At 41.3% G+C, this 576,716-nt stretch overlaps 8 protein-coding genes across 43 annotated transcripts in view; 4 read left to right on the forward strand and 4 right to left on the reverse strand.

Annotated features, from left to right (window-relative positions):
• Window positions 1-416: 416 nt before the first annotated feature.
• On the reverse strand, window positions 417-43,543 carry rheb (Ras homolog, mTORC1 binding). The gene is made up of 8 exons (XM_035414006.1): window positions 43,262-43,543; window positions 33,415-33,486; window positions 14,999-15,066; window positions 14,518-14,600; window positions 6,851-6,907; window positions 6,713-6,760; window positions 4,408-4,489; window positions 417-1,019 (listed from the first exon to the last, which is right to left on the reverse strand). Exons 1-8 carry the CDS (start codon window positions 43,311-43,313, stop codon window positions 927-929), a joined length of 555 nt encoding a protein of 184 aa, XP_035269897.1. The 5' UTR covers window positions 43,314-43,543; the 3' UTR covers window positions 417-926.
• Window positions 43,544-54,182: 10,639 nt separating this feature from the next.
• Window positions 54,183-260,660, reverse strand: ptprma (protein tyrosine phosphatase receptor type Ma). 16 transcript variants are annotated; one of them, XM_035415345.1, is made up of 35 exons: window positions 260,367-260,660; window positions 218,410-218,532; window positions 193,401-193,675; window positions 186,340-186,418; window positions 182,641-182,756; window positions 181,394-181,568; window positions 173,877-174,170; window positions 147,129-147,437; window positions 145,974-146,083; window positions 142,195-142,396; window positions 141,818-141,920; window positions 126,671-126,944; window positions 123,261-123,297; window positions 120,975-121,049; window positions 115,936-116,071; window positions 114,132-114,161; window positions 96,614-96,765; window positions 94,291-94,365; window positions 93,358-93,384; window positions 91,830-91,841; window positions 90,711-90,904; window positions 82,527-82,614; window positions 80,944-81,020; window positions 76,265-76,301; window positions 72,582-72,679; window positions 69,139-69,255; window positions 67,751-67,905; window positions 67,345-67,480; window positions 62,942-63,091; window positions 62,235-62,408; window positions 60,434-60,565; window positions 59,118-59,243; window positions 58,372-58,535; window positions 56,591-56,726; window positions 54,183-55,967 (listed from the first exon to the last, which is right to left on the reverse strand). In XM_035415345.1, exons 1-35 carry the CDS (start codon window positions 260,437-260,439, stop codon window positions 55,914-55,916), a joined length of 4,515 nt encoding a protein of 1,504 aa, XP_035271236.1. In that variant the 5' UTR covers window positions 260,440-260,660; the 3' UTR covers window positions 54,183-55,913. The 16 variants fall into 16 exon arrangements, with proteins under 16 accessions (XP_035271236.1, XP_035271235.1, XP_035271242.1 ...); XM_035415344.1 differs by having other exon boundaries at window positions 56,591-56,735; XM_035415351.1 differs by lacking the exon at window positions 120,975-121,049 and having other exon boundaries at window positions 56,591-56,735.
• Window positions 260,661-277,250: 16,590 nt separating this feature from the next.
• On the reverse strand, window positions 277,251-281,420 carry LOC118225047 (leucine-rich repeat-containing protein 30-like). The gene has a single exon (XM_035413054.1). It carries the CDS (start codon window positions 281,270-281,272, stop codon window positions 280,394-280,396), a length of 879 nt encoding a protein of 292 aa, XP_035268945.1. The 5' UTR covers window positions 281,273-281,420; the 3' UTR covers window positions 277,251-280,393.
• A 12,350-nt stretch (window positions 281,421-293,770) lies between these two features.
• Window positions 293,771-347,987, forward strand: lama1 (laminin, alpha 1). The gene is made up of 63 exons (XM_035415417.1): window positions 293,771-294,047; window positions 302,018-302,188; window positions 302,764-302,876; window positions 311,582-311,824; window positions 312,590-312,769; window positions 313,859-313,948; window positions 314,981-315,098; window positions 315,963-316,141; window positions 316,498-316,603; window positions 317,183-317,340; window positions 318,011-318,151; window positions 318,457-318,624; window positions 319,384-319,485; window positions 319,959-320,173; window positions 320,443-320,554; window positions 320,932-321,042; window positions 321,807-321,934; window positions 322,304-322,390; window positions 322,903-323,114; window positions 324,407-324,513; window positions 325,208-325,388; window positions 325,709-325,845; window positions 326,194-326,421; window positions 327,110-327,253; window positions 328,132-328,311; window positions 329,361-329,546; window positions 329,872-329,999; window positions 330,133-330,253; window positions 330,440-330,577; window positions 330,718-330,839; window positions 331,397-331,483; window positions 331,827-332,020; window positions 332,484-332,626; window positions 333,105-333,203; window positions 333,355-333,466; window positions 333,744-333,900; window positions 334,409-334,619; window positions 334,722-334,838; window positions 335,137-335,300; window positions 335,677-335,815; window positions 336,234-336,336; window positions 336,721-336,837; window positions 336,946-337,128; window positions 337,549-337,703; window positions 338,281-338,424; window positions 339,199-339,332; window positions 339,640-339,787; window positions 339,875-339,999; window positions 340,224-340,374; window positions 340,651-340,795; window positions 341,526-341,667; window positions 342,022-342,136; window positions 342,483-342,650; window positions 342,778-342,929; window positions 343,285-343,470; window positions 343,690-343,879; window positions 344,289-344,395; window positions 344,796-344,985; window positions 345,130-345,288; window positions 345,405-345,558; window positions 345,935-346,068; window positions 346,930-347,152; window positions 347,611-347,987. Exons 1-63 carry the CDS (start codon window positions 293,987-293,989, stop codon window positions 347,769-347,771), a joined length of 9,276 nt encoding a protein of 3,091 aa, XP_035271308.1. The 5' UTR covers window positions 293,771-293,986; the 3' UTR covers window positions 347,772-347,987.
• A 602-nt stretch (window positions 347,988-348,589) lies between these two features.
• On the reverse strand, window positions 348,590-377,766 carry arhgap28 (Rho GTPase activating protein 28). Of its 4 annotated transcripts, none has more exons than XM_035415418.1 (15): window positions 377,489-377,766; window positions 361,426-361,619; window positions 360,978-361,192; window positions 358,318-358,402; window positions 357,882-358,018; window positions 357,336-357,501; window positions 357,142-357,233; window positions 355,746-355,823; window positions 354,018-354,177; window positions 352,994-353,076; window positions 352,453-352,650; window positions 351,961-352,098; window positions 350,857-350,984; window positions 350,647-350,708; window positions 348,590-350,471 (listed from the first exon to the last, which is right to left on the reverse strand). In XM_035415418.1, the coding sequence occupies exons 1-15, from the start codon at window positions 377,611-377,613 to the stop codon at window positions 350,380-350,382; spliced, it is 1,953 nt and encodes a 650-aa protein (XP_035271309.1). In that variant the 5' UTR covers window positions 377,614-377,766; the 3' UTR covers window positions 348,590-350,379. The 4 variants fall into 4 exon arrangements, with proteins under 4 accessions (XP_035271309.1, XP_035271310.1, XP_035271312.1 ...); XM_035415419.1 differs by lacking the exon at window positions 377,489-377,766 and adding an exon at window positions 372,446-372,569; XM_035415421.1 differs by lacking the exon at window positions 377,489-377,766 and adding an exon at window positions 366,744-366,872.
• A 19,220-nt stretch (window positions 377,767-396,986) lies between these two features.
• On the forward strand, window positions 396,987-484,185 carry LOC118225570 (lethal(3)malignant brain tumor-like protein 4). Of its 3 annotated transcripts, none has more exons than XM_035414124.1 (20): window positions 396,987-397,104; window positions 411,258-411,353; window positions 411,897-412,006; window positions 412,098-412,152; window positions 413,423-413,508; window positions 414,384-414,488; window positions 415,382-415,517; window positions 416,174-416,265; window positions 416,659-416,810; window positions 423,035-423,111; window positions 428,178-428,263; window positions 428,620-428,730; window positions 432,708-432,822; window positions 436,141-436,243; window positions 448,371-448,544; window positions 449,752-449,919; window positions 454,718-454,791; window positions 474,095-474,267; window positions 481,991-482,053; window positions 482,634-484,185. In XM_035414124.1, the coding sequence occupies exons 3-20, from the start codon at window positions 411,932-411,934 to the stop codon at window positions 482,787-482,789; spliced, it is 2,001 nt and encodes a 666-aa protein (XP_035270015.1). In that variant the 5' UTR covers window positions 396,987-397,104; window positions 411,258-411,353; window positions 411,897-411,931; the 3' UTR covers window positions 482,790-484,185. The 3 variants fall into 3 exon arrangements, with proteins under 3 accessions (XP_035270015.1, XP_035270013.1, XP_035270016.1); XM_035414122.1 differs by having other exon boundaries at window positions 411,912-412,006; XM_035414125.1 differs by lacking the exon at window positions 411,258-411,353 and having other exon boundaries at window positions 397,010-397,104; window positions 411,912-412,006.
• Window positions 484,186-484,346: 161 nt separating this feature from the next.
• On the forward strand, window positions 484,347-502,709 carry tmem200ca (transmembrane protein 200C, genome duplicate a). Of its 6 annotated transcripts, none has more exons than XM_035414128.1 (3): window positions 486,328-487,332; window positions 487,749-488,237; window positions 498,461-502,709. In XM_035414128.1, the coding sequence occupies exon 3, from the start codon at window positions 498,494-498,496 to the stop codon at window positions 500,126-500,128; it is 1,635 nt and encodes a 544-aa protein (XP_035270019.1). In that variant the 5' UTR covers window positions 486,328-487,332; window positions 487,749-488,237; window positions 498,461-498,493; the 3' UTR covers window positions 500,129-502,709. The 6 variants fall into 6 exon arrangements, with proteins under 6 accessions (XP_035270022.1, XP_035270019.1, XP_035270020.1 ...); XM_035414129.1 differs by having other exon boundaries at window positions 486,328-487,043; XM_035414131.1 differs by lacking the exons at window positions 486,328-487,332; window positions 487,749-488,237 and adding an exon at window positions 484,347-485,260.
• A 45,451-nt stretch (window positions 502,710-548,160) lies between these two features.
• Window positions 548,161-576,716, forward strand: part of epb41l3a (erythrocyte membrane protein band 4.1-like 3a) — a 58,464-nt gene continuing 29,908 nt past the window's right edge. For 8 of the 11 annotated variants that reach the window (XR_004764927.1, XM_035415023.1, XM_035415026.1 and 5 more), the window contains exons 1-14: window positions 548,161-548,315; window positions 557,982-558,167; window positions 559,167-559,352; window positions 564,623-564,727; window positions 564,811-564,853; window positions 566,359-566,434; window positions 566,805-567,023; window positions 568,381-568,468; window positions 569,675-569,719; window positions 570,871-571,023; window positions 573,284-573,381; window positions 573,848-574,023; window positions 575,051-575,134; window positions 576,136-576,323. Coding sequence is in view for 10 of the 11 variants with exons in the window: in XM_035415023.1 (XP_035270914.1) it covers window positions 557,991-558,167; window positions 559,167-559,352; window positions 564,623-564,727; window positions 564,811-564,853; window positions 566,359-566,434; window positions 566,805-567,023; window positions 568,381-568,468; window positions 569,675-569,719; window positions 570,871-571,023; window positions 573,284-573,381; window positions 573,848-574,023; window positions 575,051-575,134; window positions 576,136-576,323 (1,638 nt within the window). In the remaining variant the exon portion in view is untranslated. The remainder of the gene's footprint in view (window positions 548,316-557,981; window positions 558,168-559,166; window positions 559,353-564,622; window positions 564,728-564,810; window positions 564,854-566,358; window positions 566,435-566,804; window positions 567,024-568,380; window positions 568,469-569,674; window positions 569,720-570,870; window positions 571,024-573,283; window positions 573,382-573,847; window positions 574,024-575,050; window positions 575,135-576,135; window positions 576,324-576,716) is intronic. The other 3 variants (XM_035415025.1, XM_035415024.1, XM_035415027.1) reach the window with 3 other exon arrangements.

Genomic DNA, 576,716 nt, shown 5'->3' on the forward strand with positions numbered 1-576,716 from the left:
ACTCAGCGACAGTTTTTCAGCTGGCCAGCTTTTCAGTTGACCAGCTCCTCCACTTTTCAGCTTTTTTTTTGCTCTCACTTTGTGTTCACAAACAAAAGTAACTCTCCAACTCAAACACACTCTCACCCTCTCTGCATGTGTCATCCCCGTACCATAGAGAAGAGCATACTTTCAAGCACCTGGACTGACTAGTTATCACAACCCAGGTGTGTGCACTCTCTACACTGGCAAGCATGGCTGAGGCCATACTATATGACTTCAATTTCTGTTGATGAACTTGGGTTAGTCTTTGGTAAAAGTAAAAAAATATGTAAGAAAAAATCTACAACCCTGTAGCCACACTCTATTCAAAGTCTTTATATTAAAAATAATAAATGTGAGATTTTCACAAGAAAAATGAGACACAACCATAGCTATTGACTTAAATAATAGTGAAACTTTGCCGCTTTAATGATTACAATCAAAAATGATTTCAACAACATTCACTACACAAAAAAAAGAATGTTGGCAACTTTATAATTATAATTATGGCCATATTCTTTAAGAAATACAATATACAAATCGAAAATGAGAGGGGGAAGTATAGAAAAGAAAAATAAAAGCTTAAAATGAGAGGAAACGTAAAGTTCTATCTTTTATCTTTCACGTCAGGGGCTGGTTTAAGCAAGGTGTGGTGGGACAGCGAGTGGAAGCAGGTCCATCCAGAGCTGAGGGAAGCCTATTCGTCCATCTGTAAATATCTCCGTCCTACTTAAAAAGAAAAAAAAGAAAAAAGAAAATGCCAAGTATATCTGGAGGAAAACAGGCAGTTAAGCCTCTTCAAGTAGAGGGATATCCCAGTGTCCAGTGCTGTGATCAGTTGGAGGAAGGGAAGGAAGGGGTAGAAAGGGGGGGGGGGGGGTTGGAATTGGGGGTGGAGGGGCTGTCTACATCAGGGAGCAGGACGTCCTCCCCTGCGGAGCGCCCCCATCAATCTTCTCCGCCTCCAGGATTATCCTCTTGAACACCTCCACCGCGGTCTGAAACAGCACAGGAAAGCTCAGAGTCAAGCTGGTCTGACACAGCACAGTACAGCACCATACAGACAGAGCACAATCAACACAGTACAGTCACCGCAGCCCGAGACAGCACAGCTACCCAGCTCCCAGACAGATATTTCAGTCTTAAATCAACTCCTATAAAGTTCACTAGAACTCTCTTGGAATCTGCAGGAGCTACATTAACACTCAACACGTTATTTGCATGTTGGCTTTTGTACCATGCCATCTATTGCACCTTTAACCGACATGAATGTGCTTCTGGTTGTCAGACAACCGTTTATGTATCTAATGAGCAACATCATGTTTCTGTAAACCTCAGCAGGGAGCCGGGTATCAGCTATTCAGTTCCAAAGCAGAAAGTCTTCCAATGACACTCAAAAGAGCACAAATCTACAGTTCCATCTCCTAAACACGTAACTCGCATTCAACAGTGAATTATGTGTCATCATCTGCAACATCCTTCGGAGGTGTCGCATTCCTAATTTCCCGCTCTCATCTTTTCAGTGCACTTCCTAATAAAAGATATGGGCTGTGTTCCAAACTGTATGCTGTGTTCTATCTAGAGCAGTGCGATTTGGTCTATTATGCTCTAGATAGAACACAAGTTCACAGTTCGGAGCACAGCCACAGTCTCCGTGTAGTTGAAGAGGATTTTCTCTACAGTGAAAGAGTGCTAGCACACAACAGCGGGACAAAACATTGTGCTGCACTGCAAGTGCGTATATCAACGTCACCCAGGGTGGCTGGCAGAAGAACACAACCAGCTGTGGTCTGGGAGATTTTCTACTCGCACAGCAGACTTAGAACCCACTGTACTATATCATATTATAATGAACTGAATTCTGGCTTCTTGATGCACTGAGAAATCGCTCAGCTGAAAGGACAGCCTAGTGTTAAACACATAAATCAATTATTTATCATAAATGCATATGATATACTTGATATATTATTCAGCAAAAAGGTAGGTTGTTAGCCCCATGATCATGGCAAATCGGGAACTGTACAGTAACATACCACAGAAGCAAAATTATCGAGATAATCATAGCTCACTTATAATTACTGACTTTTCTTTCGAACTTTATTACAGTTTGATAATCACAGGAATGCATGAAAAAGCAACTGATTTAATTGAGTTTCTGTGAAATGGGGGTAAAATGAGAAATTAAAATACAGGTTTGCATGAGCAATAAATTGATCCCCATCTTGGTAGGCCCACAAGGAAGATCGTGCTTCAAAAACAAAAGCACAAACATAAAGGAAACACTTTTTCAGGAAAAGAAATTCAAATGAGAGGAAAGCTGTGGTCTACACAGTCATCAAAAAGCAGGGATACCAGCACTAGTGCTAGTGTTATCAATTTACTAATGTAAAGTTCATTTAGAGTATAAAAAAATATTACGTTCAAGAAATGTTGACAGGGAAATTATACAGTGACTGATGGCCGGTGACTAGCCAATCAAAGCTCATTAAACCCGAATGGCCACAATTACCTTAAACAAACAAGGTGTTCAAACGCATCCATCTAAGGTCGTTCTTTGCCGGAGGACACCAGCAATAGGCCGAGTACTATGCAGCAGGTAATTTCAGATTAATCACGCCATCATTCAATGTGTTGTGCTGCCTCCAAGATTAGTGTAACGCAGTACTTCAGATCAGCGCACTGACACATCCCTCCCCAGCTGACTGAATCATTTTAGTGATCAATCTGTATAGCTCCTTCCACAGAAACCTCATTCTTTTTAAAGACTCTGTACTTTACTGCATACCACTTTGTTCCTTGTGTGATTCTCGCTTTGCGGAAGCAAAGAATACAGTGCATCCGAAGGACAAAGCTCTCAGGTGTGTGAATTCTCTTTGTTGCTTCATTACATTAAAGCGGAAGGCTGTTCCGCGACCTTCAGTCACCGGTTATTCTCCAGCTGCTGGCAGGAGTCCGGCGTGTCCTCAAATAACCCAGGGTGCTTCTTTCTCTTCAATGGGCAAGAAGCCAGCCACTCCATCAAGCAAGTCTACCCACTATGCTAACAGAAACGAGAACCTTGTATATAATAAATGCTGCAGGTATTACCCATCAAAACAGTGCGCTTATTGTACTGTATAACCTTGAGCACTCTTTATTGTCCACTGGTCTCAGTGCTTGAATATGACACATAAAACTCTCTGGTTTAGGACAAACATAAACTGTAGATGTTGAAATTTGCACAGAAAAGCCTTTTTTCATACCTCTAAGCAACAATTTGTTCTTGGTTCCTCCCATTAAGAGGACAAGCCCAATCTGCTTCAGTGACGGGCAAAGTGGAATTGCGCCTTGAAAAAATGATCCCTCTGGGACGCAATTACAGCTCACACTTCCCTTTTTAACTGGTGGGGGGTTGTGGGTTCCGGGTGTTTCCGAAGTCCCTCCCCAAGGTATTTAACGGCAATGAAGTAATGGCCACTTATGGAAACACTTGTGGAAAAGGCTGCACGTCCATCCACATTCTTAAAAACTATTAACCTTTTCCGGAGGCATCTTTGACGTTTCAAGCCTTTCGAAAATGAAAGGAAAGAAATGTCTGCATTAACTGAAGCGGGGGATGGGGTGCGGGGGGGAGGGGGGGGGTGGTTTTGAAAGCTTCACTAGCCTGTGGAGTCCCTGGTGGACCCGGAGCTCAGCTTTCAAGCCTCGAGGCTGACTGATAGGTTTAACTGGTAAGCTAACCCGCTGAAAATGTAATGCCTCTCTGCAGCCAGGGTCTTCTCTCTGAGGATCTAAAGGCTCTAAACAGGCAGGCACACGGATGCCACCGTGTCAGACCAAGCCTGCGTGACCGGGCTCTCCGCGTGACTCCCTCAAGGTGAACACCGCAAGAATGCTAATGTCAGGGCTGCGGATGTAAACTTGCTGCCCGGAGGAATAAGAGGTGAAGGACGAATGCATAAAGAGCACATTGGCCACGCGCGAAATCTAAAGCCGCCCACGTCTATTTCAGGACAAGAAGAGGAAAGCCGTTGGGAATGATAAATACCGTGGGCTCTCGGCTTTTTCTTTTTTCTTCCCCGCTGCAGTGTAAGGGGCAATTCAGGTCCATGCCCGCACTCATTATGAAGGCAAAATGATGGGTTATTAGAGGAACAATCAAATGGATTATGAGAAAAACACACGAGCCTAGCAAAGTGGCACCATTCAGTGAGACGCGAGCAAATGGAGGCTCGCAGAGCGGGGCGGAATCGTTAAAGGAGGTCAGTAAAGAGACAAGGCGGAGGTTTACAAGCGTGCATTACGAGGTCTCAAACCCGGCGTGAGGAAAGGGAGGAGAAATGAGGCGGGAAACGAAGGAGAGACGTGGAGAGGACAGGTCCCGGCGGGGTCTTAGCGAGCCATTACCTGGTTCTCTTTAGCGGAGGACTCCATAAACGCTGCATTCCAGGAATCTGCCAAGGCCTTCCCCTCTTCACAACTGATTACCCTACAAAACACATCACAGAGAAACCTACTGTGTTAATGCCATACCTATTAAAACAGTTCAGCCCTTGCTCTGTCACTGCTCAATTGGCACCCTTTGCTTTCTTCACATTCATACCAGAAACATTTTTGTGTGTGACACACATAAATGGGTCAGCTGCAGGAAATATGAAAATATTGTTATCCAGGTGAACATTCCACAGCCAGTCACATTGCATTTAACTGACATGTCAGGTCAATTGTTTTTATTGGTATTGTTATATGTCAAAAACTCTCTGATTGGGTGAGGGGGGTCTACTACACAGAGACTGCAATTGCTTTCTGATGACTCGGAGAAATCTCGGATGTCGAAACGTCAGTCAACCTGTTCTATTAAAGGTGCTTTGATTTCTGAGCACTGAGTGCTTCAGCTCTCCTTATTTTGGGTTAGTCCCTGTGAAGTTTCCAGGATAATGATTTTTCTTTCCTGCAATTAACCCGGTTGGAGCTCATGAAACACGCTTGGCATAATTAAACTGCACTGCACCGTTATAGTACCCTAATGCTGGCTTCACTAGTAAAATATCTGAGTGTAAAATACACTGCTCACAAAAGAGTGTGTGCAACACTGGACAACAGCAACTCATTCTGATAAAAAAACTGACCAACAAAGAAAAAGATGAGAGCCTAAATGCTCTTCTCCATAGATGCATGGATGCCAAGTCCTCACAAAATGACTTAACCAGTAGAAATGAGGAATAATGTTCTGGAGTAGTTGTCGCAAGAGTAATGTAACACAAGGACAGCAAAGTGTTAACTGCACTTCTGAAAGGCCAGTGCAAATGGACAGCTAAAACACACTGCACTGAAACTGCTGACTGCAGCAGCATCCGATAGGCCATCCCGCACTGAATTACTGCTGTACAAAAATCAATACAATGTAAGGGCAGAGCCTCAGGCTTCTGGGCATACCTGCGCATACCTGTCCCTCCATAAATGGAGATACTTTTTTCCCTGACATAATGCCAATGGGTTTCTTATAAGGAACTTGTGTTGAGAAACAATGGTGGAACTCTTACTTGTGAAAATCAATACCACACTAAACTAGATGAAAATTTAATGTGACAATGTAAAGTTATGTAACCATTTATGAGATAGGTAACAACATTAATGTAACTGCTGAGAAACAAAGTACTGTGTTCAGACAAATTTATCATGAATATGGATGACTGCATCTGAAATAATAATAATAATAATAATAATAACACAACAGTCTGCATTTCTGCTACGAGAGCTGTAGAGGGGACAATGGAACATATCTTGGCGTCTGTGTGGATCTGTGAGTGACGTCACTTCCTGCCATGCATGAGAATAAGCTTCCTGTTGTAAGACGTTAATGCCCTATTTCCTGCTTCGGGCCCGATGGAACGGCGAGAGGGTGCTCGCTGACCCATTTCTGTGACGCATTGCAACCAGTTTCCGATTCAAACCAGGCCTCTGGGAGCTGCTGAATATTCAGCGTCAGACCTACGGATCCTGCACCACGCAGCCGTTCCGCAGAGCATTAGTCAGAATACACTAAGTACAGGAGCTGGAGGCTCGTTCCCCAGCGTACAGAAGCCTGAAATACAGCAAGAGCCTGGAAACTAAGGGCATGCTGCAGTCCAGAGCCATTAGCATATGAATGACTACAGCATGGAGCCTGTGAAATAGATCTAGCCAAAATCCAAAGGCTTCAGGCCCACACATACAGTAGACCCAACATTTTAACTGGTGCCCACTAAAAAGAGATTAGATGTGTGGGAAGCTGCAGGTATTTAATTAATTACATGCATATAGGGTAGCAACCAAGGGATCAAAATGGTGGTGAAGGTAGGAATATTATAGATACTCCATGAAATAGGCAAAATTATTTAAAAATGGTATTTTATTCAACACCAATCTTAAAAGAACTCCATTCACCACTACAAACACAAACCTGCACATCATTACCACCCAGTAAAGAAAGTGGCTCTACTGTCGTGGAGACCTGCCATCTCAAACCCATCTCAGCATTTTAATCTCCCACAAACGCTCAGCCCTCCAATTGGCTCATTCAGCCGCTCATCAAAACCACGCTCCACGTTCTGGGGGTTGGTTTCGAAAAGCGCACGCTCTGTCAGGCGTCCCCCGAGCGTACCGCAGCACCGTCAGACGGGCTAGCGCATTTCCGTCCCCGGCCGCTACGTTTCCGGACGACGCGACGTACCGTTCCATGTGTAGGTCTTTCTTGTTTCCGACCAACATAATGGGCACTCTGTGGAAGGAGAAAAAAAATACAGCCAATCACTTTGCGAGCAGATGGTGCGAATCTAAATCCAGTTTAAGAAATGGGGGAAATACTTACTGAACTTTTCCCACCATATCCAACAATTTTTCATGGATAACTTTTACTACTTCAAAACTGTAAAACAAGGATACAAAACAAGGGATTGTTAATGATTCAGAATACTAAAACACTTTCTCTGTCACTGATGAATACATGAGCCATGAATACATATAGCTACTTGAGGATGTATGTGTCCTGAGGTTAAAAAATTCAAACTACAGTTGTAAAAAACTAAAAAAAAATTACAAATCAGTTATGGCTTCAGTCAGAATATGGTTGCTTGCACATCACTAGTTTTCCCACATGATCCCAGAATGCATTTTGCAGCACCACTTACACACACATACTGGATGAAAAATGTAGAAACTAACCTTTAATCTGATGTCAATGCAAACAGTTGTATCGGCTCACCTAACATTTACATTTACACAAATCTTTATGTTCAAACGGTTCCTTTGTGAAAATGGAACCAATTTAACATTTAAATAGATTCATTTGGCAGCTGTTCTTTTCAAGAACTACTTGTACTTTTATACTAGTCATTACATAAAACAATCCTGCAATAACCACTGATACACACAAGTGCGCAGTGAAGAGGATGAATTAAAGCAGCCAAAGGTGAAAGCGCTATAACAGCAAACACAAAGTACACTGCTAATTAGAACTGGCTGAAGTTCAATCAACTGCAGTTAATGAGAAGAGGGAGGGGAGCCTGGGTTCAGGAAGCCAATACTGGTCTGCAGTGTACTATGGGAACTATAAACCTAGACAGCTAATGTTTCTGCCCAAGCTAAGACACTAGTCTAAGCCCTTGGCCTGGACTTTAGATAGGCGTATCCACATCCTCCTCTTACAGATGTGGGAGGGATGCTGCGGTACCACTCTCTCAGGCACAGCACTTTACAGACTCTGCATGAAGCTGCCTTTGAATGAACTAGTGGTTTGGAAAATTAGCAATCAATAGCTAGCTACCAGCACTAGTTGGCCATTCTACAGTCATGCTCAGTGCCAGTAAACATGGTTACAAGCTCACATTTTGCAATCAGCCAATCTATCGCAGGACACACATACACACACCATCTCAGAGTGAAAACGAGAGGAAATTCACAGACAGGAGGAGAACATGCAAACTCCATTTTCGATGGATTCGAACCCATGACCTTCTTGATATGAGGCGACGGTGCTACCCACTGCACCACCATGCCACTATTCCTAATTGCATACACGTAGAAAACAGTCCCATGGAATGATCAGTCTTGCATAATAAATGCATCACTACACAATTCACAACAGAGGGGTGGCCTTACTAGGTCCTAGTTGGGAAATTAAATCCATCCAGTATTCAAACTCTTATGAAACACCAGACTGTACACAGTAGCACTCCTTGAGTGTGAACCAGCAGGTTAAACAAATTTCCTGGGTCATTTAATCGAATGGTCCGACTGCAGAAACGTCCTTTTGTGAACTGAATGAGTTCTCGTTGTGGAAAGTAGAGCGCGCACAAAGAGTTCCCCCCACTCGCCGGCAGACTCCCGCCCACCTGACGAGAAGCACAGCTTAACAATGCCGCAGGACCGCACCTGACGGATAAAAGGGGGTCAGCGTCCCACATTGCGGAGTGAAAAACACGCGGCGTCCACATGAATACGAACACTTTGATCAGAGCAATGCGAAAGGGCAACACTGTCTGAAAGCAGAGAGGCTTCATCGGGGAAGCTAACATACCCGCGCAACCTCCTCAGTGTCAGAGACACAACTCAACGCGCTGCGGCTTAACCAAAAGTAACACCCGCAGGATGAGTCACATCAGTCACTGCATCACATTAAACAAACGAGTACCAATGGAGGTGAACATATTTAAATTAAACAACAGATTGAAATAAACCACCCATGGACGTACATCTAACTGCAATAAACACTGCAAGGATGTAGCATACAAAATGAAAATAAAGCCCTACAAATATCAACGAGACGTGTAACATTCACTGTTACCACTAAATTGGGTGGATTGCTCCAGTACGCTGAAATATTCCAGTAAAATATGCTAAATATATGCAAAGCACTTTGCTCAAGGGTAAAATATCATCGGATCATTGGGGTATTATCGTGTTAAAGCATACCAATATCCAGTTAATTAGACTAAATTACATCAAAAGAAAAATCTCCTCCATTCCCACCCCTTAATCTTTTTAGGCATAAATTCTGTCCTATGGGAAACTATGTTTATGGGCGATGATCCTTTGTAATGTTTATACAGGAGTTAGAGGAGTAGTTAATGAATGTTTAAATTTACTGTAATGTGTTTCACTTGGACAAGGCAGATAATGGCCTTACTTAAAAACAAAACGTGATAATCTTGTCACAACACGTAGAAATACTGATATTAATTTTGGCATTTGAGAAATTTATGATTTCCAACACAAATCGGCAATGCCCTTGATGTGTGCCTGTGTTAATTCCCTGGAAATAAGATTTGAAAATGAGATCTTTGGGCATAAAATAACAAATGACTACTTAAAATCACTAATTCCACTTAAATAATAATAAAAAATAAAAAAAACAGTTAAGTGCTTAAGATACTTCCACACACAACTGTGATCACCATAAACATAACTGAACACACACCCTCATCCAGGGTTACTTATAATAAATAAGCTATCAAAAAAACTTAAGAAAATATCACAAAAATACTACAAAGTATCCATTACCATAATGCTGTTAATGAAAATACACCACATGGCCAAAAGTATGTGGAAACCTGACATTCAACATCTCATCCAAAATTACGGGCATTAATATGGAGTTGGTCCACCCTTTGCTGCTAAAACAACCTCCACTCTTCTGGGAAGGCTTTATACTAGATGCACTGCTGTATAGATTTGCTTCCATTCAGCCAGAAAAGCATTAGTGATGTCGGGCACTGCCTGGGTGATCAGGCCTGGCTCACTACTGGCTTTCCAATTGATCCCAAAGGTGTTGGATGGGGTGGAGATCAGGGCTCTGTACAGGCCACCGTTCTCGACAAAACCATTTCTATATGAACCTAGCTGTGTGCTCGGGGACACTGTCATGCAGAGACAGAAAGAAAAAAACTGTTAGGAGAGTACAGAATCGTCTAAATTTGACTTTTATAGCCAAAATCTAAACAGTCCCTGACAGCTGCAAGCTTTGACATCATTTTCTAAATGTGGACATGAATATTGTAAGTGCAAATCAGTGTAAATCCATGGGCTGATACAATTATGCCATAAAAATGTGTAATTTTAGAGTTATTAAATGGGAAATGAGAGAGATGGCCAATTAGGAGGAGCTGGAGCAGAATCTGTGTGATATTGCACAGTCCAGTACCTTAGTAAACGGACTCATGGAAAGTGGGTGCAGAATTGGTCTATCAATATAGCAGTGGTAACCAAACCTGTTCCTGGAAATCTACTATCCAGTAGGTTTTCACTCCAACCCTGACAAAGCACACCTCCTTCAATAGCTAAAGATCAGCACTGAGCTGTTAATTAGCAGAGTCAGACATGCCAAATTAGGGTTGAAATGAGAACCAACAGAATGGGATGGGAACAGGGTTGTTTACCACTGCACTATGTTGTAGAATTGGCAGGTGTTCTCCTGCAGTGAGCAGGTCTGTACTATGGACAGCTCTCAGTATAGCAATGTCTCTCAGCATGTCCTGCTCAGGGAGGTCCCTACTGTGGGCGGTCAGTCTCTCCTCACCATACTGTTCATGCCTCATACCCCACTTTTAACCAGCCCTAGTCCTGGCTCCATGCTCTCAAACTGCCTTCATGTCCTGTTTCAGACTGCAGAAAACTGCTGTTCAGAAAGTTCTGGAAAAGTTATGGATCTGTAAGCAAAGTACCAGCAGCAATGTGTTACCACGAGATATACTATAATAAACTTGTGTCTGGCACAAATCACACTTTAGGCAAGGCAGTATTTTCTAACAGCAGTAAGCATAAATTACATGAAACATCTTTGCTGACACTGACTACGTGTAACCACATTAATAAGGCTTCACGATGAAGAAAAAAGTAGTTTTCAGTTCTAATACTGCACAGACATGGATTCAAGGGCCCTGTTGTTTGGATACCGAAAAATGATACCTTCTTAAATATTGCAAATACCCTCCTTTCAACCCTACCCAAATATTTATGCCCTTCAAAGATGTTAACAGTGACAGTGACACTTGCATGATTGCATCTTTTCCTAATTCTAACTCTACCAGTGATTGCATAGCATATGAAATGCACTTTTATAAGAGGTTTTGGCTAAAAGTACCTGCCAAATTACTAAATTGTAAATTTTAACATTCATTACTGAAAGATAGTTTTCCTGCTGGTGAACTTAACCTGTATTGGTAGAAAATGATTATTACACAAGATGACCTTGTTGCAAAAACAGACAGAACCTCATACAGTATTGCTGTTCAACATACAACGAGCTGCCTAACAGAATCTCCTCACTCTGATACAATTATATTTGTGTTCACTTGACTAGCTGGAAACATTGCCCTACAAGGGCAATGGAGTGTGCATGTAGAGTTATCGGAGATATGGGAGGGAAAGTACAATGACGTTTAAAGGCTTGCTTGTTAAGCTATAGCATCCACTTAAGATTCCAAGAGAACACTGAAACGATACAGAGAGAATTAAGATGCAATGGGCCGTAATACTTCTGTCCTATCTATTAAGTGCTGCTAGTAAACCCAATGTCTTGACATTACATCATCTTTCTATGCAATGAATTGGAAATACAGTGTGTGGCTAATTGAATGAAAATAATGAACTTCAAAAGATATACTGGATGCTTTATGTACCTATGGTCTTGAAGCATAAACATTTAGCCTATCTGATCACAGAATGATCTTTATTTGAATAATTGTGACATTCCTATTAGCTAGCTAGCTTATGTAGATACAATACGTTCCATACAGTTCTGTGGCTATAATACGGTACCACAGCTGGGTTTTGCCAATGTTTCTGTGCAGACATCATGCAGAACTGTCAAATCAAGCTCATGCATGAAGCTCAAAGAAAAACTAGGGCTGCTGGGCGGCTCATCCTATTAAGAAACTGCTTCCATGCGTGGATGGGTCTCATGATCTGCTATAAAATCTGGAGCGTGCCAGTGGCGACTGTGGCCAGTAGCCCGAAAGGGGCCGTCGAGAGAAGAGAAGCAGCAGCTTGCATTGCATGTTTCTGAGGAGTACATGTACTCGACTGCTCTCCCTGAATTGAACTGACACATGAGTGTGCAGCCCAAACACGCACCTGTGGAGAAAATGTGTGCCAATTTCTTTTTCTAAAGCAAAAAAAAAATGCCTTAGAAATCTCTGACACAGTCAGTGGGACACAGGGAACCAATTATTTGTAAAATCCGTAAAAAAATTTGTTTTTGTTTACATTAAAAAACTTTTTTAAATCCTGCTTTTTTGAGAGGACAAAACAAGACAATACTCAAAGGATTCCAAAAATAAACAGTTTAAATATAGAAATATAAAATCTTACAGCTATGCAGGTAAATCTAAATTAGCCAATTCAGTTGTTTACTGCCCTCTTGTACAACTGTCTAGGGAGACCTAAGCTTATGACTGGCCGCTAGAATTGATGCTTACAGCTATATTTTTACATTTTGCTTAGCTCCTTTTTTGGTAAGTAAGCTTGCCTGGCTTGTAAGTTGAGTCAGCGTGCTGCCTCCTTAGCCAGATACGGAATAATATTATGCAGAAATATTGATTCAAGACCATTTTGAATTGACAGAAAATCTGATAATGGTATCAGGGAGGTTTCCTCCCATGAAATGTTAATACAGCTCCATCTCTAGTGGATTGTCCCAGTCTCAAGGAGGACATCAGGTTCCACGTGTCCTGTCCAGGCCACTGCAGGCGTGACCTGAGGTGACTGTGAGACCAAAGTCCTTCCAAACTCTCTGAAATGTGACTGTGAGACCAAGGTCCTTCCAAGCTGTCTGAAGTGTGACTGTGGGACCAAAGTCCTTCCAAGCTGTCTGAAATGTGACTGTATGACTAAGCTCCTTCAAAACTGTCTGAAATGTAGCTGCGAGGCTGAGGTCCTTCAAAGGGGTCACACACACACAAACACACATACACATGCACACACACACGCGCGCGCACACACACACACACACATGCGCGCGCACACACACACACACACACGCGCACACACACAGATTTCATATTGTCTCCAGCTGATAATGGGCATGGCCCAGATGCACAGCATGTTCCATCACCAACAGAACGGCAATTTGAAGCAACAGCTGCAACATATGGCCATTATCTGCGTTTTTCCATTTACAGCAGATTTATAATGAAAGAAATGGTTCTGACGGCTAGAGGTCAGGCCACCTAGATAACTTGTTTCTTTACAGTACTTCTGCATTTCATTACAAAATTAAATGAGTAGATGCCTCATCACACTAATACCATTCAGAGAAAAACTGACATATTAAGCTAAACCAAGTTCAGCAGAAAGACACAACTATATGCTTTTCATAATAAATTGTGCACCCAAGTGTAAGGAGTAGGCTTAAATATTTCTCAGTCCTGTTTCTCAGCATACATTCTTCCAACTGTGGCCTCATTTGGAATAACAGGTATCAATTAAACCTGCAACCATATGACTAAAGGATTATTAACTCGATTGATAATGATTCCATCTATTTAAAACCTGCTCCTTAAAAAGTTAATAAAGATATCTTCAGACATATCTAGCATATACCCTCTATACTAATGCTTGTGTCAGCCCCTCCCCCATCACCACATACTTGGAATACTTTGATGATACAGCCTTTCTCGCACCCCAACATGACAATACCTCTATTATGGCTTGCCAGCACACCATATCCTATTTTTCATAACGGTACACAAACAATTACTTACTGCTGAATGTAAAAAAAAACTAAAGAACTACTCATTGGTACTCTATTGGTACTGCAGCTGCATAGCCCATAACCGCACATCCATAAACAGTGAGACAGTGCAACGCAGTCAGACTGAGTTGATGATATGAACTGAATAATAGATCAGTCTGGACTGGGAGCGTGTGTTGATTGGCACCATGTGGGTGGTTGATGAAAATTCAGAAGTGGATTAGTCATGGTTGACAGCACATCATGCCCAAGACTGTTGACTACAGACAGGAAGTTATTTAGGAAAATATGCGAATTCATTAAGTATGTTGCAAAATATAGTGGCCAATTTGTAATATCTGACACTTGGCATCTCTGGTCCAGGTGAGTCCCAATGATCGGGACACTGCAATTCAGTCTAAAAAGAATACCCTTAAAACTAAGAATATTCAGACAAGCATTAGAACCATAAACAAAATTTAAGTATTGGTCATTGCTTTTTGTTAAAGTTTCATAAATACTCCAAGTGAAATGGAAAAAATACTTGGATTGCGATTTGTTTATAGACGGTTTAACCTGAAACCTCACGTAAGGGCATTACATTGCCCTAAACAAATATCTAAAGGATGGCACAAGCATTTCAAATACACTGAGTCTTAACATCCATAAAAGAACAGCCGTTAATTTTCTCCTACTAGAGCAATTCAGTATTAGTGACACACTGAATACAAGACAATTCATACAGTGATAATAATTCATTCTTACTTCACCACGCTATTAAATTCCATGTACAAATGTTAACTGCCCACCTTTTGTTTGACGTGACTGAATACACCAGAATGTAGCCGTTGATGTCTATGGAGTATGTCTGGGGGAAAATTGAGTATTCGTCCTGGAAAAAAGAATGAGAGCAGGTCTTTAAAGGGATCAAACACAAATATGCTCTGACTGAACGGGAATGACTAGCAGTGAGGGGGAGCAGTGCAGTGTAATGGGTAAGGAGCTGGGCTTGCAACCTAAAGGTCATAAATTCGATTCCCGGCTTGGACATTGCCGTTGTACCCCTAAGCAATGTACTTAACCTGCATTGCTTCAAGTATATATATCCAGCTGTATAAATGGATGCAATGTAAATGCTATGTATAAAAAAACAGAGCATGTCTGTCAGGAAAAGTCATATGGGATAAAAAAAGGCAATGCAATATCGTGTAGGATACACAATATCAATTATGACACAACAGAATGATGTTGTAATAGGAGGAAATACTACTTAATTCAATGACAACTTACCTGCCCTGCTGTGTCTACTAACTGCAGATGGTACTCCTGTCCATTTACTGTGATCATTTTTGTAAATGCTGTGAAGGAGAGCAAAGAGAGTGAGGAACCAGCCAAAATAAATCTGCATCCCAGACACAACAATGTCCACTTAAGCTGTCAACATTCCAAACCATCCCCACATACAGTCCTACTTCCCTTACTGGGAAATGAAACAATCTGTAGCAGTCCGTCCACTGGAGAGACGGATTGGCCCCGGCTGCGCCGGCTGGTGGAGAGAGCACACGCACCTGGGCTGCGTTAGCTAATCAGCTCAGGTGCTTAAAGGTGTTCTGCTCTCCACAGTTTGGGGCAAAGGCCGGGCGCTAACACTGAGAGCGCAGTTATGATTTTCATTTGCTTTTTATTTTGAGCACGAAAGACCGAGAAAGAAATCCTCAGCTGGGATGCTGGAGGAGCTGGACTTGGCCGGGAAGGCGGGTCAGCTACAGAGCAGGCGAACTGAAATGTTGCTGCTCTGTTTACTTTCTTGGTCTTTCTTGGTCTGTGCTCAAAATAAAACGAAACGAAAATCATAACTGCGCTCTCGGTGTTAGCGTCCAGCCTCTGCCCCAAACTGTGGAGAGCAGCACAGCTTTAAGCACCTGGGCTGATTTGCTAACGCAGCCCAGGTGCGTGTGCTCTCTCCTCCCGCCGGCGCAGCCGATACCAATCTGCCTCTCCGGCGGACGGATTGCTGCACAATCATTACTGCTAGTAATTTGGTTTGAACCATAATGCAACCCATATTTCTTTCTTTTACATCATACATTCAAACTCAGGATCAGGCAAGGATTCCTTCAGCTACTGGTCTCAATTCTTCTAAATTCTACAGGCAACCTACACAGAATATAAATTAAGTGACGCAGGCCAGTTGGCAAAATAAATGACTCAATAAGAGCCACCCATGAATCATTATTCCAAAAAGCTCTCCGAGGGCAAACAACATCTTTCAAAGCAAACAAGTAAAAAAGCATTTACAAGTAAAATAAGAGCAGAAAGCTTTTGGCTTTAAATCAGATCAATCAAAAGTTTAATTAAATCAATTTGGAATATCTTGATTCTTATAGATAGGGAGATTTGCAAGAAAAAAAACAGAAATGAATAGATACTCTTTCACAATGCGCCATGAGAGCCCATTTCGTTTTTTTTTTTTTGGAAACTATGTTCCACAAAATCAGAACCCTGTCTTCATGAGATTGTCATTTGTCAGAAGCAGCACCTGTCCACTGGTTTATTAGCAAAGCACATCCCCGAAGTTATTCCACGTCAGAGTGAGAAGTTACGTAGGCTCATATTATGGGCTTGACCAGTGAGGCTGGTAATACAATACCCCAGGTATCCTAACTTGGGAGAGATGCAGGTCTCGGCATCTGTCATAAATCAATAACCCTGCAGTTATCCACAGAAAATGATTTCAATAAAACAGTTTGCGTTTGTATTTTTGCAGTTCCTCCATTTTTACCGCTGGCTGCCAACAGAAGGATACGAGCTTTCTAAATAGCTAGTAGTCTGGAACCAGACCATGGAATGGTAGGCCTATAAGAACAGTTCTTTGAAGCAGATGCATGACTTCAACATAACAAGTGCACTGGGTAAACGGTACATTGTCAATATAACCCAAAACAAATACTGAATCCGCCGTTGTAATTCAGTCTCCTAACAACAGAGCAATGCACTTTCGCACTTAAAATAATAATGAATTTACCCGAGCACTTTCTCCACATTATTCCGGCAGCTTAAACAACCTGGCACATCACAGTGGGAGAGGAGCTCTCAGAAGCTAAAGAATGATGCGTCACTCCATTGCTCATACCGTGGCACAAGAAATACAGTTGGAGCCGACGAGGCCACGCTTTAAGGAGACCGACAGCTGAAAGCACAGACAACTGGGACCATGGCAGATGAATGGCAAAGAAATGTTTTGCGAATTCCAACAAAAAAGATGAATTAAAATAGAGGCTGCTGGCTGAATGGTTGATTTTAAAAAGAGGAGAGGAATAACAAGTTCATCGCTTTTGATGTAATTTCAAGTTTTTAAGATATTCATTTCATAAATAAATTATTGTAAATAAATTCTGCAGATGAATGCAGCTCTGGGCAGTATAGATTCTGAGCACCAAAAAGCAAAACAGAGAATCACTGCACAATGAATGAATCACTTCTTTATTAGTGACGATCTACAGTATGAAAATCAAGGATTTGGTCTGTATGAATGAATGACTACCCAACTTGGAAGGGTAAAAACTGGGATCTATCAAGTGCCCCTGTATGCCGGTTTGCTGCAATACCTGGAATAATAGCCTATCTGTGATATTTTACACATCGCTGTGTTCTTCATAATTAAGCCATGCTTTAGTGAAGTATGATGCACATCTAACCACAATAACCAGCGCTGCAAGTATAATATTTACTCTTATGGAGAGGAACTGTGGTGAAACCATACCTGTACAAAAGTCCATGAATATGAAATCAATTTTTCTACCCACAGGCTAACTTGGAGCAGGAAATTACGGGCGCATAGGCTAGTTACATCTAATATCTGCTGAAGCTTGCAGCATTAGATAATGAGAGAGGAAAAATGCCCGCAGTTATCCATAGGCATATTCTACTATGCTTACGTTTGGGTCAAACAAAAGGCACACAGGAGTACTCAGTCCATATACTCTAAGCAGCAGGGCAGCATAATGGTTGAGGACCTAGGCTTGCAACTCAAAGGTTGTGGGATTGATTCCTGGCTGAGAAGCTGCCATTATACCCTTGAGCAAGGTATGCAACCTGAACCGCTTCAGTACATATCCAGGTACATTACATATAATAGGCCTTTTGCGCTTTGTGAAGATGAACGACACAATTTTCATGAATCCAAATTGGTACGCCATATTACAGGTGCACCGATCATTAATTTTTATGGCCAATTCCGGTTGCCGATTTTTTAAAGTCAAATCAGCCGATTCTATTCTGTTAAGCAATTTTTTTAAAACATTTTTTTTATTTTTAAAGCAACAGATAACAAATCTTTATTTGCTGTATAGGTTACCAATGCATTCAGATACTTTAATTATTATTATTAGAATTATTATTAACAGCATTATTGCTGTATTGTTGTTGTGGCCACACAGCGAAAGAGTTCTGATTCAATATGGCTAAATCTTCTCAACTGCCTCCAGAAAAGTGCATTTTGATGGCTTCACACCATGATCTTATTCACCTGATGGCTGACTATATTTATTTGAACCAGAGTACACAGACAAAGAGCAAAATTAAATTTGTGTGAGCACAGAATAGTTTACCTTACAGTCAATTCAGCAAGTTCAGATGGAATTATTTTGAATTTAGACAAAAATTTCAACATTCACATTCATTTTCACTTCCCAATAACAGGTTTAGATAAACTGGATTTGCATGAAGATTCATAGAACCTGTAGCATATCTTGGTATTGCCCATACATGCTGTGGTGAAGCTACTGGCATAGAGAAAAAACATGTCTAACAAGCCAGAACTTGACAATGAAACAGTTCGTATCATATCATGAAATAGTATTAGAACCGATAAAACTGATAAATATTTGACAAAAATAAGACCCAGGTTGAAAAAACAGACCTTTAATGTCTGCTTCACACACTAAACTTTGTATTGTTCCCAGACGGCTGACATTTTGGGAAAGATAGCTGCAGCAGCATTCCAATGCAGCTTGGCTTACACTGGCCTACTTTTTTTTTGGTCCATGCCGCATATGTTATGTTATGTTACCATATCATATCTGGATTTTGTCCCACAATATCAGCACAGAAAGCTGTCTGAAATCTTAATTTCAGAGTGTTCTATGCAGTGGCCTTACATCTATGTCAGCATTTCTAATTCATTCATTACAACACCTGGGAAATTCCATTCACATTTTGAGACATAAAACGTAAATTGAGACACGAGAAAATTACCACACGTCTAGGAAGTTAATTTGGTGTATAGCGTTTGAGGCAATAACAGTTGACTATTTTCATTTACTTTGTACTTGACTAATTTGAACATATATTGCTCTTGTTCTTTTTTTCCAATTTGGAAGGCACGATCATGATGGCAGGCCTGTTGCATCACTGTGTCATCATCAGTTCATTTTGGAGGGAACAGCAGTGCGTGAAGTCTTCTACCACTGCCTAATCCTCTGCAGCTGCTGTGTTAGAATGTCGGTACAGACGAGGCGGCTGACTGACTGGGGGAGTAAGTGCTCCTCAGTAAGGTACCGATGTTCCACTGCTCTGGACAATGATGATTTCAACTATGCGTGGGAATCTGTGGGATGTGCCTCTGGGGTGCGGATGCACACACAAATACTTTACAAGCAGGGATCTCAAACTCAAATCCAGGAGGGCCACAGCGTCTTCTGGTTTTGTGGTGTATTCCTGTGCTTAGGGCACTAATTGGATAAAATTATGCCCATAATAATTTAAATCATTGATTGGCTACAGAGTCTCTAGGGCTTGTTTCCAAGGCCTAAATGATCTGCCGATTGAAAGGAAATCACAAAAACCGGCAGACTGTGGCCCTCCAGGACTGGAGTTTGAGTCCCCAGCCTTACAGTGTTCATTTGTACAACACATACAGGTCCACAGTAGCATTTGACAAAAACTAGCTTTTCAAATGACTGACTACCTCAGCAGTAGGTTTAGAGGTATTCCTACAGTTCACTGGATCCGGTATACCAGCTGATCGTGTGAGCGCTGATCACATGAGCACTGACAGTCTAAAAAAACATTTTGTAAAAGTATTGGAAAAGTGGAAGAGTTTGGGAAGAGGCATCCTAAAGGATAAGGGTTCATGGAAAATCAGAAGCCCTGTTTGTCTCCAGCTCCCATTAGATTAATTGGACACAGAGGATTTGCAAGGTTCAGAAGGTGTCTCATTAACTTCTCCTTTGGCCAGCTGGGCTGATAGGAAGTTCAGGCGGTGCTTAAAACTGATTTTAATTAAGTTTCTGCACGATTGGCTTCGCAAGAACAACTGCCACAGCCAAGAAACCGACAGCAACATAAAAAAACAAAAAGAAACAGGACAGTTCATAAGGAACTACACTTCCTAATAGTTTCATTTGAAAAAGAATTAGAGAAATGGTGTATTCAACATCTACAAAGAGTTCATGGATCATGTGACCTGCTTTGCTTGGCCCACATGAGCAAGGCTGCTCATTGCATGGGATCACTTTTTGCATGGCCTTAATGCAGCATATGATAATTTGCTACTGAAAGATCATTAGTCATCCTCAATGGTCCACTGTACAGTCGACCGCTTATACAGGCCTAGACGCATTCATTTTTATGAGCTGCATTCATCTACTTCTTCTCTCAACTGCTTATTCCTGGTCAGGGTCATGGGGGGCTGGAGCCTATCCCAGCATGTAGTGGGCTGGAGGCAGGAATACACCCTGGACAGCTCACCAGTCCATCACAGGGCCCACACACCATTCACTCACACATTCATACCTATGGCCAATTTAGAGTCTCCAATTGGCCTACCGCATATCTTTGGACTGGGTGAAAGATGGAGCACCTGGCGAAAACCTCTACCTCCTAGCTGTGAGGCAACAGTGCTATTCACTGCACCACTGTGCTGCATCCGGCTTCTCAAATATAATTCATAAATATAATCCAAGAGCTGCCATTTTTTCTAGTCTAGTATATGTTTTTCTTAATCAATCATTGGCATTTGCATCATTGCTAACACCTTCACAAGTGTTTGAGCTGTGATATTCACCTTCATTGGCTACTTGCAATGTATGACTGTCTGCTCACCAAATGCATAGATAAAATGGCATTATTATAAAACACTGCAGTCTGGACCTATAATGAGTCCTGCATTAGTGTTAAAATTCTCATGTACAACAGAGAAATACACAAGCATATCACAATATAATAAAGAATTGCACAAAATTTGATAGGCATACTTTAGTATAAATAAATCATCCCTTCTTTGGAAAGAGCTCTTTTCAGTTGCCAATTATATAATTTAACAACAAACTACATTTCACAAAGTATAACTAATTTAGAGTTCTGCCACCTCACAAGTCTCACAAGTTTCAATGCGCAGCCCAATCTGAGAAAATGTCACCTCAGGTAACCTTGTAGCTAAGCATTCAGTGATGCATCTTGTTATTTTTTTTCTTCTTTTTAACAGTGTAGGAGCAGACACTGTTTAATTAATGAACCAACAACCGTTCTGGCAACCGCTAAGTGGCTGTATGAATAGGCTTGTGTCCATTTTCAGAGAGCTGTGAAGGACGTGGAGAGGGGGAGGGAAGCTTCCTCAGCAGTGTCGACTACGGTTAGCAACGCTGCCGTTTCAGTGTACTCCAGCGAGATGCAATGCTATTTATAGCCAGAAGAGACTGCGTGGTGCTGCGGAGGACAGGAAACAATGGAGGCTTCGATGTACTTGAATATTTTTTATTTCTTTATTTAACCAGGGCGGTCACATAGGTATTGACGTCTCTTTTGCAGGTGAGCCCTGGAGCTCAATTGGAGGAAATATGAGTGCCCACACAAGCACGGAGAGAACATGCAAACTCCACACAGGGAGGATCCAGCCGGCTGGACCGGAACCGGGAACCTATTTCTTGCAAGGCAACAGAGCTAATCACCACACTACCATGCTACCCACCCCAGTCAGAGACATAGGGCAAAACCCTTATAATTACCAAAATCAACTGCTTGGAGCATCATTAAGAAGAAAAAGCTCAGTTATCGTAAAGGGCCTGGAACTGTGTTCGGTGTTCAGGGCGTGCCCTCTCTAAACCCCCCCCCCACCCCACCCCCACCCCCGTGTCCTGTTCTCACATTACAACCTCACTGCTGTTTAATGCTCAAGTGCTGATATTGTTTTCAACTGTGTAATGCACACTCAAACTGAAATTTACGACAATGTCTAGAAATGTTTTTAGCTGTTAAACTCAAGAAAATGCACACACATGCACCATGACCTTAGTATCCGCAGTCGATCAGCCATATGCAGGTTCAATATTTTCTAAATGGAGTTTTCTTAATGAAGTAAATACCAATTTGCTTAACTTACATCTAATGCTGGCTTTTTTATACTAATTACAATATTTAATTCAAGTAAAAATGAAGAAACAAAAAACAAAAGAGAAGAATTCATGTAATTTCTCTCACCATTTCTCTTGATGAGGTTAATGGTTGTGGGGATCTCTGCTTCACACAGCATCAAAGAAGCATGGCTATGCTAATCATATCACAAACTCTTAGAGGCTTGTCTATAAGTGTGGCCAGTTTTATTAATTTCCGTTTCGCCAAGTATTGCTGAGGTGTTTCATTTTAATGTAGTAATGGATGTGGGTAGCATGATTTCCACATTTAAGCTTTGCACAACCGGCCTTTGACTGTGTAGTAATAATAAATGATTGCTGTTCAATTTAACCTGGTGAAGTTAATCTTGGGATTAATATGGAAATGTAAACTAATGGTAAATGAGAAAAGGACAATATGTTTAAGCATTGTCTTTGAAGCTAATTCTTTCCAGTGTGTCTAGATCACCCCATTTGGTGGGTAATTACTGTTGCCCATTCACTGAAAATTCCATTCTTAATGGGCGGAATTCCTCCCTGGAGCACATTTAACAGAAAGAGCAATCCAAAATGTTCAATTAAAAACCCACAGTTGAACTTTTCAATTCCTGGTTAAGATAGCTTCATTTTCAAAGTCTGGAATTTACATTTTCCAGATAATGGCAGAGGTTCGATGGTCACAGCTGGCTTTGTCACATGATAGCAACACATTGCCTGGAAATGAGGATATCACTCCATGGACTTAACAATCAGGCACTCATTTCCACACAACATCATGACCTATGTCAAAGCAGGAGCCGGTCATTTCTATCAAGTGGGTGGGTTATTAAATAACCAAGCTGTGCATCTTCAAACAATATTCCCACTCTCACTGGAAAGAGCATTATAGGATGGGAACTTGAATCATTTCATAATGCGTAGTATGGCTTGACACATCTTGGAAAAACTTTATCAAAAAAAGTTACCGTTTCAGACCTTGGGAAAGCCAGTTTCTGCCATAAATCAACATACAGCACTACCTGGGCATGTATTTCATTCCCTGTGGGGTAAGGGTATTTATATGACTGCTGTTATTTCTTCTTGGTCCTTGTACTTGTTTCTTAAGGAGGAATAGGAATATGAGAGGAGTCTCTTACAAAGGCTGATTTATTAGTCTTTCTCTGCAGGTTATTGGTAATCGGTAATTAGTACAGTGAGTCCCATGATGTTTGGGACAAAGACATGTTGGCCTCTGTACTCTGAAATTTTAGACATAGCCTCTCCATTTCATGGCACCATAACCTTTGGGACAAATGGCTGCACAGGAATTTCTGATAAGGTGTGTTCAATTGCTTCCTTAGTGCAGGTATCAGACAGCTTTCAGTAGGCTATCTAGTCTTGATTCTAGGCTATTGATTGCCTTTGGAGTCTGTTATTGGTGTTCATCAACATGAGGACCGAGAAATAGGGGGAAAAACAATCAGAGACATAGGCCAATATTTACCACAATATTTACCAAAATCAGCTTGGAGCATCATTAAAAAGAAAGATCTCAGTAATTGTAAAGGGCCTGGTAGGCCAAGGAAGCCCTCTCTGCAGAGTACAGAGCCAAAAGAAAAAAAATAAGTTTCTGTATCAAACATTATGGAGCTCACTGTACCTTTCATTTAGACTACATTACACTTTCAGTTAACATTCTTCATTTCAGATACTCTTTTAATTAGGAAGCCTACAAACAATTATCTTGGATAATAAGAAATGATTTAGTTCATTCTTGATTTTGGTGTACAAATAATCAATGATGTACAAATAATCAATAGTAAAAGGAGCAGCTGGATTTCAAATTTGACTACAGATAAAACAGTGATTCCAGTAATTCAGTCATATGAGTCCCTCACAGGTTACTGTAGATTGCCAATAATGCTTGACAGAAACCCAGGATAGACAATAACATCCACAACTGCCCTCATTTTGGTTACTATGACAGCATATATTCACTGTAGTGTTCATATTAACATTTGCCTCTCAGTCAGTATTCATTTTCTAAACAACAAAAGAACAGAATAGTTTCACACTTTGACTTGCAGTCAGATTTCCATTGAAGACTGCTCCATTTGAGAATGAAATCACATAAATGACTCCTTTTGTGGGTACTCAATCTGAAGCCTCTTAAGAAGCCATTGTAAAAACAGATTTGATTTAGGCTACTGTTCACTTGCTAGGCAGCTGTCCTTGCCCATAGCTCAGATTTAGCTACACATTAGGTGTATCCAGAGCCAGCTGCATTGGTACATTGATATTTAAGTGGTTACAGCTAGCACCTTGCTCAGAGACAGTGGCCTGCCTGAGATTCCTTGAGAGGAAAAACCAGCCATTTTGAGTAATACTGTGATTCTGAAATCACTGTGCCACACAGCCAGAAGCTATTTGCAAAACCTTTCCTGTAAAATTTCAACACGCAGAGGGGGCAAATTTGATCTGTTGTGTATGTATTTATTACATGTCACTGATATTTTGAAAAACCATTCATGTACTGCATTTTAAATGCATTTGGAGGAGATGCAAATCGACTGCAAGCTCCTAGCAACACGACATCAATCCTTTTTAATGACGAGGCACTTCCTGAGGCGAGACTTAATGTCACAAAAGTCACAAAGCGGCTGCTCTTTTTCCAGCGCATTTACACAGCGTATTAAATCAAACGTTAGGCACAATAAGCTTCGCAGCTTAACCTGGCTTAAAACCCCCAGCCAAAGCCAGCCAAAGCTGAAAGCGCCAAGGAAAAACTCCCAAGGTAGGCAAAAAGGAAGAATCCTCTGGAGGAACCAGCTCCTGGGTGAGCCCATCCTCCTCTGGCCAATCCAAGTGTGGGCTCTGGGTGATCAATATGGTCAGTAGAAGCATTTCTCTAAACAGTCCAGACCAGTGCGAGACCAGCATGTGTGTGCAGGGAGCTGTAAAGGGTGCTGGATATGGTAGACCTGGGGTGGAAAGGAGGGGTTCGGTGGGGGTTTCTAACTGAATTTTCCCAAGATGTCACATGGATGAAAGTGCTGCTCTACTCTTCCACAAAGACATCCGAAGGGATTTGAGATGTATCTTTGAACGCTGTGTAAGTTTTTACTAAAGCAACCTGTGCTCTTACAGTAGCGTAACTAATTGTGTAAATGAGAGTTGTTGAAGGACCCCAGATGATGAAGTTATCATCCAGAAAATTATTCAGTTTTAGACACACATGGACAGCTGTGTGATGGCATGTCCCTTTTCATCAGCCCTAAGTCTGAAAAGACTACCTTCTGTGCGACATACAGTACTATACAGCTCCTCACAAGCAATATTGCTCACAAGCAAACCTGTACCTACTAAAGGTAGCTAGCTCCTACACTCACCTATTATCTTAGTTTGAAAAATTATTCCTGATAATTGCCGTTTTCTAACTATTAGAAAACACCAGAGAAATGACCAACCTCAAAAATTTTAAATTAATTTCTGTGGAAATTTGTATTAAAAAATAAACTGAAAATGGCATCTGGCTCCACAACTGGTTTACCTTAGATGGCACAGGCATTAAGAATAAACATTTCTCTGAAGTCTTGTTGCAGTGGCTGGGCTGAAAACAGAATGGTGACAGGAAACCTACGGTTCAACATATCATTTCACGGCTCCTGGGCCCCTGTCAGGCCCACCACCAGCCAGAACATCAATAACCTGCCGCAGAGCTACTGAACTGGCTGACTGCTGAATCTTTGGGTGGTTCATACCACTGTGATATTGGTTTCCTACTCCGAAGCCAACGTGTTTGACTGCTCTTTACGGTGAGATAAAGTCGTGCTTGCTGTTAAGCATCCACCTGACCTGGCTGAAAGAAAGAAAAAGGCGTAAGTAACACCGCCTTAAACGTGTTATCCAATGATAAGGCTAAACTACAACAGAGCGGCCTGCATCGCATCCCTGGAGAGTTCAATCAAGGGCACTGCGAGAACGGGCATTTTGTATTGCCTTTCCTAGTGTTTATTTTTGCTCTCACCCACCAGAACTGCTGACTGCCGCAGCACTCCTGTTTCAGGATACTTTTTCACCCAACGCTACAGAAAAGATGCTCGTTGTGACAGGCCAACCGCCTCCGTTCTGAAGGTGTCGGAGGCTCCTCCCAGACACAGCCAAGGTCGCGGGAGGGTCAGGGTCTCTCCCGCCGCTAATGCAGTACAGCGCTCTGCCGCGAACAAAGACGGGGGGCGAATACTTCCGAGAGACACCTGGCTGAATTCCTACACATCTCCAGGAGCTGGGTTTCCCTGCCAACGGAGTCGTGCAGCCAGCACAGCACAGCGAGTGGATCGCAGTAGAGCAGTCACGACTCACTTTGAGGCACACACACACACACACACACACACACACACACACATACACACACCACACACATGCACGCACGCACACACATTACATGTACAAGCACACACTGATACACACACACGAACACACACACACAGGGGCATGTGCACACACACGCATGCATGCACACAGGCATGTGCATGCACACACACACACAGACACACGCGCACAGACACATGCACACACATACACATGCAAACCACGCCTTACCCCAGTCAGATACGATCATCACACACAGCATGTTCAGCTCCTTCATTTCCTCTATCTCCAATTATTCTGTGCGTCAGTGTTTTCCCTGAACTAAGGAACCTTCTCTAAGCGCTGAAGCTTCTGTAGTCCAGAGGGTATCTGATCGATACAGACAAACATAAAATATGTAGCTAATGTAAAGCTCTTGGAACTTTAAAGTAATCTGAATAGCTCTTACAAACACTGCCATAATGTATTCAGCTTCAAAGTCTGCCTTTCATCTGATTTCAGAAGCCTTTAATAGGGCAATATTAATAGCCTGGCTGGTTACACACATTCATCTTGAGCGATCACCCACTGCTAGGGGTTAATTTATTATTTTTTTAAGCAATGATTTCTCCAGACATTCCTCTCCTCAAATGCTGTCAGTTGATCCTTTTTTTTGTTTTGTTACAATACTGATGCTCACAGTTTCTGTGTAATATACTGTAGGTCATTTGGTGCATTACAGTACAGTTTACAGTTAATTGTAAACATCCGTAAATAATAATTAACAGTTAATTGTAAACATCTGTAAATAATAATTAATATTTAATAGCCTCTGTATTATGTATATGTAAATAATGAGGTCTGTTTGTACGACTTCATGCACTTCATGTCTGTCTATATTTTACATTAATATTTTATTTCTTCTGTGTAAACAAACAGCCAACAGTCCATAATAATTGTGGGGTGTAGGCCCAGGAGCTCCCTCTCTAGGCAGCGCAGTAGAAAGTGTACAGATGCAGCAAGAGGAATGGAAGGCATATATACCCCGTCCCCATTGATGCCTACACCCCCCTTTTTGAGCATATCTGGACTACATTAACCACAAGCATGCTTCCTGTGTGGGAGCTGGGAGGAGCCCCAGTGTTTTGCTTTGTGATTGGCTGAGTGATACACTGAAACAATGGCTTTGTGCTAATTTGTGAATGAGGAAATTATATTTGAATCTGTCATGAAGGGCTTTCTGTTGCTGCACAGCATTAAGTTGTAAAGCCTGATTGGTGAAATGTATGGCCAGTTTAACATGACTGAATACAGGTGCAGTCATTACATGAAGGCATACGTTACAAGTGATACGTTACATGTGTCGTTTAAATTGCAGCCTCATGTCACACAAAATGAATGGTGTTTTCTCACCTGCCATTTAAAAGTAACTCAGCCCTTAATGCATCAGCTGAAGACCATTAAAAACATTTTCTTCAGTTTTTTCATTGAATTTCTAAAGGCATTCACCCACCTTGGATCATTCCAGGATAAAACTGATTCAGGGACATGCTTTTCCCATCTCAGTTATTGGGCTCGTCTACTAAAATGTAGCCCTTTCCAAGTCGCTTGTGGTGGATTTCCTAACCAGCCTTATCCTTCCTGGTGGCAGCCTGACTCCAGGCAGTGCCTGGATGGCAGGGCACAACTCCAGCTTCCCACTGCCTGACCTGACCATGCTGAAAGAGATATTCACTGACTGAATTTCAGATCCTTCTGGCTTGTGCTGTTCTATAACATCATTGGAATTTGTTTTGTATGCTGCTTGCTGTTCATTATTGAGCCTTTGCTTTACTACCATTACCTGACTGAGGTACCATAAAAGACAGGCGTATTTCAATATGCTTATTTTTCTGAACTCAAGTTTAGCTCTGCACACAGACAGAGGCCATTCTGCTAACTGTGTTAAATGTGCTAATTTCATAATATTACAGTTCACCATAATTTAGGTTTACCAGAGCAAACGTCTGAGTACTTACGTATGCAGTTAAGCTATTTGTTTATTAGCCATTTTAATGCCTCATTTATCCACTTAATCTGGTCAAGAATTAGAATTGAAAGGAAGCCGAACATGTCACAGAGACAGTTAATCTGAAAAGACGCCAGTGAAATCGAAATTTTGTTTGAGCACTTCGGTACCATATCTGAAACTGCTGAAGCTGCTACATTTTCTTGCGAGGAGTTTGGTCCAGAGAAATGCTGCGTTTGATCTTAACATGCTGACATTTGTCATTGGAGACTTTTTCACTACGTGGAGAGATTTTTCTAAACTGCCTTTACTAATGTTTCCCCATATAAATCATATCCTGCCAAGCTCCACTGATATCCCTTTCAGTCCACTCAAAAAAGATGAAAGAGCTTTTCATTGGCACAGATGCCACCTACGTATAAAGTTTTCAGGGCTTTGTGAAGCCATATTCTTTGTGAGAAAAATCAAGCAAAATAAAATTGTGTATCCCATGGTATTAAGCCTAAATATCTGGTTGCGCATCTCCATTTCTCAAATTTAAATGGCAATATGAAATCTTGACATAAACCGTGGTTTAGAATTGTTTTGGATGGCCATATATTCTATCTTGACCACCATTTTCTGCTCTTGCCCTTTAGGACGAGTAGGAGGGGAACGCTGGCATGCGTTAGCCCCGAGGTATGGGACGTTCCCCCGGCGACAGCAGGCCTTTGTTCGGCTGCCAGCGCTGCCAGTGCGCAGTGCCCGGTCTGCGCCGCCGCCCCGCGCTGCCCCGCGTGGGCCGGACGTGACGGCGCCCCGAGCGGCCGCGTTCCTCCCCGCCGTGCGAGGAATGCTCCCGCCCGAACCCGACCGCGCCTCTCTCTCTCTCCGGAGCGCCCTCGTTCGGCCAGCGGCTCCTCCGCACATTCCTGAGGGTCCCCGCGTCGGCTCGCCCGGCACCACGGGAATCCGAACAAGGCCGCTGAGTCCAACTGACTTCGTTTACTTCTCTCCGCCAGGCCGAGGCCCACGGCGTTCTTCAGCGCTCCCTCGACGAGCGGTTTCATCACATCAAATCTACGCCCCGCTGAGAACAATTTTCAGTGGTGCCAGACTAAACCGGTTTCGGCGGCAAATGATACAACTACCCTCAATTCCAATCTGTAGCGCTGTATGAATGTATAAAATGCTGAGTAACTTCCAAATCTGTGAACCGCACCCACGGGAACTCAGATGACCTTAGTTATAAATGCATACAATATAGATCGGTTCATATCATTGTTATTTATGCTGTTTATGGGTCATATGTTGATGAATCCTGCTTAATCTTACAAGCATGTGATGTTGACAAGGTTGGAAAGTAACATATGCGAATGTCTCCATATCGCAATGTTTAAATCGGTGTGTAACTGAAGTGTGACTTGCAAAAAAACCAATAGCTTCGGTGTGAAAATAGCTCTAAAAGGAAGAATATTTTGTTTGAAACGAGTAGAACTGTGTCAGGTTCTACTATCAACAGCACTGGAAGAGTTTCGATTTAATGACCCCCTGCAATTGCATTTTCTTGCATTTAGATTACTGTAAGTCAACAGACAAGATTCAAATTATAAAGAGGGAAATAGCAAAAGTTACTATGCGAAAAGGAAGTCATTTGTAAACATGAGAGCTGGAGGTTTGCGACAGCGTGGCAATACTCTGTGCATGTATTAACATAAAGTTTGCTTTTTACTGGCAGCCCAATATACGACTGCACCACAGATTGGATCAAATGTAAACTCCAGGCTACGCAAGACACGGGGTCTCTAAATGACCAGTACCAAATCCTCTCGCTGTGGACGATTTTGAGTATAAAAACCACTGCCTTCAGTGTAAAAACTTAACTTCTCAACTGAATAAAATGTATATCCCAGTATTTGTCTTCTTTGTTTTGTAAGTATAATATACTAACAATAAAAAAATCATGATTTTGATTCTATAAAGATTCTAAAAAGGTCTATAAAGGAGTAATAAACACAAAATCACGTTTCCTAAAGCTCTAAAGCCGAGTATCCTGCATCCTCCATTTGATAAATCACATAAGTCCTATAGTTAAAAAACTCAAATCTAATTAAGCAGTAACACCGCAATGTGGGCAAAAAAGAGCGATGCACCACCACCTAAGCTGGGTTTCTCCTGGACCCCAGCCCTCATCCAGGACATATAGAAGTAGGTGAAAACCTGCTTCTACATACTGTAAGCAAGTCAAAGCCCCATCTCCGTCCCTCTTCTTGATTGATAGGTAAGTATTATTCACAGTGATCTAATATGACTGCTCAAATTAGCTCGCTCATTTCAAACTGCCTGTGGTTGAGTTGTGCAGCCTGGACAGTGATTTTTTTCTCTTTAGATCAGCTAGAAATCCTTTTAAGTCTTTTCCTCTAGTTCCATTTTCTCTATTGTTCTTCAGTTTTATATTTGGTATTTTAGTAGTTCATTATTAGCCAGCTAGTAGTAGTAATATTTTATCATTCATTTGTTGTTAAGCAGTCTAATTTTTATAATTGCAGAAAAAGCTTTTCCAATTGCAACGCTAGTCGTTTCTAATTTTAGTGTTTTTACAATTTTGTATTTTTTTCAATTGCAGTAAGTAGACTAAGACTAGCTGTTTTATAATTTGAGCTGAGATAACTAGTATGGGTTTCACCGTGGCTATCAGAGCACCACCAAGGTACTCACAAAATGACATTGTTAAGATTGCTTCTGCAACTGTACGATTATGGTCAGCTAGCTAATGTTAGTCAAGTTTAATGGATCGTAACGTAGTTGAGGTGGTTCCTTAGGAGAATAAATGAGATGTCAGGCAATGATACCTCAGGCCATTGAGTTGGAGCACTGTTATCTTATTAGAGTTTATTTTGCCAAAATACCTTTGCTGGCCATGAGGAAACAATGATCCAATATAATTTTCTGACTATGATAAAATAGCAATCATAGCTAGCTTGAGCTACGACGGGTCCCTATTTAGAACAGTAACAGACGTGGGATTGTTTTCCCCCTCGCCTGGAACTACTGCTCCTCAACCAAATATATCCCCCCCTCCCCCCTGTGCTCTCACACTTGACCCCAATTCACATATTTTAATATTGTGAAGTGGGCGGAGACAGGCGAAAAGCTGGTGTTGCTGGACACTTTAAGAAATGGTGGTCTGTCCTATAGAGGAATGCAAGAGAAGAAAACCCATGGAGAAGATAAAACACCCCTAGATGAGGTCAGGGTGTTTCATCGATGAAAGAGAGAATAGTCAACACTACTAGGGAGATATTAGGCTAGTTCAATGGTTTCCTTTAGTGTTTTATCTGTTTCCTTTTGCGGTTCTTTTTCCTAATTACTGAGTCCAATTTAATTAAGTGAGTTGTTTTTTTTTTTTCGCCTCAAATAAAAAATCCCATTCACACTATGTCCCACTGTGAAAAATGTATGCGCTTATGAAACCATGAGAAGGTTATGAATTGCTTTGTTGACTTCACAATTATAAAAGGTACTTCTAATGAACAATGCAGCCGATGCTGTGAATGTAAGCATGTTTTAATGACTTTGGCTTGTTTGCACCTTCTTCATATGAGCCAAGAAATGCCAACATTACGGAGCAAACATCTGTAATTATTTTAGCTTCAGCACTAGCTGCCCCGCTGTTCTCAAAGCACCAAACACCAAATGTCACGCAGTGCGAGTTCCCACAAAAAATGTGTGCTCTAATGGATAATTTCTTAGGTCATTTGTCCGTCCTACTTTTAAAACTTTTTCTGTATTGCATTTTTCTCATCAGTATTGTTGCCGAGAAGCAAATTAAACACACATAAACTAAGCGTGCTCATTAAATTCCACACAAGATACATAATATGGATGCCAGCACGGCTTTCCTTTTTGTTAACATAAATATCTTATTTTAATGGTTTTTCAATACAAACCAAAGGATTTCCTTGATTGTACCAGAGAATATACTGTAAGTTATTTATATGTGCATAACACATCATACAACAAACAGTACAGAGTTGTGACTGAGCTGCAATTTGGCGAGTCCGCCTCCCAGGCCATTATCCAATTACGTGCATTTAATAACATGGAAACAGAGCGGAGGAACTGGGGCTTCGCGAGTCTCTCTTTGTTCTTCGCCTCAGGCCAAAATAAGCCATTTACGGGAAAATAACGGTTCCCCATGGCGAGGGTTTTACTTTCCCTACCTACAGCTCTCATTCAGAAAACTGAAACCGGCGAGCAACTGTAGTACTACTGTAGAGTAGGACTTACTTACTTACCCCCTAACTGTCAGTAGGCTCAGACAGCGACTTCACAAAGCAAACGAGGCGCACGCAGGCAACAGAAAAAGAAAAAACTCCAGGTAAGGCCGCCCATCCCAAACGGCACACATTAGTGCTATCGGCACTCTCACCCGGCACAATGACCGTCCCCGCAAAACCGAGAAACACACCGGCCTCGCCTCAGGCTGTCCTCACTGACGTTTGGCCTTCGCAGTCAGTCCTCCCTCATAGCTTCACTGGTACCTCTGAGGTAATAGTACAACTTCAACCAAAGTTTTTCAACAAAAATGAAACATTTCTCTCTACTAAAATGAAAACCTCCTGAAAGAAGCTGCCCTTACAGCTTTAAGCAAATCTGCAGGAAGCCCCATTATCTGACATTTTGAGCCTATGAGTTACCTAGCGCCCCAAGCACAAGCCTGCAGACTGCAGGAGAAAATGCAGGCACACACGTCTTCCGAAATAAAATGATAAAATAATGAAAATGGGACTTATGCAGTATCGATTCAGAATCTACTGCAATGTAAAGCAAGGAAGGCCATTTAGACACCACAAGTCTTGCATCAAGTGTCTGTGATGCAATTTCAGCAGAGAACAAAACAGCAATTGATTTTGAGTGATACTATGAATAACATCCATACATACATCCATAAGAATTTCAACCATTTTTTTTGGGAGGGGGGGGTAATTTGCACTTACTGTTTTCTATGGTTGGATCATATGAGTCGACAAACTGGCCTTCCACAAACTGTATTGTTAAGGAGGACTTTCCTGCAAAAGAGGGAAACATGGACACACACATTAGTGGGTTGGCAGTTGTGGGTTGTCGAGAACATCATTGCCAACTGATTCAGCTATTCAGGCATTAAACAATTAGCCCACGCCCCAGAGGACCTTCAAACATGTCTGTTGGAAAGAACAATGGTGCAACAGGACAAACACCCATTGGTGTTTCAACTGAGACCTTTTCTCCTGAGGCTCCTTCTGCCCTTTAAGTCCTTCATAGGAGTTCTATCCTTCCGCTCCCTGAAGGGACATTTTTTTTTTTTTTAAATGTTCACAGAGATCCAAGATAAAGGCCACCTCTTACACAACATTACAGCAAACGAAAAGGCCACTTCCACTACATTACGGCAAACTACACGACGTACTCTAAACCTAAAGCATAGGAACTAGATTATGAATAGATGGGCCTTTAAATATGTTGCTATATTTCTTCTCCTGGCTTCAAAACCTGAATCATGAAGAAACTGGTATCTCAAAACAGAATCATACTTGAATCATGGCTAATACACGAATAACCTAGCATGCACATACAATATTCACACAACATGCAATTAGTAGTAAACATTCCAACAAACTGACAACAGAAGCTAATGACTTAGCCATCAGAGCTAATCAGGGCCTTTAATGCATTGCTTAAAATAATTGTTAGCCTTGGCAAGAAGATCCTTACTAATGTTCTAAGACAGATATCCCTCCCTCAGTTCATTAGCTTATTTGCGTTCCCCAAGACAGCTGTTCATAATGAAAGTATAAACTGGTAAATCTCCAAAAATAAATAATCCAGTTTTTAATTAAATCAGATCCCCGGCTAAATCCCCTTTAAGTACAGGGAAAAACATTCCAGTCAGTCCGACGATTAGGAATTCTAGCATACTTCAGTATGACACATCTTTCCACTGGCCATAAGAATACAGCCATCATCAGAGGAACTGCAGCAATTTACAAATCCAAAGCATTTAGTGGGCCTAGTTTGTAGGTGATCTTAATCTGGGATGACAGGGACTTGAATCTTTGAGTAGCATTTTCTCCACTTATCAGTATACTCCACTGTTTTGTAGGCGTAGATTAAATAAAATGCATTGACATATACATTTGTTGCTTCGACCAGATTTTGAAGGGACTGCTTGAACACACAAAATGCTATGCAAATAATTCAAACTTTAGTCACCATGCCTAAATAAGCATGCCTCTCAAAGACAGAATAGTTTACATTCATAAATCAAAAAGGAAATCGAAATCAGAATGAAAAACAGAACTGTTCATGAAAGCATTTGGACAGCTGGAGAAGCAACAGATTTCCCAAGGCTCACATTGAATGTACTGTACATAGGCTACTCAAAACAGGAAAAGGCAGAAAATGAGGTTCCACAGTGAAATCATCAAAATTCAGCAGCTAACAACTAGACTATTTCAAGCATTTCATATTAAAGACCACTGTATTCTGCAGTTATGAGGAACTGGCAGTAAACTAGCTTTGGTTTTGAGCTCAGATTTGCTGTCCACCCTGTGCGGCCCTGCACTCTGTTGCTATAACAACCAGGCCCCTGCACTGGCATCGAGTGTTTGTCAATGTGAACCCATTTTCTCCCAAGCGAAAGCCCAGAGGATAGACAGGAGACACTGTATTTTACAAACAGTGTTCTTTAATAAACTGCAGAATGTTTAAAAAAACATAAAGTGCCCTGCAGCAATGATATAGCCTAACTAAAATCAATACACTTACTGAAACAGCAGAGCGGTAACTGTTAGTTATATGATCCCTTATCTATGAACAAAAAATATTACATAACACACCATAATGGTGCAGGATTAAATTCATGATAAACGTGGGAAACGACCTACTGATTAATATCCGAATAGCGACACGTCACAAAGAAGCAGGAATATACTGTAAGTATAGTATGAATATTATATAGTCAAACCAATATTCATACTGGTTTTGCAAACCGTCTACAACTTTATGTGGATGCTCTTGACATTGTGACACTGATAAAAATAGGCTATATATTACAAATCCACTTCAATTAACATGCATGAGGGCTGACAGGCTGATGCGTTTCAGTTTATAGCTCATAATTAAAAAAATTACGAAAGCAGAAAAAAGTTCTGAAAATAAACCGCACTTTTTATCTTTCCCCACCGCAGACGAACTAACCCACTTCGTATTAGGTCATAAATCTTGTCATGTAAAAACCCATCCTTCAGCCCCACACTGAGCTGACAGGATATGAATCTCTATGTGGTGATAAGCAGAGTCATAAAACTCACACGAGGCAGCTCCACTGTGAACCAACAGGAAGATGCACTCAGGCACTGCCACCAGCAACATAGCTTCACCAATACAGACGTAACAAACACAAATAAGATGGTTTAAATAAAACATCCATTATAGCAAACAACAGAACATGAGAACTCCTAGTAGGGAAGAATCATCCCTTGGAAAATGGAACAAACCATTGAACTTCCACAACAAGTTTTTTCAACTAGTATTGGAGGTACACACTGCCACTAGGGAATGTTGTGTCAAATTTTCCTCTGCTCTAATCAAATTTGTATTCTCAAATAAACCAATGACTATGAGCCAAAATTCACCATATCTGCATTTATGCTTTTTTAACTGACACGTAACTATATTACAGCAATGCCATACAATCAGTCAAATGCCCCTATGTCAAGTAACACATAGATATTGGGTCACAGTAAGTTTTTGACAAATTTAATGACTTGCAAGGTCAATATTTTGCTACATACCCCTTACATCTGATGACTGCATCGAGCCTGCTACTCATGAACATCACTAGGTTCATGATGTGATCCTTTCAGATACAGCCATACAGGCCCAAGCCATCACACTGCTTCCACCATGCTTACCAGATGAAGTACTATGCCCAGGGTCTACAGCAGTCCCTCTCTTTCTCTGCACTTTAACCTTTATATCACTTTGGTAAAGGGTTATCTCAGTCTCATCTGTTCATAAGATTTATTTCTAAAACTCATCAAGAACATCTTTTTTTTTTTTTTTTTTTTGATAATTCCAATCTCACCTTCCTGTTCTTGGTGTTGATGAGAGGTTTACATCTGGAAGGTTATCCTCTGTGATTTGCCTTTCTTAGACTTCTGTGCACAGTGTCCAGCAATATCGTCACCCCCAATGTATGGAGATGATTAGCAGTCACTAAAAATGACCTTTTTTTCTGTCATCTCTGATGTCTTCCATGGATGGCCTGAATGCTGGTTATTTCAAAGTCCACCAGTAGGCTAATTAGTATGTTCTTTAGGACATTCCATACTGTTGACTTGGAATACACAAACATTCTGCAATACCTTTAATTGATTTTTTCCTTTCCTTTCATCCGCAGAAGAGCTTTTTTAGTTGTCATACTCAGTTCTCTGGCCCTCATCTTGTCTTGTTTCTTTTAGCCTATAGCTACATATGACTCTACAAACACTTCCAAAGGATACATCCCATGCCCTGACACTCACAGCTTTCCATTCACAAATAATTACAGTAATATTGTAAACCTGTGAAATTTTAAACAGCTGTCCCAATACTTATGCGGACATGGAATGACACTATTGTAATATAGTTCAATGCCGATTTAAGAAATACATGAAATAAATGCAAATCGTGAATTTTGCCTCACAGTCATTGTTTGATTTGAGAATACAAATTATATTTGTACAGGATTTTACAAGTCATAACATTGCAATTCCCATAGAAAACTCCAGGTTCATGAAGGAATTTAAATTAATCTACAATAACTCTTCATATCTTTGGCATATAGCTTGAACTCAATTGATATGGCAAATAGCTACACAATCTGTTTAGATATTCAGACCGAGTGCAAATTTTGGTCCTGCAGAAGACGCCAAGCAGTAGACTGTGCTCAGTGCCTCTCATTAACCAATCTTTATTTACCCTGTGGTCTGAAAGCACAGAGGACATCTTACAATCCAGCGCCCATAATGTTTATTTCATCTTGTTATAGGCTACTTAAAATAGATAATGCAAAAGGAACATTTAAAGTTATGAACGCTTGCTATATTTAAAACAACAAAATCAAGCATGCTTGACATAGCATTGTAGATTATCAAAGTAATGAATAAAGCAGCCCTAATACAATTATGACAAGAGATGGCAACAGACTAAAATAGATTTAAAGCTATTCTATGAACTCAGCCAACATGAAAGTATTCTGTTAAATGGGAATCAGCAGGGGCTCCATGTAGAAGGAGACAATGGCAGGTCAGAGAAGCGTCTGACTAAACATCTTTTTTTTCACTTTACAATTGTCCAAGGGAGTGAAAAGCCAAGATGTAAAGAATTCAAAACATGCAGACTAGCCAAATATTTATGTAATCTTTTACATGACATTGATCTACTGCCAATGGACTACAGCATGTGACCTGCTCTGAATGATTTAATTCATTAAACTCATCTCTGGACAGCAGATGCAACAGGTGAAGTGAGAGGTATTCAAGTCAAACTTCTAATCAGTTGCTTGTGCAAAAGCGATGACTAAAGTGGAAACTACTGACTGAGCCTAATAGAGATATGTAAAAGGCACAATACCTTACAAAAGACCTGATGTGTGCGGAATTAATTAGCATACCATTGGTATAACAAGACAGAATTTTGCAGTCATCATAAATATTGCATCAGGGGGCATATTTAACTCTGCAGGAATGTGAATTTAAGTTAAGCAATGCACTTGCACTTAGAATCACTGGTTTGTAATGATTCGGAATAATAAAAGGTCTAACATTGATAGCTGTTCATGTTTCTCAAAGCTAGTGCAAGCATCACTCTCTGCTTCTAAACTTTGGCTGTTTCCAGTCTCAGGGAATTGTGTCATTGGAAAATGTATGTAATGGCAAAGTTTCAGAGAGAAAGCCGGGGAATACAACAGAATCACACGCGATCTGGCGGAAAATACCTGACGTTGCTAAGGTGATAAACCGCAAACACCTTCAGTGTGTAAACCCCGGGTCTGACGCACGCTGTGGAGAGCAATTCCGCCTGGCGGAATCAAAAGGCTCTCTACGGTCAGCGAGCAAAGCTACAGGATTCCTCTTACCTTATGAGGGGAAAAGCCACAGAGCTCTCTGCGACAGACAGGAAATGCATGCCGACCACGGATGCGCTTTGCTGTCCGAAAGGCGGACGAGGATAACACCCTGCGCTAAAACGCTTCCTGCACCCGCCGGCAAGGTGACAGCAATGGAGCGGGTTCAGTAATATTTGGCTCAGCTTCAGCCAAATATTAGCTAAATCCCACGTGGCCATCTTATCGTAGGAAAAACTGTCAGTGACATGTAGGCGGTGTTGCTGAAGTAGACGAGAGGCGTTAACAAATGGAAAGCATTAGCAACCTCACGCGAGTGCACTATACAATCTTACAGCAGTGCACCTTCACACTGGATTTATAACGATTCAAATCGCAGAAAGACACTTTTTCCAGTGTGCGGCTTGAGATTGATCAAACGGCAGCAAAATTGTAGGACAATTTGGATGGTCTATTTTATGGTTGCTTTTCAAAAATGTGCACGACTAAGGACATGGTTTGTTATCAAGCAAATTTTGAAAACCTGGATAAGCCACAATCCTATTAGCAATGCATTAAAATGCTGTTTTTCCATTGACTGCATCTCCCATCCTTTTTCACAGGCTGTTGGCCAAATTACATTTCTTTTTGAGTGATCCCTGCTGAGATTACATTTCTTATTTCTGAATGGGAAGTGCTTTGTCTTTTATGCCGATTCACAATGAATTAATTCAGCAATTCTGTTTCTTTTCTCACTGAGCCTATCATCATTGAGGCAGCGGACCATACAGGCTAAGCGCAATCGCCCCAGTGACATTGCCTTGAGCGATCCCGAACATCGCACCACAGCGTCTCACAACCGCACCCGTCCATCTATGAGCCTAATGTGAATCTGCAGAAGGGCAGAAGCAGAGAGAGGGGACAATGCGAAACGCAGGCCGGCATTAATTTGGAGATTATCCCCGTAATTCAATTTTCAGCTTTTGCAGGTTTTTAGCTAAGAGGACCAGGCCCGCCTCCAGGAGGCTGGCTGTGCCAATTGCTTCAGTTCTGTCACAGTTCTGAGCTGACTGCTGTGATTCGCTGAAAAGGGGGGGGGGGGGGGTCTAGCTTCTGTCAACAGCTAGGGGCCATTTATTCCCCCTGAAGCTGTGATATTCCCCACATTATGAGAGAGTAACCGGCGCTACTTGAGTTTTAACACCTCTTGAGGCAGATTTGGAGGTACTATCATAACCACAGAATGATCTAACGTAACTATTCTCACATAATTAAAAAGTGCTCTCACAATAAATACATTTTTGCTAACAATCGGAGAACATATTTAGTGAAACAGTCTCATGATAAAGTGTGTCAAGATAAAGCTGTTTTTTCCATAATACTACTTTCAGAAAATAAAATAGCCTACATGAATACATCGTCTGATGTGTTGTAACAATGTGGCCAATGTAACCTTTCCCCTATTTGATAAATAGGCTACTGTTCAGGATTAGACATTTCGGAAATAACTTGTATCTTTTGTCTTATTACATTAATTTGTAAGGGTGCCTCGACATTTGATCTTACACTCAGCCTCCCCATCTTTCAGATGCTGAGAGAACCTCCACAGGCTTATGAATCAAAATCCCTCATTGACACACCATTACATTTAATCATCTTTCAGAATCCTCTTTTTACATATGGACTAGACCGTCAAAAATTAGGCTACTTCAAGGTAACCTCATTCCAGATTATGCTTCATTGTGGCGTATTTTAGATGGCAGTAAATTCTTTCCTAGTAGCTATAAACTTCATCTGAGAGGGAGAATGATGTGTCCACATGGAGTGTTCCCAAAATATACTCACAGATGCGGGAGTGAAACTATCCAGGGACCCACAAACAGAACATACACTTGGAAATGTATGGCGCTCAAACGCTGCACAGAAAGCACACCATTTTAATGAGCACAATTATGTTTCCCCAGAGAATATTTTAACATTTAAAGTAACAGGATTAAATACAAAAGGAAAGCTTATTAACACTGCAATGTCCTTCTGCTCTCCATGACCCTTGACAATCAGACTCTCCTGCCATTCACACGGATCACGTCACACCGTCTGGATATCAAATTGTATCTGCTACAAAGCCAGGGAAGTACACAATGAGCGTGTGGCAACAGCTACCGAGTTCAAATGTGCCCGACTCCAAATCACCTGGGGCTGCAGCTAGGCTAATTCACGCATGACACAATGAGCCGTTAATCCCTCCTCTGTCACAATTCACAGCAGCTTCCACACACATCTCACTTACTGTCATCTCTGCCTGTCCAGTTGCGCACACACACACACACACACACACACAAAAGTAAGACCAATAATAAAAACCTGGCTCATCTGCTTTCAGTTATACTGAGGAAACAATGCAAGGGAGAATCACGCATCAATAAGCTACAGGCTTCAGGTGAGGTCATCTCTTCCTGTAAATAAGTGTTCTAGGAAATTAATGTGGTAACACATTTAAACTGCATATGCCACTAAATGTAATGTAATAATAAGGTATATTAATGAAGAGGCAGACAGCAAACAACAAACAGCTGTGAGCACTTTCCCCCAGTAATGGATGTGGTACCAGAGGCATATTAATTTTACTGGTTAAGCATACACAACATAAAATACTAAACCACAATGAACTGTGCTCTTAACTTCAACAAATTGTTAAACACAAAGCCTTGTCTAAGAACGCAAAAATGGATAAGTTCCTAAAAATATGCAGCTGCACACGAGCACAGACCGAGCGCAGAACTATGTTTCAGTGTGGCTATAATGACATCATTTCATTCGAAACTTGAGAGAAGGTTTGGAGTTTTTTTTTAGGTTCTGGTATGTAGGTGGTCTAGGATCTTTCAACGTCATTGTAATGAACGGTGATATCGGAATCAAACTAAATCGACCTGGAGAGAATCATTTCATTTCTAAAAGCTTTACATGTCATTTGGAGTTGAATAAAAATAAAAGTATATTGTTCTTACCAGGGGTAATTGCACATTATTTTGGACTTGATGCTCCTCGGAGCATTACCTTATGGTTTCATATTACATGGAATGTTTCCCATTTTCCTTCGACTTGCCACTACAGATATGACTTCCATTGAAAAATCAAACCTAGTTAGAAAAAGTAACATAACTTTCAAACCAAATCTAAACTGTGTTGTTTCTGTGCAGACCGACAGAAAACTATGCAAAAATTAAACAAGGCTATGTCTGAATAATCAGTCCCATCCCAGTAATTAAACTCTATCCTAATGCATTTATAAACCGAGTGCATCAGTACGTTACCCCAAAGTGAATACAAGAAAAAGAGAGTAGGAGAGTAGGCGGCTGTGTTTGAACGACAATCAATGAAACTTCTGGCAACTGTAACTTACCAGTCCTTTGGTGTTTGCAATATTCAGTGCTGTGCTTGAGTTCTGTAGTCTGCTATGTTAATCGATTGGGCTAATTTAAATACCATAAAAATGTAAATTAAATGCAAAATGAAGTCGAAAACTAACATTTTCTTGCGCGACATACTCGCATGGATGACAGCATCCCAATGCATGTTTTACGGTAGACTAGCCACATCGTGCGAACGTTAGCTATATACATGTATGTATGATACATGCATCTGGAAGCATGCAAACCAACAGTGACACTGCACCCAGCTCCGGTGGTGACACACCTGCTGTACGAGCCATACGGAAAATAGGCATATTTGGTAACTAGTCTATAAGCTAGGTAACCCAAAATGAAAATTTGCTAAAAGCAAGCAGGCAATGCCACAAATGTGGACAAGCATTAAGCAACACAGAAGGCAGGCATCGTTTCAGTTTTTAATAGAGGACGTCAGTCCAAAACCAGTCCAGTACAGCTAGGAAAAAAGTTTAAATGCAATATAGACTACACAGTTTACGGATGATGCATTCGCTGAGGTTAGCAGTTTGTAATGTTTTATCTCCTCAAACGTATCTAGCATTACCTAATTTAACCTAACTTGCTCGCTCACATTAATGGCTTGGATATGTTCTGAATCGTACTAGGTAAGTTCCCAAATAACGCACTGGCGTTAGCTTCCTAACACTGTAGCTAGTGATGTGCCATCCTACAACAGTGCAGCTAGCGCTGGCTACCCACTATCTAGCTAATTACACAGCTAGCTACATGCGCGTGATATTCCCTCAGCTACAGCTCACGAATTTGCTTAGCAAACGTTAAGTACTGCTTATTTGTAATGTATGTATAGTTGCTCCTATACACTGCATAGCCACAACGATCGCGGCCGCAGGATGAGATTTGTAACACACTGAGAATGATCAAGTACTTGGGTAGCTAGCGTTAGCGAGGCAGCTTCGCTACAACTGACAGCTCGCTTGACAGCTAGCGTTAGCTAGTTATCCCCAACATTTTTTTAAAGTCACAAGAGTAACATTTCGCAAGCTATCTAGCAAACTAATATCTAATATAACTTAAAGGTTATTTTTTTTACCAGAGACTGTAGAGCTAATCTATCCGGGGTCTACCTTAACGTTACCTAACACTCACCGATGGATAGATACACGATTCCCTAGTGAAATATTAAATATAAGCTACGAGCTACTATTAGCATTGATTAAAGACTAGCTAGCTAGCAAGCTATGCTTTTCACCCAACAATCCAGTGCAGGTGAAATTGTTGCAACTAGCTAGTTAGCTTGCTACTTACCCACGGATCTGTATCCCAGGACGGCGATCTTACGGGATTTCGGCTGCGGCATCTTTTTTCTACCAACAACACGACATCAATATCAACATGCAGAGGCCTGCGGGGTGCACTGAGCCAACCTAAATTTAACAGAAATTTACGATTTGTGTTATGAAATATTTTAAAGAAACTAATAAAGTATTTTACGATTGAACCTGTTATCTGTTAATTTCTCAAAAAAGAACTCGAGCATCAGTAACCTCTGCGTCACTCCCACGGCAATCCTGTTTTAATTATTCATGAGAATTGTCTGTTGGTTGGCTGTATTAATGACAAAGGCGGGGATTTGCCCCCCCCCCCCGTATGTTGCTATTGGATCACCAGTGGTTATTCTTTTCACTGATGTGAACGGCATTGGTTGGTGGGTACTGTAATGTCTACGGCTGTATGTGTGGCGTGGGTGGTTACAAGGGTTGCCATTCAGACGTCAGGAGGTCTTTGACAGACGTTTAAAGGGTTGCCTGAAAAGGAGGTTTTTAATTTAAAGTCTTCTGAAGAGTGTTTCTGATATGTTGGACAAGTGGTTGCAGATTTTTCTTCATTATTCTGTGAATTCCTATGTCATAAACTGTAGAGGTCTTCCTTGGCGATTATTGCGATTATTGAGCTCACCGGTGCTCTATTTTTTCTTAATAATGTTCCAAACAGTTGATTTTGGTAAGCCTATGGTTTGCATTATGTCTCTGACTTAGCACAACTCTGGTTCTCATGTTAACAAACGGCAAGAACAGACTCCAAAGGCAACAAAAAGCCTAGAATAAAGACTAGATACAGAAAGCTCTCTTACACCTACACTAAGGAAGCCTGCCTAATCAGAAGCACATGTGAAGCTGTTTGTCCCAAATATTATGGTACCCTAATATATACATATATATATATATATTTATATATATATATATATATATATATAGATTTTTTTTTTTTTGGGGGGGGGGGCAATGTTTAAGAAATGCTGTATTTTTGACATGGTTAAACCAAAGTGTATGAAAAATAAAAGCTGAGAGTCTGCACTTTAACCATGTGTGAATTGTTTGATTACAAATCTAAAATTGCGGAGGAGTACAGAGCTAAATTAAGAAAAAAAAATTACTCTCACTCTGCACATATATATATAGTTTCTAGAGAAGCACAGCTTCAGTTTGTTTTCATGTGCAGCCAGTGATGTGTAGCCAGGACTCTATTTGACTGGTCTGGAATTTCAAACCTAACAATCTATTGATCCATCAGTATACATTGTATTCAGAACATGGCCACATCTCTTTTAGGTTTTCATGCCAACTTCCGGCCTTAATTATTTAATTAGCCCTACAATTTATGCCATCTGACATTTAGCTGCTGTACATTTCTTGATAAGTGTATGAATTACAGCCAAAGACTGTTCTTCTGACCCAATACAAAACATTTTATAATATAATCTATGAGTGAACCAGTCTTGGTGCATAAGGCCAACAAGACGGAGTGTAGCACAGTGGGTAAGGAACTGGGCTTGTAACCGAAAGGTCGCAGGTTCGATTCCCGGGTAAGGACACTGCCGTTGTACCCTTGAGCAAGGTACTTAACCTACATTGCTTCAGTATATATCCAGCTGTATAAATGGATACAATGTAAAACGTTGTGTAAGTCGCTCTGGATAAGAGCGTCTGCTAAATGCCTGTAATGTAATGTAACTCTGTCAGCCAGGGAAATTGGTGGAAATAAAACCCTGCATACACACCCGCCCTCCAGGACCGGAATCGCCCACCATTGCTTTAGAAAATATTCACCCACATGAACCTTTTCACATTTAGTTCTGTGACACATTATATTTTTTTAATACACTGAAGTACACTCCTTCTTCACCAACACAATAAATTCAACACATGTGTTGACAATATGTTTTAGTCAATAACATTTAAAAAAGGAAAGCTACATTTTTACTTTCAAAAGGCATTCACTGACAGTCAAAAATGTATACAGAAGCTGAAATAATTTGTAAAATCCCCAGGCAGGGAACTATCTCTTTTAGATCCCAAAGTCAATAAGATAACTGAGGAGAAGAGCGATGTAAGTGATGTGACATTTGGTGAGTGGAATGAAATGTGTCTATTTGAGTTCCAGGCTATAGCAAAGTAGCTTTTCTATAAAGCTGATGGGTGTTTTTGACCTTACCAGAGGCAGTCAGACTGGTGAGTGAAAGGTGGATTAGATTGGAAAGATAATGATTGTAGGTATGTGGTTCTACAGTCAGAATGAGTGCAGTGCAGAGATGAACAAAAATGAAAAGAAAATATTTGATTGGACAGTAAGTGGCTGCCAGAGACAGAAGGCCAATTAGGGTTGATGCAGACTGTTTGACAGAACAAGGTAGACCATGATGAAGATGGATGGGTTACATAAGGGGTGTTCTTCGGTTATAGTTTCTAATTTCAATCGCGGACGTGGAGGCTTTCACATTTCATCTCATGAGTCACCTCAAACATGCTATTTTTATTTCCCCTTGTGGTGAAACTGAAAATTACACTTATACACCAGAAATCTTTTATGTGTTTATTTCAATGTTTTATTTTCCTGTCCACAAGGGTAGGTTATTCTGGGACATCTATACAAGGAAGATGTTTCTTTCCTGTTCTTCCAGTCTTCAGCTAGTGGAAAATAATATCTAATAGTGCTGCTATTTAACATTGGTTTATTTATCAGGTCCATTTTGTATAATTTCTGGAGCCCAGTAGTACTGTATATCTGTAGATAGTTGTCAGTTTGTTTCAAACCTGTCCTCTCAGCCTTTATCTCTTAAAGAACCATTGCATCAAAGCTGTTCGGCCCCCTTGTGGAGCAAGCTAGAATTACTCTGGACCTAAGTGAATTTCATTTTCCCTGGATTATGAATATAAGAGCAAGCAAGCTGGTACCATGCCTACTGGAGATTTCTTTTGTTCCCCTTGAGTAGACTCACAGTTGTTTCAGGCAGGATTTATGGCCCAGTGGTGACTTCCTTACAAAGGAAAAACGATTCATTCTTCATGGGGATTCATCACATATAGTTGGATATGGTAGCGGTTGTCATCTCCATAACAACAGCTACTGTTTTCTACATTCCTCTCCTTTGTCTTTTTCAAAACAGATAATGCTAACTGATGGGAATATGCCATTTAATAGTCATTTGTGAATTCATGTAAACATAGAAACATGGAACATTAATTATTTAAATGAATAAAAACATGTTTATCAATAGGGAAATGTTGCTAGCATGCAGTTGTTAAAACAAGTATGAGTGAATTAATGGTAGAACAGAATTTCCAATAATACCAAAATATTTAACATAGATGAGTGGTAAGTAGGGCTGTACTGGTATAGTATGCTTTCTTACCATCATAATGAACACAACCGCCTTGTAATCCAAGTGTAAAACTTTATAAAGCCTTCAGATTAATTTGTTTTTGGTATATAGCAGGGATCTCAAATTCCAATCCTGGAGGTTCTCGGTCTATTGCTAGTTTTTGGTGCCGAATTTAAGCACTTTAGTCAATGATTAACCAAAGAATACATACACCTTAGCTGCTGCTGAAAAGAAAAAAACTGCTGCCACAAAAACCTGCATGCAAACACTGCGATCCTTCAGTACTGGGGTTTAAATCTCTGTTAGTTTAGTTAACCAGATACCTGAATATAGTACCATCTCACCATAAATGTTGTTTTTTATGGAGTTGGAACTGTGGTACCAACATGTGTAGTCTGGCACAACATCGCCATCTGCAGTTCAAGACATGTGATGACCGGCCCGCTGTAGACTACACAGTCGCAACTGGAAAGGAATTCTGCATTTTCTGGGGGGAAAAGTGGCTGTATTTAATCCACTGATGCATTTTATCTACTTGGATTTATGATAATTTGGTTTGACTAGCTATAAAGGTAAGATGACAATATCAAAAAACACAGGGCCAGGTTACATAAACAGATGCAGTAAAACATGGATAGCTTTGCTTTGGAACAGTTATTATAGTTTAGTTGAAACCTGGCATCATTCACTATGTCTACATATTAAAATATCAATAATCTGGAATGCAGTAAGATTTTTATTTCCAAATCTTTAGAGTACATACTTAAGTGAGTAATGCATGTTTTTTTTTTACGCTGAAAACCTGGCTGCTCACTTGCACAAAGAGTAAGCTAATATTACCCTTACTATCTTCTGTGAATTTACAAACAGAGTGTCTGTTTGTAGTTTTCGAAGTGTCTGCTCGTAAGACAAAGGTTCATCATAACACACAAGGTTTTTTTTTGCCCTTTCTTCTCATCCATTAGACTCACCTGTCACTCTGCAGTTTTTTATTGTGGAGCTCTCCTGCCATTTTTACTCCAAACATTTCCAATTTTATGGCCCCACTACAAAGGCAGTTCCATAAGTCACAAAAGTGGTATGATGCTACAATTAGGAACATGTCTGCCTATTGGGACTATCAAACCTCTCCTTGTAGCGACAGTTGCACCTGTAACACAAACTATTTTAATGAAAATTGACCAAATAATCTCGTTCAAACACGCAATATCTGTATTAACTGTCAGTCTCCTTTTGCCAGAGATGGACACATACCTGCACTCAGTCACCGTCACAGATTTTCCAGGGCAATGAACCCGCTAAAGCAAAGAGTCCTTAGTACAGTGATGCTTCCCGTGAGTACCAGTGCAGGCTGTGACTACTGAAATCACCATTTGTCCAATGAGATGTGTTTCAATTGTTTTCAATACTGGGAAACGAATGTACTCAAATCCCACGAGGGAAATGCTGTACAGTTGTGTCTGCCAGTAATTATATACTGCAACCCACACAAAGGTCCAGTGCATTTATGGGAGCACCCTATTCCATATTGGGACAACTTCAACATTAAAAATGGCAGGCAGTGTAAATAATTACATTTAATCAATCAGTTAGATATTATACAATTAATAACAGATATCAAAGGATTGGTAATGTAGTGAGAACTGAAATTCATGCTGAATCTTAGGAAACATAAAGAATGTGTTAAGGGAATTGTCATAAAATCAAGGTGCACTTTGTCCTAAAGTGGTCTTCAGAAATGAATGCAGTTTCTTTGTACACTATTTTTTTAAACAAATATCTGTGTGTATAGTCAGTCGGGTAAAATTTCCTTTTTATATAGTATTGGCAGTACGATCCAAGAGTTATCTGCACTCTCCTGCACAAAGTCACATCACAATAGAACCACCTTTATCTGTACGGTCCATTATCTTCAGGTTTTTATAGGCTAAGTGCAGCACTCTTTTCTTTTATAAATACCTGAGGTAAAATAGTTGTTTATAAGATATGATCAGTGTCATTTTCTATTCAGTCTTGAGTCAGACATTTCAGCTGAATCATTTTGACATGAAGGAGGAATGAACACACTTTTGGTTCTATTGAACTGAGCTGACCTGTACCAATCAAGTTCACCTTCACTAGATACTTCACATCCACTGGCAGAATTACTGCCGTGCAGTATATTATTATGAGTTATTAAACCTTGTCTGTGGGCCACTAACTCTGTCCCTTTGAAATAAGAACAGGTGCTTTACACCCCCATTAGTATCACCAGCTTTCGCTCTTTGCTCTTGATTTTTAAATGGGAAGAAATAACTTTTTCTCAGAAATTGTGATAACTTAATAAAGAATGATTTCACACAGACAGACTTGTGGGATTTAAAAGCCAGAGCCAGCTGGCATTGCAGAGTTTTTTTTAACGTTTTTCCTAAAATTGTTAATATAAACACACAGGTCAACTTGTAATAACAAGATGTTTCCTTATTGATAACTCTATTTCATGAAACCAGCTGGCTTCTACCCCCTACCCCTACAAATGGCATTGTTGGCATTGGTTTATATTTTGGACATGCTGCTCAATGGGTTTTGCTTCTTTGGCCTACATCACAGATTACATCACTTTGGCTAGGGTTTTCCAAAGAAGGGTGGCAACCCTGCAGCCCCAACATCCTTGCAAATTATATGTAGGATTCTCTCACACATACATTGTGCATTTATTATTTATTTTTAGACAAGTAGCTAGTAGGAAATGACCTCTTTTATTTAGGACACAGAACAAGATTTTGATAAGTGATACTATTATTTTTTTTTCCCCAGAACTTAAGTCTATGTTGCTCATGATGTGGAGACCCTATATTCCGGTACCTGTGGCCTTTAGGTTACAAGATCAGTTCCTTACCCTTTATACTACATTATACAAACCAATATAGTGTATGCTTATTTTAAATGCTTGTGAGGTGGCAACAGCAGTTACATTTATACAGATGAGGACATCATGTTTTTTTCGTCAACGAGCAAACAATTCCCACTGAAAATTGACTTACAAAATCATACTAACTTTTCAAGAGCAGATGACTGCTTAAATGATGTATGGTTTGATTTATTGTAAATAAAAATAATGCCATATATCTGAAACTACCTCTGGAACAAATAATATATGTGGCCATATGAAGATGGCCATTTCAAACGTTGTAACAAGGTTCAGTTGTTCCTCTCTCCACAAACCACACAGTTCTATGGTTCAGACGCACACAGACTTTACTGTGCGTTCAATAAAGATACAAACAAACAAACAATCAAACAAACAACACACAATAGGAGAACGGAACACGATATATAGTTCCCGCTTGCGTCTCATTCCATCCAGCCCCATGTCTTGCTGCCAACTGAAGCAGATAGAGTTAGCGATCACGAACATTGTAAACAGCTGTGATTACCTGCCAGCTAGACCACTCCATCTCCACCTGCAGGTGGCGGCCTGACCACACCACCCCTCTACAATTGTGCATTGCCTTTATCATTTCTGCAGCTCTCTCTCGTAAATTATACACTACATTTTTAGATTTTATAATATACAGTGCAGTCAATTTTAGAAATAGCTGAAAATAAATGTACCTGCATGTACCTGACATTTTATTAGGAATAGAGGAGACAAAATTACACAAACTGCCCTTGAAAAGGAAATATATTTCCTTTTTCTTTCAAACCATGATGAATTTAAAATAACGTGGAAAAATTGGTCTTGCAATGTTGTGGATATGGCTATTCTTTAAATAAAAAAAAAAAATAAAAAAAAACCTTTATTGTATACATTTGTTTCTATGTTTACTTTCTGTACGCTTTACAAAAGCATTGTGTCTGTGTGCCATGTCCAGGAAAAACATAGGACCTGTCCTACAAATACTATGTTGTGCTATACTGAAAAAAATGCTACTATAAATAAGTGGCACAGTAGTGTTCCTCTTGTACTACTTCACCCCAAACATTTAATTAATGGCAACAATTTAGGCAGAGCTTAATGGATTGAATTAGCATCTATAGTATCGTAGTCATAGAAACCTTTATAGAGCACACAAATCTTAACCCTGCTCATTCTATTGTGTTCAGAATAGAGTTGAAAGCCCACTTGAATATTTTATTGCAGTGCCTCAAGCATGACACTAATGTTCATAATTATAAATCATATATATATATATATATATATCATCACTATACAAATTATGTACAAAGATACAAACCATTTTTATATACAGTTAAATGCAAAAGGACTGGGCCAGTGGCACAATTTTGGTTTTATACTCCAAAACATTGGATTTGGAAATACAACAATAAATATGAGGTTAAAGCGCAGACTGTCAACATTAATTTGAGGGCATTTACATCCATATTTGGGGATCTGTATAGGAATTACAGCCTTTTTTTATACATAGTCCCCCCATTTTAGGGGAGTGAAATTGCACAAATGAACATAAACTGAAATAGTCATATTTAGTACTTGGTGGCAAATGATTTGCATTTGATGACTACCTGAAGTCTACAACCCGTAGACATCACCAGACACAGGGTATGCCAGGCCTGAACTGCAGCAATCCTCTGTTCCTAATTGTTTCTGGGGTGTTATGCCTTCAGTCTGGTCTTCGCCTAGTGAAACATGTTCAGTTGGATTCAGGATGGGTGATTGTTTTGGGCAGTCAAGAAAACCCCTTTGGTTGCTTTAGAATTACATTTGGGGTCATTGTCCTGCTGCAAGGCGAAATGCCATCCAAAGAGATTTGAGCCATTTGCTTGAACTTGAGCAGGTGAGACGTTTCTGTACTGTTCAAAATTCATCCTGCTGCTGCCAACAGCAGCCACAGCATCAATTAAGTCAAGTAAGCCATACATGCTCATGCTATGCTCAACACTACCTCCACCAAGTTTCAGATAGGGGTCGGGGTGTGCTTTGGATCATGAGCAGTTCCTTTCTTTCTCCACACTTTCCTCTTTCCATCAGTTCACTATAGGTTAATACATCTCATTATTTTTATTTAAATTTACCTTTTTAGCAAACTCTAACCTGAACATTCTGTTGTTGAAGCTTACAAGTGGTTTACATCTTGTGGTGAACCCTCTGAGGTTATGCTGGTGTAGTCTTTATGGCAGTCTTTGACACATCTATGCCTACATCCTGGAGAGTGTTCTTGATTTGTTCAACAGTTGAAAATATGTTTTTCTCCACAATTGAAAATATTCTTCGGTCATCCACTACAGAGGTCTACCAAGGTTGCTATTGCTAAGCTCGCCAGTGCATTCTTGCTTCCTAACAATGCATCAGACAGTGTATTATGGCACACCCAATGTTTTGGCAATGAAGGCAATGGCATTTTGCAATGTATGCAATAAAGGTTTTTTAAAGAATAGTCTCTGAAGAATTTATTCAGATTTTTGAGCCACACAATGGCCTGCTTTACTTGTATTGACATCTCCTTGGTCCTCATGTTCAAAGACAATGGCAACACATGCAAATTCCACATCTTGACCTTTCGTAGCTTTCTTGAGCATGAACTATGATGTAAAGACACACGATTGGCCAAGAAACAGCCAAGCAGCTCATTGTTCAATTACTTTTCCTTAAAATGGGGAGATTATGTAAAAAAGGCAGTAATTCCTACACAGATCACCTGATATGGATGTAAACACCCTCGAAATTAAGTTGGTGATCAGCATTTTAACCTTATATTCATTATTTTATCATCAAGTACAATGTACTGGAGTACAGAGCCAAAACAATAAAAATTGTGTCACCGCCCCAATACTTTTGCATTTAACTACACACTGCATGTAATTTACATGCTGCCTTTAAAAAAAGGAAATATTTCCTGAAATAAAATGAAAATGGCATAACTGTAATGCATGCCATTTTCATAACGCATGCAATTCTGTTATCACTTTTCGTCGCTGTACAGCATAATGGGAACATAATAAGGACCATTGAAAGAGGGATACTGCATTTGGAAATTACATTTACAGGATTTGTAGCACCCTAGGCCCTGGTGAGCATCATGTTCATGCCCTATAATCCACCAAGAAGTGCATCAATTTTATCATTTCAGCATTTCAGAAAAAAATGGCAAGTGTAATGGGGTAATTTCATTCCGATACCCCTGCAAGAGAGAATGACGAGTTCCAGTCTTGTTGGACACGAATTCTTTATTGGTAATGCTGACAGTATAGAAGAGGGAGGGGAAAAAAACAGTCATAGTAAACAGCACAGACTTTGGATTTAGTGAGGTCCCTCTGAACAGCCGAGGTGACTAAATCTTATCTGGACCAATATCTATAAAGTATTTCAGAGGTGGTGTACTGATCACATTCCCCCTGTCCATATGCTAACCTTATTCATTATGAGCGAATCCTAGATCAGCACTTCTCTGAGACTCTTTTAAGAATAGCAGACCTAGTGTCTTTATTCACATTAGGGGAAGAGGCGTTGGACTGCCTTTACCTGTCCGTTATGCGGCAGTGAATTGTAGCAGTTCAACAGCACCTAGATTGTGGGCCAAATGGCTGCCCGCCCAGCAGTTTGGGGCCTCAAAGACTGACACCTCTGATCTTACCAACTGCTTTCAGCAGATTCCAGGGTGACAAATTGTCACACCTTTCTGGGTGCTGGCCCAGAGTACAGAAAACCCTCGCAACTACAACAGCTGCTGGAGCATAACTACATAAAATCAATTTAGTTCTTGTACCTAAGCCAATAATTTCAGAAAATGTAATTATAAAACGTTCTGTAACGTTTTCAGGTATTATGGTGAAAGTTAGATCAGCACACACAAGCATTAGCACAGTAACTTCTTTTCCACCTTAGGTCTGTGGGAGGCATGACATGGGAACAACTTGACGTAGGCAAGCTTTTTAGTCAAAGATTCATACAGAGTGATGATGCAGGATGAACTGTGATCCTCCTTCCTTAAATTGATAAAACGGCACCAAAGTTTCATTAAACCTTTCAAAGTGGTTCTTACTCATAGCGTTCTTGGTTTTGTCATATCTGGCAATGGAGACCATATCCCACGAGGAACTGAAATAGATTCAAAGCAAAAGAACTTTCTGACAATACATGTAATTAAAGACTGTGGGCTATTGCCTTTTTTGCCTCTGCTTTTAGAGATAAAACATCTTTTTTGTACCTTTGTGGCATGCAAAGAACCACACAGAGCCAAACATAAAAAGCTTTGAGCAAAGGTAGTCAGACACCTAGGTACCTACTGAAGTATAGAGATGAAAATAGTGTGTTTTGACATAATTTCTCACACAACTTAGTTGAAAAGTGGTTCTTTGGAAATTAAAATCAATTTTCAGTCATTTTAGTCTATGTACCGTTTCAGCTCTCTTCAACCACAGAACTGTCACAGGAAAACCGAAGAAGAAAAAAAAATCTTCACAAACCAATACCATTATCAAATGACTGAAAATGCACAGTAACTAAAACTTAATTGAGAAATAATTATATGAAGCACCCCTCCTTTATGAATGTTTTATTTGTAAGTGTTCCTATTTTCTGTTTCTTTGCTCAGAAATACAGAATAGAAAATCCAAACTTTTTTTTTCTTTTTTCTATCTTCTGAAATTTCAAGTTCCCAGTGGAACTGGAACTGGTCCATAGGAGAAACAACCTCTGCTAATTTGGGAAGGTTCACACAAGCATACGGATCCTCTGAAGCACAGGCAGGTCCCTTCTTTTCACTTTGCAATAGAAGTTACCGCACTGGAGGACTGCAGCATTGAGCGAATAATGTGGTGAACATTCAGCAGAGTGAAACCCTCCTTTGCTGAATGATGCTTGTATGGTGATGCCCTATGGGAATCATCATCAGAGTCAACACTGTCACAGTCAGAATCTAACCAAACCATGGAGTGCATTAGTGCATTAAGAATAAGTGCCAGATACATGGCCTCCTTACAGCAGATTTTGGATTGCGTCATAATTTCACCAATGCTTTGCAATTCCAGTCTGTTCAAAATAGTGCACAATCAATAAAACATGCTGTACAGCCATCCAGGTACATCTTTAAATTATAGCTTGTGTATTTTTAGAATAGAAAGCTGGGAAGATAAATGTGAAAATACAGAAATATTTAAATATTAGACGACCTAACTCCAGACTACCCCTCATTTTGATATTTTGGAGCTTTTAAGCTCTTGGACGTTGTTTAAGACGTAATTAATAATTAAGGGCTTAGTTGTGTTTATGATGCAATGTTCACTTGTGCAAAACTGACCTTAGTGAACTGAAGTGCGTAGGACTCAAGAGTAAACATTTAGATTAATAACATATCCTGATTGAATGACGTGAAAGAATGTTAGAAGAAATATAATGAATTTAAAAAATGGATAAGAAATACAATATAAGCAGTAATGGCAGATATATGTATGTATTTGCAAACTGAAGTTGTTTTTTTTACATACAACATAAACAAAAGGCTAACAGTATTATCTGAACAACATTATAGTCTGAGAAGAGAGAAAATAATAAATCAAAAAAACATGATTGTCACTCAATGTGCTTCACAAAAACTTACTCCGAATGAATAAATAATCTGCAGAACTTCAAATATTTACAATATAAACAAATGAAGAGAAAATAAGCTTTGGATCTTCTGATCGGACGTGACATAAGCTCGCATGTGAATTGTGCCAACGTTTTCCTCCTTCAACATGATACTTGTAGCAAAATACAGCAACGACAAAGTAACACTTAGAATTTCATTTCTCAATGTCGGTTTGTTTACTTCAGCTATACACACACTGGGCTCTGCGTCAACAAATGTGATTTTTTGGAGAGAAAAAAAACAAAGAATAAAAAAAAATTAAACTTAAAAACATTGCAACGTTACGCTATATCGCATTCCCCACAAAAACGGAAATGACACTTATCATCCAACGAGGATAAAGGCAATAACCAAAGGTCACAGGCAAGAGGAGAGGTCAAAACTAAAAGATCTGGACCAAATGAACTGTTAGTACATCACTGTGCTCCTGCTCGCTAAGATGGCAGGGGTTCTCATGAGAGGCTAATACAGTGACACGTGTCCGACCATTTCTTGCTGCGCATACATAGCGAGGGAACGGGGGCGTGTGGGGAGCGGGGGGGAGGGGCAGACCACCACAGACAGGTCAGATGAGCAGTGCAAACATCTGGTCCTACCAGCCTTTGTCCTTCATTAATTGTGTAAAAACACTAGTCTGAGCAGCACGCCTCAGGTTTCCAGCTAACATTTAAACATTGTCCAGGTAGGCGGGGCCAGGGCAAGGGGGGGAGGTGGAGCTTGTGGCAAGTTACCCAGAATTCAAGTATTCCAGTGCGACTTCATAGCAGAACTTGTACTGATCCTGAAAAGATAAAAGTAAATAGAGTTTAAGGTTGCCAAGGCCACGGTTTCCACAGCAAGCAAGAGCTGAAAAATTGTTTGTCCTCCCATTCCTAAAATTTGCTTCAGTTTTGCTGATCGCTTTTCACTAGCTGAGTGTTTACATGCTTTATTTGCGCTGCTTTGGTATCTAAAGGAAAACACTTATGAAGACTTCACAGACTACCTGTTGCCATAGCATAAACCTGGGTTAACTTGGCTACATTTTAGATGTTAGATTGTTGAGTTGAAGACAGATGCTACTAGGACTACACTGCAGAAAATGAACCACATTACAGGTTATGGTTGTGTTTTGTAGATTCTAATGTTTTTAGATTTATTTATTTATTTTTTTATATATTTTTTTCAGGTTTATTAGACAGGAGAGTGCAGAGAGACAGGAAGAACCAGGAGGAGAGAGAGGGAGAGACACGCGACAAAGGTCGGCGGTCGGACCCGAATCGCCGGCATCGTGGCTCGCAATGAGCATGTGGAAGGCGCCCCACGGGCCACGCCACTGGAGGCCCCCCATGTTTTTAGATTTGAATGCATATACAGAAATGCAGTTAGCTAGGAAGGGCTAAGCTGTCAGCTGTAATAACCTACCAGTAGGTCCACCATGTTAGGCTTGTTGTTCCTCAGTGTCTTCACAGCGTGGAACACGTCCACCGAGCGCTGGTGGCGGAGCATCTCGCAGACGATGCTGATCGCGCAGAACGTCCCACTGCGGCCTCCGCCGTTCCTGTCCGACCAGAGAACGAGAGGAAATGCAAAAGGAGATATTTTAGCAGGCCAAAAAACCTAACATCACTCCTGGATAAAGGCTCTGGTCAGGGCCCAAGCGGCTAAAGGTGTAGAAACAAGGCAGCCTGTTCAGAGCTTAATTATTTAATAATATTAATTTACTGGTGACTTCCTATACATGCTACGAGCAATTTCTGTACTTTCCAAGCAAGGGAGAAAACTAGGAACAGTACTTCCTCTTTTAATAGTACTTCCATTTTCCTTTAAATAACAGAACCTCAAGAGGATATAGCCATATAAAGTCCAATACATAATTTCAATAATCTGACTATTATACAAAACTTTTAGCCAATCAGTTACAATAGATAAAAAAGAACAGGTATAAATTTAAGAGCAAATTATCATGGTGGGATCTCTCCTAATTTAGTAATGAATTAGTGAGGTCAGAATGGTCCAAATGATGAACTGATACAAGAAGAGTTGTGTCGATATTCCCCTTTGTTCCACCGCCGTGTAAAAGGGAAATTACATTTTGTGTTTTTAAAAACCTGACCTGTAGATGGCGCTGCTCCACCTCTTATTTCATCTGACAAAAAAACACATTAGACGAGCATTCGAACGGAACAAAGCAGCGCACTTCCACTAATAAATTAAGCATTGAATGGGAGTGTTTTAAAACCGGGGTAATTAGCAGGTATAGTGCAAGCAAAATGTTTCGGTGAGGTGCTCTAATGTTGCGACCGCGATTAATGCGAAGTGTCACTTCAGATACAGAGTTCTGTTGACAGCACCTCCGATTCCGGGGGGGTTGAGCGGAGGGAATGGCTTTCACCTCTTCAGCTTCTCCCTCCTCGTGCGCTTCCTCTGTTAACATCACTGGCCCTTAAAACATTATCGCCGCTTGTTTTGTGCGCTGTATCCTGGAATTACGCAAGGATGCTGTAAGTCATCTGGCCTGACATTTCAGAAAATCTACTTTGTGGCCAGTGTGCGATAAACACGGTGATTTCAGGCCTGGGGGTTTCCTTGAGTGCCTTTCTGACAATTCTCCAGTTTTGTGTGGGCCGAGTAAACGGTCACAGCGAGTCCTGCTGGGTAGTAACAAGAGTCACATGCTCCTGGCATTTCCCTTTGTCTGTGGCTCCCCCCGAGACGGGCCGCTCTCGCGCGCGTTTAACCGCGTTTGCCTAGCGAGCCGGAGAGCGTCGACGGCTACTTCTTCCCCCCCCCCCCCCCCCCTCCCTGTCCTCCCTTCCCGGGACGTCCCCCTTTCTTCCCACCGCCCCGCTCTGGGCCTCAGGAAACCCGGCAGCCCCTGCCGCCAAATTAGGGAGCGTCCAAGTTCACAAACCAGATTGAGCGTCGCGCTGCAGTCTGCAGTCTCTGCTCCGGTGACGCGCAGCTGGTTCCCAGCCATGCTGGCTCGCCGCTGATATTGTTAAAGAAAGCTGGACTCCTTCCCTACATTTGTTCCATGGGCCAGAGAACGGAGCTCTGCACAAGATTTCTTTTATATTCACAGATGATCTTGACTAAAAAAAAATAAGCCGCGGATTGGTTCACATAGACCATGTGACGTATCTATAGGAGGGAAGAAGAGTGGGTTAGGCACAGGGTTGGAGGTGTGAAGGCGGGGCTCTTACAGGCAGTGCACCACGGTGCGGCCTTCCCCGCCGTCGTACTCCTCCTGCCACTTCTCCACCTGCCGGATGAGCTTGAGGAAGGAACGCTTGGACACGGGCGTGTCCCGGTACATGGGCCAGCCCAGGAACTGGAACTGCTGCACCATGCGGTACCCATCCTGCGGCTGGAGGGAGGGATGGAGACAGAGGGAGAGAGAGAGAGCCAGAGAGAGAGAGACATAAGCTCACTGAACACATACAAGCCCTTCATCAACTGCTTCAGCAATCAACTGATGAACACCAGGATTTAGTTAACATTTGTCCTTGAATCAGAAACGGAAGCTTTTTAGTGATTTATGAACTGGCTAAACTGTGGGGAAAAAAGAAGTTAATTCTCACATTTAGCTGTGAGCCAATGTTAAGGACAAATGCTAAATGAACCAAACGAACAGTAAATGGCCACAGGACAATGTGCAAAGGCGCAGAGTCCAGAGTTGATTAAGCACACCAGAAAATCGCAAGCTCTGGACTTCAGCTCCCACTGCACGCGCTCAGTGAGACGGTTTGTGATACCCTGCCTTTTCAAATGTAAAGGCTTCATTTGGATGATGCAATTGGTTTTCTGACAGTGGAGGGGGCCTAAAGTAGATTGGCAGGTGGGGAAAAAAAAACACGCAGGGAAAAAGAATCGGTTAAAAACGGTTGGGGCAGAAGCTCAAAGCCTGTCCCGTCTTTTCACCACAGAGGAAGCCGGTCGGTCGTCTTACCCGCGCTGCGTTGTAAATGCGGAATATTCTGCTGATGATGTCCTCCTCCAGGTCAGCTGACACAAACTCCACTTGGATTGGCCCATGCCTGTGGACTCCGTTTTCGGGCCAGTACTGAGGACACAGCTGTCAAGACGGGAACGACGCAAAAGAAACGTGAGGAGGATGCTTATTCGGTTTAATGAACTTTCATTCTCTTTGATATCGCGCAGAAAGTCCACGAGGACTTGGAAACATGCTTTTAAACGCTGTTTTTTTTTAAAAAACACATCAATCACTGGTCTCTTTGTTCTGGGAAGTTATGTCCCCACTCTGAATCCCTATTTTCGCTCTGTGTATCTGTATGTATTTCTACAGTGAAACATTGTGTTGCCTCGTGCTCAGGGATGCATGATCAAAAGGTGCTGGGAAGAAGGCTGGGTTTTTTGGCCCAGCGTGTCTTATTGATGGTGTACTTTTCGAGTGTCTCTTCACTGTAATACGTGCTCTGGGGAGCTCTCCTTTATGTTCAGTAAGAGGCAGAAAATCTCACAGCCTCGTCGTTAACTCCTTCTCATAAAAGAGATTACTGAATTTACATGCAGGCGCGCACAGACACACACAGACACGCACACACACATGCAGACACGCACACACACGCACACGCAGACACGCACACAGACACGAACACGCATGCAGACATGCACACAGACACACACATTCAGAAGCACACAGACACACACACACACGCACGCACGCACTCACGCACGCAGACACGGGCACGCACACAGCCTCACATGCACATGCATGCACAGACACACAGACATACACAGAAAGACAACACACACACACACACAGGCAGACAGACAGACAGACAGACACATTCACACATTCACACACACACAGACACATGCACAGACACACACACTCACGCAGGCACACACACACAAAAGCATGAGTTAAACTATACCATATAAGGAACATAAAAAATAAAAAAGGCCATAGCTTCGTTCTAGACCGTATAAATCCTGACGAGTTCAACAGCTGCTAAACTGACACCGGTGCTGAGCCTACTGCGGGCTACACCTGGTCTCCAGGCTACAGGCCGGGTATGAAATTAAAGGCCGATCACCCAGGGGGTTACACTGAGGAGAAAAGCTGTTTCATGCTACGCTTTGATCCCTGGGTGTTTTGACAGGGCCCCGGGCCTCTGTATTCAGCCCTGATTTCATACGCCGCCCTACTGATGGCTAACACATGTCCTGTCCTTTCCACGATACTGTTTCCCGCAAAACGTACTTTAACACGGGAACGTGTTCCGTTCGTTTCGTGCCTACCTGGGCCGGGTCCACATCGTTCAGCATCACTATCGAAGTGCAGTGGTAGTCCAGCACCAACCTCCAGAAATCTTTGACCGTGTTCGGCAAGGGATGCTGGGTAACGATGAAAGCAGATGGCTGCTTGTAGCTCTGTGAGAGAGGACAAAGAAAATGTCAGCATTTTGTGTTGGCCATCAGAGGCTGCTTGAGTGACTGATGGACAAGTTCATTTTAAGAAGACTATTTATTCTACGTCATTGCATTACTATTATACAGATCAACATCTTCTCCCACAAAATCATTTGGATTTTATTATGGAAAAGCTACTAAGTTTCATTTATACCATTATGTACATATTTCTCCAATTACTTATGCAAAATTTGCCACATTGTTCCATTCTTGAAAGCACATTTACAAACACGTCACTTTTTAACAAATATTTCCACGACAATAGGATTGATCATAATCATCTGTATGGTAACCGCAGATAAATTGTTGAAAAGGAGACATGGAAACCAATAAATATTTACTTGGCGAACCCCCCCCCCCCAGTTTTGGTTAAGCCCAGTTTTAAATTACTCGTAAAGTACTCGGGAATGATTATATAAATGGATATGTAATTTATAACCCAACATGTAACCGCATGGTGAATAAGGAATGCTGACGCGGGGAATCGGATCTCTCTCCTCGCTGGTATTAAGACGTCACGCTGCAGACCGGTGATAAACCGCCAGCCTCTGTCTACACCTCGCTCACTGTGGAAAATCTGCTTTCCTCATAGATATTCTTCAAATTCGGTCTTAAAAAAACTGAGACCATTGTATATCTTTATGTATGTACTACAGGATACTCACTATTATATCCTGTGAGAGCAGAAACGCTGACTCGGTACTTTTTACAATCACAGATTAACGTCATGACTAAAAGCCTGTTTCAGGAGATGCTACAGCTAAGGCCACAAGTATTTCCTGACTTAACCTATAGTTCTTTCCACGAACGGCGGTCAATACAGGACTTTCTGTAGCTGCTTGTTAAGCAATCAACACATCGTGGTACTTCAATCGTTTCAATCAATCGACTTCCTCAAGGGTGTCTGTCTTATCAGGAAAAGGGCCTGTATCATGGGCTTAGGCCTTTGTTCTAGCCCAGCGCCAAGACACCCGATACAGCTAATGCACTAATCATGGTCTTAAATCGAGACCTTGATTAGTCAAATTAGGCGTTTTAGTGCTGAGCTCGAACCAACACCTGCATCCCTTTTCAGACTAAACTGGACACCCCTGGTTTAGAAACTTGCACCCTTGCGCCACCAAGCTCTTCAATTTGCCCTTAATTGTATGATCGGTTGCATTACATTGGCTGCTTACTACTGATTGCTGCAATTAGACCGCTCATAGTGCCTTGAGGATGAGAGCTGGAAAACAGATTAAACGTTTCCCAGCTCACGTTTGGGGAAATGCTCGCGGCCCTAGTTACCGCAGCTAACCGTTAGCGGAACTGCTTGTTGCGGAACACGGCCTATAGAGGAAGCGGACGACCCGCTGCTCCACTGTCCATCCTGCCAAAGTCTACAGGGGAGAAATTTTCGCTTCACTTGGAAGACTCACTAAATATCTGTGTCAAACCCTAAAGAGTTCTCTCTGGGACTCACTGCTCACGGCCAACAATAGAATGGCTACATATTTAATGTCATGTGTCAGGATCATTAGGGAAGAGCAAATATTTTGGTGGCACATGAAGCTTGCGTGCACCCAATGGTTCGGACAGGCGTTTTCCGGTGGGGCTTGGCGCGTGCGTGACATGGGGCGGGGCCACGTACGTCCATGAGCGCGGCGTTGATGTAGTTGCTGCTCTCGCCGTCGATGGTGATGAGGAAGGGCAGGCAGCGGTCGGGGGGGAGCACGTCCATGCAGCGGTTCTTCTCGTGGTTTCTGGGAAGAAGGGCGATGCTGCAGTCCTCCACCCGTAGCGTGGGGGTCACCATGTTCAACGTCTGGAGGGGCGGGGCCAGATGGACACAAGCTGAAATGCTATCCCTTGAAAGGCCCACTTTCTTTAATGACACTTTATACAGGAATGTGTATCCAAAAAATTTGATAACACGCAACCGCATTCAAAATATTATTAAATTATAATTACTAAAAGACCAAAAATCGAATGAAACATTAAGTCATTTGGAGACTATTTTGCTTGCGTAATTACCATAGTATTGGTATGTGACCTCAGCACTGTGGCAATTTAATTCAGAGGTCAATTTCAAGTGAACATCCAGACTGAGTGTTCACACCATGTCAGACCTCCAGCTCTTCAGAAATGATTTACTTTACCTCGATTTTTTTTTTGTTTACAAATTTGAAAATGGTAAGCGCATATCTTTATCTTATGGTTTAAAGAACACTTATTGTGTGAGAAAAGCGATGGCACAGTCTTCAAAATCAGTCTCAGGCGCAGGAAGGCGGGAAAAGATTTCTGCGGAGCTGTGCTGAGAAAAGGGCCCGCATGTCAGAGAGACCCTGAGGACTGTACCCTGAACTCCTCTTTGATCTGGCTGGAGTTGGTCTGGGGGTCCAGGCGGTTCATGTCGTAGTAGACGGAGCGTAGCTGGGAGGCAGGGATGGTGGTGTCCCCGCACAGGCATGCCTCCAGGATAGCGTCGTGAATGAAGACGTACTGCTCCTGGGGAAAGACAAGAGTCACATTGAGACGTCCATCAAAAATTGAAAACCTTCTGGCCTTCGGGGGATGGCCGTCTGGTGAAGTGTAAACCTGTCAAGGGGTTTCATTTTTCACACATCCAGCTAATCCACCGCCATTGTGTTAATTAACCAATCAAATCTGGCTGGAATTAGGGGGCTTTATTGTTTAATTAAAGTAGCCCTGTTTTTCAAATGTTAGGACTCAAAGGCCATCATGATTTGTGCATAATAAAAATACATAATGCTTTAATGGTCCACAGTGTGGCTGAGCAAAGTGTCAATAATCTTAAGGAAGTCAACACTTTCTCAGAGGTTCGTTTTCAGATATAAAGAAGTATACCTAAACAGTGTAATGTTAACTTAAAATGCCCTATTACAAATGCTTTAAATGTCAATCTTCAGGGAAAACACAAAGAATTTCTCAGAAAGCACTTCTAAAGTTCTCTTTAAAAAACAATTTCTTAGTGTTACTTTTATACCTTAATTTTCCTATGTCTACATCAGTGGTAAAATGGCAGTTGCATCTCCTCATTGTGACAGTGGACTGAAATGCACAGCGAAGCACGGTGACTTCTGCTCTCGCAGTATTAGACATCTTCTCAAGGAGAGAGGGGAAATATTGCTTGATGTAAATCATTTATGAAGTGACATTTTGAAAAGCTCTTCCCTTGTCACTTTCGAAAAATTCTTTGACGTAGAGGTCAGCGGTTTTCGGGTTGGGCTACTGTGACGTCACCAAAGAGATCGCTGTTGTCCTTGAGTGACGCAGTAGGTGAAATATATTTGCTGGCCATACGGCACAGTCACCATAAGCTAAATTATGACAACATGCCCACAACTTGTTTATTCAGCGAACAAATTAAGAGTGTCAACTCTAAGAGTGCTGTTAATGCTCTAGCAGGGTTCGGTCTTAATGCTCTAGTTGAAATTTACACAGAGAAACAAGTGGGGTTCTGTAAAGCAAACAGCCCAAGAAAGCAAATGGCTGCAGCTGCAAGGAAAAAGACAGACAAAAGGTCACTAAGCTCAAAGTTATTCAGAATAACAATTTATGCATGCCATTCAAATCCCAAACCAGTCAAACCCTCCCTTTAGCTTTTACCCTTTAGCTGAAGTGATGGTTGCATTTTTAATGAAAGTACTGTCCATTCATTCCTTAGTTGCTAAAATTGCTATTCACAAGTCGTTCATTTTGAGACAGCATCATGATTTTGCTCAGACAGAAAACTGAGGATGTTTATTTAAATGCTTATGACAAACAATCACAAAGATTTAACCTTGTGTACTTCAAATCAGCACACATCTTCAAGGAAAACATTAGTAATTGTTACAATTTGACATTATAATTTTCTTTTCCCCCTGATAACACTTTTCCTTCCTTAGTCTGAAACTGTCATATGCATTTTGTGTATTTATATTCTCCTCAGTTAGATGATTACATGGAAGTAACTACTCAATATTTTCTAAATGAAATAGAGGTAATCAAAAAATGAGTTAAAAAGCAGTTGAGCGTTCCAACAGAAGAGGTTTGGGAGTTTAGTCAGCCATTTTCTGCTATGGTTTGGAAGCACTCATACACTTGCAAATCAAGGTCAATGTCACTAGAATGACCACTGCCATCCAATGATAGAGTATCTTTCCTGCAGAGAGAAGGGTCTTTAAAGATTACAATGCCCTCATCCACAGAGCACTAGTAGTCGCCCAGTGGTTTGAGAAGCATGACAATGGCATTATCACCATGGCATTATTTTCTCAGCCAATAGATATGAACTCAAATTAGGATTTGTAATATTTGGAATCAAGCCCGAGACAGCATTGTCCATTTTCATAAGCTAAGCATGAGTTGAATGACTCCCACATCGCAGCAGTGTTATATTCCAGTAAAATTTCACATGTTGGTAGTGTCTGTGCCACAATGCACACAGGTCACACTAGCTACACACTGTGGCCTAAAAGCTTATTAACGGACTGCACATAGTGATTTCAGTGTTTTGTTTGCTACCTGTATATTCGCAATAAAATATATTTATATCCCAACTCTGTTGTTTTCTTTCCATAATTTAGCACTTATTTACACACCCACATGCATACAAACACTTATACATGCGCTCATACTTTGGCATTTTATCACCAGAAAAAAACTTCCAAGGAACTTCTGTCTCTCTTGCTCTCTCTCTCTCTATGTAAAATTACACTAATTATGATTCTGTCTTGTTTTGATGAGCTGGACTAATCTCCTATTTATGTGATTATATAATTGTTATTTTTTTATTTTTTTATTTTAGATTCCCTTGCCCTCTTTCCTCATCCAGAAGAATGTCATTGATTATGATTAGGATCATAATCACAGTGCCAGCGCATTGAGCCGACATCCTCATGTCAAAGTAATACATAGGCTAATTGTAATGTCATGGATAGATTCTAATGTGCAATTATTTCATTCTGTTCGCAATTTCCATAATTAGCCAAATCATTTCAAACATATATACGATTTTCACACGGAAACGACGGCATCCTTGTCATATTGAATTAGAAACTAATGAAAATGCATGCATTTTGCGCAAGGAAGATTAATTCCGTGATTTACTTATAATTAAGGTGTTGAATGTGCAGACATTTCTCAGGCTAATATTAATACTGACGGCATTACTTGTGGTCACCTTTCTCTGATTGCTATGATAATATTCAGAATATTTCTGCTGCTGTTGAGTGAAGGAATGCAGAGCTTCAGCAGTGTGGTAGCATAGCTACATTTGACTCATGAAATTTGAAAATTTTTTCCTCAGGTAAGATAGTAAAGCTCGGCACAAGTTTACTTAGATACTTACACATACATACTCACTATACACATACTTTCAATTTTGAAAACACATAATCAATAATCAATAATTTTCATTTACTTAAGATTTGTTTGTATTTTCATGTTGATTTCACATGCCTCACAAGTGTACCACACAAATTGCCATAAAATATTTTGAGTCTGAATGCACAAGGCTAGGATTTCTAGTTTTACAACACTGTTTAAATGACGTGATGGAAGGAATCCACTGAGTAGACGAAAAGACTGTTAACATACACTTAAGGAACATTTTACAAAGGAGTAACTACAGGTATATGGCTTCAGCTGACAGTCGCTGTAAATAATACCTCAATTTCTGTTGTTTTTATGTTTGTTTTTTAATTATTTAACTGTACAATACAATTGGAAAAGTGGATCAAGTAGTGATTCAGATAATTATGAAAATAATCTTGGTTATGTCAGTGATTCTTACTCATGTTTTGTATTTTACAATGTCTATACACACCATTTCATTGAATGGAACCTGTACCCAAAAATACTGTATAAGCTTTAAGATATTTTTAAATCATATTTACCATGTACATTTGTTTCATTCCATATTTATTTACACATTTTTTCAATGTCAAATTCAAAAACATAATCAAAAACCAGACAGCCAGCAGAGCAACCTTTTTCCTTCATATTTCTGGCACAATGCCAGTCTGCAGGAATGATCTTTTGTTTGGGAATTAAATGTTGACAACCCTATGCACTGGATTAAATTATGTACTTTTGGCAATATTTAAATGGAAAACATTTATCAAAGATTTCAAAATATCCCCCAGTGACAAATGGGGGGAATAGGTCTAACTGCAATTATTTTTTGCCCTTTTCAGTTATGAATTTAAGCAGTTTTTAAAAGGTTTTCCTTTTCAATTTTTTTTCTTACACAGTGTGTTTTTAATCATGCTGGACACCGTTTGGTGAAAGTACTTTGAAAGTGGCATACAGTCATAACTTAATGTAAGGTAAAGGACAAAGTGCTACAGTGGCTACTGAATGTCACCCTTTACATGTAACAGTAATCCATCCTTGAAGGTGACCTGTATTGGATGATTGGGGGGGGGGGGGGGGGGGGGCGTATGTTGTCCATGGGAGTGAAACCTAATTCACACCATTCAGCACCATTTGTGGTTTACAGGCCATCTCACACAACCCAAGACATGGCAAGCCATCTTGTACAAAACGGCTTAAATGGGTGCACTTAATATATCAAAACTTTGTTGTCTTAAAAATGGAAAATAAATAAATAAATCTAATGGCAGCTGAAACACAACTCTGTAGTTCAACTAGCAGAATTGTTACATTATTTGTCTTGTAGAAACACCCCGTAGATTGTATTACTTCTCCTGAGGAGATATGGTACAATGTTGTGCACATTTGTGGACCGTTACCTCTGTCTGAACCATGTTGACTCTTCTGGAGCGCAGCTCGCGCACGCAGTTGTAGATGTCCACCACGCCCTCTCGCTCCGCCATGTCCAGCATGATGTCAATCACAATGAAGCAGCCGGTGCGGCCTGCCCCGGCACTGAGGGGGTGCACAAAAAACTTACTCAGAGCTGGTTCTGCGTAGCCACCATCCCACAGCTTGTTCTCAACAAAAGCTTTATTTTTCCATATGCAGCTACTGAGATCTATTGACTGAAATGCCAGCAAACATGAAAGCCGAAGCTAGCTTCCTTGCCATCAAAGAGCCTAGTGTTGTTTGATATCAGGCGCATCAAGTTCATCCACGCCGCCGACTTCCAAGACCGTCGGGGGCAGGTGCAGCAGCGGCGGCGGCGGCTTTGGAACCCACCTGCAGTGGACCACCATGGGCCCCGCGTTGGCGGGGGTCTTGGACTTCACCCTCCTGACGAAGCCCAGCAGCCCCGTGGCGTGGTAGGGCACCCCGTGGTCAGGCCAGCCCGTGAAATGGAACTGCCGGATCTCCCGGATCTCGTGTGCGCCTCGCTGCGGAAAACGGGCGAAAGAAGAACAAGCGAATTGGACAGAGAATGGGCTTGAACCTCCCACCCGCTGCTAAGCCCAGACAGTAAAACCTGCCGCTGATAAGCCCACTTCACTTGGTTAAGGGGAGGCATCTGCTACGAACTCCTGACCTCACCCTCTTCAGCGCGGAGCTTGCATTTTGCGGTCAAAGTTTTGATTTAACCCGCCACTTGGCACGGGGAGACTGATGACAAAGCGCCTCTCCAGAGGGAGAGAGAAAGAGGAAAAACAGCTGGAGGACAGCAGAGCTGTGATTCACTCTCACTCCCCGCCACAGTCTTCCACAGTTCAGCGTAATGCAGTCTGCCATGCCGACACCCATCTGAGAGACTTGATTACTAGCACCCAAGGGGGTCTGGAAACATTGGCAGCTTAGGGGATAGGAGAAGTGGAAAGCAAAAGCTCAGACATACAAGCTCGCTTTTCTCATGGTAGTAGATGTGTTATCTGATTGCTGTCCTCATTAACTACACTTTCAGAAAGGTGTGCAGATTTGAAAGAAGCCGGGACAGGCATGACATGGCATCTGTCCTAAAGCAAGAACCCTTGCAATCCATGCTTTTACAGCAGGTAGCTATTTTTCATGTCATTTTAAATATCGCCTCAATTTTAACAGCTGGCTACAGAGAGGACCCTACGTCTAGTAGACACATGGGATTATACAGATTCAAATGTATAATGTGCAAATTAAAACACGTGCAAATGAAATGGTTTCAGTTCTGCACTTTAAATCACCACATAGAACGTAACATAAAGGCCTAGATCCAATCTACATGCGGTGCTCTTTTTCCCAGTATCAGTAACAAAATGATTAGCAATACCTTTTTTTGAATGGCATGGATTTTATGTCTGTTACTGTTCGTACAAACAACTGCTTAAGAGATGTGAGTAAAAATGCTGTCGGTGCTATTCATGGCACCGGTCAGTGTTCATCGAGCCGAAGCCTGTGATGCAGCAGGTAAGAGGGGCTGACCTTTCCGCGGCTGTGCTCCCAGAGGAGGTGGGACAGACACGGGACTACTGTCAAGCCCAGTCAAGGACCTCCCTCTTGCAAGGACTCAAAACAAGGGGCTAAGTGGCTCATTTTTTTTTCGCGGTTTCCTCCACTTAGCCCCAAGGAAGGCGGGGAAACGGAATGAAAGGCTTTCGGCACGGGGGGGGGGGGCAGTTTGCCGGGGGTGCTCGACGCCTCACCTTTTCCACGGCGAAGGTCCTGATGACGTACTCGGACAGCAGCTGGGTCTCAATGAGCGTCACCTTCATGTCCCTGTAGATCTCGGTGTCATCAGGCCAGTACTTGCAGCATTTCACCTGAGGTTGAAAGGGATCAGGATGTGAGGGAATTACAGGGGCTTTCTACTGGCGATGGCTGTTCGAATCGGGAACACCGCCAGGACCCAGGTAAACGATACAGCTGCTAGAAACACTTCATTTATCTGTAAATTCATTTATTTCTTCATTGCATGAAAAAAATAAAAAATTTCAAACAAATTATGATAAATAAAAAAAATCTAATCTGCACCAACTTTATGTAACAAGTAACTGACATCTTCAGAGTGACCCAGATAGCACGCAACCTCTGCCGTAAAATTCATTCTAATTACCCCCACTGGCTCGTATCTAATTAAGGGGGTGTGCCTCTTGAGATGGGAGAACACATCCACGATCCAGACATATAAATGCATATTTACCTTCAGCAAATTTGCATTTCCCCAATGGCAAAAACTATGCGATTTTCACACGGAGCACAAGGCACTGTCCTTTTTTAAATCATAACTTGTTTATTTCTGATTTTCTGCAAGCTGTACATGTGTGGCGGGAGACGGATTGCAGGAGAGCTTCCTCTAACCAGGGCCGCTCGATCAGCTCCTACTTTCTCTGCACTCCATGTTTTATTACTTTTTCATCGCTCGTCTTCCTCGTCTGCACCCTCATTGTTACTTTTGTGTTACTGTGATTAGGGCACTTCTAATTGTTGATATAATTGCGTTTTAATGGCTTTGTACATTTCTCATTTGCATCCCCTCCTAAGTCATACTGTCATTGATGGAAGCAATTACAGTGCTTTTAAAGATAGCGGAGAAAGCAAAGCCGCTAATGGCAGACCCGGCGACATCAATCATTAATAGAGTAGATGAACAGTGCAATAAGACGGCAGGATTCATTTTTCACTCTTGTACAAGATTAACCAATTACTCAAGAAACTGTTTTTTTTTTTTTTCCAAGAAGACAATATGGCAAATTACACCAGAACATCAGTGCACACGAATACGTCTCTATAACCAAAATTATTGATTATGTGAAGAACGTACATTTTCCTGACTTTTGTGCATATTGCAAAGGTTTGCTAGAGTTAAGTATTTCACTTCACTTTCTGCTTTGATCAAATCCAGAACTGACACCCAGAATAACATTTTACATTCAATCATAGGGATAAATTAAGTACATACTTTTCATTCCGTACATAAATGTGACATTGGAATGAAAATCCCATGAAAAAACCTAGCCTGAACTATGTTTATGGATGGCAAAGAGTACGAGGACTGCATAACCATTAGCAGCATCTAGACATCCACTGCACCCACCAGTCACAAACCAACAACTCTTCTCATTCGATTTGGTCTCTCTTTAAAAATATCCCTCAGAAGCATCATGAATATTTTCACAAGTTGAAATAAGATTCTTTTGATATTGGTTCCCACTCCATTTCAAGAAATAACTGTAAATAGATTTCTCCTTTAATGATGCTGGGGTAATTCTCACATTAATGCTTTTTCATTCTCACATTAATAACTTGTAAATGATTCCGTATCCATCCAATTCCATCTCCAGGACAACTCTTTTCTTCTTGTCTGATGGAAAGATGAGGGCTCAAAAATCCCATTAGAGCTAAAACGAGCTTTCCTAAGGCCCGTCTGTTTTCCAGCCACTGACGCAACATCACCGCAGCTAATTTCTGGCTTCCATTTAGGCTCAATTTTTATATATGTATCAGTTTTTCCATGTGTGTTTTGTGTGTGTGTGTGTGTGTGCACGTGCACATGCGCGCGTGTGTGTGTACCACTAAGCCAGACTAATCATTTTTGTCCAAATGGGCATATTAAAATGCCCCCAGAATACTTTCTGTGGCCTTGGATAAAAGGATTTTTTTTACTCAGAGGAATACTCAAAAATATATAGGACAGAACAGTAAAGTCTAAGGGCCTCAAAAAAAAAAATTAAATAAAAAAAAATACAGCAGAATTCTTTTTGTGACACTAATTAGTGGTGGAATTCGATTTTAACGTTCCAGTGACATTAGAAAATATATCCCATAAGAAAAGACCACAACCTCAGGTCTCACCTTTACATTTTTTATGCCTAATCCCAGATGAGGATCATCCACACCTTTTCACCAGAGTGGAATGAACCAGAGTACATTACATAGTTTCATTTCTCTCAAATGTGATGCATCCTGGTACTGTACGAATCTATACAATAATATTCACGAATTAGGGCTCAGACACAGTATCACTCTTGGTAAATTATGGCTACATTCTGATGCTAGTCAAAGAGAAACTGACATCTATAATGACAGAAGAACCAGAGTTTATGGAATTAGTCTGTATAATTAGCACAGCCAAAGATTTCCCAGAGTTCACTGCTGCAAAGGCTGAGCAGATGGGCAATTTTACTGCAGTAATACAGGAGTCAACTGACAACTCCTCTGTAGTTAACACAGAAGAGTTGACAGACTGCATAACAAAGATCATGCGATACACCTTTGGCAGACTTTTGTGCTGTTTTTTTTGTGAATGGATGCAGGGGAGTGGGGGTGGTGTTGGCAGGGGATGAGGTAAAACCAGGAGGGGAAAGTTAAATACTCTGAACGACTGAGCTGAGCCACGTATTAAATAACAGCGTCCCCACTGCCTTGCTCTGCTGCCTTCTAAGTGGAGAACAGACCGGCATGGCAGGTTAATCTCACATTGTTTCCCCTTTCAGACATCCTACATCAAGGTTGAGCAATTTCATCTTACCAGGGCAATCGTCTATCGATTTGAATACCACTACTTAATTGTCTCATTTGGATTAGGGGTAAGATCGCCTGCTTTTCAATGTCTTAATCAACTGCTAATTGGAAGCGATATCTCTAACCAGCAGGAATTACACCTTCAAGGACGGCCATTGTCTATACTTGTTTTACTCCAGGGTTTGGGCCCTGGAGGGTTTCCAGTCCAGCCAGGTTGTCCATCTCAATGTTCATCAACAGTGGTCTGGACTAAAGACTGGGAAGGGATTCAATTTAGCCAATACTTAAGAGGGGTGAAGCGGCTGGGAACACGGACTGGTAGGAAACCTACATACACTACACTGCCAAAAGTATGTGGACACCTGACATCCAACATCTCATCCAAAATTATGGGCATCAACATGGAGTTGGTCCACTAATCCGCAAACTGTTGGGGAAACACAGAATCGTCTAGAATGTGATTGAGTGCTGTAACATTAAGATTTGCCTTCACTGGAACTAAGGGACCTAACCCAAATCATAATAAACAGCCCCAGATCAAGGAGTGTCCAGATACACTATATGACCAAAAGTATTTCACCTCCGGGACCATATTGAGGAAACCCATTCACCACAAGACACCTACCCTTCCCACTTCCACCAGGTTGGTCACCATGAGGATGGTGGCTGTGTTCTCCTGCCACACCATCCTCCAGAAATCATAGACAGTTTCTTGCATTGGACCTGCAGTCAAAAACAGCGGACAGAGAGAGAGGGTCACAGCCTAAATCTACAGTAACAGACAATCTATGAGGCAGCTTCCAAGTTCTAAGGCACCCATATCAGCCAAAAACCACTACAAATAACTGCATTCATAATAAAAGATTAAACATGTAAAGGCTGACTATTCATCTTTATCATGAAATTCTGTTATTATTACTGGTTATGGACTTCTGTGCGTATTACACATAAACCATTGACAGCTATCAGTCCGCTAGAGTATAAACTAAACTGGTCAGAACATCCCACATTTGGGGAGGGAAACGACTGGTCTATGAAATGGCTAACATTGAGCCATTGGGTAGAAAAGATAACTGCTCTGTTTTAAAAACAATGAAACTAATTTTGTCCCTTTGTAGAAGTTATGTTATGTTGAGCCATTCAGCTAGCCAACTGACCAGACAGTATGATCAGCTAGCTAGCTAGCTGTATAGTCCAGGCAGTTGGCCTGGTCAGTGATGCCATTAAAAAATGAACTTACTTTATTCTGCTTTAAAGCCTATTAGCAGCATAATCAGGCATCGGAAACGAACCTATATCACACTGCAGTTTGTCATGCCAAGAACAGGTTTATTTCTTAAACAGATGCTGAGTCTTATAGACTCAAATCTGTAACAGAGACACAGAATCTTTGCAGTTTATTGTTGACTCAGCAATGACTTAAATTAATCAGATTCAACAATTGCATATTTTTGAGAACTAAGAGGATAAGCTAGTAGACTAGCAAGCTGTACATACATTTTCATTTAACTGTAGATTTTAATAAACCCCACATTTAAGACCTCAGCAAGCAGTAACAGCGCATGGTTATGCACTGAACCGCCAACATCCCATTATTTCAAATTAGTATTGTTTTTAATCAACAAAGAAATTCAAAAATGACTTTTGACAAGCTAATTAGTGTATGCAAATCATAGTGCATCCTTGAGAGCTGATGTGCATTACCTAGAGCCATAGAAAGTAGCAGCCAGAAAAGGCTTACATATTCATGCTCACACAAACCTCCCCCATTACCGAGCACTTGTGTGCGGAAAACTTGCTACCCTCCCGAAATGACATTGCTTTGCACGTTGGCTCCTTGTGCAAGCAAGCAATTTTCTCATTATTGCACTCAGCCTCCTTGTGGTATGCACAGTGGTCCATCAGGAATGGAGACTTAGGAACATGTACGCAGAAACAAAATCCCTCTTAAACCTGTGCTCTTCAAAACTGCAGTTTTATGTCTCCCTCAAGACCCGATAGCCACGTGCTATTTTTTTTTTTGAGCCGACGCCTACCAAAATGGTTCCCGTATTCGAGCCCATATCTGTTGAGGGGAGTTTTCTGAGCACTGTGCAGCAGACTGTAATGGCAGACAGAATTAATCGCTGTCACAGATGGATGATGGGAAGACGGCACCATCGTCCGAGTGTTGCACGGGCTGTCTCTTCAGAGGGACCCGTGAAGCTTGCGTGTAAATGCGCACAGAGGTCACAAGCGGCTAAATCTCTGGTCCCTGGAGTCGCTGCTGTTAAAAACAATGGTAAAAAGGGACGCTTCCAGTGGAAGGCTTTGATTTGAGGAAGTGGTGCGCTGCATAAGGTCTGTAGTCATACAACTGTAAAGGTTTACTGATCAGCGGAGTCGGAGCCTTCCAATTAGTGTGTTCGCAGGGCCGTGGTGAGCGTGTGCACGAGGGAGAGAGAGAGAGAGAGAGAGCAGGAAGGCCTGTCAGCTGACTGCAGTGTCACAGAGGCTGCTGTGGCATGCCTGAGTCAGCTGTCACTGCCAAAGGAATACGCCAGCGCTTGCACATTTTTCGAGAAAAAAGGCGCTTTTCTTCTCCGCAGAGTGGAATGCGACAGCTGTAGATCGTTAGAGGACGCGTCTCGCAGTAAACTTCAGGGCGTGCGCTTCCTCCCCCCCCCCGCATGAATATTTCATGGTTTTTTTGGATGTTGCCGTGATTATGCGGGGCCGTCGCGGTTTGGAACGCGCGCTCACCTCGAGACTGCTCGGCGGGGCGGTGTTAACATCCGCCGATACCAGACCGAACATCCTGAGAAGCGTTCGCTCCCGCGGTCGTGAAATGCGCACTGCGCCTCAGCTTTTTTTTTACCACTGTTCTTCGCTTTAAGTTTACCCTTTGAGGAGCGGTTTGGCAATTATGCGACGCCGTAACGACAACAAAGCGGTTAGAGACCCGCGGCGGGAAGATGACCTCGGTCTGCCGCGCGGTAACAGTGTGGGAGTATAAAGGCGACGGCTGTTCAGCGCGCCCTGCCAATGCATGCGGTGGGAAACTCTGAAATGAAAGGGAGATTATGAGGCGACTGTCTTCAGTGGTCCTGTACACACCATTGCTCTCAACAAAAGCTAAACTGTGCCTGTACAGCAGACAAAAGTCTCTGCCTACCTTCCTTTCTATGGGGGGCAATGACAAATAATAGAGCGTATCAAGTCATCGCAAAACAAAAGCCTCACCTTGGGGTAAAATCTGTTTATTGTGTGTGAGTGCGCTTCGCTGCATTCACAGGATCCCCATGCAGACCTGCTAACCCGTACGACACACTGACAGATGTCCAATACGCCTGCAGCACATCTCCCTTTGATCTGCAAAATCTCACTTGTTAATGTTTTTTTATTCCCCTATTGACAAAGATCTCTTTCAAAGTTGCTGTGTAATTGCAAAAAAGAGATACTCCCCCTCTGCCAGCTTGATTAAATCGCGCAACCAGGAGTTGGGTTGGGTTGGGTTGGGGTGGGTTGGGTTGGGGGGGGACTGGAGGAGGATGACCTTGACTGTTCACTCCTGGCCATCACTCAAAGGTCATACGTCTACATCATGACAGCCAAGACCACGTCACAACAAGGTCTCCTCTGATTGGGTGAGGGAACAGAGTGGAGCCAAGTGGCCCCCAGTTACCGTCTCTCTCCAGCCCTTAAGTGCTACCGTGCAGGGGAGGTGTTGGGGGCCGGGGGGGGGGGGGGGGGGGGCGGAGGTGCCGTTAAACGCGGGCTGGCACCGGGGAACGCAGGCAACGCTCCAATAAACAGGTAATTATGCAACTCCCATCTCTGCTAAACCAGATTGCGAGTCTATTACGAACTGATTACATTTGCCTCTTTCTCAGCGCTGCCCAATTGCTTTCGCGCGCGGCGTCCGGATGAGCGGAAGTGGGCCTCGAAGAATTTCATAACAATTAACTATCAATCAGACTTAACCTCTGGGGCTTCCAAAAGTGCTTGTCGCACTCGCATCTGTCGGCCAGATTAGCAGAGTAACAAAACGCGCCCATACGTACTGGCAAATCCATTTATTTATCACCCCCTCCCCCTCCCCCCCTCTCCGCCGCAGATGATTAATTGTTCTAACATGCCACTTTAGCACAAGGCGGCTTGGAAGGTGGGGGGGATGGGGAGTGCTGTGAGCTGCAACAGCTCCCCTGAACCTCTCACGATGGGCCTGACAACTGTCATAACACAGCAGCTGAAGATCTCGCCTCCATTATGCAAACAATAACAGATCCAGTCGGAGCAAAATAAAAATGAACTTGTCTCTTTTCTTACCTTGCGTTGCAATGTAATGATTTGGCCGATGGTAACCCTGAAAACCAAAGACAGACAGAAACGTGTTACAATTGCGTAGCTACTATGGGTCGTCTGAATGGGCACAATACACTTCTTTTGAACAGTCGCGCCAATACTGAAGAAAAAGAACAAAGACCGCGCAGAAGAGATCTGCATTCAGGAGTTTTGAGAATATGACCTTGACTCACACCTAAAGCATATGCAGTGATCTAAAGACACCTCTTGTTGAAGCTGGTACTGTATCCTAAAAGCTAATCAACAATATCAACCATTAACCCTCCTTTTGCAATCTCTCATGTTGTAATGCTGCCAACACCTTTGCAGATTTCCCTCTATGAATGTCATACATGAGAGCTTGAAACAAAATATGCGAAGGAATGATACAATTAACCGTGGACTAGGTTATTAATACAACGAAACGGGGGAGGAAACACGCTCTCGACTGTGGTGTGTAATTCCTCCAATGCATTTCGAGGCACTTATCATGGCAATAGGCTCCATCTCTCAGGGATTATACTGATCCCTTCAAATTTTATTTGTCAAGCGTCGTGTATCCTGGCAAGATACGTGCAAAGAAGCTAAACATTAAGAATTAACTGCTATTCCCTCCTGCGCATCGACTCAATTGTTTTCCTTGTCTCGCCCCTGTCTCTTATCTTGACCATATTTAATTTAACTCGACCGTAATTAATGTTTCCAAACTAAATAAAAGGACGGGCGCAAAGGAAACTTCCTCTCCTCTGATCCTCGGGGTTCTTTCAGCTATTGAATTACATTTCATTTTTAATGGCTTCTTTATCAGCCTCTGCCACATAGAGACTTGTTTATTCTTTCATATGATTGTGCCATTCCACAGAGTGAATACTGATGCATCTAAATAACTACAGTTCAGCAGCGAATAGGACCACGACCGCAGCTATTTTTGTCTCTTTCATGTACGTATTTGTCTGTATTTAACAGTAAAAGCTAGAATTACCCCTTGAAATGTACATTTTAAATTCAAATGATTGTGTCCTCACTACCCACCTGTGAAAGCACAGTAGAACATTTAAATCACAATAAATGGATTGTTCACTTTTTAGAGTTTAAGTATATATTTTTTTTCATTGGCCCATGCATTTTTTGTGTGCAATGAAGGATATTTTAGATATTTACAGAGAATGTGGCCTACCTACTAGTTTACAATGGCTGGTATAGGGACATTTGCAAGTTTTTGGTTTAAAGCGAAAACATTTTTTTTTTAAAATAACTGCAAAGCAGCTTCAACAGCACCATATGTTTCCAGAGGCTGTACACATTCATTTTTAGTCATAATTATAACCATAAATATTCCTTTTATATACATTGTGCTGGTACTTCCTTCCTAGAGCAGTGTGGTCACAGGCTGCATGCGTCACAGGAAGCAGTTCCAACCAAAAATAAGATTAAACGTAATTTTTAGAAATTAGGTCAGGTTATATGCATACATACAACCTCTGAAGGCATAACATTGCTGCACAAGGTGCTGTGGAGTGCATTTTCTCTTTCTTTAAACCACAAACCGGCAAACGCCAGCATACGAGCTATTGTAAATCTGGTAGGCCTACAGAAACCTAAATACTTAAATACTGAAAATACCACTCATTTCATGTCTAGGCCAATGCAAAATGCACATTAGAACTGAAATAATATCAAAGAACTAACATACTGGGGGCCCCCCAGGGGGGGGGCGTGACGGCGGAACATAACCAAAGAGAAGCCACCCCCCACAAAAAATAATGAAGTTTTAATTTGCAAGAATGGCTTCACTGGACATATTTAGATCTGTAATCATCTTGGCAATTTCAAATGCAGGGAAAGTGTATGGCTCTGCAGGTTTCCCCTCTAACAAGCACATTCTTTTATTCTTGAGATCATTAAACCCAAATACCATGCAAGGGACTTTATACCGAACATAAAGATTAGCTGACTGAGTCTGGGTTTTAGGTAACTGACTTTTGCCCTTTGGATTCCTTTGATGGAGCCATCCAACAGAAATTCATAGCTTTCAAAATTCTTGCCTTAGAAGGGTCAAACTTGTTGCCAATTGAGATGGAGTGCTAAAAAGTGTTCAGCTTGTTCTTTATTCTCCAGCTCCCCAATTCAGCTCCTCAACTGAAGCCCTACACGGCAAAACAATCTTTCTTTTAAGTTTATTCGTTTTTATACGCAGTCACAATTATCTCCTATTCTCTCGTATAATGCTTTAACTGCTCTTTGAAAGAAAACACCTTCAAGAAAAAGGCATATGAAATTTGGCTAAAGAGATATTAAAAGCAATAAAAAAATTGTATTGTTCCAATCTTCAAAAAAAGAAGAAGAAAAAACCGGAATCGGCCAGTTGTGGTTCCAGTAAAGGACATCCAATCGATCATTTAGGATCTTGACGAGGCCTATGCCCTTATCCAGCATGTATTTTACTGGACCGATTCAGCCAAAGAAATTTCCTCAAGGGTGAAACTGCAGAGTCCCGTCTGACATTTAATCCACAGCAAACCCTTAAACCCCAGTGTCCCATCCACTGCTCTACACCACGACAACAAGCCTCCATGTAGGTTAGAAATGGCCCAAAATATTGAGCAAAATGTCTGTGGAGTAAGAGGGGGCAGTTCCATAGCCGTGGTGATCTCCACGGCCCTCAGATATTTGCTGAAGGGGATACTGCTACTGTGTAGGATTCTCGCCCTGTGCCCTCCTTTCTTTATGAACTCTTTCCTAAATTACAAAAGGGAGCAGATCAGTTATGCAGAGTCATGCGGTTGCCTTCATTATCATGTCCTGGCGGTTGCTGAATGTTGTGACCACCTGGATTGCCGTAATTAGCTTTGCGTCGTTCACTTCTTGTGGAGGAGCTAACCTCAGCATGTTCGCACACGCACGCACGCACGCACACACACACACACACACGCACGCACACACACAGCGGAAGTAAATGAGCACACGGCAGTCAATGTGTAGGCTTTATCATTGTAAACAGGAACATCATGAGGAGGTAAGTGATGTTTCTTTTTTCCCCGACGGCAAACTGTCATAAATCAGTTTGCCTTGCTTCTTACGCTATGTAAATTGTAGAAACAAAGCAGGCAGTGGAGATTAGACCATTTTGAGTCAGAGTACACTTTAGTATGCATATATTCCTGTTTAATAACAAGGTCTTTCCAACGTAAAGCACTCTGCTCATAATGTGCCATACACTAAAAGGTGGGTGTGTAAATAATTAAAGGCCCTTTCATTTGTTAGAAGGTGTTCCACCTGCATTATGAATTTACACATCCCTTTGAAGACTACTGTAAGGCCCGCTAATGACAAGCGATAGCAAATCAAAGAGTTAGTTCTGGGCCCGTAAATATGCGCGGGGCTGTTGGTGAGCGCGGGCTCCACGCCAGGCAGCTGACAGGAGTTGAAAATAACATTTACTCAGTCAACAGCGACGGAGGGAGGGCAAACAGCGGGCCCGCTCCTCTCGGTCAGACCGCGCGCGGCTCGGCGGGGCCCCCAGGGAGCCCAGGCTGCGCGGGTGAGGGCCCCGACCCCCCCCACCCCTCCCCCCCGAGACGCGTGACTCCTGCTTCCGGCGCGTGAGGATAGCGCCGATGTTGCCACACGACGTAGCGCCGATGGCTGCTTAGAGGCGGCCTAATTACGTCTTAGCGAGTGTTTTCACACTGCTGTCTGCTGTCTATCCCACATCTGACCCCCCGCCCTCCAGAGTGCCTTCCACTACCTCAAGCTTCCTCTCTCCTTCCTTCTCTGTCCTCCGTCATCCTCTCTTCAGACCTCCCACCACGTACTTCTCCCTCCACATCCCACCCACTTTTTATCCCATCCACCCATTTTCCATCTTCACTCCCCTTACACAATACCTCATTACTGCTGTCAAGTCTTAGGCCGGTAAACCAAAAAAACGTTTGCATTTCAGACAGACAGACAGATCTCATGTTTCCCTTGATCATTTTTTTATGCCTAAAAAAAAAAAACCCTCGACTTTACCTGAGGGAACGAACAGACTAGATGTACCAACACCCTCTGTGCCATTACAAAATGCATGATCGTCCACCTCTTTCATCTTACAATGCTGCTGTGGAACAAGGAAAAAAAGAAAACTGGCTATACAGTCATGACCTCTCAAAACCCGAAAGTTCTCACCCAACAGAAACGCCCCGAGCAAACTGAGGACCGCTAACTACGCCTGGCGATAAGGAGGACTGTCTGCCAGCTGCAACCGGCGGACGGCAAACACATCGCCCTTTCACATCGTAGCACGAGTGCGACGGTAAAAGGACGTGACTGATGAACTCTGCGGGCAGCTCCGAGCGGCATGCAGACGGCGCTCTGTTTACCGAGAGGCTGTTTGCTTTCGTTTACGAGTCCGTGCCCAAGACCGAGCGGGTCTGTTTACGTCTGGGCGGGAGAATCAAAGTCGGATCTGCTGACACGCTGTCTGGATCGATGGCGTTTTTTCTTTTTTTTTCTTTTTGAGCGGGAGGAAGAGGAGACAGAGAGAGAGAGAGAGAGAGAGAGAGAGAGAGAGGGAGGCCGCGTGCGCCCGAGCCCCTGTCGCGGGTTCCTTCGGCTAGCTCGAGCGCTCGCGTGCTAGCGGTGACCTTTATGTCTCGGTTCTGGCTGGTGTTTGTACTTACATCAACGTAATTTGCATTAATGTAATCCGAGCTCTGTTCCCCCTCCAGGGCCTGGAGCCTGACACGGGAATGATCGTCTGGAAAAACGAGGGATAAAAAAAACAAGTGCAGAATTAATAATATTAATGAGGGGAAGCCACAGGTAGCCTGGTGTCACAGCACACCTACCGGCTACAGACTACTCCTGTAGTCTAGACTGCCAACTTCCGGACTGGGGAGTGCCAGGGAAGACCAGTTATCCTTCAGATACAACAAACCAGCCTTTGAACTGATGAAAGGCATTGTAAATTAACACTAATGATGGGGTATTCCACCAATATGTTCGGATCTACACTGCAGTTGGGTTTGAGGGTCAGGGTGCATGGTTTCGGGATTCAGGACTTCAAATAACTCCACTTCCAGAACATTCCAGGCTGAAATCGACAAAAGCACTGGGAAGCAGTTTTAAACTGCAGAGCATACTAAAATCTTATGCTACAATACATCTCAAATTGCATAACAGTGTCACTATTGTTTTTGTTACAATGGTCCTCTGGTGGTTGCAAACCCTATTTCTAAGTGATAAAGCTTGCTATTTAATTAATAAAACTATTGCACTCAAGGTGGCATGCATTAGAGAAAAGGTAATGACAGTGAAGATAATGTCACAATGTCAAGTCAACCCATGAACCATTATGTAACACAGCATGTAAGTATTGAACACCCAGGTTCCCTTGTAAAAGAAGCAACAGGAGACCTGGTTTGGCAGAAACTGAAGCCCCTATTTCCGGTTTACTACTTCTTTCCTATGACTCAGCGTGAATGATTTATATAACGTAATTATTATGGCGAGGTCTCAGTTCAGCCCCTATGGCAATAAACACTCTCATGCCTGGTCCTTAGCAGCTCCTTAGCCAGCACATTGGATGCTGGCCTGTGATTGGCCTAGTTTATTGCTGTGTGTTTTAAGCCACACGGTGCAAATATCAGGGCTATGTTATGACCTTCCTGGGACGTGTGCCTCTGCAACTGTGTCTGTGTGTGTGTTTGTGTGTGTATGTGTGTGTGTGTGTCTGTGTGTGTGTCTGTGTGTGTGTGTCTGTCAGAGAGAGAGATGGAGAAGTGCAAATTGGTGCTTATGAACCCCAGGGCCTCATCTCATGTCATAGAGAACATTTTCATCATCACCAAGGAAATCACAATAACACCATGCAGTGTATATCAACATGCACACATCTATGCCATTTTGAGTACAGATCACAGCCATAGGCCTAATTTTACAAATATCAACTAATTACACATTTTGCAATTGTAAAAGCAATGTTCGTGACACACACCCATGGGGAAACTTATATAAAGTAGTTCAGAATAGACATCCAGAGCAAGGTTCAAACACAAATACTGAATTGTGAATTACAGCGCTTACAGCTGTGTTTGAGCTCTGAGCGGGGTTATACAATGGCACTGCACACAGGGCCGCACTGTCTCTGCAACTTAGATTAGGTAACACAAGAGTTACAAAAGTTACAGAATGCAGCGACAGTCAAAAAAGTTCACCGCAGAGGACAGGGCTCATTTTTACAAGAGATTAAACTCATACGTACATGCAATGATATTCCCGTATCGGTTCTTCATTCTGTTTTCGTCCTTCTTGGCGGAGTCCCAAGGCGCAGACTGTCCTTCGAAAAAACTCTGAAATGGGGGAGAGAGAAAGAGAGACAGAGAGAGAGACGCAATGAAGCAGGGTGTCGCAATGTCAGCTCCGCAAATAAAAACCGAGTCGAGGAACAGAATCCCCCTTTTCGGTTCACTCAAAAAAGGGAGACATAATAAAACAATATATCCACATCATTACTGGACATCAAACGGCGTGGGAGCCGATCCCTCGGAGCGATGTCAAACAGGGAGCCCATTAGGACGGCGACGGCTCGGTCGAACGCCCCCCCCCGAGCGCCGCAGCGGCACAAAGTGCGCTGCCTGCTTCGTTTGAAGGAAAATAAAATCAAGCCAGTGGCAGATCAAACCCACGCCGCTCCTGCTTACGCTCATGAAATATTAATCGCGTGCGCTCGAGTTCACCGTCCTGATCTCGCGCGGAGCACAATTAGGACTAATTATGAAAATAAACCTCAACTGGCGCGCCGCTGCCGTTCGCGGGGGCGGCGGTTCGCTAGCAGGCTGGTGTGTACGCGCAGGGCTAGCGCTCCATGCCGGCTGCCAAGTTCCTCCTTTTAAAAGAGGCGCTAAAAGTATAAATAGACGGTACTGATTAATTATTATCCGGAGCAGGCCACGTTCTGCCGCTACCGCGCAAGAGTTCAAGAACCGCTACGAAAATTGATATGATTAGCCATGATTGCATGCTACCGTCTCTCTTCAGTCCGGGAAGCCATTCTTCCCCTTTCGCTGAATGAAACACTGCGACGTGGAATTAATCTGGAGCACAAAACAGCCTTGATTAATCTCCACGCAGCTAATGCCGTCCCGTTTTGGCTTCACACTGGCGCATCTCAAACACCGACAATGGCGAGTCCCTGGAGACAGTGGGGCCAGCCGCTCGGATAAACAGTCCTGACATTCATTTGAACAAGGAAAGCCAACTTTTCTCAAATTCTGGATAAAAGACAACTGAGGCTTTACAGAGACGTGCCGTCTCCAGGGACGGTGACTGGAACGAAGGCCTTTGGGAGTGCGCGCGGGGGCATTTAACTTAATGAGGAATTGGGAAACCTTTTCCGGGAGACATGTGAGGCTCGGGGGTGAGGGAGGCAGGTGGCTTTAATATGCAAACTGAACACCCTTTGAGCTACCGAGCAATGATATAAACGCACATCGCAGCAGGATTAAAAAGATGCACCTTATCACATGACCTTTTAACCGTCGGTGCTGGTGCTCGTGAACACGTGGTGGCTGGGGCCTTGTAAACCGTCACTACAAGGGACGCTTTGAAGGGCAGACACATTTTAATGTAGATTGCTTTTCCTTCGAACATGTCAGAACTGTCTGTGAGAGGCGTTCAACACCATTTAATAATTATTGGCGATGTCGGATTCATCTTTTTTTTTTTTATACACGGTTTTGAGTTTCAAAGCAGACTTGGTTTGCTATTCATCACTGACTAATGTCTTTCAAGGCGCTGCTCCCTTCATGTATTCCAAGTGACACTGAGCTGACAAACTCAGGAAAGAGTAAATTCCATAGAGAGCCTTTCATATGCTTGAAACTTTTATGTAAGCTAATGAGATGCACAGACCAATAAACAGCCACCAGGGGTTAGAATAATGAGGCAATATTCAAAAGGTCTTAGGAAAGCTTTATAGCTGGCTAGCTGGGTGTGTTATGCAAGAGAATTTCAGATTCAAGCAATGTTTTATACTGTGCACATTTTCAGCTAAAAGAAAAAGAAATAAATAAATGTACAAATTTTGTTTGGAAAGCTCAGATATTCCATGAAAAGATTTTTCCTATTATTTGTATGGAGTTAAATATATTTATATGGCTGAGCCTCAATGTTCCATATTAACGTCAGGCAAAAGGGTAAAAAATGCTGGATAATCAAATTCATAGTTCATTGAAAAGGGCATTAAACATGCCCTACATAGAATAAATATAATGCTGCAAAAGTGACATCAGTATGCAAAGAACAAGGGTGGAGGGAGGGGTAATACCACAGCAAACACAGCACTCTAATTTGTAACTGATCTTAGTGAAGTTGCACCACAGAAATAAGCATTCTGTCAAACTTCTGAAGAGCCAGACACATTAAAACTTACAAGATAAAAAAACTCAAGAATGCATATTGGGGCTACAGTTGTCAGATCTTGGACGGAAGGAAAAGTGTAATCTCTGCAGATGCCAAGCAATCTGGTGTTTCTGGTGTCTTTAGAAACTTGAACATGTTTCAGTAACTACAGTGTATAATTTAAGACTGATACAATAGTATGACCTTATATAAATCCTGAACAGTTGTGTGGACCATGAGTTCAATTGTTATATAGGGAATACCTTTTTATAACAACAGCATATTCAAACAATTTCAACTGATAGGCTGTAAAATATTACAGCATTTGAACTATTTTGAGCAAAAAGAAACTAATGGTAACATTAGAGGATATAGAGGAATACAGCTAAAATTATGCTATACATCTGTCACATGATTTGCGTGCTCTGTGGCTTTTTCTAATAAAACCATTCAGTGTTACTGCTTTTTGATTAATATAGCCAAATACTGGTACTAGTTGACACCTTGTTGTTAGATGTAATCCTACAAGTCATGGCCAGAATACCCATGATGCACAGCTGCTGTGGAACCGTGATTACTGAGCTGATGCCACACAGGATTCTAATGGGCAGGAATTATAACCCTCAGCCAGCAACACAAATGATGCAACCAGGCCTGACTGACAGACATTGAACAATCAGCTGTGGCTCCTCAGGTCCGTGGCTTCTCCAAGGCAACATTCTCACGTTTCATTTTATAAAATATCTTTTTCCCTCTCGTCTGCCGCAATAAACAAAAGAGGTCTCCAATGCAAAACAAATCGGAACGTTGTGGACTCCAAAGATCGAAAAAAAACTCTAAGCAGCTCCTGATGAGGGTATAACATTCTGCGTTTGCTCAGGTGCGAGGCAAACCCCTTTGATTACACACCCTTGCGATTTATTCTCAGTGCTGTCAATCACAACAAATCAGCCTTTGAAAATACAGCACACAACTGCTCCCACTGCTCAGTGTGGAAAACACTTCATACATATAGCTGCAAGCAGCAATTTAGGGGACCAAGCACTCAGTCAAAAATACATATGCAAATGAAAAAACATACATATGCATATTCCTAATGAGGTGCTTAGTCAGCCTAGCAAATATGAAAATGTCTATAAAAAAACTAATTTTAGCGAATTCCCTTTTTAGAAATGTGTTGAGCTCCATAGCGCCAATGTGTGGTTTAATCAGGCCAATTCTTAAGAGTTGGTCTCAGGACAAAGTTGTCAATGCACACACAAAGTTTCATCACTTTTTAAAAAAAATGTCTCTCCCACATACAAATTTATTGGCTTACTGCATGCAAGTTGTACTGCTATATCTCAACAGCACATTCAAAGTGATTCAATACATTCGAGAGCCTGGAGTAAGCAAAATAAGGGTCATTCCAGCACTCACAACTCAAATCTTTATGCATCAATGTATTGACTGACTTTCACAAGATTTAAAATTTCATTAGCTGCTTATGTTCAGATTGACCTAGTCTGGAGTTCTCAAACATTGTTTTTTATACATTAGACATCAACATTAGACATCCCTACATTAGCAGTACCAGGTGTGGTGAGAAGGACTGCAAATACTGTAGGCATCAACGGTTTCGTTCCCATTCGATCTGAGCAAGCACGTGCCCCCTCAGATTTCTGGCCTCTCTCAGATATAAATTAGCATTAAAAATTAATTTGTAATATTTATTCGTATATAATTTTTGATTATACAAGGCAAAAGTATGTCTGAATATGGCCGAGAACATATATGGAATTGAGTTGCAGAATACAGTACAAATGCACATACTCTTCTAATGTCTTCGCTAATTAATGTGAACTAAATGTTTCCACTGTTGTCATGACAGAGTTACATCACCACCATTTAGCATAATATGTTGTTGAGACATTCAGTGCTTTAGTCTGTGTGTTATTACTGCTGGAAGTGTAGTACTGTCACTTTTTGCAATAAAATATGGACAAAAAACATGACTGAAGAAAAACTTATTTGTATTGAGGACACAAACCATCCACATTTGGTTTGTCTGAGTTGAGTGCTTGCTAAACAAGACCAGGTCAAAACCTAGTATATGGCTGGACCTAACACACTTCATCCGGCCGACCAATGGTGTAACTTCATAACTCGGCCGACCAATGGTGTAACTTCATCACTCAGTCACTTAGTCACAGACATTCGCGTTTGTAGGGCTGGCTCCACTGTTGCGGTCCAATCAAAAAGTTCTGGGTACACTACACCTCTGATAGGCTCACGTTGTACAAGTACATGAGAAACGCTGAACTGATTTCTGTTCATTCATTTAACACATGCATTCATATAGGCCTACAAAGTAACATTCAGTTGAAATTCCTGGAATAAATACACTAAATGAAAAATAATCAATATCTAAACAATATTAGCAATACATTCTGCATGAAAATATTAATCGCTTTCTTAGCAACTCGGGAGAAATTCTTGAGAATTACACTGAATTACACATTTTAATGCTCTTTTTGCACTCTTTTTTGTAGTACATTTGTAAGAAAACACAACACTACAAAGGATGTATGATAACTACAAGACTTTGAAAGCAGCAGAAATTCATTACTCGGTATCTAAACACATATGTTGCAAACGGTGCAGCAACACTCTTGGGCCTAAAGGTTTTAGCCATTATTTTTCACAAGTTGACATCAATATGCAGAAGCTTAAATGCACAAGGAAAAAAGATCTAGTCTAATCCCTTTACTGAAATAATGATCTGCTGATACTCAGAGCGACTCTTCCATAACTTAATTATGGGCTTTCAAAAGCAGATCAATTAATGTGAATGCTTCTTTATCAGATCTCTAAATCATAATAGGAAAAGGAATGAACTAACAACACAAAATAAACAAGAGCCACCATCTAGCACTCAACTGCCTGTAAAAAAATAAAATAAAACAAACAGAAAATCAAAGAGAAAATCGACTGAAATATGGAGCACTGAAACACCCTGCACCTCCCACCTTTGTCGGTGCAATGGTGATCTGACTCAGATCAGGTCAGAGCTACCACTATTACCCAGCAGAATTAGACAACACAAAATAACCAGGAAAATATATTCCTCCTTCCCCCAGCCCCTCAATCTGGAAATGTCAATTCTGCTTCTCAAACCCCCATTGTACAGGCCAAACACATACAAATGTGCAACCTATAGGGTACAAGATCAAATTATTTTGTTTTTTTTTAAAGCCTGTTTTACAAGAGAATCTTTAAAATATGGTAAGCAGAAATCAATCTTAAAAACAGAGTAGGCTTAAATGAATCGGGTAATTCTGTTCCTAGTGGGCTGGTGAGTGTGCGGGTTTCGTTTCCACAAATTAATTTGGCTCAATTAGCTAATTACCTGCATGCGCCAATGGTGGTTCACTTGTGGATTAGGTCGCAGTAAACAGTTCATGTAGGGACACAAGAACGGTCTTCAGCTGTCATTCATGAGCAGTGCTTTCCAGACCAAAACACAGAAGTAAGACGCTGGAAACACTGATGATTCTGATGTCAGCTCATGTAAATAATTAAATAATTAAGAGCAGAAAGTGTCAGAACGGGCTTAAAATACAGAAAGAGCAACAACCCTTCTTTCCCACCCTTCGCTTTAAATTTCTATCTAGTAGCAGCTGTAAAAAAAATACCATCAAATAAGTTTCCCTGAGCCAAGTTTACCTCGTTTAAAAAGAAGTCGACTGCCCAAGGTATCATGGTCTAGTTCATTAACATGAACTCATGTCACCTTATGCTTAATAAGCGTTTAGGCGATGAGCTTTTTCTTGTTGGAGTGAACGTCATCTTCATCCTTCCCCAGGGAAACAGCAGGGAGCCCATACATGGTTCTGGGTGCTCAGTCTAGCAGTTCTCCACCTCTATTTAATGGTAATCCTATTGTGTGCTTCACCTCAAATAACTTGAATGGTTTTTCTTTTGTCAAAGTATCTAATCTTATATCATCAATACAAACAACAAATTCAGGAAAATGACACTGAAATCGGTTACATTTGCTTCACAGCTGTCATTTGTTTTACAGCCCTTGAAAGATGACCAGAAATATGGCACATATATTTTATAATAAAGCTTTCACGACAAGCACTGCTCAATCATCTTAGTCAGGACAATAGTTTATAGAAGTTGCTGAGTGACAGTTGGACCAATGGCCAATCAGCCTGCTGCCAGCGACAGGACTGGACTCCCCGGGTAAAAGGGGCCACCATGCTTTGGGTCATGTGACCTGATTTCTCTTCCGGGTTCGAGTTGCAAAAAGCAGCAGCAAATCAAACACAAATTCCATGTTCACAGGTTGTGAGGATAGAGCAAATGTACAACTATCAGTTGTGCTCATAATGCTTCACTTCAACCTGGAAGCATCACTTCTACAGAAAGACAAACAAAGGACTATGTTGTGTCAGTAGTTCCTATTTTATGACTGCATTTCTAACATTGTACAGTTAAACCAAAGGTGTCTGCTTACCTCGTTTATCTTTTCCATAGTTAATGTACAGAAATAGAAGAAGCATGGATCGGAGAGAGATAAGTGCATAGTTTAGTAGGGCGCCTGACATCTGCTTTTGTCAGGTTTAAAGGTCATTGACCTGAGACAGGGTAGCAAGACAGCAATGGGACACACAAATAAATACACGCAGGCAGACATACACACATACATGCGCGCGCACGCACACACAAACACGCAGACAGACAGACAGACAGACCACCACTCGTGCACGCACGCACGCACACAAATGTGCACACGCGGACGCGCAGCTGACTTCGTATAAGCATTCCATTTACATTCTACTTTACAGGTTTTATAAACAGAGGGAAGAGAGTAAGAGAAGCACTTTGAAAGGGTGCATCAATTATTCTGCGCGCTGTATTTTTAACTGCCGATATTATTGCAATGCAGCTGCGCGAGCCCTAAAAATCTTTATCCATAATGAATTACGCCCTCAGGGCAGCCCTAAACCGCAGGCCCAGGCCTGTCTGAATGGGGAATTCTGGGAAGCTACATTATTTATTTAATTTCTCCATCTTTCAATGGAGTATAAAATTGCTGGGCTGGGCTGGGCTGGGCTGGGGCTGGGGCTGGGTGGGGGGGTTTGTGGGGTGGGGGGTGAGGGGGAGTGGGAAGTGGTAGGGCGGGTGAGCTTTATCACAGGTGAATGTCTCCTATACAGACACTTTCAAAAGGGAAGTTCTTTTCCAGGCACTGAGTTCACAAGATAAGTGAAGACAGCGGTCTGGAACCGACTGCCAACAAGGCTGGTAGGATATGGACCGGAGAGTCATTTGCTTATTGAGAAGGAACCTCTGTTCATATCCATTCACGCGGGACGTGGTGAAACCCCGCATTGTTTCACCCTAGGCGGCCGAACAGGGCGTCAGATTAATCTAGTTTGCGCCAAGCTGATTTGGACGCAGAGTAAAAGATATGTATGAATTACCACAGAATACTGCCACAGTGTACTGTCACAGCATTCCTCAATGTGTGTCAAGGGATTTTCAGCCTGAGAGCTAATTTTCACACCAGGCCAGTTCATGATTGTTAAGTGGCTAACATAAACACATGGTAACCATGCTAAGGGTCATTAAACTGAGCGCTGTGGCGTGGCGTGACGCACACTTAAAACCACGGGAGCACGAACACGAAGAACGCGGAACCCAGGCACGACACACAGTACAGTACATATGAGAACACACGGCAGGGTGCAACTGTGCGGTAGAACTGCATGTCATAGAGAACCACTGACAACTCAGCGACGGTCAAATACCATAGAAGAAGAAACAAATAAATGAACGGAATGTGTGAAACAAAATAAATGAGCGAAAGAAAAAAAACGAAGAGGGGAAAAAAATTTCAAGTGCTTCGGGGGGGACGGGGCTTGGAAAAAGTGACCTAACCGTTTATTAATATATATATATATATATATATATATATATATTTTTTTTTTTTGCTCCGTGCCCAAGAGTGGTTAAAGAAGAGGAGGTGAGGGCTGCAGGGGCGGCCGCTCCTCACCTCGTACTCCTCCTTGAAGCCGTATCCCTCGGCGCACTTCATCTGGGTGATGTGCTGGAGCAGGTCGGCCACGCGGATGGCGGGGTGCAGCTGCCCCGTCTGGTACGGCACGTCCACCGCCTCCCTCTTCTTGTAGGAGTGGGTGTGCGACTGCACCAGGCTGCTGGTGTCGCTGGTCATGGTGTGGTTCTCGTCTGCGATAACAGAAAGAGCAGGGCACACGGCGGTCAAGGCCCAACCAGCTCCCGAAGCGCGGTCCTGTAAAGGTTAGTGCAGAGCCAACGGTAACGGACAATGGCTTTTAATTAATGGATGGGCACGGCACAACACAATCGATCCACCAGACGGTAAAACAAAGTGAAAGGACATTTAATACTGTAGTAATAAGTACCCTCATTACTACATGTCACTTAACTTAATCAGACTGAACAAGCACTATGTACGAGTACGCACATAGGTGTTTTTACACACAGATGGAAAAAGGTAGACAAACAGATACAGTTCAATGGCAAAAGCGATCAAAACAGAATAACGGTGACATTATGCAGGAAAAAAACATGTACACTGTGAGACTGATGGAGGGGGAATTCAAGTTACACTCATAGCCTTTAAAAAAAGTTTTCTTTTTGATATGCTACCCAGAGGTTACTTACACAATAACTAGATGAATTCTTTCTGAACTGAATTAATTCTCATGACTGAGTTCTGAGTGAAAACCATCTTTCATGACAATGGCAAAATGGAGGTTGCACAAATGCTGTAAAGGCCACAGATGACAAAACGGCGCACAGTGAATGGCGGGTGGACTGGGGTTAGCTACAATGGCAATGTCTGAGGAGACAACCTCGGAACGTAGCGAAGGCTAAAAACAACCAAAAAAAACAAAAACAAAATTGGGGAAGATGCGAACAAGGTTACGAACACGCATGAGGTAATGCTCCGATGGGTCACTCGACTTGCCATGCTAGCTAATGGCTTCACGGTGGACACAGGGGGGGGGCGTGGAATGCTATATGTCAACTGCCATGCAAGTCAAGACACATCAGAAGCAGCCCAAATGGCAACCTTCTGCACGAAGCACACAATCTCCTCCCCCAACAGGGCACATTGGGAACTTACCATTAATGGGCACTTTTTAAGAAGATACATAACAGGTTAATATGAAGAAAAAGGAGGAGAGAAAGGAAACAGGGTATAAGCAACAATATAGCATGAGCACCTGTACAGTTTTCTATATGAATTATTCTAGGCAAGATCTCCTGCCTTCTGGGCACGTATTTACAATCTAGTCAGTCAAAGCATGTCGAGCAGACTGCCTGTTCTGGGAGGATTCACTTGGGGTATTTTTAGTTGCTGAAATAACCTTCGGCTCGGCTATTAGCACTGCATTACTGACAATTTTTTAAAGTACAATTTCCAGGTCAAAAAAAAATATTGCCATTACCATACTTTTCCAAAGTTTGTCATTCGCAATGTCTGACATTTACAAATCTTAAGAGGTAAGAGACAAATGAATGCTGATTCACAACAAAATCTAACTGCTGCTGATGTAAAACTAACTTAAAAACTTAATACTGCAAAGAACTTTATCCATAGCGTTTAAAAGGGTTGGGTACCTATCTTCAGTGGCCTTGGAGGCTTTGTCTAGACTCAGCACTGCGAACTTCACACACTTAGCATAACTGCTTCAATAGCATAGCACACTGCCCACCCTACTGCAGTAATGTGTACGTTACGGGATGGTAGCCATACGTAATTGAATGAAAATAGCCTTACATTTACCATTAGTTTATCAATGTATTCTCGTAATCAAGGTTCTATTTTTGTGGTAAAACACTACCTACCGCATTGTGTTGTCATAAAAAAAGGAAGTGATGAATATATGAAAAAAATAGACTGGTAAAAAATAATTTCCCTATAAAAAAATACTCCAAAGAACAAAAACAAAATGCTACTAGTAGTCAGCCAAAGGCAAAATGCAGTGTCATGAAGAATAATAAAAAGGATTGAAGAATGAGACGAATTCGGCCAAACCGAATGTTTGACCCTAACACAAATCCCTCTCTTTCACAGGGGGTGTGCCCGAGTGTGAAGGTGTGGTCTTCCTCCGTCGTTTAGATTCGCCTTTTTTGTTTTTGTAATTTTTTTTTGGGGGGGGGGGGGTGGGGCGGGGGGGGGGGGGGGGGGGGGGGGTAAATGGTCCACACGGACGTTAGCGGGTCGTAAGCGATGGCGATGGGCAAGCTGCTGCACCACTCTGTCACTCCCCCTCATCCAGTCCACGTCGTCTGTCCATGCATATGAGAGGTCATAGACATACGTGACATCACACGCACGACACGGAATGTGGATGGGATGGAGTGAAGCCAGCCTCAGCTCAGTTAAATAAGGCCCTGGTCTCACAGAGAACTAAAGCAGGCAGGTATGGAAGTGAAGAAGCCATCCTCAGTAACAGAATCAACAAAAAGGAACAATAAACCAAAAAAACAAAACAAAAAAAAAACCCAGGAACTACCCACCCATCCTGCTCCCCCATCTCGTTATTCTGACTAATAAACACTGAGTGTAAACACATTTTTTACTACGGATACCCAGTATCTATCTCACATTTCATTTAGCAGAAGTGAAAAGAAGAATGATTTCTCACCTAAGATAGCAGTTGGCACAAATGGATCTGCACACACCCCAAAACCAGTGCAGGGTTGGAAGTTTTCAAAGAAAAAGAACATGGTAGTAAGAAAGGATCATAGCAAAGCAGCGGTTACAGTTAGTTATTAGGGCTAAGTCCCGTTATCAGCCACACAGGAAACATGAAGGCCAGCCTGGAGGAATCCCACACTCAACGCGTTTCTATCAATTAGACAGAACACGTTTGGACCACATTGCATGTGTGAAATACACTGGCACTTGTATTCAAAAATTCTAATAGACATTAGCTTACATTTAGTGAGCATCTTTCCAACATTAATTGACAGAAATTTGAGTGTTACTCTGCCCCCCCCCCAACACAAATGCATTTTTCCCACTGATTTTGATAATTTGCTGAACGATTCAAAATGCGTATTGCAAAGAAAACTGAATCTTGTTTTTAAATATGAGTCGAAGTTGAAAATGAATGTAGATTGAATCCAGGCTGCTGTGTTGTGTAGCTCATGCAGTATGATTAGTGATCACAATATACGGCAGGGTTCTCCCCATATAGGCAGATTAATTAAGCCCAAGACAAAGCTATAACACACAGCTGCAGATTCCGTAAACAACATCACATTCTCATTGTGTAACGTACAGTTTGCGACGCTCACATATTCCCACATACCGTCATGCACCAAGCCTGGGATTAACTCAAAATTTGGACCAGCTGGCTCATAAAACATCAAAAACTTCAATAACGACGACAGTGAGTGGAGTGCCTTGACCAGGCAGACAGTGTTTAGTTTGAACTCAACAACAAAGATGCCAGTAGTGCGCTGGCAAACAGAGCAGGTCAAAGTTTTGATCTCTTCAATCCCAGGAAACAAGCAAGTAGAAAGTACCTCCTAATTGCCCAGAGAAATAGGACGGTAAGAGCTGAGGTCATTACCTGGGTAGTAGGAGTTGGGGACGGATGTGCTGAGCGTGTTAGTCTTCATGGTGAAAGACGACGGCGAGGACACAGCTTTCAGTGGAAACAAAGAAAGCACTGATCAGTACAGATGCAAGTGGGGGAGAGGGAGATTTTTTTCCTCCATCGGCTGCAGAGTGACCTTTGTTTCACAAGAGGATTTTGCGTTTCTTTTCAAGTCCGACATAATGACAGGCGCACAGACTCGCTCTGTATCCCGCACACGCTGAACTCTGGAACAGGAGACTCTTTGGTAAAGCCCTTATCATCCTAAAATAAGTCCAATGGAATACGTAAGACAAAAGAAAAAGTAGAATGAAATACATGTTTCCGTGTATTTCATTCAAATGTTTCCATGGCAACGGAAAAGATAATGCGAATATCCGTCCCTCTGCCTGAATACGTCTCAAATGAAACACTTCATGATTCTGATTAAATTATGTACTCGAAATTTTGTTGTGGGTTAGTACAAAAGCATGATGTGTAACAGTTCTGGAGGTTAAAAGTTCCTGTGTTTATGCAGCACGCAAATTTAAAATCGGTGCCCATGGCACTCAACACTAAACATATTGCTTCGGGTATTGACCCTGTTGATCTGCGGTCCTGTTTGGACCTGTTTTGGTGGGGGACTGTTTTGTGCCTCAAACTATGACAGCTCTGACCTCAAAAGTCATCAAAACGTACGTATGATAACCACATGCTGAAAATATCGAAAATATAAATCACACTAAACTACGAGACCAGACCGACTATTTCATTACACCTAACTTTTAATAAAATTTTTAACCTGCCAGCAACATACTGGAATAACAGCATTATCAGATGCCAATAGGAATACTTTAATCAATCCTAATATGCACTTCAGTATTTTGTTAGTAAGTTGGGATGGCACATAAAAATCAAAACAGACCGTTTTTTAATAGAGTTTGGATTCAAGTCTTGGCATCAACCATGTATAAAAATGATTTGAAATAGCATGCAGTTTGTACATACTGCAATGATTATACTGCATAACAGCACACCATCAATCAAGGAAACAAAAGGCGACTCACAGACTGTCTCTTGAATTCATACGGTAAGGCCTGTGTTGTTTTCAGGGCCTGTCTGTTAGAAGCCAGGATGTCTGGCTGTTGGTTCAAAAATCTGTCTGACAGGCAGCAGCACAAGGTCACACGTGAAACGGTCTGTCATAAACAGCCGTTCTCCTGTTCACCGAAGAGCATGTTTACTTATTTATTCTGTTCCAAGCCACTTTCGCTCATATCAACTCTTTCAGCCATAAACAGCACATCTCCTGCAATATTAAAAACGGGAGGATTATCAAGGAAAATCGGGCCTTTCCACACCAATTCTCGTTCTTCGACAAACGTACCGTTGCGAGGAAGAAAAACCGAGCATTTCAACTTTTGCTTTTAACCGAACGTGTGCGTCTCCTCCCGCGAAAGTTTTAGCTCCAGCCCTGTTAAATGGGACGGGAATGAAGATAAATATTCAATACGGCTGCGTTCGCTCATGATGTGCTAATGTTCTCAGTGCGGCCTTTTTTTTTTTTTTTGCTGAGTCGTAAGTCCGCGGGGCCTCTCGATTGAAGCTGAGGGAGGCAGATGGCGGAGCCGCTCAGGCCGTGCTGACCGAGCACGCTGACCGAGACGTAGCGGTAATCACTTCTCCAGGCGGATTAATGGGCCTGTCCCAGACCTGTTCGGCTGTCCCGAGAGCAAAGGGGGGGGGGGGGGTAATCTCAACCCACCAAAACAATAAAAAAAAGAAAGACTAGCTGGAAGGCTGACCAACGGGAAAGGAGAAACAGAGCCCAGAAAACAGTGACCGCATTAGACGGACGCCAACCTGCAGGCTTGAGGCCGTTTGGATGATGAGGGCGCGCTAAGCCCCGATCAGTCAAGCCGAAAAGCATTCGACTGACACGACTGCCGTAAGCGCGAAGCGCGAAGAACGGGGAGATAAAAATGATTTTATGTTAACGCAAACCCAATGACTAATTCCTCACAATCGGAAAGAAAAGTGCGCACTTAAATGAGCAGGAAGTCAAAACATCAACGTGTCGCAGTCTCCGTAAATGAAATGTGTATCTCCTTAAATTTCCCATAACGGTGCGCTCCTTTGTAAAGAACTGACATACGGCGCTAACAAAGACAGATGTTTTACTGGGTAGCAATCACTCAGACACGCATTACGCAGTTTGCAAGGGAACCCAGACTGGAGAAAATAAGCGCTCCTGGTTCCGCGGACTCCGCTGTTCCGCCGCGCGGCTGTGTGCTCCCGCCTCCCCTCAGACACTTACTTCTGCCGTTGAGGTTGTGCGTGTCCATGAATGAGATGGCCTCGTCACAGTTGGTCCCCTGCTCGGTGTAACTCTTGTCCATGGAGTTCACCATCACCGTCATCTCCTGCCGAGTGCTGCTCAGGGTCTCCTTGCGCTTCTTCGCCAGTTTCCTTCGTTCACCACAAAAACAAAACGAGAAGCCATTACTGGCTGAACGGATACTTTTCCCATTACCAAACAAAGTAAGGATTTTTGAACAATGAACAGCACTATTTTTAAAGTTCTAAACAGTCTTTATCTTGTAAGAGTTCCTTCTGGTTCCCCTTACAAAAAAGCTAACATGATCTCTGCTGGGTGAGGATGAGTGACAGAAATTCACAGTCATGGAGGGAAAAGCAAAATAGGGCTGCAATCAAATATGCTTCCTGATTTACAGTATACAGTGTACACTCAATCAGCTGTACACACATACACACACACACACACACACACACAAGTTTACAGTGTGTCTGCACTCAGGATGTCCTCGTCTACTGCAGAGATGTCTACTGGCATCAGCAGAGCCACCCCTCCCACTAGGCCAATCAGGCAATGCACCTAGGGCCCCACTTTCTCACCCTTTGAGAGTGGATGACATTGTCCTTTGACATCGGTTTCCAAGTAGAAGGATCAGATGATGCCAATGTTTTGGTGGGACCCCCAAATAATTTTTCTTGCCTTGGGCCCCCTAAAGTCTAGGGACGGCTCTGTGCAATGGCACACTGGGCACGTGGTGGCACACGTGGCAGCGGACGCGCTCCCCCTGCTGGGGGACGGAGGAAAGCGCCACGACCATCGAGAGGCAAGGACGGTCCCGAACGTCTGAGCCAGCATTAGCGCCCCGGCTAATGCGCTCCCTGGAGACCGGGGTCCGGGGGGGAGTGGGGGGAAGGTGGGGGTGGAGCGGCCGACTTCGCGCGCTTCCGGAAAAAGCACGGATACGCTGATGAAGGCTAAAAATGATAAAGGGGTGAAATAACAAAGTCCCCGGGAAGATTTCCTTGCCCGCAGCGACGCGGCGTCGCGGAGCGCCCTGAGAGTTGCCTGGCTGCGCCCCGCGCGCGGCGTTCAAAGACGCCGCCGGTCGTCCCGTTCCCCCGGCTGCCGCCGCGCCACGCCACGGCGCTAATTAAAGGTGTCGGGGAGGGAGCCCGCTGTGCGTGGGGACGCGCTGCCGCGGAATGCTAATGCGAGGCGAGCTTCATCCCAGCCCGCTGCGGGATGTTCGGCACAAACGCGCGTTACGCCATTAAGACTAGCGGGAAGGAAATGGAAGTGGTCGGAAAGACTCCTTTTGTGAGAAATTAAAATGCAGATGGCTAACTATACAGCGCGCTCCTTCGAAATAGGTCTGCGGGTTCTGGAGCGAGAAGGAAAAACTTGCCTGGCCTTTGTTACCAACAAAATGTTAAAGTTCTTTACAAACTTTTCAAACGGTTCATACTTTTCACTTCAAAATATTATTCAAATGTGAATACACTGTACTCTGCTACTTTGATAATTGCTAACATCAATTAGGATACGTTTCAAAGGGGCTAGTGGTGAAAGAGCATGGAGTTCGCAGGTGTGCAGAATGGCCTGGAGGAGTGTCATGGCCGTGGCTCTGTACCAGCCCAGTATTTTTGGCCTGTGTGAGCGGCGTTTCTTTGTGCCCGGTGGAGCGTGCGGGTATCGCCGTTGCCAGGGAGCTGATGGATGGGAGCCGTGCATGTGCCACGGTCCCCCGGCCCCCGCGGCCTAAACCAGACCTCTGCCAGGCCTCGCGCGGGTGGCCCTGCCGCTGCGCACGACCGGCGTGAGCCACCGCCGGCCCCCGACCCGCCGGCGCCAAGCCAAGCCAAGCGGGGCGTTCCTTAAAGCGGCCAGGCTGCGGAACATAATGCTTCACCTTAGCAGGCATGTGAAAATAAAAGCCATCTGAAATTCCGTCCAGCAGGTACGCGTTTCTGAGAGTCTGTTTTCCGAGCGTCCCCGGCCCGCTTTTCGCCAAACAGAAACGCATCAGCAAGTCCTGATGACATCTGACGGCCTCCCCGCGTCCCCTCGGGTCGCGGGGAGCGGGAGGAGGCGGCCGTCGCTAATGTAGCGGCTCCCCGGCTCCCGCTGCGGTCAAATTCCCAGTAGCGCAAAGTGGCCTGAAACGGAGGAGCGGAGCCTCGCCCCGCCGGCTCACGGCCTGAGCGTTAAACATAAATAAATTAGCCGTCTCTCCTCTCCGGTCGTCGCTTCAGCCGCCGAAGGTCAAAGTGAATCCAAACGGAAAGAGGAGGGCTCTTCCCCACCTGAGATGCTATCTGAACGCGCTGCGCAGGCCGTTCTGTAGACCAGCGTGTAGGCCTCGTGCAGAACTGAATGTACTGGGGACGTCTTGATGAAAAGTGCTCCCTCGCTGAGAGAACAATTTTTTTTTTCCGTAGGGGGGGAAAAGGGGCCTTTTAAAAAGCCCTGTACTATTTCCGACACAAAAATCACTCGGACGTAGCGCAGTGCCCCTCTCGGTGAATCAGACATCGCCGCGTTAGGTGGCTTTTCGGGGAACACGGAGTTCAATAGCCTTCTAGCTATCATCCCAGTCTCACTCTCTGTGCCACACGGACGCAGCGTTAGAAAAATGGCTCCAGATCATTTTTTTCCCCTGCTCGCGTCCATTCCGTCATTCGAGTCCGCCTGGCTTCGCAGGTGGCTTAATGAAAGCCTGCTTCTGCAAGAGCCAGAGGAAACCGCCGCTCTCCGCAGGAGAAGACAGACGGGGCTTCTGTCATCACGGCTTTGAACTCAATACCTCCACTGCACGGAACTGACTTTACAATCACCTCTGCTGAGAGAGTGTCGACAGCGGGGTAAATGGCCTCAGTAAGACTCTGAAAACCCGACACTCTACTTTAAGGAAAGGAACCTTGCCGTAAAATTTATATTTTCAATTTGCCAGATGAGGCAGTTATACAATTTTAGGATTTTATTAATATGAAATATTCTTCCTGCGATATCAGCTCTTATATATGCATGGTTATTGTGTTTTAGGCTGAGTATTATGGTCATACTAACATGTGTTCCCAAGACGGTTCATTTTCAGTGAGGCAAGGATGATTTATTTTTAAAATTAAGCCTACAAAGAAATCCAATAATATTAAATTTAATGCAAAATAGCCCAGGCTGTTTCCCTATGCAGATTGGGTTGCGAGCACAAATCATGCATGCATTGGTGTCTTATACAAGCAGTATTTCAAGTGACTGCAAACTCATATTTGCAATTAATAGAATCTGATTAACTACAAGGGCTTTCCAAGGTAATAAAACATCAAAGAGGAAATACCCGGCCTTAAATGCAAAAGCCTAATCTAGACATGGCATTTGCAAATACCGGCTTAAATTTATAGCCGCTTGTCATCATCTGAATCTGTATTTGTTTCCATTCGGATCTAAGCTTCAGTTTGAGATTTGTCACAGAATCGTTCTCCATTTACACTGAAAAACAAATTAAAGTGTCGGCTAAAGCCTTTTTAAAATTACAGCGGGCGGCACAATCACAAGCACAGAACCTCTCTTACCGAGTTCAGCTCATTTAAAAGTATTAACACACAGGGCACTTCTGAGAAGTTGAAGACACCTCCAAACCACAAACTACAGCTCATCAACACTTAAGATTCAGCAGCTATGAGTAAAGCATAAAAAACAACAGAAAGAGACTGAAAGGGTGGGGGGGAGGGGGGGGGGGGGCAGAGTCTATACAGACTCGTGTCGCAGAAAAATGAAAACCCTCCGCTTACGCGCCGAATATCGTCCGTATCATTGTGGATGTTTCTTTTAATCTTGCAACGCGGAATGTAATTTTCGCCAGGCAGATAGCAGCTTGAGCACATATCCACCTCTAACTGGTGCGCTGGCGGCCTGAGGGAGACAGCGGAGGGAATAATTGCGTCTCTCTCCGTCTTCACAATGGAGAGCGGCGCTACTCCGCCGAAGCGGAGTGTGACCCCGGAATGCATCTGAATACGCTTTGTGCTAATGGACAGCTATAAGCTAATGAAGCTCTCCTGCCGCCGTCTTTCCCCGATCAATCTTGTTTATTCAATTTCGCAGCGCTCCTGTTCCATATGGCGCTGGGCCCCCGCTGCTTTCAAACAGTCATTTGCACTGAAGACCCAACAGGAAGCTAATAGTTTAACTGTTAGTCCAATTTGCTTGACAAAAGTGACATTTAATGCGCACCGTCATATCGCGTGTAATCTGCAATTTGCCAGGAGAAGACGAAAGCGCGCTCGTTTCCGCGTCTCCCGTCTTGCGGCGCGAGGGAAGACGAAGGCGGCTGCGAGGATGATTGAGGACTCTGTTCTGAGCTGTAATCGGGGATCGCCAAGGTGTTCCGCAGCTGCAATTTGCTGTTTTTCGCTGGGTCCCTCTCTTTCCCCCCGGCGTTTTATTCCTCAGGTTTTTAATGCCAGCAGCTAATCTGGGATGTCAAGTTAATGATCTGGAAAACACCAATCCAGTTATTTATGTTCGTGAGACTGCGGCACGCAGCGGGACGGGGCTGCTGGCTTTCCTGGTGCTACATTAAAGATTAACTAGCATGCCACCCGCGTCCCGGTGCGCGGGAGGGAGAGCCGGGATGGAGGAACGGGCACGTCCAAGTGGTGGCAGGAAGCCCACCCTGAACTGGGTGAGGGGGGGGGGGGGGGTAATGCTACCAGCCTGTGAGTACATCAGGCATGGAACAATGATCCAACATCAGTGAATCCGAGACTGGGCCAGCACCTGTACGTTCTGGGTACACAGCATTTTGTTAATTAGACTGTAGTGGCAAAGGGGCCAGATGAAGATGAACGTGATGCAGGTCTACCTGCTAAATGAGAGTGTTGTTTGTAAAGGGAAATAAAATGAGGTTTTTACAGACCCAAAAAAATTAACCATTGCTAGTAAATTTTTTTAAACATTTAAAAAAATTAAATGAAATAAATAGAAATAAAAAAAGAGAACAAGGAATGAAAGACACTCAGGGAGCCCGTTTTGTTTCCTGTGCACTTCTAGGCTTCTAAAGGCTTCCTGTGCTTCGAGGGCAAAGCAAACTGCCACCAAAACGAAAACATAAACCTGTATGCAGACAATACCTTCAGTCCTCGAAAAGCTCATGCCAGAACCCAAGGTTTCCTTTCAAAAGCAGCTCATACTCACACACATACTCCACATTGTGTTAGAATGCTAAAAGCACACACAAACAAGAGATTCAACAGGATTCGTAGTTAATGTACCTTCAGCTACCACATTGTAGACTGAACAGAATTGTTCTGTACAAATACTTCTGCCATCCTCATCTAATTAAAGAATTTTGCTTGTAGCTCACAATGCTTGTAATATTAGATTAATATATATCAGACCTGAGTCAAAAAATAATTTCAAATATTTCATCGCCATTCAAATACATTTATTTCCATTATTTATGTGGAAATGCATTCAAATTATTTTTTTAAATTCGGTTTATTTGTAAATGATTTACGGCAGATTTTCATTTATTTCAACCCATTCAAATGAGAAATATTTTAAGAAAGATATCTGAAATATTGAATTATGTTCAGGTAATTTTAAACTACTTCCAGGAATTTAAACCATTCTTGTCCAAAAGATATAAGAAAACACCAAATTTCATTAAAATGTTATTTCAGATATTTTTATCCCCAACCTTGGGCAGGGAGATTGGGACTGGTATTCGGAAAAGGTTTAAGTATCAATGTATGCGTGTCTGATTACAGAGATGAAGCATTACCTATGATAATATTGCATTCAAACTATGTGTATATGTATATATATATATATATATATATAGGATTGAAGAGCTTATCTCAGGAGAAAACATTTATTTTTCAAAAGCACTTCCATTTTCAAAGCCTAGTGCAAAGCTTGGGGCTTGGCATCCAGGTAGAGTTCCTGTCTCTTTCATTTGTCAGCCATTGTACTTTGGCCACCTTGTCAATGTTTGCAGCATCCACCTGGGAGCAGGGCCGATTGAAACCCATCCCCAAACCGCTGCAAGGATTTGACAAAGCACAACCAGCCTATTTCCTTGCAAATGCCAGGAGTCAATCCGTCTTTAGGGTGTGACGAGGGATCGAGCGCAAGGAAAATGGAAAAGTAGATGTGAAAGTGTTCTTCTGAGCCTCCCAATCAAAATGTGCCGTTGAGGATGGGAGGCGAGCCATGACTGTCTGAGTGATCGATGTGCCGCTGAATGCAAGGGGAGAGCATGGGTGCACGAGGGAAGCGGCCATCTTGTTTAAGAGGTTAATGCGGACATATAGGACTAAAATCACAAGGAGAGAAAATAAAGAGGGCTATAGGCATAACAATAACCTACAGAATACCACTGCACAGCCTTCCCCCTTCGTTCACTATACAAAAAAGCAACAAAATTCTGAATTATAAAAGAAAATGTTGCGTTAACAAGTTGTAATTCTGAAATGGCAAATTGTTTTACATTGAAATTAACTTTTGAAAGCTTCTCATGCATCGAGAGCTTTAAAACTTCCACTGTAATTACCATTAAACAGAGCCACTAGGCATGTACTCATGATATCCTGCTCCCCGCTCATCTTCTTCCTAAAGGCAGCACTAATCAGATCACTGTTGACTGTCAAACAAATTCAAGCTACGGCATAAAAACAAGCCCGTTTTACGCGTCGTTGCAGCAGCGTGTTTGTTTGCGGGTGGAAATGCTGCTCAACGCACCGCGAAGCTCAGCGCCACGGAATGAGTTAACGCCAGGGACGAGCACGACGAGTGACCAGGCCGAGGGGCGGGGGGGCTTTGCGACGGGGCTTTCTTCGTTACGGGCGTGCCCGATACTGGAAGCTGCATCCGCGTGAGTCAGGCGTGCCGGGCATCTGAAGGAGGCCAAATGACGTGCGCTCCCCTTGTGTGCTTTTTCAGGCGGGGCGAGTGCCTCCTTCCTCCAGACGTCCGGCTGCGGGCGGTCATACGGCAGACGGCCGGGTCAGCGCGGCCAACCTTTCGTTCAACTCGTCACGTGTCCTCGCTTACGCAGTGCCAGCGTTTCCACCGGAAATTACTCGTGTTTTTAACGGATGCGTCCATGTTCTTTTTCAAGATTTATTTCCATGAGGCATCGCAACAGCCAAACAGAGTTTGCATTTTAGAAGAATAACCTTTAGAATAATAGCAAATGCTCATGGGATTCTGGCCTCAGACTCACGGTCAAATTATAAGCACATAACTTGGATGCAGGTCCTAAATTCAGAAATGTGGCTTTTTAAAATAATTTTTTCCTGTCCCCCTTCTTGCATGAAATGCAAATGAAAGCAATTTGTGTACAGCTTAAACTACCCAAGAGCTCGATCCTATCCCGTGCCTTCACCTACAGACTGGAATGTATATCCATCGTACATGCACACCTATTTTGGTTAAGAACAGCTGTTTGGGGGAAAAAAACTGAGTTTAACCTGACCCAGGAGAATGAAGTCAGCTTGAAAAGTTCTCTATGGAAGGGTCTCTCTCTCACTCTCTCTCTTTCTCCCTCCCTCTCTCCCTCCCTGCAAAAGCGCATAAATAAGAGCTGGAGCCTGGTGTCATGCTACTGGAAGCCATGATGGCACAAACCTCCGGAGAGAGAGACAGGCTTATGTACCCTCCAGCCAGGCACTCTGTCCAGACTGCCACCGCATAAACCCATTTTATCTATCATTTATAGATATAAATCTTGATGTTTTGCAGGAGATCTGACACAAAATGGAGGCCAGGGCTGGTCTGGACACTTTGCAAGCCTGAGATTAGGGGGAAGCATTTCCATTTTTAAAAGCTGGGGGAAAAAGCATGCAGTGTTTGACCTTTGAGGATGATGGCTACACAGGGTAGTTATTCAGGCTTAATGCATTAAAAGTGCCGTTTTGTGACAAATGAGAAAAAACAGGCCAGGTTTACTTCTTTATCGGTCCTAAAGCTTTTTGCCATGCATCGCAAGAACCAGAATCTGGGTCAAAAACCTGGAATAAAATATTTTTGGTTGAATAACAGTTCATGCGTTTTAAATAAGCAGTTACCCCAATAAGTCTTGTTCCACTGCCAACATGCATCTAGTAATTGTTTTAAATGCATCTTGTCTTAGCACCACTGAATAATTTCAGTTATTACATTCCACTGTCCTGTCATATGTACTGTATACAATAATACATCACATAATACGGTTCTCTAATATTAATCCAGGGAAAGCACATTGTAATGGATGATGGAGCCAAATAACCTTTTGCTGTGTGCATAAATTTTGAATATAGCATTTTGCATACGACTGAGTGCATTAGAACGACTGCTGTAAATCGGCCTGGAAAAGGATCGACTGCAAATAAAAATAATACATGAAGAACGGAAGAGCTTTTATAAATATCTGCAATTCAGAAAGAATCAATTCAACTCAATGTTGTAATCTCTCGACATTCATTAAAATGGGAGTTGAAAATTATGTATTCATAAAAAACCCTTGACAGCACTCAGCCAGGTGAGGTCAACATCTGCACTTGGATCAGCTTACTATTAGCAGCAATGTGAGTGGACCTTTGACAGGAGGAGGGGGGCCACATTTGGACTTTTTCCAAAATGAACAGATCAGACCCTCAGCCCAGTTCGTGTTTTGACTGCAACGGGCACTGGTCGAACTCACATACCCTCCACATTCTAATGGACCTACCAGACTTTCATTCAAATTTATTAATTCACGTCTGTGCATTCGGCCAGGGAGCCTTCCAGCCCTGTCAGACATAACCCTGTGTTCTTTTTAATGATGCCCAGTACCAGCTTATAGTTCCTACCACATCAATGAAACTTTGGCTCCAACTTTCACCAAGGACCACTGTCCTTACCACTGTTGCCCTTGCCTTGCTATTGTGGCCTGGCCCAGAATGTCTATTAAGAGCATTGAGACAGTGCTCCTTTGCGAAATTGTTATGCAAACAGAATTTAATTCAGCAGAAAATTATTATTTACACATTACAAAACACATTCTATTATTTAAGATTGTACTTGGAAAGGGAAGTGAATCACTACACTGAGAGCAACTGTTCCTTTAAAAAGCATATGAAAAGCGTTCTAATGGGCTGATGGTCTGTCACATCTTTACACCACCTAAACCTTTTTTCAGAAGTGTTATCAGCTTGCTTGAGAATTTTTTACTCCTGTTTCATCAATGTATTCCCCAATTTGGATTACACAGTTGAAAACAATCAGCATTCTAATTATATAAAAAACACTATAATAGCTATGAAAAACCCTGTAATAATGCGAGAACCCTGAAATGATATGCAGGTGATTGTCCTTTATTGTGCATTTATAAAAAGTGCACACAATCAAAGAAACTTGTGCAGACACACATGCACATACATAACAATCTAGCCACTGGCAGAGTAATTAAGTCCATTATATAAGTGCACCATGTAGGGGTCTGCTCAGTGCATTCATAAATGGTTATAATTAAGCAAACAGATCTGCTTCAAATGAACTGTGCTGGTTAGGGACTGTTTACACCCAAGGGCAGCATTATACAGTGTACGCTCTTTGTCTCCCAAATCGAGAAAGCCAGTAGGTTTATTCTTAACCATGAATGCTAATTCCAGCTAGCAAATCAAACCAGCACAGTAGAGAGGATCCAAAAAGACCCCTCTCAACCATGGCTTCAAAACAGGCTGGGTACACTGTACTGCTCTATCTGTAAATGCAACATATTGTCTATAAATATTTCATTTTGCTTATAAAACATCTATAATCACCCATACGCTCACCAAAAAGCATCTCAGAATCCATGCATATCAAATGACATGAGTGAAAACAAAGCATGTTTAGTGGACTTAATCAATTTTCTCAAAACCCTGCCAGTACCCTGTCAGTCAAGCCCAATGTAGCTGATGGTATCACATATGGAACATCCAGTGATATGGGTCTAGACTTTAAGTTAGTCCTCCAAGGAGCAATGACCCTCGCTTTTCCATGTCAGATGGAGTCCACATCATCATCTCTCTCCAGCTAAAAATGTGAACTAAACTCTTTCATCATAGCCTGCTGAGGCAGTCAGGAAAAGCCATCACCGAGGCTTTAGGAAGATTTTCAGCATGGCACTTCACACTGACAAAGGCCTTCTTTTTGCTGGAGGTGCAAAAAAACTTCCCCCGCGGTTTCGCCGAATCTCCACGAAAATCAAATGATCTCGTCTATATACAGTGCAGCATGATCCTGCACCTTTGCATAATTAAGAGTCTGAAGAAACCGTTGCCTATACTTAAGGCTGCGATTTTCTCATGGAGGTCACAGACTGTGAAACGAAGAGTTGCCAGCGAAATCGCAAAAATTCAGACTACCACACAAAGAAAGGAGGAGGAGGAGAAAACAGATGATGCTCATTTCAATTTGACTGTACTGACAAGAAAATACATGAAAATGGGTTTGCGTCATTTAGTGAGAGGGACCGCTGTGAAAACAGCCTTGCGCGCGACTGCTGAGACGGTGAGATTTTTTTTTGTGTCTTTCTTTTTTGTTTTGAATCCACCATACGGACAAGCCAAAGCTTCCATTTGCCTGAGCAATGCAGAGGGAAAGCCCAGGGGGAGCAGAGCAGCAAACACTCCTCCTGGAGACTGAAGTTCTCTGCATACACAGGGAATTGAAAGCAAATGTGATGAATTTCGGTTCAGTCCCACGTTCAACGTTCCTAAAAAGTACAATTGAAAAGCAAGTCGGAAACAAACACCACGAGAGTGCTTCGCATAAGAATAAGGCGAAAGAAACCGAATCAAATAAGGCGAGAAATCAAAACTGAAAAAAGTGACTCTCTTACGGCAAAGACCAAAAAACATGGGCGCATTGCAAAAAAAAAAAAAAAAAAAAAAAAAAAAAAAAAAAAAAAAAAAACACCAGAGGGTTTATGCACTGAAAATGTCAGACAACCGTGTACCGAAAAACTATCAGGAGAGATCCCTTAAAAACATCGGTGTTATTCTTCAGATCAACGTTGAAAAAACACAGTCCTTGGATTGGTGTCTAAAGCAATCCCATGAATGAAATAAAGTGCCCTGACATCACGGCATTTGGTTGAATCTGACAAGTCCTTTCCTGACTTTAATAGCTCCGAGATGTTTACCTCTCAGTCTGACAGCAAAGTGTAGACTCGAAGAGTGCTTCTCTCTGCTTACAAAGATGCCTTTACAGATGACAGATGTTCAGTCAAATATAACCATTGCTCTTGGATTGAAGCAATCAGCTCGCTGAAGGCAGATTGATTATTTTGTGAAAAAACTGAAACACCAAAACACAAAAAATAGAGTACTCTGCTTCATGTTTGAGGGAAACTGTGATACTACTGCAGCAGGTTGTAAGCTAGCCCAACTCCCCAGCCAATGCTAAATGTTAGGTACTGAAGCTCAATAGTTAATCATTTTAAATATTTCTGTACTGATGAAACATTGTTTTCCAATTAGTTGTTGAATACCACAAAAGAATCAATATTACTGTAAGAGTTAAAAAAATCAATTCAAACTCATTTTCCCCCCCACAAGACACCTTTGGTCCATAACAGTAATGAGTCGGTGTAGAATAATTAATGTGTAAATAAAGTGACAGGTCAATGCCGTGTGTGATCTTTGATATTCTATTACAGTAAGGACTAGGTATTACCACCTCCCCATACTTAATGTACTACAAAATGTGGTGCATATTCAATTTCTCCAGGAAAGGCGAGCAAGTGAATGGCTCGTAATTGGTTTGGCTGAGGTTTAACCCTAAAAGCAGTATTCATACACCGGGTGCAGAAGAGGAAATGGAAATCTATCCCGAACAGGCAAACAGACCGCTGTGGCTGACTTGCTAAAGCGCCCATAACGCAGAAAGCAGCAGAGAGTGGTCAGGTTGAAATCGATGCGAAAGCGTATTAAAGTAATCGATGCACCCCAAAACCGGTCAATTTCATCGGGCGGCTTTTGGAATTCCGCGTCCCGTCAACCTGCTCAAATTGAAATCGCTCATTACCGTAATTTAGCAGCTCGGAATGAGCCAGCGGCAGATGCAAAAAGCGCGAAAAAGAGAAGTGCTAATTACACACATGACATTTAAACTGAAGGGTGTTTAGCGCGGGCGATGCGTCCTTTAATCCCAGTAAACGGGAGCTCTCTGTGACCCTTGTTTTCAACAGCCAGGCGCCCCTGACCCGGCCCGGCGGTGCGCGGCTTTCATTAGTCCGAGGTGATCCATGCAAAAGGAAGCCCGAACAAACGCTCCCTGACCCCCTGCTCTGCAGCGAGCCATGTTCAGGGTCAGCTGCTGAAGTGGACGCTAGCTGCGGTAGCGCATGCCTTCCTGCATCTGGGCAACTGGGGGCTACTCTGAGGAATTACACGTTTAGAGCGACTGATTCAGTGATGCAGTTGAATGTTTTCTGCTTCTTTTGTGCACTAGTGGAACTATGGCCATGTTGCACTGGCTGACATTTTCTGCCACGCTAAGGATACAATATTCCCAATTAAAATAACATTAGCAAAAGATATCCGCAGAGTTGTTAAGTGTTATTGGACCGTTCTGAAATATGGTTATGAGATATTTCTACACAGCAGGCCCACAGTTCACACAACACTGTAATTACATGCTCTGAGGCTCTTTCATCGAAGAAATATCAAACCATGTGCTGTTTAGGTACTGCAACACTAAAGCACAAGAGTCACCACATTTCCGCGCTGTACTTACTAAAGGAACTAAGCGGACTTATCAACTGCTTCCATTAAAGTGCAATGCGGCCAGTGTTTATGAAACTTAAAATGGAAAATAAGCTGACTGCTCAACTTTGGATGAGGCCAAAGAAGGTGCAGCACCGTAGGTCTAAATGGCTCCAAAATGAAATTCTGTACTACGTCCAAATCGGTACATCACCTAGCCTCAGCACTGCACTTGTTAGTGTGTGAAGATGTTATCACCCTTTTTCAACATTAGCGCAGGTGAGAGCTAGTGCAAACAATCAAAATGTCGAAAATGCTTCCAATCTTAAATTCTGCGAGTATTACATATGCGCGGCTCTTTGATAAATGCCAGTGCCAACTAAGAGGACATCATTTATTTAGAGACGGTAAAGAGACGTGCGTACTTTACACCTGTGCTTTGCCGTGAGCTCTGCGCGCGTTCATTCATAATCAGTTAAGATGGCCCCACCACACTTCATGAATTCCATGTCCTCTGGCAGGCGGCACGCGCTGCTAACTGCAGTAAATTCTCTTGATCTTCCTTCCACAGCTGCCGCAGCCACCCTTAATTAGACTGCCTCCTAATTACAGTGCGATACTTAGCAAAGCAGGCAAAATGAAATATTGTGGAAAAATATGGTCACGCTTCGCTCAGCTGCTTGGGAATCTGGTGCTCCACCACCCCGCCTGCTTTTGCACCAGCGGTCATTATCCTGTAAACAGAGCCGCGGAGAAGGCGATTTCCCTGACAACGACCTGCCACGCTAGCGAAAGGCGACTGCGCGTCTCCCCCCTACACCAACACTCTACTAAGCCGAGCGAAATTGTCTTTTCCTCTTGCTTCCTCCTCCTCCTCCTCCTCTTCTTCAAAATGCAGAGCTTGTCAGTGAGACAAATGCACGTCCCTTGTTGCAATTAATTTGATTCTTGTTCTGCATGAGCCTTGCTTGTAGGATTTAATTAAGGCCTTCACGCACTCGGCACACTCTGTTAAAAGCCCAGAGTTAAATGGGCCTGTCTTTTTTTCCCCCCTGGAAGCGCTGGAAAATGATGAAGTTTATGACTTGTGTTGGAGAGGAGAGGCTCAGAAACAGGCTTCAGCGAAGGCTTCGGACCGCGCCCATCTCTCATCGAGGCAGTTACTCCTCTCTTGTTTTATCGAGATGTTTTATGTTCCCTTTTACAGGTCCACCTAAAGCCGCATGTGAAATTGATGAGGAGCTCAGACAGCATCACCGGTTTCCAGTTGGCAGGGAAGGGTGGTGTACCAGATCTCAACAGAGTGGGGGAAATCTTATCTTTCAGCCATACATTTCGGTTCATCAGCTTTTTTGTTATTGAAGTGCTATTGTTGACTGAGACGGTCTCAACATATTTTGTACATTGGGCTATGAGGACCAGACGATTACGGTGCGATAATATCTTTAAAAACCATTATGAAAGTACACAAAGGTACAACCTTTCACAAATACTATAAAACACCACACCTCTCACAAATTGGTTCAAAACAGTAGGTTAGTATGTCTTCATGCTAGTACAAATAGGCCTGGTTACAGGTGACCTAATGACCAGCTAAGAAACCTGGTATGATCTGGTCTGTCATTCCAAAAATATCCGAAACAATCTTCCTAAACTTTACAGAATCTTTGTTAGCCATCAGAAAACAGAATTGTACTCCTGAGCCAATCAGAGAGAAGAACAGGGACCACTTGTGCTTCCAAGTTACGAAAACACCATGACAGAAAAGGGATAGTCGAAATTTTCTGCATTCACTATTCAGACAAAACTGTTGAACTTTTCAATAATAATAATAATAATAATAATAATAATAATAATAATAATAATAATAATAAATCCTTCAAAGCAATGGCAAATTTACAGGGCTCATTTACATATACTCAAGCGGATGCATGCCTACAATAACCTTTTAAGATGTATAGCTCAATGAATCTATATTCTTGCAGGAATAGAAACGTAAGGTGACATCCAGGATGAAATCCCCATTCAAATTAAATTCACGGAGTGCTCTAGTGTTTGCATAACACGACTGAAGTGTGATACGTTTTTCAAACAACGTGAAGGTGAATACGAAGGAAGATAAAGTGTCTGAGGTCCATAATGCTGCCAGTGTCTTGCCTCTGTAGGCTTACAGGGGAGTTATAAAACAGCATATCAGCCTTGCAAGTCCCGACGGTCTTGAAAACAAGTTGAACAGTCCTCAAGAATTGCCAACGCAGACATCAGGTATTGTTGGGTTGGTGTGTGAAGGCCTTTACTGCTTGGAAAATTCAGTTCGCTGTCTTTAATTGCATGAGACAGAGGCTCTCCTCCCTCCAGAGCACCCCTCCCCCCACACCTACACTCCACTTTTCTCACCGTCTCCGGCTAGATCAAAGATGCACATTCAATATGTCATTAAACCACTCACCACACAAGTAACAGCTCAATTTGCGAGAGCGCGAATGAAGTTAAGCATGAACTCGAGGAGCATCGGCCTTTGAGAGTCAAGCTGCGTAATCTTGGGCAATTTACCACATTACTTCTTAAATGATGATCCTCGGTGTGTCTGAATGCTCAGCACTGGTGCCCTTGACAAAGTTTAGGGGACAACCCAGCAGGAGAGGAAGTGTACAGAGGCATCAAATGATTTTTTGCAAAAATGCTAACACAAGCATTCATTACAAAACTCTGTCCCCAAAATTGGGAACATCTAATATCATTGTGATGTCAAAGAAAGACTATCCTTCTACCCATTGACAGTTCAAAATAACGTCTGTCTGTCTGTCTGTCTGCCTGTCAGTCAGTCAGTCAGACTGTCAGTCACCGACTGACTGCTGCCCCAGAAACAAACAGGAGCTGAAGATGGCTGCAGTACAGGCCTGGCAGAGCATCACAGCTAAAGTTACCCAGTGTCTGGTGATTGGGTCACAGACTTCAGCCAGTCATCGAATTCAAAGGGTTTGCAACCAAGAACTAAATAAGACAACTTTATTTCAGAGTATGTTAACTTGTCCAATTACTTTTGCTCCCCTAAAAATGGGGGGACTATGTGTAAAAAGGGCTATAATCCCTACATATCTTACCCAATATGGTTGTAAAGACACTCAAATTAAAGCTGACAGTCTGCACTTCAACATAAAATGCATTGTTTTATTTCAAATAAATTTCGAACTCAGAGAACAGAGACAAAACAAAAATTGTGTCACTGTCCCAATACTATTGCATTTAACTGTACATATATTTATAAACACACACACACACACACAAGGCGTGCGCACACGCACACACACACACACACACACATAGACAATGCTTGGTCCACATACGTTTTACTTATATCTTGCAATGTCTCATCGCCTCTGTACTGTATATATCATGGTTTCCCCTTTCCTACAGGAGACTTTAAAAACACAACCAGCTTTAAGGAACATTCTCTATGTTACCCATGAAAACTATGAAATATAATGTAAACAGAATGTATAAACATGTATAGAAAATTCACACACAGGCCCATTTGCTTTAAAGAATTGCAGCCTGGTAGCATGGTTAGATCATATTACCATTTCACCAAAGTGACAATTGAACACATATTAAAGTACAAATACCTAAATTACAGTTGCAGCACATTCACTCATGGCTTTTTTCTACCTTGTTGTTTTTTTTCCCCCATTCCTGCTACTGTACATTCCACAACTAAAATATACAGCAATACTGAAGCAAATGGAGGCAGTGATAAATAAACAAAATCAACAAGATAAAGCTCTTCTCTCTTTTAGTGCAACACATACAGAGGAATATAATATCATATCCCGGTTTAAGACAGAGCTGTCTGTTCCGCTTTAGAGAGTCTGATAACAGGCTTCTCTTAGCGGTCTCGTATGGCATATAGATGGGGATTCACATGCTGTTGACGTGACCATGCAAAAAATAGCTAGTCTAAAAAAAACTGAAAGAAAAGTGGAAAAACATGAGGCCTTAGAGGTGAACACACACCGCTACACACGAGAACAAGGACAAAGCAATGGAAAAGGGCGTGGTTGGATGGAATTAAGGGGTAGCAAAGGAGTAGGAATTATATATATTCTCTCTCATGCCAGCACTGTTTGATACTCTAGAATGGTTGAGGAAGGGGTTAACTATATTTCTATTCCCACCGATCATCGATGTCACAAATGTGCAGATTTTCTATTGCTCTTAAAAATTAAGCAAGTAGAAAAAGTTGACATTTATTTTTCTAATGTCTACATACTTAAAAAGACGGGGACAGGGTTATCCATTTAGCTCAATATTAGTTCACAATTAAAGTTCCTTTAAAACCAAAGCAAGATCGTTTTTATAAAACAAATAACATTATTGTATTTTATGCTACAGATACAGTAAAGCAGTGGAGGTAAACATTTTTTTTCAGACTTCCAAAGATTGTATCCCTCATGGATTTTCTTTACTTAGAAAACATAATACAGTTTTAATATGTTACTTTGGAGTCAAAATGGTTATGTAATTCAAAAGTACTGAAAAATTAAATTGAATATTCTTTAAAGCATGCAGGTACATTGCTTCCTCGTGATGTCACACAGAAACACTAGGATGCTGGTCTGATGCTTGCAGAAATTAAAAGTCAAGGAACCCATTTTATTGGAACTTTGTTGGCTGGTACCTGTCTCCGACTAGCACCTCTAAACAGAATTTCTAGCTCAGGTTGAAAAGGGAAGAAGTCACTGGTTTCATGCATGAAAAGGCGTGGCAGGAAGCATGGCACTAACGTTCACAAAGTGGTTACTTACAGGTAGTAAGTGTAGGAGTGATAGGTTCTTCTGCCAAGTGGGGTGGTGGTAGGATTTAAGCAGTGGTAGGGGGAAAATGGGATGAAAGGAAAGAAAAGTAAAATATTAATGTTTGAAAATATAAATGAACAAAAAACCAGATATGGTGGCATAAGTGAAGGTTACTTGTGATCGTGAGGGCAAGGTGATTGCTGGGAGTATGTCATGCGTGGGGGCCACAAAGTCTACACATTCAACTATTGGGAGGTGTTACACTGCGAGCAAGGTCTGCAGGCTAGATTTGTGTTGCAAGAAAGAATTGTGGGTAAAGTGTCACAGCAAAGGTCAGGATCAGTTCAGACAAACGGGGCGTCACATTGGATATATAAAGAACAGGAGAGAAAAGGCTATGCAGCAGTGTTAGAAAGCGTTGATTAGAGGAAACACAGAGAAAGGGGTTCTTGGTGAACACATTAACATAATTTACTCTTGATAAAGACTTATTTCAATTCATTAAAATATATTATTAAAATGACTTCAACAGACATATACAGGGCCTTACTATAATCCTGCCTTGACACACTGATGTCTAGCAAATTCTACAGAAAGAAAAGACAATTTCACTGCAGAATTTAAGCCAGACATTTAAATTCCTCACCACGGTTCCATTCCTAAATCAATTAATATAAATTAAACCAAATATATAAAATATCCTCATTCAGATCTTTTCATTGGACCTAGATGTGGTTAAAGTCATTTGGCATAATGAACTAATCTTGAGCACACGCTGTAATTACAATGGGTTTAACACGAGGAAATCAAAACACCAATGAGGTACACCCATTGGAATTTGTCTGATGGAAGATTTTCTTCAACAGAATATTAATTCGGTAGAAAGAAATAAAAATGTTTAGTTTAAAACCAGCCTTGGCTCTTATTCTCTCATTATGCATCGCATTGTTTTTTAAAAAAAATTTTTTTACAGAACATAACATCGTACATCAAAGTCATCTACAGCGAACTTCGAGAAGACTGTGCGTTACTGCAGGTTTCCCTGTGTACAAACGAAGTTTGATATTTGCACAGTATTGTTTCCTGAGGCGGGTGTTTGGAATACAGAGGTTTTTCTCTGGCATGGGACTAAAGCTAATGTAAACTTGCCTGCAGCTACACGCCCAAGGCTTCTCTTTGAAAAAAAAAATGCGCTTTCATCAATTTTTCCTTCTTATCTCCCCCCTTTTTCATAGCATAAGCCTCAGACATATTTTCCTATCCCTGTTCGCAGGTCATTAAAACACTGGCGTTTGTTTGAGCCTGGCATAGAGTGGAATTAATATTTAATCACGCACTGTAGAATATATATGCTATAAACAGTTTAATGGAGCTTATCAATGTAATCAAATCAATTATTTAATGCTCAATTGGCAAAGCACCAGTTTCAAGGTGAAAAGAAAATCATTGTCGATTAACTGGATCTCTCATTCCTATAATTATGCACACTCCCCAAACTCAGAAAATGTGTTTTGTGATGGGTCATTTAAACAACAAATGGCAGTTCCAAATCATTTCAGTACTTCTGTTAATATATGTTCAGTTAACAAAATGGTATTGTCACATTTAACCATAAAGACAATAGAAAGGCTAGACTAAGCAGACACATGACAACAAAGCATTACCGCACATATGACTTTAGGCCATTTCATAATCCAATAACATTAATTCCATAACCAACTGAATTGGACTTTACCCGGATGTACACGGACCCCACTATGCATTCTGGGATATAATCACTGTGCTAAAACGATCCTGTTCGGAAGTTTCTTACCTTTTCTTCATGACCAGCACCACGCCGAGGAAGATGATGACGAAGAGCAGGATGCCGGCGATGACTCCTGCGATCTTCACCGTGTGGTCGGTCTGTTTCTCCGGTTCCACGGCGTCGGGCTTCCGCGTGGCGGCCCCTACGGTGAAGAGCAGGTCGGACAAAAGCCGTCAAGCAACATTATTTTAGAACGCCGCACCATTACGGCTTTTGCATACAAAAACATTGATGGAACAGAGGTGGGGAGAGGTGGGCAACGAGGGCGTCATCTGTTCTTGGTTTTCAAACCAACTTTCGGCTTTAATAAGCCCTAGAATTGGCATCATCTGACATTCTAGCTACATTTCTTGATAATCACATGAACGACAAAAGACTTTTCCTGTGATCCTATGAAACGTTTTACTATGACCTAAACTAAGAGTGAACCAGTGTTGGTGTTTGCAGCCAATTAGCTGATTTAATTGGTGAAAATCTGTGTCATTAGCTGCATTTGCTAAAGAGGACTAAGTACTTGCACGTGTGTAGATAACTGATTCTGACATTGTAAAGGTAATGGCAAGAGGTATACAGCAGGAATGTAAATTTATATACGCCTGTCATATAAGGAAATAAGCTTGGTTCTTCTTACCCATGTCATTGGGTGTGACATGGGTAACAGAATTTCCACATCCACTGACTCTAAGCAAGTTAGAAGTTTTCTAGCTGTAGATGGAGCCACTGAATGCTGAATTTATTTACACATGAACTATAACTGGTAACATCCACATCAGGATATGCAAAGAGAAGAAAATCTGCAGCAGCATCTCCAAAAATTCAAATGTCTTGTGATACTCTGTCCAAGACCACTCTTGCGCACAGCAGGCTCTGTATCACCCAGGGCACTGTGTGTGTGTGTGTACTGGCCTGGAGGCAGACACACTCCCCCACCCCACCACACACACATGCCACACTTAACAGGGTGTTAAACAGGAAGGAAAAGGAAACCCTCCCACAGCCTGGTAAACTGGACAAGGCAAGCACAAGTTATCCTTGTTGAAGGAGGTGCACATTCAAAATGTCTTCTCCCCTCTCCCCCCTCCCCCCCCCCAAGCCATTTTATAAAACAAAAGCTGCCTTTCCCTCACTCCGCTGAGGAAGCTGCCGGGTGGCACTCTCTTCCTCCTTTGTGTTCGGGCGACACTCCGAGGTCCAAGTCACACAATGAACGTCCTTCTTAGCCCTTCTCCTGTTGTGACCTTTTAAAGCAATTAATTCTCCTTTTTTTTTCTTTTTTCCTACCCCATAAATGAAGCAGTCATTTCTCCTCTAAAGAGCTTCTGCACCTGAGCAGGGGAGATAAACTTGTTTGCTATGAATTTCAACGGCAATTGTTTTTCACGAGCACAATAAGTACTTCTTCTTGCCTTTGGATATTCAAATCTGGGTCACCGATGGTGAGCTAAAGCATGCGGGGGGGAACTCCTTTTCTCCAATTTATTCACAAAGTAGGCAGTGACGGGTGATCACACCAGGGGCACACACATTTAATATCTGTTCAAATGAGATAACCAACACCTAGCAGCGACCAGTGTTTTAGCCGAGCCGGGCTTCCCTCCTTGAAGAGAAGTTCGCTCGGGCTGTTTACTGTATAATGTGATGGAATGTCAACCCGCCGCCCAATGAAATATCCATTTCCTTGCGCTAAATGAGTTTGGGATGAAAAATAGTCAGGACACACTGTTCAATTCACCCGACCGAATCTATTCCTCCTGCCACCGCCACTTTTTCAATCACGCCGTGACAACATCCATCACGCCGGGTGCTCCACTATCGTTTACCGCCGTGACGGATGGAGTCGGGAGCCGGTCTCATTTCGGAAATTTGTATTTCACTCCTGGTGACATGCATAAGTGCGGGGCGCGAGGCGGCGCAGGGCCCCGCTGATGGGAAACCCATTCGGCCTCACGTGCCGGAGGCCCAAGCGCCCGGCATCCTGAAGCTACGGCTGAAAACACCGAGCCGGGGAACAGTGCAGCGGTGCAGCCGTGCTACCGGGAAGCTACCGCCTCATTTCCTGTTGTGACTGAAGAGGGGTACTGAAAAAGCGAAGGAAGGCTGGGGTTGGGCCGGAGCTGTTTGCGTGGAGAACGGGCGCTGAGAGAATCCGTGCAGGGTGAGCGCACGTAATGAGAGAGGAATGCACTCCAGACACCAGCAATTTCAAGAGACAATGACGCGCGTTGACGTGTGGCACAAACTCGAAAAGCCGTTTGTTCCTAGCCTTTTTTTATTTCACCTGAAAAAGGTGGAATTTTTCCATTACAGTTTTGGGGAGCCATTTTCCTACACTTGGCTGCTCTTCTCCTGTCTTACAGAAGGCAGTAAACCACTGCTGAATAATTTGTGATACACAGAAAAGCCTGGGAAACTTTTTCCACTTTATTCACAAGATGCATCCCCTTTCGGGGGAAAAAAAGATACTGTTTCCTAGCCGGTATGGCTATGAAACAGCCGGGCTCGAGGTGTTAGGTGGTCTCTATGGCAGCGTGTTGAAGAGCTGCTCCACTGGGCAGTCAACGCCGTGGCAGATGCTGCGCTGGCAGAGAGGCCCGCCCACCCCTGGGCTCATTCACATTTCCATGGCAAAACTGCCTCAAGGTAAAAAAAAGATGCTGTTAAAGAAACACTGAAACTTAATCTGTGACAAGGGCCTCTGCCAGCTCCTGGACCCAATACAAGGACATTATCCCCAAAACCCACAGCCGTCTCTTTTACAAGCCGTTTGAAAACAGTTGCACAAAGCAGCAGAACAGTGCACTAGAAACCTAATTTCATACTTTCTAAATGCTGCGTGCATGTCCCTCAGCTCAAAAAGGTTTCCTGTTTTTCCAAAGAAACAAACATCTGCACTTGCGCATGTGCAACCCCTTAAGGGCCTTTCATTCACCCTCAGTTATTTTCTCTTATTTGCACGTTCTAAGTACACTAGTCTAATAATAAATAACAATCCAGCTACAACACACTTGCTTACTTCTGAAACCTAAAAGACTCTCAGTTCCAGTCCAAAAATATATTTAAAATCTTAACATAACAATCGTTTAAGAGACCAAACCTGGGCCTTAAAAATACTAGCTAATATATTAATTGCATTGAAATATCATATTTTTTGGCTTCAGGAATAAAACCATCTTGCACTACTGGGTAAATTGCAAGTACATTTTCATAGCCTTTCATGGATGGTGTAAGAATTCAATAGAGAGGGGGGAAAAAATGGACAAACAGGAATAACCTGCCCTGAACCCTTGTGATGTTTTCTGAATTCACAACACAAAGAGAATTCTCTGAAACATATGATATGATGCACCTAATATTGCCTCTCTCGGTGCACCATTATAGATGGCATTGCCAAAAGTAAAATGACAAATATATCACATAAAGCCAAAAAACAGGCGATAAATCACACTTGACAAAACAGGTCATTAACTGCTTTCAGTTGGGGTTGCGGGAGCTCTGAACTTCTCTCCCGACTTTCTGCTGAGCCCCAGCTACATTGAGATGAATTAAGCCATCTTTGCGAATCCCCAACAAACACGAAAAGAAGAATTCAGAACAGGATATTGAAGGGAGTAGACCGTTCACAGAGATCGGTTCTGATTTTACTGCTTATCTCTTCTGAATGCAACAGAAAATAGAGCAGCACTTTTGCAACCGCTGGCATAAAAGCCATTTCACTTGGAGGATACAACCTTTAAGGCCTCACCAACATACGTTAGGGCTCAAGACTAAAGCGTACCTGTTTTCCCAGGACAACAAAAACACTGCATGTGCTTCACATTCCAAATCAGTGAAGGGTTAAGCCAAACTGTTTAAACTCTTAAATTCTTTGGTTGCTGTTTCTAGTCAAGTGATGGTTTATACAGTAAACTGAAGAGATTTACAACAACAAAATGTAGGACAAAATTATTTAGCAAAGCGATGTTGCCACACCCTGAGAATGTGAGTTGTCGGTCAGAAATGTACTGCGCGAGTCATGAGGTTTGTCTGGCGTATTCAATCTACACTCATTTTATTACAATACCACTGTAAAAAAGAGAACAAACGTATCCACTGAGAAGTAGCTCACTACTCACACTCCTTGTCAGTCAGTACGGTAAATAGGCTGGAGTAAAGGTGCCTTGTTTTTAAAATATTGTAAAACAATATTCTCCCCATCTGACCATTGTTCATTTCCTATTTTCTTCCAGGTATTTCAATTTCTGCTTTTGTATAACTGAAGTCTCTACACTATATTTCTTTGGTACAGTATTTTAAAGCATAAAACTTTGTACGACACAGTGACTGAACGTCAAAAACAATTAGGCCTCTTGCACAAGTAGCGAAGTCTTCCCCTCTTCTTTGGCGAGAGGTATTGTATGGTAAATATGTAAATGTAATTTTCTGACAGCCCGTTGAGCACGCTGGCTTTGTCATGCATGCCTAAGTGTTATGGTTTTCTGTTTCATGCTGTTTTGGAAGTATATATTGATTTTCCACTTCATGCAAGAAGCCGTATATCAGCTCAGAATAGAAATCCAGGGGTTTGTGATTTTATCAACCGCGCTATTGAGTATACCAAATCCCATCTAACACCACTGACAATTGCACATGAACTGACCTTAATATTTTATAAATACAAACTAGACTGCATTATTGAAATAGTGAAATCAAAGCCTCGCAACATCCATTTTGCTCGCAGTGAAAAGCAAGCTCTATTTCATTAGATGGACAAGACTAAAGGTCACACTCTGAAAAGCAAATGGGAACAAGCAGTAGGATAAACAAGCTCAGACACACTGTCTCTGAGAGCACACTGCACCTGGACACTTGAACAGACACAGTCACACGCACAGACGCACAAACACGCAGATAATATACGGCAGGCACACAGACGCACAGACACGGAGACACACAGACACAGGCACACACTCTTAAAAGACAGCCAGACAGACGTGATAAAAGTGACAGGCACACAGACCCACGGTGTAGGAGGAGAAGGGTGCCGGGGAGCAGCGTGAATGTCTGACCTGTTAGTTGGTTGTCGCCAGCCGCCGGGGCGATGCGAATGTAGGGTGTTGTGAGCTGAGTCACGATTATGGCGGCTAAGGCAAAGGAAGAGTTCCAGGCCAGCATGCAAAAGGAGAGAGAAAGCCGGACTGAAGCTGGAGACTCGGCACAGGAGAACATCTTAGTGCAGTGCAACAAAGGTGGAAGGAAAGAAACCTGGCCTATAGGTAAGTGTGCGGTTTAATAGCAAAGCCCCAGTGCACGAGTTTTCAGGTCGCAGTAACTGGGCCGTCACCAGGAAGCTGTGCACATAAGACAGGGATGTTTGCGTGCGAAAAGTAACAGCCTAATTCTGCTAGCAACAGAACCTAGTCTAATCTGACACTTGGTAAACAATTCAACAGATGCTTCATCTGAACAGTCATATGCTGCCTGTCTAATTTCAAAAAATAACAAGAAACCAAAACCAATGTAAAAAAAAAAAAAAAAAAAAAAAAAATTAAACTTCTACAGTGGTGAAAACTGTAATGAGGAAAGTTTCGCATTAGCCATGAAAAGCGGAGACGAAAAAACAAAAAAAAGCTTTGGAATAAAACATCTCTCATTTGCATAGAACAGCCTGGGCACCATTAGGAAGATGGCATGTACTACGGAAAATAGATTATCTACCATCTGTGCTAAATTAAATTCAACACAGCGACTGCGTGCTATCTGAGAGGAGCACCGCTGGGGTGCGGAGAGCCTGCCCTTTGTGAGACTCCGCGGGTGGCACACCGTCCCGCGGTGGGTCTCAAATGGCCCCGTCCCGCAATGAGCTAACTGTCCCACAGTGGGTGTGAGCTGACCCTGGTGTGACTATGCCCACAGTGAGTGGCAGCTCTAATCTACCCTTACGTAATGATAAAACAAAGACGCGATGGATATTAGCGTTAAATGCAAGACTTGCAAGTGTGTGTCACTGCAGGGCTTCTAGGCAATGGCAGATACACATGGTGCATTGACTATCATCTATGCAGTCAGTGACATACTTAGATTTTTACTTCTACAAATAAAAAATACCCAATTCATGGAAAGATTACGTCATTACGCAAGTTGGATTTGATTTACACCCAAAACTTCTACACTTTGTTTCCTACATTTTATCCTTTTATTTTTATTCTAACAAAATATTTATTTTAATTCTCCTGAAATGTATTATTATTATAAAATTTAAAAATAAAAACCCCATAACATAGGAAAAGTCTAAATATTCAATGATGAAGGCTGTCCTTGGAAGCAGTTTGATTTAATGTGAAAAGGGGACCGCTATTCAGGGTTTCTAAGAATATGCTAACAGTACAGTTCCACCTAACAGCCCACCTTTTTACTGATGAGCTTTTTGAATCGGTTTCAAAATAATTAAATTGGTTATTCCAAATCACAACTGAAAACAACTCAATAACAGGTTCATTGGAAGCTAGGACATCTGTTAATTGAGCTCTTGCTTCATAGCTCAAAATAGGTTTGAAAGCAAGCGTGCTGACCTGACTGCAAGTGCTTTAAACCTTCAACGAAATACTTTTTCATGCGTTTCATTTTCAAATGCCTTTATAATAAACACTGATACTGCTTCAATTATATCTAAACATTAAATGGAAACAGTATACGCACTATTCTTCAGAGAATAACCTTAAGCGACTGTAAGGTCGCCAAGGAAATGTTATTAATTCACACAAAAAAGATGAACACAGCCACAAACGTAGGGTTTGTGCAACCGTTTCAAAATCATTTTTGAAATCAATGGGAGGGGTCAGCGTAACGGTTATTGCTAGCGTATTATTCATCAGCGAGTCTGACTGAGTTGTTTGTGTTTATTTTTTCTAAATGGGACATGACTAACAGATATTGAATCAGCAAGGAAGAGAGTCAAGGACAAAGTGTCCATCCAAGACGGCTTAAAAAAAAAAATTGATTTCTTTCCTCCGATGTTTCCCAGGCTAGGAGTCACAGGGTTAGCAAATGAAATAAATAAGATTTCAATGCTACTTTCATGACTTCTGAAAGAGTCACATTAAAAATGCACCAAATGTACCAACACAAATGCACCAAAATCAAACAGAACATAGATTAAGGAAAACGGAGAAAAGGAAAGAAACAAATATAAATGAAATATAAATATAAATGAAGAGATATTAGTGTATTTTAAAAGCATGTAGCTATATAGATGTTAAGAATAGGTAACATATAAAAAGATGCATGTTTAACATTCTTTCAAAACCTATCCTTGGTGGCATGTGGGCCTTCATATTTCTTTTGAAGAGTCCTACCTTTGGTGGCCACTCGAACGCAATCAATTTTGGTCTCCTGCATTAAAAAAGAGAAAGAAGAAAAGAGAGAGGAGAGACAAAAAGAAGAAGCACGTCATTGATTGGCTGTGGGAAATGGCAACATGTTTCAGGGCTGTGTGATGGAGTCATGGGTGTCTGGTAACTGCTGTCTCTCAGTTAAAAACGCTTTCCTCTCCCAATCTGTTCAACTCGCCGACCGTAAAATGTAATAGACTTGGCGCCGGGGAAAGTCTGCTTGGATCAACGGATTCGCTGGCATTTACCTGCCAGCTGACAGAAGGGCGTCTCAAATATTGTGTGTGGCCTCTCACTGAATGAAAACTGGACGACCTTGAACCACACGCCTACCCCCCCTCCCCCCCCCCCCCCCCCTCCCCCTCAACTACCACATCCAGAACGGTGATGGCTGTAAACGGCGTGTTGGGCGTTATAAACCCGGGACAGCGCGTTTGGGCCTGGCACAGGCGACACGCGCCGAAATCCGGGGCTGTGATAGTTTCTGGCGCGCACGCGGCTCGGCTTGTCAGAGGCAGCCGTCGCGGGAAGGGGACGGGGCCAAGGGGGCCCCCGCGACCCGGCCGCAGAGGAAACGAGGAAACAATTCGCGGAAGCTCCGAGCGAAACGAGACCTGCCCGGTCCCATCGGACGGCCTCCGTATAGCGTCGTCCCGCCGCTCTCTCTCACAAAAAAACACAACAAAACAACTCTCCGTCTGGAGAATTGCAGCAGGCAACAAAAAAAAAAAAAAAAGGGGGGAACAAACAATAGTTTACTAAAAAAAAAAATTAAGATTCAGCAGACCCCAAGTAACTTGGAGCTTAGTCTAATTCCCAGCAGCTTTAATACAGTAAAATGCACTTGTGTGTGGTGCATTATTTAAATGATGACAAATTGGAATACGGAACTGCTAAATTATTCAAGTTAAAATACAGCAATGTGGTTCAGGTAAAGTAAGAGCAACTCTTCATTTACGAATGGAAATGAAACACTGAGCAAATTTATTTTGCTCCAAAGTATAAATAAAATTAATACATATTTAGTGTTTACTGCTTCTAGAACCAAACACTTTTTAGGTCAATTTTACAAAAACTGAATGGAAACTCCTCACTCTAACTCTAAAGTAATTATCCTAATTTGTGAAACTGAGTGTAAATTATTATGGAAATAAATATACCACCATTGTATTCCTACAGTAAGAACGAAACATACTAAAAACTTGATTATGGGTAAACTGCATGGAATTGCCTCCTACAGAACTACTGACACTACTGAGTATCAGACCAATTAAAAGCCTTTCACCATGGAAACATGCTATATGAGTGCCTTTTGTGAAAAACAACAAAGCAAAGAGCATCAGGTAGATTGATGGAGTTACTGAAGGGGGGATTAAGGTTTGCATTACATGCTGATATTGTGTGAGGAACTGGAATTTGGAATTTCTAAAGGAAAAATGTGCAAGGGTATGTTTAAGGTATGATAAGGTAAAACTATATAAATTATATAACAAATGACTAAAGCCAAGTTTTACGTACTAAGGTATTTTTAGTTTTGTCGAACATGTCTTTTCACTAAAAGGACCCCATAATGTACAGTACTTTAAGTAATTTTGGATGATTACTTTTAATCTAAAAACATGGTTGTCAGGAAGAAAATCCTTGCCTGAACTTTGGACGTAATTTTCTCAAAAGTGGAATTGCATGCCTTCTATCAAAGTAGCATAGCTGTTTGAAAAATAGCCTGATTCCAAGAAATAACCCCCTTTAAAAACCAGAATTCTGTACCTTCTTATTACACATAATTTCAAAATTTTTATCGTGTGCCTTTTCACTTTTCTCACACTGAAACCCACGTGTATGCATGTGCACCTACGCGCATACACACACAATGTTGGATCTCTATAATATACAAGCCATACTGAATCGCAATACTTCATTTATAAAACTACCCATTATTGTTAATTGGTTCGTAAAACCTCGCTCGTGTCATGTGATCCCCTGAGGGTTTCTGAAACCCTTGTCCCAGAACATTGAGTTGTTTTGCTTATCGAGCCACTGGCATTTCTTCCAGTGGCCCCAGCTCTTAACAGTGCGGAGGGCTGTTGTTGTTTTGAGCCTCCTTCTCCACGCTGCCAGGCTGAGCTGAAAGTATGTTCGACTGGGGCCGATCGGCCTCCTTCTGAAAGGTCGGCGGATTGGCCGGCGAGGCGTTGGGGGAGAAGCCGGCGGCCCGGCGGCCGGGCCTCGGCTCTCCGGCCCCCACAGCGCCCTATTAGAGCCGGAGTCGGGCCTGCGGAACGGCCGCTGGCCTGAGACGGCCTCCGTTAGGGAGCGTCCGTCCCCCGCGCCGCCAGAGGAGCGGTCACGCGGGGCGTAATTCCAGCCCCGGCGCTTCGGGACGCGCTCCCGCTCCCTCAGGCCGGAGCACGCAATTAGCTGCGCTGAATAATCTAATTGTTTGAACTGCACTTTGGAAAATAAAGGATGTGCTTTTCATTAAGGCCAATTTGCATATTAAAGAGGCGATTACTGATATTTTTAATTTCCATTAAATCGGACTCATAATAGTGCGTTCGAAAAAGGGCGCCTGGTATCTGGGGAAGGAAACCTAAATCTCATGCATGTTTGAAGCTGGACCTGCAATGGCAAATCATAGCAAATTACCTGTGTGCGGTGTCAGGACATTGCATTCCATACAGGAGGCTTTGTTTCTCAGAATATAGCCCGGAGTTAGGTCTGCAGTTTTTTTTTAGGACTTGATTGACAGAAACAACATATCGGTTTTTTCCTATAAACACACCTACTCCCATTCTCACAAGAAGACCAATGATTAAACTACGTCAGGGTCACAGACAGCTTTTCTACCATCTCCTGCCAGCATAAAGGGTCTTTCATTTCCGTCTTTCCAATACTCAGTGTAGCATGCAGTGGGTTCAGGCTAACCAATCTCAAAATAGTCATCTCTCAAGAATCAAAACATGGGAACAATGGGAACTAGAGCTGTCAGCCAGCCACCCAGCCTAACTACTGCCACAACTGATCATAAGAACCCCGACGATTACGACCGGTGTAACAGTGCGGTCTCCTTTGAGTGGCTTAAAACTAGTGTTGCCTGGAGAAAAGACTCTTTAAACAAATAGTCACTCTCCTTCAGGGAACATTCAAACCAGTGGATCATTTTAAAGAGGGAAAAACGGAATGAAAGACCTTGAGACTAAACGACTTTAAATATGTGGCTCACTCAGTGTTTTAAGGCAGAAAAATAATGGGAGCAATTGCTGGATATTTAAGCTCTGAATTTGCTATTCCTGTTGAAATGAGAGAAATTTATATGCAGCTGCCACACTGTGAAAATCAGCGGTGATTTAGGAGGCGGGCTTGTGTTCACCCACCCCATTGGCCGTGCTGACTGCCTGGTAGTAGACGCTGTAGCTCTTGTGGGGCAGGAGCGGGGCGTTCCAGTAGCCGTTGTAGGTCTTGTTGTCGCCGATGCTGAAGGCCTGGGGGCCCTGTATCCCGGACGCAGGGAACTCCGCCGTGAAGTAGTACTGGGAGTTGAGCAGGGTGGCGTTCTGGAAGTGGATGGGCACGGGGTAGCAGCGCAGGATCTCCGCGGCCCTCCTGGCCCGACGGGGGCGCTCTTCCTCCACCACCACCTGGTACACGCTGCAGAGGGGCAGAGTGCAAGAGCTTAGTTCAAACTGTGACGCATGCAAGTCACTGCCTCCGCTATCAAAATGCCCGATTTTCATGTTCGATTCTTGACATCAGTACTGTGACAAACAAACACACGTATTCACACACACACGCACGCACGCAACCATACACATACACACACACACAATGTGCATGCGTGCATACAAATTCACTTCTTGTAGAACCAGTTGCTAGGAGTATGGTTCCTGAGGAAATGGTTGAAACAAGACTAAATGACGATGACTTCAGGCGTCATTCAAATAAAATCAACGTGTGAGTGGAAATTTGTGAAATTTTTCTTGAATATTTGAATATAGCATATTAATCACCATGCTGGCGTGTTCCTCTCTGACCCAAATCTCCACTCAGCTGCCATTCAGCATGAACTATGTAGGTCATATGCAGCACGTCTGTCAAACGTGACTTAAACGGAAAATACTTCATAAGTTTATTATAACTGCTCAGTTTATTTAATTTCAATTTACTTTCAAGTATTATATAACTGCTTTGTTTTATAATGGCATTATCATAACAACATTGTTTTTTCTTATCTGTACCAACTAATAACTGCATTGCTAAGAAAAAAAAAAGATCAGAAATAAAAGTGAGCCTAGAATATCGGGAAGGCAGTGCATCTACGAGCTACGATAAGCACTGTGAGCGGACTGTGCATACGAGCGCGCTGATACGCTAACACGCCGCGCGCAAATGAGTATTTTTCCAACCTGTAAGCAAAAAGGGCAGAGCGCACGCCCAAGCCAATTTGCACCCGAGTAAAAAAGGCGGCGATTCGGCGACATGGTTTTATATTGGCCAAGGGTCTCCGGCAGCACGAGCCCAGACCGGTTTAATTAACTCGGTAAAGCCCGCAGCCTGAGCCCCAGTTCGGCTCAAAGAAAAGAGGCCGCCGTCTAATTTATTGTGAGATAGCAGGAGAGCAATATCCCATCTATGTGGGATTTAAATGGCACGAAATAAAGGCTTTCTTATGAAATTCCAGGCTTCCCTTCTCGCCCATTTCAGGATATTACAACACTGAACCCTGACACCCCGAAGATGTATGTTTGTATGAATGTGACCAAAATAATGATGGCAAAAACCTGGTCTGTAGACGTTTCAAATCAAATTTAATATTCTTTTCGGGGAGGAAAAAAAAAGGTCAGCCGTGACCACCTCGTTGAAAAATTAGCCTCAAAAAATCCTTGTAACTGGGAACTTCATAAAACAGGTGAAAATATTTGTATGTGTGGTGGATAAACCTAGCTGTAGTCCAAGAGCTCGTTCTATCCGATGCAATAGAGCGAATATGTGCTAGAGGAAAGAAGGGGGGGAAACAGCACTGTGGTGAAACTGAGTGAAGCAGAACAGAGCTCTGTGCTAACGATTGTAAAATAAGATTCCTTTTTTGCCCTCTGAGCAGCACTAGACAAATTAGCTTTGCTAGTACCCAGACCTCGACTCTATTTGCTGTTTAAAAATTTAAACACCTAAAGGTCAAATAGCTAGTTTCATTTCCCCCCTTTATCAAAGTCCTATTGTTAAAAATTAAAAAAGAAGAAAAAAAAGAGGGTGGCGGTTTAAAAAAAAAAAAAAAGAAAAAAAAAAAAAGCTGTGTGAAGCTGCATCGACTCTCCCGGTAGCTTAGTTTAACCAAATCACACAAGTTATGGAGCAATGCTGCAGAGGGCTGCAATGAGGGGTATAAAGTTGAAATTTAGCGATGGTATTTCACTGCAGAGGACTCGTTGGCACGGCTCTCCCCCGAGGAGCCGCTTGCAACAAAATCCACAGTTCGCCTTGATCAAAGCACTCTCATTATTCTAATTTACATGAAGAGGAAGGACGGGGTCTTTAAATGAAATCATTGCTATTGCAATATGTTCTCCATTTATTCATGTCAGATAAAAAGAAAACTCCATATAAAAAAAAATTATAAAAAAAAACATTACCTCCCAAAACAAGATCTGGATGATTTGTTTGAAGAGCAAATTGGGAGAGGACAAGAGTGGTCTTGGGCAAGTATTTAAAAATGAACACCTATCAGAGGCTTTCAACCAGCAGATCAAGAACAGACGCTAATGCTGAAATTCATGGTGCAAACGAATCCTGGAGACCAGACTATGAAAATCAACATGCAAGGGAAAAGCTGCTTACCTTAATATTATTTCAATGCCATCCCTATTTAAAGTGCATAATTGCATAATTGCAGTATTAGTTTCACATTATTCAATCAAGATTTCATGTTCAAATGTGGATGGACTCATTGCATTTTAATAGGATCTACCCGCATTACAAAAATTGAATTTGCTATGCAGTATTTCAACTGGATCAACCATTCACTGCATGATATAATTAAAGAACCATCCTATATTATGTTTAAAAGCTATAACCTTGTTATATGTATACAATAAAAAAAATCTTTTCATCCTTTTATATGTGATGAAACTCTATAGCACTGTGTATCTTGATAGCCGTCAACTTTTTCATCTATAAACAATGTTGATGAAACATAAAATACTTTTCAATACCCATATGGGAATTTCCCCCCCAAAACATGCCTACATGTCATGTGTGAAATCAGAAAATATCAATCCTAATGTGCTTCTGTAGGATTGATATTAACATGCTAACAAATAATCTTAAATGGCAAATTATTCCATTCAACCAAAGCTGCAATACATTTTGAGCGCAAGTATCTGCAACAACATAATGTACAGGCCATTTTCATGAAGGTAACTCAATCAAAACCAAAATTCAGCTGAAAGGGAAGTCATTTAAAGCTATAACTGATTAGACAAATGTTGACTAGGATTAACCTCACTTTAGGACACAAACATTTGTAATATCACTGCAAATGATATTACAAATGACAGAATTTCTAAAAGTAGTACTACAGTCGAGCTTATACTGCTAATGGTGCACTACTATTAACAGTGACTTTGCAAGCTGTTCACCAAATCACCATCTTCACGCTCCCGTAGCTCCCACCAAAAGCCCTAGCGAAAAAACTTTTGTCTATAACATTGACCATTTTAAATCCAAGAGTAGGATACCATGAAAAACCAGGCCGCGAGAAATATTGAATGCGTATTAATTCAATTTTCCTCGTTTCCCGTCCTTCGGCGATTAGATCTGTCATAAACTGCTTTCGAATACTGGGCAGGTTCCATGAATGCATTCTGTGTTCTCTCAGCCGTAACTCATTACGGGGAACTTCCTCGGCATCAATAAGTCCCTCTTGCCCTTTCGCGTGTGGCTCAATACCACGCCGCGCTGCTATTTAGTGATAAAAATCTGATGTAATAAAATATTAATTACAGCTGAGAGGCTGGTGAGAAATACGAAGTTAATTACCGTCCCAAAACTGAGAACAAAGGGCATGATGGGAACTGAGCCGGTGCGAGAGGGCTCTGCGCCTATGAGTGGAGGGATCGGCCAGAACATTTACGCCAGATTTAGAGCCCGCTTAAAGGCCAACCATAACTTAAAGGGGCTGTCGGGGGTGAATTACGCCTCATATATTCCAGGTGACAAGTGTTCAACTGTGCAGGACAACTTCACTCTTACATCCCATGTCTTCCTCTTTAATGAACGTGATGATGAGGGTCCATGCAATAAATAAATAAATAATGCTTTACGCCGGTCTGTAAACATAAATGATGGGTTCTCCCCAAGTAGGAATCACATATACATTGGAAATATTGATTCGATTAGAGAATCCACACTATACACACTGGTAAAAGAAATAATTGCGCAAAAAAAAAAAAAAAAAAAAATCCAATTTCAGGTTCACAATTATTTCAATTACGGCAAATGCCTGACCACAAAAAGTTTAGCTTTAACTAATGGTGGACTAAATAATAGTTTGAAAAAGGCCTTTCAGCAGAATTGCATTTTATTCAATAAATAAAACAAAAAAAAAATCCAAGTAGCTGCTTTCTGGCCAGCTGCAGTTCTGAAGATACAGGTTTAAGAAACATTTAATTAAATAAATCGCTCTCTGCGATACCCTCAGGATGTTGGTAAATGTCCTGAGGAATGGTAGAAAATAAGCATGCAGTCCACAACCTGGGCCTGCAATAAATTTATATTTGTTTATTTATTTTTGTGTAATTATGGAAAATCATACAACATTTTTTTTTTAGTTATTAATTCGATGTCCACGCTATCTCAGCGCATACTCAGCCAGAGATTTTCAAAAAGATTGACTATAATATCGATTCATTTTTTTTAATGACGTGAATTATGTGAATATGATTGCTTATTTTTTCCTTCAGGCAAGAAAGCAAGCGCCGCCGGCAAAGGAGCTCCCCAGCTGTCATGGTGAGGGCTCTGAATAGATTTAGCCCAGCCTCACTCCTCTCCACTCTCTGCCCCGGAACATCAGGGAAAAAAATCATCTGTAACTAGCTTGGGTTTGGATTTTTCCATCTCGCGCGGTGTTGTTCTTCTCTTTCTCGTTTAATTACGGGTTACGGTTCGATTTGGGAACTTCACTCTTGTAATTCCAACTCAGTTGTCATGTGACAGCTAATAAAATACATCAGTGGGCTCAGTCGGAGATCCACGGGTTTCTGGTTTTCATTCAGCAGACATATAATTGGAGCGACGTACATCATTTCCTTCTGGCACCTATTTTATGACATCTGTTGTAAGATTACTAAGACAGCTACTGTCGAGAGTGACCCTGATAACTTGGCATCAGTAGTGGCTGGTGCCTAAACCTTTACATATCAATGCAAGAGGGTATACTACACGCAAAAACATAAACATACAATACGTGTGTGGGTGTGTGTGTGTGTGTGTGAGTGATGGCGGGACACTGGTAGGGTTGTGCAGAGACGTCATTATCTGTATCTGTTCAACCAACAAAATTATCTGTCTGTGTATATGTATTCGGATAGAAGACCGGAAGTGGGCGTGGTATATTCCGGAAGTCATGTTAAATCGGGCAAATGTTGTATTTTCTAACCTAATATTCATTGGCAATGCAACTGTTGTGCCTTCAAAGCATCAAATTGATTTAATATTGGCATATAATTAATTATGAAATACATTTATATATAGCTTTCATCTCTCTCTCCCTCTTTTTATTTTTATTTTTAACTAAACTTTAACTAAACTAAACTAAGTTTTATGAACTGTCTGAACCCCCCGCCCCCCCCCCCCCCCCCCACCCCCCTTTAACTGGGGGACATTGACTGAAAAAAATCTTTTATAAATCCAAAGATTCCGTTTTGCATTGTAAATAGAAACTATTTACACTGAAGATATATAGAAAAATATCCTTCAGTTGAAGGGAATAATCTTAAATTCCACTGCGTACGCGTTTCTTGATGTGTTAACGTTACTGCAGTGTGCTAGGGAAACATGAATTACTACTTTACAACAGTAATTACATAACAGTAATACATGAACCTTTTTGCCTGTTTTATTTTATTTTTTCCCCCCTACTGAACTAAGTTTTGATAGACTGCAAACCATGTGATGTCCTCATATTTTCCCTTGGTGGCAACTGTTACCATGAAAATCTGGACTGGATTTTGTGTTTATTTGATAGCCAAGACCTATGGCTGATACATACAGCATGTTACATTAAGGTGACCAGATTTCTGAAATGAAAAGCGGGGACATTTCCAGTTCGGCAGTCAATATAGCATTAAAATATCCAATGTTCTATGTTTCTATGAAATAAAAAGGAGGACAATTCCGGTTTCATGTATTTTGACCATGGAACTGCTGTACTGTAATAAACTATGGTCTTGAAAACACGTTTGTGGTGATGGTGTGGATTCAGTTGACACTTGCTAGCTTCTGGCTGAGTTTTCCACAGCAGTTTTCTCTAAAACTAGCATGAGCAAGTAGTTAGAAGAAGAAGAACAGAGTGATACGAAGCTGCTATTGCGAACCCTCTGTTGGCCAAAACAAACACAACGCGATTGAGACGTCAACCGGCAGGCTCTGCTGCCCGGTCTTTCTTGCCACGTAAAATATTATTTCACTTTGTGGTCTGTTTTTAACGCACAGTTAAAAACGTGGACATTTCCGGGGACAGCTCCAGCTGGGGACAGGCCACCAAAAACGGGGGCTGTCCCCGGAAAATGGGGCCGTCTGGTCACTCTATGTTACATCTTAAACAGATGAATATTGACTGGAATACAACGTAAAACGTCAGTTTTTTTCAACATTTCGACTGGGGTTTTTTTAAATGGAGGAAATTAACACATACAGCTAAAAAGTAGAGGTTCCAAGCTTCATTTTGATGTAGGTTGTGGGGGTTTGAAAGAAATCCAGCTGCCACACCAGACTTTTGTCTTGCTAGCTCCCACACCTGACGCCTCTGCCTCCGCCTCCTCGATGCGAGAGTTTCCCTGAATGATAGCCGGGAACGGTCAGCTCTCAGGCCGCTGCCTGCTATACGGTGACTCGGTGGGGGTGACTACAGAATATAAGATCACTTTTCAATAATGTGTAGTAAATAAAACGACTAGTTAGTGAAATCATAGTCCTATGTTGCAAACAGAATGGCCATTTTTATCTTGTGGCCATCATCCACAATGATATGAATCGATTTGAAGAAACATAATGGCTGACGCGCAGAACTATTAAATATTTTGCAGCGCAGTGGCTCAAAGTTTGTTGGTGTGTGTGGGTGAGTTAGTGATACCAAAAATGACTCTATAGGCCTATGGTTACTTTTATATTTATTGATTTTTATAGATTTAATCAGCTGAAAGTAAAATATTCTTCTGTGGGAGTTTGGGCATATTATTTTACTGTTGTCAAGCAAAACTCTGGTTGGTAGTTCTATTCGGACCATCGTTATGCAAAAACTCTGGTTGGTAGTTCTATTTGCACCGTTCTATAAACAAAAACTTCTGGTCGTTAATTTGATGAAAACAATGATTCTATCAAGAAAAAATAGTTCCTTAATACCATACAATTAGTTTATACCATGTATACCATACATTTTTGTCATTACATTATTTAATAAAACTTCATGAAACCATAAGTCAATCAAATTAATCTCCCTAGCACTGTCTTGCTTTTTAAATGGTGTGGTCGCGCTGTGTAGACATAACGTCTTTCTAAGACCCTCTGAAACGGGTTTTGAATGCCAGCTAGCTTTATGATAGGTTTTCCGTCACTTGTCACCTAGCCAATGTTAAAATTCTTGGTTTTAGGTCAGAATGGTCTCACGGCATGCTTGTCTCGGCTAGCTAGCTAGCTAACTATTGAACTGTATTCAGAACAGCGGTTACTATAAACGCAATCATTCACAAACATACGGATGAAAATGCGTCCTGTAGCCGAGTTAAATGCGGAACGCCTATTCTACTGTCCACATAAGGGCCGATTCTGATTTGTGGGATGGTTGGCAACCGTAAATAAAGTTAGCAACAGTAACTATAAATGTGATTCAACGTTGCCATCAATTGTGAAATTGGACATTGACAAGGGGAGGGGATGTAACAACAATTCAAAAGCAAAAGAATAATGTTGCTGTTTAAACTGCTTTAGAATGCTGGATTTTGTAACGCACTGAACTGTTAAAAGGCCAAGGTTTCCGTTTACTGAGAAATAACTTGTTGCGAGGTAAAATAAAATAAAATAAAAAAAATATGTTAAAAAAAACCTGGACTGGAAGAAAAAAAACTGGACTGGATGAAAAAAAAACCTGGACTGGAAGAAAAAAAACTGGACTGGATGAAAAAAAACCTGGACTGGATGGAAAAAAATACGGAGCCCCCTATGGGTCATGGTGGGGATTTTTTTTTTTGAGCTACTTTTGCGTTCCCTCGCAACATTTGACATTCACGAAAGTTACACGCAGGCTACCTTTCCGTGCAACTCTGGTAATTCATCTTGCCATGGCTTTATGATTGGTTCGCCGTCACGAGGCAGCTGCTATGTGCCGGAGTTCCAGATACTCTCTCTCTCTCTGCCCGTGTAACGTTAGATAGAGGCTATGAGAACTCGACATGGAGCTGACTTTTTTCCCTGAATCCAAATAAAAGAGAACAAAAAAAATTCTTTATACTAAGATGTGTCAAAACCTCAAAAAACATACAGTAAATATATCCAGAGGATGTGTGAATTTGCTTCAGGAAACCCCCAGTCAAAATGCATGTTCCTGGCTGTCACTAACAAACCCTTGAAGCATTTTCTCTTTTGGTCTCTCTCACTTCATTGTCCTTAAACATGTTCAGGAATAACGTTAAGTATATTCATCACGGTTTCATTAACATACATTAGAAAGAAAGTTACTAACTTATGGTTAATGCATACCATCACCTGTAATTTCACTGTTGTTGTTATTACATGGATTTTTGTTCTTTTGCATAATCCTTCTAACCTTTTCATCCTGATGTTTACAGTCTTTTGAGCTGCTTACATCTTGTCACTTCATGCTGGGCTCACAATGCAAATCGCAAAGTGGTTTGACAGACCTGAGCACTGATGGGCTTAATTTAGACGGCTTGCTTTTTTTCCAACAAGAAAATAAACAGCTTTTTCCCCCAAACAGGTAGCTACGCAAAGCTTCAGTGCAACTTTCAACACTCAAATAGATATCTCCCCCTCCATATCACATTTCCCCCCCCAAAGGAGACACCCTTTCCCAGTTTAAACTAGATAAGCTTTCATGTCGATCGTCTCCCACTTGAATAATTAATCAACATGATCCATTTTCTTGTCAAATATATTCCAACCGTTGTTGACACTCACTCAAGTTTAAATTTTGCATGAGCTATCAGGTACTGATTTTTTCGCAACTTAGGAAGTCAACTTTGTCTACTTTATTTAGGAAATGGACTGATTGAATTGTTAAACTCTGAAGTGGTCCGAGCTGGTTTCAAAGATGGGCAAGTAACGTAGTGCCCAGTCGGTAACGTACTCAAACGTGACGGTGCATTCACAGAAAAGGCACTCCTTCCACACTTAACGGATTCCCTGAAACATTATGTATCTACTGGGAACTGTGTTTTCCAGTATGGAGGCTACTGTGAATGGGCACAATAATCGCAAAACACCCCTGTGCATTTTTATCTGTCATTACTGCGAGAACCTGTCTTTTTTTTTGTATTCTGATAAGACTATGACTTTCTATCCACGGAAATCAATGAGAGTTCTTAAAGAGTAAATTGGCGACATTAACTGCCTGCTATGTTTCTGCCGAGGGAAATAAGTTTTACAGGAATTCAAATGAGGCTGATGAATTCTCTTATCGGATAATTGGCTGACGGTGTTCCTATAGGACCTGGCTGACCCCCGGGTGGTGGGGTGGCGGGGCTGGGCTCTACAGTGAAACGTCTCGCGCATGACAGGAATACATCAGATCCCTTCCGCAGGGCGCTGAACCCTGCAGTGCCTCCCCTCTGCCTGAACGCGCAGGCGTTCAGCCCTTACTTTCCCGCACTTAATTCTGATTGGTCCACGACCGCAAGAACATTCCGCAAAAAAAATAATAATTAATTACAAAAACGCCTATGTACATGAATAAAAATGGGTGGAATTAATATGAAACCTTTTTTTGTGTCATCTAAAAATTATTCTTTTTTTTTTAAACATAATGGAGGGCACCACACTGAATCCGTTGTTTTAAATTCAAGGTGGAACTGAGCCATTTAAAAGAAGTGCAAACTTTGAAGAGATAAAAAAAAAAATCAGATAAGCTATTAAAAAGGGGGCAGCAGTAAGGGCCAACAAGCCCAACCCGTGTTCCTGTAGAATTCCTGCAACCTGAGCTGACACCAATTAGGCCTCCGCATGCAGAGCTGCCAGATAGATTTCAGAGGGGGGGGCGGGGGGGTGGGGGGAGGAGGAGGAGGGTCACGTGACACCAACCAATTACTGAGGTTTGACTTGGCATTGACTGAATTGTGACCTGAAACCCAGATTTATTTTTCATGCTCTCTGATAGGAGGAGGAGGAGGAGGAGGGGGGGGGGGGGGGAGGGGGAGACATGCACCTCCCCCGTCGTGGGCAGATGAGGAGGCCGTGAGAGGGGCATTTAAATCTCGTTTGTCTGTCTTTTAATGCTAATCGCTTCACCCCGGGGGCGTCAGCGCTATCAATCGACGGGACTGGGCGGTCCGGTTCCCCGGGGAACGCCGCGGTGGCCCGGTATCTGCCTGATTTAGTGCGGCTGTAAAGGCCCACGCCTCCTGACCCGCCGTCTCCGCACAGCTGCTCCCTGCTCCCGTTCGGCCCTTATTTATTCCGCCCTCCATAAAACAAACCTGGAGTACACAAATGAAAAGGAATGGAAGAGATTAAATTGTCAGCTGAATCTTAAAAATGTGCTGAGATCGTGGGAAGGCTTCTGGGCTGAAAGTGATCTAAACTGGAGGAGGGTGTGGACGCGAGGGGGAAAGGGAGGCGCTCGTCAGGTGGGGCGTAATATTTCCTAATAAGCGTGACATTGCAAAAAAAATTGCAATCCTGTATACGGCACAGCACTAACACTTATTTGGCATTTCTGCATTCCGTCGGGAGTGCGATGCCATTGGTGGTGACTGGTGGAGGGTGGGTGACTGAGGCTTAAGGTGCCCTTTTGGACTTAAGGTTATTTTTTTGTTTTTATTTTCCACCACACGCAGGTGAAACGTCCAGGAACCAGGACCAAGGACATCTTTGGAATCAGAATTCTCTGAAGCCTCCCATCACTCATTTAGCTTAACAAGGATGATACCCCTTTGAGCACAGTCAACCTGAAACGGGACGGCCCTTCGAGTGGTCACGAGGAGTCTGCTGGAAAACTTTAGGTCGAGATTTCTCTCTGTTTCAGTGTCGGAAAGACATACGGCGATAAGCTTTCCCTCCGCTTCAAAACGAATTCATTACCGGTTGCTGGAGTGTATACAGCAGCCACTGGGATTGGGACGGTATGGAGTCAAGCCAACAGGGACGGTCAGAGATTGAAGCTGTGGCCCAACGACCCGTTATTACATCCCCGTCTCTCTGCAGCTCCCGGCACTGCCGCCTGTAAGACGCCCGGGGTGTGAAGGGGTGCTTTTCTATATATGTCACCGAAAAACACCCTCAAACCCATACTGTTCTCCTCCTAGCAAGGTTATTCTTCACAGATCTACAAATCCAAGATCGCGCCACTCCGGAGAATAAAACAGAACGATCTCAAAGAGATGATCTTTGCCAGAACTGTAAAGGAGCACTCTTTTTCTTATTCTACCCCCCTCCACCCCAACCACCCACCCACCCACCAACCCCTCCATCTCCCCAACCACCCACTCCCCCATCCCCAAATAGATCTGTTGCTGGGAGTGGGCGATAACTCAGGGATAAAAAAAAAGTGCTTTGTTAATGGCTAGGATGATACTGGGGAGAGCTCCCCAAATCAGCTTTCTCCACAGATCTGTGTAAAAGCTCCTCTTGGCACAAGGTGCAGAAAGGGGGGGGGGGGGGGTGGTTCTGGCCATGATGGCGGATCCTTTCAAACAGTGGCGTAATGCAACGTGACTGACAGACGGATCACTAATCCCTTTAAAGGAACAGCATCCCCCCCGGTCAAAGTCATTGTCAAAAAAAAGCTAAGTTGTACTGCCAGGTTAGCCGTCAAATTATATTCTTCATTATGCAACATCTCTGAGTGATACAAATACATAAAGACAGTCACATTCACATTCAAAGCGGTGCAAATATAGCATTCGTTTTAAATTAAGGCGAAATATTTTTTTTTTGAATCCCTACACATTCTAATTTTAGAAAAAAAAAGTGCCTTTTCTCATGCTGATCCAATCTTTATGATGGTACTATTGTTCATTGTATCACAGCAAAACATCTGTTATTTCAAACTCAAATATCTGGAGCCACATTTCCCCGCAAATCCGATCAGTGTAGAACACGTGCGTTATTTCATTATGTCAAGCTTCATGCTACCGTAGCCAGGTTCTGCGGCACTCCAAATGTGGCGTGCATTTTGTTTAGCCGTTAAATACCAAGCAAGCAGCACACAAGGGCATTTCTGTCCCAATAAACAGCAGCAATATCAATTGAAATGGTACAAAGTACCATGCAATGGGAGTTAAACAGCCATAAAAGAATCAATATCATCTCAAATCGAGGCAGAAATTGACACGCGCAAAATATACTGCGGAAGCTGTTAAGCCCCTTTACCGCCATGTCCTAGTTTGCCGCTTACCTACAAACCCAGCGTGCGGTTAGTGGAGACAAGTCACCCCCCTCCATCAGAATTCATACATGCAGAAGCAGATTCTCAACCTTTTTGGTAATAAGGACGCCTTTGCCGCATTTCTTAACTGTCAGGCTGTCATACGTCGCTCGGGGGAAAGAAGCACACGTTCAAAAGCTCAGAATTTCATCTGAATTCTCTTCAAATTTATCCTTTTTTACAGTGTTTTCACTTTCTCTCTCTCACTGTCTTTGTAAGTGTGCCATCTCTACCCCATTTAACACTGAGAGGTAGATTTTTTTGCCATTTTGTGCCATTTTAGTCTGATAGATAAAAATCCAATATTCATACTGTATGTGTCCCGCTTCTAAGCATTCTTATGAACTTTTTTTTTTAACAAAAAAAGTTGAAACTGTATTTTTAACTTCCTTGAGCTGATAGTGTCAGTAACTTTTCATCAAACAAGAGTGCAACAAATGTAGTCTAAATGTGGCACTACATCACTTAAGACCAAAATAATCTTGGAAGACACACATTAATGTACAAATATGAAGCTTATTTAAAAAAAAAAAAAAAAAACTTTAAAAAAAAAAAGAAACTTGATGTTTGGGTCCTTTTCCACAAAATGGCTGACTACATTAAAGGCTACATGATGATCCTACTGTGCCTAGAACCACACAGGACATTTTAGTTCATTATGCCCAACACCACTGAAAAGACCAACCGAAACATACCTCTCATGTTCTGAGACAGAACACCATGACATCATTGTTATTCCAATAGATACTGCACTAATAGTTTAATTTGCTGGTTCTGTTGAAAAATATTTTCTTGTGAAATGTAATACGATTACACAGTTCTTATATAAATAGTGTGAAGTGCCAGAGCTAATATCTTAAAAGCCAAATCATCCCCCCCTTTAATCTGCAACAGAGAGTGTCTCCAAACAACATACAGAAAAATACCCTTACATGCCAATTAATGACGGCTCTCATTAATGCCAGGGTGTTAATTGTGATTAAGACCACAATCACCCTGCTGAAAGCCTGACAGCATGCATCAACATCGTTGAATTGTACCTGCACCATATTAAAGTAGATCTGACAGTTTCAAACAAAGCAATCAACCCCACAGCATCACCTGAAAACACGTTTCGGCACATCAGATGTGTCACAAATGACTGAAAGCGTTCTGGACATTCGACGCCTTGCGAATTTCACGGCCTCTTACGCTTCCTGCTCGGGGGCAGAACGGGACAAAGGACAGGAAGAGGACAATCCCTTGTTGTTATATTTTGGTAATTATGCAAAGCGGAGCCGAGCCTCGATGCTCGTCTTTTGTCATCCCGTTATGCCTTTCATTAAGAGAGGGCCAGATAAGAGCGGACTCCATGAATGCCATTAAATTCTTCATGACAAATCAAAAGCGCAAAAGCATGCACTGGTTTATTCCTTTAAATACGGACGGGGAACTATTTTTCTTTCCCTTGGCTAAACCGAGCTCCTGTCGCTGGGGGGTGGGGTAAGAGAAGGGAAACCTAACACACAGACCGGGCAGGTGCGGGCACAGCCAACGTTTATCAGCGCCACTCAAAATAAATATTTAGTTTTTTCCCCACTTCTGGCCATCGGACTGTTTATCCGTCTCTTTCTGTGGGGCTGGTGCGGCTGCCTGCAGCATGCACGGCTCGTCTGGAGAGGCTGGGCCGCCACTGAATCATTAATACCGTTAATCACTTATTTCTGTTCGCCGGCTCCTGCGAGCGCACGGGGCTCTATGAATGATTAAAAAAGCGGTGGGCTTGCGATCACTTAACTGTCACTTTAATGCAGTGGGGGGCGGGGGGGTACTGCTCGGAGCCCGGGGAACGCTGGGACCTCCGACGGCGCGCCAATAATAAGGTAACGGCCCCGTTACGGTGTCTCCCGCCCATGTTTTATGCATTCAGCACAGACCCGAAAAGACAGCCGTCACTTACCGGCGACAAATAAAACATGCACAATTTAAACAGTTTTTGAGAACATTTCTCAGGAACGGTAAATCAATAATTAATAAAACTGCTTTGGAGGTGGGGGCTGCCAGTACAGCGACCATTTGGAATAAGCTTGATTCGAAATCAATTAATCCTCCGCCCAATAAAGCCCTTTATACTTATACTCAAAGCCCTGTATTTTTTAATTTGCAGCGGAGGTGTGGTATGTTTCCACGAGTGACCGTGTGACCTTCAAACACCCGTTCGCGCGGCAGAGATTTTGTTAAATGTCGAGAATGCCATGCGGTACGGCCACTACTGCTCATGGCGAGTGCCCTGAAATGGGATAGGACGAGACCCCGTTTCGAGCTCCGGCTTTGTTCTCGCCTTCAAAGGCCAAGTCCCTCTCTGCTCGGTTCAAATGAGCAAACAACAAACTGGAGGAAAGTGGCAGAAAACAAACAATGGATCAAAACGTTCACGATTCTCAACTGCTATCCAAAGCAATTAGAATTAATGGAGGCGGTGCTTCAGATGTGGCTGCCATTGGTGTCCAGATAAGACGGCAGTGCGTGCGTGCGTGCGTGTGCATGCATGCATGCGTGTGTGTGTGTGTGTGTGTGTGTGTTTGTGTGTGTGAGTGTGAGTGGTGTGTGATGTGTGTGTGCGCGCACAAGGGCAGCGGGGGGACAGAGTGTTGTCAGCTGTGAAATCCCCTACCTGACAGGTGCCCCTCGGCTCTGCGCTGGCTTGAGGAGGACTGTCACCGTGCTGTCTGTCTGATTCAGGGGGGTCTCCTGATCATAGCCGGGCATGTGGGGGGCTGCGAAGGGAAGCGGAGCAAGTGATTCTCCACACCCGCCTGCTTTATATGGCAAGGGCCCGCCCCACAGTCCATGACTCTCAGATACTCACAGCACAAAATCAAAACAAGGTATCAAGCAAACAACCTTAAATACAATCGAGCTTGTGCTGCACACAGCACACTGTAATTCCACACACAGTACATTAAACACCTAAATGTAAAATAAATCTACATGTGCGCAGTGTGCGTCAAACACTAGTAAAGTTAGTGGTTCTCGCCATGTTGTCCTCACCGGAGATCTTGGTGGTGAACTGGGTGATGACCGGAGGCCCGTAGCCTTTGACGGTGCTGGCCCTGATGGTGAAGGAGTACGTGCTGCCGGGGTAAAGGCCCACGAACGTGTGCGAGGTCTCGTTGCTGTGCTTGAAAACTTTCCCGCTTTGGTTGGAGAGGTTGAAAACTGGGTCGAAAGAGCTGACTGCCTTGTAGGAGATCTGCCGGGCAAAGACACTCGATTAACTGCATGAACTAACCGATGAGTAATTTTGCAACCTGAGGCAGTAGAGAAAAAAAAATCAGTACAAAAAGGCCAACAGAATAGTTGAGCTCCAACTACAAGAAAGGCATAAAGATTTTCTCAGTTATGCGTGAAAGCTAGCTTGCCAGAAATGGTGGCCCCCAAACAGTCTGGGCTCTGAGCCAATCAGATCAGAGCAGAAAAGACTGCAGGTGAGCTTCTTTTAATACCACAGAGAGACTAGCAGAGCTGCCATTGTTAAGAGTGAGCTCTTTTTGTTGTTTCATTTGATTCTTTTCCCACTTCACTTCAACGCAAGATTGGAGGCAGGGAATTCTGAAAAGGAAAAGCACTGAAGCGGCAATGTGTTTTCTCCTCCTTAATATAACTTTATCAGCCTTCTAGAAAGCTTAATTTGAATAAATCATTCTGCTCATAATGGAAAGCCTCCTTTATTATTCCATTCTGATTCCAATTAAAAAATACAAAGGGAGTTTGAGTGTGACACAATTTGTGTCTATCAGGTGTAAAATGCTCACGGCCTTCTTCATTAGTCTTCATCTGAGCAATGCATCCTGAAATTTCAAAATACAAAATCATAACATTTCTAGAGTGGGCTAGAAGTAAATGGAGTCTGCAGTACTTGGTACATTTGGTCATGTTTTCATCATTACCAAGACATGGAGCACAAAGGTTCTGGCTGACAATAGACCTTCCTCTACACCATTTAATCTACTGCAAATATGACTGAAAGGAAAAGGATGCTGTCCATAACACACTTCAGCACCAAAATACGGACACTTTATTGGAAAACATTCATTCCTTATAATGGAAAGTAAACAACATAGATATATGTCTGTGTATTATATATAGCATTGCTAGAACTGAGAAGACCTCATACAATTAAATATAGCACTGGGAAGTTCACATATGCAATTGTAAAGCACCACACGTTTGGTAACAAAAGTGAATGGCACACAAAAACTGCGCAGACAGTCTGAAATCAGAGAAATTCTAATGAATATATTCAAACTCAAGACGTTTCAGAAGGGGATGGTGCTTCAAAGAATAAAGCATGTTTCAGAATAGCATTAATATGTTAAAAACTAATGGTGAGAATAAATCTTTAATGGTCTAATGAGGCAGAAAACCTTTGATTCGTCCATTCTTTAAAAGACAGCTTATCACACTTCCGGAACAAAGTTAAAAGGGACACGATGACAGAATGTAATTTTATAATGTGACTGTGTGACAGCTTAATTGGCGAATTTTTATAAATTAGGTTCTGGTACAATGATTCTTTTGACTGTGTGAAGTTCTGACATTGTATTGTGGGGAGTTCTGAAATGTACGTCAAATAGAAATCAAATGCTCCAACAGACAGAGACGCTTGATTTTCAATGCAAAACGTTGAGATTAGAAGTCAAGGATCTGGCTGAAATACTTTAGCTAATCAGTTTATTGTAGTGACACCATTAAGGAAGTCTTCTAAATGTGAATGTGGAAATATTTTTATCAGATATAAGAAGAAAAAAGATGAAATGGACTGAAACATTGTTTTCGAAAGCAAATAAAGAAATAAATGAGCATGGTCAGAGGAAAAGGAACAGCTGAAACCAGTTTTTTTTTATATCGGAGTCTGCCACAGCTTTAAGCATTTTTCTTTCACACTGGTGATTCCTGAAACTACTGTGGGTCTGCAGAGTACTCATCTGATTGTATTTTACCACAATACGATTAGAAACCAGTGGATACATTTACATAGAAAATCTTTCAGAAGACTCATTAAATGTCATTGGAGAAACCAACTCGGTCAGATTAAGTTCATTTTCGAGAGATGCCATGTCACCACGATCCTCTAGAATTAATGAAAGTTGCCATTCAGACTTTTTATGATGGTATTTACATGCATCAGCAGGACTGTGAATCTGCATGGTCAAATCAGGAGAAAATATATATTTTTCATTATTTCATGCAGACTGAAAGTATTTGCTAACTCAGACACAATTGAAGTACAGATGCCTGGGGTCCTGCTGAAACTGAAAAATGCACATCCGTTAGACTCATCACAGCTGTGTTATGAATGTAATTAGACTGCCAAAACAACAGCTTTCTAAAAACTCTTAGCTGTTTACATTGTGTGTCTTACAATCGGGATCACTATCAACATCAAGCAAGCACACTGCATTCAAGTTTTTATCTGGCATGGAACCTTCTGGAATGTTTCACCTCACAGTGTTTTACCGAGGATGAACATGCACTAAACAGAAAGTACATTCCGTGAGGAAGTCAAAGAAAGAATGGGTGGATGTTGATTACAGAGAAACTGAAAGAAGTTGACTAAGGAACGTGCTAGAAAGAGTATGCGTGCTAGACTGAGATTAATCCAGGGATGGTTCTTGTTCCATCATAAAATACACTGCATGAGCGACATGACACTGCAAGGAGAGTGATGGTCTTGTGACAAGCAGGCAGCTCCTGACTACCCAGCTCAACCTAAACTGCTTCCAGCTCTGTTAACAAACTTGTCAGTTCATCTGTCAAACAACATGCGATTAATTGTACACAAGTACGTACCGCTGTTTTTGTTTCGAGCCGCTAAGCAGGCCCTGGGAGGTACGTTTCTACTTTGTTTATCCGTAGAATGTAAGACTCAATTCTGATTAACGCGCACCTATTTGCAGCAGTGAAAACCAAATCAAATCTAATGCATTTCATAATAAAGAGGTTGCAGAGGTGTAACGGCATGCAGTGGCTGGCAAAATATTGGGCACCCCAGGTCAAACCGCGTGTTTTGTGAAAAGAAGTGAAAACAAGATATATTTCTGCAATTTGTAATGCTCAGTTACTATTTATTTGCCGAATTTAACAAGAAAAAAAATAAAACAGGAAGTGCTTTAATATGCAAAAAACTTCAGGTGCCAAAAGTTTTGCACATCACTGTACATGCTACATGGGTTAATTCCTGACTGGGCTGATATAAAGTAATGCACGGTTGATTTCGTAATAGGGTGAAGCACATTTTCCAGGCATGCCTTCGGCATACTCGTACCCTTGGAAAGCAAGGTCGACATCAATCGTTACCTTAATGGTCCTGAGTGATCACCTTCATCGCACGTTAAGGCCATGTACTGTATTTCCTGCATAGAGGGGGTTGTTCCTCAAGATGACATCCACAGAGCTCAAGTAATTTCCCATTGGTTTGAGGAACATGTCACCCAGTCACCAACATGCTATGGCCTTCTCAGTCGCCCAATCGAGCATTTATGGGATATTATGGAATGACACCTGAGACAGATCTTTCCAATTCCATCAACTAAGCAGGAGGCGATTGACTTTCTTGCGGGAAAGTGTTACTGTATATTCTTCACACAGAATTCCAGACTCTAGCCACACATGACGGCCCAGCACCAAAACAAGTGACCTTACTTAGGTGATGCCATTTTGTGTTCACAAACTGTGTCTTACTACCTATTAAAGACAAGCCCACTGGTATTGACCGGAATGTTTGCCCCTGGAAACGAAGTTACGGTGTGTTACCAACCGTGACTTACCTCATACAACGTGATTATGCCGTAGGTCTGTGCTGGTTCCCGCCACTTGAGGGCGATCTTTTCTTCGTAGGTGCTTCCCTGAATGGATTCCAGAGGCACCGCCCCTGGCACTAATGGAATTTAAAAAAAACAAATGTCAGGCAACACCTCCTGTTGTTGCAGCTACAGAGGAAGTGATTAACATGACTTCCTGGAAGCTGAAAAAAATATAGTTATACACAAAGACAGCCGACTTTTGAATCATAACAAAGGCATACCAGATAGTAAGGCAAATGCACTCATTTTTAACAAAACAGCAGCCATTGTGAATAAAAAAAAAAAAACTGAATTAACTAATTCATCTAATGTGGGTTTATTTTATTCTGTGATAAAAGCAGATTCTTGGGCAGGCTGGTCAAAGACTTTTTACTGATGCAGCATCAAAGGATTCCTTTCTTCTCTTCTCTCGCTGTCAAAATACACACTCATTCTCACTTGTGTAGAACTTTCAACATTTCCAGTAAGTTTTGTCAACACTGCCAGCTTTTCAGTTACTTTTACAGCTCAGTGATAGTCAATTAATATGTGACACTGTTTGCCTCCATTTTTTAGCTCTTTTTAAAGAGGAAACGAACATCAGTGCCAAGGACATATCTGCTTTCAAGCACTGACTGAGAAAAAGGAAAATTATAAATCCTGCATCATTGCCCGTTCTCCTTCTTTATTTGGAAAAAGAATATTCAAGCTACAACTTTCTGTGAGAAATCCATCCAGACATTTTGCAATGATTAGTTAGCAGAAGCAGGATCAAATTTAGACAACAATCCACAGTACCACTTAACATTAACAATGCCAAACATTAGCATTATGTTTAAATACAGGCCTACTTTTTCAAGAGAGACAGCAAAACGCATGCATATGATAGCACACAATATATGAAGGCAAACCTAGTCTAGTCTTGCATTATCTTAAGTCCTCTTCAGTGACAGTTCAATGAGAACTGAGGTACCCAATCTTGCTCAACTTAAAAATTTCCCCATTAATCATTGTAATGTTACTCCAGACTAGTACCAGAAATGCGCGTGTGAGGTCAAGAGCAATGACTTCATCGGAGTCAGCGGGTCTATCCGGGCATTCTGGTCAAGGATGAAGAAGGCGCGCTCTGTGAACACCCACCGTCCTCGTCGGTCAGCACGTCCAGCTCCTGGCTCTCCTTGACGCCCTCGGGGTTGCGGAGGACGAGCTTGACGCTGACGTTGGTGTAAGGCGACAGGCTGCGGATGGTGTGCTGGGGGGCGGCGCTCAGGGTGTCGTAGGACAGCTCCTCGCGGGTCTCCTCCTTGGAGCCGGCCCGGTAGCGGTACTGGACCGTCAGGTTGTAGCTGTGGCATCGGGTCACGTTGTAGCCGAAGGGCTCCCAGTGGACCGTGATCTGCTTGGACTGGATGTCCACCACCTCCAGCTTCCTGGGCCCGTGCATGGGGTCTGAAAGAGGAGACATGACCATTAATCCCAAAAGGCATGGAGAACATTATTCTACATTACCACATATACATACATTCCTTTTTGTACGTCGCTTTGGATAAAAGCGTCTGCCAAATAAATGTAATGTAATGTAATGTAATGTAATGTACATGAAGAGCCTACATACCATGCAGATCTACGTGCATGGCCACTTTTTCAAAAGGTATTCTGACCAGGACATGTTTCTGCCCCCTTTTTGTTCAAGAGTAAAATGCTTGTGTCTAGTTAGTGTCAATGGGTATTTTCCCATTGAAGAGAGAGCATTACCCATGAGGCACAAGTGCCGTTAATGTTCAAAACAAATATAATAGCAATGCTGTATCAGGATACACAGTGTAGACATGGCAGTTTTCAACTGCAAACATTTTCCATTTATTTTCTTCAGAACTATCAGGTTCTCCCATTTTCATTCAGTAATTCAATTTTATTTTCCATACTCCACTTCATTGTACTTCAATTTATTCATGTTTTCCACATTCCGCTTAGCAGAACGACAGTGCTTCCGACCTCTGCCCCCTCCCACTGTTGGAGCATGGCTCCATGTTCTCTCCCACCACTCTCCCACAAACTCCTGCCATGGCCCTGCGCACACATCATCAATCTCAGCGTCTCGCAGGCTCTGCTGGACCTGGTGCTGATCCAGGAGGGCCCGGGCCGACCGGACTATCGCCCCAGGCATCCCCTCCCCGTCACGGCTTAACTCTCGTGTCAACGCCCCCTGTGGGGGGTGGGGCAGCCAGAACGCACGGTAATGGGATCGATTTCCATCCCGGGTTCAATTTTTCCACTCCCGGCAGCCGTGCCGTCTCTCTCACAAACCATTCGCCAGACCCTAGGAGACACCGACAGGCAATCTGGCACCCCCAGCGAATCCGGTTAGCATTCTAACGGAGACGCGCCGTGTTCTTCCCCGTTTTGTTTTACAAGCTCCGCTCAACAGAGATCACAGAACAAGCGAAACCCTGTTGAGGAACAAACGGTCCCAAAATATCTGTGTTTTGTCTGAAACCGTTTAGACGCGTAACCCGCGATGAAGTTGTCGCCAACGTTTAGCGACGTGGAAACGAAAACAGTTCATATGACCGTTTCCCTTACCCACTGTCAGCACAAAGAGAAACCCTCACGTCATCTTTGTATCAAAGAGAATGTTCACGTACATGCCCCAACTGATCCTCAACTGGATTCCTGCAATGATACCATATCTCTGACGTGTGAGTACCCACCGTATTCTGGCCATGTTTTCCTAGACCCATTCACAACTGCCTATCTGTTGCTATCTTTATTTACATTCACGACATGAGGAACAGCAGATTAAAACAAGGTGACGGCATGTTTTTGGTCAGATATGAGTTGAAATACAACTCTGGGGATAGTACTGGAATGAAATCAGGCTCTGGAAAGTCTCAGAAAATGCATAAATAGTTGGCATTGTTCACAAAAAATTATGACCATCCATATATCAGGAATCTCTTCTGAAGTTTGAGCTCAGATCTTTCTTCAAAAAGATTGAATTGTTGACGGTCCATGAAATTGTACAGCAAATAAAAAATAAAATAAAATAACTGAATTCAAATAAAATATCTATATGCATATTATCATGGTTTTTACAATTATGTTTTAAACCTAATCCTGGACTGGCCTTTAGATCACACAGGGATCTACACTGCAATCAAACGCCATGAAATGTCTGTTTTAAAAACACAGAAGTCAATCTTGTATAAATGTGCACATATGAAAGCTCAGTTCCTCTGCACTTAATTGCTGTTAGCAAGACAATAGAAACATTCTCCCCTGCATTACACAAGACAAAAATTACAAATCCCAAACAGCTGTGATGCTGACCAAATGGCCTTTTGCAATATCTGACGCTTCATGGGAAATAACCTCCAAACTCAAAAACTTGCTTAATTCACAGGGGTGGGAAAAACGTGTAGAAAAATCATAGAAAATCTTGAGTCAAATCTTGTTTAGTCAAATCGATATGAGTAATATCATACAAAGCCCAGGAAATAAGATCTATGTTCAGCTAAGCCAGGCAAAAAAGGTGTGTAAGGTACTGTAACCCTAATCAGTTCTTAAACAACGATCAAGAATGTTTCAAGAATATTGCATGATAAAAACATCAACATTTTTTAAATGTATAACTTCATGTTTATTGAAAAGAGTGATGAACTCAGCAAAATAATGCTTTTTAAAGGTGGTATCATTTCAAAATAACATTGTATCATCAGGTGCGCCTTTTTAATAATTACACTGTATAGAGGGGTGTTTTGATTGCACAGGAACAGACAATGGTACTACACATCCTTCAACCATTAAAAAAAATTTGGGCAGACAATCTCTCTATATGATGTCACTTCAGACCCAGTTTCTTTTGGTGATGTAGCGCCACACGGAACATTAGAGCGCCTCGGCGTGTGAAAAGCAGACCAAAGCACGCCGTCAGGTCGCCGTCGCCTCCGCCACAGCGCCGAAATCTTCTGCAACGGTGGAAACATTCGCCCAACAGGTGCGCGCCGCGAAAGCGCGAACAATGGCCTCCTTCTGTTCCCGTCCCCTTTGAAGCGCTTCCAGAGAACCCTGTGAAATCAGTCGGCGCTGGCGGGGCCGAGAGCCGCGGGTGGTGGGGAGGGCGGTGCCACGCCCCGGCGCTCCCTGGCCTCCGCGCTGTGATGTCGCGGCGCGGAGATCTCCCCGGCAGCGCCGCCGCTTATCCCCGCCCCCCTTTCCCCCCGCGGCTGTCCGCGCGAAGCCGGCCCGAGGCTGACCGGCAAAAGTCGTTGTACCCCTTTTGTGGACCCCCCCCCCCCTCGCTCCGCCCCGGTCTCACAGCATGAAAGCTGGCCTGGAGCAGGCCCGATGACAGCATGTGGGGCTTTGAAAAGCAACGTGACAAAGAGAGTCTTTTTTTTTTTTTTTCACGGTAAAAACTCTTAATCCTTCTTAATTTTCAGCGCCGCCCTCTCTACTCGTTCCCTGGAAGCCGGGGCGTGTGCAGGTGTGCCTGTCAGCGGGACGCACCAGAAGTAAGAGCGCCTGCACCGCTAGGCTCCAGAACTGAACACTTCGGTGTGCTTCCGATGCAGGGTAAGCACCGTTAATGCAGTATGCACTGTTCCTTCGTCCAACAGGCAAATGTATCAGTGCAGCTTGGTCTCTGAGCTGCTTGTCCAACTCCATGAGGCTGTACAGTGAGATTTCAATAAATGCTGGAGGAGGTATCTATCACCTACCCATAACCTTTAAGTTTAGTCAGAACTGTGTGCTTTGTAGTGGCTCAGAAAATGCCTTTTATGAGTGTGGGCAGATGAAACTTAGATATAGAAATATAGATACAGGCAGCTAAAACCTGAATATAGACACGTATATACAGTATCTATAAATATTTATGGGCCAGTACTGGCATTAAACCACAAAAATACTGGTGAAATAAAGCTTATATCCTTTGACTTCTGCTATGCCAGTTTTTTCTTTACCAGACAATATCCTTCAATAAGACAACACTGAAAACATTCTTCATAGAGGCCTAAAGTAGTTCTCTTTTTAAAAGTCCCCTCATGATGTTCCTTTCAAGCTACAGATCGCTCAAGTAATATGATTAAACTCATAGGAATGCATGATAAATGGAGATCAAAACATGCGGGGATGAATCACACTCGGAGATAACAGCCTCTTCTCTCGTTCCCAGGTGCCTGAGAAATATCGTCGCTGAATAGATGACTGAACACAGCAGCTCGGAAAACAAGTGCGGTAACTGTGAGAAAAATGAATAAATAAAATAAAATAAAATCTCAGACTTGAGGAATCAAAAGGTAACGCGGGCGTTTGATCTCGGGGCTTTAATAAAGATGATTAAAAAGGTGCGAAGGCCCGGAGGACGCCGCGCGAGCCGTCTGCAGATTAAACGGCCGCACGGTGTTTGTGTTTGGAAGGGGGAGCGGTGCTGGGGAGGGGGAAGCGAGGCTCTTTTGTGCGGGCGGGGACACCCCACCCTCCTTCCCGCTCTCCGCGCACGACTACGACGACGCTAGCCGAGACCGTGGCGACGCTCGCGGCATTGCGCAGTCTAAACTTTGACGTCAAAAAAAAAAAAGGTGTTATTTAAGCGAACTCTTCGACGAGTGTAATCGGGTACGTAAATATCACGTAGCGTATGTCATCGGCGCTCTTTTTAACGCAACAGAAGGCTGCAGCCGGCGTCTGGCTTCTCCTGTGCCAGAAATACACGTGCTGCCGTAACCTTGGACATGAGGTCAAAAACTACAGTCTATTCCACAGGAGAGCGCGAGTAATTACAGCGTGAGCGTTACTCAAAAGGACAGGAAAAACCCACAGTCCTCAGCACAAACTGCCATAAATCACACACCCCAGATGCCTGCAACTTCATTAGTTCCTCACCAAACAACTGCAAATACGGCCATATATATATTTATTTCCCAATGAAAGGCAATTTGTTTTCCCCCCCCACCTTCAGAAATTACCAAAGCTTTGAGGGACGGGAAAACAATTATTTACTGCGTCCTTTAGATTGACCTTTGACCTTCCCCCCAGCCGAGGAGGCGAGCGAGCGCAGCTGAACTCCATTAAATATTGAGAGTGACAATAATTGGCTGTATTTCAGAACTAAGATCAATGTCTAAATCAAACCAATGACTCATTTGGATGCTATGCGCAAGGAACTCCTGATGGCCTTTTGCACACGATAGAATATAAGCTTTAGGACAATGCAATGAGAGGGTATCTGAATGAAACATAAAGTGGTTTAACTTTCAGCTAATTTCCTTTCAATAACTTGTCAGTACCAGCTTGAAATATAAAAATGCCCTGCTTTTCTGCTGAAACTCGATTGCATTAAAATAATTTGCTGATCACTTCAATAAAAGGTTGCTTAATCATTCTGTTAGTTGACTAGCTTATTGGGACTAGTAGTGTCACCTTGAATAAATGGAGTCAACATTATTCAAACAGTGCAAATTAACCTGCTTTTCACCAGCTACCCCCACCACCCCCTCCAACCCCCCCCCCCCCCCCCCTACAATGATAGTATTGCAGTTAAGCATTTTTTGCACATAATACTGAAAAAGATACTCATTACACTGCCTAGTAATTAATTTTATTCTACAGCAGTTATCTAACCGTGTATTTTTTAACTACATAATTACCAGCTAAAAACGTGTTCCAAACGATGAGCTTACCATTAATCACGCAACTTGCTGACAGCCAGCCCAGTAAAGATGAAATATTACGGCCCGAGCCCCGGACCGAGGGCGGAGTGTTACTGTGGGAATAAGCCGCGCGGCTGGATGTGTTCCAGGGCGGTCTGAGCGGGACGGAAAACACGCGCTCCGGTGTCAGCGGCAGTAAAGTCAGCCGCCCCGCCGTTTACGATCCGTCCCCGGCGATACCATCTCACCTCGAAAGCGCCGCGCATGCCCCCCTCAGGAGCAATTCGCCCTTCAGACTTCGCAAGGCCGGCGATACCGCTGTCCAGATTGATACCTGGGCTTCATTTCAACGCATCGATTTTTCCACCTTTCTCCTCTCGCGGTAATTCATGGGAAGCCTGCTAACAATCTATTGATCAGCCTCGCCTAAAAAAAAAAAAAAAAAAAAAAGAAACTACCGGACAAATCACTGTTGATTGACGCAGATAATCCATCGCTGGAAAAACAAAATGGATGTCCCCCACCTCTGATAGGAGGACGAGGCGCTGATAAACCGCACCAATATTAAGTGCCAGTTCAGAGCTGGTCTATAAACAAATAGCCAAGGCCAAACTGCAAAGGCAGAGATAAGGAAGAACACTCCCGTCTAGGGGGATGGGGAGGGGATGGTGACAATGTTGAAATAAATAACATGTACACTGGCAGTACCCCGCCATTGAACATACAGTAACTCTATTTTTTTAATCAGAACTTCCAGATTCAAAAGGGTTCACTGCAGAATTTTCAAAAAAATTCGAAGGGAAATGATGTCCTGTAAATCGGCTTGATGCACACAGATGAAATGGTTCAACTCTGAGGTAAATTGTAAAACACATACACACACACGCATACAGACACACACACGCATGCACACACGCACACAGTGCAGTCCAGAAGTATTTGTACAGCGACACATTTTTTGTTGTTCTGTACTCCAACATATTAAACTTGAAATGAAACAATGAATATGAGGTTGAAGTGCAGACTGTCAGCTCTAACTGGCAAGAATCTACATCCATATCAGATAAACCATGTAGGAATTGCAGCCCTTTTTTATACATTTTGGGGGACCAAAAGTAATTTGCCAAATCCTCATACTGTCTGAAGTTATTGTACACACAGAAAAATTGTAACTGGATGGAAAAAAAATCTTATACTCAAAACCTAATATTCACTGTATTTCAAATCCAATGTGCTGGAGTACAGTGCCAAAACGACGTATATAACAGCTGTAACCTTCACAAGACAAACGTCTCTTCTACAGAAGCTTTTCACACAAACCAGCAAAAGAAATGGTTTGGGGGGGGGGGGGGGGGGGCACTCCCTCTGTCAAGCATCATCTCCATTTACCTCCCCCTCTCTCAATAGTGCCATCCAGACAAAAAAATATGTTTAAAACCCTCTATTTGTGGAACTATCTTTTGGCCGCACTCAGTAAACAACGGTTACACTAAAAGCAGGCGGAATTGCAGGGGTGGCCAAGCACAGAAATCAAATTAGACCCACCGGTCCTGAAGTGACATGTGCACTACGGTTGGAATTTACACCAGCCGGGCGAAAACGCACCGGGAGAGTCGCATTTCTGGAGCGCTTGGGGGGGAAAGGCGAATTTCTGGAACGTTTGGGGGGAAAGGCGTATTTCTGGAGCGTTTGGGGGGGAAAGGCGAATTTCTGGAGCGTTTTGGGGGAAAGGCGCATTTCTGGAGCGTTTGGGGGAGAAAGGCGCATTTCTGGAGCGTTTGGGGGGGAAAGGCGCATTTCTGCAGCGTTTGGGGGAGAAAGGCGCATTTCTGGAGCGTTTGGGGGAGAAAGGCGCATTTCTGGAGCGTTTGGAGGAGAAAGGCGCATTTCTGCAGCGTTTGGGGGAGAAAGGCGCATTTCTGCAGCGTTTGGGGGAGAAAGGCGCATTTCTGGAGCGTCTGGGGGGGAAAGGCGCATTTCTGGAGCGTCTGGGGGGGAAAGGCGTATTTCTGGAGCGTTTGGGGGGAAAAAGGTGCATTTCTGGAGCGTTTGGGGGGGAAAGGCACATTTCTGGAGCGTTTGGGGGGGAAATGTGCATTTCTGGAGCGTTTGGGGGGGAAAGGCGAATTTCTGGAGCGTTTGGGGGGAAAGGCGCATTTCTGGAGCGTTTGGGGGGGAAAGGCGCATTTCTGGAGCGTTTGGGGGGGAAAGGCGTATTTCTGGAGCGTTTGGGGGGAAAGGCGCATTTCTGGAGCGTTTGGGGGAGAAAGGCGCATTTCTGGAGCGTTTGGGGGAGAAAGGCGAATTTCTGGAGCGTTTGGGGGGGAAAGGCGAATTTCTGGAGCGTTTGGGGGGAAAGGTGCATTTCTGCAGCGTTTGGGGGAGAAAGGCGCATTTCTGGAGCGTCTGGGGGGGAAAGGCGAATTTCTGGAGCGTTTGGGGGGAAAGGCGTATTTCTGGAGCGTTTGGGGGGGAAAGGCGTATTTCTGGAGCGTTTGGGGGGAAAGGTGCATTTCTGCAGCGTTTGGGGGGGAAAGGCGAATTTCTGGAGCGTTTGGGGGGGAAAGGCGTATTTCTGGAGCGTTTGGGGGAGAAAGGTGCATTTCTGGAGCATTTGGGGGAGAAAGGCGAATTTCTGGAGCGTTTGGGGGAGAAAGGCGAATTTCTGGAGCGTTTGGGGGGAAAGGCGCATTTCTGGAGCGTTTGGGGGAGAAAGGCGCATTTCTGGAGCGTTTGGGGGGGAAAGGCGCATTTCTGGAGCGTTTGGAGGAGAAAGGCGCATTTCTGCAGCGTTTGGGGGAGAAAGGCGCATTTCTGCAGCGTTTGGGGGAGAAAGGCGCATTTCTGCAGCGTTTGGGGGAGAAAGGCGCATTTCTGCAGCGTTTGGGGGAGAAAGGCGCATTTCTGCAGCGTTTGGGGGAGAAAGGCGTATTTCTGGAGCGTTTGGGGGGAAAAAGGTGCATTTCTGGAGCGTTTGGGGGGGAAAGGCACATTTCTGGAGCGTTTGGGGGGGAAATGTGCATTTCTGGAGCGTTTGGGGGGGGAAAGGCGCATTTCTGGAGCGTTTTGGGGGAAAGGCGCATTTCTGGAGCGTCTGGGGGGGAAAGGCGCATTTCTGGAGCGTCTGGGGGGAAAGGCGCATTTCTGGAGCGTTTGGGGGGAAAGGCGCATTTCTGGAGCGTCTGGGGGGGAAAGGCGCATTTCTGGAGCGTTTGGGGGGAAAGGCGCATTTCTGGAGCGTCTGGGGGGGAAAGGCGTATTTCTGGAGCGTTTGGGGGGAAAGGCGCATTTCTGGAGCGTCTGGGGGGGAAAGGCGCATTTCTGGAGCGTTTGGGGGGAAAGGCGCATTTCTGGAGCGTCTGGGGGGGAAAGGCTCGCTCTAATCAGCGGTGGGCGTCCGGGGCGCCTCGAGTGTCGGGCCCTGGCGCGATGCAGGAGGGCAAATGACTTCATACGGCTGGATCGTAACGCCGCCCTCTTAGGGAAAATTAAAGTGCTCACAGGCTGTCGGGAGACCGGGACCGTTCCAGTTTTACGCCGGCGACCGGCAGTATATCAGCGGGCATCGCGGGAGAATGGAATTATAATGAGGTCGTAGATTTATGCGAGGAGCGTGGCCTGTCATCATCTGTTTAAGATATGTGAATGAGAGCTGAATGCTAATACTGGGGCAAAACGGGTTAGCCGATGATGGCACGTCATGTGAGACATGCTATAACTGTAGAATTCGAGTACAGGAAATGTGGCACTTCAACTTCTGAAAGGTTATGGACGGTGCATCACTGGAGAGGGATTAAGGGTGTGATTGTGAGCGGGTGTGATTGTGAGCGTGTGTGTGTGCGTGTGTGCGGCACGGGGCTGTTCTGTTGTGTATTTGTGCATGCATATACATACATGCATCTGCACTGTGAGTGTGACTGGGCGTGTGCATGTTTGGGGTTGGGGGGGGGGGGGGGGGGGGGGGGGGGGGGGGGGGGGGGGGGGGGGGGGGGGGGGGGGGGGGGGGGGGGGGGGGGGGGCAGGGGGGTGCTAGTGCTCTCGAACAATCCAATCACAATTTCTCCGAGTAGCAACCTCTTTCGATTCTCACGCCCCTCGTGGAAATTGAGGGTCAGGGGTCAAGGTTGAAGTTGACAAAAAGAAAAATGAATTTCATTCCCCATTAAGCTTCAGTTAAGGGCTTTTGCATTGAGCAGCCGATACCCGCAATAAATCCTGGAGCAGAGTGAGGAGAAACCTGCCATTTAAATTTCTCGCACATCTAAATGGGAAGGTGGACACACTGGGTGACATTGAATGGTTTTTTTAAGCTATTACTCAAGGCTCAAGAGATGGGTCATTAATGTCGCACATATTGTAAGATTGCATTCTCCGCACACAACCGGGCTGGTAAAAGCTCAATAAAGAAGCGCATCATAATGGCGGGGAAATGGGCTTTCTTCACGCTGACCTCCGAAGAAAGGCTCTGGCGATGAGCGGGCATGTCGCGTGTCATTTCGCTTTTCACGTCAGAGACCGGTTAGGCCGTTTGTTTGCCTACCGCCTTTGTGCCGGCTTCCGCCTAGCGGGATAACACATCGCGCGAATGATGATGCTTCTTAAAAGGGGGGGGGGAGGCGACAAATTCTCAAGCATGGAGGCGACAAATTCTCAAGCATGAATTTTTAAAGATCTCAGGAGAGGCAGTGGGGACCAGACAATGTGACGAGGGCCTCCGAGACATGTTCTTTGAAATATGAGCAATAAGCTGAAAGGAATAAGCAAGAAATGGGTATGGTAATGAGGGAGCCAGATCAGCAGGTAGGAGTGTTCCCCTTTGTGTGGGGAAATTAGAGTCTGAGTTTCACTCTAGCTCGAGAGCTCAGGTAGGTAACATGCTAACGGGAACAAAATTGGTATTCTTGGCAGAAGCTGAATTATCACCTTCTTCCACTCCTGCCAATGTAATTAAATAATTTTAATTTGACATTTAGATAGAACTATTAACTGGTTTTTTATCATTATTGCTTGACATTTAAATAATGTTTCTCAATTATTGGGACATTATTGCCTTCTGTTAATTCTAATGGGTAGCACATCTAACCTTTATCGTACAATTAGACAACAGAATTACCCAAAATGCACACCGTCGCAGGAAACTTGAATAATGAGTGTTTTAGCCATTGTGGCTTTCAACAACTGATGTAGATACATGCAGGGAAAAAAAAGAGCACATCCATGACCTTGCTCCTTCTACCGGAGATGGGTCTCTCGCTGCTGTCCTTTAGGAGCGGTGTTTCCTCAGCTGGAAAGAAAAAGCACTTATCCCAGAGGAGGGAGGGGGGGGCATCCACAGTCTCTCTAGTCACTGCCCTTTCCCAGGTGAGCAATAGTTGGGCTCCCAAGATGGAGAGATCAGGGCCTCACAATGAGACTTCACTTGATGACCAGGACTGAAGATGGGAGCTACGTGGCATAATGCTAAAAGCCACATCGCAAAAGGGCATGGGCACCAGAATCATTTGGGGCCAAACATAGAGGAAGAATGTTTTTTTTAAACATACTGTAATGTTATATCAAGATATAATAAAATACACTGGATATATGTCAAGGGGCTGTTTCAATGGAGAGTTCATCTTTGCTTCTCCAATAGTCCAGAAAACCACCTCTCCTACATGACTGTAAAGTAATGCAATCCCATTGGTCGGGCTGACCAGGTCAGCAAGCCAACTGACCGGATTCTCTACTTGGGTAGCCAGCTAGATAAATATACTATTGAGTTAGCTCAACAGGCTTATTTAAGTTAAGCAAGTTGGAATTTTGATGGTGGTCTCAAGAAACGCCAAATTTATTTTCCGGAAGGAAACCGCTTATATCTTCATGCAATTCCTTAATTTCACGGTTTGCAATTACGTCAGCTCAACAATTTCCTTCAGCGCTACACAAGACTTTCCGGCATTAAAAACAGAAAAATAAATGGGTGTCAAAGACGGAGGGGCCTTTGGTCCCCTAGGGCCACTATAGCGCCGGTATGTTCTCGCAGTAGAGGTGTACACCTAAGCCCTTTTCGGATGGCAGCACATTCAAAAACAAGTCGGTTTCCGGTTTCCGGGGGTAGATCACACGGGCGGCTGTTACCATGGCCACCGGCGCCGATCTCCGCAAACAAGATATCAGCAACAATGAAAGCTGTGTTCCAGTGGAGGGTGTTTTTCATGTTCGCGCCGGAGCCCGGGCAGCCGGCCTGATCTCCCCGTCACTCATCTCTATTACGGCACCATTCACCGGGCTTCTGACACAGCTGAGCAGCGGCAGCGGATCGCAGAGCGTCGGCATATTCATTTATTGTTTTTGAAACCGCAGAAAGGATTTCTGCAATATCAACATAGCCATCTGGGTAATGACAGGGCTTTCATCCTTATCAAAGCCTTTTCATATCTGACGGAAGCAGCCAATAATGATAGCTTTTGACAACCGACAATCAAAACTCAATTACTCTCCCAGAGTGCTCTCCTGTACAATGGGTCCTCCAGCAAAGACGCTTCCCCATCCCCCCCCCCTCAATCCTGGTGCGCAGCAACCCCTCCAAATGTGGGTGAAAAACATTGCCTCAGCTGGGGAAATGCACTACCCCCTTCATTTGCAACTCAGTTCATCCTTTCAACACACCAGAGGGGGGGATCAGGGTCAATTGCCTTCCCTCAAAATTATCTCTACACCCTCAGTTAAGTTCTAGGGGACGTCAGTGAGGCCGCTCAACCCTTGCTGTTAATTCTACTTCTACACCTGCAGCACTTAAAGCTTCAATGCGGTTGGATATGGAGGTGTCATCGTCCGTTTGGGCATACTGGCATACATCTTCTACAGCCTGAGTGTACACGCCAAAAATTTGCAATTACATGATGGAAATGAAATAAATGGTTGGAGCTATGGGTATCGGTAAACCTCCGCATTTTGAGGTAACTGAACAGTTAATAATTTTAAATTGGCAGCGTGTCCAATAAGGCAACACAGTAGAGAGCTTGGTAGAATTTTTGCGCACTAAAACATAAATTCACAACGTTATTTTTGAAATTCGACTGAAAGGATAAAGCATTGTGGAGCCTGTTGATGGGATAAATTAGTTACATTATCCACCCATGTGAATTGTAATGCCTTGCTGAAATATAACACAATTTACCATAAAAACTCTCCATTCTATCAAAGGCATCTTTACCTTCATCCTAAAGTTAAGCAAAATACATTCGTTGAATTATCATCAGAATTTGCCAGTTTGTCAGTAGGAGTATTCAACAGCAATTTCACAATGCATATTTGCCAGCAATACTTTTAGTCAGTTTCCACCTGATATGACAGGGTGCTTTAATACCTCCAACTGGACATATACAAATGCTTGCTTTTTCAGTGATTTTCATGTCTCAGATAAATCTGTGCCATGCAATGCTCATTCTGCTGCATTAGAAATTTAGGTACTGTATTGCAGGTACACTATATGACCAAAAGTATATGGACACCCCTTCGTCCCTGCAGCAATGCTCCCTGCAGCAATGCTCCAACAACTAGTATAAAGCCTTCTCAGAAGAGCGGAGGTTGTTAGCACCAGAGGGTGGACCAACTCCATATTAACAGCCATAATTTTGGATGAGATGTTGGATGTTAGGTGTCTACACACTTTTGGTCATGTAATGTATCTGCAACAGATGCTGAAAATTTCACACTCCGATCATTAGAATGCTTGAGCAAACAGAATTAGAGTTAATGGACATTAACACGTAGCACAACAACCTGAAAGAAAAACACAGCTTCTTGTATAATGTGCAATCATTAATCAAAAAGCACAAACCAGTTATTGTCAATTTTGCTACCAAACAAATATCAATAAAGGACAACTCCTTAACTGAAAATGACAGCTGCAAACTAGAAGACAAACTGTTTTGCTCCTTCTCTTCACTTAATTTATTGTACCTAAACTATCTAGGCTTACACATTTCAATGAACGTCAGGGACTGGGCTGTGTAACCATTCACCAGTGCCTGCTGTAAAGGCTACCTCAAACTTATAAATATGGCTGAAAAAACATCATTTCAGGACTTTATTCCAATTCAAATGCTTTATTGGCATGACTTATTTCAAAAAAATATTTCCAAAGTGTAGTAATAACAATAATCATAGTAATACAGAAAATGGCAACAATAAAACAGCAAGTGATTTTTTTTTTCAACCACATGATAGCTGCAAGGCCTTGCTTGGGGGTCTTATCAGCACCCAATAGACACCAGCAATGTTTTTTGTTTTGTTGCCATTCCACATGTCCTCCAATGTTTGTTTCCTACCAAAAGACCCACACACTATCTCATACACATCACAAAAACGTGTAGCTGTGAATAATCTCTTCAGCGACCAAAGGATCTCATTGCATTCTTTTGTATGGCGGAAATGCTTTAACTGATCTGATAACATCTCACAAGAAAAAACCGAGACCAAAATAAGTGCAAAAAAGAAAAAGAAAACTAAAACAAAACCGCAGCTGCAAAACAGCCTGGGAAACATCACAGAATACTTTCACCCAAGCTTATCTGAAAAATTGCTTAATTTCTGTCTGTGAAACACAGGCCTGCCTATGTCTTCTGTCAGTGTCACATAGAAAGGAGTCTCTGGACGGTTTCGCACTGATGATCTCAAAACGCTTACACTGTCACATACAGAGCGAGTAAGGGACACAGGAAAAAAAATCGATCAAATGAAGACGCACACAGATTCCGAAAATAAAATTTCCTGGGAGAAAATGGACAACAAAGCTTAGCTAGCTCGCTTACACCAAGATTCAGAGCAGCTGCCCTGGAACACCTTGGGAAAAATCAAATCCCGCATCAATGTGCAGAGAGCTTGAGAGCGCACCCGTAACATTGCGTGTTTTTGGAGGACCAGGGAGGGTAAACATCACCACCCGATTCGGCAGGCTGACGCACATTCTCCACGCCAATTACCCGCCATCTTACCGCAGCTGCCGCCTGGGGCAGTGCGCCGTATGTGGTACTGTACGGTAGGGGAGAGGCTCAGGAGAAGCCTAATGGCCTACTTCAAGGATAAAAGGCAGGTCTATTTTATTTACTGGGTTCCTGGTGTATGATGAATTATAGAAATCCATTAAAATATGTACGTACTAACAGCTGAAATGGAAGATTGATTTTTATTCCATGTTTGCTCCGTCTTGCATTCTCCCAGTTGGAATGCTGAAAAACGCAGTAAACATTTCCAGCACGGAGCCACTGGGTGCATCCCTTCAAAAAGCCAAACATGGTTTAGTTCACTTGCGTCTAAAGTCCCTTTGCCGTGTGTCTGACTCACATCATGGAACTTGATAACGGAAATGAAATGGTATTAAAATGGAGGCTTAATTTCGGTTTCTTGCCATACAGAAACTGGAAAGAGAGCAAGACGAATTACGACACTTCAAATTTCAACACCCATTAAAATAACAGGCAATTAGTAAAGACTTATTTATGCGTAAGAAAAACACATGCTCAAATCTTCACCATTTCCCCGTTGCATTGTGAAAGCACGGAACCTGTCTGTGTAGCACTTCCTCTTTTTAATTTATGATGGCTACCTGATAAAAGGCTCATATCTCTTCTTAAGACAGCTGCAATAGCAAATTTTCAGTTTGGCCTGGGGCAAAGAGGTCCGAGTGTGCAGCAGATTGAAGATTGGAGCCAGACTAATGCAGCCAGGCCTCCTTGGATCATAGACTATTGACTTGAACACCGGAGCCCACTCCATGCCTGCAACCATGGTTGCCATTGAGAAAACAGTATCATCATTAATCAAGATACTGATAGCCTGCGTCTGAGTGAAATGTCTTCCAGAGATCACATATGAAGATATTAACTTATTTTGAGGGAGGGTTGGAGGAGAAAAGATAATGTCTGCCTCATTGTAAGAAAGGAAATCGCATGCAGCAGCACATATGCGTTGAAATTTGTGTTGCTGATGCATTTGACTGTACAGCACCCAAGGGAATGCATAGGCTATAGAAATGGATCCTTCATATTTTTTGTGCAACGGCGACTTCTATTCGCACCCATCTCGGTTGTTCAGTGAAGATAAATAATGACATAGCATTCCACCAGAAAGTTGAGAAGATGAGTTTGTCAGCTTTCATTTACCTTGCAGTAACGGCTATTGTAGAACATATATAGAAGACTGAGGGACGAAGAGATATTAGAAAAAAAGAACAGGAAATTGCATTGCTTTTTCAATAGGCCAATGAGATTAAACAGGAAAAATTACCATAGAAATGATGTTTCAAGCTGAAAACTGAAGCCCCTTCAAAACTCAAATGCCGATTGTGCACCATGTTAGAAAATATGCTGTGAATAGAACAATAAGATCAGTTTCTTTTTTTTGTTCCATTAATGAAATGAAATGCACAGCTAAAGAAACTCATTTGAAAGCCTTCATCCAATTGGAGTGGAGACACCATTTTCATTTCTGCTTAGTTATTAGTGTCTGGCATAGATAGGCTCGTCAGGGAGCAACGATCGTCACGCAGATATGGCCATAAGATCTAAAAAGAGAGGCAAATGCACCCATTCAGAGCTAGCAAATGAAGGTCACAATCAGACAGCACATACCAGACATTAGAGTCTGTTGCTTAGGTGAATCAGAATGACTGATGAATAACAAATAAAGAAGAAATTCAATGTAAAACAGAAGGAATTACAAGCAAAACAACAGATACTTTCTCAAGTTTCTCAAACAGCTTTTTTTCTAGTACACCAAATGGCAGCTGCGTAAAGCAACAGCGATAGTCACATCGACTAATCAGTTAATAGGAGGACGGAAAGAAACATCAGTTTCTGGCTCAATGAAATGTGTATGTCGGGGATGACAAAAGCATATTTCTCAGAATTGGAGTGGCAATTTGGGTTTTAAGACTTCTACTTTTATTACGTTTTTCTTTCCCGTATTCCATTAGCTGATCCACTCTTGGATAGTTGTAATGGATGGGAACACACCATTGTATTAAAACAAATAGCAGCTGTAGTCATTTAAGAAACAGGGAACGGGACCTGTAAGCCCAAATATTTTCAATTGTGGCAAATATTTTCTTTTTGAAAAAATGAAAGGAAAAAAACCTTTGGTATAGAAGGACTACAGTTGACAATCGAGAAATGAAATAACCTGTGATAACGATTATCTGTGCAAATAGGTTTTCAACTCGGAAAGTGAATTATTCACTGGAGTTCCTTTTTAAACGTGTATTAGAATGCCAAGTCAAATACCCATTCATAACATGTATGCTTCAATTTCAAAACCATTCCAAATCTAACCTTAGCTGGCTACTCTTACAAAGGTGGGCATTCATGCTCAGCTGTGTCATTCCGAGCATGACGCTGCTGGTGCTTTTCCTCATTTGTCTGTAACAAACTGCTCTAAATGGAGTTAGACACAAAGAAAAGAAAAATAACACCTGTCAAAAGGTGGAAGTTTAAATCACACAAGCCTTCAGACAACTAGAAAAAGTTACAAGAAACTGCATGTTCCAAGCCAAAATCAGCAAGAGTATGATGCCCTATGGATACCTTTCCTAAAAGAGAGTAAAGGTTAAGGGTCATGATTAGATAAGCTTTGGGTCACAGGTGTTATTCTGTTATTCCAAAATAAATTTCCTAATTATTGATGCACTGAGTTCAATTTTATGTAAAAGAATCAAAAATTTCATGACTGCAGTTAACTTAACCATTAGCCAAATAGCAGCTTGTTTTCTCCACATAAATCCATTTACTAGTTTGCCTCTAGTTATATTTACAAACAAATAAGTTGTAAATGAATGCAGTGCTCTGGAATTGCTGTATGCTGCCAGTAAAATTAACAAGGGCTTAAGTTGGCAATGAGCAGGGAAGTTAATAGCACAAGGTGGGGGGTGCAACTTAGCTGTTGGTGCGCAACTTAAGAAAATACAACTTTATTTAATCTCCCATGCATTATACAGTAGCTACACACTTAGCAATACAAAGCCTTTGAAAATGAGGGTGATCAGTACTACAAAACAATTCTTAACTCTGAAAATGATGTCAGAATACACCAATTTTTCCTAGTTTTGCCATTTTTTATATGGAAAAAAGGCACACACATTTTTTTTCCAATGCTAGCTGTTTGCAGGTCATAATCCTCCCTTGTACTGTAACTTCACTGGTGGTGTAATGAGGACAGTATACATTTGAACTAGTCGGAGAGCTGGTGGATGGCAGACAGTGAGAACTATCTGGAGTCAGAAATACAATAGTTTCCTATGGGAGGACGTTTGTATATGAAGAATTGCTGGTGGTTGACACGGGTGGAGGTATAATGGGGGGTGGTAAAATAAATAATCACATCACAAGTCTACAGACTGCCTTAAGCAAAAATCAAATTATGACACCAATCTAAGCTTAGGCTTATTTTATCTAAAAAACGTAGCATTCTAGCTCATTCTACAAATGAAAATAAAGTCTGCTGCCTATGGCCACAGGAACACCAGGTGCTCTTTTTTCTCCTCTGAAATAACAGCCCGGAATCACTGGACACCAGAGAATGCAATCTATACATCTTCCCCAATGAAGACAGCCACTTCCAGCAGGCCAAACCAATAGCCCAGTCACCAGTGTAATCTCTGCCAACACACATGGGTATTAAATGAAATGGAGAGAGAAAGAAAGGAGGTTTTTTTTGTAGGAGTGGGGGGGGGGGGGGGGGGGTCCGTGTGCAGAAAACAGCAATTTTTCATTTGTCTAGCAATGTGCTATCTGTCAGTAGAGGCCTGTTCCCCCAGGCGCTGACTGGGGGTCAGACCAGTCGGTATGGGCGGGCCTAAGGGGGCCAGCCCCGCCCACTCAGAATGCTGTGCACCCCCACAGAAATATATCTGATCATGTTCATATAAAGCCACAATACCCACACCTGGTCTGCAATCTGTTGTTGAGCGATGGCCGCTTCACTGCTGGATTAATAAAATATGGGACTATCAAGTATATACAAATGACTTCATTTGTGCCCGCTCCCATGACAGTTCATGAATCCCCGCCACCCACCCACAAGACTGAGGCCGAGCGCCTGGACTGCTAGGGGTCAGTGTGCCGCGGGAGCGATGTGGTGCGCTCAGTCGTGTAGGAATCTGTCTCCATTCACCGTGCTCCGACGGGTCCAGCGGCAGCTGTTCCAGCGAAACAGAAGGAACATGAATTTTGCGAGACGAGACAATCTGTTTTGGCTCAGTGGGGGGGTGATCAAAACGACCTTTCAAACGCGCGAAACCTCGCCGAACTTGTGAAAATGAAACGTGACGGACAGTGACAGGCGACTGCGGTCTCTCCGTCTACACCCCCAGCCCACCCCCCCCCCCCCCCCCCCCACCGTTCAGCGTCGACACTTGACTAACGGAGCATATGAACGAGGCTGTGTAATTGACAAATTTCGTCGGCTGTGGAGCGGAGTGCTCCCTTGACGCCTCGACGGGTCTGACGGGTCTGTTCTCGCAGCTCTTTTTCCCCCCTCCTCCCTGAAGCTGAGAGGGCCGTGACAGGACGGACCCGGCTGGCCCTCGGCTCCGGTGGCGCGGCTCCCGGCGCTCTTGTAACGACCTTCCCCCCGGACGCCCGCGTGTCCCAGGACTCGTCGCCGCGCGGGACGCGCGTTTTAATATTTACAGCCAGGTTCTCCTGAAACGCGCTCGCGTTCTCCTTTTGCTCCAATTTACGGCACTCGGGCTGGAAGCACTTACAGCGTGTCAGAGATACACGCGGGCCCCGCGCCCAGACAGTGCAATTGCTGATAAGAGCATGTGAATTGTGGCTCAGCTAAAAGATGGGAGGAGAAGATACGGTACCCTCTTTCAGTGTTTTCCTACTTTTATCATTTCTCTTCCGTAAAGAAAGATGTCATTTCGAAGGTGACTTTCAAGATTGTTTTTTTTCTTTTTCTTTCAGCCTCCCGGTCTAGCCTGTAGAAGACTTAGCGTTTCATTTCCAGTGGGATCAACGTATTTAATTTGCCTGCTGGGAAGACTGCAGCACGGAGGCGGCGAGTGACGTGCCCGGGGCTGCCAAGTGAGATACGCTATGCGGCCAAAAGTATGTGGGCACCTGCCATCCAACATCCCATCCAAAATTATGGGTATTAATATGGAGCTGGTCTGCCCTTTGCTGCTATAACAACCTCCACTCTTCTGGGAAGTCTTTATAGTAGATGTTGGAGCATTGCAGCAGGGATTTGCTTCAGCCAGAAGAGCATTAGTGAGGTTGGGCACTGATTGGGCGATTAGGCCTGGCTCACAGTTGGCTTTCCAATTGATCCCAAAGGTGTTGGATGGGGTTGAGGTCAGGGCTCGGTGCAGACCAGTCAAGTTGTTCTACACCGTTCTCAACAAAACCATTTCTGTATGGACCTTGCTGCGTGCCCGGGGGCATTGTCATGCTAAAACAGGAAAGGGCCTTCCCCAAACTGTTGAGGAAGCACAGAATCGTTTAGCATTCAGATATCACTGAAACTAAGGGGTCTAGCCCAAACCATGGCCCCAGACCAAGGGGTGTCCTGATACTTTTGGTCATATAGTGTACTTGCACGGCAAGAATTCAAACATAGGAGGTCCTGGCCTTCAAATCTCTTCCTGCAGTAAGCAGAGGCCTCAGCCTTTACGCTGCATCCAGGGCTATTGTTAGGAGGTCCCAATTCAAAAGCATATGAATGCTGATTGAAGTATAAACAGACCTTAAGAAACGATAAAGGAAACCGGTGTCTGGTGTCGCTGGTGTCTGCTGTCGCGGCTAAGGAAGAGCAACGTTTAACAATTACTCTAGTGGGGCGGACCCTTAGTTTTTGCTAGTCCTTGCTTTAATAAGTCTTAATAGAGCGAGTGAGGAATAACAAAGCAAAATGGAGGCTGTAGAATCGAGTTCACGAACTGCATGTCTAGGGAAGACCAGAAAAAAAGAAAGGGGGGAGAAAGAAGGACAAGAAAGAGGGAAGCGGTTTCAGGAGAATAGAGCGTGAAAATCAGATGTGTAAAGAGGATATGAGCAGAGCAGGAGATAAAGAATGCATAGCCAGAAATGAGCAGAATGGACATCAAATTGCTGAAATGTAAGAAAAGGGGCAGCAGAGTGAAGAGAAACATCTAAGTACATCGGCAAGGAAACGGGGGAAAAACCCAAGAGAATGGGGAAAGCGCCTTTTAAAGCGCAAGCTTTCGTTAGAAATGCAAGTGAAAATGCGCTTCCCTGTTTATCTTGTTTTCTGTCATTGCAAATTCAGATGACACCGAAACATGTGACGTGCGTACGTCTGAAAGACAGAGGAAATGTGTGTGAATAACACAGCAGTCAGTAAACTGTGCCATTTCCCCCAGGGCCTGGAACTGCTATGCCAAGACAAATGGGAAAAGGTCCCAGAATTCTTTTCATTTCTGTACTGTGCTCACATACCCACACTCGGTGAGTAAAATAGCTTTGAGTCCCTGAAGCATAATTAGATTACAGTGGGGAAAGGCATCCAAATTTATCATTACAAGTACAAATACTTGTTAGGCATCATAATTTGTACTGTACCTCCAAAACGGATCTAGATTTGTAAAAAATCTTTACAATTCCAAAATGTCAGCACAGGTATGGTCCCTTTGATGCCTTAGGAACAAAAACAACCCCAAGGACATTAACATAACCTTGAATTTAGTTTCCCAAATGTTTGTTTAAAAAAAAAAAAAAAAAAAAAAAGACAAAAGAACAAGTGTGAGTATTCGGCAACGTGGCTTTTATCCGTGTTTGAAAATGCTCTGGTGGAATACCAATCGGACAGGTCCGACGAGGTAAGCATAGCGAGAAAACTTTTGATCAGACTCCGCGATGCAATTCCCAGATAGCACTACTGGGTGTGCAGGCTAAACAAAACACATGCTGATAAATGAAGAATCCGCTCTGTGCAACAGCTAAACGGACCGTAAACTGTACATGTTTGTGCTCTCGGTTACCTCCCACCGCACACCCAGCCTAGTATAAGGGAGTGAAAATAATGGCAGGCTACCATTCAATGCAACTCAATGGCGAGGCTGTTTAACGAAGGTAGAGAGAGCCTGGAGGGGCCAGGCTGCATTACGCAGCTACAGCTTAAATTCAAAGGAAATAGAACAGTACCAGCGACCGAGGGAGAGTGGCCTCAAATGCCTGGAGGATGCCCTGTATGTTCCAACCCCAAACCGCTATGATCTCTTCACTTTAATGTGTTAAAGAGGGGATGTCAGTATATGGCAGGCCAAACAAGCGCACGCCAGCACAGTCGCAAGTCTGCGGGGAGCGAAAGACGAAAATTCAAGTGAACAAGGATTTGTTTAATTGTCAACACCCCGTATGTGCTTTTATCACTTTTTCGATACGCATTGGTAAAAGCAAGCAGTTTACCTCTTTTCATGCATTCAGCTAAGAAGGAGTAGATAGATCTCCCAGGAATTTAATTGAGCTTCCAGGAAGAAATACAGTAAATGTACGTACTATGGAAAAAAGTGCAATTATATTCTCTGACGTCATATAGTCAAGAAAAAAAAACAACAACCAGATATCAAAGCTCGCTTCAATTTATGCATATTAGCCATATCAGACATCCCTACTAGAAAAGTAAACAAAAAGGGTTTTCTCATCAAATAGAACAGTAACAAAACACTGAGTCATGAGTGCTGAGACATTATAGTGACAGAAGTCATGCATTGAATACACTGTAGTACATGGTATTGGCTAATATTGACAGCTAAACAAGTCCTCGTATAACAGCATAGCTATAAATCGACACATTCATAAACTTGCTACAGACGTATAGTAACTGTCGAGACAATACACGACCACATATTTTTGTAAATTAGCTATCCCACTAGCAAATAAAAAGCAAAGCTTAAGCAACCTTCTTTAAACCTGGATACTGTTTATTTCATCAAGTCCATCTCAAAATTACTTCAGTTCTTGACTATCTGCTGGCACCTGCTACACTTCACTTTTCACAGTGTTCGTGCTGTTTGTAACATTGTGACAAATAGCAATCATTTGTTACGTTGCCTTGGCCACAGACTTTTTATTCTGGGTTATTTGTAGCTTTGAATTACTTGTGGCAAACAAACCCCGTAGTGATGAAAAGAACAGGGTCTGGAAATTTTGGAATAAAGCCCCAAACCCACATTAAACTGATGCAAATCATTCTGGTTTATGTGTACCAGGAGAAGTAATGGATTCCTTTTGTAATGCAATGTTTTTTCCTACTTCTATATGTCACCAGGGAACAGTTTCAAGACTGCCTTGTACAGTCTTTAGGAATTCAGCGGTCTGGTCAAGGAGCAAAAGTGATTAACAACAAGCACAAAAAGCAAGCACACACAGGAACATGCACACAAACACACACACACACACTAATGCACACACACATACACTCACACACACACCCTGGTGCTCTTTCAAACTGTTCTCACCACTGACCTTGGAAAACACACAATAAGCCATTCACTTTCGAATCAAATAATGGATTAAACAGATTTTTAAAAAGAAACATTCAAGACAATCTTCCCCTGCATGGTACAGAATTCCACTTCATATTTACTTCAGTTTCCCCAAAGAAACACAAAAGCATCGGAAACGTTTCTAATTCAACACGGGGGTGAAATGGTAGGCTTTTATCGACTTTGCCAGTGTCGCCTGCACGGGTCATGTGATACCACCGCATGTGATCATTAGTGACAGAGAGTTCTAATTTAGTGGGGTGTACACAAAGGCTGTTGGTTCATAACGGAAAGCATTGATGGCATTAAATGTGAAAGTAACTAAAACGGTTTCCCTCCTCTCTTGACAAGGCCCTGATGGATCTGGTTGGGCACAACCTTAGTTGACAGGGTGCATCAGTGGCAGACAGCAACACAAAGGGGGAGACCTTGGGCAGGGGAGGAAAAATTTGCCCGTTAGATTGATCTGTAGATATGAAATCAAGAGACAATAAACAAGAGAGATCCACTGTTCTGGAAGAACTCTTATCAGTCAGTGGGTCTATTGAGTTCTTCCGATTTGGCATTTTTTGCTTTTTGTAGTGAGGTTGGTGGTTAGTCTCGGAACCAACACCGACTGTGCCCCCCCCGGCCCCGAAGTCCCCACATCACCCCCGCCCCCGATCCCCCCCCCCCCCCCCCGCCACCACCACCATTTGGCTGAGCGCAGACTCTCGGATGATGGGAAATTACTCCCGTGGAACAACGGTGCCCTTGGGGTGTCTGAGATGGTGGCAGAGATCCCTCCGAGATTAAACCATTAGTTTTTTCCACATTAAAGTCGACCGCAGGTGTGAACACTAACCAGTGTTAGCACAGCAGCCCAAATAATGGTGTTTGCTAATTTGTGCGCTTTGTCCAAACTACAGTGAACATTATGTCAAATATAAATCTCCGGATAAGCTAAAAACAGTGGTTCATTAAGCAGCCGGATCTGGCCAGGTCCAAGCTAGACAGGAGCTAACATCACGAACAGATCGTATCTTGGCTAGGACTTTACATTAGAAAAGCCTATATTTGAGCCCATTTCCGCCTGTGCTCAACAATGCCTCTGCTTAGTCAAAAGTGAATGTAGCACAAGGCCTGAAAGGCCTCAAGTCAAGTGCACACTTCAATAATATGTCTTTAGACAGGCAAAGGGTTTATCAGGAGCCCATGTGATTCGAAATACAGCCTGTGCCGTGTGATGAAAGATGGTGTATTTTCAATAAAACTACATTATTGCCGGGTCTCTTTGTGGTTAAATATAGCAGAGCTCTAGAGCTAGAATCTGGAATCTGAACAAATCAGAAAATGAAGATTTGTTACCAGGGAACCGCAGTCACATGTCCATCATCTCACAGAACAGCAGACAACCAACAAACATCTATTCACCTGAAGGAACAGAGAGCACTCTCATAATTACATATAGGCACTTCATTATAAATATTATGTTGTATGGGGGAGGGTGTAATTATAGCTATTGCAATACCTGCAATTAACATTTTCAGATAAGTGTCTCTGTGAAAACTGTTCTTTGAATTCACTGTATTCATTGACTGCTATCCGATAAATTGACTGCTCTTAAAACTCCTGGAGCACTTTCCTTGTTACAATGGGCGAAGAGCTTCTGCTGGCTTTGAAGATACTCCACACACATGCAGTTTGGAGGCAGCATATTTGACATACAGAGCAGTCAAAAAGGGCAGCAGGGGCCGAGGGGTGGAGCAGCAGGTATGTGCGCTGGTATGTTTGCTATCCGAGCGCTCCAAGTTAAAAGCCCGCACTGGGCTCTGAACTCTGCGGTCCCATTTGCCGGGGAGTTAAGGCCTTGACACGCAATCTTGGGCACCAGCACATTTCACCTGCTGCCAGACCCGTTCCCTCGCGTCCAAGTTCACTCCCTAGCAAATGGACTGCAGCATCCTCTATGTAATTTCCTACAATTCTAATGGTTGCCAGCCATATAAAGAAACATACACAAATGTTCTATATGAATACTTGGCAGAATGGTAGCTATCTAAGCAGAAAATAAAATGGGATTTGAGGGAGAGCTACAGCCCTTGGTTTATTGGTTGCGGGGTATCATGTGACACATTAATAGCTGGATAGACAGAGGAGATGCTGACGGACTAATGGCAAAGCAATTAGCTAGTGCTGGAGGAGAGCATGGCTATCCTCTGCGGTGCGGGTCGGGACTAATAACAACAGTCATTTAAAAGCAGAGTCATTGCACCTGTTTAATTACTGTGATAATTGTATGCAGTTTGTTTGTAGCCCAGGGGTCTGGCGGCTTCACTGCGATTCTAACAACACTAATGGTCCTCCGTGCCATTAGGAAGATGCATTCTCACCCCAGGTGGACACGTCCACTACCTCATAAGTCAGATGAAGCTCCCGTTTCGAGTACTGATGGAATTTGAGGTAAACAACATGAAACGTTAATGAATTTGCATAATGAGCACACCAGTATACAACTACCTAACAAGCGTCCTTACAGCTGTTAAAGGGGCTCAGGTTGCACCCACATTAAAAAAACCAAGAAAAATATTCACCCGTATGCCTTAGCATGGTTATTTTATAATATATTCAAGGTAAAAAATAAAACAAATCCTGCATAGTATGCCTTTAATGAGATAATAGTAATAATGACATATAGCCAATAAAAGTTATTGGCTTTATGTCATAGAAGTTGTGCAGAGCCAAAGGCAAGTAAAAAGGTTTAGTTTAAAGGAACTTCTATCCTTTCTACCGTTAAGACAGAGCCACCGCTCCTCAATTACAATGGTGATCTATTGCACTGTACAGTTAGAGCCTCGGCTGATCAATTACAGAAGAGCAGGGGGGTTGGCTCACCCGAGGACACCAAGCTGAGTGCTGAAAACAAGATCAAGAGCGCCTCTCCGAATGCGCCGCCGCGCGAGGCGGCCCCATCAATCTCCCGAGCGGCGTGTCAGGAGCCTTCCGCGCGCACGGAAGGGAGCCTTCTCCGAGGCTAAACGGGTAACGACATCAATCAACATCAACGCTACCGCCCCCCTCCCCACCCTACCCTACCCTACCCAGCATCCTCCCTCCCTCCCTCACCACCCTCCGGCACTGACAAACCGGGGAAACCTTCACCGGCGGGTCAGCGGACGGTGCTCGTCGTGGCCGAAGAGCCGGGATGTCCGTCCGCGGTTTCTGCGGGCGGGGTTTCTCCCACGATCGATCTGCGTAACCCGCCGGCCTGCGGGTTCCGTCTTCCACGACCACCGCTGAGGACGGGCGTGAAACCCAGGGGGCCAGGCGCTACCCGGGTGTGAGTTACCGTTGTTCGCGATTCACTCGCTACGCCTCGTTACTCATCATTCTGTGCGTGGACCAAAACCGTATAATGGAGCAGATGTGGGTGGGATGAAACTGGAAACCTTTAAGCAGCCCTTTGAAGAGTAGGTTTTTTGGAATGTCTACAACATTGCCTTCAATTAGCAGTAGTGATTGTGGCATCCATATTTGAATGTTCAATAAAGAACATTCCAATTGCATATTGGAGATCTTACACCATAAAGGGTTAATTCAATCTGTTATAACAAGGGATTTAGCTGCACTCCAATTACCCCTCAGAAAAAAAAAATGAGCTGACTCTCTAAATCGGTCTGGGATGCCAGGTTGCTTGTCCTCATGCTCCCTGGCAAGCTGTTCGTGAATACTGGAAAAAAGGGGGGGGGGGGGGCAGCATGTACTCACCAGCACACTTGGTCTTTGCCAGGAGGGGGGGTCCGGGAGCGCCCGTGCCCCCGTCCAGGGGCCTGGTGAGGAGGACGCTGATCTCGTACTCTGTGTCGGGGTCAAGGTGGCCGATCTTGTGGGTGGTCTTGTCCACGGGCTGGTTGTCTATGAGGCTCCCGGACAGGGTGCGGTACTCCACCTGCCTCTCGATGATGGGGCCGTCCCCGTTGATGGAGTTTGCGTTGAGTTGGATCCACAAGTAGGTGGCTCCCACCGCTGTGAGCTGCGGGGGTGCGATGGGGACTGGGGGCCCTGAAAAGACACCCAAAATGAATACTCTTTTCCTCCCTGTACATTTACATGTGTTATTTGTTTTAAAAATGTTACCTTCTTAAAAACGACTGGCTTGGGTCTTATTTATGTTGTGGGAGCGTTTGTGTGTGCGCACGTGTATCCATAGTGCGAATTCAAAATCCTAGTGCTGACAGACAAAAGCGGCTAAACCCAGGCAGGACATTGATTTTCCCTGTGGACACCGTACCTACTAAACTGTGAGGTAATTAACAAAATAACAGTTTTTATCTTTTAGTTGAAGGTACCCTTCTAAATAAATCTCTGTTCTATTAGCACTTCTGTTAGCACCGGCTCGCACAACGAAATGCAGTAAGGCTTGAAGCGTGCTCAATGAAATTCCCACAGTAGGAATCCCACTGCCTTTATCTGATTGTATTGAAGGACTAATCCTAAGTTTGCACATCAGGAATAAGCTTCATACAACTACGGGCCCTGGTCTGAGGCGTATGCTGATGTTACTGGGGAGAACTTGGAGGTAACAAGTTAAACCAATTAATTTTTCTGGCCCACTCCGAGTTGAAATTGCCTTGAATGCATTACTCTTCACCCCTACGGTCTTGCTCCATTTCTCCTGTGACCCATTTACAGAATCCTGTTACACTGAGCTCTTTGTCTGAGAACAAAAATGTGTGATTAAAACCCATTAGAGCACATACAAACCTATTCAAAAGTAAAATTGGGGGGGGGGGCACTCAATCTATTATGTAAAAATAATCAAGATATTTTTTTGTTATGTAATTTGATCATTCCCTCTTCTGTTTGTGATACCTAAGCACATACTAACTTACACTAGGAATCTAATTATAATCTAATTGCACTAATTACAACCCATTTGAGCTATTCTTTGCAAATGACTCCCATTGTTCAGGATGCTGTAGCAAAAAATGATTGAATGATTGATCAATTACATTTTCAGTTTGTGAATCTTTTTTGTCTTTTCTAAATATCTGGATGGCACTCTCAGGCATATAATAATTTTGCTCCATGTAATCGTCTGATCTCACCACGTGGACCCTTTGCCTTCTCTTCACCAAACTCATCGACAAAGTCATTAGTTGGTAAAAGCAGGGCAAAAAAATGAAACGGTCCTTAACATTGACCAGACACAAGAAAAACAAAATGAAAGCACACAACGACTACGGAGGTGATAGTGTAGTGTTTAAGGAGCAAGGTTTACAAGAGATTGAACCCATAACAGGAGATCCTATATAGGCCTACACAAGCTGTATAAAACAACCAAAATGTAAGGACAAGCATTTGAAAACAAAGCAAATCTTTAACAAAAATGATGTCCGTATCAGTGTAGGAGTTTAATTTGTATTTAATACATTTTGGGGAGTCGTTTACCGGTTCATTTATTCCTGATTGAAGTCCAAAATTAAGAACAAAATTATCTTTTGGTCCGATAAACATCATATAGATCACAATCTTGATGCTACTGAAAAAACAAAAGAGAACCTGCAGCAAAACCTGAAAAGGATGGTAGGCAATATCTCCAGACCCCATGAATCATGCAGGTATCATTAATACGTTTGTAATTAGCAACCGATTGAAACCAGTCCTTTGACATCTTATTCACATAATAGCACAAGGCAGGTTAGAACTGAGGTGGAATGGATGCAAGTCTTGTACTCGCAGGCAGCCTTGGAAAGACAGGAGTGCATGGTGTTATAATACAAGATATCGATTTGGACTACAAACTGCTCCGATTTACCAATGCAGTTACAGGATACAGCGGACCTATACGAGTCTATTGTCACAATAATGGGTGAGCGGTGTGAACATCATTCACTGTGATGGATTGATGTGCAACGGAGTGACATTTCGGTCATGGGGGTTACAGATGTAAATGTAGGTCTGTAAAGTTTTGTCAGAGGAGAACGAGACAAATGTTTCCATTTATGCCAACTGTCATGGCTGCTGCTCTCCTGGGGAGAAAGACAAACTCTTTCCTTCAGTGTGTTTTCGGACCCATCAAATCCGTGGCATGGCAGCATATTCTCACATTATTTTATGTACCGGCGACCGTAAGAAGAGCAAACCCGTCCAAATATTGTGAGAATGAACGTTGTGGCGTTTCCTTCAACACCGAGTGACATGCAATTGTTTGACTGCGGTTGCTTGCCCAGGGATATTGACAACATTCGTAATAACCTGAACTGTGCGGGTTACACCCTCAAGTGCATAGCCCGACGTCTCCCTGTCACGTTTAAGGAGGAGCGAACCCTGTACAGAATACTAAACATATTTAGCCACACGCTGGGATGACACTAGGACAGCGCATTTCAATCTGAAATGGACTGTATTGTCCCTGAGGATATTTCGAAAGAATGCCCACCTAATGAGTTCATATGGGTTCAATTGCTATTTTTAAGGAATTCAGTCTATCCGTTTTGTCTTTTGAAAAGGGCACCTATTAATTCTATTTGCCTTTGAGCAACAGAACTGTATATTATGACAATGTTCAGTAATGTATATTTGGCACAGAAGTTGCTCCTAGCCTATCACAATTGATCAACAATACGTCGCTAATTTCATGCCGTTTGCAGCGTCAAGTTTTGACATTACTGAACATAACATTTAAATTACCTCTCTTTGTCACTCAGGATGATATACAAAAATTCCAAGTGACACTGGATAAGAAATATTCAAATAACACTATAGCATGAGACGATAAGTAAAAAATGCACCTTTGTTGACAAAAAAACGAAAACCACTAACATTAGCGTCAATTAATAAAAACAATGCAAAATGACATCAACAGACTTGATGTAAAATGTGAAATGTTTGGAATGTATTGCACAACAAATTCCTAAATCTGTACAATGCATCATAAAGATATGACAAAGCATCCAATCAGAAAGGATAGAGGTGAAGCTTGGCCCACCATATCAGTATCTTTCATTCAAAAATTAGCATGCACCTGACAGTGCAGAGTTTGCACGGCGGGTGCATGCATGATTGAATAACATTCTAACCAGGAAAAATATGGAGATCAGGCAGCTAAACATGAACACACGTCCAACCATGTCTGTGTTCCGAAGAAGGAAGAAAAGTAATACATAGACAAGACAGGTAGCTTTGATCGTGGTATAGTCATCGAGTGGTGCCGTTATTCCATTTCAATTGACATAAAATGTGTGCGTGGTGCAGAATCGACATGACCTGAATGTTAAAATAGGCTAAGGACATTATAGTGGACATTATAGTTAGTAGTAATATTACATTTTTTCAATACTAATATATTAACAATATCAAATGCCCTTCTGCCATTTTGATGATCCTCCAAATTTAAATAAAACAACATTTAAGTTGCTTTAGTGGCTTATTTATCTCTATGAAATAATCTCTGCATAGAGCAATTTATTCATTTTTAAGTCTGCAGCTTAAACATGGATAAATATCATACAAAGAGAGTTCCAGTATTGGTAATATTCTCTCTGTATTCTCACAGGAATGTGCCTACAAATTGTACTAGTCCTACATTTTTATACACCGTGTAAGAATAACAAGAGTTACAAAATGGTTTGAAGAAATTATGATGACTGAAAAAATCTGTGTATAAAGGTCAGTCAGTAAATATGTATAAGAACATTCCACTGAAAAGAAAACCAAAAGAGTTTTTGTTGACTAAAACTACTTTTCATTGACTAAACATAGTTTCTGTCGACTAAAACTAACAATATTCAACTGACTAAAATGTGCCTCAAACTAAAATACTATTTAGTCAGAAGACTGGCTAAACCTAAATCAAAATGTTGTACAAATTAACACTGCATTATTGTGAACCATGTACTGAACTGGTCTGTGCATTGAAACTGGTTTAATTTCTGCAATATGTTCATACCTGGAAGGGGAGATCTAGTACTATTAGCATCACAGAAAATGTCAAGACAGACATTTACAAATATACTGGCTAGCATTATGACAAGGACATACAGTTCTGGGAACCAGGTTTTGCAGCCAGTATTTTGGTTAAAAGTGTTTCCACAGCTGCTACAGGATACCGCTACAAGATAATTAGCCATGGAAAAATCTGTGATTAATTAAATCAAGAGAGAAATCATAATGTGTTTGGAGCAATCCAACAAAATCCAGTTAACCCAATGCTTATGCTATAAAATAGCATATTGTGTTAGAAAATTCTGACAATGGAAAAATACACATATTAAGCTTTCCTTAAACAAATTATTACAGAATATACTGACCCAATGCACACTATTCACAGATCATATGTTGTTTAACATAAACAGAGGGTTATGGCATGGCAATATCAATTCAGAACAGAAGACCTGGGCAGTTAAATGCTCATGCTTAATACCCAAAAACAATGCATTGAACTTTTTCTTTCCCTTCCTTGATGGATTGGGAATATTTTAAATAACTGATTTAAAATACAATTTTGTCATTTTAGTTATTCAATGAGAAGATAACATTTTCCTGAAAATACCATTTTGTCATTGCTTTATTGTTATTGAATTACAGCAGACAGCTTTAACCTTTTGTATTATTTTGTTTCAAAGGGCATTGTTGATTCAGCATTTCATTTCTTTTAAATAACAATAATTAAACTGACAAAAATCATCAATTCACTTATTCTTTTACTAGTAAACAATGTTTTATTGGCACATTAATTGTGAGTACTTCGAAAATAAATAGAGAATGTAGACCAATGTCACAAGCCACAAGCATCATTCCGCAATTGTCGTTGTTAATTCATAAAAATTGTAAAAGCTATAATTTCTTAACGGTTATGTGACTGCACGCACCTGTGACTAACGGTGTGGTAGAACAGAATGTCCGTGTGCACGACCGTCCGGCTTTTACTGCGGTCAAGGGCAGCCAAGAGGTCAGAGCGCTGGGCCAATGATAGCTCAGAGTGGCATTTGCAGCAAGGGTGTGTGCCAGAGCGAGGTTATGGCTCAGCTGTTGCCGCGGTACTGACCCACCAAGCAGCCGGACGGCAAAGTTCGCACAGCTGACCCCCCCCCCCCCCCCCCCCCCACCCCAGGGCTGCTACAGCACCTGCCGGCCACACCCACCGGCAGCCAAACCTGGGAAGCGTCCAGGATATATTTAGCGCAGCTGTTAACATACAGTCTTGGCCCTGCGACCAGTGGGCCCCCAAACGCACGCAAGTTTTCCCCCACGTGCCGCTCCTCTCCCTGTAGTCACGCTGGGCTGCGAATTGATCTATTCCGTATTTAAGAGCGGGGACGAGACGCGCCTTTGATTCTTTCATCACATTTTCTCATTAGCGCTGACGAGGCCAGGGCGACGGTACTCCCCAGGAGTTCGGAGCGGCTTCAGGTGACTGAGCGGCACGGGGAGGGACAGGGGAGTAATGACTTGGAGTAATTATCATTTGAAAGAGCTGCTGGTCTTCGGGAGAGCGCGGGAGCCTGTGATGTGGAAGTTTGTTTGCGCTCTGGAGGATTCCGCGCGTTCGGGAGGCTGCGTTTGAAATGCACTGCAAACGCAAACACCAAACGCGACGCTCTAATGAAGATCCTAGTTAATCAAGCGTTTTTGCAGGCTTCAGATACATTTTCAGGAGAGGTCGCACATGTTAATGGGGGAGCTTCTTTGGGAGACAAAAATCAAACCGTGCTGTTTGGCTGGGGCTGATGACAGTATAGTTTTGAAAACAATATGATGCAGGCTTTGATAGGCCTTTAAAATGTATATGTAAAGCGTCATAATATGGAGTTATAACAAATTTGCAATACGCTCCACATTGTGTTAATCCCACTGCTGTTTCCTGATAGCTCTCTGTAGGACTAAACGGACCCTCAGGTACTTAACCAAAGAGAGCACCCTGTTTGAATGATTTATAAAGGACGCGCTTTCTCCGAAGCGGGGAGGTGACCCTTGTTAACCTGCAGGTTTGCTCCTGGAGGCGGGAGCCGTCCTCTGCGGATCGCCGTACCCGGAACACCTAGCACCGCAGACACGGTTCGCGGCTAACAATAGCGGCTCCGCAAAACGACAGAAATCTGCGATTAGTTTTTGTGCGTGCGCGCGGACAGCCACGAAAAAACAAGAGGCATAATCTTTTATTTAATTTAAAAGAAGAAAAGAAAAAAAAAAGCCGGCCTGAATTAACCAGGAAAGGGGAATTAGCGCACCGCTCAAATACAGTCCAATTACCACTTTTCAAAACATAGCGCTCTCTTAAGGGCATTTAAGTTATGATGCATAATCAGGGAGGAGGGAGGGATGCTCAGCCCCTTCGCGCCTTTCCAGTTCCACAGGAAGATTTGATATGACGGACGTGAAGGCGGCGGATAAAACTCATTTCCATTGACAGGCCTGATGTATCTGAGGGCCGCACACGGGGAGCACTGGGGGGGAGGGGTGGGGGGGTGTTAGGCAGAAGACGTTAATGCCTGCTGGGGGGACAGGCACCAGGCTTTGGCCACAGTGATTGACAGCCCTCTATCTGTCCAGCCAGGATTAAGCCCATCAATCATACAAAGCCTTGAGACAAAAAAAAAAAGGCATACAGCAAATGCAGCTCAGAGCTCAGTGGGAAATAGGAATAAGGCACTGTAAAATGCATCCACTGAGTGTGTGTGTGTGTGTGTGTGTGTGTGTGTGTGTGTGTGTGTGCATAGGCGTGGCCGTATGCGTGTCATACAAATACCATCAATTTACATACAATGATAAAGGGACCCAGTTGAGATACTGACCAGATTTTTAACCCACTGGCTAATGGCAAAATGAAAACAGAGAAAGGGTCCAGGGAAAGAATGGTGCACAATCCAAATTAGCATTGGATTGTAGTTATTCATGTAGCCCAGTGGTAACCAACTCTGCTCCTGGAGATCTACTATCCAGAAGGTTTTCATTTCAACCCTAATTTGGCACAAGTGATTTTACTAATTAGCAGCTCAGCAAGACCATAGCTGTTGAGTGAGGCGTGCATTGTTAGGGTTGGAAGGAAAACCAACAGGATTGTAGATCTCCAGGAACAGGGTTGGTTAACACTGATCTAGCCCATTCGAGGTTCAGCAATGACATCACAGACCCAAAGCCATGATGTCACGTCAGTGTGCTTCCCTCTGGCAGGACCTTCCTTCATAAGAACATAAGTCACAGGCTTGCTGTAAATAGGTGGCATGGAATGGATCCACTACTTCTGAGTGAAATGGCTAATGTTTAATCGGAGCTCTACTTACGTTTGACCGTCAGGTCGGCGTAATTCGACACCCCGATTCCTTTGTCTGAGTGGACAATGCAGCGGTAGCGCCCCGAGTCTCGGTGGGTGGCATTGTCCACATCAAAGGTGGCGACAAAACGCCTCGTGTTCACGGGTTTGGTCGTCTTCATGGGGGCTTCCCGGCCGCCAATGCCCTGTTCAGCAATAGCGGAAATGTGTTTAGTGGACAACTGCCAAAAAAAAAATCTTCACGACCTCCTCACAGGTCAGAGTTTCAGAGCATTGTTTATCATTTTAAGAAGCAACACACTGCCTGGAGCGTCCTCATTTGATGGAAACCCACTGATACAAACAGACAAGTCATAATATTGACACTGTGGAATTTGAAGAAACAGATAATAAAAAATACAGTACACCCTCAAACCAGACCTTCTTGTGTTCATTTAAATATGAGGAGAGAAAAAATACATACAGTATTCATGATTCTTTGTCTTTGTCTGTTTATCCTGCCTGAGTATGCTACACATTTCCTCTCCTCATCAGTTTATAACGAGGAGCAACAGTTCCTGTCCGTAGGTAAGAGCTGTTTTCTCATCTCCTGGTGGGTAGGCGGACACGCACACAGGCGCGAAAAACACACTCCAGATTCACCACAGCTGTCATGCTACGCAGCAGGCAGATGGGGAACATTTGTTCATTAGAAATATTTCTTCATTACAGTCATCTGGGGACTTCACTTACCGTTTGTGTTTTATCTTGGAGGCTAATGAGAACTTGTTCGTTAAAATGAAAAACTCCCTCGCCAAACAACCTTTTCTGAAAGTGCGTTTCTGCCGATCGTGATCCCTGCAGCTTGTAGAGACGCTGATGCTCACCAGTCATACCGCACTTTGCCCTTCGAGTACGTTGTGGCTTCAAACTACTGTCACCAGTTCATTCATTAAAACAACTCTTTGTAAGGTTAACTGGTTGTGATGGCACACTATCGACACTAGGTTAAAAGTTCAGGTAAACATGAGGAATTAAATCACAGCAGACAGGCGGAGAAGGCAGGCATACAGCTGTAGGGCCAGCAGACAGTCCTTACACCAAAAACACAGATGATGTCATCTGCGTGTATGGCATTTAAGCCTGCGTCATCCAATGGCTAGGTGTGAAGTCTCCCTAGCCCCAACATACAGGTGACTCCAAAATTTTCTGCAATTGCCGTAGACTGCAATACTCCCACATGGAATAAAATGAGTAACATTTACAGACGGAATTTACCTGTAACCAGAGGTTGTAGTTATTCTGGGGTCGGCCGTTGACAGTGCATTGGAAGGTAGCAGTTTGTCTGGAATTGACTTCCACGTCCTTAATATGCAGAAAATGTGGGGTACTCACTGCAAAATGGATGAAAAATAAGCATTTATTGTAGAAACACTCAACACTGGCTGATACCAAGGAGCAGATATTATACCCACCAGGCATTTAGCATACCTGCAAAACCATTGTCTTGTGCATTATAACACTAGAGCAATGGGAGCACCGCACAATACATTAAATGTGTAAAAAAAAAAAAAGTTAGCCTGGATTTTTGAGAAATGCCTAAAGCTTTTTATCAAGTCTGCCTAAAGCCATTTATCAAATCATGGGAGACAATATTGCATGCACATTTTAACATGTGGGGCAAGCACGTGTTAATGTAGAAAAACTGCATTCATAGTGACTTGCATCTTCTAATTCTGCAAATACCCCAAGTATTTTAATGTGACACACATTTTGGATTAACTTTATATTCAACATTTTGGCTGGGGATGGGGGGTGGGGGGTGGTCGAAAACAAAAATCCCACCACTTTGCTTTCTTTGTAAATTATAGCCATATCCCCTACATGTGAAGACTAGGAATTTTGCAGGACAGATACTCTCACTGGCCCGCTAAATGTCACCCCATCATCTGTGCCATATATGCCTTCTCCCAAATGGCAGCGAAACCAGCATGATGACAGGGTTCTCAAATTCCCCTCATTCCACTTCCCATGTCGTGCTACAAACAGCAGTTTGCTCTTAGTTACCTCCCCCATTCCTGCATCCCCATCCTAGTGCGACACCATGTTGAACACTCCCCTCTCACTCACTGACAATTCCACTGGGAGAAAAACATAAATGAGGGAAGGTATTTGATGCTATCTGTCAGTCGGCGTTTTGTTTGGTTCATTTATCTGAATCGTTCTGCCTATAACAAAATTGTCATTTATTCGACACTTCTGGCTTGTGAGACTTCGGTATGGCATCACAGACTTGAGTGCTACCAATCATCTTTCAATCCCACAGATCAAATCAAATTTATTTCCCTGCATCAGAGAACCCCTGCTTGATCTCTGGAGCTACAAAAGGCAGATGAACAGATTCAATCTTAAAATGGATCCTCGAACTCCCCCCGCCCAATAGGAGTCTCCAGGCTATGTTTTCAATTAGGAAATTACACTGAGGGCTGAGAAGGCAACAGAGCTACTAGACCTTGTGAAATAAATTTTTTAACTGGGATGTACAACCTGACAACCTCACGCTAAAGTTCAATGTCAATAAAGTCTCAGCTGTACAGTACAGCCAGACATTGAACAAAGTTATGCAATTCAGTTATGCGATTCGTTCAAATAAATCCACAATAATTAGGCTCCTGAAAGTGCCTAAATGGTTACAGTAAAATTAACACAGTTCTGCATATCTGCACAGTTATTCACAATCAGCACCTCACCCAACAACAAAGAATTATGCGAACATAATGAATCTAGGTCAATCCACATTTATAATAGAAGGTGGGATCACCCGTGCAGGATGAAAGTCCATGCTAATCAAATTATGGAAAGTAGTTTCTAATTAGTTTCCACATCTCTTGCAAAAGCAGGCCAGCGTGACCTTGATCGTAACACCAAAAATAAATTCTGAGCTACAGTCAGGAGGAAATTCAACAAATAGCAAAACATATTCCGGATGATTCTTCTTCAGAATCATGCACCCCCGGTAAAAATTCTGTTTTATGACTGCGACGGTTCAAGGCTCTCTCAGTGTCAGTTGAAGCAATACTCTCACTTCCAAAATACCTTTTAGGAGACAAAGCTGTGAAATACATTCCTTTCAGCATTTTCATCTCAAGAAAATATGGTGAGTGCATGTTCAACACGTTGAATTCAATAGTATCGCATTTTGTCTAAAGATCTGAAACCATTTAGAGGAGAAAATGTAATAACAGAGGCAATCGGGAAAGGGTTCAGATACTTTGTCATGATACTCCACACACTTACCATACAGTTAATACACAATACGCCTATTACTGTGCCAATAGTTACTATATAACTATTGAGTAGCTCCCAGTAACATAGCACTTACAACACTTCATGCAATTACACAAGGCAAACTACCAGCAGTTGTCAACCCTGGCCCTGGAAAGCCACATGGTATGCCGCTGTGTTTGGTAACTTAGCACTTATTTAATCAATTTAAACAGTCAATTACACTGTTAACTCACCTCACCTGGATTCGTAGGTCTAAATTTGTTGCCAATTTTGAAGTAAAAAAAGAAAAATCAGGCTCTCTAGGACCAGGGTTAACCACCCCTAAATTATACTACATCACTGCTATGTAAACACTATGGAGGTATACATGTAATTTCACTCAGTGATGAGGACTTTTCATCCATTAAGTACTATACGAAATATGATGGCATAGTTACATAAAACAAACATAGTCCATACTGGGGCACTGTTAGGTAAAGTAGAACCAAAAACAATTGTTGATGACCACAAAACCACTGAACTTTCCCTGTGGGGGAGAGGACATGAATCCTACAGAAAAAAGTGCAGAGATGATTTAGGCTGGGGCGGGGCTTCGGCTGGGTATAAACCCGTCGACGATAAAGTAAGTTAGTCTCCTTGTGAATGTGGAAGGGTAGAGGCATCAGTCATCCTCCAACACTCTACATCTCAAAGTACAGTCTGTCTCCTGTCCAAATTAAATGTTTGAAATAAATGAAGCACGGAGCTTGGCAGAGCAAGACTTCGGACTGTGAAAGAGAGAGAGGGACTCCAGTTTGGGAGCACTTTGGCAACCTAATCCTTATTCACTGGTGGAAGGAAGGCAAAGTGGTTCTCTTACAGTTAACCAAGGCTCTAAATCTGATGGACACCTTGAAGTTAAACTCTACGCCAAGTCAACGTCATGTGACTCATTGCATGCAGCTGCGCATGTGTGACAGATGCAAAAATGAAACCAGAAAAAGAAGACCTGTGGCACACTGGTATCACTTGGGTGTATTACCACACAGATCTAGAGTATATACCAGTATTACCACACTGATCCAGAGCCTTTTACCATAGCATTGTTTGCTGATAAAAATTGCTTTATTGTAATTCATTAAAACAAATTGCATCTCAGGTACATTTCAGTTAACAGCGCCTAAAAATGTTGAAACCCATAGTAAGACATTTTTTTCCTCTAAAGAGCCGGAAACACAACTACATGTAAGTTTCGTACACAAAAATAAAACCCTCACCACCACAGATGTGCAAATGCCCCGAATTCACTGTTGAGAGAGGCTTAGTGTCTGAACACTTCAATATGCAGGTCTGTTTATTCTGTTGAGGAACATTTGCATTGCTCAGCATTGTTTGCTCACACAGAGCTAAGACAGACTTTTTTTAGGCTCTTATATGAATATGGTGGATTAAGGACCAAAGAACATTCAGTCCTGACTTTCAGAAAAGCAGATTTGACCTGGACGCTTTATGCAATTGTGCTGCGAAGAGACTTTATGTCCTCTGCAGCACTGTAGCAATAAATACCCAGCAGCGGAGCACTGTGTCCTGTGGCAAGTCTGCCCTGTGGCAGATATACACAATGCTATTATGAGGTGTCAGGAAAAGGGCAGGGAGGCCTTTGACACAGTGGCTCGTGACACACTTTTACGCGGGCGCAGACGGACTTACTGCACTGATGACCCTGGAGGAGCACGTCCTTGATGGCCAGGAGTCCGCGCTGTCCTGAGGTCACCACTTCAAACACGATCTGGGGGGGGGGGGGGGGGGGGGGTAGGGGCAGAAAAGAAGAAAGACTGATGAGAATGGGGAGCGCAGAAGGGAAGTTTGTGACGACGGCAAGAAATAAGCGAGGGCTTAAACAATGCCATCTGTACCGACGCATTTCCTGTATCAAAGAAAGGCACAAGGGTCACAGTTCCTTTCAACATCCTACACAAGGCAGGGGGGAATTCTGTCTCCAAGATAGGCACACTAAAGAAAAAGGCTGTTTGAGGTAAAGGGGTGCAGAACCCAGGTTCAACTGTAGCTTGATCACACCTCAAGTACTTTAGGTGGGCCCTGGTACATGTTGCTAGTGGGATTCATAATTGTTTTTCTGGTTTTGTTTTTCACAACAGTACTGGAAAGTGATCATTCAGATGTCAAATTAAATTGAAAGTTTGTGGCTGCTGTTAGCTTTCATGTCCAGCTTCTCTAGCTACACTATTTATCTATAAACTCTGAACCTAACCTATTAAATCAAAGCAAGTGGTGCTTTGTGAACATTACAAATCTTAAACCTTGCAAAACATACAAAATTTGAAAGGGAGGGTAACACTACTGCAAAAAATTCCCAAGGAAAAACATCTCAATTGGATTTAAATTTAATTTAAGAAATGAAGTTAGCTTTAAAATTCCCATTTATTTAGAGACACAACACAGACAGACCTTGAACAAAAGTACCTTGTTCAGAACTAAACATTGTTCTTTTCATGGTACAGCCTGTCCTGTTTTGTGGAAATTAACTCCCAACAGCTGAAGGAGAGGAGGACGACGTCTTTCCATTACGGAGTGTTTCTGTCGCTCGCTTAAAATGACGCACCTGTTCAAATACAAGGGATTCGCTCCTCGTTTCCCCAGACAGATTGGGGAGAATCAGTTCTCACACTCTGACCTCCCAGTGCTCTGGAGGAAAATAACAGTCAGGTCCCTTATCTGACAGGAAATAGCTGGTTAAAAGGCTGGGGAGCTCCTTTCCTCCCCAGACAGATTTCGGTGGCCTGGCACAATGAGCTGAGCTCCGCAGCAGGCAGGCAGGAAATGGATCGGCGGCCTCTGCCTGCCTCCTGCGATACTCCCTTCCTGTGCAGGACGACCTCACTCAAGGAGCGAACAGGAAGTAAGGACATTGAGCCCAGCACACCTAGGTCGTGAGTCAGAGTCAGTGAGGGAAAAAAAAAAAAAAAAAAAAAATCAGAAGGTCGAACCAAAAACACATTTTATGAAGACTCTGCAGTGTAGATAATGGGGATGATAATAGCCTGGTAGAGTCTTATCGGGTACTGTGGTGTACCCTTTTTTTAGAAGCACTGCAGGCTCCAATGTAGCCGATTTTAAATGATTTCAGTCCTCCTAATGAGTAAGTTCTGGGAGCGGACTGATATAAAGAGGAAAAAATGCCAGCGGCCATAAACAGGTGCGGTGCTCAGATTTGGCCGATTCCACTGAGTCTCACAACACACTTTGTGAGCGTCATTTCCTGAACACGTGCATCTGCTGCGCAGTTCCAGCGTTCAGTGATGAAAGCAACAGCCAAGTTCGGGGTTTCCTGCAAGGCTAACTCATCCTTGGCCTGCTACGAATCCCAAAGCTAAACTGCATCTGTTTCCTGGGAAGGCCTGGACACACCACTCCCTCTAAACCTCGCAAAAAGAGCAGCGCAATTAGAGTCATTAGAGTGAGATAACGCTGTCATCAGAGCCAACTGCAATGCCTTTATTAGGCTGTTCAAATTAGTTTAGAGTTTTTTTTCCTCTTTTGAAAAATGAACGCATGTGCCCTCGGTGGTAATTACAGCGTTATGAAAGCCCCTTTCACCGGAAATGAGAAGCAATCCGTGCACTTTGACATGTCACAACGTGTGTGAGGGGGCTTTAGTCTGGTCTGTTAGTCTACCCAACCCCACCACCCCAACCCCCATAACTCAACTCTCACCACTGCAACATAAGTGTCATAACATAACATAACATAATAATTATTTTAAAAGGAAAGCATTTTCCCTTATACTATGTATGCTAGGTACATCAATTTCACATTAAAAATTCAGTACATACAGTACCTTCATTTCACTTAATTGTCTGAACCAAGTCAGGCTCAACTGAAAAACTGTTATACCATATCATGGACAAAAACACTCCAAAAATACTTCAAATTATGCTCCCCTTCAGAACGTCACTAATTTAACACATGTTATTATTGGCCATCAGTAATATAAATAAACATATGACTCCACTAAGAACCTAGGAATACCAAAAGCAGAAGCTTTTCTATTGTTGAAACTAGTAGCCAGACCGAACAAAGGGAGGAACATTTCACAGTTCGATTTACAATATATTCATTTGCATACTCATGCACTGCTGAACAGAAATTAAAGTGGACATCTCCACGCTCACTTCCTTTAAAACCTAGTGATTCACTTGCAAGTGTCACCTCATTTAGAAAGTGCACTTTCCACAACTGCCAGCAATTATTTTTGCCAGTGATTCTAATTGTGATGCTATACATCGCAACAGTTCAGAGATGAACAATGAGATTCATCTGACAGCGTTCGCAGGGCACATTCAAATTGCACCACATGATCAATTAAAAGTTTTTGGAGGTGACCCAATAACAATGTAATTAGAACTGCTGATTTCAGATCCAATGAGAGAGAAGAAAAAGGCTACCCTGTAATTACAAAATAAAAGAAAGTAATCTCTGAGTACCAGGTGGTTTCATTTTGACAAACACTTAGGATACCGTGCAATTAAGGATACCTATAATTAGTTCTACATTGCTGATTAGATATAGTTTTGAAGATTGCAATATCTATTGTTAATCGGAGAGAGTATTAAAAAGTCACAACTGCTGTCTTTGCAAATTATGTGCGGTGGTGCTATGCGGATGGAGCGATCACAGGAAATGGATGCTCCTTCTGTGTGGCTTTTGTAACAACAGATGGTGGTTATTTCTCCAAACACCTTGAGATATATTCATCATTTTCAGCTGCCATCAGAGAGCCCTGCGCTTGTGAGGAGCATGTCTAACTAGTGCAACTCCGAATAGTCCAAGAGGCCTGCTGACAAGAGGCAATTAAAGCAGCTCCCGCTGTAATCTAAAGACTGCGAAGAACACGCACCCCTTATGTTCCTCACACCAAACTTGCTGAACACTGAGCAGTCAAGTAGGGTTGCCAGATGCAAGGTGTTGGACCGGAATATATCTTATTTTCAAATGATTTGCACAAGGCCCGGTGCACAAGGTGTGGTCTCTACCAGACAATATAAATGGCCAGTCTGAATAACTGATTGAAATTTAGCCATTAGGTTGTAATGAAACTAGTCGCTACTTAATGAATTTCCTCTGTCTCCACTGTTACACCCAACCCCCCTCCCCCGCCTGGCCAGGTCCGCGATCAGTTCTGACAGCACGGATACTGTCTAGTTTTGACAAGTTCTAAATCTGGCAACCCTATGGTCAAGTTAGACTGCATGTCCCCCTGTCCTCCTTCATATGCAGTACATGACTTCCACAATACATGCTGTCAAACCAGCTCTTCTCCCGGGGTGACAACTGTGATAATCGCACGGTGGTATGTGTCATCACTACCAGGACAAGACACATTGTCGCTCAGATTTTTTTATTTTCTCGAAAATTTGATCAAAACCGCACCGCTTCCCAACTAAGCCTACAATTTCTCGCTAGGTTGTTCGGCCCTTTGAGCAGAGTGCACAGTTTTTCTGATTAATTGTCACAATTGGTCATATTTTTTCCCATACATGATGCTTTAGCACACTTAAAACAATTTGCTTTGTAAGTCGCTTGGTACAAATGTGTCTGTGTAATGAATGCAAGGTAATGCCACCATCAGTTTCACCACCTCAGGCTCCATGACTATCCAAACCAATTGAATATGTTTTGAAAGAGACCAAAAAAAATGTAAAAGGCTAAAAAAATATAACGTACAGTGTACAGTCACTTGATCCAGTCATATAATAGGATGGATTACTGGTAAAGAAATCAAGCAAGCCTTGAGACAAAATTGAAAGCACAAACTCAGAACACACTTTATCCTATTTAGCAAATTTAGCTCCTGAAATTCAAGTGCGCGGAACTACGTGTCAGGAGCTTATGAACCTTGACAATTGCTTTTGCAAGCACCCAAGAGCTGCAATTTCAGGTCAGGTCCTTTTCAGCAGAATCATTTTCAGTGTCAGATTTGATGAGCTCAGATGTCACAGTACAAACGACTGATTTTGTCCTTTAACTAGGACATTCATTCAGGCAAAGTAATTCATTCAGCTTGTAATCGTAGCTAATGTCGATTTGCCTACAATGTTTTTCTTTTATGAATATCACCAGTATGCATTAACAATTATTTGTATTGTTATGATGACTATGATGAACGATTCTGAAGATTTAATTCTATTAAGATCATTCATTATGAAATTGCCTTACAGGTGACCAAATAATACTACTAATAATACTACTATTATTATTATTAGTATTATTATTATGCTATTGTTGTAGTAGTAAAATTGATTTAAAAAATAATATTAATAGAAATAAAAATCATGGTAGTTATGCTTTCCATAAAGAACAAGTGTAGCTCAAAAACAAAGGCAACCATAGTCACCCTCAATCACAAGGGCTTGAACAGCAGGACGTGCTCTTTATAAAAATAGAATAAAAAAATAAAATGTTCTGTTCATTCAAAACATGCCATACATTCAAAGCACAATGCATTCACAAACCCACAGTCATTTAGATAAAATAGCAGGTTAAAATTAGCAGTACTTTTCGGCACTAAACTTCAGCAGAGTGGTGCCCAGCTGCAAAGTCACCAATTTACTGTTCCCGTAATTACCTTATGTTCCATGCAGCCTCAGTCTCTGACCCTTTTTGTGTTTATTAGACAGATGGATGAGAGCTCTTTGGGAGAAAGGCAAGTTGTGCATAGGCATCCTGTTGCTCTGCAGCAGGTAACACAGCACTGACTCTTTCTTAGCCATTGTTACATCAGACTCCACTCACTCTCACGCAGAGAGTCATGATAAAATTATTTGCTGGTTTGGAGGGGGACATTATTACTTCAAGTTAAATGTGACTTTCAGCATCTATCAACAAGCCTGAACAAAGTTATGTCAAAGACCCCTTTCTGAACTGCCTGGTTACACAGTTTTGTGTGAATGAGTATTTAGAATAGATGTTACCAAGCAACAACTGTGCTGTGTTAAGTGGGTATTTTCAATTTTTTTTTTTGACATTTTTGTACAGTAAAAATCTGTCCCCTTCCTAATTTCTTATATTATTGAATATATGCCTGAATGACACTGACTGGTTTCAGATCTTTAGACAAAATGTAATTTTAGACAATGGGAACATGAGTAAACACACACATTTTTATATTTTTTAAAAATGCATTATTTAATTTAAAAAGTATCAAACACCTTATAACACCACGTGAAAAAAGAATTGCCCTTTTAAACTTAACTGGTTGGACCACATTTAGCAGCAACAACTGCAGCCAAATTCTTCATATAATTTGATATCAGTGTTTCTCATCGCTGTGGAGGAATTTTAGCCCACTCTTCATTGAGTAACCATTTAATTCAGACAAATTGGTAAATTTTCCAACATAAACTGTTTTTTTTTCAAGTACTGCCACAGCATCTCTATTGGGTTCAAGTCAGGACTTTGACTCGGCCACTCCAAAACATTAATTTTGTTTCTCTTCTGCCATTCAGACTCAGACTTGCTTTAGTGTTTGGGTTCAGCTCACCCATAGACAGATGACTGGACATTTTCCTTAAGAAAATGGTTCCTGACTTCATGGTTCCTTCAATAATGACAAGTCGTCCAGGTTCCAAGGCAGCAGAGCATCCCCACACTATCTGAATACCACCACCATGTTTCACTGTTGTTTTGATGTTCTTACTGTGAAATACCGCAGTTGTTTTATGTCAGACATAATGGGACCTGTATAGTCCAAAAAGTTCCACTACATCTGTAGCTCAGGGATCATCCAGGCGCTTTTTTGTGAGTCAATCATTGATGTTTCTCTTGTTTGGCAGTGGTTACCCCCTTGCTGCTATTCCGTGAATCAATTTTGTTTTCTTTTTTTATTGAGGAGTCATGACTATGAGCTGAGTCTAGAAAGGCCTGCAATACTTTGGATGTTCATCTGGGATCTTTTGTGACTTCCTGAATGAGTTTTTGCTGCACCCTTGGAGATATTTTGGCAGGCTGGCTCCTGGGAAGATTCCCCACTGTACAAAGTGTTCTTCATTTGGAGATAATGGCTCTCACTGCGGTTCAGTGGAGTTCCAGAGCCTTGTATGGCTTGTATTCTAGACTCATATATTTCAACTTACATGCTGAAGTGTGCTTGTTGAAACTTTGTGGTGACTACTTCACTGTGATGGTAAGGCTCAATATGAGCAAGGTTCAGATTCAACAGGGATGGCTGCAATCAAGCCTGGTTGTGTTCAATCAGCTGAATCTAATTATCAATTACATTTGGTTGATTGGTTGACCTAGTAACTAAGGAGCAATTACTTTTTTCACATGGGTGATATGGGTGTTTGATAACTTTTTTTCATTAAATAAATGATATAACAGTTTAAAAGTGTGTTTTGCATTTACTCCTTTTCCCTTTGTCTAATATTTAATTTTGTCTAAATATCTGAAACCATTCAGAGTGACACATATGCAATAAGAAAAAATCAGACTTTTTCATGGCACTGTAAGAGAAATTCAGAGCTGTTAGTATGCATTTTATATTGAGCTGAAGACCAACATTAGGTTGCGTTGTAAGAAAGATAATCATAAATTTTACATATGAAGTTTATTGTTCAGCTCTAATGGTGTGACACTAGGTAATTTGATCAGGTATGTTTGAAATTCATGAGCAGTTTTCATAGGCTCCACTAGCTAATATATCTAGCCTTGCATCTGTTCATGCAAAGTGTAGCCGATGTGGATGATCTTACCTGGTAGAAATTTGGCCAGAAGGTGCTGATGGCGAGCTCCACCTGGCCCCAGGATGGAGAAGTGTGGCCGGAGATATTCCAAACTGGAATTCCCAGGGGGCTGTGGTTCTCTTTCACGTAGACGTTCAGCTGTCCAGGGCTGGACCCTTCCGGGCCCGCCACAAAGTACTGGAACACAACGCAGTGGGTGTCGTTCTCCTTCAGCTGGGGCATAAGCAACTGGGCCTTCTGCCCGGCAAACCTGCCGGACGTGTTCACCATCATGAAGGCCGAACCTGTGGAAAGAGAGCCAGCGCTCAATACCTCCTTATCTGTACTTCTTCATATAAGCTAGAAGGGAAGAAATTTGAAAGGTTTCCCACCTTGTGATTTCTTTTTGCTCACATTATGTTACATGTATAAGGCTATATGCAGGGCTTCTAAAGACCTTCATAAAGCAAACATGACACCACCATGAGCATTTCATTATACCGCAACTTTACAGAGCAGTTATAAGTCAATTAGTCTCAGAGCCAAATCACATTGCGAGTACACAGTGAGTAGCCACAGTGATACACACAAAGATGTGGGAGCTTACAAATTTGCGATTAATATGAAATACTGGATATGTCCCAAAAAAGAGGACAGATTTATAGTTCTGAACTGCACAGCATTCACACTGAGCTTGCAGTGGCAAGGTGAAAGCCAGGTATGCTTTATGGCTATAAGCCATAACCATGTTTTTTCACAGTAGACTTTGATAAGATTACCAGACACAGTAGTTCTGAAATGGATAGCTGGAAACATGATGCATTCCTTATACTTTAAAACAAATGGAAGAGTGAAGCCCACTCTTGTTGGTCACGTGAGAATAATTGGTTAAGGGAGTTTGAGTTTTAAAGCTCATGGGAGTTAAATGGGTGCTTCTTCACACAATGCACAGAGTGCACTTCAGCTGCTTGGTTAATGTGGCATGTGGGACCACAGGCATAATACCTGAGGTCTGGTGCAGGATCCCCATCTCAAGAACATCAATGAATAACCATATCATAATATTTAAATGACCTCAATCGTCCAGGAAACCCAGCTATTGACTTTGGGTCTCACTGTTGACACAATTCTGCAAGATGCATTCGATTTAGTTGATTTAAGCGTGGTGGCCTCACTGTTCCTTTGCACAGTGCAGCCGTTAACATGTGAATGTGCTTGTTTTACTATGCAAATACTCACATACAGGGACACAGCAGATCTGGCAGAAATTGACTTATTCGACTTATGTGAAATCAGTTGCAATTGTAGAATTGAGCAGTAAAAACCAACAGCAGAATCAACCATAATGTTCCCTTGCAATGTCACTCACTGTTATAATTGCCTCCACATTACAGCTGATAGTAAAGCTCTGCCCAATTTTGTCTCTATCCAAAACAGAAAGACAAAAATTGCATGCAACACCTTCCATGAATGTTTAAACAAAAGGGTTGGGAGCACACACAGGTGGATAACTTGGGAATAAATATTAAATCAGGACTCACTCCAGAGCTTTATCACTATGGAAGAAGTCAAAATCCGGACGGCATGATTATCATGTTTAATAGTTCAAGACCAAGGTCTAAGAAACTAAACATTCAAACAGTTTCAACACTATTGCACGTCACATTAATTCACAATCACGACGCACACAAAAAAAGACAAAAAGGAAAAATTTGATCAAACGACAATCAAAGGACTGATTAGTCATTTGTTCTTTAAATCCCCAGTCTATTGATTCCCATCACATAATGAGACAGGGACATCTGGTCAAATGAAACTTTCATCTCAGGACAACGCTTTTCAAACTGTAGTTGCCACAGGCACCATCGGGATTCAACACCAGACCACTGGGCCCATCGCCACATTGAAACCCAGCGGCAGTCACCACAACAACGATTCAGTTGACAATTTTTGTCGTCTTCAAATCGCAAAGGTTCACGAATTAGCACAGATGATGGAGGAAAGAGGGATGATATTAGTCTTTCGAGCAGCAGAGAGGCAGCTGTGCTGACGGGAAAGATGGGAATACTGGAGCCCCCCCTGGAGCACGGGCACGCAGCCGCGCGCATCCTTCATGAAATGCCTCCCATTTGACACATCAGTAACAGCGGGGAAAACCTGCCCCTCCTGGGGGAGAGCCGTGTGATTCCTTCCGATTCCATCACCCTATGCTCACGGATAACGAGCCGGAGATCAGTCGCGCACGCAGAATTAAATGAGAACCAAACCCGCTGGCGTTGGGGGGGGAGGGGGGCGCAGTGGCAGGGTGCGACGACGGGGGAGACGTGAGTTCGGTCAATGCCGTCCCCGCTGACGTCCGTAGTGGGCTAGCGAGCTCGCCCCCTCTCCCCCCTCCCCCCGCCCACCGCTCAGTCTAAGGCTTCAACCCTGAAATCTCTTTTTGAGCCAGGTGCTCGAGCTGCCTCTCATCGACCCATGTAATAAGTGCACTTGTTAGAGTGCACACGTGTTATGACATGCCTCAAAAACCTGGACAGCAAGCATGGAGGTCACAGAAAACCACATCCTGCTGACCCTGAAATGCTAAATTAACGTGATTGTGTTTGGTCTCCAGGTCCTCGGTATCCATCATTAAATCCCAGACAAGCTGCACCATGGCAACTTCAAGAGCGGCTCAAGGCTTTGCTTGCGCATGAGAAACCTCTCAATATATTCATATTTTAGTTTTAAAAAAGGGGTTCAGTAGAGAAGGCAGGAACTGTAAAATGTCTACATGGTGAGATTTTATTTTTTCTTGTTTAAATGAGGCTAAATCGCTATCGTGTTAGTGCTAAGTTAGTGCTAACAAAATAATCTTTCATGTTCTCATTCATAAAAATGATAAAAGGGTTGTTCTTGTGACAAATTTATGATGATCTATACACCAGGTATATTTATCAGATCAATTCGGTGCTTGAAATGAACTTAACATAATTTGCAAAAATGGTTTGGAATGAAAAATTTAACCGGGTACTTCATAAGGTGAAATCCCAAGCTGTTACCTTCTGGCCCACTATGACTTTGTGCAATGACTCATGCAACCCTGGGAAAACTGAGAGGAGACCTGTACATGCAGGACCCCCAAAGGGACACAGAACAGTAAAGTCTGGTGCTTATTTCCCACGGTTCACATGAGCTGCCAGCTTAGGTTCTGAACTGCAGTCAGGATGACTGACAGTCAGGATCTGAGGCAGGCGCTAAAAAGCCCATCGTGTGGTGAGCTGCTCGATCTAATCTCGAATCATTGATCCCAACAAATACACAGCAGTGAGTGTCCTCTACGACAATAACGATTGCTAAATATGGTAAACACAGTTACCGTACAACCAGGGTTTCCACACATATTGGTTTCCACACATCGCCTGTAGTTGCTGCAAATGTAACTGCCAGAGAAATAAGCCCCAAGAGGCGGTTTTACATCATCACCAAGCACCCAGCTGCAATATGAATAAAACAAGGGGTACCCCTTGAGTGACATGTACAGTCTTGCGCAATGCAGCCTTCCTAATCTAGATTAAATTGCAGAACGTTGTGCAAAATTCCACTTTACTCAATTTCCAAGGGAACTTCACTGTTAATCTACTTCAGCCTGCAGCAAGGTGCAGTAATTTGATCATTCATAATAATAATGATATTGTTTAAGGACTTCAGGCAACATGGACAGTCTCTAGGATTGTTTTTTTAAGGAATGATTAAGCTATGGTGAAACACACTGGCTTGCTTTTGAATGCCCTCAGTCTATGCTTTACATCTGATTACCGTCCTGAGCTCCCATCCACTTTTTTAATTGACTCCCACAGTACCGAAGTGTGGTTATAATGTTTTATTGGCCCTACGGTTTACGTGCATTGATACTTGCTTGCAGATTGTGGATAGGACACTTCCTGAAATGAACAGACTGCTTCTGTGGAGTTACTCAAGGCACAGGAGTGACACTGAGCCAATAGGAAAAAGGCTAATGTGAGTACCCAAAATAATCTGCTAGGGAATTGTTCGCAAGTAATGCTGGGAAATTTGCAAGTTGTGTGAAACTTAATGAAAAATAATTATCTTTGGATGAAAGAAACAGCTAAACAAGACCACTGCTGATTAACACAGAATCTTTTAATAAAGGGAAGTGCACATTCCCTGATGGCACCCACATTCTCTTGTGCCAAAAAAATGTTGAATAGAAGTCTGGTTTTTTCCCTTTTGAAAATAAATGTATAGTAGTGGAGTCACAGAAATCTAAGCAACAAGAAAAAGCTAAACTTGTCTTAACTGCTATCATAACAATAAAGCATAAGGCAGATTGAAAGCTCAGCATTACTGGGATTCAAAAGTTCTCCAGAGCGTATCAAGCATGCTCTATTCCCAATGAAAGTGAACTCCGTAGTTATTACTGTATTTTCATTTTTTTTTATTTTTTACATTGACTTCACTTACACAAAGCTTTTATTAATGTGAATCAATAGAATCCCAAAGCCCAAATCCTGTCCTGATTATATTCTTTACCTAGATTAACTGAAATCAGCCAATTTGTGGTACAATGTAGCAACTAGGGCAGGCTACTTTGGCACCAACACCTTTTGGGGCGCTGTAGTGTAGGCTACTTCTAGTATACAAATAAAACAAAATCATGTTTCATTTTCTGAGCTGCCATATTAAAGGTGCAGCATGTAAGTTTGGCAAAACAAGCAAGAGAGAGCTACATTTTGGCACAGTCAGAGAAATCAGATTTTTTTCTTTGAACTTTTAATTTATTGATATCTGTCAGGATGTGAAGGAAATTTAACAAAATAAGAACAAAAGTGTTCTAAATCAAACTTACATATCGCACCTTTAACATTGTAAATAATGAAAATCTGCACAAAAAACCAGTATACTTTTGTTTTAGTTGTTCAAGTTATGCAAGGTCATGAAATGGCACTTCACCCATGGCCAGAAAAGCTTACCTCTGATTGTGGAAAGGCCTTGTCAGTATTTGCAAGATTTATTAAAAACACATGACATGGATTCAATACACTATTGCATCCTAATTTGTGTCCATGTACAGTATATACACATACAAATGATTTATGGGTGAAGGAGAAGTAAGCATCCCCGGACAAACCCAGAAGTAAGCATCCCTGGAGTCCCGTATTAAAAGAAAAGACAAGCAAATATACATTTTCATCTTGTCACATGTATCAGACACCATATTACAAATAAATATATTTATATTATTTGTCAGATAAAATGGTTGATTGATCTATACCTGATCTTTTTAAAATAGGATATAGAGGTGTTGAAGAAACTCATTCAAAAGAACCAAACAAAATTCCTACAGGATACATCTGGTTCCATAAGCTCGAAATATACAGATTTCCACACAGCACAACATAAAAAACTAAAATGTGAGAAAGTGTTCGCAAACAATCCACTCCTTCCTTGTTGCTGTAAGACACAGCAACAGGGTAAATGGTGAATGTGCTGTCCATAATCTCTGCGATGCACATGAGAAACATTAGCGCCAGACACGTGGAGAATGCAAAAAAGGTTTGGCTTTCTAAAAAGGCAATTAAGCCTGCATCCACAATAATGGAGTTGGCATCTAAAGCACATTACACACCTGGCATGTGCCAATTTTGCACCTCATTATACTAACAAAATCATTTTTTCCCCCCTTTTTCCCACTCCTGAAATAAAGGAAGCAATCTGTTGGTGATTTGTCAGCTACAACTACCCCCGTCACCGGACCTTCAATACATCAGCACTTGATGACAATGCTAATAAACAAAAAGCTTCACCCTTGGTGATTAATACATAGAACAAGAACATATCTTCACTGCCACCTGCTTACCTAGGTTTTATTCTTTGGCTGACACTGTCATGCTGATGTTTTTTCTTTTTAATAGTTACCATAATAAACACCAAAACCCATGGAATGTAATGGGTCTGTAGAGGCTCATCTAGGCTTTGCTACAAGAAGTGATAGTAATGGAGAGCAACTGTCGGGGTTTCTTTGTGCGTATGCTTAGGGTATACTAGCAGCAATAAAAAAAATTCACGCCTGAGCTCTTACGTGCGATTTGTCACAATGACCTCGGTCTGTATTGCTGCATTACGTAGCGCAGTGCATCAATACCCCCTTATCCCCTGTCCCAAGTTTTCTGACAGGAGCAATCATTATTTTGCTCCAGCATATCAACAGTCTTCAAGTAGAAGCATTTGTCAAAAGTTAGTTATAAAAACGGCTACTTAATACCATTAACTTCTATTTAAGAGTTTTTGATTCACATTTTTTGAAAACAGCCACTTCGAAAACCTAACTCCATGACTTTTAATTGACTACTTGTATAGTTACAGGAAAAACACATTTATGCAAAGGTCCAAAAAGCTATTTGTTACAATTATTTTGGATTGAAACGGTTTAAAGGACTGCTTCAGAAGAAAAACTGAAATTCAGATAATCTGGTTAAATGGTACACGAATCCACTTCCTGAAGGGCTGCGTTCCTATGGGAACCTGGGAAATTAGTTTAGACCTGGAATAACAGGTGATTTAAGCTCTCATCCAAAAAGGACTTCAAGCAATTAAAAGATGGAATAAAACTGAAATATCACATCCCTCAAGGACTGAAATTACCCATCCTTGATTTGGCTGATAATGACAATTTAATGCAGCTAGTTGAACGCCATTAGGTTTTCACTGTTAGTCAGTTGCCAACTTGCCTGGCATATCAACTCCTTTTCCTGAAGCAGGTTTACAAGGTTTGCCACCGCGAGCACCCATAACAATCCTAACATATAAATACTGAGCCACCTGGCCCGTGTCCATAAACAGAAGAAAAAATCACCAGGAATCAAACAATAATAATTTGGCACCTCCACCACTGGTTTCTTCATCCATCCAATAACATTCTCACTGACTGTCAGTTATCCTCCTTCAGTCTTGCATAATGTGACCACAGAGTGCACCTCTGCTAGTGCAATTACTGGACTATTTTAAACGCAAATTATAATGGGGATCGTTTTATTTGTTAAAAAATCGCTCGGCATGTAGCGTTCAGGACCAATTAAGACAAGAAAGCTTTAAAAGCAACTAAAGGAGTGCTTGTACATTTCCATAACAGGCATTGCTCGACAATCACATAAATGGCTCTGAAAAATGTGTATTATTCCGAATACAAAAATAGCGAATCACGAAGGCCGTTTCCAGGCCGTCGTGAAAAGATTTAAGTGCCACTTCCAAGGTCTATGTGGCCTTTCCCCTCAACAATGCAGCCCAAAAAACAGATGAAGAGATAGATGCGGACAGAAGATGATAAACAACACGACTAAAGACCAGAAGAAAACCAGAACATACTGTATGTTCTCTGATGTTTTCCAGCAAAGAACCCTGAACAGTCACAATTAAAATACTTTAAAGGGTCTTTCAACTTTTTCCCTGATTGGAAGAGATTAACCGAACAGCAAAGAGTAACACGATACATTTGTATGCACATTAGGTTGCAGAAAATACAAATGCTTAAAAAGGAAAAAAGCTACGCAAATACGCATTTTGAAAGGCCGTGTCAAAGAGCGGTGAGCCAGCTTCATCAAACTGCATTCCCCTGTGTGCTCTCACCTTTCAGAAACAGACATCGGAAATGATCGGGTATCTGGCTAAATGGGTTAGGAGCATGTTAAGAGTTGTAAAGATAAAGATGAGAGGGACAAGGATGATATCATCAGCAGCATTCTGTGCAATTGTCTTGTTGGTTTTATTCCAGCAGACTTGTTATATCGCAAAAACACCTCCACACGAGACGGTGAGAGAGGTAATGAGATTTTTCTACTCGGGAGAAGACATCAGCTTTCACTTAGTGAATGGATCAATGCTTCACCAGGAGGGCAGAGGATTAGGAGAACCTGTATTTTAATCGTTATCATTTTCCAGTGAGGCTGTTAGTGCCCCACCTACATCATAAAAGAGAGACCAAGGTATATTTTAATTAAGCTGTGATCCTCTTAACAGAGGGAAATGTGTGAGAGCAGACAGCTCTATCCGAATGGGTGTTCCTCAAAGTGCTGGAGTTTCAGGGGTGGAATGAGGGACCTTTTGAATCGACCCCGCCCCCTGGATCAATCCCCTAGGTTTGCAAGAGGGCTTCCACCGTGACACCGATGAAACTCACCCCCTCAGACACACCAGAGATCAGGGATCAGGTTCCCTTTGGGAACAGCGCCGGCTTTATGAAAAGTTCTGACCCCGACTCCAAGCTGGTTTGTCTTGTCGAGCATGTAGAAAGCTCAAAGTTGCAGAAGGCCCACCCTCATCATATTTTCATTTGCATGGCCGTCACACTTTTCCAGAGTGTTGCACACAACTACACATTTTACAGTGAGGGTCCAATCGATCTGCAGGATATTTACTGTGGTGATTAAAGTGAAGCGTCTTTACTTAAAAGTCATTACAGCAGTCTTACTCCACAGCTCGAACCTTAAATTTCCCGGGTGCAGTTTCTTAGGCACTGCTCTCATCTTGATGAAGCACATGCAGAATGTCAGGAGCATGCTCCTCGTAAAATCGGCTAGCCAGGGAGTATTATCTTTAAAAATCTATAAAAAAAAAAAAGCTGTTGGTCTAAATCAGTTACGTGAGCAGCAGGAATTACAAAGGACTTGGCATCGTGACCCGTCACACACATATCTTCATAGCCCTTTGTTTCTCAACATGACGGCAAGATTGCCGTATTTGCGCAGGTATAGACTGGAAGGAGCTCTCCTTTCATTAACACCATTTTTGGACTTTTCATGATATGGGCGACATATCGTAGCGGAATCCAAGCACTCGCGTAACTGGGCCATCTCGTCAACCCTTATTGATTAACCTTCACATGCAAAGTACTTCACAAATTGAAGATGGCTTATTGGAAATGGGATATATGTAAGACCCAATAATGAATCACAGCCATGCACTGGGAGAGATGAGGGAGATGTTTGTCTAGGTGTAGGGCTGATAATTGAGTTTACACTCCTCATTTCAATACAAACCCCTCTGCAAATACAGGGAGAAGTTTACACATTCCACAATACCGAGCGTGCTGGTACGGGTACGGAACGGACACCGAGGACAAAACTCCATGACCTCTGTGACCTTTAGAAAATCGTACGATCTGCTGCAAAATCTGCCGTGAGCTGTTAACAAAAGTAAGAATTGCCCTGTTTTTAAGTTATTTCAATGGGAGAAAGGATCAAAACACAAAATATGATGCTCTTTCTTTATACCGGTATTATACATTTTAACATAGGTATCTGCTGATCACAAAAGAAAGGTGCAAATTCAATACAATTGGATAATTTTATTTGAAGAATATTGATCAAAGACTGCTTAATTGATATTCTCTTTCAATTGATCTTTGATTTTTTTCTTTCAAAGCAGTCCTAATCAGCTGTCAACATTTTTGAAAAATGGGGCGATAAGGTTCTACCCCTCAACACCAAAATGAACAATATACACACTAGAGGTCTTCATATCTTACCCCAAGCCATATGGGGCCCGTAGATATGCTGTGATATTGTATCAGGCTATGTTTAGCTCTATGATTGCAGGTCAGATTGGGTACTGGTCTGCTGCCAACCCATGTTTACATATATTAGCGTAGCAACAATGGCACAAAGCTTCCAGTTTTTCTATCATACCATTATAGACAGCACAGGAGCATCAAACTTAGAAGTGTTCTTTAACAGAAGGAGAAACAGCACTAAAGTTAGCGGTCTAGTCTGTTCTGATCATTAGGAACAATATAATATAAACAATTCCTCCATTTTACAAGCATGTTTCACACAAATACTGCTGCTTCAAGAGGTTAATGCAAAAAAACACACTAAGGTCACATTTAACAGAAGGAGAAACGTGTTTTATAAAAGTATGAAAGCTCAATAATAGCAGGTTTTGCTAATTGTGCATAACAGTACACTATAAAAAACAGAAGCTTTGCTTTTGCACCATCGCATGCATCTCCACTAGCTGCTTTCCTGTGGGAAATTATTTACTGTTGTGCTGTATGATGTTGGCTTGTTATATCAGTGATCAGGCTCTATTGGCTTTTGGCTTCAAATGTGGCCAGAGCTAATCGGGCTAGTTTGGGTTGGGCCATAAAGACGTTGGGCATTGGCGGGCTTGGTCCTTATTTCTAGTCCGATACAAACCTATAATACATACTGAACCTGAATTTACATAACTGAACTTGATGGCATTGACAGCACTCAGAACCATTCTCCAAGATGATGTGAAAAGCTCAGCCAATGAAAGTTTAGCTAGCACAGTGGGTGGTGCCAGTTTGAATTAAAGCAAAGAAATTGGAAGATTTAAAGCAGTTGATTGGCATGAGGCCTTCACCAGCAGGGGGCTGCCACCCTAAGCAGGCACCAACCATGCTAACTGTTCAAAGATTCCATCGGGATACCATTTACAGTCATAGCTTATTACGAATCCGGTAGTCACCTCCCTGAAATCTCTCATGCCAAACAGCATGACTCTACAAACCCATTTCCTTCCGAAGTATGTCAACAATACAATTGCACAGAAGTAGCACTGGTGACAGTGGTCATCATTTCATATGCTACTAGTTTAAAAACACGGCAGATTACCTTGCCCAAATCACACAGCTGAAGTTTACAACTCATGATAATAAAGCACAGACTTAGGTCCAGAGTCCCGAGCTATTACCCTGCCACCCCAATTCTATGCATACAATAGCAGCACTTCCCGTGAAGGCCGCCTTTAAAAATAAGTTTGGATTGACGGAAGGAAGCGAGATGCAGGCCAGCGCATTGACTGTATGTGCAGCAGGGCCGTCGTATTGTTTCAAACGCTTCCTGCAAGTGCCCATGTAAAGCACAGGAACCAATTTCAGAGAACAACAAAAAGCACAAGACATTTCTCATTGCTAAGGATTTTCCGAGTACCACATCGAAGTGAACTGTCGTGTTCTGATTGTCTGGCTCTATTGTGCAATTTTACTGTAGCACATCAATACATGAACCAAATCCAATGTATGGTATTCCTTATAGAAGGCGTGGCTACTAGTATATTCTGGACTCGGTCATATAGACCAACTAAAACTGTTTAGATTGGGAATTTTTTTCCCGACCCCAACTGTTCTGTACACATATGGATTTTATGAGATAAAACTGCATCTGAATCTCTGACATTACAAAGATTGTGTCATTTATAGCACACACACATACACTACACACTGTGTATATATACTATACACAATCCTGCTGCAAGTACAGAGGCTTTTATTTTATCAGCAGGGTCCAACTCCTAAGGGGTCATACAACTAAATCCACTTTAGACAAAATGTTTCACCATCGATATAGATTTAACATTGAAGCTGCACAAAAATTATAATTTTCTTCAAATGTCATTCAAAATGTAACTTAATTACACACACGCACATTGTATGAACTGTATTACAATAAAATATTAAAGAAAAACCTTTTAGTTCTGTTGGTTCTAGACATAGAAATTATCTATATTAAAAACAAATTTTATCAGTGAAGTGACACTAATAGATTGTGGTTTAATTTCTCGAAGTAACATTGCTAAGGTTGTTACTGAGCTTAACACAAACCGAATTACGTCCGTAAACATAAAACCTTTACATTTACTTTAAATCAGTCTTCATAATTGGATAATAAAACAGTCTTGCCACTTGCCACAGAATTTATTTAATGCCAAGTAATTCAGCCATAGACTTTTAAACATGCTTAAATGAGACATGCCTTATTTATACCATTTAAACATGTCTGCATTAAAACAAATTCAGCTCATATATCTAATGTCACATTAAAAAGAAAAAAAAACAGCTCTCCCATTTTCATAAAGTAAAAACTAATTTGGTTCAGAGGGACATGCACCAATGTCTCAGGCTAATGAAAACCCATAGGTCTGAGACATTTAAGAATTTTAAGTTGAACGAGGGCCTCGGTGCTGGATGTAATTTGCAGTAATGACAACGCCGCTCATTATTTCGACCCGGTTTGGGTCCTGAACTTTGAAATCATTACCACGGTGGAAATCAGCGAAAAAGAGCTGCTCTTTAAACCCGAACCCTTAACTTCGTTCTGTGGCAGATACTCAGTCTCAACTGCTCATAAAATTCAGAGGTCACCAAGAGAAAAGTGAGGGGCTACAGCTCTAAAATGTCAATGAAGATGGACATCTACTAATCAGTGCCACCAGAGAATCCAAAAAAAAAATTCAGGCTGAGGACCACTTTGTTAATATGAAGAGCTTTGGATTAAGATCAGATTCCTGGACTCTGGAACTTAGAAAAATACCCAGGTTTTAATATGGGGGGGAAAAACAACATTGTTCTGCTTTCTGAAGAGGTTGCTGCCCTGAGATTAGCATGCTTATCCATTTCCATTCCACCTTTCTACTTAACTGCTTGGCTTGCAGTTTCAACAGTCAAATTCACTCATAGGCATAACAGATTCAGTGATAGCTTGCAAGGCTACTACATTTGATAACATACGTATCATAATATTTCACTGAGTAATGTACATAGGATGATTCAAATATGACTGTTGCTCACCTGATTCAATGCAACTGGAAAACTGGAAACTTCAATGTGCTCACTGACAAAGTGTTTCATAGCATCAACAGTTGCACTGTATAACTATACCATGGGTACAACTGTCCAACTGGCAAAATGTTGGCCAACAAACCATTGAATGTTTATAGAAATGGCACAGCAGAACAACATTTCTTGGAATATATGCACCATTATTATTGAATGTCTTGGCAAGAAACAAGATATTTTACATGTGCAATGATAAAATTATATTAAATACAAAAAAATGCTATAACCTTCACACTGGAGAAAATGGAGATAAGTAGCCCTCTGTCATTACATTACATTATAGGCATGACACACTCTGTCAGAATGTGCAACATTAGTTTGTACTCTACCCCATGTAGAAATGAAAGGTTCCTTCAAAGTAACATGGAAATTGGAAAAATGTATAACAAAATGGACAATATTATTTAGTCTATATTTTTGACAGCGTGTTCACCTTGCATGTAAACAATAAGTGGCAGGTGTCGCACTACCAGCGGCTGTCTATCACCACATGATCTAGACACTTCATTCCCTTCAAGTTCAGCTGAGGAGTTCCTGTCATGAATGAAATTGTCAAGCGAGGGAAGGCTCAGTGATGGATCCTTCAGTTCAACAATTCAGGGACAAAGTTTTCCGTTTAACATACAGCCGATCCACCATCGTGGTTACATATCAAACTGTGGCCTATTGCCAATTACCTTTCCCATCTTCTTCGGTATTACAATATGTTGACAGCGGCAGCCGTACCCCAGCTTCTGCTTAGAGGAAATTGGCCAGTGAAAGGGGGGGGGGGGTCTTTTGCTATGACAAAGCTTCTATATGAGCATGGTATGACACCATATCCTCAGGGTACAATATCGTCCAGTCAGACCTCTCTCACGGTTATATCTTCCTCCTTTCAGCCTCGCAGTTAGGTGCACTGCAGGGGGCCAGGGGCCTGGGCAGGAACAAAACCTCACGTTTCTTTGTCTAAAGCTCTCTGCGACGACAGTCCATCAATAATTTCATTGCAGTAGCGTAGCGTTATACGTGACATGCTGTTACAAATCAGGAATGTTTTCTAGCCTCTGAAAAACATTGAAAATGGTTGGCAAATGATTTTGAAATGCTCCAGTACAATGTTTTTTTTTTTTTTTCCATATCACCTCTGGTACCTTTTCTCTCAAGCTCATCTCTACAGGCTGTACAATATACAGTATATATATTTTTTTATCAATAGCCATACAATTACATTTATTCTCAATCCCATAAAAGTGTTACTTCCTCACCTTACGGCTTCCCAGTCTAACGAAAGGCCTAACCATATAAGAGCCGGTTTGACATTGTCAAATACCATTAGCTTTTTTCACCTTCAGCTAGTTTTCCCCCTCATGGAAATCTCATCTTTTGGTGATTCGATTTAAATTTTGAAATTCGATTTCTGACGTCCTTCGGCAAGGCTGCCATCTCGTCTCCTCTCTTCTCCTCTTGCAGGCTAAGTGGATCACTCCTGGGTTGTTGGCCTCGTTCTCTCAGCTGCCCAATCGTAGACCGTTTCCCTCTTTTGAATCGGCCCCTGAATCCAGGTGTTCGTTCAGGGGAGAGGAAAGAGCCGACAAACGAGAGCAGTTCTTCGTCAGTTGGATATTCTTTGATTTGTCATCGCGATAACGAGACATTTCCCAGAAGCAATGTGTCCCTCGAGTTGACGGTTGTGCGTTGGGGGGGGGGGGGTGTTTTGCCCTCGGTTTTGCAGAGAAGCTAGCTTTCAACTTCCTGTCTTCCATCTGTCATTGTCCTCTTAAGTGCTAAACAGATGAAATAATCGGTGATAATTGCATCGTTGAATCCCAGCTCGGCCTACGATGCCAATAGGCAGGCTGAACCCAAACGAGCCGCCTCGTTAAAAAGCGCCAATGAACGACTCTCTTGGTAAGGTGCACTTACTACCATTAAAAATAACCCCACAAAGATATCTCGACTGCTCGCAAATAATTGTCTTCGGTTTTTCCATTTCCATCAGCAGGGTACATGAAAGCTAAAACTGAGGAAAATGGGACAGAAAAGCTGATGTTTGGGTTCTCTTGCTTGCTCTGTGAAGACAATTATGAGGAGAACTCTTCGTTATGTTTGTTTTCCTGGAAACAGACCATCAGAATTTAAGCAAAGGGCCTTCCATTCCACAGCCAGAGATATTTGATGAACGAGCTGGCAAGCTCACAAACAGACACAGACACACAAACACAGACCACAAAATTCAATCCACAAAGTGGACGTACAACATCTACAGCTCCTACACGCACAAAAAAAATTAAAATGACCCAGTATCTGAACCAGCACTGGGCACGGTGTTTCAGGTCCAAGTTTAGTGAATTTAGCAAAAAACATTTAACCTCAGGCACAGGCTCTGGTTCCACTCTGTAAAGCACAGTCCTGCTGACTCGCGCATACGGGACACTCAGATTTATGGAACGTGACCCCGCGACAAATCATGTCCAAAGGAGAAGCTGAATTTGCAGGACCGCGCACCGCTGCCTTGTTAACTGCCTCGCTCCTTTACCCAAGTCATGGGCAATCCAATTTTACAGCCCGAATCTCGAGCAGAAATACCCATTAAAACATAATGCAGCGGGAAAATGAAGCGCTCGCCGTTATCTTGTTTGCCGGCTTGAAGATAGAGGAAATAACCCATTCAGCTGGAGCATAAATTGATATTTTAATTAATATAGTACAAGACCGGCGAGTAGCACCTCGGCCGAAGAGTTTCATTCCTCCCCGTCTAGTGCACTATTTTAGGCAATAATTCTGAGAGAAAAAGCCAGCCAGCGAGTGAAATTGAACAGCCGACTGCTGGCAAGCCCCATTTACTCACCAGAGGGGAATCAACCGGATGCATGCACTGGAAAATCCGACAAATTTAAAAGTGCTCACAGGCCCCACCCCAGCCCACCCCACCCCAAAGGACAGAGGAAGCAGGGAGGAAAAAAAGTTGTTCAAGGTTTTTGCTGTATTAGTTCTTCTTTCTTTTCTCATACTGCAAGAAATGTATTAACCAGTATCAAGACAGAAAAAAAACTTCTGAATTTACCGTGAAGAGAGATGGGGAGAGACACATACATAAATGCAAAAAATGAAATTATAAACTCTAATCCGCGCTCTTCCTAATCAACGGTTTGAGCTGGCCTTGGTCTGGCACATTTCCTTGCTCTTTTTTTTCCCCAGTCTACTTTTCAGCCTTACATTTCGCAGTTGAGTTTGGTGTGAAGAGACGTGGAGAGGAAACCCCCATTTCTAGTTTCGGGATAAGTGCAGACGAGACCCCCGCCCGACACTGTGTGAGAAAGTTAGCTGAGAACTCCGAGGGGCCGCCGCCGTGTCCGCCCCAAACCTTCTGCAAAGTGGAAACATCTGGAGGGGGAGACGGGAGGGTGTGAGCGCTGAGGCCCTTCGGCTGGCTTCTCCCCGCGTCTACGGCCTGGATCCTGGGAGTGCGTTCAAAAGCCGTGCCGAACCGACGCTGCCGGGGAAGTCTCTGGGCCGGCTCGTCTTTCAGCCAGCGCGGCTTCTCGTTTCCAGACCCCCCTCCGTAACGGTGATGCTGCGTTCCGTTTCCTCTGGCTTGACGGCTGTGCGTCTGGCCGACTACTCGAAATGTTTCTTTTCATGTTCGCTCTGGCGCTGAGCACGGCCCTGTCCGTGCGAACGGCAAAAGCAATCCCCGCGAATGCGCGCAAACGCGTGTGTGTATGTACACACACACACACACACACACACACACACACACACACGCTTTAGCAATTACAAGTAACTATCTGCCAGCAACCTCTGCAGTGCTTGGGAGTATGTAAAGTCCAGCTGAAAAATGCGAACAGGTTGGTCAGTATGCGAATACACGCCTCTGGTTTCGTACCCCCACACCCCCCCAGTCATACTGTATCCACCCCCAATCCCCCACTCCCCCACCCCCCAATGCTCTCGGAGGCGCAGTTCACCCCAAGGCCCCGATCAAATCAAAACTTTGACCCACTCTGCTGATCTGAAATTACAAGCCCAGCGCTCACAGCGAAATCAAAAGCACAAAGCCTCCATCATCAGCAGGTTTGTGTGCTTTATTACTGGGCGGAAGGGGAGGGAGGCCACAGACCTGGGGGACCCACCAGGGAGACAAACCTACAACATGACGGGTGGGCACAAAAAAAAAAAAACCCCTCTGAAAAGATTTGGCAGAAATGGATGCGTCAGTTGGAAAATTTGGGGGGGGGGGGGTGGGCGGGACACACACCATAATGAACACGTATTTGACAGACACAAAGAAACCTGTGATGAGTGTGACGAATGACGCCAGACAGGGAAGAAGTCCCAGCAGGGCTTCCATTGCATTATCTGTGTTTGTTTGTGTGGAATTAGTGGGATGGATTTTAATTACTGCAGCATATGCGCTGATAGGTGGTTTTGTAATCAAAGCCGGTCCCGGTGCTAGCAGCGTGAATTAATTGCCCCCTCCCCCGCCAACACTCCCAACGGACAGTCGGTTTGAAAGGGCTGTCGTGAAAACTGTGCTCACACTGGTATGTTGACGTTGATATAATTCTTTTAGCCTGTAAAATTAAATCTGAGCGTAAAAGCCTCCAGAAAATCGGCTCTTCCTGCTGTGGACGCATTTCACTTGCTGAGTGTTACCTCTAGAAAGTCAGGCAACTCCCATGTTTTTTTTGGCCCACTGCATATCAACAGGTGAACAGGAACTTCTTCCAGTATGCCCTTATGTACCAAACTGAGAACAAAAAAGTTTTAATCGCATCCCATCTTCCAATAGCCTTCCAGCTGAGAAGCCTCTGAACAGCCTAGACTGCATGCTTATGCGCAAGGCTCAAGGGGCTATGCTATGGGTCAACCTGGTCCTGGTTAAGCCACTTCAAAAATCTGTACATTGGATCGGACTGTGTCAAACATACGAATGAGGAGAAGGACATCTGGCTGCCTTGGGGGTCGAGGTCTTGAGGTCCCTGGCCATAGCGAAAGGCGATGCTCAGCGAATTAAGCCAGGCTCAGAGCCGGTTACGCGATGGGTGAACCCGCTGGCTGTGACGCTGCGAGGGCCAGCTTTGGCTCCAGCTGCGTAATTAAGGCACTGGGGTGTGTGTCCGTGCATCCAGTGTGGCAAAATGGCCCCAAATGAGCCAAGCATGCAATCAGACCAGGGCAGAGGGATAAACAAGGGTGTTCTGTTCTCCAACGTAGCAATTAAGCCAGGAGCTTCAGGAAAAACATTCATGAACGGCGAACGTGAACGCTTTGCTTTGGGTTCCCTCGTTTCCATGCTTCCTAGGGCACTTTGCGCTGTTTGAGCAGTCTACTTTTTTGCTAGGCCTTTCTCTTTTCTACTGGGCCAATGGACTGGAGCAAACATGTGCATCTATTGTGAGGGGGGATTGATCAGAAAAGGCCCCCGATGGCCACCAGCACAGTGAGACAGATGGCTCAGGGCAGGCTAAAACAATGGACCTATCTGAAAGCCATCAAACGCTTCCCTGAATATCGCTGCAATCCCCGCGAGTTAAGACCAGGATTTCTGAGATGCCCCATGCCCCCCCCCCCCCCCCCCCCCAACCCTCAATTTATGATTAATGAGACAGACGGAGAGCTGATATGTATTATCAAAGACTACCGGTTCCTGCATTTTACATGGATAATAAGATCATTTTGATTCAGGCAGTTATCCATAGGGAAAGTCTGACCATTTGGAGACGATAAAAGAGAGAGTAATGGGGGGGAAAAATCCTTGTCTGTGGGCACCAGCCAAGCTGTATACAGAGCTTCATTTATACCAGGGGAAGCTCCATCCTCCTCTTTGTGAAATGAGCTTGTCCGATAAAAAGGTGCTGAACAAAAAGTCTGAACAGGAAAACCCACGCGAGAGGCTCTGGATTAGTTTGTCAACGGCAATAAGCTACGGTATGCGTATGCGGACGATTTTTTTTAAAAAGCCTTTCAGAATGCAGGGCACACTCCCCGCCCTGACCTGCTGTAATGTAATAAAGTCATTTTTATTCACAAGCGAGTCCCAATTACTCCGCGCATCCCCGCGCGGGTATCATGTCACCCCTCCCTGGGGGCCCCTCTAACCGGTCCTCTCCCTTTTCTCCCGCTGCTGCTCGTAATGTGCGTTGAAACGTTGCCAGGGGTTATGATACCGGTTTGACAAACGTTGTTCTTGCAATTAGCTGTCGGCTGCGGCGCGTACGAGAAAACAAAGCCAACGGGGTACCAATCCTGCAAGGCTGGTAGCAGTGAATAAAATACAAGGAGGGGGAGGGGTGGGGGGTGGGTACAAAGAGTCCGACAATATTCCGACACTCCTGACATGTCTCCAAACAGAAGTTGGTCCTTTTATTTATATGACAATTTCTTTAGTTTAAAACAAAGGAAAGATTACCCCCTTGGGTGCTGTACAGGTGGGTTCCTCCCATATGTGCAGCCCATGAAGATTCCTCCTGAAAGGACCCCTGAGTATTGATTGCAGGATACTTAAACTCATATCCAGTCACTCCAGTCAAGGGAAGCACCCTCCTCATGTGTCAGGGGCTTCATTGTAAAGAGTTCATCTTCATTTGTCAAAGTCCTCAAAGTCTTTCTTTTTGTGGTTCTTTAAGATACCGGACAACAATAGCAATCACTGAACTTGGGAGGAAAAACAGCATGAAACAGAACAAAATAAAGATGAATACGGTCAATGACAAAATGAAACTGAACAAAACACTAGTCTTGATTTAAATGCATATAGTCCTGGACTCAAAACAGGGACAAAAATACAACAGAAGGTACAAAATTGAAAGTCAGAAGAAGAAAAATGGCCTTTTCTCATAATGTTTGATACCAATCTTGCGATCTTGGAGTTTCTCCATATATAATGGGTGTCTCAGAACTTTGTCTCACATGCAATAGAATCATTTTATTCAGAAAAGAATAATGATGCTCTTGAGATCAAAAATGACTTCAACCAAATAACAGTCAGGTGGGCAGAGAATGTGACTTCCTATTCGACGCCATTGCGTTTACTTTAGCCTGATGCAAGCAAAAGGTCACTCAGGCTTTGAAATAACTTTGAGTGTGTCAAAGAGGTGGCCCAGAGACACAGACCCCATGCACAGCTGATGCTCTGAAACTTTGATTTTATTTATCTGGGAGCAGCTGTGTTTGCCCCGGTAACATGGTATATTTGAAATATTAATACGCCCAGGATCCCATTGAGTGGTCGTACTCTGATTGCGCTCAAATATTAGTCATCCTTGTCTCCTTGCCCGAGACCATAATGATGTCTCACTGGCATCTTTTACTGTCTGACTGAACTAAGTGACATTTATGAACTGAGCAAATTGCTCAGATTCATAGCATTAAAGTTTTCCAGCTGCCATAAAACCAATTTATTTTTTAAGTGTGACAGATATGCACTATTCCCAACAGGCTTATGAAATAATTTCGACTAAATCACCTGTTACTGCAGAGTTGGCACATTTGAATAATGACTACCTTCTCAGGTACCTTATGTTAAGGGTACTGACTGCCAATATGCTCATTTCTTATTTGAATATTTAAAATGAAGTCAAATACTCCATTTTTTTCTTAAATAGTGCAGAAAACAAGATCAATCCCAATTGTAACCTAGTGCAGAAACGTTTTCATTAACTGAACTCAGATAACCCAAAAAAAGGAAAAATACACTGCGAGGTTCCTTTTCATTCAGCATTAGCAAAAAACTAAACAATGGAGCTACTGTACACCATTAAGACTGGTACTTGCATTACGATAAACATTACTTTAACACAACCATAAGCATACACATAAACAAACGTAATTATATAAAATGCTGAGAAAGAGCGGTAAATATTCTTTGACCAGACCGTCTTTTCCACATTAATTTGTGGTGCATGTTTATTGACACACCGCCCACAGTAGTGCCAGTAATACCCTGTCAAAGCTTTGGCTGTTGTCTGCAAAAAAAAAAAAGAGAGCTGTTCTTTTCTCCGTCTCAAAAAGAGGTATTAAAGGCAGATTATTGTTTTTCATGGGCTTAGTGAGAGAAACATGCTCCCTCACAATTAGATTGGAAGTGCTGGAATTGGGACTTACCGGGCGAACGTGCTGACATTGGAGCTGCCAGCCAATCACAGCAGAGAGGCCTTTCCAACATAATCTTTTCCACTGTAATAAGCAGCTCTGACAACCGATCTGTTCGGCTAAATCAATATCGACTGCACTACACGTAGAGCCCATTTTATTTTAATAAAAGGAGGACTTCTTAAATCATTCGGCTGCAGCCGGTTTGAGAGGAATCTTAGCCATTTGCTAAGGTATGTGAGACAAGCTAATTGTATTAGCTGCATTATTACATTTGGAGCTCACAATGTCTTCGTGAAATTGTTTAGATCAAAAAAAGCAGCATTCAGAGTTTAAATCGGTGAGTTTAAAAATGAAAAGCAGAGAACTACATGACAACCCAGTTCTATGATGGGAAAAATTGTTATCCAAATTATGCAACAAAATGTGATGCATTTTTTGGTTTGCACAGGCTCAAGTCTGCCCCTATCTGCACACCGGAGAAAATTATGAGAAAAGAAACGGGTCAAAAACTAACAGCCATGACGTGATATTATTGCCATGAAAATGGAGGGAAGTTCTCGTGCACAAGATGCAGCGTGGTCTTGAGGAGATAGCGTGGTCAGCTGTTAGGCAGTGCAAGGCATTTTGATTAGGCCTATGGTTTCTGCATGATTCTGAGACGACGCGTTCCTCAAACGTTGCAGAGAGGATTATTTCATTAGAATTAAACGAACGTGAGCCCATCTGATTTCCATGAGAGAGAAAAAATGCGCACAGAAGGCATTCTAATTGCATTACTCCTGGTGTTTTCCAAACAGACCACTTTGGGAAAATTTTTTACCAGTTTTGGCCGATGGATCACACCGAAACCCTCCTCTCTTCTCACTAATAATCACATTGAAAACTCTTTTTCCTGTAAATGATACTTGTCAGCTTAATGTGGGAAAGGGGGTTATTAAGGAGATGAGAGCAACCGTGAGGTGCCCATTTTGCCTTCTTTCTGTCAGCACCACTCCCCGCGTCTTCCATGGGCATGAATTCATACCTCAACACCTATACTTATTTGCCACAGAAAGCTGTTGCTTGTGATTATGAAGTTATTTGATTATGACTGAATTGGTTATCTACCCCTTGGGATTTATGTTGGTAACTTGCTTTGACTGTGCTACTGCGTACTGAGAGAGGCTGTTTCCATCTCCCTATAAAAACACAGAAGACAATGGCCTAGCCAACTTTTATTTATTTTTATTGCTACTCAATCCTAGCGGGCAGATAAACTGCTTGTTTAATCGAAGATTAACTGCATGCAAGAACGAGGTAATGCTTTTAAAATCAAGTTGTCTAGCCAGGGACTATAAAGTGTTCACAACTTACTTATCTGATCCCATTGGTGACTTGATATTACAGCCTTAGTAAGTACAGCAAACAGTCAACTTTATCCCTTTATCTGGAGTAAACAAAGTGTTTGGATTTATTTCAGTTCTCATGTTATTGAAAATCAAAATAGTACCCGCCACAATTAAGATACCAGTTACAAAATATACAGCCTTGAAAATAATGGTGGCAAAAAAACCTGGTTAAAGCAAGAAAATGTAAACATTTAAAATGTATTGCTTGTGCATTCAGCCTTTACTTGATAACTGTGGTGGATTCTCATCCCTTTGAGAATAGCCCTCAGAGAGGTTTCTCCTATAGAAGAGATCTATATGCAATGAAAAGCAATGAAAAGTGCTGTGGAATGAGACTGGAGCCTGCAGTGACAGCAAAAAGGCTAGCACTCCCTTTTAATCACAACACACGCATCATAGCCAGTGCCCAGCTTCCATTGGGGAATATGGGCCGTGGCACTACAGGAAACTGATTCTCTGACAGGGTGATATGTGGTCCATGTACTCCAAAGGCTGCTTGTGATCAGGAAGCCAACGCTCCATTCTAGTTTCTTATAGTTTCCATCATCAAAAGTCCAATAATAAGACCATTAAAAACAGAAAATAAGCTAAAGCAAGGATTCTGCTAACATATTAGAATATATTCTGCAGATATATTAGACACATTTGAATATTTGCATGAAGATTATGAGGTGTGAGGTTAAGAGGTAAAGAAGCATTAGCAGAAAATTTTCCTTGTTCAGACTCATAATGTTGATGCAAATGGGACAACGGTCAAACAACATAAAACAAGCTTGACTATGACTAGCAGGTGAACGAATTAATGCCAAGTATTAAATGAAGATGAACACAACCTCAAATTACATGACTCTCGGTCACAAAAACACAAGCTTTCAGACTAAATGACAAGAAATAACATTTCCAAATGACAGTTCTATTGCTCATAAAAGACATATTGACGTTTTGGAGTGTTGTTATTCTTAAAAGGAATCACATTACAAAAACGTGTGGGGAAACATTGTGATATAACGGTCAGGGAACTGTGCTCGTAATTCCAAGGCTATGGTTTTGATTCCCAGTAGGGGCACTGCAGTTGTACCACTGAGCAAGGCATTTATCCAAGTTAGCTAAATGCCGTCATTTAATGTAATGTCTCAATTTTGACAAGCTTTCAGTCCAAGGCATACCTGCAGTATGAGTTTCAATCCGGAGGATTTGTGGTCAGTAAAAATAGACAAAATGGCCAAAAGAGTAATTGCCGCAAATTGAGTCAATCAGGACAGGAAGGAACTCAGCTCCCCACCCATTGGGACACTCATGGGAGAAACAAGCATTACTTTCAAATCCAACAGTCGCTCTTTACATAAACACATTCATGCGCAGGAATGAATCAAACTGCCTGAGCGTGCAGGCCAAAGCCTTCTGTCGAGCTGCACTTCAACCTTATGTGGTCTCCTGCTGTACCCACATAAATCAATTCCAAACACTTCTCTTTGCCACACTGTCATAATTTGTCTGATATGTTATTAACAATAGCTGTTACACGTTGAAATCCTCTTCCATCAGTCCAAACCTTTCAGTGCTGTTGACCCCAGAGTGGCAATATCGCTTAATTTAAAATGGGAAGCCATCAACGGTACGTCCAAGCAAATACAGTACATGCTGGAAAGCTTGCTCAGAATAGATTGGCTGTTTTAAATTGGATTTCAATACTCTTGTAATGGAGAATTCATTAATTAAAGATGACTGTGGATTATTTCGCAATACATGTCATTCACTGTACTCGTTTGGCACTGAGAATTTGAAATACATTGCATTAAATTGCAATGCGTTTTAAACACTGCATTGGCGTAGTTAACTAAAGCAGTGAATTAACTTTTGTTCAATCATTGGCTAAACCAATATAAAAGTGCACTTTAAAACACATTACATCCTATTACAGCATTAATATAAATGTGGGCAAAACATGGCAACAAGCAACACCAACAATGTAAAAGGATATTTAGTGCTCTTGAAACCAAATTACTAATTTTCTTGCTGACTGGGCTATCTAGCTAGTGGGCTAGCACAACGAGAACAAGTTTCCCAAAAAGGGATAAAATGAACAGTTAGAAGATTTTAATGTTGTGTTTTCTTCCACAGGTATACAATATTCATTCCGTTCCATAACTGAAATCTATTCAACAAATCTGTTTTAGAAGGTTATTTTCAACTCAAGACATTATCCTTCCAAGCTACTGACAAGCTCTGGAAAAAGTGTTGATTGCGGTGTCCTTGTAGATGAACGCAAACTTTATTTTCGGATTTGAAATGCTTCCTGCCCCCAGTAATCTAAATGTCAGCCATTTCTTGGATCAGCAATTTTCCTCTTGAAATATGGGTGGTTCTACCCAGTTGAGGGTGTACTTCAAATATTGAAGAGCTAGAAGCCTTCAAGAGGAGACTAAAACTATAAAAAAGAAAAACCTGTGTACTAAACACGGGGACACTCTTTGATGCTCCTTAACCCATGTCCTTTCCTACCATTCCCTTAAAAGTGTACCTGCCATTCCCCACAGAAAGTAAGACCACTAGCACTGAGGAAGAGAATGTGACAGGCCCAGTGACTATCACTATCATGGCTACATTTCAGAGCTGTATTTAGCAAATACTAGACCATTAATTGAGGACCAATGAATTAAACGGATTGCTAACAAAAGGGAATCAATGCCATGAGTTTACACTGACAGAGGGTTCCAGAATGCGGAGCAGTACACAATGTACACAACCCGCCGCTTTGGGGTGGCTCAAGCGGTCTGCATTCCAGCAGAAATTCCTCCTGGAGTTGCGTTCAATCAGAATGTAGACAAGAGTATAAGGCACAGTGTACAGCACGTGATTGGTCCATCCATCAATAGGCAAGGAGGGGAGAGCGAGGTGATTGGGTGCGGGGGGGGGGGGGGGGATCATGACAAACCTGTTGGCATCCAAGGATCCGAGGGCGGTCTCTCTTTGGTGTTGACTTGCTCCCATTCTAGGTCGTCGTCTTTGCCTTGCCGGTACCCGCACGTCATGTATGACTTCTCAAAGTTGCAGTCACCTGTGAGGAGAGACAAGAAAAGCTGAAGTGCTTGCTATGCGCTCATTATTCAGACACACAGAGTTGGCACACAGACAGCGCACTGAAACTACATTCACGTGAGAATGTGGAGGCTCCAGCACTTACGCAGTTCTCCCAAGTGAGATGTACAAGTGATGCAGACAAAGCAAAGGATTACCATAATAGACTGCGCACCGCATTTATCAGTACCTACGGAGGTACGATCATCCGGCATCACCACTGCCAGTACGAACAGGCTAAATTCCATCATCATAAAGCATTACATTTCGCCGTCGACCATAAATTAGATTCCCTCACAACAAGCTGTTGAGCTAATGTTTTCCCTCACAGTTTAGTGCACACTCACGGCTATCTTTCTTCAGGCCTTTAGTCTGCCAGCGACAGCGTGTGGGTAAGAGGCAAAGCTGCCATTAAAACAGCACTGCTCTTTCAGAAACTAAACAAGAACCTAATCAGATCACAAGTTGGGCCAATCTGCCAATAAGAAACAACAAATCTGGTATCTTTTAACACTTCCCACAGACATCTGCAGTTCAAAATGAGCGCATCTGTGCTTTCTTTGTAATTTCTTATTAAAGATTTTATAGAATTTTGGAATTTTATTCTAGAGACTGTTTTCTTAAATTTAAACGAGTAAGTATTCAAATGCAGTAGAGCAGACGGATCTCTCTTCAGCCTGCAAACAACTCAAGGTCACTTCAGCTGTAAGACAAAAACACCGACTTCAGCACTGAAAAGTTAAATCCATAATGAGGAACTGAAAAGTGTGTTAGAGTAAAGGTGAATGTCGCCACATACCTAGCCAATTAGTAATTTCACAAGCCACTTAATTTAAAATGTGGTGGGTATCTGGAACATTTCTTTGAAAAACGGTGGAAAACAACAAAGAAGGCTTGCTCCTACTTTGAGCACTTTGAGAGATGCTGCCTCTTTTTAGTCAGTACCATCAAACTTAACCACGCTCACACAAAAAAGCATCTCTCAGATACAGGATATTATGTTTTAATGGTTCGGGGGTTGTTAGACCCAACAGCGCATATTTATTCATTTTCTCCCGCCATTCTGACAAATGAACCCACCTGTTCAGGATGAGCTCAAAGCACAGAATTATGTGCAGGAGCAACCGTATCTGGCAGAAGGACAAACAGATTTACAACGCAAATGCAGTTTGTGTTGGTAGCTCATCCTGAGGGGTAGGGCAGCACGCCAAAATACCGCCATTAGGTGTGTGCATTAGCAAGTTGCTATATTCTCTTCTCCACCCACCCCCTCTTAAAAAAAGATATTTACAGACACCGTGCCTAAGATTATATGTAATGACAGCAAAATACATGTAACTTTAGCAGTTATATTAGCACAAAGGAAAAAAAATGTCTGACACAACCTACAAGCATTTAGGGACACTGCCATGTAAAAGGGCCTGAAATGTATGTTCATTTTGACAGCGGTGGGGTGCCATTGCCATACTTGAGTACTTCAAGGCTCAACACCATGTCCAACCGTTTCAGAAACTGTCAATCTGAGCTCCTGGCATATAGATGAGACTAATTAATATGCATTAGCTTTGATATTTCCATAACTGGGATAAAATCTTTAGAAATCACCTTCAGCCCTGGCACAATTTTACTTAGCAAAAAGCGCTGCACGGCTATATGGCTCATAAGTGACAGGCATCCCTCATAGCCAGGTGGTAAGCACAATGAAGGAAATTTGATTGCACACCAAACAAACCAGGAAATGAGTGACAGCATGAGCTCCTGGGCAATTCACTCTTTTCACTTGGGCTGAAATGCTCTCAGCTATGACCTGTCAAAATGAACAAGCCCTGAACAGCAGACATGTTCCGCTGCCCAACAGGATCGGTTGTACCACCTGACAGGTAAATGCATATGCACTTAATGCTCCAATCAGTACATGTTCTCGGACAGGAACACGTTTTTTGTAACTGCGAACAGAAACTTAGTTTGCGTTGGAAGTGCTTACTTTAAGAAGCTCAAGTAGCAAAAGCTTTTTTTTTTTTTTTTTTTCAAACACCAAGCGTTCTGCATTTTTTTTGCTCTGGAATACGCATTTTAATTAAGATGAGACCGATTACTCGATTATTCAAATATGTGACAATTAACTTAATTCACTCAGATTAAATGTGTGCTAATTAACCAATAAAATACAATGTATTCTTCCTCATTACTATTCATGAAGGAGAGCTTAAGAACCCTGAAAAAGATAGCAGATAATTCATCAGCACAATTAATTTTTTAATCCTGGGAGAACAAATGAATGGAAAACTGCAAGGTTTCATTCTTTATACAGAACTGGAGCTTGCGAGGGATGGAAAATACCATTGGATTATTTGAATATTCCCTCTTAAAGGCTATGGACAATTAAAATATCAAATTGTTAAAAAATTGAAATCATCATTTTAAACAGATCTCTCTTTTTTCCCCCACATACCAAGACAAAGGGTGTGTGTCCACAAAATATTAAAATGAGAAAGGTGAACTGAACAGCACTTGAACAACTGACAATTCCATCTTCACTTTCGGGAAGGTAAACAATGTAACCATGAAATTTTGTGAAATGTCACTCAGTCCCTTGCGATTCATTTAGCAGCAAGGGATAGCTGAGGCTAAATTAGCCTTACACTGTATGTGTCATAACAGCCATATGAACCTGTTGAGTTTGATGCAATCAGAAAGGCTACCCTGTGACCCTGTACTCAACGCCATTGTCGTGAATCATCGTGAAACTACAGGGTACAGGTGCTTCAAATGATCACGCTGTAATAGTACTTCTTGGTGTCCCGCATTGCAATGCTCCATAGATGAGCACTCATTTTAACCTTTGACCCTGATCTCTGCCCCACCCATCCACCCACGCACACATGCACGCATGCATGCACACACACAGACACACTTTCTGTGACCTTTTCTCAAACCATCATTCAGGGCTGTGTGTATATTTCAAGAAGCCAGGTGAGTGACTATTACTTCATTTTAATTTTGCGCCATGGATTTTTACACCGCTTCTTTTCGTGTCGAGCACCAACTGCCGATTCATTTTCAAAAGGTCTCGGTAATGCAAACTTGCCCGAGGTAAGCTTTAAAAATGAGAGAAAGTGCCACTTAGTACCACGTGGTTCAGATGGGCGTCCTGCGGTCATGCGGTCATTTCCCTTTCTTCGGCGGCTCCTGCTCACCGCCCTCCCACCTCGCGCTGCCCGCCCGGCCCCGGCAAACAAGAGAAAGTGGCTTTTAGTACCGTTTGATATTCAAATCGATGGCAACTGGAAGGAGAGTGCCTCTCGGAGTTGCCGAGCGGGGAGAGAGACTGGCTGGCACAGCAGTGATATCTCTTTTATTCATTAGGAGGAGGCTTGCAGCTCTCATCGTGCGCTGATAAAATCGATTTGCTCTAACCCGCGTGTTGCCATTAAACCCGCGCTAAAAGCAACGGCAAAGATGCGAGGGGACTGGCTAACGGGGAGCTGCTAACAGCGCACGTGTAAAATAAAGACGCGTTCAACCCCAAAAATCGCCGTTCTCCGACATCAACTGGACACGCTTCTTTCTGCCTGATTGTAATAATTTCCACAGAATTTGAAACCACTGCATGTTTCATAAAGAACCAGACCCTGTCAGACGATCTGTGGAACTATCCAGAAATAAGCAGTCATTGCCCACCGTTACTGAGGACAAGATTACCGTATTGCATGATTACGATTCAACAAGAGGAAAGTAAACGCAGATTCAGTTTTTTTTATTCAACGCTTGAGGGGATTTTATGGTTTATATGAGCCAGCTGATAAAAAGAAGTAAGAAGGCCCCAAATATAAAATGGCCTCTTAATGTGGGATCGGAGGGAACTACCCTGAACATATCCCAGGAAGGACATCTGGAGATGTAATATATTTTTAGAATTTTGCTTAGCAATGTCAATGGTTTTTTTTTTTTTTTTAATATTTTATTGACTGAGGAATCTAAATCCTAAAGGAGGACTGGTCCTGCTCAAATGGACTCAAATATGAGATGTTTTCATTACCTTGTGTGCACTGTTTGAGGGAGGAATTCTGTCTTTCTTGAATGCTGAGCCAACCTGAGACTAATTGCAGAGAACAGGGCATTTTTTCAGATGTTTGACTAAGACTAGGCCTTGCTTGTAGATATTTTGTTGAGTTTGGCATTTGTTTTGACAGGGTGCCACGCCGGTGGAGTCTGGAGAAACCTCAAATCTCATAGTGGAGGAAATATTCCTCAGCTAGAATTGCTGACAAAAGTCATATTTTAATAGCAGTAATGTGACATGAAATGTAAGTCCTGGAAATTAAACATACTCTAGAGACTCGTAACTTTCAGCACCTCAATTATCAATTCATATTTAATTGAACAGTTTAATAGGAAGTTATAAATCTGATCTGGCTATCCAGAGATATCCAGACGCAACTTCCTACTGATCCACCACAAGACAATGTTACAACGCATGCAGGCTTAACATGGATTTTCAGTACCCGTGCCAGACGTACACTGCGTCTAAACAGTACGGACAGCTGGCTCAATTGATGCCTACACGAAAGAACGAGAAGCGCTTTTTGCAGACATTTCGGTTTACTTGGAAGGGCTTGAGCGTGTCACTCTGGGACCTCGTCTCCCTCTGGCTCCCCAATCGATATGTGCCTTCCTGTCATCTTTCCTCTTTCAGGAGAAACAAACAAGGCAACGGCAAAGCTGGTACAAGATTTATGTTGTAAATATTTCAGCCGATTCCTACGTGGAAGCGCACAATGGTCTTTATACTCTGACACGCTGTGCATTTTTAAAAATCTATCCGTCTTTTTACAGCAATGAGCCACAGGCCTGGATCGATATCCCGCCCCCTGAAGTCAGACCCAATTTCTCCTAAAGATTTTTAAGTCAGACATTACTGCACCTGCTACAAGAGTAAACTATCAAAAGCCATTGTGCATTTTCTTTTTTTTTTCTTTTTTTGCACTAGTGTAAACTAGGTGACTCTAATGTCCAGTGCTCAGAACATTACTCTCTGTCCCCTGAACTAAAATATCACCCATACTGAAATAAAAATCATTTATTTGTATTTATTTTTAGGAGAAAATATGATTACATTTATTTTTTTTATTTAGTTGAGAGAAACAATATAAAACAGAATTTTCTAAACCAGAAAATGCACTGGGAATAATGCACTGCAAAATTAGCACCAGGTATTCCTTTAACATGATTTCCAGAAGCCAAATTTCCTAGGTGGCTCTTGTTACAAGTTTACCAATACTGCCTAAAACATCAGCCGCTGCCGATCTAGACAGATAAATTAAATCAGTGACAAGAGTCTGACAGGCTTGACCAACAGGATCTATTCCAACTAAAGTAGTCCTTCCACCTGTGTAGTGCTTTTGAGCAGCTGAAGAGCACAGCCACAGTATTTGGATCCAGTGAAGGCACTGGACGGGATTTATATCCTCAGAAGTAACTAAGAAACACGATTAGAGCCTCCAAACACTGCGGTACCACTTTAGCTAATCACATTCACCACAGCTCTGTTTGTACTGATTTTTCCATTTACAGCGGCAAGTAAGCTACCTATCTTAAGTAACATTGTAATCACACTAAGTGAGCATTCGTGTACAATCACAGGCTCCATAAAACCTTGTTTCGGAAACAAAAAAATATTCTTGTACCAATTACCCTGAAGCTACAGAATGCGGTCTTCTGTCCTCAAAGCGATGAGAATTCTCATCACCAGACCAAACCATGACTGTGCACCTCTTCTTTCTCATGTGGGTGTTCCGTTATGATCACACGACATAACGGAAGCCATTTCTCTCATTTCTCTTACATTCTATATGCATCTGAAACACTACTGGGTACTGCAACATTGAATTAAAAAGACCTTATAAATAAAGCTATATGTGGTCACCAAATGTAAAATGGCGGTCTGGACAATTTTGGTAATATGAATACATCAGTACATATTGTACCATGAGTACACGTGACGTTTTTGGTCTTGTATGCAAAGTAAACAACTGGATCCACTAGAAAAGTGTGATGTCATGTCACAACCCCGCTTCAAATTCAGAACTTAATACAGCAAATGTTATACGATCAGAACCCACACAATGACATTTTTGGAATATCCCCAATATTCATTATTTATGGACAATTTCCTCCTGCCCGTAAGAGCAATGACAGGGATTTCTGCCTGCAGACAGTTGAGCAGAAAGCGTGCAGTCATGGGACCTCCTCTTATCCCCTCCCATTCAGCAATTACCAGCCTTCTAACACCCTCAGCCTTCGCAGGCTTTGGGAACCAGCAGCGTGCTTTCATTCAGCTCAATGGGCCTCGATGGCAGCGCTAGTTTTAATGAACATCTTGTCTTCTCCAGTCCCCGAAGACAGAAACAACAAAGCAATCTCAGGTAATTTAAAACCGATGTCTGCTATCTTCCCTCCAACGCTGCGTGCCTGAGCTTCAAAACCCTGCCGCTAAACCCGTTTGGGACCGATGGGCCATTTCAGCCGAGCCTTATTTCCCTTAGTTATCAGCCTCCGCTGCCTGGGCCCGATTCGGGCACGTCCGATTCCTACGCGCACCGTCTGTTTAGTGGCTTTGAACTTTAAGAAAGGATTTAAAGCAGTCATTCCCAATATCATTACCGATCAAAGAGTACTAACCCCCCACCACCACCTCCACCACCTTCCTTCACACCCCCTGCCCCACCCCCACACAACCACTCCCCCACCCCCTTCCCACTGCACACACCCCCTTCACAGTGCAGCTCCCTCCTCACTCGGAATTCGTTCTTTACCATGCTCAGGAAAATGATGGATGTGCGCATGCTGTTTGGAGCCTGGACCAATATGCTATTGCCATATTACCCCTGAATATTGTGGAATAAGCCTGAGAAATATGGCCTTACGTGTCAATGGCTGGAAGCAGCGCTCCATGAATTGATGTGCAATCGCGCGTGATTAGTAATCATTAAATAACTAATTGACATGATTCAGGCGCTGCGGTGGGAAGCTCGCTAATGACCGTTCAACAGGTGGCTTCACGGGGCGGCCGTATCGACATTTTGCCGCAGGAGGACTGAATCAGGGGCTGGAAAACAGAGCCCTGGATCATTACAGCCGTTTAACAATGCTGACGTGGCCCTCGGCCGAAGCAAACCGTGCTAATGTGCAGGTCTGTTTTTGTGATCGAAGCGAAGTAAAAAATATTCAACCTACTTTCTCCTCCTCGTTCGTTTGTGGGAAACGTGAACGTTAACCATGCTGAATGTTAAGCATGCTGAACGTTAAGCATGCTGCACGCACCCTGAATGTGGACGTGACACATCTTCTAACGTGACTTTCCGTATGGTACAAATTTTGCACGAAACCTAGTTAACTGGTTATTATGAGTATGCTGAACATTGCAAGCATATGTTGTCATATTGGCTGACTGGAGTCATGTGATTGGAGACACTGAGTCACTGAATAACAGGCGGTTAACATTAATATTCCAATCACAGTGCCCACTGCTTCCACACTTGGGATTCTTGAGGTAATAAAAAATAAAAAATAAAACATTTTGGTCACCTGCAAACATGCTTTAATCTGCTGTGGCCTTGCCATGAGTAAACTTCCATTTCATTCTGGGCCCAGATATACCCCAAGGGTAAGGATTAGCCTAAGTTTATCCCAAATTTATTAGAGAGGACAGAATCCCCAGAAGGCTCAAAAGACAAAACACAACCTAAACTTTATATTTTTAATGACCAATACCGTATAAGCAGAAAAACATGCAATTTCCCCAATATAACCCAGATGTATTCCATATGTTTATCTCTCAAGGGATCAATAATAGAAAAAGTGTGATACAATTTCTTAAATAAGGATTTCAGTTCAAAAAGGTCAATGTGCTGCTTCATCCGACTGTTGGCTTAGCTCTTACGAGACCTCTCTTATGAGAGAAACTAACATAATAAATGAGGAAAAATTTGCTGCAGACATCTTTTAAGGACTGTTCTGTAGAACAATGACAGACACACTCTACATATAGACATATAGCTATGTTATTCAGAAAAATTAAGAGAGTGATCTATAAAATTAAAGCGTTTATTGACAATATACCATTTCTCACTGCAGGAGAGGATTTTAAGAATTTTGAAGATACGGCTTTCTTTTAGTAGGCCGCAGATGAAGTCTAAAGTGCTTTATGCTGCCCACATAGCCCAGCTATGCGCACTATTTTTACAATGCGCTTTAGGGAGGAGAATTTCAAATCAATAAAAGACCTGTGTTTCGCACTCCTTCTGGAAGTCCTGGAATGAGAAACCCATCTGAATATCTACAAAGCAAATTTCTGCAAACCACTGAAGAGCGGCGGCAGTGTAGCATAGCGGGTAAACTGGCACCGGATAAACTGGTCCCGTAACCTAAAGGTCGCAGGTTCGATTCCTGGGTAGGACCCTGCCGTTGTACCCTTGAGCAAGGTACTTAACCTGCATTGCTTCAGTATGCTGTATATCCAACTGTATAAATGGTTGCTATGTCAAAAGTTGTGTAAGTCGATCTGCTAAATGCCTGCAATGTAATGCAAGAATAACTCAAATCATCAGAACATTAACAGGATTGTTCAGCTATTCACGAGTCCATAATTTTCTATCAACACAGGTAAAATCCACAAGGTATTATGATGAGAAGAGTCTTCATAGGACCATTGACCCGGAGACCAGACGTAATTAATCATATTACACTCATATTGAGTCTCGTGTCCTCAAGAGAAGATTGTAATCACCTCATGAACTAGACAAGCACTCGCTCAATAGCACCCTATCATTACCCCCCCCCCCCCTTTCGACTAGACGCGCTTCGTCTGCTGATCGGGAACTCTGCAGGAGAACATCGACACGTGACATGGAAAGGGGGGGGGGGTGCGAAAATCACGTAAGAGAACAAGGTGTGGAAGATGGCAGTGGTTATACATAGCGTGAGGTAGTTGTGAAGTAAGAGAGATGAGAGCTCAAAGGCAATCCCTGCTGCATCAATCACTCGCCCCAACAGGCTGCTGTCGCAGCTGGGAGAGGTACTGCAGCCCTTGTGCTGCAGTGCCAGAGCCCTGTGGCTAGGCTACAGCATAAAGTAACAGCACCTGATATAGACAACTTTGCATCAATGTACTATGGACTTTTCCATTTGAAGGACTTGGAAACCCAGCAGGACTGTGGATATGGCCTCGTCTATGACGGTAACATTGCTACTGTAATCCTTAAAACCTGAATTGCCTTTTCTCACCTTCTCTGCTGCTTCAACTGAAAACTGCTGCGCTAGGACAAAAGCCTGCCTCATAATGAGTTAAGACCATGCTATTGTTTCAGCGCCCTCTGATTAGTGATCAGTGTCCTCAGATCAAAGGGATGCACTTAACGCTAAGCTGAAATCATTAGCAGGGTTTTAGAGAACTACCACGCCTTGAAACCCCAGGCATCGGGGCTAGAGAGGGAAATAACAGCCATTTCAGTGGTTTGGTGGGATTAGACAGCTGATCCGCATGTGGGATGGGGGTACCACCCACCCCGTGACTTCCCAGTCATTTGGGCCCACAGGCCCATCAATCCAGAGCCAAGAGCCAGGCAGAATCGCTGCCCTTAGCAACACCACAAGTCACAACAGTATAAGCAGAGCCAGACTCCGTCAGGCATATCTCCAACGCTGCAGCTCCCTCCTCCTCGCACGTAACGGAGGAAGAGAAGAAAGGATCGGCTCTGGCTGACAGAGAGAGACCACGGCGTTCGTGAACCTTGTCCCCGTCTGCTCGCCGGCCTTTCCCTGAATTAAAATGGCAAACGATACGAACGCACGCACGCGCTAGTCAGGCTAGCGCGACGGCATTTGCAAAGCGCTTCGGAGGAAGGTGTTGAGTAGGACGTAATGCACTCCTGAACGCAGTTAGAGAGACGCGAGGGCTGGCGGTCCGTCTTCCTCCGTTCGGCGTGTTAAATGATGATAGATGAGCGCCGGGCAACTCCGGGATCCGCCGCGGCGTTCCCCCGATCGCTTTCGCAGGACTCGTAAAGCACTTCCAGTCAATAATTATGCTAAATCCGTCTCCATTTTTACAGCCTGACACCGCACAATTAAGATGAATCTGGAGCCTCGCGAGCCGCAGCAGTTCCGCCTGGAGCGCGGCGCGAGGGATCTGCGACGGCGACGGTCGGACGCGCGTCTTGACAGGCGCGGTTTAAGCGCAGACGGTACGTGGGGACGGCGGGCGCTGACGGTTCGATGCGAAGGGAAAGTAAGAGAGTGCTGACGCACACGTTAGCAGTACAGGTGCCAAGCAGCGCCAGCATAACAGTTCCTATGCGGCTACGATGGGTTCCCTGTCACGGGTCCTTCGTTTTCGCGTTTCAGTTTTCGCATTTGGCGCGCTGCTTCGCAACCCCTACCCCCAAACCGGTTGAGGTTAGGCACTCACAGTGACCTGCGTGACCCCGAAGAAACGAGCATGCTTGACAGAAATAAGGGAGGTTACCCAAGCCCTCGTCTCCTGTTTAAACAGCCTATTACACATTAGCAGACCTCAGTGCGGTTATGCAGAAAGGGAGGGCGGGGGGGGGGCGGCTGCATGTGCCCGAACATTTACAGCCTGTTGAGGTTTCCAGAGAAACAGAAAACATGTAGCCCACTCAACTTCACACCAGCTGACAAACTCCTAAATGCGCGCGCCGGTCTGTGTTTTTTACGGCACGGCGGAACGCTGGTTCCACCACGGCCGCTACACGCGCTGGATTCCGTGCGAGGGGGAGGACGGCACAAACCTGTTTTGACGGTGGTAGTTATGTCAAAAAATGACAGCTGAGAGGCAGCCTGGAAAGCTATACATCCGTTTCAGAAAAAGGAGAAGAATAACCCTCGCTGGAGTCGACGCCCACTTAACAACTAGGGAGCTCGTGACTGTTTTTAGGGAGTCTTGTCAGCGGCTACAGCTGCGAATGCTTTCGAGAGTGCGACATTTGAGAGGGAAAATCTCTCTCCCTCTGCCGCTCGCCCGCTTACGGTTCGCGCTAGGCCCGCTTGGACCGGGCCTAGCGCCGAACCCGCGCGGAACTCCACGAGGATTGGAGATTAATAGATATTCCAGAGGCCTAGCTCGCACATCCTAGGTAAGGCTTGATAGACAGTTTTATGCTCCACTTCTCGCAGACACAATTAAATAAAAAGAGGGAAAGAGAGGTGGGGGGGTTGGGGGGGGGGGAAGCAGAATTCTACCAAAACCACAAAAGTATGAAGTGCAAGAATACCCTGCATCTGAATGGCTGCTCTGCTCAGTCAATGAATCTCCAGAGAAGAATTAAATTATTAGAGAAAATGAACAATAAATCTTGGCCCTCTCAATGGTTCATCTTCCCCGGACATCTTTTCCCATCAGAGGTCTAATAAAATGACTTCTTTTTCCCCATTACTCCCTTAAAAAAGGAGGCGCATGTAACAGTTGAATGACCTTTTTTAAAGAGAAAAGCTCTGCAGGGCAGGAGAGCAATGCACTAAACTTTAGACCTCTCGCTCAGAAGCCCTTTACTTCAACTTGCACACAGTGCTCAAAGACATTCGGCAGATAATTTACTGTTGCCATCATCAATAAAACCGCACAATGGAATTCTGAAGTAGCCATTAACATCTCTCACATACTCGGAAGGGGAAAAAACAGATCTAATACAAGAAAGGCTTTTTCATTCTTACGATAAAATGCAGACCTTAAACACTGAAGAGGATGAACAAGTCACGGAAGGAATCTAAATGACATTCAGAGACTCTTCTTCCACATTGGAGACAAAACTGAGGATTCCCAGTAATGTGTACAGCTTTAATATTTACCTAATTACCATACTTCTTTTCTTAAAAAAAGACATTTGTGGTTCCCATGGGCTGGTCTGGCTCCAGTCACTCTTTTAAAGAAGGAAACTTCAAACACGGGAGTCGGTCTGACAGCCAGATGTCAACTCTGTTCTTGCCAAGGTGTCAGGCCTCTTCAGATTAGGTCATACAAAAGGTACATCCAGGCCAAAAACACAGCATATCAGGAAACATGGTTAAGAGCATACGTAAATTAAGATATATAAACAGGTAACAATTAATCAATCAATCCTTATGATGTCATTTGTCAAGGGAAATTTCACATATGGACAGCAAAATATATATTTTTAATCCCACCATTAACATCATCACAAGAAATCCATAATATCAGCACAGTCCATAAATCTATTCTTCAGTGTTGAATTTGGTAGATGGTTCAATAATGCACAATATGAATACACAATGCTCTGTTAATTCAATTACTCAAAATCAAAAGCAGGCGAACTTCTAAATCTCCCCTCACAATAAAACTGCCACATTTTGCTTAAAAGAAAGTGTAGAAGCAAATCCTCTCTAGCCCGCTAGAATCCAACCCTTGGGATACATTAATTAATGAGGACATCTTCCTTTTTGAATCTCCTCTTGTCACTTTGTTTTATTTTCACTTAATTTTCTCAGGAAGCATGCAAACTGTGTCACTGGGCTGAAAATGAAAGTTGGCATCAGGAGGTGGCCACCTCCTTTTAATATATATTTTTAGACCCTTTTTATAAGCACATACTAACAAGATTCTCAACATTGGAATCCGCACCATTCAAAACGTTAATCTAGCTTTCCTGACAATAATAAAGCATCTTCTCGCACCAAAACCTCGATCACTCAAAACAGAATTCAGAGAGCCGTGTGTGCACGCGTTCACAGAAACTAAAGAAAGAAAACTTTCCAGTGTCTCTGCCCCCCCCCACCCTCCCTCGCAAATTACAAGCTGGGCTGTTTACCGACGTATGTGTGCTTGGACTCAAAGTTTTCAAATGAAAAACAAGAGTGGCTGTGACCTCCCTATTCAAACACAACAATGGGCTGGCAGCACACCGCACGCGGTACCGCTCCAGATGCAGCCTGCCGCACCCCGGAGGTCCGGCGGCCCTTCATTGTTCTGCGCGGCCGACGGGCGCATCACCACGTACCGCCAACGCGCCCCGTTTCCTCTGCCCCCCCCCCCCTTCCCCTCCGCTCCGACGGAGAAGAACATGATGGATGTTTATTTTTGTCCAAATTGATTCGCTACAAGGCGGCAGCTCAATATCGGGAGGCTTGAAAGATGATTTATTCCTGGCCCGTTTCCATTCGATTAGCCGCGGGCAGTTGGGCCGCCGGGACGCGCCACTACCAATGAAAGGAGGGATTTCTGTGTGATGATGGGGGACGGGGGATGGCACTTCCCTGACCCCACTCCGTCTCCGAAATAAACAGCCGGCTCCTGACCGCGGGGAGGCCGGCCCTCCCGCGCTCAGACCCGTACCGCGGCCAGCGAGGTGCCGGATTGTGCCGAACCGCAGAACACGGCCGGGCTGAGGCGCTTTCGTTTCTGCCGAAGCTCTCCAGTCTCGCCGATTTTAGAGTCACGATCCCGAGAAAAAGACTACGTTAATCCGCCGAACGCGTTTGATCTTTTCAGTGCCACATTAAATTCACACATTAAGATCCAGAGCACAGTCATTTTGGGGCAAATCATGAAATCTGTAAGGCTCGCTGTCGATGGCTGACTCAAAGTGGAAAAACCCCTCATTATGAAAATGCAATAAATCCTTGGAAATCCAAACGCTAGTTAACCTGTTCAGCATATTTTCCCACCTTGTGTCAAGTCATGCTATCAAAATGCTTGCTCACAAAGAACTCTCCTCACAACATTTACACTCTTATTACAGTGCTATATTATATTGCAGTGACTATTAAAAATTGCTGGAGGCAAAAAGAATAATAAATGTATTATTATTATTATTATTATTATTATTATTATTATTAATAATAATAATAATAATAATAATAATAAACCCATTGAAGAGTAGGCATTTTGGAATGTTTTTTTTGTTTAAAATTATAAGTGCAGCATTCTAGAACATTGCTTTCAATTACCAGTACCAATTTTTACCTCAGCATTATGACATTCTACTCATATTTGTGATCTTACATCTTAAAGGGTTAATAGTGGTCGTGTGTTGTGAAGGCAGGATGAGTTAGAGGACCCAAACTGCCCCATATGGTGGGGCTGCAGCGAAGCCCTGTGAGTTGCTTGGTAAGATGCGGCTGTGGATATTTAATCCCTCAGGTTCTCTCACAACGCGTTACGTGGCCTTCCCCCCTCCCTCACCCCCGACCCCCCCCCCCCCCCCACGCTTTACATGCACTGGCCTTTGTTCCACAGCTGACCCACATAAGCCCACCGCCAAAATCTCAGGCAGGAACTCAAGCTGGCTTTAACGCCCCGCGTCTTCAGGGGGGTCACCCCAAGGAGTCTTAAACGGTCCTGACGACCTCAGCAGATGCCGAGGTTTCTCGGAACAAGACAATGGGAGCGGTCGACGGCGGTCGAGCTTAACGGGGGCTGGCCTGGCTCAGGCTCCGCGCTTCAGTTTCAGTAGCGCCGCTCCCCGGACGGCTTTGCAGATCTGCAGGTTATCGCCCGGCTGCAGAACTATTCATGAGTGCTATTAGAGGTCAAACTAATGCCCTGACCCCAGCTCAGACCTTCTTACTGAGAAGCAGGTCGTTTATGAGCGGGGGCTGACTGGCTGTCCACTAAAATGACTCACTTAAATTTTAAAAACACTAAAACTGCGAGGTTTTTGTAAATAGCAGCTGTACCTTTGCTTATATATTGGGTGACTTATGCTTTTGAATACATGTATAGTAACACCAAACACTGTATCAGTGCTTTAAGAGCAGTGTTTGCAAATAAAAGTAAATATCAGGTAATGTTGGTCTACATTATTGCTTTTAGTAAGTGCGGTTCTGGTGACACATAACAATTAATACTATGCTGGCTCTTTCATTCGGAGACAAAACAAACTGCAACATAAAGGAGCCCAATGCAGATTTAAGACATACTGGGCCATATTAAGCCTTGTCCTAGACTAAATTTGGGTTTGAATGGGCATTCAATCCCAATTTAGCTAGGCACCAAGCTTAATCTTTGTCTGTGAAACCAGCCCATAGTCTATTATAGTACTTAATCCAAACTCTCACCATATGTAGAAATTTTTTTTTCCATTCCTACAGGATACGACTCAATTCCAATGTTAAGGTGAAATAATGTCAATGTCTAAGAAAAGCAATGCTTACTTATGTGATTTACTACAATTCAAGGAAAAACACCAAAGCATTTGAGAGCGGCCCCTCAAAAAAGTCTGTCTATTTAAAAGCAATGGCAACAGTGTCCAGAAACGTAGCAGTGTGAGCTCTTGCGAGATACACAGACTCGCACTCCTCTTCAAAGTGACAGCACTCATCGCGCCCGTGCGACTCGTTTGCATATCGCCACGCATGCGGTTCTGTCGCCACGCGACGCCCCGGGACGCTGCGCGCGCAGAAAGAGGGCGGACTTCCTGTCCCTGAGAGCGCCAGCGCCTCGTCGCTCTCGCGGCGCATTCGGAAAGCGGCGCGCGGGACCCGCGCGCTTGCCATCATCGCAAACCCGCGCGCTTGCCATCATCGCAGACCCGCGCGGAACCTCAGAAACGGGCTCGGAGTCTTCGTTCGGAGGCGATAAGCGCTTTCGTGTCTGCAGATGTGACTCCGCGTAATCCCTCGCACGCCGAGCCGGCGCGCCGCGGGAAAGGAGAGCCGGGGTCGCTGCGGCTCCGCGTATCCTGTGATATCAAAAAAGCATTCCCCGTTTCAGTTCTCGCGCGGCCACATATTTTTGTGACAGGGTCGACACTCAAGCGCCGAGTTCAGACGTAATCCAGACACAATATGCCATGTATACCGCACGCCTCATTTACATTCCATTCCAACCCCAACATGGCAGCTCAAACACAACTTCAAAACAAAGAGCGCTTTTTTTTTTTCCCCGAGAATACATTATTTTGAATTATTAATGGCAATTACAGTACGATAGCTCTCGACCCATTTTCCCTGCACACAACCGTTCTGACAGACCCCGTTCTTTTATTAAATTGCTACGTGTAGCTGTCTGTTCCGTGTTCTTCATTTCTACAGATTTCTTCTCATTCCTTTCTTTTTTTTTTACTCAATCATAGTAAAATCCCGAAGTAACATCTTGCCTACTGGTCCTAGGGATTATGCATAAGGATTTATGAAGTAAAGCAGCTTTCGGTAAAATATACTTGCCGTTTCAGAGCTGTCTTGTAAATTGTCAAATTTATCAAGTTTAATGTCACTCAAACATCCTGACAACTAGACATCCTGTTTATTTTACAAAAAAAAAAAAAAAAAAAAAAAAAACTGATCTGGCAGGGTGGGGCATTGTGAGGAAATGACACCGGCACTTCTTCAGGATGACTGCGATTCGGGGGTAATCCTTTTTAGGCAAACCTTCTCAGGATCGCATACTGTATATTGTACACAAATTGGTTTAATATGCTCAGTGGCGTTTTCATCGTACAATAATAAACAGATTAGACCTTACTGGTCCATTAGTGCGACCAAAAGGGATTACTGTACGAGCGCTCGCTGAAGATTATTTTCAATATTAATTGTATTCCTCCGGTGACATATTGCTCGACTTGTTATATCGGTCAATTATAGACAGAGCCGCGCGCAGATATCGTAGGGCCGGCGGACGAGTGCTCGGTGAGTAGCTGGCGAATTTCCTCGTTTAACAGACCAGCGCAGGTCAGAGAGACGGTCAGGGTCGCGGATCGCGTTACGGAGGGGGCGTTGAGGTCAGCGCTCGTTAACGGCCCGTTCCGCGGTGATATCCCCTCTGTGCCAATCGAGCGCGCCCTGCGCACACAGTGCGCTCGTAATTACACAACAACGCTGAGCACGTGATACGCAATCCTTCGGAATGGTATCGAAATTTCTAAACGAAATGTCTGCTCCTCTATTTCGCGTGAATTGCATTTCGTCGGTGACTGAGGTAAAGTTTAATGTCCTTTTACGCGACTGACATTTGAACCACAAGGAAACGCGTGGGGCGCTCAGGAGCGACTGCTAAATCCCAGGACACTCATTTGAGAAGCCACCGGGAATTCTGCAAGGAGCCTCATTAATGTTCCAGTAGAGCGTGGATCTTTAGAGCAGATCAGACGAATTGCTCATAGACTAGGTTTTTGGATCCAACTGGGGCCATACTGAAAATGGGCACTTCAATTTTGATTAAAGTGCATTCAATGGGCTCCTAACTAATTGCGTGATTTCCCATCCTCTGTGATTCGATTTGGAGCTTTGCAACTGACATGGCTTTAATTATTTACTTGAAGGCAGTCAATCAGTCCGCCGTGGAATAACAACCTGATGTTGTATTGACAACGGGGCTAATGTTTTCCGCTGTTTTTAGAGGCGATGCGTACTGTGACCGTTGCCGTGGGGACCTTTTAACGTCTGCCATGTTTATCTGTGCGCAGTGCTTCCCCTTTAGGTTCCGTTGTCTCCATAGCCCCCCACACCCTGTAATTCCCTAACCATTACATGCAATAGCAAGTGGCCATGCACCAGAGGACCACCAGGGTTCCCCGCACTTCGTAAGATCCCACTTGCTTTTAGGATCACAGCGAGACACCCCCACCTCTCCACACATCCCCAAACACGCACACACACACACACACACACACACTCTACCCTTATGGCCATAAAATTCTTCAGCTGTCCTGCATTCCTCACTGCGGTGCGGTTCCCCTCCCCCCTCTTCAAACGCTCAATTTGGCACATAAATTCTCAGGCCCAGCCATGACAAGGAGCCCCACTGACCGTGTCACTGCAGGGAGGACTGCGGACGTGTGCTGTGGGAAACCATCCCTCCATCCAGATCAGGGCTATTAGCCCTCCCCCCCCTTCCTAACCCTCCCCAGACTCACATTTCCTTCACTGACAAAGATAAACAATCTAACCTGTTTGCTTAAGGCCGTGGTGTCAGATGAGCCTCTTTAGAGGAGCAGACTTTACTCTGTTTCGGCCCCACCGATTCCCTGCGGACCCGACTGGTTTGATTCTTGACCCACAGACGCAAAGCATTCCTGAGCCCCCATGAAGACTGGTTGTCATTATCCCATGTACGTTATTTGTTCAATTAATTAATAATGAGATGGAATCAAATTGGGCAAATGGTGCAGCCGATAGAGGACTGAGCACATCGTCGCTTGTTTTTTGGAACTGTCTATGGCTGGGGCGGCCGACCCTGGTCCTGGGCCACTGTAGGGTCTGCTGGTTTTTGTTTGCACCTTCAGTACAACGACCACTTGGACGAAAGAGTCTGAGGAGAGTTAACAGAGCAGTCGACTGCTTTCTTTGATCAATGAAGTGCAAAAAGCGAGCAGACCCCGCAGGTCTCCAGGACCAGGGTAGGCCACTCCTGGTGTACGGTTTAGCCGGTGTTCTGGCTATCCTCTGAGCAACCGGAAATCGAGGCACCAACAGGACTGCCCCGAAACCCAACTGAAAAAACAAGATGGATATCTGAGCTGACTTGATAAGACAGGGAAGGAAGTCGCCCATTACGGCGATGGGAGGATGAATAAAAGGAGCAAATAACAGAATAAGAGAATGGAATAGAAAATGCAAAGCAGACCGAGGATATTCTGGATCTTGTGCAGAAGCCAAGAGCTCTCAGAATGTCAACGGATGAAAAGACCCTTTGTTGAATTCCTCTTGGTTTTCCATTCATGGGAGATGCACAAATGCTGTACATGGCATTTTCACTAGAAGAAATCTAAAGATGAGATCTAATAAAAAGCTGAACAAAATAGGCAAACAATGGCAACTGTCTTGTGAATCTTCTGTGAGCCTTCGATACATCTGTCGTTGCTGCATGGCAGAGCAATGCAGCGGCATGTTGTTGCCGAATCAAAAGCAATTTATTTTCACTTTTTGACTGGATTGTGCAGGACCTGCTCATTTGCATCCATTTCTTCACTTCTATATTTTAAAAAAAATCACTGTGACTTAACTGTTTGCTATTGACAAATGCGACCCTTAGCGCCCCTGGGAAGAGGGCCCGCTTCCTCCCAGACACAGCTGGTCGGATGCTGATAAAGAGTTTGCAGAAAATTCAGAAGCGCTACAAAATCCCACCCAGCCCTCGCCAGTCCTCCCGAAAATTTCATCCCGAACCCCACAGCCCCCCGTGTGTCCGTCTGAGTGCAATTAGCAAACTCGCTCCCTCGGATTTCGCGGACAGCTGTATCTCGGTTTCGCAGCTCCGAATACACCAAGGAATCCGTCCAGCAAAAAAAAAAAAAAAACAAACAAATAAATCTGGCAACCCGAGAGCCAAGATGGCCGCCGGGGTTCTCCTCTAATGGTCGAACGCCCAGGTGCTTCCCTGTTACACATGACGCCGTTTCCTTGAGCTGCGATCCCAGACCACGGTGGCCTGGAGGTCTGGTGGCCATGAGGTCATTTCTGGTCATTATTCCTGAGGGGTACGTGGGGAGGAAACCCCCCCCCTCTCCATCCCTATCCCTGCTCCGCTCCCTGCATCCTGCTGATATCGGACATGAGTGACTGGAAATCAGCAGAGGAAAGGGAAGAACCTGGTGCAGCAGGCAGAAAATACCTCTCCTGACAACAGGAGTTTAGACCGTTCAACCAAGCAAGGGATGGACAAAAATCTATCGAATACAGAAAACCTATTCAGGCTGAGGTTACGTGCTAACAGCCGCTGTCTATAAGAAACATGCTTTTCTGAACAAAGAAATCTAGATCATATAAACAGACAGCAAGACACAGCAGAACAAAGCATAGGTCTATAAGGAGTTAAGGGGGTTATTTTAATAATAGGTGAAGATGAAAATAAAAGAATCCTTTAGAAAAGCATCCCGCAAGATATCAGAAAGGGAAATGAATTTGCAGTCGTTTTAAGAGTCAATCTGGCCCTGGCAGAAATCACTGAATCAGGATTAAACTTCCCCTAAATCCAGATCATCTTTGAGTTAAAACATAATTTTGAGTGAAGATTTGGGCTTTCCTTTGACCATCTGTGGTACCAGCCCATGTGAAGCAGTGGAGATCAGACCCTAAAAGCCATTTATTTACAACTCCAATAAATCCCGGCATTTACTTTAATCCTCATTACAGTTTTTACAAGACAATCCTCCAATCACAGTTCCTTTCTGCAGGAAACAAATAGGAGCCTACAGTCCCTACAGAATCTAGGCTCTCCATCACCCACACACACACACAGACACACAGAGACAGAGAGAGAGAGACACACACACACACACACACATACACACACACAGACACACACACAAACACAGAGGCATTAACCACCGTCCCAGCATGCCAGCCTAGCTTGTAAACACAGGCGCAAATATTTTTCCACACAGTCTGTTGATGATCTGCATACGCCACTAAATCATATGCAGTGCAAAGATGAGCATTAGCTTAGCATTCATTATTTCAAAAAGCTTTTCAATGACCTTTTGAGCCCGCTCAATTACCGCTGCCGTTGTATTCAAATCCGCAAGAAGAAAAAAAAAAGATTATAATTCCATTACTTCGGGCGGACTGAGCGATATAATGAAGGCTTCCTCTAATTAATCGCCTGCACGTACCGGTGATTCAAGAGTGTCAACTCTGACAGCTGATTGACGGTGACACTACAGTAGCATGTGACATGTGCGCCCGGAATGGGGCCCTGTGGGACTGCTCCGCGGATCCTCGTAATGGCAGCAGATGTAATGGATTCGAACTGACAGCAACCGGGGGGACGGGAGCGATGTACCGTCACATGCTTTTACAGTCACTTCCGCGCCAGACAACCGCGAGCCTTCCCTGCGGATTCGCCGGGCGTTTAACCGGCGCTCCGGCGAAGGCTTTCGCTAGCAGCGGGGCGGCAGCGGAGGAAGAGACGCAGACGAAAAAAGAGGGGGAAGAAGAAGAAGGAAAAAAAAAAAAAACTCTCACACACACACACACACACACACACAGTATCAAATTAACACACCACGAGACGGCGGCTTCCCGACTGGCCTTGAGCTGCGATCTACGGGGACCATCTCTGTTCGCCCACTATTTACAACTCCTTCCCTGTGAAAGGTCTGATTGACAGTGCGGCAGCCTCTATGTGCGGCGCCTGCCGCAGCAGTCTCCCTCTGGAGGCGCGTTCAGAGCGCGGGCAGTCCGTATCTCAGGCCTCATTTCTGGGCCCAATAAGATGTCAGGCCCAGTACAAGTGTGGATCTACAGAAGATGGCTAACAACTCTGCAAGGCTCTGTACAAGAGTGTGGATCTACATGAAATGGCTAACAACTCTGCCAGGCTCTGTGTGTACAAGAGTGTGGATCTACATGAAATGGCTAACAACTCTGCCAGGCTCTGTGTGTACAAGAGTGTGGATCTACAGGAAATCGTTAAATGGCAACTTGCTGCCATTTTATTGCATCATGTTTCCGCAGTCAAAAATCAACCGGAGAAGCTGTGGGCGAGCGAGAGTCATCTAAATCTATTTTATGCCCCGTTTTTTTTATAGCCGTCTGTGAAAAGAACTTGCAGCGCCCTGCCCACATGCCATGTCTCATTTTAACAAGACGCCCCAGATGGGCACCCCTGTTGCCACGCGCGGCGGAGACAGCCGTGCGCATGCTCATGTTCCAAAGCCATGTGAACGTGAACTGTGAAACCCCGCCCCTTCCCTGAGCTCCACCCTCCCCTCGCACTGACGCTCTTTGCCTCGATTTCTATAAATGGGAAAGAAATCTTCCGTGATCAACAGGCTTGTGTGTTCCACAACTCAGGTTTACCGGTTCACCAGAGCAGTTCCGCACCTGCGTCTCCTAGGAAAGTCTCCGCGAGCATTATGGCGGTGGCCGTTATGTCCACCAACCTGGTCGCTCCAGGGACGTTCCAACCCGCCTGCTTGGATCTCTCAAACGGGACAACCAACCGAGCAGAGGAGAAGCGGAGGCAGGAAAGAGAGACATTTTCAGGGCCGTTATTCCTGTGGGCATCAAAGCGCTCATCGCTGCTCGTCGAGAACTTTTCGCCCATAAAGTCTCCTTCACATCATATACATGCAAATGATCTTACAGCTTTGCTTCCACTGAAAAAAAAAAAAAAAAAAAACATAAAACGGTCTCAGATATTCCTAGAGAACACATCAATGAATCCTTAAATCCAATCGAGTGAAGACATGACGCAGTCTCCATAGTTATATTCCCTCTTACCCACCCACCCTTCCCTGCCTCTCCAGCTCTCTGATCAATCTTCTTTCAAGGGCACGAGATGCAGAAAGTTCACTTTGTTGATTCTTTCTTCAGTAAGAGTGGGGGGGGGGGGTGGTCGGGGCGGGAACGCGATCACCATAAATAAACACTAATTGGTAGCTAATTTTCTTAGTTCTTGCCTGGCTGATTTATTGCCTTCGGGCCAGTATGAATAATTTATACTAGTGGCGTGTAGCTCCGTGTGCAAAGCTATGAGGCGCTGCGTTCATTATGCTATCATGCCGAGTAATTTCTGGGCACATGGCTGGTATGAGAATAATATGCAAATAGTGTAGCCCCCCCCCCCCCCCACACATATCCTCATTCTTCAGGCATAAGTTTGGCAGGCTGTATCCTGCTGGAGCTGCCAGGGACCGGGGCGGGGGTTGGTGGGGGGGGGGGTGATGGTCACATGACAGCCTCACTGTTAACAGCCTCACTCTGAGGGACAGAGAGGAGAGGGGAGGCTTTCTCTGAAGGCCGGCTGACATTTCGCTGATACTTGTGCGGGGGAGATTAAAGAGCGGGGAGGGCTGCTCGCCGGCTGCTCGGCGGGCCGGCGTTAGACCCGCCGCTCCCTCCGCGGGTCCCCGCGTGGGCCGGCTGCCGCAGAAAACCCCCGGCTGGCCACCAGCAGATAAGCCGGACGGACACCGGCCCGCCATTCAAATAACAAACGATGGTTTATTCATTCGCATTCGCTCGCTTCTCATATTGGGATGCAGTGCAATGCCGCCACAGTAATAAAAAGATTAATATTACAAATCCCACTAATGTCTTATGTGAGGAGTCAGCGTATTCACGTGGTTCAGCCCCTGTGTCTGAAGTCAAATATTTGACAAGGAACTGCTTTTACTGCATACAGCAGTTCTTGTTCTTTTCAGATAAAAGTTCACCAACCAGAAGCAAACCCTATTATTTGTCTGCATAACATTTTTTAGGCAAAGCAGATGACTGTGAACTCCCTGCTGGGAAACTGAACAAGCCTTCTCAGCACATCCAAGCAGAAGTTGTCTACAAAAAAGAGAAGAACTTTGCTTGTTTGTTATGTTTCAGGTTCGCAGAGGACAAAATACTGATAGCAAAAATAAAAGTCGTGACCTTGATGGCGTGATTTTACGGTGCCACGTTCGGACATGCGTTCAGCGGCGACTGGAACACACAGAGACGTGCGTAGTCAAACCCTGCCGTGCCTGTGTTTATAAAAAATTCAGCATACCGAGTTCGCAAAACAGAAGTTAAGACTTGACGGTTAATATTTCATTGCATTTTGATTCTTGTTCCCATGCTTATGCATGTCAAGTCTTTTCATTCTCCGCTTGTTGGATCGGGAAATGCCGTTTTGGTGGCTCGGGGGTGTGCGGTGAGGTGCAGTTTGGGGGGGGGGTATTACCATGCGGGAGCGTAGGCCTGGCCTGACCCCCCCCCCGCCACCACGTCCTGTCAGCGGGCTCCGGCCTGTCATCGGCGAGGGCAAGCGCGCGGGGAAAGTGACGCGGCGGCCAGGAGGCGGGGAGATAGAAATGTCAGGGGCGCGTGGAGGCTGGTAAATGGCAGCGCGAGGCGGGCGGAGGCATCTGCCTGCCCGTGTGCTCCGTGTCTCCCCCGATCTGTCACCACGCCGGGGAAACGGCACTTCTGCAGGGACTGCAGAGTCCTCAGGCACCGGCATGCATCACACGCACACACGCGCACGGGCACACACACACACACACACACACATCACACGCACACACACGCATGGGCACACACACACACACACATCACACGCACACACACGCATCACACACACACACGCATCTCACACACATATGCTCGCACACACACACACACCTCACACACACACACACACTCGCACACGCAGACCCACACACACACACACAGAAACGCAGACACACACACACACACACACACACACAGAGACACACACGCGCACACACAAGCAGACATGAGCAGACACACACACACACAAACATAGACACACACACACAGACATAGACACACAGTCACACACACACACACACACAGACACACACGAGCAGACACACAGACACACACACACACACGGACACACACACAGGCACGCAGACACACACAGCCCCGGGGCCATGGCATGCCTATCCGAGGCCTGTCAGCTCGTGAGCTGTGCCACAGTTACTGCTGGGGTCAGAACACCAGTAGAGAAGAGGCCCTCAGCCAAACATGAGATGTCAGAAATGACAGCCCATGTAAGATGTGCATTCCCCTCAGTTTACAGGCTCTGGCTATCCACCCTGCCTGCATCACGGATCTTGGACACCTATCCATATTAATACCTATGAGAAATTCCCATAGCTGAAAAGAGGTTGTGTATATCAATCCTTTTAACAGCCTATAAAAGTCAGGTGTGCTTCTAAAAAAAGGGTGCTTTTTAAAGACTAATGCTGTGCATTCCCAAAAATTTGATATCCAAATATTCCATGACGGCCATTATTGAATATTCAAACCAACATTTTTCCGCTCCACACACAGGAGTTCCTTCTGTGTAATTGACGACTTGGTACAATGCAATCTGAATTAACTTGTGCTTTCAAGCTGGAAACTTTACAGTATCAAGCGATCATTGATTATTTTATCTAGGCCGACCTTAAACATCGAGGGCACATGAGTAAATAATAAAACGTCAATACTGTTTGAAATAATTGATTCGTTCTCTCTCTTTTTTAATATTTAAATAATCAGACGTTTTCCCATCCCTAACAAATGGGTGGTCATAATCCAGAGCGAGAGCGCTTTAAGACTTAAGACTTATGAGGCTGGAACTGTTGTTCTCATTATTCTGGGTGCAAAACTGCCAAAAATGAAGAGCATTAAGTCGCCACTCTCGGTGGCATTAGATACTCCCCCCCCCATTGGCTCCAGCTTTGTCCTCACTGTGCAGAAAGTAACAATTACAGGCTGATTCACATGAGTACACTGCGTGGTGGTAATTTGGGGCTCTTAAGGAAATTCTGGTTTGGAAAAAAAAAAAAAACATTCTTTTTACAAAATTTTGGATAGTTTATTTTTAATTTAACACTTCCTTAAAATGCATTTATTTTCTAATACACATAACTAAGGTTAAGGAAGATGAGGTACCTTGTGTGCTTGAGAGAGAAAATATAGCCGCAAGCAGCAATTAATGGGGTCCAGTCTTTTGTGCTTAAATGCAACATATCACTGCGTAACCCATTGTGTTGATGTTGGATATCAACCCTGGACACCCCTTTGGCCTGAAAACGTTCTTTGAACTTCTGTTGCATTATGCATGTGTTTGCTCAGACACACCAAGCAACACTATCATAACAGTGTTTTGAAAAAATTGCTGGAAAATTATTGAAATTATTAAAATTAAATGAACTTGCGAACTGTACCAAAATTATCAGAGAACAGCAAAGTCCCAGAAGCAAATAATCAACAAAGGCATAATGTTTCTGTACAAGCTTCTGGGTCATGAGTTACATGAAGTGTGTTTTCTTGCTTTAAGACAAGCACAGTATTATCAGCCACTGCAAACCTGAAAGGGCATCCAAAACTTCTTTAAATATCCAAAATACCCATCATCGCCAACAAAAACTAGGCCCCAAATCAATGATACGGTGTGACACCAAAAACTTCAACATACACGCATAGATTTAAAGCATGCAATTAATAGCAGAGGCACATTTGTATATAAAAAAGCCCCAAACATTTAGCATTACTTCTCATGTTTAAAAAATGCCTCTTCTTTGTTTTTTGCATTGTTCTCAAGCAAGGTTTTGGCACGGCAAGCCCATCTTGAAATGTACACAGACCGCTCCGATACCAGGGATGGGCTTGGGACAACGTGCCTGCTGACCTCAAACTGAGACCTGCGGTGGAAGTGGGACAGCCGTCTTTACCAATCATCTTCTGCCCAGGGGGCTCAGATTAAGATATATCATAAATTGCAAAGAATCAAGGTAGAATTAGATTGTAATGTCAGCTCTTCCCGTAAGAGGATCAGCCTGTGCGGGCCGCCATTGTGGCAGCTCAGTCGCATGTGTCTTAGAGGAGATAAGAGGTGAGCGCTCGCGAGGAGTCTGCGGTTAGTCTTAATCTCCAAATGAGGTGGGGGGGGGGGACCCTTTAAGAATATTTATGATAAACTTAAATCTTGCCTGGCTTCTTAGACTGATTAGACCAGAATTTCTGAAATTGCTTTCCGTGATACTCTTATAATGCTCAAGCAACCGGACTGAATCTTAAGGCCCTAATCCTGACCTGCTTTGTGCGAGTCTTATTCCATATCCAGAGGATGAAGAATTGCTCCTCATGAATAGCAAAACACAATTATTAAAAGGAAGCATTTTCATCCACCAACTGTCCCTTGATGTACCCACCCCACAATCCCCTTGTGAACCCTACAGTTGTAGAACTTACATTCTCAGGGTGACGATTTCGAATGCTTCAATCATAGAGGGAGAAAAAGGCATTTTTACGATTGCGTTCAGGTAATCTAGCCTTTTTCTGGACTGGTGTTCTGCAAGCATCAGCTAAGAGTTTTTTTATTTAATAAAAGTGCTGCCATTAATTCTGGCTCACAGAGGAAAGCCTGGCTGGCTTTCTGTTACATAGCTTTATTATACAGGTTCGCAGGAATCCCTAGTGGGGGAGGGGAGTCGGGAGGAGGGGGGGGGGGGGGGGGTGAAACGTCTGATTTCCAGCCTTTCCTTACCACAAAAATCTCAGCGGAGGCGACTACTAGTGCTACAGGCTCTGACCGGGAGACTAAACGCTCCCTGAAACCTACAGCTGACTTGAACACCGGAGAGGGCCGATCGATAGAGAAATAAATGAACTGCTATAATTGACTTCATTGCCTTCATTCATTATTAAAGCCCATTGACAAGATAAACCAAATTAGTGGGGTCAGCTTAAATAACTTAAAGCCCTGGTACAGCTTCTGTGGCAAATCTTAATGTAGTCGTTTACAGCAGCCCGGGAGTTTGCACACAATATGATCATTTTCTAATAGCTGGTCTTTATTTGCAAGTTTTCCATAGTTATTTTTCCCCATGCACACTTTGCCAGTCAAACTAACTTATCTTTCAAGCATGTTCGGTTGAATAATCCATTCTGGAACTCTTTAGAAGTATTCTCTGGCAAGTCTTAATCAAAACAAAATAAGATTCAGTGAAACTCGGTTGTCATCTTTTAGTGCTTCAGTATATAGTCACTAAATCTACCAGCGTTGGCCCAGTTTTTTTCCCAAGGTTACTTTCCTACACTCCATGGAAATAAGGTCATGTAGCACAAAATTTACAGAGCATCATAAAGCAAACTGTTGAACATTTCAGATGTAAGCCTAATAGAGGGTGTGAGCGCTATGAGAGTGCGGTGATTCACACAAGAATGTTTGGAAGGGGGGAGGGGCTGGGGGAGGTCAGCCATCGAGACCTTCTGTCTCAAAGTTTGGCTCAGTGAACCCTCTGTGCAATTCAGTATAAAAGGACACAGAAACCCGAAAAAGTTAATAAATAAAGCTATGGAATACTACTTTGCTATATTTGGCATTTTTCCCCCAACTTTGAGCACCACTGACTGACACCAAGTGAACTGGAGGAAATGGCAAAGGGTGTACCAAATGTATACTGTGCCCACACCGGGTTACGCTGTGGCATGCTGGAACTGCGAACAGCCTTAGAACAATCCAGAAAAAACTGTACCAGTTTTTTTTCCCCTTCTCATTTTCTTGTGTCCTATTGTGTTTATGCGAGATCATGGGCATGACATGATCTCTGCGGCTTCTTGTCAGCCATGTTGTTTCTCTTGGATGGGCTCCTAGGCGGCATTACAGCCTGGGGGGGGGAAGAGTGATCTCACCGGCCGAGCGGGAAAAACGGCACGCCGCGGTTTCATCGCCACTTCCCGCGCATTCGGAAAATGTGATGGAAGGAGAGATGGCACATCCAACGCGACGCAACCCCACTGCCCGAGGACTCGTCGAGCAGACGTGCGGTGCTCGTCAGAAACCGCCCGTGCCTTAAAACCGGCTATGTATACCGTTCGCGGATTTCAATGCGACTTGACTGGATTTGGCACTCTCTGCTGTGTCTGACTATGCTTCTACAGTGCTACAAAATGGATTTTAAAGCTTTGCTAGAAGTATTCGGAGGGTGTGTGGGTGTTGGGGGCTGGTGTGGGGTGGGAGGTGGGGGTCTTGTGGCCACGGGGCCCCTGACCCTCCGAAATTTGCACCAAGTGCTAAAAACAGCACGCTGTGGAAGGCCCGTGCAATCGCCCTGACCTACCCCACCCCCCTTCCCCACCACCTCTCCGCCTCCCCCGACTTCACCTCCGCCTCCACCTCCACCCCAACCCCCCTGCCCTGCACTGCGCTGCCCCCCCCCCCCCTCCCCCCACCGCAAAAGGTCAGGGCTGACACCTCCGCTTCCCTGACGGAGACACAAAAGAGCCCGGCCCCGGATCGCCCCTTTGTCGGGAGGAGCGATATTCCCCGCGCTCGGCGGCGAGAAGGTCAGCGCTAGCCTCCAGCAGGTGAGCGGCAGCCGCGGAACGCTTCTGCCTGTTCAGATGCATTCTTAAAGGTCTCATCCCTGATGGATGAATTGAGAATCCGCTTCGTATCATTGGGTATGCCGCAAACAATGTCACACAGCCGCGGTCCCTGTGTGACCACCTTGGGCCTAGAAGGCTATAGGAGGAGGATGGGGGGGGGGGGGGGGGGGTATTCAAAGAAAAGGTCTAAATCTTCTTTCCTCCAAAAAAAAAAAACAAAAAAAAAAACAAACCCAATTGCTGGAAGGTTAAAAATATCTAAAGACTGCACAGAAGCGCAGAGTCTGAGGCTATAAGCCTAAAAGAGGCAAAAAAAGGCCTGTGTTGAGAGATAAAGTTATTTATTCCTCTGTTTGTGAGTTCAGTCGGAGAACGCAAGCCACAGGAGGAAAAAAGAAAGAAAAAAAAACGTCTTCATGAGATTAGCGGTCCCCAATGGATCACTTATTTCCTGTGTCAGATTGCAAATACGCATGCACCTTAACAGGTCTTCATGAGAAAGAACATTTCATTGTTCCTGACAACGCATTGTGATTTTAAAACTTCCCGAGCTTCTTTATACAGATAGAGAAATCGTTTTAAAATTGAAACGGATTTAAACTGAACTTGCAGAGGGAAATATACATGTACTGTAACACCCCCTGATGGCTATCAAACCAATCAGATTTACATGATTACAAAGGACACAGATAAATAACTGTGCTACCATAAATGAGAAAAATATAACTAAATGTGAAAACCGCTGACAGACAAGCAACAATGAAACCACGTTTCCACACAGAAAGCATAAAAAACCAAATTACTTTGAGTTAATAGTGTCAGAACTGTCCATATATAGAGGCACAGACTTAATAAAAGAATAATGGCCTATAACGGAAAGTGAACTTGACAGAAAGTTCCTTTCCCTGTGGCAAAACAGAGGGAGTAAAAGGAGGGCTGTCACTGTCAAGAACCAGGCTTAGCATGCCTCCCCTTGCAATTTAAATGCCAGACGAGACTGCAGGGTTGGAGACTTGGATTTGGTTCGCGATTTGGCTAAGGAGGTGCAGCTCCAGCAAAGGCTGGCACCGCCGTGCTGATCTCGACAAACGACCAGGACCGAGTAACGCGCTCCGGCAAGGGCGCGTGGAGTCGTCGTCTCCTGCCACTCCGGTGACAGCCCCTCTCAGATCCGACGCCGCCGCGTCGGCAATTAGCGCCTGGCACAGTTTCATTAAGGCGTCAGCTTTCCGTCCTCTCAGCCTCCGGCAGACCCGCAGATAACAGGCCATCGAGCTGGGGGTCTGTCCGTCGAATGGCACGGAGCGAGGTTTCGCGCTCCAGCACGGGATCTCCTCGTGAGAGGAGACGGCTCAAGATGCATCGGCACAGAGCAATGAGATGTTCCGTCTGGTCTGTTATTTCAAATAAGACAATTCATATCCATCCCAGTCAAGACTTCTAGAAAACATGGTCCCCATACCTTAAAGAGGGTTTACCATTGAAATAAAACGGAGAATTACTTGGTTGCAATGGGCAGCGAGATATTGGGTCGAATGTATTGTGCTGTTCTCCACTTAGTCTCACCTTTTACACGCACAAATTTTGGCTTTGACCATGTTAACATTTTCTTAACATTCAATGCTCAGCCTCCAACTGGAATGAGCAAGTTCTAATGCTATTCAGAATATCAATTGTCAAAAAAAAACGAAAGACTTCAAGCCCTTCTCTGGGCTAACCCTCAACAAGAGCCTAAGGATCTCACCCCAAGCCTGAAATTGGTACAAAAATCCGAAACGCAGGGGAACGGCATGTTTTGGGTCTTATGATAGTCAGGTGAAAGAGAAACCAGGAGTCTGCAGCCTTTCACTACCACACAGGAGCTTAAGAATAGGATTTGGATCAGGCATAAAGAAAAAAAAAAAAAGTGTTTTGATTCTTCTTCGCCTTGCTGAAGCGAGAAGAAAGGATTAGGCAGGAAACCGCATTTGGCCCCTAAATCCAAGCAACACAGAGGGTCCCTTCCCGAGTCCACCAGTACCTACTCTTTACCCTCTGATAAGAGTTTAAGAGTGGCACCTTACAGGGAAAAGTATCACCTCGGACCTCACCTGGGTGCAACAGCAAGGGGATGGGGGAGTCCACGTACGAGGTGCCAAACATTTCCAAGAGGGTTCTGTTGTGGTTGTTGGGAGGAAGATGTGCTGTGCTGAAAACCGGTGAGACGGGTGAAGGATGGGCAATTCGAGGGGGGGGGGGGCACCCTTAAATATTTGTCATGTCCCCGCATCCAAGCCTTCGGCAGCTCCTGAATAATTTATTCGCCGGTGCGCGCTCGGCTCCCCGAGCCCCGATGGGGAGTGCGATCATGACTTCTACTGTTTGATGTTGCTTCTCCTCCAGTGAATAAAGAGGCTATAAAGCAGCCCGTGGCCTGAGTCTGCTGTCGCAGTCCTATTAGCCGTAAAGACCTCCCTATTCAGCCCTGCTAAGTAAATCCTCCAAAGAGCCCAGGGACTGTTCATGCTTGAAAGCAACTGTTAAGAATTTGACAACAACCAAACTGTTCCAATTTAATCCATCTCCCTAGGTGAGAAGAATTATAGGTAAACATATGCCTTCATTATTTGCTTTGCTGCATCTCAATACTCCAGACCAACACAATATTGCCAGCCAAGGATTACAGGCAATCACCTCTGGATTTCTCAGCACTTGCTCTGCAGAATGGAGAAAGGAAAAAAGAAAAAAAAAAAAACTTAGAATGACTGCTGTTCTGGTTAACAGGGTGGGAACTATAAATTCTCCATTTGCCAATGTTTGAAATTGTTCTAAGTCAACCTTTGAAATTAGATGAGCAGGAGGTTTGCATGAAAAGCTCTTTTCTTGGCCATGGATACAGGACCTGGGGGGTGGGGGCGCGAGCAACGAAGTAGAATGAGAAAAGATAATGACCCCTGTTTTATGCGCTTTGCGCCGAGTTGATGAAATGCGCCGACCCCCGGAGTGGAGAGATAATTACCCCGAGCCGGGTGCCTTAATGGGGGACCGCGCGCTGACTGCTGGGGTGTCTCGCCGCTCCGCTAAAGATCGCCGATGCAGGCAGCCGCGCGGGCCGCCCCGTACCGGGTCTCCCGAGAGACGGTCGGCGGTGTCGCCGCGCGGCCAGGCTCCTCCGCAGGCGGACGGGTCGGAGGGCGGGCCTCCCGAGCTCGGTCGCGGGGGATTGGCTGTGGAGCAGGGGGCGGCCCAGGGAATGGACAAGGTCAGTAATGACAGGCGGCATTCTTTTAGGCGGAGGGCTCGGGGGTTCCTCCTGGGTCTGTCCCTGTTAGTGCAACGCCAGTGGCCAACCCCGGGGCAGCGACACTCCAACAGGCGGCGTGCCTGCCTCTGAAAGCAGGTCCTAAAGCACGCTAGTACTGCAAGAGGCAAGACCGAAAACACCTGCCGTTCCCAACCTCACTACGAGCAGCAGTCGCTTCATATTTACATATTTATATGTTACAATACATGACAAAATCCAACCTTCTGCCTTTACTGGGAATAAAACCTAAACATTAAGCATATTTTAATAAATACACAGGGCACAAGTTGGTTAAAAATAACATTTGGTGAAGACAAAATTTTTTTTTTAAATCAGCACAGACTCTAGATGCACCATACAGTATATTTTGTACAAATCTAAAGTGAAAGGGATATGGCCAATTAAAGTTAGACTGGATTTGACGTTTTTCATCTTCTTGGGGTTATTTCATGGTTGTGACACTCAGCACAGAGATATAGAGTTGGCGGCTGCTCTGGTTTTTTTATAATGGCGGCAGCGGTCTTCAGTTGGAGAAATCTGCTGAACGGGGGGAAACGATGCTCCCTCAGCTTGGATGAGCCTGCCATCAATTCGCACATTTCGGGCAATGAAAACCCAGCGCCGCGGAGGAGCCGGGGAGCGTGGGACGCCCACAGCTCTGAGCGCACCTCCGTCCGTGGGCTGTAAGCGCTGTGTGCTACCGACGAGCGCTGCCTGTTCCTCGACTCTTTCCCAGAACGGGATAGAAATTCGGGCTCCGGCAGAAGAACTGGCACGGTCATAAAAATCAATGACCGTTAGGAACTTGGACGGCAGCCCTGGCCTGCTGCTCGTGTGGCGGCTGAGAGGCTTTTCCACTCTGTGAGGCTGCTCAGCCATTGTGGAGACAGTGTGTGTACACAAGCCAGGCCAGTGCTCTCCACTAGAAGTAAACGCTCAACTGATACTCACATTAGGCCGTGTTTAATTGGACCCATTTCATGCATGTTAAATTGGCCTAAAACCTGTGTACTGATGACCATTCGAGAAACTAAAAAAAAAAAAAAAAAGAGAGAACTATTATGGGTAGCCTACTAATAATGCCATAAATTCCTGGAATATTACTCTCTGGAAAACGCTGTCCTTTGTGACGCATGTCACAAACTGCAGTCATGTAAGCTTCAATGGTATGCCAAAAATACCTGACAAATATAAGAAGTTCTCAGGGAATGGTAAGCCCCAGTTTTTGGTCATCGTTTAACAACTCATTTGTCCTTAAAAGGCCCAACTGCTCTAACTTCAAGCATACTTTTAACCTCGCTTAACATTGCGCAACCCACAGGAGACTTTTCGGACGTTTCTCGCAACCTCCCCCAATGCTTTCCCATGCAAACGGTGCAGCGGACATACAGCACACCATCAATCAGCAGCTGATGAAAGATGGAGGGCAAAGAAATTTCAGCCTCAGGGTCCTCCATAAATACAACTACAGAAAGAAAGGCCAGGATGGAGACAATGACCCAAATAAAGCCAAGTACAAACACACCCGTTCAAACTCTCACACACACGCATGAACGCGCACGCACGCACGCCTAGGCTAGACCAGTCATCTCATCTGAGGTAAGACTGGAGTTTGCAGTACAAGCGGACTTCTTTTTTTGTTTCAGATTCATTTAAACCAGGGAAGCAGTCCTTAGAATGTCTCAGACTGAGTTAAGAGCTGGGAATGTTTTGATCATTGCAAGACATGAATTCTGGCATAAACAGTCTTTTTTGAAGAAAAGGACAGACTTTTGTTTAAGAGGCTACATCAGAAAATATAAACACCAATTTACAAAGTTCAATTTTAACAGCTTTAAAAAATATTTTTTCTGCAATAAAAATACTAAATAATGGAAGCAATGGCTATAATTTCTTCCTTATTTTCTTCCCTCAGAGTTACCAACAGCATTCTCAAATCGAGAGACTAATAACTTGGGCGCCCTGTAAATCCTTTAACATGTGGCCACGTCTGATTACATGGCATACCCTTAGCTTCAAAGCTGTATCATTTTTCCTGGGGTTATTGTTTTGCGTTTGTCTCGTCTTAATACGGGCTTAGAATGCAAGTGTCCTGACTGCTACGCAGCTGCAGGATTAGGCCCAAGCCCCTTACGTGCTACTAAGACAACATTATTTAATACTGAGGGCTGATGACCCCCTTATCTGCTAATCCCTTTAAGATTGTACTTGCGCATTCAGCACCTCTTACCTCACAACGGTGAGCCTGAGGTTCCACCCACCACCTCTACCCGCTACACCAGTACCTGATTTAAAGGTGCCTACGGTTTCTACCGACTCAGCCGTTATCTGAAGAAACGCCTAGCCTGTCATTAAGACAGGATTAAATGCATCATGAACAGCGGTGCGCCTTTCTGCTGTTGGCGGTAGTATTTTCATTGTTCTGGGAAGGTCATTATTCTCCGTTCAAAGACCTTTTCGTGCGGCCTCAGCCCGCGCTGAAAAATTATTTGTGGGAGGGGAGAGCACGTTCAATGAGAGTAGCAGCGCTGGCAGAGCGGAGAGAGCGGAGTCATTGATTTAAATGCGCTACAGGCCCTTGCTAAACTCCCCGTCTCTGATGAACACGGTCCAAGCCACAGCGTGCGTGACAAAGAGGTTATTCAAACTACCGCGGCGCTGCCAAAACGAAGACATAAAGTTACTTCTATTGAAACAACATCCAGCCAAAAAAAAAAAAAAGAACAGTCCTCGCACCGAGTCAGCAGAGCACACACAAGCTCTTTTGCGTTTCCCCACACTGTTCCTATTAGCGAGAGAAGGGGCCCAGGAGAGCTGACAGTTTCAATGTGGCCACCCACCGATGTGACAATTAATACCGTTAAATCTTCCCTCCCCAGTAAGTCACACCCTCCCGTGGGCTAACGGGCCTGTTCAAAGTGCATAAGCCTCAAAACGCCACACACAGCCAAAAAAAACCTGCTGTTGGTTAGCGGTTGCATGATTTATCCAGGCAAAGAAATTTGAAATGCACTACCAGGAAGCTAGGATGCAGATGCATATCAGCAAAGGGAACCGAAAAAAACTAGCTTACTGCTAGAGAACTACACCTAAATGAATGCTGGCCAATATTTAGCGCAACTGAGCGTTTACTCGGAAAATAACATCCAGGAAGGGACCTTTTGTTCAAATCAGTTAAAGGAAGCACTTTCAATCAACAGACCAATTGTACACTTGATGGCTGTAATCGGCGGCCATGTGCATTTTACCCAGATGTTGTTTTGGTGACATGGAAGGGAGCAGGGAAAGGGTGAAGTCGCTGAGGACAGGCGACGGTCGACCAAGCGAGTCGAAGGTTTCAATAGGAACAATGAGCTGCTGAATCAATCACTCAGCGCTGCTCACTCTGCCTTCCACACGCATCTCACAAATCAACGCCCTCGAATAAAACGACTAATAAAGATTGATTCAAAAACACTCCTTCCGCCTTGCTACTCGATATCAATGGCGAGAGTAAAATAAGCGTGGTGAATAATTAGAAAATCATAAAAAACAAATTGGCACTCCGCGTGGCTTTCGTTCTGGATAAATATTTATGCCCTCTCCATTTAGTGCAGACATAAATAAATCATGGCGATTAATGTTAGGTATCAATGCTCAACAACTATAAAAATGTAACCCCCCTCCTCCCCTCCTGAAAAAAAGCATTACTCCTTGGGTTTTGCTGCTCACATGGGACTCACAGCAGCCATCTGACTATGCTGATATGAGCACTAAATCAGCAGGGCTGGGAAATTTAATTCTTTAAAATGAATCGGTACACTCAAGTCAGTACATCAAAATGAATCGAACTTTCAAGTTTGAGTCGTCTGAGTTACTTTCTCAGACTTCACTGTTAAAAAACAAACAACAAAAAAAAAACACAATCGCATTGTGCGTGGCTCAAGCTCGACTCACTGACTTGCTGCTCGTACCAGGACGTTGGTCCCCGAGACAATGAAACAAACTTGAAAGGCTATCGGCGGTGAGGAGGTCCCGGCTCTGCGGAGATGCAACACCTGTGCAACTGTGCCATCGGAACATGCTCTCTCGAAAGCATGAGGACAAATTATTTCAGGAAATGCATCACCGCATAAAAAGTTAGCCAGCTGGTCTTGTGGAATGCCAATTTCCAATAAATTACTTGGTATGTAAATATATAGGCTATGTAGCCAACATTTGTAAGCATAACCCAATAAAGTCCCAGAGGGGTTTCGCATTTTTATTTTATTTTCCTATTTATACATTTAATTATTCTTTTTTTTATTTGTATTATTGTTTTTCTTGACTGATTTCTCATTAGTTGATCTTGCCAAGGGCTATCTTTATTATATTTTCAACTCTGATTCGATCTATATTTTATATTCATATATTTCTATTCCGCTTGACTTGTTGTTGTTGACAAGACTTTTGCAGTGAAAGTCCTACATCATTTAATTGTCTAATATCAATTGCAAATAAATCTAATTTAATTGCTATAATCTTCTTTGTATTATATAATTAAGGACAAGGCTTTTTCTAAGGAGAATCAAAATAATTGCCTGCTAGACTGCCTCCATTGGGTTTTGTAGAGAAATGGGCCACATGCTAATCTATGTTTTACCAAATGATGGGAACATACCCTCATAGCACTGTTTAAAAAGTTATCATCAACGTTTTCATTAACGGCACTGTAAACATCCCTGTGGCATTATTTTTCAAAAACCTAAACACTTCTTTGGCGGAACATAGTGAAAGGTCTTGTCATTATGTTGATATGAGTGTAGAGTATAGGGGGGATGTGAACTAGTCAGGGCAGCATGTGGACCTATAGGTACAACGAGGGGGAGGGGGGTTCAGCTCATTTGAAGTACCGAATCAGTTCAGCAGTCCAAATTTTGTTTCAGTATGTAAAATTTACGGTTCGGCTTGTACAGAGTTGAAAAACAAATTGTTCAAAAAGATTCACTCGTACAATTTGGAACAACACTATAAATCAAACTATAAATAAAGCCTTTGATGTTTTCTTCGCAGCGAGAGGGCACACTGAAGAGAGACAGGCCTATGTCCTGCATGTGTGTGTGCGCGAGGGCGAAGGGATCATTTTTAATCATGAGGTCATAATGCACTTTTTACTTTTACTTTGCCGGCAAGGCAAACAAATATCTCTACCTGCAATCAAGGCAATCAGATAAGAGAAAGCCAGCACAAATGAGCCAAAGAGGCCCTTGTGCATTAATGACCAAATCGGGGAGTGCTAATGCCCCAGTTTGTATAGATACGTTCTGACAGTAATGGAGAGATTGCCCGGTGGCGATACGTACGGAGGAGGGCAAGCAGAGCATCTCCACCTGCCTTCGGATCTCCTGCCAAGAACAGGGCACCAGGAGAACTAAATAAAGCCACTGGAAGTTTCCTTCGGTTGGTGATGCAGGGAACGCTCATTTCCATGCTACAGGCCTCACTTTCCTTGCTCGCTCGGAATCAGAGCCATAATGGAGGGCTCCCGTTCTGCAGTACATGAATATCTAATAAGTTTTATGTTTTTTCCCTTCTTAAAACTGTGATGAGATCACGCTGGAAATTACTGGACCATGGCTACCACTTGCTCTTCATTAGACATCCTCATGCCAGGATGGGTGATTCATTAGTGTTTTTACTCCTCCCTCCTCACTTGAGAGAGAGCCTTGTTTAATTAGAGCGGCGCTGTTTACTCAGCATCTTTTACGGAGTCACATCTAATGGCTAATTATGATCCAACTGCAATTACCAGACAGCTTCAGATCAGTCATGCTCAAAATTAACAGTTGAGCTATTATATTCCTTCGGTTGTTTACATAAAACATATTAGCCAATCCTGCAAATCAACAAAAATGGCTGCTCTGCAGGGGCTGCAAGGGATGCTGGGAGATGCAGACAGTCGGATGCCATGACAGCGACGTGAAAGTTCACAGGACTCTGCCGAAGAAACAAACTCCATGACGCTAACAGGACTTATGCACCAGATCGTCAGTAAAGTTTGCCAACATGCTGACTTTGGACCAAGTATCCTGGAATCCACCCCAACTTATCCCAGTACCCACACACAAAATGTCCTTTCCAATAGGAAATGACAAAGACACAGTACACTTGGCAGGAAAGAGTCGGGTGGGAGACAAATCCATTTTTCAATTTCATGGAGCATACTTGTTTCAGCCCAACTGAACACATGACAGCAGCATGAAGGCAAGATAATAAATCTGTAGGTCCATCTATTAAAGCACATTTAAGATAACGAAAAAACAAAACAATCTCATACCAGAAATTAGAAAACAAAATCATTCTGGACACCTTCTGACATCTTGCTTTTATTTTCAGTCATACCAGTTTCCTTTTGTTGATCCACCACTCACCCCAACCCTTATAATGGAGAGCCATTTCATTTCATTCTCCAAAGATTGAACCCAATGAAGATTTTACCCTTCAAACCATTCTGTGTGGGAACCAGTATTAGGAGTCTGTCATGAAGCATTCAGTCCTTTGCGTTGAAGAGAAAAACATTTCAAAAGTTGTCAGATCTCATATAAATGACTGTTTCATTTATTTTTTCTTTTTTTTTAAATCAATGTACTAAGCACTGGACATCTTGAAGCACACCAACAACAAACAATATATTGTAGCATTACTCTACCAAAACCAAAAGAACAATTCATAACATCAACAAAAAATATTACCGTCTGTACTACCCCCTCTGCTTTCTCGGTCAAGATACCAACATCTCCACAAGGCCAATTTTGCTGAAATCGAATATAATGATAGGCCCAAGTTAGTAGGCCATGGAGGTTGCACCAAAGCCACCTGTTAGATTTCACTTCTCTTCAAAAACTGGGTCAAACTGGCGGTGTTCCACCGAGATACTCAAGTTCAACCCAAATCTGACAGCTGCCTTGAGCCTTCTCAAGCTCCCCTCCTGCATACCTGTATACTATCGACCATCCACGGGGATGAGCTAAAAAGATCCACAGGAGTCAGTACCAAAGATACATATTTATAAACACTGCGGGGTAATTGGTAGGCTTGCTACATTTATCGATGGCTTGAGCGTTGTTGGGAATTAAAAAGCACCAGTCTTTAATAAATCTTTCTTAAACTGGCTGCCAGCATTAAAAATACACTAACAGGCAGTGCTGACAAGCAGCTGAGATCTGGAGGAACTGTTCACCATTTGAAGAAAAACAATGAACTGCAGCCTCTGCTTAATTATTCCAAGTAATTATTTTTTAATTAAATTAAAAGGCACACAAATTGCATTTATTATTAAAATTCCAGTTCAAACACTTTCATACTGATTGGCAAGCAAACAACTCGACTGTGTACATTCCATGTACAATGAGTATTCGTTCACAAATATATGATTGCGATGTCCAATATCAGACGTGACCAAAAAACTTATCTGCAACAAATCCCCAACCTTTTATCATGTAAATTCTGTTGTATACAAGCATGAGCGTACGATGCTGCCACCATCAGGCCTGAACATAACAGACTGCAAAGCGGGGATAGGTCAAAGCTGTGTAACTAAAAGCTAGGAGACTGATAAAACATATCTGTCAAATATGTCGCTCGTGTTTTCCCGTCGAAAATGTTCAGTTTCCATGAGTTTTTTAAACGGACAAAACTTAAAGGTTTGGACTTTTGTGCAAAATATTGAAATAATATGCAAGCGCGTTAAGAAAGATCGGCCTGCATCTGTGTATGAGGGTGGCACAAAAACGGAGTATGTAGTGACTAATGTGGTTTAAACGCAGGAAGAGTCGAGTAAACTGCGCTTTACAAATAACTTTTCCTGAAGTAATGAGAAATGTCATGTTTATACCGTCACCTTTTACAATACAGCATCCTATTATAGAATTCCTGTAACTAGATCGCTTTCGATGTACACATTCGCCACAGGCAGAACATTTATTTTTCGTGCGATTATTGATTTACATACTGATATTGATTCACTATACATAAGCAATCCATTGTCCAAACAAAAGCGGCCCCTTTTAAGCCGCCTATGGAATTACACAGTTTAAATCACCTCAGGCGAGTGTAAACGGCTTTGTCACAGCAATCGCATGTGTCTCACTGAGGTGCCTCTAATGCTAACGAGGAAACACCTGTATTGTCCTCAGCGCAATACAATCGACACACAGCTCTGCTGGTGGAGAAGTCAATGATGCTGTCAATGCGAATTTGCTTCAATATCATATACAGCCATGAACAATTAGCATATAAAACATAATATACATATTGTTATTATATAAATGCGTTATATCCAACATAAACGGAAGTCACACTTTAAGAGAAGGTTATAAAGACTTGTTTCATTAAATTGATATAAAGTGAAAAGATAAAGTGTGTGATGTAAACTTGAAAAGTAGTAGTAGCCTACATTCTGTTCGCGTTAGATTTATCTCAAAATTGTACTTGCATGTTCAATCAGAGCACAACATGGCAAACAAATCAAACATGTTGTCCGGCAAATTATACTCAAGGATAAAATTACATTCATTCTAACAGACGACGTGCTAAAAATGAAAACTACTTAAGTCATTAGGGTACACAATTATATGTATTTCTGCATGCGTTATCCAAATGCATCCTCTAAAAAAATATGGTACACTATAAAGTTAGAGATCATAAGATATTTTAATTGCTTATTGCTTCCCAGTTTTCAGAGCCAAACCCAACCATTAAAACATTTCCCTAAAAACTACTTGCTGAAAAGATTACCATAAAACTTTAGCTCGTGAAGTGTCAATGCTCGTTCAATGTCAGAATCTAAGTTCATTGAAACATGACTCTATTAGAAATAAACCAGCACTCAACTTCGGCACGTTGCCAGGATGATGTCGAGCACTTGAATATGAAACATTACATTTCGTTACATTTTTCAAAAGAACGCATTGCGTTGGAAAAGTAAACCGAAACACATCTGAATTTCTTTTTCTTTTTTTAGACGAACGGGTATAAATAGACCCGAATTCCATTTAAAGTAACAACGGCTCTGTTTGATGAGATTACGCCCCGGCGTAATTCGGCTGGACATTTCAAACAAATCGTGACAACTTTTACGCAAAACTAGTGTTGATAATCATTGGAATGTAGAAGTAAACAGATTCGATACGTGTTCCGTTTCTTAACGTACATATACAGTTTAAGAACTGACCAGAAGTTCTACCGACTTCATGAAATGAGTGGAAAACGGGGCGTAGTATAGGAAGCGCTACAAACGTTTCCCTTCTAAAACTACAAAAAGGGAAAATAGGTTCAATTGTGGTGGCTATTCATGGACATGAAGGGGATAGTACTGGAATCTTACAATTATATACTCAACGTTGAAAACCACGATGTAGCAAACCCTATAGCCAACTAGACTGTTGCATTTGTTAAAGTGGACTCCGCTGGGCTGAGCAAATTAAAAAGTTAAAATTTCGCTGGGCTTGCGCACGTACCCAGAGAGCAACACTTTCACAATACCAATCCATTTCAAGGAATGCCACAGAGTTGATCAAACAATGAAAAGTTGACTTGCTGGCTACATCATAAGAAAGGCAGTACGCAGACAAACTTGATCGAGCGCGTAAGAAAAACCTTCAACCCACAAATACGCAACGTGTCGACATACAATCCCTTAAATAGGAACCCAGAACGTGAATTAGTTCCATTGTAAACCATTTTTATCATGTATTAAGCATTTGGGGGGGAAATCTTACCTTTAAATACTTGTCCTCTAACTGAGACCAACAAACTGACCGCAGCAAAGAAACAAGTTATAACTCTATCCATTGCGCGTGTTGCGAACGTTACCCCCTGCTCCAGGGATCAGACGGACAGAATTCTTCCTTTGTAACAACTGCAAATATTCCTATTTTTACAGATAAGTACCAGATACTTGAAACGTTTTCTCACTGTCTTCCCTACTTAGTTGTGTATCTTTCTAGCGGTTCCACTCCCGTACTGCCTAACAGACTGCCAGCCAGGAGGGGCGTGACGTCACTAAGTATGTAGAGAGCCTGTGTTCTCCAGCAGAGGGGGTATTATGCGCTGCGTGTCGGCATTTAGAGTCGGGGCGAGTTCACAACTGACTTAATGCCCCCTCCTCTTTGTGCTTTGTCTGGATTGTATTTAATTATTATTAATCATGTCATTTTCTTATAGTTTGGCAATTTGAGGACGGGGAATAAGTGGGCTTTTTATTTTACTTTTAAACGAGACGATAATGAAAAAACTCTGCGTTTTATATATTCTGTTCCAAATGAGAGTGAATTTAACCGGACTTTTTTTAATGTCGATGAGAAACAGCTATACGAAGCTTTAAGTAAGGTCAGTACCCGTGATCAGACCTCATGTTTACGCAACTCTGGATCGACCAACATTTGGGATGTCGCAGATTCAAGAGGACGTGGGGATAACGCAAATACTGATTACCTAGTAAGCAATTCGTTTATAAAGTTCTAAAAATTTCATCCCTGTTGACATTCCTTCTGTTTTACAATACGTGTTATTTCACTAACTCCGAAATAAACGCGAAAAGCTTTTGCTGAACGCGGTGAGCGCAGAGCCATATCTAATCATTGTATGCCATATCGTCCATATAGGGAACTGTTATAGCCGTAGTTGAGTGTAGCCGAAGCAGGTGTTAAAAGGTTATGTGAAATACTGATTAGCTACCGCAGTCACGTGTAATAAAATGAAACCACACGACTGAAGTGACGGGTAATGTGATGAGCTTTCGTCGTGAAAACGACACAGAAATTTACAATGTACAGTTGTTTTTTCTCCTTTGGGAATCCGCCGTTTACACGCGGCGGTGACAGATCGTACGCTATGTAAATTATGCCACACGTTCCTGCGGTAGCCTACACGACAGGATTGCAAGTCAGGTCTCAGTGCCTGTGAAAACTGGTCAAAGCTGAAAGCAATTTACTTGTTTTAGGTCCTCAAGCGCCATATAATGAGGGTTTTGTCCCACCTTCCCAGGTGCTCTTAATTTATTAAATTAATAGCCTAATTTCATTTAAGAGCTGTCGTGGGCTTTCAAATAACGCTGACTGAAAAAATGGTTTCGATCCGAAATTATTTTTCTATTTGAGAATGTATTCAGTGTTTTGTGGTTTACAGCATTTCCAAAATAGATATGGTACTGGTGTGACGCCAGTCTGTCGAACCCCTGTAAAATTGTTCCTGATTTTATCCTTACACATAGCCTACTGGAGACGTATTTTGTAGATTGGTCTCCACTTACCAGAAGTAATATAGCATTGGTCCTGCTCTTGCCGCCGATGCAGCCCTTCTCGTTGTAATTAAAACGTATGCTAATATTACATTTTAATGTAATGACAGAATTATAACTGGCAATGCACATTAAAAAAATGTTTAGTTATTTAATAAGTTTACTTCAAGAACAAATATCAGATCTACTTAATAGATATCCACGAGGAAGCATTTTGCAGAACAGGGTAGTGTTTTCTACACACTAGGGCCGTGTCCAAAATGGCTTATTTGCCTACTATTGAGTATACAAGTTGTATTATTTGCTTTGGTTCCTGTATAATACTGACTAGGGGCTTTCCCTACAAGCCAAGACTTCCAGTTTGAATGTGACTCCATTGCATCAGTCAAGCAGATGGAGTACATTTTTAATACTATCGTGGTTGATTATACACCTGACAATTTCACCAATGCATTGATGTATGTATTGACCATTGTAACACATCTACACATACAAGTTGAACTGATTGCATTTAGTATAATCGCTGCATGAGTTCAAAATTGCTTGCATATCTGGGGTTTAAGCTCATGGGCATTTGGGGTCATTGCTATTATGCTTTGAATTAATGCAATTGTGAGTAGGTTGAGTGTAGGGTGATGTCTTTTCCTGAACATGTGACTTGCAAAGTATTTAGTATTTCAGTCCTTGTCCTCATGGTGTCACTGTAGGCGTGCTATTAACAGTAATCAGTGGTAAACCATCAATGGAACGCGACCAATTCTGCAATTAAGAACCATTTTAAGAGATTTTTAGTGCAGAGGTGCTGGGCCATGTCTGAATCAGCACGCTTGCCTACTATTGAGTTTACAGGTTATATACAACTTGTATACTCACTAGGAGGCGAGTGGGCTGATTCAGATTTGGTCCTGGTCTCTGAACCAAGGGTTCTTGTTTGAAAGGGGATGAAGATGTTTGTTTTGGCACAGCATTTAAACAGTTGATTCAACTGATCAAGATATTAAATGACAACCATGATTCGTTCATTGCTTGAGTCAGGTGTCACAGTGCTTGAAGCAGAGGTCACAGTGCTAGGCTAGAAAGCCTGCACCCACATCAGCCCATTTCAGATATGATTGGACATGCCTCTGGTAACTGAATAATTGATTGCCATGATTAGGCTGATTAAATGTGTATATTCCTTAACAAGTGCCCTCAGTAGGTCCTATATTGACCCCTTTGTGTTGGAGGATAGAAAAGCAGGTTTTTTAAAAAAAAAAGGAAAAACACATGGCCATGCCCATGAGAAATGTACAGTACATCTTATAGTTTTGTTTACTCTTCAGTCTTCTATTACCGTTGGTCTGTGACTATATGATGCAGTGCACACGTCATTGCCAACAGAGGATCTCCTAAACATGATTTTGTTCATAATTTTTACGAGAAAAAAATTAAACATTTTGCAGTAAGAAAATAAGCAACTAATAGCAACTAATACGTTTTATCTTGTTATACCTTGAAATGAAAAGCATAGTCAATAAATGACATGTATGTTTCTCACACTTTACTCTGATTCGGGTGTGGTTATGTATCGTGTGCTTTAGAAAACCATGTATTCAATACGTAGTGGCTGTTACGGATACACACTAAGGGTGGTGTCACAAGTGATTTCATTTGAGTTAGTTGTCCAAGATTGCCATAGCACTCATAAACAAGTGGGTTGTACTAACTTAGATGTCTTTACCTATTTTATATAGATGAATGTCTATAGCTTTACCAATTATATATAGAATGTCATTCTATATGGAAATAAAGATGTAAATTGTGAACGATGTAAAAATAAAAAATAAAAAAACACCCTTGTACAAGCAGCTGACAGAGGTATTTATGTCTCAAATTATTTTCTCTAAAAAAACATTTGCACAATATTTGCAGCACCATAGTGGTTATGGTAGTTTAAGGCTTGCGACTGTGGTTTTTCTGGGGGACTTATTGCATATCACAATTGCCAAAAACCAAATGTTAATACATTTTTAGATCTATAATAGGAAACCCTTAAAGATCAGAGGGTCAAGTTATAAGTATAGGACATCAACCATCCGAGGGTACCACTGTGGTTTTGAGAATATAAACATGGCATGTTAGTAATTGGACAAGCGGCCGTCTATAAAGATCTTGAATGCTTGGTAGGACTGTAAGTGTTTTGATGTAGAAAATGAACATCTAGTTCCTTCATACTTTCTGCAATGACTATTACACTGTTTCTATGTAAAGCCTTTAAAGATTGTATATAAAGACCAAGAGAAGTAGCTTTTAATGTGAAGTCAGCACATGTATTACTCTTCAATCTCATCTGACCAGTTTTGAATAGTATGAAATATTATGCTTTCATATGATTCGGTATTATGGTTTTTAATTAGAAAACCTTTGTTAAAATAGAAAAATTTAGATAATATAGGTCCTCAAGTTATTCGGCTCTTACCACACAAATCATATCTTTCCTCAATCTGTTCTGTAGTCTAATTTGTCTATCCTTTTGATTAATAACCTTTATTATATTCTCATTGAAAAGGGAATTGTACTGGAATAAAGTGCCTGAGAAGTTACAGAGCTTCTACTTCTGTTCTGTTAAAAATATTTGAATGACTTACACTATTAAACTAAAAATAAAAGAAATCTTTGAACCATGGGAATTGTTATGATCATTGTCTTCCAGTGAAATACACTCAATGTGGACTGGAATGCCACAATGTTAAGGAAATTAGAAAAATATCATCTGTCTCAGGGTGTCTATAAACCACAGTATTATTGCTGCTAAATCAATAACATAAAGAAAATGAAACTGGAATTCAAATTAAAAAACAATGAAACTATTCAGTATTAGAACGTGATATATAGGATGTGCATGGAATTTGCATATTAAGGTTTCTGATTACAGGATTTTGTTGTATTAGCATATTACCCTCTAAAGATTGCAGATTGCTATTTTGGAAGAAAAAAAGATTGGACTATCTCATCAAGTGGATCCAATCAAAATCTTACCATTTTTTCATAAACTTGTATTACCATAGGAAATTTAAGTTTGATGAAAAATGGTTGTAATCTTATCCCTGAATAATTATTAAGGAGCCTGGTGAAAATCATGGACATGGCACAGAATAAAAACCTCTACAGATCTACAGGAAACTCTGACATCCTCTAGTAACAGTTATAATTTACTTAAATAACATACTTACCTTAACATATTACTTGTGAAGTATTTCTGCATCGTGAAACAACTGCCATATAAATATAGTTATTATCATATTAATTTAGAAACCCTGGCCGGGTGAGACACACTCTGCCTCTGATTGGACGAGACCAGTTGTGTCCCATCACTACAACTTGAAGTCGCGATTGGCTGATGGCATAGCTAAGAACAAGGGTCCAGCATGCCCCATTGTTTAAAAAAAAATACATATACCCATCTGATGACATAAAAAATGCACACGCACTTCCTGAAAGTTCTCTGCGGACCTGTTTTAATGTTGTCATATTTCAGATTAATTGAGGATTTGTTCAGTCTATCTTTTTATCAGGGCAGTCTCATATGTGGATTCACTTCTGCAATTCTGTAGTTACCTTTTCAGGCTCAATATTCTAACACAATATTTACTCTGTTGAACAAACTACCGCTTCCACAGGAAAGAGGAAGTGAGTGGAAGGAAAATATGTGACCAGTGATGTTAAAGCCCTGGGATATGTACATCCTGTCTGTCAATAATGTGCGCACCCATTTTAGTAGTGCACCAGATGTTTGTGTGGGCACGAGAGAGATAGAAAGGCTTTTGAGTCTTTGTTAATAATTGAATTTGGGTTTTTTTTGTCTCTCTCTGTCAGATTTACTTCCCAGTTTGTGGTCGATTGCTGCTTAAGGCTTTGCAGAGGGTAAATGGGTGCCTAAGCATGTCTATTTACATTGGATGAATAAACTGAGAAAGCAGTTTTGCTCCCACTTCTGTCTCAGTCTGTTTGGTTTTGTTCTTCCCCCTTTATCCCAGGGAAGGACAGGTTGATCCTGTGTGCCTGGGTATGTCTTGTGTATAGTCATTCATCTTCAACAACCAATTTATTTAGCACCAGTAGTTTGGTGTATATATCTGATCTTTCTTTTTTTGAGATTTTAAGTAACCTGCTCACAAAGAAATGCAGTTTGGAAGCATTGGAAATCAGTAAAGCCAACTTTTCCATTCAAAACTGCATTGTACTGTATGAAACATTTAAAAAAATCGTAAAGATATATCGTCCAACAACACTCTGTTACTGGACTATAAACTGGCCCTAATGCTGAATATTCTCATCATTAACTCAGTGAAAATCTATCCAGAGTGTTCCCCAATGCTTATAAAACCTCTCCTGTCAGCTGGGTATATGATGTCTTTTTTACAGTTAAAATTAATATAATATTATACATCATGATATTAATATCAATAATGAACACTATTCATCACTATGCATCACAATTAAGTAACATACTGAATTTTTTTGACGTGTGTATTCTGGCGATTTAGACTTATGGCACTTCTTAATTTACTCCAATATAACTGATTATGACATGCAATCCTCGTACATATATACATGATAGTAACACATGGCCTACATATATTACCCCATCAGAGTGACTTCTGGAGTCTGTGGGTTATTTCCATTCTTTGTATTCTTAGGTATTTTTCATGACTGACTGTGATACACTTGAATGCCCTCGACTGCATAAGCACTACATCACCTCACAACTCATGTGGGTGCGTGGACACAGGTGCGGTCATTTAGTAACTTGCTGAATGTCAAGTATGGGGAAGATCCAAGTGGGTGAAATGCAGAAAGGAACCCATAATGCATTGTGGTTATTGAAAAAAAAGCCTGTGTAAATGGACATTCAAATTTGTGGTTTTGTCAGAGAATCACAGAAGAAACTACAGTTTGTTTCCTTATGTTGGTAGTTCCAGCAAAGTCCTTACCATTATTTTATTCTTTTTTCCCTTTATTTTCATTTATGTCAATCAAATTAATTTCCACAGTTTGTACTTGACCTGTGCTGTCCACACTGTTAAACATGCAAAATAATTCTTTGGTACTTTTCATTAATCTTTAATCATCACTTAACACAAAAACAAATGTTCAACCTTCGAAAGATCCACTGCGAGTTAAATAAGTATTTATTTCTATACATGTTGTTTGATGGGCACATTACTACTGGTGTAAATTCAGGTATGCACAAAAACATGTCCTTGTCACACAGGCATGTCACATGCCTGCTCTTGCTCTTGATTTATTTAATTTAATTTTTTGACATGCTGCCTATTTTTGTGTCCTTGTGATGTTTTTCTATGAATGAATTCCCTCACTGAAACACATTTTCATCGATTATGCTTGATCAACCCACCTCAGCCCCGGTCACAATTCATTGACCCTCCCCTGCACCAATCACACCTCATTGAGCCAATGCTGCACCAGTCAAACTTTATTGAACCCACATCCTGCTCCAGTTCCATCCCATATCGATCCCAGAAGTTTGATGAACTTTTTTTTCACTAAACTCAAGTATGTAGAGTGTTTGCACTGAGAGTGAAGGTGATACTGGTATTCTTAGTCCACTCATTCCCTCTGAGTTCCCTGCACTGCTTTGGGTAATCGTGGGACACCCTATAGGGCATGCAAGGATCATGAGGTGGGGCTCACTTCACACAAAGGTCCTGCACCTGAAAGGGTTAGGGATCAGGAACACCCCCCCCCCCCCCCCCCCCCCAGGCAATTCAGAGAGGGCACCACCTAACGCGCATGCCTGCAGGCACTGGGTTAAATACCACATGCCCCTCCTGAAAAGAGGGGAAAAAAAACACGAGAAGAGAGAGAAACCTCCATTGGTGTAATCAAAACCAGCAGCCTGCAGCTGTGCTGCAGTAATGCTAACTACCATTCCCGCATTCCTGCTCGTGACCCTTAAATATTCAGTTGCAATTTAAGAAGGGATGGTGGTGTGCCCTAAAGTAGATTTAGTCATGTGAGCGGTTATTTTTTCCACGTTCTGCTGTAGGGCAAGTGCCTGAGCCGAAGGTATGGGGGGATGGGGGCGGGGGGTCAGGGTCAGGGGACAGGGGTCACTGTGTTAGAATGGCAGTGGCCGTGAGCAGCGGGCAGGGATCGCGGTCACCCGCCTCTGTTCCGCTCCATTGTGCAGCGCAGCTGGGCAGAGGGCCACGCAGACTGACCTTTGACCTTTCTCCAAGGGACCGGAGAAATGGGCGTAAGCGCCTGTGGCCGAGCTCAAGTGGATAATTCATCGACTCTTGATCCCGTCCCAATAGGTCTCGCTACCCGCAAGAGGAGGTAGGTCTTCTTGTGTTCGTGAGGTCAGTTCTGAGCCTGCAGTAGTCGAGTACCTCAAACTCTTTAATTAAGACTTGAGGGATTTTTTTGAAATGGGTCCGTGGTGAAGGAGGCAGTTTCTTATATAGCTTATTTACTGCCTCTGTACAGTTTGGTGGCTGTTGAGTTCTTGTGTCAAGCCTCCGAAGATTTCCCCAAAACATGTGGTTTTAATTAAGGCAAGGACTTCGCTGAATCAATATGGTTTTTTGTTTTTCTTTCATACATAACTAGTCCTACTCGAGCCATTATTTGTATACCTGTAGAAGCTCACCACATCTTCTGGATCTTTCCTTTGCACCAAGGACACAACCACCCCAGTGCAGAAAAACAAAAAATCCTTGAGCATACAATATTTACTTTTACTTTGGTTTTAAGAGCTGAAGATTTTTTTTTACCATGATATCCTCTTGAGGAAACAGGTTTGCAAACTAATATAAAGTTTTTCTGATAGACAATTGCATAAAGTAGAAATAGTGGTTGGCTACGCGTTCCTTGCTTTGATATTGCTCTTACCCAAAACGCAGTCTTTCGATGCAAACCACGTTTCCCTGTTTAAATATGCAAGACTCGGCCTTGGTTCGGATTTTGTATTCCCGTCAGCAGCTTGGGCTGGACTTCTTCTCCCCGTGGTTCCTGAACATAAAAGGCATGTGTAAACAGATGGCCCACGAGGGGGAAGGTACGGTGGTGATTGTTGTTTCCATACACAGGTGTTGAGATTCTCTGAGAGACGAGAGCGAGTCGCCTTTTTTTTCCCGGATACCATGCGACCCTTTCAGAAAAGTGTCGTGTTTCAGCTCTCACACCTGCATTTATTATTGCTTTCGGTGTCGCTAATGTACAAAGAGGGGGAACCGGTCACCGTAATTATTTCCCATCTCAGCCTAATTCGAGACAGATAAAAATCTGCATGCTTTCACAAACGCCTCATTTTTGTCTCAGATCAAAGTAAAGGGAACTGCGGATGCTGCGATAAAGTCATCCAAACGTATCGCCTGGCTTGCAAAACAGTATATGTACAAAACACATTCCGTGACCCGAACAAATGTACATTGGACTTTAGCTTCATTGACCCATAAATAAAAACATTCATAACTGTCACACAAAATAAATGACTTGTGAAAATGTACCGTGTTTCTACCATTCACAGTTAAACAAGTGAATGGTGAGAGTAAACCTATCACCCTGTGGTTTTCCTGCTGTGTTGCTCGGGGACTAAAATGCTGGGAAGCACACCTCAGCACTGTTGGTTTTTTTATATTGTGTAGACTGTTCCCTTTTTTATTGGTGTCACTCTCAACACCCTTGAGTGGCTTTTCTTGCCAGAGAAGAAAAAGAAATGCGATTAGCAGAACCTCCGTCTCGCAGAGCGAAAATGAGCTTGCACGTGCTTCCTCGCCGTCGTTTTGGGTGTCAGCCTTCTGACATTTCCCAATATAATTGCATAATCCAGACCTGAGGAACGCCAGCTCCCCGTGGTGATGGAAGAGGAAAGGATATAATCCTCTGGATGCGACAGGGGGACTGAATTCAGTACCCCGCGAGCAACAGCAGCATCATCGTCAGCCTTGCTTTTAACGGAAATGCTGTTTGGGAAGATCATTTGCACATTGCTCTCCCAGGTGCCTTCAGCTCCATTTAGGTCTGCCAACAACCCTTTTAAACCAGCAGTCGCTTCATAAATGTTAACTGATGTTCAGTCTCGCTCAATCACAACGCTTGACTGTCTCTCCGGCTTTTGCAATAAGGCAGAGCTCATACTTTAAGAACATAAGAATATTTCATGATAAGAATAGGCAAATAAGGCCACATACTGCAGACTGTATAGAGGGCATTTAGCATTATGTCAGGTTTGGTCTTTGAGGGCTCCCAGAAACTTCTCTGCCGTGTTTTGGTAAGAGGTTGCACATTTTAACTCACTTTGTGGATAACATGCTTCCTAATGTCTATTATATACCTTCATCTTATTTCCACATATACTCTTTTGTTCTGGTGACAGAATCCAACTTGAAATAATTTTTTATTGATCCCTTTCAGAAATGTGAAAACACCAATCATGTCCCCCGAGTGTACTTTTTCTATGACTACACAGATTAAAGGCTGGATTCAATCAATATTTGTCATGAACTTTCACTCACACTTGAATGCAGCTGTTCATAGTCTTTTCTCCAAATGCAGGTTTGCAAGTTCAGCTGTATTCATGAAAGGGCTTTTTTTTTCTTTTTTCTTTTTTTTTGAAAAATAACAGTTTTATTTATTTAACAGAGAAATTAAGGATCAAATGTTGATTGATTCCAGGCCTGAGTGTCTCTGCATAAGTTTGAAACTAGGAACCAGAATTCATTCCAGTAACTCAGTTCAGGTTTAAATTTGATCAATTAAATTTATTGAGCAAAACATTTCTCTAAATTCCCTTTCAATTCACTTAATCTCAATTTGCCAATGCAAATCAATTCAGCAAACTCAATTCAAATTCAGTATTCCTCTCACACTAATTCCTTAAATTCTCTCCTTAATAAATTCCCACTCAAATCCAATTAACATCACTTGTATCAATTTCATCTTCATTCAGTTGATTCAGATGGCTGAATGAATACATACAACAGTATATGTGGTATGAGTTTCATTAAACAACTGCCAATACCTACTATATTCACTTTCCTTTTCTTTGCTGAGCATAGAAAGGACATCACCATTTACAAAGTTAGAAGGTTTATGGGTGTTGTGTGGAATCAATGTATACATTCAGATAAAGTACCCAGACATCAATGATTATTATTAAGATATAGGCTTTTAAAAAAAATGTGTACACAGGTTTTGGCTGTGGTTTTTACGAACAGGCAATTGCTGTCATTCTTGCAAAGAGCGGGTTCCAAACAGCAGCAATCACCCCTACAGATCCTGTTTTTGTCTCTGGTGTTTGTACCTCAGGAAGACACAGCTAGCTCCCATTAGTTTTTAGTTCCTAAATAGAAGAAAGGGAAAAACAGAAAAGGTCATGTTCCAGTAGCAGTCTGAGAGTCACCAGGGGAAGTATGTATTGTTCCTCGAAATGACTGTGGTGTTGCATGGATTGTACTCATTTCCTGGGGAGGCATTAAAATGCTACCCACACAGAACAAGTCACATTTAAAATGTCGACATGTGTAGGACAAATATTTCTGTGCAAGTGGTAACAGTGATGGAATGGTAGGCTCATTTGCGAGCTCTCTAACAGGTCTTGGTTAGAATAGCTTATTCTCCTGAAATATCAGCTGAGTTTTCCTGGAATAATTGCGCTGTGCACTATCACTACTATTTCACCTACACGAGAAGCATACAGTCATGAAACAACCTATTCTTTTCAAGCAATAAAGGACAGCTGCTTCTGAACACAGTACCACATCAGAAGCAAAATCAATTCTGGTTTTGTGGAGAGAGATATCATGCAGACAGAGTATAATGACTGTGTCATGAGGGACAGTCAGGCAATAAACAAAACAACCAGCAATCCTTTCATGGATATGTGGCTGCAAAATCTGATCACTTTCTTTGGAAGTTATAACAACATTTTTAGGAGGTTTGCAAGGTGCTGTACACTGCAACTATAATGCAGTGTAAATTGAACTTAGCAGAAGAAATAAGGCCTACATGGAGGCTGGGATGAAGTACCAAAATTTCAGAACTTTCAAATCATGTGAACCTGCTCTACATACCATATACAAACATATGTGTGTTTGTGTGGATCTACATACATTCTGTTAACTGTGCATTCAGTCTTGCCATACGTAATAGTGAAACCTCTTTTTCCTTGGCTCATGATAATCACACACGTCAGTTCTAGTGAAATGAGCAAGTGTCAGCGTGACAGTTCAGAGCAGTTCATATATATATAGGTACCTAGCTACTTTCAACACCTTTAATGAATGGCTCTGATGTATCCACTATTTAATTAGATCAGGTAGGTTTTTAGTGAATATTCTAGACTTTTAATCTACACAGTAAAAGTCTACACGTGTTAGTATCTGCAAGCTCACAGGATGATCTGGTTGTGTGCCATAGAATCAGGTATTCTTCTCGCTTTCAATAAAAAATAAATAATCCAAGCCACGAATAAAGGCTATGATTCTGGAATTTGTCTGTTGTGCTTCTTCATTTGCTGTCATTACAGAGGTACATTTTGTCTTCTATTTTTAGTATTAGAAAGGTATTATTTCAGTGATAACAGCAAATGCAAAAAAAGGCTCAGATTCACAGAAATGATTTTACATCGAAAGGATAGTAGTACAAATCCCACCGACAGTATTTCTCTGAACCACACGAATAATGCCTTTAATCAATATCTGTACCCCACAGAACCACAAAAGTCGATCATAAATGAGAAGCCACACACAAAAAAACATCCAGGGAAATTACATATTATGAGTGTATATATAAATGTGTCCCCTACATGAAAATGCCTGACTTTACAGAGAGTAGACTGGGACTTGTTTCTGCCAAAACACCGGGAATGCTCCAGCAGTGTACTGTGAGAAGTGGAATTGCCTACCATTAAGAACCTGCTCCAGAGCTGGTTTGCCAGAGGACACAGTAATTTTGTCTTTTTTCACCATAGTGATTTATGGTTTCTTCAGCACACTCAAAATGAGCATCCCTGCCACTAGGGGGCAAACTGCCTGCAGGTGCAATTTATGAACATGTGACAAAGTGTGGCTCAGTATCAAGAAACACTATGATGGTTGGCGGACTGAGGGAGGGGAGTTGAATCAGATACTCTAGAAAAGATGGTTTTCAGTTCAATATTTTTATTCACATCCACACATTGAAAAACTCAAAAAATGAAAATATTGTGTTCTGGTCTCAACTGTATACATCCACTAAGTGAAATAATTTCAGATGTATACTGTCTGGAGTAATCAAAAAATAGGTGTATGGGATATGGAATTAAATAGTATATGAAGCCACATGGAAACTGACACTATTATACAGTAGTGTACTACTATACAGTAATAAGTGTGTGAATTTAATGGTATTACATTATTACATCATATTTATTATATAGTTCCTCTAAGAATTCTTATATTTAATTAGCAATGAATGGCTTTGTCCTTGGTTGAGATTGTCCAAGGTTTGGTATGACTGGCTAAATGTTGCATAATGCACCTTGCTGAAAATCTGAAAAAAGAAAACTGAAAATCTTTTCCATATGGGTATTATGTATGGATATTATATAATGGTACAACCATGCTGTCAAGTTACTTGAGTGTGCTGTGAACATCATTTAAAAATAAATTGTTTTATCATTTATCAATACACAGGATGGTATGATAAATACTGAATTATTATATTAATATGATTCTTTTTTCAATAAATGCATCAACTACATATTAGAAAATTTGACTACTTCAAAAAGTTTAAAAAAATCACAATTACTTAAATGCCTTGTCTTAGAGCAGCTACATAGTTGGGTAGCACTGAGATAAATATTTCCTGCAAACCTTACTGTCCTACCATTTGTAAAACTTGCTACCTCCAGCGGTCTAGACAAACAGAGGGGAGACCATCAAGTGATACATTAAATTAGCTATTGTTACTTTCTGCTACATGCCGCTAGACCAGGGGTGTCAAACTGAATCCCAAGGGGTCCACAGTGTCTGCAGGTTTTTGTGGTTTCCTTCCAATCAGCTTCCGATTAAGGCCTTCAGAACAAGGTGTGTGACTTAAATATTACAATTGTGCCAAGAACACCCCAAGAACTAGCATCATTGAAGATGTCCCACAGATCTATTACTTTAATAATGTTCTCTACATAGCCTGGACTACAGTCTGATCACACAGTTATTTCCAGATTATGAATAATTGTTTCACCCTCCACCACCTCCCCACTTTGAAGGTCAAATGTATTATGATTTATTATTCAAATGTGTAATTATTAAAAATGTATATATGATGATTACCCCCACTGCTCTTATATTTCTAATATAAAGCCATCACTGATCTAATTAAAAATGCTCAGCAGATGATAACAATGATGTCAACATTGATTGCTCCTTTCACAAATACAAGGACAAGGCTCAACATTATGATCAATAGCCTTTCCCATATGGACTGCACCGTACAGAAGAGACAGGGAAAGATTTTGCAGTGTCAACAATCTAAGGATTAGTCCAAGGGCTAACTGCTAAATGACCTTCCCGTTAACTCATGACTCCAGTTAATAGCAGAGTCATATCTATTGAGTTGGTACATCCCCTATGGTCATATTCAGGGTTTGAATTACACTCTTACTTTTGAGCGGCACTGTGAGATGGGTGGGGGGTATTTGTGATTACGGAACGGAGAGGCTAATGTTTCTCTTGGGGTAGCTAAGCTCCACCTGGTGTCCCCATAATTTCAACCCTGGTCGTATTAAAAATTTTCGAATGACACCATTTTACATAATTTATTCATATTTCTGAATAAACCATTTATTGGCTACAATATCATTTTTACATTTGCACTTTCACACATTTGCAGGTGCACACAAAATTAGGTAATAATTCCAACAGCTATATCTTGATATTGACCGCGGTAGTGCTAAAAATATATATAAAACATTATTATTAAAATTATGGGTCAATTAGGTGAAACACAGTGGTCAACAACAGTAATACTAAGAACTAGCAGGAAAAGCCTCACGGCTAACCCTTACTGTAATTACTTACCTGCAACATAGACCAATGAAACAAATGACAGAGAACATGTCAGAAAATACCCCTCCTCAGATTCAGTGCTCTAATTGAAGACTATAAAGGTTGATTAGAAACACTCCAGGTCAAGCAAGGCGTCACCTTCAGGCCTGTCCTAGTTACCCTTGACACCAAGAGGCAATCATTTTCTTTTCAAATGAGTGACTGCTCGGCGGCCGGCTCTGTGGAAAGCCCTGAGGCAGCGGAGAGAGACGTGGAGGAGGGCACCACAGTGCTAACCGGTCTCCTCCAACAAGGGCCTGCAGAGTGGAGGTGAGCAAGATAAAGCAGTTTAATCAGTATCTGGGGAATGAGAGAGCCAGAGAGCAGGCCAGGGGCCTCTCTCTCTCCCTTTCTCTCTCTCTCTCTCTCCTGCTCTACCCCTCCCTCCCTCTCTCCCTCCCTCCCTCCCTCCACGCTGAGAGATAAATGTTCCTCCTGGAAACAATATCAGGAACTTGCCGGGGATTCAGGGTCATGTGCGCAGGGGCGGTGGACAGCACAACAGCGCGGCGATGAGAACTTAAGCGCCCGCCGATCGCCGGGGCCAGATGAATTGGCCGCTTAACCTTGCACACGGTCTGTAGATAAGAGAAGGACACAATGCGCTTCTTCATCATGCTCCGGGAGATGGAGGATGTGGAGGCAGGACAGAGGGAGGTTGCCCAGCATGTGAATTTTTCCATTCCTGCCGCGCTTGTCCGCCCACTGTTCCGAAATAAACTTTTCTTGCGAGAATATTGTCCAACGGGCGAGTCTACTCGCAGCATCCAATCAGCGCGTCTGTAGGTTCTCTCGGAAGTGGGTTGCGATTGCGGTTTGGGGATTTATCATGGGTGACTGCTTTTTGCACATTTACCTGCTTTGCTTCTGTGAAAAAGTACAGTTGCCCAGTTTTTAATGGGGCTCAAAATCTAGTTAACATTATTCAAATCTGGCCCAATAAACAGAATAAAAAAAGCACCAGAAAAAATTCTGCCTGACCAGACTATGAGCCACACAAAACACACACACACATACACATACCCAGACAGATGCATATATCCAGTGCAAAGACATGACCAGTGTTGATCGCTACTGGGAGTGCTGGGAGTTTAATATCTGTTGTATAACAGTGATTTGAGGTCACAGCAGTTCTGCCAGGCAATTTGCTATCATGAACTACATTGCACACTCCTGTTGGTTCTGTCTGTTTATTTAATCAATTGCCAAATACCTCAGCTATTTTGACTGAAATATCTTTGGCAATGAGGTAATTGAGGGTTTGGATTTAACTACAGAGGACATTTTGGCTCTTGGTGGACCAGCCCTGGTTTATGATCCAATAGGAACGAAGAACTGTATCTCAGGCAAGAAATTATTTTCAATGCTGCCGTGTGACTTTCTGTTAAAATAGCTCATCGTCTGCAATGGTTTATTTAAAGCCAATGCTTTCAGAATATTAAAATAACTGCAAGCTGTTTGCTTACATTTACAAGAAACATTCCCTCCTGCACGAAATTAACAACTGCCTTAAATTGGCCAGTAGATGTCAATGTTATGCCTCAAAGGAAAACCCCACATACCCTCCCTCACTCCCACAAATTTCATCCTTCATTTAATCCCAAGAGTATGACTCTATAGTACCCTGAAGCATTAGATTAAATGATCATGAAAAGGAAAGTTACCTCAATTAAGACCAGACTCTTGAACATTTGTACAATATCTGTGTATGAAATATATACACTTAACAAAAGATATACAAACATTCCTTGAAAATATACACTATATAAAATATATACAATATGCATACAGACCAACATTGCTCTTTTTGGGTTTGGAATACTGGCACAGTGGGTGCAAGTCACCTACTGTGCAAGTCTAACTTTGGATATAAAATGCTATTGTTCAACATGGGGATTGCTCATTTGGACAGAAGTTCACATTTAGCCTCTGTACACAGGCGGGAACAACTAAGGCAGCTTCTCAATTACAGAAATGGCTTAAGAAAAGGCATCTCTTTACAAATCACCAAAAGGTCGCTGTTTAATTCTTTTGGTACATGCCATTCACGATAGAACAGACCGGAAGTAAATGAAGACGGTCTCCCCTAAATCGAATGTTAATGAACGTCAATGATGGTTTTTTCAAGAGCCAACCCAGGCGTGCAGCTAGAACATACTACATACTTCAGCCTGCTCTATATGTGCAGAGACCAAACTGAAATTCCTGAATTTACCTTAAACCTCTTGCATTTCTCCATTTAACCAATAAGAGCTTTATTCCATTTCTTGGGTCATTTTAGACTCCATATGAGCTTGTTTATTTGCAAGATTAATTTATGCAAATAACATCAAAATGAAAGAAAATGACAGCTTCTATAAGAGTATTACATTACATATTATTACAGAGCAGCTTTTTCAGTAAATGCCGTGCATAACCATATTAACACGTCACTGTTTTTACAGTACAATCATTAAAACAGTTGCTTAAGTATTAGTTCTCTGATTCAGATGATAACAAGCAGCATAACCACATAAAATTCCTGTTTACCATCTCTAATAAACCCATGTCACCAATTCTCTTTCCTTAAGATATAAATGTCACAAATATACAATATGCTATCTAATATATGTGAGATATGGTCATTTTGTTTCTCTGTTTCTATCGGAAATGCAATTTGATTCAACCACTGCATCCTTCCTGGTACATCAGCCAAGTGTGGAAAAACACTCATTATTGTTGACATATTTGTCTACAAGACTATTTCCCTCGGTAAAGCAATACAAGCAGAAGGTGTTAGAGCCTGGTGCGTTTGTGATAAATCTTAAGTGGTATATTTCTTAAATTAAAAGAAATATTTAACCACAAAAAAATAAAAATTCTACAAATACAATATCAAAATTGCTACATTAGACATTTTTGTTGTAGCTAGCTTTCTTACAGTTGTCCATATGTCTGTGTGTCTGCTGTGTGCACTGAGTTTCACATTTTTGAAAGTAGTGTTGTATTTAATGGAATAAAATCGTTTATGTCCTGTTGAACTGGATACCATGCATAGTTTTTTTTTTTTTTTGTATGAGTAGCAATAATGCTGTGAAGAATGCACACGTGCCCTCATCAGACACTGATTCCCACAGACTGAGTACCGGGCACACTCGCTGAGTGGACAATTTGCATGACTAATGGGATTTGGCATTCATTGTACGACGTATAACCACCACGAGGAAAAAACTATGTGCTCTCAAAGAGGAAAAAACATACACAAATCAAAGTGTAGCATGCGGCTGTCGAAAAGTCAAAGGGCATCCAAAGTGCATGGGACAGAGAGCCAATACACCACAACATTATTTTATGACACTTTTACCTCCACTGACCACCTTTGAGATTTGTAGTACTGCACATATACTTTCATTTTTGTGATTAGTGCCATATTATTTGACGTATAAGGATGTCTTCACATGATGAAAACCCATGTGTGCAAATACATAAGGCTGGCTCTGGCCATAAAATTAGATTGTCTATCAGGAGCTGGAAAACTCTAAATTAATATTTTTGACTAGTTTTAGAGCTGTTCTCTAATAGCTCATAGTTATTGCATAAAATTGAAAAATAATAAATGATAAGAGTATTCACAGTAAGAACAGAAAATGATTATGAATCCTAAAAAGGTTTTTGCATTGCACTTGCAAATAATCACCAGTAGTATATTTTACTTCTTTGTGGAAAACAGAAAAAGCGTAATTAACTCTGAATAGCATTTAATCAGAATAGTTCCGCAGTTCATAAATCATTTAAGAGAATGTAATCATCCCGCAAAAGTGCTAACAAAAGATTCTCTTTTTCTATTAAATTTTGATTATCAACTGCAAGATTTGAGAAGAACTATGCACAACCATATTTTTGCATACTGTAACATGTATCAATATACATTTAAGCAAATGCAGACATCTTCCAAGATAACTGGAACAAAACACACATTTATATGCAAACACAATATTCATTTGGGACCAAAATCAGATTATTGATCAACCAAGCACAAGGGTCAGGGTTTTATAATCAGGGTAATTGATTAAGAGATAAATTATGTCACGGTGCACATGAGCCATGGATCAATAGAAAAGTGCTCACCAGATCATTTTATCATCATCATGGTTTATATTCACATCTGTTTCTCTGCATCGATCTGTACAGCACAAACAACATTATTCTTTATGATCTGATAAGAAAAGTCAATTTAAACAATGAACAAGGTTTACTTCTTTGACCCGGGAGGCAACAGAATGATTTCTGCATGCCTCTCCAGTCCAGGGATAGCTTGTATGCTGACTGGTGCCAGCCGGAATAAAGCCAATGGATACAAATGCATTTGGAATAGCAAACAGGTTATTTTTAAAAAAGGTTCTTTGTTCAATACTTCAATACATTTGCCAGACAAACCTAATGCCGACATGTCACAAATACAAAAAAAGTAAATCCGCTAGGAAAGATTAAGACGAGCTCCATTGATTAAAACTTCATGTTGCAGGAAAATGTGCAGAATCAGTCTGTCCGTTTCTGAGCAATGTTCAGTCGCAACTCTTGAATGAAGCAGTAGGTGACTACAACACTGAACTGTTTGCTGACGTGATGGAGTGGAACATTTAATCAAAGTTTATGGCACCCCTTGAGTTGGATTTAATGTCCCCCCATAGTTTCCATTAGTCCGCTCAGACTTGATCCTTGCTATGCAGCCTGAGACCCAGGGGAGGGGAAGGTGGGGGAAGGAGGTGGGAGGGGGTTGCTGTAATTGAACTTGTTCTTCCCCCGGAGTCTCTCTGCCGCAGGGGGGAAGCAAGGTCAACCGAACTGAGTCAGCAGAGTGCAAAGTAGAGGCATGTGCTTCACAAAAAAAGTGGAGAAATTCCATGCTTGTTCAGGGTGAGGAAATGACTAGTCTCTCGCTTGAGTTCACAGGTGGCCCTGGGAACGCACTTCTTCGGAAGAAATCCTGATACCAGCTCCTCATTGTTTCTGTCTAATGATAATGTTTTATCAGAATTTCTTTTCTACTCAAGGTTTAATTTCCTCTCTAATTTATGTTTCTTCACACAAAATCCTTCAGACTCCAGAGCAGCATGAAGTTGCTTTGCAAAATAAGACCAATCTTCATTACTGTACCCACATTATTTAATCAAGAATATTGTCAGGGACGATCAGTTGTGATATTAAAATCCACAGTTTCAGCAACCTTAAGGCTGTCTTGGCATTTCCATGAAACTATAAATGAATGGCTTTAACGCAAGGTTATCCAGTCCTTTACGTTTAGATCAAGGAAAAAAGTCACACAACGCTTACTCATGAAATATGAATGAGTGCCTTCTGCCGGAAGACCCAATAACATAGTGCCGTGATTTAAGTCACATAACAGTGATTGAGTTGCTCCCACATTTCAATCTCACGCTGACTTCAGGTAGCTGTAGAGGGCACTGAGTCCTCCCTCCAACACCTCTTTAATGGGCTTCAGCAGTGGGTTGTGCATGATGTGCAGGCCCTTATCCAGCGGGTGGCAGGCCAGCTTCTCCAGCTTCCTCAGCAGGTACATTTCCACAGGAACGTTCTGGATGTCGTTGAAGTCCACATTGAGCAGCTCCAGAGAGGTGAGGAAGCAAAGGGTCTTGGGCAAGGAGTGAATGCAGTTGCCCTCAACGATGAGGATTTTCAGGTTGACCAGAGCCTGGATCTGGTCGGCGATGTTCTCCAGTCGGTTGCACGCCAGGTGCAGGAAGACCAAGCTCTTCATGCCGTAGACGCAGGCGGGGATGTGGGAGAGGCGGTTGTGGCTGAGGTTGAGCTTCTTGAGGCTGCTCATGCCCACGAGGCTGCTGGGGAGGCCCACGATTTGGTTGTTGGCCAGGCTGAGCACCTCCAGCTTGGTGCAATCGCTCAGCTCCTCGGGCACCTCGCTCAGCCGGTTGCGGTAGGCGAAGAGCACCCGCAGCCTCTTCAGCTGGCCGATCTCGGGGGGCAGGCTGGTCAGCTGGTTCCCCCACAGGTTGAGCACCACCAGATTCTGCAGGGCGCCCACAGCGGGAGACAGCGCGAGCAGGCAGTTGAGGGACAGGTTGAGCTTCTCCAACTCCGTAAGCTCCCAAAGCTCCTCAGGGGCCTCGGTCAGGCCACGCATGGCCAAGCTCAGAGTGCTGTACCCAAAGCGGGTGGTGGCTTGCTTGCGGATCCTCTCCGCCGAAGACAGGCTCTCCTCCTGCCCTGCATTCTTCCTGACTTGTTTCTTCAGCTCCTCGGTGGCAAAGTCCTTTGATTGCTTGCCTCCCATTCCTTCAGAATGCTCGTGCTATTGTCTCCTTGGCTAAAATGTCAGAGCGCATTCTGTAAAAGCACTGCCCCTGTCGAGGGGGGTTATGAGGAGATGACAGCCAAGCAGCTTTCAGCAAAGTTGATCTGTTGCCCTGGGAAGCCTCAGAGAACATTCTCCGCTCCTTGTGGTTTCTCCCCGGCAGACGTCTGCTGGAAATCTGCCTGGAAACACTGCCTGAGTGGAGCGGAAAAGAGCAAGTGTCATCCAGCGAAAGCTTTGCTGTGGTCCGCTGACAGGAGTGTGCAAGAAAAAAGCCCGTGGCGTGCTGCCCAACTTGCAGTCACATACCGAGTTTCAGTCCCACCAGCTGCCACTGTCACTTCAGTATTTCCTCTCGGTGATAACTAACCTTGATTGTGTTAAGGGCACCAGGATACCATTTTTGTCAAAGTCATTTAATGTCCCAGCATGGCGATTACACACCCTTGACCACAAGCCATGTCATCCATTATTAGGTCAGTACCACATAAATCAGCTCTTTGGTTCAAGACAGCAAGTAACGACATGGCCGTCCTGAGCCTGTGTAGCTTTCAAAATGAACCATCTTGCCTTTCAGAATGGAGCTAAACAAGAACAGGAAAAGGAGCTGAATATGTACTGCTTTACTGAGTAATAAGTGTAACAATACAATCTGGGTTGTATATATAGTATGCAGACATAACTAATATTAATGAATCCTTACAATGCAAGTTACAATGAAATACAATTATTATTTATTCATAACAGTATACATGCTTAAATATGGCAAGAAATGTGTGGATTAAGAAAAAACATTAAAAAGAAAGTTATTCAATGCTTGATTGTTGGCAGAAGATACATGTCAACAAAAACAGGCCATCAAAAAACTGAACATCACATTCAACACAGTTTATCACAGTGATTACAGTCATGCAGAGATAGGAAATGTCGCTGTTCCTTAGAAAAGTGGTTCAATTGTTTTCTTGTGTGTTCATAGTGTGCAGTGGCATATGTTGTAAATTAAGCAATATCTTGACAATGCAAAAGCTGAATAGATATAAATTTACTGTCTATGTTAAATAATTTCAATAGTGGTATTTAAGTCGGATGTAATCTTCAGTGGCCATATTTTTCACATCATAGCCGAGAATCAAGATAATTAAGAAAGATAGGTTAGTTAAATTTAACAGTACAGCTAAAGGTTAGTTTTTCTTTCCCTCATCAATCAATTTTTGCACACATTATCATCGATGCTGGTATAGGATTGCCCTTTCACAGCAATGCAAATTAAATGACCAATCTTATGTAACACAGCCATAACGCAGCCATTTGTAAGTTGTGTGTAAGCTGATGTGTTTGTTAACATTAACCACCAAGTGAAGACTGACAGGGGATACACCGCCAGCCTTCTGAGTATTTGTAACTGATCGGTCCTATGTTTATTCAGGCACGAGGCTAATTTGGTTTGTGTCATAGCCCCGGAGGGTGCGTGCACAATTGTACGTGCTTACACAAGGAAGCACACTTCTGTTTGTGAGAGCAAGGGAGGATTCCAGCTAAAGTAAATAGCACATAAATAGATCTTGCATAAGTCCTGAGATGAGCTGTTCTCCCATTTAAGATGCTTTAAGTATATTAAACTATATTAAGTCATGATATCATTGTTGGCAGGGTACAGGTGGCTATATCAAGGATTGAAATATTTAGCTTCTGTTCATAGGAGGGGCTTACAATTTGCTAGGCTCTGTATGTGTTCACTACATGTTTCTGTTTGGCTGCTCACCAGTTTCTTGAGAACCTTTTCTGTAGTTTACATGTGGAATGAGACATTGTCCATTCTGATAGCAATCAATAACTACCGTTGTATGAAGGAATGGTGACCTAAAGGGAACTGAAATGCCTGTCACTGTTATGAAGTAATGGACAATACTTCTTAACAATAAATGGACAATATGGACAATAAATGATGAATAAATTAGTGATATTTATTGATATTGGATTAATCAGGTGAAACCCAATGATTGAACAAAGCAAAGTAAGTCCATTAGTATAGAGGGGAATCAACTAAATATAAATTCATTTTAACCCAAATGATTTTAATAACATATTTATATTAATGGTTAAAAATAGTATTAGTTATTAAAAATATATATTTAATGCCTAATACAGTTAGGTCTTTTCCCCTCATTAGATGGGGGGGACATATAAAAAAAGAAAAAATATAGAAAAAAATATTTCAAAATTTTCTGTCCCTTTGCCTGTTGACTTACTCTGTCCTATAATATGTGCACAGGGAATTTCAATCTAATTTCTCACGTATTTGTCCATATTGCCTTTGCACTATCAGTCCAATTCTGAAGAGACCCTGGGTCCGCTCCTCTTTGAAGAATGGGGGAATAGTTTAAAACAGGAAGATGATCTTGCCAGGTATTCAGTGTGACAGAGGAACAAAGAACCATTTGGCATTTGGAATTGCCTTATAAAATATACAAATTGCTTTTGGATTTGGATTCGCAGATCTTTGGAATCACAAGGTGCACTTTGTTACTTCAGTGTTGCATATTTCAACACATTGCCTTTCCCTTTTTTTTTTGCTATAATGGGTATGGATCTTTACGTGGTGTGTTATTTAGAATACCTCCTGTGACCCATTTGAAATATGATGCAATTGTGATACCATTTTGCTGTCTCTTCAGATAATGCACATTCTTGAATGGTACCTGTAATTCTGAAGTGGGCTTCATACTCGTTATGTGGTGTGTAAAAACTGAGCCCTTTTCAGACATTAGCGAAATACATTTAAACACTTGAACAGGGTGCTTAACCAGAATTGCTTTGGTTAAAAACCTGCTACATGAAAATGGAGGTATTCTAAAATAAAGCCATGTAAGCCACTCCGAATGAGGGCATCGACAAAGTAAGTTTTTAATGTAATGTAATAGCACGAGCTTGCATGTTTGACCTGTGAAGTTGACCGGGCCATTTAACCTTACAACCACCCATCTCCAAAACAATTAAGGAAAAATAATCGAAGAATGAAATACAATTATATATATATATATATATATATATATATATATATATATATATATATGTGTGATGTAGTATAAATCTGGAAGTTAACTTGGGGACCCAGAAACTCTGGGCTGTGCTGCTCCTAAAGGCACAAAATAATCTGCCTTGTTTGAGCACAGAGCCATTTGTGCTTAAAGACAGATGTGTCCAGGCCAGCACAAGGAACTTTAACATAGACCAGGGTCAGAAGGTTTATTTTCAGCAAGTTGTCCAGGCCAGGATTCAATCAACATTTGTCCTTAAAATTGATTTACAAATAAATCCAGCGTTCATTTTTGCCCTCACAACCACAGTTTGGTGGGGTTAGCAATTACCAAGAATAACTTGCCTGTGTGAAGAAAAAGGACAGTTCTAGTTATTTTAAAGTCAACGATAGATGCTGAATCTTGGTGTCGGTCCTGGAAGAAGACTGCTTTGTGTGCTTTCTTTGCCTTCTTCGTGAGAAATAAAATAAAGTGTCTGAATGTGCCGCATTGTTTTTATTGTCGTGGTTTTGAGGAAAGGTTTCTTTTAAACATGGTCTTTTCCCCAGCTGTGAATGGCAATGGCAACTGGTAGAAGTCTACAGGTAGGCTCCAGCGTCAGTGTCACTCACATGGTGGGGGAGGAAGGTGGGTGATGCCTTATCTGAGAGCCCCTTGGGCCATAATGGAGCATGGCACCCGTGATAAGCAGAAGAAGTGCTTCTCAATCGCTGCTATCCCAGGGAAAACGGGGAGGATTACCCCAGGCCCCGGGGGTGCCGGGGTCCACGCTGGTTCACACGGGGCCCTCGGGGAAGGATTTCAGCAAAGCGCCGCCTACTTCCCCGTCTACTCTCAGGTGGGAAGACAGAAATAAACAGTCATCAAACGTGAAGATATGTCTTTCAAAAGCCTTATTTGCGCATCGTGTTTGTTTGTCAGCTTTATACCTGCGACGCATCGGGCTACCCGCCGACTACTGGCGGCTAATCAGAGACCGCTCCACGTGGTTATCTGCTGAAAGAGATAAAGGGAGCCGGAGAGTCGTGGATTATGCGGTACCAGCTAGTTATTTATTGTTCAAGAGTTATAAATGCAAAATTTTCACGCCACCAGTCTATTCCCATTTGCATTTCCGCCACGCTGGGCTGGCGGAAGTTTTCCTTGGTGTCTGTGCGTTTGTTAGGATTTGAAAATTGGTCACACTCTCGCATGCGGCTTGAACGTGGGCCAACAATCAGCTCCACTTTTAACCCACGGGCATGCCTTCTAGTGAAACAAAGGCTGTCTGAGCAATAAAAATGAGCTCACGAAGGCAGATGCTGATTCACAAACAGAATAGAAAACTGGGTAACAAACCGAAATTTCAAAGTTTTGAAAGTAAAAATTTGAAAGTAAAAATAAATAAAATGGATGACAATGGAATGTTGCTGTCTGATTACATTGGTTATAATTCCATCAAAGACTCATTCAAAGAGACAATGACATTAATGCTTAATAAGATTTACGTCTTGATAGTTTCGCTTTTGCTTATAACTTACTGAAAAAATGCAAGTAAGTTTGTTTCAGCTGTAAATAATGAATACTCGGAGGATACCTGCTTGTTCCTCGTTTGTGTGTTCAGTTATGTAAATTGTTGCCCACTACATATCTATAGATATTAGCAGATGATCTGTTGTCATTAACTCAATTTATCTACACTCCCTTTGGAAAGTATAAAAAGTTTTTTTTCTCATAAACAGCACGCTTGTCATATTTCTAAATAGGTACAATCGAAATACATTATGCGCCTTTTTATCCAACCAAGGGAATTTTATGAAATGCAGCGTCTTCCTACTTAGCGAAAACAAGTGGGAAATGGAATATGCCGTTAAAAGCACTAAATCGCTAAATGAGATGTTGAATAAAATAGAACAACTTGATAAATGGATATAAAGATATCACGATCCAACCTATTACACTAGGTAAAGATGCCATTTGTAATATTTTGAAGAATGTGAAGGGAGCGAGCATTGCTATGGCATATGGCTATTGCCGTTACAAAGTGGTCAAATCTGGTTCAGGCTGCTGAAACAGCGTTCGAGAATAAAAACCAATTGTGTTTCTGACAACAGCAGCGTCTGTGATGAAGCACCTCCGAGGAGCCTAACTAGTTCCCACCTGCGGGAGACATAAACTTTAGATGTGCATGTAGCTAGGCGCCGAACAACAGCAGTAGCGAGCAAATAGCCTACCACTATAGGTATCAGTGAGCTTGTTTATTTATTTGCGTACCTCTGAGAGCGAACAGCCGCTGTCATTCAATGAGGTAGGCTACTGTCCAATATATGATGTGACTGGGATTATGGCCTTGTTAATTTGCTTGGGAAGGTCTTTGTTTTCCTGGCTCCTGGGCATCTTTTATCACGTTGCCATGGGTTTTCATGAGTCATCTTTGATAGAGGACCAGCTGGAAGATTTACCCGGTTGCCCCATCACCCAGGATCGGCACAGAGAATGGCGTAATTCACTGAGAGCGGAGCGCGGGCGGAGAATGCTGTGAACGCCAGGCATCGCAGTAAACAAGCTCCCAGCTGCATGTCAGACACATTGTACAAATGCACTTTCGGTTTTAACCACCCCCCAATCATTTCCCATCCGAAGCAAAATAACCAAATGGAGTAAAACCTCACAGAAATAAAGACGTGCCAATTAATAATGCAAGCTCTTTTGAAGTCGTTTCTGCTGTTCAGCCTGAAATTTCCCCGTGAAGACAGCATTGTTCATCCTCTCCCTATCCTCTGTTATGAAAGATGTTCAACATGCCGTAGAATATTGAAAAGCTAGTGACAATGCAAGAGGATGCAAGATGTGAAAGGGAGGAGAACACTGTGGATATGCCATTGCTGGCTAATCCGAGAGAAGTAGGCAGCCATACTCCACCCAGGGACACAGGCCAACAGAGCCAATGAAAGACTTCACTGATTGGGTAGCAGGTGTCTTTTTGTTTGTTCCCTTTGGCTAATTTGTCATGTGAGTTCCGTTAGCCAGCGGTGTTCATGGGAAGCACATCATTAAGGATCAGTGTAGATAGAACAGAGACTTGGATGGACTAATAACACTTCAGAGGTCACATCGAATTTTGAAAACAGAGAGGCACCAAGGTACCCACATTCATATGATTGCAGTGATGAGCATGTAAATGTAGTTTTTTGTATTCCTCACAACGTCACAACAAAATGACCCACAGTTGTCACCCTTTAAGTTTTTCTAAGCTCAGTAAATTCTTTTTCATTAAGAAAAGCACAGGGGCAACTAAAATCATTGTTATGAAACAGTATATGCTGATTATCTCTTTTCCCTGCAACAGTTGAAGCTTATGTATATTTTGCTATGATAGACAAAAGAACCCCACTAGATGGCGCAGCACACACACATACAATACATAGCAGAACAGTAGATTATTATTTTGAAGTCTGGGAATGCTAAGAAAGTCTTTCTGCTAGTTCCTTCCTTTGCAGACCACACAAGTGTCTTCTCTGTTTAAAACTTCAGAACAAGCCTTGAATATAATATTATATATATGGAAACCAAGCAGAATGTCTCCTATTTTGTCCCTTGAATGCCTCCTTAAGAATGCGAGGGCTATTAGAGTGGTCACAGGACTGTTGTGCCATTTCTCTCCTTCTCAGTTACTAATCTCCTGTTAAGCACTGACAGCAGCCTTTCCGAGTATCGACATGCAGGGAACTGTGCCTGGTGACGGATTAATTTTCCCGATGGATACCATACCAGAGGCTGCAGATAAATATATCTGATGGTAGAATGCAGTGCTATTTTCGGACGCAGATATGAATGTGCCACAGTGTTTATATGATTAAGTTATAAACAGGTCCGTACCTGATTGAATTCAGTCATTTACTCGTGCTGTTGATATTTTCATGTTTCATTTTTTAATTTACACATTTTTTTGTGATCAAATTTCTTTTTTTAAATAAGACAAATACATCACATATATAATGATATACTTTTTTCTCATTTCCCTCCAGCCACCCTCTCACACAGTGGCAGTGCCCTCCATCCTGCCACTAGATCTTCTGTCACCATAAGTCCTAATATTGGTAGCCTAATTATAATGCAAAATATCTGATGCAATGTATGATTCTAGAAAAAAAATACACCCATGTTAAAACTGAATGACTTACAGCCTCAATCAATGATACAGCTGGCACAACTATAACAGTTTTATTGGTAAAAATAAATAAGGTACTAAAATGATCTGACAGCTAGATCTTACTGCAAACAAGATTTTACTGTTACAGTTGGGATTCAGTGCCTATATATCACCACCAGAGGGCAGATAACTGAAATGTGCACCTTCTATCCCAATTCTCTTGTGAAAACAGTGGCTCACCACCGACTCCACCGGACAGAACACAAAAGGCAACAACCTCCTCTTCCTTCTTTCAAATTGTCCACTTTTGTTTGAAAATTGCAGTCATATTCCATGAAAGTCAGCCCAGCACATGTAATTCAATATTATTTTCTTTCATGGCCTGCACCATGACAATTGCTTGCTTATTGATTTCATTGCAAGTTAACAACATATTTCCCTGTCAAAAAATTAAATAGATAAAATAAAAAAATACACAAGTAGTCATTAAATACACGGACAGTAGATTGTGACCAATTATTTGTAGCAAGGATAATTTACTTCGATGTTTTTGAAGACTTACATGGGAAATATGTTAACAATACATCTCTCAAAATAAAATGGATTCCATTGCAGACAAAATGAAAGGTGCACACTAAGAAAAGCATTAGTCTGAAGGATACACAGTCCTGGCTGTGAGTTTAGTGAGGCACTGCTTCAATAAAGGAACAGAAGACGAGATTATTAAATGCAGAGCTTTCCACAAGCCTTGGTAGACAGGGGCAACATTGTTCAATTGCAATATAGCCCTTCATAAACATAAACATGCTCTACAGGTGTTCACCCTGGTTTCAGTCCATGCTGGTAGTTCCCTCTATATTTCAAGACTAACATTTTGTTACCTACAGAAATATCGAGCTGAGCCAGAGTATAAAACTGTCCTACATTAGACTGATTCAATTTACTGAGATTGCTACAGTGACTACAATGTTAAGTGACTATGTTAAGCCAACAGTGTGGCACCAGGTTTCGGCACTAATTGCAGATATGGGACTTACTTAGCCTCCCAAATATTAACCATAACCATTAGACTAACAATAGAAAATTGATTCTGGACCTGCAACTAGGGGCAAAAATTAAAAACCCACATCAGTGCTGTGAACTAAGCTCAAACAGACCATGGTTCTAACCCACAAAGCTTTAGTAAAAGCAGTCAAGTAAAAAAGTAGAAGGCTTTTTTCAAAATGTTTTCATTTACTATTATGTAAGTACATTTTCAAAAAAGGATTCCGCATATACATATAACATATTAAAAAATATTTAAAAGTACAAATCCCTGAAATACTATTGGTGGTTTTTACTTTGTGCCTGTGATGTTAGGCCATCACTTGGGGTCCAGTACAGCTAGTACACACTGTGGCATAGCATCTACCAGCATCTGGAACTCTGCAGGGGAGGAAAATGATGGCAGTCTTCCACGAAAAAGTCAATCTGCTCTTGCTTAGTTGATGACAGTAGAAAGCTGGAGCTGTCTCGGTCTTTGTTACAGAATATCCCATAAATTCTCTATTCAGTTGTGGTCTGGTCTGGTCTGGTGACTGAGAAGGCCATGGCATACAGATAATGTCAGTACATTCTTTTCAGTCCACTGGGGGAGACTCATGCTCTATTGAGCGGGGCATTGTCTTCGTGAAAAGCCAACCTCTCTGCAGGAGAGAAATTCTTTAACGTGGGGTAAAGACGTTTAATTTGTACTCTTAAGTAATGACTGATATTGACCTTATGTCTTAAGGATATGGGTGAACCCAGTAAAATGTGTTCCATTGCAGGACTACCAGAAACTTTCACTGTTGGAATAATTTTTCCCCTTTTCGCCCACCAGTACAAACAAATGTATGCATTTCAGCATGTGTAAATTGTTGACTTTTATAATGAAGTAATGTAATAACTGGTATGTAATAAAAACATACCAGTGATGATTACATCTTTATGACAGGGAAGACCAGCCAATCTTATTATACAGGACACAGTAATGGGTTCTGTAGCTGTACAAATCTGAGGGCAGTGTGATAGACAGCATCTAATGGCATAAGGGTAGCAGTTGCATGTCTATGCAATATGTCACCATAGTCTAAAAGTGATAAAAATGGTGCTTTGATGTGGTTTCTTTCTGCATGACATGGGGAAGCAAGTTTTGTGTCTATAAGGGTAGCTAAGCCTTAATCGCAACTTAATTGTTAAATTATCAATATGAATTTTGAAAGTGAGTTTGCCATCTTTTGAAATGCCATGGTAGCTCCAGTGAGGGCCCTGTCAATGAGCATACCAGTTAATGAGCAGATATAGAGGTTATTTGCCCTAGCTCTAGAAAGCAGCATATACTTTGTTTTTTCTGAGTTCATGACAAGTTGAAGCATACTAAGTTGTTTTTGTAAACAGACAGCAGACTGTATAGAGTCAGATTGATGGTACAAAGCAGTATTGCCATTATACAGATGATAATTACAGGTGTTCAGGAATGCAACAATGTTGTTGATATAGATAGTGGACAAAACTGGTCCCAGGACTTAACCTTGGGGAACACCTTTGGTAATATATGAAAGTTGAAGGGTCTCACATACCTTTACACACTGATACCTATCAGAGAGGTAATTTTGAAACCACAGACCCCAAGATCCAAAACATTACTGGATAACCTGTGTAACAGTAGTGGAAGATCGACTGTGTCATAGGCCTTTGTATAAATTGAGTACAGCACAGTGATTTATACTTTCAGGAGCCGACACAGAGCCATTTAAAACCAGAGAGGCTGCAGGGATTGTGCTGTGCCTCACCCTAAACCCAGTCTGAAAGGGATTTAGCATAGAAGAGGAAGACAAAAACTTTCTGAGTTGGTCATTTATCAATGACTCCAATACCTTCACTAGGCAAGACAACTTAGATATGGGCCTATAATGATTTAAGTCCTTTTTGTCCCTTCCTTTGTGCAATGGAAGCACATGGGCTGTCTTCCACACTTTAGGGATAATGCCTATTGAGATTAAAAATGGCCATAACGTAGCCAGATATCAACATGGCTGAGACTTTAAAGAAATAAGGATCTAATTGTTTTTGCCAACTGATTTCTAGTTTCTATGGAGTCACCAACATTCGCACAAGTCTTTTCAAATAACTAACCAGATGCAGCAAAAGGAGGATTAAAAGCAATACATATATCAATTTGGTCAGAACTTAAGTGAGAAGTCTGATCAGCTACCTATTTTAGACAGCATCTTTTACAGTGTGTGGCTGACTTGTCAGTCTGATAGCACTACGAGGCACTTTACAATGATGTCATTGTTTTGTTCATGTTTTCATTTTTTCTTTTTGTCTGGGCTCACCATAGACTTTCACTGCCTCACAATATTTTGTCCAATTTATAAACTGTCTGTTCCCACTGATTAGTTTGTCAATCTAATCTAATATTTATAAAATGTTTACTGATTATTTGGTTGCTTTTATTTTAATTGTGTCTGTTGTTTCACAAGTCTCCCACAAACAGACGAATTATGATGTTTATATGGGTTTTTAAGGGTGTATAACAGTGCAGTATTTTTTGACTCTAAGCAGCACAAACAGAAACTGTTCGATGGCCTTCATTGCACTGCCATTGAAGAATGTTTGATGGTGGCCAAACAGCACATATATACAGACTAAACATCCTCTTCAAAAGTACAACATACTAAGCATCTGCTTCCCCTGACTTGGAGCAGTACCCTTTTGAATGCATTTCCAAGAGGTCAGGCATTTTGCTATTTCAAATGCAGAATCCCATAATGAATGCATTGGTTTGGTTTCTACATTTCTTTCCTTTCCCTTTATATGTATCCCTAGTGGCCCACAGCCTTATATCTCGTCCTGTAAAACTGCACAGAACTCAGCAGGAATTTATGATTTACAGATATATATTGCACCTACCCTGAAAAACCTCACAGGACCCACAAAATATGTGATTATACAGCAAATAGCATACAGACATCCAAGGCCTGGATTCAATATTTGTGTTGTGTCCCGACAGATAAAAACCAGTGTCCCTGCTGGAAATTTACTTGTTCTATCATTTAATCAATTGCCATTTATGTATTCTTTATTTAATATATTTGAAATACAGATTTTAGCCATACTTTCAAATACTGTAAAAATGGATTTACAGAGCCTTCAGCTGCAAGTCCAGACGACGAGGCTGACAGAAGCTGTCTTTCACAATAGATTTTGCTTACCAGTGTGAGGTCATAGAACTATTAGCCAGAATCAATTGCCAGGAATGTATGCACAAACTGAGGAAGCCCCAGTATTTTTTCAACTGTCATTTTGAAACAGGAACATCAGCCTTCATCTCATCAAGACAGCTTGGCAGGATGTCTGGTTGCTTGCTGAATTGATAAACTGCCGTACCTAGAGTCAGCCACAGGTGTTTTCTTTTTTTTTTTTTGCTAATGTACCTTTGGTAGTACTATGTGCTGCTCACATACTAGTTGGTGAATTTCCCAGTATTTTAAAACAAGGTTGTTTTTGGATCCCTTTTTGAGAACTCCTTTAAGAGACAACTGGAATTTTACGTAATAACGACTATTCCTATGTTCATGTTGTTTATTTTTTTAACTGTTTAACCAGGAAGTCTCACTGATAATATAAAAACAAATGTGTGGCATACGATGCAGCACATTCAACTATGGTTCCATGGAACTGTAAATGCATGATGCAAATACAGTTAGAGAGATAACTTTCCACTGTGACTCTGGGTTGCATTCCCAAACTAAACAGGAACTCCCAAAACCGAGGAACTTGCCCATATTTGGATATGAATGTTTATCCCCCTACTTTATCTATGTTATAAAATAGAGCAGACCTATTCTTAAATATTCTGTTATTTGTATTATTAGTTTGCTTCATATTATTATATTATCAGCTGGCCTGTTTAGGCATAGTTGATCATTTCAACGATAACGAAAGGCGGCAAATAAATACAATCAATTTTATCGTTTGTGACTTAAGTATATTCTGTGAAAGACATGAATATCGCCCAAGGCACGAAAAATTATTTGACAGCATCCACGTTTGTCCACGTATACTATGCTGGCCTATACTTTTCAAACAGTGTAGAAGCTTACAGAGTTCGTTTTTAATTGTAAGATGTAAAAGGACATCAATAAAGAAGTTTGAGTACAAAACCTGCATCTCCGTAAATTAGTTAGGACGATTCTATTTTATCTGCCATTTGCTCTCACACCCCTACTCTCCTGGGCAATGGTGCATTCCAGAGTGCCTGCGACTTTGTAGCGGGATGGAATGAAAAGTTGAGACAAAAGTTGGTGCCGGATGAGAGGGTGCAGAAGGAGAGTGCAGAGGGGGACCCTACCGTGTGTTAACTGAGGAGAAGACACAGAAACCCGAATGGAAAGAAATTAGAAGGCTACCAGGATCAATCAAAACGTGGGAAAACACCACCGTAATATTTATCCAGAGACGTAATTGATAAACACAGATCCACGTGCTGGAAGTGAAATGAAGGGCTATATTGTAATAGTGCTTCTCTGTGCATCATCTGTGGAGTGCCAGCAAAGAGGTGAGCTGGAAATAATGCCTTTCCTATTGACTCTGCATTTTCTTTGAATGATCTTTGAACACGAGGTCCAGAAACAGCGGAAACATATTTTTGATAAATACTTGTGGAGATGACAAAAATGAACTTATACCTTTTAATATTTCCCTCCTGAAATGTGGTTACACATGTAAATAAAGTTTCCTTGTCATTATATAAAAACTTGGGGGCTTATGCGTGGTTGCATTACCATCCTATTAAAACTTAACTAAAAAATGGGCAATATAAAATTAACAGTTGCCTACTTTTAATCCTAACATTTGCTTTTGAGTAATATATTACGTTTCTTGGCCTTTATTTTTGTTGTAGTTTATCTGAAATACGAACTATAACTACTACACATGTTGTCTATGTGTGCAGTTTGTTATCGTGTTGCACTTTTGTTCAAAGCAGTGTAAGCTTCTTATTAACATGCGGATGAAGTAACAAACCCTTCTACTTCAAATAGCCAACAGCTTGCAGTCGGTTTACTTGCCAACGCAATGACCATTGCGAAGTGTTCAAGAGAGGCTCTCACAAAATGAAAGAAATTCCAGGCCTTTATAATACAAATGAATGGTAATGCCAGACGTGACTTTATGCTTTGTTACGTGACTCACCATAGAGTATACTCTCTGTACTCCTCCACGATGTGGCATTTTACAAAATAACACCTATTTACAATACGTAATGATATTATAGACTGTTATAATTAATTTTATTATTTGAATTATTTAATATTTTGTAATATACATGCAATACATATACACATAGATCGCATGCACTTTTCCACGTAATTTAGCTGTAGCATTTATGATTCATGCTTTGAAATATAAATATATTGCACCATTTAGTACAGTTAGTCAGTAATCTCAATTGGCCACTGTACGTACCTGTGTGCTGGATGTATAAGTAACTTGCATGTCCTTGCACATGATTACGTTTTGCCTGATTATAATAGGTCATGAGACTTGTCTTAATCCCAAATATATAAATGCAGCATAATGTTCTGGTGACAAAGACTCAGTCTAGAATTAAGCATTGTGTAGGAGCATCTGTGAATGGAGGAAACAGGCTTGAGTTTGTAGTACTCGGCCTAATTTATTTAGCACTTTAGTCAGAATCACGGGAGAGGTGATGGTCCTTAGCACCATTTGCTCTGACTTGAAAGACCATGTGAATTCCGATCAAAGTAAAACAATCGAAAGTGATGCCAACAAGAGTACAACAAAAGTCAGGGTGATTCCAAATGGAGTCCACATAACACAACCATACTAATGAGATTTTTCACCAGTGATTGGGATTGTAATTTACAATCCCCTGGTTAATTTGACCCCCCAGTGAGATTAACAGGTGGCAACAAACAGTCCATCATGGCAGTCTTCTGTGAGAATGCATGATTTTCACCTCTTTTCCTGCATACCAGCTATTATCACTGATCAGTGAGACCTGCTGGCTGCTGTTAAGGCTTTTGAAGTTAACAAGTATTATACACATGCTTTCATCTATAATTTACAAGACTAATTCTAAAAAATCCTCTCCATATCACTTTGTATGGAGTCAGATGCATTTTCAATTGATTATTCATTAAATATATGGCTCTTATCATCATAGAATTATCACTTGTGTCACGTTCATACTATTTAATTAGAAAAGTTTTGTTTACTTTCAAGTATGTTTGACTGCACAGACAGTCAGAGAGTGTCTCCCTCTTTTGTTGGATAAGGTTTGGTATCTTTGGATCATCGGTTTGTTGCCCAGCAGTGGACAGATGTGGAAATGATATTCAACTACTGGCCTTTTCCTTTTGGGATAGTCTCTAGGTCCTTTGTGACACTGAATAGGATATGTTGTGGAAAATTAATAAATATGAGGAAGATGATGAAAATATCATGGAAACTGTGTAATGCTGTGTCAGTTGAACATTTTGTGCCTTATTTTTTAGTACGTTCTTCAGTGTTATGTTTTTTAGATTATTCCTCAACATTTACATTCACCCTCATTTTAGTGACCTTATGAGGGTGTGAAAGGAAGAAGTTGTTGGAGTGAACATATGCAAAGAAGCACATCCTATATTTGTATGGATTTTTTAAACTAAAAATATTTTACCAACATAGATTGGTACTTTGACCATTTGTGTAATTTTATTTTGCTAAGAACTGAGGTCATAATGATCTTTATTTCACTTGAATTGAAACACATTGCACATTTGTGTTTTCACCTGATCTTGGTCATTTAATTTAAGGAATCATTGTGCTTTTTAACATTTACGCTTAATTTCAGCAGCCGAGGAATACGTAATGTTTTTTTCTTTCATGCCATACCCGATTATGTTTTTTGAAAGAAATCCTTGATTCCATCATGGTCAGTGGTCTCAAATGTCTTTCACAACAGCACATGCAACATGCAACTTTCTCCTTGCTTTGGAGCTGTCTGGCCTTGCTTAATTTGTGTCACAGCACATGCAGTAATTTCTACTAGGGTTGGACATACCTTTTAGGCAGAAATCTGTTCAGTTACAGTACTCATAGACCAAATCACTGACATGCCCAAAAAGTAGCTTCGGGTGTGTGATTCTAGTTTAAACACACAAGAAACTTAGCCTTGCAAGCCCTGCAATGATTTAAAATGATTAAGTTTGCAGTACAAAAGCAAAGACAGAGAACATACAGAGTGAGAAATTGTAGATCATTTTCTTTGCCATATAATAATCAGGTATGACAGCTATAGTATTTTCTTTTGAAACACATTTTTTGTGTGAAAGTTCAAAGTATATATGCTTTGAAGAGATCATCTCATGCAAATCTCATCTTATCTGATATCACCCATGTTGAAAGCTTTTTACCATATTGATTGTGTTACTGTAGACAGCCCTTCTCTGTTAACATTTGCATGTGATAGAAAGCAAACCATTCAACAATGGCCTAACAAAGTAGCAATATAAACACAATAAGATTTTTTCAAACATGTTTTTGTTCTATCAATGTACTGACATACATTCTCTGCTTCTTGTGATTCCTTACACTTTTCCCTACTTACTGAGTTAACTTATTCTGTTATTTATTTGTCTTAATTTTGGAGTTTAGTTGTGCTCTTTGACCCTACTCACACTATACCCCAACCCTCACTTCCACTCAACAGTGTCTTCCCAGCTGTGTTGACAATGGAGAGGATTAGCTCTGTGTGAAGGTGCATGTTGCCTCTAGGCAACAAGAGTTATTTATTAGTGCAGGAAGGGATGCTGGAGGTCTGGAATGGCAAAGCATGAACTTGCACCACTAATTTTCCTAATGGGCCGCTTTACAGCACGGAATCACTGTTTCACTGCAGGGTTAATCATTTGAAGGGTGTAGGCTATTTAAATGTGTTATTTGTGAATTTGTTGATGTATGAAAAGAAGCACGCATCTTACTTTAGCGATGAACTACCAAATGTTATCAAGTAGCAGAATGAGATTGACATTGCATATGGTCTTTTGTAGACCCAGTCACCCCTCTGAAGTGTTTTTCTCGTCTCACTGTCACAAGAGAAATGTTCATTTGTTTTGTGAGTATATTTTATATTTATGTCCTTGTGTAGTTTACCCATTTACTAGTCTTTCTTCTTTCTTCCCACAGTGTAGTTTTCTAAAGAAATGGGGGTGGGATTTATTGCAGAGTTTGAGGGTGGGGGAGTTTTTTGTGTGGGCGGGGGATGGTCAGATGGTCAATTGATGGGATTTTTTTTGGTTTGTGCTTCATTGTGCATAAAAATGACATAAGACTTTCTCACACAAAAGGACCATTAGCCTGTTCATTGAAAAGCTCTGTAGCTAAGTATCTTGTAATTTTGTAGATAACCTTGTATTTATCATTTTTTTTAAATGTATAACTCATTGGAGATTAATTTTAAGGTGTCTGCAAAAAGTGCATTTGTATCTGAGAGTGAACTCTTGGGAAATTGTATACGTGGATATGACAAATACACTAAGTCAACTGCCTTTACAGAGCTAATTAATACTGTACATTTTTGTTAATATCAATCATTTTACATTCAAACATTACATTACATTTGCTTTTCATGGGTTTTGTAGAACTGATAACTTTTCATGTAAATTGGTAGAGTGTGTAGAAATATACTTGACTTGTAATGTCAACCATAGCATTGGAAATGTATTTCTAAAACAAAAAGAGCTTTCTGTTTGAACCATCTTATGTTTTAGGGGACCAAAGAGAAGTTAGTAATTGAGTGACCGTCTGTCATCTAAAGGGCTTCCAGTTTCATTGATCCCTGCGTAGCACGGCTGACCTAGTCTGCCCTAATAGTGGCATCTTTTTTCTCAAACGTGAAGCTCACAGTTCTTCACCGCTAACACAGATGGTTTCAATGATTGAACTGTTGAAAGGTTTCTTTGTGTTTGTTGGCCACCGCATTCCAAAGATAACCGAGGCTGAGCAGAATCTGCTGGAGTAATCCAGGAGCATTCTGATGAGTTAACCTTTGGGAACTGATTTGGTTCAGATAAGTCAATCATGGGGGATCACTGTCCAAACATTGTGCTGCATTGAAAGCCTACCTCGTTGGTCAGTGGAAAAGTTGACCTCTGACCACTATTGAACCATAGAAAGATGAAGAAAGCAGAAAGAATGTACATCAATCAGCTTGTCATCCTACTCTCACCTTTAATCATGATTAAAATCCCTTCATTACTTAAACATATTTCATTAATCCCCCTGAGCAAAGTATATTTAAGTGCACCATCGTAATAGAAACATGGAAACATAGTTTACATGTGGAACCCTGAGATGGCACAAATTGTCTGTAATTGTCTTGCATTCACTAGTTTATAATTTTTTTATTAATTAACTTATTTTCTTTATTAATTTATTCAATATATATAATTTTTGTTAACATGATCCTGTGTGCAGTGACACCATGAACAGTGTTCGGGTTCTCTTAATTATTTGAAACTGAGGTATGGAAATCAGGTGACAGAGAAAAACAAATTTTGTTGCTCTGATAAAACTTGTGTGGGCATGGCTGTGGGGGAGAACAGTAACACTTATCTCTTGTGAGCCTGCAGGGTTTCATTTAATCAAGCTGGTGTGTTCTGAATAACCGCTTGATTATAACTCCAGTTACTCTTCTTTTTCATTCAGATTTGTCTGGTTCTATAACAAGGAACCGCCCAGAGCTTTGGTCTGCAGGTTCTCATTCATTTGGTCCACAGGTTCTCATTCATTTGGTCCACAGGTTCTCATTCATTTGGCCCTTAGGTTCTCATGCAGTCATTGATGGGACGGCAGTGCAATAAAGTCCCAAGCGGTATTTGTCTGAATGTGTGAAAAGCAGGTGCTTGGCAGCCTTTACCTACATGATCACCAGGTCACCTGGAACAACACACAAATGAGGGGGATGAGTGCAGGACTTTACTGAAAGGAGCAGCTGTGCTCCTCCTGTTAGGCACAGTGCACGTCTGTCTCTTCAGCGTGATTTACGGTTCATCCCTGTCACCCAGACACCCAGAGTTCATCGGCACTAACTCTCAGACACTGTTGTGTGTTGGAAGACAGTGGAGACTTTGAGATAGTATATTCAGTTACTTATGCCATTTATTTATTTGGATTTTTGGTGGTGTCACAAGAGTAGCAATCACTTTTAAACATAAGTGATGGCGTAGTTGAAATGCGGCTTCTTCTGTCGTGTTGGTTTGGGCTCTTAACTAGTGCACATGAGGGTGAGGCCAGGGCCCATTCAAGTGAACTGTAGTTAAAGTGCAGGAGATGTGACTTTTCAGCAGCAGGTTGAGATATATGTGTTAATTACATATGAAAGTATGTTAACATACTGAAACTTATGGCTCATTTAACATATTTCATTCGCAAGGTTTGCAGTTCAGTCAAAGGACCTCTTTCTCCAGCAAAGTATTCTTTGTGTATGAAGTTTCCTTTAAAATTCGGAATACCGGGTACTATGCCTGACTGACCTATTCCTTAGGACAGATAGTTGGGGAAGTTGAATAAAAAAGTACCATATCCTGAATGACGAGTGGCAGACGTTTGAATATAAAAATATGAAATTGTTAATGTCTGTATATTAAAAAAAAGAAAACATCTGGATATATCCTATAATTCAGTACTTTATAACACATTTATCAGGATGACTGAAATCTGGTCGTTGTTCCTGTATGGTTTTTAAATGAATTATTTTAATGTTTTTGTATTTTTCACTATTTTTAGTGGTCTAGTCTGATTCAGACTTTAATCTTTTGCATGAAGAAACAATAGCCTTTCGTGATTGTCTGTTTTTTACTGAAACTATTCCCATTGAGAAATAGTGAATGTTGAGTGGGTAGTGGTCAATGGCCCTTTTTATCAGACATGCAATGGCTAGACACAGAGATGCCTTTTAACCACACAATCAGAACAATTACTTTTTATCTGTCTTATTTCTTATCTACAGCGCTTTTAACATTTAAATGGCTGAATAATGCTTTTGAGGGCATTTTAGTTCAGCTGGAATTTGTATTGAACAAAGTGTCTCTCCAAGAACACTTGTGAGTCATTGTTGAATTGATACACTAGTTGTGGATGTCTTCTTGTAATGAGAGGAAAACTTTCTTGGTATTGAGTGGATAGAATAGTTCTGCAGGTTGTATTTTGCGCCATGCGAATTTGGTAGTTTTAGCCTTTCATAGACATGGACTGGTCAGATTGTAGTGTTTAGTTGTAGAACACCCTTTGTGCCCTTTTTATTGTTCTTCTAGAGTGCTGAGGTGTAGCTGGTGAAAGACAAAGACCTAGGGGGTTATCACCAGCCTCTAAGGGAGACCAGATGAATAGAGTTCACCCGCCATCAATTGTCCGAGACATCATTTTACCCATCAGTGGTCCATGTAAACATGTGGGAGGATTATGTGTGTGTGTTAGAGGGATGGGGGGCTGTTCTTCAAAGACATGCCCTGCAGAGCTACCATTTTGGCAAAGTGGCAAATTGAAAAGCTTTGGACGTGTGCTGATGGGCCTTCCCTCAGGGAGGTCTCTCATCTGAGGCAGGGTGTGAGAGGGTGGGGGGGCTTTCACCACTTTGGGGGTGGGGGTGGGAGGGCGCCCCTGAATATTTGAGCTTTGCAGCTTTTTTTACACCTCATTCTTCAATGGTCAATGGCCTCTTGTTTCTGCTGGTTTTCAAAATAAGAAAAATAATTTTGAAGAAACTGAAAAGTATAGAAATGACATAAAATACATTTGATAATTTAAATCTCCATCTCATAATCCTGTTTTTACACCTATAACTCCAATATTTCTTTTGAAAAGACATGAGGCCAATCTGGGAACATGCCTGATTTCTGGAACAGTAATTACTGTGTTTCACATAGCAGTGGTCTGTGGTGACCTGCACACCACCAGAACAATTACAGTGTTCCCACACAGAGAGCCCTACTCTATTCCCTTTAGAGGTTTCATCAAACAAGATGATTCACTTGACATTCCAGCATATTGTATCAAGTCTAGACAAACTGGAACGTGGCCCCAAAACCCAGTAGAAGCACATATGAGTTTGATTTTAAAAGCTCAAGGCAATCTTCAAAAACATTGGGTATGCTTTTGAAGTAGCCATCCTTTATCTTCATATTAACTGAATATGTTGAAAGTCTAAATAGTGAACTCTATCTGATCTATGTAATAATGAACTCTATGTCTGCCGGCTTATTGGACACCCTAAGCCAGGGTGATACATGCTGACCTTGCACTTTAAACATGTACCTGTTCTTAGATCTCATTCCTTTTCTCACTGAAACAAAAATCAACAGCTATGTTGATTCTTTTAAAGCTGCTTTGATTCTCTTCTGCGCTTCTTTTAAAGTACCCATGCTCATACTCCAGATTAAGTGCAGAAGGTATCTTTCCTTCTCTTACTGCCATGGCTTACTGATATGTCTCTCCCTGCCGCCTCCCCCCCCCACATTTATCCAGGCCTCTTCCCTGCCATCCTCAACTTGGCCAGCAATGCTGAGATCTCCACCAACGCTACCTGCGGTGAACCTGAGCCTGAGATGTACTGTAAGCTGGTGGAGCACGTGCCACGACACCGGATCCGGAACCCGCAGTGCCGGACCTGTGACAGCCAAAGTGCCAATCTAAAAGGTGTGGATTCTGAACTTCGGCATTGCGGTTTCTAATGGCCTTGTTCCATATTCAGGCTTAAACTGAATGTGTTTCATTAACTGTAAAAATATGCATTCATGGTATTTGGATAATTATGCCAAAACCTTCCACTTTTTTGTTGCAAATTTTAAAATAGTAATGTGGATTGAATTAAATGATGGATGTTAAATGATGTATTGAAACATAGACGCTGCAAGGAAGAACCCATCCCATACAAAAAAAAATCATTTGACATACATTTTATTTGGCCCTTATGTTTATATTTGAAATACTATTTAGAAATATTTTTGATTAAGTGCATTGTACATATATTTCACATGCATTGGAAAAACATGTCTGAATATATGAAAACAACCAATTTTTACATATTTTCACATGCATTAGAAACGCATCATAAAATCTATGTGAAATGATTTTTTTTCTGTATGGGTTCATTACGTTTCTGAGATATTGGATAGACAAGATAACCTTAAGGTGTTGTAATTTCCTGCAAATACAGCAAGACTTATTATGCATGCAATAAAGAGCTGATTTGTGCTTTTTTGGCATCATAGAACGACACCCCATCACCAATGCAATCGACGGAACCAACCAATGGTGGCAGAGCCCCAGCATCAAGAATGGTCGTCAGTTCCACTGGGTGACCATCACTCTGGACTTACGACAGGTAGGACTGACACCTCTGCACTATCACGGTACTGCTTTTCTGCACCTGGCGGAACAAGTCTACATCCTATTTTTTACAAGTGTAGTAATGATACTCGCAAAAGTCTGTTCTATACAATTAGCTTTTTCTTTTTTTTTCCAAGCCTACACTTTCCCTTTGTTCTGATTGGCTGTCATCTTTGAGCCCCCAGGGCTTAACTGGAAATAAGACTTTCAGACAGGAAGTCACACTACCCTTTCCTGCTCTAAATCTTCGGCTCATCAGCTGTTTGATACCTGCAGCTATAAACCTGCACTGCTGGCACGTGTTGTAACACACCTGCCTATAAAACCTCACAGATTTATGCCCTGCTTTAAAGGATTTACTATGCTCTGATTGGCCACAAGATGCCAGAGTGATTGCTCCACTCATGCAAGACTGACTTGTTACAATAAATCCCTGCTTACAAATTTCTCAAGGCTAACTGATTCCAGGAGCAGGGGATAATGTTTCATTGTATGAAACACGAAGCACACAAAGGTAATTTTTCAAGCATGTCTAACACTTATATTACAGATTTAATATAATTGGCAACTGATATAAAACATTATATTAATTCCCAGATGTTCACATTTCACACTTTAGCTAATTTTCCTTCAATTTGCTTCATTACCTCATTTTGTATGTCAACTATTTTCTGAAGCATAAATTATAAAATGGGATTTTAAGTGAAACTACTTATCTATTGTGAAGACCTTGGTGAATTTGTTTAGCCTGAAGGTTTTCTGAAGTTCTCTGTTGTTTCCAGGCCATGAAGTCTAAGCAGTGTCGTTTTAGTCATGCTTCCTTTGTGTACAGGCGGAGACAGTGGAATTATTTTCATTGCTATTTTTCACTTGTATCTCATGTGATATAGTGGCCACAGCTAAAAATGTTTGCCATACCTCTAAAAACAATGCTCTGCTTGCATGTACAAGTCACACAGATAACATGGTATGGTGGCCATATTGCAAATACCAAATATGTGTTCTTCTGGTTTGCTCTGGCCTACTCTTTATTTTGCATTTCCGTATAATAGTTTTCCGTATGAGAGTTTGTACTGGAGGTCCATCCAAGGGCCATCGCTCAAATTGTGTTCCTTAAAGGAGTTTAGCGTTCCTGTGAGGCGATGTGCTGTGAGACCCCAGAGCCACCGAACGGCCTAATCTGGCCGATGCGGAATACGAGACATTCCTGCTCTGATGGAGGAAGATCTGGGTGGTAGTGGTTTGCCTGAATGCTCCAGACAGCCTAATACCCTCTAATTACTTTACTGATTTGAAGTGAAATGATTCCGTCTGTTAAACAAACTTTGAAAATCAAACAGCGACCTGTTTGCCTGTAATGGGATGTGCGTTCCTTTAGGTTAATTCACTAAAGCACCTGGCCGTATGAAGAGCATTTGATGATTGCCATGTTGCGTGGCATATGCCTATATACCATTGTATTCCCATGAGGTTTGGTGTTTTGCTTGGAATAATGGAGTAGGCAGATTGCTTTAGTTATTCAAGGCATTAATTATATCCTGGTGTTAAAAATCCACAGCATCAAAATAGCATCAGAATATTATGCGAGAAATCGGTCCAATTTTATTTTTACAGAAACCCCAACTTTTAATCTACTTGAAAAACTACTGTTTAAAATTAGTTTTTTGTTTTTTTAAAACAAAGGAGAGATGACAGTATATCTCTTCCACTTCATTCAGACACAGGGAAAGGGTTACAGATAGAGATTGCATCACAGTGCAGAAAGAGCCATGGTGGAGAATCAGACCCTTAGGCTGGGGGGAAGGGGCGGTTGGGGGGCAGGAGGAGGATTTGTATGTGGGTTGTGGAACAGTCACCCTACAGACTCCACCACATGGTAAAATTAAAAGAAACCGAAAGGATGCTTTTTAAAGAAAAAAGGGATTAATTTGATTCTCTGTTTCTGATCCTCAAGGTGCCAGTGTTTGCTTTTGGTTGCATCCTGTATCAGATGCTAGCTAAGCTCATTTAGAGAAAGCACTTTCTCAGTAGGACAGAAAGCCCTCTGCAGTGGCACGTCCTTACTAAGCCGCACGGTCAATGAGCTGGACTGATGTGAGCTAGACCTGCTGGGGCCTGAGTGGCAGGAAACAGTCGCCAAATTGTTTTTTTGGGTCACCGTGGTGATTAGCCACCATTTTATCCTGGGGGCCAATTTGAAAGGATAAGCAAAAGAATCTGACCCCCGTGGCTGTAGGTTGAGCATGCAAATTTCCGAATGCACAAAAAAGTGCTTTCTTGAGTTCAAAGAAGGGTAGATTGAACAACCCACAGTGTGGACACCTCTTCGTGAAAGTTATTTGGATTTAAACAAGCCATTAAGTTGCCTTTGGTGCACAGTGGAACCTTCCTTTGTGAGTGGCTGCAGGTTTGCTGTTGGGAGGAGAAAAGATAACAAGCCTCGGGCAGCAGGGGATTCAGCCAGTGGGAACGAAGCAGTGCTGAGACACTGGGATTACCAGCTCCTAAAAGTAACAAAAACCCAATTCTGTTCTCTCCGTCACTGCTCCGGTTACAGAGACAGGAGCTCAGTCTCTCCCATGTAGCCAGTTGAAAACAAAACTCAGGAACACAGAATTGGAACAACATAGGGTTTGACAAAAGGTGACAAGATGACTTGTGATGACCCAGGTGCCCATCACAAGTAAGAGACCTTAGGGATGTCTGAGCCATTTTGAGGTCATCTGTTTTCACATCCATATCACATAAAGGATTCAATCATTTGTATTCCGTCAAACTCAAATGAGTGTAGCATTTGCCATCTGAACATAGACCATAGTGGTGAAAGTCATAAGTAGGCCTGAGCACATTAAAGGGGTTGATTTATAAAAAGGATTCTTATGCTTTATTTCTTTATTCATAATATGGATTAACAAAGTGAACTTGTGATGGAGTTTGTTAGTAGAATGAGGGGGCATAAATGGAAATTAGCAAAAGTAATTTTTTTTGCAAAGTAGTCACTGTGTGCAATAACTTGCCAGATTGTGTAGTAGAGGTAGAAACTGTGGGTTTTCAAGACCAGGCTTGGTACGGTGCTAGATACTGTCTAGTTTGTAGATGAACTGAGCACTAGGTACACTTTAATTGTAGGAAAATGGCGAGCATGTAGGGCTGAATGGCCTGTTCTTGCCATTATGTTATGTTGTGTTATGTTATTTGGCATAAGGCTTGCTTCCTGGGGAATGATAAGAATCTCCTTTGTTTGGTTAGGTTTGGGGTAGTGTGTGTGGACCTTGAGGTCTCGGAAGTAGATTTATTTTTCGGCCGCAATTTAGTCATAATAATAATTAGTTTGCTACAAGTTTGATACAGTTGGCATGGGGTGTATGTGCTGAAATTGTACAGCTTAACCATGCAGGCTCCTGACGTGTGTCAGATGCTTACCCATCTTGTAAGCACATACAATCAGTGATTTAGTAGCTGTTTTACTAGAATCATGTGCGATGTCAAGTTCCACATACTTTCAGGGAAGGGCAATAAGCAAAAAATGATAAATGATTTGATAATGCTACTACAGAGGTGAAAGGTACAATACATGCACAGTGTTACATATAAGAAGTGACATGTGGTAAAATGGTGATATTGTTGCATTATTCTGATAAAAATTTACGTTTATTCAAAAATTGTAGGTAGATACAGAGGAAAATCGATGCCCACTCCACAACAACTCAGAGGTACACACAACACATATACATTCATGTTCAAAATAAAGAAACTGAGAACCAGATTCATTTAATGGGACCTCTGAGCAGACATGCCTTTCATTGGGAACATAAACCAGGAACACAGCCGACATAATTTCACCCTGTTGTGGAAACTCTAAAATTGCAATCTTGTGAGTTGTGGGCCATGTAGTGTATCAGATCCTCACAAGACAGATAATGGATTCTGCCATCGCCTACAGAGCTAGTTATCTCTCATTGCAGAAATTCTTTTGTAGCAATTGGGTAGTGCATCAAGCTTCTTGAGGGGACCTTCTTGTCTCACTGCCAACAGCCAATAAAAATGGTCATTCTGTGATTTAAGTAACAGCTGTTTCATGTTTCTTGTCCAAGCAGAACATGAGAAGGTCGGTTTGAGATTCATTACTACTCATACATTCATGCTCGTTTTCTAAATCGTAGTGCGACAGGTACAAGTTCATAATGACTTGTCTCCCAGGCTCTAGAACAGGGGCGTCAAACTAAATTCCTGGGGAAACAATATGTTTCTATCCTGGGAAGGGATGGAGTAACATGCGACAACACAGCTGGTCAGTGAGGTGTTTGGACAGGAGTATCTTTGTTTATCCTGAGCATGTCGTATTTGATCTGCCTGGGGGGTGGACAGGATGGGTCCTCAGGAATGGCTCTGGGATTTTGGCCAGCCAGTGATAATTGGATAAATAGTTTGGCCTGGAGGGAAGGATTGGCACCAATTTCCCTGTCAGCCTACCTTTTCCTGGCACATAGGTTTGAGCTCCTACCCCTCCATATCTCTCTTTCCCTTGGGGACTAAAATCAACACAGAGCACAGCAGTGTTCAGCTATACTGATTTCACAGTATTGACCTTTTTGTTTGTATTAGTACATGATGTAACTTCTCTCACACCTTTATTCAAGCTTACAGATTTAAAAGTAACACCACATGCCATGTGTTTTACATGCCACAACAGTCTGAAGGTTTGCTTTGATAAAATGCTGATTTGATGTGCTAGGCATCCATTTTGTTGGGCTGTCCAACATAGATTATACAGCCATAATGAAGATAGAGGCAACTGTTTAAAATGTATTTGTGGTTGGATTACGCTGTATGTTCAGTTACATGTTATGCATGATAAACTGCCATTTACATGCATAGATTTCCAAAAAATATGAATTGCCAATTTGCAACAGTGCGATTTGAGGACAATTGGAATTATTAGTGGCAGATTACAATTGCAAAGGAATTGTATACATTTCCCTAGGGTCAGGGAGCTTTGCACACACGGGTGCAGAGTGTTCTTCAGTCATCCCAAGACCCTAGCAGTGCTTTAATAACAAATATGACTTCCAGTCTCTGATTAGAAATGCAAAGTATCTGACATAGGAAAACATGCAGCTGTCTGATTGATTGCACTGTCCAAACATACCAAGAGAGGAGACGCACCTGCAGCTGTTGGTATGAGCAAGAGAAAAACGGGTGAACCATCTTCACATGGTCCTCACGAGTACACTGCGTTCCTCCTGATATCATCAGAAGATACTTGAGCTCCCTGCATTCTGAGCCCACAGAGGAGTCCCTTTATGGAGTGTTACTGTACAGCGCAGGTCTAATGACATGGTCTCCAGATCCCTGCTCATCTTATTTAGCTTGGATGCTGTCCCACAAGCCCAGGTGTACAGGCCTTGGGAAGATGTAGCAGATGTTGACTGAATGTGGGAACAAGGCAGGTCTCTGTGCGTTTCTCTGGGGTGTCGTTGGGCAGCGGTGATCTCCCAGCGCCCCGAACGTGAGATGCATCATGAAGCTTGTAGGATGGATTCCTCTTTGGCATAAAGCTTTGCAGTTGTGTTTATAGTATTATCTCCTTTAACACCACATACCGCATATTTCTGGAGTTGATGCTCATTTGTCCTTTCTTGATGTAGTTAATCGGTGTTCTTCACCCGAAAATGGCTGGTTATTACATGATGCGTGGTTCAGATTTCACTTAGGAAGCCAGTTTGCTGGCTCATCATGGTGTGGTATATTTTCAAGAGAGCTCAGCAACAAAGGCCAATGTGCCTTTTAGGGTTTTCAAGAGAACAGTAATTAATCAGAGAGCGAAGTTATTTGAGATGTATCACCATGGCCACAATCATGTATGTCCCTAGAATTCAAATGGAATGGATTACTGTTCTGTCTTCGATAACCACTCACAATAAAATTTTATTTATGAATTATTTTGATTAATTAACAAATATTTTGGTGGATGTTCATACATAATCAATGTTTCTTTATGAAATTTGTTTTTATTTTCAAATGAAAACTTACTAGAGACTGATTTATAATGAACATGTCACAGTTTTTTTTTTAAAGTACTTTTATTCAGTGATGTAGATACAGCATTTTAAGACATGGAACTGGACACTGATCCCACACTATAAGTGTAGCGAGGATATCATCGCCATTAGTGACTATTCATGAATTACTGCTGACTACTTGTGGCTAACACTGTGTGTAATCTCATTTCAACATTGAGATGCATTGTAACTTAAAAGTGATGGATGAATGATGCTTTGTTCTGCTCTGTATCTCAGTTCATGGAAGTTCAGAAACTTCAGGGAACAGGAAATCAACAGGAAGTAAAACAGCAAATCCTTTGAAATACTTAGAGCTTTTAGCAGATTGTACTTTTTTGCATTTTTAACTGTCTTTGGTGTGCCGTTCTGTGCATGGAATTTATACATTATTTGGTGAAAGATCTTGAAAATGTTTTCATGAACCGAACTATAGATTTGTACTCATGTTGTATATGAAGGGTTTGTTCGACATTTCATACCTATGTGACATGACATGTCACTGTAACCAATATTCAGTGTGTTTAGATGCTTCACATGTTATCCCATTCTGAGAGTCATGAGAGTCAATTTAATATGGTGTTCTTAATGCCATTTTTAGTAAAATGACAGATAGTTTCTCATTTTAATTTATTACTCTCCACAGATTATATTGTCAATGTCTTTATCCACTTGTATTTCATGGTAGCTTTATAACATGTAATTATATTGATATATCAAAAGTTAACACATAAGTCAGAAGATAATCTTTGGAAATGTAAATGAAACATCACCCTATAATCACAGATAGTTCGTCTTTGATTTCTGTTTCTGTTTGTGCCTTCACATGTCTTGGATAGAGAAATCAAGAATGTAAATGGAATTTACTCCACCTTCAGATGAAGTGTAAGGATAAGTGTATATTAAGGGGTACCATCAAATAATGTTTATTAGATTAAAGAGAAGCGAGAGATAAATTGCTCCTAACTTGATCAAAGCTTTGTTTTTGTTAGTGGCGGAATCAGAGGGCCAATGTTAATTCAAAGTTGAGGAAAGTCCCATGTGTATTTAATATTTTTCCTTCGGTTGCTAAGAAACACATAAACATAAGATTGTATTTAAAAGTATCAAAGAAGAGGGCTGTACACAAGAAAGAAATGCAGACTGCAATTAAAATTCGACATACGCAATCTGTTTTTTTCAGATTGCACTCCCACTTGTTAGCCATTAACATGTTCCATTTGCACATTCTTGCGGTCAGTAAGGCCAGATGACATCAAATGTAAATGCCATAAAATGCATGTCCACAAAATGAATCTTGAGAATGCTCTCTCAGAATTTGGTACACAGTTGCTTATTCGTTTGATTGGCATGCATTGGAGCAGGTTGGAGACCAGTAGAGGAATGGCAGATGTCTTTTGGTGGCTCTGTTCAAGGTTGGGGATACCCGATGAATGAGGGTTTTGTTTGGAATGCTTGTTAAAACAGGATTTGAGAGTAGCTGACTCAGCAGCCCAGCCCAGTGACTGGCTGGTGAGGGGTAAATAAACACCATGTAGTCCCCAGTGACCCACAGCCACCCCCAGTCTGCTGTGTAATGGACAGAGAAGCAGCTCATCGGGCTGGTAAACTGAGAGTGAATATAATGGCTGCCCATTAGCCAGATTTGGCTGACTGCTAGATGGGAAGAGGATGTGTTGTTATTTTCACTGCCAGAAACATGCATGTGATTCTCTTCCTCTTTAACTCCAAAATACAGCCGGATTTGTGTTTCTAGATTGTATTTAAATACTGTTAGCAAGCTAACGGTATTTAACCTACTGTTAGTACATCCAATTCAGTGACTGTTCACGTGGGCAATATATGTTGTGCAGTACATAAATAGCACAATCTTCTGGAGAAAATAAAGCAACCAGTCAATAGCTGTATGAGTCACTGGTGCATGAATGAGTGGATCTCTGTTGGAGGTATTTCTACTGTTGGCACTGGAACCAGGCAGAACCATTCTAAGTTTGGCTGGAATGGCAAAAGCACTTCTGTCACCACGTGAGCAAGTAGAGAGTTTAAGCACTGGTATTAGCAGCCAGGCTTGCGGCTGTCTATAGTCCTCCCTTTGTCAACCTATCTACATCTATATTAAGTAATGAAATTTCTACCAAACAATCATTTTACAATTCTATGACCTATCGGTACATGTTCTTTGTGGATAATTTCAGCCCAGATCAATAACAATCATTTAATGAAAGATTACCTAAGAGGGAGCTCTTGTACAATAGCAGTTATCTAATTTTCAGCTTTATGTAGATATAGATTGTTTACCATTTGTTCCGTTAGTGCATTTGCATGATTTGGAGGACATTTTTTGGGCTATCGAACAGTAGTTTCGTACTGGCTTAAGACAGAGTAATGGAAAACTACATTGGTAGCCAGCTGGCTAGCGAATACAAACAGGCTGTATTGGTAGGAAAAAAATGGGATTTTGAGCAAGCTGCTGTTAATTACAGCAAAACGCGACAACCCTGTTCAACAGTGATGTGTGAGTACCTTGTGTGAACAGTGAGGATTGGCTGGCTGTGGCGATCAGCGGGGGCAGCATTGTTGTATTTCTAGCTGAGTTCCTGGTGGGACGAGAGCGTTAGCTGCAATAAGTTGTTGTGTTCAGGTTTTCCAGGTGGCCTACTTCATCATCAAGGCGGCCAACTCGCCTCGGCCCGGAAACTGGATCCTGGAACGTTCTCTGGACGGGGTAGAGTACCAGCCCTGGCAATACTATGCCATCAGCGACACAGAGTGCTTGTCCCGCTACAACATCACACCTCGTCTGGGACCCCCCACCTACAAGAGAGACGACGAGGTCATCTGCACCTCCTATTATTCACGCCTTGTCCCTCTGGAGCATGGAGAGGTATGGAATATCCATTTAGATTTACCATACAGAAGAAATACAAGTACAGTATATTCCTATAGTTTAGAGGGATTGCCAATAGGCAGTTGTGATGTCATATTGTTTCTCTGAAAAATCTATTTCGCTATGGACAGACAGTGGTGCTACAAGCAGTAATCGCTCTCCTTTAAATCATTAAAACCATTAAAACCACCTATTTGCATGAGTGACGTAAGCATATATAGCTCTGGTAGGCTTGGTTTATTGAAGACAGTTAATCGTTCATTAATACTCTGGTATTTGTGTAAGGTCATCATTTTCCATTGGATATAAACCCACCTCTTTACAATTAGGGGGGAGGCAATGACCATAAACTTGTGAATGAAAAGCCCTCAGAGCCTCATAGAATAGAGTTTGCTCTCGATGCCCACAAGGCATGCCCTGGCACCCGCTCAGGGCAGGAGTGGTTGGCGCGACCCGTGGACAATGGGTAGCGTATTCAGAGCCCTCCGAATGCCAGCACATAGAGGCATTGACTTCCTTGGAGAGGGAGCAGAATAATGAGATTCTGCGGTTTTAAAAGTAGCCATTCCTTCCACTTAAAAAACTCCCCAGGGTGTGGGCTGGAAAAAAAGAGCCTTTCTGTGGGCTGCAGAAAAGAGTCTATGGGAACTTTTAGCTTTAAAAAAAAGTATTTGTATTAAAATAAAAGTATTAAAATTGTAATTATGTAAATCTCAGATTAGAAGATTGTTGAAAACTGATCTCTGGTTTCCATCTTCATAGATCCACACCTCCCTAATCAACGGTAGGCCGAGCGCAGACGACCTGACCCCTGAGCTGCTGGAGTTCACCTCCGCCCGCTACATTCGTCTGCGCCTGCAGAGGATCCGCACGCTCAACGCCGACCTCATGACCCTCAGCTACCGCGACCCGAAGGAGGTGGACCCCATCGTCACGCGTCGGGTATGTGGCAAAGACAGTAGTCCGTAAACATATGCTGGTCCTTCCTGGGACGAAAAGCAAGAGTTATTTGTGCACCATGTTCAATAATAATGGTAGCCTTGGTTCTGTATTCAGTCAAGTGCATTTAAAGGTAAAGATGTCTTATTCAATATAAAAAGCCAAGATGACATCATCGTTTTGAGAGAATCCAGCAGAAAGGGTTTTTCAGAATAGAAACATTCCTTGGTTGGTTCTTGTTTTTTTGAGTGATGAATGCATCGTGAAGGGGTGCATTTTAGAAGCTCAGCTGCAAACCCCACAATGGTGAATTGTCTAAAACAGAAGGCTGTGGGATTATGTGGGAATTAGCACAGACTAGTTGCACTGTCAGCTACCCTGTGTGTCACTGCACTCTGTGTGTCACCCAGACTGCCACAAGAATTCAGGTTTCTTTAAAACTATCCCATGTCCCTGGAGCCCTTTATTCCTTCAATGTGCTTTATAAGACCTTAGGAATAACCTCTGCAAAACATTTTATATCGATGCATACTCTAAATCATATGCATACTGTAAATACTAGGTAATCTTTGGGAATTGATATAGGTGCAGATTTTGAGTTCATAAAACACTTTCAAATCAGGACCTGGGTGTAGGTAGCGATGGTAATATTTCAGAAGCGCCACTTTAAATGTTGACTTCAATTTAAAAACAAGTTTCAACTGAAAACACTGTGGATGTTTAAAGGACCCCGGCTCCGCCTATACATCATACTGCTGCTAATGACTGACCCCCGAGTCAGAACATACTTTCCCTCCCGCATAATTCATCACATCGGTAGCACTTTACAGCAAGCGCAGTCACCGTTACACACGTTGACGCCCATCAGGAGTTATTGCTTTGATGTCTGAACTGAAGGATTGGATATTCAGGACAAAATCAATCCTGGGCAAAGTGTTTTTTCTGAAGCCCGGCGCGCTCAAATTTTAATGCATGGCAGTGATTTGCCATTAGAGGGTCAGCGCGAGTCGGTCTCGGAATGTAAATCAGGTTTTTTGAAAGGAAAGTATTGTGGCGGTGTGTGTTACATCGTGTTGTTTTGTTGCCCTGCAGTACTACTACTCCATCAAGGACATCTCGGTGGGTGGCATGTGCATCTGTTACGGCCACGCTCAGAGCTGCCCCTGGGACCCCGTCACCAAGGTACCGTAAATCTCCCCAGAAAAGCCCTCTCGCCGTAGGAAGCCAGTCCCCGTCCTAAAAAGGACAGGTCCCCGCGGGCTTAATGCTATGATGTATTCAGCCCCGTCTGTGACTTTGGATCAGGAATGGGTTACTTCCTTTCCCAATGATCACCTCACCAACAAAAATGATTAATTTGGACATTTAAAGAGAACCAAAACACAACCGTCTACTTTAGGCCACAGTAAATGCTCTATACTCTTTGTATAGAAATTGACAACTGTCTTTGTGAACTGGGGAACTCCTTAATTTGTTTGTTAATTTCTTATTTTCAATCAGGTTTTGAATAGGTTGAATAGTTCAATTTTCTTTGAAGTCACTGTCTTAATTTATGTAATTTTACATTTGAAAGTAATGTGGTAATGATTATCTTTAACAGACTTTTCACTACAGGGAGCTGTCAAGTTTTAACACAGAAATCATATGTGACAAATAGAATATAGATAATGTTTTAAATTACTTTTCTTAAAATCCAGAGAAACCATTTGGTCTGACTTTCCGAACCTCCTCGTTGATGAAATTGCTGTGATTGGCTTTTACCCCCAACCCCCCGCCTCCCCGCCTGTTTGCCCCGTATTAATGAGAGAGACACATTAACAAGAGGATGAATGAAAAAAAGCCCAGTTGTAATCCCAAGTGCTGTCAGACTGGCACTTTCATCCCTAGCACAGACCTGCGACACGCTAGCAAGACATCACACAACAGTGTTATTCACACCTTGTGTGGATTCACCGACTTAACATGTGCTGTCTGTGTGTTTAGACTACGAGTGCTAAAAGTGAGAGCCTGGCATTTGTAACTGTGTGTGTGTGTGTGTGTGTGTGTGTGTGTGTGTGTTTAGGCCTGCTCCACCATGCTGATCGGTTAAGGGTCTGTGAATAGTTCGCTGAGACACTGTTGGGTAGCTGACAGTATGATGAGCATGCAGTGAGGGGAGACATTTCTGCGTCGTTCCTAACAAAACGTCCACTGTTCCCCCTTTTGTCCATTTAGAAGCTCCAGTGTGTGTGCGAGCACAATACGTGTGGGGAAAGCTGTAATGAGTGTTGCCCCGGATACCATCAGCAACCGTGGCAACCTGGAACGCTGTCTGAAGGCAACACTTGCGAGAGTAAGCTGGAGTCATGACAGCTTGAACTTTTTCAAGAAATGTTTTACAGAATTCTGTAGTACGTTACAAAGCTGTTTTAGCTTTTTGATAAACAGGCAAATGAATGGCCATGGTATTTTTCTTTACATTTACTTTAGAAATGGGTGAAATTACCCTGTGAGACCCAGAGGAAAAATTGTTTAAGTATTTACATTTTTTGACATAATACTGGAAGTGTCCTGGATGATAAAAAACATGTTGCAGTGGAAATATTTTCAAAAATATAATTATATATTTTTAGAATGTCTCTTGTAGTGTAGGTTTTAGTACAGTAGAATTTATGGTTCTTGAGATTAAGACCAGACTCATGTCCTCCACTGGGGACAAAAATGCGGGGCTTGAGGATGATATATTGGACACTGCAGTTAGCACAGATGACAAACTTTTTGTTGTGGACTCACATTTGAAAAGATCCACCCGGAAAAAAACGTGAAAGCCCTTTTCAGTGTCAGATTTCAAATTGTGTTTCATGGCTGGTCCAAGTTTTTATCAATTGAAATTAATCTTAAGGCATTTATCCCTTATTAAGGCTGGACCATGTAATTTACTGGGATTTTGATTTCATGCCTGAAGAAGTTTGAAATATGGAGATTTGATTCACATTTGTGTGCTCAACTAGAATTCAATGCTTTAGTAAATTCATGACTCGGTTGCATTGAGTGCACAGACATATTTCTATCCCCTCCTTCTCTTGTGTATTTTTAGTGTTTCATCTTGCACCCACTTTAATAGGAGAACTGTTTTTTTGTGTGTGTTTTCTGTGTTTTGCTTTTGCTTTAAATCTACTGATGCTCCTTATCATAAATGGTACTTCCTCTCGTTCAGAATGTAACTGCCACAACAAAGCAGAAGACTGCTACTACAACCAGACGGTGGCTGACAGCAAGATGAGCATGAACACGCTCGGGCAGTTTGTAGGCGGGGGCGTTTGTCTGAACTGCTCTCAAAACACCGGCGGGGTGAACTGCGAGACCTGCGCTGACAGCTTCTACCGGCCTCACAAGGTAGCCGCCCGTCTCCCGCCACCCGATACCCACCTCTTCCCGTCTGTTCGGCAGGGGCTCTTTACTTGCCCCTGGTGTCTGCTTTGTCAGGCACCAATTGTGTAAATCCCCATTGTTTTGGGAGTGGCAATTAAAGGCACAAATGGGTGTTTGCCCCAAAAGAACAGCCCCTGCACATCTTTTGTAGGGCCGGTTTGCCGCGAAACAAAGCAGGGAGACTTCTGAGGGCCTTTAAGATTTGCACGGCCCCTGCTGTGAAGACTCCCATTGTACCCGAACTTTAACGATGTCACTGTTTGTATCTGTTTGTGGAATGTGGAGGATAACTTGTCCCGTTCTCTCTTCCCGGAATGGAGATGTCCCCATACGATGAGTTCCCGTGTGTCGAATGCTTGTGCGATCCCAACGGGTCTCTGACTCCCAACTGCATCAAGGACGATAACCACGCCAATCCCGAGAAAGGTCACTGCTCTCCTCTATCTCTGTTTTTTATATCAAAAGTACAGTGTTAGCATGTGTACAGGTGTGCTGGCAGAGTATTCCTGTATCTTGTAATTTTCTGATTTATTTTGACAGAAATTATGTACTACCTCTTTTTACAAAAATGAAATTCAAAACCAAATCATCACCATGACCTTGAAAAGGTGTTGTCTCAGTATGTTAGTGTATTTTCTTGAATTTTTTTTTTGCCTAAGTTGCAAACTGACCCTCTAATTGTCAGGTTAATTAAAAATGAATGGGCAGTAGATAGCTTGAAATAAATTTAAGTTGTAAGTTGATATTGCAATGCAAATAATTTCTGGTACTGTTGCTGATACTGAATGCATACCATAATAGCCCCATACAATGCTGTCTGAAGCTATTCACGGATTTACCTTTACAATCACTTTTAAGTGTTTTTAATCCATAGATAAAGCAAACTACCTGTAGGGGACGGTGGTAATGCCTGACTCCTGTATGCGTGTGGCTATGTAAAGTAGACTGGTGCTATGCTGAGCTGCATGCGCTGACATGCTGGGTGCTGTGGGTCGTGTGCTGCAGGTTTGCTCGCTGGCCAGTGTCCGTGTAAGGAGGGCTTCGCGGGCGAGCGCTGCGACCGCTGCGCCTTTGGCTACAGGGACTTCCCCTTGTGCACGCGCTGCAACTGCAGCCTGGACGGCAGCGTCAACGTGGACCCGTGCGCCGCCTGCGTGTGCAAGGTAACAGAGCACTGTCCCGCTGCAGCCCGCTCCTGCGGGGCGGGGTTCTATCCCATTCAGCAAAAAGCCAGAATATAAACGTCTAGAGGGGTGTGGATCTAGTATGATGACGATTTGACATAAACAGGCTGGGTGATCCCCAATATGGCTCAGGTTTTACCCGGATGTAGCCTGGGTAGTCGGTTAGAAAACTTTCACTTTTCAACCCAATGTAGCCGGGTTTTCACCGGAACGCCTATAGGGCCTTTCACCACCACCGACTTTTCACCAACAAAATGTTCACTGGGATATGAGGAGAGATTGCAAAGCGCTAGAGGTTTTGGTCAGGTTTTGTAGGAATTCACCATTTCACTGTTTAATATTTGGGAAAAGGGTGGCAATTATGGGATAATATTTGATAGAGTATTTAGAATTTCTGTGGTTTGTGTTGACCGCATTTCCAGTGGTTAGGGAGTAATTTTGACTGTGGGAGGGTGTCCCGTGGGGAAATTTGTAATTGGCCGTCGGCTGACCCTGGGGGGGGGGCAGTATTCCCAGAATTGTCACGCGGTAGGTTTCAAGTGCTCAGCTGCAGTTTGCTTCTGGGTCAAGTTAAATTTCACAATCCCTCTGACATGGCAGATTTTAAGCAGGAAACGTTCAAGTCTTGCTCTCTTTGTGCCTTTTTCAGGAGAATGTCATGGGAGGGGACTGCGACCTCTGCAAACAGGGGTTTTACAACCTGCAGGGGAGCAACCCAGAGGGATGCACTGAGTGCTTCTGTTTCGGGGTGTCTGATGTCTGCGAGAGCACTCTGTGGTCCACCGTTCAGGTAAGAATGCTCAGTGTGAACCATGCAATTATGGCACCCTCCCTGTTTTTCAATGGGCGTCAGTCATGGCTTACAGAAATGACAGTAGTCAGTGCTAATGTATGCATTTAAGTAATTATATTAGGCTTCTACATTGTTTTTGTCTGACAGTTTTCTTCAGTCTATTACAACAATTCAGAGCATGAACTTGACTGAGATACACTCAAGAGAACCTCCAAGTCATATCCCTGTGGCTTCACTTGTTAGCAAGTATGTTGTGTGGCAGGACTGTTGTGTAAATGGCGTGTGGTTTCCCTGGGCTGCAGGTGGTCGCCACGGATGGCTGGCTGCTTCCCGCACCTCAGACTGACTCCATTTACTCTCCTCCCGTAATCGACGAGGACAACCACATCACCCTCGTCAACGTCACAGGAAGCAGAACCTCCCACTTCCTGTCCTCCTGGGCTGCTCCTGAGCGCTTTTTGGGGAATAAGGTGTGCATATCAGCGTTCTGTCTTTCTAGAATCTCTGGACAAAAATAGCACAGCACTGACACAGCAGAACTGTATTACATTGGTGTCTGTGGCCTCGTTGGATACAATGGAAGCAGATTGTAATGCAAAGGGTTGCTGCTACTGGCCAATGGCCATTCTCAAAGTCCTATTATCCCCCACAGACAGGCAGGGAATTGTAGTGTCTTACTGAGCTGTTAGATTGGATAATGAACTGTGCACATTTGCAGCGGTGAAATTGATTCGAACAGGCTTGTAGGAGCCCGGAAATAGGCTCTTTTCTCCCCGAGGGACCTTCTCTCTTTCTCCTAACCTTTCAATTGAAATTCCTCTTTTTTATTTTCCTTTTTCCTCCAAGTTAATGGATCATGGCCTGTAATTACACTCAAACAGGGCCGGGCAAATTATAAACCCAGAAATAATTAGGTTACATTCTCTATAACTATGTCTAATACGTGTACACATTAGTCCCTTGGGTGATTAAATTAATTCGAAATCGTAATTATCCGTGACATTTACATCGCATTTTGAGGGCGAGAGCAAAAGAGTCAGCAGTAACCTTCCAGGAAATTCTCTTTACTGGAGCAATGGTCTCACTTTCAGTATTTGAAGGTGTTAGTAAATGTAATGGACAGCGAAGAGTCCCATGACACCCATTGAGAAATTGGATGTTTGGGCTCGGGAAATGATCCTTGCGAGTGATAACGCGCGGCGTCTTCTCGTTTGTCTTCACGTGCGCAGCTGGCATCGTACGGAGGCTTTCTGAGCTACGCCGTGTCGTACGACATTTCTGTGGAGAACGTAGACAAGTCTCTGCCCTCTCGCTTTGATGTCATTATTGAGGTAAGTCGTTCGTGGCTCCAGGCCCTATGCGTTTAATCATAGCACTGATAAACCATGAAAGGCTTAGACCGATATATTCCTGTCATTGATAATAAAAAAAGAAAAATGACCACTTTTTATCAATTTGCTGAATGGATTTCCTTACATGTACTGTACCTTTCAAACCATGGTCATCAGATCTTCCCCTGCTTAAGTAGAATTTTTATGAATATTCATAGATTCAGACACGTCAGAAGAGGCTTAATTAGTGTGTATTGAGCCTCGGGCACATTTTAAACTATCATCTATGTGTCTCTTTTTATCAAAATATGAAAATGGAGTGAATGCAAATGAAATGTAGGCCCACTGATGCTACTATGAGCCTTGTGCAGTTCCCTGAGACGACGTTAGCTAGATTCCCTGATTTAACTCAGCCCTTGATTTGGACGTTTGTAAATGACTGTTTCTGACGGCTGACTCGATGGCGCCCCCAGGGGAACGGGAGGGCCCTTCGGCAGGTAGCCCCTCAGCTGCTCCTGCTGACTCCCCTTAAAGAGCAGCGCGTTGCCGTGGAGCTGGTGCCGCGGAACTTTGTGGACCTCCGCACGGGCCGAGAGGTGGACCGGGACGAGCTGATGACCATTCTCGCCAATGTGGGCAGGCTTCTGGTCCGAGCGCACTTCAACACCAGCTCTGAGGGCCCTCTGAGGTGAGGAAGTGGTTCGCGCATTTATCTCATTTCATGACCAGCGTCTGCATCTTCCCTGTAATTTCCATGTTGGGTCACGTGCTTCATGATGTCATAGTCCCAATACTTCTATTTGTCAAGACATTGTAAACATTAACTTTAAGATAAATTTGTTTAATTCTCCATTGGTTGGAAGAAATCCAACATTGTACGTCTTGCTCCATTTTGTTTTGGTGGGGTTTATAATGCAAAGTTTCTTTTATTTCTCCTCTTCGCTCATATTTCCCCAGGCTTAAAATTGTTTCTTTGGACATGGCAGACCCCAACGCCGCCACCCCCAAACATGCCCTAGGTGTCGAGCAATGCGAATGCCCCTGGGGCTATTCTGGGACGTCCTGTGAGGTTAGTTTTGGCCATTCTCTGCTATGATTGGCCATTATTGGTCATTGTTTAATGGAGGTAGTTAAACAATGCACAATTATCTCAGAATCAACTAAAACATATCGTCTGTAAAGTTTTAGTTTTCTAATGCTGGTTGTGTGGTTCAGTACTTAGGGAACTGGACTGGTAAATTGAAGGTTATACGTTAAAACCCTTTATGGTGCATTACTGTTGTACCCTCGAGCATGCTATTAGCTAAATTAGCTTCGGCAAATATCCAGCTGTGTACAGTCGAATTGCATAAAACACGTCGGCTGTTGAAGTTGCCTTACGTAAAGGCCTTTGTTTCACAAATAGCAAATGATATGCATCCGGCTAATGACTCTTTCCATCTTCAGGATTGTGTCTCCGGATTTTATCGTGTTGGCGGGATTCTGTTCGGCGGGAATTGTCTCCAGTGTGAATGCAATGACCACGCCTCCGAGTGCGACGCCAACGGAGTCTGTCGGGTCAGTTTGTGCTTCGTCTGGGCCTTTATATGCGCCGTTTAACTAAACATGATACAGCGCTCAGAACGAAACCTCGCCTGATTTCACTTGCAGCTGGGTCAAATAAGGAAGCAGCCCCCCAACTGTTTATCTTACTTGACCAATTTTGTGTTTAGTCTTTTGAACCTGTTTAAATTTTGCTCAAGGGGAGGCCAACGGCAGACCCGAAGGGCACTTCCTGGATGGAATTGTGTTGATTCCAAACACACCGCCTATCATTCTGTTCAAACCGACTTCCTGCTGCATGCTTTATTTACTAATAATGTGACAAAGGAACCTTGACTAATGTGATGGTCTGTGCTGAGCGATAAACACTGTGAGCTCTATGTGTCCATGTTTGGTGACTTAATTTCAATCCACGCTCACGGCTACCCCGACAAATGGTGTAATACATTATCAGTCTGTTCCAGGAACCAAAAAGTTCCAACTTTTAGCATGCTGTACTGAATGCAGACATTCCATTAAATTGTACTTTAGTATTACTGTTAACCCTTACAATTTTCACTTTTCTCAAATATTCATACAGAAATCCCTACTAGGTGCAGGGTATTCCTTAGCTATAAGAGATAGACATATTTTCCTTTACTTCTTATTTGTATCTTCAGGATATGTACATGAATGTCTCCAGTTTGTCTTTCCAAGTTGCCATGGTGTGTGTGCTGTAAGGCCAAAACATGCCCGGTGTGAGGTTCTTATCCAGTACTCCTGTGGTAAATCTTCGGCAGGACTGTACGCACAACACCACCGGGGCTCACTGTGACCAATGTCTGCCTGGTTTCTATGGAGACCCAACGGAGGGCACGCCAGAGGACTGCCAGAGATGTGCCTGCCCACTGACTGTGGAGTCTAACAAGTGAGTCTCACAGCCAAGTATGAGGCCACTCTCTCCTTACTGTCTGCATTCTGTTAGAATCAAAATCCAGTAGCAACAGTGGCTAGGCTAACAATTTCTTGTTCAGTAAGAAGCGGTTAGCCTCTCTACTGTTTCTTCCAAAAGTTGTCGAATATCAGTGGCAACTTTTTGGACAACGGCTGGCACATTATGTGGGAACTTTTATGAGTTGCGAATAAGCAAAAGAACGAATGTAAAGTAAAGCTACAGCATGTGAGGATTATGGCTTTGATTGATGAAGGAATTATTGTTGTCCATAACTGGAGAAAATAAAGCAGTCGTGATGGATTATATGCGCCTCCGTGTTTATGATGCTCGCTGTGCCTTCAGTTTCAGTCCCACCTGCCATCTGAACGGCCCAGGAGAAGTGATATGCGACCAGTGCCAGCGAGGATACACAGGCGCCTGGTGTGACAGGTGATCAAACCGTCACAGAAGAACCAGACAGCAATACTAATGCGCGCCCGCACACACACACACACACACACACTCAAACACACACACACTCACACACACACACCAGTGGAACAATGCATTAAAAGCAGAAGGAAGAAAGCCTTGACTTACAGAGAGAAAATGCTAAGCTCAGCAACCTGCTGCTTGACAGGGTTCTACAATAGGTGTAACCGGATCTGTGCTCATGGAGCTCTGCTGGGTAATAACAGTGCAGTACTTCCCCGGGGGTGCAAGCAGTGATTCAGTCTGCGGGGGTGACACAGAGAGACTGAGACTAAACTAATATGCATGCGCAGAGATCTCCAGCCAGAATATGTATTCTTCCTGGTGCCAAACAGTAACTCAACTTGTAAATTGGTTATTTTCTAGGTCAGAAAGGATTGTACAGGATTTTCTCGGCACCCATGAGCCGTTGTCTTGATCTCTTTCCGAGGTGTGAAATTGAACCTCTCTTTGCCTTAATTGTTGTGAAGGTGTGCTAATGGGTATTACGGAGACCCCACGGTGGCCGGTCAGGGCTGCGCTCTGTGCGAGTGCAGTGGCAACGTGGACCCACTGCAGCCAGGCCACTGCGACCCGCGGACTGGGGAGTGCCTGATGTGCACCGGGCACACGGCCGGCCGCCACTGCCAGAGGTGCCAGGACGGGTACTTCGGCGACGCCGTCGTCGCCAAGGACTGCCAGGGTGAGAGCGGACGACGAACCTCCGAGTCGCTGCCCGCGTTTCGGGCCATAGGGGCTCTCCGCCTAAACGCCCGCGTGTTCGGTCCACCACCCCGCTTACCAGATACTTCACATACCTTCAGGATTAGCTCAGGCTGATTAGCTCAACCCCGCAGCTGATGAATGGGGCTGGCGCATTGGCGAGGGGGCCAGATTAAATCTCAACTTTGACCCGCGGTCCCCTTACCACAGGCCACGGAGCTTGTGCAAATAAGGGCTTCGGGTTTGGGTCGGGCTGCCATAACAAGCAAATGTGTGCTTGCTGACTTCACTTTCTCACAGGTCAGAGATATGATTTAATCCTTGCCCCGATACGAGGAGAATGGGTATTAACTCAGAGGGAAGCTAATGCACCCTTTCCCCAGTCCCGTGACCCTCGATAATCCCTCTTACCCTCAAGTGTTAATTTGCCTCAGACTCTGCATTCCTGTTCGTTTTTCGTGACCCCCCCCCCCCTTCCAAAGGGACCCACAATGAGAGGGCTTACCCGCCTGTGAATGGCGTACCCGAACATCAGCGAGCAGGAATGTGCGCGCTATCTCGAGCGGCGATGAAGCTCGCCAGCAGCGCGGAGGACGGCTTTATCAGCCACTGACCCGGGCAGACATGCAAATGAGAGGAGCTATCGCCCGCCACGGCCCGCGTTCGGTGCGCGGAACAGTCAAAGCTGGTTCATCTCCAGGAAACGCAACTTTAAAATCAGCTCTTTGTATTAAAGGGATTGTGGTGACATCTAGTGGAAGCAATAAAATAAGCCCACAGTTTCTGGTTTAGTTTCTTGGCCAATTAATTGCGCTACACTGTTTGGAAAGCTGAATGAAAATCATGAAAGGTTTTGATGGATTGGATAATAACACGCTGAATTATGAAGCAAGCTATAGTAAGCAGAGTGTTGAATTTTTTTTATTCTCATGAGCACGTTGTGGCTAAGAAGAACATTATCAATCATCCTTTGAAAGAATTGCTGTTGGAGACTGACCAATGATAGTTATTTTTAATGTAAAAATTCCAAAATTGGTATTTATTATCTTTAAAAAAAACACACCCACTGAAAAGTTGCAAAGCCAACCATGGATGCTCAACCTACTGAATCTTTTTCTGTGTTAGTTTTTTGTCCATTGAGATGTCTGTTTCAGTGCCTTAATTTTCCTGACTTATATTCAGTTCCTGAATCACCAGATGTACCTGAGGGTCTGCTTGCTTTCCAAGTGCATAATAAAAATGCATCTGTGTGTATTTTCTGTCTGTCTGTAGCTTGCGGTTGCCATGGGAACGGTTCCTACTCCACAATCTGTAACGTGACAACAGGGCATTGTGAATGCAAACCCAATGTTGTGGGAGAAAAATGCGACCAGTGCCAGGTACGTCATGCTCGCGCGTTTGGGCCAATGGACTCTAGCTGTTAGGGACCGGAGGCAAAGATTTTCATAATTCATGACCCGCGTGGGGGAAATGAACTATACAGGAGAAGAGTCAGGAGGTGTGGCTGTAGAGAGGTGGGGAAAGGGAGCGCGGGGGAGAAAATGTTCACGAGGCCCAAGTCCAGATGTTCTGACATGGTCGTCGTAGTGACCGGTGGGATGGTCCGTCGACTTGTTGCTTGAGTATTTCGGCCCCTAATGCGCGTTTGGTATTTTAATTTGGTTGTAATGAAATGATTGCGTGTGTGGCTCAGCTGCACCACAATGATTCGCAATCTGTTTTTGCTGCTTTTCCCTGGCATCCCTGCCGCAGACAGAGTGTGTTATTTCTCTCTAAATGACTAGAATCAGGGCCTTAATTTGGACCAACTGTGTTGGCCCGTCGGCTTCCAAGTGCAGTAATGTCTCTTGGGTGTTGGAAAAACTGTGGCTCCTCTGGTACAATAGACATTAGTGTACTTTCAGTAAAGTTATAACAATCAATAACTTGTTCACGTGCTTAGGCTAATTGCCATTTGTTTCAGTTCACAATAAATTAAAACTGCCAAAATGTTTTGTTACTCGTGTGTGTTAAGACAGCTTACAGAAGGTCACCAGTGATGACTGAGTTTTTTGGCGGCTCTGTGTTCTTCAGGCGGGGTACCACGGCCTGCTCACTGGGACAGGGTGCGTGGCCTGCAACTGCAGCCAGGCGGGGTCCCTGTCGGCGGAGTGCGACGAGGAGGGACGGTGTGGCTGCGTGCCGGGGGTGATCGGGGACAAGTGCGACCGCTGCCAGCACGGCTACTACGACTTCCAGGACAACGGCTGCACGGGTGAGACGCGGCTCCCGCACCCAGCCTGTCTGAGGCTCAGTTTATGACAGCCCCTGCTGTGACATTGGGCACTGGTCATGTGACTAGTCATGTGGGGTCGCGAGTTGGCCCTGAAACCAACAAACGGCACAGTGCTGTCACGGACTCAGCATGAACGATCGGCACCACATGGCGGCTGTGTAGCGTGGTGTGGAAAACAATATGAGCCACTTTGGAACGGTGTCATAAACCGAGCAGTTCCCATGGTTGCGGTGGCCACAGCGCCTCATGTGAAGCCTGTAATGGTCTGTAGCTCACGGCTCTTCACCTGTCTTCACCAGCGTGCGACTGCGCCCACACCCACGACAACTGCGACTCGGAGACGGGCGAGTGCATCTGCCCCCCTCACACCAGGGGGCAGAAGTGTGAGCTCTGCGAGGAGGACCACTGGGGACACGACACAGTTACGGGGTGCAAGGTAACCTGGGCTGTACCCTGTGCCAACACCACCATACAGCAACTATGCACACCTGAAAGAAGGAAGATATCTACATATGTAGTTCAATATAAGCTACAATCTATGACTATATATGTTCATAGTGAATACACATCATCTATATTAAATATTTCTATCATTTATCCATTCATTAAATATGTAGCAGTAATTCATAGATATGGATGGTAAGGTGGTCTGTTTTATGTAATTATGTATGTCATACATCGAATCAGAATTTCAGCACAGAATTCCTTTAACAACATATGTGCTACATCCTGTTTGTGCTACGTGGGCCACCGTCTTTCTGACTGCACCCGGTGTCTGTTCCAGCCCTGTGACTGCAGCACGGCCGGCTCCTCCCTCACCCGGTGTGACCTCCTCAGCGGCCAGTGCCAGTGCAACCCCGAGTTCACCGGCCGGAAGTGCGACAGCTGTGCCATGGGCTACAGGGCCTTCCCAGAATGCACTTCCTGCAACTGCAACGTCAACGGCACGCGGGAGGAGTTCTGCGATGAGAAGCTGGGAGTGTGCGGCTGTGAGGACAACTGCGTTTGCAAGGTAACGCCTCTGTCAGTGGTGTTACTATCGCTGGTGTTACTGATGCTGGTGTTAAAACTTTCTAATATAACTGGGCTGGGAAGGTCCTACTGAGCTATGTGCGTATGTTGAGATTTCTTCTAAACTTTTAATGACTTCATTTCAATAATTAAAAACTATAAGAACAGATGAATATACGAATGTTGGACCATATTCTGCTCCCTATCAAGGTCCATTTAAGCAGTTACATTTAAACATGATACATTTAAACATTTTCTTTATTATATTGTACTATATTATATTATTTTTCTTAATTCGAAAACACAGCTACAGAATGCATTTTTGCCGTGTACTAAAGAAAGATTTTGTTTCTGTGTGTTTATGAAATGTAATTTGCATAAATGTGTTTTCCCATTAAATGTGTGGGTCCAATGAAACCGAGGGATTTGCTTGGAAAGAAAGTGCTGCTACACGCAGCCCTTGGAAAATGACCAGGATGGAAAAATTATGCACCTCCATTAGCATTGCCGGGGTGATCTGAGTTTGTGCCAGTGGGTTGTGGTCATGTAATTGCGATTGCTTGTAGTCATGATTACTATGTCATTCGCCCCTGACAGTGTTATACTGTTTGGCTGTTGTCGCGGAATCGTTTGGCAGCTGCAGCGCAATGGCTTTTTTGATGACCATATTACGGCTGTCTGGTTGTCAGGACAACGTGGGTGGACCTGGCTGTGACGAGTGCAAGAGGGGGACTTTCGGCCTGGCGTCTCACAACCCGGCGGGGTGCAGCCCCTGCTTCTGTTTTGGGGTGTCCACGGACTGCGAGGAGCTGGGGGGCCTGGTCAGAGCTGAAGTGAGTAGATCAAAGGAGGGGACCAACAGAACGTGGGTAGTGCTCATAAAACATAGTCAAAGGGAGCTTTCACATTTCATCATTTAAACAATGGATGCAAAGGAGCTCATTTACCAGCATGCAATGCATTTATTAAAGGGAACCTCAACAGAAAAAACCATTAACACAAAAGCAAGATAATGGTACGTTAAGAATATGTCTAATTTGGTCCGCATTTCAAAATTGCTTAATTTTTAGTTGATTGCATTTAAGAACCATGTGGCCCTTACAAGCACAGTGGAGCAATGTATTGTATACAATGTATTGTATGCATTATACCTGATTATATCTGTTGCAAACCAAACAAAGTGCTGAGACAGATTTCTCTGGCAAAGCAGTAGAATGCCTCTGTCTGATGGGGTTAGGGCATATTAATGCAGAGCAATAATCAGCTGGTAATCTGTCTTTCTAGGTGGAAGAGCACAGTTCAGCATGTTTTTGGAAGTTATGAGGAAGTATTGTCTGTTAATAGCGCTTAGTTCGATTGAGTGGAAGAAGATGACTCATGGGACTGTTAAAGAGCATGGCTCTACCTAATGGCCACTTCGAGAGTTATAGCAGAGGGCATTATGGGAAGGAAGTAAGCTGAGCGAGGCTATATTTGTATCTGTAAATAGCGTGCTCTTTTAAAAATCGCCTGATGGGCTTGCTGATTGATCATCTTCATTAGTTGATTAGAGTGGTCTGTGGTTTAAAATGAGAACAGTGGTACAATTTGCATAAAAGCTGCAATTGAATAAAATTTCCCTGCTCCGCACTTTGCGAGCACTCTGGGAAAATGTCTGTCATGAAGGTTTGTGGTCAGGTGTCATGCCTGTGTGTGGGCCCCTTGCTCTCAGATCACGGTGGGTGAGGATCTGGAGCCCTTGCGGGTGGTCAGCCAAAGCAACCTGACGGGCACGCTGGACGGGGTCTTCCTGCACGACTCGGACGTGCTGCTGGACGCCAGCCTGGTGCTGAGCTCCTCGCTGGCCGGACCCTACTACTGGAGGCTGCCTGCCAAGTTCCAGGGCAACAAGGTAACACCGCCTCACCTACGCTCGCTGCGGGAGGGAGCGGGGAGAGGCAGCACACAGATCACTGATGAACTCTGATAAAGCTAGGCCCTTTCTATCTGTTCACCTGTTCAACTTTAAATTAACTCTTTAAAGTGATTCCTTTTTCCCTAATTGTTCTTTAAAAACATTCAAACATGCAGCATTTTCATCTTTGAGAAGCAGATTACTTGATCTGCACCTTGTCTAATTTGAACAAGACCTTAAATTGTTTGGCTCAAGGGGTCTCGTTGGGAACCACAGATAGAATTGCCAGAACTGCTAAATTATATTACTTTTTCCTCACCCAATAATGCATTATTAGAGGCTACAGTAAATGCATTAATGCTTTTTCAACTTCGTTGTACAATTATCTATTCAAAAACCATACACTGTTCACCTCTAAATCATATGAAAATACCTAAAAAACAATCCAGTTTTGCCATGTGAATGAATTTGCTTCAGCATCCATCTACTCTGTGAAGGTAATAATGGCATTTTGAAATACTTCAGCGCAAATGAAGAAAAGCCATTTCTGAGAGCAGTGCTGTATTGCCTAATGGCATGTTTCGACTGAGACTGGATTGTATTAGTATTCTGTTCCCATTGGCATGGCAGACGCGGCCGAATTAAAAATGCAATGGCTCAATCTCGGGTCGGCTGCCAGCCGTCCATTTATCGTTCGCGAGACAGACGTGCGGGATTGATCCCTGCCGTCTGCAATCATGCCAGAGTGCCGCGGCGGTGTGCTGCTTCCTCGTGCAGTCCCACCCCCCTGCAGCGCTCGCCGTCTGTGAGCGTCCTGGATCTCTGTGATCAGCGGCGGCCTGAGCCGCGTATCACCTTCCTTTGAGTGCGCCGGAACACGACCGCCGTGTGAGGGATGTTGTGTGCGGAGATCTTGGCAGAATTTGCCCAGGCGTATGGCTTGTGGCAGTTTGATTTATGTCTTCAGTCGGTATGGCAGTGGGGAAATGTGCATCTGTGCTGCCAAGTGGTAGACTTGTTGGGCGTTTTTGTGTTTGTTTGGACAGCTGCTGTCGTACGGGGGGAGGCTCAGGTACGCCGTTGCCTTCTTCGCCCTGGACGGTTCCGGCCTGGTCAATTTCGAGCCGCAGGTGCTCATCCGAGGGGGTCACCTGAGAAAGCTGGTGATCTACCTGGACATGCCTACCCCGGAAAATGGGGTGAAGACCACCCAGGAGGTCCCACTGATTGAGGTGAGGGTCTAGTGCTGTGGAGATGAATTCTCCTTCAGCCTAACTTCATTAACATCAACATCAGGGTTGGTTTCAAACTAGAGTTAAAGTTTAAATAAATTAATCAAGATGCCTAGCAAATGTGGAAGTGCGTTGTAGAAGTATGAGGACTGATTTCATTTGAATGGAATGGATCCAGTCTCTCACTTTCTCCCGCCACTTGAAATAAATTCAAAAGATTGCATCCAGCGAGAGTAGAGCAATCTCGCTGTGACTGTGGATTGCTCCTCGAATGATGTTCTGCCTGGCGCTCATTCGAAGCCATTCGTCTCGACTGTTCCGACAGCACAAGTGGAAGTATTTCAATTCGGTGTCGGACCAAGCCGTCAGTCACTCGGATTTCATGTCCGTCCTGAGCAGCGTCGAGTACGTGATCGTCAAGGCCTCGTACGGCAGCGGCATGCAGCAGAGCCGGTGAGCGCTCTTCCTGGCGTCCCTCTCCCCGTTTTATTTGGCGTGCTACTTCCCTGGTAATTGCTACTCGGGGCAAGGTGGCGCAAGTGTACTGTGAGTTATGGGCTGACTGGCGGGTGGGGGTCTGCCGCAGGATCTCCAACGTCTCCCTGGACACGGCGGTGGAGGCGGAGGAGGGGCCGGCGGGGGCGGAGCAGGCCCGCTTCGTGGAGATTTGCGAGTGCCCCTCGGGATACGCGGGCTTGTCCTGCCAGGTGAGTGCGACAGAACCACAGAAACACAAAGCACAGCACAAGGAAAATGCAAGCGGGTTACTGTTTCAGAAGAGCTCTGGGAATGGCAATTAGTCCGGTCTCTCTGCTCTGCTCTTTACACTCTAGTGGCACTTGCCTGTATCCCTTTCTCATGTGCCTTTTGTCACTCCCCTTGTGGTTTTCTAGGAGTGTGCCCCTGGTTATCACAGAAAGCCATTGTCTGAGCTGAATCCCAGAGGTCCACGCCCCCTGATCCAGCCCTGTGTGCCCTGCCAATGCAACAACCACAGCCTGGCCTGCGACCTGGACACTGGAAAATGCCAGGTACTCATCTGTGCACCAACCTCAACCTCAGCTATTTGTCCGCACATAAACCTGACCCTCATGTGCACACACCTTTCTCAATGGCACGCCTGTTATGTCTGTGTTCAGCTCTTCATTTTTAACCCTTTTTCTTCTACAAGGGCTGTCAACACAACACAGTGGGGGATCACTGCAACCTGTGTGCCCCGGGGTATTATGGGAAGGTGGAGGGGTCTATCAGTGACTGCTCCCTCTGCGCCTGTCCTCATGGCAACAAAAAGAGGTACCCGTCCTTGTCTCACTGTGTTTTTGTGCTTGTGCTCGTTAGCATTTTGGCTCTGTGTATGCAGCAGGTCTCCAGCAGAGGGCAGTGCAGTGCAGGGGATCAAAGTCCTTGTTGGGAAAGTCAACAGGCAAGATGTTTGTACTGTAAACATCAATATGGTACTACACCATTTTATTTACATTGGAAATGAGTGCTCTGTCCTAGATTACAGTAGATTCACAGAAGAGGGTGCTAGTGGCTGTGAACAACATTGTCTGCTAATCCATGGCATTTGTTTACATTGCTTAATCATGCTGGCCTGTGTTTTCTTGTCTGTGCCTGAACACTAAGTAAGCAAGCACAACAGTGCAACAGTCCAAAATAAACACATACCAATTCTGATGGACTGGTAATTCCTCATGTGTGACTCAGCTAATTTTGGCAACAGGCACATACTGGTGTTTGGCATTCATTCTGAGTAAAGAAACCATTTCTGATTATTTCCTTTTAAAACGTATTTGAGCATGAAGTACTGAGGATGTTTACTGACTGAGTTTTCCCCTGTTTTGCCACAGCTTCAGTCCCTCTTGTGTACTGGACGGCCAAGATGACTACCGCTGCGATGCCTGCCAGCCTGGCTATGAGGGACAGCATTGTGAGAGGTAGGAGCTTCAGGCACAGCGTCACATGACAGGAAGTATACACGGCTTTGTGTAGCTCCCCCAAACACTGCACGAATCATGAAAGAGATCCTATCATCGATGTCTCCCTGCACTACTTAACCCTGGACCTTTAGATTGGATGAAACTCAATCATATGTCACTTCAAAGCCAGGGAAAATTCAGAAAAACTATTTGATCCAGTGACAAATTGACCAGCTCAGATGGATTGCAAACCGGAGTCTATTTCGGGATCTGTGACTAGTAATTATTTCGCACGCAGAAAGTGAGTGAAAGTTTGCAGTGTATTAGATGTTGACCGCCATCCCCCTCTGTGCGTACGCAGGTGCTCGGTGGGTTACTATGGAAACCCGATGGAGCCTGACGGCCAGTGCCAGCCGTGTCGGTGCAGCTCCGCCGGGTCCCTTCACCCCCGCTGCGACACCCTGACGGGGCAGTGCCAGTGCAAGGCGGGCGTGCGGGGGCACCTGTGTGAGGAGTGTGAGGAAAGGCACGTCCTGTCGGGAGACCAGTGCATCTGTGAGTACCCAACGACTACCAGTTTAGCCATTATTCTCCACACGTGCTTGTGTCCAAATGAGACAGCCAATCACAAAGAAGCCCATTTCAGTGATGTCATAATGTCTGCAATGGTCCTGTTTGCTACAGTGTTTTTCAGATAAAATAACTGAGTTTGTCCCTCTACTTGTTCTAATAAATCGCATTTGGACTCTTCAGCCTGACCAGAGCTCCATTTTTGAATTTGTTCATTTTTTTTAAATGGTCTGGCAATTGGTAAATGTATAGTAAATCAGGCCACTTTTTAGTTGATACATATGTTATTATCATATTGCTTGTTCTTTTAGATTAGAAAATGAATTGTCCATAGCAAACTGGGGCTTTCCAGTTTTTTGTTGTTTTGTAATTTCATTCCTTTGCAGATAGTCTGATTAAGGTCACATCTTGATATATTGTAACTAAAAAGCTATATGCTTCTTCATAGCCTGCAATGATGAGTGCACAGGGGTGCTGTTGGACAGCCTGGATGATTTGGAGAAGTCTGCCAACTCCTTCAACTTCACAGGGGTCATCCTAGCCCCATACAGTCTGCTGGTGTCCCTGGAGAATACCACCCAGGAGGTCAAGGTAAACAAGTCTTCATGCTTGCTGCACCATTTCTTTTGCATAGCAAGTGACAACCTCCTATCCTATTCTAAAATTTACGATTTACACTGATGGGTGTTTTATGGAAGAAATTGAAGGAAAGTGCCTTTCTTAATGTTCATTCCTGGATTAAAATTCACAGTTGGTTACTCCAGAATCGTGCCCCACAGGCTGTCCTGGAAAGTGCAGCTCATTCCTCCGAACCACAATTTTATTTTACATCGATCATCTGTCAGCCTGTGTCCTCTTGGTGGCCAAGGTTGAAACTGCAATTGCCTGAATTATTCAGGGTGTCAGAGAGATTGCATTTTAAAAGGCGCTCCTGCAATTGGCTGTGTGAGAGTGTCAGATTCGTCCCGGTGATTGCAGGGTACCTGCGGCGTCGTGCGCCTTTTTTCTTTGCCCTGCGTGAGAGAATATTGCCTGAATTCATCAGTCGCCGGCCGTTCCCCCCTCTCAGGCATTGCTGTCCCCGGAGATGAGCCCAAGCTATTTGCTGAGCAGAGCAGAGGAGCAGCTGGAAAATGTTTCCAAAGACATCGATCGCCTGCAACAAAAGGTACTGACAAACGGCAGCTTATCACCTTGATATTTAAGCCGTTCTTTTCACCCTCACGTAAGGTAATCCTCAATCTTGCCACCCTTGTCCGTGAAACGTTTGAGGCCTGTGTAACAGAGGGGCTATTTTCTGTCTTCTTCTTTCTTATCAGACGACCCAAATGCATGCAGATGCTGAAGATTTGTCCCAGTCATCCGAGCGGAGGCTAACACAGGGAGAAAAGCTACTGCAACTCATCGCCAAGGTCCAGGCAGCCACACATGGTACAGCACGTGATGCCACGTGATGGACATAGCTAAGATCGGTCATATGAATGTGCTATTACCACACTTGTTCTGTTTGCTGACAGTTACCCTTATGAGGAAGCATCAATCTATTTTGCATTCCTTCCAAAAAATTTCTACGGCCAAACAAATTCCTTTGTCGATCAGTGTAATGCCAGCATTTCCAGAAAGGATATATGACAGGAATGTTTATGCAAGGTGGAAGTTCATTCTGTTCCAAAGACACTCAAAATAAATGCCTCCGTGTTTGTGTTAGCCCTGGAGGAGGCCTCCAGAAGCCTGAATGACACCCTGGGAGACGAACTGGACGAGAACAACGGCACCCAGCTGGCAGAGCAGGTGCTGGACACGCTGGAGACCATGCGGGGCATGGAGCTCTCCTACTGGAACGCCACCGCCTCTGACGAGCTCAGGTCAGTCGAGGCCCAGAGGCCCCTGGGTGACATGAAACGGACGGTCACGTGAAACAGCACGTAACCCAGTTATCTCCAGTATGCAAACCATCTCTGAAGATAATCTTCTTAGTATGCATGACATCTCAGGTATCAGCTTGACTCATCTTGCTTAAGGTTGAGTTAGGACACGTTATTTATTTTTGTGTAATTTATTATAGTTAATTACCTTCTTTCTAATAAATATTAAGGCTCCCTTATCCAGGAGAAACACACTTGTTGTACATAATTAGTTTGTACAAGAGGGGTATTTGCCCAAGGTGTTTGAGGTATTTAATAATGGGTCATTTCCGCAACAATTTGAGGGAATAAGCAGTGGTTACCCTCAGGAATGGTTAGACGGTGGCCTCAAAAGACCTGAAGTGCTCCAGAGGTTGTGTCTGGCATGAGACTCAAACCCACAGGAACTCTCTCCTTAATGGCCACACACTCACTGCTCTCTGAAATGTGTCCCTGGGCCTTTGCACAGTGCTGCATTAGCCATCCTCCAGCAGGTCCTGAAGGACTTCCACGAGCCCCAGCAGCCTGCCAGAGATCTGGCCCAGACCATCGGCACCGTGCTCTCTGAGCGGTCCCTCCAGCTGCAGGATGCCCAGGCCCTTCTGACCACCGCCAGCGCCAACAACAACCGTACGGCACAGCTGCTGCAGACCGCCTCCGGCAACCTCAACCACTTCCATGTAAGCGTCCAACCCCCCTCTGTCTGTACGGTCACTCTTATTTGCCGCTTGCGGTCACCTGATCCATCCGAACTTTGCTGATTCTGTTGCTCTGGCCTGTAGGACCTAAGAGGGAATGTGAGCCAGCTGAGCCAGGAGGCCACAGCTGATCTGGATGAAGCTCAGGACGCCCTGGCCGATGCTGTCAACATGGTGGAGGATTTGGTTAACGTCACTTCCGTAAGTCAAATCAAGTCAAATAGCCTGTAGAAAAATTCTTATAATTATCATGTTCAAACAGTATAAATATGAGCATGTTTACTTTGATAGTCACATACATGCATTTGTTACAAAACTAAAATGTGAGCTGGCAGCCAAACATTCCAAAGCATACATGGAATCCAGAATTAGTCAGATAACCACATCTGCCCTGCGATGGAAAGCTCTAGAATCACAGTGTGGATGTTAAGGGGGTTTTCCGGAGCGTGACTTCTGTGACACCCCACCCACCCCTGCCCCCCCACCCTCGCCCATGCAGCAGCTGGAGGATGCGCGGGACGAGCTGGAGCTGTGGAACCCGGCTCTGAGGAAGCAGGTGGACACACTGGTGATGCAGATGAAGATGAAGGACGTCCTGGAGCTTGTGTACAGTGCCGAGGACCACGCGGAGGAGCTGAGCGCCGAGGCCCGCTCCCTGCAGAGGTACCGCGCCTCCCACTGCCTCCCACTGCCTCCCGCTCCCCATCTGGACTCCTGCATTAATCTCCATATGGAGCCCACATTCTGGAGCCCGCATTCTTCACTTTAAGATCTGCTTACTTAATATTGATGATATTCTAAAAAACTCGCTTTTGCCTCCTTTTTGCCTGCCTATTTTTTTGTCTTCCCTGTTTTTTTTTTTTTTGCATTTTCTTCTCATGACAAATACCCATCTGTGTTTAATATTTCATGAACGAGCTTATGTAGTAAGATTAATTTGTAGCTGTTTATTTGAACTGTGGGTGTCTTTCCTTTGTGGTTAATGTAGAAATGTTCCGCGTGCGGTTAAAGCAGATGGGTTGGTGTTCTCCCCCTGCAGCTCTCTCTCCGACGTGCGGAACGTCTCTGTGAACGCCACCAGCGCCGTGCAGGCCAACTCCAACATCAGGTCCGACGTCCAGGAGGCGGAGAGCAGGGCTCAGGACGCCAACGCCACGGCCGCAGCTGCCTTCAACCTGGTGAGCCAGCACTTAGCATAGAGCTCTTGCCACTGTTGTGGAGCACGCCCACACTAATGCTGAAAATGTGTGGTTTTTTAAGTTACACTTTATATTTATGTGTAAACTGAAGTGTGTAACTGTTAGATAAACCTCCGGTATTCATTACAAAACTTAGGTAAGGTAAGGGTAGAATTTGGGTTGAGGTTTGTGTAATATATATGTCTACATTTAATAAAACATTGTGCAAAATGACATAAAATTGCATTCATTGTTAATAGCATTTATCCAAACAGTATTTATATTTAATAGAAATATCAGATAAGACACACATACATGTAATGGCTGACAGCCTTCAGTTTTGTGTGTGCTGTGCATTGAGGTCGAGCGTTTGTTTGTGGAGATGTAGTGGTGTGTGACGTCTCTCGCGTCTCCGTAGACGATGCTGTCAGATGGTTCTGTGAGCGACCTGGGTATTCGGGTTCTGCGGCGAAGCACGGAAATCCTGGAGGAGAGTGTGGCGCTGAACAACGAAACTGTTGGTGAGTAACACACATACACACACACATGCACACACATGCAGAACGTCACTATATAACGCTACACCAGGAAAACATCAGCAAGGACATTGCCTCGTTTCCTGTCCTACCTTTACAACCATAAATAGCAGAGCTGTCTAAGCCCTGTTCTTTGAGATCTACCATTCTGTAGGTTTTCATTTCAACCCTAATTTTTCACACCTGATCCTACTAATTAGCAGCTGAACAAGATCTCTAGCTTCTGAATGAGGTGTGCTTTGTTTGGGTAGGAGTGAAAACCTACAGGACAGTAGATCTCCAGGAACAGGGTTAGGCAGCCATGATGTACAGTATATCATTGCACTTCTGTGAGTCTGGGTGAGATGCTGAAGACTTCCCTCTGTGCAGGCCTTATGGCGAACATGAGTGCGGTAAAAGAGCGGCTGAACTCCACCAGAGAGAACGTCTCCAACATCAGCAGGCGCTTTGCTGAGACCTCGGCCATCCTCTGGAGCATGCCAAACGGTGAGCGCCACCCCTGGTTCGCCTGACCCCCCACAGCCCTTCCCCCTCTCCTCAGAGCGCAATGTTCAAGCGTCTGTCGCCGGCCTCTAAACTGTCTGTCACCTTCAGGCACCGGAGAGAAGGTTCTGGAGGCTAAGGAGCAGACGGCCGCGGTCAACGCCTCCCTCCTGTCAGCCCTGCAGCGACTGGAGGACATCAACCAGAGGCTGGAGGAGTCGTCTTTAGCCATGGACCGGGCGAACGCCAGTGTGAGGAATGCCAACGAGCTGGTCAACTCCTCAGAGGAGACGGGTAAGGAACCCCAACCTTGCTGTCTGGTTGGAGTGAGCAGGTTCCTGCATGCCACAGAGCAACACCGTTGTACACTGAGCACCTGTCACTGCTCTTTAACATCCCCAGATTATTCTGACTTCTGATTATTCATATTATTTGTTAATGAATGAAAATGGCTCATTTGCTTTGCTTTGCTGCTAACTGCATTATTACTTGAGGAAACAATGTTTTACGGTTTGTCTTAGTCTGTTAGCACTTTGATTTCCTGCCTTTTAAACAGTGCAGTGGCCCTTGTGCACTGTCTGCTAGATAAATTAAGTAATAACAGCAGTGCCAGGCATCCGGTGATTCCTCTGTGGCCCATTTAGTGGGGCTGCAGCTGAGTAAACCTGCGCGTTCCCTGCGTTTTTTTCTCACGCCGCGCGTCTCTCGTCCCAGCGAGCGCCGCCGAGTCGAAGCTGCGGGAGGCGGAGACGCGAGCCGAGCGCCTGTTTGACCGCCTCAAGCCCCTGAAGACCCTGGGGGAGCACCTGAGCAGGAACCTGTCCGAGATCAAGGAGCTGATCAACCAGGCCCGCAAGCAGGCCGCCTCGGTCAGCACCCTCCGTCTCCTGTCCTCCTCCTAACCTGCATATTAGACTGTGTGAAATATGGCATTTATTCCCATACATAGACACATGCTTATGAACATGATTTTCCTGTTTTCTCTGCTTTTAATTACCATGGGCACTGGACACAGATGTGTCATTCCTCTAGTTTGTGAAATCTTTCTAAGGGAAGCTTACGGGAGCCAAGTGTTACAATAGAAGGATGAAAAACTCAATTCAGTGTGACATTTTTTCAAACAGAATTTTAGCCCAATAAAATGTGGGGGGGGTTTTTTGGAATAGAAGTATGACCTTTTCCCATGATTCTGCAAGAAGTTGTTTTACTTGCTAACAGAATCTTGATGTCCCCCGTATGAGATGCTGTTTTTCATTAGCGCCGTGACGACCTCTGCATTCGGGGCAGAATTTCTCATTAGTGTCAAACATTTTAAATGGGGAAAAGGATCTTCAGGAATTTAAACTCATTTCTGACAGAGATACAAGGGAACTGCCAATCTGTCTAATATGTCCTTGTTCTGTGTGACTGCCATTAATTGTCAGGCCTCTGTCCTCTTGCTCATAGATTAAAGTGGCGGTGTCAGCGGAGGGAGACTGTGTAAGAGTCTACCGGCCCGAGGTGACCTCCAGTAACTACAACACCCTGACACTGACAGTAAAGACCAGCGAGCCAGACAACCTCCTGTTCTATATGGGCAGCAGCTCCAGTGTAAGTCAGGGATCTTGGGAAGTCAACACTTGTGTGGATTGTAACACTGGTATCAAAACTGATTGTAGGTCTCAGTACTGTTTTGGAATGATGATCAATACTGATGGATGGTGACTGTGTCAACACTAGTGTGGAGAGGCTGTGTCAACACTAGAGTGGAGTGATGGTCATTACTGTTGTGAAATGACTGTACCAAACCCTGGAGTGGTGTTGAATTTGAAATTTTGGGTTTAGAGCAACTGTTTTTAGGTTGTGTGCTCAGTATTTTTATGAAGTGTGAATGGATTGATTTGGTCTTAATCATATGAATTCTCTTGGGAGGTGCTCCTCTTTTTTATTCAGTGGTCCAATACAAAACGTAGTGATAGGAACTGAATCGGGCTTTAAACCCCATGCTTTCTCATTTGGAAAAGATGGAAACACAACCACAAGTCAGCGACAGTAAATCAATGCATCATGTTACAGCCTATGGCTAAATAAAAGCAAAAAATTCTGATGGAAAAGTCTATCCAATATACCCTTCTTAGTGAAATAAAAAATGTATTGAAGATAAATGGGTTTCATTAGTGGCAAAAAGGCCAAAAATATAATGCCATTCATTGCTTGTTCTTGCCCTTGAAATTCTTTACGGAAGGTAGCCAGCTTCATAATTTAGTTTACTTGCTACGAATGGTTTATTGATGTCAAACATAATGCACGTGCCAGAATTAAGTGTCAGTGTACGGTGATGGTCGGTGAATTGGTGGTTTTTGTAAAATTTGGGGGTCATTACAGGTGGACTTCATGGCACTGGAGATGCGTCGTGGGAAGGTGGCATTCCTGTGGGACGCGGGCTCTGGGCACGCTAAGCTGGAGTACCCCGATATCCAGATCGACAACAACAAGTGGCATCGTATTCATGCCACCAGGTCAGCATTGCTCTTCTCCTCATCCATTATGAGTTATTACGTATTGTATTGTACGCTATCAGATTAGTCTGTGACCTCATATCCACTTTCATTCAAATGAAATCATAACAAGCAATCAGTATGTACTGCACACACAGTCTCAACATCCACACATTCTTTCCGTCCATTACGTCTTGTGAATTGTTACAGAATACTTACTTTTGAGATCATAGCACCATAATTGAGTGTGCTACTGTCCTACTCTATATATGGCTAATGTGCGATGTGCCATGTTTATATGGTCCTGACTGTGCTTTCTGCATCACAGGTTTGGAAAGCAAGGCTCTCTGACAGTGCAGGAGCTGAAGTCAGATGAGAACCCAGTGGTGAAGACCACATCGCCTGGATCTGCCACAGTGCTGGACGTGAGCAAGTCCACGCTGGTCTTCGTGGGGGGCCTGGGCGGCCAGATAAAGGTAGGCTGTCAGGCGTTTAGGTGTTCACCAAGGGCCAGTTCTAATGCCATGTGAATTTCCTCACCCTTGTTTTGTGTTATTTGGCAGAAATCTGCAGCCGTGAAGATGACGCAGTTCAAGGGCTGCATGGGGGAGGCTTCGCTCAATGGAAAGGACATCGGCCTGTGGAACTACATAGAGAGAGAGGGGAAATGTGGAGGCTGTTTCATGAGGTACATATGCAGAAAATAAAATCTATACCATCTTTTGGGTGAGATGTTAAACCAAGGTCCTGACTCACTGTGGTCCATAAGATCACAAGACATTCTGCGCAAGGAGTAGGGGGTTCTCTGATCACAGTGCTAAATTCCCAACAAGGCACCACTAGCTGTTATTTTCTAGCATTGCTGCACTGGCTTGAGTTTAATGGACTCTTTCTCTGTGTGTGATGTGGCAGTCCACAGGCAGAGGAAACCGCTTTCCACTTTGACGGGAGCGGATACTCTGTGGTTGAGAAACCCCTCCGCTCCACGGCCACCCACATCGTCATGCTGTTCAAGACCTTCTCACCCAATGGCCTACTGCTGTACCTGGCCTCCAATGGCACGGTATGTATTACCTGGACATATTGCCTGCTAAACTGTGCTTCAGTGTATTGACTAGTACTTGTAATTAATCTTTATAGGGTGTGCTTTAAGGAGTCATGTTTTTCATCTTAGGATTTTCCCCCACAGTAATATGTATGTTTTTACCTCTTGTTCAGCTCACTGGGGACAGTATCTGAGTGTTCTTTGTCAGTCCTGTGTATAATTTTGTTAGTTCCATTACTGCTCCACCTTATCAGGCCTTCCATCACAGTATTGAATGCACGCTGTTTTTCACAGAGAGACTTCTTGTCCATTGAACTGGTGGAAGGGAAAGTGCGGCTCACCTTCGAACTGGGATCAGGACCGCTCACGCTCACCACTACAAAAGCCTACAACACAGGCAACTGGTATAAAATTGCTCTGCAGAGGAACAAGCGCAAAGGTTGGTCACACAGTACAAGATGTGTATTTTTCATACTCATAATTTTAAATGTCTTTCATATGACTGCCTCCTTTAAATGGGAAGATTAATTTTATTTGCGTGAAAGTCAGATTTTCCAGGTGGTTTTGTAATCTAGGTTTTTACACTCACGTGATTTCACCATATTGAACTCCCCAGACATGTAAATGAGGGCCCTTATTGAGGTCTGTATAACACAATAGCTGGTGTATGACAGAGTAGACGGTGTCATGGCTAGCTATTGACATGTAGAAGGGAGGAACATGTAAAGAAACATAAATTCAAGGAGATGAAGGCTAAATATTTTCAGGCATATAGGCAGCAATTGAATCCACATGACATGGCTCTGTGGTGTAATTTATAGAAATTGCATCCCTGGCCTCTTCTGGAGATATAGAATCTGAACAGACTGTTAATACCAGTCCACCAGTTTCAGGGCTGATAAAAACAGCCTCGCTCCTAATTAAAGTGGGCTTTTAATTTTTTAATAGGCCTGTAATGGAATGGCAGTAAACCAAGTGTATTAGCCCCAAAGTTGTACATTTTATTGAGAGCAACCGTTGAAGGCCATATTTGATTTATGCTGTCTGATAATTCCAGTGTACGTGAACAGACGGGTTCTGTGGAGTAGTTCTCAGAGAGCAGAGAGCTAGATGTGTGCTCTGTGGACCATGGCTCTTGCATAATGGAGTCTCTCTTCTTCTTCCTTCAGGTTACTTGTCAGTGATGGCCGCCTATGCCCCGTCAGAGAGAGAGACTGTGGAGGGCGAATCTCCTGGAGCAGCCTCTGACCTAAACCGCTCCGACCGAGACCCCATTTACATCGGCGGGCTTCCCAGCTCTAGACCAATCAGGTAAGAGCAGTTCTAGCAGGGGATGTAATAAGGACCTGTCCAGACCTTTCGCCAATACTAACTGTCATGGCTGTCAGCTGTTCAATTTTCCTAGTTTGAATACAAAAATTTTTTCTTCATATAAATTTCACTGGAATATCAGAAATTCTTACACAGTGCCACAGTGGTACAAATAGCCTTGCCCAGGGAAAACACCAAGAGCAATCAGATAAAAGAATCCTCAGAGGGAAACTCATTGTCCTCTAAAAGCAGATATTATATTTTGACACAGTGGAGATCAGTATAAAAGGACATTACCTCTAGAGGTCTAAACATTATATGAACTTGTTATACAAAACCCTCTTGTCTTTATAGGAGGCAGGTTGTTGCACGTTCCTATGTTGGCTGCATTAAAAACATGGAGATTGCTCGCACAAACTTTGACCTGCTGAGAGATGCATATGGGGTCAGAAAAGGCTGCGTTCTACAGGTGAGAGCACTTCCTGCATTATCAAAACAATTTCTTCATCAACACTTCAAAGTGTAACATACTAATACCCTCTAAGACTATTTACTTTCTTGGGTTTTCTTTTATTTAGCATTCTTTATCTGAGAATTGTCTGAAGCAATGAATTACTCTGGCAATTTAGTAATAACAGGATGCAGACATAATATTGACCGTAAACATTTTTTGAAATATCGCTAAATATAATAAATAGCACATTTCCCATTAGCTGTTTGGATTCAACTTTTTATAGTGTGTTTTTTCTATAGATATGGCTGAGTTTGATTGAGCATGGCACATTAGTTAAGCTGCTAACCCGTGTGTACTGTAGCCAATCCGCAGTGTGACGATCTTGAACGAGGGCTTCCTGGAGCTGCCTCCCATGACACTGGGCCCCCAGAGTGAGCTCATGGCCACCTTCTCCACCCGCAACGACACGGGCATCATCCTGGCCGGCTTCAACAAGGCGGGAGGCCGCAAACGGAGGCAGACGCGACAGGTATTCTCAGGCCCACTGCTAGGCCCACAGGCTCCATTATGGGTGTTTGTGTGTTTGAGACCTTACTTGTGTGTCTGTGTGTATTATAAATGCAGAGCTTACTGAATTATCTGTGTTTGTCTCTTAGCCCTTCCTAGCAGTCATGCTGGTGCACGGTCAGTTGGAGGTGCATCTGAATGTAGCAGAGGGTGGGAGCGTTCACAAGGTCGTGGTCAGATCTGATGCTGGTGCATTCAATGATGGAAAGGACCACTCAGTCATCCTCCAGAGGAACAAGAGGTTTGTGAAACAGAGAGGGTGGGTTTGGGACAGATAGAAGTGACTGCTGTCCTGATTGTACTGGGGAGCTCATTCCCCTCACCAGTTAGTTAACAACAACCAAATTAGTTAACAGAAAGTAAATTTATTTCTAATTTTTAATTCATTTCTAATACATGGGTATGAACTAAACAATGATGTTTGTTTTAAAAAATATTACTTATATTTTTATATTACAGCTTAGAATGGAAATTTTAATGTTTACTACCATTTGCACATTAATAAATTAAAGTTTTTTGTGCATGTATAACATTTACCTTTGATCATTTCATTGATGTCCCTCATGTTAAGAGCATTGTGTGTGTGTGTGGTGCAGAACAGTGACTGTGCTGGTGGATGAAGGACATCAGGGCACAGTGAAGCTTGGCACAGCCTCTGAGAAGATCTCCCTGATCCTGTCAAGACTTTACATGGGAGGGGTCCCACCCGGAGAGGGCACCGATCTGCTGAAGACCACCGTCTCGTTCTATGGCTGCATCAAGGACATAGCCGTCAACACAGAGTGAGTCACACTCACACTACATTTGGATTTATTATGGTTGATTTGCTTCTTTTCTGGGCCCTGTATTAGCATCCTTCCTTTTTACTGTTTCTTCTTGATTTGAAACAAAAGCAAAGCCATTTTGTTTTTGGTTGTGGGATATTGGGTCTACACCTGCATTGGGATAGTTGCACGGTTGTTATGGTATCCTGATTTTGATCCACATCATTTTCTCTCCAGGCTGCTGGACTTGTCCAGTGCTCTGCGGTACCAGAACGTGGACATGGACAGCTGTCTGTTGGAGGAGAGGCCCAAGCGCGTGGTTCTGCCAGATGATGGTGACTTGGAATCCGAGCCCACCCCTAATCCTGTCCAGCCACCCGCGGTGGCTCCAACGGAGCAAAGCACCCTCCCTCTGGTACCTGCCACAGTAAGGACCCTTTCACCTCCACCACCCCCACCTTTTAGGCCCTAAAACAGAACTGACCAACAATGAGAAGACCTTCCTGTAGCTCACCACAACCATCCCATTAAATAACAGTTATTAGAATGAATCTTTCATGTATAGATTGAAGCAGCCTAATCATACCAGTCAAATTTTTTTTGTCTGTTTTTCTTGGTTACCACGAATGACCACTTTTTAGAGACCCTGTTGTGCACCTTTGTCTCTTGACCTCCAGTTAATGAATGGCTGTTTTTCTGGAAAATAAATCCATCATAAAAACAGATACTTTAGTAATGTGAACTGCGTTTTGATTCAGGCCATGTAATTGATGTTAGATTGACAATGAGAACATGATTAAAAGAGTAAAAACTGACTCTGTCCCCCCCCAATACAGTGTGGAGCGGCAGACCAGACAGGGACTATCCCAGAGGCCCACCAGTTTGGCCTCTCCAGGCACAGTCACATGATTCTTAACTTTGGTCACCAAACAGTCAGGAAGAGGTGAGACCTGTCTGCTTGGTCAACAGCCAAGTGTATGGAGGAATGTTCCTCCTCTTGTTTACTCACTGTATTTACTCAGTGCAAGCCCTCATACACTTTTGTACAGTGGTTCCCAACCCTGTTCCTGGAGATCTACTGTCCTGTAGGTTTTCACGCTTAACATCCCTAACAAAGCACACCTCATTCAACAGCGAGAGATCTCACTGAGCTGCTAATTAGTAGAATCAGGTCTGCCAAATTAGGGTGGAAATGAAAACCTGCAGGACAGTAGATCACAAGGAACACGGTTGGGAGCCAGTGGTTCAGTATTTGATCTTTTGCTAGTGCTCTGTTCTTTGTTGTGTTTGAATAGAAAAAATAGTGGCTAATATGAAAGTAACCTGCCTTCTGCTGCCGCCAGCTTCTCCATCCAGCTCTCAGTGCGTACCTTCGCACCCAGCGGCCTGCTCTTCTACATGGCCAACCCCAACCAGGTGGACTACGCCACTGTGCAGCTGCTGGGCGGCCGCGTCTTCTTCACCTGCGACCTGGGCAAGAGCTCCGCCACCGCCACGCTCCCCGACCCCATCAACGATGGCCAATGGCACACGGTGAGGCTTCTGCCCTAATCGTCTGCCGATTGGATGCTTGTATTTATACTCCTTGCGTTCAGCAATGCATCCGTCGTCAGCTGCAGTTCAGTGTTATCACCCTGTGGTCCGTTTCCTAACGCCTGCCCTCCCTCTTGGCTGCAGGTTAAGGCGGACTTTGGGAAGAAGAGCGTGATGGTTAGCGTGGACGGCCAGGCGTCTGCCCCAGCGCAGGCGAAGGGAAAGGCCAGCACGTTGGACGTGGAGGGAAAACTCTACCTGGGCGGTCTGCCCCAGGATTACATGGCCAAAAATATAGGAAACGTAAGAACAATTCACGCTTGCTCCTACAATGCTTTTTAATAGGAGGAAACATGAAGTGTAGTTTCATGTTTGGGAGACATCGTTAACGTCCTGATCAATGCTTTCTCCTGACGTAGGTGACGCACAGCCTGGCTGGCTGCGTGAGAAACGTGGTGCTGAACAAAGCGTCGCTGGACACACAGCGCCCTGCGTCGTCCCACGCCACCTCGCTCTGCTTTACCGAGGCCCAGGACGGCACCTTCTTCAACGGGACAGGATACGCAGCGTTCGGTTAGCACCTCACACGCGACACATCCACATCTGAATATCCTACGTAGTGTGGGATAACGATCAAAAAATAGTTCACATATTTTTTAATGGCTGTCATAAAAATACACAGTGTGCGGTTAACTTGGTGGGGCACTTCTGAGCACTCCCTTCTGAATTGCGCCAGAACTGTAGATAGTAGTGAGAAATGCTCCACCAAGTTGGCTGTGGACCATGCATTTTTCATGAGTAGTGGTTGAATGTATTGTGAGTGTGTGCGTGCGTGCGTGTGTGTGCGTATTCTCACAGGAATGCAGTACAGGGTACAGAAATGCAGTAATGAGTACAGGAAGCTCACAGGTCACATGTGAAATCATGCTGTTGTCTTTTCCCTCCCCAGTGAAAGAGGGGTACAAAGTTGGCTCGGACGTGGCAGTGGGCCTGGAGTTCCGCACCACAGAGCAGAGCGGGGTTCTGCTCGGGGTCAGCAGTGCCAAGGTTGACGCCATTGGGCTAGAGTTGGTCAACGGACAGGTCAGCACCAGGGTCAACACTGCCCTCACGTAGACATTTGTGCAAGAGCAGGGTAGTGAATTTTAACCAAAAAATTATAACAAACATAAGATAGACAGAAACAAAAAATCTTTCACTGTGCTTTTGATAGTGTGGTTTAACAGAAAACATGAATTGTGAAGCAGCATCTATATTAAGTCAGATTAAGTTCTCATTATATGCGAAAAGATAAGAGGAAAGATAAATGAAGCGCGAACATTATCATGTTGATATAACGTTCACATGGCAGCACCGGAGGTATGCTGAATCACATCAAAGATAATTACCCGCAAGAAACCAGAAACTATTTCAATGAAGCTTGCTCTGCACAGACAGATTCCTCATGCTACCAAATATCATATAATTTTATGAAGCAGCTCATGTTGCTGACTAGGGTTAACAAACACATTTTCATTGTTGTCCTGAAAATGTAAATATTACAATAAAAACACAGTTTTAATTTATTTAAATATGGAAAAAAATATTGTTTATTTTTTATTTGATATAGAAAAGTTAGCCGTCTGTAGCCCACTTTAGAATTGATTATACATTTGCTTTGTTGCACTGTTATGCTGGGACAGCCTGTCCCTTGCAAAACCCATATCTTACATAAATCATATTACAGCAAATAAAAATACATTTTCACTCCTATTAATTTTAACTCAGCCTGTTGTGAAGTGTTTGTAAGTTCCTCGAATCAAAATCCGATTTATTTTTTACACTTTGGTGAGAATGAGGTTCATAATATGAGCTAATGAAAGCAATTGAACTGAGTGATGGAGGTCGAAACATTGCCAGAATGCCTGTGTAGTGAGTGAATGTACCCGTGCCCTGAACACGCAGGTCGTCTTCCACGTGAACAACGGGGCCGGGCGGATCTCCGCCACCTACACGCCCAGGGGGGCGGTGCCGCTGTGCGACGGCCGCTGGCACAGTCTTCTGGCCAACAAGAACAAGTACGGACTGAGCCTGACGGTGGACGGGGCCATGGTGCACACGGACAACCCGCACTCCCAGTCCACCTCCGCCGACACCAACGACCCCGTCTACGTGGGAGGCTACCCCGGTGCGCCCCTCCTCCGCTCCTCACATTCCCCATCAGCCCCCTTACGCAGCCGTGATAATCAAGCAGCTCAGTTTTTGATGCTATTCAGGTTTATCGCTAGGAGGTCCGCTTTGTCATGCATGCACGTACACCCAGTAAATACACAGCCCTGCGATAGCCTCAATTTACCTTTCCTTCAGAAGTATTTAAATACAGTTGAAATATGACTGCCATGGCTGGCAGGTGTTGGTAGAATAATAAATGATCTGTCTTAACTGTCATGATTAGTTTCTTTTTGTTGCTCGTTGGACGAGTTATCGCTCCTTCACAAGATATGTTGACCTTTTGCTTCCTTCCGCCGCTTACTTGTGACAAAACATTGACAGACGAAAATCCCTGAACCAGTCCTCATCCTCCTTGTGTAACAGAGGTTTGTTTTAAGTGATCGGTGCCAACCTTCTCCCCTCTCTATTGGACAGGCGACGTGAAACAGAACTGCCTGACGACCGACGCGCCGTTCCGAGGATGCATGCGTAAATTCCGTCTCATCAAGGGTCACCAGGCCGAGGCCCACGACTTCAGCTCGGCTTTCCTCCTCCAAGGAGTCTTCCCTCATTCCTGCCCAGGGAGGACACTCTAACACTGCCCAGGAGCTCCCTAGCCTTTCCCTTTGTAATCTTTGTAAAGAAATGACTTTTTAAGAAAAGCAAGTATTTTTTAATTTGTACTTTTTTTATGACTCTGATGAATGTTAATTTGTATGCATTTCGAAACTCATGCCTTGGTTGATAGAATTCATTTTATGCATTCATGTGGAATGTCCTAGAATATTTGTTAATAAAATGCAATTAAATTATGTGGGAATTTTTTTTGCATTTCCATCATGGTAAATATACAAAAAAGCTTCACAAATATATTTAATTTGAATACATTTGAAAATTGAAACAGCCCCATCTAAACACAGAGCAACTCAGGACATGTTTTGGATTCAAACCCAATTTTTCTCTGGCTTTTTAGCTTTGCATATTCAGATTTAGTACCTCAGGATATTTTGCTGTTGTCATCACAAGAAGCATTGGCCAGAGGGAGATACGGAAGTTTGGAAAGTGCGATCTCTGAAATGTGGTTAAACCAGTCCTCAGGGATAGGTGCCAAGTCTTTCTGTGGCTCTGCAACATGACAATGCAATCTGGCCATGAACAAGAAGGAACCAGACTTCAATGAGGGAAATTCAGTTTCTTCACAAAAACAGCTACACTCCACATCGTTAGTCAACAGCGAAAGCGTGTCTGATTCACAGGGTCTTCCCTTCAGGAATTTGCTAGTGCATATCAAATTTTGGTGAACATTGTTGGTAAACATAATAGCCATAATCAAATGAAGAACAGTACAGCAGTAACTAGTGTTTTTATAACTTAAGTGGAAAGAACACTTGGACAAATCAGCAACTTGCCAGACCAGCTTTCTCAGTTACTCTTTATTACAGGGGGCCAATACAAGTATATACTTTGCTTACTTCCTGTGCCCTCTGTGTCCTTTTACTTCCTTCTCAAATATCATCATTTGTACCAGGAGTGTTTGATATGTAGAAGGTAGTGATTAAAGTGACTGATTACCATAAGGTACATAAAGGAACTGAGAAGTGTTTTATGAACTGCTCATTAAAGGCAGCACTGCCTCTCCGGGAGAGAGTCAAGCTCTTAAAGGAAACAAACAAACAAACACAAAACCAACATTTTCTTGTTCAGGTTCTGGATGGTATATTTGGTTTTTATGGTATCAAAGGATAGGTAGTGTAACAGCAAAGCGTTCACCATGCCAAAAGAAATGACATAATGGCTGCAACAACTAATATAAAATAACAAAGTTTTAAAGTGTAAGACAAGCATACAGCAGTGTAGTAAACATGGAGAAAATATACACAGCATGACCTACAACATGGACGCCTTTTTGTTGGAAAGCTTTTGAGGAAGGAACAGTAAATTTCCTGAGCCATGTAGTCAGCAACTTGTTCTGTTAATTTAACTAGAGGCAGAGTGCGCATACCATAGATAAGCATGCGCCAACACGGAGGCTGTTGCACGCCGATTCGACGAGCCTCTCAAATATCGCAAGTTCAAACACTGTTAACGCTGTGATCGAGCACAACCTTTCCACTCAAGGCTGCTTCCAGCAACATAGCCGACAGCTGAGATACACTTCCACTTCAGGTTACGAATACTCAGCTTATTTGGTGTCATTCTTAACACATTGTAAATGGTTATTGGGTACCAAACCGCCACAATATGGGACCCTCACTCCCACTGTGGCAGCTGTGAAAATCTTACGTGTCCCTTACGCAAATTCTGTCAACCGGACTGGACAAAGGTCTGTATCCCGGTACTTTGAGGTTTACGGCTGGGTGTCTCAACATCTTCACACCCGACCCATTTCAGCATGCAGGCCTTAGATCAGCTATAGAGGAGCGCAATACAGTGTGGGCAAAGAGAAATCTCCAGAGTATTCCTCTCAGGATTGTGATGATACTACAGTACCGCCATCTCTGCCAGTGATATCAAGGACACAAGCAGACACGTTCCACGCTGAATGCAGCATAAGGGGGTCACTTTGGTAACAGTCAAACTGGCTTTACGATGAAGCATGTTTATAATACAGCAATGGACAGACACAGGCATTTATAAAGCATATAATCATACAAAAGCTAGGATAAATTATATGTAGGTATAAATATTACTAAATATGTACAGATTTTTACACTTTGGTTGCACCTTGAGTGGTAGAAGCTAGGCAGAATAACTTTTTGAAGGTGAACCCAGTTTGAGTGATGGCTGCCATTGGCAGAGAATTGCTTTCGCAGTCCTTGGCATTAACCAGTCTTGATGGTGGGTACTGTATTCAGCTGGCCCCAAACATGAACAATTTCTCAGTTTGAAGTCCATTATGAAAATACTTCCTTTTTAAAGGAAACTCCCATAGCCTCCCTCTGTTTGTACTTCAGTTTCTCCACAGAGCAGGATTATAAAATAATGCATTCCAACTCGGCAGTAAGTTCATTCTTCTTCACAAAGCAGCATCAAACTTGTTCGCTGATTTTGCACAAAAAGGTAATGGCCTCTAAATCCTCACATTTGATCCTCCTGGATTCAGCATGCACATTTCAGAGATGACCAGCAGGGGGCAACAGCTGGCAGTGTAAGTTTTGTTGATGTTTATTACACGGTCAGTGTTTTTTCCTCTCCCAGTGTGCACTAGGTTATTCTTGGTTTGACGATCCATTCACAGGTGGGATTCAGACGGTATAATTCTAAAAGATATGTCTCGGGATCCAAGCAGCGCTCACCTATAATATAAATAACATTCAGTCATTAACAAAGTGAAAAAAACAAGGGACAGTTACATACGAGGAAAAATATGTTTTACAAGCAGTAAAGGTAGCAGGGCTTTTACGGTTTAGCTTAATTCTGAAATTTACGTGAATGACAAATACATTTTGTCAGGATGGGTTTATTGCATACCTATGTTTCCTCCAACCTCAAACATATATGGCCGCTGTCTTCTGCTGGAACTGCGAGAACTTCTGTAAAATTAAATAAATAAAAGATTCCGTCTTCAGTATTCAGTGATGTTTTCTCTCTCTCTCATACTCTCACACACACACACATGCACACACACCCCACAGGACGTATTACCAGAACAAGTATCAGACATTAATGACTAAAACCCACCTCCTATCACAGTCGAAGTGAGCCATGACATGCTTGGCTTTCGTCTCACTCTCCAGCTGGATCGCCATGGAGACTTTTGCATGCAGGGGTGCATGGACTCGAATGACCCCATCACGAAGGTCAGAGACCTGTGGAGACAAGTCAAGAACCTGTCTCAGCTTCTGGTATGCAGTCCACGGTTTTCTCATGGATGGATGCCAGAGAAAATGAATTGTGTTATTTTCTATCTGATCTCCACATTTACTACCAGCAATTAAGCCTCAACAGGTATCTGCTATATTCTCAGTGTGACATTGAATTTATTACCTTTTTAATCACCACACTAATTAGGTTACAAATTGAAAGCAATCCCAATGATGTCTGATTAGTCAGAAACGATATTGCTTTTTGCCCATAAAATCAAAACAATGTTTATTTAATAGTGAAAGTAAGGGTGAACAAAATGATGAATTAAAATTAAGACCTACAGAAAATCAATTAGTCTAAGCATTGTAGAAAAATGTAAGCAATTGAGGATTGAATTCATTACATTTTACCTCCGTTATCATTTATTCATATCAAGACCAAGGATTGCTGGCAGCAGAAATTAGACAGCCTTTAATAATGGCGGCATTAACAGCTTTCCCTGTGTTTCTTGAGTATACACAAAAACTGTGAAACACACTGTCAAAGATTTGCATGTGCTCAACATAATGTTTAACTGGGTCATCCAAGAATTATGTCAGATTTAATTTTCTCCCCTAGGAAGCATTTGGGAGGCAGCCTAATTGATTTTGTAAAACAGTAGTTCAGAATCCAACCGTCCTAGTTTATATATATATATGTGTTTCAAAAATGTTTACAATAGGTTTACAAAGAGGCTTTGAAAAAAATCGCTAAAACACTCCACAGGAGACCGAAATAAGGATCTAGTCCACAAAAACATTCTTAAAATCAATAACCAAATAGCAAAATAGTGGCATTATAATCTATTCAGACTTGAAATGAAGTTTTACGCAATGATGAAATGCAATACAGTCCTCAACATTTAAATATCCAGCTGTTTAAAGGGTGGAATAGGTTATTGGTTTTATGTAGGAGTGCAATGGATGGTGGATTATGTACCTCACTTTTCTCCGCTTTGTCACGCTCGGTGTTCCACCTCCGCAGCAGTTTTCTCTTGGTCTTCTCAGAGGTGGGGGTCTTCTTGCTCGTGGATGCCTCGTTCATCTTCCTCACATTGGAGATCAGAAAGCAGGGGACCTGAGGGGGGGGGGATGTCATTCTGATGTCATTTCCTGTTGTTTTGGTCATTTCCTGTTCTTCTCATTTTAAACCTGAATTAATACATCACTACATTTAGTGCTAAATTAAGAGTCTGAGCATGAAAAAAATCAATTTAACTTGGTGTGAAAGCACGGTAGCATGTGCTGAATGGAAGGATAGCTTATTAAGACGATTACGACAAACTCAGGCTCAAGCTTCTGTGGGCTAATTGGATGCATTTGACACTTTCACTGGGAGAGAAGGTGGACAAGGTTTAAGATTGGCCCTGTTCTGAGGGGGGAGGGGGTTGATGAGATAGAGGCAATGGCAGGACCCCCTTGGGGGGCTCACCGTCCACAGCAGGTCCTGTTGGGTGATGAGGAGGCGAACCAGGTGGGCTGTGCCCGCGGCCCCCTCCATGTCCTCCAGCTTGGCACTCTTGCCACGGGAGATGAAGAGGTTCGGCGCCACGATCATGGAGACGTTCGACAGGCTCATGCGGTTCTTCTCTTCGTTGGCCACCACCTTCCTGAGGAACTCCAGCAGAGCCTGAGAACCATGGAGGAGATCAGCCTTTCCACACCCACAAATCAGGGTTATTCTGGGTTTATATTAAGGTGTGGAATAATTGGGAGAAGTGTGCTTGACAGACCCATTTGTCCCTGTTTCCTTTACACAACAATGCTCATGCTGTAACAACGCGACATGTCACACAAACATGAGGTCTAACCACCTTAAGACTGGAAAAGAAATGTCTGCCAACAGCGCCCGCCTTGGAAGACACTCTTTCATAGAATATAGAGGAGCACCAGAGGATTTGCCTTCTGCAATGGCACCCTTTAGTGCTCAAATCGCGCCGGGGGTGCGTGCTACGCGTTTCTGTGAATCTCACCTTCAGGGTGTCCCTGTTGGGCTCCGGTAGCAGCATGATGAGCAGGTGCAGGGCCTGGATCTGATGTCTGGACGTGAAGATATCTGAATACCACGGACACACAAGGAGAGGCAATCAATACCAGGGCTGCCACCACTCCATGCACCTTCAAGAGCTCAGCGGGTCTTACATTATGTGAGATATAGACAAGGCCTCCAAAAGAGAAAACATATAGCTTTGTCTAGATTCAGCCCGCACGAATTGCATAACCATAAAGTACAAGGATTTCTTTGTGCAGTATAAAGTACAGTAACTGTCCAGTGAAAAAAAACAATCTTTATGTGCACCACGAGATGGCAGCATTGCTCAGCATTGCTTGTGTAAAATTGGCATGGTTCTAAATATTGTTTTGTGCAATATGCTTTTTCAGTTTGAACTAGATGTGATCATTTACAGTAGGAGCACACACAGGTTTATGAAACATGAGTGCTAAAAATGTAAATGAAAAGCTAGTGTCAATTGCAGAGACAACCGTTTGCCTAATAAAGGAAAATGTATTATTGGGAGAAAAATTTAAATATTATTTATTAATTACATTTATGTGAGAAAGATTTGTTTTTACCTACTAGTGCAGCGTAGCAGAATATTTTTAGTAATGTGGGTGACTTGAAGAAATTAAAATAAAAGCATTTTTATAGAATGTGGGCTGATGAATCAATGTCTGTGTGTCAGTGCATAAAAATAGGGGGAGCAAGTGCAGAGATTCAGCTGGAGTGTGTGTGTGCAGGTGTGCGTGGGTGTGGTATGCGCGTGGGTGTGCATGGGTGTGGTATGTGTGTGTGTGTGTGTTTGCGTGTGCGTGTGTGTGTGTGTGTGGGTGTGGTATGTGTGTGCGTGTGTGCGTGTGTGTGTGCGTGGGTGTGGTACGTGTGTGTGTGTGCGTGTGGTGTGAATGTGCATACGCGTGCGTAGGCTGAACAGGAAGCGTCAGCTCTATATTTGGAGCAGCGAGGGGTGAACAGTGGAGGTTTGGCGGCATGCTCACTCTGCACAGCAGTGAAGGCCGGGAGGTGCTGCTGGGTCAGCAGGGGGCAGGGCAGCTCTCGGATGAACATCTTGAGCAGGCCGGCCGCGTCGTTGTGTCGGACCTGCTCCCAGTCAAACCGCCGCTCGTAGAATCTGGAGTCCAGCTCCTGCCGGAGGTGCTGCCACCGGATGAACAAACCAGAGGTGAAAATCTAAGCTTCCTCAAACTGCTCGGTTTATTCACTGCTAAAAGATTAAGGAATTATTGCCATTCAGACACATTGCATGCTATACTGTGCCCCAGGCTAACCATTTCTATGTATCTACCCCATTCACCTGCACTCACAGTGATCCCATTACTGACTAAAGCTTACTACACAATCACACCCTGAGGTGTGAGGCCACTGCTTGATCTGCGACGGCTTGAAACAAATCAAGTTGGGATAAATTTGGCTCCTGGCTATCTGATCCTAAAGTGTAGACCAGGGCTGTGTTTCTGGAGATCTAGCATACTGTAGGTTTCCACTCCAACCCTAACAAAGCACATCTTATCCAACAGTTAGATATCTCATTGATCTGCTAATTAGTAGTCGGATGTTTGAAATTAGGGTTGAAATGAAAACCTACAGGACAGCAGATCTCCAGGAACAGTGTTACTCAGCCCTGAACCTGATGGCCAGAGCTGCCAAGACAACCAGGCCAATTGAGGCCCCTTCTACGCAGCAGGAACGCTTCACGTTCAGGGTTGTTTTACATGAGGGAGGCCTTGAAGGCCCATAGAATTATCATGTTCATCGGAGACTCAGACTCAACACTGCTCCACTCACAGAACGTTAATATGAACAACTGCAGACAGGGGAACTAAGCAGAATGCAACTGGTATGTAGAACGAGTAGGAGTGATGAGAGATGATATTGGAGGCACCATTTGCTGATTGCTGGATACTAAAGGAAAGACACAAAGCCAACATGCTTGCACATGTGCAAAGGCAACACTGTATTCTCTGCAGTATGTGATGAACCCCTGAAACCACTGCAGGATACAGCAGCATTATTAGAAACAAAATGGATGATTACAGCTTCTGCTCTAATTGACAGGCAAAGTTTGGACTTACTGTTTGCCAGCGTTACTCTGGCAGGATGAAAGGATAGGACCGCTAAAGATTTTATAAAGTAAAACAGTTTTAGTGGTATAGGGCTCTGCATGGCACTAAAATTAAGGTATGGTAGTGGAAGTGAAAATTGTACTTCTGGGACTGACATACATTTAGAAATCATTAGAATGTTTTAGAATGAACAGATTATTTTTTAAACATGAATGTGCATACAGGTTTTATAAGGAGGTCCTGGGACTATGGACTCTTAAAACAACATGTACGTATGTCCACTCCCTGCTTCCCAGTCCGTATTAAATCTGAACACTAAAATGGCAATTTCTTTGGAATTGACCATAACAGGTGGAAAACTGGCAAATCATGGTGTTGTACCAGCAACCAGCAGTGATGAACTCAACATGGCAAAAACTTGTTTTTTAGTCATATATTTAGATTTAAAATCTTATTTCTATTACTTATTTGCAAAAAAAGGGGGAGGGGGCAAAAAGATTGGCAACAAGATTAGACAGTTTTACTCATTTCAATTTTAAGTCTCAGTACAAGACTAAAACCCATGTTAAGCCAGACGTTTTTTTTTAGCGAAATGCCAGTGTGCCCCAGGCGAGTTTGGTGAGGTGGGGGAGGCGTTCTCACCTTGACCCTTGCGGCTGAGCCGGGCACTCTCAGAATGCCCTCTGCTTGCAGTCCCGTCTGCTCCAATTTAGACAACAGCTGCAAATGAGAAACACACGCAGTGAGTACAGGCGTGTTCCAATCACGTGTCAGAAATGCTGTATTTTAGTCCTATTTTAAAATGTCTAAAACATTTCTAATAAATGTATTCCCTGGAATGTTATAAAACTTTGTAAGTGTGTGCTGACGAGAAGTTTCTGTAGACATTTTTAAAACCTGATTTAATCTCACTCTGGGGATATTAGACAGCAGCTGTTTACATCTGAAAGAACTGCATAAGCCAGAGGACATAATTATTTGTTGTAGTTAGAATGAAATCTGAAATACTTTTGATGAAATACAAAATGGCATGCCTTTGCAAAACATGTCAACTGTGTACACATTCCAGTCTGTCAAGCCCCATAGGAGTGTAAACTAAATTTGCAAAGCAACAGCAGTGCATTTTAAAAAGGATCTCATAGCTTAACATAACTGGAGAGACAGAATCTCTTTTTCTGTTTCCATTAAACGCTAGTCAGCTTGCAGTAAATCACAATTACTTAATTAAAGACAGTTGTTAAATCCCTGTTTGGACACAAATTTGAATGTGCAATAACAGCTCTTCTCAGACATCGACACCTTTTCCTCAGTGGAGTCATAACATATGGAATCTTGGCAATGCCAAGGTTACAGCCAGTTCCATCGAGAACAGCTTCTTTATCTTATCTCCTAGACCCAGGGTTGGGTGTCAATATGCAGCATATATAGCATTCTTTTCATAGGCTTTTTCTCAACACCATATATAGCTCTGGACACCCCAGGGTCGACAACGCCATGAGGAAGTCTTCAAAGTGATGATCTCTTTGGACCCTGTGGAATGTCTTGCTGATACCATAGAGTCTATCCACTGCCCACAGAGGGTCTGAGTGCACTGATACGGACCGCAGCGCCCGGGAGCCCAAAATCCTCCCCTCCAGCAACATCACTGCTGAGCAGATTTTGGTGCTACTCCCACACGCACAAACAGCTAAAGCGGAGAAGAGGCCCAAAATAGCATTGAGGTGTGACCCGAGGGCCCATCTGAGAGATGGTAATGCAGGGTATGGTAAATGGTAAATGGACTGCATTTATATAGCGCTTTTGTGTTTAGCTAACCAAGCTGCACACACCATAGCAAAAACGGAAAAGGCAGTATCTGGGGTTTACATCTTACCAGAACCATTTAACTTTGACACTAGTCTGTCACACAATAAGAAAGAAAACAAAATAATAACACAATCTTTAAAGGAGTTCAGCAAATACAACTGAAAAGAGTTAAAATACAGTAACAGACAACATAGATGAGCACATTCTGTAGGCACAAGTCCTGTAAGTTTACCTTTTTGAAGACGACAGGGACTTTGCACCCGGGATATATCTTCCGGTCGTTTTCCAGTAGTGTAGTGAGGGGAACTCCGAAGACGCCGGTATCTGTAGAGACAGGGCTGGACTGAGTGGAGTGTAAGCAGCCAACGTTGAGGAAGTCGAGTTCAAGAGCCGGAGCACCCCAGCTCGACAAAGCGGACGACCCACCTCGGCCCTTGTTGCGTGTCGACCGGTTCCGTTTCAGCTCAATCCCCAGGGAGTCGTAAAACGTGCTGAGCTCGATAAGAGAGAAGTACGCGATCTTCTTCATGTCTTCTGATGACAGGTCTCGCACTCTTGTCAGTCCCAGTCTTGGCTGTGGGGGCTGAAATGTCTTCAAAACAGGAAAGAAACAGACTTTGGTATCATAGCAGCATATAAAATAACCTTCATTATTTCCACTTGGCATGGCACAATGCAATAATGACGTATCAAAGAAGGAATGACTCAGAAATGAAACTAAAGCATGGGGGCTACAGGACAATAGCATCACAGTTGTTGTATTCATATTAAACAACTGAAGTATTCATTCAAGATTTTGCTGTATACAAAAAAAGGAGTGCATCTAAAAGAGATCAGTATTACAGTACCTATTTTTAGCGTTAGGCCTAGGCAGGTGCCAAAATATGGACCTACAGCATTAAAATCAGCCATGGCAGCTCTTCTTACTGTCAGGTGGTGCATGATGGGAAGGAAGTGTGGGAGTTAACTCACTGTCAGGTCATCTCTCCTGATCCTGTGGCAGTCGTGGCAGTCTCTGCTTTTCCTGTGGCAGGTGACTCCCTCTGAGTAGGGCACCTCAAATGGCAGCGTTTCCCGTAATGGGCCGCAGTCAGGTTTTCGGCAATCTCCTGCAGCACAGGCTTGACATCAGGAACACGTGGAACCGTACAGGGAGGATCGCCAACACACTCACCCTCAGCAATACACCAAGTCAAATCAACCCACAAATTTGGGGAAGGGGCTTAATGAGCACACATCATTCTGTAGATATAGGCATTACAGTAACAGATGGTAAATTCAATTTTTTTTTAGTACAGTAAAGACACGTACCATCGCAATCAAATGTTCAAGGAAATTTGCTTTTCTGTTAGCTCAAATGCCCTACTGTGTTGTTCCCTCTCAAGCAAACGGGTACAGAGATATGTACCTTCCACTGGCTTCCAGAGGGGCAGCTTAGGACGGATGTGAGCATTCGGGGAGATGGGGACGACCTGTTCCTGAGAAAAACCGGGCTGCAATGGGAGAAAACATGATGGATTAATATCTGCTGAAGTCAAATTCCAAATTTAAGACAGGACAAGCACTTTTACTGTAATTAATAAGGGGTGATAGGCATTTTTATTACACTGTGATCATGTCACATTTTAACGAGTAAGTCTTAAACATTGCAATATGTGAAGTGCTTTTTTATTATTTAAGGTCATGGTTTGTAGCACGCTTTTGCACTATGCAATGTATGTCAGTACCGATGTTGCCCTCCATTAAACATGAGGTCAGTCTTTCACAGTAAGCGAGTGTGATGTAAAAGATCGATGAAGAAGTAACTGTCATGCATGCAGAAACCTTAGATAGGATACCAGTCATTTGGCTGTATATCAGTTGTGTATACAGAAAAATATATTATTTGAATATCAGCTTTACAAAATGAACTTCAGCCTGCTGCATACACACTACTATAAATTAAACAGACACTAGAGTATTAGCCCCAACATCTCCCAACATGCCAACAATATCACCAGACATAGACTTTCACTTTTCCCTTGTATGATACCATTCACATTGTACCAGTGTGAAAATTTCTGTATATACATCTTTCGTTTACATCTTTAATTTAGTTAGTTATTGTGTTCAAAGAATCTCTACCAATTATCCTGACAAAATACAGAATGTAAAATTCTATTTTCATTCTGTGGCTTTCATTTTAATTGAATTTGCCTTTTGTTTTACAGTGACAAGCTGTAATATTGAATGTGACTGAAGATACTTCATGTCCACCACTAGCTTGCTTGCCAAGCACTCTCCTCGATTGCCCTGCCACTAATGCTACTGCCCACATGTACAAGTGTGGAGATGTTGAAGTCCTCTTTATGTCAGAGAGATCAACTGTCAGCCCTGCTGAAGATGACTCACCACGCGGTCAGCACACTGACTCACCACCAGGGAAGAAGTTTTAACCACATTGACAGTCAACTACAGCGCAAATTCAACCCTTATGTGGTAGCCCCTGCATTTTCCAAGATTTCACAGCATAACAACAGCAAGAAATGGCCAAACATTGACATTCCAGCCATTGGAAGTGCACTTTCCTAATTCATGAAGTTCCTCTCACTTAGAAGTAGACAAAAAAATGACTACCTTTGCATTAACTGAACCAAACTACCTCTCAGTTCCCCTCAATAAAATTATTCCTTTAGATCTGCACAACAGTATGTAAATGCCTTTGTGAACTATGGTACCAGGAACTTCCTAGTTTCCTCTCTTGAACATGTTAAGCTAAACCAGCCAGCCACCTATTCAAATGGGGGAGGGAGGAGGGCGGGCAGCTGGTGCAACAGCTGAGCATGTTCCAGGCAAGAGATACAGGTCATAAAATTTGTCCAGTTTTAGGAACTGCTGGCTATCCATGCTTACCACAAAATCATGACAATGCAAGGGAAAGGCACAACTCGGGCACTTCCAGAATATTCCCTGCCCCTCTGTGAAACATGAGTGCAGAATGCACCAGTTTTATTTTGCTTCATTCAAGGACCGAGGTTAAATGAGGCTGAAGTGAAAAAGGAGAACTCCCACCTCGGCGTTACGGAAAATGAAGCCAGATAGATGGGAAATCTCTACCGCTACGTTCAATCGGGCTTATGACTTAGCTTCTTTTAGCTCTGAGTCAATAACAGAGACATGCTGATAACTTCCAAAGATTACTGGTGCACATGGAGCTCAAATACACACCAGCCAATCTCGGCACAACTCGGAACACAGTTTGAGGCTTAGGGGCATAAATCCTGGTTTCTGGAGGAACACAGTGCATAAACAAGTCTACCAGGAACACACTGCCATTCCTGTTCTGGGACAATAGGACATTCAAGACTACTGGCACGCATGCCCAATATTGTGAACATTTGATACACAACATAAAGAAACAATAGGTTAGTTATAAGATATCCTGTTACATTTAAAGTCCTGAAATACTTCCACTGCATTATAACAGGTGAAAGCTGAACAGCAACAAAAAAACAACAATCAATCTATGCACAACTGGACAGTGACAAGATAATACGTAAGATGTTTAGCATAAACTGTGCTAAAGATTCACACAGGAACTACTGGCCGAAGCAATGTTTTATCTACTATAGCATACTGACTGGTAATTTACATGGCATATCAATGTTCAGTTTGATGTTCACTATTTTTCTCCATCATTTTAGTATTAAACTGGGTTGTTTTTTTTTTTAAAAACTTCGAGATTTGAGTTGTGTTTGTATGAGGGAACAGTGATTTATTATTCGGTTAAGTTATTTGTTTCACTGGCTATGTACAGCCTTCTCTAATGACCAGAACTAGGAGAAACATGCTGATTGAAAACAAAGTAATAAAAACATTATAAAGATTCTACATCGAATTATAAATAGTCTGGTTATTACATAAAAAATGAATCATTTAAAAGTTATATATTTAGTAGGTTTCACAACAGCTCATTTTTTAACAGCTTCATCATCACAAAAAAACACCAGTGGTCAAATTGAAAAGGACGTGAAATCCCACGCTATCTGGCAGTGTCTGGCCCAGAGCAATGCTGGGGTCCTCACTCACATCGGGGGTGGAGAAGACGTCGCGGACGTGTCTGATTGGCTGCTTGTTCCTCTTGCGCAGGGTCTGGGTGTAGTTGTCCAGGCGCTTCCTGACCAGAGCCCCCTGCTTCCGCGTGAGGGTTGAGAGGAGGGCCTCGGCGGGGCCGTCCCCGGGCCCCCCGGACATAAGGGTGGAGAGTCCCGCCTCCTGAAGCCACGCCTCCTCAAGCTCCGCCTCTGAAAGGAACCCATGGGAGCCCCACCATTCCATGAAGAGATTCACCTCTGCCAAGCTTATGACGTCGGAAAGATAACAGCATAGCTTCCCCCAACTTTGACTACAAAAATAACCAAGATGGCCACCAGAGGCATGTCTTAAATTGTACCATGAATGCCACATTAAAGCTCTGCCCATTAAAAGACTCTCCCCTGCTGGATTCGTTGTAGGAGGGCAGCGGGTCGCTACATACCGTCGCTGCTGCTCCTCTCCAGCGGCTCCTCCAGCACGCCGTGTCCATCCTCTTCAATGCTCTTCATCTCACTCCAGTAGTCTTCCATGGAGCTGCGGTCCAAGGACTTGTGAGCCTCCCACGAGCAGTCCGCCGGGGGCGGGCATGGCGCCTCTGGAGAGGACATCCTCTTTGACCCCTGGTAACGCACTTTCCTGAGGACGACAGCACCGCAGATTTGACTGCACAAACTCCTAACTGCCACAGAACCGTTAAAGTGATTAACAGGCAGTTTTCTTTCTTTCAAACCACACAGTCTATGTGAATGTGCAGATGTAAACTCTGCAATGGTGCGAGTGCTGAGCACGAATATGTTTCTACATTCATATAAACCACATGATTTAATAGAAGCATTTAATAGAGCACCATTTCCCAATTTCAACAATACATTTTACGTCCAATGGGACATCACTATTCATGTTAAATGCTTCATTGCTCAGATACAACTTTAAAACTGTCTGACCCATTTATACATAATGATAAACAATTCAGATTATGTCTTTCTTTTTTTGAAACTGCTGAGTGTAAATCAATTCACCATAAACAAATTCATTACAGCCACACATGTAAATATATGCAGGTATGCATACACATTCTTCTGTGGATGGGATAAATTTGCTCTTTCTGCAACCTTCCATTAGCAATTAGCCTAAATCCCGAAATTCAGCATAGGCTGGACGGCTGGTGTCTACACTTTCCTTTGAAGCTTGGAAGTGTGGTGCAGACTTAGATTTCAAATGGCACTGAAGCGCATACCTTCATAGCTAGCTAAATATATACTGCATTTTTCTTTTTCCGTCTCACAGAACGCAGTACATTCTCCTACACTTCTATAAATGGATAACCAAGCAGTGGGCAGCATCAAGGAAATGCTGCAGAATTATTCAATATTCTTGCAAGCAGGTTGCTAGTCCCTAAAGAATCTCATGACAAGGTATGCAATCCAACACCTACTTAAAGTGTCACATATAAATCTGTGAGACAATAACATTGGAACTAGTATGTGAACCTAATGAACCTGCAACTCTCAATGAAACACTGCACTGCAAAAACCAAAAAAATAAGACAATGTATTTTAGTCCTAAATTTAGACTTAGTGGCATTTCTATTCATTTTTTTTGTTACAAAATAAGACTAAAGATTGCCAATGAGGGGAGACATGTTTTATGTGACAAGCAAAAAGTAACTTAAAACAAAGTAATATTTTCTACTTAAAATAGATGAAGTCTTGTTACAAGAGTAGAACACTTACAGTAAGACACATTTTGGCAGAGTAGTAGCACCGCAAGTCAGTATCACCAAAGCTAAACAAGTACATACTTCCTCTGTGCATTTCTTACTTCCTTAATTCATTTTTTATGCAATTACAATGGGCCAGTTATTACTACAGCCAACCTTTTTTTACAGCCCCACACTAACAAAAACCAACAGACCATAAAACCAACAAAATGACATATTACATCTGACTAGTACAAGATTGAGGAAGGACGGACGCACGCATGCACACACACTCACATGCATATACAGTACACACATACTCACACGCAAACACCACACACACACACACCTCCTACCCATCTACCACCCACCCCCCTTACAGACACACACACACGCACATCCACATACGCAGTAGTCCACCTGGCGACATAAACAACAGTCTTGTCGGCGATTACACTCCCAGTCCATCTGGCACCCACACCCCAGATCTCAGTGGCTTGTCTGTCTTTCTTTTAATCCTATAATAACAGGGAGCACCCGTTACATCACCAGGCCTTTCATTTTCCTGATCCACTCCGAAAGACACAGGTTGCTGATTTACGGCTGGTTCGAGAGAAACAGCAACCCGTGTCTTTCAGAGTGGAGAAAGGGGCCGTGATCCCTGACACTCTGCTGAGGCAATTTGGTAGCCTGTTCCATTTAAGCAGAATTTAGGACCTGTGGTCAGTAGGCCTGAATGGTTTGAAAGGCCTCCAGTTAAACAGAAATGAGGTTAATGCTCCCTTTAAGCCCTTATCTTACTCCAGCCAGCCGGAGAGATGGCAGTTTTAGGAGGTGAATGAGGATGAGTGAATCAGGCTTGCGAGACATTTTCTGGTGTTTACGCTGCACAGAAACGCCCTACAGCTTGCATTCACTCTCACAAAAACTTTCAGTCTACTGCATTTGAGTTTCTTTCAGCGAACCAGGACAGTAGACACACAATCAGAATGAACACTTCATAGTGTGTGAGCTTCATATAAATGTTCTGCGGTTATTCATTCATTCACAAAAATATTTTTTTTTTCTCCCTCACGGTTTCTGAGACAGGACAGTATACGATCAGAATGAAGTTAGGCTAGGGCTGGGTGATATACTGCAGCAATAATCAACAAATGTAAAAACGAACATTGCCACCATGTAGTGTATTGCCTCTCTTTTAGTCTTTTTTATATAATTGTACCAGATGTGGTGAAAAAACATCTAAACTGAAGAGGCCCCATGATAAAACACGAAAGAGAGAAAGGCAATACACCACATGGTGGTGATCATTGTTATTGCATTTGATAAGTATCACTGCGGTATATTGCCCAGCCCTAACTTAGGCAATTGTTAACTTTCCATCAAGGCAAAGTATGGACAGAAATCCTGAGTGTCCAGTTAAATGGCAGTAGGCCCTCTTATCGGCTCCCACATCACTGTCAGACAGCAGGAGCGCACACCATTTGGAGACATTATTGAATAAAGACGAGCACGGTGGGAGTCCGGATGGAGTGCTAAGGGCGGAATGGACCCACAATCCCCTGGGAGACTGCCCGCTTCCTCCTGCAATCGATGGGGGTGTCAGCTGAGCTTCGACGCATTAACACAAATAGCGCAGATCGCATGACGGGAAATCTTTGCATTGGTCATAAGGCATGTTTAGGACCAGGGTTTGAACATTGCATTTGACAAACTGCAGCAGTTAAATAACTCACTCGAACGGTACCGATTCCTTAAGATATTACTTTATGATACCAGAAGGAAACCTTCATGTGTCAGTTCCACTAGACCTTCTCATTACAGCTCTTACCCTCAAACAACGGGGTAGTATCTTGACGTGGCTGCAGAAATATGCAGCGTTGCTGCAAAGCAGGTTTGTTTGTTATCACACATAAATCAATGAGGGACGTGAAACTAATCAGACACTCTACTATTATGGTCCATTTGCCACATTCTAGCTCAGGTTGTGACAACAAACAGCAGGTAGAGTGAAGCAGACCATGTGTACTCATTGAGTTGCACATTGTTTAGTTCAGTGAAATTCATATTTGATCAACGCAGTATAGTTTGTACTTTGAACATTATCTCATTGTGACTAATGCAACAAATATGACTGGCGTGCAGATAATCCACGAAGCAGCCAACAATAATGGAAGCATTTACCACACCTTCAGAGTTTGAAAGAAGCTGTCCTGTGTACATTAGAGTCTCACTCACCTCTGTGCCTTAGTTCTTTTACGTCATCGTGTGAGCTGCATTCTCACTTTTAAGAACCACTTGTTTTTAGCAAGCCTTATCAGCACAGGCCAGCCTACGGTTCCAGATATGACCGCCCTTCATCATGAGATCACAGAGTGTCAAATTCTGTCACACACTTGTGTACCCACACCCACACACTCAAATACTTGTACAACAGCACCCAGCCACCTGTTCTCTTATCTTGCATCATCCACAACAGGACGGGACTTGTAAAAAACCACTACATACTCAATGACAAAACATAATTAGGCCCGATTCTTTTTATAGTCTATCCCTGACAAACTGTTAATGAATGGCAAATAAAGGTCACCCGCATCAGCCAATAAAACTAATCTACACTTTGTTTCACAGGAGAGATAAAAAGCCGATAACACAAATGAAGTAGAGAAATCAGGCTGTGAGCATACGGAGAGTGCAAGTGAGACTTCACCCCACTGAACCCTGCGCTATGCATGACATCCTCAGCATGTTTGCACAATAAGAGCACATTACTGGTTCACCGGATACATCCCGCAAGAATGTTTCCATGACCGAAGGATGCAAACTGAGGCCCGTGCAGGCGCTGAAGTGAATTTTGACAAATGTTATCTCCCTCAAATCTGCGGTTTACATTAAACTGCCTTACATTAAGCAGCTCGGAAAATTATCTAATTCACATTCGGGTCTGAACCATGCAATGTGAATGCCACCTGGCCGGTGGCATCGCATTCTGAGGTTTCAAATACTTGCGTGAACCTTCTGCGGTTGGGAGCGACCATGCGCGCATTTTGCAGCACGTTATTCTTTAACGTCCTTGATGGGACAGGAAACGACCTGCACCACCAAATGCTCTGCGGTTTATAACCGAAAGATTAAGTGCAATCAAGAGAGACGCTGAGTCTGGATCAACACGGCGGCAGGGAGGTGGCGCAGGAGGAAGACGTGCAATCTAAGAATTCAAAGGTGAAAAATCTGGTTGGCTCAGTGGAGGTATGCATAACACAGACTTATTGCATTTTGAGTCATCTCAAAAGCAGGCAAAAGAGAAAGTGCTCGTAAAGTGTACGTGAAGCTACAGTGATGTGCAGTTTGATATTAGAGGTGTTTTAGACATGGATGACCACGCCAGAGTGCTATGCACGCTCGCACACTAGTTTCCTGTGAGTCAGTAGCAGTGTCACAAATGACTGAATTAAGACAGAGCAATTCTCACTGTCCTGGGGGTACAAGTAGTAAACACAGAGGGAAATAAAGTGCAACAGCCTTCCCTGAGAGAAGAGGCTCGACTGATGTTTATACCCAGGCTATTCGACGGCATTTAAAGTGGCCCACTTAGTTTCTCAATATACATTTAAACAAGTGCAGGATAATGCAGCCAAGTACCCTTTTTATTCTGATGTTTTATTTTAAATTAAACAAGCAAGGAAATGGTATCCATAGTTAGAGTACGAAGTTAAAATCAACGTAAGTAAGTCTTTAAACAATTTGCTCATTTTAGACAAGCCTACACTAAACTAAATTCCCAAATTTACAATATCCACCAGTACCTTCACAGTGAAACAAGCAAAAAGGTTTAATAAATAGTAATCTTGCCTGTAAAAAACACCCTCACAAACTATACCTGACAAACTAAAAGGTTCTGGTATTTGCCATGTTTCCAATAGACCACACCTCTAAACCCAGTCATAAAATCATTCATTCTCAGTGCACATTAGCAACATAATTTCTGAAGTTCACTCAAGAGGCAAACAATATCAAAGCTATGGAAAACAATCAGTCAGTGGAAAGAGATAAGACTTTACCTTTTCAATCTCTCATCCAGCAGGACAAATAAGAATTTACGAGACTACGCAGACAGAAAGCCAGCCAGGTTTCCTTCAGCATGAACTAAGTTGTTAGAGTATGACGAGAAAGGAGACAAAGAGGGAGAAAGTAACAGTGGTATCTCAGGATTTCCTCCGGTGAAGCCAGGATCTCACTGGAACAAGCTCATCTCTCCTCCCACATACCTCCATCTGAGCCCACACAAGGCACGGGTCTCCAGTGTCCAGCTCTCTTCCCTCCCTCATCCTTTGCACCCCTCCCTTTCTTTTTCTCTTTCCTTCCCCCTTTCAACATATTTCCCTGCCTTTCCCCATCCCATTGTCACTGAATGGTTTTTTTCAAGCACAAATTGAAAAAAGAGACCCTCTTAAAAGCTTATCTAAACCTCGTAGGTTTCTGGCACTGTTACTAAATGGGTCTATCAGAGGAAAATGTACACAAAATTACTGGAAAAATCAATAAGGTTGGGATTGCCATTATAACCATTTATTTGGCAGATACCTCTTTACAAATGGAAGCTGCAGAAGACAGAAATTGCACAGAATATAAAATACATAAATACACATTACCACCAAACATGAGCAAGGACATCAGATTATGAACATTGCTAGCACTATTTCAATGTCATGGTGTGTGCCTTATAATTGTCAACACCTCAATGTAGAGCCAATGTTTACCTCCATTAAACAAATCTGAATTTGAAGACAGAAAGTACAGCAAGTAGACTATGTGCAACCACAAGTGAAGTTTGATTTCAGCCCACCAGTGTTCTTGCAGATTCTTGCACACAGACAAGAGCATGCAAAATAATACTGAAAAACCATCTGGACCAGCCATTCTTACATGTTACACATACAGGTTCTTTTTTGTCAAATCTGCAAACCTATCAGGTCATTGAAAGAACAAAAAAAGCATGTGTACCAACTTTTCAACTCACCAGATAGAAACAATCAAATGCTTTTATACGATTTGGGGGAGAGCCAGTCAAAGGGCTTATTGCTAAATTCAATGCATGACCCCCCCAAGGCAGTATGAAGGTCAGTGAAGAATAAGACTCAAGTGGAAACATGTGGCACTGGGAAGGATTCCCAAAAAGCCCCTGAATGGGGTGAGATCTGAACCCCAAGGCCTGAATCGAGGGACCCCCAAACATGGCCTAATTTTTGAAAGAATGTAAATACCAGAATTATGGTGCGATATCGATATTGCAAGAAAAGTAGCTCAATGCAACTGATTAAATGGCTGTCTCTCCATAAAGCAATTAAAAATTAATGAAATGAAATGCACACAATTACCAGTCTCAATCATGGATGAAAAATACCCGAACAAGTATTAAATTTAAAAACATCTTGAGACTGTCTGCTACATCAGACAGTGACCACGAACAATTACGATTATTGAATAACTGAACAAAAGCATTATCAACAAAGGGCAAAATGCCATGGATTCATTTCTGGTCCTGTTAAAGATCAAATCTAACATTTTCAAGATACAAATATATTACGTTATATGAAGAAGTACATATTTTATCATTGCTTAATAAATATTTTGGCAATCTGTCAAGCAGGATTTAGGTTGACCATCTGAGTCAATACATTACTCTAGACTGCATTTTAAAACTTCGAGAAATTATCCTTCCATCTGAAGGAAATTAGTGATGCTATATACCACACCAATGCTGTATGTTCTTCAATGTCAAAAGTATCTGCAATTATCCATATTGTACATTAGACCTCCAAATCATGTCATGGAGAAATTACCAACAGAGCCAATATTAACAAGACTACAAATCCCAGAGGAGATGACTCAGACCATGCACCTGCCCTTAGCATATGTTCATCCACTTGCTATTGAAGGAGCCCCACAGCCCTTCCCATGTGCCCAGAATCCAGCAACTGGCTGGCTCTATATTTAGTCTGCAGTCATCTCCAACTATCCATAAATCTGTGTTAGGGCCCTGAAGGATGACAACTACTAGAAGCCTTTTCACCATAGTGCCTTCTCTTTCTTAAAATCCTTTAAAGGAGAGCAGCGTGATAACTGATAAGTAGCTTGTCTGCAGTACGTAGACAATCTACAGGGTATCCCAAAAAACAGATCAATACCACAAACCAAAGTATGGCCGGAAATCTGTCTATGGATTGAGCTTGTACAGTATGGCAAAAGAGCATAGTGCACAGAGTAAAGTGGTGGACTCCACCCAAGGAAAGCAGAGAGGTTTTGATGGATTTTTTAGCAAAAAGGTCAGCTCACCTCACCTCAGTTCCCTCAAAGAATTAGGCAATACTTTTAACCTTCAATTTAGTCTTGACTTTTGACTTCATCTTTTACCATTTGCTGTAAAATGTCAGCAATCAGGCCATATATCTTAACACTGAATCTAGACTTGCTTAGTCAAATTTCCTTTGTATTCCTTGCTTATCAGCCTGGGTTTGTAAACGTCTTTTCTGCAAGACGCACAGTATAATTTAACTGTCTGCATAGCTTTTAAATGGGTGGGTAACGGTATAATGTAGTCCAATAGCGGCTTCCTCGCAACAAGGAACACAAGAGAGACGCTGAACATGACACGGCTGAATGCATTTAATTAATTTCATCAATTCTTATTTTATATAGGCTATAGTTATTCTAAAATCCAGTCAATAAATGCAATTCAAGTCCCATGTCATGGTATTCATGTTATGGTATGAAAAGAACACTCTAAAGTGATGTCATAAAAGAGGAATCTGCACAGGTTCCAGCTGGATGGTTGAACAGAACACCCCGAAAAACAGGAATCTTAAATCATCTTTGGCACATTGCCAAAATTATACACTATAACTTAAGTAAAATTTATTTTCCTCTCTATTGGGTATGCATGTCCAAAAAATGGTGCTCTTATTTTGAGTGCATAGCATACAAGTCTTCCAAAATATGCCAAGCACTTTTGGATTCATGGTTAAACTTGAAATGTTATACCCACAGATGAAATACAGAGAGAAGCACCAGGTCCTCTTACCACAAGTGGCCTACAATAAGCAGAAGATGATAAACCAAAATACCATTCCACTCAAGTCTCACTCCTTTCATAGTGCATGTACTTACAACGCGATATCTATTATTTAGTGATCAGGCTGAGAGGGAAAATTGTGGTTGTTCTCATATAAATCACCTAACTTATGTAATATCATCTCATTAAGTTGTTATTGTAAGACACTGCGAGCAATTTTATTTGGCTGACATGCAAATTCAGAAGTAAAACAGAGTTCCTTCTATGTACCGAAATGCTCCGCTGTTCATTTGGCAGAATGAATCCAATTCAATACAAATACCCATTTTAGCCAAGCCAAGGGTTTTCACACACTGGTGAGCCAGATTTCCACACTTCAATCAAATCACAATTCATGAAACAAGCACAACAATGTGTACAATAAACATTCAGGGAATAAAATTAAATTACATTCCTCCCTAAAGTGGAGGTTTTGAGACCCTGAAGCCATTGCTGTGATAAAGAACTAAATTACATTTTCTGACATTATACAATGGCCATATGGGTGAGAAGAAAACTCAACAGAATCCTTTTAACTCATGACTGGACCTGCAACACTTCATTAAACATTCGGTTCACAGTCCAGTAGGTTGTGGTGACTACAGTATAATGTTAGGACAGTTTCAAACACAAATTTTATAAACTTGCGCACAGATCAAGGGGGGTTAGTGAAATAGTAGTCATCCAACCAAGAACTGTGAGCATGATTAAGACCTTCTATCACACATACCATGAAACAGGTACAATGTAAAAGTAAAATTTGTTTAAGCAATAAAGAAGTCAATGAATGGTCAACAGTGCAGTTAGACATGGATGCTCCATGTTTCCATAGATTCCACAAACCATTACTGCATCAGTTCTTTACAAAAGTGTCTTATGTTTGAATTTAATAGTACTGAAACTGTGGCTCAATTACCTAAGTGTCTTAAAATGAAAGACATGTTTAAAAAACTGAATGCCAGATGGAAGTAGCTTTCTGTTTACCCTAATGGATTTGAATAATGAATAAGAGCTAAGCACACAGTTCTGCAGGTATCCGTCAGGACATGATTTACTTTAGCTTTTACACAGGCAATTCCCTTGAAAACATACCTCGAACATTCACAAACACTGATCATTGTTTATCAAATACATCAGACAGCATGAGCCTCACAAAGAACTCTTTCATAGTGCTATAAATGCAGAGGAAAACATGTTCACACGAACATTCCTCCCTATTTGAAAAGGTCATGTTTTTCCACAGTTGACATGATTTTGTGATCAGAGTGAGAAGCTGATTACACGCAAAACAGCATAGAAATCGATAAGAACATCAAATGAGGCTTCAGCTTGTCTATTTTCTTTTCTTTCTTTTTTATCTACACCATTTAGCTTCCACAACTAACCAATGGTGACATCAGAATTAACAAGCTGATTTGGGAAAGGCTAATGCCATGCGTCTGTACCAAAAGAGAAGCATCGAAGATAACCAAGCACAGGTTACATTCATTCCAAACCACTTGCAGAGAAATGCACTCTCAGCCCATTGCCTTCTATTGTCAATTCAATTGTGAAAATTTCCCATTCAAATGCCTGATTTTCTCCACTGCCCTCTTCTGCCAGGCTATGCAAAGCAGCCAGAGAGGCAGGCTCACTGAACCGAAACCAGGGTGAAACTACAATCGTGCAGGCCTATTCCATGCTTGAGGTCCTTCGTAGGAAAAACATTCCACTTCACAGTATGAAATGCATATGAACAAGCTATGCAACCTTCCCCATGTTACAATCACTCTTAAAGACGTAGTACAGCCTACAGTAGCCTTTCAGGTGATGTGAGCTCAGAAATAGGCTAGATGTTAAACATGAAGATGTTAATGTAGGCTAATGCCTGAATCCCACCTGATTTGACGAAAGACGGAGCAAAACATAATCATCATTATTCGGTATATGATTTTTAAAATTATTTTGCTTAATTTGTTTGCTTATTTTATTACAGTTCATTACACTTTTTAAAGAAATTTAAAGACACAGCACTCTGGTGGTCAAAATAAAAGTAAGCTGCTGTCATGTCCAGTAATTTATTAAACAAAATTATGCATACTAGACCATTTAATCGTATTCAAGGTTATACAAGAGTGCTTTATCATTCATTCCATCACAATAAGATAAATCAACATCATGAAAAGAACTAGCCTACTTCAAATGTTAACCTTTGTAAAACAAATATCAGCCAGTCTCCTGTTAACATTCAAGCTTCCCTGTAACTCAAACTCCTTTAATGCTTTCACTTTTACACTGCATATGTAAAAACACATAAGCAAGTCTTCCTTTTCTCAAAATACATGTCTTTTCATTTTTTGTTTTAATTTTAACTACATACTAAAGTTTAATATATACAAACCAAAATACACACAAAATATAAAACTTTTCTGTTTAACAACAAGAAACATGGAAAGTCAAAAGCATTTTCCTTTCATCAAATGCTTGTCCTTTTTTAAGCAAAGATATGTGTGCTGTGTATTTTTAAAGTACTACTGGCACATGAAAGGAACACCAATTTTGCGAACACACATATCATTTGCGAAAACATGTCATCAACTGCGTTCCTGCTTTCAGATTCTACCTTAGTCAGTGTAATACACAGGTATAAGAGACAAGTGGGATTTTTTTTACCTGTGCATGCTTGCTGCCCTTCAGTCCTGGTAAGACTCCTCAAAAAGTGAGAGAAATATATGCGGTTTGGGCGAGAAGCGTAAAGCGATACACTTAGCCCGACCATACCCTCTCCTATCCTGTTGACAGTGAGCCGGAATCTCGACAAGCAGCATTTCCAAAAGTCATACCAGGAAGTTCTTTTCCCCATTCTTTTAGTAATGAAGTCATAGTTCTATTTTTAGCTCTGCCACTCAACTCCACAATTTGTCAAACATTTTCTAAAGTTAATCATTCCCCTAATTTTTTCACAGGCTCGGTTCCAGATTTACTGATCTAATCTTAAAACCACACACTGGGGAGGGGGTCATAAATCAGCCATTCCTCAGTTTTAATTAATGTGTTTTTGCGTGTCTTCACAACTCTGTGTGTATCTGAACCTCTTGCCAAAAAGAGAATCTGCTCTCATTGTTGGCTTTAAAATCAACATAATGTGTACCTTACAAAAGGGATTACCCATACATTGAGACTGACCTCAGATATGTAAGGATTATACTGTACTATATTGTCCTCTTCATAACGTGGAATAGAACTGGAATGTTATGCAATGCACTGCAAACTTTGGACTGAAATGTGCTACAATTGTCTAATACTGCACTGAGCTCAGTCAGTGTGCATACTGCCCTTTCATAAATATAATTTGAATGGTAAAAAGGAGCTATGCAGTGTCTGCAGTAGTGTGGACTACTGAAACTCCCTGTTGGCTGGGCTTGGCCCACTTCTCATCGTGTGCTACCAGACTACCTCAACACATTTAGAGCACAGCTGCCCACTGGCCTTCACCCTCACAAAGTGTGCCCATGCCTCCCCTCTCCCTTTCTCAGACTCCTGGTGCTCTTGTAATTCAGTCTATAAAAACTGTCAGCAAAGTTTATAAAAACAAGCAGCACAAGAGCTCGAGATGCACAAACTTATGATCAAATCATAAGTGCCATAAGTGAATTTCTAATGGGCAGACGTTTGGACCGTGGAAACCGTAGCCAGTTTTAAATCTAAACTTAAAACTCATCCTTTAAAATCTCTCTTTTATTAAGCTTTAGCCAGATGTATTTTTCTAAATTACTTATTTTAAACCACAATAAATTGTTTTTTCTTTTACTATATTCATATGCACACATGGGTATTTCTCTACCTGTGTGTACATATCAATCTGTTAAGCACTTTGTGCAATGACTTGACTTGACTTCTGTCTGCCTGCCTGTACATAAACAAGTTTATCAGGAGATTTTGGAGCAAATCTATAGGTATGATATTGATAAGAGAGTTATTGTAATTATTACTACATGAGTTTTTTTGCAATCCATGATTCAAGCTGCTGTTATAAAAGGGAACTACACCCTAAAATGTGCCAAACACAAATATGCCAATCATTATTCATTCATGTCCATCACATGCCCTGGCAACATTCCGCTGAAGTGACACATTTTGCATCACCAGGAGAGCCACACCCACTCTCAATGCAGTAATGATGCATAGTTAAGTCAAAGGAGTGTACTTCAGATACAGGATATGACAGGCAAGATATGTAGACAACCATAACTCCAAATATTATCATTTGTTATCATATATTATAACTTTCCATTATAGGAGGAATAAATAAAAATGCAATTAAATCCTGAAGTTCTCATTTAAACGCTACGTTGCTTAGGCAACTTTCATTGGAATGGAAGGAGTTATCAAAATCTACACCAGGTTTTTGGAAGAATTCAGGAGATCAGTGCTTTTTCTATCTCTGAGAAAATGGGCAATCGTGAATCATTCCATGATAGCATGGTTCATCTGTTACATGCTGTGAGCACTGAGCCTGGCTAACCAAAAACAAAGGTACTGTTTATGTGAGGAAGTTGAAACAGGATGCAATTGTGTCCCTTATCACTCTATGCTGTACAATACCTGTGGCAGAAGATCGCTACGCACCACCTTTGTTGCGCACAACTTGGCAACAGATGAATTTAAAAATTGTGGCTGAAAGCGTGTTTACACACCAGTCTGTATGTGTACTCATTAAAAATAATGAAATCAAAACTGGACATAGCAGGGTGACAAAATTTCACCAACAAGCTCTTTATATCAAAAGATGTAGATAAAAACAATCATTTACATGCAAATACTCTGCTGGCACAGGAGATGGCAGAGATAGAGCTAAAGAAAAAAATGATCAACTTTCACGCATTAAAACTGGAGTATATCCACAGTTCTGGGACATGCTTTTGTATAGAACAAAGCTCAGCTGAAGGGCCCTTTGAAAGTAATTCAGCCAGTGACCCTAATGCATCAGCCCACGTGCCATCATGCCATTCCAGCCATTTCAGTGCCTGTGACATTTTACAGTAGTACTGTTTCAGTGCTCATTACATTTTACAGTAGTACTGTTTCAGTGCTCATTACATTTTACAGTAGTACTGTTTCAGTGCTCATTACATTTCACAGTAGTGCTGTTTCAGTGTCTAGAGGAAAAAATAACTAACTTTCAACTAATTGGGAGATGTTAGAGCAAAGAAATAATGCTATAAAACCAAGACTCATAATGGTAGGGCATACCAATAAGTCACCTTTTGGGGGGGGGGGTCTGCTGGAGCACTCATTCACTCATGCCACATACCTAAGGGCAATATTTCCACTTTATTTAACCTGACCTGCAAGTCTTAGGACTGTGGGAGGAAACCGGAGTACCGGGACGACCATGCAAACTTCAGGGATTCGAACCAAGGACCTTCTTGCTGGTCAGCAGTGTTACCCACTGCACCACCTTGCCGCACTTGTAAAAAGCCATGAAGATACTATGCAAGGCTAGTAATTTGTCTTCCAATGGCACCAAGCAGCTGAGGGCAAGTAAACATTAATTTAACTAATATGCTGCTATGAGCATGCTTTTGTAGATTGATTTAAAAAAAAACTCATGCAGAACGGCTGCAATTGTACTGAAATGTGCTTCAGTCCTTATATGCTTCGTTAAATCAAGCACATTCCTGCAATTATCAGTAAAATAGCTTACTGATGTAATCCCTGATGCAAATGTTTGTGCAAACAACTGCATCCTGAGCCAACTGTAATTGAGGAATTACGTGTAGTGTTTGTAGGAAATATGAAGAACAGCACTAGGACTCGCCCGTATGAATCGCATTGCCTCTGACAAAAAGAGAACAAGCTAATAGGAGGGGCAAAAGTGTAGTGTGCCCTGTGTTTTTTTAACCTTGATGGTATAGTCAAAACTTCCAGACCACATATTATCAGTGTGGATGGCCATTTTTAACCATGAAGGTCATTTATTGATTTGAATTGTATTGTATGTTAGTTGTTGTTTTTTTTAAATCACCCATTCTACGCAAGAAAGCATAAGCTCCACATCACATAAAGGTTTCAGCAAAATAACAGCTGTATGTGACCTATCACCAGTCCCATATACTATATAATCCTGACAAGCTAAACATGTCTCTCTGTCTCTGTTGCAATGTAAATATTTAAAGATTTGATGGCTAGTTCTTCGCTAATTTCTCAAGAACCTCACAAGAAGCTATTCACAACATTAAATTTCTGGGTACATTCACAAACCCTTGGTTTTGGACCATGGTACAGCTCACTGTAGTTTTTTTTTCTTTTACTGTGTTTTTTGTCTAATTTTAATATTAGCCAGGCGACTAAAGCCACTATAAGTGAAATGTAAGTCTGTGACCATGCTTTTGTTGCATGATGAGATTAACACAACAGCAAGTACCTCTCATTCTATTTAAATTAATGTTGCTTCATGTTTAAAAGCCTTAGTACAAAAAAAAAAAAAAACACAGAAAGGCTAGCAAGCCTTGTTAGCCAAGTTCAGCCAGCCTTTAGTCAGTATTGTCCCATCCGTTGAAAAATAGGTATGAAAGTGGGGTGAAATTTTCTTTGAAGAGAATAGCATAAAACCAAATAATTACTTTAAAAGTAAATCCACATCTCAAGACCGGTACCTCTTTTGCATTATATATGCTTAATTCCATAGTAAGTTTGCATCATAGGCCTTGGATTTGTGGCTCAATGACTTTCTGATACTGGGGTCCTTATTGTATTGCACACAGTCTAAGCTTTGTTGGACAAAATAGCTGTATCGACTTCTGAAGTCTTGCCATCATGACATGACATTGGACTGGGAAAGTTTTGAACCCTGCATATACATTTATCAGTTTCTAAACTAAAGTTTTCAACAGCTAAAATCTACTATAGACAATGAAAAGGCTATCCTTGATATTGTATGAATATAGTCAAATCAGATGTTTTAGAAACCGAAAATGTTTTTGCAAACATGTGACTACACAGGTTTATCACCAATTGGAAATCATTTTGTGAATATCACACACATTCTGGACTGTAGGCCAGACAACCAGCTATAGTGTGCTCCTTTACAACCTGTGGCATTCTGGTAGAGAAGCCTTGGAGACTGATGAGTGTGTGCAAGGTAAAAATTAAAAACAGACTAGACAGAGATTTATCTGTCTCAGCTGCTTCAAACGAACGCACACCGACAGGCCCGACATCCTGTTTAGGTAAACGGCAAAGCTGCTGTGGAAGAATTATCCACCCGTCATTAAAAAGTAATCACTATACTTACACAAATGGCATGAAAATTGGTAGTTTTTGCAAACATAACCAGTCTTTACTACAGAGGAATATTTGAATAAGACGGATTGCCAACATAAATAATTCAATTACTAGTAGTCCAGTTAGTTACCATTAACTAGAATATACTTGCTTTACAATGTATTAATCCAAATCCAGATTTAACTGCAGATATTTAATTGCAGTACACATCTGAATCTAAGTGGTGTTATAGTTTGTTCAAGCCTCGTCATGAAAACTACCGGAAAATATGAATGGTTTTGCATTTGGTATAGGTAAAGGGTGAATTTAATTTTCATGACAAAACATCGTATATTAATTACACAAGCGTGGTAAATGTTTGCAAACATCTGCTCTTCACACTTTTGTCTTTTGAGCTACATGGCTGAAAGCGTTTGGCGTCTCACTTACCTATTTAAAGTAGAGTGTACGGGAAAGAGAGGTTGTGCAAAACCGTCCTCCACCAACTGTATCCTTGGCGGAGAATACGAATGATAAGCTGTCAATATAACGCTGCCGGAATCTTTCATTTCCATTATTAAAACTCAAAGCGTCTGCACCGAAGTAGTAATAAAAGCACGCATTCACTTCACCCCTGTACACAAGGGTCTCATTCCTAAGAGTAAATAAATAACGCGAAGCACCGGCCCTTTCGCATCGGGTCCGACGTGTAACACGACACCACACTGACGAGCAACTATGCCTACCAGCCTATCAGGATTCCTCATTATTTGCATAAAGTTCGCACCTCTTCTTACCGACAACAAAATGCGGCGTTATAATAATAGAACTTAGTGAGCCTTTAACTGGAAAAAATGAAACTTCCTTATATACTGTAATAGGAAATCTCACGAAACTTTAATACATTAGCTTTCGTTTAATCACAACCCTGTATCCTCACCGATGATGACTTCGACTGGTCATTAGTTAGTTCTGCTAATTCCTTCAAATTTAACATACTTTTTCTGATAAAACTTTAATATTTGGCATGCAGTGAAAGGTCACTGAATACCGATTTTGCAACTCCAAAGGTGAATCCAAATGTTCTTGACATTGCAATTGTTCTCAGGGATGTTTCTAGGAAAGAAGCCCAGTTAGCAGATATAAATATGATTATTTTTATTTTAATATTGAATTATTTATGTGTAGATTATCATACAATTGTATTAATCGCTGTTATTCATGGTATTAAGCCACATTTAGTCAATACGCATTTTGATAAATATAGCTAAATGTTCAATAAAACCGTTACCAACTGGAAGTTTAATCAGACATATTTTTAAGCCCTATATGCTGGTAAACATTTAAATTAAATTGCCTGTTATAATAGGTAATCACATAAATTATTAAGGAATATAAACCATATGGAGATACTCTGCAATGCTGTTATATTTCACATTGGAAATGGAAATTAATTAGAAGATATTATCAGTGGTTCTAAAAGTAGTAAAGTGATTTCTCTGGAAAGGAAAGAATGTATTTCTCATGCCTTATTCACCCAGGATGATAGTCTTTTTTATCCAAAGGATGGAGCAACCATCTTAGATAGCAAAGGCCACACAATTCTAGAAACTACCCCTGTTTGACTAACTTCTGGAAATACTGTGGTGTTCTCATTAGGGAATTGGGCATATAACCTGGAGACTGCTGAGAGGTACAAATTCTGACAGGCACAATAAATATCCAGGAGTATAACTGAAGTTAAAATGCTGGTTTAGTACTGTAAATCATCCAGATTAGGGTGTTGCTGAACAGGATACTATGACATGAACTGGGTAAAGAGAATGTATCTCTACTGGCTTTGACCTACATAGATATGTATTCATCACAACACACAAGGGAACTCAATGCGAAGTATCACAGCTCAGATGAGCAAGGTCTGCACGTTTCCCAACTCACTCACACATTTACAACCATCGTCATCCAAGGGTGTGTCTTAAACTTGCTGCATAGCTCTAGATGATCTCAGAACTGCGATGTTGTCAGGGTTGTAGCCTACTGCCTCTAAAATCAGTTCAGTCTCTAGTGGAACCAAAGCATTGTGATAAAACATTTCAACTCAGTAAACATTTGCATTGTTGGAATATTTTCATACAGTGGTGTTTTGTACACAAGGAGAGAATAGCATAGCAGCTATTTCAAGCTTTGCGCACAATAGCGTCTGGTGACCCTGGACATTCTTGCTGTCCCCAATGGCCATTTTCAGGCTGCCATGTAGACTGCACACTTTTCATTTTCAAAGAGAAGTGGATTTACCTCTACACAGAATCCCCAACTGTGGGGGATCCCGGACCAAAAACACAGAGGTTCTCAGAGTTATAGAGAGCACCACCAGTCTTCAGATATGACATACTGGTAGGTGTAACAAACCTATGAAAAGCATCAACTACGACTCCACTCGAGACCCTAGTCCATCTCAAGGATTTTTGTGGATAAACATGGACATAAATATGCCAAGATCTGCTTAAATGTATCCATATTTGCAGTCCTTTGTACCACATGGCCAAAAGATGTACTGTAATATATAAAACAATAATTTATGAAGATATGCATGATATCCAATACATTTCTACTCATGGTGTACCTGGAAAACATGTGGATTCAACCTGCGTCATCAAATGTGTATTTATAGGTCTGACTTCATGCACTGTCTGCCTTTTTTTCTTTTTCTGTACTTAGTGTGTCATATTTTAGAATATTTTTCTTTTTATTAGATAAAATAATGTCAGGTTTTAACTTTTTTTCAGCACAACAAGAGTTGAAAGAATGGCTCTTTATATTTCTAAGGCATTTTATCATTGTCCCTCATGTAACAAGAGAGGCCTTCATTAGGAGCTATTGAATACCAGGTGCCACATGGAATATAAAATACATTTTCACTGCTCTAGATGCTATCTTACTTTTCTTGGTAATGCTACTTGTTCATATCTCAAGGTTCCCAGAGTTTGCTTACTCTGTAGCTTATATTACAGTGGGCTCAAAGGGTTCGAATAAACATATTCATTGAGGCCCTGAAATTATGGCAAAACCATTGTGCTATAACCCTCTCGTACTGTACGTGTGTGGCGGTGGCGGCTGCAGCAGAACAAGCTGCTGACTGTGTAAGGCTAAGTGGATGAGGCCTGTAAGAATACAGGGCAGGGAGGGTCGCTGTTTACAACAGACCTGCCTTTGTCTGTTTTTCAAAAGCAGCTCCTTCAGCTTCCTGAAACACCATGATCATGACACTTGCTAGGACTCAAATGAAGAAGAGTAAAATGCTAAACGGTGTGCTTAGTAAATCTTAACTAAGGTAGATCTCACATTAATGATCCCATTAGGAAATGTATTCAAGTATATGACGTGCATTCAACTTTTGAGCTAAGCTAAAAAGACATGAAACCCCACATCACAGCAGTACAGCATTAATGGATTTTCCGATATTTTATTTTTAATCTGCCCCCAATCAGTTCTATACCTTTAATGATGCTGTAGACAAGACTGAAGTCTGCTTTGTTGTTCCTGTGTCAGCAATGATGTCACTGGTAGAAAGCTACAGTGTGTTGTGGGAGCTGCTACACTTTTGTGCTATTGTCCATCATATGGAAGCCAGATAACATGCTTCATCTTCAAAAATGTCAAAGCATATGCTTGTTTAAGAGGGAAACATTGCTCCTCTGAAACCAAGGAGGTTGCTATCTAGAGATTTATGTGTGGCCATCAGTGTAAGAAAAGAAGAAAACTTTAATTTTACCATTATCTAGTTTCACCACCAAATACTTAAAAGACTGTTTAAGGTTTCTTTTTAAGCAAATATTTCTGAACAAAGTAACATTATATGTAACGATTTAACTTCCTTGTTTAGAATCCAAAGTGAACCGAAAAAAATCCTTTTCACATATACAGAAGTAAAGGTAACTATGCCGCATAGAGCTTGTATTTCCCATTACATATGTATTAACTTCACCTTCTGATCATAATGGGAAGGGCCTGCTGCTTGGTTTTCATGTAGTTCTTATCCCCAGCAATTTGTTTTTCATCCACATTGTCACCTCCGGTTTTCTGAGGGATAAATTTACACAAACAGTATATATGAAGAATATGCATATAGAATATAGTGAATGCTGAACTTATGTTTCTAATTTTGCTTTCATTTTTTATCTGTTCTGTATGCATTCCTAATTCAGTCATTTTATGATCCCTGTTTATGTTTCTGCCTGAATTACTGTTTCACCATTTGCTTTAATATATCATATTACCTGATTGTCTTTGCAATGATATCAATTATATATAACTTGCCTTATCAAGCTTTTTCTCCATTTGATTCTGACACATGCTCTGACTGAGATTATTACATTATCATGGCTGAAATACAAAATAAATTGGGTTGATTTATCACTTTCCGTGTCAAATGTACCTGTCACAAGATTGGAGCCTCAGAGACAGAGTAGATATAACTACTAATTAAAAGATTTTCACAGATTTTCCTTTACAAGTGGATCTGAAGGTAATTCAATTAGGTACTAAATTGTCGCAGCTATCACAGATTCAGATTTCTTCCTACTTAAGGGCTAGCACCCTTTAGAGTGAAAGGAGAAACTCCCCTCAACCCCCAGCAATGTGCAGCACCCACTTTAGTGATACACAGCTGCCATTTTGTGCTCACATCTTTTTAGATTCAGCCATTGTGCAGGAGCAGGGTATATGGTGGTATGGTCGCTGATGGGTATCTGTTCAACCTCCCTAGTTCATTCAACACATTCAATCTGCATTAACACTGCCATTACCCTGCTACTCTTCCACATATACCATATACTGGACCACTTATGTTGAATGAGGAATCTGTGCTCCATCAACATTTTGCTGGTAAAATTGCAAAGTAATGCATTGATTTCATTACATAAATCAAAACAGATAAATGTGTAATTACATGATGGGGTTGGTTTAAGTTGGTGAGCAAGTTTAGCATGGCCTCTTTTTCAGAACTCCAGGCTAACATACCATATGAATAATTATATTACTATGTGCTTCTAGATTATATACAAGGTACATTGCAACTGCATTAGTCATAGGTGTAATAAATTCACATTGAGCACACAAAGCTACTGCATTGTATGTTCAGTGTTATTTCTCTCTTAGTAAAGTTTCAGCATAGCAGGAAATTCCTTAATCATATTTTGGTGACGACTTAACAAAAAAAATGTAACATTTTTATGGACAGCAGACAAATTTAAAATGTGGTCAGTGGTAAAAAGTTGGATTATATTTTTGAGTAGATCAATAAACTTTTGGCAGCAGTTGATGCTGTCCAAAATTGTCCGAAGAAAATGTCATACATTTTGGAAACCACACATGGGGTAAAGGCCAAAAGAATGCTTTATCAGGCTACATAATTATTTAGAAGAGGATGCACAATGCCACAATGCCACAAAAGAATAAATATGTAAAGAACAAATCACCTTCTGGGGTACGTGGGTTCGCCTCAAAGAACAAATGGTCTTTTCTTTGAAGTTTTGACTAAAATAAATCCATCTAGTATTGGCATCAAAACATTCACTTTATGGGAGCTAACCTGCTCTGCACCTGTTCTGAAACTGTTTCAATGTGCAAATACTTGCAGAAAAAAGATAGAAAACCTTATAGCCAGTAAGTAAGTTTTTCTTTAAATGTTTAAAAATGACCATGCCAATCGTTCAGTGGTGATTGTTTTCATCTGGTGCATTTATACCACACTCTTTATCAATATGCATTTTGTTTCATAAAAACTGTGATCACAATGAAAGGCCATATGAATGAGTTGCTTTACGTATGAACGGTTTTAGATGCATTGGACACCATCAGGGAAAGAAAGGCACCAAAATCTGCAAACAACATTTCCTGGCATTTGTTTTTTCAACTTCTACAGTATTGACTTCTTCAGATACAAAGTGTTCGTTTTTGACTTTCTACAGTGTTGGGTTTACAATTACATTGTGAGTACCATCAGCCTTGATTATCAATGAGAAACTTTTTCTCTTGCCATGACCTATTTTAAAATGGAGGAATATAATGGTAGGCCTCAGAGGTCTCCACTGCATTGAACAGCTCTTATCTCTGTACGATGTCTCTCTATTTGGTTCCTGAACTGTGTAACTAAGGTGAAAGATATCTACTTGAAGTTGAAAGCACAGGATGTTTGATCTTCCTGAAACCCTTCAAAGAGACATCCGACCCTTACTTCTTAAAACATGGCTGCATAGGAAACTAAGAAGATGAAATTGAAATATGCTCCATTTTTATTCCAAGGGTTTGCAACCTTTCATCTACCATCATTTTCTGTCATCCATATGTTCTCTGCAAACTGTTTGTATCAATGGGTGCAGAGTGTGTGTGGTTTAACTTGTGTGATATCTTAACAGATTTGATTGATTATACAAGTCTGAGTATACTGATTAGTGTTTTAATTAAATTCTATGATACTGAATTCATAACTATTTAGCATGTTATTTTTCAGGTGAAATACACATATTCATCAAACATCAAAATTACCTATCCGATAAGCTTGGCAGCAGAAATGGCATCACATTGTCAAGCACCACATCCACAAATTAACACAGACAGCTTTTCCTGCTGCATTATAGCTGAACAATGATAACTCCAACTTGAATTTTCTGCCTGTTTGCATTGTTCACTGTCTCATCAAATTTTTGTCTGCTTACTAAAGAGGCAGAAATACGCAAAACATGTTCTAAACACAAGCCTTGCAACTGAATGCCATATTATAGTATTTCAGAACTGCCTAAATTTCAGAAGGTTTTGTCAGCATAATAAATTAACATGAAGCTACCAAACAATTCCTGGCCAAGTCAAATACAAATACAAATAACAGATCTTCATTATAAGAAATTTATACAGTATGTGATACAATCTCTTTGCACATTTGTGTCATTATTTTAAATCTTAATACAGCTTTTCTGTAAAAGTCTTGCTGTGTAATTTCGGTTCTTTCCTACAAATGGCCTTGTATCAAAAGGGGACCAGTAATTAAATAATGGATCTTCGTTCATCATCTATGTTTATCCATGTCTCCATATTTCAAGGGATGTGGTAGTTCCACTGAAATAAATATGGGTGTGATGATGTCTGAGAGCATGTAAATAATAATTTGTATTTCCCGTAAGCTGGAGGTATCCTGTTTCAGCCTTGCCTGCCCTCTGCATAATTGTCAATATCCCAGTCTTAACCACAAAGTACAGTGCTAAAATGGAAAAGTGCCTTAAAATGTCTGAAATATTTCCTGAACCATAATAACCCTTCACATTACAATAGCATAGTACTATAAACACTTTATGACTTGTTTGATAGACAGGGCTACTCAATACTTGCATGCAAGCCTTATTTCCAGAAGTCATCTTCTAAAAATGAGAAAATTATATATTTACATTGCAAGCGATGAACGATTTAGTGTGGAAAAAAGCAGGCCACTATGAATGGCCGAATGGGGATGTATCATGGTTACCAAGTTCAGGTCATCATTTCTAATGGAGGGATTATATATTGATTCTATCATTTAATGCAGGACTTTGGTGGATTCATGTCAAGCAGTCATTACACACAAAGGATATGCAACAAAGTGTGAAACATGACTACTCCCTTAAAACATGTCCCAGACATTATGGTGCCCTGAAATGCTATGTATAATAATTCTGTAATATACACTGTATGTATGTATGTATGTATATATATATATATATATATATATACCTTATACTGTATATACTGTATATTACTGTATATACTTTTCTCCAACCATTGTGTGAGGTATAGGCTAATAGGCAATACACTTTTTCTCTATTTAATCATCAGTTTAACTAATAGGAAAATTATCCAGAGTCCTCTTATGCCAGGCATGTGTATTAAATGTGCGGAGCAAGAGCTATCTTTGTTTGATATCACTCAGTTCATTTACATTTTTACGTATATAAATGTATTCAATATTTAGGTGATCTCGTTGGTGTCCCATGCAAGTCGTTCTGCCAGTGCCTGTTTTTCTTTGATGAGACAGTGACAGTTGTGGAAGTGGGACAGCAGCTGATAGTTCTGAAGTGGGGGGGGGGGGGGGCACAGGCAGTCAGACACTCCCCAGTGTGACTCTCCTGCTCCCTGCCAAGCTTAAAAACCTCAGGAGCCTCACCCCTCATTCCAGCAGCACACGCTTTGAAATAATACCTCCTGTCAGTCGTTGCTATTTTTAGTGTTTACACACAGTCTCACAATGTCAGGCCTCTCCTTATGGTCAACTTAAAGTACAGTAGTCATGATTGTTTAACAAGGGCAGGAAATTTTGTTTCATGTCAGCAGATAAACAGCAGATCATCAATTACAGCTGCAAACAAATATTCATGTTGCTCCTGATATAAATATAGGGCATACCATCTCACAGTGTTGAAGATGACACGCAAATATAGAAGAGATAAACATGCTGTCTTCAAAAAACAAAGCTTTATGCTGCTTTCCCCCTGAATGTTGGTCATTAAGTTTATTTAGCTGATGTAGTCTGAGACTGCATATCACCTAACCTGCCTATCACCCAACCTTGATAGTTAATTGTGTGGAGATTTCTGTGCGCTCACTCTCTCTGTCAAGCTTCACTCCAACAATGAAAAAGGTTCAAATATCACAGCTTTTAAGTATCTCCAACAATTACATATTTAACCCATTTTTTTTTCAGGGTCAATGCAATTACTTCTTTTAGAAAGAGCTGATTCAACAGAAATTGTTTTTTGTGATGTTCCCAGGGTGTATATGCACAAGAGCAGTTTTTCTCTGTAAAGTTAGAGAGGGTCAGATGTTTTGTTTATGTCCCCCTCTTTCATTTCTCCATGAAACTTCCACCTTGTCTTCTGCTGAGGGGATGTGAAACCTGTACAGCCATCCTCCAGCCTCTGTTTCAACTGTCATTTTCACCTGTTGATATGAATCATCAGACTTGAGCCCTGACCTCAAAACTGAAAAGCACCTTGAATTGATAACCCTGGCCCCGCATGCCACCTACAGAGCGCCAGGATCCAGTTTCACAAAGATGGAGATAAACAACCCATTCAGGCTCCCCACCGATGAGAAGATGAGGCAAGAAACAGAGATGGCTTGTGAAGGACAGAGCCACACAATATCCCGGTCTGTGTGGCTGTGTCATAGATTCTATTAGATTTTAAATACAGGAAGAGAAAATATATGTGAGTCAAATCTCTGAATACACAATAAAGCTCATTCATCCATCTATTGTCTATACTCGCTTATCCTGAGAAGGGTTGCAGGGGGAGCCTATCCCAGCGTGCATTGGGCAAGAGGCAGGAATACGCCCTGGACAGGCCGACAATCTATTGCAGGGCACGCACACCATTCACTCACACATATGGGCAATTTAGTGTCTCCAATTAGCCTACCGACATGCCTTTGGACTGTGCGAGGAAACCGGAGTACCCAGAGGAAACCGACGTGGACACAGGGAGAATGGGCAAACTCCACACAGAAAGGCCCTAAGCCGAGATTCGAACCCACAACCTTCTTGCTGTGAGGCGACAGTGCTACCTATTGCATCACCATGCCTCTGAAAGCTCATTCATTCATTCATTAATTCATTCAAAAAAAAAAAAGAAACCACACACCCACAGACCATCAGATGCACAGGTGGGGTTTTTTTTTCCCTTAGATGCACAAATTTACACAAAAGCACACTTAAGAGTATACATTTATACTTTATGGGAAAAAAGACAGTCTATTCAAAAATGAAACTCCGTTTAAATAAATACTTTAACTGGGTTATATTTTTCATCTGTACATTATTTTGAGGCATTACAATTGTGATATGCATTTAAAACGCACAGCGCTAAATCGCATAGATGTTTGAAGCTGATGTGAGGCAATTTGTTCTGGAAAAGGCAGAAAACTCGAATAATTCATGTGATGGAACCCAAGTGCAAGATATCGATCCTCGGTGTGGCAAATGATCCGTGACTCTGCTGACTGCCAAAGCTTGGTCATGGTACTCCATCTTCCCTTTCCTTCTCTGTATAACCTTTTCATCTGAACTTTCATGTTTTTATTAAGAATAAACTCTTCAGTGAAGATGGTTATCATTTTTGTAAATTGGTCAGAATTTATCACTGTCATAAATATTGTTCATTTCCAAATGGGACACTTAGAGACGAAGGGGAGGGGGGCATCAGAATCAGTGTTTAAGGGTCAGAGTTTATAGAGCAAATTTTCTTATACATCTGACTACTAAGAAGGCATGTAGTTATTTTTTTATTTGGCATCTCCAGTCTTTCTCAAATTTGGAAGATTGTCCAAGTTTTTATCCAGCCAGCACTGATAGCGAACCTCAAAAGCATCCTACATTAAAATCCTCATTGTGCCAACATCTGCAGTCCACATATTAACCTGATGGCTATAAACAACTAAAATTTCAGAAGCAACCTGGGACGACAGAAGGAAAAAGAAAGCATTTTATTCCATGCAGAGTAAGAATACAGAACAGGTAAAAGAGTGCACATTTCATACGTCCATCGTATGCATTGCCGCAGCAGATCTTTCAGTGTCAAAACATTCTCTTGCAGCCAAATGCAGTAACTGGAGGTTTCATGCAGGTGATTTAGGCTGCAGGGCCTAGAGACAGCTTCATGAATCAGTATCGACAATACAAGCACAGCTGCCAATTTGTAAACAGTCTGGTAGTTTGTTACATGACCTACTGCCCAGTGTTCCCTGGAATTAAATATTGAAGATGAGGAGACAGAGAAGGCGAAGGAGGAGAAGGAGAAAGAGAAGGATTTCTGGGCATAGTTCAGACTGGTGCCAAAATACTATGAAATCAATTCATAATGAAGAACATTATGGACATAATGCAGATGTTGGCACTCATACAAGAAATCTACATCAACTGATTTATCTTTTTGTTTAACAATGTTTATATGTGAAGTTTATTTTACTTTAAATGGTGGAAATGGTAGCGATTATTATAGGTTATGAGCTAAGGACCACACCATCAACTGAATGCAAACCAGGATGTTCATTGAAAAAGTGTTTGCAGTTGAAAGCTAAGCTATAAATTGTAGACAGACAATGTAAATGTATGGACAACAAGTCTGCAGTGTGGAGAAGACTTTAGCACTGAACCCTGAGAGAGAGAGAGAGAGAGAGAGAGAAGAGTGGGGTTCATAAAATGAGAATGAAAGAGAATGTGTAGGTATTGCTGTGTTCATTCAGTCTTACATAAGACTATTTGCATTTTTAATATTTGTTTATTTGTTAATTGCCAGGGGCAAAATATTCACGAAAATGTGCTCAAAGGGTATATCACTCTGCAGATATCTGCTGTGATATAGCAGCTTTTTACCAAGTACTTTGAATAGACATGTTAATGGAAATGTTTTGGTCTATGTGTGACTTTGTTTCAGTGATGAAACATGTTTTAAAATATAAGATGAACTGTCTACATGTTACTTTGATTTGGGCGCAAAGTATTCTGAAAAAGAAATATCAATTTCGGTCCTTTCCCTGTCAATTCTATGTGCCATAAGTGACGGTTATCGTTCTAACGATAGCCCCAATAGTGAGCTGGAAGTTTGTAGACAATGTCCCTGGAGCTTTCATAATGTGCAAATCACCAGCACTGGGTAGAGTATGGGATCAGAGACACTTAGCCATTCGTCTTTACTGCATAGAACATCAGCATGGAGGTCACACGACCCTTTCAAAGCCACAAATGAAGTGATTTACTCCCTTGTCTCAGCATTAACAGACCACTTATGGCCATTACAAAGTCTCTGCTCTGTTGATGAGTCTTGATTCAAGACAAAATGCTCAGTCAGCCCTGCCTAATACATTGCAGTACTTAGTTGAGTCGGAAACGTACCAGCAAGTTTGATCAAAACAAATGAATAAATCAGATGAGTGGAAACATAGTGACTTGGCAGCACTAAAACAGTTTGTTGCTTTTATTTCACTGTGAGGTTATTGACCTTAATAGAAGAGGATGACATGTGGTCATACCACATGATTTTTTCCTGTAAGGTATTCCAGAGAAATTTACGTAGCTTTCTCTGCCAAACAGAATCATAGTTGCTTCTGGGCTTCAAGCTATTACTCCTATTTGCACTTTAACTTATAATGCATCATTTACCTTTAGGAGATATTGTGACGCATTTAAGGTAGTGTATGTAGCTTTTTTGCATGTCATCCATTTATACAGCTATCTGCTGAAACATACTTTCTCAGCAGTGCTCTTCTTAGGACCTTAATCTATACTTTTCTATGTTTATTGTTGTATGTAGACAAGTCATGGAAAATATGATATTCACTATAGAACAACAAATGTGAATTTAGCCATTTGGAAAAGTTATTTTGTATGATGTCCATGTGTGCTGGGAAGTGTGTTATTTAATTTTTTTGGTAGGGCATACAGTACATTCTAGCACAAAACGTTGAGTCTTCTTGAAATCAGGAAAGGTGTAACTTCTCACTGCTGCCCATCAGAGGTGAAGTCTCCCGAGATGGATGTCTGTTCGCCCTGGAAAAGATGGAAGGTTTCGGCATTCAGGGTCACAATCCTGAATGCAGAACACAAAAGAAGAATGCAGGAAAGGCATCACTCAGCCTTTGCCAGGAGGATAAATCGCTCAAATCAATTTCCTTTTCCTTTTGTTGGGCAGGAGCTTTGAAGGGCTCTGCATGCTGCTTTACTGACGTCACAACCATTCAGTCTCTCCCACAGGACATGTTCCTTTGATGAAAATGTCACAAAAATGGACATTTGCAGATGCCATCAAGTCTATTTTTGAAACACTGACTGGGGTGAATGAAGGGTATTGTTATATTACAAACAAACAGAACAGACATTGGTCAATTTGTTCCACATTCGTTGGTAGTTAAAAATAAACGCAATAGCAATAATAATGGGGTTGTTTCAAGGCTTTTTTTGAAGGCTCATATTACATAAATCAATTTTATCTGCTTCACTAAGTAGCTCTAAAAGACAACACACAACAGCCCCATTGACTTCACAACAAGACAAAGGAAAGATTGCCAAACTGAATCGTGTAATATGTGTGCTAAAGTGTGAAAATGTTACTATGTAACGTCAATGCAACATTGGAGCAGCAGTGTCACCTGGCTGCTAGCCAGTCTGCTATCGCCATGTCATGAGGACATGCTGGGTTGCCTTGGCAGAGCAACTGCTAGTGTGTTTACAGGTGCTATGGTGATCTAATGTGTGGGTACAGGTCTGTGTGCACAGATGAGTCATTCATAGCAGGAATCCATGCTGCCCACAGGGCCCAGTCAGAGGACGTAATGCGGCCAGTATAAGATTGGGCAAAGACTTTAACAATCTCTTTGACTGGCAAGACCTATCATGCTTAGGATCTATTTAATTGTGCTAATAGTAATTAACCTTCTTTTGGGATGTACTTTTTTAAAATATATTTTTGACCATCTGCAGATTGCACGCAACAAATGGAAGAATGGAAAAACATGAACAGCAAAAAGGGAACGAGTAAACAAAGGAAAAGAAAATCATATTATTATTATTATTATTATTATTATTATTATTATTATTATAGGGTTTCAGCACCCATGGTGTTTGATCCTGTAATAAAATAATGATAATAATAGTGAAAATAACAATAGGAAACAATAGGACTCTCGCACCAAAACCTGTGGAGGCCCTAAAAACTAGTTCTGTTTCAGAGCCAGTCCCCTTGTTATTACTGCCATCTACTGGCATTTTGCCCAGGAAAATGAAGAAACAATTAACCATTTCTCTTTGATCAATAATTACATGCATGCTGCCTTGTAGTGAATCAGTCAAAGCAGAATTCTCTCTTTCCTGTACTTAAACCTAAAATGACTTTATATTTAAATGTGAATGTGTGTTCTTTGAACATGTAAAATTGTAAATTTATTTTGGCTGCTCTGATTAATGTGCTTTGTCAAATACAGTAACCAACCAGTGATCCTATAGGTAGCCAAAGCCCATTTGTCGATCAGAGCACATCTGGATATGGGATTGATTTATCATAAAATATAATGGAGTCATGTACTAGTATAAAATCAATTCTGCAAGTTCTTTGTCGCACCTAGTCCTGACATCAGCACTAGAGCACCACCTATTGGTTAAATGGGCTTAACACGTTACTAGATGAGACTGGGAGCCTTGGGTGGGCCGAAGATTGAGGGTGGGGGTGAGTCATTCTGCCCTGTTTTTCTGCCCAGATTCGTGCTGTGTGTAAATTAAATCCAAAAATCTCTTGGCTCTCATTGTTCATCTATGTCAAATCCCCTTGGCAGGAAACTGCATCCATGCCAAGGTTTGCCAGCCTACATGTTCATTGTTGTTTCTGCTACCTATTTGCTAACAAATTTATAAATAAATCCCCAGGCGACAAACAGCACAACTGATTTCTGACAGAGCTAAATAAATAATGGCCACACACTGAGATCCTATAATTGAAATATTTTTTTTTTAAATGGCTGAATCTACTGTAAACATATAACACATGTCAGATGCAAATGGAAGGAAAGCCTGTAGGTATGGGTCTTCAGGTTTACAAAGAATTTGTTTTGATACTGGTATCACAAATATTCAAATAAATTTGAAATATATGGGAAAATGTTTAGTTTAGCTGAATAATAAAGAATAATGATAAAATTATAATTGTAATACAATTCTAGGTTCTAATTTCTAAATTCTATTTGATATCCAGGGGGAAATGAGTTTAGCTGAAATACAAAGAACACCTGATGGCGCTACTGGGGGTGAGCATGAAGCCATAGCACTCTGTGTGACATGCAGGTAGATCTGCATAGACCCGAAGTGGAAGAAAAGAACGCTGAACTTCCAACGTTACTACTCGCTCTAGTCTGAGAAGCTTGAAATCTCCCGGACAGACCAAAGGCACTCGAGTTCTCCTGAGGAAAGGGAGCAGTCAGAGGAGGAAATGTCACAGGCACTGACAGAAAAATTCAGATTTGTATCAGTAAAAAAAAAAAAGGTGGCTCAGCGGTTTCTCCTAGCCCAGAGGCACTCTCTGAAAAATGTGTGAGTGATTTCTTCCATTGCGTCACACTTGCTGCATGCATAACCAGGCTAAAAAATGTAGACCTCAATTGTGAATATAAAAAGTAAAAAAAAAAAGATCCACAAGTGTGAATATAAGTATGGTCAACAAAGTTAATGGCTAGTGTAAAAAATTTGCTTTCACTGTATCTGACTAAAGAGGACCTTCATTCTTATGAGAAAAATCACAAGAGAAAACATTTAGGGAGTGGTATGCATTTATTAACAAGCTTTGTACTGATCACGTTTGGCCCTCGGTACATCAAATTATTCACCTGAAATATAACCAGTGCATACTAATGATGTGTGCCGGGAAAACCAACATGCACCTTAAGCTTCCTCTTCCTCTAAGTGTATGTTAAAGTTGCGTTAAAATTTAGGGCTCAAAACATGGGGGATATATATTTAAGTTACTGCACTGAAAGTGGAACCTGCCTCAATCAGGGGGAAGCAATACAGTCTCAAAGATGGGCAAGAGCTTCAATATGCCAATATTCACTGGAGGACTTGATGCTGAGGCATGCAGTTTGGACATACATGGCATACTTTAATTTGATATGGCATTCAGGGAAGCTGATGTGTCAGATGACGAGTCTCCATTACTCTATGAAAGGCTGAGGTTCCATCAAAAGTGAAGGAGACAGCCATTGTCGATTTAAGAGCCTGATAAATAAATTACTTTCTTCGGAAAAAAAAGTAAATGCAAATCCACCATAAATCATGTAATCATGCAGAAGTCAGTAACAACTTGGCAAAAAATAATCATTGCATAACTATCTTCAATACAAAACAATTAGGTGGATCTAATGTTTGAATGTTTACTGCATAAACAGATATTTTTTCATAAGTACAGTTTCTTGTTTTTACCTGGTATTGATTCGTATTGACATTTAATGTAAAAAAAACCAGGCCCATTAGTCTAACAGAATTTGACTTTTCTGCAAACGCTTCATAGTCTACGAATGAATATCAAAATGCATCCATTCTCCATTCAATGATCAGTGACCTCAAACAATGGACAGGTCTGCATACAGAAAGGCCCAATATCAATGTTCACTTCTATGTTGCCAAGGGACATGAAGTTATACATTCACTACTGAGGTAAACATGTCCTATTTATTTTATTGTGTAAACAAAAAAGATTGCATGTACTTTACATAATTAGGATGTGATTTCCCTTGCAAAATAAATGTGAATTTGTCTTTTTACATGTGAAAATCACAATTTCACATGTGAATTTAAATATTCAAATGTGAAACGAAATGTCACATGAACTGGACATTTTCAGAAGTGATTGGGTTTTATCACGTGTGAAAAGAAAGTAGGTCACATTGAGTCATTTGCATTTCACATTTTCACATTACTGGCTTTTTAAAATGTGAACTGCAATTTTCACATGTGAAAACAAAACATGTTGACTTGAAATAGCATAGGGTACCTTTTTTCACTCTCATCTTATGAGTGGGATTCTTTTTATAGTTCCCATGTGAACTGTGTCACATGTGGGTGTTTACACATTGTTTTTGAGTGTGATTTTTTAATAAGGATTAAATTTATGAAGTCAGAAATATTGGGTTGTACATCCTCTTGTATTCCTAAAAATAAAGAAATATATTTCATATATATTTCTTGTATATAAAATGTTCTGACTGTTCAACGTATCATCATGGGAATTAGACTAATTTATTCACTGAATTGACCACTTCAAAATTAATTAACAGATTTGTGCATTGGACATATGCAAATCGAAATCTAGCCTTTTGAAATATATGAAAAAGTAACTGTAGTCATGGAGAAATTTTATTCTACACAGATCTTGAGGCAGTTTATGTATTATTTAATTACATGTTAGCAATAGAATGAGTGATGTGGAACTGTTACCTTATGGTCCTCAGCCCGTTGAACAGCTGTTTGCAAAAAATATTGATTATAATTTCATTTATGATGAAGCACATTACACACAATGACATTTTCAAATAGATTAAACATCTTTCACAATTTTCACACAAAAAGATTGAAATAATGACTTGAAACTGGATGTCAGTGTAAATTAATTGGCACTCAGGGTGACTTCAAGTGCATACATACATTCCGAGTATGATGCACAACTTTGAGAGATGTGTGAGATGTGCAGCTCTAACACCTACCTGAATCCTGGCTGGAACTGATCTGATAAAGAAAAACATAAAATAAATTGTTGGAAAACATTGCAGCATTGTCCATGTTTCATCAAAACAGATAAACCTGAAAGATTTTATTTGTCACTAATTGACTGAGACTGTGTAAAGCAAACCAGCAAACCAATGGAGAACCTGGGGCATTGATTGCCAAGCCATTGAATGCTGGAAGATGAACTGATGAGAGTAAGTAAGGGTTTCACCTGTCCATCCTTCAATTTTTGCTTATTCCTGGACAGGGTTGTGGAGAGGGAGTGGAGCCTATCCCAGCATGCAGTGGGTGAGAGGTGGGAATACACGCTGGACAGGTCACCAATCCGTCACAGGGCCACACAATTCATACACAATCAGCCTACTGCACATCTTTGGACTGTGTGAGGAAACCGGAGTATAAAATAAAATATCCAGAATTGTACAAAGCAGTTATCTTAGTTGGGGTGGGGGGTATTGTTAGTCATATTGGTATTCTGAGTACATGTAAGAAGTGAGCAATGTACTGCATGTTGTCCCTGTTACTTCATCTGTTTGGTAAAAGATTAAGTCTGACACTGCTCTACACCGGGGAGATGCAACGGGTTCAATGTTTAGTTTAATGAATGTGTTATGCAAGCAAATGGGACAACTTAGAATTACAGCTTCAGATACTGTATATATGGCAAACAGTACAAACTTCCAGATTAATGGCAATGCATGTTAATGGCATACAAAACACCACTAGGAAAATATATAAAAATTAAATGGCTTTTAAAACAAGAGACCATCCCAGCGTGCATTGGGCGAGAGACAGGAATACACCCTGGACAAGTCGCCAATCTATGGTAGGGCACACACCATTCACTCACCGTTCACTCACATACTCATCCCGCTAACTCTAGCACTCACAATATGTAACCCGTAAATAAATATTTAAATTGTTCCATTTTTTCATGTCATGCTTTTCATTTTTTATATCCCAGATCTTGATCCATTGTGGCGGTCTCTTGAAGACAAGAACTTTACATTCTAAATGTCGCTAAATATAGGAAGACAACACGTTGAGTTTCTGGTGGCAGTAAAGCCAGACCATCCGCAGTCACTGACACACAAAGTCACAACCTAAGCCCTATTTTGAGCCTTAAAAACCCTGATGCAGCGTTAAGAAAGATGGATTTGTCCAGTGCTCATGTGGTATACTTGTATACATCCTAGGAGAAGTACTAACAAACATTTTACCAACAAATATTTTATGAAACACTATAAGCTGAACAGGACAAGGTGTAGCTTCTGCATTATTCAATAATAGCCCTACTTGTTTCAGAAAAAATGAATCCACTCCATTGCAGAATAAATAATTGTATGAAAAGTTGTTTACAATACTAGCAACAGTAACTGCACACTCACTGTATGCTCCTGTTGGCTATGTGGTTTTAACATCAGTGATAAATCATTGGGACAAATTATACTACAAATAATGTGGGAATCACAATAAATAAATGGAAGACTTTGAGGTCTACACAATATTAAATAAACTTTTATCAAAAGTCTGATTAAAAATAAAGACTATCTGTGGCAAAACAAATAAATGTATACCGTAGGCCTGCAAGAAGGCAATACTTAACTTTGAGGTCCATACAAAAATAAATAGTCCAGGAATAACAAGCCTATAATGTTCAATTTTCCTTAAACCAAATGGTAATATGTGCTCTTAATTCTAAACAACCAGTATATATATCCCATAAAAAAGAAACAGCTCAGGCAAAATACAAATGAAAAAGAACAATGGGCTGTCACAGTGCTGTGTGCATAAGAACTGAACGGAATGCAAATTCAAAAGCATAATCTGCTTCTATATGACCAACTGTATAGAAAAACACTACGTTATATATTCTAATATTGGATTGGACAGGACCTGATGAAGAAGCTGATATTACAAACTATGCCCTTTAGAATCTTTGCCTTTTATAGCTTTTATCAATTTCACACAATTCACTTGAACATACACAACCTGACTGCTAAAGTGATTTTTAAAAATTTATCAGACACATTAAGTAAAAAAGCCATAAAAGCCGTAAACCATACATTAATCCTAAAAGCCATCAAAAGACCTTCAAAAAGGTTTTTTTGCCATTTAGTTTTAGTGCGATCTGGGTGCCTGAAGTCGCAAGCCTCCTGTAGACTCCATTCAATAGCATGCAGCGGTGACTACGCCTTAAAAGTCATTTGCATTTGGAGCGTTAGGACAACTGATTGCTTTTGAGTCTGCACTGTTTGTCATTCTGTTGGATTATTTTCCATCACCACGTCGTACCGCAAGCAACAGACATCAGCGGAGCTGGTTTCTTGTTATTGTACATGTCGGCCAAGGCGCTCGTTGATAGGCCTAGTGGGGAGTCGAATGAAAAAGTCTGATTAAAAATAATGACAACTACCTAGAAATTAATAACTGTACCTACACCGCGATTGAACACCTACAGTACACATGCTGAGGACATTTGCAAATCTCACAAATAACAATGTTTATATGTGAAAATATATAGCCTAATTAGTCAAGCAAGTAATCCAGTAGTGCTCGATGTTTTCATTTTCTGGATTGGTAGCCAATTTAAATAATGTATATGCTGAAAAAATGTCGTAGAAGATACAGCATCCGATTATTTATTCTCACACCTGTTCATGAATTGAGCAGTGGTGAGCCCTGCCTCCAGCAGAGGGCTTGTTAGAGCATGCGCAGAACCACATAGGGAACCCTAGCTTCTCCTGTCACAACGTTGAGGGGCAAACCGACTGCCGTGTGGGTAAGAAATTAATAATTTCATACAACAGCGGGGATAGTAGACTTTTTTTTTAAAGGGTGATCAAGTAAACTCTAGGGGAAAGCCACAATTTTCATAGAACTAGATCCGGAAACAGTTCGAAGGAGGTCTTAGGGTTTCCCATCGTGTTCAAATCCGTTTTGAGATAATCACTCTTGTTTTCATTTTAAGACAATATATAATAAGGTGTTTTTCCTCCCGTAATGACGACCCATGAAATTACCGACATGAACAGATAACATAACTACCCACGTTTGTTTACGTGAAAATCGTTTCCAAACATATGACATGAACACAGTAAACAAGAGCCGTGCTAAGTGAAACTATAATTTTCTCTTCTCGGAAATGTTTCCTTTCTAGTATTTGCTATTCTGCAACATTTTTTTTGTCAACTGCAACTCTTCCTGAAGTGTAGTCTATCATTAGTCTACTCTTCCTCGTGTGACAGCGTTTTCATACCAATATGAGAAGACATGAAGTAGCTAGCTGCGTGGTTTCGATATGAATCTTAAATTGTCTTGACTTCTGCCAGCATTTGGCTTTTTCTTCTAGTTACGTTGTGTTGGTTTCCTCGTGAAATTTCATTCTGGTTAATTTTTTCTTGGTCTTTGGTTTTACACCTCCGCCATTTTGATGCTAAACTTCTTTTCATATTCATTTAGCTGCCTAAGAAGTTACATTTATCTATATTAAGAAATTGTAAACGTTCCCTTTTTTATTTAGGCCTATTTACATTACAGCAGAGTAAATTACTGTACGAACCGATACTTCTTTCTGTTCTTTGCAAGATGAACAATTCAACGTAATTTGTTTTTCTCTCAAAAAATTTGGATAAAAACGTTCAGTGCTCGATTTTTTGTTAAAATGCTGTAGGAACATCCAGACAGTTAGTATGATTAGTTAGTGTGCTTAATACATTAATAATTAAGATTTGTAGAACCATTAATATAGTATAATTTTCATAGAATATTAAAGAACTTAATCCTTAGTATTGCCATTAGTTTAAACATTTGTACATACTTGAACTGTTACCTTGACAAGGCAATACATTTTAGTAGTAGAAATAAGAGAGGAATGTAACTTGTTGCTCTAAACAGTCACAATAGGCATTAAACAAACGATGCAATGATATAAATAAGACCATACCTAAGTGTAAGAATTTTAAGCCAAAAGACAGAATATTTAGAAGATTTATTCTTAAAACATTAGGCATGTTATTTGCTTTTGAGTGGGACAGAATAGCATTCTGTATACTGGCTTATTTGCAGCAATTAAGCTCATTTTATTCCAACTTTCTCAACTGTGACCAGTTTGTATCCAATGATGTCTACTATGATTTCTAATGTTTTCTGTAATGTAGTTTATATGTTTCATGTAGGTACATTTGTTAACCATTGGCAAATGTAGCCTACTTCAATTAGAAACAAGCAATTTTTGGATTATTAGATGTAATGAAACAAAGAACAAGAAATGTCAGTCTTGGCAATGGGAATACAATATCAATGCCCATGTTAGCATTTCCTATGTAGCTATAAGCAGAATCACAAGAAAAGCCTTCATATTTTTCATGTTTTTGCCTGGCTCTGATTTCTCAATAAAATGCACTCACTTGAAAATGCTATACACAGCATTCTTGAAATTGTTGTGCATGTTAAGCCTTTGACTTCAATATTTAACCTTTGACACGTATGTAGAAATGTTTAGGTTTAGCATTGCACATGTGTTCATTCTCCGTTTACACTGTATGCTTAAATGAATGTAAGTAGATTCCAAGCTGTTTTGGGTTTGAGATGACACAGTAAGCTTATTGAAAAAACTATTCAACAGTGCACTCTACTTTGGAGGGTATTTGAAACATTAAATCATAATGCAGTTAGAGGGCAAGGCCTGAGGAACTTAATTCAGTTCATTTCTGTTCCTGCACATAATCGAACAAATGTGGAATTTTACTTTACTTCCTGCTGCTCCTGTTATCATCCTTCACTTCATGTAAGGGAACATGAGCACTCATAAGCAGAGGATGCGATCTTAAAACATGACAACATGGCTTGATTTTAAGACAACTTGGTCATCACACTTATGCATGGCTAAAGAAAATTCTCTGTTTGTTCTCATTTAACATTTCTAATTGTCACAAAATCGTAGATGATACATGAGTGGCGAGAAAACAATTGTGTAATGTGTAGCATTAACAAAATGTTAAGCGAGCTAAAGCTTTTTTCTTATGTACCTGGGTGAACTATTGCTTACACATTCGTTATTACGGGATAGCCTACATACAACATTATTAGCCTATGTGAATGTCGACCATTTAGCCATTTGTTATATATAGTCAGACACTTAAACGTGATCCTGCATTTGAATTTGCTTTGAGTTTTGGATGAGTGAGTGTAGACTAAATAATTAGGCTATATCAGGGGATTGCCATGTAAACCATCTTCAAAAGTTCTCTCAGCAGGCATTAAAATGCAGTGTAATAAAGTACAACACAGACCATGTAGGCTAAACCATGGTAAAGCTATACTTTTTACACTGCATTTAATGCATGCTGAGAGAACTTAGAACATGAGAGATGCTTAGAACATGCTTTCTTTTACAGCACCATTTTGGTTCTGCTTCATTTGTAGTTTTCCTTGGTTCAGCTGCAAAGTTGTTCTCTCCTTGGGGGAAGATTGTGTCAATGTTAGCTTGTCAGTAAACATATTTAAAGCCATAAATCGTTGTTGTGGTATGATGATGAAACTTAACTTGTGCTGTGTTGAACAGCACAAGACTTTTACCCTTAAAGGCCAATGGCCATTACTTGGATGCCAGCGTGTAACAGTAACATTGTCTTAAATTATTACTTTTATTGGTAATTGATTCAATGTGCAGTGCTATAACCCATATACAGTTGTAAAGCTTATACTCTTTGGCCTTTGATGCAAAAAACCCCATCTCGATCGGTAAAACCGCTAGCGATAAAAGAAATAACAAAGCAGTCCCCCCTGTCAAAGTAGGGCTGAAATTGACACCCCTGGTAGATGATAATATTTTATAATCCAAAATGTCTACAATAAGACAAATGGCTGCTAATCCTTCTCTACTGGGATTTAGCTACATAACAAATTACCCCCTGAGCCAAAACAAAAGAGTCCATTCTTTGTCCAAAGGCTAGGAAAAGTTGCATTATTTTCCTTTGAGCTCAATGCCTTTTCAGGAGCGCCTGAAAACGAGCATTTCTGTATATGTACATACAATTTCAAGTACGAGAATGGCCATTCTTCTAAATAAGCAACTTTTTACCTTAGGAACAGTGGAAAAATGATTACAATCAGACATTCCAGTGTGATTAACTCACCTGAAAGCAGCCTACCTGGAAAAATTTACCCCCTCTATGACCTACTCATCGTAACTCTAGGCCTTGCTGGAAACCCTGTTGTGTGTTGCAGTCACCTGACAGTCTTGTATTCTTCAAGATCATTTCCACAGCTTTTGAAATGAGTTTTACGGCTTCCTTCTAGCTGAAATAATTTCTGAGATATTCTGTTGCTTTGCGAAACTGGCATCTATTGGGCTTTGTTCATCGGCGTGTGCTTGCAAAAGCCAAATTACGATGAGCAAGTATAAAGGGAAGACTGAAGGAATCATTGAAGGAACTAGAGAGTGACAGTAGTGACAGTGATAGCGATAGTCAGCCTGGACTGGAGAGCCTTGACTTGGTAGAAGCAGCAGCATACGAAGACAACTTGGAGCCTCTTCTGGCTAAACTGAACTAGTTTAGTTTATTCTGTTTTATAAACTGTTTATATTTGCTGATTGCATGTGTTACTATTAGTTGTTACCATGTTAACTACTAATTTTAGGTAAATAGTAGCCTAACTACTTCACTATATAATTTCATTTGTATTAGTATTTCAGTCATCTTCCTGGTTTTAGGTTCACAAAGTAGGATATTTTATTATTGTGATTATACTCGGCATGTTTAATGGCTTCTGTATGCGCCCATCGTAAATATGTGCTTATGTAGTATTATACGTGTGAAAATGTGTGTATTTAACCCACTGCCGTTCATTTCTGCTAACAATGATTAGCCTAGATGCAGGTTTGGGAAGTGCCCTGTTCTGAATCTGTAACAAGTAGCGGAGCAGAATGCACGTTGTTTACTTATAGCCTATATTTAGTGCTAGATTGTTGGTGGTGCTTGTACTAAAATACCACAGAAAGGATATATATATCTTTATATAGGCCTATAATATTGTGATTGAGGCTGTCAACTTAAGGAGGCTTGCATACCTTTGACCCTGTGAACTATGCCAGAGGGAGGAAACTGGCAGGTTTTTTTTTTCTCCATACTGTACTGGTCTAAAGTGGGAGGTCAGACTAAGCACTAAGAACAGCACAATCAACTGATTTATTGTAGAAAGCACATGTGTGTGTGTGTGCTTGTGCATGTGCCTGTGTGTGATGGCAAAAGACAAGTTGTAGTTGGTGAAAGACAAGAGCTGCCTCGCTTCACGCTTCCCTCTGAAATTCCTTTGTAAACTTTGATAACTATGGGTGCTGTAAACTGGGTGGATAATAATAATAATTATATAATAATAATAATAGTTATTGTGGTAGTATATTTAGTAAATATTGTGCTTAAAGAATGGACAACTGTGTGTAACAACTCTTTTCACACAGCCGCAGTTTGCATATAGAAATTACAGGTCTACTTACAGCTGGTTCCTCCTCTCCCCCCTTCCCCTGACAGTTGAGCACAAGGTCAGAGGGCACAGCAATAGAAAACCAAGTGGTTTGATTGTTAGTGTGTGTGTGTGAGACGCAGCCATTATGAATAGGTTTTGTGCACGTACTCTACAAAAGGACACCTTTTAACTGAAATACTGAAATGCAGGACTTAGCCAAAATGGGGGGATGTGCTTTGTGTGTGGTTCCAGATTGTATGACCCTTGATAGAACTTCTGAAAGTGGAAACATAAAAAAATATCAACAATGCTCCAATTTTGACAGGTTTGGTGCCATTTTGAGAGGACACTTGGACCCACCTTTGGTAAAACATGTCAAATTTTACCGCTGTGTTCAGTCGACATCCTGGGGTATGATTAGAAAAAGAAATCTAGTTTCATTCAGTATCAGAAGTACATGTAATCACTACAGAATAAAGAAAAGACAAATCATTTGGATTTCTTTGTTGTTTTCAGAATAGAGACTCTCATAGGATGGGGGGATTTGGTCATTTTGGTACAAATCTGCTCTTTATTTCAAGCTTTGAACCATGTCTGTGTAGTAGGCTATATAGGTTTGGAGATAATGGTGTTTATTTAAGATGGGGGATTCTTAAAAAAGCCCAGGGTGGTTTTAAGTGGATTTTAATGGGTTAAGCCCATTCTTCCATCCATTTTTGAACTGTGTAGATGTTCCTTTGTTTTGCATTTCAATGATAGGAAACGCACATCAAGAGGATATGTCTGGGTGGTTTTGTTCTACAACAAAAATATTGGTACAAAAGACAAGCTAGAAATTTCCTCACACATAATAACAGGCCTTGAGTCACTTGTTTTTTTTACATTCCATACACTGTGTTGTGGAGAGATGTTTATTTTAAACCAGACAAAAGTGGCAATTCCCTATTCTACAAATGACCTGCTTAACAGGTAGCATTCTCATATTGCTTTTTCATTACAAAATATTGTTTGTGCATAAACCTTTACTGCTGTAGAGTAAGTTGGAATATCCATGGTGGTTAGTTGTGTTTTCAGTATCACAAACCAGGCGTGAATGAGCTATCTTATGCAACTCTGAAAAAGACATAATTTGAAGCCTTGCGGTTTTGGGGAGTGAACCATAAACCACTTATGCCATGATTTGTGATGATTTGCCTTTGCCAAGACTTCATCATGTTAGAATTAAGTCACTTATTTTAGTTCGACTGTTAACACAATGTGTAGCCTATGCCAAATTGCTGGTCTCAATTTTAGCGTCACATTTATCTGAATTATTGGACAAGCCTGGGGTATATGTGTCATTGTTACGTATTAAAACCTCAAGTAAAAATATGTTGCAAACATAGAACCATCACATTTTTCTTTCAGATCAGATTACTTTTCCAGTAACATTATGCACATGCTTGGTGTAAAAGCAATCTGGGTCTTTTTTTATTCTTGCCAAAAGCATTAGACAAGCAATCTGTGAAAACTGTAATCTGTTTCAAGGTCTTGCTGGCTGTCTTGCACATTATTGTCTCCTTTCTTGAATATACATGCATTGTCCAATTCTTTTTCCAAGCCATCACTGACATTTTACCACCTCCTTGAGCAGACCTTGCGCATTTATCACATCCAGTTCAGTTTAGTCAGAAGCCTTATGATGCGCAGAAATGCAAACGCTACAGCATTGTTCTACCAGCACATTGAGAGGCCTGCTGCTGATTGAGCTTGCTTTGACTTTTTGTCTTTTTTGCGTCATGGACATAACAAACAGATGTATGGTAGCTCTCAGGAAGAAATTCCAAAAGGATTTTTTTTTATTCAGAAGAGAATAGAACAGGATGTACTCCTGGGGGTCTTTTGTACTGAAATCCAATTATTGTGTTTGGCATGTTTTGTCATAACTTGCCTGCATGCTAATTATTGTTCGCCCCTGCTTTTCTTGGGGACGATTCACCATTCACCGGAGATCACACAGTCCTTCGAAATTCCATTAGCACAGAATTGTCCCTCTTTTCTTGTCTCATTCACATGAGGAGGCAGTCTTGTTAAAGAAAAATGTCTGTATGGAAAAAATAGATCAAAAAAAACATTAGAGCGTCATACTCATTTCATGTAGGGTATTTGTTTTACAATTTCCACAATTATCAGGCCAGAACTTCTGGGTGGTAATCATATCACAAAATACTATCCAATCACGAATGGGACAGGTGATATTTTAGATGTACATTTATATAGACATTTATTTAGGCTTTTGTGAATGAGATTTGTTCATAAAATTAAAAATTAAAAATTCACATGGACAGGTAACGCTGGGTTACCAATCCCTGTGATTCTGTAGGATTCGTAGTCTGGAACTGGACTTTGTTTAACTCTCAGGGCTTGCAGCTGTAAATATTCTAATTTACCATGAAAGTAGAAGGTCATAAACATTTTCTCTAAAATATTTGTTGCCTGGTACCCTTTATTCATTAGCTGTCCTGTTTGCCTTTGTACAAGGCTAGAATTTATCTTAAGGAAGAATTTTAGTAATTTATTTTCAACATTAAAATGAAGTCCATTCTCTTTCTTTCTGGTAATAAATAGCACCTAGTGAAATGACTTATGGGGCTGTATATGGACAAGACAAACACATATCTTGTTAAAATAAATGCATGAGCCTTACATGAGAATGGCTCAGAAGCGTAAGTGAGATAAAGTAAGGTGTCACACCATACTGTATGTAGTGCAATGCCAAGCGGACTGTTATAACTGCAAGATGGATAAATTGTGTTCGGTGCAGGAAAATGAGTCCATACAAATGAACATACAACTGTAAAACTGCTACTGTTGGCAGGTCATGCATACAATTTGCTCTTTTGTGAAGGGCAAACGTGAATGCATACTGTAGCAGGTGACATGTCATCTTCCCAGGCCAACATACTGCACCCTCTTGTTGTGTCCAGTGACTGTATGCAGATATGTCTTACTGAAGGCCAGATGTCACAGACAAAACATGAGCTACATGATGCTGAGGGGAAAGGAGAAGCATTTTGAGGTTTAGAGTTTTCTAGATGTCTGCTTGACTGCTTTTAAAATGCAAAAACACTTGTTTTTCTTCTAATATAGCCTAAGCAGAGGTTCAAATCTGTGGTGCAGCAGTTTTTCTCACTTTTTTATATGTTTACAGCTAGTGTTTAATGTGCTACTAAATTTGGGTGAAGCAGGTGTGGCTTCAAATAAAGTGAAGATGAAATGAGTTCAAACTGAAGCATTTATCTTTACATTTACTTCTGAAGCGTACTATAAGTGGGCAGTTCAGGAGCTTACTGTTTTCACAGACAGTTTAACAAACTGGAAGTATGACAGCTTAGCGTGGAGGCCAAGTTTGGACAGCTTGTTGACTTGAATACACTGTTGTCATGCTCATTGTCCATGTTGTCAGCAGTGCACGCTATTTTAAGTGCTGATCGCTGTGTGTTTGCAGGCCTGTGATGAAGCTGACTGGTTAATGTCTGACAGATTAATGATTTAATTAACGCAGCTACTTGTTGAATATTGCGTACTCAGTACTCTGGCATGTGTGATGTGCCTGTTACAGTGTTGAACATTTTGAGAGTTAGTCTTGTTGTTGAGATACATTTTGCGGATGATTTAAGAGCAGAGGGAGAAGCTGCCCCAGCTATAGAGGACGGCAGTAGAAGCCAGAGTGAGGGTGACTGAGCGGAAGTGATGTCACTCTTAGGGTGGATTATAGCCAATCGACTCTGCAACAGTGTTTCTCCTGCTACTGATAGGCTACTACCTATACTATCCTATATTTGAATGGCTCTGTTCATTGTTTTTGTGCTTTGTAAATGCGGTTGCTCCACAAAATCGAATGAACCAAATGAATTGCTCACGATCACCAAGCTGCAGAGTGGCAATCCTGTTTTATGGATCCATTTTTGTACTTGCTGCATTGTTGACAGAGATTCTGTAAGCGATGTAACGATGCCTTAAACCAGAGATACTGTATCTAAGCGATACTTCCGACCAGTCTAGATCTTATTTTATCCTTCATTCTTGTCATCATTATCACTTCTTGAAATTGCTTACGTTCAAGTATGGAACAGATAAAAGTGTGAGACAGAAATGCTGCTGAGATGGCTCAATCTTCAATTTTTTCTCAGTTGTGTTTGTGACACCTTTTAACATTGTTGAGAGGTGGAGTGCCACGCTGGTGATGCGCTGTACAGCTGGGGAGTGTAATGTGCCTGTGGAATTGTCTTAATTTTTCTCAAATTTTAAGGAACTCAGAAAAGCACACCTATAAAATCCATAGGTCCAAAATATTTTCTCTGCCTCTAAAAATTGGCCAGATTTGAAGCTGGCAATTAACATCCTTCCATTAGTGTGTCATTTTTCTTCACAAGATTTTTCATGTTGCTAAGGTAACACATTTGACCTAAAAAGCTCTTCAGTTGGCCATTAATTGAACTGCATTTGTAAGTCATTTGAATGCTCGGCATACACATAGGAGTTCATTTTGAAGGAATAGCAAGCCAGGCTGGATTTCTGACTGTTTCTCTTGAGAAGATTAATTCAAAGGGCTCTAGTTGGAACCAGGCAAAAATGCTGTTGAGATTTTCCCTACAGTGGGGAACTTATTATTTACTGTTATCTGGGAGATTGTCATGCCATTTTTAGCCTTCAACTGGGGAGTTTGAGTAGGTTATTGGTTTGTGGTTGTCCAGGTTTGTATTGTAAATTATTTGTATTTCAAACTCTTATCTTTTGTTCAATGACAGGATACAAACTTGTAGAGTTTTAGCCTACAGCTTATTAATCACATTATGATTATTACCATATAATACATGTACATATATTTGGTCTTTACTTTATTTATATTTTTGGATTTTAAAAGTAAATATTTTTAGATTTCAGAATGCCAAATACTGGATCCAACATCAAAAACTAGCCTGCTGTATTCAGTTCAGCTGACTGCTGAGCTAAGTACTAGCCTACCTACAGAAATGCATTATTCATGGTAATGCATCTGGATTGTGCTCTTCCCATATAATAAAAGCCATACACTGAAAAATCAAGCTTTTGCCATTGAAAGCTGTATCGACTCATTTCAGTTCTGCTGCCGTTCGTCATTGGCACTGTTTTTATGGACCCTTGCCAGTGAATTTTGATGCAGGGTACAGTGTAATGAATTCAATCAGCCCTCGCTTTCATTTTGAATGAATACAGTAAACACTTGCTGTATTCTCTTTTCAGTACATATACATCCAATTCAGTGCATAACATGAAATAAACGTGGAATCACGTAGCCTATTTAAATAAATATGTATTGTAAAAACTCAAATTTCAAGGAAGAGTGTTTGTTCATTTTTGGTATGGACCAGCTACACAAGCTGTTCCAAGAAATTGCCTTTTTTCAAAATGTTGTGTATTGCTGCAGACAACATCAGTCATGTGAAATGAATATGATTTTGCTCATTTTTAAGATGGGAAATGGATATGGGTCAGGCTGAATGACTTTAAGAGGAAGAATAGGATCATTTAAAATAAATGGAACGAGGCCTGGTGTATGTGTTTCGAAGGCTGCAGCCGTACTTAATGTAGCCTAAGACTAATATTGTCAATGTCCATATCTCAGCTGCGCTAATGTGCCAGTGCAGTCGATTGGAAGAGATGAGTTGGAGATGAGTTGTGATTTTCTCCATTAATGCCATGTCAAGTATCTGTCAGGAGAGGGATTTTGTACCTTTTGTCCATGAATTTGAGGCAGTTTTGTTAATGCCACCTCCCTCAGTAGATTATGATTGAGCTGTGTGTCTCCGACCATCGTCCTGCCAACAGCTGGGCAAATCATCCTGGCCTGAGGGGTGTCTGCTGCTGGGCTGAAGACTCCAGAATCAGTGTTTCAGTGACATTTCTTTGATGTTTTTTTAAGTGTTCTGTGACATTTTTACGGTAAGGTCTGGGGAATTACTGCCACTGCTGTAGATCATTTCACTAGGCCTTCCAATGGCATTTCAAGCATTATACTCCAGGGAAGGTTTTAGTTACCCGGATTTTAACAAGGCAGTGTTGTAAACCATCTGGGTCTCTCTTACTCTGAGACCATTGAGGTGCCTGAAGTGTACCGTATTGGCCTATTACCCTATTAGAATCGCCTTCTTCAACTGAGACCGTATTGCACCATAGGCGTGCACCATAGGTTTAACTATTTATTTTGCAGTACTGCATGCAGTGATTAGTTTTTTCATAAAAGATCATCGCTCACCACTGGATCTATGTGTACCAAAGTAGATGTAACAATCTGGCTCAGCTCCCCGAATCCATAAATATCAAACCCAATCTGGACCCTTTCAAACGGGTGACTACATTTGTCCCGACTCTAAATTGGCAATTCTAGCTATTAAGGTGAAAGAAATGTTGTGATAGAATGTGTTGCAACATAGGGTATTTAAAATGTTTTTTTTTTTTTTTTACTTTTCTTTCATGCGTGTTGATAAATGGTTTTCAGTATCTTAAGGCACGTGCATTAAAGCAGTGCAGAGTGGCACTTTCTAAAAATCCCCATGTTGAAAGCACTTTTTTTTATCCGTGAGTCCATTATGCTGTAAAAAGCGAAGTGGCTGAATTGTGCAGGCTCGTGCGTCGGAGGCTACTGTGTTTCCTGGTGTCAGTAGCCCGATTGGCCTCACGAGGACCCTGCTCTGTGTTCAGCTCGTGTGAAGAGCACTTCTGACAGGTTCACGTTCTGCTTAGCCGTCAATTCCGATAATTGCACAGGGGCGATGCAGGCAACACTCCAGCAGGACTCGACAAGTTTACTGCAATTCACATTCCTCTTGGTGGTCCTAAACACTATTATATTATTACTATTGTACAGTATATTGAGCAATTCTGTTACTCTATTGACTGTCCATCAGTGAACTGAAGGCATCCCAGTATTGAGAAACTTTTTAGAGTGGGAAATTGGCATACGCCCAAACCGTTGAGGCCAGACACATTAATGGCGAAAATGACCTGTGGAGGCAAGGAGGGTCAGGGAAAGACGAGGCGGAGATGAAACAGGTGTACTCATAACGATGAGGCCTGGTAATGTAGTATATACTGTTCTCTAAAATACACCAAAAGTATGTGGACACCTGCCATCCAAAATCATGAGCATTAATTTGAAGTTGGTCCACCCTTTGCTGCTATATAAACCTCCACTCTTCTGGAAAGTCTTTATACTAGACGTTGGAGCATTGCTGCAGGGATTTGCTTCCATTCAGCCAGAAGAGCATTAGTGAGGTTGGGCACTGATTATGCGAATAGGCCTGGCTCACTGCTGGCTTTCAAATTGATCCCAAAGTTGTTGGATGGGGCTGAGGTCAGGTACAGACCAGTCAAGTTATTCCACACCGTTCTTGACAAAACCATTTCTATATGGACCTTGCTGTGTGCCCAGGGGCATTGTCATGCTGAAACAAGAAAGGGCCTTCCCCAAACTGTTGGGGAAGCACAGAATCATCTAGAATGTGATTGTGTGATGTGGCATTAAGATTTTCCCTCACTGGAACTAAGGGGTCTAGCTTAAACCATGAAAAACAGACCAAGGGGTGTTCAGATACTTTTGGTCATATAGTGTATTTTTGGTGGCCGATGCTCATATTTATTAAAATTGATCAACTCAATTTGTCAGTAAGTCGTTATCGCCAAATTTTTCTAAAGAGAGTAATGCGTAGTTTTGTGTGTGTATCATTGTGTTTATTTCAGCATGTACCAAACCAAAAAGCTAGGACCCATGCCTCCTGCGTATGCAGTATTTGACTTGACTTCGACTTAGACAAGATTGGCAACAGTGGAAATTTAGAAGAGCACGCTGAAAGAAACAGCCTCACCGAGGTTCAAAATACTCCTTATTGTGAGCACTACAAAGCCCCGTCGTTATTATTCTGAGCACTGCTGCTCAGCCATTTTAAGCTCCGTTTGATTTTCAGATCAATCAGTAATGAGTCCAGTAATAAGCTTTCACATTATGTAGACGTCTGGAAGGTGCATGTTTGCGAGGCCCAGGTCTCTCAGTGTGATGCCTGACATGGCACGGATTTGTCAATGCCACTGCAGAGGTCCCTAAGGATATTGGCTCCTTAACAACATTTATCTTGATTAAATGTGTACCGTGTGTGTGTGTACAGTAACATGACTCATTTGTGAACACCGAGCCTGTTGCTTTAGCGAAACCACTGGATCAAGGTAAAAGGAATCAATTTGACTGTCATCGAGCAATTTTCCCTCAGCAGTTGTGTGATTCTGATTCGTTCTTATTTAGCCTAACAAACAGGCTGTTAACACGCTGTCTGTTTAAAGAGTAAACACAGTATTTTACACAGACTTTTAAAATGTGCATCAATTTTAAATGTGCATGACCTGAGCAAATAGCCTGCTGTATATTTCATGTTCTAATTTCACTTCAGTGGCAATGTGATTACTTGGGAACCAATTTAAAAATTTTGTTCTTTTAATTTCTACTTATTTTGGAAGTGAATCTCATATGTAGTTGTCATAGTCTGTTATTTTGAGAGCACGTGTAAGTGCACATGTCAGTGACCTGATAAAGAAGTAGCAGTGTTGAAATGTTGTCAAGTAGTTTCCACCCTGCTCCAGTAAACCTGTGTTATAAACAATGTAGCCGTGAGTCTTGCTTAAGGGTTAGACTTTCTGGAATTGCTGTGAGGTATATTTTATAAGCACGCGTACACCTTTGAAGCGAGAGCTGACACCTGCTGATCCATGCAGCCGATGCAATGAGCAGGCTTCCAACTGTAACCCTGCCCAGTGCGAGGGCCAATCACGCACTGCCATTCAGGGCTGCCAGCCACTATCAACACCTGGCACGTTCAAGATCTGATACCAGACCTGGGTCTGTGTCATACACTGAAAACAAATCACTGTAGCAGGGCGCACCACTCAGTACCTAATGCATTCATTTCCTTTCCTTGATATGTGTGGCTTTGGTGGAAATCTAAAAAACCCTTAAGCCTGAAGTTCAAAATAGAAAAAAGATACAAGATGCGCATAAGAGGTTGTAGTATTTTCGTATAGACATTCACAGATATGCCCTTCATTCAACGAATATTTTTCTTTGCGAAATGTCATGGTGTTCAGATGGATTTTCACCGCCTCCTGTGAATTACACAGAGATCAATTATGCACCTTGGGGAACGGACTCAAAGGACAGGCAGCCGTGGGATTTGGCGCCCTGATAGCATTTATCAGGGGCTTAAGGATTAACGCATCTTCAGTGCTTCTCATTCCACCTTTGGGCCTCTGAATCGTAGGCCAACACTTGATTTTGGCGTTCCGCCACCTCGCCGTCAGATGTTATTTGGACTGCTTTACTGGAGGTGTCTATACAGGGGTCAGCCAATAGAATTACAGGCCGAGAGTAAAACTGAACTACTCCTTTCTCTCCTTCAGACGAGGACTTGGGACACGTTGGCTGTAGAATGTGACTGTCATGGACGCTGGGCGCCTGAGTCCTTGGTAGCGCGGGAAGGGTGCGGACACCCGAGGGTGAGGGATCCGGAGTGAGCCGTTCCCCCGCTTTCCAATTAACGAGGCATTTAACGCAACGCACACAAACACTAAATCTCCGCCAGCTGGGGAATAACTGGCTTAATGAAATGAAATGAAAGTGTCTGTCCTTTATGGAATTCAAATCCAGGACACACTATCAGCAGGGGCCATTTCCCTGTTCTTTTACTGTGCATGCATAACAGAACCCAAATGGCAACGCAGGTGTTCAAGGGACAGCGCAGTTTCCGTTGCTCTATAGAGCTAATACACTGTGTGGTAGAATGTAATTTGATAAATCACCAGTTGTGTGAGGATTTATACGGATTTCTCCACGGTGGATATAAAAATAGAAATTGGCACATTTTATGGAAGGATTTTGAAGTTTTCTATTCTTGGTGTCTGAAGAACTGTTATAAACGGTTTTCTCAAGAGCACACCTAACAATTTACCTAATGTACTAGAAATTAGGGAAATGTGCTTTCACAGACCTGCGGGAATTCATATTGAAATGGCATGTTTTATTTGTGTTTTAATATTTAGTTGAATTCTCTGTAGATTCCATCTGGCTTCTAAGGATGCAGGCAGAAGAGCGGAAGAGAAGGAAACTGAGCATGAACTCCAGAGGCACTTCAGATGAATATTGTCTGAGAGTACGTGTCTCTCCCTCTCATCTGCTAGATTTCAGCTGGATGAAGGCACCCGCATCCTCCACTCTTAGTAACTAAAGATCTTGTGTTTCAGGAGAGGCCGAGAGAAGACGAGGCAAAGATGAAGAATAAACTGTCCAGTACCCATGGTGAGCTTGTCCTCAGATAACATTTCACTTATAGGAAGCACCTACACACCGGGGCTGTATGAAAATAGTCCTTAGTGTTAGTTCATAACAATATAAGAATCGGTTTTAGAGAACAGAAATAGAATACTGCACTGAGAAAGCAAAGCATGTGGGCCATAACATACAGTACATTGCTGTGAATCTTAAATTTAAAAAAAAAATTTATAAATTTGGTCTTTCCCATAACTAACTCATTTCTTTTATTTTCAAAAATTGATGGCATTATTTTATGATATTGCCTTTGATTTTTACAAAGAATTCACTTTTTCTATTACTGATTCATTTTGTATTTTATGGGAATCCATTGAGGACATCTGCAAACCTTTTTTTTTTTTTTTTTAAATCTCAGAAATTTGTCATTAACAACTGGTCAGAAGTTAGTAACTCAGGATTTAGTGATTATCAATGACTATGACTGTGCTCGCAAAATCATGACACGTATCTTGTCAGTGTAACAAATTGGTTTTGTTGAGATCACAAGATACAATTACATAAATAGGAATGGATTAAGTAAAGTCCCCCCCCCCTCCTCCGCCCCCCATAGCCTTGTGCTGATTGCTTGTTACTGATGGCAGAGAATACATCTATCAGTAATGGGATTTCCAAACTCGTGTTTATTATCTTGGATGGAAAATGTCAAGCCTGCATCTTATCAGGCGCATGCACATGTCATCAGTTTTATTCTTCTGGTGATGAAGACATGTCTCATCAAATTGGCCATGATCTTCGCTCGTCAGCCAGTATCAATAAGTTGTTTGAAGATTTTGTCAGCGATACGGCTGTGATATTACTGTGTATTCCAAAATCGAATTAAACGTTGGTCACAGAAACAGAAGTAGCTTGTAAGCTTGCAGATGGAAAAATAATTTTTATTTGCATCTGCAAGCTGTACATTTCCATATAGTCTTGCCAAAGCAAATAGTGCTTGCTCTAAATAATTGTTTTCTCAATGACAGGATAATGCTCCCTAAAGTGGCTGCTTTGCTGTAGTCCTCTCCCTAACAGTGATTGTAATGTCTGCATTAACAACGCTGTTTTTCTTTTTTCCACAGCATCGTTTTGTAAAAAATGAATTTATTTGAGCCAGAGTAGATTTCAGGCATTATGCAAAACTCCTCTTTTTGGACGTGGTCCTTGTTATATCTCATGTATAGCGAATGGGGTTCAGGGATGTTGTCTGCTCCAAGCTGCGAAGTGCAGTGCTGTTTTTTTTTCTCATTATGTGTGACAGTCAATAGTAAGAAGAAGCCGTGGTCATGGGATCAGTACCTGGAGGAGCAGAAGGCCATTGCTGCCCCGGCAAGACTGTTCACAGAGGTATCAATCATTCATCGCTTAGCATGCACATAGATTATTTTAGCAACATGTTGCCGAGGTATTCTCTTACAAAAAGAAAGTGTCAAAATGTGGAAGAATGAGTTTACATTAGTTGTCCTGTTAGTTGTAGTTAGCCGCCACCATTGTTCTCGTGTCCCTCGAGTGGCAATTGTGAGAGAGCGGGAAGCAACACGTTTGTGTGCTATTCAAATTATTTGTCTGATAATTGCTAATTATGCCTGCGAGAGGGCAATGTTTGCTGAATCTACAGATGACCTCAGTTTGCACTGCTGGGCCTCTGGGGCAGACGCAATATACAAAAAATCTATACAGAGCCTGCGAATCGGCAGGTTTCATCTCGTGCTCGGTCCTGTTTTGGGGACATTTTGTCTGAGAGCTTGCCAAAAAATAATTGTTTGTCACAGCAGTTTCAAATGTGCTGTTAGAATATAATCAGTCTGCGGCGTCTCTGGGGAGTGCCCTAACAATTGGCTAGAGGCGGGGAGCGGAGCTGGCATCTGTGGCCAGCGCGCCCCACTGTTTTTCAGCGCCCCCCCCCTCCTCCCCCCACCAGTGATTCATGCCAGAATAGATCCTCTCCTACACGCAGTGTACAGATGAGTTTTTTTTTTTTTTTTTTCCTGTGACAGGATTTGATGAGACATCTGTTCGTTCAGAAGCATAAACAGCTGTTTCTATAGCAACCAAGCTGCAGAGACACTTCAGAGCGATGCCACCAGCTAGAAAACGCGAGCATGATAATATTGAATTAATGAATCGGTCTGTGCGGAGAAGCGTCTTTGGGTCTATTCATTTGTGGGTTTTTAATCTCCGGGTTTGGCGGTACTTTTTTTTGCCTGTGTGTCTCCCTGCAGTTTCAGTCCTTTCCTAATAACAGGAACGGGTTTAAAGTGGGGATGCTACTGGAAGGCATTGACCCTCTCCACCCCTCGGTGTTCTGTGTGCTGTCTGTGGCGGAGGTGAGTTTGACCAGGAGCGGGCTGACCGTGGTTCCGATAAGTTCAAGATACACTACATTTCCAAATGTATGTGGACACCCCTTCTAATTAGAGGTTTCGACTATTTCAGCCACACCCATTGCTAAGAGTTGCATAAAATCAAGCATACAGCCATGCAATCTCCTCTGACTAACTTTGGCAGTAGACTAGGTCATACTGAAGAGCTCAGTGACTTTCAGCGTGGCACTGTCATAGGATGCCACCTTTCCAACAAGTCAGTTTCTCAAATTTCTGCCCTGCTAGAGCTGCCCCACTCAACTGTAAGTGCTGTTATTGTGAAGGGGACACGTATGGGAGCAGCAACAGCTCAGTCGCGAAGCGGTAGGCCACACAAACTCACAGAACGGGACCACCGTGTGCTGAAGCGTGTAGCACATAAAAATCAGCTGTTCTCAGTTCCAACACTCACTACAGACTACCTTTGGAAACAATGTCAGCACAAGAACTGTTCGTCAAGAGCTTCATGAAATGGGTTTCCATGGCCAAGCAGCCATACACAAGCCTAAGATCACCATGCGCAGTGCCAAGCGTCGGCTGGAGTGGTGTAAAGCACATCGCCATTGGACTCTGGAACAGTGGAAACGCGTTCTCTGGAGTGATGAATCACGCTTCACTATTGTAGTAGTGAAGTGCCAACTATACTGGCTGGAATAGTGCCAACTGTAAAGTTTGGTGGAGGAGGAATAATGGTCTCCCCATGGTTTTGAAATGAGATATTCAACAAGTACATGTGAGTGTGATGTTCAGTTGTCCACATACCTTTGGAAATGTAGTGTATGTATATGTCTGGAACGGGCTTCCTGATGGCTTTTTTGGCCAGATATAAATGTAGTGTCTTGCATCTTTTAAAAAAGGTGATTGGCTATCGGTTGCGGCTGCACATTGAGGGATACTTGGAGTGCTATGACTTCTGGGTAAATGCAGATTCTCCTGACATAAAGCCTGCTGGGTGGTGTGAGATGACAGGACACAAGCTACACCCTCCAAAAGGTTAGATGCCATGTCTACTTTCATAAAGCATAATGCACATAGCACAATTACACAAATTAAATGATACTGCTTAATGTTATATAATGTATAATAAAGCCAATCATTGTACCATCTAGAAATATGTGTAAGCATTCAGGGTTTTTTACATTTTTTAATTCAGTATTTCAATTTTCTTATTAACACTTTGAATATTAGGTTTTTTGGAATGTTATTATTTTATTTTTTCCAAAATTCTGTGTCAGTGTTCTAGAACTCAGTTGCTTTCACTTACCAGTAGTGAGGCTTCCAGTTCACTCCCATTCATTTTTGGGACCTCGCTGAAATTAATAGTTGAAGAGGTTTGATGATACGTCATACTTTGTCAATAAATAAATATAAAATAAAACTTTATAATTTATACCAGAAATCTGATTACACGGCCTGCTGCACTAGTATAAATGCTCTACGCATTTGCCAGTGCCGCACACAACATAGATCACGAAAACTACGCAGGAGTATAAAACAGCCTTATGGGGTTATGGAATGATGTATTTGCTATGATATGGTCAGTTAACGTTCAAATCACATATTCTTTTTAAAAACCTGTGAAGCATACAGAAAAATTTGTGTTTTTTTTGTTTTTTTAACAGTGCTCATGTGCACTCTCTTGATTTTAGGTTATAAAGAGCATGAGTTTAACTGGGCGAAGTACCAAGAGGCTTGCAATGCTCAAGCTGCACCAAAGAATCTGTTTAAAACCCAAAATAGTGTAAGTACTGTATTTCCATGTAGACTCAACAGACGTTCACTGCAGCCAGAGATACAGTGCACTGTATAATCTGTTCATGGAGAAACCAATACTGGCTTTATTTTAGACTTGAACATGAATAGATGGGATTGAATTATGTTTCGTTCTGTATTTTGTTATGGTGAGTGAGAATATTCTCTTGGGCAAGTATTTTAATAGCATATGAAATTCTTTACAAGGATTTTGCATCTGTTCTGGGGGCTCTTCATCTATGTTTTTTCTACTGAGTTATCAAAATATGAAAAGGTGTGCAGTAAAGATAAAATAATAAATAGTGTTAGTTATGTTTGCGGAAGTGACGTGAGGTGCGAGCTTGGCTAAATGGGATTGTAATGTATGTTGTTTCGCGAACAGACGGTGACAGCCTCAAAATTTCAAGGGGGCATGAAGCTGGAGGCAGTGGACCGGAAGAATCCCTGCCTGGTGTGTGTGGCAACTGTTGCTGACATCGTAGACAACCGTTTCCTGGTCCACTTCGATAACTGGGATGACACGTATGACTACTGGTGAGAAGTTGATTAATTAGACATGGATATACAAGAGCCCATTTTGTAATGCTGTGCCAAATTGATTTGCTGTCCTGTGCCAGTTTAAAATTTGAAGACAGTAGCCTTAGCTGTTTAGGGTAAGTGGTTCCCTTGAAATGTGACAAAATTGGTCATTCAGAGATTGAATCCCTGGCCATAACTTGCAAAACCTTATTTAGTTTAGTATTGAAGTAACGGCCAAAATAAGGGTTTTAATTTGATACCTGTGGTTTATTGTATGATTCTTTATTTGAAAGGAAAAAAAGAAGAAAAAAAACATAGATTTAGAATAAGTACGAGGCCATTTTATGTCATTTTGAGTGACTACATGACATGTATTGTACAATCAATTTATGAGAAAATTGACTTTCTGGAGTCTCTTGAATGGCATGCAAGAGAACATATTTCAGTTACTTTTCTCATTGGAGCCAGATGTTTGATTCAGTTTTTTTATTTTTGAGCAGTTGTAATTTCAGCTCTATGGATGGTTTTACTTTAATCTAGCTGCAACAGCGGTTCATATCCACTTAAAAATGACTGAACACTATATGGTATTGCAGTAGCTATATTTGATCACATTGACCATTTTTGTGTTTTTTTGCTGTGTGTTTGTTAATAATATTGGGCCTCATTCAAGCATATGTCACATTTGATCGTTAACTGTGCTTACGAATGTTTCCACAAACATTTTGGCATTCATCATTTTCTTTCTTATGTGAATTTGTTCTTTGGAAAATCTGTGTGTGTTTGGAAACACGTAAGTGTTTCATACTAAAAGTGATTAATGATGATTGATAATGATATATAATGACTGACAATTGCAAAGCCAAACCCAGCACTTAGCAATGGTGTATTTGTTGCTTTTGGATTAATTGGCTAATTTTGCCTTAGGGAAATAGTGCGTCTTTAGGGACCGCGCATTTATGAGCGCAGATATGTTTACAGAGAATAATGATTGGCTGATGTTTGCACATGACCCTAAAGGTTGCATTCCTTTTATGGCATTGCTAGGGTGTTTCCTTGTGCAAATCAACATGAACAAGCACAGATATTAATTTTTCGAACAACTGGCATTCATCCTCTGACACACAAGAAAAGAAAGGTCTGCCCATGTTTTATGAATCAATCTTTGGTTTTTAGTAGGAACCTTTGCTGAGCACAAAAGTAAGAAGAATTTAAGAAAGGTTTTGTGAATGAGGCCCATTGTCTCTTTAGGCAGTTCTGAGTGCATGTAATGATAGATTTGACCGCCATTTACTGCTTCTACAATACATCTCAATACTCTGTGATGATGAAGGCAGTAGCAAATGTCCATCTGTCAACTGTCTTGCTTTTCCAGTTTAGAGACAGAAACACAGCTGACAGAAACTATTTGTCTTGGCATTGCAGTATACCGCGTAGCCAACTGATATAGCACTATATCACTCGGCTGAAATTCATTTTAACAGGCTGGCAATAATTATTTATGTCCCCTTATCTTCAGCTAGAATATGACACTTCCTTTTGACATACAGTCAGTAAAAATGATTTATGAGATTTAGCCAGCTGGTTAGTGAAAGCTACGTCATGTCTCTTACTTTGTCTAGTAAGACCTGTATCCAATGGACAGCTGCAGTTCATCTTAAAAGTATGCTGTCCCATAGACATTGTCATAACTTAATATAGCTGAAAATGTCCTATATTCAGATTTATATACTTCAGCCCTAAGTGGCTTCATTCAAGAGTTCAGTTAAGGAGAGAGCTTGTAAAATGTGGGATCTATTTATTGGATATAAAACTGAACCTCTTCTTATCAGTAATGGAGACAGAAGATAATTGGAAGGAAGTTAACTGCATTGATGAATAATATTCAGTTGGTTCTTGTTTGTATAGGGAAAGTCATTTGGTGTCATATGATTTAAATTAAGACGTGTAACACTACATAACACTTTCAGGGATACTGAGGAGAGGCTGTAATATCCTCCCTTTCAACCTTCAGCAAAGATCTAATTGTCTTCTGCATTGTAGGTAATGTAAGAGATAATGTAGACTTACTTGACCCTGAAGTGTTTTGATGATATTGAAAATTTAATAACGAGTAAAGCTGGAACCAAGAAACCCTATTACTGAGCAGATATTGTTTAACAGCATGTGTCAATGCATGTAGTTGCTTTTCTACAAGCGAAACCAGCCTACACAACTTTCTATTGTATAATTACATTATTTGATCAAATAATGTTACTTTGAACAGGTAATTTCCATTGATGGTGACAATAATTGCTCACTTGCACTAGCTAATTTCAGCCTAGACAGCCAAGCTCAAACAGATGTTAAAACAGAAATGCAACTTAAAAATCACCTTTGGAATTGTGTCTACGGTGTATTTCCTAAATGGGTCTTTGAGCAACGGTACGGCTGTTAGCCTCTCACAGTGCAGAAAAGGATGGGGAGCTGATGGGAAGGTTGAGAATAAATCCAAAAACCAACGCTCAGGCAACACTTACCATTCATAACAGAATTGTGTTCAAATGTAAAAGGCCTGATAGTGACTTATGATTCAACATGCACTGAATATGGATGTTTTGTGAAAGGATTTGGAAGCTGGAGCAAATGGCACCTCATTTAAAATTAAGGAACAGTGTATAAAAAAGTCATATTATATTAATGCAGGTCTGCTTTAAGAGATACCAGGGTCAAATTAGTCTGAAATTTATAAACCTCTATCTTATACTGAGACCTTATATGTCACTGGGAAATTTTGGCTGACAAGGTGAGGGACCTCATTTTAATACATTCGAAATCATGTTTTTCCAAAAAAAATCTTTGGAGCGTACAGAGCCTCAGTGAGGTGAAAGAGAAAGGCAAAAAAAGTGGAAATGTTCTGTGTGGATTCTTTGTGCAGCAGAAAGCCCCCCTGGATTTCCCACTTCATTTGCTGCATTTGTAAAGATGTCACATTGGCTTACTTTTGTGAAATACATGCCACATAGGAAAATTCCTTAGTAAAAAAATACATTAGAACAAGCTGGATTCTGGGATTTAAGGTTGTTTTGGGACCAACTTATAGTCCAGGCACAGCTCTTTTAAATCTTGCTCATTTATTTGCTTTGATGCACTGCAGGGTATTGCGTTTCTGTGAGGTAGAAAGAAGCCCTTAATTAAGTCAGCATCCAAACCCTACAGCAATTCAGGGAATCTGGTCTTGTTGTCTTGTATGTAGTTCTGTGTGGTAGACCTTTGTAGTGCCAATCTCTCCCTTTGTTAATTATTTTTGGAAGTAACCATACAAGGTTTTTAGGCACCCTGTTTTGTTTTTTGGTCTTTAGGACAGGCATATGTGATTGCCATTGTGATTAGAAAACTGGAAGGTCAGCTGGTAAAATATTGTATTGTTGTTGAAGTAATTACAACCATAGGGCATATGGGTATGGCATGTATTCATACAAAATAAAACTGAGGGAAAGTTCTTGCATGGATGCACCAAGCATTTACATATTTGACTCGAGGCCAATTTAACTTGTTAGCCATTGGCTGTGTGCTTGTGCCCACAGAACTGCACTCTCCCTGGAGCTTGTTTTCACAACTGGGGCATTTTTGAGATTCAACCTTTGTTTTCCTTCAAGGAAAGTTGTTACAAATAAAAACATTTAGTAGGCAATAAGCCGTCATGCTCATAATTCCTATGCGATGACAGAGTTACCATTTCCAGAATTTTATTTCTATTTTTGAAACTATACTTAAAGTACATTGATGATTATTTCATAATGTTTTGTAAATGTTAAATGTGACATGTGCTTAACTGTAGTTTGCTAGACAGCTGCAGCCACTGTTACCGTGTCTTTTTTCTTTGGTGCTTAGCCAGCTAACTGAAAACCCAGTAGCTAGGAGAACAGATGGGAAAGTAACACCTCTCCAGGAGCACTGTAGAGACCACTGATCATGAGTTAGTAAAAATCAAAAGATTGCTCCAAATGCTTGTTAGCAATTTGTGAATATGTTTTTGGACCCTGCTCTAACACAGGCAGTCTGTGCATAAATTGAGAAGAATGAATAGAAGTGGTCAGGATGATGCTGTTTCTGTGCACTATAATACACATAACCCTGACATTTAAACTTGAGGTTTTTCAAAATTGAGAAAATAAGTCTGCCACCAAGATTCTGAAATTAGCTACATTTGGGATCCAAAAGCAGCAAAAGGAAACCTTTTGGATATTCATTTTAAATTAACTTTCCTGATCATTATTAGGACATAATAGGAGTATTAGGACAGTGACACAATTTTTGTTGTTTTAATTTTTTTGCTTTGTATTCCACCACATTGGATTCAAAATATTACAATGAATGGTTAAATACATACTGTACAGGACTTTTTAGCCTTACCGTGGTCCTGTGTTTACAATCAAAAAAGTCTCCTCCTCCGTCTTGAACCCTGCTCACTCACCCTGAGTACCCAACTTCGGTCATCTAGCTACCGAACGTAGCTAGCTGGATAGCTAGAGGTAACATTACTTGCAGGACCAACAGAAAACACATCAAACACATCTCTTTGTGAACTTCAGCTGTCGCCATTGAGGAAAAGCAATTCCAGGGTTGACTTTTTTGAATGAGCTTTGTCGGCTTGTCGTTTTGCTTCACTGTACTTGTGCTTATTCACCTCTGCCATTGCAGTAGCTAGCTACTGTACAAACGCTTTGCTGAAACCTGACCCCACCCCACAGACTCTGTAGCCCCACCCTCCCCTCCCCTCACAGAAAGTGCGTCATGCCCAGAAACATCCCAAACACATTTTTAGAAGAAGAAATTCAAGCAGATGAGCACAGATTTGGCAAATGTGTGCAAAGACAGAGACTGCCAGTGCATCATTGATATGACTTACTTATAGTTAAAAATGCCCTGGTGATAACAGTAACTTTAGGTACAGCAGGTAATAACCAGTAATTTCAGTTATACCTTGAAGGTTAATAATTAATTTCTTTTCCAAAAGAAAACAATGTATCAAGAATTTACTGTGCTGGCCTGAGTCTGTCAGATCAGCAGTTCAAGTGACATACTTTTCCACCTCCAGTAGTAACTGGTAGTCCAGTAGTAACTAAAAATTAGTTGCATTTTAAAAATTTTGGTTCTGCATGTGTCTAATTTGCATAAGTATTTTTGACTATCAGTTTAAACTACAGAGCAGGTAGGGCAGTAGAAATGTGAAGATTGGGAATAATACTGTCACAATGGCTGTGTTATGTTAAACTAAAACTGCACTGAGCCTCCTGGAGGGGGAGGCATACATCAGTTTTTTGGCTTATTTAATTGTACAGAATTGCTCTGGCCTCTTATTACCGACTCGCGGTCAGGCCTGCACTGCAGCTGTGTAGTCTCTCCCGCCCCCCTCGCTCCAGGTTGCTTCTCTCTTTGCCGTACTGACACTGTCCAGCAGGAGAAGCTAATTCCACTGCCGCTACCGGCTCGCACTGTGGAGTCCAGGAGTCGCAGCTCACCACGGCACACACGCAGCCCCCCCTCGCCCCCCCTCGCCCCCCCCCCCCCCCCCCCCCCGGCGCACGCTGACATCTGTCTGTAAACCCTCCGTGTACCCTTCGCAGTTGACAAGTGGATAAAAACATCGGCTGGGTGGATTTAAGGATCTGCTCAGTGGCTTAAAAATCAAGTTGTGGCAGAGCCATTTAAAATGTGCGCGTGCGTGTGCATGGGTAGAGGAGGACTTATTTTTATCAGAGTTCCTCTGCAGTAATATCCAGTAGCTGTTGAAGACATTGATCGTTGCATCAGAAACTTTGAGGATATATTTTGCGTATATTCATTTATTTGTCATTTTTGCTATAAATGAAGTACATGTCTGTGTCCAGCTCTTTGTGTTTTCTTGAACTTGAACTCATTATCTGTTTCCTTGGATTCCTGGATGGTGGCTGGCTCAGAATTGTGTAACATGTAAATGAACAAAAATTTAAAAAGCCAGCTCGCTGTAACTCCTATGGGTTCATGAGCATTCCAGGCATTGTTTTAAAAGATATATTTTGAATCAGGACACATCTTCATGTACAAATATGTATGTATATTAATAGTACATATGCCATATTGTGCCTCTGAAATGTGTATGACTTCATTTCAGCCTCATGCATTTATGCATTGATGATATGATAATAATAGTAAGGTCTTATGAATTGGCTTTTTTTTTTGCATTTTGTAATAGGGCAATTGTGCTTTTGTTTCAGGTGTGATGCCACCAGTCCACACATTCACCCCGTGGGATGGTGTCAGGACCATGGGCGGCCACTCACAGCACCTCAGGGTGAGTATCTAAACTTGACCCTGCAGCAGTCAGTTACCCCTGACCAGTTCTTCAGGCTTGCTGAAATAGGTTGAGATTGAGAGAAGAATATATTCTTTCTGTGATGCCAGGAAAGGAATTAGGATGCTGCCCACCAGGGGGCAGCAACGGCCTTACAGACAGGGATGGCTGCAGCTGTTGTTCATTGTAATCACATCAGCTATGGCCCATTGCCTAATTATGGGCTCTGTAAGAGGCCTGGCTTCCAAGTCTAGAGAGGAGTGTTTTGAGGGCATGTGGGCGCTGGGCTATGCACAGTGTGGCACAGTGTTGGTGGAAGTTTGTTTGCTTTTTGTTAATCTTTTGCTTCTGAGCTGTTTGGTTGCCAGATTGGCCTTTCTTCATTTATTTCTGTTGTGTTGATGTTTTGGACCAATAAAAGGCAGCAAGCCAATGCTTCTTTTATGTTTTTCCTGTCTGTTCACCACATGCGCAGTAGCCACCCCCAGCCCTGCCTCACATTTCATACAGGGAACTGCCATTAAGTTAAATGCAAGGAATCGTTAATTAGCTATATCTCTGATTTGGTAATGTAAATTTGGCATTAAATCTACACCCCTGGATACTAAAAACTTTTTCAAATAAGCATTCTTTGGAATAAGAGACCCAGGAATCCCAGAGATTGAATTTGTTGTTGAACCCTGCAATCATTCTCCATCAATCATTCTACAACGTGATAAAGCTGGTTTCTACGAAAAACTGTAAAAGGTGACCTTTTATAGGAGATATTGGGACTTTTGATGAGTCAGCCAAGATATTTGAGGAAATCATCTTTGAGAGTGGTAGATTCATGGCAGGTGAAGATGCAAGAGCTCATGTTAATGCTCATGTCTAGTCATCTTTGTGACCTTTTTTCTGACCAAACCCACTTAGCTACCTAGCTTTTGTTCCATATTACCTTCTGTATGTCACAGATAAAGTTAAGCTTTTTGTGTCAAAGATGTGTTTATTTTACTTCACCTGCCGATAACACAATTACGACAAACAAATCTTCTGAGTAACTTCGAAGAAATATCTTATGAGAATATAGCATGTCAAATTAATTATAATTAATATAGCAAATTAATTATTGCCAGTATTTTTATCATTCCAAATTGAAATTCCTCCACATCCCTGTCTGTAAATATATTTTAACCGCTGTTTAAAGTATTAAACATGCCAAATATGTGCAACGGCTCTACCACAGCTACAGTTCACTATCCATCAGACTTTGCGAAAAGAGAATTAGAGGAATCAGAAAATCAAGACCCCAATCCCTGTCATGTGCTTGAGATTTACCTTTCGGTTTGACGTGAGGCCTCACTGTGATCTCTTGTACTCCTATCATTACGTTTTTGATCGGGTGTCAGGTTTGTCATTCAGACTCCCCACACTCTGTATCCTCCTATTGATTTGGGCTGTCAGGGAATCTGTTCACATATCTGAACACAGAAGAGGAGGCTGCTGATTGAACCAAGGCATTTTGTTATTTCATCTGTTCTGCTGTTATGTAAGGATGGACCTTTCCACATTCTGAGGTGCTCGGGTGCATGCTGGTAGAAAAACAAGAGAATAATTTTTAAAAATGAAAGCGGAGTACTCAAAAGTAGAATATTTTAATACGGCAGTCTAATTTATAAAATGGCATTCAAGATTTCACATTTTGAATATTCCATGACTGGACAATTGTTAAATTTATTCTTTAATAATTTATATAATTTATTATTAAATATCGATTTAGTTCTAAGGATTTTAATGATACATTTTAGGTTTTGTTTCTGTTCAATAGCGAAATTGTTCTTAGCGTAATTCTCAATATAAGGTTAGTTTATTTAATCTTATTATACAGTTTTTTTTACAGTATTTTATTCTTATTCATACTGTACTTACACGTAAACATTTACATATTTGAATGAACGCTTAATGCCATTTTTTAATGCATATTCAATGAAGTTGGACATTTTAACACATGTATTATTTCAAAGCTCTGATTTTCTTTTTTAATATTCCTTATGTGATAGCTCTTCATACATTTTTTGTCTGTTTGTGTGTGTGTGTGAGTGTGTGAAAAGTACTGCACCAAAACTGGGAACTGGATTTGCCATTTCTTTGATGGTATCTTTCAGTTAGCTCCCTTCTCAAGTTTTAGCCCCCACAGGTTGAAAGATGGTCAGGATCGCAGAGTAACCAGGCACTGAGATCGGTCTCGTGGCCTGTGTCAAAAGTGTGTTCCTAGTGAGACTTTCCATAATCTGGACTCATTGCTTAGTGTCCAGTTCTAGGACTGTCCCAATCTGGATTCAGACCATGACACTTTTTACATTTGACACATTTTTTAAAACCTGTTGCCATTCTGTGGTGTCTACACCTGGCATCATAAAGCTTTCCATCAGCCTTGGTTAAGACTGTAGCATCTGAACTGAGGTGTGATAAACCTGGTTTTCGCTGGCCAGCACCACTGCTGGCGGCAGCTTCGCCCGGGGGTTGATAGCAGCAAAGTTAATCGCATTAGCGGTCGTGAACAACCTCGTCGTACTCCACGTTTCCAATGAATCCAGGTCAGTGTATTCAGTACCCGCCCCTTTGGCTCACACATCAATCTGCTGAGCTGAGCGGCAGAACTCGATCGTGCGCTCCACAAGACTTTCCCCCCAAAGTGCCTGCATCATCAGTTTTTCCCTTAAAAGCATGCGTGGGCTGTTCAAATTAGTTCTGGAGCAGAATAATTATGCATCTGAGAAGTTGCCATGAGGAAAGCGGGGGACAGTATCGCGCTCTGTAATCGCAGCCACTCTGAGCGCCATTATGACTGGCTGGTGAAACCAGGCCGCGCGCAGTGCGTGTAATCGATCTCCTGCCATAACCCAGATAGCAGAGATCACCAGCGCTCAGATCCAGGGACCAAGGACGCGGGGCTGGGACGTTACTGAGCACTTTGACTTAGGAGAGGAAATGAGCAGAGGAAACGAGCTACAAATGGGTAGCGGCCTTTATAGCAGGCTCAATCGAAAGCAAATGTGGACAACATGGAAGTATTAACATTGTCCTGTCTAGTACGGTACAAGGGAAAGGACAAGAAAAGAAAAAATGGGTGAATTAAACGCCAGTTTCCATTTTTTTAATAATTAGCTGCACAAACCTATACCCATTTTAAAATACGCCTCAGGTCTGGCCAGTGTAGCTACACATAAATATATAAAGGTTCCACTATGTGAAATATGCCAAACCAGGGACAATTATTTTTATATTGCACATTAAAATATACAGCAGTTTTTTTCAGTTGTGAAAGCTTACAAGCTGTACAAGCTTAAATAAATGACATGCAGAAAAGAAAAACTACATAACTGAATTTCATTTAATTCTCCTATGATTAAAAAATTGAATTCATGGACTATTTCCTATGTTCACTTATTTTTGTAATTTATACATGAAATTTCTATTTGCATAGAGATGGCTTAGTGTGAAGGTGGTTACTGCTGCATTAACCTTATATCTAGGTCATACGGTGTTATTACTTATAATCTATGTTGGTCCCTTTGATTTCCCAGAATACCCATCCTACATTTGCCATTGGTATTTTTTCTGTCTTGTATGCAAAATGTGTGTGCTACTGATAAAGCACAATTATTATAGGGATTATCTTCTGTGAATGTCAGTCATATGGAGTGGGATTTAAGGTGAAGGCGTAAAGTTACTGCAGTTTGTCTCCTACGTGGTGACAGCCATGTGTGGCATCGCTTGGGTAGTCTGCAGCCAAGAGCTCCACCATCTACAGGGCCTCATAGTCCCTCAACTGGTTGATCCACACAAGTGAGACAATGGGCAACAGGACAGAGGAGAAGGGGGTGCTTGTACACTTTTTACTGCCCAGCTCAAAAGGCTGAAGCGGGACTATGACCTCCACCACTAAGACAAACCTGGATGTGCAGCATCATCAGCCTTCTTATTATTTTAGCTCTGAGCCATGATGGCCGTTCTGTTTGCTGGAGAAGCTAACTTTGCCATGATGCACTGGCCAGCCAGATGTCTGGTAGTACATTGTAGCATTGGCCGCCCAGAAGGGTTTGTCCTTCATGGCCACCACTTTCAGAATGACTATCGCTCACAGGTACAGGAGGACATTAGTACAATGACAAGCATGGTCTGACAAACTTGTCTTACAGTTTGTACTTGTGTAATGTATAGTTTTCATTATAATGCTTTTTACCTACTTTACTCATGCAAGACCAGGGCAGCACAGGCAGTTTGGGTGCAGTGTGTGATTCAGATTGTGTTGCGGTTGGTCTATATTGCTCATATATCCCCTGTATATTGGAGGTTGGTCTGTTTTCCATATACTGGAGTTCACATTCCTCAGCATCATTAGGTTTATTTATTATGTGTGAGGGTAAAACAATGTACCTCCAGCCAAGAAGCAACATGAATAATGCATTCATGGCATTCTTCAGTTTTGCGTGTAAACCTTGTTGAGCAAAATCCAATTTGTTTTCACTCCACTAATCTGAAAGCTCTGCTCACAACAGCCCAGGAAATTTGTGTCTCGTTTTTGCAGTAGATGGATGCATTCGTAATGTATTCCTAGTTCATAGTCCAAGTCAACAGCGAGGTGCTGCAATTTACACTTACATTTCTGTTTCTATGTAATACATTATTTGTACTTGTAGCATTGGGTGGAGCTGCTTGTGTCAATTTAGCCTGGTTGCTCTGGCTTATTTAGCAAAAACTTCACATGGGCCAAAAGCACAAATTGAACATGCCCCTCTGAAATCAAAAGATGATGTGCCCTCTGTGTTTTCAAGGAAAATGCATAAGCCTCAAGTTTGAGTAATCACTAGTGAAACAACAGAGAGTGGGGATAACAAAACCAAAGCAAACCGAGACCTCTGTGACAGACAATCATTGCCTGCTTATCAAAGCTTTACATTTGCTTTGTTTCTTCACAAATGTTGCATATTTTGAAGCATCCCAGTACAGATTATTACATAGAATTTTAGGGGATTCCTTTAAATAGAATACAGTTGGAAGCATAGCATTTTTTGATTTTTCAGGACATCCCAATCCAGAAAACTTTCTGTGGGAAGAGTACTTGGAAGACACTGGCTCTTCTGTGGTTCCGAGCCAGGCCTTCTGTATGGTAAGTCTTGTGTAAATCAGAGCGGGCATCTTAAAAGCTATAATTCCTGTGCCTGATGTGCTACCGTTACCTCTGCACTTTGCTGCAGTTTGCTTAATCGTTTAAAGTGCTTGATGGTGTCACTGTAAAAGTGAAATTACCGATATGTGTATGTGATCAAAGAGGACCAGGCCTGAAGCTATGTCTGAGCTGCATTTAAATAAAAATAATCAAACTGCATGTGTGATTTAATACGCGATGCCACAGTTGAAGGACAACCTTCGTCGTGAAAAACCTTTCATAGTTTTTGCTTCTTAAAATAAATCGGCGTAGAGTGGCAAAGGTGACTGACCTTGGGATCCTGATACATCTTTCAGAGACCACCACATAGGTTCCAGGTGAACATGAAGCTGGAGGCAGTGGACAGGCGGAACCCCATGCTCGTACGGGTGGCCACCATTGTAGACACAGAGGACTACCGGGTCAAGGTGAGGGAGTGACCGTTACACTCAGCACATATCAAAGCAAAATTCAGTTCAGTAGGTTTTTTTGATCTACCTTAAATGTAATGTAATGTTTTCACCATCGAGCAATATAGGCAAAAATATACATATTAAAAATATTAACAATCAAACAGATTAAGTGGAGGTTTTTAATTCAAGAGCTATCTTTCAGATGAACATGTACTCCATTGCAAGCTAACTGAAAAAGAACATCTTTGTCACAATTTCAATTTAGCTTGCCATATTCTGAGAAATGAATCTGTGTGATTTCATATTCAATGCTACCGTGTTTGGAATGTAACCCCTTCTGTATTGCCTCCTAATTTAAACACAAGCCTGAAAATGACATACCCAAAATAAAATGGTTACTATTCTTGAACCCTTTTGACTACAGGCATAACCCTGGTCTCTTGGTTCCAATTATGATAGCAATACCACCAAAAATGAGTATTCTGCATCGTTTTTTCTATGCTATGTCGAGGCAGGTTTCCGAAAAAGGTCATTTGGAGACTCTGAAAGGGAACCTGGTAACCAAGTGATATTATGGATGTTTAGAGGTGTAAAATATTACACTATATGACTAAAGGTATCTGGACACCCCCTGGTCTACTGTTTTTTATAGTTTTGGATGGGACCCTTTGTTCTAGTGAAGGCAAATCTTAATGCTACAGCATACAATCACATTCAAGGCGATTCTGTGCTTCCCCAACAGTTTGGGGAAAGCCCTATCCTGTTTCAGCATGACAATGCCCCCAGGCTCACAGCATGGTCCATATAAAAATGGTTTTGTTGAGAATGGTGTAGAAGGACTTGACTGATCTGTACAGAGCCCTGACCGCAACCCCATGCAACATCTTTGGGTTCAAATGGAAAACCAACTGCGAGCCGGGCCTAATTGCCCGAGCAGTGCCCGATCTCATTATGCTGTTCTGGTTGAATGGAAGCAAATCCCTGCAGCAATGCTCCAACATCTAGTATAAAGCCTTCCCAGAAGAGTGGAGGTTGTTATAGCAAAGGGTGGACCAACTTCATAACTTTGGATGAGATGTTGCATGTCAGCAGTCCACATACTTTTGGCCATATTGTGTTTATATTGTACTATATGCTAGTGGAATTTTGTTCAAACAATTCAACCTAGAGGAAAAAATTTACGAACATTTTGTTAATTAAGAACTGATTATTGATCAGCCGAAAGCCCTTACACCTTGAAAACCAACATAAGAAAATCTATGTGATACTGTGCACAAAAATACTTTAGCTGTTTTTCTTATGCACAGTGCCAACCTATATGCAACACATTCCATGTATAAAATAAATCTGATTCATTACCATGCTGAATTATCTAGTCAGTACCTGAATGAGCAAGTGAATGGCCATAAATGCGTTTTGTATTATAGCGAGCAGGTTTTGTTAAACACTTACATTCATTGTCCAGTTATACTTTGGCGAGTGTACATTCTGAGTGTTAAGCTCTATGGGGCTGTACAAGCAATGGTTAATGTTATCTATAGGCATGTCTCTCATTGCCTTTCAGCTGAGAGTCCTTACGACTCTGCATATTTTAATCATTATTATGGAAGTAATGCAATGAGTTGAACCAATCAATAGGTATATCGATCGTTGCACATGCCTATTGACATTTTTGTGTTCAAGGTTAGCATTAAAATGAAAGAAATCATTAATAAATTGACTATTTGTCAACAAACAGATAGTCAGCCAATGGCTCAAAAAGAATACAATTAATAAAGGTCATTTGTTGAAAGGAGAGGACATGTGACTGACTTGTCTGTTTGCTGGTGTGTCTGTCACCGCAGTTCCTGACAGTACCAATAAAAATCTGCTTTCTTGGCTGAATTCATTTATTGATGGATTTCTGCATGGATGTAAACACACTGCTATTCAAGTTGAAACTTGTTTAGCATCACATTCAAGCAGTCAATTTAATTTACCAAACCCGTGCCTGTTTGTAATGATCCTTAGGGACTTGATAGTGTTTTTACGGTCTGATTGTAACAGCAGATGAGGAGGACGGTGCTGATTAAATCTATTCAGGTGTCCAACACCCGTGACCACCAGAGGGATGCACAAATTGTTGGTTCTTGTGCACAAACAGCACTGTCCTTTGTGTTCCGTGAGCGTCATGACATGGCAAGCTGAGCCAAGTGTGAAAGTGGTAACGTCAATTTAAAATCCTCATTTTTATTGTTCACGCGTCATTCGGCATTGATTTTCAGTTTAGTGGAAGCGTGAAATACGTTTCCGAGACCTCATAATGACATGGTTTGGGAGCTGAAATGTGTAATTTAGCTTTAAATTGGAGGCTGATACTCTAGACAAGTCTGCCAGCGACTGACCATAGTCAGCCACACCCTAGCTGCTGGTCTGATTATGCAGTATCATAGCAAGCCTGGAACGACCATCACACAGGAAGGTTTTTAAAAAAAATGTTATCACTTCCTGACCCAATTTGGTAATGTCAGCAAGGAGAATACTAGAGGGTGGTATGCAGCTAGATTTGGTCCTACCCTTGATGTTGTTATTTCTTAATTGTTTTATCACACAGCAGCCACTTGAATGGTTGTTGTTAAATTATGACAGTGATTTGTATTGATATGGTATTAACTTGTTAACGTATTAACATAAACCATGGAGTGTTATAGTCAGTAAAGAGTTCAATTAAGTTTGAATTTCATAGAGGGGGAATTCAGTCTTTTTATTAATTCATTTTTTATTTCTGAACATCTTGGGTCATCTTTTTTTAAATGCCAAATTGAGAAGCCTCATGGGTTGGACAAAAATGGATCCAGATGTAAAATGAGGCATTTATAAGTTGACCTTTCAGAAATTCTTTCTGGAGAGCATTAACAAAAGAAAGAATATATTCTCTACCATTAACAAGGTATCCCCAGAGAAATGTGGTTTTTGGAGTGAGCAGTAAACCAGCAAATGTGGACTTGCTTAGATGAGATTTTTAATAACAGAAATACTTCAGAAAGCTTTATGTCATCAAACTCCAGCATATTTCTGAAAAAGGTTAATTGCCTAAGAAAATGTAAATATAACTAGATACAACTAAAGTGACTACTGCAAAATAATACATAATAACTATTAATGTCCCTGTGGCTTTTATTATGACATGTAGTAAATCAAAAGGTGGAAGATTCCCTGTTGGAAAATTGCTAGGCTGAACCATAGAAACAGTGATTGCTTTAACACAAGCTGAAAATGAGCTCCAGCATGGAAAACATTTACGCTGCCGCTGAACATGCATAAAAATAAAACAAGGAAAGGGCACAGAGACATTTCACTGACTTCAGCTATCTTTAGGGCTGATATCCCATCATGCGTTTCATCCTGGTTGTTGACAAAGCCCTGGATATATAACCTGATAAATACTGAAAACGTCTGCTCAGTCTTGATTTGGAGAACTGACAAAAGATGTCAAATTCCTGGCAAGCCTTAATGTACAGGTGCACAATATTTTATCAAATGTAAAATAAACCAATAAATTGTTGGCCCGCTGGAAATGATTAACATTCTACTGCAATAAATCCACGTGTTTCAAATGGGTAACACAAAAGTCAACTCTGACTGTCCCCGAATATACATTTTTTATTTCCCTTTTGATTACTATTTGGCCTTGGCCCTCCAGTATTAATTTTTCATGTGCATTCCTCACTGAGGTTTTATACAGAGCTGTGCGATGAAACCGACGGGATTGAATAACTAATAAGAAGACCAATATGAGTCGTGATTTTCTGCTTCTTAGTGATTTTTCCATATGAGCTTGCCAATGTGCCTTGAGGGTCTGATTTATAAATATTGTATGTATAAGTTTTACTTTCCATGTCTTGAGATTTTTTGGTTATGGATGTGAAAACAAAGTGATGCGAACTTGAGATATAGGTTTATGCTAACTGAATAAGTAATGTGGAATAATTTGATTTGCACACCCCAAATAGATCCACTTTGATGGCTGGCACGAGAAATTTGATTTCTGGGTGGACTCGGACCTACCGGACCTACACCCTTCCGGCTGGTGCAACCGAACAGGTCATCCCCTGGAACCACCCCCAAGTGAGTCTACTGGAACCCTGAGGGTTTTTGATCTATAAATCTTTTTTTGTTAAAATAGAAATTCTGGTACATTCCCTGGCTTCAGCCCTTCTCCTTCATTTTGATCCCTGGTATTGATTTTGCACTCACCTCTCCGCTGGCAATAAATCTCCCTGACGCATGTGGAGCAGTGTATCTCAGCATCTGATGGTGATGTGGTCTGCCATTCCTGTGCCCGGTAGCTGAAAGAAGAACATCAATAAGTATTACACACAGAGGAGAGCAGTTCACGTGCAGAATGAAAGAGCAGCCACCCACTTCTCTGCATAATTGGCTTTCGTTGATCTACCAACAAGAAAGCCTGACATTGCCATGTGCACAAAAGGAATATCTGTTGCATCAATAAAGTGAAAGTTACAATGCCCTTAAGTGAAAAAAATACCATGGAGGAAGGTCTGTTTTTCTTAACCTTACTATTGCTGTTTTGTGTAATATATTTCATCCAAACTGATGACCTCCACAACCTTCATAAACTTTTATATCACAAAACATAGAAGTCTGGATTATCTTCTAGCTTTAAACAAAAACGTTTGCTGCCATCCTACTGACTTATCGAAAACAGTTCTTCAAGCAGAGTGAGTTTATTTTGTGTATTGGCCTCTCATGTTTTGCTGACTTAAACACTAATATGTGGCACAGCTCATTAAGACTGCATTCTTTTGTGAAGTATGATGTTCATCAGAAAGTAAGCTGTAATTACTTAAGAACTGAAAGTTTGAATTTACATTTTATGCTGTGCCTATGACAGTTGAATTGCAAAGTTGTGGTTGAGAAACTTTCAAATCGAAGCAGGAATTTTCTTTTTTTGCTTTTTTTGTTATAATTCTGTTTTCTTCTTTCTTGGGTGTTGGATGAGATGATAGGGGCTGTATATTTGTGGTCTGTTCTCCTTATGAGCTGAAGTGTATCTAAAGCATATTACATGGATAGTCACTAGAGAATTTGAAATAATATTAGAGGTGCTATCTTTTTATAGACCTGATGCTGTCGTCCCTGTAAGTTCAGTGGCCTTGTGGGTAGGTTGACCTCCCCCCCCCCCCCCCCCTTTAGTCTGGGCTTGTGACTGTGCAACAGACTTGAGTTCTGGTGTAGTTCTGCTTTCATTATACTTCTGTTTAAACATCAAGCTTCTCTGTGCTGCAGAAGTCAGAATAGGCCCTGTAGAAATAAATCATGGAAGCCTGAATGGGTTTCTGTAGCAGAGGGTGAAATGCAAAAAGTTTACATTGGATTGTATAGCCAGCTATTTTTGGGTGCTCTGGGACATTGATAAATGAGTGTAATTACAGGAGAGTACCTGTCTGTTGTGGCACCATGGGCTGGCCAGAAAAAAAAGCACCCAGTTTAACGCACTTCAGAAATCACGCAGAGGTGTTAAGGTGTTTTTCTGGCACATATCCAGAGCGACTGTATGGAGAAAATGTTTTACATTTTGGGCTTAAAAGGGCATGCGAGCAATATGCATCAGTCATAGTTACATTTTTTGGCCATTGTTGAGGATTTATTTTTCCACTCTGTAAACCAGACATTCTGCTTTTATTTATTGGAAAAGAATGAAAATGCTGGAATCCTAGGTAGGCAAAAGCCTGGGTTATTGATGTTTTAGACAAGATAAGCTAAGGCTTTGTCCACTCCTTCACAATAGATATAGATGTTGCCATCCAATTCAGTTTTTTTGCATGAATGGTTGTCATAGTTGCTTTTTATGGTAGATTAATGGTACAGGTGTATTGGTGTATTTGGCTGCTAGTGAACTTCTTATGTTAGCCCAGCCATTGCAACTCAATTTTTGGGAAAGAACACAGGAGAGAAATTGATAGGAAGCCGCTTATATTCACCAGTCGAATTGTGACTAGATTTTATCAGAGATGGAGATTTTGGAGACACATCTCCCTCTGGTCGTTTAATGCATTGTTAAGTTTTATTACAGTATATCGCTCAAAGTAATCTGAGGAACTGCAAGTCTTTGTAACTGTATTTTTGAGGTTCCTTTGTGAGATGATACATTTTGTTTTCATGTAGTTAGAAAATGGTGCTTAAATTCTCTTGGATTCAGTTGTATTGAAGTTTGTAATCAAAAGTTACTGTACTCCTCTTGCCAAATGTCCTCCTCTTGCCAAGATTCCTTGCCAAATGTCAGAAATACTGTCGGCCTGTAAACAAACATCTGTTACCAGCTTTCACAAGTACACAGTTTATATTAACTACGTAACCCATAAACCCAACTACTACGTTGAGTGTATGATAAACCTCTGAAAATTAGTCCTTTAAATGTATAAACAAGGACGTTAATAAGGCAGATTTACCATAGTTTCAGGAAGAGCATGCAACGGTTAGTCAGTAGCATCAAATATACAGTATAATTAATTAGCATCACTGTATGTAATCTGTCAGTACCATACAGTACTGACATATGTTTAAAGTCTTCATCACATCTGCTGATTAATTCTTTCTTGAAATCCTACAGGAATTGCCCCTAGTAGTGATGAACAGTTGAGGCTAAGTGAAGGTCATGCCCCAAGGTCAGGTTATTGACAATATGCTCTTGGGTGAATATGATGAGGAATTTGGTTGTAAGGACATGAATGGAGTCTGCATTATTCACTAAGATTGGTTGAGGTAGTACATACATTTAAAATCCCGTTAGTTCAATATTAAAGTTGCATCAGTTGATTTTCTTCTTTTTTGCCACTTCAGAAGAGCCCCTACCCTCCAGAAATTCATGGTTAATTAATCATAATGTTAGGACAGTAAGAATTTAGCAGATGTCTTAGCCAGGAAGATTCAAAAAGATATTGTAACTCGCAAAATATAAAATAAAATCAAATAAAATCGAAGATTATAATTGTGAAACATTTTGATGATAATTGACCATTTACTTACATGAACGTGTAATTACTGATTTGCTGATGCCTCCATGAAGCATAGCTTTCCTTGGTATTAATTTCTATGAGTTCAATATCAGAGAAAAAAAATTCAATTTATGAAGGAGCCAACATATAATTGTTTTTTTAATTGGATGCAAAGGGCAGTTTAAAAAGACATCCGCAATGCTAACTGATTTGGGGAAATGTTTGGTTATGTTATTTTACTAATATTAGTCAAGATAGAATACAACAAAGTAGTCAAGCATATTCAATGCATTCATTTAAAATTAGAGAGTGAAGAAGTCCTGATTCCCATTATATTCACTATAAGCTATGCCACAATAACAGATGAAAGGCCACTGGATGTCTAAATGGGAGGACAAAGGGAATGACTGCTCATCATTGTTTTTAGGATCCTCAGACCTCAAGAGCTTAGCAGCCCCGGGAACTTGCCTGACTCCAGGATGTAGGGGAGTCGGCCACATCAAAGGCGCCAGATACACAGGACACCACAGGTGAGCTTAAATTCCCACTACACTGTAAACAGCCAAGTCGATGGCAGCTGTGATCTACATTGGAGATGGATAGGCTAAAGGGCCTTCAGCCTCCTCCATGAAAGCTCACCTTCATCTGTTTGTTTAAACTGTTTATGTAAAATGTCTGTTTTATATTGTTTAATATGAATGAGTGCTAGTTCAGTACCTTGTTAGGCACTATGTTTGTTTGCAGTGAAAGAATGTAATGTATAGTTAATTTTTTGGACACTTCTCAAGTGGAGGCCTTTAAATTCATTCCAGTTTTTATCATGTTCATTTATAACCTTAAAATTGGAATTTTGAAAGGTCACTTGGCTTTTCATTAAAACATAAGCTTTGCTTCCCTGAATTATTATCTTGGTGATTTTGTTGGCTTTGTGGTTTTTGAGCTGAATTTCAATTAGGAAAAGGTATACAACGTGGCAGCATCGCTGCATTGATCTCTGTGTTGGCAGTGGATGTAGTTGTATTGCTTTTTTTCTGTGTGTTCACTTTTAATATTCTGACATGACTGCTATAATCAAGTGCATGTAGTGTAAATAAGAAATAATTATTTATGTATTAGCACAAAGTATACAAAAATGCAACAATCTCATGATAACCTGCATCAGTGGGTCTCAGTCTATTCCTTTGTTCCGTGGAACAGTACAGAGGTCATGAATTTTCCCTTAGATATTTATTGAAGAATGGTGCAGTGTCAGTGCCTGTCAGTGTAATGATGACCTCCAGGAGCGGGGTCAAAGGAGCCCCTCCCTTATATTAAATATCTAATAATCTTCCCTTCATCCCCCGTGTGCCTTTTTGACCTTGATTCAAATACAAACGTCTTACTCAGCCGTAGATCTATCGGTTGTAATCACCTAACAGCGTGCATGTGAGTGGTAGGCAGCAGATGAATGTGCTCCCTAGCATAGAGCAGCCAACTGGCATGGGTCTGCAGAGGGCCAGCTGTGGACGGCTGCTCCAGGCTTTTGATCCTGAGAGGTCCTGGTAGCCTGGTCTGGAAAGCGCTTTCACTGAGAAAAGAGGTTTAAGGAATAGCAGAAATATCTGGCCTTAGTCCTTTTGGGTTTCTTAGTGTATCTATTCCCTTACATTTCAGCCAAATGCGTGCGTCAGCTGGTATCCTGTGAACTGTGTTTCACCTTTGTGGCAGTGTTTTGACCTCTATTTTGACCTCTGCACTATGCCCAAGAATGGGTACAGTAGAACAGACTTTGGTAGCGTGTTCTCTTTGGATGCTTTTCTGAATGTAGTCAGTTTCAGAACCTCAGAATAAAAACTGTTCTTTGTCCCTGTGTAAGATACCATCTCACATTGGAAGTGGGTAACAAAATGTCTTTTCATGTCTCATCTGTTAGTGTGAAAATGCAAGGATGACTACTTGGATTAGACAGCCTGTCACAGCGATATTAAATATAAAAACAATTTTCCTCGATGCACTTGTTTCAATGTAATCTTCAACTGTGCATGTTCTGCAAGTTGCCTCTATCATGCATTGATTAACAATAAGTTGTTAATATGCAAGAGAACTCCCTGGATTACAGCAAGTTCTCACTGTAGGTAATTTATTTTCAATTTAAGTGGCAGCCGTGACAGTTTGTAAGGCCATACGACAGCAGTCTGGTAGTGTTTCAGCTTGCTGTGGCATACAGTGGCCTGAATTTACTCTAAATTTGCCCTTAACTTGCAATTAATTGAGTTATATCTTCACCAATTAACCGTTTGTACAGAAAACTAAATAAAAAAAATTAAAAAACATTTTTACACATGTACATTGAACCTAGGCCACAGCTCATAAAACGTATTTCGACAACAGGTAGCCTACAGTGTGTTTCCCTTTACACAGCCAGGTCACATCATGTTGTTTACGGAAAAAGGCATTATTCAGAGGATTAGGAATGATCGTGATCAATGCTGAACGATCCTGAGAAGCTCTCTGTGGTGCTGTTACAGAGCAGTCATATTCCCTGGCTTGTTAAATTTAAATTAGCATTGAGCAGTCTTGATGTCCGTTTAAACCCTTAATGCTCAATGGCCATGAAATTAGGCGCCAGCGTACAACAGTAACATTGTCTTAAATTATTGCTTGTATCGGTCATTGTTTCAAGGATCAGAGTTATAACCCATACACAGTTCGACTCTTCACACTTTGATACATAAAACCTGGTCTCCATCAGTAAAACCACTAGAGGTAACAAAATAAATAATTAGGCAGTCCCACCTCCCAAAGGAGGGCTGAAATTGGCACCCCAGGTTGATGATTATGATATTTTATAATCCAAAAAATGTCTGCAACAAGACAAACGGTTGCTAATCCTTCTCTACTGGGAATTACGTAAACAAATTACCCCCTGAGCCAAAGCAAATGAATCCACTTTTTGTACATATGCTAGGAAAAGTCAATGCCTTATTTTCCACTGTGTTAAATGCCTTTTCAGGAGCACCTGAAAACAGGCATTTCTGTATAAATAAATACAATTTGTTTTTTTTGTTTTTTCCAGAATAAATATGTCCTGCATGTTTACTGAGTGAGGCCATCACAAGATCAGGGGATTTGGTCATTTTGGTACAGTACAACTGTGTATGTACTGTATGTTGTTTATGATGGGGTTTATTTAAAACAGGGGGATCCTTATAAAAAGCCCTGGGTTTCAAGGGGTTAATATGGGTCTGTTAAACCTGCTTTGGTATTGATAAGCAGATGACAACTAAGCAAGTTCAAAATGTGGACGACGTCAGTTTAGATAGTGTGATATTTATTTCTGTGATATGTCTGGGTAATTACCCCTTTCCCTCTCATCAAAGAAATCATTTATTGTGCCCTTCATATAACACAGAATATGATTCGGGTCTCAATTTCTTTTTATTTATTTCTGCTCCCCGCACCTCATCAAAGAGGCTGCTCATTAATCTGGCCTCTCATTTTATCAAAGAGGTAATCACAAACTGAATTGAGAAAGAGCCAAGGCTTCTGTACAGACTGCAGGATCAGATTATTCAGACTTATTTCAGAGACTCGGATTTTATGTGCACCATGATTGAAGAAGTGGGACACCCTGAACTTAATTATCGTATCATTTACATTCCTTTTGCATGAATTTGCACCATATTAACATAGAATTCAGTTTTATTTGCAACTGTTGGAGAGAGATTTTTTTCTCTTCTATAATAGCTGAACACATGTCTATTTACCAATGCTTGCATGCCATTTCCAGAATTATTTTCACTTGTGGGAACATTTATTTAATTTAAACTTCTGCCATTATTCTTTACGGGACTTTAATTACATCTTATTGTTTTCTAGCCTAAGGCCGGTTTTAAGGAAGAGCTGACACAGCTAAGGGTGATACGTAATAAAACCATGCATAGACATAGCTTTTTAATTTTGAATGCATTATAATAAATGTTATGTGCTGAAATGTGCTTACGCACAACTGGACAATTTTGGCTTCAGGCCTTCAATCATTTTATTTTTATTTAGTGTGGTAATTCAGATCTCATTTGTGTGTATGTGTGTGTGTGCACAATAAAAGATCATTTTCAAAATCTCATCTAAATAATCTGATCAAGATATCCAATATAATCCGCCTTTCAGGGAAAATAATTAGATTTAATCAGATTATGTCATCACAATGGAGATGCAAGTGGTTGGGGATTATTTTCTACATGATTGCTTAACTTGCAGACACTTCCTTTCCATGGAAATAAAGGTGTGCCCACACCTGTAGGAAGAGGAGTAGCTTTGGACAGAGACCAACATGAAATGACAGGTCACAGAGGCAAAATTTTAGGAAAGTAGTTGTTTTTCCATTGGGAAAATAGCCGTGCAGTTTTAATGTTTGGGTGTGCAGAAATGTGCTTGGCTGAGGTTAAGTTGAAGTTGTTTTTGGACAGTGATGTTTTGTAGATGAATTGGGATATTCATGTTGTCCACTCTGTTGTTTCCTTTTGTTTCAACTTTTTGTTTCAACCAGAGTTCCATTGTGTATAGTTCTGTTTGCTGGAGTTGAGAAAAGACCCTTGGAGAGGTTTATTTAGATTGATTCGGCGTCCTACTGATTACAGATTAATTGTATTTATAGCCATTCCTCTTGTATTGAGGATACCATTCTTGAGGTTGCCGCATTCTCTTTCTCCAGTAATGCCGCGTGGTCTTTTGGCATTTGGCTATGGAAACTCTCGATGCTGTCCATTTTTTATTTCAGTTGGATAGAGATCAAACCGGAGAGAACCGACTCCCACCAGAATGTGGTTGTTTTCACTGCCGAATGAAATATATTGTGAAATATATTTAGTTGGCGTTCGACAGTTTCAAGCCCGCGTCCAATATATATGACAGGCACCCTATTGAGTTACTCACTTATGTGGTGTGCAAAGTAAATCTGTCATATATTCCAGAGTGGGAATTGAGTTGTATTTGAAGAGCCCTCTCCTCGCATTACTGTAATATAACTTCACTAAAAGCACATCACTCCCAAATAAGGCTTCAGATGGCATTAGTAATGAAATGAGTCTATTTATGATAAGTGTGTATGTGCATTTTGTAAATGTCTTGCTGGCTCTTAAATGAAAATACCTACTGTATAGTAGCTGCATTTCGACTGCAATGGTGTGTTAGGAACAGTGGTGGTATAAAAATTATTTAGATGTATGTAGATGTTATACATTTCAGCATTTAGCATTTAGCAGTTGGTCTTATGCAGAGTGACATGAACAGATAACATTTTTACATGTAATACATTTATGCAGCTGAATATTTTACCAAAGCACTGCAGCACGGGGTCAGCTCTATGTTCCCTCAGTGGAATTTCCCTGCCAGTTTTTTTCCTGTCTTATTTTAGTGTATGTGTGTGTGTACATATATTTGCATGTATGTATTTCTGGCATGACAACCATAATTTGTCCACACACAAACTCACACACACACACACACTCCTACACAAACCTATTGTGTGTAACAATTAAATATGCACACACAGACATAAACACACGCCTGCGAATGAACAACACACACTCGCATCTCTCTCTCCCCCAATCTCTCTCTTTCTCTCTCCCCCATCTCTCTCTCACTCTCTCTCGCAACCTATTTGGGGAATGCATTTGGTGGCCTTTTCACAGTTTCCAAATCATACAGCCACCTTTTATCCATTTTGTATCCCTCTGCTTTGAAGCACATTGTGTGTGCGTAGGTGTGTGTGTGTGTGTGTGCGTGCGCGCATTAGAGTTGTGAAAGTAAGAAAAATGTGTACATGCAATACTAAAATAAGGCGGAAAAAATTGGTAGGGTTATCCATTGAGGGAACATAGGGCTGGGGGAAAGTAGGGCTCTAAATTGGTGAAATTGCACTGAGGGAACATAGGGCTGAGGGAAAGTAGGGCTCTCAATTGGTGAAATTGCACTGAAGGAGCATAGGGCTGAGGGACAGTAGGGCTCTAAATTGGTGAAATTGCACTGAGGGAACACAGGGCTGGGGGAATGTAGGTATGCTCCCCTAGAACTCTGGCCCAGCTGGAAGTCAAACCGACAAGCCCAGTAAAGTTACCAGTCCAGTTCCCTAACTATTATACTGCACGACTTTTGTTCATATACCTAACATAAGGAAAATTACTTTCACAATATCCTTTTTTGACATACTATGCAAAGGTTGTTTCATTTAATCTTAAAACCTTATCACAGCGTTTGAAGTTAGCTTTCTTATTTGTTTCTCCTAAAGGTTAAGAACTGTTACAAATTGCGCTGCCTGCTGGTACAATTGGTTGCAGTTGCTTTGTAATTCCACACCCGGCTGACTTAAGGTTCATTTGGCCTTAGTCATTTGGTTTTTTTGTAATTATTGGATACAACTGTGTAATTTTACAATCCCTTTAAGGCAAACGCTAACTCACAAAAATAATGTGTGTTTTTTTGGTTTAAATAACTACTCTTTTGTATTTTGCCAGTTGTGTTGGGAATATTACCAGTGTTAACAGACGTAGTGTCTATTCATTTTTTTGATGGCGCTTACTCTTTGACCCCTTGATCTCCAACCAAGATAATCCTATCTGAAGAGGTGGCAGACTCAGCCAGCTGGTATTCCTGCTGTGGGTGTTGATTTATTCCCTGTTGGCGTGCTCTCATGTATGACCTGTTTTCTATAGAAGGCCACTGTGCTTTTTGTACCCACAACTGTACATCTGGTTTTATATTACGGCCCTTACTAAACTGGAAATGAATTCATATTGACCTATGAGGAATCCTCTCGAGAATTTAAAGCCGTCTACATTCTGCCTATTCAGTTAGTGCAGTAAATCGGGAGGTCTCATAAATCTTAGCAAACTTCTCCACCCGCTAATCTTTTTTTTATTGCTGTTTGTGCATTTTCACAGTGAAGTAAATAGCAGATTTAAGTGAATAATGGCTAGACTTTTTTAAAGTCAATAATGGCTGGTTATATTACCTGAGAAAGTGTTCTGAATCCAGGAACAGATAAGGTAAAACACGGTAATTGTGTGGCAAAAAAGTCATGTTACTATCAAAGGGGGTAACTTGCTAATACTTTCGGATTCTGCAAAGACTTGCACCACAATGCAAAGCAAAATAAAATGCGTCAAAATTTAATCTTTGCCAACCCCGTGAGCCTGTTTCTGTTGTGTTGAAGAAATGCCTTTTTAAATGAGGCCGAGTGCAGATTTCAAAATGACTGCTTCTGGGGATGCAGATGGAATTTTTATGAATAGTATAGTGTGGAGGTATAGGGCTCCGTAATGTGGTGACTGTTAGCCTTACGGGATAATGAAGGGCTGGGTGCTTTTTTTTCAAAGGCAAACAGGGAAAGCCTGGCTTGGTATGCTGAGCAAAGTATTTATATGCAGTGTGGTTAAGTTGTCTTTGTGCTGACTCTGCTACTTAGTGCCACACAAAACAAACCCTTTGTGTGTGTGCGGTCTATGCGCTCACACTGACATAGTGAACATAGTAAGTAGCGTACTAGTATGTGTTAACAAATTCTATAAACTGCTTAATGAAGGAATATGTTCTGCGACCTTTAGCTTGTAGTTTAGGAAGACATATGTCCTATTATAATTATAATATAATATTTATAATTATTTATAATTATAATATTTTTACATTTTAACTTTTGAAAACAACCGCATGTGTACAGTAAGTTTCAACAGTGCAGTATTTAATTGGACTTAAAGAAGTGAATGCCTGTTGAAAGTGTGCTACAGTATGTACAGTAAATTTTTTTAAATGTTGCAACCCGCTTCAGTCACTCCAATGACACATCAATGGGCCCCAGTCTTCAGTTTGTGTAGTACTGGTCTAGACTGATCCAAAGTGGCATAATGTTTGTGGTCCAGCGGGCTGGTCGAATCAGAGCCATGCCAGTACCCGCTGTGACCTGTAGTACCGGAGCATCGCATAAGAGTCCTCAGTTAGCGATATCTCAGTTAGCAGGCTACCCTGTACCTCTACACATAGTGGCCACTCCTCTGATTCATTTAATGACCAATATCTTCCTGTCTGCACCAGCTGTACAGTATCTGTGGGCACTCAGCTGATGGATTTTAGAATTGTTTAGCCCCCCCCCCCCCCCCCTTAATTCCTAGATTGAAGGAGGATATTTTTGGTATGGGATAGGTCTACAGTTGCACCTGTAATTTCTGTTGGGAGAAGACAATGGGGGAAGTGCTTTTAAATTCTGATATCTTAAATTAATTCCCTGTCTTGAAGGCTGTTACCATTCTTGCTGCAATTCAAAAATTGTAAGAATAAAGAACCAAGGTGAAGTGGTACTCAATTTTAAAAGCACAGAATTTTGGTTTTCTTTGCCTTTGCGACAGTGTGAAAGCAGTATGAAATCGGCGTGATGTTTTTTAAGGTTTGTGAGGAGCGAGGGGAGACAGATTTCCGGGCCTGTAATTGGCTGTGAAGACGTGTGGCTCTGGCTGCCTGGTCTGCAGCTGGCTGTTCTTCCCGTCCTCTTCCTCTGACAGCTGTAAGCGCTCGCTCACAGGTCCGCTCTGTCCTCTGCCCTCCACCCTTTTCCCTCGCCTGTAATTGCCGACTATTTGTAGCAATCACGCTTGCTTCTTTGCTGCCAATTTCGCGTGGGAAGCCTTTCACTGTCAGGAGTGCAAACTGCCCTGCCTGCCGCTTTCGCCCCGGGAGGGATTGTTTCTTTATGGCTGGACCGCAACAGCGGAGCCAGCCCTACAAATGCAAATGTCTGTGACTGAGTGACTGAGTGATGAAGTTACACCATTGGTCGGCCGAGTTATGAAGTTACGCCATTGGTCGGCCGGTCCAGCCATATACTAGGTTTTGACCTGGTCTTGTTCAAAGCAATGTTCAAAATGGCTGCAGGTACTGGGCTTATTAATTGCGTGAAAATGGACAGCGTTATTTAAATGTGCTTTCCTATTGCTTGCATCTGTTTGACTGTATAAAAAAAACATGGAATGATTAGTTCACGGATGTTTTAAGTGTCTGGCCCTTCATTTTGTCATCACTGAGTGGGCAGTGTCCGAATAAACAGAACATGGTTGGTTAAAATGTGGTCAGGGTTTACCTGCAGCTTCAACTAAATAATGAACAAGACGAAATGTGACAAAACACTGTGAACTTAAGTATTCACGTCAGTTGTATCCGAGAAACATAACAGCAAGGTTTTTTTTTTTTTTTTGTTGCTTCAAATGAAATATTACAACAATAAACAGTATTGGAACAAATAATACAGGATGATAACATCCATGATTTATGGACAAGAGTTCATATAGTATTATCAGGAATGTTTTGTATGCAAAGGGCAAATCCTTTGTGTTTCGGCTTTGGTCTTGGTGGCTGATTGCATCTGTGGCAGGCCACATTTGACCCCTGGCCTGCTAGTTGAATCGTCCTGATATATGCTTTTCTATTTATTATGGCGGACTCTTGGTTTATACTACTAATCAGGTGCTCAATGTGGTCTGTCCTCTTAAGTAGTCTTATAGTATAATAGTTTCACAGCTCAGGTCAGATCAGTCCTCACCACTGGCTTCTTGCCTGTTTTATAGTCTGCTCGTTATTCAGGGCACAGAGGATGGGAAATGATGATCTGTTGAAGTTCTGGCTGCCCCTATGTAGAGAGGCTATCTAGCAACACTCCAGTCAAAAATTGTTTCCAGAACCGATACTTAAAATGCAATACGTGCTGGTTTGTAACCTGCAAAGTAATGCGTCATCTTGACATTTCCAATTGTGGCCTTGGCTTTGAATGGCTGTATGATGCCCAACTATTATGTTTGCCAGGGATTTGAACACACGATGTTTTCGAAGATTAGAGATATGCTTTTCCTTTGTGCAGGTCTTTCTCTTTTATGTACGCTTAAAAGAACGTAAAAGCATTCTAACAGGCCTCCAACACAGTCCCCCTTTGATTAATTCTACGCTGTTATTCATAGGAAGTCAAGAGTGCAGTTTAGCTTGACAGGTAATGGAAAACTTTTCGCTATTTTGAAGGCTTTTGTTAAATAAGCACAAGTGAAATAAACGGAAGTCGTGACGTATGATAAACTGGCTTTGTGCAGTGGACAATGAAGTGTCATCTTTTTACATCATGTTATGTTATTTTTAAAGACAATGTCCATGCCTAATGCACTTCTTTGTATTAAAGAAAGGGCGTAATAATTCCTGATTCTATATAACATTCTGGATTTATTCATAGTTGTAAACAAAGGTCCAAGTTCTGTGTACTGAATGAAGGAGAAACACATGCAGATGAAATGAGAGACCTTATTGAAATGCTTCCACATATTGTACATATTGTATACACTCCTGGGCAAAAAAAAATGGGCCAAGCCCAAAATGGCAAAAAATTAAGCTTTTAATGGTCTTAACAACAAATCATTGGTCAGAAAATTAGCAAGAATTAAACAAATGCAATCCTGAGACCTCCTGTGCCACCAATTGCTCGCTTACTTTTGCTGCGGTTAACTGTTTGGGGAAAAGCTAGAAACAGGGAAATTCACTTATACAGTAGACAAATTAACATAATGTCAAATAAAAGAGTCATGTTTTGTATTTGGTTGCATATCATTTGCATAGCATGACTTCCTGATGTCTGTGACCTATCAACATCATCAGAGTCTGGATATCTTATTTTCAGGTCTGAATAAAACATCAATACTTTGCCTGAACAAGATGAGTGAACATTTATTTAATAGGCAGAACAGGTAAGCGCTGAAAGGTTTCTCTAACCCTGAGCGTGGAGCACGCTCGGTGAATCATCTGCAGTCGTGCGTTCGCTCGCGGCGCCATATGCTCAGCTACGCGCCGTGGCGACAGAGCGCAAAGGGCACGGGAGGCGGGGTGTCCTTCCAAAGGAACAAGGAGCGGGGACCAGATGGTCCCCCAGATGTGAGTGAGTTTAGTTCCATAAGCGGAGAGCGCTCCGTCCTTCAAAGGTTCCACACCTAATGGATTTGGTTTTTATTTTTATTTTATGTTGTGGTGTTGGGGGGGGGGGGGGGGGGGCGGGGGGGTTAAAGTGGCATGGATTCAGTGCTTCTTTATTTAAATCCATTTCACACATCGGTTGCCCTTTTCTTTCAGGTCCAGTACTGATTTTGCAGCATTGCCATGGCTTTAATTGTAATTTATCCTCGTGTATAAGCCTTTCTTAGGGGGCCTTTTTACCTCATGAAATCCTCCGACTGCAGCTTGGGGTCTGACTATTTTATGTCATCCTAAGCCCTTCCGTGCCCGTGGAATATTGTGAATCATATGGAAAAGGGATACAAAGATGGCATTACTGCATTTTCCTCCCTCAAATAAGGTTCTTGCAAGCAGTGTATTTAATGCGTCTTGAGCTGTGAAAGGGCAACATTCTACCACTGTGAATGTGACATTTGTCAAGGGATAGAATGTGGTTGGCTAATATCTTGGTCACATGAATAAATTTCTCTTGTCAGCAGGCATATTAAATGTTTAGCTCTGCTCTCGCGCATAAAGTTATACTTTGTGTTCCTGATGGTCGGTTTCGGTACTTAATGAAATCCTGTTATGGGGAAAGGAGGTCTTAATGCAATTGAGCAGTTTCATAATTTAGTTGTTTAATCGTTTTTCCTTGTTATATTGCCTAGTGCCAAAACAATGTCCTTGCTTAACCTTTCTCAAAGGAACTATTCATTTGCCAGACTGCCATTAGATGTGTGAATTTATTACATGTGTAGAGGAGGGTTTCTTTGAGGAATATTTCAGAAAAAAGCAGACAATCAGTTATATTCTTATTAATGCAAAACCAACAAAAGGCTAGGTTGCGCTACATGTAACCGCAGGTAACAGAGCCTTTCCCAAAGAGAGTTCCAAAGCATCTCTTTCATGTACTGCGTTTTGGAAAATGTCAGAGTAAGATATTGATGAGATGAATGCTTAAGGCTGCGTTCACACCAGACAAGCTTTATCGGCTTGAATACACGAGACGCACTACCTATCTTGATTTGATGAAGCCGACTCTGAAAAAGGCACAGGAGGCGTCTTTTTTTACTGTTGCTATGCAACCGCACTCTGCTCCTGCCAATCACTTACGTAATGTATTTAACGGCATTAGCTAACTAATTTCTCTGGAAATAGCTCGCCATCTACGTCCACATGGCACTAATTTGTCGCCGTGCCTTGGACCACTTATTTTTGCCCCGCAGTCACGATTTGTGAAATCGTACAACTTCGTCTGGGCAGAAACTGTCACGACCAACTTCTCTTCCATCTTCTGTATTTCTTCTGTGGAAGATAACGGCAGAATCTAGGCCCACCTCTATTTTAATTCAACTGGGCTGCAGAGAAAAGAATTACATTGACGTTGAACTTGTTTTTTTCTTGGAGTGCTTAAAAACAGTAGGATCATTTTCAGCATCATGCGCACCTAAGAACAACGAGGTGCCCGAGGTGGATGACCGTCAGGTGCCTGCTTGCGCAAAAGCAGCGTAGAAATGCTTCAGCCATTGAAAATAATTCTACAAAAAGGCGCCCCCATCTGTTGAAGTGCGTCCGGTGTGAACGCATCCTAACTAACGCGTGTGTTTCCCCCCCCCACCGGTAGCTTCTCCCGCCAGCCTAACGCGCTCGTGTGCTAATGTCCCGCAGTGCCTTCGGCTGTCCCTACTCGGACATGAACATGAAGAAGGAGGTGACGTTCCCGGACCGGCTCGGGGGGGAGAAGCAGATCACCTTCGTCCCCGTGCACTTCGTGCAGAAGACCAGGCGCCTGAGCGCCGGGGACGAAGGCCAAAAGCCCGAGGACCCTCACGTGGAAACAAGGTGCGAGAGACGCGCCCGTCGGCCGCGGAGCCGGCGTATTTACATCACGAAACTAACCGCGCGCGCACCGAGAGGCCCCGGCTGACTGTCACGGCTTGGCTGGGAAGCGCATTCTCCTCCAGGCTCTTTCATCCAGCAGAGGTCTTCTGCTCACTCTCACCTCAGGGGCAGCACAGTTTGCAGCAGCTGGTGGAGCTGGCCGAGATAAGTGCATTAGGCATTTCCCAGAATGCACTGAATCCTCAGTCTGTGCAGCTGAAAGCTTAAACCCAGTGCCAGTGTCTGAAAGGATATGCCAACGGCCAGGGGCCAGGAATTCTCTTTTTGCAGTGGGTGTTAAGGCATCTGACTCAGAATTAGGGCATGGAAACATAGAAATAATAGAATAAACTACGACAAAATTCATTGCGTAACTCCCAAATCTACCCTATTAATCCAATCGGATTAATAACAGACTCCTGCTTTAGCACCTCAGTCAAAACCCAATTTTCAGAGATGAGATTTTCAAAAAATGTTTTTGTTTTTTATCAGCAAGCCTCGGTTTTCATTTTCTCTTTTTAATCTGCAAAAGAAAGGCAAACATATATGCCCTGTCTGAGAGAAATATAGATTCTAAATTGTGGCCATGTTTTCACAAATATGAGTTGAGACTTGTTCTGCTAAATGTTGACTCAGCACTCCAGACCTGCTTATTCAAGGCTCAGAATGATATGATAAAATTGCATTTGCCTCCTCTGCTCAGACTAGTTGGTGGCTGCCTTGGAGAGCAGTCAAAGGCAATCAGTGGTGTGATGAATGTTTTTCATATACGTTTCCTTAGGGGGACAGTTGTGCTCTACTACAGCATCTATCACTGCAGCCTTTATTTTATTGCAGTACAGCATTACAACGGGCTATCCTTTAGAAATGTACACAGAAAAATGCTGCCTTTTGTTATTCAGCAAAACAAATAATCTCTTCTGCTCTGTATGCACCTGTGCATGAATTACTTTAATCCATTTTAAAGAATGCAGTGTTTCCTCTGATAGCACTTAGGTTAATGAGTGTGCTGCATGTAGAGTCTGATATTCCAAACTCTAAAATATAAAATATAACTCTAAAGCTGGTATCTGTGCTTTGTCTACTCAGTTATTTGGCACAATCATGAATAAATCCATTTCCTGCCCTGTGTTGACTTCCTGAACGTCTATCCTGGTTGATTTCCCAGAGCCATGCTGTCGGGCTACGAAGGCGCAAGCCGTCTGAGGGGACGGTACGCCTCGAACCCGCGACCTCCTGGATACACGCTGGTGAAGAGGGAGCACAGGGACGAACTTTACGCTCAGGAACAGAAACCGCCCGCTCCGACTGGGAAGAGGGGCCGACCGCCGGGCAGGTAGGCCCAAATCCCCTCTGAAACCCTGCCTCTTTCTGAAAAGGGCACAGCCGTCACTGCTGGACTTAAAGCTAGCATGTGCATGCCCCTGTGGAAGTAGCGGCCCTTAGTTAGCTGGTGATTGTTTCTGGCATTTTGGATGTTTGGGTGGTTTTTGAGGGCAGATGGGAGTGTAGTTGTTGGTAAGAGCTAAGCCAGAAATCCTGAAAATGGCTTCCCTATTAGTGTGGAACTTTTAGCGTGGCTGACCAGTTAGCCCAATAAACATGCCTGTTTATCCCATAGAGAATGTTTGGCAGATGTCTGGATGAATTCATGCATCTCTCTTTCTATTAAATCTTTGCTATTTGGAGGAGGGCAGACAAACTCAAACTTACCTTGCTTACTAACCTTCCTCTGTATAATCCTTGGTGAAAAGCTTCCTAGTGAAGAGTTAGGCTGGAAGACAGAATAGCATGACACTAAATGCAATTTCATAAATAACACGTTACAAATAATAGGGAGGTTAACCCCTTAAAATCCACTTAAACCCAGGGCTTTTTGTAAGAATTTTCATTTTAAACACTCCAAAAATATATAAGGTACTCTCATTACCTTCAGTCTGTCTCAGAAAACATACAGAACATTTCAATTCTGAAAAACAACAAAGAAATCCAAAAATGGTTTTGTGTTTAATGACAAAAGCAGATTTCTTTTTTGCATTAGTGCGACGAGTCGGCACTAATGCACTTTACAACGGCATATGGGCTGTAATGCTGCACCGTAAATCAATGACAGATAAATGCAATAATTTTATACAATGTTATTGTTAGACGTCGGCATCTAATTTCATGGCTATTGGGCTTTAAGGACTGAAATTGCATATGCCGTCCTACAGATGCTAGAAGCAGATGCACAGCAAAATGCTAAATTGTGTACTGTGTTAAATACTATGTCATTTTGAGGCATTGAGTATTGGTGTAAATCTAGAAGGCAGTATGAGTTCTCATTGGCTGTGGTAGAAAAAAGTTTGATTTAAAATTGCTGCTTGTTTAAGCTTTTGAGGCTGAGCTTTTGGTATTTGGCGTTTCCTTTTTTAATTTTATCTTTGGCAGCGTCTCTTAACTGGAGGATGCATCCAGGGCTGGAGTTTATCCAGTTAGACTGAGAGGCAGGGACACTAAAAATACAGAGAGGAGATTTTGCAGAGCTCTGCCTTTTTGCATGGTTTGAAGTATGTTTATAGCAACGACTGAGTTTAAGTCTGTTTATAGCAATTAGTGGGTTGACCTGCACATCTCTCGGGCGAGTGGTGTCTACGAACTCGTTTATTGTAGCTCATCACAGAGAAACCTGGGTATTGTGCCTCAGGAAGAAGGTTTTTTTGTTGTTGTTTTTTTTCGGTTGCGTGTTGCCTGCAGCTTTGCTCTTCCCAACGCGCTGGTGCTCCAGAGAGGGATGTGTCGGGCACCCGGCTTTCAGCACCGTCCAGAGCGTTTGGCTTTATCGCGACTGTGCGCCATGCACCGAGGCCGGGGCCAAACCCCCCACGGGCCGGCCAACGCTGTCTGGAATCAAGCGGTCAACCTCGACGGGCTCGCCGCGGACTCGCCAATCAGCCGCAACGCTGCAGGGCTCCTGTAATTAAAGCTGCTTAGAGAACGCGGGGCCCGCCATAAATCGCTTTTTCAGCCTAGTCTGAAATTGTGCTGCGGCTGACTGCCTGTTTCAGGAAGGAGTGCTGCGGGTGACTGTCACCTGAGGAGATCATTTTGCAAGTCATGATTTTTCATATTGCAAAGGCAGCCCTAGAGAGGACAAACTGCACTGCTTTCTGCAGCTCTCTGCAGTTTATTTTGAATACAGTGTGCATTCTGGCCAATTACTTTCTTATGCTCTTTGAAATAGGTATGAATGTCTTTGACATTTAACCTTTTAAGGTGTAAGAGCATAGATATGTGATTAGAATGTTCTAAATTGAAAATTCTGTTGCTAATGTAACACTCACTCCTGCTAATTGAAAGCAATGGAGATTTAGAACACTGACTTAATGTTTACTATTTAAAATGAAACAACTGCAGTGATCACAGTGAATCCCTTATAACATAATCAGGAATCAAATTTGTCCATCAAAATGACTGCCCTACTTCACTGTACTTCACTAGCATTCCTCAAAAGAATGTAGAATTTAGAGCTTTAAGCATTATTAAGGAGGTTGGTTTATAGTTGTTTTGGTTTCTGTCATTTAACATAAACAGAGGAGTCCCATAAGAACAGCATTCACTGTAAGGTCACTTCTGTTAAAGCCAAGGGCTTGAAATCATTAGCATTATTCCTGCTGGCCAAGCTGAATTCCTTTTTGTTTTAATCTCACATAGTTTGGGGAAACCTATGACCATAGCCAGGGCTGCCCAACCCTGTTCCTGCAGATATACCTATTCTGTAGGTTTTCACTGCAACCCTAACGAGGCACATCTCTTTCAACTTGTATTCTAAGACTTTCATAATGGGAGTTAATGAGAGAGAGCCTTGTGCTGTGATTTGGTTTCTAAAGTAATTCTCCCAGCCCTGTGTGCTTGATGGCCAGGCACTTTTTTAATAAGAAGTGATGAAGCAATTTTTGGCTGGAAAAATAATTTCCAAACCCTGTTTCTTTCCACAATGCAGCGGGTGTAAATGGTTATTTTTTTAATATTCAACACACAAAAGCCATTCTTAACACACAAATATGTTTTCAACACCCCTTTTTATACGTGTCTCAAAGTGCTTTGTGTTGTGTGGGAGTGAGGATGGGAGGTGTGCTTTTTATTGAGGATGAAGGCTTTCTGGTAAATTTCTAAACAGAAGCGTATGCTCGTAATTCTGTGGAGTTCCTCAGAGCTAGAAAAATAAGACCAAGCACATGAAGGTTCCTGACAATAACAATATTATCTTGTCTTATATAAATTATTCAATTGGAAACTGTTCCTGGGTTCAAATCTACATTATACTCAAAATGTTTGGGGTCAAGTCAGTTTATCCTGAAGAGTCCAATTTTATTGCTATATCGGTGGTCTGCTCATGATATAGCCTATTGTACAATTCTTAAAGGTGTACAAGTTTAACAAAACCCCTGAAATGGGTTCATAAGTGTGGGAACTCTGCTTTATGTATCCTTAAACATCATCGCATGTGGTCACTTTGAGCTAGCCAGACTGCCCCATATATCCACAATTAAAATCTTCATTTCTAATGTCCTTCTTTCACAGGCTATAAGCAAAGTGTCTGTATATTGTGTAAAATAATAAAGCCTGCTTCAGAACTCAGTTTGAAGGACCTGAACACCTTGGGTCAAGGCTTTTGGCTTTGGCGGCGTGGAAATTTTCCCAGCGTTCCCCCGTGCACAAATCCAGCGGGACGCCACAGCGCCCTGTGTGAGATTTGCTCTCTGACTGTGAACATCAGGCCCACCATGGCCAAGCTCGGCCATTTTCATTAGTTGCCACGTTCCCTCTCGCAAGGTTGCGCTTCAGGTCGAGCATGAAGACCGAGAACTAGGGCTGTCATCTGAAAACCCCGTTTTTCACTGTCCCCATCCACCCCCACTTTGGAGCGATGGTGTTACTAAAACTGCACGCGGAAAAGGACTGAGACCACAGTCACTGAACCATACCTGAACCGTGCCTTCTGACTGAAACGCTTGTCCCTTATCGTCTGAACTTTTTAATGCCATGGTCTTTCCTGGAATGTCCCTTTTTGAAATGTGGTTAAAAAAAGGAAGATATCACATTGATTGACAAAACTTAACGGATCCTCATGATACTTTTTAAGTTCTTATCTTTTATTGTGGGCTACAAAAGGAAGTAACATTTGATAATATATACATATTGTCTGTATTATTTCAGATAAATTGTGATGTGTTTTCCCTGCTATATACTTTGGATGAGCTGTAGGTTTGAAATTTCTGTACCATTAAATGTATTATTATTGTTGTTGCTGTAGGGGTTCTTGTGGTCAGGGCTGTCGGTTTGTGAGATGCACCCCCCCCCCACCCCCCACATTGTCCCTGTCCCTGTTCCCGTTCCTGTGTAAGACCAGCAGGGCTGCTATCCAAATTTTTTACATCAATCTTCCACCAGCAGGAGGACAGCCAGTCAGTGCAGATCACCCTCTACCATTTGAAGTTGTGCAGCTCTGGCATTAAAAGTTGTGCAGCTCTGGCATTAAAAGTTGTGCAGCTCTGGCATTAAAAGTTGTGCAGCGCTGTCGCCCCTGGTTTAATGCCACAGTTCTATGCCTCACTAAATGCAGGAGGCGTGTCCGTGCCAGCCATTCAGTCTTTTGGCTACACGCTGTCTCTGTGAGAATAGGGAGGGGCTTGTCGCCCAATGGGAACGCAGGCGGCATAGAGAACGTTGTCTTGGGCGGAGCAGGCGCTCAGTCACCACTAGGTGCTTTTGGGCGTCGGCCCCGGTCAGATCTGCGCACGTGCGCGCGTGCTCGAGTGGGAGTGTGTTTGCATGCGCCTCGCTTGCCCACCTGAACTGTTCCAGTAAAACACCAGCTGTGTAAATAGGTGACAGGTTGTGCATACTGTATTTAGAGCATATTGACACAGTCTAAAGTTAAGTAAATGGTAAGGGTCATGGTGGAGGTGGATGTTTCAGTCAGTGCATTGTCTGCCTCCCTCTTGTGTACTTGCTGTTCACTCTGATTCTTGCTGCTCTACTGAATTAGTTCCACTTGGCAGGATAATCACCTTCAATCTCTCTCTCGCTCTCTCTCTCTCTCTCTCTCTCTCTCTCTCTCTCTCTCTCTCTATCTCTATCTCTCTGCATAGGCTTTCTCAGTCAACAAAGTACCTGAAAATAAAAGAAGAGGAGGAGGAGATTGATCTGCAGAGTGTGCTTAGAGGTAACACATTTTACAGATTTTGGTTTTACATTTTCGTAATTTTGCTTTTTTAATGAATAATATGTAAAATGTTTTATTATTTTTATGCTCTGTGCATGATATAGAACTCATTAAACATTTACTCACATGTATGTCAGAAACCCAATTTATTTAGAAAACATGGCCCAAGAAATCATGTTTTCTCAAAGGATTTAGTTGTTATTAGACACCTTCTAATATTAATCCTTTGCAGCTACTTTACAGGAAGGATTTCTTGTGGCACAAGAAATTATTTGAGGTTACATTTTTTCTTCATCACTTTCTGACATACATTTTCTGAAATGTCTGAGAACCATCTTTATGCTGTTAAACCACCCATTTAGCTGGTCACCTCTGCTATTTAACGTCTTTTTATTAAGGCATTTTTCTACCAACAGAAGTGGTTTTTGCACATTATCCATATTTTGTAATTGGCATTTCAACAACAAATCAACAAATATGTTAGCCCTTTATATCCATCATTGAAAATAAGCATTTAAATAAAGAATCCTGTTCGCACAACAGAACTAAATAAAGTTTACATTATTTTATTGAATTGGTTAAACCTCATTGGTCCTGTCCAGCCTCGGGTTAGCCTTGATTGGACTGCCACGGCTGGTGTTTAAGCCTGTGTTTAAGGAACAGCAGCCGTTTCACATTTGCTTTTAATTGTCTCTCGACATTCTGAGAAATAATCTTGTCGACAGCGAATTGGATACGCGTTGAGGACTGTTCTCCCGTGTGATTTCACGGTCAAGGGCTGTGTGAGAGGCCCTGTTAGAATCACTGCCGACCATTCGAGGTGCTTAAACTTAATGGCCTGTGAAGCTTGCGGCTGTATAGTTGTTTCAGCACAATAACTGAAAGCTGTTATGCACCCAATGGTGAACTATGAAACCAGGGGACAAGCGTGGGACTTATTGCACCCTCTATGTCTTCTTAGATCTGTACTTACGTAATACATTCAAGAAAGAAACATCTAAATTTGATAGAATCAAAATGTTGGTAAATAAAATAAAATGCCATTTACTGTACATGTAATGTTATCTAATACACCCATTAATGATATAGGATTTTATTTGTTGCTTTGCATTTAAAGCACGTTGATAATAGTTTTCCTTCGAGGAAATTACAGGCTACGATCCAGATGCAGTACCTCTTTAAAACGCCTCAGCCCAGTTGTCTTATCTTGAGTTGCTCGAGGTTAATGAATCACCACCCTGGGATTTAGGCATGGAACTCTGGTGATAAATTGGTTCATTTTTATAAGCTCATCACATTGAGATGCCTATTCTGCTTATCATGGATGACTGCAAACTGCCGAACGCATGAAGTGTCCCCTGTTTCTCTGAAACACTACATTTCTGGCATTATTTTTCTCTCCGCTGGAAAAAATATTTGCGGCAGTGATTGCATCTGCCTTCATATTGGGAACTTAAACAATTGTTATGAATCACTGATTGTTTCCATGGAGACCAAGGCCTCCAGCTCGTATTAATTTTACAGTAAGCGGAAGATTTGAAGCCCTTAATGCTTCTATTACTGTCAGCGAGAGCCGAAAGCCTTTGTTTTGTTTAGGGTTTTTTTTTGGAGGGGGGGTTTGTATGATTGTTTTTGGCAAGAAAAGCGACGTCTGAAAAGAGCCCTTTTTGCATATCCTTTTTGACCGAGCGCATTTGTTAGCGACTCATCCGAGGCTCATCCGAGTGAAAAACTAATTTTAGCACCACGCCTGCAACGGTGTCCCCGGACCGCTGGGATGATAAGAGGAGGTGAAAGAGAGCGAGGTGTGATGACAGAACATATTACTTCCACCGCCAGCCCAGCCAGCCGCGCAAACTGTGACCGCCTGTCGTCTCCCCTCCGCTCTCCGACGCGTGCGGCTTCTTTGATACGTGGAGACGGCTGTTTTCCACTTTTGTCACTGGTCGTGTGGCATGCGCTTGAAGGGTGTAGCAAGTTTGGAAAACTTTGTGTGGCTACACATGCTAAATTTTATTTGGTTATATGTTACCTTATACAGTGCCATTAAAACGTATTTGCCCCTTCTTGATTTTCTCTGTTATTGTATATTTGTCATACTGAATAGTTTCAGCTCTTTAGACAAAATGTAATACACTATGTGACCAAATGTATCTAGTCACCCCTTGGTCTGGGACTGTTTTTCATGGTTTGGGCTTGGCCCTTAGTTCCAGTGAAGGCAAATGTTAATGCTACTGATAACCTTTTTCATTAAATTAATGAAATAATAATTCTTAAAAGGTGTTTGGTGTTTACTCAGGTTCCCTTTTTTCTAAAATGACATTTTGTCTTAAGATCTGAAACCAGTCAGTGTGACAAATGTGCATGAATAGAGGAACATCAGGAAGGGGGCAAATACTTATTCACACCGCTGATGAGAAGTGGTTGCTGGTCTCTGTAGATCGGATATGTATTGTGAATGGTGAAGCGTTGCTGTTTCACCATGATGGTTTGACGCGTTCTGAGTCTAATCCTCTACAGAGTTTCACAGGTCAAAGACTCATTGTGTGGAACCGTTGACAGCAGCTGTGTTGCCTTCTGCAGAAAACATCTCTATAACCCCCCTCATTTTTCTAGTGGTCGTGTCTCTCTATCAGATGTATGAAAGCAACAGCTTTCCATTGAGGATGTATCTCCTACCAGGGCAGGCTTTGTTACGAGCATTTAATTTCGCGGTAGAAATCCCTACATTCTCAGTTTGACAAATTTACCACCATGGCAGGCGTGAAGTAGGTGACAAACGCTGGGTGAATTTTTGCTGAATCCGAGTGGAGAACAAGGAGACTGATACCGTAGATAAGGCAGCAAGAACTAATGCTTCCTTGAGGGCAAGTGAGGGCAAATGAGGGCAGCTTGAGGCCAGGGGAGTGTACGGCCAAGACAGGGGACAGATATTAGAAGGTTCAGAGCTGTCAATCATTCAGTTTGCACCAACATGCAGGAGCAGAAGCCGCAGTATGTTCAGCCTAATGTTCTTTATTTCACAAAATAGTTGATATCAATATTGACACAGATGAAATATGAAACAAGAAGAGATGCCAAAGGAAAATAATTGAGAATCTTAACATTTTGATTTGTGCTCATTTTTCAGAAAACAGCAAAGATCTTCTCTATTTGGGTAAGCAGTCTACAGATGTTAACATTTTAATTTGACTGCTGAGTCTTGGCAGTATCGACTTTTTCCTTTCAAGTAGTCTTGCAGGAAGTGGCAAACCGTCAAAAAGCTTATGTTCCGAGTCAAGCCGTTTTTTTTTTTGTTTTTTTTTACCTTCCCCTTTCAACCACCCACAATAAGGCATGGCAGTGTTATGGCTGTCACACAGCATCATTAATGTTTATCGCTGGTCCATTGGTTGCCAGTCTGTTGTAGTCCCACTACTTCACATTGAGGCACTAAAAATATAGCGCATCTCCCTCCCCTTTCTGCGGAAACAGATGGCCATGAGTAGAACCTGGTTGGAGAGAATGACATGGCAGACGATCACTGTAAGAAATCCATCTGGCCTTATCAATTCACGCACTGGGCTGTGTTGGCCTGGTCACCATAGTGGCATGGTGCAGAGTTGTTCTGATCATGTCGACAACCAGTCGGCAACTCATCCAAACCATCCAAACAGAGGTAGTGCACAGAGGAATTTCCACCCCTCTACTCAAACATCAGGTTTCTTCCTGGTGTGCAAGTGGACATTATTCAATGTGAAGGACTTAAGGACAGAAAGCCTTATGTTAAAGCAAGCTTAATATTAAGGGCCAGTTGGCTTCTCTTGGGCTGTGGCAGCAACCACATATATATTCTCCTTATAATCTGTCAGTTGCCATAGCACCAAGGGGAGCTTGTTTGCTAGTCAGCGGGAGGAACTAGGGGGCACCACGACACTCACCCTTTAGTGCAGGTCTGCACACTTTCATCAGTGGCTATGGTGGCTTGCCATATATTAGTGTATCTTTTCCAGGCCTTTGTGTAAATAGATATATGGAGGCTCATTTACAAACATAAGTGTGTGATATGCATCACATATGGAACACGGAACTACGTGATGCAAGATTCTTGTGATATAGTTGACTGCTTCTCAAGTGGACAAGTAAGGGCACAGAACAGCAAGATAACTGACATCATGGAAGTTACTTATCTTTGGCTGTGTTCTCAGTGATGAACCTAATTGATGGATGGAAAGCAACAGAACTTGACCCATATCAAGTCAACTGAAAATGGCAAGATTTGTGTACCCTTTCAGAATAACCCATGTAACCCAGTGGCTGCAGTTTCACCAGTTTTTCAGCTGCTGTTGGGTGTATTTGTGTGTGCATGCCTGTGTGCAGTGCGTGCATGTGTATATTACTGTTGAACAAAAACGGGATAAAGCCCTTCAAGCCTTAGAGGCAATTAGAATGAGAGGCAATTTTCCACAATTTCACCATTTTAATTGTTGGATGTTAGTGTGCGCCAAGTGTGAAATATCCAGCACAGTGCAATAATGCATGCAACGGTTCTGACTTGTCAAATTAAACGGGTACAAATATCCTGCAGTCCTGATGCACTGAAAATATTTGTAATATATTTTTTAAAGCAAACAACTCAACAAGGAAGGCATCGCAAAACATTCATAAGAACAGAAAGTTTGAACGTTAATTACATGGGACTGGATTATAATGAAGTAGGTTTGCTGGAGAAAGCAATCTTTTCAGGCGGTGTTTCGGCTCTGCCTAAGAGAGCATGATAAATTGGGAAATTGGAACACAACAGGGGAAAAAGTAATTTATTTCAAATTTGAAGCAATGTACTTGAAGCCCTTCCTCGGTTGTAATCTGCAGTGCGCAGTTGCTGTATTCCTCCTGAGTAGTTTCGCACATTGTATTTTTGGAGCCCTGCAGTGTTCGTTCGTGGTTCAAATCCCTCGCAGCATTTGCTGCAGTTAGCATGAGGGCGAGGGGTTGGGGCACCGCCTGTTCGCAAACCTCTTCACATAATGAAGGATGTCAACGTGACAACGGATTCCACTCCAGATTGCGTTAGCATAATCTCCTAAAAGCTTTGGGAATATCCAGCCCTCTCTTGTTTTCTTTGAGCAGATGACGCGTGCGTTCGTGTGTGCGTTCATGCATCCATGCATCTCACTCTGCTCGCTGAAGTGCTCTCACACTGCGGGGAAGTATACACATTTATCCCTGGCGCTGTGCCAGTGCACCATCAGCCTGCCTTCCCTTGCAGAAGTGCCCTTTAACGTAAGTAAGAGCGTGAAAACGGTTCACACAGAGGGCTGCACTGTCATCAGCTCGGAGGACTTTTATTTTGGGATCGCATGGCAATGCCTAAATGCAACACCCTCTCAAAAAGCCATGTTTCTCCTACTTCCATTCTCCGTGGCTTCAGGAACGCCCAGCCCCCACCGCAGCTCATCCAGCTGAAATGCTCTTTGGGTCATAACCCTTGGGGCCAAGTCATCGGAGGATCTCATCTCGTGGTAGTCGAGATGACCTCCGCGCGAATAGCTCTGATTATTTCTTCATTAACGATTCTTTTGAACGTGGTGATAATTCTCTGCAGCCTAGCACTAAGTTCAGTAGCTGTCAGATGTCTTGAAACGACGCAGTGCCTTCTGCACAGTGCAAAGCGGAGCAAAATGTGGCATTAGGGATTTAGAGCAAGGTTTTGTTAATGAATAATTCTGAACAATATTTGAAATTACAGCTTTCACAGTGCACGAAGAGGACTTCATTTGAAGCCGATTATTGTTGTGGCTGAACTGTTCGAGTTGAAATGTAGCGTAATCATTGCCATTACAATATAATGTTCTTCATCTTTCATTGAATTGGAAGTTGCTATGACAACGCTGAGATGTCACTTCCTCCAAATATGATATGTCCATTGCATTAAAACCTTCACAGGTCATTTTAGAAATTGTCTCATGCCTATTTAAGTGGTATATGCATGGCTGCTAAACTTGCAAATCTGTTATCTGTATCTTTTGTGTAATTTCCATTAAGTATCCAAGATACTTTGGCACGTGCCTCCATTTGAGAAAAAAGTGCGTATGTGTGTGCATGGAAGAGGGAGAGAGGGAGAGAGATTCTGTCTTCTCCTGGCCCTGCTCCCAGCATCAAAGTCTTGCCACTGAGAGGGTGTGATACCTACCAAGCCGTAGGAATACATTATGCTAATCTGTGCTGTTTTCAGATGAAAATGAAGCCACCTTGTTGCAAAGAGACTCAATGAAACAGATCATTGTCAAGATCGTGTTTGCAGTCCCGTCCACTAGAATCAAAGTACAAGCTTAACTCTCATTTTGAAAGACTCCTCCAAGGAGCGCATATAGAGTAGTCACTCAAATGGCAATCTTGGACAGAAATGGTGGTATACACTTAATTCAGCACAACCCTAAAATGGCAATATTTGACAGACAGATTAACTCTCAAAACAGAATCTTTACCAATCAAATAGTTATGGGTGCTTGTTTTGTTTGTTTTTATTGCAGTATGCATGCTTATCATTATTGTTTATCTGATTATGGATTATGCAATAATCAGTCATCTGCTCTCATGCAACTATTGGAAAACATCCATGTATGTAAATTTGCAGTGGAGAGTCGATTGGATAGAAACAGCTGTGTACTAATTAGGCTACAATCGGCCCTAACCTAAAGCAGGCCACTGAATTTCTAAAATGACCTTGACAGTGATGCAATATGTTTAACCAACCTGATCTGCAGCCCCTGGATATTCTGAAAAGCATTACATTAACTCTGTCACCTTGAGATGAATAATTTGACAGTGCTGCAGTTTTTGGCAATGTCTACTGATCTGAAAGAATGCAATAACAGATAGTAAGTTGTACAGTGTATTTATCTAAATTGATCAATCAGTAAAGAGTCTTTGGGTGCCTTAGATAATACAGTAAATTTCTAGTTTTGACTGAATGTACAGTACATTCAACATGGTTTAAGCTTTAAAGTACTGAAATAAAATTTTTAAACTAATTTCTTCGATTTTGTTTCACAGATATGCACGCCGAAACATCTGTTTAAATCATAATGTTCTTCAAAATAGTTTACATGCAGCTTTATAAACTTAAAGGCACTATCGACGGTGTTGATGCAGAAAATATGTTCCAGATAATGGGTCTGTGCCACATCACGGCACCGGCTTAGACAGGATTAACAAAAATAAACAGTTCAGGGTAGGATAAGCAGGGGTTCGGATTTTGATTGGTATCAGTGCAAATGCCCCCCGTTAGACATTTCAAAAAGATTTTCCATCTTCATCCTGTACTGCACACAAAATGTTTTTGCATGGCCGCTGAATTTAAAAGGATGATCTTAATTAAATAGAAACTTTATTATTGCAAGCTATTTTCTGTGGGTCTTGGAGGCCATTGGTGGAATAAGCATTGGGTTTGGTCCTTATGGGGTTTGATGGGCCACTCAAGCACCCGTCTCATTAGAATTACAATGCATCAGCAGACAGCATTTGTCACAGTTGATTTCCCCTTTAATCTTGTTCTGCTTTTTTTTTCTTTCTCTCTCTGTGACTGCATTTGGGAAGAAGTGACTAAGCATTGCACCTTTCGAGAAAATACAGTCAAGTCACAGACGGCACTTGGAAGTAATAGGCGATGGCAACAGGCCCGTGCCACTTACTGTAAGACTTTGGACAGTGGCCTCCTCTCTCAGATGGCCGAGTCAGCGCAAAAAATATTGAACGCTGAATTTAGGAGTGGCATAATGTCAGGAAATGAACATCGCACCAGCTAAAGGAGATAATGTTTGTCTGAATGTGCTGAAATGAGAAGGAACTAGCTGTGCTTATGATGTAGCAGGCCACATAAATATCCTTATTCCAGATCTGCTTCATTTGGGTGACAAATGAGGGAAATTAATTGCAAATATTGCCAGTTTGGTGTCCAAGGGGAAGAAGTGCAGGCACTGAACAGTTTTGATTCTTGGTATCGCAGTCACCGAATTTGAGTTAACATTAACAAATCACTGGCAGTGCACTACATCAGAGAATGTAATTTCGTAATGCACCAACAGATTGCGTGCTTGAGCTAGGGCTATCACTCACCGTGCTCATCAATCTGTCACGTGTGCCGATCTCATCTTTAAGTATGCCGGGATGCCCGCAATCACAAAACTGGAAAGTCTGTCTTTTCTCTGCACATAATTTGTTTGGCGACTTGGTAACCTTCCCTTGGCCGGTGTTCTGGGATGCTCTTCCATGCCCGTTTCCCACAGTTGCCTGATTATGGGGACCGTGATGATGTGAGAAATCACTCACTCATTTGGATCATAACCACACGGGTGTCCATCAAGGCCCGATCCTCGGCTCCATTACTGCCTGCCTCACACTGGGAAAGTGGGTAAGGAGCATGGAAAGAGGCGGCTTGATTACATGGAATTAATTGGGCTGAGCTTGAGAGCCATGTTACGGAGGATGATTAAACAACAGCTACTTCAAATCCACTGAGGTCCAGCCCAATTCAGCATGTGAGACAAAATGCTGATTGAAGATATTTGGCAGTTAATACTATATTGGTCAATGTGAGAATGGGCTGATTAGCTTCTTTTAGAATATACAATTTTCTAAGTCTGTCTTTTGCTCCTGATGTGTGGGTAGTGTTTTTTTTCCCTCTCAATTCTTTTTGTGTTATTTCTTTTATCCGTGTTTCATGATTTTATTTTTTTTGTGTACCAGTATCTAGCCATCTGAAGGAGTCCATGGTTTAATACCTGATCTTTGATGTCAAATTATGGGGACCACTGGGCTTTATCCAATAACTGGTGCAGGTTCACTCCATGGTCAGTTTCTTATAATGTATTGCATCCTGTGCATTTTTTAAATTGAATTGACATAATATATGCACTGTAAGAAGATTGTCATGTGGGACATAGTAACATCACTCTTTGTCCTTATTTGTCACAGTTAGAGGTCTTGTTAATAAATGCAATATGGCTTCTGAATTTCAAAAGCCGACCTTTCCATCAAACAGCAGTTTTTCTTTCCTGTAAAAACCTGACGGTTTTGTTTGTTTAACTGAATAATTAATTGCCTTTTCAGTCAGGCTTTGAATCGACAAAGACATCACCCAGGGGCCTTTCACTGGAGTCTGCCTTATTAATGAGATTGGGGAGACTCCTCAAAGATACCTGAACTTTGGGACTTTATGCATTATATTTCATTCTCTGTTGTTTTGTTACATTTTTTTATTATTGGTCTCAGCCAACCATATCAGGGTGATCTGTTCAGGTCTTTTGCATTTTAGAGTGTTTGATGTTTCGTCTCTGCATTCTCAAATTTTGAACTGCATTTGCATTAGCTTCCCTTTGTGCTGTGAAGCTCAGTTGTTGCACCTGTACCTGAGGCCATAGGGTTTTTTTCCTAGTAAACGTCCTCCGCTTTTACACAGAGCAGCTCAGTTGGTTGTACTTCATGTCATTTTCTGGGAAGATGCTTAGACCGAGGAAATATGAATTGTGTTTTATTCAGTGTTCAGTACAATATGAACAGACCTCTGTTGTTACGTGCGGCCGGTGAGATTTAAAAGATCCAGAGCCTGTATGGAATACAGGAGAAACTGAGAATAAAAGAAAATATTTCAAGAGATATATTCAGTGTTTGTATGTGTAAATCCACAATGTAGCTACAGAGAAAGAGGCATACAGTTAACCGAGGGGTATGATAGTATCTTATGCTGCAGCCTGTTTTCCAGCTGCCCTAGTATGTCCAATTTTAATTATGATGCTGCGTAAATAGATAAGCAATGCAAAACTGATAATAATCTTAACATTCTTAATTTTCTCTGTACAAGAGTAATTAGTGAAAAGAAACATCTCATTGAGATGGAGTTTGTGATTAGATGGTGCATTTTGGAATATTTGTTTCCTAATCAGTGTGATCCCATTATTCTCTAAGGCCCGATATTTGGTCCAAAAAACACAACATACAAAAGTGTTTTCACAGCTGGTGGCCCCTCAAGGTAAAGAATCTCTAAAGAGTTGCCATGCAATTAAGTGAAACACCCAGGGGTCGACGGGATTCATTGCACGCTGACTGAGTAATATACATGACAAGCATTTTCCAAATGAGTCATGCACTGATGTGACCTTCAGCTAATGGTTTTGATAAGGGAAAGAGTAATTGCCCATCACTGAGAGTGTGTCATAGAGTGCAAATGCTTGCTGGAATAGCACGGTCAGCCTCAGCACAACCCCATGCTTTCTACACCACGTCTCTGTAAGCCAGAGTGGACAGGAAGGTGTATATGCAGAGTCACTGAGCCGGTTGCTTGGGCTTTGCCGTCTGTATTTTTCGAATGCGCTAACGTCAGTATTTGCTCGCCGTCCTGTTTTTTTGCCTGCTGTGCTGTTCTCAAAGCCTGTTTTTGGAGTATATCAAAGCCCAGCGATGTGAGGTCATTTCAGGAGTGCTGTTTGTGCCGTTTGTCATTAAGAGCGGTTTCTCCCATAAGATGGCTTCTGGCTGGGTGCTGTTGAAGTATAATGGAGCCCTATTAGGCATTGTCAACTGCTCACTGCTGTGCTGGCTGGAGGCCTTGCCCACTCTCTCCTCTACCAGGCACCCCAGAGACACTATTGGATTGCTGTCAAGCTGTCTGTTCAGTGCCCATATATAAAACCTTTTTAGCCATATCTGCATTGGGAATTGAGCCTTAGCCAATTTAAATAATACACTGTTCCAGCAGAAGCCACTTTTAATGTAGGAGTCACCCTATAGCAATTTTACAAAGTAATAAAGCATGCCTCTTGTTATTATGTTTTTCTATTTTATTATCATTGTGACATGGTGTTATTGATTGCAGATTCTTTCTGCAGAGAAATGAAGACTCCATAACTTCTCTTTTACTTGTACATCTTTTTTAACCACTGCAGTGTTATCTGCTGGTTTTCAGCCCTTTTTTAGTAATGGCAGTAACGAGCCAAACGCTCCACATTCAAACTGACTAGCTTCATTATGTTGCATTTTTGCCATTTTTGTGAACAGTGTCTGTCTATAATCATTATTATTTATTTTCTTTGCTGGCTCGTTGCCTGGCCAGGATGACTGAATATTTCACTGCAACCATTCAGACAGAGCAGTCCAGGAGCATGTAGCACTGAGGCAAGGTACTGAAAGAACAGCCCCTCGCCAAGGGTAGATACTGAGAAAATGCGGTGCGAATGTCGCCATGGTGATCGCAGGCCTGGTAATGAAACCCCTTAGATGCCCCGGACATGCGTTTCGGGGCATGGGCGGCAGTGTGGCAGTGCCCTCGATGGTCGGTTCTGTCAGCTGCTGCCGTGGGGCTCCCTCACCCCTGTAGAAACCCAGCCGAAACCCTCTGCCTCCAAGGCTGTTTTAGTAGCAGAGCTCTCCCATGGACCCACAGCTAATCTTGGGACTCGCGGTCTCAATGAGTGCCATACATGGCTTGTCAGTGCCTCGGCTTGTGTTGGTCCATTTAATGGCCAATAGCTGGAAAATAACATTTTTTGTAGACACAATGTTCGTGCTGCATAGCGCTTAATGAAAAGGAGTCATAGAAACGCACTACATCATATGTATTGGCCTTATGAACCATTTTACTGGCAAAAATGTGCAGATAAAAAACAATAATAATTCCAGGTCTAGCCCTGATTTAATAAGAAAAATGCTGTAGGTGATAAAGGCTTTAAAAAAATATTAAAATAGCACTGAAAAAAGTTACTTAATACTTTTAAAGCAAAGAAGAAAAAAAAAAAAAAAAGTTATTTTTTTCCATCGCAAAAAAAAAAATATGACCATGTTTTGGAGCTTTGCATATGCTCGACTTACCACGGGCCAAAGACTGATCAATAATACACATGCATATAAATGAATTATTATAGATTTTTTACAATCTGTTCTAGTTGAAAGCACAAGTATTTCTTCTGTTCGGAACATGGCAAACTAACTGTTTATCTTTTCAAGAACACCCACAGTACAATATGTGCTCACAGCACTGTCTTACCGTACAGCGTCTATTAAATCGATTGGTCTTGCTCCCCCCCCCCTTTTTAAAGCCGGAGTGATAAGGAAAGAAGAACACGTGGCCAAACTATGACTGACGTATCGTCTGTTCACTCCACTGAGCCAGCAGGACACAAGACTAAAATACGTTTCTCACAGTGTGAAGACCGGCCTTGTATGGCTGAATGGCTGTGCTCTCTTATGGAAAACCAAAGTACTGAAAACTACCTAGTTCATCACTACCCTACCCACAACCATAAAGCAAACAATGTCAATATCCAACATCATGTACGCTACAGTAAATCTACAATGGGGGAAGGGGTTTGAGAGGGCAGGTAGCAGACTCTATACAGTATTTATGTACATGGTAAATTATACCAGCTGATATCTAAGTTGTGGATTATTAAATATTCATGAAGATATTTCAATAATTGGCTGAGTTATGCCCATCTATGTGTTTTGGATTCAAATACTTTTCTACGCTTTACTGATCTTGTCTGGTGTTTTGGAACCAATTAAATACTCTCAGAAAGTGCAAACCCCACCTTGGCAGGCTCAAATACACCAGGCAAGATCAATAGAGCACAGAAATGTATTTGAATCCAAAACAAATACTTATTTGACCCAGGTCTGGTAAAGGTATAAGTTGTATTGATATTTTTATCTAACAGAAAAGGAACATGAAAATACGCCCTGGTTTACATCTTTTAAAACAAAAATTTTAATGTTGGTTTGTAGTTGTTTTCGTCTTTGTCACTTATTCATAATAGCATCGTTTGATTAATATTTAAAAGAGGAACAAAAGGAGAGCATTCACAGATCTGAAGTCTTTATTCTGTTTTTTGTCCTGGGGCCCTGTCTTATGCACATTTAATATTGTTGCATCACACAGTTTTCTTTATTTCCTCCCAACGGCTTGCCACTCTTTGTGCAGAATGATTGGAGCTTGCGCAGGGAATTACAGCAGAGGGCCGTGGAGATTGATTTGACTGGGATAGCGTGGTCCTGGCCATTTCCTTTTCTTATGAGTGTTGTGATGACAAACCGAGCAGATTTGGGGGAGGGAAGGCATGCAGGGTTCACCCCGCAGAAACCAGTGCATTGTGGGAATGCAATTAAGTTGCCATCCATCTCCAGTTTTTCCCGGGTAGAGTGTACAAACACGTGCTGTCACAGCTCTTTCTGCACAGTGCAAGTCAGTAGATTTGAATATGAGATGTTACGTACATTTTCCGATTATGATTTTTTAAAAATGGTGGTCTTTCCAAGATGCAACATCTCTTCATTACTGCCGTATTGCCATTCTTGTAATTCATCATTGTTGTCATGAGGAGCTCTGTGGGGCTGTGTGATACAATTACTCCCACGCATTGCTTTAAATGGCACTATTTAATCTTAAAACCACAATTCAATGGAGAGGGCTCAGAGAGGGAGGTGAAGCAGTAGAGCTATCTTAAGCCTCCTAAATGTACTGTATAGATAATTCATGGCTATGGATTGTCTCAGTGCTGCATACTTACTTAGCTTTGATTTAGTCTCAACAGAGTTAGTTAAATAATATGAATGTGCTGTGTGCGACTTTGTGATAGCCAGGGATGTGCTTTAATTGTATGGCTAATTTGGCACTCACCCAGAACATTACGGTGCCCACATACAGGAATGGAGTCAGGGTAATCCTGATAATGATCATTGTAATGCTTTGAGTGTGTTGTTGTAATTTACAACCATAAACCTTGAGCGTAATCTTCACTGTAGTCATAAGTCATTATTACTGCCATCATGACAGGCTGCATCACATCCAGTTTAGTTTGTCTGTTAAAATGGCTGCAGCTGAATGGATTCCCTGCTGGAATTTAAACAGTTAAACTGTCATGCTTGCATAGCCCTTTGCTGGATTTCTTTCAGCAGATCATTTAAGCAGCGATTGTTTCATTCTGCTCATTACGCTTAATTACACTGTAATTGCGCACAATGACATTTGAAGTATCATTGAAGGACGGGGAATGTTGAATCGTGTTCACGTTAATAACTGTCAAGATGCTGGCGTCACTCACGGCAGCTGCAGAAATGCATGGGAGCTGAGGGGGGAGCCGCCGCGGTCGCAGCCCCAGCCGCAGCGCTGTGTGTTGGGCTCACCGGGGGAGCATGAAAGCGCAGAGGTAGCGCGGTAGCAGCAGACTGCTCTGACTGACAGTCTCCCCTGGCCCAGCGAGGGGAGATAGCCACGCAGTCAGGAGCCGCTGTAGGGCCCTGCTGAATCTTTAAGAACAGCATGCAGGAAAATGCAAAGGGTTTCACCTCTCATTAGTTTATCAACTCATATATATATACATATATGTACATACACACACACACAATTATTGGATGCAGCTACAGTGCTCCATATTGTTTCAGACAAATACTTTTTTTTCTTTTTTGGCTATGTACTCTACAATTTTAGATTTGTAATCAAACAATTGTCATGTGGTTAAAGTGCACAAACTTTCATTAAAGAGTTTTTAACTTTTTATACACTTCAGTTTTACTATGTATAAATTAAAGTACTATTTAAACATAACCTCCCCCATTTCAGAGCACACTAATGTTTGGGACATATTAATGTTACTTTATAATCAGGTAATTTATGGCATATCATTTGCATGCAATGACTGCTTGAAGTCTGTGACCCATATATTTCACCAGGTGCTGAGTATATTCTCTGGTGATGCTCTGCCAGGTCTTTTCAGCATATTAAATGCATGTTCAATTGGGTTCAGATCGGGTGACTGATTTGGCCAGTCAAGAATTTTCCAGTATTTGGCTTTGAAAAACTCTATTGTAGCTTTAGCTGTACGTTTGGATCCTTGTCTTGCTGTAGGATGAAGCTCCGTCCAATGAGTTTGGATGCATTTGCTTGAACTTAAGCATATGTTTCTGTACACTTCAGAATCTGTTCCGCTGCAGCCGTCAGCAGTTACATCATCAATGAAGACAAACCATAACACCCTCACCACCATGTCTCGTGGATGAGGGGGGTGCTTGGGCAGTTCCTTTTGGCCTCCACACTTTGCTGTTGCCATCACTCTGATACAAGTCTCATCTGTCCACCAGACCCTTTTCCAGAACTCTACAGGTTCTTTTTGGCACTTCTTAGCAAACTGTAACCTGGCCATCACATTTTTCTGGCTAACTAGTGGTTTGCATCTTGCCGTGTAGCCTCTGTAGTTCTGTTTGTGAGGTCTTCTGCAGACAGTAATCAGTGACGCATCCATGCCTGCCTCTGAAGAGTGTTTTTGGTCTGTCAGACAGGTGATTATGGGTTTTTCTTCATTATGATGAGAATTATTTGGTCATTACCTGTAGAGGTCCTCCTTAGCCAGCCAGGCCCTTTGCAATTGCTGAGCTCACTGGTGCTTTCTTAATGATCCAATCAGTTGATTTTGGTAATCTTTAGCTTTTTCTATGTCTTGGTTTGTTCTTAATTGCTACCTCATAATGGCTTTCTTGACTTTCAGTGGCACAACTCTGGTCCTCATGCTGATAAATACCAGTAACACCCTCGAAAGGCAATCAAAGACCTCAAATCAAGACTAGATTCTGAAAGTTGTCTTAGACCTGCACTAAGGAAGCAATTGGACACACCTGACTAATCAGAAGCACCTGTGAAGCCATTTGTTCCAAATATTATGGTACCCTGAAATGGGGAGACTATGTATGAAAAGTGCTGTAATTTCTTCCCGGTTAACCTATACCTTACACTATATCTGCACTTTAACCATATGTGAATTGTTTGATTAAAAAAAACCTAAAATTGAGGAGTACAGAGCTAAATCAAGGGGGGGGGGGGGGAGTCTTTGTCCCAGACATTATGGAGCTCAATGTATATACTGTATGGATATATAGAGGAAAAAAAACATTAAACAGTAAATTCAATATTAATGTAAATGTAATGTTAATTTTATTTATTTAATTTATTTAATTTAATATCAATATAAACCCAATTCTAGATGTAGGACTGCTTCTAAGCCCTGTCCTTCACCGTGACCATGTTAATTGGCTTTCTCAGTACACACAGGGCAGTTGACTTGAAATACGGAGTTTGCTTAACATGACATGCTGCCAGCCTAGCCAAGTCAGATGGATTTTTGAAAATGTACCCCTCACTATATTTGTTCGGCTGGCTACTAATGAAAGGATAATGTGCTTCTAAGTGATACTGTCTAGCCACACACTCTCTGTTTGCAATTCAGACAGTGCACTTTGGGTTGATATCCTTCCATTTGTGGAAAGCGCCATTGGAATTTTTTATTTTTATGCATAACAGCAACTGCATTACGAATTAAAAGAGAATTTCTAGAAATAGTTGCCACACATACTGTATAGTTTTCATTTAACAAGGATTTGAGGGGGAAGACTTTTTTTTTCATCAGCAGTTTCTTTTTTTCTTGCCTACTATCTGGTAAATGCTGACAGAAAGAACCTTCTACAATTTATCAGATTTCAAGACATTTTTTTCAAATGCCAGGTCAAAAATTTTTGTTAATACAAGTTCCCCTTGTGATTTGGTGGTAAAACTTTCCTACCAGTAATGGTATGTAATTTTCGAAACATTGATTTTTTTTGCGAGTGGTTTTCTCCCCCGTGGATGAAATGCCCTGAATTTATGGTAAGTGAAAAGCCTTCCCCAGAGGCCAGTTGTCTCCGGTGTCACGTCTGATCAGCTCAGTCCAGCAGCCATGGGACGCTCACAGCTCCAAGCCCAAGGCAGAAGCTGGTCACCATTTCCCAATGTCTCTGCATGCCGTATCAGAGATGGAGTGGCAGTAACATTTGAGCGAGAGGCTTCGGTATTTCCACAGGGCAAGAAGCGCTGCAGCTGTGTGGCGCGAAAGCTTTTTCCACCCTGAAAATCCCACTTGTTTCATTAAAAATTTCTGTGTCTATTTTTACCCAGATAGAACATGATGATACACAGCTGGTGTATAAAAAAAGGTCTGAAGGAACACTCCAAAATAGAATGTGACAGGTTAATTAAACAATATTTTTCTTCTTTTTTTTAAAATTTATTTTAAACGTCAGAAGAAAAAAGTAGTCTACATTGTTGTGAAAAGTTATTTGCCCCCTTCCTGATGCATACTTGTCACACTGAATGGTTTTAGATCTTTTGATAAAATGTAATTAAAATTTAAAAATAATTAAAACATTTTATTTCATTATTTAATTAAAAAGTTATGAAACACCCATATCACCCATGTGAAAAATGAATTGCTCCCTTAAACTTAATAACTGGTTGCACCACCACCAATCGCAATAACTGCAACCAGATGCTTCCTATAATTTGGTATCAGTCTTTCACATCACTCCTTTACCACTCACACACACACACACACACACACACACACACACACACACACACACACACACACACACACACACATATATAGAAATAAAGCTGAAGAATTATTATTTATAAGGTATCATTTAACAGCATGGCAAAAAAATAAAAAGTGAAAACTGCATTAGGGGAATGGTTGTAAGACCTGGTACCCTGGTTGGCTGTTGGTGTAGAAAGCTGTTATCGTGTTTCCATAATAGGAGATCTGCAATTCCCCTCTGAAGAGCAGACTTAAATGATCAAAGATGCCTGATCAAAGTATGTGTGACTCAGTTCCGCACTAAAGCTCTGTTATCATTTAAATCTTGCAAGCAGGAAGGAGGTGGTAATGCTTTCCACCATTGTACAAACATAGCTGTTTGTGATGTGTGACATCGATTGCAGGTGAAACAGGAAGCAGTGACTGAGACAGAAATTTCAGGTGAACCTTCAAGGGAAGCTGTTCTTAGAGTCATGTGAATTAGCGTAAACTCTGTTTGAAAGTGCCTTTAGAATCTGAGTAAGATCAGAATCCTCTTAGGATATATGGTGTTACATTGCAGGAAAATTGTGTGAAAAAAGGTACTGGCTTCCTCGTAGAATTTTTGTTTCCATGAAGTGATTTTTTTCCCTTGAGCACCAGTTGCACACATTCTCTTCCTGTAGAATTCCAGGTCCTCAAACTAGATGTTTTAATCAAATATATTCAGAAACAACCCAGTATTGAATTCCTTTGTTTTTTTTTTTTGTACAGGCAGAATATCTTTGGACAGTAATTTCTGGAATTATCTTAAGACACATATTTTATAAAACTCCTGAGATGTTGCATTATACTCATTTTTTCTGATTTTGCTGAGAATTCTATTTGTACGTCCATCCATTTTCCAATTCACAATGTACAACTCTCCATACGAAATGATTTAACCGTCTTTCCATGGCTTAAAACCTTTCAGTGATGTGGCCTTGTCTTTGTGCGTGCCTTCATTAAAACATAGAGTTCCGATAACTCACAGTGTACTGGATTTAATCTTAGCAGGGTCAGATTTAATGACTGAGTAATGCTCCGATGAGTAATTTCATATCATAATCTGAAGTGGTGTTATAAAACCTCCATTATGTGATGAACAATGGCGATTTGAAGCTAATAACATAGCATGTGATTGCCCCAGTCATCCTTCACAGCTATTTATTCCTGGTTTTTATTTTAAGCATGTGCAGTGCAGTCATACTGATGGCAAGACAACCTGCTAGTTAAGGATAACCAGTTGAAAGCAGGTGCTACACAGATCCACCAATCTGTTAATGAGGACATTGGATATTACCTTCTCTTCTCCTGTGACCTGTATCAATCACCACTGATCACCACACATATCAGCAGCACATAGAGGAAACAGGACACAGAGACTGCAATAATCAGTTTGGCCTTCTAAATAATGAATTTATAGCTGACGAGATTATATTATATCTTGAGTTGTTGATGGATTTTTATAGGAATTCCCTTTGTGCATTTACATTTGCAAGTTTTTTTTTCTCTCCAAAATGAGCTTTGACCCTGACCTGACTTTGTATTCTGACCTTGTGCATTTATTTTTTCAGTGCAGACTTTTGATGATGAATTCTTGCTGCATCACAGCAATACCCTGCGAGATCCCATAAAAGTTGTGTATTAGCCTTTCCCTCCTATTCGAATCAGTCAGGAAGATCCTTTCCAATATAATAGTCATACCCTGTAGCCTGTAGCTATTATTCTTGTCGTGATAACTGTAATCCAAACTTTACGCGCCACCACAGGCGCTAACCCTGACAGTCACTGTACCCGATGACACGAATGCGCATTTGTCACTTTGATGAGCTCTCGGTGCTAACGGAGGCCCGGCGCGCCCGAGATGCAGCCTGCGGCTTTCCAACCGCTCCGTCGTCTGTTTCCTCCAGCGGAGCGCTGCGCGGACAGCATGCAGCAGGCCCTGCACCAGTCCGTCTTCTTGTCGGCCATGTCGGCCCACCCCAGCCGCGACCTGCCCCTCTGCTGGGAGCAACACTGCAAGCTGCTGCCCGGCGTGGAAGGCGTGCAGGCCAGCCGCGTGGCTCACTGGACCGTCGACGAGGTAAGAAGGAAAACCCGCTCTCCTCTCCTCTCCTCTCCTCTCCTCCTCGCTTTCTTTTTCTTTTCTTTTTTGCGTCGTCTTAATCGGTCTGATAAAATTGAGTTCACGGTCGGGAAATTGTATTGCAGCGGCTAACTGAAAATAAACACCGCCCCCGGACGCTCGTACTCATCGGAATGCACAGCTCACGTTATCCCAGTCCACGCAGTATTGTGATGGTGTCATCGTTGCCGCAATCTCGTTATGAAAACTGGCACTCAAAACACTGTATAATGAGGGGGAACGGGATTGAAAAAATACTGGCTGAAATGTTGCCAGTTATTGTAGCTCTGCCAAGTTTATCTGTGGATTTCACGTCAATATGTGTCACATGATTTCAAAGGCGGATGGCCATCTCTCTGATGCTTTTGATATTTTAAAAAAAAAGGATCCAGGTGTTTTTGTTCTCACATGGAATTTTGAATCTCTTTGATTTCAGGTTAAAAATCAAGTCTTCTGTAAAGAGCTCGCTGTACTTGTCTTGTTTTCGGTCTGTGCTCTCCCAGTATCTGACTCAGTGCTGATATAAGGATTTGCCCTTGAAAGGATTTACATGGTATGGTAATCCCACCTGGAGACATGTGTGCAGCGTAAACAGTGTAGTGACGGAGAGCACTGTGCATGGGAGCAGACCTGGTTGCGTAAACAGTTTGCTTTCTTAGTAGGGTTACAAACGCACACCCAGCAAATTTCAAATATCAGCCATCATCATTGTCAAAAAAACCGATGCAGTGCCTTTGTTTGCACTGCATGTTACTATGGCAACTGGTTCCCATCTAACATAGGCTAGTAGTGCTAGCTGTCTGTGATAATATAATCAGTGCTCACCTGCAACCGTCACATGTGGTTGAGGTATGTTTAAAGTTTTATCATCGAAATATATGAACAAGACAAGAGTGTTGCTGAGTCTGGCTTCTATGATGCTATGAAAAAGGTTCTCCTGTTCCTATGCAAATAAAGCACATCCTTGTCACAGATCTGTTGGTACTGTAGCTGGATAGTGATAGGAAATCGACTTAATGCTGAAAACATTCAATGCTGCCTGGTGCACAGATTACATTCAATTAATGCTAGTTTTTGACATTACATTCTTGATTGAAGCTCACTAGTCAGAACATCTTACTAAGGTTCTCAAAGTAATAATGCTGTACAGTATTGCATTTTTTTAAAAATGCATGCGTTTTCCCTGTAGTCATTTTTTTTTAACCATCCAAGAAAAGTTATTCCGCCATTATTTTTTATTGTAAGTAGAGTAGCTAGTTGATCACATATAGCTTCAGGTTGTCTTTAATGACAATGATTTTCTGCAACATGGATAGCATATAATCTTTTTTCTGAGGAGATGATAATACCAACAAAATCGGCATTCATGCAAAGCGTGTTTTTTTAAATGGATTAGCACAGACCAGGGAATGGCATATTCATAGCTGAGGAGGGGAATATTACTCTAGACATACTGCGCCAGTGCAGATAGTTTATTTTCCGTTTAGCTTTATGCTGGGATTGCTTTTCCTTTAGTCATTACTTGCTTTATATTCCCTCCATCTTTATTCTGAAGTAAATATGCATTTTAACTATGTATTTCTGCCTGAGAAAAACAGCACATGTATGTCTCTCACTTAAAGTCTTCCACTTCCCTTTCAAAGGGCAAGCATGAAAGATATGCTTTTATTTTTTAATTTACAAAAATCTGTCAGCCTTTTACATTCAGTTCATTATGATTAAACTATATTGGTAAAATGCCGCGTTCATCAGTGTTGCATGAAATTACAATCTGTTATTTATTCTATCAGTGCATGGCCTCCACCCGGGTGACTTACAGTATCCATTAGTACTGCTGCATCCTTCACTGAGGAAATGAAGGTAGACCTGAAACAGAACCTGCAGCATGCTGGCTGCAAGCCCAGTTCCATTGCCCTTACACTGTGTCACTGCACTATACTCTACAGGCTGTAATCCTCAAGGTGGTTATGCATCTCTCTTTCTCTCTCTCTCGGTCTTTCTCTCTTTCTCTGTCTCTTTGGCTCTCACTGTCTTTCCGTCCCTCCTGTGTGTGCCTCTATCTCTCTCTCTGTCTTTCTTCCTCTCTCTCTCGGTCTCTTTCGCTCACGCTGTATTTCTGTCTCTCTCTTTCTCTCGGTGCCTCTATCTCTCTCTGCCTTGCCCTCTCTCTCCCATTAACTGATGACTAGCACACGTGATCCGTCCAGACATTTCCCCTCTGCTAAAGCGAGCGTCTCCAGCCGCAGCCGCGAGCTGGTTCCAATCCACTGCTTCTGCCATCTCATCGCCGCCGCGTTCTGAGGAGCGGGAGGAACGCTGTGCCCAGCGGGGGCCTGTGGGGGGTGGGGGGGGGATCAATACAGGCTCTGAGCACACAGAAAAAACAGCTTTGAATGGGTGAAAACTTCTATGTAGATACGTAGAAACACAAACGCATACTGAGTGATGGATCGTCAAAGAGAGAGAGGACAGAGAGGATGATACGTTAGGTACACAAACTATATTATAGTTGGTAGGGCTATGTGTTTTTAATATTTACAATCAAAATGAGTACTCTTAATATGTATGCATGTGTGTATTTGCTTTGACAAAGCAGGCATTGATGTCAATGAAGCAAAGCAAGTTAAAATGGACACAGAGTGAATGAGTTCACACGAGGGCTCTGAGGGGGTAAGAAGCAGACGTGAATGGGGGCGGGGGGGGGGGGGTGCTGAGTCCTACAGCAAAACAGACTGGTACAGCAAGGCCCTCTGGGTCCTCAAATGTGCCACAGTAATAAGCTCTCTCAGCTCTGACCTGTTCAGCTACTGCTACACAGTGCAGCTTTCCTGTTAGTTTACACTAGTGGCACTTAGTTTACACTTTGTGCTTTTCATCCAAGTTATCTTTGAATGGGAGCTACATGAAAGCATTTGAAAGCATCAAATTATGTTGAACCCTTGATGCCAGGTTATTTCATTGTGTGTGTGTGTGTGTGTGTGTGTGTGTACATATATATGTATGTATGTTAAGCAATTAAAAGTGTTTAATTGATATATCAATCAATAGGCCTGGTGTACATGATCCATATTGGTTTTATTAATTGATGATTTATTTTGAATTATCCAGGCCCTTAGAAGCTCTAGGATTTAAAGACACTTCCTTGAACTATATTTAGCATCAAGCAGCTTTAAAATTGAGGGAACTTCTCTGTTTGTGCTTTAAAACCATGGACCCAATTCCTTTGAGGCTTGCTGTTGATAAGTTGATCTTGTGGTCTTTTCCTAGATTCTCCTGAGCCCAATTACAACGCATCATAGCTCTTTAAGGTCAACATCAGCTGGAAAATAGAATGCATATGAAGACCTTCAGTTTGCCCTGAATAAATTACAGAACCCTCAAGTCCAGCTAGCCATGATATCTAGTAGATAATGTCTACATGTTAGGAAAGCTTGGCAGCCAACAGCTGACAGGGCAACAAATGTATCCCGAAACGGAGGGAATTTAGTTTGACACCAAAGACAGACGGCTAATCAAAAGCCCATTGTGTAAAACCAAAGATCTTTATTGAACTGGAACTTTGTGCTTTCTGGCTGGGAATGAAATGAAAGCCAGCGGGCCATTCGAGTTAACAGCAAATGTGGAAGTTATGTTTCTACTAAGCTCTCAAGGCCCATTCAGACGTCAGAACATTATGCCTGTTGCATGGCATCATAACAATGGGTAGGTTTTACAGTCGATATTCATTTTAGGAGTGGCAAGATGTTGATTTTTAAAGCTATATTACATAATTCCATAATCCTTATCATTTGAAGTCTTTGAGAAGATGATGCGTGAACAATATAATGTATTATTACATGGTCAAATCATAATCCTACAATGTTAAAACACGCTATTATGCTCATTTTAAATATGAACATCAGCACACTTATGTTAAAGGCATGTTCAATATCATGCTTGTATTAATTCCCTGCCCCACACATTCTTAAAAAAAAGCGTACTGTACAACATTATAACATTAAAGATGAATATACATTGACCAATTAAGCAACTGATTCATTATCATTTCTTCTACATCATTAAACCAGACCAGTTGACCTACTTCAAAACCCCACACTGCAATTTCTTCATCCTTTTACAGGAAGTGTCTGAGGCTTATAGCAAAGAAAGCGTTTTAGGAGAGCGATGTAAGATTTGGAGAAAAAAAAATTAAAATTGTAAAAACAAAAATTAAAATAAAAAAATCATAGTAAAGCTTTCTCAAGGGACTAATAGTTTGCAGTTGCTTGTGTAAACATTTTTTTTTTTTTTAAACAACTCATTGCCAATTTTTTTATATAGCTACACTAGTTTCATTTTCATTTAAAGTGATTTGTCACAGATTTATCTGTTAGTTTCCAGCCTGAATTTAAAAATGTTTGATAAAGTTTGTTTTGAAATCCATTCCATAAATCCATTCCATCCATTTGAAATCCATATGAAAATACTAATTCCTGATTAGATAATGAAAGCTTTACATGTCTTCAGAAGACTGGAGTTAATAAGTGTGATAAAGTGGTTTTAACAGACTGCCGTCAACATGCTTCAGTGTGCATGTTGAAAAATAATGTTGGTAGGAAGCCAATAGGAAATGATGTTATTCGTGACTCAGATTTCATTGTCCTCTCTGTGCCATTATAGGCTGTAAGATGAGCTACCCTGTACACAAAGGGAGGTATGGTAATACCTGTACTGCCATCTTGTTTTAGTTACATGCATGGTGTCATATTCATATGGCCTCACGGTTGATTTTTCTCTGGTGGTTTAGAGGACTGTATGTCCTGCAAGCATCGATCAATTTAAACCCTATATTAAATAAAAGCAACAAGGTCACTGTATTTGCTATGGATGATAGGTTCACGGTGCCTAATCATGCATCACACTACAGGACGTTAACCCCAATGATCCATCAGTGGCCTGCAGGTGATTGTAATTGCCCCAAGCTGCCTGGATAATGAATGATGCATGGAAGAGTGATCAACCGTGACCGATCGTCACTGGAATTGGTCATAGAAAATATCTGGCGTTACAGTTAAGTTTCCGTTACCGAAAGCAGTCTTCCATGAGGTGATTCTCATATCAGCTGTCTGGCCTCAGAATGGCTAAACGTGGGGAGTTTCATTAAAGGCAGTGTATCATACAGCTTTTAAACTGTGTGGGTCCTGTACATTGTGGTGTGTTCATTCACTAAAGTCATTCTGTTGTACTGTAATGTTTCTTTCATAGGTCCCACCTCACTGTTAGCATAAGACATATTAACTGTGTAAACTGTATGACTTCCTCATTAATATTTCCCAGGATCCTATCAGTGGAATTGTCATGCAAGTACCTCTTTCTCCATGCTATTGTCCCAGACCTTCTGAAATCTTCTTAATTCATAGTTGCTCAATTTTGAATTCATTTTGGTTCCTAGTCAATAGACAAAAAAATAAACAAGAGGTAGTTTACTAGGTAGGGCACAAGACTTAAAAAGTTAACTGTTGGAAAGTAAAGACTGTGTATGTCAAAGAGAGATCTTCCATAGTCAAGTCACTGATTGCCTTTTACAAGAATGAGTCTCGTATCCCTGATCCTGAATGATAAACATGCTAGTCCTAGCAGACTGCCAACACAAAAAGCAATAAAGCATCCAGTGTCGGAGTGTTTTGTTCGGTTGCTCATAAATCTGTCCAGCTCTGAGGTAACTTAACACTCTGTGACAATGGTTGGTTTAAACTGGAAGAACCTATTTATGCTGGAATTATGGTATGTATTCATGTATTTAAATTGTTTTTTGTAAAAATCAGAACGGGACATTCTTAGTCGTGTAATAGAGCATGCATTTTAATGGCAATATGCCTTTTTGTCTAAGAGGGCAGCATTTGAAAGCCCTTGTTTTGAGTGTAATGTAGGTGCTGATGTTAAAATATTAATTCTGACATAGAACAAATATTCAAAGTGACAATCAGCTCTTAGGCAGTCTGCGGCAGCCTAAAATAAAACAGAACTGCATTAATTAGAAACAGCCTCGTATTGCAGGAAGGGCTCCCAATGCTCTGAGCTCTGTCCTGAAGTTCTGTTCTTTCACCGCAGCCTTTTTGAAAGCAATGTATATTTTACACAGAGGTCTGGCTTTCCCAGACTCCTCACTGACAGAATGCAGTTCCTCTGTTAAGGTCTCTGGATGTTGAGTTTAGTTTACTCTGTTTCCTGGCCACTGCACTTTGAGCGGAAAGTAACTCTTCCCAGGGAACTCTTCGCGCTGGCTTGTGATGCTCTGAGAGCTCATGGATTTTTTTGGAACGAGCGAGAGGAGGGGTGTGAAGGCCGCAGGGCTCCGGTGCTGTGAAGCTCCACGTCACTTTGAATCTCGTCAGCCCGCGGACTCTAGCGGGCATAGATGGCACCGTCCCCATATAGATACAGCTCTGCCATGTACTACTGAAGTGACGTTGTGTGGTGTGTGTGTGTGTGTGTGTGCATACGTGCTTGTATAAAGAGCACTGAAATGCAGTCTGGGGTTTAACCTTCCCCCCTGTATATTTAAAGAAAAACGGATTTTTTCTGTTATTTGACTCTGTCAATGATTGGCTGAGTTTCCATGATTTGAAGCCTAGTCAGCATATTTACTTGACCTCCTCACAGACACAATACACTGAGCTCATATATTCCTCTGGAGCACAGAGGGATATCTGTCACCTCTGCATTCATCAAACACTGACCTTGCAAACAAAGCTTTGGATTTTCCTCAGATTGAAGGAACCGGTTTGCCTTGTCCTCAAGTAGTCCTCAGGGAATGTGTGCAGTTCTGGCTTTAGTCATACCCACTCTGAGTGGTGATGTTTCTGCTGTTCGCTAAGAGCTGAGGAAGCAATCCCATTAACCCCCATCCACCAAATGTTTCTGTCCTCTTGCTCATGCTATGTGATAAAATGCAAAAGGCAGGCTGGAAGCAGAACATTACATTCCTGCAGCCATCTTCTCATAGGGTTTCTTTTGTAAATAGATCTTTTGACATAGATGTCAGGTTATTACTTCTCTGACGGGGACATTAACGGCAGCAACTGTGGTATTTACCGTACACCTCACTGAAATGTAAATGCCACGGTAGGTAATGGAGAAAAAATGGCTGTTCTGTTTTCCATCAAATTTCTTTGCATGAATTTGTGCACCTAGGAAAAAAAAAATTTTTGTTCCATTGAGATCCCCACCATAAATTGCTGCACATTGAAATGACCCCAATCTCAGATATAGGCAACTATTCTCAGACAGGTTATGAAGAGCAGACTAAAATATTGCTGGAAATGACTGTGTCAGTGAAAATGGTGCAGGTGTGTTTCTGAGAGCTATGCAGAGTGCCCTGCTATGAATGAGAGGGATTTGTCGGGGCCTGTGAATTCTCCCTGCCGACTCTTGTCTGGATGTTAAAGCCTGTTAAGAATCGTAGACACTCACTGTTCAATGTCGACTCAGTGCTGTACCCAGGTTTTAATTGCACTTCTAATGCTGAGCTGTGACTCTGGAAAGTAAGTTCAGCAATTGTACAGGCTCTGGTGTACAGTACTGGTTCATATTGGATGTGAAATCAAGGCCTTGTCTATAGTAGCTGCTCTGTTGATAAAGGTACATTTTTTACTGCCACCTTCTTTAACATACCAGTCTGTACCTGTCTTTGTGTGTCTAGGTGGCCAGTTTCATCCATTCTCTGCCTGGCTGTGAGGAACAAGCCAAACAGTTCCAAGATGAGGTAAGCAGACTCATGATGGCCAAGGAAATTCCCCGGATGTCCTTAATCGTTAAGAGAAAGCTAATGAGTTTTGATATATTAAATTAATTAGGTGGCACAGGTGCAGAGAAGCCTCTGCTATCAAACACATTTGCAGGTGTCAACTGTAGGACATGAGGGGATGGCAGGGTTTATTCTCAGAACTCATTTTGCGAGCGTCAGTTTGTTTGGATTAGAAATCAGCCTTGGGAGACAGATAAAATTTGAAACGTTGGCTGCAAGTCACAATGCAGGAGCCCTCATATAGAAATTGGTATCCAGACAAAATGCCTCGCTTCTGAAGCAGAACTTTCATTTGCTGTCTGAGATATTTTAAGGGTTGTTAAACAGCAGTAGTAATATCATCATCTTAGGGGAAGAAAAATTATTTATATATGTATGTTGTATGACCAAAAGTATCTGGATACCCCTTGGTCTGGGGTTTTCCAATTGACCCCATCCAACACCTTTTGGATCAACTGGAAAGCCAACTGCTAGGCAGGCATTGTTACCCAATCAATGCCCCTCCTCTCTCACATTTTGGAACATTTTCTTTCAACAGCAAATAGACGGAAAGGCCTTTTTGCTCCTGACTCAACGTGACATCGTAAAGATAATGAGCGTGAAACTGGGCCCGGCACTGAAGATCTACAACTCCATCCTGATGTTCAAACACGCAGAAGACAACCAATCCTCAAGCAGTGACACCAACACATGAAACCAACCAAACCAACTCTCACCTTTTATATGTATATACATTAGATATATCTGTGCATTCCAGGAGTTTTCTTATAGAGATACACAGGGAGAATTTGGCTGGGAAAACCTAGTCTGTCTGGGACTTTGGACTTTGGTTTTAGTCACTCTTCTTACTTGGGCTCAGCCTCATCCCACCCAAAACCCCCGAACCTCGAACCTGGTGTTCTCTCCAAAGCTTAAAACTTTGGTGCATTGGTCCGTTCTACTTCACATTGCATTTTCAATATGCCGATTTATATACATTTTACTACTGTGTAATGTTCTACAGAAAACTGCAGTACAGTACAGGACTGACAATCACAAATATGACAGTTCAGCTGTCATCTGCTTGGTCATCAAGGTGCTATTTGTACTTAAAATACAACCGTTTAAGAATTATACTGGGCTTTGTTTCTGATACGTCTGTTGTCAACTGGCTTTAAACTTGGCCATAACCAATGCTGTGTTCTCATTTCATTTGATTCCTTTTATATAAAATGCTTTATAATTTCACTGGACCTGCTGATTCACTCCTATTTATTATGAAATAGTCACAAATTTAGAAGCATTTATAGGACGTTAATAATGTGTATATACAAGATTCTGGAATACCAAAAGGGTTTATGTTTCAAATTGCATAATTTATTTTAAAATATATTATATCTCTAAAAAAAGTATTTAATTTTTTAAAATGGGAAGCTGGAAATTGCCATTGCTCATTTTGAAGAAATTCATAATCAAATCCAAATTTAATATAAGTAGTAGAGACATATTATTTGGTTTTGAATGTTTTATAGCTGATGTCATTCTTAACTTGGTTGCCATCATCCTATTATTTTATTTAATGTGAACCTGTCTCTCCAGGCATGGAACATTAGGACACCAAATATGCTGTACGTTTGTTAACTGTGTTATCCAGTTGTGCATTTTCTTCATTGTTTTAAAGCAAGTTAAAAAAAAAACATGTTTAAGTTTTATTAACATCTATATTTGCTAGAAATGGTACATTTTCAGTCAGTGCAACATCAGAAGTTTACAATTCTGTGTGTATCAATGAGCAGAAGAAAAATTATGGCCAAACTTTGACTCCAGAGAATCTTCAGGAATGCAAATCTGTTCAATGTCATTGTGCTTTTTTCTCTGGGGTCTGTTGTAATCCGAAGTTTTTAGGGCTAAGATACATTTTGTTTCTTTTTTCTGTCTTAAAGAGAGAATGCTCTGTTTATCCCAGTGCATGGAATGTACCAGAACAGGCAAGCCCCAGATTCTTTCTGAAAAATTGTCAGTCTTTAACTATGAAATGTACTTTACACATTTGTAAGCCTTGTTTCCAACTTGTGAATTCACTCTTTATACAATACAATACATTCAGATCACATCGGTAGTCTCTTATTCCTTAATAAAATTCAAAATACATCTTTATCAATTAGAGTTCCCTTCCTGTTATATTTTCTTCCTTTCCAAATAAGTTCAAAGCAACTAACAACATGCGTCTGATTGTCATCCGATTTAATGGCTTGAAAAATGTTTATATGGCCTTGTCATTTTTCTCCTGTATTAATGACAAATATTCCTAGTCTGAGCATGCCACACCAGTATAACACCCCATCAATGCTATTATGTTTCTGCACTATGCTCACTATGCTCACTCATAGTTTACTTTAGAGTATGGTATAGTGATTAACATAGTAGTTAACTGCTTCTCGGGAGATACAGAAGGCTTCAGTACCAGTAGCATTGGGTATAAGCCCTAATGGGTCTGTTTGCAGCTGGATTTCTTCTGATCCAATCACTGTTTCAGATCACGAGTGTTGACAAAAGACTCTGCTTGATTGGACTGAGGTTTACCACCATTTAACATGAATTTTAATTTATTTAAATCAATACCCTCAGAACCCACACACAGTCTCGTGGTTCTTGCATTTTTCAGAAGACAAGAACGCAATAGGAATACTTGACATTGTCTTTTATGGCTCCCGAGCACATCTATTGCTATAGAATGGTTGTTTTGTTCATTAGGATGGGCAAGGTTAATGTTGTAATTCTATGCCCATGGCATGGTCAGATGGCCTATGTCAGATGGCCACCCTTTCAAAGAAAATGCCCCTAAATTTCATATGACTTTAAATCATTTTATGCCATTTGCTTTTGCTGTATTTTCGTTGTTGATTTAACTGTGCAACCACAGATGCACTGAGAAACAGGCTATCATTTTTTTTTACTATTTTCCAGTTGTTCTTTTCATTATGAAAGAATTCAGCTGCTCTGTTCAGTATGAAAGAATCGCAGAGTGGTGGTGATGGACTAGAAGTAGCTGAGGTTTATGGAATGCTGGAGAGTTAATTTGAGGAAGGACGCCTGTGGGACACATCAGGGAGAGAAGGCTAGCGAGCGAGGGATCTGAACAGAAACCCGAGAGTCCACTGGCAGGAAAGCAGTGTCACCAGAAAGGTCTGTGGCAATAATGTAGACAGATGAATAATGTAGCAGGTGAAATTATAACACTTCCTCCATGTTTCACAGGTTGGAGGGTGGGGGAGGGGGCCTTTCTTTACATCACTTTGGTACAGGTTAATACTTGTCTCATCTATCCATAAGGTTTTGTGTCAGAGCTCTACAGTTTTTTATGTACTTTGTTTTAGCAAAGTTATGTTATGCTGGTGTAGTCTTCTCTTTATGGAAGTCTCTGACACATCTGTGTCTACATCGTGATGAGTGTTCTTGATCTGTTCGACAGTTGAAAGTGGGTTTTTCGTCACAATTTGAACTATTCTTTGTTCGTCCACTTCATCTTCTGTGGTCTATCAGGTCATTTGCTATTGATGAGCTGACCTGTGCATTCTTGGTTTCTAACGATGTATCCAGGGCCGGCCCGTGGCATAAGCGCTCTATGCGGTTGTTTAGGGCCACAACCGCTAGGGGGGCCACACGACCACGAGGGGGGCCACACAATCCAATGTTTATCTAAGGAAAATAACGTTATTTTCGTAATTATGTTATTCATCCCCTATCGCGGAACGAGCGGAGAACCCCCAACAGCACTCCCCCTGGATGTATCAAACTGTTGATTTTGACACTGATCAATTTACTCTGATTTTTCAGTCTCCTGATGGCCTGCTTAACTCAAATTATAAGGAAATAAGGAAATTATACCATACATGTATATCCTATGATACCTTTCCTTGTCTAAACTGAAATAAAAAACTGAAGAATATCAATTCCTTTGCTACTGTCCAATGCAAAGGGAAAACTCTGATTGCAGGGAATTTTTTTCATGTTTTGTGATTTGTGAACTGACTGTCCTATCAACTTATATTATGTTGTTGTTATTATATTGTATTGTTGAATGGACGACTATAGTTAAATGTTAAATGTTTTTACAGCCCTTCTGTGGGAAGTGAGCTCTTGGGATTTGTGAAGACTCATTTAGGCGAAAGCAGGCAGCCATTTGAGTTTTGAGAATGAGCGCTGAGAGGGCGGAAATGAGCGGCATTCCAAGGCTCTCGAGACAGGACTGTGAACTGCAGCAAAGCTCACATCAAAGGCAGTGGTTTGCCGAAATGAGAGCATCCAAGCACACAGGACATTCTTCATCAGCTGGGGCTGGTTCAATAACCAGAATCATCTTAAATTTAAACTGATTCATTTTGAGACCGTTAATCTGTAGAAATGTTTGCTGTGTAGGACCTGGGTCTTAATAGTATTTGGCTTTAGACGCGAGATCCTTTCATTATTGTTGAGAAAGAAGCAGAGAACACATTCTTAGTGTGCTGTAATTGACATGGCTATATTTTTCTCATTTGCACAATAGTGAGAAGTGGGGCTTCAAGAATCTTCCCGCTCTTAGCCTAACTAATAATTTGTAATTAATTTCAAGCCTTTTGCCGATACGGCGGCATTTTAGGAGTGAAAAGACTACCTCACTTGCTTTGCAATCACTGTGTATCTGTTAAAACCTTGTCGTGGTGTGTTATGTTCGATTGGAAAACGCAGTTTTTATCGCGTTTTAATGTGTTCTTAACTGTTTTGTTTCTGTGTGTTATACAAATATGCATTGCGCAATTGAAGAATTTCCAAATATCCGCCTCATCGAACACTTTAGGCTGCTGGAACCGCTTCAACAGTCTGTCTCTTAATGAGTACAATGCGCTGTTTCTGGTAACTGTTTGGCTATAATGCAGTGCATGTTTAAACGAAAAAGGACATTATTTCTATTCTTTACTTCGGAAGACGGGTAAGAAAAATGAAAATCGATTGAAAACACTTCGTGTCGCATATGTTTTCTTCAAGTAGCCTAAGAAATGCATGAGACAAAGCAAATTCGACTCAATTCTGGATTTCTTGTAAAATTATACTAAGAAAAAACGTTCATAAACGTAATGGGAGCCCCACCCCCGGTGGAATAGTCTCAAATCCCGCACACATAAGCGCGTTTATTTCCAGCTTCAGTTTTTGGATCCTGGGGGCAATAATTGCAGTGTGGATTTCGTTTAAGAGGATGTGTGGTCTTGGATCAGATTTGGGTAAGGTACAATGCAACCAATTTAATTACCTGCGATTATTTAGCCGTCAGCAACTGTTAACCAGCGGGGCGCCATGGACAAGTAGAACAATAACTTATTGTTGCCTATATCGTGATGTAATAGTGCGGACCAAATGTGGTAGGCTACTCGTTATTTTTCCCATATAACCTACTGTGCTAAGCACTCAAATGACCAGCAGCAGTCCTAATGTGGTTATATTTCAATATCTGTATCATAGCGCAATTTGAACACAGTTTTTGGATTGTGGGGGTTGGAGGTGACGCGGGATGATACCTTGTGCAGGTTCATATTAGAGTTCATATCAGTGCATCAACATACATAATGTTGAAAATTGTGTGGAGACATCAATAACCGCGCGAAGACTACCCGAACTCGAATAGTGTCTTTCGCCTTAGGTGCTGTTCATCTAGACTTGGGCAGGATTCGTTACTGCGAGGATAGGTAAGAAGCAATTATTCACATCCTGCAGCAGTTTCATTTCAACACAGCTGTGGTGCCATAGCAACAACAGCCAAGGATCATAACATCGGTAACTTCAGCGAAATCCCCATCACTCCTGCCTGGCAGCACACAACTCGCCATCTCAAACTCTATGCGCAGCTTGAAGACAAACTCCGGGGAGCCAGCGCGAACGCGCCAACTAAAAGGAAATGTATTCGTAAGAAACGCAGGTAATACTGGAACACTCAATGGAAACTACAATATGGTGTTTATGCTCTTGACTGGAGAAGTATTTTTTTCAAGTGGACTTTCATGGAGTACCATGCAGTGCAATTTTCGTCACGCGACATACCCGTCGCTGAAGAGAAACTTTAAATATCTTTAAATAAAACGCAGAATGGCTCATGCTTTCTTACATGGTGGACATTTTCATGTATTACTTGGTAAGTTAAACTGGTCAGTTTATTATCTAAATACGTATTTAAAGTAGAGAAATACTACGGAAACGAACCCTTCCGTAGCCTACATCGTTTTCCACGACGGGCAAAACTGCAAATTACCTCAGATGGGCTAAAGTATCACCATACTTTATTTCACATGGATTTCCCCCTGTAGTCTAACAAACGGTAAGTGAATGTGGGAGAATATCATATTATCTTAATATGTTTTGCGAGAGGCTCTGCTATTTTAAAAAACAAAGCCTTTATTACATTTAAAAAACGTAGCTAGGCGGTGGTGTATGAAGAGACTGCACTATCAGATGTACAAACAACTCTTTAATATTAAATTCATTTTTTATATTTAATGTCAATGTATTAGCTACACAAAGGCTATTTTACTGGGCAATTTATTGATTTGTTGCATATGCGTATTTATAGGGCTAGAGATTCAGTACAGTTGACGTGCATCATACCTGCAGAAGCAATGCTGAAATAGTTTGCAGTAGGATTGCACACATATTGGTGAGAAAAATTGACAGAAACCTTTATTAGACTCCGTTTATTATTCCCCTACCTGTGGTCCCATATATTATTAATATGAATATATTATTCGTTCTACTGATTCGTATGTCATTCCTTGGGACAAAAATGACCGATTACGTAGGCTACTGGAAATTCATTGTCCAACCAAATCTTCGTTTTTGAATTTCACAAATGTGTATATTGTTTATACAGTAATAATATCGGTAACTCGGAAACTCTTTAAACTACTTTGATGTATAGAACTATGGCTGGTGAGTCCAGTTTTTGCCACACTGGTAATATAAACGTGCGTTTCAGCATTATAGGTTTTAGTTCTACTTCATAGACTTGTGGAAATATCTGCACTTCGCTGTAATTATCGTGCAATTATAAAGCGTAATCAACTATGGCATGAAGTTTCAACTGGTCCGGGCCCTGCTTCTGTGCCCGGAGGCTGTGAACTGCTGCGATCCTGCATTAACCATATGCACGTGCTTTATTTTTTCTCTGCATGCTAGTCTACAGAAAAGAAAATTTGATGAGGATATATGCCAGGCATTCGTTGTAGTTGAGAATGGTCAGAAAGGATGTGTGGACTTGCCAATCACGGGGAAAGAACCAAGCGCAAAACTGGCCGCCTGTTAATGAGTGATTTTAAAGCAGAATGTTCTGTTTTAAGGTACTGCATTTTGGCAAGAAGCCTGTTGTTGAATTTTTAATAACATGAACAGCTCATTTACATTTATTTAGCTTATGTTCGTCAGTTATTTAATCATGATGTTGGATTTTTGCAGTGCTACGTATACGATACAGTTCCGGTTCTCAGATGCTGTACCCATCATAGAATGTCTTCAAATTATGGACCGTGTGGTGTCACATGGCACATTGGACTATGTTTCAGCCTCTGCTTGCAGCTACTGCAGAAATGTCACCCCCACTGAATTAAGATAGAACACTAGTAGACAGGGCCTGACACTCCTTGAATAGCCTAGAGATTTGTGGCACTGCACTCATTATGTTGTACTGACTTCTTCATGTAACCATGACGTTTAAACGCCAAAGGGCATGTGATGACCCCAACATATTTTTTTACATGATCATCCATGATGGTTTACATTTAGGCCTAACACATTTGTCTGTTATTACAATAAGTATAATCCTTAACTGGTTGTGTACTGGGATGTTTTTATTATAGCATATCAATTAAAATAATTTAATCACAGGACAGATGTTTTAACTCCGGTGTCATTCATGTGGCCGTTGTGGCACTTCTCTCTCTCTCTCTGGAAACACCCCCTCACCCCCCACCCCCAGACATACAGAATTGTGTTTTGATGACAGGTTTTAAGAAGATTATTGTTTGATTTTTGTTTTTGGCTGGAAGGTCCAGGGATGTGCCTGGAGAATATCAATTTGTGCCTTTCATCGCTCACCTTTGGAGTACACAATGGCTTACAGCCCAGTGAAGTAAGGAGGAAAATTAAGATTTCACAGATAATTACATGGAATGCTTACATATTCTGCTGTCCATCATCCCCTCAAAATAAAAGGATTTACTTATCCAATCTGAGGAAGTATTAAGCCATTTACTTGACAATGACACTCATATAGACTTCCTTTGAAAAACAGTTCAAATATTTTCAGCATTAAATTCAGTTGTGGAAGGAACATTTGTGTATAGCAGTAATCTTATGCAGAACAAGAACAACAACAATCTTGGGGGACTATCTTGAAACTATGAAAATTGAAACTTCAATTTTTTGCATTTAAAAAGTGTTTGGCAGAGCATTTTTTTCTTGAAGGGCTATTGAATTACTTGTCATGCAGTTCAGCACCCTGGACAGAGACAAATGGATAATGCCAACAGGATATATTTTGGTTAAAAGAATCTGCTTTCGAATCTGGAAAAAAAAATAACGGTACAGTAAGTCATTCTTCATGTATATTTTATGAATTCTATAAAATTGTGAAAATGCAAATACATCAAATTATATATGCTAATAACTTCAAATTGGAATTTTAGTCTGAAAATTATACCTTACTGTATTGTTGAGGCTGCAGCAGACAGTCAGCATTTACATTGTATCCCAGCAGCACATGAGTGTGGGTGTGACTGGCAGTTTTTTTTTTTAAATCAGAGTTGAACCAGTGACTATCCATCCAAATTGTTTGGTCCTGTACTGTTTGTCTCTTAAAAGTTGGCAAGGATGTGATCACATACAGTATGCATTTTTCTGTTGTTAACAGCTTTAAGTTGCATCTGAAATTTTATATTGTTGTCAGTTTTATACCTAAAGGTTCTGCTTGGTTTGGTGGTGTTACTGACTTTAATGATAGATCTTTGTCTGCCCAGAGATAGCCATTTCCTCGTGCGGTCATAAAAGTAGAAGTGTTGCGTTGGTTTTGTTATTATGATGACAGCATGTGTACAAGAATATGTGTATAGACTAGCATATAGACTAGAACGTAGAAGCCAGACTTCTCATTATAAAAGATGGATATGAGCATTGTTATGTCCCATAACTCACCTGTATTTAATAACCAGGCATACGCTACCAGACGTAACACTAAGCCACCTCAATATTAACCACAACCCGAAAGAAGACCCAGTTAAGCATAAATTGATATGTAAAATGAAGAAAGCGTTTATTTTACATCAAGTAGGGAGTTATAGCTATTTCTCCCAATTTTTCCTAATAAGCAGGTATATACAGGTATATCACAGTTTGCAGGATATCACCGAGCAGGTAGATGTAACACAGCAAGATGGTCCTGTGGCCTAAAGGTCTGTCCTCCAGTTCCTTACAGATGTTTTGAGTTATAAACTGGGGTATCGTTGACTATCACTACAATATGCACTTTCTATAACTAAGAAGTAACATGAAGGCTACTATTAGCAATTTAACACGTTATAGAATATGTCTTTAACAAGTTGTAGAGAACAGACAACGTGGACTGTAGGCAGTAGGCTAACCAAGACTAAGAACAAGACTAACTTAGAAAGATGCACATCATAAATATAATATAGTCCTGCATCTTTCCAATATCGCTGCTGGTTGCCAAGCGATGGCATGCCTTGCCTCAGGCGCATCTTTGGATCTGTATTTATTTCAAAAACCTAGTACCAAATGCAGTTTTACTGTACAGTATTTCAGCAAACAGTTCCTTATTTTATTTACAACAGGCTTTCTCGCATAAGACTTACAATATAACCAAAGGTCAGATACTGTTCTGTTCAGAAATTGAATGGGCTAATTATGCTTAGAATGTCAGGTATCTTAATTTAAAAAAGTCAACTTTCAGTATTTTGCAGTAAAGATGGTGGTGAAGATTATATTTCAGTTTACTGCCATCAAAGAAATGCTGCTACTCCTCATACAGTTACCTGTTTTTGACTTGGATGTTTAAACAACAGGGCAATTCATTAGTTTTTTTTAATGGATTTACTGACACAGATTAGGAACTCTATAAGTCTTACGAAAAACTGAAAGATAGTATGCTGACATTTTTCAATCCACAGTCTCATGCTTTTCTTAAAAAAGTTTATTTATTTTTTTTTTTTAAACACTTGAGCGTGGATCTTTTCCAAATATATTACAGACAGCACATGTCAATAAAAACTGAAAACAGATTTGACATTTCTAGGCTTTTGTTTGTAATGCCTTAGACAGACCTGCGTTGCCTTCTTTGGCACTTTGGTGACTTTGTTATGCTACTAGTTGGGCTGTTCTTTGCATATTTACTATTAATATATTAAGCACTTGCATTGTCTTACAGTCCTGCATAAGAGTGCATTCCGACTAAAATCTATCTTAAAAAATTAGCACTAAGTCTACAAAATAAATGTAATTAATCATGCATGGTTCATCAATAAAAATAAACGCTAGAATGCAGGCATGTCAAAGGAAATCTCACAGGTGAATTCCTAATGTTACATTTATCTGTATTAATCTCAAAAGCGCTTCCAGAGCAAAGTCCTTTATGCCAATCACAGTATCCATGCATATGCTCAAAACAAACACAGATGGAAGCAGCCTTGTAAACATCCGTGGAGTCTTCAAAAGACTCATATCACAGGTGTTATTGTTTCATTTCAACATAAATATGGTCAGAGTCACACAAATATTCTGTGACAGAAATAGAATTTTAGTGACTAATCCACTGAGGGCCGGAAGTGGAAATCATTTTTACAGACGCCTTTATCTTTACGGGTTTCCTGGCCTAAACGAGGTAAACAGAGGACTCTGATGAACGAGGGCCGCAGTGCAGAGAGGAGGAGCCACCTGTATCATAAAGAACAAATTCCTACAAGCAATGTTTATGATAATGAGAGCCATTAATCAAAGGTTAGTGCAGCCTCAGCGTGACACTGCGGCAGAAGACACTTTTCTTAACGCTCTTATTGGGAGCGGAAACCGCATAAGAATGTCCTTTTCTAGCTGTACTTTTAACTGGCCATTAAAACACAACAAGCTCAGCAGTAATACTGCAATGTGACTTTCACTGGAGATGTATTTATTAGAGACAGGTCTTCTGAAATCATTGTTTTTTGCATCCATATCACTTAACTTGCTGTTCCTCAAGCAGTACAAAATGGTGGAACTCTTCCCTACAGGCGCCGGTGAAAATGCAGCAACTTAAATGCGCAATTGTAATACGTAGGGCTGTATGGTCCAGGGTCAATGTCACATGGTACATGGGTGCAGTCAATGTGGCGGCTTGGGGGCGTACTGGGCGTGGCGAGTCAATGCTGGTGTTTTTTGGGACCAGAGGCAAGGAGGGCACAGGACAAAGCGCCCGGTGCACCTGGAAAGAGGGCTGGGTTATACTGAATATATCATTAGTGAGTGTGGGGCAGGCTGGATTTATGAACCTTTTGGCGCATACATCACACCGGTGTTACAGTGCTAGAGTGGTCCCTGAAGTGTACGGTCACACTGGTGTGATTAGAACACATGATTAGGACATCTATTTATGAATGATGCAACAATAAGCATTTGAGTTGAAGTTTGTTCTTTCTAGAACTGAACACACTTATTTTTCACAAAACACTGCACCACACAAAGTCTTTAAAATGCCAGGTCATGTCCTCAATTTAAGCATTTATTTGTTCATGTAAACGTTCACAGTTGCTCAGAAGTAGCAACAGTTCAGAGTCTAAAAAAATATACTAGGCTACAGTTAGCTAAAGTTAGACTGCTAACCAAGCTGTCAAAATGAGCAACCTACTGACAGAAAGCTGAATATAAAATCTCTAGCAGTGATTACAATTTTCAGTTTATCATATGTGTATTTTAGTGTATCCTTTTATTTAACAGTATTTTTGTAACCTTTGGTTTCACAATGTAGAAATTACAGCACTTTATACATAACCCCCCAATTTCAGGGCACCATATTAACATATTAATGTTATGTAAATGAAAGTAGTCACATTTAGTACTTTGTCGCGTATCCTTTGCAGCAATGACTGCTTGAGGTCTGTGACCCATAGACATCACCAGGTGCTGATTATCTTCTCTGATGCTTTGCCAGGCCTGTACTGCACTATTTTCAGCTCCTGCTTGCTTTAGGGATAGTTGCCTCTTCAGCATATAAAATGCATGTTCAATTGGATCCAGATCGGGTGAATGACTTTGTCAGTCAAAGATTTTCCATTTCTGGCTTTGGAAAACTCCTTTGTTGCTTTAGCAGTATGTTTGGGATCATTGTAAACATTGTAGGATGAAGCGTCGTCAAATGAGTTTGGTGGCATTTCGTTGAAAGTGAGCAGAAAAGACATTACTGTACACTTCAGAAATCATTCTGCTGCTGCTTTCAGAAGTTAAATCATCACTGAAGAGAAGTGAGGCAGTACCTATGGCAGCCATACATGCCCAAATCATAACACCCCCACAACCATGTTTCACAGATGAGGGTTGGGGGCGGGGGGTGCTGTGTTGCTTCTTGGGCAGTTCCTTTTGGCCTCCACACTTTGATCTTGCCATCTCTCTGATACAAGTGACTTTATTTCTTATCTGCCCACAAGACCTTTTTACAGAACCCTGCAGGGTTCTTTTAGGCACCTCTTAGCTTCTGTAACCTGTCAGTCCTGTTTTGCGGCTAACTAGTGGTTTGCATCTTGCGGTGTAGCCTTTGTAGTTCTGTTTGTGAAGTCTTCTGCAAACGGTTTTTTCTTCATTACAGTCAGAATTCTTTGGTCATCAACTGTAGAGGTTTTCCTTGGGCTACCAGGCCCTTTGCGTTTACTGAGCTCACCAGTCCTGTCTTTCTTCTTACTGGTCCAAACAGTAGTTGTGGTAAGTCTAAGGTTTGGTCTATGTCTCTGACAGTTTTTTATTTTATTTCTCAGCCTCATAATGGCTTCTTTGATTTCCATTGGTGCAACTCTGGTCCACATGTTGACAAACACCAAGAACAATCCATAATCAAAAACACCTGTGAATCAATTTGTCCCAGGCATTATTGAGCCCTGAAATGGGGGGTCTATTTATAAAAAAAGTGCTGTAATTTCTACATGGTGAAACCAAAATGTATAAAATGCTAAGAATATGTACTCTAAGAACATGTCAATCATTTCATTACAATTACAAAATTGTGAAGTACAGACCCAAATCAAGAAAAAATGTGTCTTTGTCCTAAACATTATGAAGCTCACTGTATATTACATCATATTACAAGCACTAATGTACATGAACTATGCTAAGCAAGTATATAGGTATTGAGCTTGTAGATAGAATACAGGAAACATCCAGTACACATCCTTAAGTTTTAGCCTTGGTATTCTCTACTAGGTATGACCTGTGAGGTGCCCAAATAGACCATATCTGCAAACACATTTGTGACTGAATCTGTAAAACGTTTTTGGTCAGAAACCTGGAATTTGTATCCAATGTTACACAGTTTTTTGTGTTTACAGAAGCTCATGTCAGCTCTGTCAGTGTTGTGTTTTCATACAGACAGGTTCATATGTTTCTAGTGTTTTCCGTTTGTTTAGTGTTTTCCAGTATGTCATCTCAATGGAGTCAAGCCAAGTTCAACACATCAGCTCAGAATAAATGTGAGGTCATGGATGGAATGTGGTGGTTTCAGTATCATGTATGCAAATGCTTGTTTATTCTTTAATGATGTTGTAGACACATATAAAGTGATAGCCAGAGAATATGCTTTGTTCCAAGATAATTACAGTTAATTTTTTTAAAGGATTTGGGTTTATACAGAAAAATCATTTAATGTCAGTGGCTTTGTTTTTTCTTTCCCCATTACTGATATGTTTCATGTCCTGTGACAAATGAAGACTGGGCTAGAATGCATAGCACACAGCTAAGTGTAGCGGCCGTGTGAAGAAAAAAAATAATTAAAAAAAACATTTGTGGAAAGCCCACTGAAAGTCACATTTTTGTGCACATCTGTCAGCAGTTCTCTAGGACACCGATAATTTGCTGCGGAGTCAATCTGCTAGAGGTTCATTATATTTTGTTGCACTCTAGCAGATTGACTGAAAACTATATTTATAGTTTTTATTCAGTCTGCTAGAGGTTCATTATACGTGTTGCACTCTCTAATTCAAAGCATGTTAATTACACAATCAAAAATTGCTGACAAGACAATTGATTCCTTTAAACCTTGATGTGCATGTTATGAAGAAAAAAATGGCATGTGAGGAAGTAGACTTTCTGAAGGTTTCCCATGTTCTTTACATATACAGTTGTAAAGTTAAGTAAAAAAGTATGGCTAGACAATAGAACATTTTAATTGGCCAAGATGTACATTTTACTAAGGATGACATTAATAGAATTTTCATCAACACAGATCTAGTATTGATGGCCATAACTGCACGGTTAATGGGCAACATGACGAACACAGTGGGTTACACCAGGAATGGTCAATGTTAGTAAAACATATTTTTTTTATTACAGAATTAGTCTTCAAGATTTCCTTCTCCCGGTTAAACCGGTTAAAGCTGGGAATCACGTTGTGTGACAATCAATTAAACTGGCCCAAAAGCTCAGGGAGTAAAAGGTCTTTTGTGAATGCGGTGTGAGGTCGTGATGTGATGACGGTTTCCCTAGCCATAATCATACATCATGGGAGTAAACATGCCATCACAAATTAAGAAGAACGACACCAATACTTCAGCAGCATGGAGGCCATTACCCCCATTACTGTCCCATTGCTTAGGAGGATTTACTGAAGCTTGCAGTGCCTATCATATTTGCTTTATCTCTGCTTTCTCACATCATACATTTTTTTCCAGCACTGTAGAGCTGAAGGTCAATGGTGGGGAGGATTTATGGATTTCATATGTTACACATCATGAAAAATGCATCACACAACAATTTGATTTTGATCGCAGTCTGTATCTGGAATATAGATTAAAGAGAGACATTATGGATGAGTGAGGAAATGCTTTTTTGGGTGATGCAGCATGTTCTTAGTCTCTTTATTTACATAACGCTGTAGCACTTGGTAGAAGATTAATCAGTCCTAATAATATCCACTTCTGAGATTGAGGGCCTACACAAAGGTACTGCATTGTATATTTGATTAACCGCAATAGGATACAGAGTGGCCAGTTCTTCTGAAATCCTGCAGCATCCAGATCTTTCAGCAACTGTTGCCAAGGTAGAGTGCTTAAATTGCTCCATAGGGTCCATGGGTGATTTGTGTTGTTTCTTTTCATTAGACCAAACACCCAGGGTTTTTTGTTACTTCTGCCTACTCTCGGCATTCTAGAGAAAGAGCACTCACCCAGTACTAATTCGGTCATTCAGTGGAAAAACGTAATTTAAATACACAGAGGGTGCATGAAATTTAGTAAAGTGATCCGTCACCTTTTGAGGTGATGCAATACTGGTTGTATACTGTATGTTTTTGGGAATGTCTGCTGTGCACTTCAGTGAGGTAGGATAAATATAACTGATGGGCTTTCACCATACATTCACTCTGAGAGATGGCTGCCATCAGAATTCACTCAGTTATTGCTATGTTAAATAGAATTACTGGGTATGGTTTAATACATTATTCATAAGTCTCTGTAGATACAGTTGACTTTCATAATTAGTATCCCTTAGTGAATTTACCTGCAAGCTCTGAGTCAAATATGATTCAGGCATTTGTAAATGTGATTATTCAATATTTATTCCACCATATGGATATCCACTTTGCAATTGTGTCATTGGTGAGGGAGTGCCCCATTTCTAATGTCAGTGCATCCTAACTAATCAGCCATGCAGGCAAACACACATTTCTGATGGGGTACATGCCCTGTGTCCTTTCCCTGTGACAGATTACACTGGACTGGTAATGTCTCCCACCCCAATTCATCTGTACGTTCCCTTCAAAATACACATACCATTTAGACCTTTTCTTAGGAATTTGTGTAACAATCAAATAGAAATGTAAAGGACCCATTATTTCAAAATGTCGGTCATAAAATTGTTAGAAGAGAAAGTAGAGGATCTAGAATAAATATGTAGATGATACCAAAGGTTAAAATGTTTGTTGTAAAAGCAGTGTTTTCAATATCACACACAAATGTTTATGTTCATCCTTCACTGATGCGCTTTTCCTGTCTGACTTGAAGTTCACTTTTCAATTAAATGTACATGGAAGGCACTTCAATGTGCCATATTCTGAATGAACAAGAGTAGTTTTGGTTGAGTAATATGATGACTCATTGACCCTCCTTCTCTCTCCCTTTCCAGGATGAGTGACTGCCCTGCTGTCCAATCCTGATCATGATAGCCACTGGTGGCCTGCTGCGGATTTCTGCTAGGCGACAAGACTCGCTCAGGGCAAAGAATCGAGCGGAGAACAAGCGAAAGAGGAAAGCGAAGAAGAAGAGGAAGAATGATGTGGTTGTGGTCAAAGGCAAACTCAAGCTGTGCTCCATTTCAGGGCTAGTCGCGGCAGTAGGGATCCTTGTGCTCCTGGTGGGAATAGCCATGGCCGTGCTGGGATACTGGCCAAAGGACAGCCCCATTTACCCAGCTCGTCAGGTGGCCAAGCCTAAAGCTGCAAGGACCTATGGCAAAATACTGCCTGTATTTGCTAACTGGACAAGCAATAACCAGAATGTGCAACCTATGGATGAAAGCGTAATTAACTTTAATCATACCAATGGCACCTTGACTACTGATGCTCCCCCAACCCTTGGTTTCTTTGCAGAGTTCCTTGACCAGCACATGTATTCAGATAAGCTGAAGGTGTTTGGCCCTCTGATTATGGGTATTGGAATTTTTCTTTTCATTTGTGCCAATGCAGTGTTGCACGAAAACAGAGATAAAAAGACCAAAATCATCAACCTTAGGGACATCTATTCGACGGTTATCGACATCCACAGCTTGCGGACTAAGGACAGTAGCCCACTAAATGGCTTTGTGAACTACGTGCAGTCGAGGGGCTTAGAGGGCAAGCTGAGTCCCGCCTACAGTGCTGCTGTGCTTGCCAAGAGCTCCTGGCCCTCCACGCTTCCGGGAAAATTGCAAGAGCAGGGGGCCGACGACCAAACGAAGCAGCAGTCCTTTTTGAAGCGACACAGCTTATCACCAGAAAGGCAGACTTTCACTGACACAGTCTACAGCATATACAGGGAGCAGAACAGGATGACCGAGCAGGTATCAGAACCCAAACAGTGGGAGACCAGGTCCTTAGTCACCTCTTCCGTTAACGCTTTCACTCTTCCGGTAATAAAGCTTAATAACTGTGCAGTGGAGGAAAGAAGGCGATCTGGGAGAACGGACGCGGAGAGCCTACTCGACTGTAAAGCCAAGGCTGTCGTCTGCAAGGCCCAGGAAGCTCGGCCGAGCTCCAGCGATCCGGAAACCAAAGCGGAGGCCGCAGGAGCTGCAGGGCTGTCGCACCAGGATTCGCTGGATGTTTACAAGAGCATGGGCAGCCTGCCGGGGTTGCCCCGTGCGTCACCGCAGGGGTCGCAGGTCCAGCTGCTGCCTGCCTCACCCGGTCGGAGGCTGACGGGGTCGCACTTGTCCCTCAGCGCCCTCTCCGACTACTCGAGGTCCATTGACCTGGGCGTCTGTCCGTCGACAGCCAACGAGAGGCAGCAGGAGAGGCCCCGTCGCCTCAGCTGCCCTCGCCTGGACTGCTCGAACAACAAGGGCTACATAAAACTGGGGGACCTGGGAGGGGAGTCTTTTGACTCCTCCGAGCTGTTGGCCTCCAGTCGAAAGGTCTCAGCGGAAGCGCTGGCCGAGAGACAGAGTAAGGTAACCACTCCTCACCGGGAGGATGGAAACTCTGACGAAATACAGCAAGTGATAAAAAGGCAATACTCCAACAAGGAAAAGCTTCTGATGATATCCAGATCAGACACAACTTTGGACGATGAGGAAGTAGAAAGCACTGACATTTGAAGGAACTTTAAAAAGTGTTCATTTGCACAAGGGTGACATGCTACAGATTTGTAAAAGACACTTTATAAATCATTCAAAAAACAGATCACTTAAAATTATATAGACACATAGTGTTTAAATCTCTGATGAAACTCATCTCTGATGAAGCTCCTTTTTGCCATGATCATGCAATCAAAGGTTGAAAGACATAAACATACTATTTAAAAAATTAATGTATTTTGTCTCAATTCAAGTTTGTAAAGCATTTATATATTGATTTGCAACATCTAATGTAGGATGACCATCACTAGTTATTCATGGTATTCAAGCAGTTATAGACGTCATAACCCAAAGAATCTCAGAATGTTGCAGTTAATGTTTACTGAAGGAGTCAAAGCAAAAACATGGAGACAAAACACAAAAATGATGGTGCACTGTTAAATTGTGATAGTGTTTCTCACTAGATTAAATAGTGTGTATTTACAGTAAATGTGGCTGTTAAACCTAGTTTAATACCAGTAGTTTAATAATTAAGTCAATCCAAATAGGAGCTACAGTCTAAACCTGTTATTTCTTATGCGTTTTGAAGTAGTTTTCTATGGCTGGATGGATTTGTTTTGTTAGTTTGAAATCAAACTTAGCAATACTACAAAGTGTCACTTTCTAACTGCTAATGAAAACAAAAGAGAGTTTGTATTTTTCCTCTCACTGCAAGTATAGCATTTATTTCAATCCTTGAATTACACAGGTATGTTGCTGCTTAATTTGAATGCTTGGCTTGCTTGTCTAGAAAATTATATATTTACAGTATAACCTGCAAGATTGGCATGAGTTAAATTAAACATTTGACATACAAGCACGAATCACTCCTGAGCTTAATGGAATGGCTCAGGGTCTTGGTTTATTCTACCCCTTAGTTTTAATGAATAAATCTATAGTACTATACTGAAATACATTTATAAATGCCATGGTGGTGTTCTGTGCCAATTCAGTTCAAATATATTGACATACTTTGGACCTTGAAGTGCCTACGATGTGACAAATGAACTCAATAGTTGATGATACCCAGTAATACTCATTCGTTACTAAGCACAAGCACCTTTGATATGGGTCACACTTTTTTATGTTCTTCAATATAACATAAAATTTGTTATAGCCAGAAGTTAGCTGTGATGCATAAGCAGTGGAATATTGGCATGCTCTATTTATTTTACTTTTTAACTTTTGTGAACATTTTCAGAAATAAGTCAATCAATGAGTGTAAAAATTATTTTGCACCCCAAAGACGTTGTAAGCTGCAAATGAATGAGCAACTCTGTAAGTTTTGTGTTCATGAAATTTACTGTTTCTGAACACATTGTTCAAAGGGAAAACCAATGGAATGTGTGCAGTCAGTTGCACCAAGAACATGAGATAAACGAGAAACATGCACTGTAAAACATGAATCCTTTCAATATGTTTTTCCTGGAGGGGAATTAAATTGACTGCAAACATTTTTGTTATTTTTTTTTGTACATTGAAGAGTGTGTTGATTGTGGCCCGAGAAATGGAACATATTGAAGTCATGTTCGCATCTTGACCGCTGCTGGCAAGGAATGAGACCTCTGGGTCTCGAGCTCAAGACCTTCGTTTCCTTAAGTAAAGTTTTTGTGTGTAGTAACTGAATGGTAAATTTGCCTGTATCACTAAAAGAATCGTCTCCTACTGAGCTGGGAAGTGAGTAGTTCTTGTGTGTGGAAAAAATCCTTACCCATCACTTCCTGGACATTTATCTGCTTGTGGTTAGAGAACATTTCTTTTCCTTACATTGGCTATAAATGTCACCATAACCCTAGTAAATTAACGGAAGGTTTCTTAATGATATATTTATTGAGACTGTGTTAGGTGTATATAATCTGCCCAGCAGATACTCCATGCAGGTGGGTAGAATCAAATTGTTTAGAAAATGTAGTAACTCATAACTGAGTAGCGTCCTTCAGCCTGCTAGCACTGATGACATCAGAACACAGTGAAAAGAGGTAATAATAATATGGCCTTTACTTTGAGTCACCTTCTTTTGTGCATTAAATTGTAGTGCATTTAAGGTTTTACCATAATGTGAGATTAAAATGACTAGATTACACATGTAAGCATTTTATGTTTCCCCATGTGAAATGTCAATTTATTGCCTGAATTCACAACACAAAATCAAGATGGAATCTTCTAACCTCGTGTCAGGTATTTTGGTCTTACTGTAAGCCACTTGCTAAAATGAATTTATTTGTTGTGCACATATATTGAAAGGGGTATTCATAGAGTTGCTTTTTTAACCATGTCACAGGCACTTTATCATTGTAATTGTTCAATGAAACTCATTGTTATACACTACAGTATTGTTAATTGTGAAAAACTGATCTTTTTAGTCACTTTAACACTAAAACTGATTCATGATATGGCTGAACTGGCAAAACTATATAAAATCCTGTAAGGCGAATCCGGTTTGGTAAGGCTGTCCCAGCCTTCAAAGTATGTTTTTATGAATATGATTTACGGAATATTTCCTTCTATGTATGGTCCCTTTTTTCGCTTTCTTAGAAAATAAATACAACAGTGGTTCATTAAAGACATGCTTCATTAGAATTTCATTAAATGTGAAATTTGTATCCATCTTCTCCAGTTCTAATGGTGCTACTTCCAAAATCAACAATTATATGGTCAATAATATACAAGGGCATATGTTTCAAAGTTATTGTTACTTGTCCAGATCTATTTACATTATAGTGAGATCTTGGACCTGACAAAATCAGCCTGGAAAACAACTGCAAAGCACCAACACAGTGTTAATTCTTTGCTACTGTACCTTGAGCACTTTTGGCAAGTAAAGAAAAAACACCATATGAAACAGATATGCTGTTTCATCAAATTCTGATGTCGTCTCAACCAATAAGAGATGCTGACTAAAGGGTATATTTATACCATGAATTTCCAGATTTTTGAAAACGTCTTCTCTGAGGTAATTAATTTTGTTTTCTATGAATAGCTCACAGACCAACTTAGTTATAAAAAAAAGTCAGGGCTCCACTTTTTAATTCGTATAAAAATACTGTCATGCAGTTAACTAAATTTGAGTTTATTTGTTGAGGAGCTGTGTAATTGCCAGATAAAAGAGTAGCGCGTCCCTGATTCATGCTGCCTCATTTCAACAGTCTTCCGTCTTCAACAGTGGCCCAGCGGTAGAGTGCATTGTGGTTTTTCATTTCAAATACCAAAGGTCTAAAGGATCATATTTCATTTTGAATTAGAAATGAATGAAATGAATGCCCTTGTCAAGCTGTGAGTAAGCAACCTGAGAAATTAGAGATGCAATCACCGAAGTGACCTCTGCAGAACGCAGGACATTTAAAACAAGCATTGACCCTTCATTTCTCAACACTCCCTGAGGAAGCTATATGGAGCGATTGCCCACGTTTATTTGCTAACTAACTATTCAAATTTCACTTTCTACAGGCAGCATCTACATAAACACATGTTACAAGGACAATCATATCCAGAACAATCCTTTTCCCCAGGGGCTTAAAGAGAATAGTTGGTCATTTAACGTTATAAAGTGGTCGTTATTTGAAAGGAAATGGTTTAAATTTGTGGTGCAACTACCTGTTGATCATTTTTGTAGATTGTTATTAACTTCTGGGAGAAATCAAATAATTCCAGAGACTCAACGGTAGATATTTGTATGCCTCAGCGGGTTAAATGCAAAATGAATGAAGGTCAAGTCTGTGGGAATGAAACATGCTTACCCAGCACTTCACAATCCTTTTGCACCACTTGGTGTGGAGTCCTGGTGTGATGTCTGTCAGGAGAGTGAGGTTTCCATCTGTTCACAGAATGGAGGACAGGTCATTTCTTTATTTAGAACATTATATAAAGCCACTGCCAAAAATATTATTCATATTTTCTCCCTAGTTTACAATACTGCAGTTATATGAAATGTTTGTGATATTTGTAAAACTGAGCCCTATTAAATTCATATTGCTACTGCACCAATTTTACCATATAATTTACTTAATGCCGTTTGCTATATTATAAAATATTGCAACATATTGAAATATCGAAATTACAGCATCATGTCCAACCTGATTTGCATTTTTTTATTTTATTTTTTTGTGATTTTTAGGATTATGAATCCCAACACTTTCCCTCACTTGTTTGACAGGAATAATTTCCAGTATTACACCAAGAACAAAAATGCATTCCTCACTCTGTCATTGGGAAATCGGTCAGTCACATATATCCAGAATCCAATGAAACATAGTTCAGTCACTTACAAAGCTGTTGTAAGCAATCCTGGCTATTAATGTTTCCTTGGATATCATGGATGTGGAGGTTGTCATTTTTCTTTTAATAGCCAGTGTTCTTTTGAAGCACTCCTTTTGAAATTTCTCTCTTTGATTGTCATCTTCTTTGATTATCATTTATGCATATTTATTTCAAGATTGCTTTTCATAAAAATACTGCATTGTGAAAGGTTTTTTCACTTTTTCATTGAAGCTGTTTTCCCTTTGAACAATCACCTTTTTATTAGCTCCTTAACGTGTCTTTAGAATTAAACATTCAAGATGCAGTATCTGCTGAAAAGAGGCGATGACAAATTGTATAGTTAAACAGGTGGAATTAAATTAAATGCACAGATTTAACATTTGGTGTTTTTGTTTAATTATTTATTTGACATTACATTTGTCAAACCCTTATGCCATTTACATGCATGCTTCTTTCTACCAGCCCATCAAGGTAATGTAGCACTAATTCTGCCTAGAGCTCAGCATGATTGGACTGCTAAACATTTGTCAACCCTATGACTCCAGACAAACTCAGTGTATGCCAGTTTTCACTATATCTTATTTTAAATCTGTGCCGTAGACTTGAATGACCTGAAAGAGTACTGTATCTCTCTAAAGCTCTGTAGTGAGCAGTAGACTCTCCCTTTTCAGTTGGTGAGGATGTGTTGTAATATGTACTTGAGGATGTAGTTCATTGTGAAGATTCAGAAAACCTACTGGTATTTCACTGTTGAAATACAGTGTGGGCAATGCTGAACTGTGGTAAAGTGGTTTAATTGCTGTGTTTTACAATCTGTTGCCTCCTCTCTCCTTCTCTCAAATTCACCTCAAGAGTGCCGTTTTTCTCACTAAAGTGAATTTATTGAGAATATGATCTGATATTACAGTTCCCCATCCATTACAGTACGAGTTGTTAGACTTTTCTCTGGATGATTGGTTTTAAGGGTAAGCTAAGTGTTCCTGACACAATTAAGCACCAGTATAGAATTTAGACGACATTTCCAACCAATCTGGAGACATAATGAATCTTTGCATATGCTTGGCACTGCATACCATTGGAGTGGTAAAACATACTTTAAACCACTATTGGCTAGAGATTTTTCTATGTTTTAACATTTAAAGTTTTACTGGTGCTATGTAGGCCTATAATTTTAAAAAGCCAATCGGATTAGTACTTTCTGTTACTTTATTATTATACAAGTTATTTTTCTTTTAGTGGTTAAACTGGAGAGAAAAGGGAACGCGGTTATTATTTTTATACACCAATGATTTCAATACTGTGTTCCTCTGTTCCTTCCTCTGAAATGTGAGCATTTATCAAGCAATATCTTTGGGAATCAGAATACAATTACTGGATATTTCATTTTTCATATATATAGATTTAAATCAGAAATTTGGTCACAGAGATTCATAGGAAAACATTTAAAAGTTAAAAGATTCTGTTGCATCATTGCCAATGGTTAAATGTTCACATGGTGTGGTCTGAGTGCAATCAGGCTGCCTCCACATCCATAGTAATGACAAAAAATAGAACCTCTATTTAAGGGCTCGCATAAGCTGTCACAGAGTGCCCACAATCTGCTCTGCCTACTGCTGTCAAGTTCATCCTTCCTTCATTCAACCCTTATCTTCATGCTTTTTGAAAACCTGGAGGTCTTCTTCTCTGTACAATGTCAAGTAATATTAAAAGCATGCATGTTACCAGCCTGGAAGCTGTTGATTGCAACGCTTTCACTTTCACATCACTGTCAAGCCAAGACGTCAAGGCAGGGCAGCCTGTCAGGTTCGTCCAATATTGATATGCCTTTATGTCCTATCAGGATCGGAACTTACTGTATTAGTCTCAGGCTTTGTAGCTTCCATTGCTTCCATTTAGTATACTCGGACCTATTTGATGTAAATACCATTCTTATCAATAAGCTATCATTTGTCTGCAGAGGAGACACCCCAGTTAGGGCTTATCTAAAATGTTTTACATCATAGACCACCTGTCTAATGATATAAAACAAATTTGCTGAAAGAATTAGCTAACATTGGTATAGGCCTATAGCTAAGTTTACCACTCCTGCCCATTCATACATGCGACACAAACAAACGTTGTTCATGTACACCTCCACGGATACACTAGTGATATGTATTTCTACATATCACTAGTGTGATATGTAGAAACAAAGCACTACCCGTCACCCATGCCCAACAAAGTCTTTTTGGGGAAAAACTGAAGTGCCTGGGAAACATTACGTTTGTGTAGGCCTACATATTGTTATGTTCCAGACATGACATTTGCTGTTTTAGGAAGGTGCACGTTCCTTCACTGCGTAGTCCAACAGAATCTGTGCTTAAAAATTCATAAGGTTGGATGTGTAAAACTTTTCACAAATGGGTAAGACTTGACCTTAATGATATTGTTAAAAGTGGTTAATCAGTTTGTAATAACTGTTGTATTCATTATAGTGTATAATTATGCTGCTTCTTTCACCTTGTTTGTATTTCCCTCCATCCTGGTAGCATTTAAGGCGAGTTGGCTCCAAAATCTTAAAGGGAAACCACATATTTCATGGATATTTAAACTACACTGGGAAGTGGTGATGGTGACATCAATATATTTTATATGCCATTCTAGTGGACTTATTGAGCTTTTAAAAACACGATAACAAATGTTTTTGTGTGTGTGTGTTAAAAAGGAAGGATATTGGTTTGTATATAATTAGTGGGCTGTTGTTTGGCCATTTTAGAGTGGTGTTTAGACTCTGAGCAGGTGTGGAGCGCTATGGAACTGGAAAAAGTTCAAACCGGCTATTGTGATTACAAGAAGTTACGTTCCCATATTTTTTTCCTCTTCACTTTGTTTTGGCTCTTTTGGCTTATTTTTTTTTTTTTAATTTTTATTAATTAGGTGTCAATACTTTGTCGTTACCCGTTTTCCTGCACCAGGCCTCGGCCTCACATCCTAGCATAACATAATACATATATAAAAATTATGGAGCTGCATATCACATTACTACACAGTTGCCAATGCATTTGTTGGATGTTGCTTTTTTTTTTTTAATAGAAAATGTTACCTTAGCTTAGAAAACTAGTTAATTAATCTAATGTGGAAAGAAACTGACTGAATTTTGAATCCCCTGTTTGGAAATTAATCAGCATAACGACCTGGTATTACTTAAGACTGAATTTAGCTATGAGATTAAATTAAACATGTCATTTCAGTTGAAACACTTGCAAAAAAATAAATGGTTTAAAATAGCCATAAACAGAATTGGAATGCATTGACCTCAGAGAAAAGTGGAACCAAAACTGGGCTTGTGCTGAGGCTTTGGTTGTCTTATGTAAGAAGGGTTGATGTTTATATAACTACATCCAGCCTTACTCCCCTCCCCCACTTGCACAATAGGAAAGCTCTAACAGTGCAGCTGACAGTGCACCAGTATCAGGTATAAAGATCAATTTACCTGGGGAAATAACATCCCACACATTTCATTTGAATAATAATCAGACATTCACAAATGTCCTCAAGGTTAAAGAACATAGATATATCCATCATAATTTTACTACTAGTAATTACATTGTACTAATACAGACACACTATATGTAATGTACAATGTAGTAGCTCATCAATCAGTTGTGGACATCACAGTATGATGCAAACACACTAATTAAGCAAAAAAGGTTTCAATTGCTTGAAATTACCAACGGACGGAAGGTGTCTCAGTATTCAATGGCTGCTTTCTATAAATATCTTGTGTTTCCACTTCTCTTTTAGCACCACCTAGTGGTGTATCATGCCCTTGGTCAATCTTCAGAAATAACAACACTTCATTTTGCTTTTGGCTGTGACTCTTTACACTTTAAATCTCCAACTTGCTTAAAAGAATATTCAAAAATCCTGTAAAGGTATTTTGCCTCATTTTCCTGTCAATTTGATGATTGCCAACTACAAACAGCCCCATTTAAAGTCTATTCATTCTCATGTTTTAAGTGCTATGTCTATGTAATGAAGTGTCTGGATATACCTGCTAAAGGTGTCTAAGTTCATAATTCATAAAGTTTTTGGCAAATGTCTGATTGTTAAATTCACAAAGGAAAGCAGTAGCATGATATTTTGTGGACATGTAATGTTTTACAATGTCTGATTATACATTTGTAAAACATGGCATGCACCATTTTGAGCAGCTATTGATTCCAGAACAGGAGTCATGTTAAAGGACATGCAATAATTTCTTGGACTTTCAAAGTATTCATTAATCCGTTAGAAAAATATTATGTATTATGCTTAAGGCCACCAGTTTGTCTCCACCATGTGACCTGCCGGGTTTTAAACTTGTATTTCAAGGGTTATCCTCCAGGGATCCCATAGGCACTCCAACAGCACAATCTAGTGACTAATTGAATATGATTGAGTTTCTAACTGAGATGTTTACAAAAACAATTTGTTGACCTATTATGGGAGGAGTCAGGAAGAAAAGTGAACATGGATAGAAGTTTAAATGCCATGATAAGCATGTCTTTCAGCTAGTGGTCCTCACTCCTGGTCCTGGATATGCACAGGGTCTGCTGGCTTTTGTTACTCAGCACTGGAGCAGCACAGCAATTGATCAGTTAAAGCAGTTGATTACACAGTTAATTCAGGTCACCTCATTTCTTTATACTTTGGGGGCCAGATTAATACAGTATGCTAATTTCAAAACATCTTCAAAGATAATAGCTTCGTCAGCAACAAATTAATGACCAAAACACTGTAAAAACTTATTAAAAGGCGGTAATTATCCAGCTAACCAAGAGGATTGCTACTGGCAACAATTAAGAGCCTTTAAATAACATGTTTAAACCAATTTTGCATCCTACAATTAAAAAGAAAACCGGACACAGTGTAAACATTTTGAGGTTGTTTTTTTTTTTTTTAATTCCAGTGACTTCTTTCCACTGTGAAGGTGATTAGTGCTTATTACATTAACTAGCCTTTTCAACTCCTTCGGAAACAATTGCTTAAACTTTCAATAGCAAAAGAATGATGGAAAATCATTGAAATAAATTGTTTTGCCAAGGGACAAGTCATCTTGATTCTGAATAACAACCTTGTTAAACCAGAACAAATGAGACCAAGTAAACTTCAGTTGGCACAGAAAGACTAATGCAAACTATCAAATTTCACTTCATCCAGACAAGACTGAGATATTAAAATAAAATATGTATATTAAGAATGAATTGCAGCATTCAATAAATTGTTTTTGCACTGTATTTTCTGTATCTAAATTTGTTTTAACAGAACACAACACAGCACAACATAAAATACAGTAATGACGAGAACGGGTCATTCAGCCCAACAATACTCGTCATTGTCCTACCTAGTCATTGTGTACCTAGTGCTGAGTTTACCTACCGTTACTACCTGGTCTAGGGTCAGACCGTAACAGGGTAATTGGTACGGGAAATAGGTGGGGAAACGTACCGCGAACTGATAAATAACCCCGGTCCGTATCTGCCTATCCAACTCTAACTGAATGCTGGATAGTCATTGAAGGTTACTGGCCACGTGCGGATTTGAACTCTGAACTTTGGACAGTTAGCTGATAGTAAGAAACTGAAAGCCTCGTACCCTCTACGGAGCGCTAGGTCTCCATCCAGAGTAGCTTCCAAAAACAATAAAGGAAAATTAACACCGCAAAATAACAAACCTATGTCCAGATGGACGGATTTTCCAGCTGGAACACACTAACTAATCGGAGCACTACATGGCAAGCAGAGGTCAAAACGTGAGTCAAAAACGAGCGTAGCATACGGTCAAACACAAAATCCAATCAGCAAACAAAGCAGAGGGGCTAGGCGAGAATCGGAATGAGAGCGAATGGTCAAAAACACGGGGAAAACAAACTAGAAGGGCTAATGAAAGAATCGAAGTCGAAGAAAACGAGTCAGTGTTCACACGAGATCAAATCAGCAAACACACCGGAAGAGCTAGATGGGAATCGGAGTCAAACACAGAAATACGGTAAAATACGCAAAGTCAAACGAAGCAATCACTTAACAACACCAACCATGAGTTTGAACAGCCTCCGCTGGTAGGCGATCTTGGCGGCAAGCAGCAGCTTTTCAGGCCAAGCAACCGGATACGGAAACGGCCAATTAGAACCAATGACAATCGAAACGAAGAAACAGGTAGCAAAAGCAAAGGTAACAAATGTAAACACAGGTTTACTACAGACTAAATAGTATTTAGCACCATGTTAAGCTTGGTCTTGAAAACCCCCAGAGTTTCTGCGTGTACAACATTAGCCTTTTGTCTTCACATTATATGCATTTTTGTAAGATGCCCGCACCTACATAGAACAATTTATCAACAAAGTAAACAAGTATGAAATAACAAATGCATACTGATTGGGTTTGCGGACCAGCCAATCAGTACCATTCTGCCTGACTTGAAGTCGCACAAGGGAGGCTAACCAGGAATTGCAATATTCCAGCTGGATAAAAAATGTAAAAAAAAAAATTTTTTAAACCTGCACTTGGGCCAGGAATGAAAGATTCTCTTGTTCATACTGGAGAGGAAAAATGTGCAGGTGAGGATACTGCTGTTGTCAAAAAAAGTTCAGGAGGGGGGTGGGTGACAAGGGTTGGGGGTTCAGGATTTCTGAAATAGGAAATTGAAATTATGTTTAAAAACAGAATCTCCAAGCATTAGTAGAGAAGAAATTATATTTTTGATATCAAAAGGGTTTGGATGCTTTGTTTTGTTCTTGTTTTTGAATAGGAGGCAGCAAGAGAATAACCAGAGGTATGAGAAAAGAGATAAAGGAAAGCAGATGGGGAGTGATTGCTTGAAATATGTGAGAGAGAGAGAGAATTGGATGCAGGGAGCAGCTGGCACGGGCGCCAGAAGGCAACTGAGTTTGAGTGTGGAGAGAAGGTGCGGGTGGGGTCTGCAAGAGCTTGGATGTTGTGAAGTTGATCAGCCGTGCAAGTGGAAACTTAAAGAGTTTTGGATGGATGTCAGCAAATTTGTCCCCAAAGAATGCAGCTAAGTCATCTGCCTTGGGAAAGAATGAAGGGTAGTGAATGGGAAAGGAAAATAAGCTATAGGGCCATTCCTAGGGGTTGCCAGCTACAGCCTGGGTGGACAATGCCTGGGAGATGGATGTTTTAGCAGCTTGCTGTGGAGGATGAGAAGTAGGACAGGAAAGACAGGTCAACAGTCAGATTTTAACCCTCCTTTTATGATGCAGGTCAGTTTGACCCATTTCACTTTTTAATGTACTTGAAAGATGGGATGACAGCTTTTTCTTCAGGAAATTGTATGAAATTATATGGAGGGTTTTCACCCACAGCTGTTCTGTTAAATGTGTGTGCACATTTTGCATGCAAAGATGATAGAAAATATACAATTACTAAAAATGGTTACTTGGTTGTTCAGTTGTATCAAACCCTGACTATTTTTTAAGGAAATATGTTCAATGAACTGTAATTGAATCTAGTGTTTAAAATAATACATTTTATTTGTTCTTTCTGAATGTCTGGATGCGTTACATTACACAACAAATTAAAATGAGACAATGTCTATACTCGACTTGGATGTTATTAAAGTTTTCCACCTATTTTTTCCCACCCCTGTCTGATTTAAATCTTATCTGGAGGGGGATTTTTTAAATGCTGTAACCTCCACTATAGATTTGGGTGCAGACAAACATGCTCTCCTCTGAAGCAGTTAGCACGTCTCTGTCACATTGCACTGAGCAGCGCTCACACAGCCATGAATCGGAGGAAGATGCATTGTGTGCAGCTCAACAGGCAGACTTGCAGGCACCCAGTTGACCAGTGGGGGTTGCTGGTGCATGATGAGACATTGTCATCCCAGCCAACTGAAACCCTCCTTTCCCTAGTTGATGCTAACGTGTCGCCCTGCAGCACTGACAGCCACAGTCAGACTTGGCACGGTCTGAAGTGATAGCAGACTGTGGGGACTCATCCACATGCTAGAACATTCAACAGCCCCTTGGAGGGGGATTTGAACAGCTGCTGGCATCCGGTGTTGGATCACTCCTCTCACGAATCCATGGCACATAGCAATTTCCCATAATTAAAATCTTTCCTGTCTCAATATGTAATTTAGGACCTCGGTGATTTTTACCCTAATGGGAGAGAGTATTGTCTCTTTGCACATGCACATCACACTTTTTCTCATGCAGATAATTGTATATTGACAGCAAATAAGACCCTCCGGTCTGCTCTAACATCAGTTAAATCATTGTGATCTTATGCCCACTTATTTTGGAAGAGTGTGAGGAAGACACTAACAGTTTAGCACATTACTGCTAAACCTAATTTTCTGACAATGATTTGGTGAAATTTCAACTCTGAGCCGATTGCAATTTTCTAAGGCATCAATGCATCGCCTGTGGTCAAAAACACCAGTGACTCAAAAGCACTGAAAACATAAGCTATTCTGTGTACAGAAATAGGTGCCAAAAAAGTGGCATCTAAAACTGATAAATTCGATTCTCCACTTGCACAAGAATACTTCTGAAGCTGAAGATGGAATTCAATCTTCTCACTGTGCATCAAATTGAAAGCCAACTCATCAGAGTGAGAGGACTGGTAATTTTCTGCCTCACCAGTTGCGTTGTTCCAAAGCTGCATATTTGATTACTGGGTTTTTGCACATAGTCAGGGTTAGTCACATCAGATCAAGGTTATATTAATCAGAAATCCAAAATGGGTGTGGATTAAGTAACCTTTTATACCCCTATCTGATACAGTGCACACAAATGATAAGGACTCTGTGGGGTGTGAGTGTTCTCATTAATAAGTTGCAATGTTTGAAAACCAAGACAAATATTTTCAAAGAAATTTAAATAACTAACCTAAATACTTGTAGACTGAATGCAATAAAGCTATTATGTGGCGACATTACAAAATTCCCTTCCTAAAACATTTTGATAATGTAGAAACTGACGATGCCACATGTTTTTGTCCAAATGTTGTATCACAGCGTAGTTATAATGTGTTGACGCAATGTTAAGCTAATACACTGAGGTTATCTTTCTTGCATCTTCAGTTTAATGTTGTCACATCACATTGTAAAACATTGCCCCTGCAATGTTACCACAACATTTGCTGCTACTGTAATCCTGTGGGTCTCTGGTAGGTTATTTTGTATTTGTTCAGTGTCTAAACAACAGCAGGCTATTTCTCTCTGAAATATTTATCGTTCGTACAAGTGCAAAAAATAACATCAAGCTTAGATGCATTGTTCATTTATTTTCTGCCATTTAGGTACAGCATTACTGCATTTTTTGAATTTGGTTTGGAATTCTCCTGACTGTCTGGTGTGTAAAGATTGCTGTTTTGCTACACTGAGAGCTATGGGCACTGCAGACATATTGGCGATAATAATGCTCAGTCAGTGTAATCTTATAATGATCAACAATCATGGTTATGCACATAACACTTACTGGTAGCACCATACAGCTCCCAATGTCAACTCGTAAACTAAAATAAGAATTTAAGCAATATACATCTAAGAAGGTCTTAAGAACCTAATATTTTATGAATGTGCCACCCAAGAGGCCTAAGGGTGTTTAGAATTAAATATAACACTTGGTTGTTTGACTGCAAATTCCCCCTATATTATAAGTCATGGAACCCGTCTTACTATTGTGCAACACAGTATGAGCCACAGGGTGGCAGAATCACCCTATTTTCAACAAAAAAAATAGTCTTTTCTGTAACCTGATACTCTACACCGCAAATGCATTTTACCAATAGGTCACAAGCATTTTTCCTTACATACGTGCTTATCTAGAATATATTCATTACATACACTGTGCATTTTCTGTAGCTGATATAATTTCCTGACAAATGCAAAGGAAAATGTGGCTTTAAATCAGTGAAGGCTTTTAAGAGGCCCTTTTCTTTTATTGATTAGTGTGAAACAATTAAATTCATGGTTAGAAAGCACTCTGAGCATACAAGCCATTAGATTTCATCTTTACAAAAAGTATTAATACATATAATTCCTTGTTCATTCTCCAAATGCTAGGTTCTGGTGATTTCAAGCCTTTGAATTTTAAATACAAACTCCTGCTCAGAATAACGCAGGTTCAATTGTCACCTGCCTGCATGACAATAAAAATGATCTGGAAAAAAATGTAACACTCTGTGTGCAAGAAACTCGTTTTTTTTTTTAAACAGGCTGCTCATAGTGTTCTTTATTTGCATTTGAGCAGCATTAATTACAGTATACATGTACAGGGCAAAAATCCTCATAGCAATTGGCACATACATTAATGTAGTTGGGTCTCTTTCTAGTCACACTGTGTGTTTTATAATTGCCTGCCCAATTTCAGATAAGCAAAAAGGTCAAAACATTGATGTGGCCCCAGACAAACTGATCAATATCTTTGTGGGCTGGTGAATGCTGGTTATCTGTTCTAATCAATAGTAGCTGTTGTGCTTTCAGCCTCAGAGGCTAACATCTTGACACAGGAAGAGGGCACGTGATAAGTCTGTGGATGACAAACTGAACAGCAAAAATCGCCCAGTAATCAGTAATATGCTAGTCCATCGTGAGACCTCGGCATTCAGATTCAATTAAACAGAGTAGTGGAAGAATGACAGAACTGCATGCATTTCAGTACTAGTGATCATCCACTGTGCATGCCATTTTGGTATTAAACAGGGTAACTCCCCTGTTCTGAGGGGAATTTTGTTTTATTTCAGCTTCTAGATAATTAAATCAATAGTTGTTTGATTGGCTGGGAATGATTTCTTGCTCTAGAGAGGACGGGGTTAGTAAGACTAATAAAAGTTATTTAGATGCATTCCTTGAGGACGAGAGTAGAGGTAAGTACTGACTATTCCTCAATATGGAACACTGATGCTGTGAAGCTGAGCTCATGCGTTCTATCTTGTTTGCTATTACTATGAAAGTGATTAGTTAGAAATGGAAGCAAAGCAAGCAGTGAAAAATTCAAATAGCCGGTTGAAAGTAATGATCATCCTAAAGTCCAGAACGTATTAGATACTATATTCCAGTATTATATTCCAATATTCTGTCGATCAGTTAGTTCAATTTCTTAACAATAGTATCCTTAATCTGCAATTCTGAGACTAGTTTAATTCAGTTGAACAGGTGGGCAATGAATTCAACTAAAGTTTGAGTAAAAGAGTTGGACTAATAAAATAGGACATTTACTTTTTCTGCACATGTGGCACTCAAAAGTAAATGTATGGCTGAAATGGGGAGAATGGATTTCATTGCATTTTTCAAACCCAGGCACTTAAGATGATCGATCCAGACCATGTCACATCTAAGGTAGCTTTTGAAGGAAATTGCTGTATGCCAGACATTTCCATGTGAATTATACCTCAGTGTTCACAGGCATCAATAATTGGTTTGCATGCATAGGTCCAGCAGTAAATGCTATTTTGAATGGCACAGAGGGGAAGATTTTCTGTGCTGTTTCAAACCACTCAATGCAAGTGACATTGGTTTCCCTTTATTCAATCAATGGGGTGGCAGGCTTGTTGGCTGTGGTGTAGGGCTCAGACACATTTGGAATGTCAGATGTAGAGGAGAATGCAGTGGACAGCCATAATCATGTTATGAATAATACGCTGAGAATGTAGTCTAAAATAAGATTTAAAACCCATAATAACCATCCATATTCAGTAAAAGCATGTAATTTAGAGGTTACAGCAGTGATATGTTAGAGGAACACAGCATAAACAAAGTGAAGTTACTATTACAAAAGGAGCAAGTCTGAAGCACACAGCAGCAAAATGAGCCCTTTACATTACATTACATTACAGGCATTTAGCAGACACTCTTATCCAGAGTGATGTACAACAAGTGCATCAATTTTATTTTGCACCTTTAATTGTGCAAAATAAAACTGACATGTTTTGACGCTATTGAACACACTATTGAACATGCAGTAGCATTGAAACGTAATGATTTTATTGACTGAGAAGGTTGTGAGACGTGGCTGTAGGTTATTACGGATGCTCTTGGTGAGTTACTGTATAGAGAATCTTGATTCAAGTGATGAAGTATGCCAGAGAAGAAAAAAGTCTAGTTAACCCTGTCAAATGCCTTCTCTGCACCTAAAGTTAAAATGATAGATGGAAAATTGAGCATGAATTATTTTAGTTTCCCTGGTATTTAACCAATTTTGGGTCAAAACTATGGGCGAGAATAAATTATCTTAATCTTGTATGTTTTATTACACATCACTACACAATGATTACGCTGCAAAATATATTATCTACTACCTCTAAATGAAATAAAGGAAAACAATTACATTTTCTATAATAATCTTTCTTTAAAAATAAAGATTATTATACGTAGGAAATAATGTTTCCTTACTGATTTAATCTCAGATTTAATTTGACATTTTGATGCATTATTAATTTTTTCTATCACAATTGTGTATGGATTGGTCAACCAAAATAATAATTTAATCCTTTTCAAAAACTCTGCGTTTTATTCATTTTTACACACAACTGCAGAAGAGTGGAGTGTGCACACCATAACCAATTGCAATTTGTATCCATTGCATTGCTGATTATGCGTGATTTATTTTCTTCACTGTACTGTGAACTCCACTGTGGCAACTGCACAACAAATTGAGCCATATGTCTTCATTAAAAGTACATTTTAATAAAAATGATTCCATAAAAGCAAACAACATTGGCCACTGATTTAGTCATTATTTACTCATCTCTCCATGTTGTCAAGAAATGAAAGTAAACTTGGGGTACAGCATTGCCTGAGAACATGTGTGTGGTAGGGCTCAAAAAGCATGTGTCTTTCAACTGTGTTGTGATTCCATCGTGTGATTCTTTTCATACAAAACAAATGCAATAGCAAACATTTAACTATTTTTTTTCTTCTTTTTTTGTGCTTCAGCCTTTGTTCTGGTACCTTGCACAGCAATATTGGTATGGAATACTAGCAGAAGTTGCGTAAAAATTGTATGTAGCGTCCCAGAATATGATCTCTGACTAATAAACGCATTTCCATTCTCTTTATGCATAAGCAACAGTACAGCTTATGGTAAATTACTAAATGCTTATCATCTTGATTTCATACACTCAATGCACAACACTTTTTTTGTGTTTTACTACTATTTAGGCTTTTTCATTGTATGTACGGCACATCAATCAATCGATAAGGTCTGAAGACAAAAATGTTGAGGCCTTATGAATGGGAATGTTTTCTCACTATCGCAGACAGTGGCATCATGTTTTGAACGTTGTATAACATAGGTCAAGAGTTTCAGAATCTAGGCCTGGAGGGTTGCAGTGTCTGCAGAATTTCTATGTATTTCAACCCCTTCATTAATAAATCATTTATTGGATAAAGAATTCAAACACCTCATTCTTAAGATCTTAATTTACTGCTGATTGAAAGGAAACAATGAAATATCTGCAAGCACTGTGGTTCTCCAGTACTTAATTTTGACAGTCCTGGGATAGTCATCTTTCTCATTATGAACGATGTGAGCATTTTGTCGGCTGGATCACATTATGTTCTCATAAAACAGCCAATAATAAGATAGCTCAACTTGTCTTCCAGGTATTCCCTTTGCTCTTCCAAATGCTGTGATGCAAATAATCTGTTGTTTGTTCATGCTCTCTTGTTGTTTGGAGTTAAGACATCTAAATTCCAGATTGAGTGTGAAATGTTTGTAGTAAGAATGACCTTGAGCAGAGCTTTTCACATTTGTCAATAGTGCCAGGCAAATGCATGCATTTTACAGCCTGGAAGATGGTTACTTCAGCAGACCATTTGTATTTTTATGTATCATTTCTAAGTGTTATTCTTATAATTCAATAGGTTTAATTTATTAAAACTAAAAGATTAATGATGACAAATGAATGATGAATTAAAAATAACCTCATTCAGATCGGCTTACAATTAGGACAACTTATAATAAATACTTGTGTTGCTAGTTTCTTCCTGTTTTCATGTGAATATATTATGAAATATTTTGCTTGTAAGGTATAAATGATATATGTATATGGAAATTATTTGTGTGTGTGTGTGTGTGTGTGTGTGTGTGTGTGTGTGTGTGTGTGATTTTAAGTACACCTTGGGGCAGATTATTTTTCTTGTTTGTGTTTTTTACCACACTTTGTTGGGCACATTCATGCAATGTAATGCAAATGTATTAATAAATGTAATAAGTTCAGAGAAACCACATTGTTTTGAACTGCCACACGCATTTCCCCCCGAATCTAGAAAGAAAAAAAAAGTGTTGCATCCATTATTTTAAGTGGACATTTCTTCACTGTGTAATATCCATTAAAGGTAATGGGACACTACAAATTTTGATTATAGGCAGCCATTTTATTCACTGCATTTATTTATTTATTTATTTATTGTCATTGTATGTTTGACTTTATCCATGCTTAGAGTCAGTTGAAATTAAAATGGGCTAGAGCCCAGTGAAACAATAATTTTATCTAATACAAAGCCAGTTTTATTTTACAAAACATTAAGCCATGGAGTTCACTGGAATTCTCAAAACCGCTGGCAGGTCACAACAGAAAAACTTCTCAAAACCACAATAGTGTTGATAAGTGACATGCCAAGCTGCCAAACTGGATTTATTTATCATGTTGTTCAAGTGTTCGTGAAAGTAGCAGTTTGTACTACAGTGTCTAAAGTAATAAGACAAAAGACACGCTGTAAATGATTTGTGTAGTTTTCACAGCAATATTATGGTATAATCAACACATCGTTCAAGGGGAACTGTAGATCTGCTGTACTAGATCTGCAAAACATTCTGGTCAAAATGTTATTGCAAGTGAAATTTACAGTAAAAACTTACAGTAATAGGCCTATTTGTCTGTCAAAGTTTTCCAGCCACAAAAGGCTATGCTAACTTTGCTGTTCATAACATTTGGGTTATTATTAGCATTGATCCTCATAACATTTTTGGTCAATAGAACCTACTTGTGAAGTACTATTTCTTATCACAAAAAATTGTCATCCAAAGATTGTTAAACAAAATTCACTCTCTGCACCCACAGCTGAGCGTGGAAAGAGGGAGAGAAAAGTCTAGGTCCTGTGCAGGTGAAATTAAATTAAAATATTAAAATTAAAGCATTTTAATTTGTTATTTCAAATCAGAGAACCAGATAATCTACATACCTGTCTATCCTCTGAGACTGCTGTCAGTAATTTAAAGCTTTCGAACCCCACAAAACTGACCTAACACGTCCTAACAATGGCAAACCTTCTTCATCTTCTCATTTCCAATTTTGTACAATTAGCTATTATGCCACAAAATAATGCAAGCTCAGATCTGAAATATTTGGGCTATAGAACCCACTTGTGGTGAACTTTCTGATGAAATCAAGAGTTGCATGTGAAATATTGACATTTACAAAAATGTACATATAATGGGCCAGTTTCACAGACACAGATTCAGCCGAGTCCTAGACTAAATTTTATTTAATGGAGATTCTTCTTACAAAACTCAATTTAGTCCAGGACTACTGACTGAGTAGCTTAATCTGTGTCTGTGAAACTGGCCCAATGTGGCTTTAAAAACTACCACTTTTTTTTTGCACATGGTAACATTTCACAGAAATTACTCAGAAGAGTATTACAAGATCCTGTTTGCCTTGAATTTGTGTTTTCACCCTTCTAGCTTCATAAAGTCTTATTTCTTATTCTTTCCATGGTCTGTAATGGGGATACAGTAGTATGTCTTCAAGGCAATACATTTCAAAGTGTAGGATGGAATCTGACAGGACTTATTAATCACAGGAGTTAACATAAACTCCTATAGATGAATTTTGCATAAAGCATTGTTACATTTTGACAAGCTTGCCTAGGAACTTCCTTAAATAAGAAAAAAATGTTGTGTCCCCAACAAACAAGCTATACAAAGAATAAGGTGTAACCCTGAACTATATATACATCATTTAATAGCTTACTAGCTTTTTGGTTCTGCCTTCAATGGGTTAATTATTCAATAAATCTCCAGATGCTTGTCATAGTGTCATAATAAACATAAAAAGATATGTGAAGACATTTGTGATCCCATATGTCATCATCTACAAGTCATTTTCAAACAATGGTAAATGACAATAACTGTTGAAAGAAGTGAATATGAGTCAGTGTTTTTCTATGTAGAAAATGTCCTTGGAAGAAGTTATACCTGGTAAGTTCAAATATTACCAGTGGTAGCCGCTGTTGCAGTGATTTGCTATTCCATAAATTTTTTAATTTAGCATGATAATGAAGTCTGATATAATTTAAAAGGTCTAAGTGAACAGTGGAATTTCCAAATGGATTGAAAAAAAAAGTATAATACTCAGTTATTTTTATTTCCAAAATAAGGTTACCTCAGGTTAATTTAAATGATAAGAAGTTAATTAAAAAATTTTTTTTTTACTGTGAACTGACCCAGCAAAATGAATGGCAGGAGAGTTTAATCTGGGTACCAGAAATGCACAATAGACACAAAGTTCTAATTAGGGAAGTCCTCTCTGAGCTAATTTAATGGAGCTTGTGTGAGGCTTCATTGCACAGAGCGTTTCAAAGGGAATTTACTGAAACTCTTGGAACAGGGCAGTGATAATAAGTGTCTGCCAACTAACTGAAAGATTCACGTTCTGTTTACTTTTGCAGGGCTGCCAGAAATATTTCACTTTGGAGAAGAAACATATCAAAATGATTAGGTCTCCTCATTGCCGAAAACCCAGAACCAAAGGCATAAATTTAGTTTGAATTGGGGGTGAGGGTTCAAATGCACAGACCCTGAGAACTGCAACCCTCAAGGTAGGGTCAACCCTCAAATTTTTTTAAAGAACAGCTGTGAAAAGATCATTGCTGGTGAATTCTTAAGGGAAAATACAGATTACTGATCTGTAAAGATGAGTGATTGTCACAGAAAATATTGGCTGAAGTTGCAGTCACAAGAAAACTGAAAAAAGTGAATCAGTTAAAAAAAACTAATGATAATTTAATAATTAATTAATTGATGTCATGCGTGGGTTGGTGAAACGAGTGCAATAAAATTCCCAACTGTGGCAACCGTAACTGCGCTTGAAGTTTCAATAAAAGCTAGGAACAGCCTACATGTGAAATACATTGATGGGCTGGTGCATTTCATTTCTAAATTCGGTCCATCACAAAAAAAAATAGAATGCTTTTTTGCCTTAAATTTAACCGAACATTGATAGAAATACTGCATGGTCAAATAACATTGCTAAAATAAAACACTGTTTCCATGTGACCATTTTTATTCCGTTAAAGTTTATTTTGGTACAATGTGTTGTAAATTGCAAGGTTTGAATCTTTTATGAGTGCCTGTTGTTACTGATGTTACAGTAACTGGGGAAGTAGTGCTGGGCATCAACACTGTTGACAGGGGCCATAAAACACCTGATTGCAAGAACTTACAAAGACAAGAATCTTGATCCAAGCTCATTCCAGAACCTGTATACATTGTCACACTTTGTTTTCCCCAGCATTTGGCAATAAGCTATTGCCAAAACATGTCGCCCTGTACAAATCACATACAGGCTACACATTATGGTTGACTGTTACCATCCAAACCTGCCATAAAATAAGGGAAAGCACTAAAAATGGAGGAAATTATAAAAAAGAGGGAGAAAGAGGGATGTCACGGAATCCTTGACACCTGGTACTTCCATGACAAACACCCACCCTTACTGATCAGTATATCGCAATCCTATCATGAAATCTCCATCATGCTATATTACTGGGGGAGGGGTTTAGCCTGTTTTGTGATATTGGGGGGGGGGAGTAAGCCCCTGATTCCTCCTTTAAATTACGCCCTTGCCCAGATCACTCTGAAAAGATTAACTACTTCCATATTACATATGTATGGAAAATCTGATTGAGCCATCAATCTGTTTCAAACTGTATCTTGTGTAAAATTCAATCATTTAAAATATATGGAAGATATTAAAACTAGAGAACTGCCTTTTTTACCAGGCAAATAATTTCAGAAACTGCTTTCAGAGACATGGGAATTATCTTCTTTAATTGCACACTGTATAATTAACAAAACATAAAATGAATGCTCTAAACGACTGTGTTGTTTAATGAGTAGAGCAATGCGCAAAATCACATGTATTAGCCCATGTACTGTAGAACAGTGTGGGAAGTTGTGAAGTTGTAATTTTCATACAACAAGCGGAGTTCCCGTGGCAGCTGTAGGCTGCTTGGGAAAACTCCAGAGTTACTCAACGTGGGCTGGAAGGACTGAGCCGTTTTTCATTACAGCGAGTCTTATTGTTTTGTGATTACTAAGGTGCTGCAAGCTGTGTCAAAAAATCCCCAGTGGAGAATCTGTTGCATTTAAGCACTTAACTTCAAGGAGGTTCTGTGACCCTCCATTGATGTAGTTAATTCTATCAATTTTTTAACTGGGAAGTTAAGCAATCGTCAGTGATTAAAACAGGCTGAGGGTTGGAGGCTAATACATTGTTTTTTTTCATCTTCTCGTACAGTCGGCAGCACTTTTTCCTCAATATTTCAGAGTCAGAGAAATTCCAGCGCCTGACAGTCAGTGATATCAGAAGGCAGTGTTGTATTTTCAAGTGTGTATTTTATGTGCACTACATATCGCAATAGTAAAATTTGTTAATCGATTATGAGTGAAACATTGTAGGCCTATAATATTCACATTCTGGACTTGCCAGTGGTTTTGACACGACAGAAATGAATCTCTGGGACACTGGGGAATAAGCCTTGTGCCCCTGTGTTGATCCACCCACCTTATGTTTTGAGTGACTATTTATTCATTCGTTCGATTTGTTGAAGCACTTGATTTAAAACACAGAATCACACCTTAATTTTAATAAACTTATTATGTTTGGGTTTTTTAAATCTATGAATGTAGTATGTCTTCAGGACCAGGGCTTGCCAGTGGGTTGGTTCATGTTCAGGGACAGGGTTTAAAAATTAAGGTCCCTGATATGGCTGAGCCCTTTAGTATTTAATGAAACATGGGGTCTGCTCTGCCACAGCCAATTTATTCCAAAAATAGATATGTACAGCAATACGTTGTACAGGCTATGTCAACATGCTAATTGTCAAGCAAAATCAAACTGTATGGTTTGTTGATTCAAAAAAAGGAAGATATATGAGCTTAAAAAATTTCAGTTTAATCTAAACAACTGTCAATAGGCTTTGCACAGAGGGCTATTGGACAATTGATAAAAATTTAAAAAACATTAATAGGGAGCGCTCTGAGATGCATATTTCATATGCATATTCAGTCTCTAAACAAGAATGTGCAGGGATCAAAATATGTCACATGGTGACAGATATCCTCTTTTCTCTGAAGATGGAATACCATTATCTCTGACTTTCATGAAGTCATGCAACAACACAGATCACGTAAAGTGTTGCTTCACACATCCGTTGGCTTCCTGTCAGAAATTGATCTCTCTGCTAATGATCTAAGCTTGTGAAAAACAAAACAGTTTATGATAAAGGCGATGCAGAAAGGATGCAGGGATTAAATCCTGCAAGCTTCTAAAAATAGCACTGAGCATGCACAAATCTAATCTGTGTTCCCCCTCCCTCCACCATCTGAATTCTTCTCAGGAAGAATCTGCATGTTGCTTCTTAGCCTCTGATACAATGTAAAGTCACACAGGGAAATATGTGGTCAGTAAAAGATTCTTAATGTTTACAATACACAGAAGCCTGGTATGTTTTGTAGAAATTAGAATCTGATCTCTTTCCCTGCATGAGTGTTGCATGGTGACCCAGTTCTTTGATAGAATCGCAACACCCTTATTTGAATAATGAACAGCCATAGGCTACCAGTTTTCCACCTGTAGGGTAGGATTCTAAGGTGAACATGGGGGCAGCCTGAAACATTAGAAAGTCACTAGCACATCTCTGAACCCCCCCCTTAGTCTGTTGGCTGGGAAATAATCTGTTGCTTTGTGCTCACACCTCCATAAGAATGCATGCTAAATATAAAGTTATTATTAACCGCCAGAGGAAATTATATCCAACTGTTTGAGATGGATAGGACAAGTTATACTGCTGATTATATCCAAATTATATCTGTATCTTTAAACTGCTTCCAAGGCCCCCTCTTGCCTTTGAGGTAAACTTTAGATGTAGAAAGTCTGGTTCTCTGAAAAGAATGATGAAAAGGGGTAATTTACAAATGGAATGGAATTGGAATTTTTCATTCCACCAGTCAACCTCTCATTATTTACTTAATCTGCAGGTGCGCCTCCAACAAAGGAATGATCAAAGTACATTTCTCAAGGTCGGTGCATAAGTGCAATGAACAATTAAATTAAATAGGACTAGGAATTGAACTGTAAAAGAGCCATGATGTGACTGATGGGGAAGAAATCTAATAGAGGTTTTGCATGGAAAATATAAAAAATATGCATTGAGTTGGTAAGTGGCTCCTTTTTGGAGACTGGAATAGATTGGCAGCATTTTTCATTTGCAAATATTTTACAGGCAAGCATAATCTATGACCTAGTAATCACATGGTATGGAAGAATGCAGCTACCACCATACTACAGCTTCAAGCATTTTATCGCATTCCCCGAGATCCACCACATCAAGCCCCATAGGTTGCGACTGCATGCACATCAGTATTTCACCTGTGAGGAAGTGAGTTTGAAGTAATCAGCTGTGGGTCAGTTGACCACACAGGTTTACCAGTATTCATCAAAGCAACATAATCACAGACATATTTGCCACGCTGTAATCAAGAACACGCATGAAATGTTCTTTTTGCAGGAAAGGAAGTGAAAAGAACTGAAATATGTAGTTAAAAAATTAAAAGAATGTGCTTGCCTGTCCCAACAATTTTAACACATGACTCATATATATATATATATATAGATTGTAATGATTAAGAAAGTGACTTTGTAACATGATGGTTGCAAGTTTAATTCTCAGGTGACACTGTTGTTGAACCCTGAGCAAATTATTTGTGTACTGTGTCTATATGTATCGAGCTGTATAATTTTTTATCATTCAAAAAGCTGTGTAAGTCACTTTGGATAAAAGCATCTGCTAATACCTCAAATGTAATATAATGTAAAATCATATTCTTTGCTGTTGATGATAAACCATGGATCCACAAAACAGACTCCATAAATTTTCTTTTTTGTTAATAATTACAAGTGAGAAGTTGTAAAGAAATCCCTTTTTGAACTAAATCAACTTCATCTTATCTCAGAAACCTCTGTCTCTTGTGCATTTCATGGCGTGTTTAAATGAGGTCAGATTCTTGTAAATGACAGTTTCTGACTTGGAAATAGGCACTTTAACACCCTCCAAGTCGGAGGTCCAACTGGGGAACTGGGCTGATCATTGTTACATGAGGTTACAAGTTATAATGTGTCCAGTTCACCTTCCCCGCAGAGAAATGGTTGTGATTTCGATGACAGGTAGCATGTGTATACTAATGTTTTTTTTAACTTTACAACCGATATTGGCTGAAACAAACATCTCAGTGGTTGATGAGTTGTTCCAACTGCAAGAGTACCTGAATGCTGAAGTTACATTCAATGACTTTACTGATTGGGAAGTAGGAGATTCTCAGGGACTATTAAAAGCACCATTAATTTTACAGTTTTTAATGGTTTAGTGGAAAGAGTGAAAATATAATCAGTCTGACAAGCTTCACTCACTCCCTCTGTTAGTCAGTCATTTAAGCATCAAAATTGCATCAATAACCAGAATGCTTCAGCTCTCATAATACGAAGACAGTCATTGAACTTTCTGAAATCCCCCAATGCCAGACAGGATATTGTTGAGTGAAGGCTAAACTTCTGAAAATAACAAAGGATGGAGTATATCTTATAAACATAAACAAACAAACAAAAAAAAATGTTACACAAAAATACAATGAGCTCCGTGATGCTTTAGACAAAGACATATTTTTTTCTTGATTTGACTCTGTACTCCCCAATTTTTGTAACCACCAATTCACATGTGGTTAATGTGTAAATGTTCAGTTTGTATTCAAGGGTATTTCTATACACTTGGGTTTCACCATGTAGAAATTCCTTTGAATCTTGTGTAGTTCCTTTTGGCCACCACACTTTGCTCTTGCCATCACTCTGATACAAGTGGATTTTGCTCTTATCTGTCCACAAGACCTTTTTCCAGAACTCTGCAGGCTTTTTCAGACACTTAAAACACTGTAACCAGGCCATCTTTTTTTAACTAGAGGTTTGCATCTTGCAGTGTAGCCTCTGCAGTTCTGTTCATGAAGTATTCTGAGGTTATGATGGTGAGAACAGTATCACTGTTGCCTCCATGCCTGCCACCTGAAGAGTGTTTCTGATCTGTGAGACAGGTGTTTGGGGGTTTTTCTTCATTATGGTGACATTTTCTCTTTCATAAACTGTAGAGACCTTCCTTGGCCTACTAAGCCCTTTGCCATTACTGAGCAACCAGTGCATCTTTGCTTGTTTATAATGTTGCAAGCTTTGCCAGTTTTGCCAAGTTTTGCCAACATTTTGGCAAGCCTAAGGTTTGTCCTATGTCTCTGACTTTTTTTCTCAGCCTCATAATGGCTTTCTTGACTTTTATTGGCACAACAATGGTCCTCATGTTGACAAATGCCAATAACAGACTCTAAAGGCAACCAAAAGACTATAATCAAAATGAAATATTGAAAGCTCTTCATACCTGCACTAAGGACGCAATTGAACACAACTGATTAATCAGAAACACCTGTGAAGCCTTTTGTCCCCTGAAATGGAGGGCTATGTCTAAAAAGTGCCTCAATTTCTACATGTTGAAACCAATTGCATAGAAAATACCCCTAAATAAAATCTTAGATTGTGCACTTTAACCACATGTTTGATTACAAATCTGCAATTATGGAGTACAGAGCACAGAGCCAAAAAAATGTCTTATAATAATTATTACTCATGATACGACTACTAAATACTACCAGTAAAATATAATCATTCTTCTTGGTCTTTAATAACTCAAATGAGCATACTGACATTTACAGAACTGCTTCTCTCTAATTATGTGGCATTTTATATATTTGATATTCAAATCAACCAGTTTAACACCAGATCGTATTTTCAGTTTTACATTTTTACTGAAGTTGGAAGTGTGCATTCTATCATTGTGGCCACGTTCATTTATTTGGCTCGTTTCTCAAAATTGAAACAGTTGTTTTGGTGAAGTGGGTTTATTTTGTGTACTACCACTATCTCCTTATATGACTCTATCTAACCATACTTGTGTCAATTCAATTTCTGTTCTGTGTCATTTTTTGACCTGTTTTCATTGTGACAATTTCTAGTTATCTGTTATCTTGAGTCAATGTTCATGTCAGCACAAGCACTTACTGGTTATGCCCTGCCAAACACAATCCAGCATTTCTGTGTGGTAACAGAGATATATTAGACAAACATGTTCTTCGTTGATTGCAAAGAGGGAAATTGTGGAACCAAGGCCACAGACTGATGATGTGATGAAAGAGATGGGGGGCCGTTGTTCCCACACAATGGTTCTGTGATTGTTGGATTGGTTGTTAAGAAAAGCCCCTTGAATTTTGTAACCAAGCAATGGTATGACAGGGCAAAAAGTCTCCAGCGATAAAAAGATGAATAAAATGGGAACTGGAGCAAGAGGGACATTGTGGTGTCCTTGGCACAGTTTCAGCCTTGAAATCAGGCAGACAGGAAATGTTCCTGGAGATCTATCATCCTGAATGTTTTCACACCAATCTTAATAAAGCACACATCGTTCAACAGCTATAGATATCATTAAACCACTCATTAGTAGAATCAGGTGTGCCAAATTAGGGTTTAAATGAAAACCTACTGGACGGTAGATCTCCAAGAACAGGGTTGGGAAGCTGTGTCCTACATACAGCAAGTGACAGAATAACTGATGGCTTGTCACCTAATGGATATTCACCTAAAGTACTACTACTTCTACTATTACTTGCAAGTCATCCTTTCAGACATGGTATTCGGGGCTGTCTAGAAAATGTTTATTATATAGTAACATCAACACTACAACAGTGGTGGTAGGTAATGGTGGTAGGTTAATTACTGACTTCAGGCTTTGCCTTTTTTTTATTAACACTTTCTTGATTGAATCCAAGGAATGCTGCTAAATGCATGATTTGTTAAAATTTTCTCTGATTATCCACACACTTTCTAATAAAATAGACGCATGCACTTACAGTTTTACCAGATGTTTGCTTGGTCATGTCATTGCACTGCAGAACATTTTAATAGTAGTCGCTAGTCAGTCCTTACTAAAAGTTTATATAAAGAAAATCAGATTTAAACTTTTTCATAGTGAAATAACTATAAAGGTCAGGGTAATGCTGCAAAAAAAATATTTTGGCCTGTAATATGACAGAACTTGCTTTTAATACCATTAACAGGTGAATTAGCATCAGTTTGATTTGACAGAACCTTAAATGATAGGCTTTCAATACTCTACCAGTGCACAAAATATAACATCCATTACAAACGGAGGCCTTTGTGTAGACTGATTTCACAGGTTATTTGCCTTTGTGTACTTAAAACAATCATAACAAAGCAGCTTCTATGATGTTCAAATACATGTCAGATTACATTTGCCAAATCACTGTACACTTTCTGACATCCACAATAATTTGACGGCTATCTTCCGTGCCATGTTCACCCACAGAGAAATGTGAAAGAGTGCTGAAATGTTGTTTAACCATCACGGTACATCTGCCTAAACCCAAATCCCACGTTGTACGCATGCCAATTCGAATGACAGTTTTGGTGACCAATGGGGAGTGATCTAGCCCGTTAAGGAAACAAGCATTTTGTGGGTGTGGTTTCTCTGCTAGGGAGCGTCTGGCCAATTGCGCGCGCTGAGGGCGGAGAGCCGAGGTCCTTCGGTAGTGGTGCTGGGTGGTTGTTGCAGAGTGAATGTGGGATGTTTTGAACGCGTGAAGCAGCCTATTTTCACCTCTTTCCAGAAATGCGGATCTCCCCCTAAAGTCTTGTGGTTTGCTGGACGTTGCTGAAATAAGTACCTCATAAACAGTGCATTTGTAACGTCGCTTCAGAAAAAGAAGACAACGGAGGTAAAGCGTTTGCACCAGATTAACAATGCATTTTACATTATGCCATGTTTACTTAGCTGTGATACTAGCATAGATTGAAACTGTTGAACATTAATATATATATATATATATATTAACTGAACCACCAGAAATTAATGTAAATTCTCTGACGTCGCAGTGCAGTCGATCAGCTTGGTGTATTTTGGAATGTTTCGATAAAAGCAAATTAACCAACAAAATCACGCAATAAATGTGTATGATTGCTTTTATTCTAAAATTATTCGATATAATTTGTATATTCTTATCGCCAACGGCAAGTTTAATTTAAGTTCCAGTCTCAGTGGTATGTTCTCGTTATAGACTAATACTGGATTAGTATCATATAGCATCCTTATATCAGTGGACCTTTGAAAACGATGATTAATCAAAACGTATTTGAAAATGTCTCATATGTCTTTCACTAGAATATGTTGGAAAATGTGATCGCGTAGAGTTTAGGAATTTTTATCCACAGCTGTTAATTTATCAGCAGCTGGATTAGGTTTTGTTATTTTGCCCGCAACGTGTTGGCACTTTTTGGTTTCAATGTCATGTTGAAAGGAATATATTTACACTTTGTATTGATACGTACGTTTGTGTCATTTAATATTGAATGTGTATTTAACTTTATAGCCTACTGTTGCGTACCTTGACAGTGACGGCAAGTAATCGTCTGCAGTATTCACCGGGCATAGCTGAGCAGAGCTGGTTGCTGATTATGTGGAGAGCTGCCCTAACTGAATACGGGTGGTACTCTCGACGTTGCTGGCACGAACCCTGGGGCACTGTGCTCCATTGATTGAAAAAAAAAAAGAACTCACGGATGGAGTGTTCATGGAGTGGTATCATAATTTGCTACCTACAAGTCATGTAGCCTATTCAGAATAGACAGCCTGCTTAGAAAGTATAGGCTACGTGTTGAGCACTTGGTTGGCACCTCATTGATTATATTGGTTGAACAATGAAATTTTGCAATTTAGCCCATCTGTCAGTCATGTTTGGAAGGTTCATGTAATTATGCCAGCTTTTTCAAAGCGGTATGAAATTATTAATGAACTGTTCTTATATTATACATTTTGTCCACTGAACTGTTGCTTGGATACTTATGGCGAGATTGTTGACATAGCCTATTGAGAAATATTTTTGTCAAAATAAAAAGCACTGATTAAATGAATTTTACAAGCACGAATTAATCAATGAAGAATAAAGAGTGAAACCACCAGCGAAAGGCACTGCCCCCTCTCCATCTAGACTCCGCCTCCACTTCTGGAACCAATGTATCGCCAGGGATCTGGCAAGGCTCGAACTGGAGTCTCCAGGGCGAATAGGTGGCGGCAGCATTAACCACTGCTCTAAAGATGAATTAATCTTTAACAGAGCAGTTAGGCAACATCACATTGCTACAGTATTTTAAAATATGAATTCATATTCACTAGTGAATATGCTAAGAAGAATAGACTGCATGTGGTGCTACAAAACCATGGGCTCTTAATGAGAGCATGCGTTTTTTGTGATTAAGTGGTATGAAAAAGTACCAAATTTGACTTAGTATGTTCCAGAAAAGAAGTAATTTTTGTGACCATATGTGGTAAAATGTAATTGAATGATTGTATATATTGTGAAATTAATGCACATTTAAAAGGAAATGCCACCACAGGTTTTTTTTGTATGTGTAGAAGAGTGGCTGTCCTGATTAAAATGAGCTTTCAGCCAACTCTGTAGTGAGTGCAGAGATATAGCCCCAAACTACAGAGCATGATCCAGTTTCCTGCTTTACTATGGACTACAACGGGGGTGCTTATTGTCTATGGGCAGGCATCAGACGGCACCAGTCACACATTTCCACTACTTCTGAATATATGCGGAGGGGCTGAGTGTTACGACTTGGCCTGGAATCTTTGAAAGAGGATAACGTTACTCACTAGCAAGCTAGCCACTAAAGAAATAGAATCTGGGTTTATGGTGTTCAGTTAAGTTTACCTTTGTGTTTAGGTTCTGCTGAAAAGATGCTGCTTCACTTTAGTGTGGCAAATTGCAAGGGTTTAATATTGCCAAAGAAATGATTGTATTTTTACTGGCTCCTAAGATGAGGATGAGGGTACTGTTTGCAGTTGGAACAGCAGCTACCCTGTCTCTCCCTGTGAGTTCAGTCAGCACAACTTCACCTAGTACGGGAGATCAGGGAACGTGTCTCCAAATTCAGATTACCCAACCATTGTAGTTCTTCTAAAATAAGCTAGGATAGAGCTGAATGTCATTTTGACATATACCTCTACCAAATTTGCTCCTGCCACTGCTGGTATTTCTGTGCTGTGATTGATTTAACCAGCCACTAAGAGAGAAATTATCAGTTACGTCTTGTTCTTTTCCGTGAGGTTAATGTTTTTTTGTGGTGTCTAAAGTTTATATAAGACATATAAAGTAACCAGCCCATTGTTTAATTAGATTAATTTGAATGATTGTGGAAAATGAGAGTTTGTTTGTCATACGCCAATAGGAAATCCATAAATGGGACACTTAGGTTGCCTTTTGCTAATGTCACAGTTAGGACACTTGAATCTGTTTGGTTTAACAGAACATATTCAAGGGAGAACAAAAGTAGAGCAGCATGTTCTAACATTGACAGAAATGAACCACATCAACTAGGCTCTGTGCTTGTAGTGACACATTTGCTATTATGGCTACAGTATATTCATACGTGACTCTGAACCACATCTGATAATTATACATCTAACACGATATGTCTCTGCCAGGTGCATTTCTCTCTTGACTGTACCTATATTAGTATTGACATTATGTTAGCAGAGTAATAATGTTAGTGTGCAACATGTTAGAGTATGACGATACGCATTTAAGCAAGTGAGAATAAATACATGACTACATATGAAAGCACATTTCCATCAAGTGCTCTGTCTTGTAATGACTGGCCAAATGCAACATGGACCATTGCATGGACCATTGAAAACAGACAAAAACAGTTATTGGTCATCTGAAACATTTGATGCATGCTTAAAAGTATGTTGGAGTATGTAATAGGCTCTGTAAGATATTTGATTTGTTGCGTTTTCTGTGTTGTGTTTTCTTTTCAACAAAATGTTGACTCTGGACCATGGTGATCACTGCTGACATGCTCCGATGGATTTGGATATGATGTATTTACATCACTGGTGAGTATATTAAATCCCTTAGTAAAATTATATATAGATTTGCAATGTGAAATGTTACCTTCTGTTTTCCTCAGACATTGGCTAGTGGCACATGCACCTTTGTATTTGATAAACAGACTATTATGAGGTTCAGATTAATGCATTTTTCTTTTGCATTGCCAGAAAATAAGATGTTCATTTGCAAAAAGGACCAAATTGAAAGCAATGTTATTATCTGCTCCTGTGTCCAGACATAGTCTATTTTTTAATCATCTTTTTTGACTCTGTTATACGTTATTATACTAAGTTATAAATGATTATGTTTATGCACTATTTATGACCTTTTGTTTGAATAAGCTTATATAATGAGTCTTATTAATTGACATAATATTGCTTTGAAATTTTGTTTTGCCTTGAGGTTACAGGCACAATCCAGGGAACAGTGCAGGCTGTTAAATCAAAATGGGTGAATGTAGTCAAGCATGTTACACTAAAGGATTCCCTTGAAGGTTGTATTAATGATGGATTTAAGAAGATAGCTCTGGGCAATGAACAGTGTCCTGCAGTCTCCTTAACTAGGTGAATTGGGCGAGTTGAATTTGAAGAAGTAAAAGCAGTACCAGTAGGTGAAATCTAAAGAGGCGCTTTGGGACCATCTGACCCGATTCGAGTTTAAGCTTTTTGCCTGTTGTTTAATCTTCTGCACTCCATATGTGAGGATTAACTGCAGGCAATGTCCTGTCAGTATTGCAGATATTATGCAAATAATGTCTAGCAGAACTAGCTGTGGCTCGTTTTAGCTATTTTTGTTTATTTGTTGTGGGTGATGTTTTTTAATTCTATACAGAAACATCCCCTTCCTTCCCCTTTCTCACTGAGCCACATGCCAGGATGTTATTTTTCTGTGAGTTTTCTTCCTGTAACATGATCTCTGCAAAGAGAGAAGAGCAACTATTGATTCCTGAGAATTCATCACACGCCAATTACTCAGTCATAAAGTGCTCCATTACAGGAATGGAGAACAGTTGCAGATGGTGTATCCTTATAGTTATGTATTACCGGATTTCTGTTAAATGCTTATGCAGCTTCTTAAATGCGAATCTAGCAGTGTGCGATACATTTTAATTCAGATCCAGTTCTCTGTTTTCCTATGGAGCATATGGCATATTTGTTATTGGTAATACCGTGTAGAAACAGCTGTATCTTGCTGTCTTTTAAAGGGTTCTTTTCTTTATCTGAGGGTAAAGCCGAGCCAAGGGTCTTGTTTATGTTTGTGTCTTCCCAGTTTGTGTTGAACTATGCTATATTTGACTATTACATTTTTGTAGTATTTATTTTCTTATTATTTTGTAATCAGCCTAATTACAGTCAAAACATTTGTTCAAGGAAAATGAAAGCACCTTAGGACTTTGCAATCACTGTTCTATATAAGCCGATGAGCATAGTAATGTTTGAAATTGTCTTGATCAGGAATGGATTTTATTGGACTGACTAAATGCGTATAACAGTGAATCTGAGGAATATTGAAAAAGAAGGCTCTCAGAGCCAGGAGAGATTGACAAGCTGATGACAAACACAACAGATTTCACATCAGACTTCTTTCCCAGGGTGCTGGAAGTCACATAATTGGCACGGTTGTCTAACCAATATGGTGCCTGAGCATTCCTCCTCTCTGGTCTGCATTTCTTGATGTTTTATGCTAAACAGGAATCATAGCTCTATTCATTTACACTTTAGCCTTCTGAAAATCTGAAATATTGACCGGTTCATCAAAAGATGAATGAATCAACTTTCTTTACGTCTTACTGTTCATCCTATCAAAGATGTGTTGTTGTTAAATCTTTGAGGTATAGATAACAACATTTGGTCTATATTTCCAAAATAGCCACACAGCAGGCTGGTAAAAAAGAAGGATTGTCATTTAACTCTCATGTGTTATCACAGTATAATATGTTGTAGTCAACACCCATTAAAACTCTGAAGGTCACCCTGATAAATGTTTTGTTATTGTAATGTTGTCTATTTAATCAAGGCTGTAATGACTTGTCATAGAACTAAAACAGATGTTCATTAGCATCAATCTCATATTGATCTTTTTAGGGAAGTCTCCTGAGAAATGGCTTCAAATCATATGCAAAAGTGAGCTGAGGTGCTTGGGGGCCTACTGATTGTGGAATCTAGCGTGTGCGTTTTTAGCTCCTTTCTGTTGATTGAAACTGGAATGAAAAGGTCAGGTTTACTCTGGTGAAGTTTTTGAGTCTTTCACTATCTGTGCACTCCATTAATGTTATCTGCGCATTGACTGTCGCTTTTACCTTTGTGCCACAAAGTGCCTCATTTAATTTGATCTATTTGGCCATGTGAAAATTTTTGTAATTAAAATCAACTGCGTTTTAATTTTTTTTTTTGGTGGTGTTGTGATGTGGTAAGATGATGTATTGAATACAGTATAATGAGAGGGAGCAGAGAATGAATTATGACTACTGTTCGTGATTGTATCATGGAAGGAAGGTGGATGTATCTCACCATGATTTGTAATGACGTGCAGGGGTTTAGTAATATGCTTTACCGGAGATATAAGTAATATCAGTACTGCTTCAGTGCTGCTTCAGGGAGCTTGTATTTGAAACAAAAGAACAAGAACTTTCTGAGACTGCGGTTAACAAGCATGCATTTTATTGTTGAATGTCTGGATGCTAACTTGTCAACTCAGACCAGAGACTGGGACATACAAATATGTTTTCTCATATCAATTTTTTTTGTAATGGGGAGGTTCATTATATATGGATTTTAAATAAAAGTGTCGTTTAGTTATAAGCTTACTCTTTCAGATACTGGTGTCTCACATTTTTAATGATGGCATGAGAATGGCATGCTGCCTTTTTTGCTTTTTAAGAGGAGCTAAAATGATGACACCTCGGTTAAAGAGGTGTCTTTTAGAAGTTAAACTACTGAAAATAAATGTATAATTTTGGACCAGATTCAGTTCCCTCATGTTTTAATTTTATTTTCCAAGAGCTTCAGATTTAATCAATCTCATTTAATGAAGAAACAGTAGTTTTATACACAGTATGTTTAGCATTAAATTCTAAATCTCTCAGCCAAATCTAAAATCTCTCCAGCTAAATTATTCTAATTACAAACTCATCTAATGCTGTATGAAATCCATCTAATGGTGTAACTCCCTTGTGGACAGTGTATGTATAACAGGAAGTGCTTGAAAGTATCCTATGCATTTTACTGCAAGGCAATATTCTTGCAGATTTCTCAATATATATTGAAATATAATTAAATCTCAGTTATTTTTCTGAATACAGTATAACATTTTTTTTCGGTCCAGCTGAAAGCCCTATATCATCATAATAGACCCTTACTTTAATAAATAATTAGCAGCCAACAAAACATACAGTATGTGAACTCCAATCATGGGTCTGCTGTTCATGGGTGGTTTATGAGAAGGAAAAGGAGAGTTTAATATACATAACCAGTCCTCAAACAGTATTGCAAAGATGAGAGTCCAAAATTCATAAGTGGGAAATAGGATGACAGTCATCATTTTTACTATGGAGGCACACCATCCCTGGATATAATGGTATGAGAAGCATTGATTTGCAAATGTATATATATGACATGAAATGTAGACATATTTCATGTATATACATTTGCAAATGTAAAATATAAAGCCACAGGAGGCTATTTTGAGGAAAGTCCTGTCTAAGACTTTTTACTCATCTTTTTGTGTTTTGATAGGTTGAAATTAGGAAAAAAGTGTATACTTCTGATTTTTTTTTCAATAAATGTCCATGTATTAACTGAATTATTCTCTACCTGAGGTTTTTTTATGCTTACTAATGCCTAATGCTTACAAACAAAATGTATCAAAGGCTGCCCTGCTTTGTAGCCCAATGTTGAACGTACCCTGAAAACGACTCATTGTTAAACTGGCTTTACATGTGCTAATTAAATGTAACGTACCATTCCAATTTAAAACCTTGTCCGAGATCAGAAGTTCCTGCAAAATGTCATGTTGGGATTTCAGTTCAAAAAAGCTTCTTCACAGCCTTTACTTTAATGCTCTGACTGTCTGTGAGGTTCTTAATTTGTTTGTTCTATATTTATGTATCCCATGTCTATGATTGTAATTGCTCAGTCCTCAGCTCCTGCCACTGTTCTCAGAGTTAGGAACATGGGAAAAGACTGCATGGTATTTCAAGCTTTTATGTGATATGAAAAGCATTATCAGAATCAGTGGTATCCAGATACTGGTTAACAAAAGAAATTACTTCCTGTCTTTCATCTGTTTCACTGAGTATTCCATTCCCACTGCTATATAATTAGCAGAATGTATTTTAATTCAGAACATCCGTATTTAAATGAATTTTGTTGTTCTGCATGAATGCTAGGTTTATCTCAATCCCTGGTTGCTCATGGCTATGAGTTCATTCGTAATTCAAGTTTCACTAATTATTTGGGGGGAATATTGACCTGAATTGGATGATAGGAAATTGTGAAGTTTGAGGATGTTTTGAAGTGTGGCAGCCATCTCAGTCTGCAAAGCAATGAAGCTTACTGACCTTTAATGATTTTCATAAAATCAGAATCTCTCTCTCTTTCTAAAAAGATGATGGGGGCTTGTATTCCCTTTCAATTTCACCACTCAAACCTGTCAGGTTTGAGTTACATGCCTTCTTGTGGCCAGAAGAAGTGGGGGATAGAGTGCAGTCTTGATTATCTAACTCTGGTGCACTAAACCACTATCCCAAATTGATGTCTGTATGCTATGTTTTAACTGCTTCCACTCTCCGGAAACAAGCAAGCGTACAATTTCATGGTAGCTGATTTTTAGCTGCAACTGCAGCTGTCGATCGGTTGGTTGGTTGGTCTGTTGGTCGGTTGGTCCACAAAAAGTGTCCCACCCACAGTTTTTGCCACAGGAGGCTGAAATTTGGCATGGACGTTGGTCATGACCGAAGGTAGAGGTGAGTGACTTTCAAGGTCGATTGTCCAAGAGGGGGCATGGCGATGGGTGTGGCCTATCACAGAAAGGCGCGTAACTCCCGAATGGATTCACAGATCTGTGGAATTTTGTGGAAAGGTTGGTCATGAGCCAAAGAAGAGGTCACGTGTTTGTGTGAGGGTGTGTGCCTGGATGCATGCACACATGGATGTATGCGCGTGTGCGGTCGCAGCTATTGCGCTTGTTTTTATACATTTAGGTATAGTACTGCTGATTTCTGTGTACATAATCGGCACACATTCTTAAAATATGAATTAAAATTGCCGGGGAATGGATGGGGTCCACAGATAAATCTGAAGTTAACATTGGTATTACAGTCATTACAGAGTGCGGGAGTATCTGTTCTGTGCAATCTGTGCGATTGACCTTAGTGTATTCAGTGGGAGCGGGAAGGATGAGCTTGGTGCAAACACATGGGAGTATAAAGGTGAGTATCGCCTCTGTGCTACTGGTGGAGAATGCAAACTTCTGATAGAGAGGAAATGGCTGGGATTTGGCCTTAAAAAGAAACAATTCAAAGCTTGGATTCATCTGGATTACCTTCACAGCGCCTGTCTTTCCACACAGGGGCTCATGGATAATTCATGTCAGGGTGCACTCCCCAGAGTTCTAAACAGGCACAGACATAGAGGTCCCTGGTGGCCAGCATCTAACCATACTGAGATTCTCAAAGGGCATCTCCTTTTATTATGGACCGTTAGATCATCCCAGACATTCATCACATGTTTTTTTATTAAATTGTCCCATCTCTACTTTGAGCACTCATACAGCACAATAAGTGAGCTTTTAGTCAGTATGGCAGGTTATGGTGCAGGTAGAAACATTTTTCGCAGTAAGGTGGTCTTATGTGCAAGCCTCTTTTATTAAGTTACCTCCATCTGAATTAATTTTCTTCTTCCTCTGTTGGAAAGTGTTATAGTGAAATTCTAGCTTTAAATGGCAGTTTACTCATGTATCATTGTAATTTTCATAAACCATAACATATTGTGACTAGTTATTGGCAAGGGTGTAGGTTTCCTGTAAAGATCATCTGAGCACATCTTAGATGGTGAGGAGATCTGTACACAAGACATTCGGCCTTGTTCACAAAACTTTTCTTACATTATTATTACTTTTGCTCTCAAAGTGTTCCTAAGAAAAAACAATTTGGGATTCATGACACATTTGTGTATATCCCAGGTGTATGAGATGATGAACGCTAACTGATTGTAAATTTTATGCACAATCCTGTTCATATGATTAGCATAAGGAAACGGTCGTGAACAAGTACGGATAAGAAAAAAATGAAGAATGCTGGAATGTCGAAACGTTCTTACATACAGTTTACGGTCAAATGTGATGTTCCTTGAATGAGGCCCATTGAGTCACAAGAGGACATTCACTGAACATATAAATTGTCACTCCTATTGTTTGTGACAAGTTATTTTCACAAACATCAGTATAGGCTAGTCCTAACTGTGGAAAAGCAGTTGAAACAGATATTTATATTGATTTATATGTACATCTGTGCTGTTCATCCTCAATCTCTATTGTTTGATAGAAACAACAATCATTTTTTTATGGTTTGGATAAGTAAACTTATCTGTACATATGAAGTGGCTGCAGTGAGATACTTGTGATATGAGCCTGCCAGTTTGAAGTATGGTTGGATGCAAGTGTGTGAGAAATCAAAAGAAAAGTAATTTTTAAACTTTTTATAGAAAATAATTTTTATAGGAAATAAATAAAACGGAGAAATCCTTTGATGTTCTTGATTTACCTGCTGGTATTTGATTTACTTCAGAATGTATATCCTGTTCCAGAAAATTAATACATTTCCTTTCAGATTTTACTTCATTTTGAATTTATAAAAATGAAAGATAAATAAAGATGAAACATTTTTTTGTTGATACTTCCTATGGTTCATTGCTAGGGGTTTTTAAATGAAGTTATACAGTATGCTTCAGCCAGATTTTAGTAAAATGGTAAATTTGTAATGAAAAGTTCAAAAGGCCTTTTTGTTTATTTGTTTTTGGAGATCTTTCTGCTGCACAAAGGCAGAACATTGGAGGAACACGGGCATTCTGTGAAAAACATTTACATGAATGTTCTTTTTATCTTCTCTAATGATATCCATTTTCGACAACAATTGTAATTACAACGGAGAAGCTGTTTTATAACACTGAGCTTCTTGCCTGGAGGTACAGCAGTGAAGCATGGTAGGAGGCATAGTGAACACAAGCTGATACCAGTTGATTGCTTCCCTTAAGGCAGCTGCAGCAGGCAGAGCTGCAGGGGGCATGTGGACGGACCCCTTTATCACACTGCCACACTGACTCCTGATGAGAGCCTTCTGACTGTACTCCCCCACCATCCCCCATCCCTTCCCCACGGCGCTTTTCTGTGCTCTGTTCTATATGACTCCTCCTCATTATGGGGGCCCCCACCTCCCTCACTATTCCCAGTGTGTGGGTCGGCACACTTCACACCCTGAGCCAAAGGGGTTGTTTAGGAAAAGGGGTTTAAAAAAAAAAAACATTCCTCCATCTTGATACATGTACATGAATGGGTAGAAAATGTCTTCAATATCTCAACATTGGCTGTTAAAACAGCAGTTTTTCAAATGGATGATTAATCACTAGTGTGTTACCTGCCTGTGCTCTTTATTACATTACATTACAGGCATTTATTAGACGCTCTTATCCAGAGCGACTTACACAACATTTTTTTACATAGCATTTTTACATTGTATCCATTTTACACAGCTGGATATATTCTGAAGCAATTCAGGTTAAGTGCCTTGCTCAAGGGTACAACAGCAGTGTCCTATCCAGGAATCAAACCTATGACCTTTCGGTTACAAGCCCAGTTCCTTACCAACTGTGCTACACTGCCGCCCTCTTGTTCATAAAACATTTTTAATTCAGTGTGCACTATATGTGCCCTGTTAGGATTGCATTGAAAGCAAAAGAAACCCATTCGCTTACCACAGTAGCGGTAATGTTCCTCCATTCAACTTTACTGTCATGTAAAGTATACACTTTTCACACCTCTGGTGTTAAATGACCAAGGAGATAGTTACACTTGGAGCAGTCACCTAGGCTGTGAAGGGAGAAGCAATAATTACCCCAAATTGAAGCACTCCACTTCTAATGTTGACTGCACTGCCACAGGTTCAAAACTGTTAAACCTGGAACATCTTCAGCTACTTATTAGCTAACTTTCCACCCCCAAAGCTGGAATAATTTTGATGCACCACCGGCTGGACACAACAGAGGGCTCGTTCTTTACCTAAGACAAAAATAACCAAGCGGGAGGAACATGAAGTGATAAACTTTCTGAGGTTGAAGGCAAAGGGAGGGCCTATAAGTAGATAGGACATTGGTTGGCACTTGAGCATTCAATCCATGAATTAAATATTAATGTTGTGGGAATGACAGAGGGGGTGGTGGTTATAATGCAGGTCAAGTTTTACCATGCTATAAAGTTGACAGGTGGGTTATGTACATACCCCATGCTATCTCCGGACAGGAGAGGGTTCTGAGGTCACAGAGAAAGATGGTATAAGATCAGCTCAGGTGATAAAGAAGAGGGATTGGGCAAATTGCTTTGTGGGCGTTTTAATTGCTGTCCTTCCCTATGTTGCAAGAGAGTTTTTTCCTTTCTGCTTTATTGTTGCACACCCCATAATGGAACACATAAATCTCCTGGACGTTTCATCCCCTAATATTTGTGTTAGACAAAATGGAGGACATCAGTGTGGCATGGATTTGTGGCCACATACACAAACAAAAGGCCTTTTTTCCCAACCGTTCATGCATCCCAATCATATCCTTGCATTTGGATTAAAGTGTTCATCAGCCAATGTGTATTCCACAGTACTCCACTGAGTTCTGCAAGAACCGTTGAGAATGTAATTTATTTTATTTAAAAGCTCATAGTTAACAGAATATCATAGGTTTTTGGTACAGTGTATTCACCAGAGGTGTAGAGTGTAGCTTTTGGCAAGAGCAAGCAGGGTTATCTCACAGACCCCAATGAGTTGTAATCCTGTCTAAGCCATACATCTGGAAAGAGTTAATTGGCTCAGTACATCATAACAATATGCAACAAACTAAAATGAACAAGGGAATTGAATTCAAAGCAAACACAATTGGAGATGTTTTGGTGGTAGTTGTCCTTCAATTCAGGTCACATGCTAGGTTGTAGAATAATAGTACTTTTCACAAGGCAGCTGAAAAAGTAGTTGAGCGGACTTACAGAGGAGCATGTGATGGATTTGCGCTACCCTGAAAGCACCTATTCCATGATGCATGTGGCTGCCGATAACCTGCTTCCAGGAGATGAATATGTGGGACAGGAGAGTGATTTCCCCACACCAACCGTCAAAAAGGCCAGACATGAAATTTGTGCCGCTTCTATGAATGACCACTGCGTTGTCCCACCATATTCTTAGATAACAGTCCTTCAATTCTCCAAGATCCGTTATCATGGCTTCGCTGGAGATGCTTTTAAATTGCCTGCCCAAATTGCTCCCGATAACACGATTCAGTGCTTCATTCATCATCTTCCCCTCATTTTCTTTTACACCATTCTTTATTTGCTGTTCAGTTAAGATGAGTTTGCATAGGAGATTTAAGATTTAAGATAGACTGTAAGCTAATGAGTGATCTTTTATGAAATGTATCTGGTAAAATGAGTTTAGTTTTTAAACAAAATCTTTTCTTAATAAGAGCATTCAATTTCAACTGAACACCCCAACATTAAGCCAATTATTGTGGTTTAATTGACTTCTTTTTTATGGAAAAAGGTGATTTTTTTAGTTTAATAGCAACTCCACAGATGCCAGTTAGTAAATAATTTGTATCATCATGTACTTTATCATATAGTCTGTCATTCTCTAAAGAAACACATGTTCTAAATACTGAATTGCTTCAGTTCTCTTCATGTAATGATGTTTTGAGTGGTCATGTACTATTGCAGGCATAAGTACAGTATGCAGTGCAGTGGAAAGAGCACAGAAATCAATACCATCATGGAGATTGCATGGTCTTCTTATCGGACGGAATCATGCATTTTCCAAGCTTAATGATCTTACAGCAGACTGTACCTTGAAAGAGTCAATATAACTTGTGACCTTCAATGAATATGTATGTTGTAGATCCTCAGATTTGTCTGTAATGTTGTTTTGTTGGAGTCAGTTAGGAGCTGGAAGGAATGATATACATTTTTTGTATGAATTATGCAAACTTTTATCACAATATGAGAGTGACCAACAGAAGTTTCAGTATATCATACATCTGTGTTTTCCTCCTTCAGTTTTTTTAGTGATAATAATTCCTGGTCATAACAAAGTAAAGTTGTGTGCGTTATTCTTTGGATCATTTGTCCAGATGAAATGGTGATCTAGTGTAATGCTCATCATACAAATATATTTTGAACATATCCCTGTTTGGATCCTGGTGGAAGAGTCACAAGATCTAGCCTTATGTCTAACGTCCAGATTTGTATTAAATTTTTGGCCTGGACAACAAGCAGAAATCCCTCAGAGATGAGGTTGTAAATGCACAAGAGGAATAATGTTTGACTGCTCCTTTATTTCAGCTGCAGTCCTGTTTATTTTCACCGAACAGTTCTGGAGTTTTGGTATTATTTGAAAAACTACAGAGCAGTCATACTTGACAGAGAGCTTGAAATTGTATGTGCAAACCCTGCAATCTCCTTCTGTTCAGTAATGTGATTTACCAGTCAGGTGGGCTGGTTCAAAAAAGATGCCAAGAGAATATAGAATGGCAGCTTTGGAAGGTACACAAAGGTCTGGCTTTTATTGCAATGTCATAGCATAATGGCACACCACAAGATTTCCCTGAGGAAACTCATATATAATTGAGACCCAATGTATGTTTTTAACATGCACTCAGATGCACTTTTCTTTAGTTAATTTCAGATTCTTTCTTTCTGTGGGTTTTAAGTACTCCTTAATGAAAGTACCCCAATATTTCCTGTAAGCAACATGTGATAAAATTAAATGTTTTACATTGGTACACCAATCATTCCCAAGGTAATTTGATCAAAAATATTTAGTGGATAAGGCTCCCTAGAAAGGCGTTTCTGGAAATTGCATGTTGTGCAGAGCAATAATTGGCCATTAAATAGGCTTACTTCTCACACATACTGTGTAGGCAATAGGCATTGTATTTATCAATGTTAAAACATTTTCTATACTGTTCATGTATGCCCTTGTTTGGAATATAGTTTAAAAGAAGGTGGTTGTGAAATGGATGTTACTGTCTAAGTACATTATTTAATGCTTTTCCCACTTTCTGTCGCTAATTTGTACACATCGGAATGCTCAACTTCCACTATGGATTTGGCAGAGTGCTTCTTATATTATATTATTAGTCAGGCTTGCACGGATGAACATGCAAGCTTAAGGGCACCCATTCAAACAGCTGTACTAGTTGGTGTATAATGACATACTGTCATCACAGATGACTGAACCTCTCACTACCCTGGGTGATGCTAAAGCCAGTTGTGCATTAACTGCTCCTTTAACTGGATGAGCCACTCAGCTATGTGTACATCATACATTATTGATGAAGGAAGAAATATTTAATGATCCAATGAGCCCTGCTACCTCTCTGCTCTCAGTATATAATGCTTTTCAGATAGAACTGTTAGACTACAATCGTCATACGCACCATTATATCAGAAAATTGGAAGGCAGTTGGCTATATGTGTATACAAGATTTACTGGTCTCCATGTGTTGCCTTTTTTTAGTGTTTTAAAAATGCACATTAAGTTCTGATTAAACTGAGATTGCCTTGCTTCCCGCGTCAAGTGCAACCTACCATTTAATGAATTTTCTCGCTCAGATATCTTTTCGGGAGATAATTACATGTCTATATGTTAATAAATCACACCTCTCTGGGGTAACTGCAAGGGAGAATCAAAGTGACACATTAGCTGTTAGCCTATAGCACTCTGCTGTGTTGCCATCCAAATGATCTGACAATCGGCACAGCAAGCATGGCATGCCGCAGAAGACATACGATTGGTTCTCTTTCTGCAGAGAAACATCTGGATCTTAATATTAAGACACATTAAAAGGCTTTTTTGTGTGAGTATATGTTGGCTGAAATAGTAACTGTAGAAAAGCAGTTCCGCTACTGCACAAGTGAATGAGTGAGGGATTTCTGAGAGTTTTAGTTGGTGAAGAATCTAAGGAGTGTATTTTTCCCATGCGCAAGCAGATAACCTTTTATGTTTCTTTGTAGAAACCCTGCATGTGTAGACAGTAAAGTAAGGTTATCTGTCTCAAAGGGAAGCCATAGGTGTTTTCCAGGTTAGAAAAGATATTATGTATAGAAGTTGGCATTTTGTTCACATACAGTACAAATGTTACGCACACTAAAGGCATAGTATAAACAGAAAAGTAAAGAGATATTTTAGGCCTAAGAAAGTCAACAGATTAGGTCAAAAACATGTTTAAACTAGAGATTTCTTTTCTTAGGCTGGGCAGTTTTTCTAAATGTTCAGATTTCCCCAGAGGTACACTACACAGGTGGTTCACATGTAACACATACTGTGTCACAGCAGCAGCTGTTGTTTGCACCAGCTGAGTTTGAATTGTTTCGTGGTTTTTGCATTCTTCCTAGGGTTGCTGACTAGTACTAGCCAGTTGTCAGTTGACTGTCAATTGGAAAGACTGTGCCCTCAGACAATACTTTATGCTAGACTAGTCTCTTGCCAGAAAGCACACTCCAGCCACTCCTTTTATGCATAATCATGATTTTTAATATCAGCCATATTCCATTTGGAAGGGAGCAAGGATATGGGGAAGTCTACTATGTGGAATCATTTCAAAAAGAGGATTCCACATAGTAATTCAACAAATTTTTCCATTTGCAAAAAGAATCGTTTAATTGTGTAGATATAAATATTAATAAAATACAAATGCGTGGCACGTGTCCATTATGCAGTAATACATGGAGTTTGGTGTGCTAATAACACATACAGCAAATGATTTTCATTTTAATTGTGTGGAATCATTTTCTATTAATTATTGGTTTAAACACCATAATTATTTAATTAACTTTTAATTTGGTTTGTTATCTGGTTATATCTGAGTGTCATTTATTTTCACTTCCCATCCATGCTGGAGATTAGTTTAATCTTTTAATAAACAGATAATTCAAGGAAATACTATCTTTCCATTTCATCTTTTTGATTATATATTCATGTCAGTGGACAGTAATTAAGGTAATGCTGCATATACTGCATTGGAATTAATTTTACATGACAGGCTGAACAGTGTTATTTCCTCCTATGTTTCTATAGAAACTATGAATATTGGAAATCAGCACAACATGAAACGATCTCCTAGTAGCAGTGAGTGGAAAATTTGTTATATGGGAATAGAATGCAAAATACCGGTGACCACGGAAACCATGTTCTCAACAGCTAGATGCATGTAGCATGTTAAAAAAGGCAAAGCAATTAGAGAGGGAAAAGGTCAAGTGTCTGTGCTGAGGCAGTATTGTGGATTCACTCAGGTCCTGCAAAGCTTCTCCCAACTTCGGGGAACTATGCAAAATGATTTAATTCACATGTGCTGGTGTGTGCATGTGCATGAATCATGGGAGGGCCCAGGATAATCTGACCTCTTGAATATTGCTTCCCAAAGCTGAGTATTAGCCCCTGTGTGTGAGATCAGCAAAGGGAGAGAAATAAGAGCAGGCCCTGACTGAAGTGGAGTTCCAACTGAGGTTTCTTCTTGAACCTCTGGTGTTCAGAATGGAAATGTCTGACCATTAATGTGAGATGAGTATGATTGGAGTAGGAGATCCTTGAGTGGTAGCCAGCTTGTTTGAAATGATATAATTGAAGAAGTGATGGTCTCTGCTGGACCAATTTCATGACCAACAATGATAATTATTGAAGTAAAAATGGAAAGGCCAGGAGACTCCCGAAGGAGCTGACATTGGTTTTAATTCTTCAGTGTGTTCCTGGTCAAAATGCAACCATTTTCTTCTGATAGTTGAGCGCCAAATGAAGATATGTAGCCAAATATATTAATTGCATGACAAAGCACAGGAAGAAAATGGTTATTGTGAGAAGTCATACTGTTGCTTTTAATAAACCTATTTTCTTGTAAAGTCAAGGTTCTTTGGGCCATATTAATTGAATACAGAATACAGGTTGTGCACACAGGTTTGTTATAACAATAGTTTGATAGGGTGTTATTTTAATGTTTCAAGGTGAAACAAAATACACAAAATAGGTCAGGAACCATCCTTACCTGGACCTGTCGGGAACCTCGGTAGTTCCCGGAATGCATTCAGGTTTTTGTTTCCACTGAACTTTGAGGACCGTGACAATGGCTGTCTGAAACCACATACTTCCATGGTCTGAGTGTGCATAAAGAGCATGCATCCATGTTGGAGTGTTGGAGTCCAAACTGAAGTACCATTGTACGGAGCATGGATAAATACCTGGATGCATACTCCATTTTTTCAAGATTTAGAGCAGGCATCGGTGCATGCTGTGATGAGAAATAATCCCATCATTTCTTTTGGGAAACTGTCAAGAACAAAAATTTCCAGCATAATGGTGAATGACAGCAGTGAGATCACCTCTCTATTTTGAGAAATTTAAGTAATTTATCAACATTTGTTATACCTCTAAAGACCCATAATATAATTTGGTTACCAAGCGTCCTTTTGGAATCACCAAATGACCTTTTTGAAACCTGCCTAGACAAAACCTGCTGAATACAAATTTTTGGTTGTATTGTCATCAAATTTGAACCACATTTTGTCCATCATTGTAGCCTTGGCTCGATTGTGTGTCTTAGCTGACTAGGCACAGCCACAAGCATTTGTATCCACTCAAAAAAACAAAAAACAAACAAAAAAAAAAAACACAGAAGCTGCGTTTGAGCTTCTTTTAATTTGTTTCAGTAATATTTAGAATAATTCTGACTCCTGGGGGGGGAAAAAAGCTCCCAAGGGTTACCTTTCAGAAGAAACCAGAATTATGCCTTTAGTCAAAATGGTTCAAGAATAGTAACAGTTTCATTTTGGGTATGCCATTTTCAGGCTTTTCAGGCTTGTGTTAAAAAGGGGTCGCTAGAGAAGTGGTTAAATGCAACAGGATAGAATCATGAACTTGCATCTGATTCTCCTGGTCTCAGCTAATTAAACTGCTTCTATCCATTAAAGAAATGTGAATGATAGTGTGAGTGACTTAATAAAATATACTGTACACCTACTAAGATGTGTTTTATAATTCAAAGAGAAACATCTGAACAAATTAATAATTGATTTTCACTTTAGAACCATTCATTTTGTGTCCCTATTCCAACATTTAAATGGCAATGTGGAGAATGAAAAACAAATGGCTCATAAAATAAATGAATGAATAAATAAATAAATAAATAAATAAATAAAATAGCTACACTGTGCCTCTACAGTATTTCAGGACTGAGAGGGTTCCACTTGCTATCGGTGGGTATCCCAGAATGCTGCGCTGCCCCGTTTCTACTTCAGCTTGGTCAGTGCGCTTGGCAAGAGGACAGGCTAGTGTGTGTCAGCAGCATCAGCACTGGGGGAACTGCGTCTCACCAACCCAAGAGGAGGAGACAGGAATACCTGGTAAACGAAACGAAATTTGCATGGCCAAAATAAAAACAAAAATACATTATTTGATTAACAACGTATTTCCTGTGAAATTAACCTTATATTCCTCATGTAGAGGAAACGAGGAAAGATTTCAATGTTTTGCGTCAATGTTTGCATTGGAAGAGAAATCTGTAGGCTACTTTGGTATCACAGTTAGCCATACTTTATTAATGAATATAAGGCGATTTGCCTGCAATGATTCTATCTGTATTGCATTTTGACTGTTAATGCACACAGCTAACAATTTTGATAATTGTGGCTTGTTCTTGACAATATAAATAGCTTGCTGGAGATTATGCTTCAGAGATCGTTAATTCAGAGCACAGATTGATTTAGCATTCGCATTTATACAGAAATATATGATTGCCAATGTATGGAAATAAAAATAGGGCATTGGAATTTACTATTATTTGTAAAACACGACGTGACTAAAATTTAGATAGCTATTTCTAAGAAATCGACTAATTCCATTCTGTAAGTAGTCTGACAATATGAGATATGTGCAGTTATGTCCGTTCTTTGGTGGTGTAGTCATACCCCATAAACCTTGGCGAGGCCATCACTGCTTTCGGACAGCTTTTGAATAGCAGGAGCTATTATTGTATTTCAGTTGCATTGGCGTGTTGTTCTGCAATGCGGTGGGTGTGGTTTGGATGTACAGTAAGGCTACAAGGGGAGTACCGCTGCCACCGAGAAGTCTACTCAGTCTGACTTGGCATTTTTCTCATCACATCACGTGCAACAGAAAAACAGGCAAATTGTAATTTACATGTAGAAACTGCCTGCATACAAGAAAATAAATCACCACTCGTGGTACAGCGCTTGTTACAGTAAGCTTCCACTGTCTTGTTACATGATTAGCTCCCACGATGCCGGAAAGGTACATAAACCGAATGTGTATGCGTGGGAAGTGCTTTAGTAACCTAATAATATTGCAAATAATCAGTTATTGACTTGGCGTATTACTACATTTATTTGTTTTTTGAACCGCAGTTGTTTCATATTTTTCATAGCATGGTATTGGTAGACAAGCCTGTTTGGATAGGTTTGAAACATTCCTGTAATTGAATGGAGGGTAAGCGTAAATTGCCCCTCATTCCAGTAGGCCTAGGACGGATTATGTACATGTCCTATCAAATGTAACTGGGCATGATGTGTCCTAGGTTTTCTGCTTCTTAAGTGAGCTGCAGTGTTAGCTAGTCTTAATGAAATCAGTGATGGTATGTGGTGGGAGTAGCTCTCTTGTGAGACACTGAAACACTAGGCAAATAAAAGCACTTATAAAATGCTGCATATAAGATTTAAACCAAATTATGTTTTAGTTTGTTGTTGATTTGGTAGTTACTGGTCAGCTAGTTTTCCAACTACTTCCAGTTTCATGAGATTCACCAGGTATAATGTATTTGGAGTTGCTACAAGCTAGCTTGCTAGACACTATTGTGTGTAACTAATAGAAAATAAGAATGACTGTAGTATTGACTGTTGTTTTATCTCTGGGTTCTATCGGTTAGTTAATTCTGTAATTCTGATTTTGTACTTAAAATGTTTTTGATTTCCACATTCTGTAAAAAGCATGTTCTTTTATATAATTGGGTACAAAATGAGGAGTGCAGAATTGTTTGTTGATGTGAAGACCCTTTGGCCATTATTGTGTACTCACTGCTTCTGCAAGCGAGGAAAGGATGGGGAGCAGATGAAAACACAGTTTTTGGGGTAGTCATCAGTCCCCCTTCTGTAAAACATCCAAAGACTAGTGTGACATTGTAACTGATTATTTGTGAAACAGGGCCTAATGTTAACATAAATTGGTCTATAAAAGCAGATTTTTCTGTAAAATTAGATAGTACATACTTAGACATCTTAGTTTATTTGTGTATTTATGTATATGTCACAATCAGTATAACAATTAAATGTGCTTGTCGTTACATACATTGATAGAATTATATCTATGTGTGTCAGTAACTTTTTACAGTACCCATTAATTAATGCGTCTCACATTTCAAATTTAACTGACCAAACTAAGTTTGTGAAGAAAATTGTTATGCTTGCATTTACATGTAAGTCCAAGTTAAATGTTAATTGAATACCAGCCCTAGAGATGGCAGTTTACACGCACATACATGTCTGTGACCATGACAAGGGACACAAAATATTGTAGCAAAAAGGATTTTTGAGCTTGTCATTGAACTGTTCTCTTTAGAATCTATGATCGGAAACACTTGTCATATTTAAAGGTACCAGATAATCATTTTCACCCCATTGCAACATGCTTAACACAAGGCAATGCCAGATGTGAGATTTTAACAGTAACACTATGACAATGGTGTGTGATGTCCTTTAGGAAACTATTTTCTTTACATTGAAATTAGGACAGGTGTTGTTTTTTGGCCTTTATACAGTCTTGAAAACATAGATCATTTTGAGGACATAGATTTTTCTTCAGGAATGAGTGGAAGGTTGGTGTTGAAAAAATGAAGGCCTTAACTCTGCATAAAAGTTCTTTTTTTGTTTTGCTGTAAAAATCTGAATCGAAGATTTAGTTGAATACATAGATTACTCACATGAATGTTGATGTAAACCATTCTTAATTCTTTAAACGTAAACTGTACATGCCGTCTTAAACACCATCAGTTTCGCTCCACTTACAACTGTAACAAATATGACCTTAATATCTCCAAGTGATTCAAGGATGCCACACAAGGACTATTGCATTTTTTGGTTTCCCTTCTTCCAAAACCATTTTGGAGGTTATTATTTACGTGCCTCTATAGTTTTCTATAAATCCATTCTGAATCCTGTCCATCTTCTTACACACACGTTCAAGTATATTTGTAAAGACAAGGTTCAAAGCCATTTCCCTTTTTTCCAAATAAAAATGCACAAGATAGGAAAAAGCAGTGGTAAGGTAAGCTAAACTCTACGGTTCCATTAACTTTGACAAAGAACAAAAGTCTACTTTTAAAATTGCCTCATGCCAACAGTCTTTCAGGTGACTGGGTGAAATTGCTTTTAAGTTTTTTGAAGCCTAGAGTCCAAATAGGCTAGATACCCCAGCTAACTGAATATCATCTGAGAAGAACAGGAAACTGTGGCTAGATCTCTTTTAACAGCAGCCCACGGTAATCCTATTTTAAAGATGCTCATCAGCCACCAAAACTGGCTTACACATTGATGGATAATGCGCCCACTTTCCCCCTGACCATCTGAGGTAATCACATGCAAATGTGTGAGGAGGATGAAAGAGATGAAGCTCGGGTGAAAAATATGGCAGATTTGAGGTTGTGAAGCTCTTGGGATAGGAGTCTCCATGAGAGTGCCTTCTGGAACTGTAAAACCCTAGTTCTTGCTGTGATGTTCGTCTTGCTTAGTTGGTTTAATTTCCTTTGCGAGTAATATTTGCAGTGTGTACTGAAGCCATACCTTGGATTAACAATTTCAATTTCAGTGGCAATTCATGGAAAATTTGTTGCAATTTTCAGTATGCATTAGTTTCATGGTTTATTTGAACTGTGAGGAACACTGTTTTTATAAAGAAGTCGCAAAAACTGTGAATTAATTTTAATGACTTACCTACAACTGTATGGCTGTGAATTCACAGTTATTCAAGTGAAAGTGAAATAGTGAAAATATTTGAATCACTATTACAAACTATTTTGCTATTTTAAGATACTCAGCAGTACAATTCAGCGATTCATTTTACCTGGATATTTAATTTTATCACGGTTATTTTTTTCTTTTATTATTACAAAATTAATTTTGATTTAAACTTTAAAAAAATTTTTAAAAATAGAAAAATAATTCCTCTGACTTCATTTCATACCCACAGTCATCGGTAGTCAGGTACACCCTCAGTAAAGGCATTATTAAAATTCCTGAAACATCATTCTTGTATTTAGAACACATATGGTAACTTACAAAATATTTCCCATATGAACTTGCTGGGTGGTGTTATTTTATTCAGCATTCTATGTAGGAAACAAGAGGCAATAGTCATTTGCATATTTTCATTTTGCATTTTTCGGCACTTCAAAGAAACATGGGAACATTCCAACATGAGAGTGTTTGATGAGGATAAAAGACCATTCATTCTGTCTAGGTTTGTCATTGTACCGGTGTTCTAAAGAGCAACTAGCAGGTGTCAGGCCTGGAGAGCCGCTAACAACCCAGCTGATGTTTGGATACAGGGTATGATTTCAAAACGTGTGTGATGCATCACCCTTCCTTCGTCAGTTCTGCTGAGCCCATTCATTGTTTTTCAGGTTATTTCACATGCAGAGTACACACAGTTTCCAAGAGTCCTCATGCTTTGGGTTTCCTAGGTTATAATTATGGTGATGAGGCCCTGGCTAAACCATACTGGCTGTGAGAAGGTGTAGGCAAAAAGATCAGAATGGCACTGTTTTTGACAGCTGTCAGCCATTCACTTGTGGAGGAGGAGATGGACTGCAGAATGTTAGAGTGACGAAAATGTTCTGTGTTATATGAATGGGGATTCTGCTGTGCTGTGGCACATTCACGGTTCATTCACTCTTACACAGATGCCTGTCCCTCCACACTATGAAGGCCGGAAGTTTGTAACATTTAATACAGTGCACTGCACCTATGTGTAAAATTGCCCAGTGAGGCTGAGCAGTGGGTTTTGTGCAGTGACCTTATTTAAGGGTGATTGTTTCATGCGCTTATGTGCGTCTATACAAGTATCACTATTTTCAAGTCTGCAATCACACAAGATTCCAATTATGCACTCTCTGATTTTATCTTTCCTTTATCCCCTTCAAATCTGAACATTCAGTATGTATTAGAATACCTATTAGAATTTAAGTTAAAATGATGGTCTTTCTTTCTTTATCTTATCCTTGCACCTTCTGTTCAATGAGCTGTGTATTTCCTGGGTGGAATTCATATTACATCAGCAAGTTAAATACCTGCCATTTCTAGGCTTTTTCTACAGCTTTCGGTCAAAAAGGGTATATGCTTCTGCCAGTGAAACACAAAGAACCTTGCTGCATTGTAAACTGATACAATCAGACTTACAGAACAATAAGCATCTGATGTGAGGTTTCAGCTAATTTAAATTGACAGTTTTCCACATTCTGTTCATTTATTCATGATCCAAGGATCAAGCTGAAGGTCACCACACTAGAGAAGGCAAGATTGGAAGTTGCCTCTCATTTTCCAAAGATGACAGATGTTTAGGGCAATTTGCATAAGTGGCTAGTGGTTTTACGGCAGTATTTCAATTCATTTTGTTTATTTTCATGGTAAAGAAGGGAGAGTGATCAGACATAGAAGAGCCTTAGCTGGACACCAATCTCCTATAATCTTTGGGGACTTGGGCTTGTTACACAAAGGTTGTGGTTTTGATTCCCAGTTAGGACCATTGTATACGAAACATCAAGGATATAATTTAAAAACATGAATTCTGCAAGCATGCAGTTGAACAAAGGATTTTAAATCAATCATTGTTGGACCTTGTTAATGTTTTTAGTGTGATTTCTCATGAAAGTTGAATACACCTGGTCCAGTTTATGTTATTAGTACAAAGGGAGTGAATACTTTTGCCTATTTAAATGGCAACATTTTTACCATTTTGCATCAGCACTTGGGGCATTGGCAGAATGAATATTGTTCTTATATTCATTTATTTGTTTGCATAGCAAAAATTAATCATTGTCTCAAGTTTGCATCTTGTCTTTTATTCTCAATGCACTGTATGTTTAACATCTTGAAATATTTAAGCAGATTAAAATGTTTTCGCCAGCATTGGTGTAGGATGGTGATTACTTATGTAGGATGGACAAGCTGTTCAAGTGTTTAGTTTGCCACTGGTAATGAAATTACTATTTGTGTTTTGTAAAATATGCAAACATATAGCAAATCAGTATCATGGATCAGTATCACTCTGTCATGGCAGTCACAATATTTTGCCCACTAGGATTAGCATGTTTGGCACAAATTATTGTGTTGCATTAACAGATAAACTGTGTCATATTATTGAAATCCAAACGCTGTCTGGCAATGTGCAGTGTGTTGTTATGTTGGAAGCTACTGTAGGAAAGCAGCTTTTATTTGAATTTATAGCAGCATTTGCAGAGAGTGTTCAGTGTGTACCATATGTTTTCACAGTAGATGTGGATGCGTGAGATTTTTTTTAGGAAGTGTCTCTTGCTGCCTTGATAATGGTTATTTGCATCATTGCATTTTTGGAATGGCTTCTGTAACAACAGAAGCCATCAGCTGCTGAATAGTGTGGCCTACTGCATGTTTGGCCCTTCAAAGATATGAAAATTATGACAAGCACCTTACCTTTCTCTTTGAACTGTTTGATGTCAAAACTGTGATTGACAGTTAGTCCTCTAAATCTCCACTGACACACAGTCAGTTTTTCTTGGACAGTAGAACATAGTCCATAATCTTACGAATACATTGCTGAATTGGCCTACTTGATAGACTATTGAGGAAACTTGAAAAATAAAATATGCAAGAATTATCTAAAACCCCTGCTGTTTATCAGGGCTATAAATGTGACACATTATAGTGGCTGCTTCCTGATCATGGGAGGCATTTCTAAAATGCCCCCACTAATTTGATTGCTTCTAATCCTTGATAACAGGCATTTTAGCCTTTTGGACTTTTCATCTTTGTATCATATGCTTTTTCCAAAAAAATCCATCAATACCTTTCAGAGTGGAAAATGCTGAGTTGGCTTATTGTCAAGGCTGCACTAGATGAGAAGTCAAGCAATACTGCACCATGGGTTTTGACTTTGAGTCATTATAATGCAGTCTGCAGATCTCTCACAGGGCATCACTCACTGTTTTACTCCTCAGCTGAAAGCCTAAGGGCTATATCTAATCTTTCCCAACCATATTTCCTGTTTGACTCATTGATCTCAAAAATAAAAATAAAAACATTCAAAGGCCCTCAGCAAGCCAGACTCACACAGACACGAGCTGAAGGAAGACAACGTACAACTAAACAGGTGAACTGTGTGTGCATGATTGACCAGCAGGGGTCGCTGGTGTGTGATGAAATTTTATCCCAGCTAGCTGAAGCCCTCCCTTCATGGGTAATGTCTGCTATATGTCGCCCAGAAGGGCTACTAATCACACTTGAGATACAGTTGAGGATTCAATACCAGAATTCAGATGTCAGTAACATTACCTCAAATGTAGCTCACAATACCTGGGTTTCACATTTGCATTTGTTTCTTAGGCAGGAGAATTGCATGTTGAAAAACTAGAAAAGATGATGACAGTCAGAAAAACTGACTGTGTCATCATCTTAATGGCTTTACATGCTAGCATAGCCCTGCTAGCAGGCAGCTGTCATTTGGCGGGAGGAAGATCTGGTTTGTTGTTTTGCTCTGTTTCTGAGCCTGCAGTGCAGTGTGACCTACATTAGATACGATTAGATTAAACAGCTTCTATGGGGCTCTGTTCTGCATTGCTACTCCATTCCAGCTATTTTTCAAACAATATGTCTCCCGTCAGCATCCTGCACTGGCTCGTAATATTATTGCTTGTAAAGTCAAGGGAATGTACTCCTGTCTTTGGTCCAAAAACAAAGATGACCTTCACAAGTTTTGGAATATGTTTTGCATGATTTTTGGATCAATATAATAACTTAAGAACAATGAGTAAATGGCAGGTATGTCAAGTTGCAAAAAGTAAAATGCACAGTTAAAATCCAGATTTTAGGATTTTAAGTGTGCTATTAAAGTTTTTCAATGAAGCTATTATTCTACGTTCTATACAGTATCTCATATTCGTAGGAAAATTAGAACTAGCAGAACTGGAAGTAATCCAGGTGTCTGGCATTTGCAGACAGAATCAGCAGCCTTGACAACCCAACCCCCACACCCCACAGGCCTGCTGCGTATGTATGTCTTTTTCGTGCCTCGGCTGCCGTTCGGTCACTACGTGTAACGCTGGAACCGCACCATGGTGAGCTGGAGTGAGAGGTTCCGCTCTGACCTTGCAGGCTCCAATGTAAACACGGGACTAAAAATAGAGGCGAGGGAGTCAACGGCCATCGCCAGCAGTGACGAGCTTCCCGGCGTAAACTCCAGATGTCCAAGGCTACCGCATTATACTAATGAAATTTCTCTAGATATCAGGGGCAAAGTTGAACCGGAACCTCTGCCCTCATACACAGATGGTACTTGTTTTACCGTAGTTTCTTTGCGAAAATAAAAACGGTGTTTAATTCCCCACAGTATACTGTATTCTTAGCACTCCTTTCTAAGGGTTTTGTATTGTGAACATTCATTTCTGAGATTATTGTGTCTGCAGTCTGACTTCTACTTTTTAAGTAGATGTGTCTATGTCAGTTTGATTGGTGAACCATAACTGGAAGTGACCGTGAATTATTTAATCAGTGCAGAAATCGATTTCATCCTTACTCATCTTTTCCTCTGTAAAGTTTAAATTCAGAATTTGGTGAATTATCGGGGAAGTAGTAGAGATGTTATAGACGAAAACCATTTTTTACTCAACTATATTCACCTAAAGAAATGACCTAATTTAAAAGAAATTACTTAACAATCTCGGGGTCTAAGTTTAGTTCAATAATATTGAGTGTGTAAATGCTGTGCTATAGTAGCATTGTAGCTAATATCTTGGAAGTGTGCTGTAACATAATATGATTAATTGCCTTGAAAATGTACTATCAATAACAATGTTTTTGCTTGATAGCAGTCATTTTTCAATCTCTGCTTAAGATCGGACATTGACAGATGTTAGATTTTAACAGTATTATTGTGGTGATGTGCTTTTATGCATCATTATAACAGATTAATCAGAATTTTGTCCTTGTTTTGATGTTTTTTTGAAAATATTTATATCATATAAAGTTGGAATGTTGCTGTACATGTAATTAACATGTATATTCATAATGTAACTCAGTTAATCTGATCTTAAAATACATTTTTCCATTATGAGATGTTTTTTTAATCTTAAATTAAAGAGAAATTAAATGAAATGATGCAAGTCTTTAGCTGTGTTGGTATTTAGCTGTAATACATTCCATTAATGAGACCCAGGTGCATTTTACTGTAGGTAGCATTAGAAAGTGCCAGTAGCTCTTGCATAATGTGCGTAATTCCGTTAAGATGCATGGGAATGGTTCTAAACACCTGAATATACAGTATTTGTCGAGGTTGCAGTGAAGTCAGAAAGAGAGGGTCTCACCTCTATATTCACCTTGAAACAGCCCATGTTCCAATCAAGATTCAATTATTCATCAGAAGCTTTTTAGCATTGCAACTGCTTTGCACAGCTGTGCTGTTTGGAGGTACAATGAAAAATAACCCTTGATTGTGATTAGTGCATTTGGCTCTAAGTCTATCTGAGGGTAAATCAGACCTGAATACATTAATGAATATTTTTCAATTGATTGTTCTAGCAACAATTGAGCACATCTTGCTCTGTACAGGTGCATAAATAAATGCCAATAACAGACATCATCACTATTTGTGAAATCTGGTGTATCTGGTTCATTGTAATGGCTAACTTACAGGCCTTAGTAACGTCAGTGATAAGATTAATTGAAAAAAGTAATTGTGAAATTAGCATGTAGGGGTAATTGCCCGTAGTTATGAGCATCATTCCTAAAGCTTTGTTGATCTATTTGCTGCAGTAATCTGCCATGACGACGGAACCAGGTGTGGAATCAAAGGAGCGGGAGAACCAGCAGGCCAGTACAGCGCAGCCCGCTCAGGCCCAGCCCACTCCACCAGCTCAACCTCCTCACATCCCCACGCAGGGTGACGAGGAGCAGTTTCCTGCTGCCGCTGCTCACAGCACACCCACCAGGAAGGACCAGGTGAGGGACCGTGTCCTTCCTCTGGTGAAGTTTGGCTGAGCTCCATCTTTTCAGGGCTTCTCCAGATGTTAGCAGCATTACTTGACACTTAATCTGGGAACCACTTTTGTAAACATGCAATATGCACATATTAGTTTTATGGAAAGCAGAGAAATAGCAGTAGATAATGGACTTTGCGTGGGAGTTAGATGTCCTGCAGTTTGTAGAAAGTTAGTTGTGTTTTTATATTAATACCTTAATAATATTACTAATGTAATGTTATATTACTTTAGTAAAGGGAAGGAGAAAATAAAATTGTCTATTTAGTTACAGTACCCTTGTGTGTTCTCTTTTACACTGATCATTCCCTTTATCCATCCTTTGACAGCCTGTATGTCATCAAATCTTGACCTTTGAAATATATGGGTCTGAAATATAATGATAACTTGAAATTAAATTATAGAATATATAAAAGTATAAAATTGCCTTTGCTGATTTCTTTCAGGAAAATAATGTAAACCCCTGAAAGGCATCAATTGTCCTAATGCTAGCAATTAAAAGATGGACTGAGTAATGTGATATGACAACATAAAAGTTAATTGCAAAAACATTATTTGTTCTGAATCTAATGGTGCTTCTACTCCACCGCAAATTGTTCTCTATTGAGATAGTGAGTGGAAATTAATTCTGAAACTTTTGTATGGCAATACAGGAAACTATACCACAAATACATTTGTGGTAAAAAATTAAATCATGTAGCTTCTGTTTTTAAGTTTGATCTTGTTGAAATGTGTAGGTGTCTTGAATGATACTTGTATTTCTGCTATTTTTGTTGATTGTTCAGTTTATGTAACGGATCTCTTGGTGATTTGTCTTGTGTTTTAGCTCGTTGAAATCTAAGATTAGAGACTGAGAAAAGTGAACAAACGGTATTTCATTGGTAGCAGCAGTGCTCAACTTTCTGTGTAGGATGTTCATTGCATTACAGCTGTGATTTTCTCCTGGTTGTGCCATTCCCAGAACGGAGAGAGAGGGGCAGAGGGCACTCCGCTGGGGAGGCACGATCAGTTTGAAGACGATAGAGCATCTCCAAGGTCATCTTCCAGCAAGCTCTCCAAGTCCCCTGGGAAGACCTCAAAGAATCCCAGGAACATGCAGTGCAAAATCACCCTCTTGGATGGGTCGGACTATACCTGCGTCGTGGAGGTGAGTAGGGTTTATGAACATGGTTGGTGTCCATCACCAAGTAAAATTTTAAAGAAATTGGAGCATGGTTTTGAGAAGTATGGTTACATTGTCTGATGGGCCATGACTATTTTTGAAGTAATAGATGCTGAAACCATCCTACTGTTATGATCTGGAGTATTTTATATTGGTTGCTATTTAGTGTTACTGTGATGAGCTGCATTAACATGAAACACAGTCTTTTTCATTTCTATGTTATTATCACAGGACACTAAACATACTGTGATTCAGAATGGTTGTTTGTCCTGATGCAGTCCCATTTTGAACTGTCCATTCCTATATAAAATTGACCACGCTTGGACAATTACAAGTGAAGTGTGCATCTTATTACTGTCTTTAACAATCATTTTGTGCTTTGCTCACACATTTAGGTCAGTTTATCCTCTTTTGAAGGCAGTTCTTTAAAAGAGCATTGGTGGGAGGGCGGCTTTCTCCTTCCATTTTCTTTAATTATTTTATAGCATTAATGCAGGAGCATTTTTCTTTCATTGATAATTATCAGTGCAGCATATGCGAACACTTATTTTTGGCTGTGGTATGGTCTTTGAGACTTGGGGTGTTTTGACATTTAAGTGAACGTCAGTGACTTACTCGTTTTTGAAGCAAAAAAGCTTTCTGGACTGCCAAGGGACTGACACAATTGGCAATACTTGAGCAAGGCTATGGTAATGCAAGTGTTCATTAGGTATCCAGGTCCATACTGCCGTTGTTTCTCTCTTTTCTTTTCTTTGGAATATTTTTATAACATTGTACCTAGCCTACTCCAAATATGGGAGCAAAAACACTGTTCTGGTTCTAGAACAATTGAAACATTAAAAGAGAGAAATATATTTACAGAACATGAAATGAATATTCATTTGCGTAACTGTTGATCATACATATTAGCTGGTAAGGTGTTTTAACAGAATAATTCTTCTTAATGAAATCACATTTTTGTGCATGCAGAGGTAGAAGAAGCATTTGTCTCAATGTTCTGATTTCATTCAATAGATTGCCATTTTTGGATTGGTTCTGTTTTACTTGCCTCTCAACACCTGGAAAGCCGAACATATGGTATTGTTGTCACTTGGCATTGTACAATTATATACCATAATATACTTTCATGAATCACTGTGAGTTGACAGATATTATTATTAGATTAATTCAAATTTGCACAGTTGGACTGTATGGAAGAAATTGACATAATAAATATATGCATTTGTGCTTTTACCATGCAAAAGAAAAATGACCACAAACAATTTAGTTGTATTTAGCTTTTACTGTGTTAATTATCATGTAACAATTATTATCACACAATATGGAAATGAAAACATTCACTGCATTTTACTACACTTTAAAAAAAGGAAATTGCACATTTGTTATTATGGAATCATAGTTAAAAGAGTCAGGGTAAAAGAGGCTTAGGTGCTTAAGATGATGTTTGACGGAAATTAATAGGTCATTAGAGGGATGCAAGAGTCAGGAAACCAAAGGAATTAGTTCAAGGAAGTGAGAAATATCTGAACATTATAGGGCATGGAATAAGAGAAGCATAAAGGAAGGGAACCAAAAGAAGGGACACCAGACTGGACAGTATACAAGAAGCGAGGAAAACAAAAAGAACAAGCCAGGCAGCAAAGGTCCCTACTAAAATGCATTTGCAACATACAATATTATTTTAATTGCGTGTACATTTTTTTAATGCTTTTAAAGTTAGTTTTAATTGTGTTTAAATTAATACATGATCAGTAGATATTGCTTGCTTCCTTCCAGAATGGCTGGCGAAGCCTGCAAGAGCCAAACATGACAGATGCAGTGTCTTTGGCCCCGCCTTTTAAATAGCTAGAAATAAACAAAATCTGCCCTCATGAATAAATCTCTCTGGTTCTGCATATTCATTCAAGCTGTCTTGAATGAACAGTATTCCACTTGATGAAACCATGTTCCACAATGAATCCCCCAAGGACTCGAAACCAGTCGACTTAAAGCAGTTTTATCCCTGCTACAGATTTGCACAGATTAGTTTTAGCATCAGATTGAAAGATCGTAAAGCATTTGTGGGTCGCCATTCTTGAAAATTTTGTCATATCATAGTTATTACTGGGCACGCTGTCCAAACACCCTGCTGGTGGCATGTGGCCAAAGCCTCAGTGACACTCCATTTACAAGGTATGCCACAGAAGAGCCAAAGAGGAATTCTTTGCTCTTTTTTGTTCAATATGAGAATGATTCCAAATTTTCTAGGTTAAAGGTTTTGCAGTTCAAAGCAATAGAACTTCAGGGAAGCTTAAAGAGTAATTGTGCTCTCCGTTTCAGCCTGGCTCTGTCTAATACACAGTTTTGATTAGCAGGATTAAATAAGGTACAAATTTAGTTTTGGCATTCTAATCTAAAGACTTTTTGCCAGGCAGGCTAATAGTATGTATTTTTTTAAATAAGCAAATTGTGTTGTGATTTACTCAGGTTGAGCAAGCTGTCTAGAGCGTGAGATTTCATTTTCTACTTTTCATTCAAATTAAACTTTCTCTTTCAATCTTGCAATTCCACCAATGGAGTGTAAATATTATGACCAATAAACAACACAAATGTCAGTCAATGTAAATGGAAACAGGAGTAATTATTTTGTTGTGGTTCAAGTCTCGGTAATTGCCTGTTGTAAACTTCAAAAAACGACCTTGGAATATCTGCGTTTATAGAACGTAATGTATTTGTTTTTCTGTGTAAAAAATGCTGAATCCTATGTTAACAGTAGCACTGTATATGGGCTGCTGTTTTCAAGTAGTTCAGTATGTATCATTGCTCGCCTTCGATAGTCGACCTTTCTTGCGTTTGAGAAAATCTGACATCTGTCCATCGAGCAGCCCGGTCTTTTTGTACTCAATGGAGTAGCTGACAGTCTGTTGATTACTGAGGGCTCCATTTACACAAAATAGTGAAAATGACCTTTGATCATTGTTTGTGATCATGTCACAATGACAGTGTATTATGTATGATATCATGAATCTGTGGTATATCCATCAGTAATCAGGTCTGTGAATTATGCATTATTACAGATGGCTAATATTTCAGCTGCAGTATATTGAGCATGCTTAGATTGCCTGTTCTGTTTCAGCTCCAAAGTGTTTGCTCTTTTTATTTGGCTCTGTACTTCACTTTGTCCCAAACGTTATGGAGCTCAGTGTATGTTAAATGTGTATGCCTGCACATATGTGTGTGTGTGTGTGTGTGTGTTTGTTGTATTTGCAGCCGTGAATAGAATTCAGTTTTTGTGTCAGTCATGCGTTGCAGAACAGCATAACTTAACTGAGCTTGTAATGTACTGCCCTTTAAGGCCTGGAACACTACATTCTCACACATTCAAGTGTGTGATGACATTTGATTTTATCTACATTTATGTTTTCATCATTCTGCTGTATGTCCTGTAATCAGTGCTGTTGCCACCTGTGATATTTCCTCTGCACCATATTGTCATCTTGCAGCTTTTCCCCTGGCATCAAGTTGACCAGTGAGACAGTTACAATTTAGTAGCAGATGGGATGATGCTACCCAAATAAAGTGTCAAACAAATCCCACATAACATCCCGACTGTTAAGATGGAGCATCTAACCTTCTGTGCCTCCAGCCAAGGAGAAATTAGTTTTGCTAACTTTCTTATATGGGGGATATTAATCTCAAGAGTCAGTTTACCTCACACATTGTAAATAGTCTCCAGAAACCACAATTATCTACCTTGGGAATCTTCAATTTAGGAGCGATGTGGAAAGAGGTTGTCTAGAGAGTATTGGAAGACATTGAGGCAGTGCATTATCTCTGTTATTGTAAGTACACCCTGCACCATTCACAGTCTGCACTGTTTGAGATTTGGACAGGAGAGTCATTTTGCAGAAATATGACAACCATTACAAATCTCTGTATGCAGGTTCTTTGCAGGGCAAAACATAGTAGTATTATTTAGTGGCATTGGATGACCTTCACTTAAATTAGCAAATTTTATAGTGTGATGGGAGATATTGTCATTGGGTAATACAACAGAAGCAGAAGGCTGTGACTCCCACTGGGCTGCCTGTACTACTACACTCACAAACAAATGGGCGAGTTCATGCCATGATCACAGTAATGTTTTGGGTGTGCTGTTTCTGTCAGCGGTTGTGGTTACATGGTGCAGTCTTTTGGCTAAAGGGAGTGGGGAGGGGGTTACTCGGATGTCAGAACATTCTAAATAACCTCTTTGCCCAGAATGTTTACTGGCATTATTTACAGGAAATGTATTGCATGCATTTCTGCTATGCATTGTTTGAAGCATTTGTGTTGAGGTGAGTTTCAAGTTCTCCACAGTTCTACCAGGTGCTGGTAAGTGAACCATGGCTTTGATAACAAGCTGAAGACACTCACCTACAGACGAGGATTTTGTTCACAAACACGTGAATATGAAAGCTTGGTGGAGGGGAAGAGGCTGTTGAACAGGCTTATGTGTTTGTTCATGGAGTATGATAAGTCTGTTCTGGTTTGCTGAGCTATCACCTGCATCTCCCACTTCCTTAATCCTCCCGCTCACTTTGCGTTATGCCCCTGAGCTGTGCTTTTCAGTGTGGTGTATCTTCACCTTCAACTAGGTGTCAGGGAGAACATTTGAAATAAAAAATTGACTGCAAAAACCATAATTAATGTGATGACTATTTTTTAAAACAGATCCAGAATTTTAATGAACACGGAGATTAAAATGACCTTGACTAAAAGCTCCCTTTTATGACCAATGAACAGTGTTAGTTGTCACAGCATCAGCCATCAAGAATATTCTATCGTTGGCCTTCCTTGCTGGCTGGACACCTGAAATCTGATTGCGCTGGCCACATCAGTTGTAATATTGTGCAGCACAGTAACAGCACTGCTCACTTGCTGATTCTAAAATGGAGGAGAAGCAATGGGGAATAACAAAAGGGACTCATTCAGTCATGACTGATGAGTATTAGTGAATGTTGCATTTGGAAAGAGGAATAACAAATTCCCTGAATTGCATTTGGGTCTTTATGTTTGTGTGGATTTACTTGCCTATGTGTGCATGTTTATATTTGCTGTGTACATGCCTGAATGTGTGTAGTTATTAATTTCATGTACAATAATTTCTGTGAGTAATATTAGAATATTGTGTAAAGTAATGTAATCAGGCATGTCCCTTTCACATATGCACATCTTCTACGGATGTTATGCTTTCTCCCTTAATGGTAGCACATGTTCTTATTTTCATCTTACAGAAACGGGCCAAAGGACAGGTGTTATTTGACAAAGTTTGTGACCAGCTCAACCTCCTGGAAAAGGACTACTTTGGCATCACATTCCGCGATATGGAGAACCAAAAAGTAAAGTGCTCTCTTCAAAAGCATTTTAACATGAAAAAATGTATCAATGTATAATTGACTTTTATTTTTGTAATATTTTACAGAATTGGGTGGACCCTGCTAAGGAACTGAAAAAACAGATAAGAAGTAAGTTGTTATTCTGCGTCTCTGTTGTTGTCTTAAATGCAGTGAGACAGTAAAATAGATTAACCATGGCTGGGGAAAAAATATCATATATACCAGCTCCCATATCATTTATTCTTGTGAAAATGTGACCCATAAAGAAAATCAGGAAATGATTTTCTGTACTCAGTAGAACCATTATTGATATTCTCAGACATTATCAGAGAACATGCAATTTGGAGCAGGGTGTTTTATCTCAATTTCTAACGGGGTGATGTATGCCTGTGCAATATGTGTGTGAATAACCAAATATGGTATTGCAGTATTTAATGCATTCTAGTGCCTTACTTCTAATAACACACCGTGAGCTCCATATTGTTTGGGACAAAGACATTTTTTTCTTGATTTAAGAAATAAGAAAATCACTGTCAGAGACATATGCCAAACTTTAGGCTTACCAAAATCAGCTGTTTGGATCATTAAGAAGAAGTCGAGCACTGACAAGCTCATTAATTACCCAGGGCCTGGTAGGCCTACAAAGAATTTCATCATAATGAAGAACTCCCAAACAACTGTCTTCCAGATCAGAAACACGTTTCAGGAGGCAGTGACTTCTGTCCATGGAACACTTCAAATACAGAACTACAGAGGCTACACTGAAAGATGTAAACCACATCAGGATGGCCAGGTTACAGTTTACACTAAGAAGTACCTGAAAGAGCCTGCAGAGTTCTGGAAAATGGTCTTGTGGGGGCCAAGATTCACTTGTTTCAGAGTAATGGCAAGAGCAAAGTTTGGAGGCCAGAAGGAACTTTCCAGTATCCAAAACACCCCCTTCATCTGTGAAACATGGTAGTGGGGCTGTTATAGTTTGGGCATGCATGCCTGCCTCAGGTACTGACTCACTTGTCTTCTTTGACAATGTAAAGTTGCTGATTAGCAGAAATTCAGAATTGTACAGGTGCATCTTATCTGCTCAAGTTCAAGCAAATTCCTCCAAACTCATCGGATGGGGTTTCATCCTACAGCAAGACAATGGTCCCAAATATACAGGTTAAGCAACAGAGGGCTTTTTCAAAGTCGAAAACTGGAAAATTCTTTACTCGTCATTCACCTTATCTGATTTCAATTGAACATGTGTTTCATCTCCTGAAGAGAAACCCTAAAGGGGCTATTCATATAATAAGTTCTAAGTGTAATTTCTACATTCTGAAACCATAGTGTATAAAATAGCCTTAAATAAAAGCTGAGAATGTATATGTTAACCATACGTGAATTGATTACAAATCCAAAATTGTGGAGTACAGAGCCAAATCAAGAAAAAAAAAGTATTTTTCCCAAACATTATGGAGCTCACGGTAGAACCTCCATGATTCACACATTCAGGATGAAAGGGGTTTAAACTCTGAATGAAACTGGTTATATATCTAAGAAGGTCGCTACACTTTGGGTCACATTATGCCAGAAGTTCACTTTGTTATTCAGTGGTTCAAATGGGGGTTTTTTTGTTTTGTTTTTTTGCATTTTAGGTGGTGCCTGGAATTTTTCATTCAATGTAAAGTTTTACCCACCAGATCCTGCACAGCTGTCAGAGGATATAACCAGGTATCCTTTAAAATGAAATGTTTAAAGTAACTTTATATACAATCAGGGTTGTTTATTGTGAACATATGCCAACTCAATCCTCTCCTGGGTTAGCATAGTTAACTTTGACTAATGCTTACAGTAAGTGATGTTGCATTTTCACTTGCTTTTCTGGGAATGGTGTTTGCCTGGTATGGCACTATTGTTCATATTAATCAGGTGAATGGACTTGTTTTTCCAGCACTGTGACTCACTCTGGATCAGACAGTCTGGTGAATTAATGAAATGTAACCTAATGAACAATGTAGGAACTGTGTGTTCCTAAAGCCTATCTTAAGTCTAATGCACTTCCAGAAAAGCAGCAGTGCTGAAGCTCATTTCTGTCTCATAGGTATTACCTCTGCTTACAACTGAGGGATGATGTGGTTTCGGGCCGCTTGCCTTGCTCCTTTGCCACACACACCGTCCTTGGTTCCTACACAGTCCAGTCTGAGCTGGGGGATTACGACCCAGAGGAGTACGGAAGCGACTACGTCAGCGAGTTTCGTTTTGCCCCCAACCAGACCAAGGAGCTGGAGGAGAAGGTCATGGACCTCCACAAAAACTATAAGTTAGTGTTCATTTGAATGCTTTGGGTGTGTTTTCAGTCACGTTTTTAATTGGCCTCTCATACTGTGCATTCTCTTGTGTGCTAAACTTGTGTATGTGAGTTACAATTGTGTAATTGAGTTACAATTACAGTCATAGTGTTTTCAACTGGGATTTAACAAATATTCATTGCATATTTCAGTGATAATACCAATCTGACTGGCTCATATTTTTTTTATATTTCTGTTGGCATTCTGATGAAGGCCTGACAATAGGGCTGAAATGTTTTTAATAAAGTTGGAATAAATAAAATCAAAACATTTTAACAGAGCAAGAGTTGCTCTTGTTCATTATTTAGTCCTTTATATACTTTTTGGCTGTATCAGCTCACAGCCGGTTTGAGCGCTGCCTTTCCTTTTTTATAATTACCAGACCAGTCATGAACCGCTTGAAACATATTTAGGCTTTAACTGCCCTCTGGGGTGTTAAAGACCTCAACTGGTTTGTTATTCTTAGTAAATTTAAATACATTGTACTGTGAATTACAGTGGCTGTACAGCACCTTGCTACTATAGAACCAGTGGGGAAGGCAGCAGGCAAGCTGCTGGTAATGCTGATGTTATCAATTATTTCAGTTATTTCAGAACATGAAAGGTTTGTCTTCAGACCTGTGTCATACTTCATTATATGCTGCCTGAGGCAATGCTCTCTCTCACATTCTCTGTTCAGGGAACAATTTCACTTCCAGAGCGGCTGGTGATTTTCAGTCCTGTCTTTGCTAATAACAGGTTATGCAATGCGATGAAAGGCAAAGTGGCTGATTAAGTTATCGCTGCAGTCCCTACACTAAGTATCAGAAATATGGATGCAGCGTAGATGTCAGTGCATTTTAAAGAATGATCATGTTTACTTGTTGCATTGTCAGTCACAGGCAAGGTCCAGTAGGGCTTGAATTCTACAATAGGGCCCTTGAACATGAGAGTTTTTGCTGAAACAAGTAAAGCACTGGGGCAACAATCTAATGCTAATGACTTGAAATTACCATTTCTGTATGTTGTTTACTGGTACAAAATTCCTTTCCTACATTGTGATTGTATTTGTAATAATGTTTTCCGCCTTCTATAATGGGACCTACTTATGTCATACTATATTTTCATAGAATGACATTATATTTCTAATAATACATTAAGACATATAGTTACATTTTAAGAAAATGTTGATTGTAGAAGCATTGATTGCTGTACAACTCATTTTGACCTGAGAGGGATTTAAACCTAAATGCTGTCAAGAATTGCCCTTGTCCACACTTACATGCTTCCCATAAGTACTGTTGGGTATCAAGATTATGGAGCTCTCTTCTGTCCCTCTCCCCACCCCAGAGGGATGACACCAGCTGAAGCGGAGATGCATTTCCTGGAGAACGCCAAGAAACTGTCTATGTATGGAGTGGACCTCCATCATGCCAAGGTAAAGAGATTGACCAGTCGAGCTGATAGATCTCTGATTGGGCCTGATTTAGCAGCCAACACTCCAACTAGGAAGCCCTGACATCCATCACACACTTGAGTAGGACCCAGTACCTGTAACGTGTTTGATTCCTTTCCGAAATGACCTCACACTGAACAACCGACCTGACATTTCTTTTCCGGATATCATGGAGTGAAAAAATGCCAGTTTCCTGACCATTGATCAGTATTATTAGGTGAGCTGGAGTTATAAGTCTTTTCACTCCATAAACCTTTGACCAGACCTTTGCTGCATGATGGACCGGGATACCGGTGCAGTTGTCATGTGAAAATTTCTTTAGGTGATCTGAAGTGTGAACGAGGAGTGATCTTTGTCCTGTTCAGTCCTAATGCAGCCCCCGCCCCCCAGAAAAAAAAACCTCAAAGCTGTATTATTATGATGACAATGAATGACTCATCTGTAATTATGTGTTTAGATGGTTTTGCTGTGCTTCTGCTGTCAGTTGACAGACATGCTTGCATCCGCTTGCTCTCTGTTGTACACACCCCACTGGAGGCAGTGGGTTCACAGGCCTTTCAGACTGACCCTTTATCGACACGTGGGAGCAGTTTTAGACAAAACGAAAACACAAAGACAAACAAAAATGCTTGGCCCAAATGCCTGAAATAGTCAAAAGATACTAAAGCAACAGAAATGAACAGTTGCCCAAGGCAGAAAAAAATACAGTCATGAATAAAAAAAAACCACAAGAAAACTGCTGGCCCTTCAGACCTTGCAAGGCATTCCTTTTATAGTTCAAACACAAGAATAGGGTGGAAAATCATCCATAACAGGCACCGAAAAGCCTTGCGGTGCATGACAAAGGGTTTCACTCTCCCATGGTGGTGCCTGCATCAACATTGCTAAGCTGCTGTATCATCTCTGTCATTCTTTTTGTTCTGCCTGTGCTGTCTGTTCCAGTGTACTCTTAGGTGCTTATCTAACCCCTTTTAAAAAGAGATCAAGCATGTTAACAGATGATTCAAAATCTGCATGATGTCAGTGTGGACCAATAATAAAAATAAAGCCTGAATTTTTGCCTAAAGTGTAACTGTCCACATAAATACAACATTCCACATGTAGGCTACTCAGTGATGACCTTGGAAGTACCCTTCAGTTTGATTAGATCAGTATATGTCTTCTCTCTTTTCTTACCAAATGGCCTAGTTGATAGGAAGCATCTTTGAGTGCTTGGCTCCAGCTAAAGGGGAGGTAAGGCTGCATTTTTGTGTGGCGTGTGTGTGTTTGTCCTTGAAATTGTCTTTGTGCATGACTTCTGACTGTAGACTCCATCACCATGGCTGCGGTTGCTTCACTGCAGTGCTGGTAATGTTATGCCTCGCGGTTATGTTTCTGTGGGTGTGAGGGTGAGGAACACTCCTTGTTATGCCTGTACAGGGCAGACCCCCCCATTCATACCCCAAATGTACCAATCATTGGAAAAGCTCATTGTCCTGCCCTGGAGAGGTCAGATCCATTATCAGCCCATCCGAACATATCAATAGCCCACATCAGAACTGCAGACTCTGTTCAGAGGGCCCTCATTATTGTCATTTGCCTCATCACCAAACATCTGCATTGCCTCTTCAGACCGGTCAGATGTCCACATTCAGAATTTATTGTTGATGCCCATTCATGGATGGATACCTACAGTAGCCTTTTGTCATTTTAAACAATTGCAGATTGGCAGAAGGACTAAAGCTCTTAACTAGCATGTTAGAAGAAAGAAAGCAGATGTTGTCATGTTAATTTTCTGTGCCTGTCTTTTCCCATCAGTAGATTGAATCAAAACCCTCTCTTTTTTTGGCATTTTTTCCTATGGTTAACATAAATGGACATAAAGTTCAAGATAACACTGTTTTGATAATGCTGTCTCTAAGAATACATTTGGCAAGAAAACAACTTTAAAGCATCCCCATATCCTGTCATTACAATAATATATTCTGGGAGCACCATGGAAACCATTGAGAAATTCTAGTTGTTAGATTAGAAAATATCAGGAAAAAAAATAAAATAAAAAAATAAAAATAAAAATATATATATATATATATTTCATTTGACTTAATGTTTTTGGCTGTCAGATTCCATTATCCAGATTATAAAAGGCTTTGGGAGAAAGTTGCCGCCCTGCTTCGCTCATGGTATCCAATTGCAGTATTATAAGTACTCTGGTTTCAGTTACTTTTTAAGGAGTTTGGTGCTGTTTTCATTACGTCCATCATGTTTAACTATAAGGACAACAACAAAGCCTCATTTCGCAGTCATGAATCTTTATCCATCTTGAACCTGTTGACAGTAATGACGCATCTTGTACCCATCAGAGAGAGTGAGCATGTGCTCCTGACCGGGGCTTGTGTCTGCAGGATTCAGAGGGCGTGGAGATCATGCTGGGCGTGTGTGCCAGTGGACTTCTCATTTACCGTGACAGATTGCGCATCAACAGGTTTGCCTGGCCCAAAGTCCTCAAGATCTCCTACAAAAGGAACAATTTCTATATCAAAATCCGCCCTGGGGAGGTAATGACCTGAAAATGAAAATATCTTATTGTTTTGCTTTGGGGATGATAATTGCAAACTGGATAGGCCTGTTATCTGATTTAAGTTGTCTCATATTTGTGAATGAGTGTGAATTTGTGAAGAATTTGTGAGTAAATTTGTGAATAGCAGTTATGGTGGACAGTAGTGAATAGAGCAAATTGATACGTGCTACAAACTCACTCTTTTGGGAGTGAAACACAATTTTTATTAATAAAATCACAGTAGTATATTGGCATTAATAGATAAGCTCACCATGTCATTTTACTTGGTCTATTTGAAGAATGGTCACAGTTAAAAAATTCCTTGCCCTGCTGTTCATGCAGCATAGCATAGAATGAAGGTAAAATTATATTATACCAAGCGCTACCTACTGGACTGCATTACTTTACCTACTGTGGGAAGGACATTGATTAAAAATTATATCAGAACATTTGCATTTAATCTTTCTAAAAGCATTTGGTGTACTCTGTAATTAGTAATAAAAGGGAACTCTAGGTCAAAATCACATTCCTAATACTATTTAAGTTTATATGGTGTTGCTAGTTGTTCCATTGCGTGACAATCACAGAGATCCACTACTGTCAGCACTTTATTAAAGGGTAAGCACCACCTAAAGTTATTGGACCAATTCGTTTTAGTCTAGAGGTTTCTCATTAAATTAAGTTGAAATTGTTGTTAGAATGGCTACAAATTTGACAGATTAATCACCCCTGAGGGAAAGTCAAGCCCACCCAAAGTCAAGCCAGAAAATCACGATGCATGATGAAATAGGTGGAAGATAAACAGCTCTGCTATTATACTTTTAGGCTGGAAAGATGACAGAAATGGATGGAATTTGGTTGAAAAGATGACAGAAATGTACAAAATTGAAATATTTGATCGTGAATCAAAGGTTTGAGCCAGAGGTGATCGGAGTTGAAGGCTTCTTCCCAAAGCCAACAAACCACGGCACTTTTTAGCTATCTTGCCCAGATACCAGTTGTGTGCTTCCCTGTGTGTTCAGTACAAGGATATGAGACTATACAAACTGCGTGCAACAGTGTTAGCTCTATCTTGGCTGCACATGGATGGCATTAGCTAATTAGCTCCTACCTTAGGATTTACTTTAATCCACCTCTAGCAAACAAATTAGAATCAGATGTTGATTTAACTTGTTTTCCATTAGCATTATCACACTAGCTTTCTTATGCACATCAAGTTGTAGTGATATAGGCTAATTCTTTAATGGAAAAAGGACTGGCTGGCTAGCTATAGGGAATTTGACAGTATCTCACTTCCTCACTCTGCCACATCACAAAATATGACATAGGTGGTCATTCTGAAGATTGTTTAAAAAGGAAGGTGGGGAGAGGGGAGCGATTTGATCTTTTAGGGCTTATTCCTTGCCTTTATCTCAATAAAATGATGTTTAATAACATGAATCATAAAATAGCACAACTTCTTCCATTTGCCTGGTGTATTTCATTTTTTATAATAACTGGTGCTTATCCTTTAAGATGCAATGAAAGTGTATCGGACATCACTTTGCACTGTAGAATCCCAAGGATGGAAACCACTTGTAAATCATGTTTTATTGTTCATTAAAATGGCTCCATCTCCAATACTTTTATGGGAGTGTAAACTTGTAAGGAATTGCGATCGTCGCCACAATCTTAGCTCTTATCTGCCTGTCTGAACTGATTGTGTAGTATTGGTGCAAAATGCATTCATTTATTTAGAAAGGTTTAAAGACTTTAAAGGTTTTTAAGATCTTTCCAGGCAGGCAGAATATTTTCAGTGTCAAAATGTCTGCCTTTGTCAGGTTTTCCAATTTAACACAAACTTCTGTTTTACCAGATCAGTGTGTTGTCACATTAAATTTATCTTGTTAAAAAGGCTTTTGTTTTGAGATTGCTTGTAGCTCATAAAATGAGCTGTAAACTGCCTTGTCTGGCAGAAGAATGACTTGATTGTTATCCATCCCTCCCATGATTTACTGAGTGATTGCTGCAATAGCTCTCCAATTTCCCTTGTCAGATATATCACTACAGTGTGAAGGAAATGTGTGTCTTGTTTCCTGTGTTTTCCTTATGCCATCCCTAGATTGGTGATAAATGTTATTTTTCTACACAAACTGCTCATCACCCTGACTACAAGACTTTGTAACAAGGTGATCTTACAAAGACCTAATCCGAAGTGCTTGTGACTTAAATATCAGGGATGAATATGGGCTAATGTCTCTGTACTTCTGTACTTCCAGTTTGAGCAATTTGAAAGCACGATAGGTTTCAAACTCCCAAACCACAGAGCGGCAAAGAGGCTTTGGAAAGTCTGTGTGGAGCATCACACCTTTTTCAGGTGAGAGTTTGCTCAACAATGTTGAATTTTCAATGGTTTTTCCACTCTATTTGATCTGTTTGCTGTTTTATTCTTTTCTATGCCCACTAACTCAGTAGTGACAATACAGATCCTTTGAAATTATCTGGCATGAGACCGAATATTCAGCTGTTATGTGTTAGCACAACAAAAGACTAACCAGATCAAATCACAGCTGACAGATGAGCTCTACTTTATTAATGAATGTGTGCAGCGAAATAATTTATTACCCACATAAAATTTTATTTCATCTATTTCGTCTCAGATTTGTGTGCTGTACATATTATTATTTTCAAAAACGAATCACTTTCGTTAAATAAATACAAAAAAAGAATAATTCAATAAATATCTGTTTCATTCCATTAAAAAAAAAAACCTTTTTAGAGCAATGTCAGGCAGAAAACTGAATTGTAATGATGGAGCTGACTTCTCCCTCACTGTCCTGAAGGTTGGTGTCTCCAGAAGCCCCTCCCAAAAAGTTCCTCACACTTGGCTCCAAGTTCCGCTACAGTGGCCGGACCCAGGCCCAGACACGACGGGCCAGCTCCCAGATTGTCCGTCCCGCGCCTTACTTTGAACGCTCCTCCAGCAAGCGCTACACCATGTCCCGCAGTCTAGATGGTGGTGGGTACCTCACACAGACTCTTTCCTCCCGTGTTAGGCCTGAATGGAGTGGGATGGGATAACGTTGGGTGTTTGGGATGTTGAGTTTAGGCTGATGTAATCCATGTTCACTCTGAGACTGCCCCTTTTCCCATATTTCTGAGTCAGGGCTTTATCCCCACTCCTCACATTGTCTTCTCTGCCAGCTTAGTGGGGCTGCTCTTTTCCCCTGGTTTATCAGCCATTCCCAGACCACAGTTAATGTCCTTATTCGTCAAGCCAACTTACAGAAAGCCTAGAATAAATGACTTATATTAAAGCCAGGCAGGCTCTCTGAAGAGGGGTTTATTTTGTATCGCCTATAGAAGGATGGGATTACTCACCATGTGGATTTGCTGCACAGTGTTGTTTTTTGTTTTTTTTTGGCTTTGTTCTAAGGTACTTTTTTCCCTTTGTTTTGCCCCTCTTCTAAATTAATTAGTAGAATTCCTTTATATTTTTGTGTTCCCAAGAGCTCTGTTGAGCCAGCTCTCTCTGAATTTATTACTAGCAGAGCTGTCTATATCTGATCTAACTGTGTTGGGATAACCATTTGAATTGGTGAATGGTAAGAATAAAAAAAAGCATGCAAAGTTGATTGCTGGAAATGTAACATTTGACAGAAATATTACTGGCCCTGGGGATTTTTATGTGAAAATCTTCAACTAAAAATCTTCAGCTCTCCTCAGTTCATTTCCTATCATGTTTATTTTATGGACATGTCAACGTTCTAAAACGACTTCACATTTAGAACATCATAACAGTGAGGCTTTAACCATAATAGAACCAGAAACAGGCAGAACTGGGATTTAATCATTTTTTTCATTATCTGTGTTAAAGCCTGATTTTGAGTCCATTGTCCTGACGATATGACAGGTATCTGTTGTCACTATTGTTTCTAATTATTTGTTGGCTGTTTATCCTCCATCTTGGTTTTTTTTTAGAGATTAGGTCTCATTGTTAATCTTGAATCCTTACTGTAGTATTTAATTTCTATTGATCTCTCCAGCTCAGCGGCGTCATCCAATAAATACAGTGACTCTAGACCATGGACTTAAACTGCCTGTCAATGTAAATGACCGTAACGCAAAAGGTAGATACTTACTGCACATTAGCTCTTAGATGTAGCAACTGAGCATTGTCCCTCAGTTATTTATAACCTATGCAATTTGTTTTTACCTTAATTTGGCTCTTCTGATAATCAGTCATCCTCTTTGTGATTTTCAGTCAAACTGCCCTTACACTTATGCTTTCTTTTTGCATGCAGCTAAAAATTTTCATCTCCTGCGTAGCATATCATAAATGCTGCTGACATTTTCTAGTAAATACAGCTTGTTTGAAAAGCCATCTATTTTCCTTTCAGTGAGACCCAGATGTATAAATGAACTGGCATGCTTTACAGCCATAAAGCTAGAGCTGTGATCTCAGGTGGAACAGGTAAAGCATGAACAGTGGGGAAAGCTAAAAAAAATAAAATAAAATACTTTGGTGTGAATGTATAAATTAGAATGAACTGAATTGCACATTTCTGAAAGAAATGAATAAAAGAAAAAATTGAAAACATAATCTAAAACTGTTGAGATAAAGTATTTTGAATACACTGTTTGCCTTATAAGGGTAAAAGAAGAAAGGTCATCCCTTGCTATCATTACTTCATATCAGGGAAAAAATGTTTACATTTTCTGATTGAATGATGTGTAGCTGGCAGACATTTCCTCTTTATAAATATGAACCTGAGCACTTTGAAATGCGCTTTAATTATTTAAGAAGTAAAATATTAAGGCTCTACTCATAATATGTTAGCAGCATATGATTGAAGCTGCACTGGAAAAGCTTTCTTCAGATAACATGAGTGGATTCTTGTGTGAATAATATAGCTTTAATATCTCATGAGATCTCAAGGCTAATCCCTTATAAAACTGGCTTTTTTAACTATGTGGGTTTCTTGATTTCTTTACTATATTGCTACATGTTATCTGTATTATTTTTCAAGATTAATGAATTCTGCCTTAATAAGTCTTTCGATGTCTCCCTAAAAACCAATCTGGAGTGAAAACCACAAAATGTTCATGAGGTATTCCATGTCCACTTCAGAGATGGGCACGGGCCAGTATGGCACAGCCAAGGGAATCGCCACGAGTGACCTCATCACCACGGTAACACCGGAAAAGAAAGCAGAGGAAGAAAAGGCTGAGAAAGAGGATGAGGAGAAACTGATGGCCATGGAGCAGTCTGAGGTGTCCGAGCCAATTCCAACAACCCCAGTGCGACATGAGATGAAGGTATGCCCTTCAGAACTCAAGAACAGTTTAGGACTTTTAGTGTGTGTGTGTGTGTGTGTGTGTGTGTGTGTGTGTTGCAAATATGTTTAGGATTTGTGGTAAGTGGAAAGTACAAAATTTAACTTGTTTAACATATTGTCTGATACTGTATAGCTGCAATAATCAGACAGAATCACTGTCTCTTTTTACATCATTTGTGTGTCCCCTGAAAAGTCAAGAATGCCACACCATTGGCCCTTTGGGATAACCTTGACCTCTAGTGGTATACCTTTGCTCCTGTACCCCTTTGATGCATTTAATTAGGCCATAAATACATCGTCAGACAGTGTAAAACTCAGGATGAGAGTAATGTACTAATCATTGACATTGCAATACGATTTGTATGAGTTTACA

The sequence above is a fragment of the Anguilla anguilla genome, chromosome 4 (genome assembly GCF_013347855.1).
Source record: "Anguilla anguilla isolate fAngAng1 chromosome 4, fAngAng1.pri, whole genome shotgun sequence".
Taxonomy (NCBI): domain Eukaryota; kingdom Metazoa; phylum Chordata; class Actinopteri; order Anguilliformes; family Anguillidae; genus Anguilla; species Anguilla anguilla.

Coding starts and splice junctions, on each gene's coding strand:
- tmem200ca (XM_035414131.1), top strand. CDS start 498,494: ATGATAGCCACTGGTGGCCTGCTGCGGATTTCTGCTAGGCGACAAGAC.
- lama1 (XM_035415417.1), top strand. CDS start 293,987: ATGAAGGGCTATATTGTAATAGTGCTTCTCTGTGCATCATCTGTGGAG. Junction 320,174..320,442: donor AGCTCTGAGGGCCCTCTGAG/GTGAGGAAGTGG, acceptor ATATTTCCCCAG/GCTTAAAATTGTTTCTTTGG. Junction 328,312..329,360: donor CCAAGTTCCAGGGCAACAAG/GTAACACCGCCT, acceptor TTGTTTGGACAG/CTGCTGTCGTACGGGGGGAG.
- LOC118225570 (XM_035414124.1), top strand. CDS start 411,932: ATGCAGGCAGAAGAGCGGAAGAGAAGGAAACTGAGCATGAACTCCAGA. Junction 414,489..415,381: donor GTGTGCTGTCTGTGGCGGAG/GTGAGTTTGACC, acceptor CTTTTAAAAAAG/GTGATTGGCTATCGGTTGCG. Junction 454,792..474,094: donor TCTGCAGAGTGTGCTTAGAG/GTAACACATTTT, acceptor TGTTTCCTCCAG/CGGAGCGCTGCGCGGACAGC.
- arhgap28 (XM_035415418.1), bottom strand. CDS start 377,613: ATGGAAATGAAAGATTCCGGCAGCGTTATATTGACAGCTTATCATTCG. Junction 357,502..357,881: donor TCAGGAGAGATGACCTGACA/GTGAGTTAACTC, acceptor CCTGTTTTGAAG/ACATTTCAGCCCCCACAGCC. Junction 357,234..357,335: donor GACACGCAACAAGGGCCGAG/GTGGGTCGTCCG, acceptor CTGTCTCTACAG/ATACCGGCGTCTTCGGAGTT.
- rheb (XM_035414006.1), bottom strand. CDS start 43,313: ATGCCGCAGCCGAAATCCCGTAAGATCGCCGTCCTGGGATACAGATCC. Junction 33,487..43,261: donor CCTGGGATACAGATCCGTGG/GTAAGTAGCAAG, acceptor CCTCTTTTGCAG/GAAAGTCCTCCTTAACAATA. Junction 15,067..33,414: donor TGATCCAACCATAGAAAACA/GTAAGTGCAAAT, acceptor TCTCCTTCACAG/CATTTACAAAAATGATCACA.
- ptprma (XM_035415344.1), bottom strand. CDS start 260,439: ATGGATAGAGTTATAACTTGTTTCTTTGCTGCGGTCAGTTTGTTGGTC. Junction 181,569..182,640: donor ACTACAACCTCTGGTTACAG/GTAAATTCCGTC, acceptor ATTGCTGAACAG/GGCATTGGCGGCCGGGAAGC. Junction 141,921..142,194: donor GTTCACCACCAAGATCTCCG/GTGAGGACAACA, acceptor TTCCCTTCGCAG/CCCCCCACATGCCCGGCTAT.
- LOC118225047 (XM_035413054.1), bottom strand. CDS start 281,272: ATGGGAGGCAAGCAATCAAAGGACTTTGCCACCGAGGAGCTGAAGAAA.